This window comes from Lactuca saligna, chromosome 4 (genome assembly GCF_052625555.1).
Source record: "Lactuca saligna cultivar CGN05327 chromosome 4, ASM5262555v1, whole genome shotgun sequence".
In the NCBI taxonomy this organism is placed as follows: domain Eukaryota; kingdom Viridiplantae; phylum Streptophyta; class Magnoliopsida; order Asterales; family Asteraceae; genus Lactuca; species Lactuca saligna.
The window spans coordinates 177,192,671-177,769,386 of NC_136420.1; the positions used below are offsets into that span (position 1 = coordinate 177,192,671).

General features: G+C 38.6%; 2 protein-coding genes and 1 non-coding gene across 3 annotated transcripts in view; 2 read left to right on the forward strand and 1 right to left on the reverse strand.

Moving 5' to 3' along the window:
* Positions 1-200,935: 200,935 nt before the first annotated feature.
* LOC145044620 (small nucleolar RNA R71) lies at positions 200,936-201,042 on the reverse strand. The gene has a single exon (XR_013681568.1). It is a non-coding gene; the product is annotated as a small nucleolar RNA R71 (small nucleolar RNA).
* Positions 201,043-202,113: 1,071 nt separating this feature from the next.
* Positions 202,114-203,229, forward strand: LOC145040355 (uncharacterized). The gene has a single exon (XM_078988295.1). It carries the CDS (start codon positions 202,114-202,116, stop codon positions 203,227-203,229), a length of 1,116 nt encoding a protein of 371 aa, XP_078844421.1.
* A 372,710-nt stretch (positions 203,230-575,939) lies between these two features.
* LOC145043124 (agamous-like MADS-box protein AGL8 homolog) overlaps positions 575,940-576,716 on the forward strand; it is a 10,128-nt gene continuing 9,351 nt past the window's right edge. Inside the window, exon 1 of the mRNA XM_078991687.1 lies at positions 575,940-576,231. Within this exon, the coding sequence (XP_078847813.1) occupies positions 576,047-576,231 (185 nt within the window). The 5' untranslated portion in view covers positions 575,940-576,046. The remainder of the gene's footprint in view (positions 576,232-576,716) is intronic.

The following is a 576,716-nucleotide window of genomic DNA, read 5'->3' on the forward strand; positions in this document are numbered from 1 at the left end:
ACGATGATACTCTAGTTGTACCTCACGACGAGATACAAGTTAATGCCAAACTCAACTTTGTAGAAGAACTTGTCGAAATCATGGATCGAGAGGTTAAAAAATTTAAACAAATTCATATTTCCATAGTGAAAGTTTGATGGAATTCTTTACAAGGACCTAAAATTACCGGGAAAAGTGAAGATCAGATGAAACAAAAAATTACCCCCAACTATTTAACAAAACCCCATCCACAAGATGAATTTCAGGACAAAATTATTTCAATAAGGGAGAATGTAACATCAAAATAGGACAACAAAAGTGACATGTGATTATGTCAAACTAGTAATGTGATAAACTTACTATGTAGTTCATGGTAATTTCTAATGCAAGTATAAACTTTTGTACATACTTTATAGTATAAACAATTTATACGTCCATACAATTCCAAAAGAGTTTAACAAATCTCAATCTAACTTTGCATGAAGAAGTTATGATAAACTCTGACACTATAAATCTATATAATAGGAGGAAATTAAAATATATTGAGAATTATCTATTGAAACCTAAAATAAAGTTGTAGTACTCAGAATTACCTATGCGTGGATATAAAGAATGTCCAAAATGGAGTTCGTATGCAAAAGATATGATCTTCCAAAGATATAGCAGTCTAAGTGCACGACATGTTGGAAAAACCCTAATTTGCCATAGCACACAATGTGAGAATGTATTCTCACGACGTGAGAGTGCTCCATGACACTTCTCAATGCTAGAATGCATATGGTAAGGCTACAGAGTGATAAGTTTAGGGCACACAACATGAGCATTAATTTCTCACGATGTGAGAGGGTCTTGGGCAGCCTATAAATAGCAAGTTTGACCCTAACCATCCTTAAACCTAAATGTATTTTGTCTCTCTCTTTTTCTAAAGGAATTCGTTGTCCCAAGCCCGATGATCACGAACCACAAACCGTTTCTAGTTAGTTTCTATAAAATCACGCTACTATGGTGAGTTTCACGGCCCCACTTTTTAATGTTTTCGTGGGTAAATGCATGCTAAATATTATATAAAAGTTAATATTATGTTTATATGATAGTATATTTGTATCAATATGTAAAGTTATATTAACCAGGATATAGTTATTTTGTATCATATATACCTAGAATATATATGATATTTTGAAAGCATACAACTATAGACCCGAAGTTATACTCGAGAGTTATATATATATATATATATATATATATATATATATATATATATATATATATATATATATATATATTATGTGTGATATAGCCCCAGAGTTATATTCGGGAGTTCTATATACAAATTGTTAAGTATGTTGTTATGATTGGATTTATGTTAAGATAGAACTTGGTTTGTTACCAATATAGCCCTAAAGTTATATTTGGGAGTTATATATATACTTGCTAAGTTTGTTGCTTTTATTGGTTTAATGTTAGATAAAACCTAGTTTTACTTCAAGTTATAACTGTTGTACTACCTAAATATTACGAAATTAGGAGTAATGTTTAAAAGCATGGTCTAGTAACTTAGGGTTTTAGACACGTATATGATTTTGTTATTAGAAATGTAGGAGGTTGAAAAAGTCTATATGAGATATTATAAGCGACGAAGTCATGAATGAAACTATGCAGGTTGACAACCTTACTCGTGGTTGTTAGCTACAGCCTAATATTTAGCGAGTGATGAATTTTCGTTTTATTTGGTTTATTGATCCATCGTCGATGAAGTGTGCAATGTTTTTATATTGGTGGAATCCTTCGTGGTACGCCATGCATAAGATTTTATGGAATCAATGGTGGAAATCCTACATGGAACCATTGGTGGGATTTTTGTCAAAGGTCTTATATGTCATAGCAACGATTATGAACTCATGGTAGAAAATTATTAGAACCATTATACTTTGTGTATATACAAGTATTAATGTCAAGTATAAGTTTCCCAATCACTTATACTCTAGGTACAGGGAATTTATCGGTATTGTACTTATTCATTAAGTAAACAATTATACCTAGTATATATATACTAATATAGAACTGAAATAGGAGTTATACGTAGTAACCTTCCTTGATTTAAGTATATGGAGAATTTAGGTATATTAGTTATTTAATATGTAAACTACTATACCTAGGATATATACTTTATGTTAGAGATAAGTATGGGTAAGGATGAAACTTTAAAACTATGTTTTATACTTTTTGAACATGGAAAAAGCACTATTTTCCATAGAGTCAAAACCAGTTGAGTCACTAACATTATGTTGACGTATTTTCAAAATGCATATGTGTTTAGGAACTTGATAAGTTGAATGTTTCTCGAATAGAAGAAGTTTTGCTATTATCCTTTCTGTTCTTATGGAACATATATCCGTTAAGACGTAGGCAATAGTTCGGATACTATGTAATAAATATCAGGAAACAATAATAATACAAAGATGATGTTAGACTACTCGGTGCTTCCGCCACAGGCTGGGGGTGAAAATAAATCATCCATAGTCACCTTACGCTTATCCTGAATATCCATGACATAGGCGACGAAACCCGAACAAACCCGCTGAAAATAGCATCTAGCCCTCCCTGCAGAACACGTATTCGGACCATATTGCGGTGTCACACCCTGAGTCACCAACTTTCCTCCATTTGGGATTCGAGCCTGCACTAATTGCTACTCACAGTCGATCACTTCCCCATTAGGGCTCAACCAATCCATGCCAACAATGAACTTGTTCCCATACAAAGTAATGGGAACCTAATCGAACGGATACCGCTCGCTGAACAACTAGAGAGTTTGACCCCAATGAAATCTTGCAACTCTAACCGTCCTAACATCAGCAATCTCCATATTAAGAGGACACTCCAGCTCCCTCAAGGCTCCAATAAATCTCTTGCTAAGCTCAAGCAACACACAAGATTGGGTAGCACCCGAATCAAAAAATACCAAAGCAGCAATACTGTTCACAAGGAGCAATCCTAAAATTAAACATATAGACATAAGTAACAATTAAATATAAATAAGGAGATAAGGAGAAGATACATACCCTTCACAACATCGAGGGCCACATACGCCTCTTCTGTCATTAGCTGGAAAGCCTAGCTCTTTTCCGCATGCATATCTACCCAACCCTACTACCATTAGTAATCCTCAAAGTCGTAAGAGCGGGTACTGACACCGGTCCTGCTGCAGCCAAACTCAGACATTAGGCCTTCTTGTGGCCCCTTTTATTGCAATGAAGGAAAATCAGATCTAATCCCTAGGTGGTGGTAGCAGTACAATCCGTGCTATAATGACCAGTCTGATAATACATGAAGCAGCCAAAACCACCACCACTACCACTCCTACGCGAACCCTCGTGCTTCCTGTCGCACTTGCCACATTGGCTATGGACCTGATGGCCCCTCAATTTGGAATCTGATACCTTGGGCCTCTTAGATGAACCCCTGATGTGTTCCCCTCATCTAGCTTCCTTTTCCTCTCTATCTCCAGGTCAATCTTCCCCTACCTAGCTCAAGCTATCATATCCTCCAACGTCTTGCAGTTGGAGTGACTCACAAACTGCTAGATGTCACTTCCTTAGCATCTCAAGATATCGGGCCTTCTTGATCTCCTTGTCTGTCACATATTGTGGAACCATAAGCGCCCTCTCCCGAAACATAGCGGTGATCTCACACACCGTCTCAATGGTCTGGAGGAGGTCATAGAACTCTTGCATAACTTGTTGCACCTCAATAATCAGTGCAAACTTAGCTCGAAACCTGGTCGAAAAATCATCATAGGTCATCCTATCAACAACACCATCACTCACAACACTACCAACATTGTCCCACCAGTCTCAATCCCTGTCCTTCGAAAGGAATGAAGCTAGTTTGACCTTATCCCCCTTACAACAACGATTAAAGCGGAAAGTGTTAGCAACATCTGCTAACTGATGCCTGATCATAGGGGGGTCCTTCTCCCTATGATATTCTGGAGCTTCGCAAGCCCCAAACTCCCTGAACGTTAAAGATCGATCTCCCACTATGGCCATCATCTCCAAATGAAATGAGCTCAAATGCTCCTCCAAAACCTCCAAGATACCCTCCTTGATAGATCTGAAGATCACAAGAGGCTGATCGAGGATGCATTGAGTAATCTCTAACGAAAGAAACTCCCTAGTCTGCTCATCGTGTTGCTGGCTCCAGATCCCGAGCCTAAACCCTCCTAGGCACCAGAACTGCCGATTGGACTGACTCGTAATACCACCATACTGAAAATAGACCACAAAAACTATCAATGTATCAAAATATATCGAGGAATCACAACCCTACAAGCTTCCTGATTTTATTGTGACACTCCTTGAATCGACTACGGATCCTTAGATTCTATTAGTATGGGCCCATACTCCTAAAATCACAATGCAAGTAGCATTCGAGCATCAACTCTCAGAAACAAGCATAACCTAAACAGGCCTTCCTATCACTGATTGATCAGTACTAGCATGCAAGTCTACAAGATCATATAATAGACACATAAATACATATATCCTAGCATTCTATCATGCAAAAAATGAGCAGATCCTTAGCCCTAACTAGCAAGCGATTTACAAGTTCAATCGTATCAAATAACATGTATGGGTAATTTGGAAAACTTACTTGATCTCAGTTGATAGCATGCACCACACCCTTTATCGCTTTGTAGAAATCCTTTTTATAAAAAGTTTTTCTTTTGAAAATCCTACCAAGTCCTTAGTTTGAGTTCATACACACCCGAGAGTGTGCTGTGAGTACAAGATTCCATGCGAAGGGACAAGGTTTGAAAATTTAAACCTTAAATTAATGCTTAAGAATAATGTCTGCTCTTTATTAATGGATCCAATTGAATATGAAAAATACCGGTTAAGACTTGAAGAGAATATTCAACAAAGTATTCAAATATTAAATGAAGTAAAGTAGGAGTACAGTTAATGTAAAGACATTTAGAATAAGAAGAATGTTGTGAAAGATGTTGACTTGAGAGAAAACTGAAAGTGAAGTAATGAGAGTTTTTTATTATCTTTGGAGTAACAAAGCATGTGTTTCTTGTCATTCAAAACACTCCTTAAATAGACTAAGGAGGATCATCGTACAAACTAGAAAACATTCCTAGGACTGGATAATAATCAGTCACTGAAAAACTGATTATCTAAAAGATACATGATCTGAATCTCGTACTCCATGTCTATCTCAGACCTCACAAATCTCTATCTGGGACTCAACTAACTTCTGATATTTATTACTTGGGATTGATAGTGGTCCATTTTTCATGTTTCATTAATGTCTCCCTAAGTGAACTTAGAAATCAAGTCATTTTAGTTGGCTTCTTCATTGATGAACACGTAAGCTCTGTATAGCTAGTTTCAGAATTCCAGAAACCATTGAAGTTGACTTATGAACTTAGTCTTCACATGCTTCGGGGCTTCTGACTTGGCCATATTTGTGATGAAGTTTTAAAGAAACTTAGAGGGGACGAGATGCTTATCTAATACTCGAAAGAAGTCCCTTTTGTTTTTTTTTGCTTTTGCGTGTCGACTTATCTCAACACTGGTTCATCAATTGGCCCTTCTGCAAGAATTTCTGCTTTGGGATGCTTGTAGTGAATCTTTGCCAGGAAATTTTCAGTTTTGAATAAATGAGGAAGTTCGAAGTCACATCTACAAAACTCAACAACATAATCCTTGAGATATTTCATTGCATTACTATAGGCAGTGATGCTCATTTGATCAACTTGGCATGTTCAGAAGTGAGCAACAATAGTAAAAATGTCATTTGTATTTATGGAAAGGAAGTCGACATCTGAGATGTTGAGCTATTTTGACTGGTTCCAATAGAGGTGATATCTATACAACATGCAGTTCATATCCAATTTACTTTGAACTTTTTTTCCAAATCCAGAAACTTTTGTGATTCTTTTCCGAGACCACACTTGCTTTTGTGGTTGAGCGTTCATGAAATAAATGTCTTCAATCTTTCTCTTTCGGTTCTGATGATCATTTGAGGATCATCATCTGGGTGGAAAGGAGCATACTTGATCTAGAATTTTCCATAGGGAGAGATGGTCAGATCAATCCGGTCTGAATCTTGGGTTGGTATCTCATAATACATGAATGGGACAATGCGCTTACCATGAATTATTCCTTCACGAAAAATGGTCATAGCCCTAGCATTGGATTGAGATTGTCTTTGAGAGCTTAAATCAAAATGCACTCTTCAAGGTCTTGATCTATTTGTTCTTGAGACCACACTTTTGAGTTTTTGGTTGTTAGTTCATAGCTTTGGGGTTCCGAGACATGCTTCTTTCCTTTGTATTGTTGTTTGGATAAGTCAGATATGACTTGTTGAATATTCTAAACAATTGTGAACTCTAGAGATGGAGGAATTAGTGGCTCTTCTGAAATGTTCTAAGGCTTCCGTTGAGGAGAACCTTCATCTATAGGAACTATTATTGGAGAGGGAATTGGAGGCAACATCAACTGGGTAGCTCGGAATGCATTAATTGTGAGCTTAGTCTCCACCTTGGCCATTTCATGGCTTCTTTGTAAGATATCAGCCAAGGATGATGGGCATGAAACAGTAGACTACATCCTTTGCTCTTCCTCTAAAAAATATGCGTCGAAAATTTTCTCAGAGCTTGAATAGCAACCACAACATTTATAATGTATTTGACTTGTTCATAATCATTAGGACTACCTGTGGACAAAAATTGAGCATCATCATGGTTAGATTTCATCTTGGAGACTAAACTCCAAGGCAGGCTTCCAAGAGATAGTATGATCTCTTTTGCCTGGTCCTTCTCCCCCTCTTGCATTGAATGGACCTACAATCGAGGAATGTCTAGTCGATGCTTGGAATTCTGACAACCTATCAATCACCTTTTGGAAACTTGTGTTCATCTGTAATGTAAGGGCATCATAGGATTTAGCGGTAGGAGCCTGAGCTTTCAAGTGATCGAATAGAGAAACAAGAATGGAAAGCATTTCATCGATCTTCTTGCTTAGAACATCAACTATGTTCCAACAAGCCCAGAGGAGTTTGATGAGGACCTGCTGCGTGGTAAGATTCATTTTGTCTTTCTTCTTGATCACTTTCTCCATCCGTTGAATTTTCTTCTTATGATTGACACAAGTTTTCTTTATCAACTTATTTATGCTGTTGATCATGTCATCATGAACCTTTAGCATAGTGGTGATTGTTTCAAGGTAATGGTACATACTTGAGTTATATTTTTTCTCAACCTCCTCATTGGTGTGTTTGAGTCATAGGGATATGAGTTGATCCAGTTGTTCAGGCATCAAATGGTATGATGTTTGTCACCTCAGGCATGATACTTGAGTTATACTATTGTGAGTCGTATAACCATGCTTGATATGATTGATGATCTCTACGACGTTCTTCAGGCATCAAATGGTATGATATTTGTCACCTCAGGCATGCCTGCCTAACTGTTTCTAGCAATTTAGGTGTGGGATGGTCAGTCCCGAATAGATTTATTCAAAAATCTCACGCTCTCCCTCCAGGAGACTCGGGTTACACTAAATGATAGGATTTATATCCATACCCCGAAGGGTACAATTGAAGAGATGTCTCACAATCCTGTATTAGCAAGTTTACTTGTAGTTTGTATTGTTCTCTTGTATTATAATTCTTTTGTATACCTTGTAGAGTAATAATAATTATACTTAAATAATTATTTAGTGTTGTACTCTTGAAATCCGAAAGTAGTATTGTATAAGCTCTGAATTTGTAACACTGTATATTGAAATCCCAAACTAAACCTAGTATATTTTGGATGCATGTTGTGTACTTGGTTCATGTATTGATCTGAAAGCTATGAAATTATGGTTGTAAGTTGAAAACGTCCCTTATGCTCAACATGTTACAAAAGTGATAAATATCTAAATATTTTATAAAATGCAGAAATCCTTTGGTTATATGAATTTCATAAGTGTTAACCTATTGAAATTCTTTTGTATATGTTCACGAAATCATTTGTGTTTGGCTTGTATTCCCCGCCTAAAAATGTTAAAAATACTAAGAGCGTAGGGGTATGAACTCAATGTTGGTTGGTGAAGGTGTCAAACTGTGAAACCGAAATGAGGACCCTCGAGTTTTTGTACGTAGAATTAACATAAATCCTAATAATTATTTAAACACCTATACACATATTGTTACCGAAACCATTAAATATAGTGTTGGAAAAAACTTGCTTTTGGTTTAGGAATATTACCGGAACTCAATTGAATCGGAAAAGTGTGTTTTCCATAAAGTTCATGGCTTAGGGTGATTTGCGACTGTGAACTATTCCCGGCCGTGAAGTGTTGTCAGCAGTGAACAATTTTCTCCCCTTGAGTGGTTTACGGCCCTTCAATAGTTTACTGCCTGTTCTTGGTGCTCTTGGTGAAAATATGAAGCTTTGAAGGGTTTACGGTCGTGAACTCAAGAATGATGAGTGTTTGATTCGATTGTTTGATTCCCCAAAACAAGTTCTAAGGTGGTTTGGATGAATTTTCGGGTGAGAAATGAGAGTTTTCTTGAGTTTTCGGTTGGGAGTTTTAGAGAGAGAAAGTAGTGTTTTTGGCTAGAAATTTGAAAATAAGGGTAAGAACACATATATAAAGTCTGGTTTCACTATCGGTGGTGGGTTCCTGGTCGTGAACGGTTTACGGCCGTGATCGGGTTCACAGCCGTGAACACCGAACAACCATGAATTTTGCTAATTTTTGAAGAAAACTCAGGTTTTTGCGTGATTTTTGGTTCCGAATATTATATAAATTTTAATTAGATAAATTAAATGATTTTCCAAACCATAAGAACTTGACGGAAAAAAATAAAATTCTAAATTTATTTAACGAAATTAGGCTAACGTTAACGAAAAAAGGTTCGGGTTGCCACATCAATCCCTCGATAGAGCGAATTTCGTCTCGAAATTCTAACATAGAATACAAATCATGAGCTAGGAGAAAGATGAGGGTATTTCTGTTGCATTTGATCTTCTCGCTCGCAAGTGAATTAGGGTCCCCGCTTGGCATTCCCACAAACCTTCACTAATTGTATGCGACTTTGCTTTGTTCGTTTTACTTCCCTATCCATGATTTCAATTGGCTTTTCCATGAAATTAAGGTTCTTATTGATCTCAATCTCATCAAGAGGAATAGCAAGGGTTTCGTCGAAAAGACACTTTTTAAGGTTCGAAGTCTGGAAGACGGGATGAATGTTGCTAAGCACTTGGGGTAAACAAAGTTTGTATGCTACGGGACTGATCCTAGCAAGAATCTTGAATATCTTGGATTTAGATTTTCTTCCTTCCCAAAGTGTATCATGCCCTTCCAGGGTGAGAACTTTAACATAACATGGTATCCAACCTGGAACTCTAAGGATTTTCATCTTTTGTCAGTGTAGCTCTTTTGTTTATCCCTGGAGGCTTTCAATCATTCTCGGATTTTCACGATCTTTTCGGTGGTTTCTCGAATGACTTCCGGGCCTATCAGAATGCTATCTGGGACTTGACCCTTAGCTAGTTTCATATCACCCACCTCAACCAACAAAGAGATGATATGCATCTATGGCCATAGAGGGCTTCAAACGACGCAACCTTGATACTAGTATCATAGTTGTTGTTGTAGGAGAACTCGACCAAGGGAAAATAGGTGTCCCACGAATTTCCAAAGTCTATAACACATGCTCTCAACATGTCCTCCAAGGTATTAAAAGTCATCTCACTCTGCCCGTCGGTTTGTGGATGGTAAGTTGTGCTCATCTCCAACTTAGTTCCAAGAGCCTACTATAGTAACTGCCAAAATCTTGAGGTGAATCTACTATCCCGATCGGAGATAATGGGTACAGGCACACCATGTAGCCAGACTATCTATTGAATGTAGGTTTGTGTCAGTCTCTCCATCTTGATGGTTTTTTTGATTGGTAGGAAGTGGGCAGATTTACTCAATCTGTCGACAATTTCCCAGATGCTATCTTACCCACTCAGAGTCTTCGGTAATTTAGTGACGAAATCCATCGCAATCCTTTCCTACTTCCACTCAGGTATTTCTGGCTATTGAAGTAAACCTGAGGACTTTTGATATTCCACCTTCACCTTGGCACAAGTCAGGAACTTTCTCATGACGGTGGCAATCTTTGCTTTCAATTTTGGCCACCAATAGAGCTTTTGAGATCTAGATACATCTTATCCGAACCTGGGTGAATGGATTATCGAGTCCTGTGAGCTTCGCTCATGATAACGTCTTTGTAACCGCTGAACTTTGGGGTCCAGTTCCGGTTCATGAAATAATAGACTCCATCTCCCTTAATCTCTAAGTTGTTTTCTATTCCCCTCAAAGCTTCATCCATCATTTTCTCCGGTTTCAAAGCTTCCAGCTAAGCCTCTCTAATTTAAACGGATAGGTGGGAATGGATGGTCATTGTCAGTGCCTTCACTCTGCGACCTGAATACTATTTCTAGCTGAGGGCATCTGCTACCACATTGACCTTACTTGGATGATAGCATATTTTACACTTGTAATCATTTATTAGCTCTGCCCATCGTCTTTACCTCATGTTCAACTCCTTCTGATCGAAATTGTGCTGTAGGTTCTTATAGTCAGTGAAGACAATGCACTTGGTTCCGTATGAATAATGTCTCCATATCCTAAATGCGAAGAACACTACTCCCAAACCCAGGTCGCGAGTTGTATAATTGACTTCATGTGCTTTCAGATGTGTAACAACCCGGAATTTCAGGTATTGCTTTAAAGCTATTTTTGGGGCATTTTTAGGAGGGGACTCGGCGAGTTGGTGCCTGACTCGCCGAGTAGGACCACAGGCTTGGTTGCGGGTTCGCGACTGGACTCGACGAGTCCAGATATGGACTCGGCGAGTCGACGCCGTTCAGCAGAAACCCTAGCCGTTTGGTTTGGATCGTATATAACGCCTCTTAGGCCGTCATTGTTCGTCTTTTGGCCGGTTGAGGAGAACCCTAATCGTTTGTGGACGTCTAGAGCAGGAGGGAAAGCTATTGGAACTTTGAGGAATTTATTAAGCAAGAGGAAGAAGAGTTTTGGCCAAAGGAATATCAAGGAGGATCGGGTCCTGAGGTTTGGAGACACAGAGGGTGCGTTTTCAGGTAATACTCGGACCATTTCTGTTATTTTTATGTGTACACGAATCTAGGGTTTATGAAACCCATTTGGTGATTAGATAGATTATTATGTTGTTACCCAATCGTTTATACCCCAGTAATAGGATGCTTAGAGGTCCAGAAAGTCCCATGATTGCATGTCTCGGGGCCATGCGTGTTTCAGGAAACAGTTGATCGACTGCATGGCATGGACTCGCCGAGTCGGATGAGCAGACTTGGCGAGTAGCTTGAAGATTTACTGGGACTCGCCGAGTTGTTCTTCAGACTCGGCGAGTAGCTTGAAGATTCACTGGGACTCGCCGAGTTGTTCTTCAGACTCGGCGAGTGGAGTCGGGGTGGCCCCGCGATTCTTCCACGAGGATCTCGTCGAGTCAAGAGGGATACTCGACGAGTAGAAAGGGGAACAACAGGGAAGTTGGGGAGGACGTCTAGACTCGTCGAGTCGCCTTTGCACTCGATGAGTCCGGTCAAGTTGACCGTTGACCAGGGTTGACCTGCATGTAAATTCGTAGGGTCAGTTGTCTTGAATGATAAGAGTATTAATAAGAGTATATGGTATTATAGGGAGTCTGCAGATCGGCAGATCGAGTGCGAGTAGTTTCAAGAGTTGATAGTTTGCATTACCGCGAGGTGAGTCTTCTCACTATACTGTACCTGGAAGGGTTTGACTGTGTGACCGGAAGGTCGGATATGTTATGTGTTATATATATGCTATAACTGAAAGGAATAGTTGTTATGCATGCTATGTATGTTCTATGGGCCGGAAGGCAATGTATTATGTGACAGAAAGGTCAATTATGTCATATGTTATATGTGCTAAATGTATTGAAGTAAATGTGTTATGTGCTGTATATGTTTATGGGCCGGAAGGCAATGCGTTATAGGCCGGAAGGCAATTATCTTATGGGCCGGAAGGCGTTGTATTGTGGACCGGAAGGTCAGGGCCTGGAAAGGCGTATATGTGTAAGTGGTATACTGGGGAACTCACTAAGCATTTATGCTTACAAGTTGTTATGTATGTGTTTCAGGTACTAGCGAGGACCGTGGGAAGGCGCCGACATGACGCATACACACTGCTGCTATTTGAGATCTTGGGGATTTTACATATGTATTTGTTTTGAAACATGAAATAAATACTATTGGTTGAATGAACTCACTTTATTTAAAATGAAAAATTTGTTTGAAAATTTGCGTTGTTACAATTGGTATCAGAGCCTTGGTTTGAGGGATTCGGGTGTACCTTCGGGTGTAACTGAACTCAAACCGAGGATTTGAGGAAAAATCTTTTAAAAATAATAAAGATATAAATTTTGATAAATGGTAAAGTGGTAAACAAGAACGGAGCAGTGTGTACGATTAGCCAGCGCCCGAACGGTAAGGATCCCCAGAATACCTTATGATGTTATGTTATGCACTGAATTATGAATTGTTATGCATGCTAGAAGACTAGGTATACATGATAGGACTAGAATGGACTGTTCTGTGATGCCTTAGTCTAGGAAGATTGCTTATATGAGATATTCGGTAGCGTGCAGGTAGGTAGTGCGTATTAAAAGTAGAGTGCTCACTATTCGGGGTTCGGGGAGGAAGATTTGGGACGAATGCTGATACGGTGTGGTCTGTAGTATTGGGCCCGTACTACCGAAGACACCGGGTCGGAAGGCAACCCAAGTAAGAATCCCTAGATGTCGGAGACTGAGTAGGGTTGCGTTATCAAGAAGTGCAACGGTATTTGATGGAGTCTCTGATAATCTTATGTTATATTTCAGAGACATTATGGTTACGACACGCCACGGAGCGAGTTCAAGCGGGGTGAGTGACGAGGAGATTCGTCAGATGATCCAGGAGGAGGTAGCTGCGGCGGTTCGGGCTGAAATCCCGGAGATGTTTGGGTCCATTAAGACCACCCTGATGGAGGAGTTCGAGGAGCGGTATGCCGCACTGACTGAAGCTGCAGTCGCTGCCGCTACCGCAGCTGTGGCCGCTGCTAGGCCGCAAGGGGGCAATTCGTTGCTGTTTCGGGAATTCAGCAACACGAAACCCCCTGAGTTCGATGGGACGCAGGACCCGATTGCTGCGATGAGGTGGGTCGCCGATATTGAGGGGTGCTTCTACACTTGCTCATGCCCGGAGCACCTGAGGGTACGGTTCGCCTTGAACCAGCTCCATCTAGGAGCGAAGGATTGGTGGAAGTTCGTGACGGCGAACTTCACTCAGGCGGAGATTTCAGCGGTGACATGGGAGAGGTTTATTGAGATGTTCAGGGACGAGTACGTTCCCCCAGTGGAGAGGGAACGATTGATTCAGGAGTTCTTGACCCTTAAGCAGGGTACTGATTCCGTTGCGATGGTCACACGGAAGTTTCACGAGAGGGCGATGTTCTGCCCCGAGCTGGTGTCTACAGAGCAGTCATGGATGAGCCGGTACTTGGGCGTGTTGAGGAGGGATATCTGGGAGTTTGTATCAAACTCCACCTACCGTACTTTTACTGAGCTTCAGGCGAATGCCAGGAAGCGCGAGATCGAGTTAGAGACCCAGGCCAGGGAGGAGGCCGAGTCTCGGCAGACGGATCGGCGACCGGCTCAGTCTCAGCCGTCAGCCAAGCGGATCAAGTCTGCTGATTCGAGGATGGGAGGTTCGAAGAGCCGTACTTGCGGAAAGTGCGGCAAGGGTCATGAGGGGGCGTGTCGAGCGGGTGGTTGCTACAAGTGTGGCAAGGAAGGACACATTGCCAGGGATTGTCCTAAGGGGTTCTTGGTTTGCTTTCATTGCAACCAGACAGGCCATCGGAAGGCCGAGTGCCCGCAGCTTCGTCAGGGATCTACACCTACTACCAGGACTACCGAGACACGACCGGTGAAGGTCGAGGCCCCGAGGGCTCGCGGGAGAGCCTTTCAGCTGACTGCGGAGGAGGTCCGCGCTGCACCCGATGTAGTGGCAGGTATACTGTAATTCGCGTATTTATTTAAAGTTGAAATGTTATGCTTATGTTAATATATGTGTAGGTACTTTTCTTGTGAACTCTATGCCTGCTCTTGTGTTATTTGATTCGGGTGCGAGTAGATCCTTTGTATCTTTAGCTTTTAGTCAGCATCTCAGCATTAGTCGTGAGCCGTTAAGTCGGCCTCTGAACGTTTCTATAGCGGCCGAGAGGGTGGTTTGTGCTACGGAAGTTTTTCGGGGATGCGTACTAGAGATTTTTGGGGTCGCGTTTCCGATTGACCTAATTCCTATTGCGATGGGTGATGTCTGTGTCATCGTGGGCATGGACTGGTTGAGCCGATTCAGCGCCGTCATCGATTGTGAGCGCCAGCTGGTGACTATACGAGACCCTAGTGGGGGAGTTCTTACGGTGTACGGCGAGGGTACCCGTTCGGGATCAGCTTTTTGTTCGGCCGCTAGGGCGAGACAATGTCTACAGCAGGGATGTAAGGGTTTTGTGGCGTATGTGATGGATACGCGGGAGGCTTCCGAGAGACCGAGGTCAGTGGAGGAGGTACCAGTGGTGCGCGAGTTTCCAGATGTCTTTCCCGAGGATTTGCCTGGAGTACCTCCTACGAGGCAAGTGGAGTTTGGTATCGATCTGATTCCGGGGGCTGCGCCTATTGCGAAGGTGCCGTATCGTCTTGCACCTCCAGAGATGCAAGAATTGTCCTCGCAACTCCAGGAGTTGCTGGGGAAGGGATTTATTCGGCCGAGTAGCTCGCCGTGGGGAGCACCGATTCTGTTCGTCAAGAAGAAGGATGGTTCACACCGGATGTGTATTGATTACCGGGAGTTGAACAAGGTGACGGTCAAGAACCGCTATCCGTTACCGAGGATCGATGATCTATTCGATCAGTTGCAAGGGGCATCTTGGTTTTCCAAGATCGATTTGAGATCAGGGTACCATCAGGTAAGAGTACGGGATGAGGACGTCCAGAAGACAGCATTTAGGACGCGATATGGGCATTACGAGTTTGTGGTGATGCCTTTCGGGCTCACCAATGCTCCGGCGGTGTTCATGGATCTCATGAACAGGGTATGCAGGCCGATGTTAGATCGGTCAGTGATTGTATTTATCAATGACATCCTGGTGTATTCGCGATCTAGAGAACAGCATGAGGGGCATTTGCGGAAGGTCCTTGAGGTACTGAGGTCGGAGAAGCTATATGCAAAGTTCTCCAAATGTGACTTCTGGTTGCGTGAGGTCCAATTTCTTGGACATGTGGTTAATCAGGCAGGGATATTGGTCGACCCAGCCAAGGTTGAGGCTGTGATGAGTTGGGAGGTACCGAAGTCACCTTCTGAGATCAGGAGTTTTCTTGGGTTGGCGGGGTGTTATCGAAGGTTTATTAAGGACTTCTCCAAGATCGCTATGCCGCTCACCAGATTGACCCGGAAGGGTGTTGCATTCTCATGGGGACCCGAGCAGCAGACTTCCTTCGAGACACTACGTCAGAGACTGTGCGAAGCCCCAGTATTAGCCCTCCCGGAGGGGATGGAGGATTTTGTCGTATATTGCGACGCATCGATTTCGGGACTGGGTGCAGTGCTGATGCAGAGAGGTCATGTGATAGCTTATGCATCGAGGCAGCTAAAGCCTCATGAGGCGAGATATCCCACACATGATTTAGAGTTGGGGGCAGTGGTGTTCGCTCTCAAGATTTGGCGTCACTACCTGTGTGGGGTTCGATGTACGATATACACGGACCATAAGAGTTTAAAGTATTTGATGGATCAGCCCAACCTAAATATGCGTCAGAGAAGGTGGTTGGATGTGGTCAAGGATTATGATTGTGAAATCCTGTACCACCCGGGCAAGGCTAATGTGGTAGCCGATACATTGAGCCGCAGGGCGGAGAACACTCCATCGCGAGATGTATGTATGAGACTGACAGTGATGACTCCGATACTGGATGCTATTCGTGGGGCACAGGCCGAGGTTGTGAGATCCGAGATGCAGAAGAAAGAGCGGGTCGTGGGGTTAATGTCAGAATTCGTTAAGAATAGACGTGGACTTCTGACGTTTCAGGGTCGGATTTGGGTACCATTCGTGGGCGGTACGCATGCTACTTTGATGGAGGAGGCTCATAGATCGAAATTCTCGATCCACCCCGGTGCTATGAAGATGTATTTGGACTTGAGAAAGGAATATTGGTGGCCTTGCATGAAGAGAGACGTCGCTTGGTTCATTGAAAGGTGTTTGACCTGCCGTAGGGTTAAGGCCGAGCACCAGAGACCGCATGGTAAGTTGCAGCCCTTGGAGATTCCTGTGTGGAAGTGGGAACAGATTACGATGGATTTTATCACCAAATTGCCGAGAACTGCCAGAGGAGTCGATGCGATTTGGGTGATTGTGGATAGGTTGACGAAGAGTGTACACTTCCTTGCCATTAGCGAGAGTTCATCAGCGGAGAAGTTGGCGGAGTTATACGTGAGAAAGATAGTATCTCGGCATGGAGTGCCGATCTCGATTGTTTCAGACCGTGATGTACGCTTCACTTCCAGGTTCTGGAAGAAATTCCATGAGGAGCTGGGTACTAAACTGCATTTTAGTACCGCATACCACCCCCAGACAGACGGTCAGAGCGAGCGGACGATTCAGACATTGGAAGACATGCTTAGAGCATGTGTGTTAGACTTCGGGGGCAGCTGGGATGCGCATTTGCCTTTGGCTGAGTTTTCCTACAACAACAGCCATCATTCGAGCATTGGTATGCCACCTTTTGAGTTGTTGTATGGTAGGAGGTGTCGGACTCCCATTTGCTGGGGAGAGGTGGGGCAGAGAGTGATGGGCAGTACAGAGATCGTACTCCAGATGACAGAGCAGATTCAGCAAGTTAGGCAGAGATTATTGACCGCCCAAAGCCGACAGAAGAGTTATGCGGACAGACGCCGGTCCGAGCTGGAATTCCAGGTTGGCGACTTCGTTCTCCTGAAGGTTTCTCCTTGGAAGGGAGTGATCCGGTTCAGAAAGAGGGGCAAGTTGGGGCCCCGGTTCATAGGTCCATTTCGTGTAATTGCAAGGGTAGGTCGGGTAGCTTATCGGTTGGAGTTGCCAGCAGAGTTGGGACAGATTCACAATACCTTTCACGTATCACAGTTGAGGAAGTGTATAGCCGATGAATCGGCGGTGGTTCCGTTAGAGGATATTCAGGTGGATGCGATCCTGAATTACGCCGAGAGACCAGTAGCTATCAGGGATCGGAAGATCAAGGTTCTGCGGAACAAGGAGGTACCTCTGGTGTTGGTTCAGTGGCAACATCGGAAGGGATCGGAGATGACTTGGGAGCCGGAGCGTGAAATGCGTGAGCAACATACGGAGTTATTCGCAGAGTGAGACTTCGAGGGCGAAGTCTAGTTCTAGTGGGGGAGAGTTGTAACAGCCCGGAATTTCAGGTATTGCTTTAAAGCTATTTTTGGGGCATTTTTAGGAGGGGACTCAGCGAGTTGGTGCCTGACTCGCCGAGTAGGACCACAGGCTTGGTCGCGGGTTCGCGACTAGACTCGACGAGTCCAGATATGGACTCGGCGAGTCGACGCTGTTCAGCAGAAACCCTAGCCGTTTGGTTTGGATCGTATATAACGCCTCTTAGGCCGTCGTTGTTCGTCTTTTGGCCGGTTGAGGAGAACCCTAATCGTTTGTGGACGTCTAGAGCAGGAGGGAAAGCTATTGGAACTTTGAGGAATTTATTAAGCAAGAGGAAGAAGAGTTTTGGCCAAAGGAATATCAAGGAGGATCGGGTCCTGAGGTTTGGAGACACAGAGGGTGCGTTTTCAGGTAATACTCGGACCATTTCTGTTATTTTGATGTGTACACGAATCTAGGGTTTATGAAACCCATTTGGTGATTAGGTAGATTATTATGTTGTTACCCAATCGTTTATACCCCAGTAATAGGATGCTTAGAGGTCCAGAAAGTCCCATGATTGCATGTCTCGGGGCCATGCGTGTTTCAGGAAACAGTTGATCGACTGCATGGCATGGACTCGCCGAGTTGGATGAGCAGACTCGGCGACTAGCTTGAAGATTTACTGGGACTCGCCGAGTTGTTCTTCAGACTCGGCGAGTAGCTTGAAGATTCACTGGGACTCGCCGAGTTGTTCTTCAGACTCGGCGAGTAGCTTGAAGATTCACTGGGACTCGCCGAGTTGTTCTTCAGACTCGGCGAGTGGAGTCGGGGTGGCCCCGCGATTCTTCCACGAGGATCTCGTCGAGTCAAGAGGGATACTCGACGAGTAGAAAGGGGAACAATAGGGAAGTTGGGGAGGACGTCTAGACTCGTCGAGTCGCCTTTGCACTCGACGAGTCCGGTCAAGTTGACCGTTGACCAGGGTTGACCTGCATGTAAATTCGTAGGGTCAGTTGTCTTGAATGATAAGAGTATTAATAAGAGTATATGGTATTATAGGGAGTCTGCAGATCGGCGGATTGAGTGCGAGTAGTTTCAAGAGTTGATAGTTTGCATTACCGCGAGGTGAGTCTTCTCACTATACTGTACCTGGAAGGGTTTGACTGTGTGACCGGAGGGTCAGATATGTTATGTGTTATATATATGCTATAACTGAAAGGAATAGTTGCTATGCATGCTATGTATGTTCTATGGGCCGGAAGGCAATGTATTATGTGACAGAAAGGTCAGGTATGTCATATGTTATATGTGCTAAATGTATTGAAGTAAATGTGTTATGTGCTGTATATGTTTATGGGCTGGAAGGCAATGCGTTATGGGCCAGAAGGCAATTATCTTATGGGCCGGAAGGCGTTGTATTGTGGACCGGAAGGTCAGGGCCTGGAAAGGCGTATATGTGTAAGTGGTATACTGGGGAACTCACTAAGCATTTATGCTTACAAGTTGTTATGTATGTGTTTCAGGTACTAGCGAGGACCGTGGGAAGGCGCCGGCATGACGCATACACACTGCTGCTATTTGAGATCTTGGGGATTTTACATATGTATTTGTTTTGAAACATGAAATAAATACTATTGGTTGAATGAACTCACTTTATTTAAAATGAAAAATTTGTTTGAAAATTTGCGTTGTTACAAGATGTCTCGAGGCATAAGCAATGACTTTTCCTCTCTGCGTAAGCACATGGCCTAGGCCCTGATTGGACGCATCATAGTAGACAACAAAGGCCTCCATCCCTTTTGGCAGAGACAGGATAGGTGCGGTGCATAAAACCCGCTTCAATGTTTAAAATGCAATGTCTTACTTTTCTCCCCAACTAAAGGGTACACCTTTCTGAGATAGGGTGGTTAGAGGCTTGGCAATGCTGGAGAAGTTTTGGATAAACCTGTGATAGTAATCATCGAGGCCCAAGAATTAACGGATTTCTATGGGTGTCATCGATGCTGACCAATTCTCAAACGCCTTGATTTTGGAAGGGTCCACGTGTATGCTTTCCTCGCTAACTACGTGACCTAGAAAAGTTACCTTTCTGATGCAAAATTCGCACTTAGAGAATTTTTCATATAGTTTCTCTGCACTTAAAGTTTCTAGCACTAGCCTTAAGTGCTATCTGTGATCTTCCTCACCTTGAGAATAAACAAGTATTTCATCAATGAATACTATCAAGAACTTATCTAGGAAGGGGTGGCACACCCGATTCATTAGATCCATGAATACCACTTGTGTGTTGGTTAGACCAAAAGGGCATCATTACAAACACGTAGTGAACATATTGAGTCCGAAATGCTGTCTAAGGAATATCACCCTCATGAACTCATAAATGATGGTACCTTAATGTTAGCTCTATTTTTGAGAAGTAACTAGCTCCCTGAAGTTGGTCGAAGAGGTCTTCTATTCTGGGAAGAGGGTAGGGATTTTTGATGGTGCGCTTGTTTAGTTCGCGATAATCTATACACTTCCGAAAGGATCCATACTTGTTTTTCAAAAACAAGAATGGGGCTCCCCAGGGTGAGAAGCTTGGTCTAATGGAGCTTTGTTGAGTAGTTCATTGAGCTGGCTGGATAGCTCTTGCATTTCTGCCGGCGCTAGACGGTAAGGGGATTTGGCTATATGGGTAGCTCTGGGGATTAAGTCGATTTTAGAACTCGACTTAGCGTTTGGGAGGGATTCGGGGAAGATCTTTAGGAACGTTGCAGACTTCGGGGATGCTCTTGAGATCTTTAACTTCCTGCTTTTCATTAACGACATGGGCTAGGAATGCTTGACACTCTTTTCGCAGATATTTTTGGGCTTTAATGCATGATATGATACAGAGGTTCTTGCTAAGTTTATCACCATAAATGATGAGGGCTTCGCCATTAGGCAGATTGAGGCGAATGGCTATCTCGAAACAAAGGATATCAGCATGATGGAGACTTAACCAGTCCATGCCGATAATGAAATCAAAGCTTTTAATGGAGACCGCATAAGATCGATGGGAAAGGAATAATCATTTAGGGTAAGGGTACAACCTATGAATATGTAATCAATGCTCTCTTTCTTACCGTTAGTTATCTCAACGGTAAAGGTTTCGATTAAAGGTTGGTATTTATGCTTGAGTATATGCTTGAATTCATAACTAACAAAACTTCTTTCCGCACCACTATCCAAAAGAAAGCATGTATAAAAGTTTTCCGGGAGGAACGTACCCGAAACTACGGTGGGATCAGCGACAGCCTCCTCTTGGCCCATAGCTAGCACTTTCCCCATGTTGTCAGCTGCTGCCTTGGGGTAATTTCTCTTGAAGAGCCCGGTCTCACCACATCCAGAATAGGCTTGGCTAACTCCAGCTCCAGGAGCCTGATTGGTTGGTTGGATTTTTGTCTTGCAAAAATGAGCCTTGTGCCCCTTCTTGCCATAGTTGTTGCACATCATTTCACGACATGATCCATGATGATGGAAGTTACACTTTTTGTACCTTGGGAGGGTTTAAGCATATCTACTTCCAGGTGCTTGAGCTGTGGGGGCAGTGGTAGGAGTAGTAGTGACATGCACTACCACTACGTGTTTCTTCTTGGAGGGCTCCTGCGGAGACTTGCCCTTGCGCTTATTCAAGAACTTTTTCTTTCCACCGCTCTCCTTAGGTAGTTCGTGGGCGGCTGGCACAAGATCCTGATGATCTCCATGGTCGATCTAACTATGTGCCAACCATTTGGCACTATCAAACATCAGCGAATTTGTAGCCATGACATTCCTCTGAGTTGGGGGTGTCAACCCCATATGAATCTTTCTACTTTCATGCTCTATGGGGTGACCATTCCTGGGCATAGAAGAGAAAGATAACTGAATGTCTCAGTGTATTCGTAATGTCGGAGTCTTTCATCTTTAAGTTTCAGAGCTCCTCCTCTAGCTTCTGCATCTTGCCTCGTGGGCAGTACTCAACAAGCATAAGTTCCTTAAGATCCTCCCAACTCATGGCATTAGCCACAGGAAGAGTTAAGGATTTGACTTGGCCATTCCACCAAGTTAGTGCTCTGTTGGTGAAGGTGCACGCTGCAAACTTCACCTTGCTGGATTCGGAGCAAGGACATATCTCAAAGAATGACTCTGTCTTTTCGAACCATCGTGTTAGGGAAATGACACCTCCAGTGCCATCGAAAGGACGCGGCTTAGCATTCAAAAAATCTTTGTATGTACATTCCCTAGTGTGACCATGGCTATCACTGAGATTAGATGTAGGAGCACCACTAACCACCCCACATGTACCACTGGTGTTGATTCGAGACATTACAGCAGCCACGACGACTGTCACAGCTACTTGGAAGACAATTGGGTCATACTAAGAAGGCAGCGGTGTTGGATCTGTCAGGGGATTGTTGTTCTTTTTATTGGGTCTCTTCCTCGGAGGCATCTTATTCTAAAATAATCAAGAAGAAGAGGATGGTAAGTCCCCTAGAATTTAGAATAAAGTGATATCGAACAAGACATCTCTCAACCTAATAGATAAAGTGCTCTACTAAGCAATATACAAGGAAAAGCTACCAATACAAGTAACTATCGCTAGAAATGGAATAAGTAGCAACACTAGAAATGAATCTCTATACTGAGATCGGCTTTATATAAAATACTCCTATAGTATTTTAAGTTGTATATTTTGTTCTATCGAACTTATTTTGTATATAGCTTCGTATGTTTTAGGCCTGTTGCAACACCACAATCATTCCCAAACACATGTTGGTCGTGAATCAAATAAATATAGTTGATCAGGCTATATTTATTCCAGACATGATTACATAACTATCCAGGTTTAACTATAGTGTTCAACATCCAAATACTTTTGTTTTGTTCTACTTGCGATACTATTTCTGGTATGTATATATACTTGTATACTTCATATAAGATAATTATATTTTAAAAAGATACTTTTAGCTCAGAGCACTTTGGCCCCTTAGTGTTTATAATTGTATACCATGTACGTTTCAATATACTTAGTTCACTTTAAACAATAGCTATGATACCAATCTGTCACACCCCAAACTGAAATGGCAGAAACGTTCGGGGGTGGTGGACATCATGTACAATAGCACAACAATTGCATCATAATAATCAAAGTAAACACAACCATTACATTGAAATACAGATATTTACATCTATTTGAATCATAGTTTGTATACATCAAAAGTATGACAAAATATAAAAGACATGACTCTATACGCTCTGTCTTCTTAAAAGTTTGTTGGAGTACTTGTCAACTGATTTCCTGAGAATATAACTGATTTTTGAAAGAGTATCAGTATAAAGCCAGTGAGTTCATAAAAATGTTTTTGTAATGAGAACCGGTCATTAAAGCTACAAAAACTGTGTGTATGCTTCCCAAGAAAATCCAAATTTTCTAACATGTATGTTTGTTACAATGTTCTGTAGAATTGTAGAATGTATTAGTTTGTATGCCTGGTTAACATCAACTGTATTGTATATTGTTGTTTTGAATGTAAACCCTTTGTATGAAAACCCTAGCTATCACCAATAATACACAAAATTTTCTGTTTGAAAACCCTGGTTATCACCAGTATGTATAGTTGTTTGATTACTTAAAATAAAACTATGTATTGTATCCCCTGGAATCCTCCAGTGTAATGTATAGTAGTTTTACTAATTAAAATAAAACCAATGAAGAAAAAATCCTATAAAAATGGTTAGTTTATACTATTGAGTCGTTAACCATGCTTGATATGATTAATGACCTCTGCGATGTTCTTCAGGCGTCGGACAGTATGATTTTTTTCACCTTAGGCATGCCTGCCTAACTGTAGCTAATAGTATATGTGTGGGATTTTCAGTCACGAATAGATCTATTCACACATCTCATGCTCTCACCCACGGGGACCCTGGTTACATTAAATGATGCGATTTATTTCCATACCCCGACGGGTACAATTGAAGAGATGTCTCACAATCCTGTAGTTTGTATTGTTCTCTTGTATTAGAATCCTTTTGTATACCTTGTAGATTAATAAAAATTATATTTAAATAATTATTTAGTGTTGTACTATTGAAATCCGAATGTAGTATTGTATAAGCTCTGAATTTGTAAAACTGTATATTGAAATCCCAAACTATACCTATTATAGTTTCCATGCATGTTATGTACTTGGTTCATGTATTGATTTGAAAACTATAAAATTATGTTTGTAAGTTTAAAACATCCCTTATGCCCAACATGTTACAAAAGGGATAAATATCTAAATATTTTATAAAATGCAAAAATCCTTTGGTTGTATCAATTGCATAAGTTTTAACCTATTGAAATTCTTTTGTATAAGTTCAAAAATCATTTGTGTTTGGCTTGTATTCCACCTAAAAACGATAAAAATAGTAAGAGTGTAGGGGTATGAACTCACTGTTGGTTGCATGAAGGTGTCGGACTGTAAAACTGAAATGAGGAACCTCGAGTTGTAGTACGCGAAATTAATAGAAATACTAATAATAATTTAAACATATATACACATATTATTAGAGAAACGATTAATAATAGTATTGGAAAGCACTTTCTTTTGGTTTAGGAATGTTACCGGGACTCGATTGAATTGGAAAAAGTAGGTTTTCAGCTAAGTTCACGACTTAGGGTGGTTTACGTCCGTGAATTGTTCTCAGTCGTGAACTGTTTTTGCCCCTTGAGTGGTTTACGGCACTTGAAGGGTTTACTACCTGTTCTTGGTGCTCTTGGTGAAAATATGAAGGTTTGAAGGATTACGGCTATGAACTCAAGAATGAGGAGTGTTTTATTTGATTTTTAGATTCCCCAAAACTAGTTCGAAGGTGGTTTGGATGAATTTCTGGGTGACAAATGAGAGTGTTCTTGAGTTTTCGACTGGGATTTTTTAAGAGAGAAAGAAGTATTTTCGGACAGAAGTTTGAAAATGAGGGTAAGAACACATACATAAAGGCTGGGTTCACTGTTGGTGGTGGGTTCCCGACCGTGAATGGTTTACGGTCGTGATTGGTTCACGGCCGTGAACACCAAACAACCATGAATTTTGTTGATTTTCGAAGAAAACTTCGGTTTTCGTGCGATTTTTGGTTCCGAATCTTATATAAAATTTAATTATATAAATTAAATGATTTACCAAACCATAAGAATTTGACGAAACAAAATAAAATTATAGATTTATTTAATGAAATTAGGAAAACGTTAACGGGAAACGGTTCGGGTTGGCAAAAATGACTATACCTGATTTTGAAACGGATCTTGTTATGTGTGTTGCCACAATTGGCATGATTTGACCTGCAAGGATGAATGACACAATGGCAACATGTGCAAAATGGAAATCTTCATTTCATTTGAAAAGTTGTTTTCTTTATTGAGACAGGTGCAAAAAGTTAGATTTTCTAGGATTAAATGATAATCATTAAAAAAATTAACCATTTGAGTTATTAAGAAACCATTCGATGTGCTTCCATACAGAGTGTTGAATTGGATTGTGTGAAATCGCAATGGCACATTGAGAATCACAACAACTGGAATTTTTTGGAACCGGTAACCATAATCTAGAAGCTATGATTTCATCCAAAGAACATGAGAGGTGCAAAAAGTAGCAACAATGTATTCCACTTTGGCTGTTGAAAGTGTAGTGCAATTCTGTTTCTTAGAGGAATAGCTAACCAATCTTCCACCCAAAAATTGGCAGCGACCAATTGTTCTTTTTCTGTCTCATTTTCTATGAATCAGAGTATGCTTGTAGGAGGAAACTCTCATTTGCTATGTACTAGATTCCGAGACTCTTTGTACCTTTAAGGTATCAGAATATTTGCTTTACCGCCAAAGGATGCGACATCTTTAGATTGACCTGAAATCTAGCACATAAAAATGTAGAGAACATGACGTCCAGATGACTTTCTATTAGATAGAGTAATTATATAATCATTTCTCTTTACTTCTTTTCATCAATAGCAACACTTGAAGGGTTCGAGAAGATCATGTGTCCGAAACATATAGGTACTTTTGCAGAGGCACAAGTTTCCATTAAATATTTCTTGAGAAACTCAGAAATGTACTTTTCTTTGTGAATAAAGATTCCTCTGTCGGTGAGTTTTAGTTGGAGACCAACGAAGAAACTTAATTGAGGATAAATACTCATTTGGAATCGACTAACCATTAATTTGGCAAAATCAGCAAACATAGATGAATCCGTGGATCCGAAAATGATATCGTCAACACAGATTTGAAAAAGCATGAAACGTTTTCCATTTGATCTTCGAAATAGGGTAGGATCTAGAATTCCTTTTTGAAAACCAGAACACTTAAGAAAGTCAGTGAGAGTCTCGTACCAGTTGCGACGAACTTGTTTCAGGCCATTAACAACTTTTCTGAGATTGTAGCAATAATTTGGATAAGAGGGATTGACAAAACTAGGAGGTTGTTTAAGATACACTTCAGTATCCAGTTCACCATTATGAAAAGCAATTTTGACATCCAGTTGGTAAACATTAAAGCCTTTGTGAGTTGCATAAGCAAGAAAGATTCTTATAGCTTCAAGACAGAAAATAGAAACAAAGGTCTCATCATAACCAAGTCCTTTAATCAGGATGAATCCTTTGGCCACGAACCTTGCTTTCTTTTGTATGATAACTCCAATGTCTTCTAGCTTGTTTTGGAACACCCATGTAGTACCAACAATGGGCTGATCCTGAGGAGGAGGTACGATAGACCATACATCGTTTCGATCAAATTCTGCTAACTCTTTTTGCATGGATGTAATCCAGTCAGCATGTTCTAGTTCTTCCTTGATGGATTTTGGTTTAACCATTGGGATAAATACTGAGAAATTACATTCATTTTGGAGGTTGATGGCAGAATGAGTTTGAGTACCGGTGTTTAGATTTCCAATAACTTGGTTCGAAGAATGATCATTGATCCAGATGTGTAGTCTCGGAAAGTCTTGTGCAACAGATGATCCGACATCAACAATGGGGTTGTGTTGCTCCCCGTGAACATTTTGAATTTCAGGATGATTCTCCCCCTGAACATCCGAACCGAACAAGTTAACGTCGTCAGCAGGTAGTAAATTAAAAAAGTTGACATCATTGTCATTGTTGATTGGAGTGGGATCACATTTAGCAAATTGATTTGTTGTATCTTGGAATCCATGCACATGTAATTCGAGTAAAAGTTGACCAGTATCCCCCTCAACCTGAGAAGATTGAAATGATTCAAAATAAAATGGAGGAAAAGTGGGTCTCGAACTGGAAACAATTTGTGAAATTAGAGCTACAGTTGATGAGGATGGTCTTATTCAAGATTCCGAATCTGGAGCTGTTTCTATTGGTCTAAACAGGGTTGCAAAGTCAACTGCATGGATAAATTGGGGGTTTAGACATCTTGGAGATAGAGCATCGGACTCCATAATGTGGGTTGTGATGTTGGTTGGCCTAGAATATCAAACATAGTTTTCATCAAAGGTAACATCAAAGATTTCTTCATGAACACAAGTTCGACGATTCAAAACTCAGTAAGCTTTTGATTTTGATGTGTACTCAAGAAATATTGCTTCATCTCTTTGGGTTGTAACTTTGTAAGTTGATCATGATTGTTTTTGATAAAGCACCAACAGTCAAAAACATCTAAGAAGGAGATACTTGGCTTACATCCATTCATTGCTTCGCACAGCGTCATATTCAGGCGTCGATTGATGATGCTTTGATTCTAAGTGAAATAGGCAGTGGACACGACTTCAGCCCAAAGATATAGTGGAAGATTTGTAAAATTAAGCATCGATTGAGCATCTTCAATGAGAGGTCTTTTACGTCTTTCGACCACACTGTTTTGTTATGGAGTGTAGGGTGATGAGAAATTATGGTCAATACGTTTCTCGAAGAGTAATTTCTTGATGGTGGCATTAGTAAACTCTAAACCATTATCACTTTAGATTTATCGCACTAGTAGTTTGACAAGAACTTCAAATCCTTTGATGAAGTTGATGAGTTCCGAGGTTGTCTAAGATTTCAGCCTAAGGAAGAAGATCAAAGTGAACCTTGTAAAATCATCCACAATCACAAGAATGTACTTTTGTGATGTAGACTTTCTACAATTGAAGGTCCATAAAGATCAATACGAAGGAGTTCTAACGGCTCCGAAATAGGTTTTTCAATAATTACCGGATGACCTTTCTTGGACTGCTTCACACATTCACACGCAGCGCACAAACGATCATTTTCAAACTTGAGGAGTGGCAGACCTCTGACCATTTCACCGGAAACAAGATCATTCATATATCAGAAGGTTAAGTGAGCAAGACTTTGATGCCATAAATAACTTACGTCAGGAATGGCTTTTAAGAGTAGAAAAAGTTGAGGTTTGCCAATGATCATGTTGATGTGAATAAGATACATGTTCTTATTACGATTTAACTTGATCAAACATTCTTTCCGGTCTTCAGTGATAACATAGTTATGTTTCTTGCAAAATTCAACTTGATGATTTGTATCAATAAGTTGAGCCATGCTAATTAGGTTATGTTGTAGTTCAGCTACATATGCCACGTTTGAGATAGAGAAGTTTCCATTGGTAAGGATGTCATAACCTTGGATCTGATAAGTGGAGTTGTTGCCATATGTCACATAGCCAACATTTGTGAGAGTTTAAGATCACGCAAAAAATCTTTCTTCCCCGTCATGTGCATTGGACAAGCACTATCAATATACCATATTGTATCTTGTTCCGAAGTGTAGAGTTCCTGCAAAAATTAGTGAATTTTGGAGGTTTTAGGCTTCGAGTTAGGTTTTGGGACTTGGGCACGAGTTTTGGACTTTGGTAGTGACTTTTAACTAACAAATGTCCAGAGGGCTTGTTCCGAGATTCTTTTGGAAAGAAATAGAAAGCCATGGTCTTTTCATTGATCCAGAAATCATATTCAACAACAGGTTGTTTCGGAACAACTTTTCTCGGTCGAACTATTTTTGGAGCTAAATGAATCACAGTGTTATTTGGAGTTGCAGTTTCCTTTTTGACAATTTTAATTTTCCATTAACATTTTTATTTTGAATCATTTGAAAATTTTTGAAGAACAATGTTTGCTACTTTTGATGGTATATTTGGTTTTGAAAACTGTTGTGGTTTGAAAATTACACCATCAGATTTAGTAATATAAACTGTAGAAAGAGTCCGAGAAGAGTTAGTGTTGGTGGAATTAGAGTCAACCGACTTTTTCGAAATGGGAGAAATAACTTTGTGTTGAGCTACCAAACTAGCAGGATTAGAGGGCCTTTTAAGAATCTTAGCTGGCACAAAGGTGTTGTGGTTCCTAGTAAATGGGCTCATAGTAGGAGATACTTTCTTCTTAGAATTCTCAATGAATCTGGAATCATGTCTTGACCTAATATCATTTTTAAGGGAATTTTTGGCTTATTTCTTAGGATTGACGACATCTTTTCTATTTAGTGAAAGTTTCTTCCTAGAGTCAGATGATGACTTGGAACTTCGGCCAGCTAATAGGTTGTTAAACTTTAGTCTGATTGGCACTAAGGTCGTTTTTGAAATCACTGGACAATCAGACACACAAGAATGATACGAGTATTCTACTATAATTTCTTCTTCAACATCACTATCGATAGATGGCCAGATAAAATCTGATTTATCTGAGTTAGGTAAAGTTGTCTCTAGAATAATTTTCTCAATAACACAATTGTTAGGAGGACTATGGTTTGGAATTTGAACTAAAGTGTTTGAAATGCTAGGAGTAGATTCTGAGGCCTGACTCAGTTCCACGTGTATCAGAGGTAGAAGAGGCGTGTAATAAGAAAATTTGACATCTATTGGTTGAAACTCAAAAATCAGAGATGAGAATTGGTTTGAAGTCTCAAGAAGGGGTGACAACGGCAAGACGGGGGTTTCCAAATGTTGGCGGTTTCTAATGTCTCCCATAAAAGTTAGATTTTGTAACTCCTTGAAGGGATGAGCAATAGGTTTTAGAAACTCGCTTTAGAGACCCGATGCTTTATACCAAGGATGATGAAAGTTATGAGTCATCTGTTCATTTGCTTCAAGAATATCTATGGAATTATGCAAATCATATATTTTAGCACTAAAAGGTTTGTTATTAGAAATTAAATTTTTTTCTCAAAATAAGAGATTTCACATTTGTCCTTGAGAATGAAACATTCATCTTTTGACATTAAAATTTCATGTTCTAAATATTCTATTTTAAGCTTCTTATCCTCTAAACGTAATCTAAGACAACTTAGTTCACTCTCTATCTTCTCACTACATCAATTGTAGACTCATAGGCTTTATAAATGATGTTCATATCTTATTGGATATGAGTTTGATATGGTTTACAGAGAGATAAATCAAAATTTTAATCAGTAATCAAAGATTTTATCTATTGAACAATGCTTCTAACGGTTGGATCGTTGGTCGCCTTGTAGGAGTAGTTTGGTTCAACATCATCATAATCTTCCACTAATCCAGATGACCAGTATCCTTCATCACATATTATTGTTTGTCTTTCCATAAGATACATGTTTATACCAGTACTCACATCATCTTCATCTCCAAATGACCAATATCCTTCCACATCTCTCGACACAATGGTAAAAAATGCTTTCTCACTAGCATGCATCTCTTGGGATCGACATACATAGTACGTAGAGTACTTCATATTGGGTTTTTGTGGCACTTTAGCCAAGGCATCTTTGGCATAGTGATTTTCATGACCACAATTGTGACAAACAATCTTTAGTTTTTCTGGCTTCGGAATCTCGTAGGATTCCGATGGATGATTTAGTGTAGAGATGATGGGTTATAAGCAGGTGGATTGTTTTAAGGTTTGGGAAATGGTTGGGATTACTTTGATGAGGAGCTTTGAATCGGTTATGATATGGTTTGTAAGTGGGATTGAAAGAATGGTTTTATTTCATGGAAAGTAAAGAAAAATCTTGTTGAAAGCGAAGTTCGGAGTCCATTGCTTCAGGGTCGAGGTCTCCATCAAATTGATAATTTGAACTAGCAGGAGCAGGTAAAGTAGGTGGAGAGGGTTAAACAGTTGGGATAGGTTGGATAATATCTTTGAATGAGTTTGAAACATATGGGTTAGAGGCGTGAGGATCGAAAAAACTAACAAGAGAAAGATGACCACCTGAGAGGTCTCTCAAAGTTTGTGCAACATTTGATTCATGACCTTGAAACTCATCAAACAGTTGGTAAAGCTTCAACTTCGTTAGAGATCAATTACTCTGAAGACATGATTTAATATTTTCCTATCCTTTACTAAGACTATTGACGAACTAGAGATTGTATTCAAAATGTTGGCGATTTCTAATGTCTCCCATAAAAGTATGATTTTGTAACTCATTGAAGGGATGAGCAATAGGTTTTAGAAACTCGCTTTAGAGACCCGATGCTATATACGAAGGATGATGAAAGTTATGAGTCATCTGTTCATTTTCTTCAAGAATATCTATGGACTTATGCAAATCATATATTTAAGCATTAAAAGGTTTGTTATTAGAAATTAAAAAATTTCTCTCAGAATAAGTGATTTCATATTTTTCCTTGAGAATGAAACATTCATCTTTTGACATTCAATTTCATGTTCTAAATACTATATTTTAAGATTCTTATCCTCTAAACGTAGTCTAAGACGACTTAGCTCACTCTCTATCTTCTCACTACATCAATTGTAGACTCATAGGCTTTATAAATGATGTTCATATCTTATTGGATATGAGTTTGATTTGGTTCACAGAGAGATAAATCAAAATTATAATCAGTAATCAAAGATTTTATCTATTGAACAATGCTTCTAACGTTTGGATCGTTGGTTGCCTTGTAGCAGTAGTTTGGTTCAACATCATCATAATCTTCCACTAATCGAGATGACCAATATCCTTCATCACGTTTTATTGTTTGTCTTCCCATAAGACACATGTTTATACTAGGACTCACATCAACTTTATCTCCAGATGACCAATATCCTTCCACATCTCTCGACATAATGGTAAAGAATGCTTTCTCACTAGCATCCATCTCTTGGGATCGATATACATAGTACGTAGAGTCCTTCATATTGGGTTTTTTGTGGCACTTTAGCCAAGCCAACTTTGGCATAGTGATTTTCATGCCCACACTTGTGACAAACAATCTTTAGTTTTTCTGGCTTCGGAATCTCGTAGGATTCCGATGGATGATTTGGTGTAGAGATGTTGGGTTATAAGCAGGTGGATTGTTTTAAGGTTTGGGAAATGGTTGGGATTACTTTGATGAGGAGCTTTGAAGCGGTTATGATATGGTTTGTAAGTGGGATTGAAAGGATGATTTTATTTCATGGAAAGTAAAGAAAAATCTTGTTGAAACCGAAATTCAGAGTCCATTCCTTTAGGGTCGAGGTCTCCATCGAATTGATAATTTGAACTAGCAGGAGCAGGTAAAGTAGGTGGAGACGGTTAAACAGTTGGGACAGGTTAGATAATATCTCTGAAAGAGTTTGAAACAGAAGAGTTCGAGACGTGAGGACTGAAAAAACTAACAAGAGAATGATGACCACCTGAGAGTACTCTCAAAGTTTGTGCAACATTTGATTCATGACATTGAAACTCATCAAATATCTGGTAAAGCTTCAACTTCGTCAAAGATCAATTACTCTGAAGACATGATTTAATATTTCCCTATCCTTTACTAAGACTATTGATGAACTAGAGATTGTATTCTAAATGTTGGCAGTTTCTAATGTCTCCCATAAGAGTATGATTTTGTAACTCCTTGAAGGGATGAGCAATAGGTTTTAGAAACTCGCTTTCGAGACCCGATGCCTTATACCAAGGATGATGAAAGTTATTAGTCATTTGTTCATTTGCTTCAAGAATATCGATGGAATTATGCAAATCATATATTTTAGCATTAAAAGGTTTGTTATTAGAAATTAAAAATTTTCTCTCAAAATAAGTGATTTCCCATTTGTCTTTGAGAATTAAACATTCATCTTTTGACATTACAATTTCATGTTCTAAATACTCTATTTTAAGCTTCTTATCCTCTAAACGTAATCTAAGACGACTTAGTTCACTCTCTATCATCTCACTACATCAATTGTAGACTCATAGGCTTTATAAATGATGTTCATATCTTATTGGATATGAGTTTGATATGGTTCACAGAGAGAGAAATCAAAATTATAATCAATAATCAAAGATTTTATCTATTGAACAATGCTTCTAACGGTTGGATCGTTGGTCGCCTTGTAGCAGTAGTTTGGTTCAACATCATCATAATCTTCCACTAATCCAGATGACCAATATCCTTCATCACATTTTATTGTTTGTCTTTCCATAAGACACATGTTTATACTAGTACTCACATCATCTTCATCTCCAGATGACGAATATCCTTCCACATCTCTCGACACAATGGTTAAAAATGCTTTCTCACTAGCATCCATCTCTTAGGATCGACATACATAGTACGTAGAGTCCTTCATATTGGGTTTTTGTGGAACTTTAGCCAAGCCATCTTTGGCATAGTGATTTTCATGACCACACTTGTGACAAACAATCTTTAGTTTTTCTGGCTTCGGAATCTCGTAGGATTCCGATGGATGATTTGGTGTAGAGATGTTGGATTATAAGCAGGTGGATTGTTTTAAGGTTTGGGAAATGGTTGGGATTACTTTGATGAGGAGCTTTGAAGTGGTTATGATATGGTTTGGAAGTGGGATTGAAAGGATGATTTTATTTCATGGAAAGTAAAGAAAAATCTTGTTGAAAGAGAAGTTCAGAGTCCATTGCTTCAGGGTCGAGGTCTCCATCAAATTGATAATTTGAACTAGCAGGAGCAGGTAAAGTAGGTGGAGAGGGTTAAACAGTTGGGATAGGTTGGATAATATCTTTGAAGAAGTTTGAAACAGAAGGGTTCGAGACGTAAGCATCGAAGAAACTAACGAGAGAAAGATGACCACCTGAGAGTTCTCTCAAAGTTTGTGCAACATTTGATTCATGACCTTGAAACTCATCAAACAGCTGCTAAAGCTTCAACTTCGTCAGAGATCAATTACTCTGAAGGCATGATTTAATATTTCCTTATCCTTTACCAAGACTATTGATGAACTAGAGATTGTATTCTAGTGGAGTTCGTACAATCCCATGAGTTTGTCATGTTGTTGATGATAATTTAGTGTCTATTAGAGGCCGAGGATACCGGTTCACTAGGATTTGTGGTGAAAGTATTGAACTTATTTATGATGGAAGTAAAATGATTATCCTTCATATTTTCTGATCCCTTGAGTAGGCCTTGTAGTGTGTCCCTAATCTATTTAGCAAATCTGTACAACATAATGTGCTTAAAGTGAGAAGGAGGAAGATCGAACACCATTTCGGAAAATGCAATTTGATCTGCATGCAGTTTGTCAATATCATCAGCAATGAAAGGTATTAGACGTTGTTCTTCCTGTTCCATGAGAGTTGCAGCAACATCTCTCATATTTTTTCTAACTGGAACATGTGGACCTTCTTCTACGGTTCTCTAGATAGCTTCACCTTACTCCTTACAAAGTAAGAACCTTTCCAATCTGAATTTCCATTGATCAAAATCTTCAACAACTAGCAATGTGGCATGAGAGGGCCAACCCATGCTATTTTTTATTTTCATTAGATACATTTGTTGACAATTAGGAGCAGCCATTGATGTTAACATATGATAGCAGAAGTGGTATATAGAATAACTTTTATCTTGAGCATATAAATGATTAACATACCAAGGTAATCTCAAATATATTATTATATGTTCTTATGGATTCAAAGGACAACCACTCAAGATCTGATACCAATTGTGAGTATAAGTTTCAATTCGCAGGGACAATGTTTGAAAACTCAAGCCTTTAATTAATGCTTAAGATCAATGTTTGCTCTTAATTAATGGTTCCAGTAAAATATGATAATAACAGTTAATACTTGAAGAGAAGATTCAACAAAGTATTCAAATATTAAATGAAGTAAACTAGAAGTACAATTAATGTAAATACATTTAATGAAAAAGAATAATGTTGTGAAAGATCATGACTTGAGAGAAAAGTAAAAGTGAAGTAAAAAGAGTTTTTTGCAATCTTTGGAGTAACAACACATGTGTTTCTTGTCATTCAAAACACTCTTTAAATAGATTAAGGAGGATCACCATACAAACTGGGAAACATTCCTAGGAATGGATAATAAAAAGTCACTAACAAACTGATTATCTAGAAGACAAATAAAGGAAAGTCATATGAAACATTACTTCAATAATAAGACAAGAAACATTAACTGCTAGAACATACTGTAAATCTCGGAACTACCTTTCATCTCGGAATGTGTAACGCCCAAAAATTTCAACAAAATTTAAACTTTTCAAAAACATCCTAATTCATTAAGTTATTACAAAAAGGTTTTCAATACATTTATTTTCAGAGTATTCCCAGGTCCATATCATAAAACATAAACACGAGGAGCGGTACGATCATGCCTATGCCTTGTCGCAATCTCCTGAAGAACCTGAAAAACATTAAACCACAACTGTAAGCCCGAAAGCTTAGTGAGATACCCCCAAAATACCAACCACATATACCATACACATAACATGCTACATCATATCGATTCACAGAACAGCATGCATATCGGGTCTACTATGAGACTGGTCCGCCGTGTCAGGCCTTCAGTCCACCTGGTACACCCGCCGAGTCTAGTCATGTCCCTCAAGTCTGCAGTTCGGTTGGTCCGCCCGCATCGGGCCTTCAACCCACCTGATCCACTCTCTGAGTCTACAGTATGACTGGTCCGCCCGCATCGGGCCTTTAGTCGGTCTGTTCGACTCTCCAAGCCTCAGCACGTCTGGTCCACCCTCGTGGGGCCTACAACCTATCCGGACCGCTCGCTGGGCCTTCGAAACAACCGGTCCGCCCTGGTTATCTTGGCCTACAGCACGAAGCAGGACCCGCCTGAACCCAACTCCAGTCCAAACAACCATGTGCACATAAACCTACATTCACATAACAATTCATATTCAATCAAACCGATCTAGCAGATCACGTAACACAACATACTCTAAGCAGAATAGCGACCTAACCGGTCACTAGCATAGCATCATCCTATATACCAGGATACCGACCTTAACGAAGTCTCTAACGAATACCATCCTAACTACTAGGATGCAAACATATTAAAGCAATAACATAACAACAGATACCCGAATCTCAATCCGATAAAGGGCCGGCCTTGGTGCCTTAGACCCTAATGATATAGTGAGGTAACCGACCTCGAAATTGCTGGCTGAACGGATAACCCAAGCTGCTCCGAATACTGGTAGGATCTCCACCACTCGCCAACCACCAATACACTGAACTTAAAACAATATTCAACAATTACCAAAATGCCCCTAGAAAACAATTGGTCAACCCTTGGTCAAAGTCAAAGTCTACACCTGACTGACTCTACTCGCCGAGTCACCCCGAGACTCGCCGAGTCCAACAACTCTGAGTCCACACGCACACATCTCACCAAGTCATCCCTTGACTCACCGAGTCACAGCCCTTCCAAAAGAAACTTGGACCCTACGACCAGACTCGTCTCGAACTCGCCGAGTCCATCTTTGGGTTTTCTCCGGATTTAGGGTTTTCTCCACTCATCTCGAACTCATCCTCCGGATTTAATGTCCTTTAAATAGGGCTCATCCTCCGGATTTAGGGTATAATGTCCTTTAAATAGGGCTCATCCTCCGGATTTAGGCTGGGGAGAGGGTATAATGTCCTTTAAATAGGGCTCATCCTCCAGATTTAGGGTTTTCTCCACTCATCTCGAACTCGCCGAGTCCATCTTTGGACTCGTCGAGTAGACCACTTAACACGCGACCAAAGTCACGACCCTACTCGCCGAGTCCACCTAGGGACTCGCCGAGTTGCCCTTATATAATTTCACTTTTAGCCCTTCAACTTTACTCTTGATATTCTGGGATGTTACAATTCTCCCCCACTTAAATTAGGCTTCGTCCTCGAAGCCTACGACAACTCAACTCTAGAAATTCTCTCGCATTACAACTCCAGGCATTAACCCCACCCAGTTTCCCCAGAGCACAACCATGGAAGCCAAAAACTCACTTTCTCCTTTCTCGCAGTGTCCTGACCACTGTCACAAGCCTGCCATCGGCTTTACCCTCTGATAACCACACCTAACAACTAAGTACCAGCCACGATGCAACACTGCTCCAAATCACAACCATCACTCGACCCATATGAGCTATAAATAACTATGCACCATCGGATTCCCGATCCGAGTCCAACTCTATCCATTCCATGCTAACAAAAAGACACGTTCTTCAGAGCAACTCCCATGAGTTCTCCTTTTGCAATCACCTGCACATGCTGAACTAGCTCTAGCACCCTCGGGTTAGGAAAACCCATCACACTGATGACCCTCAAAACATTCCTCAGGATGAACCACTACTACATACACAATTCCTTGATCAGAATCAGACTGGGAGTCCAAGACTCCATCCCTGCATCCCTTCCGGGCCTCTTGGTTCTGCACTCACGGAATTCCTTCCGCAACCTCAACAAACATCCCAACTGGGTGTGTTTCCATATCACCGCCGCACACACTACACAATAACCATAATCAAAACACTTCAGTCATAACTTCGCACTACTGATTTCACTTTTGTGACTTACACTCCCCCTCGCAGCTACATTCCTTTTCTTTTTCCTTACCAAGGAGATTTACTTGGCTGCCTTGACACTACCACAAGTGCCACAGTGCTCACCTAACAGTACACCATTTTCCTTATGACATAGCCGCTATCCCATGCACCATACATACCCTGAATCCACTGGCGAAGACTCTCAAGTCCATTCACTACCTCCACTAATCATGATCAATATCTGGGTCCAGACCTTACAACGCTAACATATCGCGACATACTCAATCCATTTTCTCGCATCAATCTAACGACACATGCAGAGTCTTTAGCTTGACTGGACTGCCTTACCAAGCCTTCAGCCAACTAGACCACTCTCATAACCTTCAACAGACCTGGACTGCCCTCCAGGGCCTTCAGTCTGGATGGACCGTTCCTTGAGCCTTCGGCCTGACTGGTGCCTACTGGCCTTCAGTCTATCCGGACCGCTCAACTAGCAATCAACATTTCGAGTTACTCCTTCGGGAAACTCCTCCCACGCATACTGTTCTAGCCCTCTAGGGTTCCGAACTCTACCGCCATCCCATATACTCAGTCCCGGCCCGATCCTAGGCCTTCCACAATCAATTGCTATTGGTCTGTATCCCGCCCCGCACGCCTCCCATTTACTCATACCAGCCAATGCCCTTGGCTGACCGAGACACTGCTGAATCCCATGCAGCTAAACAACCTTTCATACTCGTCCATCCTCTAGAGAATTCTCCAATTCTCCCCCACTTAGAGCACTGGCTATCAACCACCGGTCGCCATCACCGACCTCCCGCAACAACCCTTCATGACACATACTCTTTCACGCGAACCGTTTCCCACTAACACGAACAACCTCCAGCAATCGCATATCAATACTGATGATCCCGACACGAAAAAACTCGATCCTCCGCTAACCACTCCTCAGACTGCAACTGCTACCCGATATCAAGACCAACACCCGATTCCCACGAACAACCCTCAAAACCAAAGAATACAATACCGAAATCCACGCAAGAAGACTAGCAGATAAACAATACTCCAAAATAATCACAAGATAAAAAGATATCAAGAAAGAGACATACTCGCAGCTCCATCCGACAGTACTTTGACCTTATCTGCTGAAAGCTGAAAAGCACGACACTGAGCCCTCAGGGGCTCCGCTCCACCTTGACCTCCACCTGTGATCCTCAATGTGACCGGTGCTGGAGCCTGCACCGGTCTTGCAACAAGCTATGGACAGTTGACCCTCAAGTGCCCAACCTGATGACAATGATAACAAATCCTCAAATCCCGAACCGACGTTGACTGCCGACAATCCCTCGCATAATGCCCCTCCTTTCCGCACTTGCGGCATGCACCACCAGACCGACAAACTCTGGTTTCAACCCTCCCATAGTTCCCACTAATGTGGCTATCATGATTTCCCATCCTGGAATCAACGGTCTTAGACCGTTTCATCGCCGGCTGCGACTGCACCGGAGCTTACCTCAGCTCACGCAACTGCAACTCAATCTCTAACTCACGCCACCTGGCGGCCTCCTACAACTCCAACAAAGTCTTGCACCTCTGCGCAGCCACGAACTGTCTGATATCGCTCTTGAGTATACTTAGATATCAGGACATCTAAGCCTACTCCGAAGTAAACTCGGGGCCAAAACATCGCCCTCTCAGTGAACATCCTGGTGATCTCCGTCACCGACTCTGAATCCTGCTTCAGCTCCAGGAACTCCCGAGCCAAACTATCTATCTCAACCCGTGGAACATAATGAGTGCTAAACATCTCTCTGAACTGATCCCCTTAAACCGCAGTCCTCTGCGCATCCGAATACGACCCCCGTGGTCAATCTCCACCAATCCTTTGCCCCGAGCCTCAACAGGTTTAGAGCACACCTCACCCTCTGATCAGCAGGCATGAACACGTGAAGAAACACCCCTCCACGTCCGATAACCATCTCATAGCAACGATCTGGTCCTGAACTCCATCAAAGGTGGGAGGCTTCGTATTATCGAAGTCCCGATACTGAAAACCTCAACCAGCTCCTCCCCCTGCCGCTGCTATAGCCGCTGTAGCCGCCGTGGAAGCCGTCTCAGTGAGAGCCGCATAGCGCTCATCAAAATACTCCACCATGGCGGTCTTGATTCACCCAAACAGTTCCGACAGCTCGGCCCAGAATAACGCAGCAACCTCATCACGCAGGATCTCACGAATCCTCGCATCCAAGTCGCACATGCTCATCTGACCGATAACCTCGGGTGGTACTGACCCGCCCGGAACTCCCTCTCCTGCTCCCGATCCTGACCCGGATCCACTCTCAGCATGCCTCAAAATCTCCATACTGAAAATAAACCACACAATCTCAGACACTTCCCACTATCGCGGGAACCAACTCTCAACCCAACCCTAGAGGTCATGGTTTCCCTGATAAGCGTATGGGTCCTGTGCTTTCAGTATTGCAGGCCAATACTACCTTCCACACCTACCCATATTTGTAGGAAGAACTACCACAACACCCTAGTGATAAATCTACATAGCAAGCGCTCAATCCTCACTCCTAGAGGAACACTGGAAATCTCATACAGAAGGAAATCCTAGGCTAGTAGGCATCATAAAACAGACAACATTATCATGAAATCCTGAGGATCCCTAGCCTAGTACTAGCATGCTGTTCTACCAAAGCTCAATAAAAACAATTATCATGTATGGTATTTTGGGGTTACTTACTGGCTCCGGCTGATCGTACCTCCACGTCCTCCTTTACTTATTTCGAAAACCGTTTTAATTTCTCTTTTGAAAACCCTCCTCGATTTGAGACTGGAGTCACACGATTGTTCCTCCAATTCACTCAATCCAAGGCTCTGATACCAACATGTAACGCCCAAAATTTTCAAAAAAATTAAAAATTTTCAAAAACATCCCAATTCATTAAGTTATTACAAAAAGGTTTTCAATACATTTATTTTCAGAGTATTCCCAGGTCCATATCATAAAACATAAACACGAGGAGCGGTACGATCATGCCTTTGTATTGCCACGACCTCCAGACGAACCTGAAAAACATTAAACCACAACTGTAAGCCCGAAAGCTTAGTGAAGTACCCCCAAAATACCAACCATATATACCATACACATAACATGCTACATCATATCGAATCACATAACAACCATGCATATCGGGTCTACTGTGAGATTGGTCTGCCGTGTCGGGCCTTCAGTCCACCTGGTCCACCCTTTGAGTCTAGTCATATCCCTCGAGTCTGCCGTGTGGTTGGTCCGCCCGCACCGGGCCTTCAACCCACCTGGTCCACTCTCTGAGTCTACAATATGACTAGTCCGCCCGCATCAGGACTTCAGTCGGCCTGGTCCACTCTCCGAGCCTCGGCACATCTGGTCCGCCCTCGTGGGGCCTACAGCCTATCCGGACCGCTCGCTGGGCCTTAGGAACAACCGGTCCGCCTTGGGTATCCTGGCCTACAGCACGAAGCAGGACCCGCCTCAACCCTACTCCAGTCCAAACAACCATGTGCACATAAACAAACATTCACATAACAATTCATATTCAATCAAACCGATCTAGCAGATCACGTAACACAACATAATCTAAGCAGAATACCGACCTAACCGGTTACTAGCATAGCATCATCCTATATAACAGGATACCGACCATAACCAGGTCTCTAATGAATACCATCCTAACTACCAGGATGCAAACATATTAAAGCAATAACATAACAACAGATACCCGGATCTCAATCCAATAAAGGGCCGACCTTGGGGCCTTAGACCCTGTTGATATAGTGAGGATAACTCACCTCGAAACTACCGGTTGAATGGATAACCCAAGCTGCTCCGACTACTGGTAGGATCTCCACCACTCGCCAACCACCAATACACTGAACTTAAAACAATATTCAACAATTACCAAAATACCCCTGGAAAACAACTGGTCAACCCTTGGTCAAAGTCAAAGTCTACACCTGACTGACTCTACTCGCCGAGTCACCCCGAGACTCGCCGAGTCCAACAACTCTGAGTCCACACGCACGCATCTCACCGAGTCATCCCTTGACTCACCGAATCACAGCCCTTCCAAAAGAAACTTGGACCCTATGACCAGACTCACCGAGACCAAGAACAGACTCGCCGAGTCTACGATGATCTTCAACCTACTCGCCGAGTTCCAGGCCATCTTCATCCAAGTCGCCGAGTGGTTCTTCCAACTCACCGAGTTCCAGCCTTTCTTCAAGCAACTCGCCGAGTCCACCCATGTGACTCGCAGAGTACCACCAGGTCTGAATCCATACAGAGGCTTTCCAAGCCATGCAGATGATCCAAACCATAGATCTACCCCTCCTAAGGCCATCCATCACATAAAGTGGCAATCTTTACGTGAATCCAAGAAGATCTAGGCATTTTCACTCTAGGGTTTGGGTTTGAGACAAGATAGCTCCATGAATCTCTCAAAAACAGGGTCCTTTATGCATTCAAATCCCTTCTCAATTCCAGATCTGAGGTAGCAACCTAAAATCTAACCTCTAAAATCCAATACATCAAAAGATATGATCTCTAACACCTCCAAAAATGATGAATCTAGATAATAGCAGCTCAAACAGAGAAATAATACCTCAAAAGGAAGCTCCAAGAGAAGATTAATCCGAATCCTTGCAAAGCCCTTTGATCCAAGTCTCTTCTCCTTCAAGATTTCTTCAACAATCACTTCCCCAAGCTCCAAATGCACTCAAATCCTCCACAATCACATATCTCGGGTTTCTGGACTTCAAGGGAGATCAAAGAGGCTGGGGAGAGGGTATAATGTCCTTTAAATAGGGCTCATCCTCCTAATTTAGGGTTTTCTCCACTCAGCTCGTACTCGCCGAGTCCATCTTTGGACTCACCGAGTAGACCACTTAACACGCGACCAAAGTCACGACCCTACTCGCCGAGTCCACCTAGGGACTCGCTGAGTTGCCCTTACACAATATCACTTTTAGCCCTTCAACTCTAGTCTTGATATTCTGGGATGTTACAGAATGATCTTTATCTCATACTGCATCTCTATCTCAGCCTTCACAAATCTCTATCTCAGACTCAACTGACTTTAGTTCTTTATTACTTGTGATTGCTAGAGCTTCACTTTTCATGTTTCAACATGTGCCCGAATCCATCAAACTATGGCTTTGATACCAACCTGTAACATCCCAAAATTTGGTCCCAAAAATTTCATTTTTAAAATAGATAAAATAGTATTATAAAATATCATACATACATCTCAACAATACCAATGTATCAAATTTCATAGAAATAAGAGTAAAATATCTTATATGGAATCCCATGGTGTATACGATGCAGTCAACCCGAGCTCTTCCCCATGGAACTAGAAGTACCTGAAACATAAACTGAAAACCGTAAGCACAAAGCTTAGTGAGTTCCCCAGACTTCCCCATACTATGCATACTAAATAATACTGTCACACCCCGCTAAAGCGGAAACGCAAGGTATGACAGCGATAACGGTTTCATTGCAAAAGATAAAGATACATCACCATAGCAGTATTTAAAAGTTTACAACCCATAGCTTCAAAAGAACAAAATACAAGTTTTTCAAAATAACATTGTTCAAAATATAGCTTCATAATAGCTTCAACACGATGCAGCATGCTCTATGATGATGAATCTTTACATCCACTTACTAATTATTTCCTGAAAAAGCATGTAAAACGAGCGTCAACTATGAAAATAGTTGGTGAGTATCACAAGTTTATAAAATCGAGCGTACAATAAGGCTTTTCGTAAATACAAGTACATTGCTTCAATGATAAACAAGTTGATTGCTATTAATGAATACAAGTTTATTGCTATAACGAGAAACGAGTTTGTATGTGTATGAGCAAACAATGAGTCTCAACCAAACCTATGACTGAAGCCCTATCGAGATCTATGCTTATCGTTCCATAGATGAATATGGTATCATGCACTCCAGCGATTCGGGCGAGTGAGGAGTTGTCAATTCCTAATAGCGCTATCCATAACGACCATTGGCTCAAAGAGTTAATGGTTAGAGATAAGGGAAGGGCCTTTGTACGATAAGTTCTCATGTTCCGTGTTGCATAGACATACATAAAGAAACATAGCAATACAATAGCAATCATGTTTAATACAATTCAATTTAAGTACAACATGCAAACAATAGTTTTTCTGGACATGCTTTTCCACCCCAAAACATAAAAAACGAAAATAGGGGAGTGCGTGAATACTCACGATGTTTTGTGTAGACACAAGCGGTACTTCGGGATGCACCAACGTCTTACTACCGGGATCCTACGACACCAAACACACGCACTAGTGAGTTTCCATGTCGATATCTAATGCTAATATACTAAACTCTACATATAGGGAAATGCCAATTTACGTTTTAGTATTGGATTTATATCATTTTGTTACACTTTTTCTGATGTATTGAAATTTTACAAGTCGTGCGATTAATTACAACCTTGGAAGGTTAATTTTCCAAATTTTAAGTCTCAATAACAACATAAATTCACGAAAAATAGCATTCGAGGGATAAAAATTCTCAAACTTTTTATTTAACTGTTATTACACAATACTAAGCTGGGAAAATTATAAAAATGGATTTCCAAGCTGTTTAATTATATTTTATAATTTTTGAGCATTTATTTCAATAAAAATTGAAATAAATAGAAAACAGTTTCCAAAATTACCCAAACTTTTTATTTAATTGTTATTATACATAAATAGGCTGGGAAAAATATAAAATATATTTTTCAGTGGTTATTTGTATTTTTCCTTGTTTTATTTCTTTAAATAGTCATTAATTAAAGAAATATTATTAAACAGTTAAAATAAATTACCATAAATTTTTGTAACATCATTTACAGTATAAATATCTTGGGAAAAATATCAAAAGTGGTTTTCATAATGTATAAACTGGTTTTGGGTATTTATGTATATTTAAGTGAATTTTAGTGCAATTAACTTTAGAAAATAAGGGAAAAATAGTTTACAGTGGAGAAAAATATTCAAAATTTTTATGTAACCTCCTACTATATAATATGATATCCTGGCAAATTTTCATGAATTTTAGATAATCAGAACTATTTTTCCCATTTTTAAGCCATTATAATTACCAAAAATTGGGAAAAATAGCTAGACATGACGAAAAATCTTGAAATTATTTTCTTGAGTCACCCATCACAAGTAAGGTATGCGAAAATTGTTAGATACAATTTTCACATCCTAAAAAGTGGTTTTGTAATTTATCATGTCCTAAATAAAAGAAAATTAGAAATCATATGAAACAGTAACAAAAATTGTTGAAATTTGGTGAGGGGTCATTATTCCCCATAAGTATCATCCATGAATTTATTTAGGATTTATTGACCTCTGGAAGTATTTTATATGATTTATGCCCTTGGTTTTAGCAATAATTCTAATAAATCAAATAAATAACAAAAGCTCTTGAAATTTTCCAGATTATCTCATGCATGCAAGGGCTTTCAAAAGTAAAAATGTTAAGAATGTATTCAGAAGAGAAATGAGGGTAATGATTCCAAACAATTTAAGAAAAGTTGCATGCAATAATGCATGAAGTGTAGATGTGGCTGAGGTTCATGAATTTTTGTAGCCCATTCAGTGAGGTTTTAAGCCACGAAATTTCAACCATAACTCACTAGATATGTTAAGTTTCTAAGGTATTTTTCCTAAGATTTATGGTTGGGTTTAAGACCATTGTTTAAGCAAGATAAAAATAGTGATCACAGAAAAAGAGCTGTATGCGCAACCTTTTTGTAAAATCTGCCAAAAATCGGATATTTAATATTTTACAGTAAGACCAGTTGGGTTTGAAAGTTAACTCGTGGAACTAACCAATACAAAAAGAATATCATGATTTGGTTAAAAAATGACTGAGTTATGACTGTTCAAAGTCGAACAAAATAATCTGGCAGATTGCATGTTTGCTTGTGTGCATTTTTAGGGTATTTCAATAAGAACATCATGCATGTCCTTGGTAAGGCCCGATTTCTAACACATGCATGGAATGAATGAGCATCCAAGATGTACTAGAAATGGTTTAATGCTTTCGTTCATGCATGAACACACAAGAAATGGAGAAGAACATGAAATATTATGTTTTGATGTCACATGATCACATGTGCTTCTTTTCCACTCCTTGCATGGGTTTGATCCTGGATTTTCACCATCTTTAACACATGCATTGTGTTATGGTGAGAATCTACAAACCACAAGGGGAGAATAAAGATTTCTAGCCATGGAAAGGCATAGAATCCGAAAAGTAGAGAAGACTAAGAAGAAAAAGAGGTTTAACCATGAAACTATGGAAGAAGATGTTGTTGTTTACCTTGGTTTTGATCTTGAGAGAAGTAAGAACACTTCAAGGGATTCAAAATCTGGAAATTTTGCAGAGGATTGAGAGGATTTTCGTGAGTTTAGAGAGAAGGAAGAAGAGAGTGAAGTGAGAGAGTGAAGTGGAAGAGGTGGAGTAAGGGTTTAGGCTTGATGATTGTGTTTTGGGGAAGAGAGAGGGCATGGGGAGAGGTGATGGCCGGTTTTTGCATGCCTTTTGGCCTCCTCTCTCCTAAATTTTAAACTTTATAAACTTCCCTCCCATATTTTATATAAAAACATTCATTTTTATAAAATGTTTATTAAGCAATTTGATTTATTTAAAAATCTTGTTTTCAACAAATAATTTATGATTAATACTTGTAATTTATATTTCTAGTTCATTGGTATAATCCATAATTTGATTAATATAATTTGATACTAGGAAGTTTATAGCCAAATTTTATAAAGTTTTTAAGCTTTATATTTTATAACTTTGGATTTTTGGCTCTTTAGGGTTTTTGGAACATTGTTTGGTATTCAACAACATGTTGAAGTATAATTAGAGTGTTTTAATTTATTTTTAGAGTTTTATACCCTATTTCAATTATAACAAAGTTTGAAGCTTATTCTAATTATAGTATTGGCATTTCCTATTGTAGCTAAGCAACTTACTAGAATTGTAAGTATCAAGTATATTAGTCCTAGACCTTAGTTGGATCCTAGTTTATGCAAGATTTTTGACCTAATTTATACTACTAGGTCATGGCATGTTGTGCATGAATGGTTATTATAAAGATGCATGAGTCCAAGAATGACCTGAATTGACAGTTGTCACAAATACAGTGGACCCCTACCTGACTTTCGGCTTCGATCGACATCTCAACAAAACCAATGTATGAAATGTCATAGAAATAAGAGTAAAATATCTTATGAGGAATCCTAATGGTGTGTGCGATGCGGTCAACCCAATCTCTTCCCCATCGAACTGGAAGACCTGAAACATAAACTAAAAAGTGTAAGCATTAAACTTAGTGAGTTGCCCAAACTTCCCCATACCATGCATACTAAATCATACGATGGACCCCCACCCGGCATTGGGCTTCTCCCGACATCGCATATCGCCCAGCATCGAGCCTCGCTCGATATACATATATATTTTCTCAAGCCTAGCCTGTAATTGGGCCTCACTCGTTATAGGCATACAATCAATATTACATAATCATGCTAACACACATAATTATCATAAACACTAGCGTATGTTCCAGTCCTCAAGCCTTGCCTGGCATCGAGCCCCGCCCGGTATACATAGCAACACATAACACATGCAAGGGTTGTGCATACTTCTAGCATTCTAACATAATAAAAAAGGGTCAGCATTTGTACCTCACACCCACAAAACCCAAAAGAGGAGACTAACATCAAATGTTGAATCTCACCGAAAGAAGTCCTAAGCTACTGCCCTATCGACTCCCCGAGCTACGAGTACAAAATAAGAACCAAACAATACTTGGGTTCCAATCAATATCCAATACTTTGTCACACCCCCGAACCAGACGGCGGAAACGTCCGAGGGCTATCGTGACTCATTGAATACCATCACAATGCATATACATGAAACATAACATAAAACATCACCAACATTTGGAATAGTACAACCGATAGTGTTTACATTCGTTACATTGTTCAAACGTTACATTCTCAAAATAACTGTTCAACATCACTTAAATCACAGCAAACATCATAGAGTATAAATCATCCGTCACCTTATCTGTTACCTGAGAATACAAGTATTTTGAAAAACGTCAACATATGAAATGTTGGTGAGTTCATAAGTAGAGTTTGAAATCCAATGTAATGTTTGAAACCCATCAGAAAATCCGATATTTTCTAATAATAGAATAGTGTAAAAATATGTGTTGATCCATGAGTATGCATGTTTGAATTCTATAGATGTAAGCGTAAGAGTTGTGAAAATTCGACCGGTAATTCATAATTTGTAATTGTTGAAAACCCTAGGAAAACCCGACGTTTTCCTATCACTTTGTATTACTTAGTTTGTATACCGTTGTTTCGTTTCGTTAGAGGGAAATCATTGAGCTTCGGAGGCATTGAGAATACAATGGGTGGTGAAGTGTTGTGACGTACGTTAATGAAAACGTCCAATCGACAACCTTACAAGCGATCCCTTAGGTGCCACTCGTAATTCTTCACACAACTCAATCCTCCCGGACTTGTGTAGTCCCACGACCGGAGGGAAGGAGAGAAGGTGCGAAACCCTCGGTATTTCCCCGCGTCGTTCAGGACAAATGCAATTGCGAAGGGCCCGAAGCCCAACCCGCAATCGTGAGTTACCGACTTTACTAGCAGCACTGAAGGACCCTTGGGGACCAGCAGCACGTTTGCCATTGAAAGTCCTGTTACATTATGTCGGATCGGTAAAACCCAACACTTCGTAAGAGAGAGAGAGAGATCTTCGGGCCTTAAGATCAGGTCATTGGGCTAGCTAGGCTCAACGAACAAGATTTTACACTTTTGGGGCCCAAAGATGGTGCATAGACGTCTGCGCACACTCGTATGTATAGTGAATTCTCCATCGTTATTAGTTATGAATCGAAATGTCGTAACGTCGTCGTGTTAGTGGTTTTGGATTTTTATTGGTTCGAGACCGAACCAATTCGTTTAACAACGACTTTTGGTATTGTAGTGTATTGTATTTCGTCGACAAGCGTGGTATCGTCATTTGGTCAAATTGCATGTATTAATTAGCCTTGAATATTTTCTGTTTTCAGCCCCTCCTTAATTGTAGAATTTACCCTTTTCACCTCTTTATTTAAAAACTTTCCGGTTTGGTCCTTAAATCAATTTTCTTGACATTTTTATACCAAAAATTATTGAAATAAGTATTTTCCAGCATATTTATCATAGAAAACAGTTTAAGCCCTTGAAAATACAGTTTTCTCGGTTATAGCCCCTCTTTTTCGCAACTTTTACATTTTTGACCCAATTTGCAAAAGTTTTACAACTTCGATCCCTTTTAAATTTGAAAAGCATTTTAAACCTTTGAAAAGCACATGGAAAACTTATAGTCCACTGTTTTACAGAAAAATGCGGTTTTGGTCCTCCAATTTAGAAGATTTCGCATATTGGGCCTTATTGGGCCGAAAATGTCATATTTAGCCCAATAAGCTTGGAATTTATGTTTTTAACCCTCTAAATAGTATATTTTCAGAAAATACATTGTGTAAACTGTTTTGACTCATCTCACCCATCAGATTTCGAAATATTTCACTTTAGGCCCTTTAACTTTGTATTTTCAACATTTTATGTCAAAAAAAATGAGTTTTTAGCCCAAGTTAAGTGTTGTCAAGCTATTTAGCCATTTTCTTAGTATACTTTGCAATGTAGTAGTATATTTTATGCTATAATAAGATATATGTCTTGGTTTTTAGCATTTCATACTAAATCTATCATCAAAATCATACAAAACATACACATAAGCATAGAAATCAACCACAACATACACATAATGATGGATCTACACTTTTTCTTGTATTCTCCCCCACAAAAACTCATAAAAACCGAAAATAAGGGGATATGAAACTCACCTTGGGTGTTGATTCGGTTTTTGAAGAAAGAATGGAAGAAATGAAGTGATTTTTGGCCTTTGCACTCCTTGATGAAATTTTCGAGTTTATGGGGTTTCTAGAGTGCAAGATCATGATTTTTGCATGGATTAGGAAGAGATTTTTGATAAACAAGGAATACAAGTCATAGATCCAAGCAAAACCTTACCTTAGATGATGATTTTGTGGAAGAACTTCCTTGAATGCTTCCTAAATTTCGAGATTTTGGATGGAGAAGAAGAAGAAGAAGTCTTGAGTGATTTTAGAGAGAGTTAGTGAATGTTTTGTGTGTGTGTGGGTGTTGCTCTCGGCCGAGTTCAAGAAGAAGAGAAGAAAGAGAGTTGAGTTGACATTCCTAGTTGCATGTTGGTCCATGCATGGAGATATGTGGGATATAAGTGAGGTGGCAAGGCTTAAGTCACTCTTCCTTCTTGGTTTTGGGCTTATGGGCCGAGAATTGTAAATGGAAAGGAAAAAAAAATTGGGCTTTAATGTCCTAACCCATGTAGATGTTAAGTTGAATGGTTTTTAGTCCCAAAAGAAGTATAGTATGATTTTTACACTTTGTTGGGCTAGTTTAAGTTAATCATGGTTCAAAATTTTGTATTTATTCCATTCTAGGTCCAACATGGCTCACAATGTTGAAATAAATAGATGTGGGTCCAATTAGAGCCCAATTAGGGTTCTAAGCCCATGATAGTCCAATTGGAAGCTTATTAGTCCATTTGGATCCAATAAGGAAGTTCTAGTCCAAAATAGACTTAACAAGAACTTCTAGGGTTTTCCAATTGTTTGATGTAGTGAATTGGGGTTTAGCTTCCCATTGAGTAAACATCATACTTGTTTTTGAGTTTTTTTTTGATTTCAACATTTAATTGAGTATAGTGATTACAAGACATAGAATTTCTAGTTGTGACATCATCCCCCCGTTAGAGGGAATTTCGTCCCGAAATTCTGTTTGAAAGTTAGATTTGAGAAAACTAGAATAGGTGAGGGTACTTTTGCTTCATTTGGTCTTCACGCTCCCAAGTGAATTCTAGCCCACGCTTTGCGTTCCACCGTACTTTCACGATCGGGATGCGACTCTGCTTAGTACGCTTTACCTCCCTATCCATGATTTCGATTGGTTCTTCAACGAACAGGAGTTTCTCATTGATTTCGATTTCATCAAGAGGAGTGACGAGTGTTTCATCTGAGAGACACTTCTTCAGATTAGATACGTGAAACACGGGGTGTACACCGTTTAGCTCTGCGGGTAGTTGCAGTCTGTATGCTACTGGACCAATTCGAGCGACGATTTCGAAAGGTCCAATGTATCGCGGGTTCAGCTTTCCCCGTTTTCCGAAACGTATAACCCCTTTCCAGGGCGAGACTTTTAACAGTACTCGATCACCGACCTGAAATTCTAAGGGCTTTCGTCATTTGTCAGCGTAGCTCTTTTGTCGGTCACGCGATGCTTGCAATCGAGCTCTGATTTGAACGATCTTTTCTGTGGTTTCACGGATGATCTCCGGTCCCGTTAGTGCTTTGTCCGACACATGCATTTTTGCTAGCTGGTTGTCACCTACTTCAGCCCAACATAACGGTGATCTACATTTATGTCCGTAAAGTGCTTCGAAAGGAGCCACCTTGATGCTCGAATGGTAACTATTGTTGTATGAGAACTCTATTAAGGGTAGGTGGGTATCCCAAGACTTTCCAAAGTCTATCACGCATGCACGGAGCATATCTTCGAGCGTTTGGATAGTTCGCTCGCTTTGACCATCCGTTTGTGGATGATAAGCGGTGCTCATATCGAGGTTTGTTCCCATCGCCTTATGGAGTGATTGCCAAAATCGGGATGTAAACCTACTGTCCCTATCCGAGATAATAGATTTTGGCACTCCATGGAGTCTCACGATTTCTCGTAGGTACAATCGCGTCAGTCTCTCCATCTTGTAAGATTCCTTGATTGGCAGGAAATGGGCAGATTTCGTTAGTCGATCGATTATTACCCATATGGTGTGCAGTCCATCCGACGTATTGGGTAGCTTGGTGACGAAATCCATAGAAATCCCCTCCCATTTCCACTCGGGAATTTCCGGTTGCTGCAACAATCCTGAAGGTTTATGGTATTCCACCTTTACTTTGGCGCATGTAAGGCACTTACTGACGTAGGTCGCGATTTCCGCCTTCATGTTAGGCCACCAATAGTGTTGTTTAATATCCAAATACATCTTATCAGAACCGGGGTGAATGGAGTATCTCGTCTTGTGGGCTTCCTTCATGACAACATCTCTAAACCCTCCAAATTTAGGGACCCAAATACGGTTCATGAAATAGTATACTCCATTCCCTTTCGCCTCCAAGTTCTTTTCCATTCCGCGCAATACTTCGCTTGCTCTATTTTCCGTCTTCATGGCCTCTGACTGGGCTACTGCAAGTTGAGTGGCCAGGTGTGACTGAATGGTTATCGAGAGAGTTCTTGTACAACGATTAGAGTACTCCTTTCGACTTAATGCGTCAGCTACCACGTTGGCCTTGCCTGGGTGGTACTTAATCTCGCACTCATAATCGTTTAGCAACTCAACCCATCTTCGTTCCCTCATGTTTAACTCCTTCTGGTTTAAGATGTGTTGGAGGCTCTTGTGATCGGTGAAGATGGTGCACTTTGTACCGTAAAGGTAATGCCTCCAAATTTTTAGGGCAAAGACTACAGCTCCCAGCTCTAGGTCATGGGTTGTGTAGTTTACTTCATGCGTCTTTAGCTGGCGGGATGCATAGGCTATCACTCTCCCACGTTGCATGAGAACGCAACCTAAACCCTGATTTGATGCGTCGCAGTAGACTACAAAGTCTTCTGTTCCTTCAGGCAGAGATAGTACAGGTGCGCTACAGAGAGCTTGCTTCAAGGTTCGAAATGCGATTTCTTGTTTGTCTGTCCATTTGAATGGTACGCCCTTTTGCGTAAGCGAGGTAAGTGGCTTGGCGATCTTAGAGAAGTTTTGAATGAACCTCCTATAGTAGCCTGCTAATCCCAAGAATTGACGAATTTCCGTGGGCGTTGTTGGGATTGCCCAACCTTCTATAGCTTTGACCTTAGAGGGATCCACATGGATTCCATCTTGGCTGACCACATGACCTAGGAAATTCACGTTCCGCAGTCAGAACTCACACTTGGAGAGTTTGGCGTAAAGTTTTTCCGATCGTAGAGTTTCTAAGACTTGTCGGAGATGTTGGTCATGCTCTTCCTTGCTTCGAGAATAGACGAGGATGTCATCGATAAAAACAATGACAAAGTTGTCAAGAAACGGTCGGCAGATTCGATTCATTAGGTCCATAAATGCGGCAGGGGCATTCGTTAGACCGAAGGGCATTACGACAAATTCATAATGTCCGTAACGAGTTCGGAAAGCGGTTTTTGGAATATCCTCTTCCCGGACTTTGAGTTGGTGGTGCCCGGACCGTAAATCTATTTTAGAAAAATAACTAGCCCCTTGGAGCTGGTCAAATAGGTCATCGATTCGTGGGAGTGGGTAGCGGTTCTTGATTGTGAGTTTGTTTAACTCCCTGTAATCGATACACATTCTAAAAGATCCGTCTTTCTTTTTGACAAAGAGTACCGGAGCTCCCCATGGCGAGTAACTAGGTCGAATAAATCCGTTGTCCAAAAGTTCGCTGAGTTGGCTGGATAATTCCTGCATCTCGGCAGGAGCCAACCGATAGGGTGCTTTAGCAAGAGGAGTTGCTCCTGGAATAAGGTCAATTCGAAATTCAACCTGTCTCTCTGGGGGCACTCCCGGAAGATCTTCAGGAAACACATCCGGAAATTCACATACTACGGGAATGTCTCGAACGTTAATCTCCTCCTTGGTTTTGTCCACCACATGAGCCAGGAACGCCAGATTGTTCCTTCGTAGATATTTTTGTGCCTTGACACACGAAACGAGGCGAAGGTTCATGCTAGATTTGTCTCCGTAAATTACTAGGGTTTCATGATTTGGAAGGCGAAGACGGACGGCCTTCTCATGACACATAATTTCGGCATGGTGGGGGCTTAACCAGTCCATGCCGATGATCACGTCGAAGCTCCTAATTGACACTGGCATTAGGTCTATTCGAAAAACGTGTTGATTAAGAGTTAGGGTACATCCGGTGTAGATTTCCCCAGTGGACTCGGTTTTCCCATTGGCCATTTCCACCGTATAGGCTTCATTTAGCTTTTGGGGGAGTTGTTTTAATAAGTGCTTAAACTTATTGCTTACGAAACTTCGTTCCGCTCCGGTGTCAAATAAGATGCATGCATAAGCATGGTTTAAGGGAAACGTACCGGTAACAACAGAGGGATCCTGAATAGCTTCCCCCTGACCCATGGTCATCATCCTTCCTGTTCCTCCATTTCTTAAATTGTTGTTGTTGGGACAGTCTCGGCGGACGTGTCCAGTCTTCCCGCATCCGTAGCAGGTGTAGCTAGGCCCTGCGCTGTTGCCGCTGGTATGGGCGTTGTTGTTGTAGCGAGGGTTGTTGTTGTTGATTCCCTGATTTTGGTTATGGGGAGGGTAAGCTTTGCAGTACTTTGCAATGTGACCCCTTCGGTTGCAGCTGGTGCACTGAAAATCCTTGCATTCTCCATAGTGATGGAAACCGCACTTGTTGCATTTGGGAAGATTACCGGAATAAGGTTTAGAAGTATTTGAAGTGGCTGAGGTTGGAGCATGTGGTGCGGCTGGAGCCGATGTGGTAACGGCATTTACCGCCACTGTCTGCTGTTTCTTGGAGGTGTCGGGGCCCTGGCGCCCCTTCCTCTTATTGTTCTTTCCCCTCTTGTCAACTCCTTCCTTCTTCTTCTCAGCCTCCACTGGCTTCTCTCCCTTTTTGTTATTATGGTCGTACAACCTTTTTGCCAGTCTCTTTGCACTGTCAAATGTTTCGGGGTTTGCAGCTATCAGATTCCCTTGAATCGGTGATGTGAGTCCCCAGATGAATCGCTCAATCTTCTTTCCTTCCGAGGTGATCATACCCGGGCACAGCAGAGATAGTTCGCTAAATCTCGATATGTAGGCATCGATATTCGCGTTCTGCACAGTGAGGTTCCATAGCTCTTGTTCCATCTTCTGTATTTCGCCTCGTGGGCAGTACTCTGCCATTAACATTTCTTTCATCTCCGTCCACGGCATAGAGTTGGCTACAGGGAGTGTCATGGATTCTACATGTTCGTTCCACCAGGTGAGTGCTTGATCCACAAAAGTGCAGGCTGCGAACTTCACCTTCATGTCATCGTCGGTCTCCTCGAACTCGTAGTCGGTGTCCATGTACTCATATGGTTCAATGCTGTAGGCTCCCTCTTGATTCCCTTCTGGTTCGCCTTCGAGCACCCCATGTGCCTCAGGGGCTTGGAAGAACTAAATGCCCTGATGCTCTCCCTCCATGACGACTGAGAGAAAGTATGCGAATAAGCTATCACTTTCCTATGATTCTAACGCTATGGCACAAGCTAAACCGACATCCTCTTCTTGGTGGTAGGGGTATAGTTTTAGGTTCCCTAGCTATCCCGATCTCATCGAGACGTGTATTAGTTTTACTTTGGAGAGAATGTAGTTGATCAGGCTACATTCACTCCTTGGTATTGCTAAGAACAGTCCCAATTTAACCGAGACACCAGCATTATTGTGTTTGATTCGGCGTTATGTTCTTATTCCTAATACAAGCAAGCGTATTTTATTTACTTGTTTTGTTCAGAGTTATGTTAGTCCCTGTTTTTGGTTTATAGTTGCATATCCGTGTGTGGCTAGATATGCTAGTTCACTATAAACAATGCTCTGATACCAACCTGTCACACCCCCGAACCAGACGGCGGAAACGTCCGAGGGCTATCGTGACTCATTGAATACCATCACAATGCATATACATGAAACATAACATAAAACATCACCAACATTTGGAATAGTACAACCGATAGTGTTTACATTCGTTACATTGTTCAAACGTTACATTCTTAAAATAACTGTTCAACATCACTTAAATCACAGCAAACATCATAGATTATAAATCATCCGTCACCTTATCTGTTACCTGAGAATACAAGTATTTTGAAAAACGTCAACATACGAAATGTTGGTGAGTTCATAAGTAGAGTTTGAAATCCAATGTAATGTTTGAAACCCATCAGAAAATCCGATATTTTCTAATAATAGAATAGTGTAAAAATATGTGTTGATCCATGAGTATGCATGTTTGAATTCTATAGATGTAAGCGTAAGAGTTGTGAAAATTCGACCGGTAATTCATAATTTGTAATTGTTGAAAACCCTAGGAAAACCCGACGTTTTCCTATCACTTTGTATTACTTAGTTTGTATACCGTTGTTTCGTTTCGTTAGAGGGAAATCATTGAGCTCCGGAGGCATTGAGAATACAATGGGTGGTGAAGTGTTGTGACGTACGTTAATGAAAACGTCCAATCGACAACCTTACAAGTGATCCCTTAGGTGCCACTCGTAATTCTTCACACAACTCAATCCTCCCGGACTTGTGTAGTCCCACGACCGGAGGGAAGGAGAGAAGGTGCGAAACCCTCGGTATTTCCCCGCGTCGTTCAGGACAAATGCAATTGCGAAGGGCCCGAAGCCCAACCCGCAATCGTGAGTTACCGACTTTACTAGCAGCACTGAAGGACCCTTGGGGACCAACAGCACGTTTGCCATTGAAAGTCCTGTTACATTATGTCGGATCGGTAAAACCCAACACTTCGTAAGAGAGAGAGAGATCTTCGGGCCTTAAGATCAGGTTATTGGGCTAGCTAGGCTCAACGAACAAGATTTTACACTTTTGGGGCCCAAAGATGGTGCATAGACGTCTGCGCACACTCGTATGTATAGTGAATTCTCCATCGTTATTAGTTATGAATCGAAATGTCGTAACGTCGTCGTGTTAGTGGTTTTGGATTTTTATTGGTTCGAGACCGAACCAATTCGTTTAACAACGACTTTTGGTATTGTAGTGTATTGTATTTCGTCGACAAGCGTGGTATCGTCAATTGGTCAAATTGCATGTATTAACTAGCCTTGAAGATTTTCTGTTTTCAGCCCCTCCTTAATTGTAGAATTTACCCTTTTCACCTCTTTATTTAAAAACTTTCCGGTTTGGTCCTTAAATCAATTTTCTTGACATTTTTATACCAAAAATTATTGAAATAAGTATTTTCCAGCATATTTATCATAGAAAACAGTTTAAGCCCTTGAAAATACAGTTTTCTCGGTTATACCCCCTCTTTTTCGCAACTTTTACATTTTTGACCCAATTTGGACAATTTTTACAACTTTGATCCCTTTTAAATTTGAAAAGCACATGGAACACTTATAGTCCACTGTTTTACAGAAAAATGCGGTTTTGGTCCTCCAATTTAGAAGATTTCGCATATTGGGCCGAAAATGTCATATTTAGCCCAATAAGCTTGGAATTTATGTTTTTAACCCTCTAAATAGTATATTTTCAGAAAATACATTGTGTAAACTGTTTTGACTCATCTCACCCATCAGATTTCGAAATATTTCACTTTAGGCCCTTTAACTTTGTATTTTCAACATTTTATGTCAAAAAAAATGAGTTTTTAGCCCAAGTTAAGTGTTGTCAAGCTATTTAGCCATTTTCTTAGTATACTTTGCAATGTAGTAGTATATTTTATGCTATAATAAGATATATGTCTTGGTTTTTAGCATTTCATACTAAATCTATCATCAAAATCATACAAAACATACACATAAGCATAGAAATCAACCACAACATACACATAATGATGGATCTACACTTTTTCTTGTATTCTCCCCCACAAAAACTCATAAAAACCGAAAATAAGGGGATATGAAACTCACCTTGGGTGTTGATTCGGTTTTTGAAGAAAGAATGGAAGAAATGAAGTGATTTTTGGCCTTTGCACTCCTTGATGAAATTTTCAAGTTTATGGGGTTTCTAGAGTGCAAGATCATGATTTTTGCATGGATTAGGAAGAGATTTTTGATAAATAAGGAATACAAGTCATAGATCCAAGCAAAACCTTACCTTAGATGATGATTTTGTGGAAGAACTTCCTTGAATGCTTCCTAAATTTCGAGATTTTGGATGGAGAAGAAGAAGAAGTCTTGAGTGATTTTAGAGAGAGTTTGTGAGTGTTTTGTGTGTGTGTGGGTGTTGCTCTCGGCCGAGTTCAAGAAGAAGAGAAGAGAGAGAGTTGAGTTGACATTCCTAGTTGCATGTTGGTCCATGCATGGAGATATGTGGGATATAAGTGAGGTGGCAAGGCTTAAGTCACTCTTCCTTCTTGGTTTTGGGCTTATGGGCCGAGAATTGTAAATGGAAAGGAAAAAAAAATTGGGCTTTAATGTCCTAACCCATGTAGATGTTAAGTTGAATGGTTTTTAGTCCCAAAAGAAGTATAGTATGATTTTTACACTTTGTTGGGGTAGTTTAAGTTAATCATGGTTCAAAATTTTGTATTTATTCCATTCTAGGTCCAACATGGCTCACAATGTTGAAATAAATAGATGTGGGTCCAATTAGAGCCCAATTAGGGTTCTAAGCCCATGATAGTCCAATTGGAAGCTTATTAGTCCATTTGGATCCAATAAGGAAGTTCTAGTCCAAAATAGACTTAACAAGAACTTCTAGGGTTTTCCAATTGTTTGATGTAGTGAATTGGGGTTTAGCTTCCCATTGAGTAAACATCATACTTGTTTTTGAGTTTGTTTTTTTTTTGATTTCAACATTTAATTGAGTATGGTGATTACAAGACATAGAATTTCTAGTTGTGACATACTCCATACTTGAGGTAAAATGATCATTTACCCCTGGAATAATTTGATTCATGACTAATGCTTAAATCCTCATTATAAATGGACCTATACTAATAATTCTTCAAAAGCCCACTTCAGGCATACTTATGACCAATTTTCCAAATTAGGCTAAAACCTATCTAATGGGTCTTACCCTAAAGCCCAATGATTTCATAGCCCAAAAGCCTGTTTTCAGATGGCCCACTTAGGCCCAAAACTACCAGGTCCATGAAATGGGCCAAACCGAGGCCCATATTTGTGAAGCCCACTTTGACTGGGTATGCATGGCGTACTCAGTTGTACGCAACGCGTACATGCTTGCTGGCTTATACGTTGTACATATAGACTTGTACGCCCAACGTACTCCTCTAATAAGCCAACTTTTGCCATTAATAACTTAATCCTTAGCCCAAAGGTCCAAACCACAGATCGGAGTCCTAATCATTGTATAGACGCATAAAGTTACTGACTTGGTGACCTTCCATGCCCCAAATGAATCCAAATTAAAAATATAACATTCTACTTTCATGAAAATGGCCCTAAATCATGCATGGATGGATCTCAACCTCAAAAATGGCAACTTTATGACTCGAGGACCTAAATAACACCAAGAGTGGCAACTTTAAGCTTTAGAAAAGATATGAATTCATAATAATCTCATCAATGGGACCAAAAGGGTCAATAAACCCAAACCAAAAGAGATATAAGCTAATAGGCATCAAGTTCAAAACTTTATACCTCAAATGAGTAACAAAAGAGATGAGGTTATAGGTCTATAACCCTTCAATACTGTAACATCCCAAAAATTATGGACCGAAAATTTCATTTTTAATTAAGTGATTTGCCAGACGTTAATAACAAAATATCATTCAACCATATCACTTATTAAAACATGTCCCCCGTTTGTAAATCAGAACATAAATCATAATAATATCAGAGTACAAATCCCAGAATGTCTCATAGTGCGGAAAAACAAGAGTGTGTGTGATTTGCCGCTACCGCACCAGCTCCTTCCCCTTGGCTGAAGATGTACCTGAAACAAAAACTAAAAACCATAAGCACGAAGCTTAGTGAGTTCCCCCAACGTAACGCATACCAAATAACCATATAACATACAAATATTGTCAGGCATATCTGGGTGCCTGACCTACCCCTTCGATCCTCTCGACCAGATAATGATTAGCATATTTGGGTGCTGGTCTCCCCTTCAGTCATTTCCACTGGATACTGACTAGCATATCTGGGTGCTGGTCTCCCCTTCGGTCCTTTCGACCGGATACTGACTAGCATATATGGGTGCTGGTCTCCCCTTCGGTCCTTTCGATCGGATACTCACTAGCATATCTGGGTGCTGGTCTCCCATTCGGTCCTTTTGACCGGGTACCGGGGACTATTTCACCCCTACCACTACCACATAATACGTATCACATAATCTATTTAGCATGGTTGGGCATGACTGTGCCTTCGACCCTATCGACCGGTAACCTGGGAACTATCTCCCCTACTATCGCTAGCACATAGCATCATATTGTACAAACACATAAACATAACACAGGTAGTGGTAACCATAGATGAATATCACTGAGACAGTCATCTAATCAAACAATTCCTACTAGTGGGCCGACATTGTGGCCTTAGACCCACTGCTACTAGAAGGTAACTCACCTCGAAGTAGCAGCTGAAAGTCTGCTTGCTGAGCGCCTGACTGCTGAACCAGAACCCCCCGGCTACAATTTCCATAAACACTAAGTCAGATACCAATAACTAATCTTAGGGTAAAGTGACTATTTTACCCCCCCCCCCCCCCCCCCCCCCCCCCCCCCGCGGTCAAAGTCAACATCTTGGTCAAAGTCAACTTCCTGGTTGACCGGACTCGCCAAGTTGGCTCGCCAACTCGCTGAGTCCCTTCCATCTGATCTAATTCTACACCCCATCTACTCGTCGAGCTTACCGATGACTCGACGCGTTCTTCCTTGATGCATACATACTAAGTCAAAGTTCATCTGACTCGCCGGGTTTAAGAACAACTCGTCAAATCTAAGTCAATCTTCATCGGACTTGCCGAGTTGCTCGTAAAACTCGCTGAGTCCCCGACTATCTTCATAGGACTCGCCGAGTCCATCGTTCTACTCGTCGAGTTCATTCAGTCCTTTTTCTATACAGACCTGATTGAGCCTTGCAGCGGCTCTAAAAGAGAGATCTAGGCTTCTAGGGCATGCTTATCACGTAAAGTTGCAAACTTTACGTGCATGCATAGCTTTGGAGGCTTCAAATGTCCAAACTAAGCTCTTAATGGGTTCTAAGCTCAAGAGGGACCTTAATCACCAATATAACCGAAACTTAGCACTTCATGAATCTAATGAGAGTCCAGATCTGAAGTATAACCCAACCATAAGGTTTTTCTTCAAGGATTTGGGGTTTTAGGGCTTAAAAGCAACAATTTAGGGACAAACAAGATCTAATAGATAAATAACCAAGATGGAAACTTTATTACTAGAATGGATGACCATAAATGAATGTGTTCTGGATCTAAGCCCTTATCCTTGACCTCTTCAACTTCTCCCTTCTTCCACTTGCTCCAAATTGCACCAAAAGTCCCTTCACAAAGCAACAAATCACTAAAACTCACCAATGGAGGCTAGGGGTTCCATAAGGATTGCTCTGAGGGTGATGGGCGCTGATATGGGGTTGCAAGGATGTTTAAATAGGGTGCAAACCCTATGGATTAGGGTCTCCTCCTGATTGGCCTACTCACCGAGTCTAGGGATGAACTCGCCGAGTAGATCACTTAAAGCCCGCATCCAACTCGACATCTACTCGGCGAGTTAGGGCTACAACTCGCCGAGTAGCTCTTCGAAAAGAAACATTTAATCAAAATAATTACGTACCAGGAACGGGGTGTTACAATTCTCCCTCACTTATCTTAGACTTCGTCCTCAAAGTTTGCTGACCCCAGAAACAACTCGGGGTAGTGCTCCTTCATCTCCTCCTCCGCTTTCCATGTCCATTCCAAACCCTTCCGGTGCTGCCACTGCACCTTCACCAACTGAACCACCCTGTTCCTCAAGGTCTTCGTGTTTCGATCTAAGATTGCAACTGGTCTCTCGATATAATTCAGGTTGCTATCAACATGAATATATTCCAAGGGTACAACTGCTGACTCGTCCACCAAACACTTTCTCAACCGAGAAACATGAAAAGTGTTGTGGATCTGGCTAAGCTCTGCTGGAAGATCCAATCGATAGATGGCCTGACCCACCCAAGCCAAAATCCTAAAAGGACCAATGAAGCTGGGGCCCAACTTGCCCCTCTTCTGGAACCTAATGACACCCTTCCAGGGTGATACCTTCAGGAGGACCATGTCAACCACCTGAAACTCCAAGTATGAACGCCTCCTGTCGGCGTAACTCTTCTGCCGACTCTGCACAGTCTGCAGTCTACTACGAACCTGCTAAATCAACTCTATCGTCTTGAGCACCACTTCGGTTCTCCCAATGACACGCTGACCGACCTTACCCCAACAAATCGGGGTCCTTCACTTTCTCCCGTAGAGCATCTCAAAAGGAGGGCGGTCAATACTTGCCTGGTAACTGTTGTTATATGAAAACTCGGCTAACAGAAGATACGTATCCCAACTGCTGCCGAAATCTAGCACGCATGCTCGTAACATATCCTCAAGAGTCTGGATGGTCCGCTCATTCTAGCCATCCGTCTGCGGGTGGAAGGCAGCGCTAATATGCAGACGAGTGCCCAACTCATCATGAAACTTCTTCCAAAACCTGGAAGTAAAACACACATCTCTATAGAAATCACTGACACTGGCACCCCGTGCTGCACCACTATCTCCCTGATATAGATGTCGGCTAACTTCTCGGCCGAGATGCTCTCCTTAATTGGAATAAAACGGGCGCTCTTGGTCAATCGATCCACGATGACCCATATAGAATCCACTCCTCGCGTGGTCTTGGGAAGCTTTGTGATAAAATCCATTGTAATATCCTCCCACTTCCACAATGGGATTTCCAACGGCTGCATCTTGCCATGCGGTCTCTGATGTTCGGCCTTGACCTTCCAGCAGGTCAAGCACCGCTCAACGTATAAAGCCACATCCTGCTTCATGCAGGGCCACCAATAGTCCTGACGATGATCCCTATACATCTTTGTCGCCCCGGGATGAATGGAGAATCAAGATTTGTGTGCCTCCTCCATTAAAATCTGGCGCATGCCTCCGAGGTATGGCCCATACCCTACGGTGTAATGTCAGTAATCCCCGAATATCATAGTCGAAGGAGGAAACCTGACCCACTATGCGCTCACTCTTCCGATGTTCCTCCTTCAGGGCCTCCCGTTGGGCCTCCCGAATCCACTCCAAAAGCGGAGTCATCACTGTCATCCGCATGCAAATATCCCTGATCGGCGCCGCCTTACGGCTAAGCGCATCGGCCACCACATTGGCCTTCCCTGGGTGGTAAAGGATCTCGCAATCATAATCTTTAACCACATCAAGCCACCGACGCTGCCTCATGTTTAAATTCTGCTGATCCATGAGGTACCTCAAACTATTGTGGTCCGTGTAGATGGTACACCAAACCCCGTAGAGTTAATGTCGCTAATACGTGACGGCGAAGACCACCACCCCTAACTCTAAATCATGCGTCGGGTAGTTCACCTCGTGAGGCTTTAGCTGCCTCGAAACGTAGGCTATGACATGCCCTCTTTGCATCAGCACCGCACCCAACCCTGAAATGGACGCGTCACAATATAAAACAAAATCCTCTACACCCTCTGGCTGGGCTAAGATTGGCGCCTCGTACAACCTCTGTCTCAGAGCCTCGAATGTTGCCTGCTGCTCAGCCCCCCATCGAAATACTACGACTTTCTTAGTCAACCGTGTCAGGGGTACGACTATCTTGGAGAAGTCCTGAATGTGTCTCCGATATTATCCCGCTAAACCCAGGAAACTCCGAATATCGAATGAGGACTTCGGAACCTCCCATCTCATCACGGCCTCTATCTTGGCCGGGTCGACCAGTATACCATTTTGGTTGACAAGGTGCCCAAGAAAATGCACCTCGCGCAACCAGAACTCGCACTTAGAGAACTTAGCATACAAGCTCTCCCTCCTCAGAGTCTCTAAAACCTCTCCCAGATGCCCCTCGTGCTCCTCATCCGTCTTGGAATAAACCAAGATATCATCAATGAAAACTATCAGAGATCGATCCCACATCGATCTGCATACGTAGTTCATAAGGTCCATGAACGCGGCAGGAGCATTGGTGAGCCCGAACGGCATCACCACGAACTCATAATGGCCATAACGAGTCCGAAACACAGTCTTCTGTACATCCTCCTCTCTGACCCTCATCTGATGATAACTTGAACGCAAGTCAATCTTGGAGAACCAAGATGATCCCTGCAACTGATCAAAGAGGTCATCAATCCTCGGGAGCGGGTAACAGTTCTTCACCGTTACCTTGTTCAGCTCCCGGTAATCTATACACATCCGATGCGACTTGTCCTTATTTTTCACAAACAGGATTGGGGCTCCCCAGGGTGAACTGCTCGGTCTAATGAATCCCTTGTCTAACAACTCCTGTAGCAGTGCAGACAACTCCTGCATCTCAGGAGGAGCCAACCGATACGGTGCCTTGGCTATCGCAGCCACACCAGGAACGAGGTCGATTCTGAACTCTACCTGACGCTCCGGAGGTATTCCAGGAAGCTCCTCCGGGAACACATCAGCGTAGTGTCGCACCACTGGAACTTCATCCACCGTCAGCTTACCCGCCTCCCGGGTATCCAGAACATATGCGACATATCCCGTGCAACCCTGCTGAAGGTAGCGCCTAGCTCTCACTGCTGAACATACGGTGGGTCCATGTTGTGGCCTCTCGCCATAGATCACCAACTCTCCCCCACTTAGGTTCCTGATTCGCACTAGCTGTTGTGCACAATCTAGCACCACCCCATTAGGTCTCAACCAGTCCATGCCTATAATCACCTTGTTCCCACTTAACAGAATGGGAACCAAATCCACCAAGTAGCGCTCCTTGAATAACCTCAGAATGCAATCTCTGAACATCACTGATGCCTACACCGATCGATCATCAACGATCTCTACCTCTAAAGGGCAATCCAACATGTTTGAAGACTCAGAAAACTTCTTGCTAAGCGCAAGAGAAACAAATGATCGGGTGGCACCCAAGTCAAACAACACCTGAACAAGGATACCGTTCACATGGAACGATCCTAAGGCATATCCACTGAGCACATATCAATAATATATTAGCTTGAAAATGAAATAGAAGGAAAGAATCATACCTATCACCACATCGTGCGCGGCGCATGCCTCCTCGGTAGTAAACTGAAATGCCCGACTCCTCACCACTAAAGCCTCTGCTTTGCCCTATCGGCCATCCGTGATCCACAGGGTCGCTGGAGCTGTCGCCTTTACTGGCACCGTTGCTGCTGTCAACTGGGGGCAACTGGCCCTCTTGTGGCCCCTCTGGTTGCAATGGAAACATAGCAACTCGAACATATGTATCACAGGTGCAGGGGCGGTACAATCCCTGCTAAAGTGCCTTGACTTGTCGCACTTATAGCAGCCTGACGATCCTGACTTGCATGCTCCCTCGTGCGCCTTGCCGGATTTCCTACAGCGGCCCCGCCCCTGTTGGCCTTTCGGCCCCGCATCTGGTCCCTTGGGCTTCTTCCCCGAAGCCCCCATAACATGACCCTCTTCCTCCTTCCTCTTACGGATGTGCTCCAAATCTATCTCCCTCTCCCTTGCCCTGGCAATCATAGAGTCCAGGATAGGGCAAGCTGAAAAACTGACATGTTCCCAAATATCAGTTCGTAAAGTGTCATGATAGCGAGTCGTCCTCATATCCTCATCTCGCGTGTACTGGGGCACCAAAAACGCCCTCTCTCGGAACTTGGCGGTGATCTCTACCACAGTCTCCGTCGTCTGCCGCATATCTAAAAACTCCCTGGCCAGCTGCTGAAGCTCAACAGCTGGTGCAAACTCTGCCCTGAACCTGGTCACAAAGTTTTACCAGGTCATACCCTCGACAGCTGAGGCTCCCAACGAGTCACCAACGGACTCCCACCAATCCCTAGCTCGATCCCTCAGACATCCTACTGCAAATCTCACCTTTAACCCCTTAGGGCAGAAGCTACTCAACTGTGCAGACTCAATGTCTACAATCCATCGCCTGGCAGCGACGGGGTCCTTTGCCCCGTGAAAATCCGGCGTACCACTACCCCTGAAGTCCTTGAAGGATAGTGTGCGAGATCCCGACTGGCCAGATGCCATGTCGCTCCTGAATGCCCGAAGGCGATCCTCCATCAGCTCAACTATGCATTCCTTGATCGACCCGAAGATAATGGGGGTTGACTCAAGAATGCCCCTGGTGATCTCTGACGTGATTAAATCGCGTAGTCTCTCATCCACCGGCTCGGAACCTAATCCCGAACCCGATCCCTCCCCTAAACTGCCAACTGCTGGTCTAGGGCATAATACCACCATTCTAAAACACAACATAATAAACGTCAGCAACATTGATATATCTTGAGGAATCACTACCACCACAAGTTTCCTAATCTCATCTCAGCTTTTCTTGATTCGAGTACGGATCCTCTGCATCCAGTAGTACGGGCCCATACTACCTTCCACATCTATCTGTACTTTCCTCAAGTACTGCCTTGACTCCACCAAGTCACTATTACTATTAATAATCTCTACTACTCCCATCCTAGGCTTGCCCTAGGGAGTTTTATGACTATACCCGATCCAGTCTTCAGATGTTGAAAGCATCTTAATGATGCCAATTAGCCATCACCTGAATACTATCACATGCGACGAGGCTAAGATAATCCTTCAAGTAAAAGACTTGTCCCTACAACGGTTAGACTCAGACAAGAGTTGTGCAATAGGGCCAAGTCTCGCACTCTGAGATTATTCAACCCTGTTTGCATGTGGCATGACGCGTTCATCTAATGGCTAACTCCCACAACTTAGATTCCTACAAAGCATAAAGCAAGAAACATTCAGAATTGGATACTACTCAAGCAATTCTATCCTCATAATGGGAAACTATACAAGCATACAATTCTAAGCTCATGATATCAGGCATAACCTAAACAGGCTATCCTACTGCTGTCTACACAACCCTAGCATGCAATTTTCATATACTGAAGCACATAAAGCAGGCACATAAGGCATCACTCCTAGATCCTTAGTCCTATTCTAGCATGCTGTTCTACTGAAATAGATAAACATACATAAACTTGTATGGGTATATTGGGGAATACTTACTTGAGCTCGGCCGGTCGCGCACATCACACACTTTATTCCTTCTTAAGATTCTTTACTTAACCCTTTAGAAAACATTTTTCTTTTTCAAAATCTTGGTAATCCCTTGATTTGAGTTCAGATAACCCTGAAGGTGTGTCCAAATCCCTCAAACCAGGGCTCTGATACCAACTTGTAACATTCCAAAAATTATGGACCAAAAATTTCATTTTTAATTAAGTGATTTTCAAAACGTTAATAACAACATATCATTCAACCATATCATTTAATAAAACATGTCCCACATTTATATATCAGAACATAAATCATAATAATATCAGAGTACAAATCCCAGAATGTCTTATAATGCAGAAAAACAAGAGCGTGTGTGTGATATGCTGCTACCTCGCCAGCTCCTTCCCCTTGGCTGAAGAGGTACCTGAAACAACAACTAAAAACCATAAGCATGAAGATTAGTGAGTTCACCCAACGTACCACATACCAAATAACCATACAACATACAAATATTGTCAGATATATCTGGGTACCTGACCTACCCCTTCGGTCCTCTCGATCGGATAATGACTAGCATATTTGGGTGATGGTCTCCCCTTCGGTCCTTTCACCCGAATACTGACTAGCATATCTGGGTATTGGTCTCCCCTTCGGTCCTTTCGACCGGAAACTGACTAGCATATCTGGGTGCTGGTTTCCCCTTCAGTCCTTTCGACCGGATACTAACTAGCATATCTGGGTGTTGGTCTCCCCTTCGATCCTTTTGAACGGGTACTGGGGACTATGTTACCCCTACCCCTACCACATAACACGTATCACATAATCTATTTAGCATGGTTGGGCATGACTGCCCCTTCGGCCGTATCGATCGGTAACCTGGGGACTATCTCCCCTACTATCGCTAGCACATACCATCATATCGTACAAACACATAAACATAACACAGGTAGTGGCAACCCTAGATGAATATCACCGACACAATCATCTAATCATACAATTCCTACTAGTGGGCTGACATTGTGGCCTTAGACCCACTGCTACTGGAAGGTAACTCACCTTGAAGTAGCTGCTGAAAGTCTGCTTGCTAAGTGCCTGACTGCTGAACCGGAACACCCCGGCTACAATTTCCATAAACACTAAGTCAGATACCGATAACTAATCTTAGGGTAAAATGACTATTTTACCCCCCGGTCAAAGTCCACATCATGGTCACAGTCAACTTCCTATTTGACCGGACAACTCGCCGAGTTCCTTCCATCTGATCTAGTTCTACAGCCGATCTACTCGTCGAGCTTAGCGAAGACTCGACGCGTTCTTCCTTGATGCATACATACTAATTCCAAGTTCATCTGACTCGCCGAGTTGAAGAACAACCCGTCGAGTCTAAGGAAATCTTCATCGGACTGGCCGAGTTGCTTGTCCAACTCGCCGAGTCCCTGGCTATCTTCATAGGACTCGCCGAGTCCATTGTTCTACTCGCTGAGTTCACTTAGTTGCAAACTTTACGTGCATGCGTAGCTTTGGAGCGGCACCAAACTACAGATCTAGGCTTCTAGGGAACGCTTATCATGTAAAGTTGCAAACTTTACGTGCATGCGTAGCTTTGGAGGCTTCAAATGTCCAAACTAATCTCTTAATGGGTTCTAAGCTCAAGAGGGACCTTAATCACCAATATGACCGAAACTTAGCACTTCAAGAAGCTAATGAGAGTCCAGATATGAAGTATAACCCAACCATAAGGTTTCTCTTCAAGGATTTGGGGTTTTAGGGCTTAAAAGCAACAATTTAGAGACAAACAAGATCTAATAGATAAATAACCTAGATGGAAACTTTATTACCAGAATGGATGACCACAAATGAATGTGTTCTGGATCTAAGCCCCTTTCCTTGACCTCTTCAACTTCTCCCTTCTTCCACTTGCTCCAAAGTGCACCAAAAGTCCTTTCACAAGGCGACAAATCACTCAAACTCACCAATGGAGGCTAAGGTTTCGATAAGGATTGCTCTGAGGGTGATGGGGGCTGAGATGGGGCTGCAAGGATGTTTAAATAGGGTACATACCCTAAGGATTAGGGTCTCCTGCTGATTGGCCTACTCGCCGAGTCCAGGCGTGGACTCGCTGAGTAGATCACCTAAAGCCGGCATCCAACTCGACATCTACTCGGCGAGTTAGGGCTACAACTCGTCGAGTAGCTCTTCGAAAAGAAACATCTAATCAAAATAATTACGTACCAGGAACAGGGCATTACAACTACTGCAATAAAGCTTCAAGGATAGACACCTTCCTTCAAAGCACCAAAATACACCTCAAAATGGCCTTGTAAGCTCAAAAACACACAAGATGAAATTAGGGTTCAGATGTAGGGTGAGGAGGAAATGGAGGCTAATAAAAATGAGGGTTTCAATTCCATAAGGATTCTTAAATAGTGGACAACCCTGGAAATTAGGGTTTTCATTAAACCTTGCATACGCCCCACGTATGAACATGTACGCCCCGCGTATGCAACTAGGACCCCGATCAACACCCTCGCATGAGTACGCTAAGAGTACCACTTGGTACGCCCCGCATACTTGCTTCACCAATTGTACGCTAAGTGCTCCTTCTTCTATGCCCTACATACAACTAAAGGGTCAAAATGGGAAAAATTAATAATGTAAGCTCAAAAGACAAACTGACTGAAATTCAAGCGTTGCACTTAATAGCTAACCTACATCACAAGGAGCCCCACAAAGCACAAAGAAAGAAACATTCGGGCATGAAAAATCTAACCAGTGTACTAACTAATCTAGTCATTCTATCCAATTATATGAAAACGATACTAGCATGCAACTCTAAGATCTCAAACAATCCGGCATATAAAGGCATCTCTCGTAGCATGAAATCCTAAGCAAATCCTTAGCTGTAATCTAGCATGCAATTTGTAACATTCCGACTCCCAGAAATAAATTTAATTGGTTTATATTGACAATGACAGGACATTTCAATGAGTTAGAGGCCGCTAACTTGTCGAGTAGAGATTAAGATTGGACGCATGGTTTTAGAACCAAGTCAATGAGTTGGAAGACTCAACTCGATGAGTTGGAGCTATGTGAGAAAACCCTAAATTTTTGGGCTTGCACCCTATTTAAAGGCCCTTAAGTCCTTTACCTTAACTCCCTCATCACCTTATCACCCAAGGAAAACCCTAGATCGAGCTTAGTACCCTTTTGTGTGTGTTTGAGAGCTTGAAAGGTGATATTTGAGGAGTTTTACAAGGAGGCTGGGAGACTGAAGAGCTTGGATTGAGAATAAGGTTGTAAATCCATTATCTACATTGTTCTAGCAACAAATTTGAGTTATAAAGTAAATATCTTGATCTCTTTGTGCTTTGATCTTCTATTGGGAATATTTATGGCCATTTTTGGTGCATTTTGGAGTCACTCTTGGGATTGAGCTAGTCATAAGGACATGGTTCTAGATCTGGCTCCTCTAGGGCCCCATAGTCATAAAGTCATCATCTTTATCAATCTTTGGCCTTCTCCATGCCCTAAACCTCTTCTTGAGCTTGGTTTTGAGTGTTTTAGCCTTGTGAGACATTGCGTGCACGTAAAGTTAGCAACATTACATGGTAAATTCATCCAAGGAGGTTGGATCTGAAGTTTGGAATCTTGGACTTGATAGGAATGAGCTGAATGAGTTATGACTAAAGAAATCAATGATTTTGTTAGCCAACTCGATGAGACGGGCCAGGTTTTCCCATTTACTTAGGATTCTTAGTGACTCGACAAGTTGAGAGTACAACTCGATGAGTCGTTAGCATTTTCCCTAGATATTATGGACACTACATAAACTCGACGAGTTAGTGAGACAGCTCGGCCAGTTGAGTCTAGTTTTCCTGATTTTTTAGAGCAGAAGGAACTCGAAGAGTTGCATAGATGTGTTTGACGAGTTGAGTCGACATGGACTGTTGAATTGAGTGTTGAATTTTGTTGACTTTTAGGGTTTCGTCAAGTTGTGAACTTTAGAGACCATGGAGTAGTAAAATGGACTTCCACCCTTTCTAAAGAGTTAGTAAGGGAGTTATCTTTACATGTTTGGAGTTGTTAATATAAGTTGTTAATTAGAGATAATTGTGACATTTGTAGGCTGAGTCTAGACCGACAGTTAAGTGCAAGACATACTTGCTTTACTTACTAGGTGATATTCTTATTATACTTACCCGAGTGTGATTACTATGCGACCGAAGGGTCTTATCTGTGTTATCGACCGAAGGGCCTTATGTGCTTATATTGAGATATGTGATATAATGCATTCTTTCTTTGTGATTTATGTTGTATATTATTCAATGCATTTATTGAGATAGTACCGGAGGGTACAAACTAAGTCATGACACTGGAGGGTCTTCACTGAGAAATAGGACTGCAAGGTCCAACCTGCGTCGTGAGACCGGAAGGTCCTCACTAAGACACATGACCGAAGTGTCCATATTGAGCCGTGAGAGTGGAAGGTCTTCACTGAGATGCATGACCGGAGGGTCCATGCCGATATATAGCCATTATAGGCTTATTATTTGTGTATGTGGTATCATATGGAAGTCACTAAGCTTCATGCTTATGAAGATTTGAGGATTTTGGGATACTCTAATATAGTTTTGATAATAACTTACAATCTTTGTGATGAATTGAATCTAGGAGAGCCTAGGGAGTAATTGCAGTCTGATGAGCACGCTGCTTAGAGGTGAGTATTCACTTGGGAGCGAGCATGTGGAATGGGATTGGTAGATCGGGAGGGTTTTAAGCCTCTACTTAGGAAATATAGGACACTATATGTGGAAAGTATGAGTAGATGTGGAAGGTAGTATCGGGCCCATACTACTTAAAGAAGAGGACCTATACTTGAAACAAAAGGAATTTTCAAGGTTCTAAGTGGCAAGTTGAGGAGAGATAACATGGTTCGGGTACCATGATTTCTAAAAGAGTATGTTACCATCTTTACTGGTTATTTGGCTATGGTTGTTTACACTAAGAGTGGATATGGTAGATTGTGAGGCCAAATGGCCATGTCGGTCGAGCTTCAATAGAGTGTACCATGCGACGAAAATTTAGTTCAGATCCGAAGGGGTTTTACTGGTGAGGTGCTAGTTGGAGTCGCAGGACTCAAGGAAAAGTGGAGTTGTACATTGTAGAGGATTGTGGTTTGGGCTGAGTGATCGGCCGATGGATTACAATGATTTCTACGAAGAGGATTATGCAATTCCTGCTATCCATTTTGGAAGTAAGGGTGAGTGATCTTTTGATTTCAAAGATTAGAGGAAGACCCTGAGATATATCAAATATTTGCGATAGTAGCACCAAATGGATTTATTTGGTATGAGTGCTTTGAGTTATTAGTATGCCAGGAAGGAGTCATCAGTGGGGACTGTAACAGTCGAGGACAAGGATGTGACTCAAAAGAGCATTGTAAGGCATGTTCTAGCTACAGTTCTAGGTAACTAGGGGAGTGTCTTGGAATGACGACTTTCATTATTTATGTCGCAAATTGACTGGGAGAGTGAAGTCTCACGCTTCTATGTCAACTCTTGCAATGGGTTTTTGCTGAGGATTCAGAGAATGAAGTCTGCGATAATCCATTATCTGCAGATAAAGAGTAAGTGCCATCTTAGGACTGTCAAAATATATGTTTGTGCAGCTGAATGAGACTTTGGGTGACTGGAGGCAGTAATATTAGGAAGTTTTCGATGTTTCCATCTGAGATTCAGAATACTTAAAGTTCTTGGTCTTTATATGAAAGACCATCGAGTGTCGCGAGGTACGTGCCAAGAGTTGAGTATGGTATATCTGGTGAGCCAGTCTATACTGTAGCCAATTTGATATGCCCACTGGTGATGGTTCGAACCCTAAGTGGGGGGGGGGATAGTAACATACACGTTTTGAAATTGTGTTTTGTAATGAATAAAATGGTGAAATACTATGTGAAATTAAGTGTTGATTTCTAACAGATGGTTTTTACTAGAAATAAAGTAAAACTATGTTTAGAATCACTCAGAAAATATTGGAACACTTATGAGATTCCAATTAAAAGCCAAACAGTGAAATTTAGCGAAAATATAAAATTTTAAATAAGTAAAATTTTATTATTTGATGTTGTAGATAATCTCGTTAGAAACTTGTAGGCAAAAACCTCGTCGAAATCCGAGTTATAACGAAGAAGTTATGACCAACCGAAGATCCTCGACAAAACCGGCACGACACCGAATGACGTAAAAAGTGAGTTTTTGATAAACTACTTTTTTATCCTTAGTAATCTAAATGAAAGTTTTAGTATTCGTTAAACCGATAAATTCGATAAAAAGAACGCCAAAATCTGACTTCGTATGAGGAAGTTATGATTTTTCGAAGTTTCAACTTAGCAGTAGAGAACTAAAAAATCGAATTTTAGATCGAGCAATATTTGACCTATTCATCCTAAACGAGAATCGAAGGTATCGTCATTTTTAGTACAACGGTAAAAAGTTTGATGAGAATGGATATCGGATGAAGAAGTTATGAATTTTTAACAGATTTTCCTGTCCTGGTCTGTTAAAAATAATAATATTAAAATTAAAGTCAAAATTAGCTGACGAATTCTAAATGAAAGTTGTGGAGCGTAATTTTAGCTACGCTTGCATATAAAGAACGTCAAAAACAGAGCTCGTATGCGAAAGTTATAGATTTTAGAATTTCGGGGCCCGAAAATCGAGAAAACTCGCATGAACAGTGTTCGGACACGTCACCTCGCACGAAGAAGCAGCGTCACTGGAGACGTGGCCGTTCCGAGAAGGAACGCGTGTCGCATGCTGATTCGACCGAAGTGCGAGCCAATCAACTACCGATGTGCCTCGCTGCGGTGTCCGAACCTCGCTCCTCCATGGCTTGCCTGTCTCTCGCATTCGAAGCCACGTCCGAGCCTCGTAGCAGGCCTCGTGGCCTTCGCTTCTCGCGCCACCTGCCCCTCGCTGCTGACGCCACCGAGCTACTTCGCTGCCTGCTTCCTTCCTAACCGAATTCGGCCTCGGTCCTATATAAAGGGGGTTGCGAACCTTGCCGACTAACTTTGGAAATTTGCTACTTTTAGCTCCTCTTTCCATATTTTCTTCATTTTGACTTTCCCCGAAGCCCCGGTATCAATTTTAGCACCCGAAACACGTCTCGAGACCACCGAGAAGCCCGTAAATTTTATCTTTTCGGTGTTGAATCCCTACCTTCGCAGAGCCCGATTTTCAATTAAGCTCCCAGTTTTCAACATAGAAAGACATATTTAAAGCCAAAGTGCTGCCCAAATTACTATTTTAACCCCTGGTTAACTTAAGGTGAGTTCAATATATAGGAACAATTGTATGTTATGTGTTATATGTGCTATGTGCTTTTTAGTGTTATTATTCTGAGTTATTTTCTCGTGTTATTCGCTATGTTTATAGCAACTGTAATACCTTTGACCAAGTGATCAGTGAAAGGACTTAGATTCACATTGGTACTGATACGTAGCCTATGGCCATGTAGAGCATGTCTCCGTAAGAGAATGACTACTATTCTATGGCATTGGCAAATGGTTAGATAGGACTATAAGCCTGAAAAGTATATCTTTGAATATTGTCTTTGATTGATAATGTTATTGTGTATCTATTTTTGAACTCACTAAGCGTCACCGCTTACCCTATCAATGTTTAACAATTGCAGGTGATAAGTAACTAGTATATTCACATAGTATTGAAAGATTTAGAATAATTTGTAATAGTACTTTTGTACTACAGTTTATGTTTGTATAAATTACAATATCCTGGGTAGTTATGTAATATATATAACACTTTGTAATAGAAGGTTTGTATCTAATAGTTTGTAATTCCCTTTTTATCATTGTAAAATATTGCTTTTATGAATATGCAAATAGCATGTTTTGGAGTAATGATATTGTGAAGTATGAAAATTTGTGTCTTTTAAAAATACGAAAGTTGGGGTCTTTCAACCATGGTATCAGAGCAGTAGTTTAAGCGAACTAAATTCCACAGATTGGTATTTAGACTTAAACTATAGGGAGTTCAATATATGAACTTAATCATTATAAGTATAGGGATAGAAACCACAAGAAATATATAAGTAAAAGTATTAGGTAATAGTAAACCCTAATATTCTAAAATACTATCTTACTCCATATTTCAGATCAATGGCTGAACAAGTAAGTAGCCATACCCCTGAGGTTGGTGGAGATCCTCAATCCGAGGAAGTGAATACTCCAATATATCCTCGTGAGGAGCGACTCTTAGGTAAGCTTGCTGGTGTTATTAAACAGACTCTCGAAGAACACAAAAAGAATGATGATAAAGGAAAAGAGAAAGTCACTGGAGAATCTTCAAGCGGAAAGGTGAAGCGTCCCTCGTTCAAAGATTTCAAGGGTAGTGGTGCTACAAAGTTTTCTGGTGTCCTTAATCCTATAGTTGTTCTAACTTGGATTCAAAAAACTGAGAAGGTATTTCGTGTTTCTCATGTGGATGATGAAGACAAGGGTATCTATGCTTCTGCAATGCTCATTGGAGAAGCCTTAGTCTGGTGGGAAGCAACATATGAAGCTCTTGATGGATGTGACCAGGAGAACTTATCCTGGGAGTTGTTCAAGACTCGTGTGCTAGAGAAGTATTGTCCTCTATATATGAGGAGAAGATTGGAGAAGGAATTCCTCGAGCTTAAACAAGGAGGAATGACTGTGAATGAGTATGAAACTCAGTTTAATCAAAGAGCAAGATTTGCTACGAGGTATATTCCAACTGAAGACGAGAAAATTCAGTTATTCATGGAGGGACTACGACATGAAATCCATGATTTCGTTGTCAACCGGGATGTTCTGTCATTCGATAAAGCTATTGAGTATGCTCGAAGGCATGAGCATGACTTAGAAATATGTGGTGCCACTCTTACTATTCCAAAGCACCCACGTACTGAAAGAACTACTCCTGTTTCCACTATTCCACCAGCTCAATCTATTCGAGCTGATCCTAGCAAGCAAGCACAATCTCAAAGTGCTTTTCTTGGCTGTGGTAGGTCACAATCTTTTTCTATTCAATCGCCTTCATGTCGCGTTTGTGGAAGGAATCATCCGGGTCAATGCAAAATATACAAGGAATCCATTGTCTGTTATGGGTGTGGAGAAACAGGTCATATAAAGCCAGCTTTCCCAAGGAAGGATGTGACTTGTTACGCATGTGGTATTACTGGCCACAAGAAGCATTTTTTCCCTACTCTTACCAGCTAAGTAATGGGAAGTCAAGCTTCTGTTCAACAACCAGCGAGAAGTCAAGTCCCTGTTTAACAACAGAAGAGTACTCCAGCTAAAAAGGAGGAGGTGCCAAAAGCTAAAGGTCGTGCATTCCAGATTACCATAGAGGAAACATGTGAGGACCCAAATGTCGTGACAGGTACATTTGTTGTCAACTCTAGACCTACTCACATATTATTTGATTCTGGTGCCTTAGATTCTTTCGTATCTTATGAATTTGCGTATTCTTTTCAAACTGTTTGCTATGCACTCACGCAACCATTTCACGTAGATATTGCAGGAAGTATATCATTACTTGTTGATAAAATCTATAGGGATTGTGTCATAGAAATTGAAGGCTATAATTTTGTTGCTAACCTAATCCCTATCTCCTTGCCCAATTTCGATATTATTCTCGGCATGGATTGGTTGTCAAAGAACCTTGCAGAACTCTTGTGTTACGAAAAGATGGTATGCATTCCTATTAAAGGGGAAGATCCCATTCATGTCTATGGTGAACAAAGGATCTTAAAAATAATCTCTTTCATCAAAGCTCGTAAATTCATATCGAAAGGTTGTCCTATCTATCTGGCCTATACAGTTGACATCTCAAGAAAGGAGAATAAAACTGTAAATGATATTCCCATTGTTAACGAATATCCCGATGCTTTCCCTAATGATCTTCTTGGACTTCCTCCGGACAAACAAGTAGAATTCCGAATTGACATTGTGCCCGGTGCTGCTCCGATTGCAAAGACTCGTTATCATCTTGCGCCAGCCGAGATAAAAGAAATGATGATCCAAATGCAGGAATTACTTGAAAAAGGATTTATTCGACCGAGTACATCTCCCTGGGGTGCTCTAGTATTGTTTGTCAAGAAGAAGGACGGATCGATGCGAATGTGCATTGATTATCGTGATCTGAATAAGGTAACTATCAAGAACAAGTACCCACTACCTTGCATCGACAATTTATTCGATCAACTTCAGGGTGTTACCTATTTCTCAAAGATTGATTTGAGATCTGGCTATCATTAGTTGAAAGTACAAGAGCAAGATGTACCAAAGACTGCTTTCCGTACTTGTTATGGGCATTTCGAATTCCTTGTCATGCCATTCGGTTTGACAAATGCTCCTGCCGTATTCATGGATATGATGAATCGAGTGTGTCGCCCAATGCTCGATAAGTCTCTCATCGTATCCATTAACGATATTCTAATCTATTCCAAGTCTGAAGCCGATCATGATTTTCATATTCGTGAAATCTTAGAACTTCTTTGAAAGGAGAAACTTTATGCTAAATTCTCGAAATGTGAATTTTGGCTTCGTCAAATTCAATTTCTCGGTCATATTATTTCTAGTAATAGTGTATCTATAGATCCCATCAAAATCGAAGCCATTCAAAATTGGGAAGTACCCCGTAATGCTTCCGAAATTCAAAGTTTCTTAGGTCTCGCGTGATATTACCGGAGATTCATTAAAGACTTTTCTCGTATAGTTGTACCTCTCACCAGTCTTACACGGAAAGAAGTGAAGTTCAAATGGGATGAAGCTCAAGAAAAATCTTTCTCAATTCTAAAAGATCTTTTGACTCACGCTCCCATCTTATCATTCCCAGAAGGTGATGATGATTTCTCCGTGTATAGCGACTCTTCAAGATTGGGACTCGGTTGTGTGTTAATGCAGCGTGGTAAAGTGATAGCCTACGCCTCAAGACAACTGAAAGATTGTGAAAAGAATTATCCCACCCATGATCTTGAACTCACTGCAGTATTATTTTCCCTAAAACTTTGGAGACATTACCTTTTTGGTACGAAATGCCAATTATTTACTGACCACAAAAGTCTCAAGTATATATTCAGTCAGCAAACTCTGAATATGAGACAACAACGAGCCATGGAGCTGATCAAGGACTATGACTGCGAAATCCTGTACCACCGTGGAAAGGCTAATGTGGTTGCAGATGCCCTTAGCAGGAAAGTTTATCGTAATAGTTTGTGTTATACTATTACTCACACTACGGTGAAGTTCACCATTCTTGATGAACTAGAGAAGTGGCAAATTGAAGCCTTAAAGCTAGAAAATTTGAAGAAGGAAGGAATGGTACATTATGCTGATGTTTTACTTGATGATCCACAAGGATTCAAAGTATTTAAGAATCAGCTATGGATTCCAAAGATTGGTGGATTAAGACAAAAGATTTTAGATGAAGCTCAAAAGTCTAAGCTATCAATACATCCTGGTACAAGTAAAATGTACTATGATGTAAGAGCTGATTATTGGTGGCCTGGATTAAAGTGAGACATTGGAAGATATGTACAGGAATGCTTAGTATGCTTACAAGTCAAAACAGAGCACCAAAAGCCTTATGGAACCCCAGAAAGTCTTAGTGTTCCTGTATGGAAGTGGGAAGAGCTTGTTGGATTAATGTCTAAGTCCATAACTATAATTGGTAATACTTGACCTGACCCGACATGGTCCATTTGGGTTGCATACCATCATGCACTTGGATAGACTAAATGAGAGAAATAAGACACTTATGGTTATTAATATATTATAAGTTCTAGTATATTAATAATAAGAATAATGAGATTATTTAATTAGTATTGATCAAGAATTAATCTAGTATTAATTGAGTGATCAAAAGAAGACTAATTAAATATATGGGTTGATTGTGTAAATCATCCATACTTGTATAGTGGGCTAATGCTCCATGGATTATCTAGTTGGGCCAAAACCCATATGATGCTCCATGGATGCTCCATGGTGTATTTGAACCCATGGATCCAAGGAAATGGAAAGTCATGACAATTAGGGTTTACCCTAATTGTATAACTATATAAGCATCTTATTCTTGAGGAAAAATCGGCCACTAGTGAGAGTAAGAAAGGGCTAGCCGATTTTCATGAAGTGTAGAATTCTCTCTAAGTTATTCTAAGTGTTTTGATGATTGTGAACCATTTGAGGTGTCACACTTGGGGCACTAGGCACTCAAGCTTCATGAAGACAAGCACCATCAAAGAGGTATGTATTCTATCTTGTTATATTGATAGTTTTGTATGCTAGTTTAGAATAATACCTTGGATATTTATATTTGCATGTATAATAGAGAAAACATAGATCCAAGGTATTTAGGGTTGCATGTACACTTAGGAGTGTTAGAATGCTCATAACCCAACAGTGGTATCAGAGCCTAGGCTTGTTTTCTTGTTATACCTGCAATATAAGCTGAAAAAATCGAAATTGGTGCTGTCAGCCCAGCAGACTCGCCGAGTCCATGAAGGGACTCGACGAGTCCAAGGCAAAATGCATCCAACTCGCCGAGTTATGTTCATGCACTCGACGAGTTGGACCCCAGACAACATATTTTCGAGGTTTTTGGCTAGAAATGGACTAGGAACATTACCCTAAGTTGTTTTTGAACTTATAAACTTGTTTTTTGATGTGGTAATGTTCATGCTAATCCATTTTCAAAGATAATTGTCAATAGATTCATGTTTTGTATTGGTTTAAAGGTTAGACTAATTACATGAAAAAGTTTGATTTGAATTATCTTGTTCTTATGAGTTGCTTAGATTAATAGAAAAGTTGAATGAAAAAGTTGTTTTCAATCCAAATTAATCTAAGAGTTGATTCTAAAATGTGTTTTTGTAACTTGTCCTCAAGGTATATGAAAAGTCACATTTAAGTTTCATAAAACTCATAAAAGTTGGCAAAGGTTACAAAAATGAAGAGTCTAGTTCTAATTAATTGGAGTTATGACTCCATAATTTATCCTCAAGTTATGGAGGACCAAGAGTCTCTTCATTAAATAAAAAAAAATAATAAAAAAAAATGTAACCTTAATTAATTCCATAAGTTATAAAATAAGGAAAAGTTAATTCTTTATTAGTTTAAAGTCTTCCATAATTTGTCCTCAAGTTATGGAACTTGAAGAGTTTTTGGATTAAAACTACTTTAAACACATAAGTTATGGAATTAATTAGTTTTGAATAGTTTCAAAACTTGCCCTCAAGTTTTGGAATTTGTAAAGTTTTCTCTTATGAATACTTTAATTCCAAGTTAGCCCTTAGAATTTTAAAAAGTTAAAATTCAACCCTTATACTTTATAATATTATAAGTTAATAATATATATATATATATATATATATATATATATATATATATATATATATATATGTATGTATGTATAAGAGTAAAGTCGGTCTTACCGCTAGTACGCCTCATTCACGAAGCCGGTCTATAAGGTGGGTATAAGGTTGTTGCCTATAAAATGGCAACTTAATGGGTGTCCACTCTCACCCACCGCTTACTTGACTGGTGGAGGGTCGTTAGCCGAACGGGTTTGGCAGGACTATAATTCTCCCTTCATTAAAAGTATTAATGATAAATACTAAGTAACTAAAATCTTATAAATACCCAATCTTAGTTACTTAGGAAAATGTGAATAAGGTGCTAATCCATGAAATTACACTTTGCACTTTGTTTAAGTCGGTTAGTGGAGCGTGTGTGGTTAACCGGCACACTAACTCGTATTTAACAAGGTAGGCAAAGGGTAACTTAATGTTTATCATAGTATCGATGGAACGTGTGTGGTTAACCGGCACATCGATTAAGGGATAAACACTTAAGGGTACCAAGTAATTTGCATGGTTACTTCACACCTTGTTTTGTGATCCTCGGCATCCCAGTCACAAAGCCTGAAGGGCACACTCGAGATTGAAACGTGCCATTGAACAGTTCAATGAATCTCAAAAAGATCTAGGAGTTTCAAAACCAATTAAAACCTAATAATACATTTCGTTTATCTTGGTGGAGATTGGTGAATCGGCATTCACCTACCTTCAAATTGTTTTATAGCTTGGATTACGGCATACCTCTTCTAAGTTATAAAATAGTCTGTTGGGTCCTAGCCTTAATATTTCATATTGGGTGTCATATTAAGGACTTTAATATCAACTATCTTGAATATCTCCCATAACATGTCTGGTTTAGACATTTATGATCTTCCCAAATCTCTTGAAACAAGCTTTCCTAAATGATGACGATGTCCCATGGAAACCATACTTCTTTCACCTCCTCAAATTATTCTCCTAACCCACAAAGTTCAAAGTCACTCAAACCCTATTGGCAAGTGAAGGTCTAGGTGTAGTCACATCTTGGAGATGTAGTCACATATTGACAAGCCGGGAGAGTTGGGTGTCAAAGTCTTGAGAAAGTTGTAGGTTTAACTACTTTCTAAGTAACATAGTGAGTTCTTTTGGAACACCTATGAAACAGACTATGACAAGACCCTTAATGATCTTATCTATTTGTTAAGATCAACTTCCTTAAAACTTGATGGACATTGACAATAGTGACACAGGAAATCCAGAAAAGCATTCTCTTCCCAATGGAAAGGGATCGGCCATAGTCAACTCGGTTGAACAAATGGTAAAGAGAAAAGCTAAGTCTGTGATAGTCCCGTGTACCATTATCAAAGGGTCCATATGTTTATATTGCCAAAGGAAGGGTCATTAGTTGCGAAGCTGCCAAATTTACCTAAGGATGTTAAAGTCAATAAGATTGACTCTACTTCAGGTAAAGTCCACTACTCTAACTCTGTTAAGTTTCTATTCTGAGATTCCTGATACATGATGTGATTGGGTCACATGGTGATGTTTTAAGAATCAAAGAAAAGTGAAGAAACTTAAAGAAAGAATATGTTGACTCAGATCGCGTAGATGGATTTCTATCGCATAGTTTGAAGATTTGATTCTTGAGCTACTTCTTAGGAGTTATGAGATCTTGCTTAGGAATAGATAACAAGTTTTCATATGGATTGTAAGGATAAGTTTTTCCGCATAATTTTAAAATAAAAGAAAATTTTTGATTTTATTTATTTTAAAATATCCTTACAATGGCATTTGAGGAAAAATTGTTGCTTATATGATTCCATTAATAGCAAGAGTGGAAATATGAAATTGATTCTTTCATTTGTGGTAATGTCTAAATTTGCCAAATAAGGAAAGATTCTCATCACCCAAGTTTCATTTGGACCGGAACTTGGAATCATGCAAGTGGTATAGCATGATGAATGAGAACTTTCAAGTATTGGAAAATTAAGACTAACTACTTGTTCACATGGATGTGTGAGTCAAGTAATGGACTAAGGGATCGAGTACATAGTCATGTGCACTGATTAAGTCCACCACAAAAGATATAAGGCTATTCGTCATAGTTTACTAAAGCTCAGTAAATATGATTATACTAACAAGCTTAAGTGTAACTCTGAGACATTGGAAAAGGTTCCAATGCATGGCAGAGCGAATAAGAAGAATCAAATTAGGAAGAAGGATAAAAGTTTCTCAAATCTGAAAAGATGGGAGAGTACTTTAGTATTAGTTTTGTGATCATCCTAATGATTAAGAAACCATATCAAAATTAGTTCTCTACGGAAGTCTTAGTGCATTCTTATGACTAAGAAGAAGGGATCTTGAATTGTTGAAATGGTTAAATCAAGAAGATGAGTCATACTTCATTCCAATACAAGTCTTAGAGTCATACTCCAAGATTGTAATTTGAGTGACATGTCTTTAAGAAGGTTTAAAACATGTGTCAAATGTAAGAGTAAAAGTGTCCTACTCTTGTTCATTTGAAGTTCGTAAGTTGTGATGTTTTGGATAAAACAAAGACCAACTTAGATGTTTGACAAGGGAGTCTTATAGGTCAAGAGGACAGTGGGAGTCTTAAAGGTCTTGAAATTCTCAAGAACTAATCAAGAATAAAACCTGAAGTTCCTCACTAGCACACAACTTGAGGTTTATAACCTATCGTGTTGACATATTCTGTGCCCATTCCAGTTAAAGTTGGCTTTGCATATGAGTTCTTAGAGTTCTCAAGGTGTTGCACAACAACTTGGAAGCAATGGTATGCCCTTGAGCTGCCAGGTGGCAAGAAATTAAGATTGAGTTCAATCCATATGGTTTTGGATTTGTCATTATCTTTGTCTCGTGATTATGGTTTTGACAAATTCATATGGGTAGGAACTCATACACCATATAAATCTAAGTGTCAAAAGGTTTCTCTCCGATTCATGAAAATGATGGTGAGGAAACACTTTCACTAAGTAGATTTTAGCTAGATAGCAATTGTGATATTTGCATTCTCAAAGTCGTTAGTGGAGCTTGTGTGGTTTACCGGCACACTAACCTGGACTTGTGAGAAGTGGCAAAAAGGTCTAACCATTATGATTACGGCATCCCTCTTCATAATTGTTTAGACACACAAGTGTGCTATCTAAGGGAAGGTGTATGATTTTGATAAAGTTCTATCAAAACAATCCAGTATCAGAAATCTGAACTTTGGTAAGAAAGTCAATAAAGTATTGATTTCTAGAAGTCCAGCTGATTTCTGAGTACATGTCAAAGCTAGTGGGAGCATAAGTGTTATGCTAATAATCATCATGTTAGTGGGAGCATGATAATTATGATAAGTATTGCAAGTTAGTAATGTTAATTATAGAAAACAAAAGGTTTCAGTTGGGAAAAAGTTGTTTTGCTATAATTAAGGGAGAGGAAATTATACTTCATCTCAAATCTATAAGCTTAGATCGTGATGTTTTAATCATTTAGTCAAGGATATATATGAATTTCATGTTGGAATGGCTCAACATAAGGAAATTATGTATATGGGTCCATTATTTGCGTTCTAAAATTCGATTATGATTACAGCTTCCCTTTTCATAATATGAATTAGGAGAACTTGGCATATAGAAATGGAAATGTTATAGAAAAAGACTGGTTTAGTCTTTATGTGAGACATCATGAATCGTGTCCCATATGCTTCGGATATAGGATCGATTACATGTGCTATATTCATCCATTCTAAAAGTTTCCAAATGCCTGGGGCATTAAGAAGGGAAAGGGTTTAGAACTGGATATGACTGAAAGGATTAAACAATTGTCGAGGACAATCTAAGGTTTACCAAAGATTGGTTGCTCAAGGACAGTTGGAAGTATAGTGATAATTCTTGAAGGACCATATTGACATAATCTGTAAGGAGGCAACTCTTATTCAGAAGTGATAGTCAAAATGAATATGGAGATGTTTCAAAGTCAGAAATTTCAATCTGTGTCAGATTAAGGAAACTTAATGCAAGAAGGATGTTTCCAAGGAGTTGATCTCCTTTGGAATACTCTGTAATGATTGTTGCCAAGTCTTTGTGAATTTGTGCATAATCATTACAAGAGGATCAATGCATATAAGTTTAGAATCTAACAGATTTCAGTAAATGACATGAATTTGGAATTCTTGCATTTGCAGTAAGGATTTGGGAGTGTGGGAAATTAATCATTGAAGTTATGTTCAATTGATCTAGTTCACAAAGTAAAGATCATAGACAAACATAGTATGCATACTTGGTGTATGGCATGACTAGTGTTTAGAAAACCATAGTGTACATGCTTGGAGCATGGGATAACTATTGTTTTAAATTCAAGAATAATGTTGATAGCTAAAACAGTATACAATGAATAATGTGTAATCATATGGTGATAAATAAAAGGTGTTTTATTTATATTTATAAGTTCTGAGACCATATTGGATTCAATTATTATTGTGTTGCACTGTGCATGTTTTGACTTCCCGAATAAACTAGGTTATTCTTCCGGAATGACTAAGTTATTCAAACCATCCAAATTCGGTCATATGTTGGAAGTAGATATGAATTAAGACTATCATGGGTTGGCTTGTAGAGGTATAAGGTGTTGGACAAATGGCTACAACACTCATGAGTGCTCATAAGTTCTGAGTATTGGATTCAACCCACGCTCATTGGAATCACTTCATGGATTTTATCACGAGTGATCATGAGACGATAATATCTTATATTCTTCAAACCTAGAGATATGAGTTGTTACTATGAGTTGGTTGTACATTGATTGCACGAAACTGCATTTGGTAACTCGGTGCTATAAAACGTGCCTTTGTGTATGATTCAACATGTAGTAGAACAAGCCATATGAGTCGAAGTTTATCCATTCCTTTTACCTTCGGGATAAAAGCGATATCTGTGGGCCCCTCGATGATTTGATGATGACAAATGGAAGTGCTTGGCCGGGCAAGGACTAATTTGATTTGTTCAATTAGTCAGTCATCATAAATAGGAAATCAGGAAACAACAAATGGACAGAGAGAATGATTATAATCCATGTCTCGGTCCATATGATATCTAGAATGGAGGAATATATGATCCCTTATCTAATGGACAAGTCATTGACAAAGGTCAGAGTTTATCTACAAGGTCAGAGTTCGATAGAAGCTTTTGAGAGCTACGATTGCTAGTTGGTTCCTGAAGTCATACACAATAATAGTTTTAGACTTATCCAAGTGGGAGACTGTTGGATTAATGTCTAAGTCCATAACTATAATTGGTAATACTTGACCCGACCTGGCATGGTCCATTTGGGTTGCATACCATCATGCACTTGGATAGACTAAATGAGAGAAATAAGATACTTATGGTTATTAATATATTATAAGTTCTAGTATATTAATAATAAGAATAATGAGATTATTTAATTAGTATTGATCAAGAATTAATCTAGCATTAATTGAGTGATCAAAAGAAGACTAATTAAATATATGGGTTGATTGTGTAAATCATCCATACTTGTATAGTGGGCTAATGCTCCATGGATTATCTAGTTGGGCCAAAACCCATATGATGCTCCATGGATGCTCTATGGTGTATTTGAACCCATGGATCCAAGGAAATGGAAAGTCATGACAATTAGGGTTTACCCTAATTGTATAACTATATAAGCATCTTATTCTTGAGGAAAAATTGGCCACTAGTGAGAGTAAGAAAGGGCTAGCCGATTTTCATGAAGTGTAGAATTCTCTCTAAGATATTCTAAGTGTTTAGATGATTGTGAACCATTTGAGGTGTCACACTTGGGGCACTAGGCACTCAAGCTTCATGAAGACAAGCACCATCAAAGAGGTATGTATTCTATCTTGTTATATTGATAGTTTTGTATGATAGTTTAGAATAATACCTTGGATATTCATATTTGCATGTATAATAGAGAAAACATAGATCCAAGGTATTTAGGGTTGCATGTACACTTAGGAGTGTTAGAATGCTCATAACCCAACAGAGCTGTCCATGGATTTTATTACCAAATTGCCAAAGACTGCTAGACAACATGATAGCATTTGGGTAATCGTCGACCGCCTGACTAAGAGTGCACATTTTCTCGCCATGCGTGAAACGGCTCCAATGGAGAAATATGCACAAGTATAATTGGATGAAATTGTTGCAAGACATGGTGTGCCACTAAAGATCATTTCCGATCGCGATACTCGCTTCACTTCTCACTTTTGGGTGAGTATACAACGTGAATTAGGATCTCGAGTTGCTCTCAGCACCGCTTATCATCCCCAGACAGATGGTTAGACGGAGAGAACAATCCAAACAGTAGAAGATATGCTTCATGCATGTGTTTTGATGTTCGGTGGTAACTGGGATAAATACTTACCGCTAGTCGAATTTTCGTATAATAACAGTTACCACACTTCAATCAAAATGCCACCATATGAAGCTTTATATGTTCGCAAATGTCGTACGTCGTTATGTTGGCGCGATGTAGGACAGAAGTTCCTTGGAGGCCCTAAAATGATTCAAGACACCACCGACAAGATTCAAATCGTACGAGAAAGAATGAAAGCGGCCCAGGATCGACAGAAGTCCTATACGAAAAAGAGAAGACGACCTATAGAATTCCAAGTGGGTGATTTCATGATGCTGAATGTATCCCCATGGAAAGGCCTTATGTGATTTAGGAAGAAAGGAAAGTTGAGTCCTAGATTTGTTGGTCCTTTCAAAATCATCCAGAGAATTGGAAAGCAAGCATACCGGTTAAAATTGCCTGAAGATTTGGCAGGTATTCATAATGTGTTTCATGTAAGTTATCTGCACAAATGCTTGAGCATCTGAAGAAATAGTGAATGAAAGAACAACTAAGCTACGCAATAAAGAAGTAGAATTTGTGCTTGTCAAGTGGAAACACCATCGTGGCCCAAACTATACTTGGGAGAATAAGAATGAGATAAAAGCAAAATATCCCCATTTATTTTAATCGATATAATTTCGGGGTCGAAATCCTCAAAAGCAGGAAGTATTTGTAACATACACGTTTTGAAATCGTGTTTTGTAATGAATAAAATTGTGAAATACTATGTGAAATTGAGTGTTGAGTTCTAACAGATGGTTTTTACTAGAAATAAAGTAAAACTATGTTTAGAATAACTCAGAAAATATTGGAAGACTTATGAGATTCCAATTAAAAGCCAAATAGTGAAATTTAGCGAAAATATAACATATTAAATAAGTAAAATTTTATTATTTGATGTTGTAGAGAATCTCGTTAGAAACTTGTAGGCGAAAACCTCATCGAAATCCGAGTTATAACGAAGAAGTTATGACCAACCGAAGATCCGCGACAAAGCCGGCACGGCACCGAATGACGTAAAAAGTGAGTTTTTGATAAGCTACCTTTTTAGCCTTAGTAATCTAAATGAAATTCGTAGTATTCGTTAAACCGATAAATTCGATAAAAAGACTGCCAAAATCTGACTTCATACGAGGAAGTTATGATTTTTCGAAGTTTCAACTTAGCAGTAGACAGCTAGAAACTCGAATTTTAGACCGAGCAATATTTGAGCGATTCATCCTAAATGAGAATCGAAGGTCTCATCATTTGTAGTACAACGCTAAAAAGTCTGATGAAAACGGATATCGGATGAAGAAGTTATGAATTTTTAACGGATTTTCCTGTCCCGGTCTTTTAAAAATAATAAAATTAAAATTAAAGTCAAAATTAGCTGATGAATTCTAAACGGAAGTTGTAGAGCGTAATTTTAGCTACGCTTGCATATAAAGAACGTGAAAAACAGAGCTAGTATGCGAAAGTTATCGATTTTAGAATTTCGGGCCGAAAACTGAGAAAACTCGCATGAACAGTGTTCGGACACGTCACCTCGCACGAAGAAGTAGCGTCACCGGAGATGTGGCCATTCCGAGAAGCAACGCTTGTCGCATGCTAATTCAACCGAAGTGCGAGCCAATCAACTACCGACGCACCTCACTGCGTTGTCCGAACCTCGTTCCTCCACGTCTTGCCTACCTCTTGCATACGAAGCCACGTCCGAGCCTCGTAGCAGGCCTCGTGGCCTTCGCTTCTCGTGCCACCTGCCCCTCGTTGCTGACACCACCGAGCTAGTTCGTTCCCTGCTCCCTTCCTTAGGGACTCTGGCCTCGGCACTATATAAAGGGGGCTGCGAACCTTGCCGACTAACTTTGGAAATTTGCCGCTTTTAACCCCTCTTTCAACATTTTCTTCATTTTGACTTTCCCCGAAGCCCGGTTATCAATTTTAGCACCCGAAACACGTCCCGAGACCCTCGAGAAGCCTAGAAATTTTATCTTTTTGGTTTTGAAGCCCTACCTTCGCAGAGCCCGGTTTTCAATTAAGCTCCCGGTTTTCAACATAGAAAGACATATTTAAAGCCGAAGTTCTGCCCAAATTACTATTTTAACCCCCGGTTAACTTAAGGTGAGTTCAATATATAGGAATAATTGTATGTTATGTGTTATATGTGATATGTGCTTTTCAGTGTTATTATTCTGAGTTATTTTGTCGTGTTATTCGCTATGTTTATAGCAATTGTAATACCTTTGACCATGTGATTAGTGAAAGGACTTAGATTCACATTGGTACTAGTACGTAGCCTCTGGCCATGTAGAGCATGTCTCCGTAAGAGCATGGCATTGGAAAATGGTTAGACATACCTATAAGCCTGAAATCTAACAAGATGTTAATCAAAAATTGCATGTCTTTTATGCCATTTGGGCCAAAGCGTTATTGATGTATATCAAGAATTGAAAAGTATATCTTTGAATAAAGTCTTTGATTGATATGAACGCTTGTCACATGATCTCACATACATCTTGTTGTTCCTCTTTTCTTTTGCCACAGTGAAGGATATATATGGCATAATATTATATTGTATCTATTTTTGAACTCACTAAGCGTCACCGCTTACCCTATCAATGTTTAACAATTGCAGCTGATAAGTAACTAGTATGTTCACATAGTATTGAAAGATTTACAATAGTTTGTAATAGTACTTTTGTACGCCAGTTTATGTTTGTATAAATTACAATATCCTAGGTAGTTATGTAATATATATAAGACTTTGTAATAGAAGGTTTGTATCCAATAGTTTGTAATTCCCTTTTTATCAATGTAAAATATTGCTTTTATGAATATGCAAATAGCATGTTTTGGAGTAATGATATTGTGAAGTATGAAAGTTTGGGTCTTTCAAAAATACGAAAGTTGGGGTCTTTCAGGGACTGGGTATTTTGTAGGTAGGATCAACAATCTGTTGAGTTGAGGTTCAAAAGAATGGCTTATGGGGATCTGTGATCCGAGTATAAAAGGCTTGGGTCTTGTGGTAGTCAAGGCTAGTTAAAGAGCGTGATGACGCATGTTTTATCTAACAAGTTGAGATTGAGTGTCTTTACGATAGGTAGCTGTTGGACACGGGTCTTATTGTGGTCTGTGTTTCTTTTGGTTTCGCCAATGTTCGAGTTTCAAGGAGGTTTGGTCATTGAGGTCAAGTTTGATTGTTGAGAGATGTGCTAAATCTACGTAAAGATTGTTATCCACACTTCAAGGGGGCAATAGTTGATTTGTTAGTCAACTTTAGAATCAGTTGTTGTAGTCCACGTGGATTGATCACTAGTGTTGGGGTTTTGGATTGTCATCAACGCATTTTCAGGGATTGACGATTTTTGCATACATCATTATAGATTTGGGGTACTTCAAAGGCTTCGAATTGTATAGTTGAAGGTCAATGGTTCTGATAAGCTATTGTGAGATTCAAGGACGGTGTATCGGGGTTTCTGTCACACCTCGCTAAAGCGGAAACATGAGGTTTGACAGTGCAAAGGGTTTCTTAGCAAAAGTTAAAAGATAACACCAACCATGGTATTAAAAATCATTACAAATTTATAATGGGTTTGAACAACTTTTAAAAGAAATTACAATGTAATTTGAAATACAACACATGTGAATGCTCCTAAAAGTAATGTGTCCCTAAGTGCCACTTACTCAATGATTCTTGAAAAAGCAGGTAAAACGAGTGTCAACTATAAAAATAGTTGGGGAGTAGTCATGGATAATAATAATAATAATAATAATAATAATAATAATAATAATAATTATTATTATTATTATTATTATCATTATTATTATAATAAAAATAATAATAATAATAATAATAATAATAATAATAATATTGGTTTCATGAATCGAAATCAAAGTTTTAATAAAAGTTTCCATAAATAAAAGTATATTGTTAAAATAAGTGTCACACCCCGAAAACCGAAGGCGGAAACATTTCCGGGGTTGACTCCATGTTGAGTATCAAATCCAATGCACATAGTAAGTAAAGTAAAACAAGCATTACATTACATAAAGAAAAGTTTTACAATTGTTTCAAAAGTAAGGTTTGTACAGTTGTGTTACATAGCATATATATATATGAACAAAATGAAACGGGTCTTCTGAGATCTCCATCTTTTGACAAAAAGGATCTTCGGGTATCTGTTCTAACGCTGACCTGAGAACACAAGCGGTTTGAAAATCAGTATAACGCTGGTGAGTTCATAAGTAGTTTTTGTTTGTGAAATGTTCAAGTTTCCTTTCTGTTTCTGAAATGTTACGCACACCAAGAAAATCCCATATTTTCTTAAAAACTTTGGTTATCGTTTGTCAACATGTAAAGTAAAGTTGTACACTGAAAAACATGTTTTCTCTTGCAATGATGTATAGTTACGTTATCTGGATTGGCATACTGTTCTGGTTATGTACCAATGTATTCCCAAGAAAGTCCCATACTTTCCTGATTGTTTTACCAATTGTGAAAGATGTAAAGTAAGGTTATCTGGTTTGTTATTATTTCTGGTTATGTAAATGTTTCCCCAGGAAAGTCCCACACTTTCCTGAATGTTGGTTATCAATGTAAAATATGTATCTGTAAAATATGGTTATGTTCAATGTTTCCCAGCAAAGTCCCATACTTTCCTGAATGTTGGTTACCTTATGTAAAAGATGTATTCATGTTAGACCTGGTTATGTACTAGGTTTCCCAGGAAAGTCCCATACTTTCCTGATTGTTGGTTACCGATGTGAAAGATGTATACTGAATCCTGGTTATCTATGTGAATTGTATAAATTTTTTTATTATTACCATAAGTAAATCTCTGTTATCCTAATTGCGAGTTCCATAACCATACGATAGACTAAGCCTGTGGCAATAAGTAGTCCACATACTTATGACTTTCGTCACCCTTGAACCATTTCGGTTCGGCTGTAGCTAGCAGCCAGGTGTGGGGTAGTCAGCCCCGTATAGATCTATACACTCAAGTCACGCTCTCTAAATCCCAGAGATTCTGGTTACGGGTGTAGTCCTCCACTCGCGTATCTCTGTGGAGTGTTCGCCGAGGACGTTTCTCTAATCATACAGGATTAACAAATATACTAGTCATAATATGATAGTCCTCCACTCGTGTATATATGTGGAGTGTTACCGAGGACAAAATAGTGTACAGGTATTATGTTCAAATGTTCTAATGTCACGCTTTTAATTGATAAAATGTGGAAAGCCATTTGTGAAATATATGTAAAACATAATAGTTTAAAACCCATTTCACAAATATATGTTTACGTGATCTGCATGTTCAAACGGTTATCAGTTGTATTAATCAGTATTAAAAGCATATAAAATGTGAAACAGTCATTTGAAAACATGTTTTGAGTACAAGTAATCCCTTGTACTTTGCTTGTGTTCCCCCCTGAAAACAGTGAAAACAATGAAAAAGGGTAGGGGTATGAACTCACCAGACTCGGAATTTCAAAGGTTTCTGACACTAGACGTTGGTTCGGGGCTTGATTACTCGCGATGTCCCTATGTAAAATGTAATAATATCCATATATATCTAATTAGATTTACAATCACTAATTATATTGAACATTACACTCCAACGAGGTTAAACACCTCAAAATGAGCGTTTAGAGTGACCCGGGTGACATCTTCGGATGCGTAATGGCACTAGGGACTTGGGATTTGAGTTTACTCCCCAAGAGTAAACATTTAAGGGAGTTTACAGCAACATAACACATACATACATGAGTTTACGGCCGTAAACTCATGTTGGTGTGATTTTGAGTGTTTAATGGCTTGTTTGGACATGGGGATTGTTAGAATGGATTTGTAAAATGCCTTGGAATGGATTAAATGAATTTATACCATTTAAAAGAGAGTTCATGGTTGTAAACTTGGAGTTTGCGGTCGTAAACTCACCCATGGTTAAGAATAATTCATTTGAGGTACAAAGAACAATCACATGTGATTCTAGTTAATTTTCCAAGCCTTGTTATGAATTTAGGGCACCATTTAGCATGTTTTTAGGAGTTTACGACCCAGAAATGTTCTATGGCTGTAAACTCTCATATGTAGGGTATTTGATGTGTTTAAGGTCCCCAAACTATTTTTAGATGGTTCTAGGATTTACCACAAGGCTATTGGTTAAGTTTCAAGGCATTCTAACATGTAAAAATGAGTTTATCCCCCATGATTGAGGAGTTTACGGCCTAAGCACATGTCTTGGCCGTAAACTCACTTTCGTCCCTAAAAATGCAAGTTTAGGGTGTTCCAAGTCCAGGTTTGTTAGCCTCAAAGTCGTATCTAAGTCCCAACAATGATTTGGAAGGGTTAAATGGCTCAAAAACCCTATTGTTGTGTGTTTACGGCCCAAGCATCATCCTTGGCCGTAAACACATGTTCCAGGTCCTAAATTTCAGTTTGAACTCAGATTTGAAGGCCTAAGAGGTTGAATAACAAGCTAGGAAGGTTACCTCTATGATTTGGAGCCTTAAATCTTTGATTTTGGACGTTAATTTAGAGTGAGGAGAGAGGTTAGAGAGAGAGTAGTGAGATGAAGCCAAAAGATTCAAATGAAGGCTTAGAACACATTACATAGTGTCTAAGTTTTGGACACGGTGGAATTCTACCCGATACCGGTGTTAGGCGAGGCTTTTGGTCGTACCCGATTGAGTTGTCGTAACCCGATGTGATTGATTCTAAAAATATTCCGATCACTAATATGGGGTGTTAAAATGATTCTATAATTGTATTAAGACACCCATTAAGTTATTTTAGATACGTACAAGTTAATGACTTAATTAAATAAGAAAATCGGAATCGAATTTGAAAATGACGATTGGTTGCTTGAATTGAACTACGAAAGAGTTACAAGAAGTGGTACGGAAATTTCGGGTTGTTACAATAAGTAATAAGTTTGTATAAACAAAGTTTGTTGTCATCATGAGAGATAAAGTGTGTTGCCCAAATGAGATGCAACGTTCATATTCTCATGGGAAATAAAGTTCGTTACTCAAATGAGTAAACAAGTTTTCATTGCTAAAATAATCAAGTTCGTTGCTACGAGGAGCAAACAATTTCATTGCTAAAACATGTATATAAGTTTGCAGTAATAAAATTCTGTTGTTGTCATAAGAAACAAAGTTCATTGCTATAATGAGAAACAAACTTCATTGCCATAATTAATAAATGAGTTTGTATGTGTATGAGCAAACAATGAGTTCCTAACCAAGCCTATGACTGATGCCCTATAAAGATTTATGCTTATCGTTCCACAGATTATATGGTATCATGCACTCCAACAATCGGACGAGTGAGGAGTTGTCAATTCATAATAGCGGTATCCACAATGACCATTGGCTCGAGGAGTTAATGGTTGGAGTAAAGTGTAAAGAGAAGGGACTTAAGACGATAAGGCCTCATATTTCATGTTGCATAGATATACATAGAGAAATATAGCAATCAAGTTTGATACAAATTAATTTAAATACAACGAACAATAAATAGTTTCTCAGACATGCTTTTCCACCCCAATACTTAAAAACCGAAAATAGGGGAATGAGTGAATACTCACTATGGATTGAGATAATGCAAATGGTACCTTAAACTACGATTCACTCGTACCACTATCCTTTTCCTACAATGATGTTACATTCTAATGAGTCTCTTATTGAAATCTAATACAAGTATATTTACTACTACAATAGAATTATGCCAATAATGTGTCAAAATTTAATATTGTTATCTTACAAACATTTTTCTGAAATGGTGAAATTTTATAACTCATGTGATTATGATAATTTTGTATATTATTTTTCATATTTTGGTAATATTAATTGAGGGTATTTCAATACATTTAAAGGTGTTTTAAACTCTTAAAAATCCAAAAATATTATCAAACAATTTCCAAAATTTATCAAATTTTACATTTTTGTTCCAAATACAGTAGACACCTTCCAGAAAATTTCCGTTGAATTTTTTATGTGATTAACTATTTTTCCAAATTTTTAAGCCTTCATAACAATATAAATTCGTGAAAAATGGTATACAGATGATAAAAAGTCCTAGACTGTTTACAATACTGTCACTGAACATACTCAAGCTCAGAAAAATATAAAAATGGATTTATAAACTGTTTAATCGAATTTTATGATTTTTGTGCATTTATTCTAATAAAAACTAAAATAAATATAAAACAATTTCAAAATAGCCCAAGCTTTTTTCACACTGTTATTATACTTATAGAAGCTGTGAAAAATATAAAAGATATTTGTCAATTAGTCTTGCTATTTTTCTTTGTTTTATCCTCTTAAATAATCATTAATTGGAGAATAATTATTAAATAGTTAAAGTATATTACCAAATTTTTTGTAAACTTTATTTTACAATGTATATAATCTGGAAAAAATCCCAAATGTGGTTTTTATCTATTGGAATCCAATTTTGTGGATTTAAGTGTATTTAATCTTAGAAAATAGAAGAAAAATAGCATACTGAATAGAAAAACCATCCAAATTTTTATTTAGAGTTCTAATGTGTTATAAAGTATTCTAGTAAATTTTCATGAATTTTGGATGATTAGAACTAGTTTTCCTATTTTTAGTTGATTATAAATACAAAAATCAGGGAAAAATCTGAATGCATTATGAAGATTTCTGAAAATATTTTCTGAGTCTTACACATTGGGTAGGAGCTACGAAAATTACTAGATACCCTTTTAACATTTCTAAAGTGGTGTTATGATTTATTATAGCTAAACCAAAAGAAAATTCAAACCCACAATAAATAGTAACAAAAATCGATGAAACATAACGAGAGGACATTATTTACCATAGGGGTCATCCACGCATTTACCTAGGATTTATAGACCTCATAAAATATTTATATGATTTATTGTCCTATTTTAATGCAATAATTATAATAATTCGAGAAAAATGAATTATTTTATGAAATTTTGTAGAACATCTCATTTTGTTGCTGGAATATAGGGAAAAATCATATTTGATCAGAAAAGTTGTTTAAATATTTATTTTGGAATAAATCCTTTATAACCCTTTTTGAAAGCTTTTTAACAACAAACTTTGATGATCTAGCATCTAAGCTTGAAGATCATCACATGCATGTTTATTTGAAGATCATTCATGAGCTTGAAATGTTCAAAATTTGATTTTGAAAGAAAAATTTGGATGCATGTGGTGTTTTTCCACCATAACATGTAGAAAAGTGCATTTCCTTGATTTTGACTTAGGTTTAGGTCATGAGACTTCACCATATACAACATGCATGTTGTTTTTGGATGAATTCCTACCACCACCATCATCAACACCGTGAGTAGGTGAAAGTGTTCATGATTTTACAATAGAATGGAGTAGTAGAAGAAGAAAGTGTAAGAAAAATAGCAAAACTCAAAGGAAAGGTGAAGTAGAAATCAATTTTACCTTCAAGATCACCACAAGATGATGAAGATTTCGTGTTTGAGGAGTGTTATTGGGGTTGTTTTCAGTAAAATTTCGTGGGTGTAGAGAGATGAAGAGAGAAATAGAATGGTGGCGATGAATAGTGTGAGACAGAAGATGGAGTGGTAGAGTGAATAAGTGAGTGAATTGATTGAGTTTTCGGGAAGAGTGGTTTTCGGAGGGATGATGCTGACCTTTGAGTGGGGAGAGGAGATTTTATTTTGTTTTGTTTATTTATTTTATATTGATTCTGTCACACCCCCGAACCGGACGGCGGAAATGTCCGAGGGCTATCGTGACTCATTGAATACCATCACAATGCATATACATGAAACATAACATTATACATCACCAACATTTGGAATGATACAACTGGTAGCGTTTACATTCATTACATTGTTCAAAACATTACATTCTCAAAAAAAATAATTGTTTGATACTACTTAAACCACAGCAAAACGTCATAGAGTACAAATCATCCTTCACCTTATCTGTTACCTGAGAATACAAGTATTTTGAAAAATGTCAACATATGAAATGTTGGTGAGTTCATAAGTAGTGTTTGAAATCCAATGTATTGTTTGAAAACCATCAGAAAATCCGATATTTTCTAAAAATAGAATAGTGTAAAAATATGCGAAGATCCATGAGTATGCTTGTTTGAATTCTATAGATGTAAGCGTAAGAGTTGTGAAATTCGACCGGTAATTCATAATTGTACTTGTTGAAAACCCTAGGAAAACCCGACGTTTTCCTATCACTTTGCTTTACTTAGTTTGTATACTGTTGTTTCGTTGCGTTAGAGGTAATCGTTGAGCTCCGGAGGCATTGCGAGTACAGTGGGTGGTGAAGTGTTGTGACGTGCGTTAATGAAAACGTCCCATCGACAACCTTACAAGCGATCCCTTAGGCGTCACTCATAATTATTCACACAACTCAATCCTCCCGGACTTGTGTAGTCCCACGACCGGAGGGAAGGAGAGAAGGTGCGAAACCCTTGGTATTTCCCCGCGTCGTTCAAGACTATTGCAATTGCGAAGGGCCTGAAGCCCAATCCCGCAATCGTGAGTTCCCGACTTTACTAGCAGCACTGAAGGACCCTTGGGGACCAGCAGCATGTTTGCCATTGAAAGTCCTTTTACGTTATGTCGGATCGGTAAAACCCAACACTTCGTAAGAGAGAGAGGTCTTCGGGCCTTAAGATCAGGTCATTGGGCTAGCTAGGCTCAACAAACAAGATTTTACACTTTTGGGGCCCAAAGGTGGTGCGTAGACGTCTGTGCACACTCGCATGTATAGTGACTTCCCAATCGTTATTAGTTATGAATCGTAATGTCGTAATGTCATAGGGTCGTCGTGTTAGTAGTTTCGGATTTTTATTGGTTCGAGACCGAACCAATTCGTTTGACAACGACTTTTGGTGTTGTAATGTATTGTATTTCGTCGATAGTCGTGGTACCATCATTTGACCAAATTGCATGTATTGAACTAGTCTTGAGAATTTTTCTGTTTTCAGCCCCTCATTATTTGTAAAAAATTTACTTTTTCAATCCTTTATTTAAAACTTTCCGGTTTGGTCCTTAAATCGATTTTCTTGACATTTTAATACCAAAAATTATTGAAATTAATATTTTTCAGCATATTTTTCATTGAAGACAGTTTAAGTCCTTGAAATTTCAGTTTTCTCGGTTATAACCCATCTTTTCGCAAGTTTGACAATTTTGGCCCAAATTGAAATTTTTTTGCAACTTTAGTCCCCTTTAAATTTAAAAAGCATTCTAAACCTTTGAAAAGGACTTGGATCACTTATAGTCCACTGTTTTACAGAAAAAATGCAGTTTTGGCCCTCCAAAACAGAAAATTTCGCATATTGGGCCTCATTGGGCCGAAAATGTCATCTTTAGCCCATTACGCTTGGAATTTATGTTTTTAACCCTCCAAATAGTATATTTTCAGAAAATACATTATGTAAACTGTTTTGACTCATCTCACCCATCAGATTTCGAAATAATTCATTTTAGGCCCTTCAACTTTGTATTTTCAACATTTTATGTCAAAAAAAATGAGTTTTTAGCCCAAATTAAGTGTTGTCAAGCCATTTGGCTATTTTTCTTAGTATACTTTGCATGTAGTAGTATATTTTATGCTATAATAAAATACATATCTCGGTTTTTAGAATTTCATAACTAGATCTAGCATCAAAATCATACAAAACATACATATAAGCATAGAAATCAACCACAACATACACATAATGATGGATCTACACCTTTGCTTGTATTCTCCCCCACAAAAATTTATGAAAACTGAAAATAAGGGGGTATGAAACTCACCTTGGGTGTTGATTCAGTTTTTGAAGAAAGAATGGAAGAAATGAAGTGATTTTTGGCCTTTACACTCCTTGATGAAGTTTTCGAGTTTATGGAGTTTTCTAGAGTGCAAGATCACGATTTTTGCATGGATTAGGAAGGGATTTTGATAAAACAAGGAATACAAGTCATAGATCCAAGCAAAACCTTAACTTAGATGATGATTTTTGTGGAAGAACTTCCTTGAATGCTCCCTAAATCTCGAGATTTTGGATGGAGAAGAAGAAAGAAGCCTTGAGTGATCTAGAGAGTGTTTGTGAGAGATGTGTGTGGGTGTGGGTGTTGCTCGGCCGAGAGTGAGAGAGAGAGGAAGAAGAAATGATGTTTGAGGTGAGGTTTGCATGGAGACATGATTCTCTTGCATGGAAGTCCAAAAGATAAAAGTGATGTGGCATGAGAAAGTCAAACCCTTCTCTTAGGCTTGCTTTGGGCCGAGAACATGGAAGGAGGAAGGAAAAATTTGGCTTTTTGCTCCTAAGCCCAACATTAGAGTTAGTCTTAGGTATTTATTGGCCTTATAAAATAAAATTGTGATTTTTATGTTTTAATAAGCTAGATTGGGTTAATCATGGATCAAAGCTTTCAATTTATTTCATTCTAGGCCCAATATGGCCCATAATATTGAAATAAATGAATGTGGGTCCAATTAGAGCCCAATTAGGGTTCTAAACCCATGATAGTCCAATTGGAAGCTTATTGGTCCATTTGGATCCAATAAGGAAGTTCTAGTCCAAAATGGACTTAACAAGAACTTCTAGGGTTTTCCAATTGTCTGATGTAGTGAATTGGGGTTTAGTTTTCCATTGAGTAAGCATCATACATGCTTTTGAGTTTTTGATTTCAACATTTACTTGAGTATAGTGATTACAAGACATAAAATTTCTAGTTGTGATATCATTCCCCCGTTAGAGGGAATTTCATCCCGAAATTCTGTTTGAAAGCTAGATTTGAGAAAGCTAGAATAGGTGAGGGTACTTTTGCTTCATTTGGTCTTCGCGTTCCCAAGTGAATTCTGGCCCACGCTTTGCGTTCCACCGTACTTTCACGATCGGGATGCGACTCTGCTTAGTACGCTTCACCTCCCTGTCCATGATTTCGATTGGTTCTTCAACGAACAGGAGATTCTCATTGATTTTGATTTCGTCAAGGGGAATGACGAGTGTTTCATCTGAGAGACACTTCCTCATATTAGAGACGTGAAACACGGGGTGTACACCGTTTAGCTCTGCGGGTAGTTGCAGTCTGTATGCTACTGGACCAATCCGACCGACGATTTCGAAAGGTCCAATGTATTGCGGGTTCAGCTTTCCCCGTTTTCCGAAACGTATAACCCCTTTCCAGGGCGAGACTTTTAACAGTACTCGGTCACCGACCTGAAATTCTAAGGGCTTTCGCCGTTTGTCAGCGTAGCTCTTTTGTCGGTCACGCGATGCTTGCAATCGAGCTCTGATTTGAACGGTCTTTTCTGTGGTTTCACGGATGATCTCCGGTCCCGTTAGTGTTTTGTCCGACGCATGCGTTCTTGCCAGCTGGGTGTCACCCACTTCAGCCCAACATAATGGTGATCTACATTTACGCCCGTACAGTGCTTCGAAAGGAGCCACCTTGATGCTCGAATGGTAACTATTGTTGTATGAGAACTCGATTAAGGGTAGGTGGGTATCCCAAGACTTTCCAAAGTCTATCACGCATGCGCGGAGCATATCTTCGAGCGTTTGGATGGTTCACTCGCTTTGACCATCCGTTTGTGGATGATAAGCGGTGCTCATATCGAGGTTTGTTCCCATCGCCTTATGGAGTGATTGCCAAAATCGGGACGTGAACCTACTGTCCCTATCCGAGATGAGAGATGTTGGTATTCCGTGGAGTCTCACGATCTCTCGAATGTATAAACGCGTCAATCTCTCCATCTTGTACGATTCTTTAATTGGCAGGAAATGGGCAGATTTCGTTAGTCGGTCGATTATTACCCATATGGTGTCTAATCCATCCGACGTTTTGGGTAGCTTGGTCACGAAATCCATAGAAATCCCCTCCCATTTCCACTCATGGATTGTCGGTTGCTGTAACAATCCTGAGGGTTTTTGGTATTCCACTTTTACCTTGGCGCACATAAGGCACTTACTGACGTAGGTCGCGATTTCCGCCTTCATGTTAGGCCACCAATAGTGTTGTTTAATATCCAAATACATCTTATCAGAACCGGGATGAATGGAGTATTGCGTCTTATGGGCTTCCTTCATGACAACATCTCTAAACCCTCCAAATTTAGGGACCCAAATACGGTTCATGAAATAGTATACTCCATTCTCCTTTGCCTCCAGGTTCTTTTCCATTCCGCGCAATACATCGCTAGCTCTATTTTCCGTCTTCATGGCCTCTGACTGGGCTACTGCAATTTGAGTGGCCAGGTGTGATTGAATGGTTATCGAGAGAGTTTTCGTACAACGATTAAAGTACTCCTTCCGACTTAATGCATCAGCTACCACGTTGGCCTTGCCTGGGTGGTACTTAATCTCACACTCATAATCGTTTAGCAACTCAACCCATCTTCATTGCCTCATGTTTAACTCCTTTTGGTTTAAGATGTGTTGGAGACTCTTGTGATCCGTGAAGATGGTGCACTTTGTACCGTAAAGGTAATGCCTCCAAATTTTTAGGGCAAATACTACAGCTCCCAACTCTAGGTCATGGGTCGTGTAGTTTACTTCATGCGTCTTTAGCTGGCGGGATGCATAGGCTATCACTCTCCCACGTTGCATGAGAACGCAACCTAAACCCTGATTTGACGCGTCGCAGTAGACTACAAAGTCTTCCGTTCCTTCAGGCATAGATAGTACAGGTGCGCTACAGAGAGCTTGTTTCAAGGTTCGAAACGCGATCTCTTGTTTGTCTGTCCATTTGAATGGTACGCCCTTTTGCATAAGCGAGGTAAGTGGCTTGGCGATCTTAGAGAAGTTTTGAATGAACCTCCTATAGTAGCCTGCTAATCCCAAGAATTGACGAATTTCCGTGGGCATTGTCGGGATTGCCCATCCTTCTACAGCTTTGACCTTAGAGGGATCCACATGGATTCCATCTTGGCTGACTACATGACCTAGGAAGTTCACGCTCCGCAGCCAGAACTCACACTTGGAGAGTTTGGCGTAAAGTTTTTCTGATCATAGAGTTTCTAAGACTTGTCGGAGATGTTGGCCATGCTCTTCCTTGCTTCTAGAATAGACGAGGATGTCATCGATAAAAACAATGACAAAGTTGTCGAGGAACGGTCGGCAGATTCGATTCATTAGATCCATAAATGCGGCAGGGGCATTCGTTAGACCGAAGGGCATTACGACAAATGTCCGTAGCGAGTTCGGAAAGCGGTTTTTGGGATATCCTCTTCCCGGACTTTGAGTTGGTGGTATCCGGACCATAAATCTATTTTAGAAAAACAACTAGCCCATTGGAGCTGGTCAAATAGGTCATCGATTCGTGGGAGTGGGTAGCGGTTCTTGATTGTGAGTTTGTTTAACTCTCTGTAATCGATACACATTCTAAAAGATCCGTCTTTCTTTTTGACAAAGAGTACCGGAGCTCCCCATGGCGAGTAACTAGGTCGAATAAATCCCTTATCCAAAAGTTCACTGAGTTGGCTGGATAATTCCTGCATCTCGGCAGGAGCCAACCGGTAGGGTGATTTAGCAAGAGGGGTTGCTCCTGGAATAAGGTCGATTTGAAATTCAACCTGTCTCTCTGGGGGTACTCCCAGGAGATCTTCAGGAAACACGTCCGGAAATTCACATACTACGGGAATGTCTCGAACGTTAATCTCCTCCTTGGTTTTGTCCACCACGTGAGCCAGGAATGCCAGATTGTTCCTTCGTAGATATTTTTGTGCCTTGACACACGAAACGAGGCGAAGGTTCATGCTAGACTTGTCTCCGTAAATTACTAGGGTTTCGTGATTTGGAAGGCGAAGATGGACGGCCTTCTCATGACACATAATTTCGGCATGGTGGGGGCTTAACCAGTCCATGCCGATGATCACATCGAAGCTCCAAATTGACACTGGCATTAGGTCTATTCGAAAAACGTGTTGATTAAGAGTTAGGGTACATCCGGTGTAGATTTCCCCAGTGGATTCGGTTTTCCCATTGGCCATTTCCACCGTATAGGCTTCATTTAGCTTTTGGGGAAGTTGTTTTAATAAGTGCTTAAACTTATTGCTTACGAAACTTCGCTCCGCTCCGGTGTCAAATAAGATGCATGCATATGTGGTTTAAGAGAAACGTACCGGTAACAACAGAGGGGTCTTGAATAGCCTCACTCTGACCCATGGTCAACATCCTTCCTGTTCCTCCATTTCTTAAATTGTTGTTGTTGGGACAGTCTCGGCGGATGTGTCCAGTCTTCCCGCATCCGAAGCAGGTGTAGCTAGGCCCTGCGCTATTGCCGCTGGCATGGGCGTTGTTGTTGTTGCGAGGTTGTTGCTGTTGATTCCCTGATTTTGGTTATGGGGAGGGTAAGCCTTGCAGTACTTTGCGGTGTGACCCCTTCGGTTGCAACTGGTGCACTGAAAATCCTTGCATTCTCCATAGTGATGGAAACCGCACTTGTTGCATTTGGGAAGATTACCGGAATAAGGTTTGGAAGCATTTGAAGTGGCTGAGGTTGGAGCATGTGGTGCGGCTAGAACGATGTGGTAACAGCATTAACCGCCACTGTCTGCTTCTTCTTGGAGGTGTCGGGGCCCTGGCGCCCCTTCCTCTTATTGTTCTTTCCCCTCTTGCCATCTCCTTCCTTCGTCTTCTCAGCCTCCACTAGCTTCTCTCCCTTTTTGTTGTTATGGTCGTACAATCTTTTTGCCAATCTCTTTGCACTGTCAAATGTTTCGGGGTTTGCAGCTATCACATTCCCTTGAATTGGTGATGTGAGTCCCCAGATGAATCGCTCAATCTTCTTTCCTTCCGAGGCGATCATACCCGGGCATAGCAGAGATAGTTCGCTAAATCTCGATATGTAGGCATCGATATTCGCGTTCTGCACAGTGAGGTTCCATAGCTCTTGTTCCATCTTCTGTATTTCGCCTCGTGGGCAGTACTCTGCCATTAACATTTCTTTTATCTCTGTCCACGGCATAGAGTTGGCTACAGGGAGTGTCATGGATTCTACATGTCCGTTCCACCAGGTGAGTGCTTGATCCACAAAAGTGCATGCTGCAAACTTCACCTTCATGTGCTCAGGGCAGTCGCATATCTCGAATACCGACTCCACCTTTTCGATCCATCGCTTAAGAGTGATCACCCCTCCAGTGCCATTAAAAGTTCATGGTTTGGCGTTTGTGAAGTCCTTGTAGGTACATGTCTTGGTGGGTCCTTGATTCATTCCATTGTTTGAACTTCCGGCTCCTTGCCCATTGACTCCTCCATTGTTCCCTTGTTGAATTTGCGCAATCGCTGCAGTGACTGCTGCAGATACAGCTGCCTGGAAAGCGGCTGAGTCAACTTCAGGTGGGGTTGGTCCTGGGTTTCCGCGAGCAGGTCGGGGAGGCATCTTTCTGTCACAATACGGAAAGATGTTGAGGGTATGTTGTTTCGGTGAGGTCGTGATCCTACTGGCTAGGTGCATGGTACGAACTTAAACACTACTACCATTGACCAATCAATAATAATATCTCAACACATAGCAATTTGCAATATCATAATAAAACACGTAAAAATTTATTAATATTATCCGCATTTGATACATGAAAATTTGCTCGTAGGAGCATACATGAGTGATACTAGTTCGACAGCATAACGACTCTATGAGTAGTGTAGTCACTTAAACATAGAGTCGGAGTACATAGCATATTTCCTAACGATCTACTAAGATAAGTCTATCCCTAACCGCGATGAGCTGTGTCCGGAGGTGGTGCTAAGGATGTGGATGCTCCCTGAAGACGAGCCACCAAGCGTTCCGCGTCCCGAAGTCGAGACTCCCACCGAACCTGCCTCATGTGAAACTCTCGAAGGACGTCACGCGTCTCCTGCTCCGCACGCTCGACCCTAGTCCTCAACTGGCGCACCTGATCCGTAGTGTCCTGGGCAAGGTCTCCCGTATTCCGTAACCGTTTCACCATGACTAGAAGGGCTCGATCAGCCGGTCCTCCGTCTCTCAGGTCAAAGAACTCTCGTGACATGCCGTACGGGGGTCGCTGTCCCTGCTGTCTGCTCCATCTCCAAAGATCAATACCCCAGGGAGGTGTAGGACCAGTGGGGCCTACTCGATAGGCAGGCACCCTAATCGGGTAAGGGGGGTCGATGACTTCAGACTCCGCATCCGAATCACCCCTGTCACTATCATCAGCATCCTCCTCGAGGCTTCCTTCATCTTCCTCTGATTCGGCAGGCTCGCCCTCAACTTCGGCCTCCGGTTCCCCGTCAGATTCCTCTTCGGGGTCTTCCTCAGGCTCTTCCTCGGGCTCTTCCTCGGGCTCCTCCTCTAACCATCCGTTGTTCCCCTGGTTAGGGAAGTAGGGGTCTCCAGGGTGATGAAAACCAGCCATGCGGTCTGCGAGAGTGTGTAATTATGCTAACGTTATTCCTAGGATGCTACAATTATCGCATAGATCAAGTAGGCGTTCTCTTTTCGGTGGTAGAGGTATAGTTTTAGGTTCCCTAGAAATCCCGATCTCATCAGAACGTGCGTTAGTTATACTTTGGAGAGAGTGTAGTTGATCAGGCTACATCCACTCCTTGGTACCACTAAGAACAGTCCTGAATTAACCGAGACACTAGTATTATTTTTGTTTGGTTCGGCGTTAGGCTCCTATTCCTAGTGCAAACAAGGTTGTTTTATTTACTTGTTTTGTTCAGAGTTATGTTAGTCCCTCTTTTTGGTTTATAGTTGCATATCCATGTGTGGCTAGATATGCTAGTTCACTATAAACAAAGCTTTGATACCAACCTGTCACACCCCCGAACCGGACGGTGGAAACGTCCGAGGGCTATCGTGACTCATTGAATACCATCACAATGCATATACATGAAACATAACATTATACATCACCAACATTTGGAATGATACAACTGGTAGTGTTTACATTCATTACATTGTTCAAAACATTACATTCTCAAAACAAATAACTGTTTGATACTACTTAAACCCCAGCAAAACGTCATAGAGTACAAATCATCCTTCACCTTATCTGTTACCTGAGAATACAAGTATTTTGAAAAACGTCAACATATGAAATGTTGGTGAGTTCATAAGTAGTGTTTGAAATCCAATGTATTGTTTGAAAACCATCAGAAAATCCGATATTTTCTAAAAATAGAATAGTGTAAAAATATGCGAAGATCCATGAGTATGCTTGTTTGAATTCTATAGATGTAAGCGTAAGAGTTGTGAAATTCGACCGGTAATTCATAATTGTACTTTTTGAAAACCCTAGGAAAACCCGATGTTTTCCTATCACTTTTCTTTACTTAGTTTGTATATTGTTGTTTCGTTGCGTTAGAGGTAATCGTTGAGCTCCGGAGGCATTGCGAGTACAGTGGGTGGTGAAGTGTTGTGACGTGCGTTAATGAAAACGTCCCATCGACAACCTTACAAGCGATCCCTTAGGCGTCACTCGTAATTATTCACACAACTCAATCCTCCCGGACTTGTGTAGTCCCACGACCGGAGGGAAGGAGAGAAGGTGCGAAACCCTCGATATTTCCCCGCGTCGTTCAAGACTATTGCAATTGCGAAGGGCCTGAAGCCCAATCCCGCAATCGTGAGTTCCCGACTTTACTAGCAGCACTGAAGGACCCTTGGGGACCAGCAACATGTTTGCCATTGAAAGTCCTTTTACGTTATGTCGGATCGGTAAAACCCAACACTTCGTAAGAGAGAGAGGTCTTCGGGCCTTAAGATCAGGTCATTGGGCTAGCTAGGCTCAACAAACAAGATTTTACACTTTTGGGGCCCAAAGGTGGTGCGTAGACGTCTGTGCACACTCGCATGTATAGTGACTTCCCAATCGTTATTAGTTATGAATCGTAATGTCGTAATGTCATAGGGTCGTCGTGTTAGTAGTTTCGGATTTTTATTGGTTCGAGACCGAACCAATTCGTTTGACAACGACTTTTGGTGTTGTAATGTATTGTATTTCGTCGATAGTCGTGGTACCATCATTTGACCAAATTGCATGTATTGAACTAGTCTTGAGAATTTTTCTGTTTTCAGCCCCTCATTATTTGTAAAAAATTTACTTTTTCAATCCTTTATTTAAAACTTTCCGGTTTGGTCCTTAAATCGATTTTCTTGACATTTTAATACCAAAAATTATTGAAATTAATATTTTTCAGCATATTTTTCATTGAAGACAATTTAAGTCCTTGAAATTTCAGTTTTCTCGGTTATAACCCATCTTTTCGCAAGTTTGACAATTTTGGCCCAAATTGAAATTTTTTTGCAACTTTAGTCCCCTTTAAATTTAAAAAGCATTCTAAACCTTTGAAAAGGACTTGGATCACTTATAGTCCACTGTTTTACAGAAAAAATGCAGTTTTGGCCCTCCAAAACAGAAAATTTCGCATATTGGGCCTCATTGGGCCGAAAATGTCATCTTTAGCCCATTAAGCTTGGAATTTATGTTTTAAACCCTCCAAATAGTATATTTTCAGAAAATACATTATGTAAACTGTTTTGACTCATCTCACCCATCAGATTTCGAAATAATTCATTTTAGGCCCTTCAACTTTGTATTTTCAACATTTTATGTCAAAAAAAAATGAGTTTTTAGCCCAAATTAAGTGTTGTCAAGCCATTTGGCTATTTTTCTTTGTATACTTTGCATGTAGTAGTACATTTTATACTATAATAAAATACATATCTCGGTTTTTAGCATTTCATAACTAGATCTAGCATCAAAATCATACAAAACATACATTTAAGCATAGAAATCAACCACAACATACATATAATGATGGATCTACACCTTTGCTTGTATTCTTCCCCACAAAAACTTATGAAAACTGAAAATAAGGGGGTATGAAACTCACCTTGGGTGTTGATTCGGTTTTTGAAGAAAGAATTGAAGAAATGAAGTGATTTTTGGCCTTTGCACTCCTTGATGAAGTTTTCGAGTTTATGGAGTTTTCTGGAGTGCAAGATCACGATTTTTGCATGGATTAGGAAGGGATTTTGATAAAACAAGGAATACAAGTCATAGATCCAAGCAAAACCTTACCTTAGATGATGATTTTTGTGGAAGAACTTGTTGGGTTATGAGCATTCTAACACTCCTAAGTGTACATGCAACCCTAAATACCTTGGATCTATGTTTTCTCTATTATACATGAAAATATGAATATCCAAGGTATTATCCTAAACTAGCATACAAAACTATCAATATAACAAGATAGAATACATACCTCTTTGATGGTGCTTGTCTTCATGAAGCTTGAGTGCCTAGTGCCCCAAGTGTGACACCTCAAATGGTTCACAATCATCAAAACACTTAGAATAGCTTGAGAGAATTCTACACTTCATGAAATCGGCTAGCCCTTTCTTATTCTCACTAGTGGCCGATTTTCCTCAAGAATAAGATGCTTATATAGTTATACAATTAGGGTAAACCCTAATTGTCATGACTTTCCATTTCCTTGGATCCATGGGTTCAAATACACCATGGAGCATCCATGGAGCATCATATGGGTTTTAGCCTAACTAGATAATCCATGGAGAATTAGCCCACTATACAAGTATGGATAATTTACACAATCAACCCATATATTTAATTAGTCTTCTTTTGATCACTCAATTAATGCTAGATTAATTCTTGATCAATACTAATTAAATAATATCATTATTCGTATTATTAATATACTAGAACTTATAATATATTAATAACCATAAGTGTCTTATTTATCTCATTTAGTCTATCCAAGTGCATGATGGTATGCAACCCAAATGGACCATGCCGGGTCGGGTCAAGTCTTACCAATTATAGTTATGGACTTAGACATTAATCCAACAGTCTCCCACTTGGATAAGTCTAAAACTATTATTGCGTATGACTTCAGGAACCAACTGGCAATCGTAGCTCTCAAAAGCTTTTGTCGAACTCTGACCTTGTAGATGAACTCTGATCTTGTCAATGATTTGTCCATTAGATAAGGGATCATATATTTGTATTCTCGCTCAAAAGATCTTATACTCCAATGTTGAGCTCTATATTCTTCCGATCAATCACATTCAATCTCCTTTGAAGCTCATCAACCATAGAGTCATCTTGTCCTAAATCACCTTCTCTAAAATCAATTCCTTTAGCTTTAGAAGAAGGTGTAACAGTTTGTTCCTAGGCAAGATGCAAAGCCAAATGCACAGAGGCCTCATCAAGATCTGCCCTTGGAGTAGAAAATCCTGGTGTAGCAGAGGAGCCACTGGCTTCAAAAATTGTGCTAGGACTTCCACATAAAGGTTCTGTGGATACAATAGCAGGGGTAGTTGTTGGTGTAATGGGAAAGCCATGAGTCAAGTTAGAATCCAGAGGCCAGAACCTAGGATCATGTCTTCTTCTTTTAGATGGAGGCTATAAGGTCTGGTCTGTTGTGAGATCACCCTGAAGTGGTTCAGATGTAGGCGAGGCACCATCAAGGGGAAGAATCCCTGACACTGGTACCACTGGATTTGTAGAACCAACCACTTGTGTCACACCTAAAAACCAAGAACGACAGAAACGTTCTGGGGTAGAGGACGTCATGTACAGTATCACAACAATGAAAAGTAGTAAACAAGCAACAACATCATCCATTGCATTAATAATATAATTTTAATACAAGTGTGTTCTGTCAAATTATAATAGACACTAAAGTATAAACCAAAATGAAAGATGAGTCTTGAACGAGCACCATCTTCTCTAAACCTTGCATCGGTACATGTCTATGGTTGACCTGAGGATACAAGTTATTTTGAAAGCGAGTATCAGCTTTAAAGCTGGTGGGATCATAAGCATTTTAGTGTCTTAATTTGTATGTAGGTACTTGTATGTATTTGAAATGTAAGTATTTGTACGCATGAACTTTAAGTATTTGTATGAAAATGGACTGTAAGTATTTGTATGTAAATGAACTGTAAGTATTTGTATGTAAATGAACGTCCTAGAAAACCCTATGCTTCCTACGAACTGTATCGTTCTACCAACGCATCTAGTATCCATGTGTGTGTCTCTTGTAAGAGTGTGTATTTTCCCAAATCTGACTATCATTAACCAAAAATATAGTTTCTACATTACCGTGCATCGTGTGAATGTTCACGAAGTGAATGTAATGGGAAAATGAAATAGTACTATGGTGTAGTATCAAATGACTACAACTGTACTAACTACCTTAAGTCTATTGAAATCCTGAAAGTACTATAGTATTTGTAATAAGTGACTACCGATGTACTAACTACCATAAAACAAAAAGGTATTCAATATAACATGTGATCGACCTGTATCCTGCTACCGACTCTAGTAAAACGACGATGTAAGATGCCGTGAGAAATGACATTTGGCACCCGTAGACTTGCAAGTCCCACTGTAGCGAGCAGCAAGGTGTAGGATAGTCAATCCAGTATAGATCTATACGCAAACTCATACGCTCCCCAATTAAGGAGATTTGGGATACAAGAACGGTCGTGGCAGGAAGTGCCATGACCCGCTCAATGGTTCACATAATTGCATAAATGTATATGTAATGAATGTGCTAACCAAAAGTGTAATCTTTCTCTGTCTATCCTGTATGTACTGAAATGTTCTGTGTGTGCTAGTTGTAATGTATGTTCTCTCTATCTAGCATGTATAGTAATCTACTGTGTGTACTAGATGTAATGTATGTTCTCTCTATCTAGCATGTATAGTAATGTACTGTGTGTACTAGCTGTAATGTATATTCTCTCTATCTAGCATGTATAGTAATGTACTGTGTGTACTAGTTGTAATGTGTGTTCTCTCTATCTAGCATGTATAGACTCATGAATGAACTGACTCGTTGTATGATATCGCATTCTAGTAATATTTCTAGTATCTTCCTAAACTACCCATATGGTAGCTTACTAGTAATGTAACTGGTACGTATGAACATGGAAGTATACCCTTGCTACCCAAGGGTACTGAATGAACTGGAAGAATCTTTATGACTATATATGTACACATAATATATAACTAATATTTAAAGGACCTTTGGATGGATACCCGATATCCCACCCGACCACATCTCAAGTGCGAAAAGGAAATAGGGTGAATAGCCTTCCTAAATTCTTTAAACATTTCTTATATAACCATACATATATAGGCATGCAATTGACAATATAAAAGCATAAAATAAGTTCTTTAAAAACCTTTTGAACAGGATTACTATCTAAGAAAATATCGACTTGATGTCAATCTATAAAACGGGTTGGAGGTATTTATCTAACGAAATAGTTTTAAATACAAAGAAACATTTGTTTGAAACACAATTTGTAAATGAGTTTGAACTGAAACATACAGTGTATAATGAACAATTAAATCAAGAGTTTTAAACATATAAAACGTATATGAAAATCCTTTGAATAACAACTATTTGGTAAAATAGCTAATGTGTAGTAAATCATTTGAATGCTGATTATTAATCACATGTGATTTGATATAATAACTAGCATGATTCTACTTGTATCCCCCCTATAAAACATTTAAAAACATTTAAAACATTGATTAAGGGGTATGAACTCACCTGTTGCAAGTGGATCGGAAGGAAGTGTCGGGTAAGTATTTGGTGTCAAGTGAAGACTTAGACACGCACAAAGATCCTAATTACATATGAGGACATTTGTATATAAACAATTAGTCTTTAAACAACTAATAAACAAGTCAAGACACTCTAGGACATGACAAACACTTTGTATAAGTGTTATAAGTGCTAATTAAGGAGTGCATCTAAGTGTTGTAGGGAAAGGCTAGTATATTTGGGGTTCAAGGAACACTCTTAAGATGAGTTTACTCCATAAGGATCAACACCCCTTGAGTTTACGATCGTAAAATCTTGAGTTTACTGTCGTAAACTCCTAACCTTTTGACCATTTGTTGATTTGAAGTCTTCTAAGCTATTCTAAGCATTCCTACTTCATGATTTAGCCTTAAGAAGTGTTGTGTTGCATCAAAACACTCCTAAATGGATTTTACGGTCTAAGGACCATTTTCATGAGTTTACTACCACAAACTCATGACTTTAATACCTTAAACTCCTAAGTTTATGGTATTTGGGGTTTTCAAGTCCTTAGCTCAATCATGGCTCTAGTCTAGGTTAGATTTAGGCTTAAGGAACAACTATGGGACATTTACACACCTTTTTGGGTGTTTACGGTTTTGGGACATCCCTAAACTGTAAACACATGAAAATGGAAGGTTTTGGTGCTTTTTGTGTGATAACTCTTCAAGGATGAACCTAGACAAGTCCCTAAGGCATTGTGAAGCATCTAGGCACCTTAACACACCATTTTGGCCCTATATTTGGTGTTCTTGGGACTTTTATTTGGTATAAACATGTATAGCAAGCTTAAAATGACTCTAGGATAGAAGTACTTACATAGAGGAAGCTTGAAATGAACTTTAATTCCAAGAACACTAGTGTGTGTTCTTGGTGTTTTGGAAAAACTAATCAAAACACAAAAATGGATGGATTAAAGGTTGTACAATCACTAGATTAAGTGATATACTAACTTGAAAGGGCTAGAAACACTTACTAGATTGGAGATTTCAAATAAAAACTTGGATGATACTTGAGAGGATATTTTGGAGTTTACTCTTTTGGTGTTTGGGGAGTAAACACAAAATGACTAGTTTTTGGCGAGTAAAATCATGCTTAAGGCATGAGTTTACGTTTTTAGATGATTTTTTGTCCCAAACCTAAAAGTTTGGTCGTGAACTTCTAAGACACAAGGTGTTTGCGGTTTTTAAATTTCAAAACCCGAGACGACACTTTCTTTCACCCGTTTGCTTAAAAATAATATTAAAATAATCCAACGAACTTTAAATTTCTTAAAAATAAGAAATAATGACATTAACTTATGACAAGAGGTGGTTGACGTTTAGGGTTTGACCGAATGAAAATTTCGAGTTGTCACATCATCCCCCTGTTAAAGGGAATTTCGTCCCGAAATTAGAATTTAGGTAAGGAAGTAGTCACGAATGATCAAGTCATGAGGTGGGAAACTTCCTAATCGATTGGTTCTTGCACTCCTAAGTGAAATCGGGTCCTCGGTTGGTATCCCAGCGAACCTTCACTATAGGGAGGTGACGCTGCTTCGTCCGCTTGACCACTCGGTCGAGGGTCACTACGGTTCTAATACGAAGGCGAGGATCTTGTAAATCTCGATCTCGTCGAGTGGGCTTACGAGAGTCCTAACGGAAAGGTACGGTTTCAAGATCGAGACGCGAAGAGTAAAATGTACGTTATTGAGTTCGTGGAGTTGGTTTAGTCTGTGAGATACAGGACCGATTCTGGAAAGAGTCTCGGAGGTCCTGAATATCTTGGATTTAGCTTTCCACGCGATACGAAGCGTATTAAGCCATTCCCAGAGTGAGTTATCCTAAAGAACTTGGCCTCTCACTTGGAATTTCCAAGGTTCCTTTTTCTTGCTTAACTTCCTAGTAAAAGGCAGCCCTCTGCCGAGTCAAAGTCGTAAGGGTTCCTGTAATATGTGAGGAGTTCTGGATGAACAGTGGTAGTAGGTCTGTAAGACCTAGAATTTGATGAATTTCTGTTGGCGTCTTCGGTGTCAACAGATTCTCAACGGTTTTTTTTATGAATTGCAAGACTACTAAAAAATTTCCACATCACTAATAGTGGGTCTTAGAAATTTGACTCTTCAATTCCAAACTCGTGTTCAGAGAACTTTGCGAAAAGTATCTCTGAGGGTAATGTTTCCGTGAGTTTCTTCTTACTACTAGGGTAGATAAGTAAGTCGTTACATGGAAAATAGCGAACTGATCCAAGTAAGATAGACGGACTCTATTCATTAACTCATGAATGTTTCGGGCGTATTGGTCCTATCCGATGGGTATCACTACGGACTTGAAGTGTCCACATCGAGTTCAGAAGGTAGTCTTTCGGACATCCTTCCCTAACACTCAAATTGGTGATATTCGGATCTCAGGTCCATTTCTAAAATGTAACTCGTTCCTTGCGTTTGCTCAACCGATTCATCTATGCATGGTAGAGACAACGATTTCTAATGGAAAAATCTAGACGGAGCCCTCGATAGCCAAGGCACATATGATGCAATCCGTCTACCTCTAGAAGAATAAGATCGGAGCTCTCCAGGGTGAGAAGCCTAGTCTTCCAATTCTATTTCTGCGTAGTTCGCTAAGTTATCCGGACTGTTCTTGTATCTCTATAGGTGTTTAGACTGAAGGGCAATCTGTTTACAGAAGTCGTACTGGGTTCTAAGTTTGTTCACATGAGGATGCAATTTACTCGTAGTCTTGGGCAGTCTCTGTCCTAAAGTTCATATTAGAATTCATACTTGGTTCAAAGATCACAATTTCGTGTATACGAGTCGTATATAATTAAGATTGAAAAAGTAGTCGAATAATTGATTCTTCTTTAAGCTCATATCTCATTGAGGAAAAAGAAGTTAAAGTGGAATCATCAATTCTAAACCTGTAGAACCTTGATTATATATCACCCCTATGTATACATTCTTCAGCGACAGGTCAACCGTATGGATCTTTGGATTTGAACTTGACGTACTGTACGAGTGCTACTTCGGGGATTTCTTCAGAAGGAAAAGAACTATGAGGTACTCCATGCATAAGTACTTCGGTGTTCTTATATGATGGCTTTGCTGGAAAGGCGATTTCGAAGAAAGAGATGTACGTATGAAACTGGTTTCGTGCGGATCACAGTGAATCTAGTTGTATGATAATGTCAGAATCATAAGGAAAAATTAAAGACATTATATTTGAACATAAGGCGTTACAGAAAAACACAACCGTGCAACCATCAACGGAGTTACAATACTTTAGAATTTACTATAAGACCATTGATGCGAATAAGGTATACAACAAAAGACAAGTATACGCAGCACGAGCATCCCTATACCAACAAGATCTCGCAAATGGTAAGACTCTAGTTGCACTAGTTTTAAACATACAAAATACTGACGATTGGAAGGGAACCTATACTATAGTAGGGTCCTTAACTCCCTCTTTCCATTCTGAGATCAAACTCCTCCGGATTTGTTGTTGTTCTCCTCTGATCGGCATTCCCTCTTGAGGTGTCCCATTACACGACATAGATGGCATATCCGAGAAGTTCCGACATTTGTGGTTGATGTAATGTGTTGGATCGGAGTATTGCAGTAACGGATGGTATGTCCCTTTTTATTGCAGTTTAAGCATTGCATCTCCCAACAGAGTCCTTGGTGGTGGTAATTACATTTGATGCATTTTGGGAGTTTTCCAGCATAAGGTCTTACTAGGTTAACTGGGATACCAGAAAGAATGGCAGTGGACGGTGTAGACGTCGTGGCTATGAAGGCTGTCACTGGTTGCTATCTTTTGCTCGTCCCTTGGTGTGATTTTCCCTTGACTCCATACCTGAACTTTCGTTTGCTATTCTTGGGCTTACGATTTAGAGTGTTGCGGTAGTTCGTTGCTCCTGGGTGTACTTGGTTGTCTCTTGGATTGGAATCGTTGATACTCATTCCGCTAACATTTGCATTGTTAGCTTTAAGGTGGGTCAGAATAGCTGCCATGGCAGTTAAGAATGCGACTAGAAAGGTAGCTGCATCAATATAAAGGGTAGGGGTTTCGTTGTTCGGGTGACTATTTCCGGATGGAGGCATGATTCTGCAATATGAAAGATAAGGATTTTGTGAGCGATTCAGATTGACCCTAGATGTACTTCGATTGTTCAAGTAAAGAGTAAGACTATGTTCTCGAAGGTTTGACCTACATCCCTATGATGCAGTCCTAGTACGGATTGGAAGTATGTTTGCGAAGTTTTGACCTACATCCCTATGATGCAGTCCTAGTACTGAGTGGAAGTGGATTCATGAAGGGTTGACCTACATCCCTATGATGCAGTCCGAGTAATGAGTGGGAGTAAGTTCGAACACTGGTCTCAAGACGTTTGTCATTCAAGCCGAGGTATCGTGGGTTAGCGAATAATATGATCCAACCACTGAAAGAGACTTGGAAATGTCTCCGGAGCTAACTTGCTATAGTCCAATGACTCGACTAAGGCATGTTTCAGATAAACTCTAATGAAATTATGATAAGAGTACTTTAATAAAGAAGGACACAGGAGTTAGCCGACTGTTGATATCTTTGATATTAATGACATAATATTCAGGAAGATGACCTTGTAAAAGGCCTTATATCATATCTAGAGAAGATAGTTCTTGACAGTATAAAGACCTAACCAAAAGTACTTACAGTACAAGATAGTTTCATAGAAAATGCCACATCGAACATAGATAGAAAAACGATTCCCTTTTTAACAAGGAAAATAAAGTAAGGCATCTACTATTGGCGACGGTCATCCCTCTGGTGAACTCTCAATTCAGCCAGTTGACGTTCCACATCAAGTAGGTGTCTTTCGTACACCCTCTGGCGTACTCGGAGCTATATGACTTCGGCTCGTGATTCAGCCAGTGCTTACAGCAGGGTTTCATGGTTTCTCTCAGATCTCTCACGAGCTTCTTCTAAAAGAATGGTGTGGAGGGTATGGATTCTCGCATCAGCGACAACTTCTGTGATATGATGTAGGGTTGTCCTGCCTTGGTTCTCATTTCGGGCCACCCTGTGGACCAAGATTCGCAAGATTCTGTCTGTTGAGCCTGCATTGCTCAGGTCAAAAAAATCTTCGGTCACCATAAAATGGCATGGTCTGACCTTGTCCTTGGCTCCATGTTTCCAAACATTCCACCCATGGAGGCGTCGGGCCATGAAAAGCCGGACGAGGGTTAGGAATTGGAACAGGAGCTTCCTGTGGTAGGTTCTCAACCTCTGGTTCAAAGTTAGCACCGTTTGAAAGGTTTTCATCATGGTAAACATTCAAAGGAATCGGATGATCATTCTTTCGTTCTTCTCCAAACCATCCAACAATGACTTCCTTTGGGAGGTACTGGTTGCCGTGGGGATGGAGTCCAGCCATGTTATCTATGCGAGAATTGGGGTAACAAAATAATTATTAGACGAAACTATCTAGATAATTATTTAGAAAATCTTCATTAGTTACATCGCTATTTGTGAAGTGCATACCAGTTATATGTAATCGAAACAGGATAGGCCTTCGAATAAGTGACAATAACTCCAAATTCACACAGAATCGGGGTAAAGTAAAATTTTCACAGATTCTAAGTCTATAACATCCTAATTACATATAGCTTTAGTGTATCCACTTAGCAACTATCAACTTAGTAATGAAGATTCCATTTTAGTTCTCAAGTATAAAGTACTTATAGTAACACCAAATACTCCTATAGTATTTTAAGTTCAATGTTATGTTCTATTGTTCTCATTGTGGTAGAGTTGGTAAGATTTTTGATTTGTTGTAACCACACAACTACACTTAGGCACATGCTAGTCAACCCTCGGATAATATAGGTGATCAGGCTATATCTTCCTAGTTTTGACTATATGTCTCTAAGTCCACCTGTGTTGCCCAAAAATCGTAATTCTTTTGTACTCTCCTAGTGACACTGATTTTAGTATGAATGCAGACACATATACTTAATTAAATATTTTATTATTTAAAGTATACACTCTTGGTCAGAGTATTTTAATCCAATTGTATTTATAGTATGTATATCTTTTATGGGTTGATATACTTAATTCACTGTAAACAATGCTCTGATACCAATCTGTCAAACCCCAAAACCAAGAACGGCGGAAACATTCTGGGGTGGACGACGTCATGTACAGTATCACAACAATGAAAAGTAGTAAACAAGCAACAACATCATCCATTGCATTAATAATATAATTTTAATACAAGTGTGTTCTATCAAATTATAATAGACACTAAAGTATAAATCAAAATGAAAGATAAGTCTTGAACGAGCACCATCTTCTCTAAACCTTGCATCGGTACCTGTCTATGGTTGACCTAAGGATGCAAGTTATTTTGAAAGCGAGTATCAGCTTTAAAGCTGGTGAGATGATAAGCATTTTAGTGTCTTAATTTGTATGTAGGTATGTATTTGAAATGTAAGTATTTGTACGCATGAACTGTAAGTATTTGTATGAAAATGGACTGTAAGTATTTGTATGTAAATGAACTGTAAGTATTTGTATGTAAATGAACGTCCTAGAAAATCCAATGTTTCCAACTAACTGTATCATTCTACAAAGGCATCTAGTATCCATGTGTGTGTCTCTTGTAAGAGTGTGTATTTTCCCAAATCTGACTATCATTAACCAAAAATATAGTTTCTACATTACCGTGCATCGTGTGAATGTTCACGAAGTCAATGTAATGGGAAAATGAAATAGTACTATGGTGTAGTATCAAATGACTACAACCGTACTAACTACCTTAAGTCTATTGAAATCCTGAAAGTACTATAGTATTTGTAATAAGTGACTACCGATGTACTAACTACCATAAAACAAAAAGGTATTCAATATAACATGTGATCGACCTGTATCCTGCTACCGACTCTAGTAAAACGACGATGTAAGACGCCGTGAGAAATGACATTTGGCACCCGTAGACTTGCAAGTCCCACTGTAGCGAGCGGCAAGGTGTAGGATAGTCAATCCAGTATAGATCTATATGCAAACTCATACGCTCCCCAATTAAGGAGATTTGGGATACAAGAACGGTCGTGGCAGGAAGTGCCATGACCCGCTCAATGGTTCACATAACTACATAAATGTATATGTAATGAATGTGCTAACCAAAAGTGTAATCTTTCTCTGTCTATCCTGTATGTACTGAAATGTTCTGCGTGTGCTAGTTGTAATGTATGTTCTCTCTATCTAGCATGTATAGTAATCTACTGTGTGTACTAGCTGTAATGTATGTTCTCTCTATCTAGCATGTATAGTAATGTACTGTGTGTACTAGCTGTAATGTATGTTCTCTCTATCTAGCATGCATAGTAATGTACTGTGTGTACTAGTTGTAATGTGTGTTCTCTCTATCTAGCATGTATAGACTCATGAATGAACTGACTCGTTGTATGATATCGCGTTCTAGTAATATTTCTAGTATCTTCCTAAACTATCCATATGGTAGCTTACTAGTAATGTAACTGGTACGTATGAACATGGAAGTATACCCTTGCTACCCAAGGGTACTGAATGAACTGGAAGAATCTTTATGACTATATGTGTACACATAATATATAACTAATATTTAAAGGGCCTTCGGACGGATACCCGATATCCCACCCGACCTCATCTCAAGCGCGAAAAGGAAATAGGGTGAATAGCCTTCCTAAGTTCTTTAAACATTTCTTATACAACCATACATATATAGGCATGCAATTGACAATATAAAAGTATAAAATAAGTTCTGTTAAAACCTTTTGAACAGGATTACTATCTAAGAAGATGTCAATCTATAAAACGGGTTGGAGGTATTTATCTAATGAAATAGTTTTAAATACAAAGAAACATTTGTTTGAAACACAATTGTAAATGAGTTTGAATTGAAACATACAGTGTATAATGAACAATTAAATCAAGAGTTTTAAACATATAAAAGGTATATGAAAATCCTTTGAATAACAATTGTTTGGTAAAACAGCTAATGTGTAGTAAATCATTTGAATGTTGCTTATTAATCACATGTGATTTGATATAATAACTAGCATGATTCTACTTGTATCCCCCCTATAAAACATTTAAAAACATTTAAAACGTTGATTAAGGGGTGTGAACTCACCTGTTGCAAGTGGATCGGAAGGAAGTGTCGGATAAGTGTTTGGTGTCAAGTGAATACTTAGACACGCACAAAGATCCTAATTACATATGAAGACATATGTATATAAACAATTAGTCTTTAAACAACTAATAAACAAGTCAAGACACTCTAGGACATGACAAACACTTTGTATAAGTGTTATAAGTGCTAATTAAGGAGTGCATCTAAGTGTTGTAGGGAAAGGCTAGTGTGTTTGGTGTTCATGGAACACTCTTAAGATGAGTTTACTCCATAAGGATCAACACCCCTTGAGTTTACAGTCGCAAAATCTTGAGTTTACGGTCGTAAACTCCTAACCTTTTGACCATTTGTTCATTTGAAGTCTTCTAAGCTATTCCAAGCATTCCTACTTCATGATTTAGCCTTAAGAAGTGTTGTGTTGCATCAAAACACTCCTAAGTGGAGTTAACGGTCTAAGGACCATTTTTCATGAGTTTACTACCTTAAAATCATGAGTTTACTACCTTAAACTCCTAAGTTTATGGTATTTGGGGTTTTCAAGTCCTTAGCTCAATCATGGCACTAGTCTAGGTTAGATTTAGGCTTAAGGAACAACTATGGGACATTTACACACCTTTTTGGGTGTTTACGGTTTTGGGACATCCCTAAACCATAAACACATGAAAATGTAAGGTTTTGGTGCTTTTTGTGTGATAACTCTTCAAAGATGAACCTAGACAAGTCCCTAAGGCATTGTGAAGCATCTAGGCACCTTAACACTGTTGGATAAGGTGTCTAAGTCCATAACTTATTTGGTATATACTTGACCCGACCCGACATGGTCCATTTGGGTTGCACCTCATCCAAACTATTTATGGATAATTTTATGAGAGTTATACACATGTGTTTATTAATATATTATAAGTTATAATATATTAATATGAGATTATGTTATTTAATTAGTTTTAGTCTTAAATTAATTATGAATTAATTTAGAGATTAAAAGGAAGACTAATTAGATTATGGGCTATTGGTTTTATATAGTGTGGGCTAAGGCTCTTTTGCTAATGGGCTAGGCTTATATGGAAGTCCATGGATGATCCATGGAGCTTTTAACCCATGGATCCTTGGAAAGGAAGGGTCATGGGTTATTAGGGTTTCACCCTAACCATTCACACTATATAAGCATGCTTATGGAGCATGAAATGGTGCCTACGGGTAACTAGTGAACTAGTGTGTGTGAGCTTGTGTGTGGCCGAAATATACAAGTGTATATACTCTCTCAAAGTTTTCCAAGAGTTTATGGTGTTTTGTGATTCCATTTGAGGCATTCACACTATTGGTGCTTGGCCCTCAAACTCCTTAGAACCAAACTCATCAAAAAGGTATGTAATCTCTTCTAACTCTTCTATGTTGAAATGTTCCCCATTCCGTGTTAGATAGGTTATAAACCTTGGAAAATTATTATTTTGCATGTATTTAGACAAACATAGATCCAAGGTTTATTAGGGTTGCATGCACACTTAGGAAGTGTTAGATTGCTCAAAACCCAACAGTGGTATCAGAGCCTAGGCTTGCTTGTTTGAATACTTGATGCAAAATGCTGAAAAATTTCTAAAAACTGCATTCTGCACAGCGGACTCGCTGAGTCCATTCATGGTACTCGCCGAGTCCATGTGTAGATTCAACCAACTCGCCGAGTCAGTTCATGCACTCGACGAGTTGGCAGGCCTGAGTGCGGATCTTCGAGTTTTGGTGTTGGAATTGGTCTAGAATCATTACCTTAAACTGTTTTGGACTCATAAAACCTGTTTTTGATGTGGTAATGATGATGGTGGACCAATTTCAAAGTTATAATCAAAATTTCAATTTTATATGTGTTCATATGATTCTTGAAATTGTTGATGTGGATGTTCATGTTCATATGAGTTTTGTTAGATCATAGGAATTATTTGCAAATTGTTTGTTAGTTAATTCTTGATCTTAATGTGTTTTAATGGAATTCATAATTTGTCCTCAAGTTATGGAATTCCAAAAGTTTTTTCTTTTAAATGTTTTTTAAGAAGTTGTAGGTTACATTTTCTTGAAGAGTTTTTCCCATAAATGTTTTATGGACTTCATAACTTGCCCTCAAGTTATGGATTTCCAAGAGACTCTTCATTAAAAGTATTAAACACTTAATTAAAACTCATAAGTTATGAATATCCAAAAGTTTTGAAGAGTTACAAAACTTGCCCTCAAGTTTTGGAATTTGGAAAAGTTTCACACACTTTAATAAACTTTAATTCCAACACTTAGAATTTTAAAAGTTAAAATTCAACACTTATACTATTTATAAAATTAACGGTTAATTATTATATATATGTATAAGAAAAAGTAGTTTTACCGTTAGTAAGCCTCATTCACGAAGCCGGTCTATAAGGTGGGTATAAGGTTGTTGCCTATAAAATGGCGACTTAATGGGTGTATACTCTCACCCACCGCTTGCTTGATCGGTGGAGGGTCGTTAGCCGAATTGGTAGGACAATGACTTTAAATTCTCATTAAAAGTATAATGAGTATTATAAAGTAACTAAATATTTTTTTATTTAATTCCCAATCTTAGTTACTTTAGGAAAAAATGTGAATATGGTGCTAGCCCATGGAATTCACACTTTATACCTTACCAAGTCGTTGGTGGAGCGTGTGTGGGTAACCGGCACACTAACTTGGACTAGTAAGGAACACGAAGGGTGACTTAATGTTTGTCATAGATCAATGGAGCGTGTGTGGGTAACCGGCACATTGATTAGGTGATAATATTCAGGGTACCAAGTGAATTGGTATGGTTATTCACACCGTGTTTTGTGATCCTCGGCATCCCAGTCACAAAATTTGAGAGGGCACACTCGAGATTGAAACATGTCATTGAAAAGTTCAATGAATCTCAAAAGATCTAGGAATTTCAAATCCAATTATAACCTAATAAATTATTTCGTTTTTCATGGTGGAAATTGGTGAATCGTCATTCGCCTACCTTCAAATATTTTATAACTTGGATTACGGCATCCCTCTTCCAAATTATAAAATATTGTGGTTGGTCCTAGCCTTAATATTTCATATTGGGTGTTATATTAAGGACTTTGAATCAACTAACTTGATTTTCTCCCATTATAGATGTCTGGTTCAGACAACTATGATCTTCCCAAATCTCTTGAAGATGGTGTCACTCAACATCATGCTTCACTTCCTCCACCTCCTCCAATTATTCTCCGTCACCCACAAGTTTAAAGTCACTCAATCCCTATTGGCAAGCATAGTCTATGTGTACTCACATCTTAGAGATAAATTCACATATTGACAAGCCGGGAGAGTTGGGTGTCAAAGTCTCGTGAAAGTTGGATGTTCAATCACTTTCTTAGTAACATAGTGAGTCTCTTTAGGACTACTATGAGACAGAGTATGACATGACCCTTAATGATGTTATCTATTTGCTTGCTGTTGTGGAATCAGCAATGATTTGGAACACCAGTAAAGCAAATTTGATTAAAAGAACAACTTCCCAAGTCTTAAATGTGTTGGATTAATGTCTAAGTCCAGAACTATAATTGGTAAGACTTGACCCGACCCGGCATGGTCCATTTGGGTTGCATACCATCATGCACTTGGATAGACTAAATGAGAGAAATAAGACACTTATGGTTATTAATATATTATAAGTTCTAGTATATTAATAATAAGAATAATGAGATTATTTAATTAGTATTGATCAAGAATTAATCTAGGATTAATTGAGTGATCAAAAGAAGACTAATTAAATATGTGGGTTGATTGTGTAAATCATCCATACTTGTATAGTGGGCTAATGCTCCATGGATTATCTAGTTGGGCCAAAACCCATATGATGCTCGATGGATGCTCCATGGTGTATTTGAACCCATGGATCCAAGGAAATGGAAAGTCATGACAATTAGGGTTTACCCTAATTGTATAACTATATAAGCATATTATTCTTGAGGACAATCAGCCACTAGAGAGACTAGTATTATTCTTGAAGAGGGCAATCCGATTTCATAAAGTGTAGAATTCTCTCTAAGTTATTCTAAGTGTATTGATGATTGTGAACCATTTGAGGTGTCACACTTGGGGCACTAGGCACTCAAGCTTCATGAAGACAAGAACCATCAAAGAGGTATATATTCTATCTTCTTATATTGATAGTTTTGTATGCTAATTTAGGATAATACCTTGGATATTCATATTTGCATGTATAATAGAGAAAACATAGATCCAAGGTATTTAGGGTTTCATGTACACTTAGGAGTGTTAGAATGCTCATAACCCAACAGTGGTATCAAAGCCTTGGCTTGTTTTCTTGTTATACTTGCAAATGGAGCTGAAAAATCGAGTTTTGATGCTGTCAGCCCAGCAGACTCGCCGAGTCCATGAAGGGACTCGACAAGTCCAAGGCAAAATGCATCCAACTCGCCGAGTTTTGTTCATGCACTCGACGAGTTGGACCCCATACAACATATTTTCGAGGTTTTTGGCTAGAAATGGACTAGGAACATTACCCTAAGTTGTTTTTGAACTTATAAACTTGGTTTTTGATGTGGTAATGTTCATGCTAATCCAATTTCAAAGATACTTGTCAATAGATTCATGTTTTGTATTAGTTTAAAGGTTAGACTAATTACATGAAAAAGTTTGATTCGAATTATCTTGTTCTTATGAGTTTCTTAGATTAATAGAAAAGTTGAATGAAATATTTGTTTTCAATCCATTTTAATCTAAGAGTTGAGTATAAAATGTGTTTGTGTAACTTGTCCTCAAGTTACATGAAGAGTCACATTAAAGACTCATAAAACTCATAAAATTGGCAAAGGTTACAAAAAAAAAATGAAGAGTCTAGTTCTAATTAATTGGAGTTATGACTCCATAATTTGTCCTCAAGTTATGGAGGACCAAGAGTCTCTTCATTAAATAATAAATAAAAAAAATAATGTAACCTTAATTAATTCCATAAGTTATAAAATAAAGAAAAGTTAATTCTTTATTAGTTTAAAGTCTTCCATAATTTGTCCTCAAGTTATGGAACTTGAAGAGTTTTTAGATTAAAACTACTTTAAATACATAAGTTATGGAATTAATTAGTTTTGAATAGTTTCAAAACTTGCCCTCAAATTTTGGAATTTGTAAAGTTTTCTCTTATGAATACTTTAATTCCATGTTAGCCCTTAGAATTTTAAAAGTTAAAATTCAACACTTATACTTTATAATATTATAAGTTAATAATATATATATATATATATATATATATATATATATATATAGATATAGATATATATATATATATATATATATATATATATATATATATATATGTATAAGAGTAAAGTCAGTCTTACCGCTAGTATGCCTCATTCACGAAGCCGGTCTATAAGGTGGGTATAAGGTTGTTGCCTATAAAATGGCAACTTAATGGGTGTCCACTCTCACCCACCTCTTGCTTGACTGGTGGAGGGTCGTTAGCCGAACGGGTTTGACAGGACTATAATTCTCCCTTCATTAAAAGTATTAATGATAAATACTAAGTAACTAAACTCTTAATAATACCCAATCTTAGTTACTTAGGAAAATGTGAATAAGGTGCTAATCCATGAAATTACACTTTGCACTTTGTTTAAGTCGGTTAGTGGAGCGTGTGTGGTTAACCGGCACACTAACTTGGACTTAACAAGGTAGGTAAAGGGTGACTTAATATTTATCATAGTATCGATGGAGCATGTGTGGTTAACCGGCACATCGATTGAGGGGTAATTTATTAAGGGTACCAAGTAATTTGCATGGTTACTTCACACCTTGTTTTGTGATCCTCGGCATCCCAGTCACAAAACCTGAAGGGCACACTCGAGATTGAAACATGCCATTGAACAGTTCAATGAATCTCAAAAGATCTAGGAGTTTCAAAACCAATTAAAACCTAATAATACATTTCGTTTATCTTGGTGGAAATTGGTGAATCGTCATTCACCTACCTTCAAATTGTTTTATAGCTTGGATTACGGCATACCTCTTCTAAGTTATAAAATAGTTTGTTGGGTCCTAGCCTTAATATTTCATATTGGGTATCATATTAAGGACTTAAGATCAACTATCTTGAATATCTCCCAAAACATGTCTGTTTTAGACATTTATGATCTTCCCAAATCTCTTGAAACAAGCATTCCTAATGAAGATGATGTCCCATGGATATCATACTTCTTTCACCTCCTCCAATTATTCTCCCTAACCTATAAGTTCCTGAAAAGTTTAAGGTCACTCAAGCCCTATTGGCAAGGCAAGGTCTAGGTGTGATCACATCTTGGAGATGTAGTCACATATTGACAAGCCGGGAGAGTTGGGTGTCAAAGTCTTGAGAAAGTTGGTGGTTCAACTACTTTCTAAGTCACATAGTGAGTTCTTTTTGGAACACCTATGAAACAGACTATGACAAGACCCTTAATGATCTTATCTACCTGCTAAGATCAACTTCCTAAAACTTGATGGACATTGACAATAGTGACACAGGAAATCCAGAAAAGCATTCTCCTCCTAATGGAAAGGGATCGGCCATAGTCAACTCGGTTGACCAAAAGGTAAAGAGAAAAGCTAAGTCTGTGATAGTCCCGTGTACCATTATCAAAGGGTCCATATGTTTATATTGCCAAAGAAAGGGTCATTAGTTGCGAAGCTGCCAAATTTACCTAAGGATGTTAAAGTCAATAAGTTTGACTCTACTTAAGGTAAAGTCCACTATCTAACTCTGTTAAGTTTCTATTCTGAGATTCTTGATACATGATGTGACTGGGTCACATGGTAATGTTTTAAGAATCAAAGAAAAGTAAAGGAACTCAAGAAAGAATATGTTGAATCTGATCGCGTAGATGGATTTCTAACGCGTAGTTTGAAAATCGGATTCTTGAGCTACTTCTTAGGAGTTATGAGATATTGCTTAGGAATAGATAAAAACAAAGTTTTCATGCTTTTTTGCATTGTAAGGATGGTTTTTCCGCATAGTTTTAAAAATAAAAGATAATTTTTGATTTTATTTATTTTAAAATATCCTTACAATGGCATTTGAGGAAAAATTGTTGCTTATATGATTCCATTAATAGCAAGAGTGGAAATATGAAATTGATTCCTTCATTTGTGGTAATGTCTAAATTTACCAAATAAGGAAAGATTCTCATCACCAAGTCTCAATTGGACCGAAACTTGGAATCATGCAAGTTGTATAGCATGATGAATGAGAACTTTCAAGTATTGGAAAAATTAAGACTAATTACTTTTTCACATGGATGTGTGAGTCAAGTAATGGACTAAGGGATCGAGTACATAGTCATGTGCACTGATTAAGTCCACCACAAAAGATATAAGGCTATTCGTCATAGTTCACTAAAGCTCAGTAAATATGATTATACTTACAAGCTTAAGTGTAACTCTGAGACATTGGAAAAGGTTCCAATGTAAGGCAGAGCGAATAAGAAGAATCAAATTAGGCAGAAGGATAAAAGTTTCTCAAATCTGAAAAGATGGGAGAGTACTTTAGTATCAGCTTTGTGATCATCTTAATGATTAAGAAACCATATCAAAATTAGTTCTCTAAGGAAAATCTTAGTGCATTCTTATGACTAAGAAGAAAGGGATCTTGAAATTGTTGAAATGGTTAAATCAAGAAGATGAGTCATACTTCGTTCCAATACAAGTCTTAGAGTCATACTCCAAGATTGTAATTTGAGTGACATGTCTTTAAGAAGGTTTAAAACACGTGTCAAATGTAAGAGTAAAAGTGTCCTACTCTTGTTCATTTGAAGTTGGTAAGTTGTGATGTTTTGGATAAAACAAAGACCAACTTAGGCCAACTGTGTGAAGTGTTTGTCTTGGTTAGAATCCACACTATCTCTTGGATGTTTGACAAGGAAGTCTTATAGGTCAAGAGGACAGTGGGAGTCCTAAAGGTTTGAAAGTCTCAAGAACTAATCAAGAATAGAACCTAAGGTTCTTCACTAGCACACGACTCGAGGTTTATAACCTATCGTGTTGACATATTCTGTGCCCATCCCAGTTAAAGTTGGCTTTGCATATGAGTTCTTAGAGTTCTCAATGTGTTACACAACAACTTGGAAGCAATGGCAGGCCCTTGAGCTGCCAGGTGGCAAGAAGTTAAGATTGAGTTCAGTCCATATGAGTTTGGATTTGTCATTACCCTTGTCTTGTGACTATGGTTTTGACAATTCACATGGGTAAGAACACATACACCATTAAATCTAAGTGTCATAAGGTTTCTCTCCGATTCATGAAAATGACGGTGAGGAAACACTTTCACTATGTAGATTTCAGATAGATGGCAATTGTGATATTTGCATTCTCAAAGTCGTTAGTGGAGCGTGTGTGGTTTACCGGCACACTAACCTGGACTTGTGAGAAGTGGCAAAAAGGTCTAACCATTATGATTACGGCATCCCTCTTCATAATTGTTTAGACACACAAGTGTGCTATCTAAGGGAAGGTGTATGATTTTGATAAAGTTCTATCAAAACAATCTAGTATCAGAAATCTGAACTTTGGTAAGAAAGTCAATAAAGTATTGATTTCTAGAAGTCCAGCTGATTTCTGAGTGCATGTCAAAGCTAGTGGGAGCATAAGTGTTATGCTAATAATCATCATGTTAGTGGGAGCATGATAATTATGATAAGTATTGCAAGTTAGCAATGTTAATTATAGAAAACAAAAGGTTTCAATTGGGAAAAAGTTGTTTTGCTATAATTAAGGGAGAGGAAATTATACTTCATCTCAAATCTATAAGCTTAGATCGTGAGGTTTACTTCATCTCAAATCTATAAGCTTAGATCGTGAGGTTTTAATCATTTAGTCAAGGAAATATATATGAATTTCATGTTGGAATGGCTCAACATAAGGAAATTCTGTATATGGGTCCATTATTTGCGTTCTAAAAATCGATTATGATTACGGCATCCCTTTTCATAATATGAATTATGAGAACTTGGCAAATAGAAATGGAAACGTTATAGCAAAAGACTGGTTTAGTCTTTATGTGAGACATCATGAATCGTGTCCCATATGCTTCGGATATAGGATCGATTACATGTGCTATAGTTATCCATTCTAAAAGTTTCCAAATGCCTGGGGCATTAAGAAGGGAAAAGGTTTAGAACTGGATATGACTAAAAGGATTAAACAATTGTCGAGGACAATCTAAGGTTTACCAAAGATTGGTTGCTCAAGGACAGTTGGAAGTGTAGTGATAATTCTGGAAGGACCATATTGACATAATCTGTAAGGAGGCAACTCTTGTTCAGAAGTGATAGTCAAAATGAATCTGGAAATGTTTCAAAGTCAGAAATTTGAATCTGTGTAAGATTAAGGAAACTTAAAGCAAGAAGGATGTTTCCAAGGAATTGATCTCCTTTGGAATACTCTATAATGATTGTTGCCAAGTCTTTGTGAATTTGTGCATAATCGTTACAAGAGGATCAATGCATATAAGTTTAGAATCTAACAGATTTCAGTAAATGGCATGAATTTGGAATTCTTGCATTTGCAGTAAGGATTTGGGAGTGTGAAAAGAGAATCATTGAAGTTATGTTCAATTGATCTAGTTCACAAAGTAAAGATCCTAGACAAACATAGTATGCATACTTGGTGTATGGCATGACTAGTGCTTACAAAACATAGTGTACATGCTTGGAGCATGGGACAACTATTGTTTTAAATTCAAGAATAATGTTGATAGCTGAAACAGTATACAATGAATAATGTGTAATCATATGGTGATAAATAAAAAGTGTTTTATTTATATTCATAAGTTCTGAGACCATATTGGATTCAATTATTATTGTGTTTCACTTTGCATGTTTTGACTTCCCGAATAAACTAGGTTATTCTTCCGGAATGACTAAGTTATTCAAACCATCCACAGTCGGTCATATGTTGGAAGTAGATATGAATTAAGACTGTCATGGGTTGGCTTGTAGAGGTCTAAGGTGTTGGACAAATGGCTACAACACTCATGAGTGCTCATAAGTTCTGAGTATTGGATTCAACCCGCGCTCATTGGAATCACTTCATGGATTTTATCACGAGTGATCATGAGACGATAATATCTTATATTCTTCAAACCTAGAGATATGAGTTGTTACTATGAGTTGGTTGTACATTGATTGCACGAAACTGCATTTTGTAACTCGGTGCTATAAAACGTGCCTTTGTGTATGATTCAACAAGTAGTAGAACAAGCCATATGAGTCGAAGTTTATCCATTCCTTTTACCTTCGGGTTAAAAGCGATATTTGTGGGCCCCTCGATGATTTGATGATGAAAAATGGAAGTGCTCGGCCGGGCGAGGACTGATTTGATTTGTTCAATTAGTCAGTCGTCATAAATCGGAAATCGGGAAACAACAAATGGACAGAGAGAATGATTATAATCCATGTCTCAGTCCATACGATATCTACAATGGAGGAATATATGATCCCTTATCTAATGGACAAGTCATTGACAAGATCAGAGTTCATCTACAAGGTCGGAGTTCGACAGAAGCTTTTGAGAGCTACGATTGCCAGTTGGTTCCTGAAGTCATACGCAATAATAGTTTTAGACTTATCCAAGTGGGATACTGTTGGATTAATATCTAAGTCCATAACTATAATTGGTAAGACTTGACCCGACACGACATGGTCCATTTGGGTTGCATACCATCATGCACTTGGATAGACTAAATGAGAGAAATAAGACACTTATGGTTATTAATATATTATAAGTTCTAGTAAATATTAATAATAAGAATAATGAGATTATTTAATTAGTATTGATCAAGAATTAATCTAGGATTAATTGAGTGATAAACAGAAGACTAATTAAATATGTGGGTTGATTGTGTAAATCATCCATACTTGTATAGTGGGCTAATGCTCCATGGATTATCTAGTTGGGCCAAAACCCATATGATGCTCCATGGATGCTCCATGGTGTATTTGAACCCATGGATCCAAGGAAATGGAAAGTCATGACAATTAGGGTTTACCCTAATTTTATAACTATATAAGCATCTTATTCTTGAGGAAAATCGGCCACTAGAGAGACTAGTATTATTCTTGAAGAGGGCTAGCCGATTTTCATGAAGTGTAGAATTCTCTCTAAGTTATTCTAAGTGTTTTGATGATTGTGAACCATTTGAGGTGTCACACTTGGGGCACTAAGCACTCAAGCTTCATGAAGACAAGAACCATCAAAGAGGTATGTATTCTATCTTCTTATATTGATAGTTTTGTATGCTAGTTTAGGATAATACCTTGGATATTCATATTTGCATGCATAATAGAGAAAACATAGATCCAAGGTATTTAGGGTTTCATGTACACTTAGGAGTGTTAGAATGCTCATAACCCAACAAAATGGACATTGACAATGGTAGCATTGGATATCTAGAAAAAGATTTCTCTTCCCAATGGAAAGGCATCGGCCATAGTCAACTCGGTTGACCAAATGGTAAAGAGAAAGGCTAAGTCTGAGATAGTCTCATGGGCCATTACCAAAGGGTCTATATGTTTTATTGCCAAAGGGAGGGATACTGATTGCGAAGCTGCCATATTTACCTGAAAGATCATAAGATTGATCAAGTCAAAAAAAGGTTTGACTCTACTTCAGTTAAAGTCCACCGACTAACTCTATTAAGTTCCTATTTGGAGATTCTTATTACATAATGTGAATGGATCACATGCTGATGTTTTAAGAATCAACGAAAAGATAGGAAGGTTAAAGTAAGTATACGTTGATTCTGATTGCGAAGGTGGGTTTCGATCGCATGGTTCGGTAATCAGAATTTTGAGCTGTTGCTTAAGAGTTATAATAGATTGCTTATGAATAGATAACAACAAGGTTTTCATGTGGATTGTAAGGATAAGTTTTTCCGCAAAGTTTTAAAATAAAAAAAAGGTTTTAATTTTATTTATTTTAAAAATATCCTTACAATGGCATCTGTGGAAAATTGTTGCTTATATGTTTCCAGTAGTAGCAATATTGGAAAGTGGATTTGATTCATTCATTTGTGGTAGTGTCTGAATTTACCAAATGAAGAAAGTTTTTCATCACCCGAGTTTCAATTGGACAGAAACTTGGAATCATACATGTTGTATTGTATGATGAATGAGAATTTTCATCTTTGAAAATTAAGACTAATTCTTTGATCACATGTATATGTGAGTCAATTGAAGGACTAAGGAATTAGGTACACTGGGTGTGTGCTGGTCAAGGTCCACCACAAAGATTGATTTGTCATGATTTACTAAAGATTAGTAAATATGATTATACTTATAAGGTTAAGTATAATTCTGTAACATTGGAAAGGTTACAATGTATGACAAAACAAATGAGAAGAGTCAAATCAGGCAGAAAGATAAAAGTTTCTCAAATCTGAAAGGATGGGAGAGTACTTTAGTATCATATTTCATGATCATCTTAATGATTATGAAACCATATCACAAATTCATATTCTAAGGACGTCTTAGTGCATTGTTATGGCTAAGAAGAGAGGTCATGAATTGTTGGATTGGTTAAGATCAAGAAGATGAGTCATACTTCGTTCCATAACAATTCTTAGAGTCATACTCCAAGATTGTAATCTTGAGTGACATAAAGTAAGATTTATTAACACTAGTCAAATGTAAGAGTAAAATGTTTTCTACTCTTGTACATTTGAGATTGGTAAGTTGTGATGTCTTGGATGAGACAAAGACCAACTAAGACCAATTGTGTGAAGTGTTGTTCTTGATAAGAATCCGCACTATCCCTTGAATATTTGTTTTCTCAAGGAATGGTTCTTGACTGGGGAAACTTATATGTCAAGGGGACAGTGGGAGCCTTAAAGATCCTGAAAGCGTTTCACGATTTAATCAAGAGTAAAACCTGTAACTTATCACTAGCACACGACTTAAGGTTTGCAACCTATCGTGTTGACATAATTCTTATTTATGTACCTACTTCAAATAAGTTGAATTTGCATGTGAGTTATCAGAGTTCAACTTGGAAGCATTGGTGGGCCTTGTGCTACCAAGGTGACAAGAAACTAAGATTGAACAAGTTTAATCCATGTAAGGCTGAATTTGTCACTAACCTTGTCTTGTGATTATCGTTTTGAAAAATTAACATGGATAGGAACTCATACACCATAAAATCTAAGTGTCATAAGGTTTCTCTCCGATTCATGAAAATGATGGTGAGGAAACGCTTTCACTAAGTAGATTTTACGTAGATATCAATTGTGTTATTTGCATTTTCAAAAGTCGTTAGTGGAGCGCGTGTGGTTAACCGGCACACTAACATGGACTTATGAGAAATGTCAAATGGCTAAGCAATTGAGACTATGATTACGACATCCCTTTTCATAGTTCTGGAAATTGTTTAGACACACAAGTGAGATATCTACCGAAAGGTGTATGAATCTAAATTTCAGAAGTCCAGCAGATTTCTGGACATATGTTAGAGCTAGTGGGAGCATAAGCGTTATGCTAATAATCATCGTGTTAGTGGGAGGATGCTAAGTATGATTACTATTATTGCAAGCTAGCAATGTTAATTATAGAAAAACAAAGTTTCAATTCGTGAAGTTGCAGGGGTTGAAAAGTTGTTTTGCTATAATTAAGGGAGAGGAAATTATACTTCATTTCAATTCTAAAGCTTAGATTGAGATTTTAATCATCTTTAGTCAAGAATATATATGAATTTTGTGTTGGAATGGTTCAACTTGAAGAAATTCTATATATATTGCGTTTTCAAAATTCGATTATGATTACGGCATCCCTCTTCATAGTTAAATTTTGAAAACATGGCAAATAAAAAAAAAATATTGTAGCAAAAGACTGGTCTAGTATCATGTCTTTATGTGAGACATCATGAATCGTGTCCCATATGCTTCGGATATAGGATCGATTTCATGTTCTATAATATTCATCTTTTCTAAATTTTACAAATGCTTAAGGCATTGAGAAGGGAAAAGTCTAGAACTGGATATGACTAAAGTGATTAAGCAATTGTCGAGGACAATCTGAGGTTCGCCAAAGATTGGTTGCTCAGGGAAAGTTGGAAGTATAATGTAAGTTGTCGGAAAGGACCGTATTGAAATGTTCTGAAAAGAAGTAACTCTTGTTCGGAAGTGATAGTCAAAATGGGACTATGGAAATGTCTCCATAGGTGGAAGTTATTCAATCTATGTAAGATTAGAAAACCTTAATGCAAGAAGGATGTTCAAAGCAATGTACTTTGAATATAAGACTTCCGTTCCATAGAAGTTGACCTTCTTTGGAATACTCTGTAATGATTGGTGACAAGGTTTTGGTGACTTTGTGAATAATCATTACAAGAGGAACATTGCATAAAAGTTTAAAATCTAACAGATTTTTTGGTAAATGATAGGAATCGGGGATTCTCACATTTACAATAAGGATTTCGGATTGTGAAATGAGTATCATTGAAATCATGTTCAATTGATCTACATCACAATGTAAGGATCATAGACAAACATAGTGTGCATACTTGGAGTATGGCATAACTATTGTTTAGAAAACAAAGTGTACATGCTAGGTGGATGGGACGACTGTTGTTTTTATTCAAGTCTTAAGTTGATTGTTTGAAACATTATACAATGAATAATGTGTAATCAATATGGTGATAAATAAAAGGTGGTTCTATTTATATTCAAAAGGGTTCTGGGACCATATTGGATTTGATTATTATTGTGTTTCACGTTGCATGTTTTGACTTCCAAAATAGCTAGGTTTTTCTTTTGAATGACTAAGTTATTTAAACACTCCACAGTCGTTCATGTGTTGGAAGTAGGTATGAATCAAGACTGTCATGAATCGGGTTTGTAGATGGCTAAATGGGTTTAGTCATAGCAATGGTTGCTACAACATTCATGAGTGCTCATAAGTTATGAGTATTGGAATAAACCCACGCTCACTTGTATCACTTCATGGAATTTATCTCGAGTGATCGTGAGACGGTAATATCATATAAATCTTCAAACCTAGAAATATGAGTTGTTACCTATGAGTTGGTTGTGCATTGATTGCACGTAAACGCATCAGTAACTTGATGTTATAAAACGTGCCTTTGTGTACAATTCAACAAGTAGTAGAACAAGTATATGAGTCGAAGTTTATCTGTTCCTTCTAGAAATAGAAGCGATATCTGGGCCCCTCGATGATTTTGTTGTGACCTATGTACCGGCCGGTCAGAACTAAATTGATGTGTTCAATTAAGTTCTTTGTCAAACAAGTCGGAAATCGGGAAACAAACTGCTGGACAATAAGTACGACGTTGTTCCATTTATTTGTCCGGCTGATATCATGAGAACAGAGGATTATATGATCACTTATCTAAAATGGCGCTTCATAGTTCAACAGAGTCTTCATAGTTCAACGGAGTTTTCGAGAGCTATGATTGCTGGTTGGTTCCTGAAGTAACATATGCAAATATAGTTATTAAACTTATCCAAGTGGGAGTCTGTTGGATAAGGTGTCTAAGTCCATAACTTATTTGGTATATACTTGACCCGACCCGGCATGGTCCATTTGGGTTGCATTTCATCCAAACTATTTATGGATAATTTTATGAGAGTTATACACATGTGTTTATTAATATATTATAAGTTATAATATATTAATATGAGATTATGTTATTTAATTAGTTTTAGTCCTAAATTAATTATGAATTAATTTAGAGATTAAAAGGAAGACTAATTAGATTATGGGCTATTGGTTTTATATAGTGTGGGCTAATGCTCTTTTGTTAATGGGCTAGGCTTATATGGAAGTCCATGGATGATCCATGGAGCTTTTAACCCATGGATCCTTGGAAAGGAAAGGTCATGGGTTATTAGGGTTTCACCCTAACCATGCACACTATATAAGCATGCTTATGGAGCATGAAATGGTGCCTAAGGGTAACTAGTGAACTAGTGTGTGTGAGCTTGTGTGTGGCCGAAATATACAAGTGTATATACTCTCTCAAAGTTTTCCAAGAGTTTGTGGTGTTTTGTGATTCCATTTGAGGCATTCACACTATTGGTGTTTGGCCCTCAAACTCCTTAGAACCAAACTCATCAAAAAGGTATGTAATCTCTTCTAACTCTTCTATGTTGAAATGTTCCCCATTCCATGTTAGATAGGTTATAAACCTTGGAAAATTATTATTTTGCATGTATTTAGACAAACATAGATCCAAGGTTTATTAGGGTTGCATGCACACTTAGGAAGTGTTAGATTGCTCAAAACCCAACAAACACACCATTTTGGCCTTATATTTGGTGTTTACGGTTTTGGGACCTTCCAAAACTGTGAACACCTTTATCTTGGTGTTCTTGGGACTTTTCTTTGGTATACACATGTATAGCAAGCTCAAAATGACTCTAGGATAGAAGTACTTACATAGAGGAAGCTTGAAATGAACTTTAATTCCAAGAACACTAGTGTGTGTTCTTGGTGTTCTTGGTGTTTTGGAAAAACTAATCAAAACACAAAAATTGATGGATTAAAGGATGTACAATCACTAGATTAAGTGATATACTAACTTGAAAGGGCTACTTGAGAGGATATTTTGGAGTTTACTCTTTTGGTGTTTGGGGAGTAAACACAAAATGACTAGTTTTTTGGGGAGTAAACTCATGCTTAAGGCATGAGTTTACGTTTTTGGATGATTTTTCGACCCAAACCTAAAATTTTGGTCGTGAACTTCTAAGAGACAAGGTGTTTGCGGTTTTTAAATTTCAAAACCCGAGATGACACTTTCTTTCACCCGTTCACTTAAAAATAATATTAAAATAATCCAACGAACTTTAAATTTCTTAAAAATAAGAAATAATGACATTAACTTATGACAAGAGGTGGTTGCGTTTAGGGTTTGACCGAATGAAAATTTTGAGTTGTCACAACTTGCTCTGTAGAAATGGGTGTTGAATCAAGAACGTCTTCAGAATATCTTATCTCCGTTGCTGGGAGAGCAACATCAATGATATTATCAAGCAAAGTGTTGAGGTTGACATTCGACAAGAAGTCATCATTGCTTCAAAAATTGGTAGGAATTTCATCTTGATCAAAAACTGTAAGGTCAAGGTCTTCATGCTAATCAGTCTCAGTCGCATTCATGGAAGACCCTTCATTGTAATCGCTTTCGATTCGAAGTGATTGCAGGTCATGCTCCTCAGCTACAACCACATTAGGGGCAGCTGTCTCCTCCCCTTCCTAATCTGATACAATGATCACATTTCCTTCCGAGATCACCCTTTCTGATGAAGTGTGTTCTGAAGATATCTTATCAAAAGATCCGTGGGACTCAGACGCTTCATTCGGCTCAGCAAAACGTCCGAATTTAATTAATGGAAAAAGTCCTTGAAAAGTAACCTTTCCTATGCGATTTTGTTTAATTAGCCCAATAGTGTGAGGGCCCAAGGACTTCATATCAAGTGTATCTCCCTCCTTTACCATGTTAGGAAATTGTTTGTTGATGAAAATTTGAATGAATCTAGGATACATCAAAAAGGTATCCCGAGTGATGGCATTGATGTAGACCCCAAATTCATCCAGGATAACCCTTGAAAAGTTAAAACCAATTCCTGCAGCAAGAGAATCTATAGCTCCAGCGTTTCTCAGTGATATTTCATCTGCACCAGACCTACTGTTGGAGATGCAGCTCACGAACACATGGGCTAGAAATCTCCAGTAGGGTGGCAAAAGCTTTTCCATTGTAGGAGGAGAATCACCCTCATATCCCGTCTTTCTCAAAATCTTTTGAGCATCTTCAATACCAATTTCGGTGGGACAACTTGGTAGGTCATTGATCAACAATGTTTCTCTGATGAACTGCTCATTGATCACAACTTTGCCTCCTTGAACGATTGCATCTACAGTCACAGCTCCATCATCATCTCTTATCATTTTGGCAGTCTGCTAGAACTCTCTTATGATTTTCTGATAAACAACGGTGTTCATGGTGATGGCGGAGGCCAAACAACATTCTCATAGTCCATGAATCATTGACTTGAAATCCACATGAGCCACCAAAGGATCAGGCAGTACCATTTCCAGATTGTGCATGTCTGCGAACTTTAAGACTGCCATTTGATCTGCACTAAAACATACTAAGTAAGACAAGAAAGAAATTTGAGCAAATAATATTTTGATTTAACTTCGAGCCCAAAAGTGACTTATTAATTTTTAAAATTAAATTTTAAGTCATACGGGAGTTTACGGTCAACTGGGGTTTACGACCGTAAACTCGTGACCGTAAGCCTATGGCTGCAAACGGAGTTCACGGCCGTAAGCTTGGGCCGTAAACTCCGACGATTCTTTTTTCATCGATTTTAGGCTCAAAACTCGTCAAATCCCATAAATAAACACATATCCATGGTCGGAAACATGATACCTTTGAAGTGATCGGAGCAATTTTACAAAAAAAAACAAGAAAAAATTTCGAGGGGAGAGAGAGAGAGAGAGAGAGAGAGAGAGAGTTTACGGCCGGAATCAGAATAGTGAATGGGTTTCCGACTGTAAACTCTATTTATACCTTTGATCATTTTACCTGCTGACCACACAATGTAAGGCACAATCGAATATTTTTCAAAAATTTTCAAAAACAAAACCTTTTGAAGATTAAAATTAAAAATAAAATAAAATAAAATAAAATTAATTTGCAAAATTTAAAAATTAACACTTAAATTTTAACAATTAAATAAATAAATAAAAATAAAAAAATAAAAAAATGAAAAATAAAAATAAAATTCAATAAGACAAATAAAATAAAATAAACAACACAAAAATTTTAATTACGTAAAGTAATTTTTGTGACACTAGGATCAAAGTTGTTGCACAGCCCTATTACACTTGTCGATACCCTTATTTTCTTGTCTTCATCTTATCGATCACCAGTATTGTGGTCCACTTAAGCACGAAACATTTGTGATAGAATTTTGGACAAGTTACGAATGACACGACATGTTTATGTAACATCCCAAAATTCAAGTCCGAAAATTTCATTTTTGAATTAATAATTTAATAAACATTTTACCAAAATACAGTCAAATAACAACACGTTTCAAAATCATTATGTTCTATCCCAAACTATGACATTAAAAGTAATGAAAATTAGAGTACAATCCTAGAAACTCAATGCAGAAACCATGTGTGTGTGTGTGATGCGCTGCTACATTACCACCTCTTTCCCCTTCGACGAAGAGGTACCTGAAACCAAAACCAAAACTGTAAGCACAAAGCTTAGTGAGTTCACCCATCATAACACATACCATACAAAATCATCGGTATCTTTCAACCGGTAACTGGGGACTATTTCACCCCCTACTACTAGCATACAACAATAGATATAAGCATGCTGTCAGGCATATCCGGGTACTGACTTAACCTTTGGTCCTAAGGACCACTGTTAGGGAAACTAATCCCTACTATATACATAACATATCATACAGATAAATCTCATGACCAAAGCACATAACCAGACAAAGATAATTATCACAAAGACAATCATCTTCTAAATACTCCTCTTTGGTGGGCCGGCATTATGGCCTTAGACCCACCCCTACTGGAAGGTAAATCACCTCAATATCATGCAGTATTTGAATTATCCTCGGCACACAAGTCGACTCCCTTTGGCTCCTCGATCCCTACACAACAACCTTCAAGTCAACCCATAGCACGTGCAACCCTAAACAGGGTTAGTCCAAGTCCATTCAAAGTCAACTTCAAGTTGACCCGACTCGCTGAGTTGGGTCATCAACTCTTCGAGTCCCTAACCCTTTACCCGTCCTTATCCATGACTTGCCTCGTCGAGTTTGGCATCGACTCGATGAGTCCCTCTCTCGTATGAACCTCATCCGACTCACCGAGTTTGTATGAAGACTCGTCGAGTCCACCTTCATCTTATGAATAAGTCATGTCCTCGACTCGCCGAGTTGTATGAACAACTCGTCGAGTTCATCTCCAATCTTTAGGAGATTGCCTTGGACTCACCGATTCTGTTCTAGCACTCGTCAAGTCCCATGAACTCCAGGTCTAATTTTACATCCAATGCATTGGGTTACTCTTTCTGTCTGACTACAGCCCTTCTATCACTCAACTGAGTTCTTTAACCCTCAACAGATTTGAGACTCAAAGTTTTGGACTCGTCGAGTCCAGGAACGGACTCGCCGATTCGGTCGCGTTCACACTCTAAATCCTCGATTTCTGATGTACAACCTTTGATCAAAACATAGATCCAAGCTTCTACTATCTATCTAGCACGTAAAGTTACAAACTTTACGTGCTTGCATGGGACTTTGAGCTCAAAAAGACATAAAACAATCTCTTAAGATGCATGGGACCTTTCATGGGTGCAAAAGCAACCCCCAACTGCCTTATGACTCCCTTAATGACTTGATTTAGAAGCCCCAACCCCCAACCACATTTGCAATCATGGTTGGTCATCAAAAAATGGCTTATAAAAGCCCTAAATCTCCCAAAAGAGGGATCTAACAAATGAAAGAGCAAGGTTACAACTTTTTACCATCAATGAACTGTAGAAGGTGCACAAACTCGGCTTCCCTTGGTCTCTACTTGGTTCCTAAACCTTTTCTCCTTCCTTCTTAATACCACAAGCACCAAAACCCACCAACAAGGCTTAGATTGCTTCAATAACGGCTAGGGTTTCAATGAGAGGTGTTCTGGGAGCATAAGGGACGTTGTGGTCAACATAACATTGTTTAAATAGGGTGCAAACCCTTGGATTAGGGTTTTTATCCAAACAGGATCTACTTGTCGAGTCTGGGACACGACTCGTCGAGTTTACTTCTTAAACCCCGCGTTCCATCCTGCTTCTACTCGACGATTTGGTCCTTCAACTCGCCGAGTCCAAGGCCAAAAATGCAAAATACTTAGATAAAAATAAAAAGAAATACGTACCAAGAACCAGGTGCTACAGTTTAGCCCTTATTCTTAAATAAATTTCCTTGGTACCATTTAGCTAACTACAACCAGGGATATTGTTGTCCACCTAAATTGAGCAGCGAGATCTAAAGACAATCTGTATGTGCTCAATTTTTTTAATTGTACTAGAATGTGTTTCCCGCTTCCTGATATGCTCCAGCAATCAAGGACTTCCTGAATACTGCTTACACTGGGTGAGCAAGAAAATAACCTTCTACAGACCTAGTTTATCGGAATTCCCCAGTCACCCCATCAAAACTGGAATTAAGGATAGAATTCGCACATCGAGGAAAAGTTAATCCACAGTTCTAGATATGGGTTCTTTTAATGTTACCGGTAGATTCTCATGAATATCTCACTACTCAACCTATCCGAGCGTCGTATTGTCAGGCTAAACGGATCTAACTAGTTCAATGTTTGTCTAGTCCTTGAATTCCTTAAGTTCAACTCTTCCTAGTCAAGTCCATTTAAATGTTTTCGTGTCTACCAGTGCTTCGAGCACAGAGCGTAGACAATTCAATTTTGGTACGTTATGTCAATTCAGATTGCCTGTTATCACTTGATAATATCATTTCCCGTCACAACACCTACAAACAAGACTGTTAGCAACATTTTTAATTTTCTGGATTTTTATTGTTTTTGAATTTTTGAATTTTTTATTGTTTTTTTATTTTTATTTTATTTTTTATTCCTTTTGGATTTTTGATTATTTCTCCTCCTAAATTTGTGCATGGGTGAGAATGAAAAATAAAAATGAAATAAGATGCGCAAATTTAAACTAACCTATCTACAAAAACTAAAAAATAAAAATAAATAAAAATAAAGAAAAACTTTAAAAAAAAAACAGAAAAACTTAAACCTCAAAACGAATCATTTTCAAAAATCCCACAATTACATCGAATCAAGCTTTGTTAAAAGGCTTAGTGAATAGATCCGCCGAATTATTAGCAGTGGGAACCTGTTCCACCCTGATGAGTGAACGCTCATAACAATCTATGATGAAATGAATTTTAATATCAATGTGCTTGGTTTTAGAATGTTGGATAGGATTTTTGGCAATTTGAATCGCGGCCTCATTATCACAGTAAATAGGGGTTTCTAAGTAATTCAAACCATAGTCCAATAGTTGATGTTGGATCCAGATAACTTAAGAGCAACAAGCAGATGCAGCAACGTATTCTGCCTCCGCTGGTGAGGTTGAGATAGTGTGTTGTTTCTTGCACTACCACGACACTAGCCTATCACCAAGATATTGACACCCTCCTGAAGTAGATTTCTTGTCAAGCTCACAGCCTCCATAATTACTGTCAGCAAAAGCATATAAATCAAATTCAGAATTCTTCAGATACCAAAGACCCAAAATTGGGCTGCCTTTGATATACCGAAAAATTCTTTTGACAACAATAAGATGTGAAAGTTTAGGATTAGCCTGATAACGTGCGCATTGCCAAACTGCAAACATGATGTCTGGATGGCTTACAGTAAGATACATCAATGATCCGATCATCGATCTATATAGTGTCTCATCTACGGAATCGCCATCAGTATCTGGAGTTAGAAGAGGTCTTTCAGCCATTGGCGTCGATGCAGGTTTAGCGTCTTGAAACCCAAACATCTCAAGAATATCCTCCACATACTTGGCTTGATGTAGTAGGATTCTGGTTGAATTTTGTTTGACCTGAAGCCCCAGAAACATGGTCATTTCCCCCAACAAACTCATCTTGAACCGCTTTTTCATAACGCCTTTGAATTCCTTGCAAAGCTGCAGACTGGTCGACCCGAAAATAATGTCGTCAATGTAGATTTGAACCAGAATTCGATCATTACCGACATGTTTGATAAAAAAAAGTTTGGTCGATAGTGCCACGATAGTATCCATGCTCGAGCAAGTGCTTTGTAAGAGTCGCATACCACGCTCAAGGAGCTTGATGTAACCCATACAATGCCTTGTCCAACTTGTAGACATGATTAGGAAATTTCGAGTCAACAAACCCAGGGGGCTTATCAACGTAGATTTCTTCCTTCAACTTGCCATACAAGCAGGCTGTCTTAACGTCCATTTGGTAAATATTGAAGTTCATGTAAGAGGCATATGCAAGGAAGATACGAATAGCCTCCAAGCGAGCTACCGAAGCATAAACCTCAGTGTAATCAAGAACCTCGACTTGTCGAGACATGCGAACCACCAATCTAGCTTTATTTTGCACTATAGCCCCTAAATCATCCTGCTTGTTTCGATAGACCCAACGTGTGTCAAGAGACTTTTTGCCCTTTGGCAACTCAACCAACTTACAAACCCTGATTTTTTCAAATTGATGTAACTCTTCATGCATAGCATCTACCCAGCTAGGCTCATTCAGAGCCATTTCAACATTCTTGGGCTCTATTTGAGAGATAAAGCATGAGTAAAGACAGGTATTGACATCTCCACTCTGACTTCTAGTTTTAACGCCTTCGCCCAGCTGACCAATGATGTTCTCGATCGGGTGATTGCGTTGAATTTTTGAGGGTATCTCCTGGCCGATTTCATTAAGCGAGACAGGAAGATTGTGAATATTGACACCTCCTTCACTGGTTGATTGTGCCGCACCAGATGACTCTCCTACAAACTCATTAGAAATGTTTTCTAGAAAGACTAGTTTCATAAAGGTTAAAGTGACAGCGGAAGCATCTTTAGACATGAAATCTCTTTCTACGGGAGTAAGTGGTGTAGTTTCACCATCAGGAGTATCATTTTGAACTGAAGATTTTAGACTGTTAGGTTGTTGTACAAATGACTCCCCCTTAGGTGAAGCAGAGGACACCCCCTCAGGCGGTGAAGAGGATACCGTTGGGGGTCTGTAGACAACTTCTTCGTCTTCATCAAGAAACATTTTCAAACTAGAGACAGATCCAGATAAGCTATCCGAAGACACATTTATGGACTTGAAAAGCGATATGTAATCAAACAACCAATCTGGACCCACTCGATCATCCATCTCATTCTCCTCCAACCAATGTACGTCATAAGATTCCACAACCTGCTTTGTCTTCTTATTGTAGACCCTATATGCGGTGCATGCAGCATACCCTATGAAGTAACAATCATCGGCTTTGGTATTAAACTTCGAGTTGGTCTCTAGGTGAAGAAGGGTGCAAGGGCAGACAAATACACGGAAATGACAGACTGAGGGCTTGTGACCATATAGAATCTCATACGGGGTGTTCATATGAGCTTTGTTGATCAACACATGATTCTGAACGTAGCAAGCAATTTTAATCGCCTCGGCCCAAAAATAAAACTGGTAGCTTGGAGTCACACACTATCGTCCTTACAGCGTCTTTGAAAGTTCTATTTCTCCTCTCAGCACCACCATTTTGTTGAGGGGTGTGAGCGGAGATGTATTGACACATAATACCCTTTTCTGTGAAAAAGTGATCTAGAATAGAATTCTTGAACTCTGTTCCATTGTCGGTACAAAGCGCCTTCACCCAGTTGTTAGTTTGGTTCTCAATCAACACAATGAATTTCTTAATTAGATCAGCAACTCCAGCTTTGTTGAATAGAAAGAAAACCCATGTAAAACGAGCGAAATCATCAATCACAACCAGACAGTATGAGTTTCTGTTAATACTGAGAACGTTGACTTGTCCAAACAGATCCATATGTAGCAGTTGAAGCACCTGACTGATTGAGTTAACCTGTTTTGGCAGGTGTGGTTTTCTGTGATGCTTACCCTGGGCACATGACACACATTTTTCAAAAGTTATAAAGTTTTTGACAGGTAAACCACATACCATCTCATTATTCGCAACACGATTCAAGTTTTTGGCGTTAGCATGACTGAGTCTTTGGTGCCACAACATTGCATTTTGTTCTTAGATCTTTGAAAAGAGGCATGTAACTTGTTCTGGAAGATTGCTATTCATATCAATGATGTAAGCATTCCCATCCCTTTTAGATTTGACAATAATCCACTCTTCTGGGATGACAAAACCTGGCTTGAGAATCATACATTCCTTGTCAGTGAAATGTGTAGAATAGCCTTTGTCGCATATCTGAGACACACTCAACAAACTATGCTTTAATTCGGGAGTAAAGTTGACATTCTCGAAACTTAACACCCCATTTGTGATGGTTCATCTCTGAGTGATGTTGCCACACTCTCCACCTGCAAAGGAAACATATCCCCCATTAAAAGATTGAATGTTGTTCAGTTGGGAGATATCTCCTGTCATATGCTGGAAGCAGCCATTGTCGACGAACCAAGGTCTGGCGACATTCCCCCGCAACTGTCCCTGCAAAATATGCGGGTTCATTTAGATTTCGGAACGCAGGTCATTACTTTCCTGGGTTGTCCCGTTGCCTTTTTAGATTTATCATTATTTACTACTTTTAGAGGATACAGATGATAGATTGGAATTTATTTTGGGTAGCCATTGATAATTAGGTTTTCTAACAGTCAACGATGGTTTTGAAACATGATTTTTATTAGTTTCCTTTGAGCATCTGGGTTTTCTACCATAATTGGTTGAAGACGCAGAGATACTCCTTGGCGAAACCAATCTTGGTTGAGCCATGTTTGGTTTTGGGAAACTGTTTGGGACTTTGTTCTGTAAAGCCTTTTTATTAATTTTAAAAAATCCCCATTTTCTACTATGATCATCCTTCCAATCATCATTCCGAGAACGATTTCTAAAGGATTTTCTAGTTAAATACCTTCCTCAAAATTCGTTCTCTCCTCTTGGTGATATATAATGTACAAACATTGTATTAGGACAATTCCTAGCTATATGACCACCAATACCACAATTGAAACAAATCTGTTTGTTATTATTAAAACCTGTACTGCATTTTTCAGATTTTTTTTCCATACCAACACCCCTTGCTTTTCTCACATGAACATGAACAAGAATTAGGTTGTGAGACAAGTGAGGGTGTATCAGATGGAGAAACTTGTGAAACTGGTGGTTTTTCACTAGTATCATCACAAGCATTGGAATTGTCAACCACATCATCAAACACTTTAAAAACATTCAAATCAGTATTAGAAGGTGTAGAAACATCACAAAAAATATTGTCACTTGCAACATCAGAAAAATTAAAGTCTTTATTTAAAACTAAAACTTCAGGTTCAGACTCGGTTTTATTTTAAGAAACCAATCCTTCAACATTGTGCTTTGACTGATTTAAGGATTGATCTGCAGGAGAAGTAGAAATGTTAGTACTTTCAACATTAATAAATCCTCCTGAAACAAAACTAGATGGCTTGCTATAAACCATGGATGGTTCATTGGCAATCTCCTCCTTGGACAAAGGTTGAAACTGATATGAATGATTGAAAGGAGGAGGCACTTTATCATACCCTATACCCTTTGACTGTTTATGTTTAAATTGCATGCAATGGTCTATCATGTTGGCAACTACCTCACTTGATACATCAAATTTTCTAAAATCAAAATCAGCAGTTTCAAATTTGCCCTTTAATGTTTCAAGTTCAGTAACTAACTCAACGTTCTGTCTCTTTATGTAGTCATAATTTTCACATTTATTACTATAGTCCTCATGAAGTCTTCTAAAGTCCTTTATTTTAGTTTCTAACTAGGCCTTAAGAGGTTTTTGTCCTTTTATAAGTTGATAACCCTCATATCTAAGGTCCTCTACTTCTGTACGTAGTGTTTCAATCTCCTCATGAAGAATTTTAACATAATCAATACAAGCTTGAGATCAGGAAGGCAGACTTACCTCATTTTTCTTTGGTTCAGGAGCAGAAGAGACCATCAGTGCAAACTGAAGCTCCATCATTTGATCTTCAGCTGCAACACTCTTTGCATAAGCTTCACCACCAACCTGAGCCAAATGAGCATTTTCAGGTCTTGATATATTCATGGCCTACATATGATCCTCCTAGTCAAATGATTGTGCATCCATAGCCTTCTCACTGTTGACCTGAGCGTTGCTCCGATTGTTGCCTACTGCAACCATTATCTGGTTATTATTTAATCTTCTATCCGGCTTCGGGCACTCACGAGCAAAATGATCTGGCTCGTGGCAGTTGAAACAACGCAACTTTCCCTTGCTGAACCCTACCTTTTTATCAACACTCATCCCCCCAGTTATTCTTACCGGTCTTCTTCACAAACTGTTTTGCCCTAAAAACTGCCATGGCAATTTGCCATGTTATATCCATTTCTTCTACGTCTTCAGGATGAATCTGATCACGATCAGCAAATGACAATTGTGGTGGAAGATCTCCAGCTACAAGAACATTGTAGCTGTTAACAAGTCCTGTAGCGAAAGCAATATTTTCATCACACTCCTTGTTGTTTGAGGAAGAAGCCACATTAGAAGGAGAAGTAGCTTGAGTAGCAACGAATGATTGGTTCTGAGGGAAAGTCATGGCTAATGCAGCAGGAAGTGAAGTAACTGATGGAGTGGAAAAGGACTGAATCTGAGCTTGCTGAGCAGCAAAAGGCTGACCTGTAGAGGAAAAGGTGAGAGATGAAAGAGCATTGTTAGATGAGATCCCAAGGTTTCTAGTTGAGTATGAATTCACATGATTTATCTCCCGTTGTTTGTCATCAATATCACATGCCTTGATGACCACCATCATTTCAGCAAGAGTGAGCCGACTTAGATCCTTGGTTTTCTTAATAACATCCACATTCATGTCCCATGACTTTGAGAGAGCATTCAGTAGCTTTTTATTTATTTCAGACTTTGTGAAAAAGATCCCGACTACAATTATCTCAGTGGTAAGAGTTGTGAATCGCTGCAGCTGTGCCTCCAGGGTTTCTCCAAGAATGTAGTTGAACATGTTAAACCTTTGTCGTAGCATATCCTATCGGCTCTCCTTCATGTCTTCATTCCCTTCATATTCCTCAAATTAGGGCTTCCCACAAAGCCTTTGCTGAAGTATACTCCTTAAAGACTTGAGCAATATCTGGAGATAGGGCCATGGTCAAAGTAGCCAAAGCCCGTTCCTGCTCCTCAACCTTCTCAAAATCTTCATCAGTGTAATTTTCAACCGCTTGCCCTGCAACATTAGTGGTTATTCTGACATGATTTTTAATGATGCTTCTCCAAATTTTGAAGTCCTTCATTTTAATATACTTCTCTATCATGTACTTCCATTTAGGAAAACCTTCAGCAGACAGTAGTCTTGGAATGCGAGTGGTTGTGCCCATTACAAAGTCCAGGTCATGGTGATGTGTTTGACTTTGTGAATCCATTTAATATTAATTTAAATAAAAATTAAGTTATTAATTTAAATAAAAATTAAGTTATTATCATTATTTTTTTTAATTTGAGTTTCCGATCAAAACAAGTGTTCACGGTCAAAGGGGTGTTTATTGTCGTAAACTCTGTTTACGGTCGTAAAGGGTTCGCAGTTTCTGTATAGGGTATGTAAGTCTAAACTTGCGGTTGTTGAAGATGCTTTATTCATGGTCTAAGAACGAAGTTTACGGCCCAAGAAATTTCTTGAGCTTGCGGGCGTAAACTGAGTTTGTTGTCGTAAACTCTAGGCAGTAACCTCTCAGAACTTCAAGGAATCACGATTTTTGGATTAAACCTGAAACCCTTTTGCAGTAGACACCAACTTCAGTCGTAAACAATAAAGAATACGGTCAAAAACTCGATTGAAGGACGTTTTGTCACTGGTTTTGCTCTTATACCAATTGTAAGGTCCTGAAACGGATCTTACTAGTGATCAAACAATCAAAACACTCAATAAAAACAAGAATGAAGTAGAAACAGAAATCAGAACAAGCTTGCACACGCTTCTATTAATGAAAACGTCTGGTACAACTCGTAAAATACCAGCCGCGAACTCTGTGGTATCAACAACCATTAAATGACCTAGTTAGCATCCATATATAGTGGACTTGGGCCGACCTTGGATTTACGACCGTAAACAAGCTTACGGCCGTAAACTCACAGCCTAGCCGTAAACTACTATCAACACTACCAAATTTGCATATTGACACAAAAGAACCTATTACAACGAAAGCCTAGACCAAACCATTAATTAGACCCTTCAGGTTCTAATCAACTTTAAATTTTTTGAAAATTAATACCTTTTAATTTTAGAATCTTAGATATTAAAACCTTTATTTAATAATTATCCAAAATTAAACAATTAATTTAAATTATTAAATCTTGAAGGATTATCCATTAAATTAAACAATTAATTTAACCTAATCTCTTTATCCCCTAAAATTCGAAAATTTGAGATGGGATAATTCAAAGATCCTTTATTATCTATTTAAACTATTAAAGGGATAATTACAAAACATGACATTATCCTAATCCCTAAAATCTTGGAATCTATCTTGGGGAATAAGGCATTTTTGAAAACCCTAGGGTTAGACAACCCTGGTTTCGAAATTTTAATGCCAAAGGAAAGGGTTCAAGAAACCCTAACAAAATTTGAAAACTAGGGTTTTGGAACCTTAATTTTGAAAATTCAAACCCTAGGGTTTATTATCAATAAAACCTAATTTGTCAAGTTCATATTTTTGTATCAAATCCAACTGCAAACAAAAACCAAGGGCCTTGATAGCACTGTTAGGTTTTATACAAACAATCATATATATGCATGCAACCCTAGATTGGATCTATGTTTTCACTATTAGACATACAACAAATGAACTCGAAAGGAATCCTAGCATGAATTTACTATTTTAAAAATTAACAATTCAAAGAATAGAATATATACCTTATGTTGCTATATAGTAATAACAATTAAATCTTGAAGTTCCTTTGCTCTTGATAGCAAGTACCACAATAGTAGTACCTCTAATGGATCACAAAACACACTTGAGTGAGAGGATGAATATGAGAAAGAGGAAGGAGGCTAACTAGCTCCAAAATTCGGCTCTACTAGGGTTTCTCCATGGTAGACGAAATCTATAGCCTAAGGGGTCTACTTATACTTGAGGCTAGCTAGAGTTTCAGGGTGGAAACCCTAATCCCTTAGCTTAGGGCCTAAACAAGTCCAAGAACCTCTTATCCTTTAGCCTTGGATGAAAACTCCTAGATCATTCTATAATTATAGATATTTATATATGAATATAAAATAAAATAAATTTAAAAAAGAGACCTTTGGAGCTGGAACGTTCAACTACATCCAGTTTACTTTTTAGTTTTTGATCGTGTAGTTGGCGACATAGATGAATCTTTTGTAATGTTTGTTTTATTTCTTTCTTTTAGGATTTATGTGTATCCTTTAATCATGCTTCATTAGTCATATTAGTATAAATGTTAAGAAATATAATTATAGATATTTATCCTAATCATATATAAAAGTTTTACCCTCTTTGTTCTTTTTCTTTTGATCTTCTTTGTTGTTTCTTTTCTGGTTCTTTAGTCACATTTTTTCTTTTTTTGCTTTCGTTTTTTGTAGAAGTTTTAGAAATAAAATCAAGTTATATGATTTCATAAAAAAATAATTGTAATCACATGCTATTAATGATATGTGAATATCTTAAAAAAATTATAATTATTCATTTGCTAATCATATGTGAATATCAATGTATTTTTTTTTTATCTTTATGAATCATAAATTATTAAAATATAATTTATTCAAATATATAAAAGTTTGAATTTGTCATTCTTTTTCTTTGATCTTGTTATATATATATATATATATATATATATATATATATATATATATATATATATATATATATATATATATAAATGAATAAGACGAAAATGGTAAAAAGTTTAAGTTTTAATCATATAATATTAATTGTAAATGTTTATATATTTTAAAACATTAAACATTACATTTTAATTATTTAAGAGAACAAAATTAATATATATATATATATATATATATATATATATATATATATATATATATATATATATATATTAATTTTGTTCTCTTAAATAATTAAAATGTAATGTTTTAAAATATATAAACATTCAGATGTGATTAAACCCTAGTGTACATATACAATTAATATTATATGATTAAAACTTAAACTTTTTACCATTTTCGTCTTATTCATTTATTTCTTTCTCTTTGTTGCTCCTTCTGAAACTCAAATATTAATAAGTTATATAATAATTATAAATTATAACCATACATGTTTGGTCTGATTTATAAAAAAGTCTACATTTAATCTCATATAACTACTATCTTTTATAGGAGAAACAAGGGAAGAGCTACCTATGGGCCAGGGTAGGTCCAAGCCTACCCTCAAAAATCTCAAAAAAAAATTTTTTTACTTTTATATATATATATATATATATATATATATATATATATATATATATATATATATATATTCCAACTAATTTATAAGGAACTTTCTCAAAAAAATTTATAAGGGCATCTCTGAAAAAAAAAAAAAATTTGCTTCGTCCCTAAGAGAATCACATATGAAAATTATTCATATGTTATTATCATTTACAAAATAATAAGCAATCCCAAGTGATTTTCAAACATGATAACGTATATAGATCTCACATGATCATCATATCTATATAATTAAATAAGAAGATTATTTATTACTCTGAATAACCAATGATTTATTAAAATTATATATATATATATATAATAAAAAATAAATATTATTTAATATTCAATTAATCCTATGAGAAAAACGAATGATTTATCAAAACTACATCATATAATATTTTAATCACAAGTGATTATTAAATATATTTATAATCGCATATGTATATCATTCATTATTCAGTTAATTGTTTGTGAATAACCAACGATTTATCATTCAGTTATATTACATTATGTAACTATATTTCCAAAACTTTTGTAATTTTTTTTTTCGCAATGAAAAATAAAGTTATAACAAAAAAAAAAAAAAAAAAACAAATGGAAGAAAAAGTTTAACCAGTTTTTCTATGACGCATTGTAGAGCTAGAAAGAGAGGGGTGCTTGATGATACATTTTCATGGTAGAATCACATTCACGATGATATTATCACAATGTTGTGGCACATATTGGTTGACCTAAATTCCCAATTACTTGTTGTGTCAGGATGAGAGGCGTGGTTGTGATGTATAAATCATATAGGAAGTTATGGTTTAAGAAATAGAGGAAATGTCATATTGAACGAGAAAGAGAGGCGTAAGGGAGGAGTAGATGTTACTAATGGGTGTTTCAGCTACCTGACTGACAGCTGGAGCGTCAAGAGACTAAAAGAGAGACACGTAGAGAAAATGAGAGGATGTGGTCGATGAATGGAAGGGTACATAAGTCTTTTTATTTCATTATAGTTTTTAAATTAAAATGGTGTTAAAATAGATATAGAAAATATTTAAAAAATAAATTAAAAAAGTATAAAAGTGTTTTTAGGTCTTTTAGGATCAGAATCACAAGATTTTCTGATTTTAAACCTTTCATAAAAACCAAAACTTTTTTGACGATTTCATCTGTCTTTTGAATACCATAGGGATCAACTTGTAGTTTTTTTTTTTCATTCTAACCCACTAAACATTTACCAGAAATTATATATATATCACGTAATTACCAAAACAACATATCATCACGGGATAATTTGATGGTAAATAAAATTAAATGTCACCCTTTTATATTTTAATCTTACAAAAAAAATTATTCTGGCAGTACCTATTATTTTTTTAGTCCTCACCTGATTATATATATATATATATATATATATATATATATATATATATATATATATATATATATATATATTCATGTTCCTTTTTAGACCAATCTAATTTTGTGACACCGTGAAACCAAATCTAAAAATAATTTTAAAATGCAAAATAAATGAAAAAGTCCAAGAATTTTTTTAAATATTATTTTCGGAACTTGAACTAACTAATAATTTTAAATTTATAATAAATGGAAAAATACAAAAATTCTTTTTTTAAATATTATTTTCGGAACTTGAATTAACTAAAAAAATTAAAAAATTAAAAAAAAATAAAAAATAAAAATAAAAATAAAAAAATGCATCTCACGGTCTCACAAAATTAGACCGTCTCACATGAACCTAACCCTATATATATAAATAAAATAAAAAAATAAAAAATAAAAAATAAAAAAATGCGTCTCACGCAGAGGCAGACGCAGGATTTCATAGTAGGGGTTGCACGGGAAGATTAGGGGTTGCACGATAGTAGAAAAAATAAAAAATTTTAAAATTTTCAAAATTATTTCCACTGCGGCCGGAAAATTTAGGGGTTGCCGGTGCCACTCCGGAACCCCCCTAAATCCGTCCCTGGTCTCACAGTCTCACAAAATTAGGCCGTTTCACATGAACCCAACCCTATATATATATATATATATGTGAAAGATAACGGCATAAGATGTCGTAAATTCATGATAGTAATACAAATTGAACATGTAATTTCACTTAAACATAAATAATCACATAATTGTTAGTTATATACTTTCATTCAATAAAAATACAAAATTTATACCTCTTTAAAACGTTATTACACAAGTACCTTATAATGCTTGATCATTCTTCTACATGGTTTTTAGCAATTTTATTTTTTTCGTCTAGCTTATTAGCTAGAGTTTGCCATGGGTTTTAGTAATTTTTACTTTTTTTCGTCTAGCTTATTAGCTAGTTTTTCCGTCACCAACCATATATAGACTTTCTGCAAACAAATATAATCTCCATGATAGGTAACAATAAAGTTTGCAATTTATGAATGGGGTCATTGTTGTCTATTTCAATGCGTTTTGAATTTTTACATATCATTGATAGGTGTAGAACGTTTTATACACGGTGTTACTAAGGCTCAAAATAAAGAACATGATGGGGGACGCCGGAAAAATAGATAGGAGGTAATAGAAGTAGGTGGCAATACTTATCCCAACAATATAATCCAAACTCAACCCAGTAAATAAAAGAGAGAAAATGATTTATATGTTAACTATGTTTCAAAATCGTTAAAAAATATTATTTAAGTTTGGTGTGTCCAAAAAACACCATCAAAGTAAAGTATTTGTATAAAAAACACCAACGAAGTATATTTTTTGTTCAAATTTAACAGTGTGTAACTGGTAATTACCGGTAAAAAATAAGTAAAGGAAAAAAAAAACAATTGGAAATGATTTTAAGGGGTACCTATGTTTCAAAATCGTTCAAAAAACACCATTCAAGTTTGGTATGTTCAAAAAACACCATCCAAGTAAACTTTCTGTACACAAAACTTTTTGTACACAAAACTTTTTGTACACAAAATACCAAACAAACTATAAGCCAAATCATCATTTAACGTGTAAGAGCTAGTTACTAGTGTGTAATATTTGAATAAAACATATAGTTTGTTTGGTGATTTTTGTACAAAAAATTTACTTGGATGGTGTTTTTTGAACATACCAAACTTGAATGGTGTTTTTTGAACGATTTTGAAACATAGTTACCCTTTGAATCATTTCCTCTTGTTTCTTTTCCTTTACTTATTTTTTTACCGGTAATTGCCGGTTACACAAGGTCAAATTTGAACAAAGAATGTACTTTTTTGGTATTTTTTATACAAATGCTTTACTTGGATGGTGTTTTTTGGATACACCAAACTTGAATGATATTTTTTTGAACAATTTTGAAACATAGTTACCCATATAAGTCATTTTCCCTAAATAAAAAGTTAGGTTGAGATTTAAAATCCTTTAAACTAAATGGGTCTAACTTGTGTAACCAGTTAGGTTGAGATTTAAAATCCTTTAAACTAAATGGATCTAAGTTGTGTAACCAGTTTAATTAAATAGGTTGATTTAGGATTGAAATTCATAACTGGTTTACAACCCAACCTATTTAATATTTTTAAAATTTATATTTATTTAGGATTGAAATTTATAATTGGTTTACAACTTGCCGTTTAATATTTTTTAATTTATATTCATTTAGTATTATTAGTTAGCTGATCATTATATTCTGATTATATTTATTTATCAGAAGCGATGTGTCAGTGACCGTTATTGAAATTCCAGTAAACGTTACCGTCGAGTTGCATAAAATTTTAAAATTAAACATTTTTAATATTTTAAGGTTATAAACACTTGATATTTGTGTTATGGGGGATAAACTTATTGTAGTATTATTTTCAGACTTAAACAATTATTATATCTTTAAATAATATGTAATTTTATTTGCTTTATAAAGGGTTTTTGTGAAAACTTAAATAGGTCAACCTAGATTTAAAATATTTAGTAAATAAGTAAAATTAGAAAAACAATAAACATATCAACCTATTTTAACCCATTTACTAAAAATATTGAGTTGAGTTGCAAATGTTTAACCCATTTACTTAAATATGTTGGTTGGGTTGAATACAAAATTTCAACCCATTTAACTAAAGAAATTAAATCGTTAATTACACAGCCCATTTCATTGCCACCTCGGTAAACAGAAGATGGTGGTGTAGGTTCAAAAATTAGATTTATAAATTATTAGAAAGCGTAAATTATAGTTTTGGCCACTATGGTTTATTTATATTTACATTTTCAATCTAGTTTTCAAAATTTAACAACATGTATCATTGTGCTTTAAAAAATTACAATATATGTCTCTAGTCGTGCTTAAAAAACTATTTTTTATTTCTTATATCTTTGTGATTTCTATTGTGCCGTGCGCGTACACACACAAACACACACATACACACATATATATATATATATATATATATATATATATATATATATATATATATATATATATATATATATATATATATATATATATATATATATATATATATATCCATAAAACTCATAATATTTTATCATAATTTACGAAAAAAGTCTGAAACAAAATTTCGTTTACGGAAAAGTTTGAATTACTGGTAAAATGATTATTTGACCTTTTTCCAGTTTAACGGTTTCATTACTTACCTGGTTCCATTAATGTCTCATTATTGTATCATAATTTGCGAATAAGCCTTGGACTAAAATTAAGTGATGATTTGATCATTTTCTCCATATAATATACATTTTATCGGTTTCATTTCTAACCTGGACGCCTAGTCATAAAATGAGCTGATAACATGGATATAATGAGTTATATAGTGCTACTCGATTCCTCCGTTCATCAACACCGTTTTGTTGAGGCGTGCGAACAGAACTATATCGACGCACTATTCCTGTTTATGCGCAAAAGTGATCAAGAACCGTTTTCTTGAATTCTGTTCCATTATAAGTTCGAAGCGCCTTCACCCGGTGATTTGTTTGGTTCTCAATCATCATGATGAACTTCTTAATCAGATCAGATACCCCAACTTTGTTGGATAAGAAGAAAACCCACGTGAAACATGAGAAGTCATCGATCACAACAAGACAGTATGAATTTATGTTGATGCTTTGGACATTGACCAGATCAAATATATCCATGTGCGATAATTGGAACAACTGATTGATTGAATTAACCTGTTTTGGCAAGTGTGATTTTCTATGATGCTTTCCCTGGGCACATGACACACACTTTTCAAATGTTATGAAGTCTCTGACAGATAGGCCACACACCATTTCATTTTTAGCAATAAGATTCAGATTCTTAGCGTTCACATGACCGAGTCGTCGATGCCACAACATAGCATTTTGTTCTGATACTTTTGAAAAGAGGCAGATGACTTGTTCAGGAATGTTGCTATTCATGTCAATGATATATGCATTTCCATCTCGCTTTGATTTAACAAGAATCCACTTATCCGGGATGACAATGCTTGGCTTCAGGATCAGACACTCTTTATCAGTAAAATATGTTGAATAACCCTTGTCGCAAATATGAGAAACGCTCATAAAGCTGTGCTTTAACTCGGGAGCATAGTTGATGTTGTCGAAACTCAGCACTCCGTTTGTCACAGTTCCTTTATGAGTTATTTTTCCAGCTTCTCCACCCGCAAAGGGAATAAATCCCCCATTAAAAGTTTGAATGTCGTTCACTTGGGAGATATCTCTTGTCATATGCCTGGAGCAGCTGCTGTCGACATACCAAGGTCTGACAACATTCATCCGTAACTCTCCTGCAAAATAAGTGGGATCATTTAGATTTGGGGACCCATGTCATTACTTTCCTGGGTTGACCCTTTATGATCATAGATTTATCTTTTGAACTTTTTGATTTTGAATCATCATTTAAAACACTTTCAGAGGATGACGATGATTGGTTGGAAGTTAATTTGGGCACCCACTGGTAATTAGGTTTCTTAAAAATCACGGGTGACTTTGAAACATTTTTCTTTCCCGTTTTCTTTAGGCATTTATATTTTCTACCAGAAGTGGTTGAAGATCCAGATCCACTCTTTGACGAAACCTACCTCGGCTCAGCCTTGTTCGATTTTGGTAAACCATTTGTGACATTGTTATTGAAAACCTGTTTGTTCTTTTGAAAAATTGACATTTTCTTGTTTTTATTAGCCTTCCAATCATCATCTCGAGGACAAGATCTCGAGGACTTTCTAGTTAGAGACCTTCCTCGAGATTCTTTCTCTCCTTTTTGAGATGAAAAATGCATAAATGCCCTATTAGGAAACTTCCTAGTGATGTGACTGACAGTACCACAATTAAAAGAAACTTGGTTATTATTACTGTAACTGGTACTGCCTTTGTCTGATTTACTTTCTTTACTGACACCCTTAGTTTTCCCACAAGAACATGTGCAAGAATCAGATTGTGTGATAGGTGAGGGTGAACCAGGGCGTGTGATTGGTGAAGTGGATGTGCTTGAAACAGGAACATCAGTATTATCAAACAAGTCATCAAATATATCAAAAAAGTTTGAGTTATCATTTTTTGATGCAGAACCATCACAAGATATATCATTTATTTTAACATCTGAAATAAAAGTCTTATCATTTGAAATAGAAACAGCATGTCTAGAAACATTTTTATTTTATGAAACACATCCTTCAGCTTCTTGCTTTGATTGACTTAAAGATTGATCTTTATGGGAAGTAGAAACATTAGTATTTTCAACATTAATACTACCTCCTGACACAAATCCATATTTAAGAAATGCCTCTCTATCCATCTCTTCTTCAGTCAATGGTTGAAATTGATAATTATGATTAGAAGGAGGAGGCACTTTATCATATCCTAAAGCCTTTTGCTGGTTTTCTTTGAATTGCAAATTATGTTCTATCATGGACGCAACTTTGACACATCAAATTTTCTAAAAGTTAAATTTGCATTTTCAAATTTGTTTTTCAGTGTGTCAAGCCCAGCAGTTAACTCAGCATGTTGGTCAATCGCAAATCTATAATTGGCACGCTTATTGCTATACTCCTCCTAAAGTTTTCTAAAATCTTTTGATTTTGCTTCTAATTGAGATTTTAGATGTTTCTGTCCTTTCCTAAGTTGATACCCTTCATATTACAGGTCCTCGTTCTCTCTACGCAATAATTATATATGCTCAAGAAAAATGACCTGGCTTGTGGCAATTGTAACATCGAACACTCATGAGAAAAATGACCATTGTTCTATCATTGCTTACCCTTCTGTCTGGCTTCGGACACTCACGAGAAAAATGACCTGGCTTGTAGCAATTGTAACATCGAAGCTTGCCCTTGTTAAATCCAACCTTCTTGTCAGCATTCATCCCCCAGTTGTTCTTTCCCGTCTTCTTTGCTAATTGCTTTGCCCTAAACACTGCCATTGCTATCTGCCAAGAAATATCCATTTCTTCCACATCTTCTGGATGAATTTGATCCAGATCAGCAAATGAGAGTTGAGGTGGAAGCTCTCCAGCTACAAAATCATTGTAGCAATTGACAAGTCCAGTGGCAAGAGCTAAGTTTTCATTGCTTTCTTTGGGATTGGAAGCAGGAACCATAACTGGTGCTTTAGAGGAGGAAGTAGCCTGTAGAACAACAAAAGACTGATTGTTTAGATGAGACATATATGATGAAGCAACAAATGGTGCAGCTGATGGAGCAACAAAGGTTTGATTATGAGGTTGTTGAACGGAAAAAGCTTGACTTGGAGAGGAGGTAAAGGATGAAAAGGAATTATTTGAGGAAATCCTAAGATTTGCAGTTGAGTAGGAATTCACATGATTGATCTCTCGCAGCTTATCATCAAGATCACAGGCTTTGATGATTTCCATAGTTTCAGCAAGACTGAGATGATTGAGATCTTTCGTCTTCTTGATGACAGCCACATTCATATTGCATTCCTTTGGAAGTGAATTCATCAACTTTTTTTGTCTCAGACTTAGTCACATAAACCCCAACTGAACTCATTTCAGTGGTGAGTGTGATAAAATGCTGCAACTAGGCTTCTAGAGTTTCGCCAAGAACATAATTAAACATATTGAATTTTTGTCTTAACATGTATTGGCGACTCTATTTCATGTCTTCATTTCCCTCGTAGACTTCAATTAAAGCTTCCCACAGTGCTTTTGCTGAATTGTATTCTCTGGAACCTTGATCATATCAGAAGATAAAGGCATAGTTAAAGTAGCCAACACCCTTTCCTGTTCTTCAACCATTTCGAAGTATCCATCAGTGTAATCATCATACGCTTTGTCAACTATTTTTCCAATCGCAAGAGTAGTATTGATTCTGACTGGTACATTGAGAATGCTTCGCCAAACCTTAAAGTCTTTCATCTTGATGTATTTCTCGATCCGGTATTTCATTCTAGGAACCCTTCTGCAGATAACAAGCATGGAATGCGAGTGGTTGTTCCCAGGATTGAATCCAATTCATGATGAATTGCAGGGCTTTAAGAATCCATTTTTGTTTTTGTTTTTGTTTTTTTTAATTGGAAATGACTTCAAAATTAAACTAAAATACCAAACAAATTAGTTGGCGGCCACACGTTTACGGCCGTAAATACAGTTTACGGTTAGGTTTTCAGTTGGAGTTTACGGTTAAGGTTTCCAATCTTTGAGGATTGTCTGTTTACAGTTTCTGAAGATTGCCTGTTTACGGTCACTACAGATTATCATTTTACGGCCGTGAATGGGAGTTTAAGGCCGCGAATAGAGTTTTCGGTTATTGAAGATTGCTAGTTTACGGACGTGAATAAGAGTTTACGGCCGTGAACTCTTGACCGTAAATTCCCAGATTTCGATGAAAACACAAATGTTTTACAGATCTGATCCCCTTCTGCTACGAAAACCCGAAATCAAGCCTCAAATAGTGACGTAACTGAACTCCTTTGTAACATCCAAAATTTCAAACAAATTTAAACTTTTAAAAACATATCAAGTTCATCAAACTATTACAACTTTGTTTTGAAAACATTGTTTATTAGAGTCTTGTCCCCAAAAATAACATAAGAGGAGGAGCTGTACGATTACGCCTTGGCCTTGCCGTGATCCCTAGATGTACCTGAAACAATAAACTGAAACTGTAAGCCCGAAAGCTTAGTGAGTTACCCCCAGAATACCGATACACATACAGTTCACATAGCAATATCAACGTTAGCATATCATACCAATCAACACAGAACAACATGCACTGGGCCCACAGCTTTACAAGCTGGACTACCCCTAAGCCCTTAGTACGAGTCTGAAATGCCTACCGGGCCCTCAGCTCGTATCTGGAATGCCATTGAGCCCTCAGTACGAGTCTGGAATGCCTATCGGGCCCTCAACTCGTATCTGGAATGCTCTCGAGTCCTCAGTATGAGTCTGGAATGCCTGCCGGGCCCTCAGCTCATATCTGGAATACTCTCGGGTTTGTTGGTTACCGCACGGAGCAGTACAACCTCAACCCACCCCACATAACATGTCGACATGTAACAAATAATCATACACATACAGGTAATCGATTAGTATCACAGGAAGTCCTACAGGTCTACCCGTCTAGCATATCTACTGGCATACATTACTAACTCAACTCAGCATATCAATGAATACTAGGACATCAAATTCAATGGGCCGGCATTAGTGCCTTAGACCCCTTAGTATAGTGAGGATAACTCACCTTGTAGATGTTGGTTCGGTAAGAAATCACAGCTCTCTGATCAATTGTCGAACACTCCACCACCTATTACCACAATACGATTATGCTCATAAGTCTCTGTCCTCATAGAGTACTCCATAACCCAACTAGCTAACCCTGATCAAGGTCAAAGTCCTTAGTCAAGGTCAACAGTCCATGTTGACCTGAACTCATCGAGTACCCCCGGCTGCTCACCGAGTTCCTCGAAACTTTTACCTATTCACCGAGTCACCGGCGTGACTCGCCGAGTTCCTAAGATTCTCGATTGAGGCCCTAGAGCCACTCACCGTGTTTCTCTTCTAGTAATACGTTGATACCCATGTATTCCAAACTTGGAGGAAGCTCATCCGACTCATCGAGTTGCTCATGCAACTCGTCGAGTCTAAGGCAAACTTCATCGAACTCGCCGAGTTGTTCTATCAAATTGTTGAGTTCACGACTATATTCATCTGACTCGCCGAGTCGTTCTTGCGACTCGTCGATTTCCCTTAGTCCTTAAGCCATACAGATCCATTTTAAGCCATGCAACGACTCCAAACCTTAGATCCAAGCTTCCAGGTAATGCCTTTCACATAAAGTTGCAAACTTTATGTGTATGCATGGCTAAAAAGGTCCTTAATGTCCAAAACTAAGCTCTCAATGGGTTTCATGCACAAGGATGGCCTCATTCATGTCCAAGACAAGAACTTTAAGGATCTAGAGCTCGGGAATGGTCCATATCTGAAGTTACAACTTCAGATCTAGCTTATGTTTTGCAATATCACCTTACTTACACCTCAAAAACACTAAATTTCCACTATATGAGATCTAGAAGGGAGAACAGATAAAGGTGTCGACTTGGTACCTTCTATGAGTGCTAGCTGAGGTAGATTTCTAATTCCACTCCTCCCTTGCTTCTAGTCCTTTGCTTCTCCAAGTTCTTCCTTCCACAAGCTCTCCTTTCAAGCTTTCAAGGCACTAATGGCACAATACTCGGTTAGGGTTTTCCTTTGAGTTCTATCTGACTGTAAGGAGGCCAAATGGGGCTTAAGCCTCCTTAAATAGAGTGTAGAACCCGGGACTTAGGGTTTCTGTTATCAGCTCCTACTCGCCGAGTCTCACTTGTGGACTCACCGAGTCAGTCACTTAAGCTGCAATTAAATCTCGTTGCTACTCGACAAGTAGGGCAACCAACTCGTCGAGTAGTGACAAATCAAGAAACTACAATTGGACACTACCTGAGAATCGGGACGTGACAACTCTCCCCCACTTGGACTAGACTTCATCCTCGAAGTCCGTTGGGATGAACAATGTTGGGTTGTGTTTGTGCATCTCCGCCTCTAGCTCCCATGTCCAATCGTATCCTTTACGATGTTCCCACTGTACCTTTACCAAAGGTATCCTCTTGTTCGACAGAATCTTCGTCTTTCTTTCCAAAATGGTCACCGACCTTTCCACATAGTTCAGGCGCTCATCGATCTGAACATCATCCAATGATACCACAACCTCCTGGTCCGTCATGCACTTTCGCAATTGCGATACGTGAAAAGTATTGTGGACCCGACAGAGCTCTTCCGAGCGCTCTAGTCTATAAGCCACCTTGCCAACCCTTGCAATGATCCTGAAGGGCCCAATGTATCGAAGACCGAGTTTTCCCATTTTCCTGAAACGGATCACACCCTTCCAGGGCGAGACCTTCAGAAGTACCATGTCGCCTATTTGAAATTCCAATTCGGATCGGCGCCTATCGTTGTAACTTTTCAGCCGACTCTGACCTGTCTGCAACCTTTGTCTGATCTGTTGAATTTTCTTGGTCGTCTGCAAAGCCACCTCCGTCCGACCCATTACCCTGTGGCCCACCTCACCCCAACAAATCGGGGTGCGACATCTCTGCCCATACAACAGCTCGAATGGCGGGGCGCCAAGGCTAGAATGATAGCTGTTGTTGTAGGCGAACTCTGCAAGCGGTAGATGGGAATCCCAGCTCCCACCAAAGTCGATGGCACACACCCTCAACATGTCCTCGAGGGTCTGAATAGTCCACTCGCTCTGGCTGTCCGTCTGAGGGTGGAATGTTGTGCTGAAGTACAACCGCGTGCCCAGCTCCTCGTGAAACTTCTACCAGAAACGGGAGGTAAACCTGACATCCCGATTTGAGATAATGGAAATGGGAATCCCATGGCGAGACACGATCTCACGAACGTACACCTCGGCCAACTTTTCGGCCGAGGAACTCTCCCGTATGGCCAGGAAATGGGCACTCTTGGTCAATCGGTCCACGATGACCTAAATAGCGTCGAACCCCTTCGTCGTCTTTGGTAGCTTGGTAATAAAGTCCATCGTGACCTGCTCCCACTTCCACATGGGAAACTCCAGGGGCTGCAGCTTGCCATGCGACCTCTGGTGTTCGGCCTTGACCATCCTGCATGTCAAACATCTCTCAACGCATCAAGCGATCTCACGTTTCATACCCAACCACCAATATCTCAAGCTCAAATCACGGTAGATCTTGGTGGCTCCCGGGTGGATGGAGAAGTGAGACTTATGAGCCTCTTCCATAACCTTCTGCCTGATCCCGCTAGTCATCGGAACCCAAACCCGACTATATCTGGTTAGTAATCCCCGACTATCCTGCATGGACCTGGTGTTTTCACCCTTGATCCTTTCTCTCTTCAAATTTTCCGGTTGCATGCCCTCCATCTGGGCATCCCTGATTAAGCTCACAAGCGGAGAGTCCACAACTATTTTCATACATATTGCAGGAGTAGAAGGCCCTGCTGACTTGTGGCTCAAAGCATCCGCAACCAAATTCACTTTACCAAGGCGGTAAAGGATCTCGCAATCGTAGTCCTTGACTACATCGAGCCACCTGCGCTGCCTCAAATTTAGGTTTGGCTGATCCATGATGTGTCTCAAGCTCTTGTGATCCGTGTAAATGGTACAACGGAACCCGTAAAGGTAATGTCTCCATATCTTGAGGGCGAACACCACTGCCCCAAACTCCAAATCGTGTGTAGGGTATCGAGTTTCATGCGGTTTCACCTGCGGCGATGCATAGGCTACCACTCGTCCTCTTTGCATGAGAACCGCCCCTAACCCTGTGATGGAGGCATCACAAAACACCACAAAATCCTCAACCCCCTCCGGGAGTGTCAGGAATGGCGCTTCACACTAACGTTGACGGAGGGTCTCGAACACTCCTTGTTGATCGGGACCCCACCGAAAATCCACCCCTTTTCTTGTGAGACGAGTGAGGGGTACTGCAATCTTAGAGAAATCTCGTATAAATCTCCAATAGTAATCTGCCAAACCCAAAAAGCTCCTAATATCTTAAGGGGATTTTGGAACCTCCCACTACATAACCACCTCGATCTTGGCCAGATCGACCAAGATCCCTTCTTGGTTAACGAGATGTCCAAGGAACTGGACTTCTCGTAACCAAAATTCACACTTCGAGAACTTGGTGTACAACCGTTCCCACCTCAGGACCCCCAACAAAACTCGCAGATGTTCCTCATGTTGCTCTCGAATCTTGGAATACACCAAGATACCGTCTATAAGCACTATGACCCAACGGTCGAGCATCGGTCTGCAGACCCGATTCATCTGGTCCATAAATACCACTGGCACGTTGGTGAGCCCAAACGGAATTACCACAAACTCGTAATGTCCATAATGAGTTTGGAATGCAGTCTTCTCCACGTCCTCCTCCCTGACCCTGACCTGATGGTACCCGGACCTCAAGTCGATCTTGGAACACCAAGATGCACCCTACAACTGATCAAAGAGGTCGTCTATCCTCGGGAGTGGATATCGGTTCTTTACCGTTAGCTTGTTTAACTCCCGATAATCAATGCACATCCAGTGTGATCCGTTCTTTTTCCGGACAAAAAGAATCGGCGCTCCCCATGGAGAACTGCTAGGTCGAAAGAATTGTTTGCCCAACAGTTCCTGTAGTTGCGATGACAATTCCTGCATCTCAGGCGGCGCCAATCGGTACGACGACTTAGCGATAGTGGCCGCACTTGGCACCAGGTCGATTCTGAACTCAGCCTGCCTCTCCGGAGGTATCCCTGGAAACTCATCCGGAAACACATCTACGAACTCCCTTACCACTGGTACATCGGAGACCGAATTCTGGTCCCACACTCGTGTATCTACCACATATGCTAGATAACTCGTACCCCCGTGCTAAATGTACTGCTGAGCCCTGGCAGCTGAGCAAAAACCTGAGCCTACTCTGGTGCCCTCGCCATATATAATCAGTTCTCCCCCACTTGGGGTTCGAACCACCACTAGCTGACCCTTGCAATCAATCATGGCACCGAACCTACTGAACCAATCCATGCCCACAATCACACATACTTCCCCCATGGGAATCGGAATCAAGTCTATCGGAAAAGACACCCAAAGATCTCCAAATCACATCCTCTATAAAATGAAGAAGCAGAAACCCCGTGTTCGTTAGCAATGGACAATCACAACGGACACTCTAACTCGCCCATAAGCGTACTAAACTCCCCACTAAAAGACTGAGGTACGAAGGACCGACTCGCCCCCGAGTCAAATAAGACCAAAGCAGGCAACGAATTCACCAAAAACGTACCTAATTACAGGTACAATAGATAAGCATATAATAGATAAAGAAAACAAGGTGAGGATAGAAACATACCGGCAACCACATCTGATGCTGCTCTGGCCTCCTCCATCGTAAGCTGGAAAGCACGACCCTGAGCCTTCGGAGGCTCTGACCTGTCTGATCTCCCGTTAGTGATCCTCAGAGTAGCCGGTGCTGCAGCCTGCTCCGGCTTGGCAGCAAGCAGTGGACAGTTGGCCCTCATGTGGCCAACCTGGTTGCAGTGGTAACATAACTTCATACCAGGAACTGCGGCAGCTTGGCGACAGTCTTTTGCGTAGTGTCCCTCCTTTCCACATTTGTGGCACCCACTACCAGCCCGACATACCCCTGAATGAACCTTGCCACACTTCCCACAAGTGCGGCCCTGTTGACCCCCGGTCCTAGCATCTGCGGTCTTAGGGTGCTTCGGCGCCGACTGCGACAGTACCAGGGCCAGCCGCTACTCCCTCAACTGCAGCTTAATCTCCAACTCCCGCCGCCTGGCAGCCTCCTGTAACTCCAAATGAGTATCACATCGCTGGGTGGACACGAACTGTCAGATATCAGTCTTTAGCATACTCAGATAATGGGTCATCTGAGACTGCTCGGAGGCAAATTCTGGGCAGAACATTGCCCTCTCAGTGAACATACGGGTGATCTCCATCACCGACTCTCCATCCTGTCTAAGACTCAGAAACTCCTATGCCAGACGTTCCCGCTCAACCCTCAGAATGTAATAAGCGCGAAACATATCCCTGAACTGCTCCCAAGTAACAGTAGCTCTCTGATCATCAGTATAAGCCCAATCGCAAGTCTCCACCAATCCTTGGCTCTGGACCTAAGCAGGTTAAGAGAACACCTGACCTTTTGGTCAGTAGGATAGGAGTAGGTGAAGAAACACCCCTCCACATCTGAAATTCATCTCATAGCCTTGATGGGATCCTGTGTCCCATCAAAAGTAGGGGGCTTCATGTTGTCGAAGTCCTGGTACTAAAAACCCCTACCTACTCCTCCCCCTGCCATAATTACAGCTGATGCAGCTGCTGCGGCGTCTGTCTCTACGAGGGCTGCATAACGCTCATCGAAATACTCCACCATGGCGGTCTGAATTGAACCGAACATCTCCAGCAATTTAGCCTGGAACAATGCAGCAACCTCATCATGCAAGATTGCTTGAATCCTATTTTCCATTTCCTCCGGCCTCATCTGGCCGATCGTCTCGGGTGCTGTCAGCTCCCCCGGTCCGCCCTCTCCTGATCCTGATCCTGATCCTGACCCAGATCTAGTCACAAAGTGCCTAGTCATCACCATTATGAAACACAACACAAGGCATTAGATAACGTTTACAACAACTAGGGACCAACCCCCAACAACACCCTGGGAGTTGTGACTTCCTTGTTCCGCGTATGGGTCCTGTGCTTTCAGTAGTACAGGACCATACTACCTTCCACACCTACCCATATTTCTTCCAAGTATTACCACAACACCCTAACAATACATATAATTACATCGAGCACTCATGTCCGATTCCTAGGGATTGTGAGACGACTCGAAATCAGCAAACTTATCCCAACACCTACCCACTCATGAAAGTTCCACCAGCCCTACAACACTAGTGCATGCTAGCCATACATAATACTGGACCCGATAGACTTTTGAATATTCAATCCTACCCTAAGATCCCAATCAAACAAGAACAGAACATAAGGCTAAATCAAACATTCTCAGGCTATAAGGTCTTAAGTATGTACAACTGTGGTGCATACACTAAATCACTGCAATAATGATTTCAATTTCATGTAAAGGAAACCCTAGGCTAGTAGGCACCACGCAATCAGGCAATCTTTTCGTGAAATTCCTGAAGATCCCTAGCCTAGCACTAGCATGATGTTCTAATATCTCACATAATCAAATAACTGTATGGTATTTTGGGGTTTGCTTACTGGCTCTGGCTGATCGTACATCCCGCATCCTCCTGATTTAAAAAACGATTTATTAAACCATTTTTGAAAACGTTCCTTGATTTGAGACTGGATTCACACGAATGTTCCTCCAATTCACTCAAACCGAGGCTCTGATACCAACTTGTAACATCCAAAATTTCAAATAAATTTAAACATTTAAAAACATATCAAGTTCATCAAACTATTACAACTTTGTTTTCAAAACATTGTTTATCAGAGTCTTGTCCCCAAAAATAACATAAGAGGAGGAGCTGTATGATCATGCATTGTCCTTGCCGCGATCCCCAGATGTACCTGCAAGAATAAACTGAAACTGTAAGCCTGAAAGCTTAGTGAGTTACCCCCAGAATACCGATACACATACAGTTCACATAGCAATATCAACGTTAGCATATCATACCAATCAACACAGAGCAACATGCACTGGGCCCACAGCTTTACAAGCTGGACTACCCCTGGGCCCTTAGTACGAGTCTGGAATGCCTACCGGGCCCTCAGCTCATATCTGGAATGCCATCAAGCCCTCACTACGAGTCTGGAATGCCTACCGGGCCCTCAGCTCGTATCTGGAATGCTCTCGAGTCCTCAGTATGAGTTTGGAATGCCTGTCGGGCCCTCAGCTCATATCTTGAGTACTCTCGGGTTTGTTGGTTACTGCACGGAGTAGTACAACCTCAACCCACCCCACATAACATGTCGACATGTAACAGATAATCATACACATACAAGTAATCGATCAGTATCACAGGCAGTCCTACAGGTCTACCCGTCTAGCATATCCACTGGCATACATTACTAACTCAACTCAGCATATCAATGAATACTAGGACATCAAATTCAATGGGCCGGCCCTTGGTGCCTTAGACCCCTTAGTATAGTGAGGATAACTCACCTTGTAGATGTCGGTTCGGTAAAAATCACAGCTCTCTGATCACTTGTCGAAGACTCCACCACCTGTTACCACAATATGATTATGCTCATAAATCTCTCTCCTCATAGAGTACTCCATAACCCAACTAGTTAACCATGACAAGGTCAAAGTCCTTAGTCAAGGTCAACAGTCCATGTTGACCTTAACTCGTTGAGTACCCCGTTGCTCGCTGAGTTCCTCGAAACTTTTACCTACTCGTCGAGTCACCGGTGTGACTCGCCAAGTTCCTAAGATTCTCGATTGAGGCCCTAGATCCACTCGCCGTGTTTCTCTTCTAGTAATACGTTGATACCCACATATTCCAAACTTGGAGGAAACTCATCCGACTCGCCGAGTTGCTCATGCAACTCGTCGAGTCTAAGGCAAACTTCATCGGAATCGCCGAGTTGTTCTATCAACTCATCGAGTTCACGACTATATTCATCCGACTCGTCGAGTCGTTCTTGCGACTCGCCGAGTTCCCTTGGTCCTTAAGCCATACAGATCCGTTTTAAGCCATGCAATGACTCCAAACCTTAGATCCAAGCTTCCAGGGCATGCCTTTCACGTAAAGTTGCAAACTTTACGTGTATGCATGGCTAAAAAGGTCCTTAATGTCCAAAACTAAGCTCTCAATGGGTTTCATGCACAAGGATGGCCTCATTCATGTCCAAGACAGGAATTTTATGGATCTAGAGCTTGGGAATGGTCCAGATCCGAAGTTACAACTTCAGATCTAGCTTATGTTTTGCAATATCACCTTACTTACACCTCAAAAACCCTAAATTTCCACTATATGAGATCTAGAAGGGAGAACGGATAAAGGTGTCGACTTGGTACCTTCTATGAGTGCTAGCTGAGGTAGATTTCGAGTTCCACTCCTCCTTTGCTTCTAGTCCTTTGCTTCTCCAAGTTCTTCCTTCCACAAGTTCTCCTTTCAAGCTTTCAAGGCACTAATGGCACAATACTCGGTTAGGGTTTTCCTTTGATTTCTATCTGACTGTAAGGACACCAAATGGGGCTTAAGCCTCCTTAAATAGAGTGTAGAACCAAGGACTTAGGGTTTCTGTTGCCAGATCCTATTCGCCGAGTCCCACTCATGGACTCGCCGAGTTAGTCACTTAAGTTGCAATTAAATATCGCTGCTACTCGACGAGTAGGGCAACCAACTCGTCGAGTAGAGCCAAATCACGAAACTACAATTGGACAATACCTGAGAATCGAGGCGTTACATCCTTTCACCGTGAACATGATTTTAGGATGTTTTGACACCGGATTTGCTGTGATACCACTTGTAAGGCCCTAGAAACAGGGATCTTAACCAATGATCAAGCAATCTAACAATCAAACAATATAAGAATGGAGTAGAAGAAGATTGAACCAAGCCTTGCACCTGTTTATATCAAAGAAATTTCGGGTACAACTTGGACACAAACAAATGGCAGTAAACTTTGTGGACAGACAACAACTAAAGACTCAGACACACCCTATATATAAGGGAAAGACTGGTCGTAGACAGGTTTACGGTCGTAAACCTATTTACGGCCATAAACACACCTCTGGCCGTAAAATCATCCAAAACACTCTATTACATGACACAAGACCCATTAAGACCTATACATAAATAGCCTAGCCAAAACCATAAACTAGACCCTTCATGCCTTGTCTCTTCCATCTAACAATCCAACATCATTTGTATCATTTCTTGTACTTATCCTATCGTGATTGACTTGTATGTAACTCCTACCTCCGATGCACGCTCAATCACACGAGGCTTAGGCTGATGGTTTCCATTAACATTTACATTAACGTTTCTTAATCCGCTTTGAGTTCTCACCATGTTGATGTATATGCCAAATCAAATGTTAGGTGTACAGTGAAGAGAATTTAGATAGGAAATTTTATTTATGATAGACGTATAAATCTCCTTATCACTCCGAAAAGTTACATGCCAATTCTCATATCATAATTAAACGTTTAGATTCCTAAGCACATAAAATTTCCAGATCCATTTGGCAACAGATCATAGATCCAATAAAATAATCACATCAGAAAGCATCACAAATCATGTATTAAATTAAAGCAATTTAGGCATCTTCCCTAAATATTCTAGTGCTCGTGTCTATTCAGGTGTACTACCTAAAATATAGTAGACATGCTCCTCAAGATCAACGCTTAACATTCTAAGTTTAAGTCTAGAAATAAATCCTTGCTCCTAATTCTCTTAAAGTAATGCTATGATACCAACTGTGACATCCCCATTTTAAAGGCCAGAAAAGACCAATTTGTTTAAGCTTATTTAAAAATCTGGGTATCCTTTTTTAAAACTAGTATTGTGGAATTTGTTACCATAAAACATGATAATGACATTATCAAATCATTTCCGAAGTAATGTATTTTATTTATATAAAACATTTGGATGTCATCGTCAATACCTAAACATAGGCATAAACATCCCTTAGACTCATTTACACTAATGATTTACATCTCCGTTAATCTCTTAGTGTAATGTAGCTTCTTATCGACACATGCAATACACATTAACCGAGTGGGTCTGGTTGGGAAACCTGGTAAGTACATAGGGTTTTTAACCCACAATAATATAATCATTATTTTTAGTCATCAAACAATTTACCCAACTTCCCATCCCCATTATCTTCTTTATTCTTAAGGAGCGCAATGATATGCAGACAGACGAAAACAGATGGCGGATAACAAAGTTATGAATTTTTAATGGACCTTAACCGTTTAAGCCTGTTAAAAGAAAGCCCTAAACCGCCACCCTTGAGCCTTGTGAGTACGATTTATCTGTGATTGAAAGTCGGCATATAGCTTTTCTGATATCCAATAGCCAAACCGAACGTGACCATTCTAGACACCTGCCAGTAAGTAGATCAATCAGCATAACGACTTTCAATCACCGATAAATCGTTTTATAGGTTCATAATAACGACAATGAACTTAAACGTAAGTTATACTTAAAGTAGGGTAAATATAACTTACTTACAAGGGTGTTTATGACGGGTTTTAGTATACTACAACATCCTATGGTGCACATACAACCCTAAATACCTTGGATCTATGTTTTCACTAATTATACATGCAAATGGTTTCCAATGCATTAAACCTATAACTAGCGTGTAATTTGTCATAAACAATACAAGATATTGGTTAGAGTAATATACCTTTTATGTGGCTTCAAGTCTTGATGTATTTGGTGTTGCTTGAAAGAATTTGGCCTTTAAGAATTTAGTGCCCAAAGTTTAGCACCTCAAATGGAATCACAACTCACCTAGAACAAAGGTGACTCATGAGAGATAATTCACCATGCACCCTAAAACCTCCATATTTCTCTAGGAAAAAGAGCACACATTTTGGTCATGAACTAACATATTTATATGTTGGAATCCAATGGTCATGCGTATAACCCATATCTATATCCATAGGATTTATGATCCATGGTTCATGTGGCCCAACTCTTTATGAGTCCATACATAAACTTGGTCCAACATGAATCAGACGCCCAACACATATAAATATAACTAATTATCATAATTAGTCTCCATAGATTTAATTAGTCTCTTTTGATCACTAAATTAATTCCAAATTAATTCTTGATCAATACTAATTAAAACATATGATCTTATATTAATATATTAAACTTATAATATATTAATAAATCATATATAACATTCTCTCAAGTGTCAATCCTAACAAATTGTCATGGTGTTATGCAACCCAAATGAACCTTGCTCTCTCGGTTCGAGTACATACCAATAATAGTTATGGGCTTAGACATTTAATCCAATAGTTTCCCACTTGGATAAGTCTAAAACTATTATTGCAAATATGACTCCAAGATCCTGACTAGAAATCGGAGCTCTTAAAAGCTGCTGTTGAACTCTAACCTAGTCAATGACATGTCCATTAGATAAGGGATCAAATAGACCTCCATTCTAGATATCATACGGACTGAGACATGGATTATAATCCTTCTCTCTGTCCATTTGTTGTTTCCCGATTTCCGATTTGTGACAACTGACTAATTGAACAAATCAAATCAGTCCAGGCCCGGCCGAGCACTTACGTTTGTCAACTAAATCATCGAGGGGCCCACATATATCGATTTTATCCCTCCAAGGGTAAAAGGAATGGATAAAATTCGATGATATGTTTTATAACAACCAAGTTACTGGTTGTGTTTTCATATGTCAATGTCCAACTGACGCGCAACTACAACTCACACGTCTCCGTATGAAGAATATAAAATATTATCGTCTCATGATCACTCGGGATAAAATCCATGAAGTGGGTCAAAAGAGTTTGGTTTAATCCAATACTCGAATCTCATTCCAAGAGCACTCATGAACACTGCAGCTATGTCCAGGCCACCTACACAAACTATAGACCCATTCATGATAGTTTTGCCTCAATACCTACTTCTTAAGTATATGTAACACCCGGTTCCAGGTATGCATCTAAGTTAAGTTAATTTTATATATTTTTACCCTTGGACTCGACGAGTTAAAGGCCCAACTCATCGAGTAAGAACGAATCCGGATCGGGGACTAAATAGCCTACTCGACGAGTCGGAAAACTGACTCGGCGAGTAGGAGCTGTTTGATGGAAACCCTAATTTCAAGGATTTGCCTACCTATTTAAAGAACATAACGCCCCTGTGGCCTCCCTTATCACTCACTCAATGTCCAGAAAGCCCTAAACCACCACCCTTGACCCTTGTGAGTATTTGAGTGCCATTTCTTAAGTTATATTGTGTGAGTGAAGAGGGAGGATTCAAGTGGAGATTTCAGATCCAGAATTAGCACCATCTTCTCCTCATTTTCTAGTAATAAAGATTCACACTTGACTTATGATTTCCTATATCTTCTTATAGTTATTTTGGTCTTTGAAGCTTGATTCTTGGGATTTGGATGTCCCAACTTGATACTCCTCAGATCTGGACGTTGAAGGGTCCTCATGGCATAAAGGTGCCATCTTTATCACCATGAGAGCCCCCATGCATGCTATTAACCCACATTTGGACCCCTTTAATCTTAAATGTTTCATGCAAGCCCGTAAAGTTTATGACTTTACGTGATTGATCGGCCTTTGGAGCCCAGATCTACCTTTTGGTTAAGTTTTGCACATCAGAAGTTGACTTATGTGCTTGGTCATTCGTAGACACGACGAGTCAGTTTTGGGCCTCGGCGAATCATGGGTTGATTCGCCAAATCAGTTTGGGGTTCAAAGGAACACACTTGGCGAGTCCAAGGCAATCTCCCAACCCATGAAGACAGACTCGACGAGTTGTTCATACCACTCGGCGAGTCACAGACTAGACATGTTCAGATGATGAAGATAGAATCGACGAGTTGTTCATACAACTCGGCGAGTCGGTTAAAGGTTGTCCCGATATCATGAATAAAGGAGAACTCATCGAGTTCTTACAAAACTCAGCGAGTGGAAGTGGGTTGAGGAAAAATGATGAACTAGGGGACTCGACAAGTTGGCGGGCTAGCTCGGCGAGTCAGGTTAACTGGAAGTTGACTTTGACTAGTATGTTGACTCTAGCCAGGGGTAAAATGGTCATTTTACCCTGACAATAGTTATCAGTGTTTTGACTAAGTGTCATTGTGGAAATTATATCCGGGGAGTCGCCGGAGCAGCAATCAGACATTTCCCGCTCAGTATTTTAGCAGTCAGCTACGTGAGGTGAGTTTCCTTCCAGTAGGAACGGGTCTATGGTCATAATGTCGGCTCGTTTAGATGATAATAGTGTCGGACTTGGGTCTGATGCCTGGGTAGTCTTGAGAAGTAATTTGTATGCTTGATGTCTTTGTGATTCATGCATGTATATGTGATTTTGTTATATGTTACGATCATTTTTACGCTATATTCAGTTTAGTTTGGACTTCGGTCCGATGCAATGGGCAAGGCCCTAGTTATTCCAGACTTCGGTCCGATGCAGGGGGCGAGGTCCTAGTTAGTCCGATGCAGCAGGCAAGGCCTTAGTTATTCCGGACTTCGGTCTGATGCAGTGGACGAGGCCCTAGTTAGTCCGGACTTCGCTTCGATGCAGTGGGCAAGGCCCGAGTTACTCTGGACTTTGTTCTGATGCAGTGGGCGAGGCCCTAGTTAGTCTGGAATTTGGTCCGATGCAGTGGGCAAGGCCCAATATTTGCTTTATATATTATTGTATGGTATGTGGTAGTTTGGGGGAGCTCACCAAGCTTCGGGCTTACAGTTTTCAGTTTTGGTTTCAGGTACTTCTAGTAGCAAAGGGAAGGGCTCAGGATGATCGCACGACACACACTAGAGTCTTCAGCCTACGAGTTTTACTTTGATATTTTGATATGACATTTGAAGTGAGATTTGATATGTGATAGATATTCTGAGATTTTGAAACACATAGTTTATGATTTTATACTCTACTATGAAATGATAGTATTAATGATGTTTTAAAAGCGAAATTTTGGGTTATATTTTTGGGATGTTTCAAGTTGGTATCAGAGCCTTGCTTTGAGGGATTCGGGCACACTCCCGGGTGTGTCTGAACTGAGACTAAGGGATTTGTATGGAAATTTTCAAAAAGGAAAATCATTTTTTTTAAAAAAAGGGGTTTTAAGAAAAAGCCAAAAAGAATTTTTGAAAGAAAAGAAATTTGAAAAGAGAAAAGGGTGTGGTGCATGCAATCAGCCGAGCTCAATTAAGTACTCCTAAATTACCCATACAAGTTAATGCTATGTTATGAATATTAGCTTTATTAGAACTGCATGCTAGATTAGGACTAAGGATCTAGGAGGGATGCCTTATGTGCCTGTTATATGTGTTTCATATCTATGAGAATTGCATGTTAGTACAAAATTATCAGTATGGTAGCCAGATCATGATATGCTTGATTATGTGTACTCGATGCGCGAATGTTGTTTGCTTTGTGCTTTTAGGAGTTCTAGTTGTCTTCCACTAGCTAGTAAACGAATATGTTAAGTTACATATTGCGAAGATTAAATAATTTCAGAAGGTTAGGTCTAGCTCTATTATGCAACTCTTGTTTAAGTCCAACCGTTGTAGGGTAGGATCTCTCATTAGAAGAATTATCTAGTCGGAGTAATATGTAATAATATTCGCCAGGTAGTTAAGGGAAGAAAGCAGGGACTTCTTATGCAGCTGGTGGCGGAGAGTGAGTTGTTGATTACCCTAGGGCAATCGTAGGATGAGAGTAAGAAAGAGCAGTAGCAGTAGAAGGGACTTGGTGGAGTCAAGGCAGTCCTTGAGGAGAGTACGGGTAAATGTGGAAGGTAGTATGTGTTGGGTTTTGAGCAATCTAACACTTCCTAAGTGTGCATGCAACCCTAATAAACCTTGGATCTATGTTTGTCTAAATACATGCAAAATAATAATTTTCCAAGGTTTATAACCTATCTAACATGGCATGGGGAATATTTCAACATAAAAGAGTTAGAAGAGATTACATACCTTTTGGTGAGTTTGGTTCTAAGGAGTTTGAGGGCCAAGCACCAATAGTGTGAATGCCTCAAATGGAATCACAAACACCACAAACTCTTGGAAAACCTTGAGAGAGTATACACCCTTGTATAAAATCGGCCACACACATGCACACACACACTAGTTCACTAGTTTTCTCTTAGGCTCCATTTCATGCTCCATAAGCATGCTTATATAGTGTGCATGGTTAGGGTGAAACCCTAATAACCCATGTCTTTTCCTTTCCAAGGATCCATGGGTTAAAAGCTCCATGGATCATCCATGGACTTCCACATAAGCCTAGCCCATTAACAAACGAGTATTAGCCCACACTATATAAAACAAATAGCCCATAATCTAATTAGTCTTCCTTTTAATCTCTAAATTAATTCATAATTAATTTAAGACTAAACTAATTAAATAACGTAACTTCATATTAATATATTATAACTCATAATATATTAATAAACATATGTGTATAACTCTCATAAAATTATCCATAATAGTTTGGATGAGATGCAACCCAAATGGACCATGCCGGTCGGGTCAAGTATATACCAAATAAGTTATGGACTTAGACACCTTATCCAACAGACTCCCACTTGGATAAGTCTAATAACTATATTTGCCTATAACTTCAGGAACCAACCAGCAATCGTAGCTCTTGAAAACTCCCTCGAACTATGAAGACTTTGTTGAACTATGAAGCGCCATTTTAGATAAGTGATCACATAATCCTCTGTTCTCATGATATCAGCCGGACAAACACATGGAACTATGTCTTGCTTATTGTCTAGCAGTTGTTTCTCAATTTTCCGATTTGTTTGACGAAGAACTTCATTGAACACATCGGTTTAGTTTTGACCAGGCCTGGTACATGGGTCAACACAAAATCATCGAGGGGCCCAGATATCGCTTCTATTTCTAGAAGGAACAGATAAACTTCGACTGATATGCTTGTTCTACTACATATTGAATTGTACACAAAGGCACGTTTTATAACATCAAGTTACTGATGTGTTTACGTGCAATCAATGCACAACCAACTCATAGGTAGCAACTCATATCTCTAGGTTTAAAGATTTATATGATCTTATCGTCTCACGATCACTCGAGATAAATTCCATGAAGTGATACAAGTGAGCGTGGGTTTATACCAATACTCATCACTTATGAGTACTCATGAATGTTGTGACAACCATTGCCATGTCTAAACACCTTTAAGGCATCTACAAACCCAATTCATGACAATCTTGATTCATACCTACTTCCGACGTATGATCGATTGTGGAGGTTTGAATAAATTAATTATTCTGGAAGTCAAAACATGCAAAACTGAAACAATAGTAAATAATTGACAATGATAGTAACACTTTACTCATAAATAAATCACAAATTTTATTCATCATCAAACGTCGATTACATTTTACAAGTTTCAGGAAAACTATCTAATCTGTAAAACTAATATCGTCCCTCAGCCCGATGCGTCTCGCATGCTGAAAATGCTTAACCCTCGTCAGTCCCTTCGTAAGGGGATCTGCAGGATTCTCATCCGACGATATCCTCCTTGTCACAAGGAGTCCTTCTTCAATCTTGTGTCTTATGAAGTGATATTTTCTGTCAATGTGTCGGGATCTGCCATGATCTCTTGGTTCCTTGGCTAATATAACCGCACCATTGTTGTCACAGAAAATCTCTATAAGTTCCTTAATAGCTAGTACAACTCCAAGGTCTCCGATGAAGTTCTTTAGCAATATCGCCTCCTTTGCTGCTTCACTCGCTGCTATATACTCTGATTCACAAGTCGAATCAGCCACCGTCTCCTGCTTGGAACTCTTCCAAGAAATTGCCCCTCCATTTAAGGTAAAGATCCAGCCCGACTGAGAGCGGAAATTATCCCTATCAGTCTGAAAACCAGCATCACTATACCCTAATACTTTCAAGTCATCACTACCACCTAGGGTAAGGATCCAATCCTTAGTCCTCCGCAGGTACTTGAGAATGTTCTTTACCGCGGTCCAATGAGCCTTGCCAGGGTTCCCCTGATACCTGCTGACCATGCTCAAAGCAAATGCCACATCAGGACGGGTACAAGTCCTAGCATACATGATCGAGCCAACTGCGGAAGCATACGGTAATTGGCTCATCTCAGCTATTTCTGCCTCTGTACTCGGACTCTGAGTCTTACTCAGTTTGGTATTTCTTTGGATCGGTAAATCTCCTTTCTTCGAATTCTCCATGTTGAACCTTTTCCACACCTTATCCAAGTACATACTCTGACTAAGTCCAATTAGTCTTCTACTCCTTTCTCTTAATATCCTTATCCCTAGGATATAGGTAGCCTCCCCTAGGTCGTTCATAGCAAAGCACTTCCCAAGCCAGGACTTAACCTCCTGCAAGGTTAGGATGTCATTTCCTATGAGTAGTATGTCATCCACATACAGTACCAAGAAGCTAACTATACTCCCACTAGCTCTGACATACACGCAAGACTCATCTTCGCTTCTCGAGAAGCCAAACTCTTTTACCTTGTCATCAAAACAAAGATTCCAGCTACGAGATGCTTGTTTTAATCCATAAATGGATTTCTCAAGCTTGCATACTCTATTAGGGTACTCTGCACTGACAAAACCCTCTGGCTGATTCATGTAGACATCCTCAGCCAACTTTCCGTTAAGGAAAGCGGTTTTGACATCTATTTGCCATATTTCATAATCATGAAATGCTGCAATGGCTAGCATAACCCTAATAGACTTAATCTTTGCTACCGGCGAAAAGGTTTCATCATAATCAATACCTTGAGTTTGAGTAAAACCCTTCGCAACCAATCGAGCCTTATACGTATGCACTTTTCCTTCCATGTCTGTCTTCTTCTTGAAGATCCATTTGCACCCGACTGTTTTACGGCCTGGTACATTGTCAACCAAGTTCCAAACTTGATTGTCATACATGGACTGTATCTCGCTGTCCATAGCCTCCTTCCATTTAGCAGACTCCAGGCCTGCCATGGCTTCCTTAACACTGCTGGGTTCATCCAAATTTACCAGTGTACTATCACTAATAAACGTATCACCTTCCGTAGTAATATGGAAGCCATAATAAAACGAAGGTGTGTTCCTAACCCGTGTGGAACGCCTCGGAGGTACAGACTCGTCAACTGGATCAACATGAGTTTCCTCCTCAGGTTGATTGCTAGTGTCTCAGGTTCCTTCACCAATTGATTCTTGAATTTCTTCAAGATCAATCTGCCTCCCACTGTCTCGTTGGCTTATAAATTCTTTCTCGCGAAAGATCCCTCTTCGTGCTACAAAGACCACATTCTCACTGGGTCTGTAGAATAGGTAGCCGAAGGATTTCTGTGGGTAGCCGATGAAAATACACCTTTCACTTCGGGGTTCAAGCTTATCATGAGTTTCATGCCTCACGAAAGCTTCGCAACCCCAAATTTTTATGTGATACAAATTGGGAACCTTCCCAGTCCACATCTCATGAGGTGTTTTGGTAACCTTCTTTGTAGGGACTAGATTAAGGATATGGGCGGCAGTCTCTAAGGCATACCCCCAAAAAGATATTGGTAACGAAACTCGACTCATCATAGAGCGAACCATGTCCAACAAGGTTTGATTACGCCTCTCAGCTACACCATTCAGCTGTGGTGTCCTGGGAGGGGTCAATTGTGAGACAATCCCACACTCCTTAAGATTGTCAAGGAACTCGGTACTAAGATACTCACCACCTCGATCGGATCGAAGCATCTTAATGTTCCTGCCCAATTGATTTTCTACTTCCTGTTTGAATTCCTTAAACCTTTCAAAGGTTTCTGACTTATGTTTGATTAAGTAGACATACCCATATCTACTAAAATCATCAATAAAAGTCACATAATACCGATTAGCATCCCTTGTGGCGGTTTTGAATGGTCCACATACATCAGTATGTATTAGGACCAACAAACCTTCACCCCTCTCACAAGTTCCAGTGAAGGGTGATTTTGTCATCTTTCCAAGTAGACAAGATTCACAATTATCATCCGATTTAAGGTCAAATGATTCCAAGACTCCACTCTTTTGGAGTTGGCCTATGCGTTTCTTGTTTACATGTCCAAGACGACAATGCCACAATGATGTCTTATCTAGGCTAGTAGAAGAATCAATATACAACACATTATTTCCTAAGTTGTCTTCAATCGACACAATTTCATACACACCATCACAAGGTAATGCTTTAATATAAAACACATTATTAAAGAAAGCATTAATACCAACACATTCATTATCAAACGAAAAGGTAAAACCTTGTTTGTACAAAGCATGAAAGAAATAATATTCGTCGCCATTTCAGACGAGTACACACATTTATTCAAATCTAATTTTACCCATTATTAAGCAACAAAGTATAAACTCCAATCTTGGAAACAGGTGAAGCCTTCCTATTCCCCATGATTAAGTTTATCTTCCTGTGCTCCACATCCTCACTTCTTCTTAGGCCCTGCAAATCAGAACATATGTGAATACCACATCCTGTATCAGGCACCCAAGAGTTAGAATATGTTGAGTAATTAGACAATATAGTGTAAATACCTGCATGGGTGGGTTTCACTTTCCCATCCTTTATATCCTGCAAGTACTTAGGGTAGTTTCGCTTCCAGTGTGCCTTTTCATGGCAATAAAAGCATTCAGCATCCTTGGGAATGGCAGAAGGCGTGGCAGAACCGCTCTTGGTCTTTGATGAGGAGCCTTCAAGAGACTTTCCCTTGGTACCCTTCGAAGGGTGCTTCCTCTTCTTCCCTTTTCCTTGCCCAATAGCTAAAACAGGGGTATATGTTGGAGTAGGAGTAGTAGAGGTAACAACTGCTTTACCCTTAAGACCAGATTCCACGGTCTTCAAGAGTCCTTGAAGATTGCTGAGGGTAACTTCCTCCTTGTTCATATGATATGTCATTCGAAAGTGATCATAACAAGAAGGCAAGGAGTGCAAAATGATGTCAATTGCCAACTCCTCAGGGATGTTAACATTCAGCTTCAGCATACGGTCCACATACCTTTGCATCTTTTGCATGTGGCCCATGATGGATTCACCGTCCTTCATGCGGGTAGTTATTATGGAGGAGATTATTTCATACCGCTCCTGATGAGCACCCTGATGGTACCTTTCCATCAGGTCTTGGTGCATTTCAAAAGGGTAGAACTCTTCATACGACTTTTGGAGCTCGGCTGTCATCGTGGCCATCATGATACATGCCACCTTAGTAGCATCTCTCTCATGAGTCCTGAATTCAGCGATCTCCTCAGGAGTAGCACTGGACTCATCAAGTTCTTTTAACTCCTTATCGAGGACATATTCTTTGTCCTCATAACGAGTGACCATCCTGATGTTCCTAATCCAATCCATGAAGTTCGAACCATCAAAGATGACCCTCCCACAAAGATTCATGAGTGAGAAAGAACCAGTTGGGTTAGAGACTGAAGCATTAGTGTTGGAAGACATCTGAAAAGAGAGTAAGTTTAGATTAGATATATAGGATCCTTAATAAGACACCCAAATGTAATATTAAGGCTACGATCCAATCACAATATATTACACTTAGAAGAGGGATGCCGTAATCTATGTAATAATATATTTGAAAGGTAGGTGAATGACGATTCACCAATTTCCACCATGAAAACGAAATGATTTATTAGGTTTAATTGGATTTGAAATTCCTAGATTCTTTTGAGATTCATTGAACTTTTCAATGGCATGTTTCAATCTCGATTGTGCCCTTCAAGTTTTGTGACTGGGATGCCGAGGATCACAAAACAAGGTGTGAATAACCATGCTAATTCACTTGGTACCCTTAATATTATCACCTAATCAATGTGCCGGTTAACCACACACGCTACATTGATCTATGACAAACATTAAGTCACCCTTCGTGATCCTTACTAGTCCTAGTTAGTGTGCCGGTTAACCACACATGCTCCACCAACGACTTGGTAAGGTACAAAGTGTGAATTCCATGGACTAGCACCATGTTCACATTTTTCCTAAAATAACTAAGATTGGGAATTAAAAGAGTTTAGTTATTTTATAATATTCATTATACTTTTAATGAGGATTTAAAGTCATTGTTCTACCCGTTCGGCTAACGACCCTCCACCGATCAAGCAAGCGGTGGGTGAGAGTATACACCCATTAATTCGCCATTTTATAGGCAACAACCTTATACCCACCTTATAGACCGGCTTCGTGAATGAGGCCTACTAACGGTAAAACGACTTATTCTTATACATATATATAATAATTAACCATTAATGTTATAAATAGTATAAGGGTTTAATTTTAACTATTAAAACTCTAAGGGTTGGAATTAAAGTTTATTAAAGTGTGTGAAACTTTACAAATTCCAAAACTTGAGGGCCAGTTTTGTAACTTTGCAAAACTCTTCATTTCATAACTTATGAATTAAAGGTTCATAAAAATGAAGACTCTTCATTTTCATGTAACTTATGTGTTTTAAGTGTGTGTTAAATAAGAGTGACCTTTGGAAATCCATAACTCGAGGACAAATTATGGACTCCATTAAAACACATAAATGATAAAGAATTAATCCTAAACAATTCAGCAAATAATTCCTATCATTTTCTAAATTCATAAGAACATGAACATGATCATCAAAAATTCAAGAATTATATGAACATATAAAATGATGGAATTTTGATATATGCTATTGTAAATGGATTAGAACAACCACTACACCAACTAAAATAAGTTTTATAACACCAAAACAATTTAGGGTAATGTTTCTATTCCATATCCAGCAGCAAAAGTCGAGAATTTGCACTCTTTCGATCCTACTCTTCGAGTGCATGAAGTTACTCGACGAGTAGGTTGAAGTTTGCCTTGGACTCGTCGAGTCCCCCCAATGGACTCGGCGAGTCCACCATGCAGACAGCAACGATTTCAACTTTTATCACTATTTTGCATCAAGTATCAAACAAGCAAGCCTAGGCTCTGATACCACTGTTGGGTTTTGAGCAATCTAACACTTCCTAAGTGTGCATGCAACCCTAATAAACCTTGGATCTATGTTTGTCTAAATACATGCAAAATAATAATTTTCCAAGGTTTATAACCTATTTAACATGGCATGGGGAATATTTCAACATAAAAGAGTTAGAAGAGATTACATACCTTTTGGTGAGTTTGGTTCAAATGGAATCACAAACACCACAAACTCTTGGAAAACTTTGAGAGAGTATACACCCTTGTATAAAATCGGCCACCCACATGCACACACACACTAGTTTACTAGTTTTCTCTTAGGCTCCATTTCATGCTCCATAAGCATGCTTATATAGTGTGTATGGTTAGGGTGAAACCCTAATAACCCATGTCTTTTCCTTTCCAAGGATCCATGGGTTAAAAGCTCCATGGATCATCCATGGACTTCCACATAAGCCTAGCCCATTAACAAATGAGTATTAGCCCACACTATATAAAACAAATAGCCCATAATCTAATTAGTCTTCCTTTTAATCTCTAAATTAATTCAGAATTAATTTAAGACTAAAACTAATTAAATAACGTAACTTCATATTAATATATTATAACTCATAATATATTAATAAACATATGTGTATAACTCTCATAAAATTATCCATAATAGTTTGGATGAGATGCAACCCAAATGGACCATGCCGGTCGGGTCAAGTATATACCAAATAAGTTATGGACTTAGACACCTTATCCAACATTATGGGCCCGTACTACTGAAATTTGAGGATTCGTACTCAAGTCGAGGAAGGACGAGGCAAGACCGGGGAACTTGTAGTAGACGTGATCCCTCGAGTTATGTTAGTAATCTGACATTTGTTATGATGTTTTTCAGAATGGGGGTTCTACGCCGTAGACCAGTAGTTGGCAGTTCAGGAGAGGGATGATGTTCAGGCTCAAGGGCCGAGCAAACTTGGGAGTTCCTCTCCTCCGAGATCACATACACTATTCTTGAGTAGACTCCAGTGATCTTCAGTTTGATCAAGGAGGGTATTATGGATGGGAGGTTGAGAGTGTTCCGTGCTGAGGTGGCGGCCATGATAGGGTCGTGCACGCTCACCTTAGGGAGTTCAAGGCCTGTGGAGATCCCGATTACCATGGGGTCCGAGACCCCATTGCTAGTACCAGGTGGTTGGTGGATGTTGCCAATACTTTCCGCACCAGTAGATGTCCCGAGGGGGACAATGTCAGATTGACATCCTGTCTTCTAAAGGACAGGGCACGAGACTGGTGGGAGGAGGTCGCTAGAGCCATTGGCGATGACACATTTTTGGATGCCATGACCTGGGGTGATTTCACGAACAAGTTCAGGGTCGAGTTCGCACCTGTCATTAAGGTGCAACAGCTTGCTAGGGAGTTTCAGGACCTTCAGCAGACGACAAAGACTATGGTGGAGATTACCGCCAAGTTTAGGGAGATGGCTCTTCTTGTTCCGCAGTATGCCATTGACGAGGAGATGAAAAAGGCCCGATATCATGAGATGTTGTGGAGTGATATCCGCCAGTTTTTCAACTAGTCCAGCTGTAAAACGTTGGAGGATATGTTAGCACAGGCTCCGGAGAGGGAGATCGATCTGGAGATGGAGAGAAAGAGGAAGTCGTAGTTGATGTCTAGCGCAGCGAGTTCGGGAAAAAGCCCAAGGTATTTGATCACAAGTTTAGAGGTCAGCAGAGCGACAGTCGGTGTGGCAAGTGTGGCAGCTTGCACGATAAGGTGTGCAAAACGGGGAGCTCTGGCTGCTACAAGTGTGGTCGGACCGGGCACATGAGTAAGGATTGTACCGCTACTACCACTGCGACCCCCACCCTAGCATCTGATCTGATTTTCTTTCATTGCAATCAGAGGGGACACAGAAGGTCCTAGTGTCCGAGTTTAGCATCAACAGGACAGGTAGTGGCACCCGCTCCTGCTACCCTGAGTATTACAGTCGGCCGAAAGGGTCGGGTTGAGACACTGGTGGCGAAGAGCAGAGCATTCCAGTTGCCAGCTGAGGAGGATCGAACGACTCCTAATGTGGTTACGGGTATGAATCTTCTCCATCATCTTTTATTATTATCGTTTATTGCTTATGGTTATGTGTTTGTTTATAGGATTGTTCCTAGTGAACGGCATCTCAGCTCTAATATTGTTTGATTCGGGGCTACCCAATTTTTTGTGTCACTCGCGCTTAGAAAGCGATTTAGTAGAGCTCCCGGGGAGCTGGATTGCCCACTCGATGTGGACATAGCTGATAACAGGACTGTCAGAGTCGCGAGGGTTCATAAGGGGTGTATGTTGTAGTTATTTGATGAGCAGTTCTCAGTAGACTTGGTTCCTATTCCCCTGCGAGGGAATAAGGTTATAGTAGGTATAGATTAGCTGAGCCCCAATGGGGCAATGATTGATTGCGAGCTATAGTTAGTGAGGGTTCGCACTCCTAGCAGGGGAGAGTTAGTGATTCAGGGCGAGAGACCACAACACGGACCGATTCATTATTCAGCAGCGAGAGCGAGGCGCTACTTTCAGCAGGGTTGCACGGAGTACGTCGCGTGTGTTATGGAGACCCGGGATAAGGGAAAGGCGACGGTTGATGATGTACCGATGGTACGAGAGTACCCGGATGAAGGATTTTCATAGGATACCTCCTGAGAGACAGGTTGAGTTCCAGATTGACCCGATCCCTGGTGCGGCTCTGATAGTCAGGGCATCGTATCGGTTGGCTCCTTAAGAGATGCTGGAGTTGTGTACGTAGTTACAGGAGCTGCTAGAAAAATATTTTATCAGACCGAGAAGTTCGCCATGAGGAGCCCCGATCCTATTTTTGAAAAAGAAGGATGGGTCGCGTCGCATGTGTACAGACTACTAGGAGCTGAATAAGGTAACAGTGAAGAACCGTTACCCACTCTCGAGGATAGATGATTTGTTCGACTAGATTCAGGGAGCATCTTGGTTTTCTAAGATTTATTTACGGTCCGGATATCACTAGATGCGAGTCCGAGATGAGGATGTACAAAAGACCGCTTTTAAGACCTACTATGGTCATTATGAGTTTGTGGTGATGTTGTTCGGGCTCACCAATACTCCAGCCGCATTCATGGATCTCATGAATCGCATGTGTAGACCGATGCTAGACCGATGGTTATAGTGTTCATTGATGACATCTTGATTTATTCCAAGACTGAGGAGCAACACGAGGAGCACCTGAGGGAGGTGCTAGAGAACCTGAAGAGGGAGAGACTCTTTGCAAAGGTCTCCAAGTGCGAGTTTTGGTTGCGTGAGGTGCAGTTTCTAGGGCATCTCACCAACCAGAAGGGTATAATAGTTGATGCGACCAAGATTGAGGACGTGATGTAGTAAGAAGTCTCGAGGTCTCCATCAGAGATTCGGAGCTTCTTAGGTTTGACAGGGTATTACGAAAGATTTATTCAGGACTTCTCCAAGATAGCAGTACCATTGACCCGACTGACCAAGAAGTCGGTGGTATTTCACTGGGGTCCTGAGCAGCAGGCAACCTTTGAGACGCTCAGGCAGCAGCCGTTCAAGGCACCAATTCTCACTCTGCCAGAAGGGGTAGATCATTTTGTAGTATAATGTGATGCTTCGATCACAGGACTGTGATAGCTTATGCTTCGAGGCAATTAAAGCCTCACAAGGCTAACTATCCGACTCATGACTTGGAGCTGGGGGCGGTGCTTTTCGCCCTCAAGATTTGATGACACTACCTCTATGGGGTCCGATGTACTATCTACACGGATCACAAGAGTTTGAGGTATCTCATGGATCAGGCGAATATGAATATGTGACAACCTGAAATTTCTTCCGTTATTTTTAATCCATCTCCGTTAATAAAAATTTAATTTTATTAAATTTTCCGTCAACTTCTTGTGTTAGAAAATCAGCTAAGGTGATAGTTATAATTCTATACGAGTCGGAATACCAGAAATCGTGCGAAAAACTTTTATTTTCTCGAAAATCTACATGTTCACGGCGAAGAAGAGTTTACGGCCGTAAACTCGCATACTACCGTAAACCCGTTTACGGTTGGTTCCAGGTGGACCCCACCACGAACCATACCCTTGGCCTATAAATACAGGACCGCCACCTAACTCTCTTGACTGTAAACACCAAAAAGCCCTTCTTTCACTCGAAAAACATCGGAAATCATCAGTTGGGGTCGTTTGGGAGCATCTGGAACACTTTCTCTTCATAAACATACACCCTTGTTCTTGAGTTTACAGCCATAAACCCTTCAATCATCAAAATCCGCAAACTCAGTTCACGGCTGTAACCCCTGTTTAGGTCCGTAAACCCAGTTCAGGGCCGTAAACCCAGTTCAGGGTCGTAAACCCCATATACAGCCTTAAACAACTCTTAAGTGGTGAAAAGCCTATTTCCTCGATATAACCAAGTCCTGGTGACATTCCTTAACCAAAAACAAGTGTGTACCTAACACTTTATCTAACACAATCGCTAATTCAGATACGTATATGTATTTGATGATATTAGGATTCCGTTAATGTGTGTCAACTCGAGGATCTTTTCATTCAATCCTTTGCAACCAAAAAACTCTGAGTTCATACCGCTACTCTTTTATAGTTTTTTTAAATGTTTTCAGGGGGGAAATACAAGCCAAACATAAAGGTTTTTCACAAGTCATTAATTGATGCAATTTCAGTGATTTTATATCAAACATCTAGATACTTTATCCGTTTTGTAATATGCGGAGCATAAGGGATGTTTTCTAAACACAATTGCATAGTTTTCAGAACAATACATGAACATAACATACCAGTCAATCTATAATAGGTATAGTTTGGGGAATTCATTACCAGTTTTAGAGATTCAAACTACGGACAATGACAAACACATAAACTATGACGGATTTATCTTATTCATTACTACATACAGAACACAAGAGTATTTTACTAAATAATTATTTTGCATATAATTATTTATAATATACTCCATATACAAATGATTTCCAGCACAAGAACAACAGAACAACACGTAAACTAGTTAATACAGGATTGCGAAACCTCTCTTGATTGTACCCTTCGGGGTACTGGTAAATCCTCACGTTTATTATAACCAAAGTCTCCTGGAGGGAGAGTGTGAAATTTGTGAATAGATCTATTCGGCACCAACAATCCCACACCTGAACTATTAGCTACAGTTAGGCAGGCATGCCTGGGGTGACAAATTTTGTAACATACGACGCCTGAAGAAACATTAAGGAGGTCATCAGGCATATTAGTATGGTTATACGAACTCACAATAGTATAAACTAACCTTTGTTTACGAGATTTTCATTCTTCAATAGTTTTATTTTAATTAATAAGACTACTTACTTACTACACTGGAGGGTATTCTAGGGATACAACCTCAGTTTTATTTTATGTTATAAAACTACCTTACTTACTGGTGGTAACTAGGGTTTTCAAACGGAGCATAACTTAAATACTGGCGGTAGCCAGGGTTTTCAAACGAAACATACCTTACATACCGGCAGTAGCCAGGGTTTTTCAAACGGATCATACTTTACTTACTGATGGTAACCAAGGTTTCGATACAAACGATGTTTTACTTACAATGAAAACAAACATTTGTACAGATTTAGTGACTAGTTTCCAATACAAAAACATGCTTATGAACTCACCAGCTTTATGCTGGTATGTTTTTCAAACCGCTTGTATTCTCAGGACAACGATAGACATGTACCTTTGCCAGCTTTTGGAGGAGACGGAGCATGTTAGAGTCGCGCCTTTTACTTTTGTTATTTACTCATGTATACAAACTATGTTTTCAAACATATGTAAATCTTCATATTACAATGTATTGGTTGTGTTTACTTGATTACTATGATGCGATTGTTGTGATACTACACATGACGTCACCCACCCCCGGACGTTTCCGCCGTCTGTCTTGACGGTTCGGGGGTGTGAAAGATTGGTATCAGAGCCATTGTTTATAGTGAACTAAGTATAAAGAACCTTACATGGCTTACAACTATAAACACTAAGGGGCTGAAGTGCTCTTAACTAAAAGTATACTTTAAAATATAAGTATTTTATAGGAAGTATACAAGTATACCTACATACCAAAAACGATATCATAAGTAGAACAAAACAAAAGTATTTCGATGGTGGACACTGCGGTTAAATATGGGAGTTATGTAATCATGTCTAGGGTCAATATAGCTTGATCAACTATATTTATTCGAGACCTGACCAACATGTGCTTGGGAGTGGCTGTGGTGTTGCAGCAGGCCTAAAACTCACCAAGTATTACTACCACAAGATATCGATAGAACAAAACAGACAACTTAAAATACCATAGGAGCATTTTAGCCAGAGCCAATTACACTGTAGAGATTTGTTCCAAGTGTTGCTACTTATTCTTTCTTAGTGATAGTTTACTTGTATTAATAACTTTTCCTTAATTATCGCTTAGTAGCACACTTTACTTGTCGGATAGAGATATACCTTGCTTTATATCTCTTGATTCAAAAGTATAAGGGACTTACCATCTTCTTCTTCCTGATATAGAAAAATATGCCTCCAAAGAAAAGACCCAACAGAAAGAACAACAATCCTCCGACAGCTCCCGCTCCACCACCTCCTCAGTTCGATCCTGCTATGTTTCAGGCAGCTGTTATTGTCGCTGTGGCTGCCGCGATGTCATAGATAAATTCTGGGGATTCTAGCGGATCGGGAAGTGGTGCTCAACCCCTTAACCTCGATGGAAACCAAGGACACCAGAAGGAGTGTTCCTACAAGGACTTTATGAACCCAAAGCCCGTACCCTTTGATGGAAATGGAGGCGTCATTTCCCTAACTTGATGGATCGATAAGATCGAATCGTTCTTTGAGATCTGTACATGCTCGTAAGCGAGCAAGGTGAAGTTCGTTGCTTGAACCTTCAAAGACAGAGCATTGACCTGGTGGAATCGTAGGGTAAAATGCCTAACCTTGCCAATAGCAAAGGCTATGGGTTGGGAGAGCTTGAAGGAGCTCATGCTTGCTGAGTACTGCCCACGGGGTGAGATGCAGAAACTGGAGCACGAGCTATGGAACTTAAAGATGAAGGCTTCCTACATTTCTACCTACACTACAAGGTTTGAAGATCTAGCACTTCTCTGCTCGGGAATGGTCACCCCAGAAAGCAAGAAAATGGAGAGATACATTTGGGGATTGACGACCCCTAACACAAGGAAACGTTTTGGCCTCCAGGCCAACAACTTTTGATAGCGCCAAGTGCCTGGCGCAGACTCTACTAGATCATGGCATTGATCTTGATAAAGTGACAGCCACTCCTGAACCAGCTAAGGGGAGTGGTGAGAAAAGAAAGTTTTGGAAGCAGCGAAAGGGCCAGTCTTCGTAGAAGCCCTCCAAGAAACAACATACAGTGGAAGTTCACGCTGCTACTACTCCTGTCGTTGTTCCTACAAGTCAAGCACCTGCCAGTGGATATGCAAGTACCCTTCCTCGGTGTAACAAGTGCAATTATCATCATCACATTCCCGGCCCATGCTATGAAATGCTCTGCAACAACTATGGCAACAACGGTCACACGGATCGAGGCTGCAGAACACCAATCCAACCAACCAATCAGGAATCTGGAGTAGGTGTTGGTCACGCCTGTTATGGTTGTGGGGAGGTTGGGCATTATAGGAGAAATTTACCCAAGGGAACAACAACTGGTAGCACAGGGAGAGTACTGACTATGGGGCAAGAGGAAGTAGTTGCAGATCCCGTAGTTGTTACAGGTACATTCCTCCTCGACATCTCTTATGCATGCATTCTTTTCGATTATGGTGTAGAGAGAAGTTTTGTTAGTCATGCATTCAAGCATCTCCTCAAACAGAAACCCTAACCTTTAACCGAAAAATTTAACATCGAGATGGCTAACGGTGAGAAAGAGAGCACTAACAACATATTCGTGGGCTGTGCCCTTACCCTAAATGACCATTCCTTTCCCATCGACCTTATGCTAGTTTCCTAAAAGAGCTTCAATGTCATCATCTACATGGATTGGTTGAGCCCCAATCGTGCTGATATCCTTTGTTATGAAAAAGCTATCCGTCTCAATCTTCCTTCTGGTGAAACCCTCCTGATTTATGGCGATAAATTCAACTCGAACCTCTGTATTATCTCGTGTATCAAAGCCCAAAAACTTCTACGAAAGGAGTGTCATGCATTCCTAGCCCATGTAATTAACGAGAATCAGGAAGTTGAAGACCTCGAGAGCATCCTCAAAGTCTGCAAATTTCCTGATGTCTTTCCCGAAGAACTCCCGGGAATCCCTCCCGAGCGCCAAGTCAAATTTCGCATCGACTTAATTCCCGGAGCTACCCCAGTAGCTAAATCCCCTTACTGCCTAGAGCCAACGAAAATGCAAGAGTTATCCATCCAACTCAATGAGCTACTTAGCAAAGGATTCATCAGATCGATTTCCTTACCCTGGGGAGCACCATTTTATTTGTGAAAAAGAAGGATGGATCTTTTCGGATGTGCATTGACTACCGCGAACTGAACAAGCTCACCGTCAAAAATTATTACCCTCTTCCACGAATCTACGACCTTTTTAACCATCTTCAAGGAGCCATCTACTTCTCCAAAATATACCTAAGATCAGGGTACCATTAGCTAATAATCCACGAGAGTGATGTTCCTAAAACAACATTTCAGACTCGATATGGTCACTACGAATACATAGTAACTCCCTTCGGTCTAACCAAGGCACTGACACTATTCATGGACCTGATGAATCGGTTGTGTTGTCTTTTTGATGAAAAATTTGTTGTCATGTTCATCCACGATATAATTGTCTATTCGATAAGCGAGGAAGATCACAGACAACACTTGAGATTATTGATTGAAACTCTAAGGACAGAGAAGCTATGCACAAAATTCTCCAAGTGCGAATTATGTATTCGAAAATTAAATTTCCTAGGTCATGTGGTAAGAGAAGAAGGCATACATGTGGGCCCCTCAAAAATCAAAGCGACAGAGAATTGGTCAGCACCGAAGACGCCCACATAAATTCATGATTTTTTTGTATCACTAGCTATAATCGCAGGTTTATCCAGAATTTCTCCAGAATGGCCAAACCCTTAACCACTCTGATTCAGAAAGGTGTACCCTTTTATTGGAGTGAAAAGCAAGACACTGCATTCCAAACATTGAAGCAGGCCCTATCCGGCGCACCTATCTTGTCTTTGCCCGAAGGTATGGAGGACTTCGTTGTCTATTGTGATGCATCCAATCAGGGCTTAGCCTGTGTACTCATGAAGCGAGGAAAATTTATTGCTTATGCCTTATGGCAGCTGAATACACACGAGGTCAATTATACAACTCACGACCTGGAATTGGGAGCAGTGGTCCTCACATTGAAAATATGGAGACATTACCTCTGTGGAACCAAGTGCACTATATTCACTGACCATAAAATCCTGCTGCACATCTTCAACCAAAACGAGTTGAACATGAGACAACGACGATGGGTAGAGCTACTCAGGGATTAGGAGTGTGAAATACGCTACCATCTAGGCAAGGCCAATGTGGTGGCTGATGCCCTTAGCCAGAATGACCGCTCAGGTCGTAGAGTGAAGACACTAACAATGACTATCCATTCCCACTTATCTGCACAAATCAGAGAGGCTCAGTTGGAAGCCTTAAAACATTAAAACCTGCCAGGAGAATCCTTGAATGCAATGGAAAAGAACTTAGAGATCAAGGGAGATGGAGTCTATTATTTCATGAACCAGATCTAGACCCCAAAGTTCGGTGGTTACAGAAAGGTCATCATGAACGAAGCTTACAAGACTAGATACTCCATTCACCCAGGTTCGGACATGATGTACCTTGATCTCAAGAAACTATAGTGGTGACCAAACATGAAAGTAGATATCGCTACCTTCGTAGGCAAGTGTCTGACTTGCGACAAGGTGAAGGTCGAATATCAGATGCGCTCAGGTTTGCTTCAGCAGCTGGAGATACCTGATGGAAGTGGGAGAGGATTACCATGGATTTCATAACCAAATTACCCAAATTTCCGAGTAGGTACAATACCATCTAGGTAGTAGTCGACTGATTGACAAAATCCACCCACTTTCTGCCAATGAAGGAAACTTTCAATATAGAGAGACTCACGCGAATCTACATCCAAGATATAGTCCCACTGCATGGCGTGCCGGTATCCATTATCTCTAATCGAGATAGCTGGTTTACCTTGAGGTTTTGGCAGTCACTATAGAAAACTCTTGGAGCTAAGCTGGATATGAGCACAGCTTACCATCCTCAGACAGATGGGTAGAGTGAGAGAGCCATCTAGACCTTGGAAAACATGTTGAGAGCATGTGTAATCAGTTTCGGTAAGTCGTGGGACACCCATTTGCCCCTGGTTGAATTCTACTACAACAACAGTTATCATACCAGCATCAAGGTTGCTCATTTTGAAGCCCTCTGTGGTCGTAAGTGCAGATCCCCTCTGTGCTGGGCTGAGGTAGGTGACACACAATTAGCCAAAGGACAAGTCCCCGACAACACTCTCACAGGCCCAGAGATCATCTGTGAAACCACTAAAAAGATCATAGAAATCCGGGAACGACTAAAATCTTCACAAGATAGACAAAAGATCTATGCCGATAAACGGCGAAAACCCTTGGAGTTCCAAGTTGGAGACCATGTTCTATTGAAGGTCTTGCCCTGGAAAGGCACGATATGCTTTGGAAAGCGTGGAAAGCTAAATCCAAGATACATAGGACCCTTCGAGATCCTTGCTAGGATCGGTACCGTAGCCTACAAACTTCGTTTACCTCCAGAACATAGCATGATCCATCCCATCTTCCACATCTCGAATCTTAAAAGGTGTTTATCCAACGAAACCCTAATGATCCCTCTCGGTGAGATTGAAATCAATGAGAACCTAAACTTCATGGAAGAACCGGTCGAAATCATTGATAGAGAGTTCAAACAAACAAAAAAAAGTCGCATCTTGATAGTGAAAGTTCGCTGGAATGCCAAGCAGGGGCCCGATTTCACTTGGGAGCGTGAAGATCAGATGAAACAGAAGTATCCGAATCTCTTCCCGAATCCATGATTTGTACTCTATGTTCGAATTTCAAGACGAAATTCCTTCTAACGGTGGGATGATGTGACAACCCAAAATTTCTTCCGTTATTTTTAATCGTGCGAAAAACCTTTATTTTCTCGAAAATTGACATGTTCACAGCCATGACGATTTTACGGCCGTAAACTCATGTACGGTCGTAAACCCGTTTACGGTTGGTGCCAGGTGGACCCCACCACCGAACATACCCCTAGCCTATAAATACAGGACCCCCACCCTCCTTTGAACCTTCTTGGCTGGAAACACCCACTTTCTCTCCTTAACTCTGTTGATCGTAAACAACAAAAAGCCCTTCTTTCACCCGAAAAAATATGGAAATCGTCATTTGGGGCCGTTTTGGATCATATTGAACACTTTTTCATCGAAAACAACACCCTTGTTCTTGATTTTACGGCCGTAAACCCTTCAATCTTCAAAAGACACAAACTCAGTTCCCGACCATAAACCCTGTTCACGACCATAAACCTAGTTTTCGGCCGTAAACTCTATTCACGGCTGCAAACCCAGTTCATGGCCGTAAACCCCATATACGTCCTTAAATAGCTCTTAAGTGGTGAAACATCTGTTTCCTCGATTCAACCAAGTCCTGGTAACATTCCTTAACCGAAAACAAGTGTGTACCTAAAACTTTATCTAACGATATCGCTAATTCAGATACATATATGTATTTAATGATAATAGGATTCCATTAACTGCCATGTGTGTCAACTCGAGGATCTTTTGATTCAATTCTTTGCAGCCAACAAACTGTGAGTTCATACCCCTACGCTTTTATAGTTTTTTTTAAATGTTTTCAGGGGGAAATACAAGTCAAACATAAAGGTTTTTCACAAGTCATTAACTGATGCAATTTCAATGATTTTCTATCAAACATTTAGATACTTTATCCGTTTTGTAATATGCGGAGCATAAGGAACGTTTTCTAAACACAATTGCATAGTTTTCAGAATAGTACATGAACATAACATACCAGTCAAACTATAATAGGTATAGTTTGGGGAATTCGTTACCGGTTCTAAAGATTCAAACTACGTACAAAGACAAACACATAAACTATGACAAATTAATCTTATTCATTACTACATACAGAAAACAAGAGTATTTTACTAAATAATTATTTTGCGTATAATTATTTATACTCTACTCCATATACAAATGATTTCCAACACAAGAACAACAAAACAACAGAACAACACATAAACTAGTTAATACAGGATTATGAGACCTCTCTTCATTGTACCCTTCGGGGTACTGGTAAATCCTCACGTTTTATTATAACCAGAGTCTCCTGGAGGGAGAACGTGAAATTTGCGAATAGATCTATTCGGGACCGACAATCCAACACCTGAACTGTTAGCTACAGTTTGGAAAACATGCCTGGGGTGACAAATTCTGTAACATACGACGCCTGAAGAAACGTCAAGGAGGTCATCAGTCATATTAGTATGGTTATATGAACTCATAATAGTATAAACTAACCTTTGTTTACGGGATTTTCATTCTTCAATAGTTTTACTTTAATTTATAAGACTACCTACTTACTACACTGGAGGGTATTCTAGGGATACAACCTTAGTTTTATTTTAAGTTTTAAAGCTACCTTACTTACTGGCGGTAGCTAGGGTTTTCAAACGGAGCATACCTTAAATACTAGCAGTAGCCAAGGTTTTCAAATGAAACATACCTTACATACTGGCAGTAACCATCGTTTTTCAAACAGATCATACTTTACTTACCGATGGTAACCAGGCTTTCAATAAAAACGATGTTTTACTTACAATAAAAAGAAATCATTTGCACAAATTCAGTGACTAGTTTCCAATACGAAAACACGCATATGAACTAACCAGCTTTATGCTACTACATTTTTAAAACCTCTTGTATTCTCAGGACAATGATGGACAAGTATCTTTGCCAGCTTTTGGAGGAGATGGAGCACGTTAGAGTTACATCTTTTACTTTTGTTATTTACTGATGTATACAAACTATGTTTTCAAATAGATGTAAATATTCATATTACAATGTATTGTTTGTGTTTAATTAATTACTATGATGCAATTGTTGTGATACTACGCATGACGTCACCCACCCTCGGACGTTTCCGCCGTCTGTCCTGACGGTTCGGGGTGTGACAGAATATGAGGCAACGTCGGTGGCTAGATGTGGTTATGGATTACGTCTGCGAGATCCTTTACCATCCGGGCAAGGCTAATGTAGTTGCTGATTCCCTTAGCCGCAAAGCAGCAACGACTCCGATCCGAGACATATGTTTGAGGATGACAGTGACGACTCTATTGCTAGAGCAGATCTGAGAGGCGCATGTGGAAGGTAAGAAGGAAGAGAGCAGAAAGAGTGAGAGAATCGTAGGCGAGGTGGCCTCATTTGATTAAAATAGCCATGGGTTGTTAAACCTGCATAGGAGGGTCTAGGTGCCCTACTGGGGAGGGGTACGACATGTACTGATGGATGAAGCTCACGAGTCCAGATTCTCCATCCATCCCGGGGCGACAAAGATGTATCGGGATCTTTGCCCAAATTGTTGGTGGCCCTATATGAAGTGCGATATAGTGTGGTATGTGGAGTGATGCCTGACCAGCAAGAAGGTCAAGGCAGAGCACCAAAGGCCCCATGGCAAGATGCACCCGCTAGACATTCTCGTGTGGAAATGGGAAGACATCACCATGGATTTCATCACAAAGCATGCTAGAACCTCACGTGGAGTAGATTCGATATGGGTCATAGTGGATTGATTAACCAAGAGTGCTCACTTCATTCCGATTCTAGAAAGTATCTCGGTAGAGAGGCTAGCCGAGATCTATGTTCGAGAGATCGTGGCACATCATGGGGTGCTGGTCTTGGTAGTATCGAGCGATATGTACATTTTAGTTCTAGGCTTTGGAAGTGGTTTCACGATGAGATGGGTATTCATCTCCATTTCATCATCGCTTTCCACCCTCACTATGATGGATAGAGCATGAGGATGATTTAGACTCTCGAGGACATGCTTCGAGCATGTGTGCTAGATTTTAGTGGGAGTTGGGATACATATCTTCCGTTAGCATAATTTTCGTACAATAACAACTATCACTCCAGTATAGACCGGCCTCCCTTTGCGATGCTCTATGGGAGGAAGTGTAGGACCCTAATTTGTTGGGGAGAGGTTGGTTAGAGAGTCATGGGGAGTACGGAGGTTGTACTCAAGACCATAGAGCTGATTCAGCAAGTACGGAGCAGGCTCCAGACTGCTCAGAGTCGGCAGAAGAGTTACGCCGACAAGCGGTGTTCGGACTTAGAGTTTCAGGTGGGCGATATGGTCCTCCTGAAAGTATCATCCTAGAAGGGTGTTATTAGATTCTGAAAGTGGGTCAAGCTAAGCCCCAAGTTTATTGGTTCATTTAGGATTCTAGTCCTTGTGGGTTGAGTTGCACATCGGCTAGATCTTCTAGCAGAGCTCAACCAAATCCACAACACATTCCATGTTTCTCAATTATGGATGTGCCAAGTGGACGAGTTTGCGGTGGTACCCCTTGAGGACATTCAGGTTGATGATAGCCTAAACTATATCGAGAGGCCGGTGGTGATTTTGGAATGTAAGACGAAGGAGCTGAGGAAAAAAAAGGAAGGGTTAGTTAAAGTGCATTTGCAGCACCGCAAGGGTTCAAAGTTGATGTGGGAGCCCGAGGAAGATATGAAGAGGCACCACCCGAAGTTATTTTTGCACACCGCAGACTTCAAGGATGAAGTCTAAGACCAGTGGAGGATAATTGTAACACACGGTTCCAGGTATGCATCTATGTTAAGTTAATTCTATATAAATTTTACCCTCGGACTCGATGAGTTAAAGGCCCAACTCGACGAGTAAGAACAAATCCGGGTCGGGGACTAAGAAGCATTCTCGATGAGTTGAAGGCCTAACTCGTCGAGTAGGCACTGTTTGATGGAAACCCTAATTGCAAGGGTTTGCCTCCCTATTTAAAGAACATAATGCCCCCCGTGGCCTCCCTTATCACTCCCTCAATGCCCAAAAAGCCATAAACTGCCACCCTTGAGCCTTGTGAGTATTTGAGTGCCATTTTGTAAGTTATCTTGTGTGATTGAAGTCGGGTGAAGAAGAGATAGACGGAGGATTCAAGAAGAGATTTCAGATTCACACTTGACTTTTGATTTCCTATCGATTCTTATTGTTATTTTTGGCTTCGAGGATTGCTTCTTGGGATTTGGATGTCGTTGAAGGGTCCGCATGGCATATAGGTGCCATCTTTAAGGCCATGAGAACCTCCATGCATGCTATTAACCCCCGTTTGGACCCCTTTAAGCTTAAATGTTTCATGCAAGCACGTAAAGTTTATGAATTTACGTGATATATCATCCTTAGGAGCCCAAATCTACCTTTTGATTAAGTTTTGCACGTCAGAAATCGACTTATAGGCTCGGTCATTCGTAGACTCGATGAGTCAGTTTTGGGACTCGACGAGTAATGGGTTGATTCCTTAAATCAATTCGGGGTTCAAAGGATCCCAATTAAGTTTAGAAGAGATTAGATGAGTCTAGAGGAGTGACTCAACGTATTAGGACATAGCCATGGCTTGGAAACCATGGGACTCGACAATTGGAAGAACACACTCACCGAGTCCAAGGCAATCTCCCATCCCATGAAGATAGACTCGTCGAGATGTTCATACAACTTGGCGAATCACAGAATGGACATGTTCATATGATGAATATAGACTCGACGAGTTGTTCATAAAACTCGGAGACTCGGTTAAAGGTTGTCCTGATATCATGAATAAAGGAGAAATCGTCTATTTCTTACTAAACTCAATGAGTAGAATCAGATTGAGGGCAAATGAAGGACTAGGGGACTCTACAAGTTGGCAGGCTAACTCGGCGAGTCAGGTCAACTGGAAGTTGACTTTGACCAGGATGTTGACTCCAGCCAAGGGTAAAATGGTCATTTTACCCTAACAATAGTTATCAGTGTTTTGACTAAGTGTCATTGTGTAAATTAAAGTCGGGGAGTCACTGGAGCAGCAATTAGACATTTCCCACTCAGTATTTCAGCAGTCAGCTACGTGAGGTGAGTTTCCCTCCAATAGGAGAGGGTTTACGACCACAATGTGGGCCCGTTTAGATGATAGTAGTCCCAGAAATGGGTCTCATGCCTGGGTAGTCGCGACAAGTAGTTTGTATGGTTGATGTCGTTGTGTTTCATGCATGTATATGTGATTATGTTATATGCTACAATCATGTTTATGTTGGACTTTAGTCCGATGCAACGGGTATGGCCCTAGTTAATCCCGACTTTGGTCCGATACAGGGGGCAAGACCCTAGTTAGTCTGAACATCGGTCTGATGCAGCGGGCAAGGCCCTAGTAATTCCGGACTTCGGTCTGATACAATGGGTGAGGACCTTGTTAGTTCGGACTTTGGTCCGATGCAGCGGGCAAGGCCCTAGTTATTCCGAACATCAGTCCGATGCAGTGGGCGTGGCCTTAGTTCGGACTTCGTTCCAATAAAGTGGGTAAGGCCTACTATTTGTTTTATATATTATTGTATGGTATGTGGTTGCTTAGGGGAGCTTACTAAGCTTCGTCCTTACAGTTTTAAGTTTTGGTTTCAGGTACTTCGAATAGCAATGGAAAGGGCTCGGGACGATCACACGGCTCTCACCACAGTCTTCAGCCTGGGAGCTTTACTCTGATATGTAGATATGAAATATGACGTGAGATTTGATATGTGATAGATATTGTGAGATTTTGAAACACATAGTGTATGATTTTATACTCTGGTAATTAAAACAAAATTTTTGGGTTGTATTCTTGGGATTGATATTTGCATATTTAGCTATATTTTTATGTTGGATTTTTTATCATTTATTGGCTAATTAATTGCATATTATGGAAAAAAGATACTTAATATTGTTGAAATTATATTTTTAGTCCAAAAAAAGAATCTCAGAAGCAAAAGGAAGCAGGAGATATGAATGAAAGCTCGGGAACAAAAGAAAGAAGAAAAAAGGCTTAAATCTGAAGCTACTCGGCTAGTAGGGTCATTTACTCGACGAGTAGATGCGAAGGTTCGCGAAGCAATACGTGGAATCCTTGTCGTACACGGGTTTTATGTGACGAACTCGCCGAGTAGGTAACTGGACTCGGCGAGTAGCCCCTGTTTTGAGAAAACGATAAATAGACTTCACAAACCCGAATTGAAGACCTCTCTGGAATTTTTGGTGGAACACTTGGCAATCAAGGAAACCCTTGGAGCTCTAGAAGACGTTGAAGAACCCTAATCCTTCATTCTTAATAGATTAAGGCACTTTAGGTTTAATTTTCCACTTTACCTTTGAATAGAATTATTTTAGGTTTATTTGAATTCGTTTTTAAGCTTTCATACACTGAAATCATGAACTGATTTCGTTAGTTTCTGTTTGGGGGAAAAAATTTTGCTCCTATGGTTTAATTTACTTTTTTTGATTAATTGTTAGTTGGTGATATTGTTAAATTAAGTTTGTTAAAGACCCTAATGCATTAACCATAACTATTTTCTGTTAATTGCTAAGTGATTAAGCTGCATGAATATCTCTTAATTGCTTATCTCATATAATTTATGTGAACAAAATACTATATGCCTAGGAATAATGAGCAAGAAACCATGATTAATTAGAGAATGGGTAAATTAATGTGTGAGCTTGTGTGATACACCATCAATAAGAGGTTAATTGAATCACCAAATTTAATTAGCTAACTACAAGTCTTATTTAACCCGAATAATTAACCTAGGAAATCTATTAGTTTAATCAAATGGCCATTGCTTGACTTGGTATATTTTCTAAGGATTAGTAATAGTGAATGCGAATCTAATCACTAGAGTCGGTAACCAATAATAATTAATCTATCATATTACCATAAAAATTAACCATAGGAGTAAATGAGTTGAACCTAAACAGAAACCCTTTTTGATCATTGAATTTAGTTTGTTTTTACGTGTTTTCAGCTTTTATTTGAGTAGTTAAGTTTTAGTTAAGTTTTTAGTCTTGCAAAACTAGAGAAACCCATATTTTCTATTTCTTGTTTTTAGTTAATTCTAGTGTTTAGTTTTAACTTTCCGTTCCTTGAGTTCAATACCCTACGTATTTAGCTACACCAAAATTGATAGGTCCACTGCCTTTTTGTGTCAATTTTATAATTAAAAGTAGGATTAAAACTAGTTTAGCTTACACACAACAAGTTTTTGGCGTCGTTTCCGGGGAACGGTTCAAAAAAAAAAATAACACTAATTTCTAGTTTTATCGATCCTTTGTGTGAGATTTATCTTGCACAAAGTTATTTTTAGGTAATTTAGTTATCAGGATTAGTTTTAATAGTTCTCTGTTTTAGAAATTTAATTAGAATTTTTTTTCTATCTCTGCCTTTAACTCGTCGAGTGCAGTCGAAGCGACTCGGCGAGTGCATCGCTGTTTCACAGTTTTTAGTTTTATTTTATTTTTATTCTTTTTTTGTGTTTTTCTTGTTTTGTTTGCAGGAATTTCATGACCAGAGGATCCAACACACCCTTGGTTCCCCCTTTTGAAGATCCAGAATCCGCTTTGAGGAAAGACAAAGGCAAGGACGTTGAAAACTCAGATACCCCTAAGAAGTCACCTTTGACTAGCATGAAGACGGTTTTGGGGAAGAAAAAGAGCAAGAAGCCAGGAGAGACCAGTAGTCGAAAGAGCGAAGAAAGCAAGTTAGAGGATATTGAAGACAATCCAAAAGAAGCCGAATTCGAATATGACTACAAAACTGAATACGAAGAGGAAAGCGATCAAGAAGGTGACTTTGACAACACCATGGCAAACATCGATGAAGTTCCCATGGGCGAATGGAAGAAGAGGATACGAGGTGATACCGGCTAGGGACGTATGCAACCCGCAATTCCCGCGACTGCCACTTTTGTTCTTAAGGGTCACAAACTTGCCCAACTCAAAGAGATCCCCTTCTACGGAAAAGACCACGAAGATGCTTATAAACACTTGGATGAAGTCAATGATGTAGCTAATTATTTTAATGTTCCATATGTGCCTCGCGAAACCCAACTGCTTCGTATGCTCCCAGTTACATTCAAAGGTGCTACAAAGGATTGGCTCAATGCACTTCCCCCCGGATCCATCACTACATGGGCTATGATGAAGGAAGAATTTATTGACCAGTTTTGCCCACCTTCAATGATAGCCAAGTTGAAGAAAGCTATTGCCAATTTTGAACAACAAGCTAGAGAGTCCCTTTATGAGGCATGGGAAAGATACAAGAGTCTACTAAGGAATCCCCCACATCATGATCTTAATATCCAATAAGAAGTCTCAATTTTTTATGATGGGGTCAATGTGACTACAAGGCAGCTTCTCGACTCGCAAGGACCGCTCACCAAGTAGCCACACCCGGTGATCAAGGAATTAATCGAGGAGTTCTCTAAAAATTCTAGAGAATACCATAACCCATGAAATGAAGTAAGCAGGGGGTGGTGAACACTGTTAACGATAGCATGGTGGAAATGTTGGCTAAACTAGATAGTTTAGATAGGAGGATGACTAAGATGGATAAAACAATCCATGCTATCCGGGTGGGATGTGAGAATTGTAGAGGACTGCACCTCAGTAAAGATTGTGATTTGGATGAGAATGGATACAAGAAGGCTATAGTATTCTACTCAAGTGGTGACATATTTGATGATAATTAGAAAAAACCAAAGAAGGACTGGCTCCCGTATGACGAATACAAGAAGGCAAAGGAGGAGAAATACAAGCAAAAAGAAAGAGGTTTCTATCAAAACGAGGAACTGATTATGTAAAAGAGGGCTAATTTGGAAGAGGTACTTACAGGATTCGTAGCCGCATCCGAGAAATGACATAATGATACCAATGCTAAACTTATGATGAAAGATCAACAATCTTTGCTTAGGAATCAACAAGCATCTATTCTCAACATCGAAAAGAAGCTGGGGCAACTTGCACAACAAGTGAATGAGAGAAGACTGGGTGGACTTCCGAGCAATACCGAAAGTAACCCAAAAGGTACACATATAAACATTGTCACAACTAGGAGAGGGAAGATTATAACCCCTTTGGCCCCTATTCAGAATGAAGATCCAAAGCTGGTACAAAAGAAGGAGGCAGAAGGGCAGAATCAAAATCAGACCCAGTTGAACCCAGACTCTACTCGCCAAGTCCAGGATATGGACTCTACGAGTCTGACACCTGATCAGAAACTTAAACCTCTTGTTAAGCCATATCAGCCTCCACTTCCATATCTAGCCCGAGCTAGACAAGAAAAGAATGAAGAAGACTACCAAAAGTTTCTATAACACATAAAGGCTCTTCAAATTAATATACCATTCATAGAAACAGTTGCTCAAATGACAAAATACACCAAATTTATCAAGGAGCTTCTAACTAATAGAAGGAAGATGGAAGAAGTGAAGAAAGTGGTTCTGAATGAGAATTGTTCTGCTGCCATGTTGAACAAACTACCAAAGAAGAAGGGTGATCCAGGTAGCTTAACCTTTCTTTGTCAATTCGGAAATTTAGCTACCATCTATGCACTGGCTGATTCAAGGGCAAGTGTAAATCTCATGCCTTACACGTTTTTCAAAAACTTTGATCTTCCTGAGCCAAGGCCCATTCGTATGGAAATACACCTAGCAAACAAGTTGGTTACATTGCCTACGGGAATTTGTGAAGACCTTTTGGTGAAAGTGAAAAAGTTCGTGTTCCCTGCAGACTTTATAGTTTTATACATGGAAGCAGATCCCCAAGTCCCGATCATATTAGGAAGACCTTTTCTTAATACATCATGTGTTATCGTAGACCTGCGAGATTCTAAACTTACCCTTCGGGTAAGAGACCAATCAGTCACTTTCAGAGTTGATCAAGCCATGAAGCATGCAAGGAGTAGTGATGACACGGCATTTTCGATTGACATGTTGGAAGAATTGTTGGAAGATTGGAATGAAGATAAACCAAGCAAGTCCACTGTCTCATTTGAAGAAGAGCTTGATGCTGAAATGGACCTGCTAGACTTAGAAAGACTGCTTGAGGAAGCTGATTATAACGATTTGATCAGAAGTGCAGAAATTCCGACTCGCCGAGTAGCCTCGACCGACTCGGCGAGTCCATTCGAAGAACCCCGAACAATCGCGAATATTACAACGGACTTGACGAGTGCCCTTACTGGACTCGACGTGTTCAGCATGCTGAACACAAAAGCTAAGCTTAAGGCACTACCAGATCACTTGGAGTACGCATTTCTTGAAGATGGCCAGGAAAACCCTGTAATTATAACTGCTCATTTGGCCAAACATGAGAAGGAGAGCCTTGTGGGTGTATTAAAGAAGAGGCAATGTGCTATAGCATGGAAGATAACCAACATAAAAAGAATTAGTCTGGCCTATTGTTCCCACAAAATCAACTTAGAAGTTGGATTAAAAGATGTAGTACAATGCCAAAGAAGACTCAACCCGAACATGCAATAAGTTATTAAAAAGGAGGTGGTGAAATTACTAGATGTCAGAATTATTTATTCATTCGCTGATAGCCCATGGGTGAGTCTGGTCCAAGTGGTTACGAAGATAGGAGGTATGACGGTAGTGGCTAATGAAAACAATGAATTAATTCCAACAAGGACGGTAACCGGGTGGCGAGTTTGCATCCACTATAGGAAGCTAAATGAGGCCACATGCAAGGATCACTATCAATTGCCTTTTATCGATCAAATGCTTGAGATGCTTTCCATTCATCTTTATTATTGTTTTCTCAATGGGTTTTCGGGGTACTTTAAAATTCCAATCGACCCACAAGACCAAGAGAAGACCACTTTTACATGCCCGAGTGGAACATTTGCATATAGATGCATGCATTTTGGGTTATGCAATGCACTTGCTACTTTCCAAAGGTGCATGCTGGCTATCTTTCATGATATGATCGAAAAGTTTATGGAAGTTTTTACGGATGACTTCTCGGTTTTTAGGTTCTTTTTTGAAGATTGCTTGTCCAACTTGGATCTAATGTAAGCAAGATGTGAGAAGACCAACCTTGTCCTTAATTAGGAGAAGTGTCATTTTATGGTGAAGGAAGGAATTGTTATAGGACACAATGTCTCGTGGATGGGGGTAGAGGTGGATAGAGAAAAGGTGGACACTTAAGCCAAATTTCCACCTCCAACAAATGTCAAGGGGGTAAGAAGGTTTTTAGGCCATGCAGGGTTTTATAGGCGTTTTATTAAAGACTTTTGGAAGATCACAAGACCCTTGATTCAACTTCTTTTGAAGGACACCCCATTCAAGTTTTCTAAAGAATGTCTTGAAGCATTTAATTTGTTGAAGGAAAAGTTGACTACTTCACCTATTATGGTAGCTCCAAATTGGAGTCTTCCTTTTGAGTTAATGTGTGATGCTAGTGACATTGCGGTGGGAGATTTTTTGGGACAAAGGATTGACAAGCATTTTCAGCCAATCTATTGTGAAAGTAATACCCTGAACCCAACACAAGAGAACTACACTACTACAGAAAAGGAGCTACTAGCAGTGATTTTTTCATTTGATAAATTTCCCTCATATTTGGTTTTGTCAAAAAGTATAGGCTTTACAAACCATTTTGCCCTAAAGTATCTTTTTGCTAAACAAGATTCTAAGCCATGGTTGGTTCGTTGGGTATTGCTACTACAGGAATTTGATATTGAAATACGATATACGAAGGGGATGAAAAACATAGCTGCCGATCATCTATCGAGATTGGAAAACCCGCACTGGGAAGAGTTAGAAGAAAACAAGATTGGAGATGAATTTGCCGAAGAGGATTTATTGGTTATAGTAGGAGAGATTCCATTGTTTGCAGATATAGCTACCTATTTAGCTAATGAATACATCCCAAAAGACTTGACCAGCCAACAAAACAAGAATTTCTTTGTAGAAATCAAGTATTACTTTTGGGATGAGCCATACCTCTTTCGTAGCTGTGCTGATGGTATGATAAGAAGATGTGTATCCGGGAAAGAAAGTCGGGAAATCTTGGAGCATTGTCATAGCGGGCCCACCTGAGGACATCATGGAGTGCAATATACGACCAATAAATTTTTTGATTTGGGTTTTTATTGGTTTACTATCTTTAAAGATGCTACAAAATTTGTCAAAGAATGCGATTCATGCCAAAGGTTGGGAAACATTTCATCACGCAACGAGATGCCCCAACAAAGTATTCAAGTTTGTGAAATATTTGATGTTTGGGGAATTGATTTCATGGGACCTTTCCCAATGTCAAAGGGAAATAAATACATTTTGGTAGCAGTCGATTATGTATCCAAATGGGCGGAGGCACAAACATTACCCACGAATGATGCTCGAGTACTGGTACGTTTTCTTAAGAAATTATTTTCAAGATTTGGAGTTCCAAGGGATTCAATTAGTGATCAAGGCACCCACTTTGCCAATGATCAAATAGCTAAGGTGTTGCAAAAATATGGTATCCAGCATAGATTTTCAACATCCTATCATCCTCAAACGACTGGGCACACTGAAGTTACAAATAGGGTGCTGAAGAGAATATTAGAAAGATCGGTTGGAAGTAATAGAAAAGAGTGGTCGGATAAGCTTGATGATGCACTATGGACGTTTAGAATAGCTTTCAAAACACCTATTGGTACTACACCATATCAGTTGGTTTATGGGAAGAGTTTTCACTTGCCAGTTGAGATTGAGCATAAGGCATTTTTAGCTTTAAAAATGTGCAATTTTGATTTGGCTAAACTTAGAAAAAACCGATTGATGCAAATGAATACCCTTGAAGAACGAAGGAGTTAGGCCTACACTAGTTCCTTAATTTACAAAGAAAGGACCAAGAATTGGCATGACAAAAGACTCAAGGGTAATAAGGACTTTCACAAAGGAGAAAAGGTGTTACTGTTTAATTCAAGGCTCAAACTATATCCGGGCAAGCTTAAGACATGACGGGATGATCAATTTATAGTAAAGAATTTTTTTCCACATGGAGCTATTGAGCTAATATGAAGAGATGGAACTGCTTTCAAGGTCAATGGTCATAGGGTGAAGAGATATGAAGAAGGAATTCCGAGAAATGAAGAACTTGAAGAAGGGATGATGCTGGAAGGGATCACAGCAACGTAAGCGGGAAGGAGTCCAACTAATGACTCCTTGAAAAGAAGCACTTCCGGGAGGCAACCTGCGTTTAGAGTTTGCTTTCTTTTTCTCTTTTCGTTTTTTATTTTCATTTTGCTAAGGATTTGTTTTATCAATCTTCTCCTGTGTTAAAATGATTGCTTGAGGGAAAGCAATGCTCAAGTGTGGGTGGAATACATTTTATTTTGCAAAATCAATTTTTTCACAGAATGAAAAAGTCGACAATCCCTAAGTATACTCTGCGAGTCCATTTCAGAAATCCCGAAAAAACGCTGAATCAGGAATTTACTCGCCGAGTAGGTATATTTTACCCGAAAAAAAGAGATTTATTTTACATTCTATAAAAGAGGGGTTTTTACCCTAAATTGCAAACACTTTCAGCCACCACCCCCATACTTGATGTGCACTCTCTCTAGCCTTCATCATGAATCTTCTATTTTTCTGCGAATTCAACCAACAAGGTAACAACTTTAGCTCTTAATCCTTTACAATCTTCGATCTTTGGTGAAATATCACCCTTAGTTTCTGGAAAATCCCGATTTTGGGAAGACTTAGACTTTAGAGTTTTGATTTTTGACAAATTAGGATGTTTTAGACGTAAATTTTTACCATCATATGCCCCTGGAACATACCGAAGCAAACCCCTGAAATAATTCATGGATTTGGCTGGTTAATTTCATCAGAACAAATCTAGACTCCAACAGTTCATCCTACTTGCCGAGTCAGTTTGTGGATTTGAAGAGTCCATGCTGTTGATGTCCAATATTCTATCATTTTTAATACTTTTGGTATTTTGCTTGTGGTTTTCTTGTTTCTTTGCTGTGCAGGAACCATGTTTAGGAGAGATCAAAGTTCACGAGGAGGCGGTTATCGGGACATCCCGTGGTTGACTTTTCCAAGCATCACCAACAAGTCTTCACTTACACATGCAAAAAGCAAGCTAGAGGCTTTGAAGCGAAAAGAAAAATATGTCCCTAATGATTTGGACTGGTCATGGATGGGGCAAGCTAGGTTGGAAGAAGCACTGAACTATTATTTGGTCAAGTCTTGTGAAGTTAATGGGGGTACAAATAATCTGTGACAGGTGGAGTCGGTTGTTCAAGCTTCAAGAACCCGTGTCTCAAGAGCTTTGCTGGGAGTTCTTCGCCACCACCTCTTTCTAGGGTGGTAATGACTACTATAGCCCAAATATTATTTCATTCTGTCTTGGAGGAGAGTTTTGCCAGTGCAACATTGTAGAGTTGGCTTGGAGGCTTGGTATTTATGATCATAATGAGATCATGTCCGAGACTTTTGAGTCATTCTTGGAGTAGTGCCATAAAGACTTTCCCGAGGATGTGGTTGGCTCTACTTAGTGGACCACCATTGCCAACCGGGTTTACATTCCTTCATACACACAAGAGGGGAGCATCCATTCCTCGATTTCTCACTTAATACATAGTCTGAGTGCGAGCACTATAAACATGCGAAAGGATGACGATAAAGTCCCTACTCTCGACATCTTTTACATGTGGAGTATTATCACTCCTAATGTTTTTTGCAATTTTCCATATTGCATGGAAAAATACTTGGAAGAGGGGACGTTCAAAGAGTGGATGACTTCAAAAATCAATGGTGGCATCTTTTTTACAAGGCTTGCGAGAACTTATAGTATTTTGGACCGACAAGAGGCACTGGCATTGACTATGATTCCTAGTCCTCCCTTCACCACAACATTATTTAGGAGGGCTAGGATCATTAAGGATTATGGAGGGGGCATGTTTGTATTCCAAATAATGATCAACCGTTAGTTCCTGAGCAACCGGGAAGGAGGGTGTGGGTGCCACAAGACCCACCGGTTATTCTGATGGAGGAGCAGCTACCTATGGATTCGTATAATGTTGAGCTGTGAAGATACCAAGACGAGCTTGGGTGGGGCGTGAGCTATACCAATGATTCCTTTGTTTATTTATTTGAACAAATCCATTTTGCACCAAGGCCCGAGCCCAGATTCCTGTAAGTGTCAAGTTGGGATGAAAGGGTGCGAGCGAGAAGAAACAAAGCGGGTGGAAGTGGAACCGGAGAAGATGAAGATGAGGAGGAAGATTGACGCTTTATTTTATTGTGTTGTTGATGTTTAAGACTATTTACTTTTCTTTGTTTGAGGTTTTGGACTTGTAGGATGTTCAAGTAGGATTTGTTTTCTTTTATCACTTGTGGGTGTTTTCTTTTCAGATTGAAGGATTGGATGCATGCAAGAGTCTCAATTGTTAAGGTTTGAGTGAGGATCAGGTCTAGATGAGAATGTGCATAAGTTTAGGGTCAAGTTCGTTCTCAAGGAGGGTATTAGAGTGTTATTTGTTGAAGAAAAATGAAGAAAACACACTGAGTTATCATACCTATCCACATCAGAAACAGAACCTAAAAGCAGAATATTTATATTTTTCACTCAGGGATGGACTTGCCGAGTGCACATTACATACTCGACGAGTCCGAGTTCAATTCCACGATTTCTCTGCTTGATACGTTGCTACTCGTCGATTTCCCGTATAGACTCGATGAATCTATCACCTTTTCATTCTCAAGACTTATACTCTGCTCATATTCACTACAGGTCTCGTTGATATTCTTTAGAGTTTGATTTTTGAAGATTTCCGAGTATCTTTCCTGCATTTTGGAGCTTTCCCACACAATATATGACACCCAAGGCATGGATTAGTTGTTCCCATGTATAAAGTCATTTGAAGAGGAGTTACAATAGATGAAATACCGACCTCGCCACTACTACCCTGAGGGAGTTTGTTCCAATTCTCTCTTTATTTTCTTGTTTTATTTATCATGCATAATATGCAATGGTGACATTGCATAAATTAAATGTGGGGTAGGGGGTTGGTTACATTAGTTAAAATTTTAGTTAAATTTTGAAACTTTTGAAAATTTTGCATTAAAATTGCTAGGGCTAAATTTGAAAATTTTGGTAAAGCAATTACGAATCATGCTAGTGTTATGTTTGATGATTGCATGAAGATCCAAATGTTTAGTTGAGCCAATATACATTATAATGCATTTGTGGCCTCCATTATTCTAGTGAAATCATGGGACAAAAAGACAACTTCGCTTAGTTTGAGGGATGCAATAAGTTTACCATCGTGTACCAGAAATGTATCCAGGAAAATTGTTATCTTAATCAATAAAGGTTGAAGTTGAGCGCCCCTGCTTAAGCATGTAGGTATTGAGTGAAAAGAAAAAGTGAGTTACATGTATAAAATAGAGAACTACAAGTAAAGTTGTAACAATTTTGGAGCAGTTAAAGTGAAGATCCAAAGATCAAAATTCCAAAATTTCAAAAGTTGAAGATACCCAAAAATCAAAGAAAATCAAAAAGGTGGCAAATTTGAAGAATTCCTAGAAATCAAGGTTCAAATTATCAAGAAAATGAAGAATTCCAAAAAGCTCCATAGTGGTATCGAAGAATTCTAATTTTTAGATTATGTATGCTTGGGTTGCTAAAAAATACACCTTGAGACTAGGAGGTTTTCTGTGGATGGATTCGGAGGGATGCATAAAATGAGCATTGTTTGGAAAAACTTGGCAAGTGTTTATGAGGATTGTAAGTATTTAGAATCAAGGGGGGTCCTTAGGAAAATTTTTTAGACACAAATGCATACGTTTCGGTCTTGACGTAATGGTTAGGTTGGAGTGGGATTGTTTATGTAATATTAGTGTGCTTAATTTCAGTTTTGCTTGGGGGAAAACAAAAGTCAAGTATGGGGTATTTTGATATTTGCATATTTAGCTATATTTTTATGATGGATTTTTATCATTTATTGGCTAATAAATTGCTTATAATGGATAAAAGATACTTAATATTGTTCAAATTATATTTTTAGTCCAAAATAAAGAAGCTCAAAAGAAAAAGGAAGAAAGAGACATGAACGAAAGCTCGGGAATGAAAGAAAGAACAAAAAAGGCTTAATTATGAAGCTAATCGGCGAGTAGAGTCGTCTAATCAACGAGTAGATGCGAAGGTTCGCAAAGAAATACGTGGAATCCTTGTCGTACATGGGTTTTAAGTGACGAACTCGCCGATTAGGTCACTGGACTCGACGAGTAGCCCCTGTTTTGAGAAAACTATAAATAGACTTCACAAACCCGAATTGAAGACCTCTCTGGAATTTTTGGTGGAAGACTTGGCGATCAAGGAAACCCTTGGAGCTCTGGAAGACGTTGAAGAACCCTAATCCTTCATTCTTAATAGATTAAGGCACTTTAGGATTAATTTTCTACTTTACATTTGAATAGAATTATATTAGTTTTATTTGAATTCATTTTTGAGCTTTCATACACTGATATCATGAACTAATTTCGTTAGTTTATGTTTAGGGGAAACAATTTTGCTCCTATGGTTTAATTTAGTTTTTTGATTAATTGTTAGTTGGTGATATTGTTAAATTAAGCTTGTTAAAGACCCTTAGCTATTTTATGCTAATTGCTAGGTGATTAACCTGCATGAACATATCTTAATTGCTTATCTCATATAATTTATGTGAACACAATACTATATGCTTAGGAATAATGAACATGAAACTGGGATTAATTAGAGAATGGGTAAATTAATGTGTGAACTTGTGTGATACACCATCAACAAGAGGTTAATTGAATCACCAAATTTAACTAGAATAATTAACCTAGGAAATCTATTAGTTTAATCAAATGGCCATTTCTTGAATTGGTATGTTTTCTAAGGATTAGTAATAGTGAATGCGAATCTAATCACCAGAGTTGGTAACTAATAATAATTAATCTATCATATTACCATAAAAATTAACCATAGGAGTAAATGAGTTGAACCTAAACAGAAACCCTTTTTGATCATTGAATTTAGTTTGTTTTTACGTGTTTTTAGCTTTTAGTTGAGTAGTTAAGTTTTAGTTAAGTTTCTATTCTTGCAAAACTAAACAAACCCCTATTTTCTATTACTTGTTTTTAGTTAATTCTAGTATTTAGTTTTAGTTTTCCATTCCCTGAGTTCAATACCCTACGTATTTCCCTATCCCTGAGTTGATTATTCGAAATAGGTCCACTGCCTTTGTGTGTCAATTTTATAATTAAAACTAGGATTAAAACTAGTTGAGTTTACACACAACAGGGATGTTTCAGTATGATTGATTGTGGGTGGTTTTAGTTATTCGAGAAGTCAAAACATGCAATGTGAAACACAAGAATAATACTATTCCTATATGGCCCCAAGCACCTTTGAGAGTAAACAAAACAATTTTTATTTAAAAACCATATTGATTAATCATTATTCATTGTATCATGTTTCGAATAATCAACTTTACACTAAAATCAAAACCACTAGTCATGCCTTGCTCCAAGCATGTACAATATGCTTGTCCAAACAATAGTTATGCCATACTCCAAGTATTCACACAATGTTTGTCTATAATCCTTACTTTGTGGACTAGATCAATTGAACATAATTCCAATGATTCTCATTTCACAATCCCAAATTCTTATCATAAATGTCAGAATTCCAAATTCCTGCCATTTACCGAAATCTGTTAGATTCTAAACTTATATGCATTGAGCCTCTTGTAATGACTATGCAAAAAATTACAAAGTCTAAGCAACAGACATTTACAAAGTATTATAATGGATAGCAATTCCATGGAAACAAATTCTCAAATTCAAAGTACATTCCTTTGAACATCCTTCTTGCATTAAGTTTTCTAATCTTACACAGATTTAATGGATAACTTCAACGTGTGGAAACATTTCCATACTCCCATTCCGACTATCACTTCTGAATAAGAGTTGCCTCCTTTCAGAATATGTCAATATAGTCCATCTCCAAAAATTTACACCATACTTCCGACTGTCCAAGAGCAACCAATCTTTAGTAAACCTCAGATTGTCCTCGACAATTACTTAATCGTTTTAGTCATATCCAATTCTAGACCTTTTCCTTTCTTAATGCCATGGGCATTTGGGAAATTTAGAAAGGATAAATATTATAGCTCATCTAATCGATCTTATATCCGAAGCATATGGGACACGATGATGTCTCACATAAAGACATGATCCTAGACCAGTCTTTATGTCTTTTGCTACAATATTTTTTATTTTCCATGTTATTCATAATTCGTCTATGAAGAGGGATATCGTAATCATAATCAAATTTTGAGAACGCAATATATATATATATATATATATATATATATATATATAGAGAGAGAGAGAGAGAGAGAGATAATTTCCTTATGTTGAGCCATTCCAACATAAAATTCATATATATATATATATATATATATATATATATATATATATATATATATATATATATATATATATATATATATATATATCCCTGACTAAAGATGATTAAAATCTCAATCTGAACTTTTAGAATTCAAATGAAGTATGATTTCCTCTTTCTTAATTATAGCAAAACAACTTTTCCCAATTGAAACTTTTTGTTTTCTATAATTAAAACTTAGCATAATAATCATGCTCTCACTAAAATGATAATTATTAGAATAACACTTACGCTCCCACTAGCTTTGACATGTATCCAGAAATCAGCTAGACTTTTAGAAATCAATACTTTATTGACTTTATCAAAATCATAAACCTTTCCTTTGATAGCTTATATGTGTGTCTAAACATTTTTTAGTACTATAAAAAGGGATTCCGTAATCATAGTATCAATTGTTTAGACCTTTTCCATTTCTCACAAGTCCATGTTGGTGTGGCGGTTACCCACACACGCTCCACTAATGACATTGAGAATGCAATTGTCACAATTACTATCTATTTAAAATCTATTTACTGAAAGTGTTTTCCTCACCATCATCTTCATGAATCAGAGAGAAACCTGATGACACTAAGAATTTATGGTGTATGTGTTCTTATCCATGTGAGTTTTTCATAACCATAGTCATAAGACAAGGTGAGTGACAAATCCAAACTCATATGGACTGAACTTGCTCAACCTTAACTTCTTGCCACATGGCAGCAGAAGGGCCTACCATTTCTTACAAGTAGTTATCCGAAAAACTAAGAACTCATATAACTCACATGCATAGTCGAGTTTAACTGGAATGGGCACAAAAACAAGAATATGTCAACACGATAGGCTATAAACCTCAATTCGTGTGCTAGTGATAAACAACAAGTTTTATTCTTGATTAGTTCTTGAAACTTTTCAAGATCTTTAATACTCGCACTGGCCACTTAACATGTAATATTATCTTGTCAGGAACCAATACATGACAAAGCAAATATTCAAGAGTTAGTGCGGATTCTTATCAAGACAAACACTTCACACAATTGGCCTTAGTTGGTCTTGTTTTATCCAAAACATCACAACTTGCCAATTTCAAATGTACAAGAGTAAGAAAACATTTTACTCTACATTTGACAAGTGTTATCAACTTTCTTAAGATTATGTCACTCAAGTTAAAATATTGGAGTATTACTCTAAGACTTGTTTTTGGAACGAAGTATGATTTATCTTTTGATTAAACAATTTCAACACTTCACGATTCCTCTTCTTAGTAAAAAAAATGCACTAAGATGTCATTAGAGGATCAATTGTGATATTGCTTCATAATCACTAAGATAATTATAAAACACGATACTAAAGTACTCTCCCATCTTTTCAGATTGGAGAAACTTTTATCTTTCCGCCTTGGTTGATTCTTCTCATCCGTTCTACCATACATTATAACTTTTCCAATGTTTCAGAATTACACTTAAACTTGTAATTGTAACCATATTTGCTATCTTTTAGTAAATCATGACAAATAGCCTTATCGATCTTTGTGGTGGACCTGACCAGCGCACAACCAAGAGTTCCCGATCTCCTAGTCCTTCACTTGACTCACATAAACATGTGAACAAGGAATTAGTCTTAATTTCCCAAAGATGAAAGTTCTCATTCATCATACCATACTGGTTGCATGATTCCAAGTTTCTATCCAACTGAAACTTGACTGATGAGAATCTTTCCTTATTTGGTAAATTATGACACTACCACAAATGAAAGAATCGACTCCATTTTCCAATATTGGTATCAATGGAATCATATAAACAACAATTTTTCACAAATGTCATTGTAAGGAAATTTAAAATAAATAAAATCAAAACATTTTTTTTATTTTAAACTTGCGGTAAAAACTTATCCTTACAATGCAAACGCGTATGAAAAACATGTTGTTATCTATTCCTAAGCAATATATCATAACTTTTAAGTAGCAGCTCAAAATTCTGATCTTCAGATCATGCGATTGAAATCCATCTCTTTATGATCAAAATTAGCTTACTCTTTCGTTAAGCTTCCTTTCTTCAATTCTACAAAACATCAAAAATTCGACCTTGTCACATCATGTAATAAGAATCTCCTCTAGGAACTTAATAGAGTTAGATAGTGGAATTTACCCAAAGTAGAGTCAAACTTTTTGTCTTTACCGTCCTTATCATCTTTCAAGTAAATAGGGCAGCTTCGCAACCAATGCCCCTTCTTTTGACAATAGAAACATATGGACTCTTTGGTAATGGTACATAGGACTATGTCAGACATACCCTTTTTCTTTACCATTTGGTTAAGCGGGTTGACTGTGACAACTCGAAATTTCCATTTGTACGAACATTATCTATTCAATAGAAGCTAGTCCAGTTTCAGTGATTATCAGACTTGTCCGAACAAGTTTGTGTACATTAGGGTTTACGTTTCTGGATATATCAGGAGAGTGGATGCTCCTGTATTTGTGAAACTTGAACATTGCAAGTTTCATAGTGTTATAGTCCGACTTACGGAATAAAAATATTTTCTGTCAAAATATTTCAGGACTATAAATAGATTTTTGAATTTAATTAATTCATTATTCACAATTCCAACTAGAGAAAAGCCATTTCTCTCCGACGGATCTTCGGGTTTTCATCCCGGATTTTGAGTCTACTTTCCTAAATGTGTTTTAATACTTGTTATATGCTTTATAACGTTGTTTACATGTCTAAAATACAAGATCCTGGAGCTTACGGCCGAAGAACGTTCTTGGGGTGTAAACTCCAAAACGGAGCCTAAAGGCTTCCTAGTCCCGATTCCTTGTTAGACAACTTGTTTAGGGGTTAATGTATAAACATTTGAGACTAGAAATCAACAAAGAAACCCTAGTTATAGGAGTTTACAGCCAAGGAACTCTCTTGGGCCGTAAACCCCTTTTTAAGGGTTATAAATGCCCTAAATCACCCCCTAAAGCTTAAGAACTTTACTCTCTAATGCTTGTGCTTAATTTGGACACCAAAACACTTCAAAATCATAGGGTTTTAGGAGTTTACGGCCAAAGAAGGATCTTGGGCCGTAAACCCCTTTTTCAAGTGTTAAAGATGCCCTAAACACCCTTAAATCCTTAAGACAATTAACCTTGACTACTTGGGACTTGAATGGGGAACAAAAGACATCAAAATCATCTCTTAAAGGGAGTTTACGGCCAAGGAACATATCTTGGGCCGTAAACTCCAAGTAATGACACAAAAATGTGCCTAATGTCCCCTTTAGCCTTAGATAAAAACATAGAAGCTATCCTACATGTGCAAGGGCCTCAAATGAATTAAAGCCAACACCCCATAGGAGTTTATGGCCGTAAACTCTAGGGGATATGATCCTTTGGCCGTAAACTCCCCAAAGGAGCATTCCAAGGCCTTAAACTACTTCAAGGATTATTCCAACAAGGCTAGACCTATTCTAGGATCAAGATAACATTTCAAAACACCCAAAACAACCAAGTGAGGAGTTCACGGCCGTAAACTCCAAAGGGTGGGGTTTGTTGGGTGGTGAACTCATATACAAGGTCATTGGTTCATTAAACCCCCTTTGCCTTGTCCTGTATCAACTTAGATGCACCCATTAGGACCTATAACACTTATATAAAGTGTATACATGTTCCTAAGTGTCTTAACTTACTTTGTTAAGTTATTATTTGGCTAATTAGTTATATATATGCTCATTATATGATAACTAGGCTCGAACGTGTGAACAAGTCTCCGTTTGCCACCTAGCACGGTACCCGATACATCAATCCAATCTACTCACCACAAGTGAGTTCATACCCCTTTAATCAACCTTTGAAATGCTTTTAAATGTTTTAAATACTTTATGGGGGGGGGGGGTACAAGTTAAATACTTATAGTTATTGCATCAATCACATGTGATTGCATTAATCACATGTGATTAATAACTAGAAAACCAATGATTTTATCACTGTTCAAACTGTTTATCAAACTGCTTTACTTCAAAATGTTTTACAAACTCTTTTACTTATCAAATGATTTTATTTCAACTTTGTTTTACTTCTTATAAATTGCATGCCCATATATGTATAGATATATAAGTAATGTTTAAAGGGCTTAGGAAGGCCATCCGCCTTATTTCCTTTTCGCGCACTGAGATGTGGTCTGGTGGGATTTCGGGTGACCATCCGAGGGTCGTTTCCATATTAGTTATATATAATATATACATGTATAGACATAAAAAGTACTTCCATATTCATATTTACCAGTACATCAATAGCTAGTTACCATCAGGGTAATACAATACATATACAACTATACTAGAAACGATACATATACAACTATACTAGAAATGATACATATACAACTATACTAGAAACGATACATATACAGCTAGACTAGAAACAATACATGTACAACTATACTAGAAACAACACATATACAGCGATGCTAGAAACAATACATATACAACTATACTAGAAACAATACATATACAACGATGCTAGAAACAATACATATACAACTATACTAGAACGAGAAACATTACATAAACATGAATACTTTAATTATTGTGATTTAAATCGGAGCATGACTTAAATGTCATGGCTTGAGTTGTAGCCAGAATTCTCTTGGAGGGAGAGCGTGAGTTTGCATATAGATCTATACTGGATTGACAATCCTACACCTTGCTGCTAGCTACAGCCAGACCTGCAGGTCTGCGGGTGCCAAACGTCATTCCGTTATTACGACCATTCATTATGTCATTGTTACTCGTCGATAGTATGGTGCAATTTATCACATAATGCCTTAATATAAATGCGGTTTAAGGTAGTTAGTACAACAATAGTTCTTATAATACAAGACTACAGTACTACAATGATTTACCCATTACATAATTTATTGATAACCTCACTTAAACGATAATGTAAAAACTATATTTTTGGATAATGATAGTTACACTTGGGGAATTACACACTTTTACATCAAGCGAGCATGCAAAACAGTTAAGCCTTGGTAGAAGGCTACTTTAATAGAAAATATAGGTTTTTCTGAGAGATTCAAACTTTTACAAACAATTGCAAACCTTTACATATATTTTACAAACTTATACTTGATACATGTTCAAACTTTTTTGGATGACAAATACCGACACTAAAATACTTATGAACTCACCAGCTTAATGTTGATAAACTCTTTCAAAATAACTTGTATTCTTAGGTCATCAGTAGACGGGTACCGAGGCCAACTTTTGAGAAGATGGAGCGCATTCAAGACTCATCTTATTATTTTGATATACATTATTTTTGGTGTCTATACTGTACAGAACACACTTGTATTAAAATTATATATTTAATGCAAATGGATGATGTTGTTTGCTTATTTACATTTACTGTGTTGTGATACTTACATGACGTCCTCCGCCCCAGAACGTTTCCGACGTTCTTGGTTTTGGGGTGTGACAGATTGGTATCAGAGCATTGTTTATAGTGAATCAAGTATATCAACCCATAAAAGATATACTAAACTATAAACCCATTTGGGATTAAAGCACTCTGACCAAGAATCTATACTTAAAATACTAAAATATTTAATTAAGTATACTAGTCTACATTCGTACTAAAACCAGTGTCACAACGACAAGAACAAAAGTATTACGATTGTTAAATATCACATGTAAGCTCGAGGATATATGGTCAGTCTTGGGAATGGCATAGCCTGATCAACTATGCTGATCCGAGGAGTGATTAGCATATGCCCTAGAATGGTTGTGATGTGTTAACAAGTCTAAAAACTTACCAACAATACTACAACAGGATCAGAAGAACCTAAACTTAAAATACTATAGGTGTATTTTGTACTACCAACTACATGTATACTATATCTTTATACCACTCTTCTCGCGTAGATTTAAATGGCTGGATTCCATCACGATGACCCATACTTGCCAAATGAAGGTAATGCAGGATGGCTCGAAGCAGAGTCTGACGATGAACACCAAATCCCGTTGGATGATCATCAAGCTGAAGGCTTCTCGGATGGATCAGACACTGAGCCCGAAGTCAACAACCTACCTCCAGTAGGTCAAGCCCCGAACAACAACCCTCGACCAGCTTTTCTAGGTCCCACTCCCTTGTGGGTAGATAACTTGAATCGCTGGAGTGACGAACAGGGTCAACCCTTACCATACTTTGGGGACCGAACCTTTTACAACGTCAGCGATGGTGGCTCTGTTGACCGAGCTCTACCTGTCATTATCCGCAGAATAGCTCGTAATGTCGAGCAAGGTCGAGCAACCATCGACCGGGTCATGGAGATTAATGCCAACTCTGGTGTCAGCACAGTCCGCATTCACCGTCTCGAAGAAGACATGGAACGGACCCGGAGAACCAATGAAACCCTACAACAACATCTGGTTGCCTCTCAAGCAGAAGTCATGGAACTTCGAGCTCGTCAAAGGGCTCATGAGCGACACCTTCAAGAGGTGGTACTTCAAATGAGAGACCTCAGGGTTCTCCCGAGGAATACTCATCGCCGTTAGATGATGTCTAGTACATCATTATCTTTTAGGTTAAGGATTAGCCTTTAACATCCGTGCTCTAAGTAGCACTTATCTGTAAAATATTCCTAACTTTCAGTACTCTAATTAGGAATCTAAGAACTGTCAAACTTTCCGTATGGTATGATGTAAGACCTACTGTTAGGTCAATTTTCATTGAACTCATTACATCAGTAATACCAGTATTATTGACAACTACCTACTTTGTGGGAAGAATCATTACATTTGGGTTTTCCTACACATCTTACTTGTTATGTTATGAAACACTCACTCAATTGTTGTGCTATGGTTACTTAGTCCATGTATCATTCTCACCCTACTTACAAATTGATTCTTACCACCATTCTCATCTTTATAAACTTATAGCTGAAAGATGCCTCCTCGCAAATCTCCCTGGAATAACCCTACACCTACACCACCTCCACCACCTCCGGTCATCGATACAGTAGGCCTAAATGTTGCCGTATCTGCAGTAGTGGCAACTGTCATGGCACAGTATCACTCTACTGATGCCAGCAGAGGTGGAACGCCAGTTAACTCCATTCCGGTTGAAACTCCTGTGTGCTCGAGAGAGTGCTCTTACAAGGATTTCACCAACTGCAAGCCGAAGTCCTTTCATGGGACCGGCAAAGTCATTGCTTTCTCGCAATGGTTCGAGAAGACTGAATCAGTCTTCGAAATTTGTTCTTGCCCTGCTGCGAGCAAAGTCAAATATGCCGCATGCACCTTCGAAGGGAAGGCACTGACGTGGTGGAACGGCCACGTTAAATCTCAAACTCTCGTCGTGGCCAACGACATAAGCTGGGATACGTTGAAAGACCTCATGATTGAGGAATATTGCCCGAGGGGCGAGATCCATAAACTAGAGCAGGAGCTTTGGAGCCTGACCATGAAGGGCACCAACATCGTTGCTTACACTCATAGATTTAGCGAACTGGTGGCCCTCTGCCCTAATATGGTTCCCACTGAAGGGAAAAAGATCGAACGGTACATATGGGGACTAGTGCCTCCATATCAGGGGAATGTCCTATCATCCAACCCCGCTACTTTCGATAGTGCCAAGCGACTGACACAACAACTCATTGACCATGGTGTCAAAACCCCTGCAACCACAACAACCCTAGCCATCTCAGAATCCTCCAAACCCGCTGACACCAAGCGGAAATTCTGGGATGATAAGAAGAGGTAGCGAGCTGACAAGAAGCAGCAAATTGTGGCAGTACATGCCGCGGTAACCCCTGTTGCTACTACTGCTCCGATGAAGCAGTATGCTGGAAGGTTGCCGAAGTGCAACAAATGAAACTTCCACCACAACGGCCCCTGCCGTGAAATGCAGTGCTCTAACTGCAACAGGAAAGGACACACCGTCCGTTTCTGTAAATTCCCAGCACAACCGATCACACAAGTCCCCGGCTCTGGCGCGAGCCCAACTTGCTATGGATGTGGCGAAACAGGCCACTATAAGAGGGACTGCCCCAAAGCGAGAAATGTTGGAGGAGCAGGGAGGGTACTGGCTATAGGCCATGGGGAAGCAGTTGCTGACCCGACAGTGGTGACTGGTACGTTCCTCCTCGATAACTCCTATACATGCATTCTGTTCGATAGTGGAGCGGAGCGAAGCTTCGTGAACCACAAATTTGCTCGCATGCTTAAACCACAACCACACGCACTTAAAGAACAATTCACAGTAGAAATGGCGAATGGAAAAACAAAAAACACCAGTAGCATATACTTAGGATGTATCCTAACCCTAGATAACCATTCATTCCCAATCGACCTCATGCCGGTCTCAATAAAAAGTTCCGACGTCATCATCGGCATGGATTGGTTGATCCTTCATCGCACCGACATCATGTGCTTTGAGAAAGCAGTCCGTTTAAACTTCCATCTAACGAAACTCTTATAGTCTACGGCGACAAACCTGGTGCGAGTCTTCGCATTATATCAAGTATTCAAGCATAGAAATATATGCGCAAAGAATACCGCGCATTCCTTGCTCACGTTGTCGACACGAACCTCGAAACGAAAGAACTAAAGAACATTCCAGTAGTGAGCGACTTCCCCGACATTTTCCCAGAAGAACTACCTGGATTACCTCTGTAACGACATGTCGAGTTCAGAATCGACTTAGTCCCAGGAGCTACCCCAGTAGCCAAGTCGCCCTACCGTTTAGCACCAGCAGAGATGCAGGAATTATTTGGTCAACTTAACGAACTACTCAGCAAGGGATTCATCAGACCAAGCTTCTCACCTTGGGGAGCACCGGTCTTGTTCGTTAGGAAGAAAGACGGATCATTCTGTATGTGTATCAACTACAGAGAACTCAACAAACTGACGGTCAAAAATTGTTACCCTCCGCCTCGCATAGACGATCTATTTGACCAACTGCAAGGGGCGAACTATTTTTCCAAAATTGATCTAAGATCCGGATATCACCAGTTACGAGTGCTCGAGGAGGATGTGCCAAAGACAGCCTTCCGAACTCGTTACAGACACTACGAGTTCGTGGTGATGCCATTCGGATTGACCAATGCGCCAGCAGTCTTCATGGACCTGATGAACAGAGTATGCCGACCTTACTTGGATCAGTTTGTCATCGTTTTCATTGACGACATCCTGATCTACTCTCGAAGTAAGGAAGTGCATGGCGATCACCTACGACTAGTTTTAGGAACTTTACGAATGGAGAAACTTTATGCGAAGTTCTCGAAATGTGAATTTTGGATCCAAAGAGTCGAATTCTTAGGACACGTGGTAAGCGAAGAGGGAATCCACGTGGACCCATCCAAAATTAAAGCCATTGAGAACTGGTCAACACCCAAGATACCGACAGAAATTCGTCAATTTCTAGGTCTCGCTGGCTACTACCGCAGATTCATTCAGAACTTCTCCCAAATAGCGAAACCTCTTACAACCCTGACCCAGAAAAGGCGTGGCCTTTGACTGGGAAGAGAAACAAGAGAGAGCGTTCCAAACGCTCAAGCGAGCCTTGTGCATCGCACCAATACTATCTCTCCCCGAAGGGATAGAAGACTTCGTAGTCTATTACGATGCATCGAACCAAGGGCTCGGGTGTGTTCTGATGCAGCGAGGTAAGGTCATCGCCTACGCTTCCAGACAGTTGAAGACACACGAAGTTAACTACACGACCCATGATCTTGAACTGGGAGCAGTGGTGTTTGCTCTGAAGATCTGGAGACATTACTTGTATGGAATGAAGAGCACTATCTTTACCGACCACAAGAGTTTACAACACATATTCGATCAGAAGGAGCTCAACATGAGACAACAACGGTGGGTCGAGCTACTCAGTGATTACGAATGCGACATTCGTTATCATCTGGGTAAAGCCAACGTAGTAGCAGACGCCCTGAGTCGGAAAGAATATTCTGGTCGCAAAGTCAAATCATTGTCAATAACCATCCATTCACACTTGTCTATCCAAATTCATACGGCACAAATTAAAGCCATGAAACCTGAAAATGTGACGTGTGAATCGCTCAGCGGAATGGACAAGAATTTAGAAGCCAAGGGTGACGGAGCCTTATACTTCATGGACCGGATCTGGACACCGAAACACGGTGGTTTTCGAGACTTAGTCATGACCGAGGCGCACAACACTCAGTATTTCATCCACCCAGGTTCAGATAAGATGTATCTGGATCTTAAAAAGCTATACTAGTGGCCTAATATGAAAGCAGAGATTCCTACCTTTATAAGTAAATGCCTTACTTGCGCAAAGGTAAAGGTCGAGTACTAGAAGCCCTCTGGTTTACTGCAACAACCAGAGATTCCAGAATGGAAGTGGGAGCGGATCACTATGGATTTCATAACCAAGTTGCCCAAGACAACGGGTGGACATGATACCATATGGGACATCGTTGATAAATTGACCAAGTCTGCACACTTCCTGCCTATCAAAGAAACCGACAAGATGGAGAAACTGACGAGAACATACATTAGGGAAATCGTACGACTACATGGTGTGCCTATATCCATTATCTCCGATAGAGATAGTTGGTTCACCTCACGATTCTGGCAATCACTGTAACATTCCATAGGAACAAGGCTGGACATGAGCACAACCTACCATCCACAGACTAACGGACAAAGTGAGAGGACGATCCAGACTTTAGAAGATATGTTGCGTGCTTGTGTAATTGACTTTGGAAAAGCGTTGGATACCCATTTACCCCTCGTCGAATTTTCCTACAACAACAGTTATCACACGAGCATAAAGGCAGCACCATTTGAAACCCTCTACGGCTGAAAGTGCAGATCCCCTCTGTGCTCGGCTGAGGTGGGTGATACCCAATTAGCCAGGGGGCAAGCTTCTGACAGCACTCTCACCGGTCCGGAAATCATTCGGGAGACGACAGAGAAGATCGTTCAGATTCGTGAACGATTGAAAGCCTCTAGAGATCGACAAAAGAGCTATGCTGATAAACACAGAAAACCTTTGGAATTTCAGGTGGGAGACCGAGTCCTTCTCAAAGTCTCACCCTGGAAGGGCTTGATACGCTTCGGTAAGCGTGGGAAGTTTAATCCTAGGTACATAGGGCCTTTCAAGATTCTCGCAAGAGTCGGCCCCGTAGCTTACAAACTTGATCTACCCGACACACTTCGTAACATACATTCTACATTCCAGGTATCTAACTTGAAAAAGTGTCTGTCCGACGAGACTCTCGTAATCCCACTCGACGAGATCGAGATCAACGAGAGCCTCAACTTTATGGAAGCACCTATAGAGATAATGGACCGTGAGGTCAAGCAGAAGAAACAAAGCCGTATCCCTATCGTGAAGGTTCGCTGGAACGCCAAGCGAGGACCAGAATTCACTTGGGAACGCGAGGATCAGATGAAACTGAAATATCCTCATCTTTTTGCTTAGTTATTTGTAACTTCTTATTTGCTTAAATTCTAATTTCGGGACGAAATTCCTTCTAACGGGGGGATGATGTGACAACTCGAAATTTCCATTTGTACGAACATTATCTATTCAATAGAAGCTAGTCCAGTTTCAGTGATTTTTAGACTTATCCGAACAAGGTTGTGTACATTAGGGTTTATGTTTCTGGATATATATCAGGAGAGTGGATGCTCCTGTATTTGTGAAACTTGAACATTGCAAGTTTCATAGTGTTATAGTCCGACTTCCGGAATAAAAATATTTTCTATCAAAATATTTCAGGACTATAAATAGATTTTTGAATTTAATTAATTCATTATTCACAATTCCAACTAGAGAAAAGCTATTTCTCTCTAACGGATCTTCGGGTTTTCATCCCGGATTTTGAGTCTACTTTCCTAAATGTGTTTTAATACTTGTTATATGCTTTATAACGTTGTTTACATGTCTAAAATACAAGACCCGGGAGCTTACAGCCCAAGAACGTTCTTGGGGTGTAAACTCCAAAACGGAGCCTAAAGGCTTCCTAGTCCAGATTCCTTATTAGACAACTTGTTTAGGGGTTAATGTATAAACATTTTATACTAGAAATCAACAAATAAACCCTAGTAATAGGAGTTTACGGCCAAGGAACTCTCTTGGGCCGTAAACCCCTTTTTAAGGGTTATAAATGCCCTAAATCACCCCTAAAGCTTAAGGACTTTACCCTCTAATTCTTGTGCTTAATTTGGACACCAAAACACTTCAAAATCATAGGGTTTTAGGATTTTACGGCCAAGGAAGGATCTTGGGCCGTAAACCCCTTTTTCAAGTGTTAAAGATGCCCTAAACACTCTTAAAGCCTTAAGACAATTAACCTTGACTACTTGGGACTTGAATGGGGAACAAAAGACATCAAAATCATCCCTTAAAGGGAGTTTACGGCCAAGGAACATATATTGGGTCGTAACCTCCAAGTAATGACACAAAAGTGTGCCTAATGTCCCCTTTAGCCATAGATAAAAACATAGAAGCTATCCTACATGTGCAAGGGCCTCAAATGAATTAAAACCAACACCCCATAGGAGTTTACGGCCGTAAACTCTAGGGGATATGGTCCTTTGGCCGTAAACTCCCCAAAGGAGCATTCCAAGGCCCTAAACTACTTCAAGGATTATTCCAACAAGGCTAGACTTATTCTAGGATCAAGATAACACTTCAAAACACCCAAAACAACCAAGTGAGGAGTTCAAGGCCGTAAACTCCAAAGGGTGGGGTTTTTTGGGTGGTGAACTCATATACAAGGTCATTGGTGCATTAAACCCCCTTTGCCTTGTCCTGTATCAACTTAGATGCAACCATTAGGACCTATAACACTTATATAAAGTGTATACATGTTCCTAAGTGTCTTAACTTACTTTGTTAAGTTATTATTTGGCTAATTAGTTATATATATGCTCATTATATGATAACTAGGCTCGAACGTGTGAACAAGTCTCCGTTTGCCACCTAGCACGGTATCCGATACATCAATCCAATCTACTCACCGCAAGTGAGTTCATACCCCTTTCATCAACCTTTGAAATGCTTTTAAATGTTTTAAATACTTTATGGGGGGGGGGGGGTACAAGTTAAATACTTATAGTTATTGCATCAATCACATGTGATTGCATTAATCACATGTGATTAATAACTAGAAAACCAGTGATTTTATCACTGTTCAAACTGTTTATCAAACTGCATTACTTCTAAATGTTTTACAAACTCTTTTACTTATCAAATGCTTTTATTTCAACTTTGTTTGACTTCTTATAAATTGATGCCCATATATGTATAGATATATAAGTAATGTTTAAAGGGCTTAGGATGGCCCTCCGCCCTATTTCCTTTTCGCGCACTGAGATGTGGTCTGGTGGGATTTCGGGTGACCATCCGAGGGTCTTTTCCATATTAGTTATATATCATATATACATGGATAGACATAAAAAGTACTTCCATATTCATATTTACCAGTACATCAATAGCTAGTTACCATCGGGGTAATACAATACATATACAACTATACTAGAAACGATACATATACAACTATACTAGAAACGATACATATACAACTATACTAGAAACGATACATATACAACTAGACTAGAAACAATACATCTACAACTATACTAGAAACGATACATATACAACGATGCTAGAAACAATACATATACAACTATACTAGAAACAATACATATACAACGATGCTAGAAACAATACATATACAACTATACTAGAACGAGAAACATTACATATACATGAATGCTTTAATTATTGTGATTTAAATCGGAGCATGACTTAAATGTCATGGCTCGAGTTGTAGCCAGAATTCTCTTGGAGGGAGAGCGTGAGTTTGCATGTAGATCTATACTGGATTGACAATCCTACACCTTGCTGCTAGCTACAGCCAGACCTGCATGTCTGCGGGTTCCAAACGTCATTCTGTTATTACGACCATTCATTATGTCGTTGTTACTAGTCGATAGTATGGTGCAATTTTTCACATAATGCCTTAATATAAATGCGGTTTAAGGTAATTAGTACAACAGTAGTTCTTATTATACAAGGCTACAGTACTACAATGATTTACCCATTACATATTTTAGTGATAACCTCACTTAAATGATAATGTACAAACTATATTTTGTTAAATGATAGTTACACTTGGGAAATTACACACTTTTACATCAAACGAGCATACAAAACAGTTAAGCCTTGGTAGAAGGCTACTTTAATAGAAAATATAGGTTTTTCTGAGAGATTCAAACTTTTACAAACAATTGCAAACCTTTACATACATTTTACAAACTTATACTTGATACATGTTCAAACATTTTTGGATGACCTTGTACTATTCAAGTATTTAACCTTGTTAGTTACGGAGAATTATTGGAGGAGGTAGAGGAAGTGAAGTATGTTTTCCATGATCCAATCGAAATCATCATCTTCATTAGGAAAGCTTGTTCCAAGGGATTTGGGAAGATCATAGTTGTTTGAACTAGACATCTACATTGGGAGAAATTCAAGTTAGTTGATTTAAATCCTTAATATAACACCCAATATGAGATATTAATGCTAGGACCCAACACAATATTATATAACTTCGAAGAGGGATCTCGTAATCCAAGCTATAAAATATTTGAAGGTAGGCGAATGACGATTCAACAATTCCACTATGAAAAATGAGATATGTATTAGGTTTTAATTGGTTTGAAGGCATGTTTAAATCGCGGTTGTCCCCTCTCATGTTTGTGACTGGGATGTCGAGGATCACAAACAAGGTGTAAATAACCATGCAAATTAACTTGGTACACTTAATTTTTTATCACCTAATCGATGTCCTGGTTACCTACACGTGCTCCACTGATCTATGATAAACATTAAGTCACCCTTTTCCACTCTTACTAGTCCATGTTAGTGTGTCGGTTACCCACGCACGCTCCACCAACAACTTGGTAAGGTATAAAGTGTAATCTCATGGGTTAGCACCAAATTCACATTTTCCTAAGTAACTACGATTAGGAATTTATAAGTATTTACTTTCTTAATATTTATCATTATAATTTTAATGAAGGGAGAATTAATTTCCTACCAAACCCATTCGGCTAACGACCCTCCACCAGTCAAGGAAGCAGTGGGTGAGAGTGGACACCCATTAAACTGCCATTTTATAGGTAGTAACCTTCTATAGACTAGCTTCGTAAATGAGGCCTACTAATGGTGAGACTGACTTAATCTTATATATATATATATACACACACACACACATATATATATATATATATATATATATATATATATATATATAAACTATTAATATTATAATAGTATAAGCGTTGAATTTTAAAGTATTAAAATTCTAAGGGTTTAACTTGGAATTAAAGTATTCATGGGGGAGACTTTAAAAATTCCAAAACATGAGGTGAAGTTTTTAACAATTCAAAAACTTTTGGTTTCCATAACTTATGAGTTTAAAATAGTTTAACGAAAAAACTCTTCAATTTCCATAACTTGAGGACAACTTATGGAAGACTTTAAAACATGAAAAAAAATGAGACTCTTCTTTTTCACAACTTATGGAAATCTTATGAGTTTTAAAAATCATATATGTGACATTTCATATAACTTGAGTACAAGTTACAAAAACACATATTATGAACAACTTTTAGATCAATTTGGATTGAAAACAAATTATCACATACTTTTTCTATTAATAAACTAACTCATAAGAACAAGATAATTCAAATAATCAATCTTCAAGAAATTAGAATGAACATATAAACTAATACAAATCTTGAAATTATGTTAATTATCATTAAAATTGGATTAGCATGATCATTACCACATAAAAAAACAAGTTTATAAGTTCAAAAATAGCTTAGGGTAATGATTCTAGTCCAATTCCAACCAAAAACATCGAAAATAGGTTGTCAGGGGCTCCAACTCGCCGACCGCAGGAAAAAACTCGATGCATTGGATGAGCTTGTACATGGACTCATCGATCCCCTATTCAGACAACAAAAAACTTCGATTTTATCCATTTCAGCAAGTATAACTTGAAAACAACCCATGGCTCTGATACGACTGATGGGTTTTAGTATACTACAACATCCTATGGTGCACATACAACCCTAAATAGCTTGGATCTTTGTTTTCACTAATTATACATGCCAATGGTTTCCAAGGCATTAAACCTATAACTAGCATGTAATTTGTCATAAACAATACAAGATACTAGTTAGAATAACATACCTTTTATGTCGCTTGAAGTCTTGATATATTTGGTGTTGCTTGAAAGAATTTAGCCTTGAAGAACTTAGTGCCCCAAGTGTTGCACCTCAAATGGAATCACACATTTTTGTCATGAACTTGTTGGGTTTTGAGCATTCTAACACTTCCTAAGTGTACATGCAACCCTAATAACCTTGGATCTATGTTTGTCTAATTATCATGCAAAGTTGAATTCCAAGGCAATGTTCCTATCTAGCATACATGGGGAACAATTCTTAACTTGAATGATAGATAGAATAACTTACCTTATTGTTGCTTATGTTCCTTGAAACCTTGTGAGCCTAGCACCCCAAGTGTGATGCCTCAAATGCTTCACACAACACCAAATGCTCTTGGAAAGACTTTTGAGAGAATGCACACTACTTGAAATCGGCCTAGCCCTCTTGTTTCACGTGTGTAGCCGATTTTGGTGGAGAATGAGATCCTTATATAGTGTTGACACATCTAGGGTTACACCATGTAAACCCTAATGTGTCATGACTCTTCATTTCCATGACCCATGGGTTTGTAACTCCCATGGAGCATCCTATGGGTGGAACCCATCTTGATAATCCATGGAGCCTCTTAGCGCACTATACAAGATATGGATGATTTACATAATCAACCCATATATTTAATTAGTTATCTTTTGATCACTTAATTAATTCTAAATTAATTCTTGATCAAACTAATCAAATAGTATTATTACTATATTAGAACTTATAATATATTAATAATCTCCAAGTGTTATTTCTCTCATTTAGTCTATCCAATTGCATGGTGCCATGCAACCCAAATGGACCATGCCGGGTCGGGTCAAGTACATACCAGAAATAGTTATGGACTTAGACACCTTATCCAACAGTCTCCCACTTGGATAAGTCTAATAACTATTACTGCAAGTATGACTTCAGGAACCGATCGACAATCATAGCTCTTTTCAAGGTTTCTCGGAACTGAGAAGATAATGGTACACCATTTAAGATAAGTGATCATATAATCCTCTGTTCAAGATATCAGTCGGGCAAATACATGGAACAATGTCTTACTTATTGTCCAACAGTTTGTTTCCCAATTTCCGATTCGTTTGACAAAGAACTTAATTGAACACATCAACTTAGTTCTGACCGGGCCCGGTGCATAGGTCAAACCGAAATCATTGAGGGGCCCATATATCAGCTTCTAATCCAAGAAGGAACAGATAAACTTTGACTCATATGTTTGTTCTACCACTAATTGAATTACACACAAAAGCACTATTTATAAGATCGAGTTACCAATGCGTTTTTGTACAATCAATGCATAACCAACTTGTAAGTAACAAATCATATCTCTAGGTTTGAAGACTTATATGATATGAACGTCTCACGATCACTCGAGATAGAATTCCATGAAGTGATTCCAGTGACCGTGGGTTGAGTCCAATGCTCAGAACTTATGAGCACTCATGATTGTTGTAGCCTTGTATAACACCTTAGACCCCTGCAACGAATCATGACAGTCTTGATTCATACCTACTTCCGACATATGACCGACTGTGGAGGTTTGAATAATATGTTATACCAAACAAAATTATTCTGGAAGTCAAAACATGCAAAAGAAATATAGTAAACGATTGACAAGAGATAGCAACACTTTACTCATAAATAAAAAACCTTTTATTCATCATCTAATGTCAATTACACTTTACAAATTTCGAGGTTATCTAACTACTAAATCTAATATCATCCTTCAGCACTATGCTCCGAGCATGCTGGAGATGCTTAACCCGAGTCAGTCCCTTCGTGAGGGGATCTTCTGGGTTCTCATCCGATGATACCCTCTTTTCCACGAGGAGTCCTTCTTCTATTCGATGTCTAATAAAATGGTATTTTCTATCGATGTGCCTGGATCTCCCATGATCCCTTGGTTCCTTGGCTAAGGCAACAACGCTTTCATTATCACAGAAAATTTCCATTGGCTCTTTAATAGCTGGTACAACTCCAAGGTCTCCGATGAAGTTCTTTAGCCATATAGCCTCCTTTTCCGCCTCGCTTGCTGCAATATACTCTGATTCCCAAGTTGAATCAGCCACTGTCTCTTGCTTGGAACTCTTCCAAGAAATTTCTCCTCCGTTTAGGGTAAAGACCCAGCCTGACTGAGAGCGAAAATTATCCCTATCAGTCTGGAAGCTAGCATCACTATACCCTACAACTCTCAATTCATCACTCCCACCAAGGGTAAGGACCCAGTCCTTAGTCCTTCGTTGGTACTTGAGGATATTCTTTACTGCAGTCCAGTGTGCCTTGCCAGGGTTCCCCTGAAACCTGCTAACCATACTCAGGGCAAAGGCTACATCAGGTCGATTACACATCATAGCATACATGATCGATCCTATAGCCGAAGCATAAGGTATTTGACTCATTTCTGCTATCTCAGCCTCAGTGCTAGGGCTTTGTGTCTTACTCGATTTGGCGTTACTCTGGATGGGAACTCTCCTTTCTTGGAGTCCTGCATGCTGAATCTCTTCAGCACCTTATCCAAGTAGGTACTCTAACTAATTCTAATTAGACTTTTACTCCGTTCTCTTAAGATCCTTATCCCTAGAATATAGGTAGCTTCACCAAGGTCCTTCATAGCGAAACACTTCCCAAGCCAAGACTTTACTTCCTGCAGGGTTGGGATGTCGTTTCCTATGAGTAGTATGTCATCCACATACAATACCAAAAAGCTAACTATACTCCCACTAGCCTTGACATACACACAAGATTCATCTTCACTACTAGAAAAGCCAAATTCCTTGACCTTTTCATCAAAGCAAAGATTCCATCTGCGAGGTGCTTGCTTTAATCCATAAATGGATTTCTCAAGCTTACACACTCTATTACGGTACTCGTTGCTGACAAAACCTTCTAGCTAACTCATGTAAACATCTTCAGCCAACTTTCCATTAAGGAAAGCGGTTTTGACATCCATTTGCCAAATTTCATAGTCATGAAATGCAGCTATGGCTAACATAACCCTAATAGACTTAATCTTGGCTACTGGAGAAAAGGTCTCATCATAATCCACTCCAGGAATTTGAGAGAAGCCCTTTGCGACCAGTCGAGCCTTATAAGTGTGTACTTTACCATCCATGTCGGTCTTCTTCTTGAAGATTCATTTGCACCCTATAGTCTTACGACCTGGTGCATTCTCAACCAAGTTCCAAACTTTATTGTCATACATGGATTGTATCTCACTATCCATAGCCTCTTTCCATTTAGCAGACTCGGGGCCTGCCATGGCTTCCTCGTAGCTGTTAGGGTCATCCATACCTACTAGTGTCCCATCACTAATAAGTGTCTCACCTTCTACAGTAATATGGAAATCATAGTAATGCTCAGGTGCACTCCTAACTCTCGCGGAACGCCTTAGAGGTATAGATTCGTCAATTGGCTCAACAGGAGTTTCTTCCTCAAGTTGAGGGCTTGTGTTTGAAGTTCCTTCACCACTTGACTCTTGAATTTCTTCAAGATCAATTTGCCTCCCACTGTCTCCTTGGCATATAAACTCTCTTTCTCAAAAGGCTCCTTTTCTTGCTACAAAGGCCACATTATCACTAGGTCTGTAGGAGAGGTAACCAAAGGATTGTTGTGGGTAGCCGATGAAAATACACCTCTCGCTTCGAGGTTCGAGCTTATCATGAGTCTCCCATCTCACGAAAGCCTTGCAACCCCAAATCTTGATGTGGTATAGTTTGGGTACTTTACCAGTCCACATCTCATGAGGAGTTTTGGAAACTTCCTTTGTAGGGACTAGATTAAGGATATGGGCGGCAGTCTCTAAGGCATACCCCAAGAATGAGATTGGTAGCAAAGCTCGACTCATCATGGAACGAACCATGTCTAACAAGGTTCGATTACGCCTCTCAGCCACACCATTCAACTGCGGTGTCTAGGGAGGTGTCAATTGTAAGACAATCCCACATTCCCTTAGATAGTCAAGGAACTCTGAATTAAGATACTCACCACCTCGATCGTATCGAAGCATCTTAATGTTCCTGCCCAATTGATTCTCGACTTCCTGTTTAAATTCCTTAAACTTTTCGAAAGTCTTTTATTTATTCTTGATTAAGTAGACATATCCATATCTACTGTAATCATAAGTAAAAGTCAAATAATAATGATTAGCATCCCTTGTGGCATGTTTGAATGGTCCACACACATCCGTGTGTACAAGGTCCAACAACCTTTACCCATCTCACACGAGCCTGTGAAGGGTGACTTTGTCATTTTTCCGAGTAAGCATGATTCGCAACTATCATTTCATTTTAGGTCAAATGACTCTAATACTCCATCCTTTTGGAGTTGGCCTATGCGTTTCTTGCTTATATGTCCAAGACGACAATGCCATAATGATGCTTTATCCAAGTTATTATTATTAAGAGAATCAATACACAAAACATTATTTCCTAAGTTATCTATAAGAGATACAGCTTCATACACACCATCACAAGGTAATGCTTTAAAATAAAGAACATTATTAAAGAAAGCATTAATCGAACCAACTTCATTATGAAATGAAAAGGTGAAACCTTGTTTATACAATGCATGAAAGGAAATAATATTTCTTGCCATTTCTGGCGAGTAACAACATTTATTCAAATCTAAATTTAACCCACTTCTTAGCGATAAAGTATAAACTCCAATCTTGGTGACAGGTGTAAGTTTCCTATTCCCCATGATTAAGTTTATTCTTCCTTGCTCCACATTCTCACTTCTTCTTAGTCCCTGAAAGTCACAACAAATGTGAATACCACAACCGGTATCAAGGACCCAAGATTTAGAATGTGGTGAGTTATTAGAAATGATAGTGTAAATACCTGCGTGGTTGGGTTTAACTTTCCCATCCTTTACATCTTGCTGGTATTTTGGGCAGTTCCGCTTCTAATGTGATTTTTCATGGCAATAGAAGAATTCACCATCTTTTGGGTCAGAAGAAGGAGTGACAAAACCTTTCTTGGTTCCACTTGAAGAAGAGCCATCAAGGGTCCTAACCTTGGTACCCTTCGAAGAACTATTTCTCTTCTTCCCTCAACTTTTCTGGATTGCCAAAACCGGAGTGGAGTTTGGAGTAGGAGTGTTAACAACCGACTTCCCCTTAAGACCTGATTCTGTGGTCTTGAGAAGTCCCTAAAGTTTGCTGAGTGTGACCTCTTCCTTATTCATGTGATATGTCATGCGGAATTGATCATAGCACGATGGTAAGGAGCACAAAATTTTATCTATTGCAAGCTCCTCAGGGAAGTTCACATTAAGCTTCAGCAATCGATCCATATACCTTTGCATTTTCTACATGTGGCTCGTGACGGAATCCCCGTCCTTCATCATGGTTGTTATCATGGAGCAGATGATTTCATACCTCTCATGTCGTGCACTTTGATGGTATCTTTCCATCAAATCTTGGTGCATTTCATAAGGGTAGAAATCCTCATAGGACTTTTGGAGTTCCGTTGTCATCGTGGCCATCATGATGCATGCTACTTTCGTAGCATCCCTTTCATATGCCTGAAAGTCAGCGATCTCCTGAGGAGTTGCAGTGGTGTCATCAATCTCCTTAAGCTCCTTGTCAAGGACATATTATTTGTCCTCGTAGCGGGTAATCATCCTTATGTTTCTGATCCACTCATTGAATTTGGATCCATCAAAAGTGACTTTCCCACACAAGTTCATAAGGGTAAAGGAGCCATTAGGATTAGAGCCAGAAGTAGCATTGTTAGAAGACATCTGAAGGAAGAGGACAAGATTAGTTTAGATATTAAGAGAGTCCTTAATAAAACACCCAAATGTAATATTAAGGCTAGGATCCAATCACAATATATTATAACTTAGAAGAGGTATGCCATAATCCAAGCTATAACATATTTGAAAGGTAGGAGAATGACGATTCACCAATTTCCACCACGAAAACCGAAATATTAGATATTAGGTTTTTTGATTGGTTCTTAGAAATTCCTAGATTCTTTGAGATTCAATGAACTTTTTAAAGGCATGTTTCAATCTCGAGTATGCCCTCCAAGTTTTGTGACTGGGATACCGAGGATCACAAAACGAGGTGTGAAGTAACCTTGCAAATCACTTGGTACCCTTAAAGTTTATCACTCAATTGATGTGCCGGTAAACCACACACGCTCCACCGATACTATAATAAACATTAAGTCACCCTTTACCTACCTTGTTAAGTCCAAGTGAGTGTGTCGGTTAACCACACAGGCTCCACCAATGACTTAAACAAAGTTTAAAGTGTAATTTCATGGATTAGCACCTTATTCACATTTTTCCTAAAGTAACTAAGATTGGGAATTTAATAAACATTTAGTTACTTTATAATATTCATCATACTTTTATGAGAATTTATAAGTCCTTGTCCTACCCGTTCGGCTAACGACCCTCCACCAGTGAAGCGAGCGGTGGGTGATAATGGACACCCATTAAGTTGCCATTTTACAGGCAACAACCTTATACCCACCTTATAGACCGGCTTCGTGAATGAGGCGTACTAGCGGTAAGACGACTTTGTTCTTATACACACACACACACACACACACACACATATATATATATATATATATATATATATATATATATATATAATTATTAAATTATAATAATATAAGTATAAGGGTTGAATTTTAACTTTTAAAATTCTAAGGGTTGGAACTAAAGTTTTAATATGACTTTACTTGTTCCAAAACTTGAGGGCTAGTTTTGTAAACTTTCAAAAAATTTCATTTCTTGTAGCTTATGAGTTTAATAGAGTAATAAAATGAAGACGCTTCATTTTTCTAACTCTTTTGTTCTTTTAATGGTTTTAATTCAAGTGTGACTCTTGGTTTTCCATAACTTGAGGACAAGTTATGGAGTCAATTAAAACACATTATGATCAAGAATTAATCTACCACATAGGTTACAAATAATTCTTATGATCATCTAAAACATCATAAGAACAAGAACATGAATATGAACACTTTCATAAATCAAAATTACACTTAAAACTTTGTGATTTTGATAACTAGTTGTTGTAAATGAATTAGCAAAGACATTACACCATCTAAAACAAGTTTTCAAGTACCAAAACAGTTTAGGGTAATGTTTCTAATCCATTTCCAGCAAGTAAAGTCGAAAATTTGCACTCTGTCGACCCTACTCGCCGAGTGCATTAACCTACTCGACGAGTAGGTTGAAGATACAAGTGAAATCGACGAGTCCCCCTATGGACTCGACGAGTCCAGCAGTCAGACATCAAGTTTTTCGACTTTCTTCAACTTTTTAGCACAAATAACAAACAAACAATCCTAGGCTCTGATACCACTGTTGGGTTTTGAGCATCCTAACACTTCCTAAGTGTACATGCAACCCTAATAACCTTGGATCTATGTTTGTCTAATTATCATGCAAAGTTGAATTCCAAGGCTATATTCCTATCTATCATACATGGGGAACAATTTTTAACTTGAATGATAGATAGAATAACTTACCTTGTTGTTGCTTATGTTCCTTGAAACCTTGTGAGCCTAGCACCCCAAGTGTGATGCCTCAAATGCTTCACACAACACCAAATGCTCTTGGAAAGAGTTTTGAGAGAATGCACACTACTTGAAATCGGCCTAGCCCTCTTGTTTCACACGTGTAGCCAATTTTGGTGGAGAATGAGATCCTTATATAGTGTTGACACATCTAGGGTTACACCATGTAAACCCTAATGTGTCATGACTCTTCATTTCCATGACCCATGGGTTTGTAACTCCCATGGATCATCCATGGAGCATCCTATGGGTGGAACACAACTTGATAATCCATGGAGCCTCTTAGCCCACTATACAAGATATGGATGATTTACATAATCAACCCATATATTTAATTAGTTATCTTTTGATCACTTAATTAATTCTAAATTAATTCTTGATCAAACTAATCAAATAATATTATTAATATATTAGAACTTACAATATATTAATAATCTCCAAGTATTATTTCTCTCATTTAGTCTATCCAATTGCATGGTGCCATGCAACCCAAATGGACCATGTCGGGTCGGGTAAAGTACATACCAGAAATAGTTATGGACTTAGACACCTTATCCAGCAAAACTAACATATTTTAATGTTGGATTTTAATGGTTATGGGTATAACCCAAATCCGTATCCATGGGTTTTATGGTCCATGGTTCATGTAGCCAAATTCGTTATGTGTCCATACATAATGTCACACACCGAAAACTGAAGGCGGAAACATTTCCAGGGCGGACTCCAGGTTGAGTATCAAATCCAATGCACATAGTAAGAAAAGTAAACAACCATTACATTACATATAAAAGTTTACATTTGTTCAAAAGTAAAGTTGTACATTTGTGATACTTAGTATATATGAACAAAATTAGAGACGAGTCTTCTTTACGCTCCGTCTTCTCCAAAAGGATCGCTAGGTACCTGTCTAATGTTGACCTGAGAATACAAGCAGTTTGAAAATTAGCATAAAGCTGGTGACTTCATAAGATGTTTGTTTTTGAAAATGTACGAGTTTCCTTTGGTTTTCCGAAAAGTTTGTTATCCAAGAAAATCCCATATTTTCTTATATGAAAAGTTTGGTTAACTGTTTTATTACACAAATCTGGTTATGAACAATTGTTATCGCAGGAAAATCCTATATTTTCCTAAAAGTAGGTTTAGTTATTGAATTACGATCTAATGTTTGATTAACTTTTGTACTTGTTATATTAACTAGGTATTCTGATATCCTAATTGTGTTACACTCGAATGTACCTAGATGTGTGCCTTAGTATTCGTATCTCTATTCTTAATCATGTTCATTTTTATATTTGTATTCGTATTTATATTTGTAGTGCTATTCGTATTCGTATTCATATTCGTATTCCCACTCCTAATCCTAATCTTATTCGTATTCGTATTCGCAATCGTATCCGTATGCCTATTCCCACTCCTAATACTATTTGTATTCGTGTTCGTATTCATATTCGTATTCGCAGTCGTATTCGTATCCCTAATCCTACTCCTAATACTATTCGTATTCATATTCGTATTCGCAGTCGTATTCGTATCCCTAATCCTACTCCTAATACTATTCATATTCATATTTGTATTCGTATTCACAGTCGTATTCGTATCCCTAATCCTACTCCTAATACTATTCATATTCGTATTCGCATTCGTATTCATATCCGTATCCGTATTCGTATTCGTATTCGTATTCGTATTCGTTCTAAATGATGATTAGTATGAATTATTAGTAGATGATGACACATAATTTAGATTGTAACATTTTATCAAGAAATCTATGATTAGTCTGAAAGCTAACTTCGTAACTCGAACTATTTGATAAATACAGTTTTTGATATTAGAACATATATAATGAAATCAATTGAACTGAAAATAATAAGTGGGAGTACAAGATTTCCTTGTACTTTTGCTTGTATTCCCCCCTGAAAACAGTGAAAAACATTTGAAAGAGGTTAGGGGTATGAACTCCCTGGTTGAGGAACGCGTCGGTTTGGATGTTAAATGTCCGTTCTGGGTTTGCAAATGCACAAGATTCCTATAGATTATCAAATGATACACATTTGTATCTAATTTGGACTTAAATTGTTTGTTTGTTAGGGACATATGCTTCTAATCGCGAAAACACTTCATTACAAGCGTTTGGGGGGACCCGGGTGGCATTTAAGGACACATAAGGCTTGGATATTGAGTTTACTCTTCAAGAGTAAACTCATACAAGAGTTTTCGGCCCTATATACCTCATCCATATGAGTTCACGGTCGTGAACTCATGGATGGTGATTTTGGGTGCTAAATGGCTTCATAACTCATGGATAATTTAGCTAGCATTGCATCTAAGGCATTGGGATGAATTTAAACTCACTTAGGGACCATTTATTTTACTTTACGGTTGTAAACTTGGAGTTTATGGCTGTAAAATCCCCCCTCCCTTCAAATCCTTTAAGTTTTGTTCTTTAAACAATCACATGTGATTCCAATGATTTTTCTTAAGCCTTGAATGGATTTTTAAGGGACTTTGGACATGGTTTTAGGAGTTTACGGTCCATGAACCCCCTCATGGCCGTGAACTCCTTGAAAGGGTGTTTTAATACGTTTTAAGGTCTAATTCCTGTTTGTGGTCATTTCTAGAATTTATCCCAAGGCTTATGGTGTGTGTAAATGGCATTTTAACACATTTAGAGGAGTTTACTCCCCAATAATAGGAGTTTACGGCCCAAGCTTGTTCTTGGGCAGTAAACTCAAGTTTACTCCTCTAAATTGATGTTCAAGGTGTTCCAAGGCCAATTCCAATATTCTACAAGTCATATCTAAGCCTCAATGGTGATTTGGAAGGGTTTTAAGGCATGAAAACCCCTTTTCTATGTGTTCACGGCCCAAGGGTGTTCCAGGGCCGTAAGCACATGGTTTTGGTCTTAATCCATAATTTAAACTCAAATTTGAAGGTCTAAGATGCTATAGTAGCAGTTAGGGTGGTTACCTTGAAGATTTGGGGCTTGAATTTGGTGTTTTTGGACCTTAATCTTGAATTAGAGGAGAAAGGTTAGAGAGAGAGAGAGATTAGTGAGAGAGAGGAAAGGCTTCAAATGAAGTCTTTTGAGCTTTAAATAGGTCGTAAGTTTGGGACACGATGGAATTCTACCGGATACTGACGTTAAACGGGGCTTTTGGTCGCACCCGATTAAACTATCGTAATCCGGCGGAATAGAATTTGGAATTTTTCAATTTAATTATTTTGGGCCATGTTCATGAGTTTATAGGGGGTTTGAACACTCATGAGATTATAATAAACATATAAGTTTAAATAATTTAGCCCAAAAACGGAAATCGGAACGAATCGCTATAGACGGGTTCTTCGGACGAAATGGGTTTCGGTAATGGACAACTTTGGGTTGTCACATTATCCCCCCATTAGAGGGAATTTCATCCAAAAATTCAAAGATTAAGATACAGATCATGAAATGAAAAGAGATGTGGATGAATCTACTGCTTCGGTTCTTCACGCTCCTAAATGGAATCGGGCCTCCGCTTGACACTCGAGCGAACCCTCACTATTGGGATGCGGTTTTGTTTCGTACAATTGATCTCTCCATCCATGATCTTAACTTGTTCTTCCATGGAGGTTCAAACTTTCGTTGACTTCGGTCTCATCAAAGGAATTACTAAGGTTTCATCGGGTAGATACTCCTTAAGGACAGAGACGTGGGATACCGAATGGATGCTACTATGTCTTGAGAGTAGTTGGAGTTTGTAGGTTACAGAATCAATCCTAATGAGGATTCCGAAAAGTTCTATGTTCCTTGGGATACGCGTTTCAGAATGTAACACGCCATCTTTCTCACTATTGGGTACCTTGATGATGGACGTTTCGATTACTAATTGAGGACTATGTTTATGAAGAGTTTCTAATGAATAGTTAACAGTTTATCTTTCAGGACTAGAATTGAAAAAGGATTGCAAGTAGAAAGGTTGTCGGAAAGGAATATACCTGAGGCAACTGTGGGATCGGCGGCTGCCTCACCTTGTCCTATAGATAAGACTCTTCTAGTTTTGCCATTTGTTGCTGCATTGGGGCATTTTCTCTTATAGTGACCAACTTTACCGCAACCATAACAGGCCTGACTGATGCCCGCTCCGGGAGCTAGATTTGTTGGTGTTATGCAACTCCTCGCAAGGTGACCCTCTTGGCCACAATTTTTGCAAAATTTCACACGGCATGGACCGGGGATGTAGTGGTGGTAACTGCACTCGTTACACAACGGGAGAACACTGGCATATCCGGTGATAGTGCTTGGGCTGGGAAACCTACAACAGAAACAGTAGCATGGGTAGTGGCAGCGTGGACTACCACCATCTGTTGTTTCTTCGAGAACTCTTGTGAAGGCTAACATTTCTCCCCTGCCTCCCAATACTTTCTTTTCTCACCACTTCTTTCTGTAGGCTCAAGAGTGGTGGCTGCTTCCTCTACATCCTCACTATGGTTGATCAAGATTTGCGCTAGGTATTTGGCGCTATCGTATGTATCCGGCTTCGTAGCTAAAACGTTCCCTTTGGTTGGCTGGGTCAACCCCCAGATGAATCTCTCTACCTTTTTGATTTCCGAGGTAACCATTCCCGGACAAAGAAGTGCCAAGTAATCAAACCTTGAGGTGTAAGCGGCGATATCGGAACCTTTCATCTTGAGGTTTTAGAGTTCGTGCTCCAGCTTCTGAGTTTCACCCCGAGGGCAATACTTTGCGTGCAGAAGTTCCTTCATAACTTCCCAACCCATATCATTGGCTACAGGTAGAGTTAGGGATTTGACTCGGCTATTCCACTAAGTCAGAGCTTTATTGATGAGAGTGTATGCGGCAAACTTCACCTTGTCGGATTCTGAACAAGCACAGATCTCGAAGATAGATTCGATCTTCTCTAACCACCGGGTTAGAGCAATGAAACCTCCTATCCCATCGAAGAATGTGGGTTTCGCGTTCATAAAATCTTTATAGGAACACTCCTTTCGGTGTCCCTGGCTACTTTCCTGGTTTTGAGGCTGGGGACCACCTCCTGAACTACCGGGGTTTGCTTGCGATATGGCCGCTTCCACTGCAGCAGTAAAAACCGAATGAAGTGTTACCAGATCGATTTGAAGAGAAGGTGGTGGTGGAGGATTGTTTTTGGTGTTTAAACTGGGTCTCTTCCTTGGAGGCATCTTGAGCTAATAAGATCAGGAAAGAGAGGATGGTAAATCCTCTGAATTGAATCAAGAGGTATGATACAAGGGATATCTCTTTAAGACAGACATAGAAATCTATTAAGCGATAAAGCGGGAAGGAGTTATCAAAACAGATAAATTATCGCTAAAGGAATGTTTGAGAAGCAACGCCGAGATGAGGATTTCTATAACGAATTTTGTTGGATTAATGTCTAAGTCCATAACTATATTTGGTATGTACTTGACCCGACCCGACATGGTCCATTTGGGTTGCACTTCACCGACACAATTTATATGGATAATCTTTTGAGAATAGTATGTTTATGATTACATATTAATATATTATAAGTTCTAATATATTATTATGGAATCATATTATTTAATTAGTATTGATCAAGAATTAATTTATAATTAATTAAGTGATTAAAAGGAACCAATTAAATATGGACTCTTATATATATATGGAATGGGCCAAATTCATTTAGGTTGGGCTAAGCTTTCATGGATAGTCCATGGAGTGTTTAACCCATGGATCCTAGGAAATGAAAGGTCATGGGTATTAGGGTTTAACCCTAATCCTCCACACTATATAAAGATGTCCTTGGTTGGTGAAATTGGCACTAGTGTGGTACACTAAAAAGAGCTAGCCGATTTCACTAGAGAGAACCAAGTATCCATATTCTCTAAAGTCTTCCAAGGTGTTTTGGTGATTTTTGGTTCCACTTAAGGCTTCCACACTATTGGGGCTAAGCTCTTAAAGCTTGAAGACATCAAGCTACATCAAAAGGTATGTCATCTAACTAGTACTTTGTAGTATGAGATCTTCATAATATGCTAGTTAGGATTAAAGCCTTGGAAAGTTCTTATTTGCATGTATAATAGAGAAAACATAGATCCAAGGTTTATAGGGTTGCATGTACACCATAAGAGTGTTAGAATGCGCATAACCCAACAGTGGTATCAGAGCCCAGGTTAGTTTTCTTGTTATACTTGCAAATGGAGCTAAAAAATCGAGTTTTGATGCTGTCTGCCCAGCAGACTCGCCGAGTCCATGAAGGGACTCGACGAGTCCAAGGCAAAAAGAATCCAACTCGCCGAGTTGGTTAGTGCACTCGACGAGTTGGACCCCCAGACATCATAAATTCGATTTTTTAGCTGGAATTGGACTAGGAACATTACCCTAAGAGGTTTTTGAACTTATAAACTTGTTTTTGGTGTGGTAATGTTCATGCTAATCCAATTTCAAAGATAATTGTCAATAGATTCACGTTTTGTATTAGTTTAAGGGTTAGAATAATTACATGAAAAAGTTTGATTTGAATTATCTTGTTCTTATGAGTTGCCTAGATTAATAGAAAAGTTGAGTGAAATACTTGTTTTCAATCCAAATTAATCTAAGAGTTGATTCTAAAATGTGTTTTTGTAACTTGTCCTCAAGTTATATGAAAAGTCACATTCAAGTTTCATAAAACTCATAAAAGTTGGCAAAGGTTACAAAATGAAGAGTCTAGTTCTAATTAATTGGAGTTCTGACTCCATAATTTGTCCTCAAGTTATGGAGGACCAAAAGTCTCTTCATTAAATAATAATAAAAAAGTGTAACCTTAATTAATTCCATAAGTTATAAAATAAAGAAAAGTTAATTCATTTATTAGTTTAAAGTCTTCCATAACTTGTCCTCAAGTTATGGAACTTGAAGAGTTTTTGGATTAAAACTACTTTGAACACATAAGTTATGGAATTAAGTAGTTTTGAATAGTTTCAAAACTTTCCCTCAAGTTTTGGAATTTGTAATGTTTTCTCTTATGAATACTTTAATTCCAAATTAGCCCTTAGAATTTTAAGAATTAAAATTCAACCCTTATACTTTATAATACTATAAGTTAATAATATATATATGTATAAGAGTAAAGTCAGTCTTACCGCTAGTACGCCTCATTCACGAAGTCGGTCTATAAGGTGGGTATAAGGTTGTTGCCTATAAAATGGCAACTTAATGGGTGTCCACTCTCACCCACCGCTTGCTTGACTGGTGGAGGGTCGTTAGCCGAACGGGTTTGACAGGACTATAATTCTCCCTTCATTAAAAGTATTAATGATAAATACTAAGTAACTAAACTCTTAATAATACCCAATCTTAGTTACTTAGGAAAATGTGAATAAAGTACTAATCCATGAAATTACACTTTGCACTTTGGTTAAGTCGGTTAGTGGAGTGTGTGTGGTTAATCGGCACACTAACTCGTATTTAACAAGGTAGGCAAAGGATAACTTAATGTTTATCATAGTATCGATGGAGCGTGTGTGGTTTACCAGCACAACGATTGAGGGGTAAACACTTAAGGGTACCAAGTAATTTGCATGGTTACTTCACACCTTGTTTTGTGATCCTCGGCATCCCAGTCACAAAACCTGAAGGGCACACTCGAGATTGAAACATGCCATTGAACAGTTCAATGAATCTCAAAGATATAGGAGTTTCAAATCCAATTAAAACCTAATAATACATTTCATTTATCTTGGTGGAAATTTGTGAATCGTCATTCACCTACCTTCAAATATTTTATAGCTTGGATTACGGCATACCTCTTCTAAGTTATAAAATAGTTTGTTGGGTCCTAGCCTTAATATTTCATATTGGGTGTTATATTAAGGACTATAAATCAACTATCTTGAATATCTCCCATAACATGTCTGGTTTAGACATTTATGATCTTCCTAAATCTCTTGAAACAAGCTTTCCTAAATGAAGATGATGTCCCTTTGAAATCATACTTCTTTCACCTCCTCTGATTATTCACCCTTACCCACAAGTTCTTAAAAAGTTTAAGGTTAGTCAAGCCCTATTGGCAAGGCAAGGTCTAGGTGTGATCACATCTTGGAGATGTAGTCACATATTGACAAGTTGGGAGAGTTGGGTGTCAAAGTTTTGAGAAAGTTGTAGGTTTAACTACTTTCTAAGTCACATAGTGAGTTCTTTTGGAACACCTATGAAACAGACTATGACAAGACCCTTAATGATCTTATCTATTTGCTAAGATCAACTTCCTAAACCTTTATGGACATTGACAATGATGACATTGGATATCTAGTAAAGCTCTCTCTTCCCAGTGGAAAGGGATCGGCCATAGTCAACTCGGTTGACCAAATGGTAAAGAGAAAAGCTAAGTATGTGATATTCTCGTGTACCATTATCAAAATGGTCCATATGTTTATATTGCAAAGGAAGGGGCATTGGTTGCGAAGTAGCCAAATTTACCTAAGGATGTTAAAGTCAATAAGTTTGACTCTACTTCAGGTAAAGTCCACTATCTAACTCTGTTAAGTTTCTATTTTGAGATTCTGTATACATGATGTGACTGGGTCACATGGTGATGTTTTAAGAATTAAAGAAAAGTGAAGAAACTTAAAGAAAGAATATGCTGAATCTGATCGAGTAGATGGATTTCTATCACGTAGTTTGAAGATCGTATTTTTGAGCTACTTCTTAGGAGTTATGAGATATTGCTTAGGAATAGATAACAACAAGATTTCATATGGATTGTAAGGATAAGTTTTTCCACAAAGTTTTAAAATAAAAGGAAATTTTTGATTTTATTTATTTTAAAATATCCTTACAATGGCATTTGAGGAAAAATTGTTGCTTATATGATTCCATTAAAAGCAAGAGTGGAAATATGAAATTGATTCTTTCATTTGTGGTAATGTCTAGATTTACCAAATAAGGAAAGATTCTCATCACCCAAGTTTCAATTGGACCAGAACTTGGAATCATGCAAGTTGTATAGTATGATGAATGAGAACCTTCAAGTATTGGAAAATTAAGACTAATTACCTGCTCACATGGATGTGTGAGTCAAGTAAAGGACTAAGGGATCGAGTGCACATCATTGTGCACTGATTAAGTCCACCACAAAAGATTGATAAAACTATTTGTCATAGTTTACTATAGCTCAGTAAATATGATTATACTTACAAGCTTAAGTGTAATTCTGAGACATTGGAAAAAGGTTCTAATGGATGACAGAGAGAATAAGAAGAATCAAATTAGGCAGAAGGATAGAATTTTCTCAAATCTGAAAAGACGGGAGAGTACTTTAGTATCAGTTTTGTTATCATCTTAATGATTAAGAAACAATAGCACAATTAGTTCTCTAAGGAAAATCTTAGTGCATTCTTATGACTAAGAAGAGAAACTTGAATTGTTGAAGTGGTTAAATCAAGAAGATGAGTCATACTTCGTTCCAAAACAATTGTTAGAGTTATACTCCAAGATTGTAACTTGAGTGACATGTCTCAAAGAAGGTTTAAAACAGTTGTCAAATGTAAGAGTAAAAGTTTTCTACTCTTGTACATTTGAAATTGGTAAGTTGTGATGTTTTGGATAAAACAAAGACCAACTAAGGTCAATTATGTGAAGTGTTTGTCTTGATTAGAATCCACACTATGTCTTGGATGTTTGTCAACGGAGTCTTATATGTCAAGAGGACAGTGGGAGTCTTCACTAGCACACGACTTGAGGTTTATAACCTATCGTGTTGACATATTATGTGCCCATTCCAGTTAAAGTTGGCTTTGCATATGAGTTCTTAGAATTCTCAATTTGTTGCACAACAACTTGGAAGCAATGGCAGGCCCTTGAACTGCCAGGTGGCAAGAAATTAAGATTGAGTTCAGTCCATATGAGTTTGGATTTGTCATTATCCTTGTCTTGTGACTATGGTTTTGACAATTCACATGGATAAGAACACATACACCATTAAATCTAAGTGTCATAAGGTTTCTATCCGATTCATGAAAATGATGGTGAGGAAACACTTTCACTAAGTAGATTTTAGCTAGATAGCAATTGTGATATTTGCATTCTCAAAGTCGTTAGTGGAGCATGTGTGGTTAACCGGCACACTAACTTGGACTTGTGAGAAGTGGAAAAAAGGTCTAACCATTATGATTACGGCATCCCTCTTCATAATTGTTTAGATACGCAAGTGTGCTATCTAAGGGAATGTGTATGATTTTGATAAAGTTTTATCAAAACAATCTAGTATCAGAAATCTGAACTTTGGTAAGAAAGTCAGCTGATCTCTGAATACATGTCAAAGCTAGTGGGAGCATAAGTGTTATGCTAATAATCATCATGTTAGTCGGAGCATGATAATTATGATAAGTATTGCAAGCTAGCAATGTTAATTATAGAAAACAAAAGGTTTCAATTGGGAAAAGTTGTTTTGCTATAATTAAGGGAGAGGAAACTATACTTCATGTCAAATCTATAAGCTTAGATCATGAGGCTTTAATCATTTAGTCAAGGATATATATATGAATTTCATGTTGGAATGGCTCAAAACCCAAGGTAATTCTGTATATGGGTCCATTATTTGCGTTCTAAAATTCGATTATGATTACAGCATCCCTTTTCATAATCTGGATTATGAGAACTTGACAAATTGAAATGGAAATGTTATAGAAAAAGACTGGTTTAGTCTTTATGTGAGACATCAGGAATCGTGTCCCATATGCTTCGGATATAGGATCGATTACACGTGCTATATTCATCCTTTCTAAAATTGTCCAAATGCCTAGGGCATTAAGAAGGGAAAAGGTTTAGAACAGGATATGACTAAAGGGACACTCTAAGGTTTACCAAAGATTGGTTGCTCAAGGATAGTTGGAAGTATAGTGATAATTCTGGAAGGACCATATTGAGATAATCTGGAAGGAGGCAACTCTTGTTCAGAAGTGATAGTCAAAATGGAATCTGGAAATGTTTCAAAGTTAGATTTTTCAATCTGTTTAAGATTAGGAAACTTAATGGAAGAAGGTTGTTTCCAAGGAGCTGATCTCCTTTGGAATACTCTGTAATGATTGTTGTCAAGTCTTTCTGACTTTGTGCATAATCATTACAAGAGGAACAATGAATATAAGTTTAGAATCTAACAGATTTCAGTAAATGGCATGAATTTGGAATTCTTGCATTTGCAGTAAGGATTTGGGAGTGTCAAAAGAGAATCATTGAAGTTATGTTCAATTGATCTAGTTCACAAAGTAAAGATCATAGAGAAACATAGTATGCATACTTGGTGTATGGCATGACTAGTGTTTAGAAAACATAGTGTACATGCTTGGAGCATGGGACAACTATTGTTTTAAATTCAAGAATAAAGTTGATAGCTGAAACAGTATACAATGAATAATGTGTAATCATATGGTGATAAATAAAAGGTGTTTTATTTATGTTCATAGTTTTTGATACCATATTGGATTCAATTGTTATTGTGTTTTACTTTGCATGTTTTGACTTCCCGAATAAACTAGGTTATTCTTCCGGAATGACTAAGTTATTCAAACCATCCACAATCAGTCATATGTTGGAAGTAGATATGAATTAAGACTGTCATGGGTTGGCTTGTAGAGGTCTAAGGTGTTGGACAAAGGGCTACAACACTCATGAGTGCTCATAAGTTCTAAGTATTGGATTCAACTCGCGCTCATTGGAATCACTTCATGGATTTTATCACGAGTGATCATGAGACGATAATATCTTATATTCTTCAAACCTAGTGATATGAGTTGTTACTATGAGTTGGTTGTACATTGATTGCACAAAAACGCATTTGGTAACTCGGTGCTATAAAATGTGCCTTTGTGTATGATTCAACAAGTAGTAGAACAAGCCATATGAGTCAAAGTTTATCCATTCCTTTTACCTTCAGGATAAAAGCGATATATGTGGGCCCCTCGATGATTTGATGATGACAAGTGGAAGTGCTCGGCCGGGCCAGGACTAATTTGATTTGTTCAATTAGTCAGTCGTCATAAATCGGAAATCGGGAAACAACAAATGGACAAAGAGAATGATTATAATCCATGTCTCAGTCCATATGATATCTAGAATGGAGGAATATATGATCCCTTATCTAATGGACAAGTTCGTTGACAAGATCAGAGTTCAACAGCGACTTTAAGAGCTACAATTGCCAGTTAGGTTTGAAGTCAAACACAATAATAGTTTTAGACTTATCCAAGTGGGAGACTATTGGATTAATGTCTAAGTCCATAACTATATTTGGTATGTACTTGACCCAACCCAGCATGGTCCATTTGGGTTGCACTTCACCGACACAATTTATATGGATAATCTTTTGAGAATAGTATGTTTATGATTACATATTAATATATTATAAGTTCTAATATATTATTATGGAATCATATTATTTAATTAGTATTGATCAAGATTTAATTTATAATTAATTAAGTGATCAAAAGGAACTAATTAAATATGGACTCTTATATATATGGAATGGGCCAAGTTCATTTAGGTTGGGCTAAGCTTTCATGGATATTCCATGGAGTGTTTAACCCATGGATCCTAGGAAATGAAAGGTCATGGGTATTAGGGTTTAACCCTAATCCTCCACACTATATAAAGATGTCCTTGGTTGGTGAAATTAACACTAGTGTGGTACACTAAAAAGGGCTAGCCGATTTCACTAGAGAGAACCAAGTATCCATATTCTCTAAAGTCTTCCAAGGTGTTTTGGTGATTTGTGATTCTACTTGAGGCTTCAACACTATTCGGGCTAAGCTCTTAAAGCTTGAAGACATCAAGCTACATCAAAAGGTATGTCATCTAACTAGTACTTTGTAGTATGAGATCTTCATAATATACTAGTTAGGATTAAAGCCTTGGAAAGTTCTTATTTGCATCTATAATAAAGAAAACATAGATCCAAGGTTTATAGGGTTGCATGTACACCATAGTAGTGTTAGAATGCTCATAACCCAACAGATTTGACTCAAGAAATACTCCTATAGTATTTTTTGTCTCGCTGCAACGACGGCTCATTGTTTGGGTATTGGGTAAGTTTTAGGCATGTCGCACACCACAGTCACTCCCAAGCACATGTTGGTCGTGTCTCAAGTGAATATAGTTGGCCAGACTATATTGATCCTAGACACGACTACATAACTACCCAGGTTTAACCGCAGCGCACAACACCCATTTACTTATGTTTTCTTCTACTAGTAGTTACGGATTTCGATGATTAGGTATACTTGTATACTTTTAGAAAATACTTATACTTTGATGGATACTTTTAGTTCAGAGCACTTAGGCTCTTTAGTTTTTATAGTTTTATTGTAACATCCAGGAATAGCAAGAGTATAGTTGAAGGTCTAAAAGTGTAAATCTTGAAGGGCGACTCGGCGAGTCCATGGATGGACTCGGCGAGTAGAGTCGCGACTTTGGTCATGTATCAAGCGACCTACTCAGCGAGTCCAAAGATGGACTCGGCGAGTAGGTGTTGTGCGAAGAAAACCCTAAATCCGGGGAATGAGTCCTATATAAAGATCATTATGTTTCCTTCACAGCCTCCTTGATCCCCCTTGAGTCCCAGAAACCCTAATTTCGTGGAGGAACCCCACTGTTGTTCAAATTTGAGCTTGGAGAGGTGTTTGTTGAAGAAATATTGAAGGAGAAGAGGCTTGGATCAAAGGGCTTTGCTTGGATTCGAGTTTCATTGCTGTTAGGGCATTCTTTGGAGGTAATATTTCGTTCTTGGGCTTTGTTCTCTTAGATTCTCATTTTTGGGGTTGTGTGGGAAGCTTAGTTGTGTGGCATCTTGAGTTTGAAGGATGGATCTGAGGTTGCTACCTCAGATCTGGACTGGAGAAGATCTTAAGAGCATTAAAGCCCCTGTTCTTGTGTTGTTAATGGAGCTATCATATCCCAAACCTTAGTTCTAAGGTGAATAAGGCCTAGATCTCTTTGGATTCACGTAAAGTTTGCCACTTTACGTGATGGATAGATTGTAAGAGGCTGGATCTATGTTTCAGATCAATTGCATGGCCTGGAGTGATTCTGAATTGATTCAGACCGGTGATACTCGGCGAGTCACATGGGTGGACTCGACGAGTTGGTTGAAGATGGCATGGAACTCGGCTAGTTGAAAGAACAACTCGGCTAGTAGGTTGAAGATAGCCTCAGACTCGTCGAGTCTGTTCTTGGACTCAGCGAGTCTTGTCGAAGAGTCCCAATATTTTCTGGTTGAGTCGAGAATCGGTGAGTCAAGGGATGACTCGGTGAGTTGGGTGCCAGTGGACTCAGAGTTGTTGGACTCGGTGAGTCTTGGGGTGACTCGGCGAGTTGGGTCGCTGATTGACGGAAGTTATGAGCATAGGGACTCGGCGAGTCATCGGGTTGACTCGGCGAGTAGGGTCAAGTTGGTGGTTGACTTTGACTTTGTCCGAGGTTGACCAGTTGTCTTCCAAGGGTATTTTGGTAATTAAGGGTATTTATTGAATTGAATGTTTTGGTGTTCAGTGGAGGAGTTCGTGTCAGAGTTGGAGCAGCGGGATCTTATCCTTTCAGCCGACAGTTTCGAGGTGAGTTATCCTCGCTGTATCAACAGGGTCTAAGGCACCAAGGCCGGCCCTTATCGGGTTGAGATCCGGGTAGTTGTTGTTATTTTGTTGTTGTGATATGATTTCATCCTGAGAGTTAGGAAGGTATATGTTAGAGACCTGATTGAGATCGGTATCCTGAGAGATAGGGAGATGATATGCTAATGACCTGATAGGTCGGTATCCTGCTTAGAGTATGTTATGCTATGTGATCTTCTAGATCGGCTTGTTTGAATGTGAACTGTTATATGATTACATGTTTATGTGTACATGGTTGTTTGGACTGGAGATGGGTTGAGGCGGTCCTGCTTTGTGCTGTAGGCCAAGATACTCAGGGCGGACCGGTTATTCCGAAGGCCCAGTGAGCGGTCCAGATATGCTGTAGGCCCCACGCGGGCGGACCAGACGTGCCGAGGCTCGGAGAGTGGACCAGGCCGACTGAAGGCCCGATGCGGGCGGAGCAGTCATACTGTAGACTCAGAGAGTGGACCAGGTGAGTTGAAGGCCCAGTGCGGGCGGACCAACCACATTGTAGACTCGAGGTACTCGATTGGACTCGGAGGGTGGACCAGGTGGACTGAAGGCCCGTCATGGCGGACCAGTCCCACAATAGACCCGTTATGTATGACTGTTCTATGATTCGTTATGAGATAGTACGATATGTGTATGGTATATGAGGTTGGTATTTTGGGGGTCTCTCACAAAGCTTTCGGGCTTACAATTACGGTTTAATGTTTTTCAGGTTCTTCAGGGAGCAGTGGCAAGGCAAAGGCGTGATCGTACCGTTCCTCGCGTTTATGTTTATAAAATGAACCTGGGAATACTCTGATGAATAATGTATTGAAAACCTTTTGTAATAGTGTTATTAAAGTGGATTATTTTTGAAAAATTTAAATTGGCTGGATTTTTCTGTTGTTACATTTATACCATGTAAGGTTTAGTATACTCCATTCACTATAAACAAGGGCTCTGATACCAATCTGTCACAACCTGAAAACCGAAGGCGGAAACATTTTCGGGGCGGACTCCACGTTGAGTATCAAATCCAATGCACATAGTAAGCAAAGTAAACAACCATTACATTACATATCAAAGTTTACATTTGTTCAAAAGTAAAGTTGTACATTTGTGATACATAGTATATATGAACAAAAGTGAAGACGAGTCTTCTGTACGCTCCGTCTTCTCCAAAAGGATCGCTAGGTACCTGCCTAATGTTGACCTGAGAATACAAGCAGTTTGAAAATCAGCATAACGCTGGTGCGTTCATAAGATTTTTGTTTTTGAAAATGTACGAGTTTCATTTAGTTTTCCGAAAAGTTTGTTATCCAAGAAAATCCCATATTTTCTTATATGAAAAGTTTGGTTAACTGTTTTGTTACACAAATCTGGTTATGAACAATTGTTATCGCAGGAATATCCTATATTTTCCTAAAAGTAAGTTTAGTTGTTGAATTTCGATGTAATGTTTGATTACCTTTCATAATTGTTATATTAACTAGGTACTCTTATATCCTAATTGTGTTACACTCGAATGTACCTAGATGCGTGCCTTCGTATTCGTATCTCTATTCTTAATCATGTTCATTTTTATATTTGTATTCGTATTTATATTTGTAGTGCTATTCGTATTCGTATTCGTATTTGTATTCCCACTCCTAATCCTAATCCTATTCGTATTCGTATTCGTATTCGCAGTCGTATTCGTATCCCTATTCCTACTGCTAATGGTATTCGTATGCGTGTTCGTATTCGTATTTCTATTCGCAGTCGTATTCGTATCCCTAATCCTACTCCTAATACTATCCGTATTCGTATTTGTATTCGCATGCGTATTTGCAGTCGTATTAGTATCCCTAATCCTACTCCAAATACTATTCGTATTCGTATTCGTATTCGTATTCGCAGTCGTATTCGTATCCCTAATCCTACTCCTAATACTATTCGTATTCATCTTCGCATTCGTATTCGTATTCATATTCATTCTAAATGATGATTAGTATGAATTATTCGTAGATTATGAAACATAATTTAGATTTTAACATTTTATCAAGAAATCTATGATTAGTCTGAAAGCTAACTTCGTAATTTGAACTATCTGATAAACACAGCTTTTGATATTAGAACATACAAAATGAAATCAATTGAACTGAAAATAGTAATTGGGAGTACAAGATTTCCTTGTACTTTTGCTTGTATTCCCCCCTGAAAACAGTGAAAAACATTTGAAAAAGGGTAAGGGTATGAACTCACCGGTTGAGGAACGAGTCGGTTTGGATCCTAAATGTCCGTTCTGGGTTTGCAAATGCACAAGATTCCTATGGATTATCAAATGATACACATTTTTATCTAATTAGGACTTAAATTATTTATTTGTCAGGGACATATGCTTCTAATCGCGAATACACTTAGGGAGGAATTCTACCCTAATCCTACTCCTAATACTATTCGTATTCGTATTTGTATTCGCATGCGTATTTGCAGTCGTATTCGTATCCCTAATCCTACTCCTAATACTATTTGTATTCGTATTCGTATTCGTATTCACAGTCGTATTTGTATCCCTAATCCTACTCCTAATACTATTCGTATTTGTATTCACATTCATATTCGTATTCGTATTCGTTCTAAATGATGATTAGTATGAATTATTCGTAGATTATGAAACATAATTTAGATTGTAACATTTTATCAAGAAATCTATGATTAGTCTGAAAGCTAACTTCGTAATTCGAACTATTTGATAAACACAGTTTTTGATATTAGAACATACAGAATAATATCAATTGAACTGAAAATAGTAATTGGGAGTACAAGATTTCCTTGTACTTTTGCTTGTATTCCCCCCTGAAAACAGTGAAAAACATTTGAAAAAGGGTTGGGGTATGAACTCACCGGTTGAGGAACGCGTCGGTTTGGAAACTAAATGTCTGTTCTGGGTTTGCAAACGCGCAAGATTCCTATGGATTATCAAATGATACACATTTGTATCTAATTAGGACTTAAATTATTTATTTGTTAGGAACATATACTTATAATCGCGAAAACACTTCATTACAAGCATTTGGGGGGACCCGGGTGGCATTTGAGGACACATAAGGCTTGGATATTGAGTTTACTCTTCAAGAGTAAACTCATACAAGAGTTTTCGGCCCTATATACCTCATCCATATGAGTTCACGGCCGTGAACTCATGGATGGTGATTTTGGGAGCTAAATGGCTTCATAACTCATGGATAATTTAGCTAGGATTGCATCTAAGGCATTGGGATGAATTTAAACTCACTTAGGGACCATTATTGGATTTTACGATTGTAAACTTGGACTTTATGGCCGTAAAATCCCTCCTCACCTCAAATCCTTTAAGTTTTGGTCTATAAACAATCACATGTGATTCCAACGATTTTTCTTAAGCCTTGAATGGATTTTTAGGGGACTTTGGACTTGGTTTTTGGAGTTTACGGCCCATGAATCCCCTCATGGCCATGAACTCCTTGAAAGGGTGTTTTAATATGTTTTAAGGTCTAATTCTTGTTTGTGGTCATTTCTAGAATTTATCCCAAGGCTTATGGTGTATGTAAATGACATTTTATCACATTTAGAGGAGGTTACTCCCCAAGAATAGGAGTTTACGGCCCAAGCTTTTTCTTGGGCAGTAAACTCAAGTTTACTCCTCTAAATTGGCGATCAAGGTGTTCCAAGGCCAATTCCAATATTCTACAAGTCATATCTAAGCCTCAATGGTGATTTGGAAGGGTTTTAAGGCATGAAAACCCCTTTTATATGTGTTCACGGCCCAAGGGTGTTCCAGGGCCGTGAAGACATGGTTTTGGTCTTAATCCATGATTTGAACTCAAATTTGAAGGTCTAAGATGCTATAATAGGAGTTAGGGTGGTTACCTTGAAGATTTAGGGATTGAATTTGGTGTTTTTGGATGTTAATCTTGAGTTAGAGGAAACAAGTTAGAGAGATAGTAGTGAGAGAGAGGAAAGGCTTCAAATGAAGTCTTTTTAGCTTTAAATAGGTTGTAAGTTCGGGACACGGTGGAATTCTACCCGATACTGACGTTAGACCTCTACTCCAACATTTTAGTGAGGAATTAGACTCTGCATGAGAAAAACTTCTTAGCCGAAAGCTCTTTATCTTGGAGCCTTCTAGCTCTCTACGACTCACCTCTAACACCTAAGAGGTGCCAGGGAAAAACCTTGAGGGATTTGGCGTGTTTGGGAGAGAATTGGAGTAAATTGGTGTGGAAAAATGAGGAGAAGCGAGCTCTTATTTATAGGCTACAAGTTACGCATACGTGGGGCATACAGAATAGGTACGTTGGGCATATTGTAGTTTTTTAGGCATTGGTGAATAGGTGTCACCATCTGGTGGCAAGCTGTGGGGAGGAAGCAACGGTCCAGATCTTGTCACGTGTCAGCTTTGGAGCTTAACCCAAAACCTACTTATCTTCTAAATTTCGCAACTTTTGCATACGAGCTACGTTTTTTATGTTCTATATATCTACACGTAGGTAGTGACATGATCTACAACTTTCGTTTAGACTTATTCGCCTAATTTTGACTTTATTTTTAAAGTTATATTTTAATAGGCTTAGATGGTTAAAGTTTGTTAAAAAATTATAACTTTGTCATCCGACATCCGTTTTTGTCTATCTTTATATCAGTGAACTCCTATTCATGAGATCTTCTATTCTCGTTTAAATTGTGTCAGCTAAAAATCGATCAATCTAAAATTCGATTTTTGGCTGCATGCTGCTATGCCAAATCTTAGAAAAATCATAATTTCCTCTGACAATGTTAGATATGGACGTTCTTTATATTCATGCTATCTGTTTAACGTATACAATGACTTTCATTTAGATCACTAAGGATTAAATGTATTTTGTCAAAAATTCACTTTTTATGGTACGTGAAGCTGTGGCAGTTTTGTCGCAAAACTTCGACGGGTCATAACTGATGGGTTTCAACCATAAGAATTTTCCTATGTGCGCATGCAAAACCCTAATGCTTGGATCTAGGCTTTCTAATCAAACATGCTTTGAATCCAAGACTTCTAATGACTATTTAGGTGTAATAACAGTATTGAAACATATCTAGGATCATACCTTTGAATTCCTTGTTGATCTTGTTGTCTTGGAGCTTCTAGAGTCACAATTGTCACTCCTCTAATGGCTTACAAACACCAACTAGCAAAGAGGATGATTTGAGAGAGAGAGGAGGGGATGGAATTCAACTAGAGTATCCTTACTTTAGATGGGGTTATCGAATTCCCTCAGCCATAGGGTCTATTTATACTTGTAAACTCCTTAAGGGTTACACCTTAAACCCTAATTGGATAACTTAGACTTTAAGTGATACTAATCCTTACTTTGGATAACCCTTGGACGAATTTGAGGCTATCCCAAGCCCTAGAATTTGTCCATCCTTTATCCAATAAGGATTTACAGTCTAAAGTGTAACTATCAAACAATTGACAATTTATACCCTCTTATTTAATTAATCTCTTTAAGTCACCAAATTAATACTAATTAATCTATGACTTATATTAATCAAATAATTATATATTATTCTTTATATTATTCTCATAATATACTAATAATATTTATTCTCTATTAATAAATCATCATATCAAGTTGCTATGGTGAAGGCAACCCAAAAGGACCATGCACAATCAGATCAAATACTTGCCTAATATAGTTGCAGCCTTAGACACTATTCCAACAGTCTCCCACTTGGATAAGTCTAGTAACTATATGCGCAGGTACATTCCGATTTACAATCGTAACTCTCAAAGATGCTGTTAAACTCTGATCTAATCAATCTTTGTCCTTTAGATATGGGATCGTACAGTCCTCTGTTAGATATCATGCTGACAATACTATGGAATAGTTAGTCTAGCATTTGGTTTCTCGATCTCCGGTTTATTTGACATAGAACTTAATCGAACACATCAATTCAGTTCTGACCGGGCCCGGCACATAAGTCAAATCAAATCATCGAACGGCCGAGATATCAGTTTTTCCTTCTTAGGATAAAAGTTACAGATAAACTTCGACTTATATGCATTTACTTATTCATTAACCAACTATACACAACAATGCGTTTTATAACATCGAGTTACCAATGCGTTTTCGCATTATCAATGTACAATCAATTAACCAATAACAAACCATATATCTAGGTTTTAAGACTATATGATATTATCATCTTGCTATCACCCATTTACTATCACATTCCATAAGGTGATTCCAGCAAGCACGGGTATGTTGCAATGCTCAAAACTAGTTCATAAGCACTCATGAACGTTGCAGCAATCTTTTGCTATGTCTAACACCATTTAGACACTCTAAACACCTATTCATGACAATCTTCATTCATATCTACTTCCGACATATGAACGATTGTGGACTATTTGAACAATTCGATTATTCTTAATAAACTCAATTATTCTGGAAGTCAAAACATGCAAAGTGAAACAATAGTTAAACAATTAACATAAGATAGTAACATTACTTATAAATAAAACTTATTTATTTAATCATCAAATGTCAATTACATTTATCTATTACACGTTCCTAATAGTATCTAATCTATGCTAATATCATCCTTCAGCCCAATACTCCTAGCATGCTGCAAATGCTTAACCCTACTCAGTCCCTTCGTAAGCGGGTCTGTTGGGTTATCTTCTGATGATATTCTCTTCACTACGAGTTTTCCTTCTTCTACACGATGTCTAATAAAGTGATATTTTCTGTCGATATGTCGTGATCTACCATGATATCTCGGATCCTTGGTCAAGGCAACCGCTCCCTCATTATCACAGAAAATCTCCATGGGCTCCTTTATGGCAAGTACAACTCCAAGATCACCAATGAAGTTCTTTAGCCATATTGCCCCCTTCGACGCTTCGCTCGCTGCAATGTACTCTAATTCGCACGTTGAATCAGCTACGGTTTCCTGATTCGAACTCTTCCAAGTCACTGCTCCTCCATTCAGGGTAAAGACCCAACCCGACTGCGAACGGTAGTTGTCCCTGTCGGTTTGAAAACTGGCATCACTATACCCTCGCACCTTCAAGTCATCACTCCCTCCAAGGACTAAGAACCATTCCTTCATCCTCCGAAGGTACTTAAGTATATTCTTCACCACAACCCAATGGGCTCTGCCTGGATTCCCTTGATATCTACTAACCATGCTCAAAGCAAAGGCTACATTAGGGCGAGTACAAGTCATAGCGTACATGATTGAGCCAACTGCGGAAGCGTATGGTACTCGGCTCATTTCAGCTATCTAGGCTTTGGTACTCGGACTTTGAGTCTTACTCAACTTGGCATTGCTTTGTATCGGTAATTCTCCCTTCTTCGAGTTTTCCATACTAAAACGTTTTAGTACCTTCTCTAAGTAAGTGTTCTGACTAAGTCCTATTAGTCTCTTACTTCTTTCTCTTACTATCCTTATTCCTAAAATATAGGAAGCCTCTCCGAGGTCCTTCATAGCGAAGCACTTCCTGAGCTAGGACTTAACCTCCTGCAGAGTCAAGACGTCGTTTCCTATGAGTAATATGTCATCGAAATATAGAACGAGGAAGCTCACTACACTCCCACTGGCTTTGACATATACAAACGACTCATCTTCGCTTTGTACAAATCCAAACTCTTTGACTTTCTCATCGAAGCAAAGATTCCACCTGCGAGACGCTTGCTTTAGTCCATAAATGGACTTCTCAAGCTTACACACTCTATTCGGATGCTTCGGATCCTTAAACCCTTCTGGCTGAGCCATGCAAACATCCTCAACCAACTTTCCGTTAAGGAAAGCGGTCTTGACATACATTTTCCAAATCTCATAATCATGAAATGCGGAAATAGCTAGCATCACTCTAATAGATTTTATCTTCGCAACTGGTGAGAAGGTCTCTTCATAGTCAACTCCGGGAGTTTGAGTAAAGCCCTTCGCAACTAATCGCGCTTTATACGTGTGTACCTTTCCATCCACGTCGGTCTTCTTCTTGAAGATCCATTTGCACCCAATGGTCTTACGTCCAGGCACATTATCAACCAAATTCCAAACTTGGTTATCATACATGGATTGGATCTCGCTAGCCATTGCCTCTTTCCATTTCGCAGACTCCAAGCCTGCCATGGCTTCCTTATAGCTATTAGGTTCATCAAGGTTTATTAGTGTACTATCATTAATATACGTGTCCCCTTCGGTAGTAATATGAAAACCATACAGCTGGAGTTGAAACCTAACTCTCTCGGAACGTCTAAGAGGTAATGATATGTCAATTGGTTCAACCAGATTTTCCTCCTCGGGCTGAGCGCCAGCGGTTGAGGCTCCTTCATCTATCGACTCTTGAATTTCTTCAAGATCGATTTGCCTCCCACTGTCTCCTTGGCCTATGAGTTCCCGCTCTCTGAAAACTCCTCTCCTCACAACAAAGACAACATTTTCCTTCGTTCTATAGAAGAGATATCCAAAGGATTTCTGCGGGTAGCCGATGAAAATACATCGCTCACTACGAGGTTCGAGATTGTCGTGAGTATCTCGTCTTACGAAAGCCTCGCAACCCCAAACCTTGATATGTACTAACGAAGGAGCTTTCCCCGTCCACATCTCGTGAGGTGTTTTGGTAACCTTCTTAGTAGCGACTCGGTTAAGGATATGGGTGGCAGTCTCTAAGGCATACCCCCAAAAAGAGATAGATAGTGAAGCACAACTCATCATAGAGCGAACCATGTCCAACAAGGTTCGATTACGCCTTTCTGCCACACCATTCAATTTTGGTGTCCTAGGTGGCATTAATTGTGAAACTATTCCACACTCCTTAAGATAATCGTGGAATTCAAGACTTAGGTACTCTCCTCCTCGATCGGATCGAAGCATCTTGATCTTCCTGCCCAATTGATTCTCCACTTCATTCTTGAACTCTTTGAACTTTTCAAAAGTTTCTGACTTTTGCTTGATTAAGTAGATATACCCATATCTACAATAGTCATCGGTAAAAGTCACGTAGAAGTGGTTACCATCCTTCGTGGTAGATCTAAATGGTCCACACACATCGGCATGTATGAGGTCCAATAGACCCTCACCCCTTTAGCACGTACCATCGAAGGGTGACTTAGTCATCTTTCCAAGTAAACAAGACTCGCATGTGTCATCTTCCCTAACATCGAATGACTCCAACACTCAATCCTTTTGGAGTTGGGCTATGCGTTTCTTGTTGACATGTCCAAGACGACAATGCCATAAGGATGCTTTATCCATACTATTGGAAGAATCCAAGTACAAAACATCATTTCCTAAGTTATCAACAATCATAACAGTTTCATAAATTCCATTACATGGTATAGCTTCAAAGTAAAAGACACCATGTAGATAAGCTAAAATAGAACCATTCTCATTATTAAAAGAAAATCTACAACCTTGTCTAAACAAACCATGAAAAGAAATGATGTTTCTAGCCATTTCTGGCGAATAGCAACAATTTTTCAAATCTAAAGATAAATTATTCCTAAGCACTAAAGAATACACTCCAATCTTGGTCACAGGCGACGATCTTATGTTCTCCATGATTAGATTTATTCTTCCATGCACCACGTCTCTACTTTTTCTTAGTCCCTGCACATTAGAACAAATGTGATAACCACAACCGGTATCAAGAACCCAAGAAGTATTATGGGAATCATTAGATTTAATTGTATATATACCTGCGAAAGATGGCTTGATCTTTCCTTCCTTGATGGCTTGCAGGTACTCCGGGCAGCTTCTCTTCCAATGTCCTATCTTGTGGCAGTGGTGGCACTCTGCCTCCTTCGGATTAGAGCAGGGCTTAGCGGGATCAACTTTGGTCCCACTAGAAGAGGCACCATCTCGGGCTTTCACCTTGCGATGGTTCTTTGACGAAGCCTTCCTCTTCTTTCCTTTTTCTTTTCCAATTGCCAAGACAGGAGCAGCGGGCGGATTGGGAGTTGGTGCAATAGACTTTTCCTTGAAGTTTCTCTCAGCGACCCTCAAAAGACCTTGGAGTTTGCTTAGGGTGACCTCTTCTTTGTTCATGTGATAGGTCATCCTAAATTGATTGTAGCTCGGAGGAAAAGAGTGAAGCACTATGTCGATCGCCAAGTCTTCCCCAAAGTCAACATTTAACTTGCGAAGGCGGTCGACATACCTTTGCATTTTTTTGCAAGTGCACGGTAAGATACTATCCATGACCCATCTTAGCGGAAATCATATTCGTGAAAATCTTATAACGCTCATGTCTCGCGTTTTGATGGTATCGCTCCAATAAATCTTGATGCATTTTGTACGGATACATGTCCTCGTCCGAATTTTGGAATTCGGAGTTCATAGTCGCGATCATGATGCAATGCACTTTCGTTGCATCACGCTCGTGAGTTTCGAAAGCGGTGATTTCGGCGGGAGTAGCGATTTCGGGGTTGATTTTCTCGAGCTTCTCATCGAGGACATACTCCTTATCCTCATAGCGAGCAGTCGGGCGAATGTATCTTATCCATTCGCTAAAGTTCGTTCCGTCAAAGGTGACCTTTTGATAAAGGCTCATCAAAGTGAAAGAACTCGCAGCAGCATTGTTAGCGTTCGACATCTACAAATAGAAAGGACAAAGATAGATTAGAATATGAATCCCTAATTATCACCCAATAAGAAGAATTAGGGCTAGGATCCAACAACAATATTTACACATTAGAAAAGGGATGCAAACAATTTGAAGGTAAGTGAATGACGATTCAGTAATTCTCCACCATGAAAAACATAACTTTAAGTCCTAAATGTATTGAGAATTCCTAGGTTCGGATGAGATTCATTGAAACTTTTCAATGGCATGTTTAAATCTCGATATGCCCCTCTTGTTTGTGATTGGGATACCGAGGATCACAAAGCGGGTGTGAATTACCATGCAAATTAACGTGGTGCCTTCATTGTAATGATCACCTATTCGATGTGCCGGTAAACCACACATGCTCCATCGAACTATGATAAACAATGAATCACCCTTTGCCACCTTCGCTTAGAACCAATTTGTGTGCCGGTAAACCACACACGCTCCACTAACTTCTTAGCAAGGTGCAAAGTGTACTTTCATGGGATTGCATCAATTCACTTTTCCTAAAGTAACTAAGATTGGGAATTTTAATAAAACATGTAGTTACTTTGTATTTCTTATTATACTTTTAATGAGAGGATGAGGTTGCCCTATCCTACCCGTTCGGCTAACGACCCTCCACCAATCAAACAAGCGGTGGGTGTGAGTGTACACCCATTAAGCGCCATTTTATAGGCCGCAACCTTATACCCACCTTATAGACTGGCTTCGTGAATGAGGCCTACTAACGGTAAGACTAGCATTTAAGTTATACATATATATATATATATATATATATATATATATATATATATATATATATATATATATATATTAATCTTGTAATATTATATTAGTATAGGATTGTATTTTAAACTTGTAAAATTCTAGGCTTTGAAATTTAAATTGTCAAAATTAAACTTTTAATCACTAAACATAAATTTCAAAACTTGAGGACAAGTTTTAAACATTTAAAACATAAAGGATCAAATAACAAATAATCTAATCACATAATTATCCATATTTGATTAATAATTATCATATAAGGAAATCAAATATTTTATTAATTGATAATTATCTTCAATTAGATCAAAAATATAGTCATATATATATCACAAAATCGGATTAGGGTTGATCTAATATGATTAAGGTAAGTTTCCATAAGATAAACATGAAAAAATCCCGTTTTTGGCTAATCCTGACGCTCGGACTTGCCGAGTACACAAAGGGACTCGCCGAGTCAGGCCTACTCGTCGATTCCACTTTCGAACTCGCCGAGTCCATGACTCAAAAACATGAAAATCGAATTTGTCAGTTTAGTTTCATACAATCAAGCAACATTTCAATGAAAACCAAGCTAGGCTCTGATACCACTGATGTGTTTTAGCCATAAGAACTTTCCTATGTGCGCATGCAAAACCCTAATGCTTGGGTCTAGGCTTTCTAGTCAAACATGATTTGAATCCAAGACTTCTAATCACTATTTAGGTGTAATAACAATATTGAAATAGATCTAGAATCATACCTTTGAATTCCTTGTTGATCTTGTTGTCGTGGAGCTTCTAAAGTCACATTGTCACTCCTCTAATAGCTTACAAACACCAACTAGCAAAGAGGATGATTTGAGAGAGAGAGAGGAGGGGATGGAATTCGACCAAAGTATCCTTACTTTAGATGGGGTTATCGAATTCCCTCAGCCATAGGGTGTATTTATACTTGTAGACTCCTTAAGGGTTACAACTTAAACCCTAATTGGATAACTTAGACTTTAAGTGATCCTAATCCTTACTTTGGATAACCCTTGGACGAATTATAGGCTATCCCAAGCCCTAGAATTCGTCCATCCTCTATCCAATAAGGATTTACAGTCTAAAGTGTAACTATCAAACAATTGACACTTTATACTCGCTTATTTAATTAATCTCTTTAAGTCACCAAATTAATACTAATTAATATATGACTTATATTAATCAAATAACTATATATTATTCTTTATATTATTCTCATAATATACTAATAATATTTACTCTCTATTAATAAATCATCCTATCAAGTTGCTATGGTGAAGGCAACCCAAAAGGACCATGCACAATCGGGGCAAATACTTGCCTAATATAGTTGCAGCCTTAGACACTATTCCAACAATAAGTTCTTCGTTATAAATCAGATTTTAATGTTGTATATGTGCGGAATCCTTGTGATATATACTATAACTTTGGTTAAGATTTTTTCAAAAATTATTTTTAATGCTTATTGTCTCTAAAATTACTAGCTTGAATCTGCAGGCGTTACAAATAGTATGGAGGAAAATGTTGAAGAGATTCTTAAACCTTCTACAAAATGAGAAAATTGGAAAAAAATATATAACTCTTATCCAATTCCAATTATCTATTTTGAATGTTGGTGAAATGAGTAGGAAACATTCAAATACCAAATGGAAATGAATGGTTGCAATAGGAACTTCCCATTATGAAGGAATTCAATTGGTGTGTTTTCTATTCCACAAAACCATGATTTAAAAGAGGCAAATTGCAACCAATGCAATGACAAGGATCATAGGAATCGGAGATTTCGCTAGGTATTTTGGGATGGTAATGTCCAATGCTTGACTCTACATCAAGTAGTTAAATAATCGAAGTCTAATATGTCAAATTCTTGGAAACTTGAAGCATGATGTGATAATCACATTTATATGGCATTATAGAATCTATAGGAAATAAGAAAGTTAAGCATAAAAAGCTAAACCTAATCATTGAAATGTAGAAACATCGCATGTCTCAATGATTGAATATTTTGATATTGTGTTTATTAATGGGGTTATGATAAATCTAGTCGCTTTCTAGTGCTCTTAGGAGATGTCTAGAAACCAAAAATTTAAGTTTACCCATTGTTTAAATAAAATTTCAATTTTTCATTTGATAATGAGAAAGTGACAATTCTAGTTTATAAATATGATGGTCTTATGTTAAAACACCTTATTGAAATTAGAATTCATGAGATTATAGTTTATGTAAATACTAATAGTAGTGATGACTTGAATGTTGATTCATCTAATAGTTTAGATATCATTACACTTGTGGCATGATCACCTTGTCCTGATAAGTGACAATCACATCACCAAGATCCAATTACATTGGACTTAGAATCATTCGACCTTGAGTTGGATGATGAATATGAGTCTTGTATGTTACCAAGAAAACTTGGTGACCATTCACATAGACATCTAATGGTGATAAAGGATTGTTGGATCTTGTACACACTAATGTGTCCTGACCCATCCGATCCACCGCAAACGACGATATATACTAATATGTCATATTTTTTTATAGATTCAATAGATCTCTTTATGTTAATATGATTAAGCATAATCTTCACACATTGAAAAGTTTAAATGAGTATCATAACAAAATAGATAATCATGATTGGGCATGAAGATAATGGTTCTTTAATCGAAAGAAAATGATAATGCCTTAGTAGCAAGTGATGGGTTTTGAGCAATCTAACACTCCTATGGTGTACATGAAACCCTAGAAACCTTGGATCTATGTTTTCTCTAAAATACATGCAAATTTGATTTCCAAGGTTTACAACCTAACTAGCATGTTATGGGGCACTTGTATACAAAACTTTAAGTAGAATAGCATACCTTTCTTTTGTAGTTGATTTCTTGGAGTTTTAAAGCCTAGAACCTATAGTGTGGATGCCTCAAGTGGTGTCACAAATCACCCAAAACAACTTGGAAATACTTGATAGAATATGATGCTCACTAAAATCGGTCCACTCTTGTTTCTCACACACACTTGTGCCAATTCTAGAACCAATGACCTCTTTATATAGTATGGAGGATTAGGGTTACACCCTAATACGTATGACCCTTCATTTACCTAGGATCCATGGGTTAAAAGCTCCATGGACTATCCATGGACTTCCATATACTCTTAGCCCATCCAAAATAAATCTTAGCCCAATTCATATATATGTAAGAGTCCATATTTAATTAGCCTCTTTTGATCACTAAATTTATTCCAAAATCAATTTTTGATCAACACTAATTAAATAATATGATTTCATATTAATATATTATAACTTATAATATATTAATATATCATAGACATCTTATTCTCAAAAAGTAGATCCATACAAATTGTTAGGTGAAGTGCAACCCAAATGGACCATGCCGGGTCGGGTCAAGTTCTTACCAAATATAGTTACGGACTTAGACACCCTATCTAATAGTCTCCCACTTTGATAAGTTTGATAACTATAGTTTCAAGAATAACTTCAGGAACCAATCGTAGCTCTATAAAACACTGTTGAACTATGAAGCGCCATTTTAGATAAGTGATCATATAATCCTCTATTTTGAAGATATTAGTCGTACAAATACATGGAATAATTTCGTACTTATATTCCAACAGTTGTTTCTCAATCTCCATAGAATTAAATTGAACACATTAATTAGGTTTTGACCGTGTTCGACACATAAGTGAAAACCAAATCATCGAGGGGCCCATATATTTCTTCTATTGCTAGAAGGAATAAATAAATTTTAACTCATATGGTCGTACTAAAAACTAGTTTAATTATGCACAAAAGCATGTTTTAAGACATCAAGTTACTGATGCGTTTTCGTACAATCAATGGATAACCAACTCGTATTCAACAACTCACATCTTTACGTTTGAATATATATATATATATATATATATATATATATATATATATATATATATATATGTGTGTGTGTGTGTGTGTGTGACAACTGTCAATTCAGGTCATTCTCGAACTCATACATCTTTATAAAAAAAACCATTCATGCACAACATGCCATGGCCTAGTAGTAAAGATTAGGTCATAATCTTGCATAAACTAGGATCCAACTAAGATCTAGGACTAATATACTTGACACTTACGATTCTAGTAAGTTGCTTAACTACAATAGGAAATGTCAATGCTATAATTAGAATGAAACTTCAAACTTTGTTACAATTTAAAAAGGGTGTAAAACCCTAAAAATAAATTAAAATATTCTAATTATATTTCAATATGATGGTGAATATCAAACAATATTCCAAAAACCCTAAAGAGCCAAAAATCCAAATTTATAAATCTTAAAGCTTAAAAACCTTATAAAATTTGGCTATAAACATCCTAATATAAAATTATTATTAATCAAATTATGGATTATATCAATGAAATAGAAATTTAAATTATTATACATTCATCACAATTTATTAGATAAAAACAAAATCTTTAAATAAATAGAGAATTACATAAAGAATCGTTTTTATAAAAATTATGGTTTTATAAAAATTGAAGAGGGAAATTATTTAATTTAAATTAGGAGAGAGAGGGCACTTTAATACCCTCAAAAATCTGGCACCCCCACTCCCCCATGCTTTCATCTTCCCAAAAATTAAATCAGTAAACTCAAACCCTCACTCTTCCACTTCTCTCTTCACTTTCTCTCACACTCCACCCATCTAACACTCAAGCTCTCTTCCTCTCTCTCTAACTCACGAAAATCCTCCATTCTCTGCCATAATTACGTAATTGAGAAGGCCTTGAAGTGTTCTTGCTTCTCTCAAGATCAAAACCAAGGTAAACAACACAATCTTCCCTCATAGTTTCATGATTTTGCTTCCTCTTCTTCATGGTTCTTCTCTACTCTTCGGATTCTATGCCCTTATATGGCTATAAATCCTTACTTTTTCCCTTGTGGTTCGTAGATTCTCACCATAACACGATGCATGACTTTGAGATGGTGAAAATTCGGGATCAAACCCATGCAAGGAGTGAAAAAGATGCACATGTGTTCATGTGACTTCAAAACCGAGTATTACATCTTCTTCTCCATTTCTTTTGTGTTCTTGCATGACCAAAAGCATTTAAACCATTTCTAGTACATCTTGGATGCTCATTCACTCCATGCATGTGCTAGAAATCGGACCTTAACAGAAGCATGCATGTTGTTCTTGTCGAAATGCCCTAAGAATGCACTCAAAGCAAATAGGGAAGACATGCAATCTGCCAGACTACTTTGTTCAGATTTGAACGAACATAACTTGGTCATTACTTAACCAAATCCTGATATTATTTTTGTATTGAATAGTTCCACGAGTTAACTTTCAAACCCAACTGGTCTCACTGTAAAATATTAAATATCGGATTTTTGGCAATTTTTACAAAATGGTTGCACGAACAGCTCTTCTTCTGTGAACACCATTTTTGCCTTGCGTGATCAGTGGCCTTAAACCCAACCATAAATTTGGGGAAAAATAATTTAGAAACTTAACATATCCATTGAATGATGGCTGAAATTTCGTGGCTTAAAACCCAACAAAATGTGCTACTCAAATTCATGAACTTCAGCCACATTTACATCGCATGCACTATAATGTGCAACATTTCTTAACTTGTTTGGGTTTAATACCCCTATTTTCCCTTCTGAATAAATTTTGAACATTTTTCCTTTTGATAACCCTCACATGCATATGATAATCTGGAAAACTTCAAGAGCTTTTATCATTTCTTTGATTTATTAAAATTATTGCAAGAAAACAAGGGCATAAATCACATAAAATACTTCCATAGGTCTATAAATCCGGAATAAATTCATGGATGACCCCTATGGTGAACAACGACCCCTCATTAAATTTCTTCTACTTTTGTTGCTGTTTGGTATGATTTCCGATTTTCTTTTTGTCTGGGTATAATAAATCACAAAACCACTTTAGAGAGTGTGAAAATTGTATCTAACAATTTTTGCAGCCCTTACCTGTGGTGGGTGACTCAGAAAAATAACTTCAAAATTTTTCATCATACCTTACTATTTTTCCCAATTTTTGGTAATTATAATGGCCTAAAAATAGGAAAAATAGTTCTGATTATCCAAAATTCATGAAAATTTACCAGAACATCATGTTATATAGTAGCAGGTTACATACAAATTTTGATCATTTTTCTCTACTGTAAACTATTTTTATTCTATTTTCTAAAGTTAAATACACTTAAATACACCTAAATACACATAAATACCCAAAACCGGATTATACAATATGAAAACCACTTTTGGTATTTTTCCCAGATTAATTACACTCTAAATGATGTTACAAATTTTTTGGTAATTTATTTTAACTGTTTAATATTTATTCTTCAATTAGTGATTATTTAAATGAATAAAACAAGGAAAAAATAGAAATAACCACTGAAAAATATCTTTTATATTTTTCCCAGCCTAGTTATGTATAATAACACTTAAATAAAAAGTTTGGGTAATTTTGGAAACTGTTTTCTATTTATTTCAGTTTTTATTGGAATAAATGCTCAAAAATCATAAAATATAATTAAACAGCTTGGAAATCCAATTTTATATTTTTCCCAGCTTAGTATTGTGTAATAATAGTTAAATAAAAAGTTTGAGAATTTTTATCCTTTGAATGCCATTTTTCGTGAATTTATGTTGTTATAAAGTCTTAAAAATTTGAAAAAGTGTAACCAATTAATATAAAATCCAATACTAAAACATAAATTGGCATTTCACTATATGTAGAGTTTAGTATATTAGCATTAGATTTCGACATGCAAACTCACTATTATGTGTTTGATGTCGTAGGATCCCGGTAGGAAGACGTTGGTGCATCCCGAGGCACTACTTGTACCTACACGAAACATTGTGAGTATTCATGCACTCCCCTATTTTCAGTTTTTATGTTTTGGGGTGGAAAAGCATGTTCAGAAAAACTATTATTTGCATGTTGTAGTTAAATTGAATTGTATCAAACATGATTGCTATTGTATTGCTATGTCTCTCTATGTATGTCTATGCATCACGTAACATGAGAACTTATCGTACTAAGGTCCTTCCCTTATCTCTAACCATTAACTCTTTGAGCCAATGGTCATTATGGATAACGCTATTAGGATTTGATAACTCCTCACTCGCCCTATTGCTGGAGTGCATGGTACCATATTCATCTATGGACCGATAAGCATATATCTCGATAGGGCTTCAGTCATAGGTTTGGTTGAGACTCATTGTTTGCTCATACACATACAAACTCGTTTCTCGTTATAGCAATAAACTTGTATTCATTAATAGCAATCAACTTTGTTTCTCATTAAAGCAATGTACTTGTATTTACGAAAAGCCTTATTTCAAGCCCGATTTATAAACTTGTGAACTCACCAACTATTTTCATAGTTGATGCTCGTTTTACATGCTTTTTCACGAAATAATTAGTAAGTGGATATAAAGATTCATCATCATAGAGCATGCAGCATCGTGTTGAAGTTATTTATGTTGGGTTTTGAGCAATCTAACACTTCCTAAGTGTGCATGCAACCCTAATAAACCTTGGATCTATGTTTTCTTCTAAAATACATGCAAAAAATAATTTCCAAGATTTCTTCCTAACTAGCATAGCATAAGAATTATGAATCATAAAATTGCTAGTAGAAGTACATACCTTTTGATAGTGGTTTGATTCCTATGGAGTTTAAGAGCCAAGCACCAATAGTGTTAATGCCTCAAATGGAAATCACAAATCACCACAAACACTTGGAAAACTTTGAGAGAGTAGTATAATTTCTTATGAAATCGGCCACCACTAAGTTTCACACACCTAGTGTCTACCCTTAGAGCCATATTTCTTGCATCATATGCTTCTTTATATAGTGTGCATGGTTAGGGTGAAACCCTAATAACCCATGTCTTTTCCTTTCCAAGGATCCATGGGTTAAAATCTCCATGGATCATCCATGGACTTCCATATTAGCTTAACCCATTAACAAATGAGTATTAGCCCACACTATATAAAATATAATAGCCCATAACTTAATTAGTCTTCTTTTTAATCTCTAAATTAATTCATAATTAATTTAAGACTAAAACTAATTAAATAACATGACTTCATATTAATATATTATAACTTATAATATATTTATAAATCGTAAGTATACAATTGTCATAAAATTATCCATAATTCGTTTGGATGAAATGCAACCCAAATGGACCATGCCGGGTCGGGTCAAGTATGTACCAAATAAGTTATGGACTTAGACACCATATCCAACAGACTCCCACTTGGATAAGTCTAATAACTATATTTGCGTATGTTACTTCAGGAACCAACCAACAATCGTAGCTCTCGAAAACTCTGTTGAACTCTGAAGCACCATTTTAGATAAGTGATCATATAATCCTCTGTTCTCATGATATCAGCCAGACAAATACATGGAACAACGTCGTACTTATTGTCCAGCAGTTTGTTTCCCAATTTTCGATTTGTTTGACAATGAACTTAACCGAACACATCAATTTAGTTCTGACCGGCCAGTACATAGGTCACAACAAAATCATCGAGGGGCACAGATATCGCTTCTATTTCTAGAAGGAACATATAAACTTCTACTCATATGCTTGTTCTACTACTTGTTGAATTGTACACAAAGGCACGTTTTATAACATCAAGTTACTTATGCGTTTACCTGCAATCAATGCACAACCAACTCGTAGGTAACAACTCATATCTCTAGGATTGAAGATTTATATTATATTACCGTCTCACGATCACTTGAGATAAATTCCATGAAGTGATACAAGTGAGCGTGGGTTTATTCCAATACTCATAACTTATGAGCACTCATAAATGTTGTAGCAACCATTGCTATGACTAAACCCATTTAGCCATCTACAAACTCGATTCATGACAGTCTTGATTCATACCTACTTCCAACATATGAACGACTGTGGAGTGTTTAAATAACTTAGTCATTCGGACAGAATAACCTATCTATTTTGGAAGTCAAAACATGCAAAGTGAAGCACAATAATAATCGAATCCAATATGGTCTCAGAACCCTTTTAAATATAAATAGAACCACCTTTTATTTATCACCATATTGATTACACATTATTTATTGTATAATGTTTCAAACAATCAACTTAAGACTTGAATAAAAACAACAGTCGTCCCATGCTCCTGGCATGTACACTTTGTTTTTCTAAACAATAGTTATGCCATACTCCATGTATGCACACTATGTTTGTCTATTATCCTTACATTGTGATGTAGATCAATTGAACATGATTCCAATGATACTCATTTCACAAACCCAAATCCTTATTGTAAATGTGAGAATCCCCGAATCCTATCATTTACCAAAAATTTGTTAGATTTTAAACTTTTATGCAATGTTCCTCTTGTAATGATTATTCACAAATTCACCAAAACCTTGTCACCAGTCATTACAGAGTATTCCAAAGAAGGTCAACTTCTATGGAACGGAAGTCTCATATTCAAAGTACTTTGCTTTGAACATCCTTCTTGCATTAAGGTTTTCTAATCTTACATAGATTGAATAACTTCCACCTATGGAGACATTTCCATAGTCCCATTTTGACTATCATTTCCGAACAAGAGTTACTTCTTTTCAAAACATGTCAATACGGTCCTTTTCGACAACTTACATCATACTTCCAACTTTCCCTGAGCAACCAATCATTGGCGAACCTCAGATTGTCCTCGAAAATTGCTTAATCACTTTAGTCATATCCAGTTCTAGACTTTTCCCTTCTCAATGCCTTAAGCATTTGGAAAATTTAGAAAAGATGAATATTATAGCACATGCAATCGATCCTATATCCGAAGCATATGGGACACGATTCATGATGTTTGACATAAAGACATGATACTAGACAAGTCTTTTCCTACAATATTTTTTATTTGCCATGTTTTCAAAATTTAACTATGAAGAGGGATGCCATAATCATAATCGAATTTTTAAAACGCAATATATATAGAATTTCTTCAAGTTGAACCATTCCAACATAAAATTCATATATATATATATATATATATATATATATATATATATATATATATATATATATATATATATATATATATATTCTTGACTAAAGATGATTAAAATCTCAATCTAAGTTTTAGAATTGAAATGAAGTATAATTTCCTCTCCCTTAATTATAGCAAAACAAATTTTCAACCCATGCAACTTCACGAATTGAAACTTTGTTTACATAATTAACATTGCTAACTTGCAACACTAAACGTAATAAAATGCTCCCACTAACATGATGATTATCAGCATAACACTTATGCTCCCACTAGCTCTGACATATTTCCAGAAATCTGCTGGACTTCTGAAATTTAGATTCACCCTTTCTTAGATAGCTCACATGTGTGTCTAAACAATTTTCAGAACAATGAAAACGGATGCTGTAATCATAGTCTCAATTTCTTAGACCATTGCCATTTCTCACAAGTCCATGTTAAGGTGTCGGTTAACCACACACGCTCCACTAACGACTTTTGAAAATGCAAATAACACAATTGCTATCTACTTAAAATCTACTTAGTGAAAGCGTTTCCTCACCACCATTTTCATGAATCGGAGAGAAACCTTATGACACTTAGATTTTATAGTGTATGAGTTCCTATCCATGTGAATTTGTCAAAACCATAATCACAAGATAAGGTTAGTGACAAAATCAGCCTTACATGGATTAAACTTGTTAAATCTTAGTTTCTTGTCACCTTGGTAGCACAAGGCCCACCAATGCTTCCAAGTTGAACTCTGATAACTCACATGCAAATTCAACTTATTTGAAGTAGGTACAGAAATAAGAATTATGTCAACATGATAGGTTGCAAACCATAAGTCGTGTGCTAGTGATAAATTACATGTTTTACTCTTGATTAAATCTTGAAACTCTTTCAGGATCTTTAAGGCTCCCACTGTCCCCTTGACATATAAGTTTCCCCAATCAAGAACCATTCCTTGACAAAACAAATATTCAAGGGATAGTGCGGATTCTTATCAAGACTAACACTTCACACAATTGGTCTTAGTTGGTCTTTGTCTCATCCAAGACATCACAACTTACCAATCTCAAATGTACAAGGGTAGAAACATTTTACACTACATTTGATAAGTGTTTTAAACCTTACTTTATGTCACTCAATGTTACAATCTTGGAGTATGATTCTAAGAATTGGTTTGGAACGAAGTATGACTCATCTTCTTGATCTTAACCAATCCAACAATTCATGACCTCTCTTCTTAGCCATAACAATGCACTAAGACGTCCTTAGAGTATGAATTTGTGATATGGTTTCATAATCATTAAGATGATCATGAATATGATACTAAAGTACTCTCCCATCCTTTCAGATTTGAGAAACTTTTATCTTTCTGCCTAATTTGATTCTTCTCATTTGTTTTGTCATACATTGTAACCTTTCCAATGTTACAGAATTATACTTAACCTTATAGGTATAATCATATTTACTAATCTTTAGTAAATCACGACAAATCAATCTATGTGGTGGACCTTGACCAGCGCACACCCAGTGTACCTAATTCCTTAGTCCTTCATTTGACTCACATATACATGTGATCAAAGAATTAGTCTTAATTTTTCAAAGATGAAAATTCTCGTTCATCATACAATACGACTTGTATGATTCGAAGTTTTTGTCCAATTGAAACTTGGGTAGTGAAAAACTTTCTTCATTTGGTAAATTCAGACACTACCACAAATGAAAGAATCAAATTCACATTCCAATATTGCTATTACTAGAAACATATAAGCAACAATTTTCCACAGACGACATTGTAAGGATATTTTTAAACTAAATAAAATTAAAACCCTTTTTTTCTTTTATTTTAAGACTTTGCGGAAAAACTTATCCTTACAATCCACATGAAAACCTTGTTGTTAGCTATTCCTAAGCAATATATTATAACTCTTAAGCAACAGCTCAAAATTCTGATTACCGAACCATGCGATCGAAACCCACCTTTGAAATCAGAATCAACATATACTTACTTTAAGCTTAGTATCTTTTCTTTGATTCTTAAAACATCGGCAAGTGACCCATTCACATTATGTAATAAGAATCTCCAAATAGGAACTTAATAGAGTTAGACAGTGGACTTTACCCAAAGTAGAGTCAAACCTCTTGACTTGATCAAGCTTATGACCTTTCAGGTGAATAGGGTAGCTTCGCAACCAATGCCCCTTCCTTTGGAAACAAAACACATGGACCCTTTGGTAATGGCACATGAGACTATCTCAGACTTAGCCATTCTCTTAGACCATTTGGTCAACCGAGTTGACTATAGCCGATCCCTTTCCATTGGGAAGAGAAATCTTTTTCCAGATATCCAATGCTACCATTGTCAATGTCCATTTAAGACTTGGAAAGTTGTTCTTTTAATCAAATTTGCTTTACTGGTGTTCCAAATCATTTCTAATTCCACAACACCAAGCAAATAGATAACATCATTAAGGATCATGCCATAGTCTGTCTCATAGTAGTCCCAAAGAGACTCACTATGTTACTAAGAAAGTGATTGAACATCCAACTTTCACGAGACATTGACACCCAACTCTCCCGGATTGTTAATATGTGAGCACACATAGACTATGCTTGCCAATAGGGATTGAGTGACTTTAAACTTTTCAAGAACTTGTGGGTGAGGGAGAATAATTGGAGGAGGTGGAGGAAGTGAAGCATGATGTTGAGGGACACCATCTTCAAGAGATTTGGGAAGATCATCGTTGTCTGAACCAGACATCTATAATGGGAGAAAATCAAGTTAGTTGATTCAAAATCCTTAATATAACACCCAATATGAAATATTAAGTCTATGACCCAACACAATATTTTATAACTTGGAAGAGGGATGCCGTAATCCAAGCTATAGAATATTTGAAGGTAGGCGAATGACGATTCACCAATTTCCACCATGAAAAACGATATAATTTATTAGGTTTTAATTGGATTTGAAATTCCTATATCTTTTGAGATTCATTGAACTTTTCAATGGCATGTTTCAATCTCGAGTGTGCCCTCTCAAATTTTGTGACTGGGATGCCGAGGATCACAAAACATGGTGTAAATAATCATACCAATTCACTTGGTACCCTTAATATTATCACCTAATCAATGTGTCGGTTAACCACACATGCTCCATTGATCTATGACAAACATTAAGTCACCCTTCGTGATCCTTATCAGTCTAAGTTAGTGTGCCGGTTAACCACACACGCTCCACCAACGACTTGGTGAGGTACAAAGTGTGAATTCCATGGGCTAGCACCAAATTCACATTTTTCCTAAAGTAACTAAAATTGGGAATTAAATAAAACATTTAGTTACTTTATATTATTCATCATACTTAATGATAATTTATAAGTCCTTGTCTTACCCGTTCGGCTAACGATCCTCCACCAGTTAAGCAAGCGGTGGGTGAAAGTGGACACCCATTAAGTTGCCATTTTATAGGAAACAACCTTATACCCACCTTATAGACCGTCTTCGTGAATGAGGCCTACTAACGGTAAAACAACTTGTTCTTCTACATATATATAATAATTAACCATTAATCTTATAATAGTATAAGGGTAGAATTTTAACTTTTAAAACTCCTAGGGTATGGAATTAAAGTTTGTGTGAGACTTTACAAATTCCAAAACTTGAGGCCAAGTTTTGAACAATTCATAAACTTTTGGATATTCATAACTTATGAGTTTTAATTAAGTGTTTAATACTTTTAATGAAGAGTCTCTTGGAAATCCATAACTTGAGGACAAGTTATGAAGTCCATAAAAGCATTTATTAGAAAAACTCTTCTAAAGTGTAACTTATGACTTCTTAAAAAAACATTTAAAAGAAAAAACTTTTGGAATTCCATAACTTGAGGACAAATTATGAATTCCATTAAAACACATTAAGATCAAGAATTAACTAATAAACAATTTGCAAATAATTCCTATGATCTAACAAAACTCACATGAACATGAACATCCACATCAACAATTTCAAGAATCATATGAACACATATAAACTTGAAATTTTGATTATAAATTTGAAATTGTTCCACCATCATCATTACCACATCCAAAACAGGTTTTATGAGACCAAAACAATTTAAGGTAATGATTCTAGACCAATTCCAACACCAAAACTCGAAGATATGTTGTCTGGGGGTCCAACTCATCGAGTGCATGAACCAACTCGCCGAGTTGGATGAATTTTGTCTTGGACTTGTCGAGTCCCTTCATGGACTCGGCGAGTCTGCTGTGCAGACAACATATAAACTTCGATTTTCAGCAATCTGCATCAAGTATTCAAGAAAACAAGCCTAGGCTCTGATACCACTGTTGGGTTTTGAGCAATCTAACACTTCCTAAGTGTGCATGCAACCCTAATAAACCTTGGATCTATGTTTTCTTCTGAAATACATGCAAATAATAATTTCTAAGATTTCTTCCTAACTAGCATAGCATAAGAATTATGAATCATAAAATTGCTAGTAGAAGTACATACCTTTTGATAGTGGTTTGATTCCTATGGAGTTTGAGAGCCAAACACCAATAGTGTGAATGCCTCAAATGGAAATCACAAATCACCACAAACACTTGGAAAACTTTGAGAGAGTAGTATACTTTCTTATGAAATCGGCCACCACTAAGTCTCACACACCTAGTGTCTACCCTTAGAGCCATATTTCTTGCATCATATGCATCTTTATATAGTGTGCATGGTTAGGGTGAAACCCTAATAACCCATGTCTTTTCCTTTCCAAGGATCCATGGGTTAAAAGCTCCATGGATCATCCATGGACTTCCATATTAGCTTAACCCATTAACAAATGAGTATTAGCCCACACTATATAAAATATAATAGCCCGTAATTTAATCATTCTTCTTTTTAATCTCTAAATTAATTTATAATTAATTTAAGACTAAAACTAATTAAATAACATGACTTCATATTAATATATTATAACTTATAATATATTAATAAATCGTAAGTATACAATTCTTATAAAATTATCCATAAATCATTTGGATGAAATGCAACCCAAATGGACCATGCCGGGTCGGGTCAAGTATGTACCAAATAAGTTATGGACTTAGACACCTTATCCAACAATTCATGAAGTTATCTTTGAACAGTGTTATTTTGGAAAAACTTGTATTTTGTTTCTTTTGAAGGTAGGGGTTGTAAACTTTTAAATACTACTATGGTGATGTATCTTTATCTTTTGTAATGAAACCGTTATCCCTGTCATATCTTGCGTTTTCGCTTTAGCGGGGTGTGACAAAAGTGGTATCAGAGCTAAATTTATAGAGAACATCAGTTTTTCTTTAAGAAAACACAACCTATAACTAAAACTTACAAAGAAATTCTTTTTACATCAAACATATTACTAGTATAATTAGGTTGGGAGTTGTATCATTGGACCTCGAGTAAACATAGCCTGATCACCTATGTTTAATTAAGGAAAGATTTATACAAAGCCGGAGCTAATTATAATGGGAATATGTTCAACAAAAATATTTGAGAAAAAATTATTTCAAAAATTCAAAATGGTTAATTTTGGTGTGTGTAAGCATTGCATATTATAGGCATACATTGTCATTTATTTCATATCTCATTGAAATTATGTCGCAGTCCACTATGTCAACATCATCATCTTCCCGTGCTGCCGCCTCAGCCGATGAGTCCGGCTACGTCACTATTATCCCTCGATGTAATCCCCCCGCCTCGGTAGAAGAAGACCCATAAGAGGACACGGAAGATACAGGGAACTTAGTGGAGATCAACAATGACAACACCCCGAGTCAACGAAACGAGGCATCGCCTTCATCGGTGTTGCCACAGCCACCGCTTTATAGGCTTCGCATTCGGAGGACAGCGAGGAAGAGTGTTTCCATTCTAGGAAGGATAGCCACCAGCACCGCAGGACTTGGCACGGCAGGACCTAGCAGGGTAGGACCCAATGTTGCAGGACCGAGAGCACCCCCACCACAGCGAGTAATAGGGATACCTATCAGGCAGCCAGGTATGACCCCAGAGGAGTCCTGGATGATGCATTCGATGGCAGCGGATCTACGCCATAGTCTCGCTATCATAACTGGGCACCAGGAGGTATTGAACAAAGTGATGATAGGGATGGAAATCCTGTTTCAGCATTCGATGGAGGCTACTGACACTTCTAGTGCTGCTAGACGAGAGGCAGGTCATGCGATGACAACATATTATGTGCTTGGTGGGCTATTACTGATTGTAGTGTTGATGTTTCTTGTTGGCATAGCGATTGGATTTTGGTTCTGATTTCAGTATTTTATTTTATTTTGTCATGAAATGAAAACCCATGTTGGGTGCCTTTTGGGAAAAACATTTAAAACTTTATTTTGGGATTGATGTATTGGTTTGGTTTTAAGATTATTTCAAATGGTAATGAAGAATTTTATTTTATGTTTGAAAACTTTTACTATGAGGTCAAACCCTAGAATTTATTTGGTAAATGGTTGAATAAAAAGATTTTTCTTTTCTTTTCTTTCTAAAATCTATATGCCTAGTATTAATGCAAACCAAGGATTTGACAACACTTACGGTTTTCAAAATAGTAGTGAACTAAATATTATACATTATTTTATGTATTTATACGTATTTCTTCTCCTGTATCATAGAACCATGGCAGGAAGGCCTAGTCGCGGGCGCCCATAGAATGAAACACCCGATGTTGCTCAAGTTGTAGCACAACAGCTCTTGGAAGCAATCCCAAACATTGTTACTCAAGTAACTACAGGACTTAATGTTAACCAAGGAAGTAGTGGAGGAAACCGGGGAAACAACGAAAGAGAATGCAACTACAAGTCCTTTATGGCTTGTAAACCTAAGGAGTTCCACGGAAAGGAAGGTGCAGTCGGGTTGCTGAAATGGATTGACAGCATGGAGTCGGTCCTGCACATTAGCAAATGCCTCGAGTGCAACAAAGTTGAGTATGCAACTTGCCTACTCCAAGATAGGGCATTAACCTGGTGGAATACTCTAGTGCAAACCCGAGGCCGTGCAGCAGCATATCAGCTAACTTGGGAAGACCTAAAGAATGCTGATAGAGGAGTATTGTCCCAAGGATGAACTTCAGAAGCTTAGATCTGAATTCTGGAACCATGCTATGGTTGGAACACAGAAAGAGAAATACACAATCCGATTTCATGAACTAGCAAAACTAGTACCTCACATGGTTACTCCTGAGGAGAAACGGATAGATCGTTACATCTGGGGTCTGGCACCAGAGATTCGGGGAATGGTTACGTCAGCAAACCCAACTACTATTCAGAGTGCAGTAAGTCTAGCAAATCGACTAACCAATGATGTGATAAGGATGGGAGCATCGACAAAGGAAAACTCTAGTAGCAAGAGGAAGCCAGCAGATCAGGGAGAGAAGAAGTATGGAGGCAAGTCAGTGAGGAAGCAGAAAGCCTCAAGAAAGTTTATGGTAAGAGCCCAGGAGCAAGAACCAGTGAAAACTCAAGAACAGGAAGTTTAGGAGAGAAAGCAGTACTCAGGACCGCTTCCGAAGTGCAATAAGTGTAACTTCCATCACAAGGGAGCTTGCCCAGTGTGCCAAAACTGTAAACAAACAGGCCATTACTCGAAGTATTGTAAGCTGAATAAGGAGGGAAATAGGGCATGTTACGAGTGCGGGAGTACTGATCATCTCCGTAGAGCATGTCCCAAACTGAACAAAGGGCCTGGTAGTAATGGACAAGGCCAAGCCAGGCAAAACTTCCAAGGAAATCAAGTTGGATGGCCAAGAGGTGTAGCCTTTGTGAATGGTGCAGAAGAAGCTCATCAGAACCCCGAAGTGATAACAGGTACGTTTCTCCTGAACAACCATTTTGCATCAGTAATATTCGATGCGGGAGCAGATAGGAGTTTTGTTTCTTTAGCATTTAGACCGTTAATTGGCTTGAAATCGAGAAAGATTAGGAATGCTTATGCTATTGAACTTGCTGATGGATATGAAATTAGGGCTAATGATATAATTCCTGGTTGTACTCTGAATTTAGCTGATAAACTCTTTAGCATTGACCTAATTCCTATAGAGCTAGGTAGTTTTGATGTGATAGTTGGAATGGATTGGTTATCCAAAAATAGAGCGGACATTGGTTGTTACGAGAAAGTCTTCACCGTGGGGAGCCCCAGTGTTATTCGTCAAAAAGAAAGATGGGTCGTTCCGAATGTGCATTGATTACAGAGAACTGAACAAATTGACAATCAATAATCGATATCCCCTCCATCGAATAGATGACTTGTTCGATCAGTTGCAGGGTGCTTCCTACTTCTCAAAAATCGACCTTCGGTCAGGGTATCATCAACTAAGAATTCACGAAGGGGACATTCACAAAACAACATTTAGAACCCGTTATGGACATTATGAGTTCTTAGTCATGCCTTTTGGACTAACGAACGCACCCGCTGTTTTCATGGATTTGATGAATAGGGTCTGTAGACCATACCTAGACAAATTTGTAATTGTATTTATCGATGACATACTTGTTTACTCACAAACCAAAGAAGATCACAATAGACATCTAAATCTAGTGTTGGAGTTGTTGAAGGAGCAGAAGTTGTATGCCAAGTTCACTAAGTGTGAATTTTGGATTCGGGAAGTACATTTTCTTGGTCATGTGATCGGCGAAAGAGGAATTCATGTAGATCCAGCTAAGATTGAGGCAATCAAGAAATGGGAAGCCCCCAAAACCCCAACAGAAATACGACAGTTCTTAGGATTAGATGGGTACTACAGACGTTTCATTGAGAATTTCTATAGGATTGCTCAACCATTAACATCTTTGACCCAAAAGGATAGAAAATTTCTTTGGGAAGAGAAACACGAAGAGGCATTTCAAATCCTGAAAAACAAGTTGTGCAATGCACCAATTCTGGCTTTACCAGAAGGATCAGAGAACTTTGTGGTGTATTGTGATGTGTCTTATCAAGGATTAGGATGTGTGTTAATGCAAAAAGATAAGGTCATTGCGTATGCTTCCAGACAACTCAAACCACATGAGAAGAATTATACCACCCATGATCTAGAACTAGGAGCAATAGTTTTCGCTCTTAAGATATGGAGGCATTATTTGTACGGAACCAAGTGCACCATCTATACCGATCACAAAAGCCTTCAGCATATCCTAGATCAGAAAATGTTAAACATGCGGCAGAGGAGATGGGTAGAGTTGTTTAGTGATTATGATTGTGAGATACGATATCACCTAGGAAAGGCTAACGTAGTAGCCGACGCTCTTAGTAAGAAAGAAAGAGTGAAACCTTCCCGTGTGAGAGCTTTGGGAATGGTAATTTAGACAAGCTTGAAATCTCAAATCATTGATGCCCAGGAGAAAGCGTTATTCAAGGAAAATCTTCCAGGCGAGACCTTACATGGTTTGGAAGAGAGATTTGAAACCAAACCTAATGGAGTTCGTTATTTTAAGGACATGGTCTGGATTCCAAGGGTTAACAATCTGAGAGACATGGTACTAGAGGAGTCTCATCGATCTAAATACTCAATCCACCCTGGAGCGGATAAGATGTACAAGGATCTTAAAGAGTACTATTGGTGGCCTGGAATAAAAAGGGATATTGCATTATATGTTGGGAAGTGTTTAACTTGCTCAATAGTCAAAGCTAAACATCAAAAACCATCCGGCTTGTTGCAACGGCCTGAAATTCCCCAATGGAAATGGGAGCAAATATCAAGATGGAAAAATTGGGTCATGACTCAATTTGGGTCATAGTGGATCGACTGACAAAATCTGCTCAATTTCTCCCCATTCGGGAAGATTTCAAGATGGAAAAATTGGCCCAAATCTACATCGACAAAATTGTTTCTCTGCATGGTGTACCCTTATCTATCATTTCTGATAGAGATAGTCGTTTTACATCACGATATTGGCGGATGTTGCAGAAGGCACTAGGAAGCAAGATAGATTTGAGCACAGCTTACCACCCTCAGACAGATGGGCAAACAGAGAGAATAATACAAACATTGGAAGACATGCTACGAGCATGTGTCATTGAGTTCAAAGGAAATTGGGATACTCATTTGCCTCTAATTGAGTTTTCCTACAATAACAGGTACCACACGAGTATCCATTGAGCTCCATATGAAGCATTATATGGATGCAAGTGTCGTTCGCCCTTATGCTGGACAGAAATTGGAGATAGACAGTTGACTAGACTCGAACATATCCAGGAAACATCTGAAAAGATTGCGATTATCAAGGATAGGCTTACAGCTGCCAAAGATCGTCAGAAAAGTTATGCGGATAATCGTCGAAAACCATTAGAATTCCAAGTATGAGACAAGGTACTTTTAAAAGTGTCGCCTTGGAAAGGGCTTATACGTTTTGGTAATAAAGGAAAACTAAGCCCGAGATATGTTGGACCCTTCGAAATCATTGAAAGGATTGGTCTGTTAGCTTATAAACTCCAGTTTCCCCAATAGTTAAGCGCCATTCACGACACATTCCACGTCTCCAATCTCAAGAAATGCCTAGCTGGTGAAGCATTGATAGTACCCCTGAACGAAATTAAGATGAATGATAAGCTAAACTTTGTTGAAGAACCGATAGAAATCCTTAACAGGGAGGTAAAACAACTTAAGCGGTGTAAGATTCCGATTGTGAAAGTTCGATGGAACTCAAAACACGGGCTGGAGTACACCTGGGAGCGTGAGGACCTCATGAAGGAAAAGTATCCACAACTTTTCCCATGCGATGACAATCGATGACATAGAATGAATTTCGGGACGAAATTCTTTTTAAGTGGGGGATACTGTGACAACTGTCAATTCAGGTCATTCTCGGACTCATGCATCTTTATAAAAAAAACATTCATGCACAACATGCCATGGCCTAGTAGTAAAGATTAGATCAAAATCTTGCATAAACTAGGATCCAACTAAGATCTACGACTAATATACTTGACACTTACGATTCTAGTAAGTTGCTTAACTACAATAGGAAATGCTAATGCTATAATTAGAATGAAACTTCAAACTTTGTTACAATTGAAAAAGGGTGTAAAACCCTAAAAATAAATTAAAATATTCTAATTATATTTAAGTATGATGGTGAATATCAAACAATATTCCAAAAACCCTAAAGAGCCAAAAATCCAAATTTATAAATCTTAAAGCATAAAAACCTTATAAAATTTGGCTACAAACTTCCTAATATAAAATTATTATTAATCAAATTATGGATTATATCAATGAAATAGAAATTTAAATTATTATACATTCATCATAATTTATTAGATAAAAACAAGATCTTTAAATAAATAGAGAATTACATAAAGAATCGTTTTTATAAAAATTATGGTTTTATAAAAATTGAAGAGGGAAATTATTTAATTTGAATTTGGAGAGAGAGGGCACTTTAATACCCTCAGAAATCCGGCACCCCCTCTCCCCCATGCTTTCATCTTCCCAAAAATTAAATCATTAAACTCAAACCCTCACTCTTCCACTTATCTCTTCACTTTCTCTCACACTCCACCCATCTAACACTCAAGCTCTCTTCCTCTCTCTCTAACTCACGAAAATCCTCCATTCTCTACCATAATTTCGAAATTGAGAAGGCCTTGAAGTTTTCTTGCTTCTCTCAAGATCAAAACCAAGGTAACTAACACAATCCTCCCTCATAGTTTCGTGATTTTACTTCCTCTTCTTCATGGTTCTTCTCTACTCTTTGGATTCTATGCCCTTCTATGGCTAGAAATCCTTACTTTTTCCCTTGTGGTTTGTAGATTCTCACCATAACACCATGCATGACTTTGAGATGGTGAAAATCCAGGATCAAACCCATGCAAGGAGTGAAAAAGATGCAGATGTGTTCATGTGACTTCAAAACTTAGTATTACATCTTCTTCTCCATTTCTTTTGTGTTCTTGCATGACCAAAAGAATTTAAACCATTTCTAGTACATCTTGGATGCTCATTCACTCCATGCATGTGCTAGAAATCGGACCTTAACAGAAGCATGCATGTTGTTCTTGTCAAAATGCCCTAAGAATGCACTCAAAGCAAACAGGGAAGACATGCAATCTGCCAGACTACTTTGTTCAGCTTTGAACGGCCATAACTCGGTAATCACTTAACCAAATCCTGATATTATTTTTGTATTGAATAGTTCCACAAGTTAACTTTTAAACCCAACTGGTCTCACTATAAAATATTAAATATCGGATTTTTGGCAATTTTTACAAAATGGTTGCGCGAACATCTCTTTTTCTGTGATCACCATTTTTGCCTTGCGTGATCAGTGGTCTTAAACCCAACCATAAATCTGGGGAAAAATAATTTAGAAACTTAACATATCCAGTGAATGATGGCTGAAATTTCGTAGCATAAAACCCAACAGAATGTGCTACTCAAATTCATGAACTTCAGCTACATTTACATCTCATGCACTATAATGTGCAACATTTCTTAACTTGTTTGGGTTCAATACCCCTATTTTCCCTTCTGAATAAATTTTGAACATTTTTCCTTTTGAAAACTCTCACATGCATGTGATAATCTGGAAAATTTCAAGAGCTTTTATCATTTCTTTGATTTATTAAAATTATTGCAAGAAAACAAGGGCATAAATCACATAAAATACTTCCAGAGGTCTATAAATCCGGAATAATTCATGGATGACCCCTATGGTGAACAACGACCCCTCATTAAATTTCTTCTATTTTTGTTGCTGTTTGGTATGATTTCCGATTTTCTTTTTGTTTGGGTATAATAAATCACAAAACCACTTTAGAGAGTGTGAAAATTGTATCTAACAATTTTTGCAGCCCTTACCTGTGGTGGGTGACTCAGAAAAATAACTTCAAAATTTTTCATCATGCTTTACTATTTTTCCCAATTTTTGGTAATTATAATGGCCTAAAAATAGGAAAAATAGTTCTGATTATCCAAAATTCATGAAAATTTACCAAAACATCATGTTTTATAGTAGGAGGTTACATACAAATTTTGATCATTTTTCTCTACTGTAAACTATTTTTATTTTATTTTTTAAAGTTAAATACACTTAAATACACCTAAATACACATAAATACCCAAAACCGGATTATACAATATGAAAACCACTTTTGGTATTTTTCCCAGATTAATTACACTGTAAATGATGTTACAAATTTTTTGGTAATTTATTTTAACTGTTTAATATTTATTCTTCAATTAATGATTATTTAAATGAATAAAACAAGGAAAAAATAGAAATACCCACTAAAAAATATCTTTTATATTTTTCCCAGCCTAGTTATGTATAATAACACTTAAATAAAAAGTTTGGGTAATTTTGGGAACTGTTTTCTATTTATTTCAATTTTTATTGGAATAAATGCTCAAAAATTATAAAATATAATTAAACAGCTTGGAAATCCATTTTATATTATTCCCAGCTTAGTATTGTGTAATAACAGTTAAATTAAAAGTTTGAGAATTTTGATCCTTTGAATGCCATTTTTTGTGAATTTATGTTGTTATAAAGACTTAAAAATTTGAAAAAATGTAACCAATTAATATAAAATCCAATACTAAAACATAAATTGGCATTTCACTATATGTATAGTTTACTGTATTAGCATTAGATTTCGACATGTAAACTCACTAGTGTGTGTTTGATGTCGTAGGATCCCGGTAGTAAGACGTTAGTACATCCCGAGGCACTACTTGTACCTTCACGAAACATTGTGTGTGTTCACGCACTCCCCTATTTTCATTTTTTATGTTTTGGGGTGGAAAAGCATGTCTAGAAAAACTATTATTTGCATGTTGTATTTAAATTGAATTGTATCAAACATGATTGCTATTGTATTGCTATGTCTCTCTATTTATGTCTATGCATCACGGAACATGCGCACTTACCGTACTAAGGCCCTTCCCTTATCTCTAACCATTAACTCTTTGAGCCAATGGTCATTAAGGATAGCGCTATTAGGAATTGATAACTCCTCACTCGCCCTATTGCTGGAGTGCATGATACCATATTCATCTACGGAACGATAAGCATAGATCTCGATAGGGCTACAGTCATAGGTTTGGTTGAGACTCATTGTTTGCTCATACACATACAAACTCGTTTCTCGTTATAGCAATAAACTTGTATTCAGTAATAGCAATCAACTTTGTTTCTCATTAAAGCAATGTACTTGTATTTACGAAAAGCCTTATTTCAAGCCCGATTTATAAACTTGTGAACTCACCAACTATTTTCATAGTTGACGCTCGTTTTACATGCTTTTTCAGGAAATAATTAGTAAGTGGATATAAAGATTCATCATCATAGAGCATGCTGCATCGTGTTGAAGTTATTTATGAAGTTATCTTTGAACAATGTTATTTTTGAAAAACTTGTATTTTGTTTCTTTTGAAGCTATGGGTTGTAAACTTTTAAATACTACTATGATGATGTATCTTTATCTTTTGCAATGAAACTGTTATCGCTGTCATATCTTGCGTTTCCGCTTTAGCGGGGTGTGACAATATATATATATATATATATATATATATATATATATATATATATATATATATATATATATATATATGTATATATGATATTACCGACTCACGATCACCCGTGGTAAATTCCATGAAGTGATACAAGTAAGCATGGGTTTAATCCAATACGCAGACCTTATGAGCACTCATGAATGTTGAAACAACCATTGCAATGTCTAATGCACCTTAGACGAATCTTACAAGCCAAATTTAGGATAGTCTTAATTCAATACCTACTTCTAACGTATGACCGACTGTGGAGAGTTTTGAATAAAATAATTATTCTGGAAGTCAAAACATGCAAAATTGAAACGATAGTAAACGATTAACATAAGATAGTAACACCTTTCTTATAAATAAACGACATCTTTTAGTTAATCATAAAACGTCAATTACATTTTACTAGTTTCAGAAATAGTTATCTAATTATTAAAACTAATTGATGGGTTTTGAGCATTCTAACACTTCCTAAGTGTACATGCAACCCTAATAACCTTGGATCTATGTTTGTCTAATTGTCATGCAAAGTTGAATTCCAAGGTTATATTCCTATCTAGCATACATGGGGAACAATTTTAACATAAAGTCTAGATAGAATAACTTACCTTGTTGTTGCTTGTGTTCCTTGAAACCTTGTGAGCCTAGCACCCCAAGTGTGATGCCTCAAATGCTTCACACAACACCAAATTCTCTTGGAAGAACTTATGAGAGTATACACACTTCTTCAAAATCGGCCAAGCCCTCTTGTTCTTAGTGTAGCCGATTTTCGGTGGAGAATATGTTACTTATATAGTGTTGACACATCTAGGGTTAAACCCTAATGTGTCATGACTCTTCATTTCCATGACCCATGGGTTTGTAACTCCCATGGAGCATCCATGGAGCATCCTATGGGTGGAACCCAACTTGATGGTCCATGGAGCCTCTTAGCCCACTATACAAGATATGGATGATTTACATAATCAACCCATATATTTAATTAGTTATCTTTTGATCACTTAATTAATTCTAAATTAATTCTTGATCAAACTAATCAAATAATATTATTAATATATTAGAACTTATAATATATTAATAATCTCCAAGTATTATTTCTCTCATTTAGTCTATCCAATTGCATGGTGCCATGCAACCCAAATGGACCATGCCGGGTCGGGTAAAGTACATACCAGAAATAGTTATGGACTTAGACACCTTATCCAACAGTCTCCCACTTGGATAAGTCTAATAACTATTACTGCAAGTATGACTTCAGGAACCGATCGGCAATCGTAGCTCTTTTCAAGGTTTCTCGAAACTGAGAAGATGATGGTACGCCATTTAAGATAAGTGATCATATAATCCTCTGTTCTAGATATCAGTCGGACAAATACATGGAACAATGTCTTGCTTATTGTCCAACATTTGTTTCCCGATTTCCGATTTGTTTGACAAAGAACTTAATTGAACACATCAACTTAGTTCTGACTGGGCCCGGTACATAGGTCAAAACAAAATCATCGAGGGGCCCAGATATCAGCTTCTAATCCAAGAAGGAACAGATAAACTTCGACTCATATGTTTGTTCTACTACTCATTGAATTACACATAAGAGCGCGATTTTATAACATCGAGTTACCAATGCGTTTTTCGTACAATCAATGCATAACCAACTTGTAAGTAACAAATCATATCTCTAGGTTTAAAGACTTATATGATATTACCGTCTCACGATCACTCGAGATAGAATTCCATGAAGTGATTCCAGTGAGCGTGGGTTGAGTCCAATGCTCAGAACTTATGAGCACTCATGATCGTTGTAGCCTTGTCCCAGACCTCTACAACCAAACATGATAGTCTTGATTCATACCTACTTCCGACATATGACCGACTGTGGAGGTTTGAATAATATGTTATACCAAACAAAAATTATTCTGGAAGTCAAAACATGCAAAAGAAATATAGTAAACGATCGACAAGAGATAGTAACACTTTACTCATAAATAAAACACTTTTATTCATCATCAAATGTCAATTACACTTTACAAATTTCGAGGTTATCTAACTACTAAAACTAATATCATCCTTCAGCCCTATGCTCCGAGCATGCTGGAGATGCTTAATCTGAGTCAGTCCCTTCGTGAGGGGATCTGCCGGATTCTCATCTGATGATACCCTCTTTGCCACGAGGAGTCCTTCTTCTATCCGATGTCTGATGAAATGGTATTTTATGTCGATGTGTCTGGATCTACCGTGATCCCTTGGTTCTTTGGCTAAGGCAACAACACTTTCACTATCACAGAAAATTTCCATCGGCTCTTTAATAACTGGTACAATCCAAGGTCTCCAATGAAGTTCCTCAGCCATAACGCCTCTTTTGCCGCTTCGCTAGCTGCAATATACTCTGATTCACAAGTAGAATCTGCCACTGTCTCTTGCTTGGAACTCTTCCAAGAGATTGCTCCTCCATTTAGGGTAAAGACCCAGCCCGACTGAGAGCGTAAGTTATCCCTATCAGTCTGGAAGCTAGCATCACTATACCCTACAACTCTCAAGTCATCACTCCCACCGAGGGTAAGGACCCAGTCCTTAGTCCTTCGTAGGTACTTGAGAATAGTCTTTACCGCAGTCCAGTGTGCCTTGCCAGGGTTCCCCTAAAACCTGCTAACCATGCTCAAGGCAAAGGCTACAACAGGTCGAGTACACGTCATAGCATACATGATCGAACCTACAGCCGAAGCATAAGGTACTCGACTCATTTCTGCTATCTCAGCCTCAGTGCTAGGGCTTTGTGTCTTACTCAACTTGGCGCTACTCTGGATGGGCAACTCTCCTTTCTTGGAGTCATGCATTCTGAATCTCTTCAGAACCTTCTCCAAGTAGGTACTTTGACTAAGTCCAATTAGTCTTTTACTCCGATCTCTCAAGATCCTTATCCCCAAAATATAGGCAGCTTCACCAAGGTCCTTCATAGCGAAACACTTTCCAAGCCAGGACTTTACTTCCTGCAGGGTTGGAATGTCGTTTCCTATGAGTAGTATGTCATCCACATACAATACCAAAAAGCTAACTATACTCCCACTAGCCTTGACATATACACAAGATTCATCTTCACTCCTAGAAAAGCCAAATTCCTTGACCTTTTCATCAAAGCAAAGATTCCATCTGCAAGGTGCTTGCTTTAATCCATAAATGGATTTCTCAAGCTTACACACTCTATTAGGGTACTCGTTGCTGACAAAACCCTCTGGCTGACTCATGTAAACATCTTCAGCCAACTTCCCATTAAGGAAAGCGGTTTTGACATCCATTTCCCAAATTTCATAGTCATGAAATGCGGCTATGGCTAACAGAACCCGAATAGACTTAATCTTGGCTACCGGAGAAAAGGTCTCATCATAATCCACTCCAGGAATTTGAGAGAAGCCCTTTGCAACCAGTCTAGCCTTATAAGTGTGTACTTTACCATCCATGTCGGTCTTCTTTTTGAAGACCCATTTGCACCCTACAGTCTTTCGACCTGGTACATTCTCAACCAAGTTCCAAACCTGATTGTCATACATCGATTGTATCTCGCTATCCATAGCCTCTTTCCATTTAGCAGACTCGGGGCCTGCCATGGCTTCCTCGTAGCTGTTAGGGTCATCTTGACTTACTAGTGTCTCATCACTAATAAGTGTCTCACCTTCTACAGTAATATGGAATCCATAGTAATGCTCAGGTGCACTCCTAACTCTCGTGGAACGCCTCAGAGGTACAGATTCGTCAATTGGCTCAACAGGAGTTTCCTCCTCAAGTTGAGGGCTAGAGTTTGAAGTTCCTTCACCACTTGACTCTTGAATTTCTTCAAGATCAACTTGCCTCCCACTGTCTCCTTGGCTTATAAACTCTCTTTCTCGAAAGACTCCTCTTCTTGCTACAAAGACCACATTGTCACTAGGTCTGTAGAAGAGGTAACCAAAGGATTGCTGTGGGTAGCCGATGAAAATACACCTCTCGCTTCGGGGTTCGAGCTTATCGTGAGTCTCGCATCTCACAAAATCCTCGCATCCCCAAATCTTGATGTGGTCTAGTTTAGGTACTTTACCAGTCCACATCTCGTGAGGAGTTTTGGAAACTTTCTTTGTAGGGACTAGATTAAGGATATGGGCGGCAGTCTCTAAGGCATACCCCCATAATGAGATTGGTAGCGAAGCTCGACTCATCATGGAACGAACCATGTCCAACAAGGTTCGATTACCCCTCTCAGCCACACCATTCAACTGCGGTGTCCTAGGAGGTGTCAATTGTGAGACAATCCCACATTCCTTTAGATAGTCGAGGAACTCTGAACTAAGATACTCACCACCTCGATCGGATCGAAGCATCTTAATGTTCCTGCCCAATTGATTCTCGACTTCCTGTTTAAATTCCTTAAACTTCTCGAAAGTCTCTGACTTATGCTTGATTAAGTAGACATATCCATATCTACTGTAATCATCAGTAAAAGTCAAATAATAACGATTAGCATCTCTTGTGGCATGTTTGAATGGTCCACACACATCCGTGTGTATAAGGTCCAACAAACCTTCACTCCTTTCACACAAGCCTGTGAAGGGTGACTTTGTCATTTTTCCAAATAAGCATGATTCGCAACTATCATTTGACTTTAGGTCAAACGACTCCAAGACTCCATCTTTTTGGAGTTGGCCTATGCGTTTCTTGCTTATATGTCCAAGACGACAATGCCATAACGATGCTTTATCCAAGTTATTATTATTAGTAGAATCAATACACAAAACATTATTTCCTAAGTTATCTACAATAGATACAGCTTCATACACACCATCACAAGGTAATGCTTTAAAATAAAGTACATTATTAAAGAAAGCATTAATCGAACAAACTTCATTATCAAACGAAAAGGTGAAACCTTGTTTGTACAATGCATGAAAGGAAATAATATTTCTTGCCATTTCTGGCGAATAACAACATTTATTCAAATCTAAATTTAACCCACTACTTAGCGATAAAGTATAAACTCCAATCTTGGTGACAGGTGTAACTTTCCTATTCCCCATGATTAAGTTTATTCTTCCTTGCTCCACATTCTCACTTCTTCCTAGTCCCTGCAAGTCACAACAAATATGAATACCGCAACCGGTATCAAGGACCCAAGATTTCGAATGGGGTGAGTTATTAGAAATGATAGTGTAAATACCTGCATGGTTGGGTTTGACTTTCCCATCCTTCACATCTTGCTGGTACTTTGGGCAGTTTCGCTTCCAATGAGCTTTTTCATGGCAATAGAAGCATTCAGCCTCTTTTGGGTCAGAAGAAGGAGTAATGAAACCTTTCTTGGTTCCACTTGAAGAAGAGCCATCAAGGGTCCGAGCCTTGGTACCCTTCGATGATCTCTTTCTCTTCCTCCCTCGACTTTGCCCGATTGCCAAGACCGGAGTTGAGTCTGGAGTAGGAGTGATAGCAACCGACTTCCCCTTAAGACCTGTTTCTGCGGTCTTGAGAAGTCCCTGAAGTTTGCTGAGGGTGACCTCTTCCTTGTTCATGTGATATGTCATGCGGAATTAATCATAGCACGATGGTAAGGAGTGCAAAATAATATCTATTGCAAGCTCCTCAGGGAAGTTCACATTGAGCTTCAGCAAACGATCCACATATCTTTGCATTTTCTGCATGTGGCTCGTGACGGACTCTCCGTCCTTCATCATGGTTATTATCATGGAGCAGATGAATTCGTACCTCTCTTGTCGTGCACTTTGATGGTATCTTTCCATCAAATCTTGGTGCATTTCATAAGGGTAGAAATCTTCATAAGACTTTTGGAGTTCAGCTGTCATGGTGGCCAACATAATGCAAGCCACCTTAGTTGCATCTCTTTCATGAGCATGAAAGTCAGCGATCTCCTGGGGAGTTGCAGTGGACTCGTCAATTTCCTTAAGCTCCTTGTCAAGGACATATTCTTTGTCCTCGTAGCGGGTAATCATCCTGATGTTTCTGATCTATTTATTGAAGTTGGATCCATCAAAGGTGACTTTTCCGCACAAACTCATAAGAGTAAAGGAGCCATTAGGATTCGAGCCAGAAGCATTGTTTGAAGACATCTGAAAGAGAAGAACAAGTTTAGTTTAGATTTAAGAGAGTCCTTAATAAAACACCCAAATGTAATATTAAGGCTAGGATCCAATCACAATATAATATAACTTAGAAGAGGTATGCCGTAATCTAAGGTATACCATATTTGAAAGGTAGGTGAATGACGATTCACCAATTTCCACCATGAAAACCGAAATATTAGATATTTAGTTTTTATTGGTTTTAGAAATTCCTAGATTCTTTGAGATCCAATGAACTTTTCAAAGGCATGTTTCAATCTCGGGAGTGCCCTCCAGGTTTTGTGACTGGGATGCCGAGGATCACAAAACGAGGTGTGAAGTAACCATGCAAATCACTTGGTACCCTTAAAGTCCAAGTTAGTGTGCCGGTTAACCACACACGCTCCACCAACGACTTAGACAAAGTGTAAAGTGTAATTTCATGGATTAGCACCTTATTCACATTTTTCCTAAAGCAACTAAGATTGGGAATTTAATAAACATTTAGTTACTTTATTATATTCATCATACTTTGAATGAGAATTTATAAGTCCTTGTCTTACCCGTTCGGCTAACGACCCTCCACCAGTCAAGCAAGCGGTGGGTGAGAATATACACCCATTAAGTCACCATTTTATAGGCAACAACCTTATACCCACCTTATAGACCGACTTCGTGAATGAGGCGTACTAGCGGTAAGACGACTTTATTCTTATACATATATATATATATATATATATATATATATATATATATATATATATATATATATATATATATACTTATTAAATTATCATAATATAAGTATAAGGGTTGAATTTTAACTTTTAAAATTCTAGGGGTTGGAACTTAAAGTTTTAACTTAACTTTACTTGTTCCAAAACTTGAGGGCAAGTTTTGTAACTTTCAAAACTTTTCATTTCTTGTAACTTATGAGTTTAATAGAGTAATAAAATGAAGACTCTTCATATTTCTAACTCTTGTGTTTTCTTAATGGTTTTAACTCAAGTGTGACTCTTGGTTTTCCATAACTTAAGGATAAATTATGGACTCCATTAAAACACATTATGATCAAGAATTAAACTACCAAATAGGTTACAAATAATTCCTATGATCATCTAAAACATCATAAGAACAAGAACATGAATATGAACACAATCAAAAATTACATAAAACTTTGTAATTTTGATAACTAGTTGTTGTAAATGAATTAGCAAAGACATTACACCACCAAAAACAAGTTTTCAATTACCAAAACAGTTTAGGGTAATGTTTCTAATTCATTTCCAGCAACTGAATCGAAAATCTGCACTCAGTCGACCCTACTCGCCGAGTGCATAAACTGACTCGCCGAGTTGGTTGAAGATACTCATGGACTCGACGAGTCCCCCCTATAGACTCGACGAGTCCATTCGCAGACAGCAAAATTTCCGATTCTGTTTTCAACTTTTAAGCACAAATAAGAACAAACAAGCCTAGGCTCTGATACCACTGATGGGTTTTGAGCATTCTAACACTTCCTAAGTGTACATGCAACCCTAATAACCTTGGATCTATGTTTGTCTAATTGTCATGCAAAGTTGAATTCCAAGGTTATATTCCTATCTAGCATACATTGGGAACAATTTTAACATAAAGTCTAGATAGAATAACTTACCTTGTTGTTGCTTGTGTTCCTTGAAACCTTGTTAGCCTAGCACCCCAAGTGTGATGCCTCAAATGCTTCACTAATATCATCTCTCAATCCGATGCTCCTCGCATGCTGCAAATGTCTAGCCCTAGTCAGTTCCTTGGTGATCGGATCTGCAGGGTACTCTTTTGACGATACCCTCTTTGCAACGAGGAGTCCTTCTTCAATCTTGTGTCTTATGAAGTGATATTTTTTGTCAATGTTTCTAGATCTACCATGATCTTTTTGTTCCTTGGTTAAGGCAACCGCAGCATCGCATCTTTTGACGCTTCACTTGCTTCTATGTACTATGATTTACAAGTAAAATCAACTATTGTCTCCTGCTTGGAATTTTTCCAAGTAATTGCTCCTCCATTTAGGGTAAAGACCTAGCCTAACCGAGAGTGGAAATTATCCCTACCAGACTGAAAAGTAGCATCACTATACCCTGCTACTCTCAAGTCATCACTCCCACCGAGGGTAAGAACCCATTCCTTAGTCCTTCGTAGGTACTTGAGAATATTCTTTACTGCAGTTCAATGAGCACTTCTAGGGTTTCCCTGATATCTACTGACCATGCTCAAGGCAAAGGCCACATCAGGACGAGTATAAGTCATAACATACATGATCGATCCAACAACGGAAGCATATGGAAATCGACTCATCTCAGCTATCTCAGCCTCTATATTCAGACTCTGAGTCTTACTCAGTCTGAAATTGTGCTGGATCAGTAAGTCTCCTTTCTTGGAATTATCCATGTTGAACCTCTTCAACACCTTATCCAATCTGTCTAAGTCCAATTAGTCTTTTCCTCCTATTTCTCAGTATTCTTATCCCTAGAATATAAGAAGTTTCTCCAAGCTTCTTCATAGAGAAACACTTCCCAAGCCAAGACTTAACCTCCTGCAAAGTTGGGATGTCATTTCCTATGAGTAGTATGTCATCCACATACAGTACGAAAAAACTAACTATACTCTTACTAGCCCTAACATGTACACATGACTCATCCTCGCTCCTTGAAAATACAAACTCTTTGACTTTCTCATCGAAGCAAAGATTCCATCTGTGAGATGCTTTGTTTCAATCCATAAATGGATTTCTCAAGCTTAGACACTCTATTAGGGTACTTTTCATCGACAAATCCCTCTGGCTTATTCATGTAAACATCCTCAGCCAACTTTCCATTAAGGAAAGTAGTTTTGAAATCCATCAGCCATATTTCATAATAATAAAATGCAGCTATAGCTAGTAGAACCCTAATAGACTTAATCTTCGCTACTGGTGAGAAGGTCTCATCATAATCAACTCCTGAAGTTTGAGTAAAGCCCTTTGCCAGCAGTCATGCTTTGTAAGTGTGCACCTTCCCATCCATGTCGGTCAACTTCTTGAAGATCCATTTGCACCCAACTATCTTACAAACTGGTACATTGTCAACCAAGTTCCAAACTTGATTTTCGTAAATGGATTGAATCTCGCTGTCCACAGCCTCCTTCCATTTAGCAAACTCGGGGCCTGCCATGACTTCCTTGTAATTATTAGTTTCATCCAAATCTATCAGTAGTGATGTGATAACCATAATAAAAATCAGGTGTATCCATAACTCTAGTGGAATGTCTTGGAGGTATGACTCATCTATCAGCTCAACAGGAGTTTCCTCCTCAGGTTGGTTGCTAATGTTTGAGGTTCCTTCACTTCTTGACTCTTGAAGCTCTTCAAGGTCAATTTTCCTCCCGCTGTCTCCTTGGCTTATAAATTCTCTTTCACGAAAGAATCATCTCCTTGCCACAAGGACCACATTCTCATTGGATCTATAGAAGAGGTAACCAAAGGATTTATGTGGGTAACCGATGAAAATACACTTCTCACTTCGAGGTTCGATCTTTTCGTGAGACTTTTGCCTCATGAAAGCCTCGCAACCCCAAATCTTGATATGGTCTAGATTGGGAACTTTCTCATTCCACATCTCGTGAGGTGTTTTGGCAACCTATAGTGTAAGGACTAGACTAAGGATATGGGCGGCAGTCACTAAGGCATACCCCCAAAATGAAATTGGTAACGAAGCTCGACTCATCATATAACAAACCATGTCCAATAAGGTTTGATTGCACTCCTCAGCCACACGATTCATCTATGTTGTCCTAAGAGGTGTCAATTGTGAGACAATCCTTCATTCCTTAAGATAGTCAAGGAAGTCAATGCTAAGATACTTTCCTCCCTGATCGGATCGGAGCATCTTTATGTTGCTGCCTAGTTGGTTCTCAACTTTCTGCTTAAACTCTTTGAACTTTTCAAAGGTTTCTAACTTATTCTTGATTAAGTAGATGCATCCATATCTACTATAATCATTAGTAAAAGTCACATATTAGCAATTAGCATCCCTAGTGGCGGTTTTGAAGGGTCCACACATCTGTGTGTATGAGGTCCAACAAACCTTCAACCCTCTCACAAGTACCAGTGAAGAGTGACTTTGTCCTTTTTCCATGTAAACAAGACTCGTAACTATCATCTGACTCTAGGTCAAATGATTCCAGAACTCAAGCCTTTTGGAGTTGGCCTATGCGCTTCTTTTTAACATGTTCAAGACAACAATACCACAAGTATGCTTTATCTAAGGTGATCAAAGAATCAATATGAAATACATGATTTCCTAAGTTGACTACAATTGACACAGTTTCGTACACACCATCACAAGGTAATGCTTTAAAATAAAACACATCATTATAAAAAGCATCAATAACACCAATTGTATTATAATATGAAAATGTGAATCCTTGCTTGTCCAAACTATGAAGGGAAATAATATTTCTCGCTATTTCTGACGAGTAACAACATTTATTCAACTCTAAAGTTAACCCATTGTTAAGTAATAAAGAATAAACTCCAATCTTGGTCACAGGTGATGCTTACCTATTGCCTATGATTAAGTTTATCTTCCCATGCTCCACTTCTTCACTACTTCTTAGGTCCAGAAAATCAGTACAAATGTGAATACCACAACCTGTATCAAGCACCCAAGAGTTAGTATGTAATGAGTTTTTATACAATATAGGATAAATACCTTCATGCATGGGTTTAACTTTCCTATCATTTACATCATATAAGTACTTAGGGAAGCTTCGTTTCCAATGCCCCTTTTTGTGGCAGTAGAAGCATTGTGCTTCTTTTGGGTTTGAAGAAGGAGGAATGGGACCTTTCTTGGTTCTACTTGAAGAGGAGCCATCAAGAGACTTTCCCTTGGTACCCTTCGAAGGGGCCTTCCTCTTCTTCCCCTTTCCCTGCCCGATTTCAAAAACAGGAGTTGTTGTGGGAGTAGGAGTAGAAGTAACAACTGATTTACCTTTAAGACCACTTTCAGTGGTCCTTAAAAGTCCTTGAAGTTTGCTAAGTGTGACTTCCTCCTTGGTCATATGACAAGTCATACGAAATTGAACATAACATGGAGGTATGGAATGGACAATAATATCAATCGTCATGTATACAGGGAAGTCCACATTTAGCTTTAGCAACTGGTCCACGAACCTTTGCGTTTTCTGCAAATGACCGGTGATGGGTTCACCATCCTTCATTCTGGCTGTTATCATGGAGGAGATGATTTCATACCTCACTTGATGTGTGCTCTGATGGTACCTTTCCATCAGATCTGGTGCATTTCATAAGGGTAGAAATCTTCATAGGATTTCTGGAGTTCGGGAGTCATAATAGCCAACATAATGCACGAAACTTTAGTAGCATCCCTCTCATGTGTAGCAAACTCCGAAATCTCCTCAGGAGTAGCAGTGGACTCATTGATAACCTTAAGCTCCTTGTCAAGGATATATTTCTTGTCCTCATAGCGAGTAATCATTCTCATGTTCCTAATCCATTCATTGAAATTAGAACCATTAAAAGTGACTTTCCCACACAGGTTCATGAGGGAAAAGGAGCGTGTAGGGTTTAAGCCAGTAGTAGTGTTGGAAGACATCTGAAAGAAAAGAAAGACAAGTTTTAATTAGATAAAGAGTCTTTAAGAAGTCACCCAAATGAAATATTAAGGCTAGAATCCCACAAACTATTTCATAACTTGGAAGAAGGAAGTTGTAATCCAAGCTATAAATTATTTGAAGATAGGTCAATGACGATTTATCAATTTCTACCATTATACACAAAATAAATTATTAAGTTTTAATTGGATTTGAAACTCCTATATCTTTTCAGATACATTGAACTTTCAATGGCATGTTTAAATCTCGATTGTGCCCTCTCAAGTTTGTGACTGTGATGCCGAGGATCACAAAAAAGGTGTGAATAACCATGAAAATTCACTTGGTACCCTTAATGTTATCACCCAATCGATGTGCCAGTTAACCACGCACACTCCACCGATCTATGATAAAAGTTAAGTCACCCTTTGCCACTGTTACTAGTCCTTGTTAGTCTACCGGTTAATCACACACGCTCCGCAAATGACTTGGTAAAGTACAAAGTTTAATTTCATGGGTTAGCACCTATTTCAAATTTTCCTAAAGTAACAATGATTGGGAATTTATAAAGGTTTAGTTACTTTATTATTTCATCATACTTTTAATGAGGATTAAGGTCCTATCCTACCCATACGGTTAACGACCCTCCACCAGTCAATGAAGCAGTGGGTGAGTGTAGACACCCATTAAGCCGTCATTTTATAGGCAATAACCTTATACCCCCTTATAGACGACTTCGTGAATGAGGCATACTAACGGTAAGACTGACTTATTCTTATACATACATACATATATATACATACATACATATATATATATATATATATATATATATATATATATATATATTATGTATATATATATATACATAATTAAACTTTTATTATTGTAGAAGTATAAGGGTTGAATTTTAAGCTTTTAAAATTCTAAGGTTCAATTTGGAATTAAAATAATAATGTGTGAGACTTTACAAATTCCAAACTTGAGGGCAAGTTTTGAAACTATTCAATACTTTTCAACTTCATAACTTATGAGTTAATGGTTTATTAAAATGACAGACTTTTCATTGTATGTAACCTATGTGTTTTTAAATGGACTTTTAAAGAGTGACTTTAGGTAATCCATAAGTTGAGGACAAATTATGGATTCCATTAAAAAACATAATTGAGCAACAACTAATCATTAAACAATTCAACAAATAATTCATTTGATCTAACAATAACTCATCAGAACATGAGCATTCATATCAAAATTTCAAGAATCATATTAACACATATAAAACATGGAATTTTGATATTAGCCATTGTAAATGGATTAGCATCACCATTACCTCATCTAAAACAAGTTTTAAAATACCAAAACAATTTCGGGTAACGTTTCTAGTCCATTTCCAGCAGTAAAACTAAAAAGCTGCATTTAGACATGTCACACCCCCGAACCGTCAGAAAAACGATGGCGGAAACGTCTGGGGACGGCGATGTCATACGTAGTATCGCAACAATAATATTATAGCAATCAAAGTAAACACAACCATTACATTACAATATGAATATTCACATCTATTTTGAGAACATAGTTTGTACATAACATTATATAACAAAAGATAAATACGAGACTTCAAAAATGCTTTGTCTTCTCCAAAAGTTGGTTAGGTACCTGTCTACCGTTGCACTGAGAATACAAGTGGTTTTCAAAACATATCAGCATAAAGCTGGCAACTTCATAAGAAAGTTTTTGTGTATTGAAAACTAGCCAGTCAATTTGTATAAATGATTTCTTTCAATTATAAGTAAATATCGTTCCTATCGAAAACCGTTGTTATCAAATTCTGAAATATGTATGCATCTTTCCAATAAAATCTAATATTTTCTAATACGTTAGTTAATTCATGTATGAAAAGTATCATTCTGTTTGAAAACCCTGGTTATCACCAGTATTTAAGATATGTTCGAAAACCCTGGCTATCACTAGTAAGTATAGTAGTTTTATTATTTAACATAAAACCAAAAGTTGTGTCCCTGGAATACCCTCCAGTAAGTAAAAAGGTAGTTTTATTACTTAAAATAAAACACTAGAAGAAAGAAATCCGGTAAACAAAGGTTAGTTTATACTTATTGTGAGTCGTATAACCATATTAATATGACTGGTGATCTCCTTGACGTTCTTCAGGCGTTGTACGATTACAAAATTTGTCACCCCAGGCATGCCCGCCTAACTGTAGCTAACAGTTCAGGTGTGGGATTGTCGATCCCGAATATATCTATCCACAAATTTCATACTCTCCCTCCAGGAGACTCTGGTTATACTACCGGAGAGGATTTATTGGTACCCCAAGGGGCATAATGAAGATAACTCTCACAAGCTCATATTAACTAGTTTACGTGTTGTTCGGTCGTTCTCGAGTTCGAAATCATTTGTAACGGTGCAGAGTATGAATAATTATACAAAAAATAATTATAGTATGAATCTGTAAGACTGGTAATGAAAATCCTAAACTATACCTATTATAGTTTGAATGGTTTGTTACGTTCGTGTAAGGTTTTGACACTATGCAGTTATGATTTGAAAACATCCCTTATGCTCCGCATAATACAAAAGAGATAATTGTATCTAAACGTTCGATAGAAAATCATTGGACTTGCATCAGTTTTTAAGATATGAAAACCTTTATGTTTAGCTTGTATCCCCCCCACCTCTAAAAACATGAAAAACTCAGAAAAGTGTAGGGGTATGACTCACAAATGGTTGGATGCAGAGGATTGAACTGGACGATCCTTGAGTTGTTGTATGTAGCACTTAACGGAATCCTAGTATCAAATGAATACATATGTGTATTTAAATTAGTGATTTCGTTAGACAAGTATTAGATAAACACTTGGTTTTGGTTAAGGAATGTCATCGGGAATTCGTTGGGTTGAGGAAAACAGACTTTTTCCCACAAATGAGCTGTTTATGGCCGTAAAGGGAGTTTACGATCGTGAACTGGGTTTGTCGTCATGGGTTTACGGCCCATGGGTTTGCGGTTTAAGGGTTTACGACCCAAGGATTTACGACCGTAAACACTGGACGAGATGTGTGATTTTCGGTGTTTCAAGGTCCTTTCTAGCCTCTTGGAATTATTCTAAGCCTTATGCAAAGCTCAAAGTAGGTTTTAAAGGCCAATATTTAACCTAAAATGGAGTTTACAGCCATTGAAGGGTGTACGGCCGTAAACCCATTCCAAGTTGATGATTTGGGTCGATTTTAGGTCAAAAATCAGTGGTTTCTAGTGGATATCAAGCATAGATGGAAGTTACATACATTAAGAGGCTTGGAATGAGGTTTTTAGCCACCAAACAGTAGTGTGTGTTCTTGGTGAGAGAGAATATCTAGCAAAGATGAAATTATATGGAATAAAAAAATGGATTCGTCACTCATAAGCGATTAAAACACCAGAAAGGTGATGAATCACTTACATTCTTGATGGTTCTTGATCAAACTTGAAATTTTAGAGAGAGAGTAGAGAGAGAAAGCTTCTTAGAGTGTGAAAACGGTGAAATGAAGGCCACTCAACCCTTATATAGGGTGAGTTTACAGCCAGGGGTGGGGGTCCACCTGGCACTGACCGCAAACAAAGTTTACGACCGTAAACTCACTCTAGGCCGTGAACTCATGGCTTTTCGAGGGAATCTACAGTTTTTTTTCGCGCACGTTTTCATTTTCTGACACGTTTGAAATTTTGACGATAACCCTAGTTGATTTACGTAACCCAAGAAGTTGACGGAAAATTAAAATTAATTAAATTTCGTTAACAGAAGTGGGTTACAGTAACGGAATAAATTTCAAGTTGTCACATCATCCCCTCGTTAGAGGGAATTTCATTCCGAAATTCGAAATTAGGATGCAAATCATGGATTTGGAAAGAGATGTGGATACTTCTATTTCATTGAATCCTCGTGCTCCCAAGTGAATTCAGGTCCCCGCTTGGGATTCCAGCGAACCTTCATTATCGGGATGCGGCTTTACTTTGTTCGTTTGACCACACGGTCCATGATTTCGATTGGTTCTTCAACGAAGTTCAGATTTTCGTTGATTTCAATTTCTTCAAGAGGAATTGTAAGGGTTTCGTCAGATAGGCATTTATTGATTTTCAAAATGTGAAAGACGGGATGAATGTTGCTAAGTTCATGTGGTAAACAAAGTTTGTAGGCTACAGGACCAATCCTAGCAAGGATTTTGAATGGTCCTATGTACCTCGGATTTAGCTTTCCACGTCTTCCAAAGCGTATCATGCCTTCCCAGGGCGAGACCTTCAACAGAACACGGTCTCCGACCTGGAACTCCAAGGGCTTTCGTCGTTTATCGGCGTAGCTCTTTTGTCGATCTCATGAAGCTTTTAGACGTTCCCGGATTTGTATGATCTTTTCGGTGGTTTCGCAGATGATTTGTGGAGCAGTGAGAGTGCTATCTGGGACTTGCCCCTTGGCTAGTTGTGTGTCGCCCACCTCAACCCACCACAGAGGGGATCTACACTTGCAGCCATATAAGGCTTCAAAAGGCGCAACATTGATACTGGTATGGTAGCCATTATTGTAGGAGAATTCAACCAAGGGAAAATGGGTGTCCCACGATCTACCGAAGTCGATGACACATGCTCTCAACATTTCTTCTAATGTCTGGATGGTTCTCTCACTCTGCCCATCTGTCTGAGGATGATAAGTTGTACTCATATCCAGCTTAGCTCCAAGAGCCTTCTGCTGCGACTGCCAAAATCTAGAAGTGAATCTGCTATCTCGATCAGAGATAATGGATACAGGTACACCGTGTAGTCAAATTATCTCTTGGATGTAGATTCGTGTGAGTCTTTCCGTCTTGAAAGTTTCTTTGATTGGCAGGAAGTGGGCATATTTTGTCAACCGATCGACTATTACCCATATGGTGTCGTACACACTTGGAGATTTGGGTAATTTGGTAATGAAATCCATGGTAATCCTCTTCCACTTCCATTCAGGTATCTCCGACTTTTGAAGCAAACCTGAGGGCTTCTAATATTCGACCTTCACCTTGGCACAAATCAGACACTTGCCTAAAAAGGTGTAACAACCCGAAATTTCCGTATCATCTCTTGTAACTCTTTCGTAGTACAATTCACACAACCAATCGTCATTTCCAAATTCGATTTCCGAGCTTCCATTTAATTAAGTCATTAACTGGTACGTATTTAAAATGACTTAATGGGTGTCTTAATACATTTAGAAATCATTTTAACACCCCACTTTAGTGATCGGAATATTTCTAGAATTTACCGTATCGGGTTACGACAACCTAATCGGGTACGACCAAAAGCCTCGTCTAACGTCGGTATCAGGTAGAATTCCACCGTGTTCAAAACATAGACACTATATAAAGTGTTTTAAGACTCCATTTGAAGCCTTTGGCCATTTCCTCATAAAACTCTCCCAACCTCTCTCCTCATCCATAATCAAAGGTCCAAAACAAAGATTTAAGGCTTCCAATCAAAGAGGTAACACCCCTAACTTGTTATCTAACCTCTTAAGCCTTCAAATTGATGTTTAAATTAAGTTTTGGGACCAAGGACATGAGTTTACGGCCAAGGATCAAGCTTGGATCGTAAACTCCTCAAAATGGGGTTTTTGAGCCAAATTACCCTTCCAAATCATAGTTGGGACTTAGATATGACCTTAAGGCTTGCTAATTGGGACTTGAAACACATTAAACATGAATTTTGTGGGACAAACAAGAGTATATGGCCAAGGCTCCTTCTTGGTCGGTAAACTCCTGTAAAATGGGGATTAAGTGTCTTAAATCATGTCCAAATTCCTTGAAACTCAACCAATGGCCTTGTTGTAAAATCTAGATACATCTAAAAATAGTTTAAGGGTTTCTAACACATCAAAAATGCCACTTATAGGAGTTTACGGCCTAGGAACATACCCCTTGGCCGTAAACTCATAAAACCTTGTTAAATGATGCCTTAAACCACCCCAAAGGCTTGGATAAATTCCTAGAATCACATGTGATTGTTCTTAGCATCAAAAACTAATTTTTCTTACTCATATTGGAGTTTACGGCTAGAGAGTATGTATCTGGGCCGTAAAATCATATAAAGGTGTTATTTGAAGCCTAAAATTGATACCAAACCTTACAAAATTAGTTAGAATCACATGTGATTGCTCCTTATGCCTTAAAACAATTTCTCTTGACCATGGGTAGTTTACGGCCATAAACTCCAAGGTGGTGGCCGTAAACTCCCTTCTTTGTGGTCTAATTACATTTAATTCATTCCAAGGCATTTTAGAAATCCATTCCAACAATCCCCATGTCCATTTAAGCCATTAAACACTCAAAATCACACCAACATGTGTTTACGGCCGTAAACTCATGTGTGGGTGTGTTATGTGGCTGTAAACTCCTTAAAATGTTTACTCTTGGGGAGTAAACTCAAGTCCCAAGTCCCTAGTGCCAATACACGTCCGAAGATGTCACTCGGGTCACTCCAAACGCTCGTTTTGAGGTGTTTAACCTCGTTGGAGTGTAATGTTCCATATGATTAGTGAATGTATCCCTAATTGAATATGTATGGACATTATTTCATTTTACATAGGGACAGCGCGAGTAATCAAACCCCGAACCAACGTCTAGTATGCAAAACCAATGCATTTTCGAGTCCGGTGAGTTCATACCCCTACCCTTTTTCACTGTTTTCACTGTTTTCAGGGGGGAACACAAGCAAAGTACAAGGGAATTCTTGTACTCAAAACATGTTTTCAAATGTGTGTTTCATATTCCATATGCTTTTATTACTGATTACTACAACTGATAACCATTTGAACATGCAGATCACGTAACATATATTTGTGAAATAGGTCTTTAAACTGTTATATTTTACATATATTTCACAAATGGTTTTTCCACATTTTATCAGTTAAAAGCATGACATTAGAAATTTGAATATAATACATGTACACTGTTTTGTCATCGGTAACACTCCACATATATACGCGAGTGGAGGACTATCATATTATTAGTAGTAAATTTGTTAATCCTGTATGATTGGAGACACGTCCTCGGTGAACACTCCACAGAGATACGCGAGTGGAGGACTACACCCGTAACTAGAATCTCTGGTATTTAGAGAGCATGACTTGAGTGTGTAGATCTATACAGGGCTGACTACCCCACAACTGGCTGCTAGCTACAGCCGTACCGAAATGGTTCAAGGGTGACGAAAGTCATAAGTATGTTGACTACTTATTGCCACATGTGGACTACTTATTGCCACAGGTTTTAGTCTATCGTATGGTTATGGAACTCGCAATTGGGATAACAGAGATTTACTTATAGTAATAATAAACCACTTTATACATCTTTTACATCTTTCACGTACGGTAACCAACATTCAGGAAAGTATGGGACTTTCCTGCGGAAAACATGGAACCTAACCACGTTTACATCTTTTACATCTTTTACATCGTTCACATTAGAAACCAACATGCAGGAAAGCATGGGGCTTTCCTGGGTAACACCTACATAACTAGAAAGGGTAACAAATCGGGTAACATTACATCTTTTACATTTGGTAATATACAATAAGGAAAGTATGGGACTTTGCTGGGAATACATGTTAAGTAAACAGAACAGTTTAATAAGTCGGATAACCAAACTATACATTTTTACATGAGTAGACATGTTTTCATTGTACAAACTTACTATACTTTACATTTGTGAAAGAACAACCAACTTTAAGAAAATATGGGATTTTCTTGGTGTACATAACATTTCAGAAACAGAAAGGAAACTTGAATATTTTCACAAACAAAAACCGCTTATGAACTCACCAGCGTTATGCTGATTTTCAAACCGCTTGTGTTCTCAGGTCAGCGTTAGAACAGGTACCCGAAGATCCCTTTTTGGTCAGAAGACGGAGTACATGAAGACCCGTTCATTTTGTTTATTTATACTATGTATCACAACTGTACAAACTTTACTTTTGAAACAACTGTAAAACTTTTCTTATGTAATGTAATGGTTGTTTTACTTTACTTACTATGTGCATTGGATTTGATACTCAATGCGGAGTCAAGCCCGGAAATGTTTCCGCCTTCGGTTTTCGGGGTGTGACATAAGGTAGCGATTTCTGCTTTCATGTTTGGCAACCAATATAACTTCTTGAGATCAAGGTACATCTTATCCGATCCTTGATGAACAGAGTATCTTGTCTTGTGAGCTTCGTTCATGAAGACCTCTCTATATCCACCGAACTTTGGGGTCCAGATACGTTTCATGAAATAGTAGACTCTATCTCACTTGATCTCTAACTTCTTTTCCATTCCTCTCAAGGCTTCGTCCGCCACGTTCTCTGCTTTCAAGGCCTCCAGCTGGGCATCTCTAATTTGTGCGGATAAGTGGGAATGGATGATCATGGTAAGTGCATTCACACTGCAACCTGAGTGTTCCTTCCGGCTGAGGGCATTCGCTGCCACATTGGCCTTGCCGGGATGATAGCATATTTCGCACTCATAATCGCTGAGTAGCTCTACCCATCATCTTTGTCTCATGTTCAACTCCCTCTGATCAAGGATATGTTGCAGGATTTTATGGTCAGTGAATATTGTGCACGTTGTTCCATAGAGATAATGTCTCTATGTTTTCAATGCGAAGACCACTACTCCCATCTCCAGGTCATGAGTTGTGTAATTTCCTTCATGTGCTTTCAGCTATCTCGAGGAATAAGCAATAACCTTTCTTCGTTGCATAAGCACATAGCCTAGGCCCTGGTTGGATGCATCGTAGTAGACAACGAAGTCATCCGTCCGTTTAGGAAGAGACATGATAGGTGCGCTGTATAGGGCTCGCTTCAAGGTTTGGAAAGCAATGTCTTGCTTTCCACTTCTACTAAAGGGTATACCTTTCTGAGTCACAGTGGTTAAGGGTTTGGAAATTCTGGAGGAATTCTGGATAACCCTATGATAATAGCCGACGAGACCCAAGAATTGATGGATTTCTGTGGGTGTCTTCGGTGCTGACCAGTTCTCTATCGCTTTGATTTTGGATGGATCCATGTGTATTCCTTCCTCGCTTACCACGTGACCCAAGAAAATTACTTTTCAAATGCAGAATTCACACTTAGAGAATTTTGCGTATAGCCTTTCCGTTCTTAGAGTTTCCAACACGATAACAAACTTGTCCAGGAATGGATGGCACACCCGATTCATCAGGTCCATGAATACTGTCGGTGCGTTGGTTAGACCGAATGGCATTACTACGAATTCAGAGTGACCATATCGAGTCTGGAATGTTGTTTTAGGAACATCACTCTCATGGACTCGTAGCTGATGGTACCCTGATCTGAGGTCTATTTTGGAGAAATGGTTGGCTCCTTGAAGTTGGTCGAAAAGGTCATCGATTCGAGAATGAGGGTAAGGGTTTTTGATGGTGAGCTTGTTCAGTTCGCGGTATGCGATGCATATCTGAAAAGATCCATCCTTCTTTTTCACAAATAAACTGGGATCCCCAGGGTGAGGAACTCGGTCTGATGAATCCTTTGCTAAGAAGCTCGTTGAGCTGGCTGGATAACTCTTGCATTTCTGTTGGTGCTAGGCGATATGGGGATTTGTCTATGGTGGTAGACCGGGGATTAAGTTTATATGAAACTCGACTTGGCGCTCATGAGGGATTCCTGGAAGCTCTTCGGGAAAGACATCAGGAAAGTTGCAGACTTCGGGGATGCTCTCGGGGTCTTTAAGCTCCTGTTTCTCATTTACAACATGGGCTAGGAATGCATGACACTCCTTTTGCAGAAGTTTTTGGGCTTTGATGCACAAAATAATGCGAAGATTTGAGCTGAGTTTATCACCATAGATAATGAGGGTTTCCCCAGAGGGAAGATTGAGATGGATGGCCTTTTCAAAACAAAGGATATCGGCATGATTGGGGCTCAACCAATCCATTCCATTGATGACATCGAAGCTTTTTATTGAAATTGGCATCAAGTCGATGGGAAAGGAATGATTGTTTAGGGTAATGGTACAGTCGCAGCATATATCGTTAGTGCTCTCTTTCTCACCGTTAGCCATGTCTAAGGTATATGTTTCGGTTAAAGATTGAGGTTTACATTTGAGGAGATTTTTCAAAGCATGACTAACAAAACTTCTCTCTGCACCGGAATTGAAAAGAATGCATGCTTAAGAGTTATCGAGGAAGAACGTACCCGTGACAATGGTAGGATCAACGAGTGTCTCCTCTTGGCCCATTGCTAGGACTCTCCCGGTGTTGCCAGCTATTGCTGCCTTGGGGAAATTTATTTTGTAGTGCCCGACCTCGCCACAACCATAACAGGCCTGACCGACACCTACTCCAGATGCCTGATTGGTTGGTTGGGCTGATGTTCTGTAGTTTAGAGCAGTGTGACCCTTCTCGCCACAATTGTTGCAGAGTATTTCATGACATGGGCCAGGAATACGGTGATGGTAATTGCACTTGCTGCACCAAGGAAGGGTACCAGTATATCCGCTGGTAGCCGCTTGAGTTGCATTAGTAGCAGTAAGAGTAGTGGTAGCGTGGACTACCACTATATGTTGTTTTTGGATGGGTCCTGCGAAGACTGGCTCTTTCGCTGCTTCCAGAACTTCCTTTTCTTGCCACTTCCTTTCGCTGGTTCAGAAGCGGCTGTTACTTTATCCAAATCAACCCCGTGATCTATGAGGGTCTGCGCCAGGCACTTGGCGCTATCAAAAGTATTTGGCCTGGCAGCCAAAATATTCCCTTGAGTTGGGGGCGTGAATCCCCAAATGTAGCTCTCTATCTTCTTGCTTTTCGGGGTGACCATTCCTGGGAAAAGAGGTGCTAGGTCTTCAAACCTAGAAGTGTATGCAGCAATTTTGGAACCCTTCATTTTTAGGTTCTAGAGTACGTGTTCCAACTTCTGCATTTCGCCCCGAGGTCAGTACTCAGCAAGCATGAGCTCCTTCAGACTCTCCCAACCCATAGCATTTGCTACTAGCAGGGTTAGGGATTTGACCCGACTATTCCACCAGGTCAATGCTCTGTTGGTGAAAGTGAAAGTGGCGAATTTCACCTTATTAGCTTCAGAACAAGAACAAATCCCGAAGATAGACTCGATCTTCTCGAAGCATCGAGTCAGGGAAATAACACCCCCAGTACCGTCGAAAGAAATGGATTTTGCATTCATGAAGTCCTTATAAGAGCACTCCTTCTGATGCCCTTGACTTCCTTTAGTGCTTTGGGAATGATTACCACTCCCGGAACCACCAGAACCACCAGAATTTATCTGTGACAAAGCAGTAGTCACAGCGGCAGTAACAGCTGCCTGGAACATTGCGGGATCGAACTAAGGAGGTGGTGGTGGCATTGGATATGTCAAAGAATTGTTGTTCTTTTTATTGGGTCTTTTCTTTGGAGCCATCTTATTCTATATTAGGAAGAAGAAGATGATAAGACCCTTTTTGACTTTAGAACCAAGAGATATGAAACAAGATATATCTCTTTATGATAGATAAAGTGTTCTACTAAGCAATAACATGAATGAGTTAGTAATGCAAGTAAACTATCGCTAGGAAAGAATGAGTAGCAACACTTGGAATGAATTACTATAATGTATTTGGCTTTGACTAAAATACTCCTATAGTATTTTATGACAAATTTTTTGTTCTATCGATATCTTGTAGTAGGAATACTTGGTAAGTTTTTAGGCCTGTTGCAACACCGCAGTTACTCCCAAGCACATGTTGGACATGTATTGAATAAATATAGTTGATTAGGCTATATTGACCCTAGAAATGATTACATAACTACCCAAGTTTAACCACAGTGTCCAACATCCAATTACTTTTGTTTTGTTCTACTCGTGGTTACTATTTCAGGTATACAGGTATACTTGTATACTTGGAATAAAAATACTTATATTTTAACGTATACTTTTAGTTCAGAGTACTTCAGCACCTTAGCGTTTATAGTTGTGTACCATGTAAGGTTTGGTATACTTACTTCACTATAAAAATAACTCTAATACCAATCTGTCACACCCCCGAACTGTCATAAAAACAACGGCGGAAACATCCGGTGGTGGCGACGTCATACGTAGTATCACAACAATCGTATCATAACTATCAAAGTAAACACAATCATTACATTACAATATGAATATTTACATTTTTTTAGAACATATTTTGTACATAACATTATATAACAAAAGATAAAGACGAGACTTCAAAAATGCTCCGTCTTCTCCCAAAGTTGGTTAGGTACCTGTCTATCGTTGCCCTGAGAATACAAGCGGTTTTGAAAAACATGTCACTATAAAGATGGTGAGTTCATAAACATGTTTTTGTGTATTGAAAACTAGTCACTGAATTTTTATAGATTATTTCTTTCAATTATAAGTAAATATCGTTCGTATCGAAAACCGTTGTTATCAAGTTTTGAAATATGTATGCATGTTTCCAATAAAATCCAATATTTTCTAATATATTAGTTAATTCCTGTATGAAAAGTATCGTTCCATTTGAAAACCCTTCTTATGACCAGTATGTAAGATCTATTCAAAAAACCTGGCTATCACCAGTAAGTATAGTAGTTTTATTATTTAAAATAAAATCGAAAGTTGTGTCCCTAGAATACCCTCCAGTAAGTAAAAAGGTAGTTTTATTACTTAAAATAAAACTATAGAAGAAAGAAATTATGTAAACAAAGGTGATTTTATACTTATTATGAGTCATATAACCATACTAATATGACTGGTTATCTCCTTGACATTCTTCAGGCGTCGTACGATTACAAAATTTGTCACCCCAGGCGTACCCGCCTAACTGTAGCTAACAGTTCAAGTGTGGGATTGTCAGTCCCGAATATATCTATCCATAAATTTCATGTTCTCCCTCCAAGAGACTCTGGTTATACTACCAGAAAGGATTTATTGGTACCCCGAGGGGCATAACGAAGATAAGTCTCACAAGCTCATATTAACTAGTTTACGTGTTGTTCGGTCGTTCTCGAGTTCGAAATCATTTGTAACTGTGCAGAGTATGAATAATTATACAAAAAATAACTATTTAGAAAAATACTCCAATTTTGTATTCGTAGTAAAGGATAAACTAAATTTGTCATAGTTTATATGTTTGACTTTGCATGAAGTTTGAATCTGTAATTATGCAAAAAAATAATTATATAAGAAAAGATAAAGACGAGACTTCAAAAATGCTCCGTCTTCTCCAAAAGCTGGTTAGGTACCTATCTATTGTTGCCCTGAGAATGCAAGCGGCTTTGAAAACATGTCACTATAAAGCGGGTGAGTTCATAAGCATGTTTTTGTGTATTGAAAACTAGTCACTGAATTTTTATAGATGATTTCATTCAAATATAAGTAAATATCGTTCGTATAGAAAACCGTTGTTATCAAGTTCTGAGATATGTATGCATGTTTCCAATAAAATCCAATAATTTCTAATATATTAGTTAATTCATGTATGAAAAGTATCATTCCGTTTGAAAACACTGGTTATCCCCAGTATGTAAGATCTGTTCGAAAACCCTGGCTATCACCAGTAAGTATAGTAGTTTTAGTCTTTAAAATAAAACCAAAAGTTGTGTCCCTGGAATACCCTCCAGTAAGTAAAAATGTAGTTTTATTACTTAAAATAAAACTATAGAAGAAAGAAATCTCGTAAAAAAAGGTTAGTTTATACTTATTGTGAGTCGTATAACCATACTAATATGACTGGTGATCTCTTTGACGTTCTTTAGGTGTCGTACGATTACAAAATTTGTCACCCCAGGCGTGCCCGCCTAACTTTAGCTAACAATTCTGGTGTGGGATTGTCGGTCCCGAATATATCTGTCCACAAATTTCATGCTCTCCCTCCAGGAGACTCTGGTTATACTACCGAAGATGATTTATTAGTACCCTGAGGGGCATAACGAAGATAATTCTCACAAGCTCATATTAACTAGTATACGTGTTGTTCGGTCGTTCTCGAGTTCGAAATCATTTGTAACGGTGCAGAGTATGAAGAATTATACAAAAAATAATTATTTAGCAAAATACCCCAATTTTGTATTCGTAGTAAAGGATAAACTAAATTTTCATAGTTTATATCTTTGACTTTGCATGAAGTTTGAATCTGTAAGACTGGTAATGAAAATCCCAAACTACACGTATTATAGTTTGAATGGTTTGTTACATTCGTGTAAGGTTTTGAAACTATGCAATTATGATTTGTAAACATTCCTTATGGTCCACATAATACAAAAGAGATAATTGTATCTAAACGTTGGATAGAAAACCGTTTTAGTTGTATCAGTTTTTAAGTCATGAAAACCTTTATGTTTAGCTTGTATCCCCCCCCCCCCCCTCTGAAAACATGAAAAACTCGGAAAAGTGTAGGGGCATGAAGTCACAGTTGGTTGGATGCAGAGCATTGAACTGGATGATCCTAGAGTTGTTATATGTAGCATTTAATGGAATCCTAGTATGAAATAAATACATATGTGTATTTAAATTAGCGATTTCGTTAGACAAGTTTTTTATAAACACTTGGCTTCGGTTAAGGAATGTCATCGGGATTTTGTTGGGTTGAGGAAAACAAACTTTTTCCCATGAATGAACTGTTTATGGCCGTAAAGGGAGTTTACGGTCGCGAACTGGGTTTGCGGTCCATGGGTTTACTGTTGGATAAGGTGTCTAAGGCCATAACATATTTGGTATATACTTGACCCAACCCGGCATGGTCCATTTGGGTTGCACTTCACCCGAACTATTTATGGATAATTTTATGAGAGTTATACACATATGATTATTAATATATTATAAGTTATAATATCTTAACACAAAGCCATGTTATTCAATTAGTCTTAGTCTTAAATTAATTATGAATTAATTTAGAGATTAAAAGGAAGACTAATTAGATTTTGGGCTATTAGTTTTATATGATGTGGGCTAACACTCATTTGTTAATGGGCTAGGCTTCTATGGAAGTCCATGGATGATCCATGGAGCTTTTAACCCATGGATCCTTGGAAAAGGAAAGGTTACGGGTTATTAGGGTTTCACCCTAATCATGTACACTATATAAGCATGCTTTTGTTGCATGAAATAGCCACTAGTGTGTGTGTTTGTGTGAGGCCGAAATTATAGTGTGTATACACTCTCTCAAAGTTTTCAAAGAGTTTGTGGTGATTTGTGATTCCATTTGAGGCATTCACACTATTGGCGCTTGGCCCTCAAACTCCTTAGGAATCAAACTCATCAAAAGGTATGTAATCTCATCTAATTCTTTTATGTTTAAAAGTACCCCATGCCATGTTAGATAGGTTATGAACCTTGGAAAATTATTATTTTGCATGTATTTAGACAAACATAGATCTAAGGTTTATTAGGCTTGCATGCACACATACGAAGTGTTAGATTGCTCCAAACCCAACAGTGGTATAAGAGCCTAGGCTTGCTTGTTTGATACTTGATGCAAAATAGTGAAAAATGTCGAAATTTTTGCTGTCTGCATGATGGACTCGCCGAGTCCATGGGGGGACTCGCCGAGTCCAAGGCAAAATTCATCCGACTCGGCGAGTAGGTTCATGCACTCGGCGAGTAGAAGGTTTAGAATGCAGATTTTCGACTTTTGCTGCTGGAAATGGATTAGAAACTTTACCCTAAACTATTTTGATGTTTTAAAACTTATTTTAGTTGGTGTAATGATTGTTCTAATCCATTTACAATAGCATATATAAAAATTTCAAGCTTTGTATGTGTTCATATAATTCTTGAAACTTTGATAATCATGTTCATGTTCTTATGAATTTAGAAGATGATAGGAATTATTTGTTGAATTTTTTAGGCTTAATTCTTGATCATTTATGTGTTTTGATGGAGTCCATAATTTGTCCTCAATTTATGGATATCCAAAGGTCACTTTTCTTTAACACACATTAAAAATACATAAGTTACATAAAATGAAGAGTCTTCATTTTATGAACCTTTAATTCATAAGTTATGAAATGAAAAGTTTTGAAGAGTTACAAAACTTGACCTCAAGTTTTGGGATTTGGAAAAGTTTCACACACTTTAATAAACTTTAATTCCAACACATAGAGTTTTAAAAGTTAAAATTCAAGACTTATACTATTTCTGTCACACCCCGAAAACCGAAGGCGGAATCATTTCCGGGGTTGACTCCACGTTGAGTATCAAATCCAATGCACATAGTAAGTAAAGTAAAACAACCATTACATTACATAATAAAAGTTTTACAGTTGTTCAAAAGTAAAGTTTGTACAGTTGTGATACATAGTATACATAGACAAAATGAAACGGATCTTCATGTACTCCGTCTTTGAGCAAAACGATCTTCGGGTACCTGTTCTAACATCGACCTGAGAACACAAGCGGTTTGAAAATCAGCATAAAGCTGGTGAGTTCATAAGCGGTTTTGTTTTATGAAAATGTATCGGTTTCCTTTCTGTATCTGAAATGTTATGTTCACCAAGAAAATCCTGTATTTTCTTAACGTTGGTTATTGTTTCACAAATGTAAAGTATAGTAAGTTTGTACACTGAAAATATGTTTATTCATGTGAAAATGTATAGTTGGTTATCTGACTGGTTGAACTGTTCTGTTTACTTATCATGTGTTACCAGGAAAGTCCCATACTTTCCTTATTGTATGTTACAAATTGTAAAAGATGTAATGTTATCCAGTTTGTTACTCTTTCTAGTTATGTAATTGTTACCCAAGAAATCCCCATGCTTTCCTGCATGTATGTATCTAATGTAAACGATGTTAAAGATGTAAAAGATGTAATCGTGATTAGGTTCTATGTTTTCCCCAAGAAAGTCCCGTACCTTCCTGAATGTTGGTTACAGTAAGTAAAAGATGTAAAAGATGTCAAAGATGTAAACGATGTATAAAGTAATCCATTATTACTGTAAGTAAATCTCTGTTATCCTAATTGCGAGTTCCATAACCATACAATAGACTGAAACCTGTGGCAATAAGTAGTCCACATGTGGCAATAAGTTGTCCACATACTTATGACTTTCGTCACCCTTGAACCATTTCGGTTCGGCTGTAGCTAGTAGCCAGGTGTGGGGTAGTCAGCCCCGTATAGATCTATACACTCAAGTCACGCTCTCTAAATACCAGAGATTCTGTTTATGGGTGTAGTCCTCCACTCGCGTAATCTGGGTGGAGTGTTCTCCGAGGACGTGTCTCCAATCATACAGGAATAACAAATTTACTAGTAATAATATGATAGTCCTCCACTCGTATATGTGTGGGGAGTGTTACCGAGGACAAAACAGTGTACAGGTATTATGTTCAAGTGTTTTAACGTCGTGCTTTTAACTGATAAAATGTGGAAAACCATTTGTGAAATACATGTAAAACATACTAGTTTAAAGACTTATTTCACAAATATATGTTACGTGATCTGTATGTTCGATCTGTTATCAGTTGTAATATCAGTTATAAAAGCATAAGAATATGAAACACACATTTGAAAACATTTTTTGAGTACAAGAATTCCCTTGTACTTTGCTTGTGTTCCCCCCCTGAAAACAGTGGAAAACAGTGAAAAAGGGTAGGGGTATGAACTCACCGAACTCGGAAACGTGTCGGTTTTGAATGCTAGACGTTGGTTCGGGGTTTGATTACTCGCGATGATCCTATGTAAAATGATATAGTGTCCATATATATACAGTTAGAGATACATTCACTAATCATATGGAATATTACACTCCAATGAGGTTAAACACCTCAAAACGAGCGTTCGGAGTGACCCGGGTGACATCTTCGGACTTGTAATGGCACTAGGGACTTGGGACTTGAGTTTAGTCCCCAAGAGTAAACATTTTAAAGAGTTTACAACCATAAAACACACACATACATGAGTTTACGGCCGTAAACTCATGTGGGTGTGGTTTTGATGGTTTAAGGGCTCAAATTGACATAGGGGTTGCTAGAATGGATTATCTAAATTACCTTGGAACACTTGGAATGAATTTAAATCATCAAAATGATTTTTTTTATGGGAGTTTATGGCCTAATATAGGCTCCTGTCCGTAAACTCCTTAATCTTCATGAAAATGGTGTTAAATGTTGTTAAAACAAATCACATGTGATTAATAGGATTATTCCAAGGCCTAGCATGAGTTTTATGGGACATTTGAGGGGTGTTATGGAGTTTACGGCCCATGAGACCCTCCTCATGGCCGTAAACTCTTATATAGGGTCATACAAAGTGTTTCAAGGTCTAAAACTTGCATAGAAGGACTTCTAAAATTCATCTAAAGGCTTTAGGGGTGTTTAGTTTGCATTCTAACACCAAAAATCTTGGAGTTTACGGCCCAAGAACAAGCCTTGGCCGTAAACTCTTATAAATCCCACAAATGATGTGTTTTAGGCCCTTAAAGTATTTTTGGTTGGTCCCTTGATTTATTCCAAGGCTTTTGGTGGTGTTGGATGGCTTTCTAACACCTTAGAATTGGATTTATGTCAAATTTTGGGGAGTTTACGGCCCAAGCACATACCTTGGCCGTAAACTCACATAAGTCTCCCAAAATTCATGTTTCAAGTGTCCAAATGCTTAAACCAAAGTCCTATAATTCATATCTAAGCCATAGAAGTGATTTGGAAGGGTTTTAGGGCATGAAAAACCCTTTTTACATGAGTTTACGGCCTAAGCTTATGCCTTGGCTGTAAACTCCTTCAAATGGCTCAAAATCAAAGTTTCAAATGTTCTAAGTCCATATCTTGAAGTCCCATAGCCATATCTAAAGTCCAATTGAGTTTAGGAAGGAGTTTAAGGGCTTAAAACCCCATTTAATGGAGTTTACGGCCCAAGCTTGCTCCTTGGCCGTAAACTCAAGTTCTTGGTCCCAAAACTCAATTAATTCATCAATTTGAAGGCTAAAGGTGTTGAATAACATGTTAGGGAGGTTACTTTAAAGATTTGAAGCCTTAAACTTGAGATTTGGATCTTAATTCTAGCTCGAGGAGAGAGGTTGTAAGAGTTTAGTGAGAGATTGGCCAAAGGCTTCAAATGAAGTCTTAAACACGTTTATATAGTGTTTAAGTTTTGGACACGGTGGAATTCTACCCGATACCGGTGTTAGACGAGGCTTTTGGTTGTTCCCGATTGAGTTACCGTAACCCGATACGGTAATTTCTAGAAATATTCCGATCACTAAAGTTGGGTGCTAAAATGATTTCTAAATGTATTAAGACATCCATTAAGTCATTTTAAATGTGTACTAAATAATGACTTAATTAAACGGAAGATCGGAAATCGAAATGGAAACGACGATTGGTTGCGCGAATTGTAGTACGAAAAAGTTACAATAAAATGATACGGAAATTTCGGGTTGTTACATTATCCCCCCATTAAAGGGAATTTCGTCTCGAAATTCAAGTTTAGAACATAAGACGAGATACAAATCATGGATAAGAAAAGAGTTGTGGATACTTCTGTTTCATTGAATCTTCCCGGTCCCAAGTGAATTTCAGTCCCCGCTTGGCATTCCAGCGAACCTTCACTAACGAGATGCGACTTTGTTTTGTACGTTTGACTTCTCGATCCATGATTTCGATCGGTTCCTCTACAAAGTTGAGGTTTTCATTGATCTCGATCTCGTCTAAGGGAATTGTTAGGGTTTCATCGGATAGGCACTTTTTGAGATTTGAAACATGGAAGACAGGATGCATGTTACTGAGTTCGTGAGGTAAATGAAGTTTATAGGCAACTGGACTGATCCTAGAGAGGATCTCAAAGGGTCCAGTGTACCTCGGATTAAGTTTCCCATGCTTACCAAAGCGTACAATGCCTTTCCAGGGCGAGACTTTTAACAGGACACGGTCTCCAACCTGGAATTCGAGTGGTTTCCGACGATTATCAGCGTAACTCTTTTGACGATCACGTGAGGCTTTCAGTCGGTTACGGATTTGAATGATCTTTTCAGTGGTTTCGCGGATGATTTCAGGACCAGTGAGAGCACTGTCGGTGACTCGACTCCTGGCTAATTGTGTATCCCCCACCTCGGCCCAGCACAGAGGGGATCTACACTTACGACCGTATAGGGCTTCGAACGGAGCAGCCCTAATGCTGGTGTGGTAACTGTTGTTGTACGAGAACTCGATCAAGGATAGATGTGTGTCCCACGACTTTCCAAAGTCAATAACATATGCCCGAAGCATGTCCTCCAGGGTTTGGATTGTTCTCTCACTCTGTCCATCGGTCTGAGGATGATACGCCGTGCTCATATCTAGTTTGGTTCCAAGGGCTTTCTGAAGGGATTGCCAGAATCTGGAGGTAAACCTACTATCTCGATCAGAGATAATGGATACAGGTACACCGTGTAGACGTACTACCTCCTGGATGTAGATTCGCGCGAGTCTCTCCATCTTGTATGATTCTTTGATCGGGATGAAGTGAGCGGATTTTGTCAAACGATCGACAATTACCCAAATGGTATCGTACCGACTAGAACACTTGGGTAGTTTGGTGATGAAGTCCATGGTAATCATCTCCCATTTCCACTCGGGAATCTCGTGTTGTTGGAGTAGACCTGAAGGCTTCTGATGTTCGACTTTGACTTTGGCGCAAGTCAGACACTTGCCCACAAATGTAGCTATCTCAGCTTTCATGTTCAGCCACCAGTATTGTTGTTTGAGATCTAGGTACATCTTATCCGAACCCGGGTGAACAGAGTATTTGGTTCTGTGTGCTTCCTTCATGACTATTTCCCTGAATCCACCGGATTTGGGAATCCAGATTCGATTCATGAAATAGTGAACTCCGTCACCTCTGATCTCAAGTTTCTTTTCCATCCCTCTCAAGGTTTCATCTGACACGTTCTCGGGTTTGAGGGCTGTATCCTGAGCTTCTCGGATTTGCATGGGTAAGTTGGAATGGATGGTCATTGTCTGGTTCATCACTTTGTGGCCTGCACTATCTTTTCGGCTAAGGGAATCTGCTACCACATTGGCCTTGCCGGGGTGGTAACGGATTTCACACTCATAATCACTGAGTAATTCTACCCATCGCCGTTGCCTCATGTTTAAGTCTTTTTGATTAAAGATGTGTTGCAAACTCTTGTGATCAGTGAAGATCGTGCATTTGGTTCCATAGAGATAATGTCTCCAAATCTTCAATGCGAAGATTACTGCTCCTAGTTCCAAGTCATGTGTGGTATAGTTGACCTCGTGTGCTTTCAGCTGTCTAGAGGCATAGGCAATCACCTTTCCTCTTTGCATAAGCACATAGCCTAAACCTTGATTAGACGCATCACAGAAGACAACGAAATCTTCTGTCACTTCGGGTAAAGACAGAACAAGCGGGCTGCATAAGGCTTTCTTTAATGTTTGGAATGCGGTTTCTTGTTTATCACTCCAACAAAAGGGTACACCTTTCTGTGTTAGAGTGGTTAAAGGTTTGGCGATTTTGGAAAAGTTCTGAATGAATCGCCGATAGTAGCCGGTGAGACCCAAGAATTGACGAATTTCTGTGGGTGTTTTCGGTGCCGACCAACTCTCTATCGCTTTAATCTTGGAAGGATCTACATGAATACCCTCCTCGCTTACCACGTGACCGAGGAAAGTTACCTTCCGTATCCAGAATTCACATTTGGAAAATTTCGCGTATAGCTTTTTGGATCTTAGGGTTTCCAACACTAGCCTCAAGTGTTGCTTGTGGTCTTCCTCGCTTCGGGAGTAAACGAGAATGTTGTCAATGAACACGATGACGAATTTGTCTAAGAAGGGACGGCACACCCGGTTCATCAGGTCCATGAACACAGCCGGTGCATTGGTTAGACCGAAGGGCATCACTACGAATTCGTAGTGTCCATACCGAGTCCTAAAAGCTGTCTTGGGAACATCATTCTCCTGGACTCGTAACTGGTGGTACCCTGACCGAAGGTCTATATTAGAAAAGTAGCTGGCTCCCTGGAGTTGATCGAAGAGGTCGTCTATTCTTGGAAGAGGATATCGGTTCTTGACGATTAACTTGTTCAGTTCACAATAGTCGATACACATCCGAAAGGATCCATCTTTCTTTTTGACAAACAGAATCGGAGCTCCCCAGGGTGAGGAACTCGGTCTAATGAATCCTTTACTGAGCAACTCATTGAGTTGACTGAATAACTCCTGCATTTCTACCGGAGCTAAGCGATACAGAGATTTTGCTACGGGAGTAGCTCCAGGAATCAGGTCAATACGGAACTCGACCTGTCGTTCGGGAGGAATTCCTGGAAGTTCTTCGGGAAACACATCGGGAAAATCACAGACTTCGGGGATGCTCGTGAGGTCTTTAACTTCTTGTTTCTCGTTGATCACATGAGCTAAGAATGCAACATACTCCTTTCGAAGGAGCTTTCGAGCTTTGATGCAAGAAATGATATGAAGGTTGGAACTGGGTTTGTCGCCATAGATTACGAGAGTTTGATCCGAAGGAAGATTGAGACGGATAGCTTTTTCGTAACAGAGAATGTCAGCATGATTAGGACTCAACCAATCCATGCCAATGATAACATCAAAGCTCTTAATGCAAACGGGCATGAGATCTATAGGAAATGAGTGATCATTTAGGGTAAGCGTACAACCTATGAATACATCGTTAGCGCTTTCTTTCTCACCGTTAGCCATCTCGACGGTAAATGTTTCAGTTAGTGGTTGAGGATTTGGTTTTAGATTATGTTTGAATGCATGACTAACAAAACTCCTTTCAGCACCCGAATCGAAAAGAATACTAGCATATGACTTGTCGAGAAGGAACGTACCCGAAACAACAGTGGGATCAACAACTGCTTCCTCCCGTCCCATGGTTAGAACCCTTCCAGTGTTATCGGCAGTTGACTTCTTGGGACAATTCCTTTTAAAGTGCCCAACTTCTCTACAATTGTAGCAGGCTTGACTAACACCTGCTCTCGATGATTGGTTGGCTGATTGGGTAGGAGTTCTGCAGTATCGAACTGTGTGCCCTTTCTTACCACAGTTGGTGCAAGACAATTCTCGACAGGCACCAGGATGATGATGGTATTTACACTTGTCACACAGAGGGAGGTTACCAACATATTTACTGGTAGGAGTTGAGGTTGTGGATCCCATGGCAGAAACAGCAGCAATAGGAGTAGTAGTAGCAACATGGACTGCTACCGTCTGTTGTTTCTTGGATGATCCTTGAGAATATTGACCCTTCTTCTTCTTCCAGAATTTCCTCTTTTCACCACTCCTTTGAGTCGGCTCAGAAGTGGTAGTGATTTCCTTAACATCGTCGCTATGATCAATCAGAATTTGAGCTAAAGTCTTGGCACTATCATAAGTATCCGGACGAGCAGCTAAAACGTGACTCTTTATTGGTTGAGATAACCCCCAAATGAACCTTTCGATCTTTTTGTTTTCAGGAGTGACTAATCCCGGACAGAGAAGTGCGAGATCATCAAATCGGGAAGTATATGCAGCAATGTCGGAACCTTTCATCTTCAGGTTCCAGAGCTCATGCTCTAATTTTTGCATTTCACCACGGGGGCAGTACTTGGCAATGAGAAGTTCTTTCATGGCCTCGCAGCCCATGGCATTGGCTACGGGTAAGGTCAGAGATTTGACTCGGCCATTCCACCAAGTCAAGGCTTTATCAACGAAGGTACAGGCTGCGAACTTGACTTTATCGGACTCCGCACAAGCACAGATTTCAAAGATGGATTCTATTTTCTCGAACCATTGAGATAAGGAAATGACACCTCCAGCGCCATTAAAAGATGTTGGTTTCGCATTCATGAAATCCTTGTAGGAACCCCCTCTTTGGTGTCCCTAGCTACCCTCAGGGTTTTGAGATTGAGTACCACCACCTGAACCACTAGGGTTCATTTGTGACATAGCTGCTACCATCACAGCGGTCATCATCGTCTGGAGCGATGTTAGATCGAACTGGGGAGGAGGTGGCGGCGAAGAAGGATTGTCGTTGTTCTTTGAGCTAGGTCTCTTTCAGGGAGGCATCTTGATCTAATAAGATCAAGGAAAAGAGGATGGTAAGTCCTCTACATTGAATCAATAGATATGACAGTTATATGATTCGAGTAAGCGATAAAGCAGGAAAGAGTTATCGAACATATAATTTATCGCTAAGAGTAATGACAGAAAATCACTCGAATGAGGATTACTACAGAGGATCGGGATCGAGAAATACTCCCATAGTATTTCATGAATTGTTTACGACAATGATTCGATGTTGGGATATTAGGGTAAGTTTTAGGCATACCACATACCACAGTCACTCCCAAGCACATGTTGGTCGTGTCTCGAATGAATATAGTTGGCCAGGCTATATTCACCCTAGACACGACTACATAACTACCCAGGTTTAACCGTAGTACACAACACCCATTTACTTATGTTTTGTTCTACTTGTGGTTACGGATGACGACGGTTCGGTATACTTATATACTTTTGAAAATACTTGTAGTCTGAAGATACTTTTAATTCAGAGCACTTAGGCCCTTTAGTGTTTATAGTTTTATACCATGTAAGGTTTGGTATACTTCATTCACTATAAATAAGGGCTCTGATACCAATCTGTCACACCCCGAAAACCGAAGGCGGAATCATTTCCGGGGTTGACTCCACGTTGAGTATCAAATCCAATGCACATAGTAAGTAAAGTAAAACAACCATTACATTACATAATAAAAGTTTTACAGTTGTTCAAAAGTAAAGTTTGTACAGTTGTGATACATAGTATATATAGACAAAATGAAACGGATCTTCATGTACTCCGTCTTCGAGCAAAAGGATCTTCGGGTACCTGTTCTAACTTCGACTTGAGAACACAAGCGGTTTGAAAATCAGCATAAAGCTGGTGAGTTCATAAGAGGTTTTGTTTTATGAAAATGTATCGGTTTCCTTTCTGTATCTGAAATGTTATGTTCACCAAGAAAATCCCGTATTTTCTTAACGTTGGTTATTGTTTCACAAATGTAAAGTATAGTAAGTTTGTACATTGAAAATATGTTTATTCATGTGAAAATGTATAGTTGGTTATCTGACTGGTTAAACTGTTCTGTTTACTTATCATGTGTTACCAGGAAAGTCTCATACGTTCCTTATTGTATGTTACAAATTGTAAAAGATGTAATGTTATCCAATTTGTTACTCTTTCTAGTTATGTAATTGTTACCCAGGAAAGCCCCATGCTTTCCTGCATGTATGTATCTAATGTAAACAATGTTAAAGATGTAAAAGATGTAATCGTGATTAGGTTCTATGTTTTCCCCAAGAAAGTCCCGTACCTTCCTGAATGTTGGTTACAGTAAGTAAAAGATGTAAAAGATGTCAAAGATGTAAACGATGTATAAAGTAATCCATTATTACTGTAAGTAAATCTCTGTTATCCTAATTGCGAGTTCCATAACCATACAATAGACTAAAACTTGTGGCAATAAGTAGTCCACATGTGGCAATAAGTTGTCCACATACTTATGACTTTCGTCACCCTTGAACCATTTCGGTTCGCCTGTAGCTAGTAGCCAGGTGTGGGGTAGTCAGCCCCGTATAGATCTATACACTCAAGTCACGCTCTCTAAATACCAGAGATTCTGTTTATGGGTGTAGTCCTCCACTCGCGTAATCTGGGTGGAGTGTTCTCCGAGGACGTGTCTCCAATCATACAGGAATAACAAATTTACAAGTAATAATATGATAGCCCTCCACTCGTATATGTGTGGGGAGTGTTACCGAGGACAAAACAGTGTACAAGTATCATGTTCAAATGTTTTAACGTCGTGCTTTTAACTGATAAAATGTGGAAAACCATTTGTGAAATACATGTAAAACATACTAGTTTAAAGACTTATTTCACAAATATATGTTACGTGATCTGTATGTTCGATCTGTTATCATTTGTAATATCAGTTATAAAAGCATAAGAATATGAAACACACATTTGAAAACATGTTTTGAGTACAAGAATTCCCTTGTACTTTGCTTGTGTTCCCCCCTGAAAACAGTGGAAAACAGTGAAAAAGGGTAGGGGTATGAACTCACCGGACTTGGAAACGTGTCGGTTTTGAATGCTAGACGTTGGTTCGGGGTTTGATTACTCGCGATGATCCTATGTAAAATGATATAATATCCATATATATACAGTTAGAGATACATTCACTAATCATATGGAATATTACACTCCAATGAGGTTAAACACCTCAAAACGAGCGTTCGGAGTGACCCGGGTGACATCTTCGGATTTGTAATGGCACTAGGGACTTGGGACTTGAGTTTAGTCCCCAAGAGTAAACATTTTAAAGAGTTTACAACCATAAAACACACACATACATGAGTTTACGGCCGTAAACTCATGTGGGTGTGGTTTTGATGGTTTAAGGGCTCAAATTGACATAGGGGTTGCTAGAATGGATTATCTAAATTGCCTTGGAACACTTGGAATGAATTTAAATCATCAAAATGATTTTTTTTATGGGAGTTTACGGCCTAATATAGGCTCCTGGCCGTAAACTCCTTAATCTTCATGAAAATGGTGTTAAATGTTGTTAAAACAAATCATATGTGATTAATAGGATTATTCCAAGGCCTAGCATGAGTTTTATGGGACATTTGAGGGGTGTTATGGAGTTTACGGCCCATGAGACCCTCCTCATGGCCGTAAACTCTTATATAGGGTCATACAAAGTGTTTCAAGGTCTAAAACTTGCATAGAAGGACTTCTAAAATTCATCTAAAGGCTTTAGGGGTGTTTAGTTTGTATTCTAACACCAAAAATATTGGAGTTTACGGCCCAAGAACAAGCCTTGGCCATAAAATCTTATAAATCCCACAAATGATGTGTTTTAGGCCCTTAAAGTATTTTTGGTTGGTCCCTTGATTTATTCCAAGGCTTTTCGTGGTGTTGGATGGCTTTCTAACACCTTAGAATTGGATTTATGTCAAATTTTGGGGAGTTTACGGCCCAAGCACATACCTTGGCTGTAAACTCACATATGTCTCCCAAAATTCATGTTTCAAGTGTCCAAATGCTTAAACCAAAGTCCTATAATTCATATCTAAGCCATAGAAGTGATTTGGAAGGGTTTTAGGGCATGAAAAACCCTTTTTACATGAGTTTACGGCCTAAGCTTATGCCTTGGCCGTAAACTCCTTCAAATGGCTCAAAATCAAAGTTTCAAATGTTCTAAGTCCATATCTTGAAGTCCCATAGCCATATCTAAAGTCCAATTGAGTTTAGGAAGGAGTTTAAGGGCTTAAAACCCCATTTAATGGAGTTTACGGCCCAAGCTTGCTCCTTGGCCATAAACTCAAGTTCTTGGTCCCAAAACTCAATTAATTCATCAATTTGAAGGCTAAAGGTGTTGAATAACATGTTAGGGAGGTTACCTTAAAGATTTGAAGCCTTAAACTTGAGATTTGGATCTTAATTCTAGCTTGAGGAGAGAGGTTGTAAGAGTTTAGTGAGAGATTGGCCAAAGGCTTCAAATGAAGTCTTAAACACGTTTATATAGTATTTAAGTTTTGGACACGGTGGAATTCTACCCGATACCGGTGTTAGACGAGGCTTTTGGTCGTTCCCGATTGAGTTACCGTAACCCGATACGGTAATTTCTAGAAATATTCCGATCACTAAAGTTGGGTGCTAAAATGATTTCTAAGTGTATTAAGACATCCATTAAGTCATTTTAAATGTGTACTAAATAATGACTTAATTAAACGGAAGATCGGAAATCGAAATGGAAACGACGATTGGTTGCGCGAATTGTACTACGAAAAAGTTACATTAAAATGATACGGAAATTTCGGGTTGTTACACTATTTATAACATTAATGGTTAATTATATATACATATATATATATATATATATATATGTATATAGAACAAGTCGTTTTACCGTTAGTAGGCCTCATTCACGAAGCCGGTCTATAAGGTGGGTATAAGGTTGTTGCCTATAAAATGGCGACTTAATGGGTGTATACTCTCAACCACCGCTTGCTTGACTGGTGGAGGGTCGTTAGCCGAACGGGTAAGATAAGGACTTATAAATTCTCATTAAGTATGATGAAAATTATAAAGTAAGTAAATCATTTATTTAATTCCCAATCTTAGTTACTTTAGGAAAAATGTGAAGATGGTGCTAGTCCATGGAATTCACACTTTGTACCTTACCAAGTCGTTGGTGGAGCGTGTGTGGTTAACCGGCACACTAACTTGGACTAGTAAGGATCACGAAGGGTGACTTAATGTTTGTCATAGATCAATGGAGTGTGTGTGGTTAACCGGCACATTAATTAGGTGATAATATTAAGGGTACCAAGTGAACTAGCATGGTTATTCACACCTTGTTTTGTGATCCTCGGCATCCCAGTCACAAAACTTGAAGGGCACAATCGAGATTAAAACATGCCATTGAAAAGTTCAATGAATCTCAAAAGAATCTAGGAATTTCAAATCCAATTAAAACCTAATAAATCATTTCGTTTTCGTGGTGGAAATTGGTGAATCGTCATTCACCTACCTTTCAAATATATTATTACTTAGATTACGGCATCCCTCTTCTAAGTATAATATATTATGATTGGATCCTAGCCTTAATATTACATTTGGGTGTCTTATTAGGGACTCTATATATCTAATCTAAACTTGCTTTCTTCTTTCAGATGTCTTCCAACACTAATGCCTCGGGCTCGAACCCAACTGGTTCTTTCTCTCTCATGAATCTTTATGGGAGAGTCATCTTTGATGGTTCCAACTTCATGGACTGGATAAGGAACATCAGGATGGTAACTCGTTATCAGGACAAGGAATATGTCCTCGATAAGGAGTTAAAAGAGCTTGATGAGTCTACTGCTACTCCTGAGGAGATCGCTGGATTGAGGACACATGAGAGAGATGCTACTAAGGTGGCATACATCATGATGGCCACGATGACAGCCGAGCTCCAAAAGTCCTATGAGTACTTCTACCCTTTTGAGATGCACCACGACCTGATGGAAAGGTACCATCAGAGTGCTCGTCAGGAGCGGTATGAAATAATCTCCTCCATAATAACAACCCACAGAAGGACGGTGAATCCATCACGGCCCAGATACAAAAGATGCAAAGGTATGTGGACCGTTTGCTAAAGCTGAATGTGAACTTCCCTGAGGAGTTGGCAATTAACATCATTTTGCACTCCTTACCTTCTTGTTATGACCATTTTCGAATGACATATCATATGAACAAGGAGGAAGTTACCCTTAGCAAATTTCAAGGACTCTTGAAGACCACTGAAACCGGTCTTAAGGGCAAGGCGGTTGTTACCTCTACTACTCCTACTCCAACATCTACCCCTATTTTGGCTATCGGGCAAGGCAAAGGGAAAAAGAGGAAGCGCCCATCGAAGGGTACCAAGGGAAAGTCTCTTGAAGGCTCCTCATCAAGGACCAAGAATGGTTCTGTCACTCCTTCTGCCATTCCCAAGGATGCTAATTGCTACTGTTGCCAGGACAAGGGGTACTTGAAGTGAAACTGCCCTAAATACTTGCTGGATCTGAAGGATGGGAAAGTGAAACCCACCCACGCAGGTATTTACACAATATTGTCTAATAACTCACCATATTCTAACTCTTGGGTGCTTGATACAGGATGTGCAATTCACATATGTTCTAATTTGCAGGGCCTAAGAAGAAGTGAGGATGTGGAGTACGGGAAGATCAAATTGATCATGGGGAATAGGAAGGCTTCACCTGTTTCCAAGATTGGATTTTATACTTTGTTGCTAAATAATGGGTTAAAATTAGATTTGAATAAACGTGTGTACTCGTCTGAAATGGCGAGGAATATTATTTCCTTTCATGCTTTATACAAACAAGGTTTTACCTTTTCGTTTGAAAATGAATGTGGTGGTATTAATGCTTTCTTTAATAACATGTTCTATTTTAAAGCATTACCTTGTGATGGTGTGTATGAAACTGTGTCGATTGTAGACAACTTAGGAAATAATGTGTTGTATATTGATTCTTCTACTAGCCTAGATAAAGCATCATTGTGACATTGTCGTCTTGGACATGTAAACAAGAAACACATAGGCCAACTCCAAAAGAGTGGAGTCTTGGAGTCATTCGACCTTAAATCGGATGATAATGGTGAGTCTTGTCTACTTGGAAAGATGACAAAATCACCCTTCACTGGAACTTGTGAAATGGGTGAGGGTTTGTTGGACCTAATACATACTGATGTATGTAGACCATTCAAAACCGCCACAAGGGATGCTAATCGGTATTATGTGACTTTTATTGATGATTTTAGTAGATATAGGTATGTCTACTTAATCAAACATAAGTCAGAAACCTTTGAAAGGTTTAAGGAATTCAAACAGGAAGTAAAAAATCAATTGGGCAAGAACATTAAGATGCTTCGATCCGATCGAGGTGGTGAGTATCTTAGTACCGAGTTCCTTGACTATCTTAAGGAGTGTGGGATTGTCTCACAATTGACTCCTCCCATGACACCACAACTAAATGGTGTAGCTGAGAGGCGTAATCGAACCTTATTAGGCATGATTCGCTCTATGATGTGTCGAGCTTCGCTACCAATCTCTTTTTGGGCTATGCCTTAGAGACTGCCGCTGATATCCTTAATCTAGTCCCTATAAAGAAGGTTACCAAAACACCTCATGAGATGTGGACTGGGAAGGTTCCCAATTTGGACCACATCAAAGTTTGGGGTTGCGAAGCTTTCGTGAGGCGTGAAACTCATGATAAGCTTGAACCCCGAAGTGAAAGGTGTATTTTCATCGGCTACCCACAGAAATCCTTCGGTTACCTCTTCTACAGACCCAGTGAGAATGTGGTATTTGTAGCAAGAAAAGGGGTCTTTCGTGAGAGAGAATTTATAAGCCAAGGAGACAGTGGGAGGCAAATTGATCTTGAAGAAATCCAAGAATCAATTGGTGAAGGAACCTCAGACACTAGCAATCAACCTGAGGAGGAAACTCCTGTTGACCCAGCTGATCAGTCTGTACCTCTGAGGCGTTCCACACGTGTTAGGAACACACCTGCGTTTTATTATGGCTTTCATATTACTACGGAAGGTGATACATTTATCAGCGATAGTACACTGGTAAATTTGGATGAACCTAGCAGTGTTAAGGAAGCCATGGCAGGCCCGGAGTCTGCTAAGTGGAAGGAGGCTATGGACAGCGAGATACAGTCCATGTATGACAATTAATTTTGGAACTTGGTTGACAATGTACCAGGCCGTAAAACAATCGAGTGCAAATTGATCTTCAAGAAGAAGACCGACATGGAAGGAAAAGTGCATACTTATAAGGCTCGACTGGTTGCGAAGGGTTTTACTCAGACTCAGGGTATTGATTATGATGAAACCTTCTCACCGGTAGCAAAGATTAAGTCTATTAGGGCTATGCTAGCCATTGCTGCATTTCATGATTATGAAATATGGCAAATGGATGTCAAAACCACTTTTCTTAATGGAAAATTGGTTGAGGATGTGTACATGAATCAACCAGAGGGTTTTGTTAGTGTAGAGTACCCTAATAGAGTAAACAATCTTAAGAAATCCATTTATGGATTAAAACAAGCATCTCGTAGCTGGAATCTTTGTTTCGATGAGAAGGTCAAAGAGTTTGGCTTCTCGAGAAGTGAAGATGAGTCTTACGTGTATGTCAGAGCTAGTGGGAGTATAGTTAGCTTCTTGGTACTGTATGTAGATGACATACTACTTATAGGAAATGACATCCCAACCTTGCAGGAGGTTAAGTCCTTGCTTGGGAAGTGCTTTGCTATGAAGGACCTAGGGGAAGCTGCCTATATCCTAGGGATAAGGATATTAAGAGAAAGGAGTAAAAGACTAATTGGACTTAGTCAGAGTACCTACTTGGATAAGGTGTCAAAAAGGTTCAACATGCAGAATTCCAAGAAAGGAGATTTACTGATCCAAAGCAATACCAAGCTGAGTAAGACTCAAAGTCCGAGTACAGAGGCAGAGATAGCTGAGATGAGCGAATTACCGTATGCTTCCACTATTGGCTCGATCATGTATGCTATGATTTGTACCCGCCCTGATGTGGCCTTTGGTTTGAGTATGGTCAGCAGGTATCAGGGGAAGCTTGGCAAGGCTCATTGGACTGCGGTAAAGAACATTCTCAAGCACCTGCGGAGGACTAAGGATTGGATCCTTACCCTTGGTGGGAGTGATGACTTGAGAGTATTAGGGTATAATGATGCTAGTTTTCAGACTGATAGGGATAACTTTCGCTCTCAGTCGGGCAGGGTCTTTACATTAAACGGAGGGGAAATCTCTTGGAAGAGTTCCAAGTAGGAGATAGTGGCTGATTCGACTTGTGAATCAGAGTATATAGCAGCGAGTGAAGCAGCGAAGGAGGCGAGATGGCTGAAGAACTTGATCGGAGACCTTGGAGTTGTGCCAGCTATTAAGGAGCCTATGGAAATTTTCTGTGACAACAATAGTGCGGTTGCATTAGCTAAAGAACCGAGAGATCATGGAAGATCCCGTCACATTGACAAAAAATATCACTTCATAAGACACAAGATAGAAGAAGGACTCCTCGTGGCAAAGAGGATATCGTCAGATGAGAACCCTGTGGATCCCCTTACAAAGGGACTGACAAGGGCTAAGCATTTTCAGAATGCGAGGCTCATCGGGTTGAGGGACGATATTAGTTTTACAGATTAGATAGATTCTCTGAAACTTGTAAAATTTAATCGACATTTGATGATGAATAAAATTGTGCTTTATTTATGAGTAACGAGTTGCTATCATTGTCAATTATTTACAATTGTTTCAGCTTTGCATGTTTTGACTTCCAGAATAATTAATTTATTCAAACCTCCACAATCGGTCAAACGTCGGAAGTTGGTATGAATCAAGATTGTCATGAATTGGGTTTGTAGACAGCTAAAAGTGTTTAGACATGGCAATGGTTGCTACAACGTTCATGAGTACTCATAAGTTATGAGTATTGGAATAAACCCACGCTCACTTGTATCACTTTATGGAATTTATCTCGAGTGATCGTGAGATGGTAATATAATATAAGTCTTCAAACCTAGAGATATGAGTTGTTACCTATGAGTTGGTAGTGCATTGATTGCACGTAAACGCATCAGTAACTTGATGTTATAAAACGTGCCTTTATGTACAATTCAACAAGTAGTAGAACAAGCATATGAGTCGAAGTTTATCTGTTCCTTCTAGAAATAGAAGCGATATCTGGGACCCTCGATGATTTTGTGTTGACCCATGTACCGGGCCCGGTCAGAACTAAATTGATGTGTTCAGTTGAGTTCTTTGTCAAACAAATCGAAAATCGAGAAACAACTGACAGACAATAAGCAATACATAGTTCCATGTGTTTGTCCGACTGATATCATGAGAACAGAGGATTGTATGATCACTTATCTGAAAATAGCGCTTCATAGTTCAACAGAGTTTTCTAGAGATACGATTGCTGGTTGGTTCTTGAATTAATATAGGCAAATACAATTATTAGACTAATCCAAGTGGGAGTTTGTTGGATAAGGTGTCTAAGTCCATAACTTATTTGGTATATACTTGACCCGACCCGGCATGGTCCATTTGGGTTGCACTTCACCCGAACTATTTATGGATAATTTTATGAGAGTTATACACATATGATTATTAATATACTATAAGTTATAATATATTAATAGGAAGTCATGTTATTTAATTAGTCTTAGTCTTAAATTAATTATGAATTAATTTAGAGATTAAAAGGAAGACTAATTAGATTGTGGGCTATTGGTTTTATATGGTGTGGGCTAACACTCATTTGTTAATGGGCCAGGCTTGTATGGAAGTCCATGGATGATCCATGGAGCTTTTAACCCATGGATCCTTGGAAAAGGAAAGGTAATGGGTTATTAGGGTTTCACCCTAATCATGTACACTATATAAGCATGCTTTTGTTGCATGAAATAGCCACTAGTGTGTGTGTTTGTGTGAGGCCGGAATTATAGTGTGTATACACTCTCTCAAAGTTTTCCAAGAGTTTGTGGTGATTTGTGATTCCATTTGAGGGATTCACACTATTGGTGCTTGGCCCTCAAACTCCTTAGGAATCAAACTCATCAAAAGGTATGTAATCTCATCTAATTCTTTTATGTTTAAAAGTACCCCATGCCATGTTAGATAGGTTATGAACCTTGGAAAATTATTATTTTGCATGTATTTAGACAAACAGAGATCCAAGGTTTATTAGGGTTGCATGCACACTTAGGAAGTGTTAGATTGCTCAAAACCCAACATTTACGACCCATGGTTTGTGGTTTAAGGGTTTACGGCCATAAACACAGGACAAGATGTGTGATTTTCGGTGTTTCAAGGTCCTTTCTAGCCTCTTGGAATTATTCTAAACCTTGTGCAAAGCTCAAAGTAGGGTTGAAAGGCCAATATTCAACCAAAAATGGAGTTTACGTCCATTGAAGGGTGTACGGTCGTAAACCCATTTCGAGTTTATGATTTGGGTTGATTTTAGGTCAAAAATCAGTGGTTTCTAGTGGATATCAAGCATACATGAAAGTTACATACTATAAGAGGCTTGGAATGAGGTTTTTAGCCACTAAACACTAGTGTGTGTTCTTGGTGTTCTTGGTGAGAGATAATATCTAGCAAAGATGAAATTATATGGAATAAAAACATGGATTCATCACTTAGAAGGGATTAAAACACTAGAAAGGTGATGAATCACTTACATTCTTGATGGTTCTTGATCAAACTCAGAATTGTAGAGAGAGAAAGCTTGTTACAGTGTGAAAAGGGTGAAATGAAGGCCACTCAACCCTTATATAGGGTGAGTTTACGGCCAGGGGTGGGCGTCCACTTGGCACTGACTGCAAACAGAGTTTATGGCCGTACATGAGTTTACGGCCGTAAACTCGCTCTGGGCCGTGAACTCGTGGCTTTTCGAGGGAATCAAGAGTTTTTTTTTCACGCGATTTTTCATTTTTCGACACGTATAAAATTTTGACGATAACCCTAGTTGATTTATATAACCCAAGAAGATGACGGAAAAGTTTTCACGTTGTCACAAGACAAGCCAACTTGTCGAGTGCATGAACTGACTCGTTGAGTTAGTTGAAGATAGGCATGGACTCATCGAGTCCCCCCATGGACTCGGTGAGTCTACTCAGCATAATGCATAAAAAATGAGGTTTTTCAACTATTTGCATCAAGTATCAAGAAAACAAACCAGGCTCTGATACCACTGATGGGTTTGGTGCATTCTAACACTCCTATGGTGTACATGCAACCCTAGAAACCTTGGATCTATCTTTTCTCTAAAATACATGCAAATTTGATTTCCAAGGTTTATAACCTAACTAGCATGTTATGGGGTACTTGTAATACAAAACTTTAAGTAGAATACCATACCTTTCTTTTGTAGTTGATTGCTTGGAGTTTTAGAGCCTATCACCAATAGTGTGGATGCCTCAAGTGGTGTCACAAATAACCCAAAACAACTTGGAAATACTTGATAGCGTATGATGCTCACTAAAATCGGCCCACTCTTGTTTTTCACACACACTAGTGTCAATTCTAGAACCAAGGACCTCTTTATGTAGTATGGAGGATTAGGGTTACACCCTAATACGCATGACCCTTCATTTACATAGGATCCATGGGTACAAAGCTCCATGGACTATCCATGGACTTCCATATACTCTTAGCCCATCCTAAATAAATCTTAGTCCAATCCATATATATATATATATATATATATATATATATATATATATATATATATATATATATATATATATATATATATATATATATATATATATATATATATATATATATATATATATATATATATATATATATATATATGGAAAACTATAATAAACTCTCTACATATTAGCCTCATAATCGATTTAGCCCTTATATTTTTTTTCTTCAATTAAGTCCCAGATACCGGTAATCATGTTCAATTTAACCCTTTGTCCCGGCTAACAGGTCATCCAACTTTCAAAAATTACATTTTCGGCCTACATTTCAAAATTTATTACAAATTCGATCCAAAATTTTCATTTTTGGCCCAGATTTTTTTTTTTTTTTTTTTTTTTTTTTTTTTACAGATTTGGTCCAAAATTTAGACTTTTTGTCCAAATTTTAGAATTTTATTATGAATTTATCCTAACTTTAGTCTTTTTTAAACCTTTTTTTTTCTCAAAAGTTTGTTTCTATACGTTTTTTCTTTAAAACTCATATTTGTACAAAAAAACATATTTTCACATAAAAAACTTATTTTTTCTTTATAAATTTTTTTTAAAACTTTTTTTAATATTAAATTTCTAATTATAAAAATAGGTTTGGATTATTTGTGTGATTTCTCCTAAAATATCAATTAAGAAATTAAAAGTAACTCTAAATTATAGTATTAAATTTTAGTTTGTTATAAACCAGTTACACTAGTTACCCTAAATTAAAAGTGACCATAAATTATACTATTAATATAGATATTTTAATATGTGTTCTATTTAGTGTGTAATCTTTTTTCTATGAGATTTTAATATAGTTGTTTATATGTATTTTTCAATCTATTGCATTTTCGTAAATTAAATCATACCTTCGATCACATATATATGACAAAAGGTATGTAAAGTTGTTCTAATCTCATATATGATAATCCATATTGATTTCAGTAGGAATTGTAACTATCAACGTTTGTAATACTTTTTTACATTTGTTAAATGCCATTTTCCGCCAAAAACCTCCTTATCGACAAATGACAATTACTCCATTCTAGATAGTTAATTTTTGTTATTACAACAAACAAAATTGACACATGAATCCGATTTTACAAAGAAGTTTAAATAAAGAAATCCAAAGTGATGATGAACTATATGTATGAACATGTATTCAACGAGAAACAAAAAAAATATGAACTTTTCAATATGTAGCATCTTCTGTTATTTAAACTTTTCCTATAAATGTGATTAAAGAACAAATAATTAATATTAAAATGAGTGTAACTAGTTTTTGATAAACTATAATTTAATAGTATATTTTAGGATTACTGTTAAATTCTTAATTGATTTTTTAAGAGAAATCACACAAATAATCCAAGCCTATTTTTATAATTAGATATTTCATATACAAAGAAGTTTTTTAAAAAAGTTTTTATATAGAAAAAATAAGATTTTTATGTGAAAATATGTTTTTTTTTTTGTATAAATATGAGTTTTAAAGAAAAAAAATATTAGAAACAAACTTTTTGAGAAAAAAAAAGTTGTAAAGAAAACTAAGGTTAGGATGAATTCATAATAAAAATCCTAAAATTTGTGCCAAACGTGTAAATTTTGGACCAAATTTGTAATAAATTTTGAAATCTGGGCCGAAAATGTAATTTTTGAAAGTTGGATGACCTGTTGACCGGATCAAAGGGTTAAATTTGATACAATTACCGGTATTTGAGACTTAATTGAAGAAAAAAATATATATAAGGGCTAAATTGATTATAAGGCCAATATGTAGGGACTTTATTGCAGTTTTCCATATATATATATATATATATATATATATATATATATATATATATATATATATATATATATATATATATATATATATATATATATATATATATATATATATATATATATATATATATATATATGTAAGACTCTATATTTAATTAGACTATTTTGATCAATAAATTAATTTCAAAATCAATTCTTGATGAACACTAATTAAATAATATGATTTCATATTAATATATTATAACTTATAACATATTAATAGATCATAGACATCTTATTCTCAAAAGTATATCCATACAAATTGTTAGGTGAAGTGCAACCCAAATGGACCATGTCGGGTTGGGTCTAGTTCTTACCAAATATAGTTACGGACTTAGACAACCTATGCAATATCAAGTTCTATGATAATCTTAGAGATTGTGGTTGGGTTTTCATAATTGACTTCTATAAGGGCATCATTGTGACAACCCGAAATTTACATTCTGTACAACATATCAAGTCAATAGAAGTCAGAACAATTACTGTTAATTTTCAGACTATTTGGGATAAGTTTGAGCATTTTATGATTAACACTTTAGGAGATACCAGGAGAGTGGATGCTTTAAGGTTTATTGTGCAACAATAAACTTTCATACTACAAGAAATTGGAAATTTATGACCCAAACATGGAGTTTGCGGCCCTAAACCCTAAGGGGTATATATATGGTCCTTAGCCATATTTATTCATTTGGTCCATTTCCAACTAGAGAAAAACCTGATTCTCTCTTAAGGATGTAACACCCCGTAAATTTATTCCATCGCATTTAACCGGATTCCGTTAGTTAAGCTGTGTCGTCCCAAATTTTTCCATTAACTTTGATTTAATTTAATTTATTTTATTTTGACTTATATTAAAATAAATAAGTTTCGGGATATATTTTAAATTCATTAAAATATTTTCTATTTTCATTTAGAAAATATTTAGTTTCATTTAAATCAAAATGCGGCAACTTTGTCGGGTGCGACCAAAAGCATGATATAGCGTCGGTATCGGGTAGAATTCCTCCGTGTCCTAAACTTTGAGCATATATAAAGTTGAGAGAGCCTCATTTGAATCTTTTCCACTCTCTCTCTACTCTCTCTCTAACTTTCTCTCTCTATAACTCGAAATCAAGCCAAAACATCCAAATCAAGCTCCAAATCTCTAAGGTAACTACCCTAGCCTTTAGTTTAGCATTTTTGGCATTCAAATTCATGAAATATATGAGGATTTGGAACCATGAACATGTGTTCACGGCCCTAGGACCTCCTTAGGCCGTAAACACATAAAATGTGGGGTTTTTGGCCTTAAAACCCTTTCAAACTCCATTTGGAGGCTAGTTATGCCTAAAGGACTTGCATGCATGGAATTATAATACCTTAAACCCATGATTTAGGGCATGAACATGAGCTTACAGCCCAAGCACATGCTTGGACCGTAAACACCTATTCTTAGGGAGTAAACTTAATTTTTGGTGTTAGTCTGTGCCCAAACACCCCAACAAGCTTCCATGAGTGGATAGAACCCTAAAATCCTTCAAGAAATGCATCAAAACTTGTTTCAAGGGGGCAAGATTGAGTTTACAGCCCAAGAACATTCTTGGACCGTGAACTGACCTCCTTAGACCTTAAACTCACTTTTGTGTATTAAGATGCTACTTACACACACCATGAGCCTTAGAAATGTGTCTAGAAACAACCTCAATCAAGTAAAGGACCTTAAATCATGCCAACACTACCCCCTTAGATGTTTACGGCCATAAACCTCCCAAAAACATCTTCTTTGGCCGTAAACTCCATTATATGGTCCATATGTGAGTTTAATCCATTCCGATACCCTAGTTTTGATCGTAGCTAATCTTCCCAAGTAAAGTAAGGCCATTTAGCATAATGGAACACCCCACCCATGAGTTTACGGCCGTAAACTCATGGGGGATGGTCATTAGGGCCGTAAACCCTCTTGTAAGCTTACTCTTGGGGAGTAAACTCCATATCCAAGCTTCATATGTCCTTAAATGCCACCCGGGTCCTTTCAAACACTTGTAATGGAGTGTTTCTGCAACTAGAAGTGTGTGTCCCTAACTAATAGATAATTCAAGTCCTAATTAGATACAAATGTGTAACTTTTCATTATACATAGGAACCTCGTGCGTTTGCAAGCCCCGAACCAACGTTTAACATCTTAAATCATCACATTTCTCGACTGGTGAGTTCATACCCCTACGCTTTTTCCGTGTTTTTCAATGTTTTCAGGGTGGGGGGGGGGGGAATACAAGCAAACTATAGCTGTTTTCAAAACATAAGATTGATGTGTTTCAAATAATATCTGGCAAATTTACAAATACCTTTACCCCTAATGTATTATGTTGAGCATAAGGGATGATTTATCAACTACAACTAAATGAATTTTTGTTAAGGAAATAACCAAACTAATCAAATTATTATGGGAATAATTTGGGGTTCTTTAGTTCTCGTTTTATCATGTACTGATATGTGTATAAAGTTATTAGATAAACTATGTTTGATTCAGTTTATCTCCGTACCATTTGAATGTATTGTCAGATAGTTTCATTGTATGTATCTGTATTTATTATATTATGTTTCATAATCTTCTATATGTTTGATATCGTATGAGAACCTGTGAATAGTTTAATACTAGCTTGTGAGTTCGTTACTACCCTTTATGGATGATCAGTAACTCCTCCCTGGAAGTGTAACCAGAGTCTCCTGGAGGGAGAGCTAGGAATTTGTGAATAGATCTATTTGGGACTGATAATCCCACACCTTAACTGCTAGCTACAGTTATGCGAGCACGCCTGGGGTGACAAAATTTGGATATCATTCGACGTCTGACAAGCATCAAGGAGGTCTCTTTGTTGTATCAGCATGGTTACCCGACTCATAATATGTATTAATATAAGTTTATTCATGATATCGCTTTGGGTTTGATTTGACTTTGTTTCGATTCCATATATACTCTCTATCTATAGTTTCCTTGTCCGGTACGGGATGATAGTCCCATGGTTTCCAGTCTATCGATTATATAGATATTCTGCGGGATGGTAGTCCCATGGTCTTTAACTTATATCTAGTACGGGATAGTAATCCTATGATTTCAACCTATATCTTGTACGGGATGGTAGTCCCATGGTTTTGAAACTATATCTAATACGCGATGATAATCCCATGGTTTTAAGCCTATATCTAGTACGGGACGGTAGTCCCATGGTTTCCAAATCTATATTTCCATGAATATTAAACTTTACTGTATCTAATACGGGACGGTATTCCCATGGTTTTCAATCCATGTTCCAATGAATATCAAACTATATCGTATCTAGTACGGGACGGTAGTCCCATGGTTTTAAAATTATATTTTCATGTATATCAAACTACCTTGTACTTAGTACGGGATGTGAGTTCCATGGTTTTCAAACTATTCTCTATCTATACATCGTACATCTCAAACTAATTCATATCTAGTTTGGGATAGAAATCCCATGATCCTCAATATATATATATATATATATATATATATATATATATATATATATATATATATATCTATATATATATATATATATATATATATATATATATATAGTTTTATGTATTAAACTATACTCTGTAATATTCAACCGGTCTTACAATTGGGAAAATATGGGATTTTCCTGGGGTAAAATACAACACATAAACAAATTGATAACAAGTGATAACTAAACCAACTTTACATAAGAAAATATGGGATTTTCTTGGATAACAACCTCTTTGGTAAACCAACTTTACATAAGAAAATATGGGATTTTCTTGGATAACAACCTCTTTGGTAAACTAAAGGAAACTGGTACATTTTCAGAAAACAAACATCTTATGAACTCACCAGCTTTATGCTGATTTTCAAACCGCTTGTATTCTCAGGTCAGCGATAAACAGGTACCCAACAATCCTTTTGGAGAAGACGGAGCGTACTGAGGACCTCGTCTTTACTTTTGTTAATATGATGCGTATGTATAACTTTACTTTTGAAACAAATGTAAATTCTATATGTAATGTAATGGTTGTTTACTTTACTTACTATGTGCATTGGATTTGATACTTAACATGGAGTCCCCCCCCCCCCGGAAATGTTTCCGCCTTCGGTTTTCGGGGTGTGACAGATTGGTATCAGAGCCCTTGTTTATAGTGAATGAAGTATACCACACCTTACATGGTATAAAACTATAAACACTAAAGGGCCTAAGTGCTCTGAATTAAAAGTATCTTCAAACTACAAGTATTTTCAAAAGTATACAAGTATACCGAACCATTGTGATCTGTAACTACATGTAGAACAAAACATAAGTAAATGGGTGTTGTGCGCTGCGGTTAAACCTGGGCAGTTATGTAGTCTTGTCTAGGATCAATATAGCCTGGCTAACTATATTCATTCGAGACACGGCCAACATGTGCTTGGGATTGACTGCGGTGTGCGGCATGCCTAAAACTTACCCAATACCCAAACAATGAGTCGTCGTTACAACAAGACAAGAAATACTACGGGAGTATTTCTTGAGTCAATCCTTTGAAGAAAATCTCCGTATACGCTTTTTTACTTGATCATTCCTCTAGCGATAAAATGTTTTGCCTTGATAACTCTTTCCCGCTTTATCGCTTGATATAATGTTATGTCTGTCTTGATGAGATATCCCCTGTTCCATATCTGTTCATTCAATTCAGAGGACTTATGATCCTCTCTTTCCTAATCTTTTTAGATCACGATGCATCCAATAAAGAGACCCAACTCGAAGAACAACGGCAATCCTCCGCCACCACCTCCTCCTCAATTTGATCTCGCATCACTTCAGACAGTCCTGACTGCCGCAATGGTGGCAGCCATGTCGCAAATGAACCCTAGTGGCTCAGGAGGTGGTCCTCAGCCCCAAAACCCGGAAGACAGCCAGGAACACCGAAGAGGGGGTTTCTATAAAGACTTCATGAACGCGAAACCCACATCCTTCGATGGCACTGGAGGTATCATTTCCCTAACTCGATGGTTCGAGAAAATCGAATCAATCTTCGAAATATGTGCCTGTTTGGAGTTTGACAAAGTAAAGTTCGCCGCCTGCACCTTCCTTGACAAAGCTCTGACTTGGTGGAACAACTGAGTCAAATCCTTAACTCTACCTGTAGCAAATGCCATGGGTTCGGATGCTATGAAGGAGCTTCTGCTTGCAGAGTATTGCCCTCGGGGAGAAATTCAGAAGCTAGAACACGAACTCTAGAACCTTAAGATGAAGGGTTCCGACATAGCCGCTTATACTTCAGGATTCGATGACTTGGCATTACTCTGTCCGGGAATGGTTACCCCGGAAAGTAAAAAGGTCGAGAGATTCATTTGGGGATTGACCCAGCCAACAAAAGGGAATGTCTTGTCTGCGAAGCCAGATACCTACGACAGGGCTACGTGTCTTGCGCAAATCCTAATCGCTCACGAAGACAACTCTGATGAGGAGGACACCACTCCTGAGCAAGTCACAAGTGGAGGTGGAAGCAAAAAGAAATTATGGAACAAGCGGAAGGCCCAAGGTACGCAACGGTCTTCTAAGAAAAAGCAAACGGTAGCAGTCCATGCTGCTACTGCCTCTGTTGTTGTCTCCGCTGTCAATTCCACGACTCAAACTCCTACCAGTGGATACACTGGTACGCTTCCTTGGTGTGGTAAGTGCAACTACCATCACCGCATTCCTGGTCCATGTCGTGAAAGGATCTGTGACAACTGTGGCAAGAAGGGCCATCTTGCTCGAACCTGCAGAAAACCAACTAAATCAACAAACCAATCATCCGGAACGGGAATCAGTCCAGCCTGCTACAATTGTGGCGAAGTAGGGCATTTCAAAAGAAATTGCCCCAAAGCAGCAACAACTGACAACATTGGAAGAGTCATGGCAATAGGACGAGAGGAGTCAACCGCTGATCCCACCGTCGCCGCAGGTATACTTCTCTTTGACAACTCTTATACCTGCAACTCTCTTCAATTCTAGTATGTAAAGGGAAATTTGTTATCTATCCATTCGAGCATTTTCTAAACTTAATCCTTCATTTGTAATCGAAATCATGTACCATTGAGAAGGCTAACCAGTGAAATAGAGAACACTAACTTCGTACCTATAGATTGTATTCTCAGTCTAGAGGATTATTCTGTTCCATTCGATTTAATGGGAAACTTTTCCACGAAATGCTTTGATCCTATGTCTGACATGAAACGACCTAGTCTCATTCATGTTGTTATTCTTGGTTTCAAAAGGGTCGCCTGTCTAGATCTTTTCCCCGACCTGACTCTCGTGATCTTCGGCATCAAACATTCGCACCATCTCGTGCTTCAAACCTCAAAAAGTTTTCCCGATAAGATTTGTCGTACATCCCTCGTTCCTGTGATTATCGGGAAACGGGAAGTTTGCAGCTCTGTTCCCTAAATGTCTTTCCGAAGGACTCCCGAGAATTCCTTCCGAATGTTTAGTCTAACCGCGCATCGGCCTAATCTCTGGATCTACCTTGTGACCGAATCTCAGTAAGAATGACGTGTTCAAAACGGTGACCAAGAACTGATATGATCACTACGGATTAGTAGTGGTATACTTTCGGTCGAATCTTTTTCCCTCGATCATGCAGCCAAGCAAAATAGTCGTAACCGTGTACTTTTCCAACATCTAAGGTGATACGGAATTAGTCGGCACCGAAAATATCCATAAAAACCTATCGATTCTTAGGTCCCATCGACTAATATCGCCGACTTACCAATAAAATTCTTCTAAAGCCATTAAACCCTTAACTACTCGGCTCCATGAAGATGTGTTTTCCTATTGGAGCGTGTGTCTTGTTGATGGCTTTATCCCAGAAAGGCATGATACGCTTTGAGCAGTGTAGAATACATCCCTCGTGATACTTTAGACCCTACGCGATTCTCGTTAAGGCCGATTTCGTAACCTTCATGCTCTGGCTACCTTCAGAACTTAGTAACATCTATTTGGTACTTCACGTCTCTGTCGTTAAGAAGTACCACCCGAAGAAACTCTGGTAATCCCCTTGATGAGATAAGAATCAAGGAAGATTCGAGCATCACTTTAGAATTGATCGAACTTATAGATCAAGAAGTCAAACGTATGATCAAGCCGTATTCTGATAAGCGAATGGTTCCCCGAATGCCATCAGAGGATCTGAATTCACTTAGTAGTGTGATGATCCAAGAGGACGTAAGTATCTGTATTCTCCTTTCAATCCGTGAGTCGCATCTAAATTTTTGAATTTCGGGACGAAATTCTCTCTAACGGGGGGATAATGTAACACCCCGTAAATTTATTCCATCGCTTTTAACCGGATTCCGTTAGTTAAGCCGTGTCATCCTAAAATTTTCCTTTAACTTTGATTTAATTTAATTTAATTTATTTTGACTTATATTAAATTAAATAAGTTTCGGAATATATATTAAATTCATTAAAATATTTTCTATTTTCATTTAGAAAATATTTAGTTTCATTTAAATCGTAAATGCGACAACTTTGTCGGGTGCAACCAAAAGCATCATATAGCGTCGGTATCGGGTAGAATTCCTCCGTGTCCTAAACTTTGAGTATATATAAAGTTGAGAGAGCGTCATTTGAATCTTTTCCACTCTCTCTCTAACTTTCTCTCTCTAGAACTCGAAATCAAGCCAAAACATCCAAATCAAGCTCCAAATCTCTAAGGTAACTACCCTAGCCTTTAGTTTAGCATTTTTGGCATTCAAATTCATGAAATATATGAGGATTTGGAACCATGAACATGTGTTCACGGCCCTAGGACCTCCTTAGGCCGTAAACACATAAAATGTGGGGTTTTTGGCCTTAAAACCCTTTCAAACTCCATTTGGAGCCTAGATATGCCTAAAGGACTTGCATGCATGGAATTATCATACCTTAAACTCATGATTTAGGGAATGAACATGAGCTTACGGCCCAAGCACATGCTTGGACCGTAAACACATATTCTTAGGGAGTAAACTTAATTTTTGTTGTTAGTTTGTCTGTAAACACCCCAACAAGCTTCCATGAGTGTATAGAACCCTAAAATCCTTCAAGAAATGCATCAAAACTTGTTTCAAGGGGGAAAGCTTGAGTTTACGGCCCAAGAACATTCTTGGAACGTGAACTCACCTCCTTAGGCCTTAAACTCACTTTTGTGTGTTAAGATGCTTCTTAAACACACCATGAGCTTTAGAAATGAGTCTAGAAAAACCTCAATCAAGTAAAGGACCTTAAATCAGGCCAACACTACCCCCCTTGGATGTTTACAGCTATAAACCTCCCAAGAACATCTTCTTAGGCCGTAAACTGCATTATATGGTCCATATGTGAGTTTAATCCATTCTGATACCCTAGTTTTGATCCTAGCTAATCTTCCCAAGTATGGTAAGGCTATTTAGCATCATGGAACACCCCACCCATGAGTTTACGGCCGTAAACTCATAGGGGATGGTCATTAGGGCCGTAAACCCTCTTGTAAGCCTACTCTTGGGGAGTAAACTCCATATCCAAGCTTCACATGTCCTTAAATGCCACCCGGGTCCTTCTAAACACTTGTAATAGAGTGTTTTCGCAACTAGAAGTGTTTGTCCCTAACTAATAGATAATTCAAGTCATAATTAGATACAAATGTGTATCTTTTCATTATACATAGGAACCTCGTGCGTTTGCAAGCCCCGAACCAACGTTTAACATCTTAAATCGTCACGTTTCTCGACCGGTGAGTTCATACCCCTACGTTTTTTACGTGTTATTCAATGTTTTAAGGAGGAATACAAGCAAACTATAACTATTTTCAAAACATAACATTGATGTGTTTCAAATAATATCTAGCAAATTTATAAATACCGTTACCCCTTATGTATTATGTTGAGCATAAGGGATGATTTATCAACTACAACTAAATGAATTTTTGTTAAGGAAATAACCAAGCTAATCAAATTATTATGGGAATAATTTGGGGTTCTTTAGTTCTCGTTTTATCATGTACTGATATGTATATAAAGTTATTAGATAAACTATGTCTGATTCAGTTTATCTCCGTACCATTTGAATGTATTGCCAGATAGTTTCATTTTATGTATATGTATTCATTGTATTATGTTTCATAATCTTTTATATGTTTGATATCGTATGAGAACCCTGTGAATAGTTTAGTACTAGCTTGTGAGTTCATCACTACCCTTTATGGATGATCAGTAAATCCTCCCCGAAAGTGTAACCAGAGTCTCCTGGAGGGAGAGCGATGAATCTGTGAATAGATCTATTCGGGACTGATAATCCCACACCTTAACTGCTAGCTACAGTTAGACGGGCACGCCTGGGGTGACAAATTTTCAATATCATTCGACGTATGACAACCGTCAAGGAGGTCTCTTTGTTGTATCAACATGGTTACCCGACTCACAATACGTATTAATATAAGTTTATTAACGGTATCGCTTTGGGTTTGATTTGACTTTGTTTCGATTTCATATATACTTTCTATCTATAGTTTCCATGTCCGGTACGGGATGATAGTCCCATGGTTTCCAGTCTATCGATTATATATATATTCTGCAGGATGGTAGTCCCATGGTCTTTAGCTTATATCTAGTATCGGATCGTAATCCTATGATTTCAACCTATATCTTGTACAGGATGGTAGTCCCATGGTTTTGAAACTATATCTAATACGAGATGATAATCCCATGGTTTTGAGCCTATATCTAGTACGGGGCGGTAGTCCCATGGTTTCCAAATCTATATTTCCATGAATATTAAACTTTACTGTATCTAATACGGGACGGTAGTCCCATGGTTTTCAATCCATGTTTCCATGAATATCAAACTATATCGTATCTAGTACGGGACGGTAGTCCCATGGTTTTCAAATTATATTTTCATGTATATCAAACTGTCTTGTACTTAGTACGGGATGTGAGTCCCATGGTTTTCAAATTATTCTCTATCTATAGATCGTACATCTCAAGCTAATTCATATCTAGTTTGGGATAGAAATCCCATGATCCTCAATATATATATATATATATATATAGTTTTATGTATTAAACTATACTCTGTAATATTCAACCGGTCTTACAATTAGGAAAATATGGGATTTTCTTGGATAACAACCTCTTTGGTAAACTAAAGGAAACTGGTACATTTTCAGAAAACAAACATCTTATGAACTCACCAGCTTTATGCTGATTTTCAAACCGCTTGTATTCTCAGGTCAGCGATAGACAGGTACCCAACAATCCTTTTGGAGAAGACAGAGCGTACTGAAGACCTCGTCTTTACTTTTGTTAATATGATGCATATGTATAACTTTACTTTTGAAACAAATGTAAATTCTATATGTAATGTAATGGTTGTTTACTTGACTTACTATGTGGATTGCATTTGATACTTAACGTGGAGTCCACCCCGGAAATGTTTCCGCCTTCGGTTTTCGGGGTGTGACAAAGGATCTTCGGCCTTTCATCCCATATCGTGAGTGATTCTATCTAAGAGTATAATATGTCTTGTTAGATGTCTAATAACCAAGAAATCATAAGAAAACAACCAGATCAAAGAGTTTTCGGCCCAAGAACACCTTGGACCGTAAACCCTTCTTTAAGGGCCAATAGTGTACCCTAGTCCCTTCCTTTCATTGTGAAACTGACCTAGACTCGTACCCTAATGTGTGTAGGACTTGAAATGAAAGACCCCAACTTTCGTATTTATGAAAGATCCAAACTTTCATACTATTTCAAAAGATTACTTAAGTTACTTCCTCAGAACATGCTACATGCATATTTATAAAACAATATTTTATATTGATAAAGTGATTACAAAGGATTGGATACAAACCGACTAAGTTTTATTACATTTCATGTTTACCCAGGAATCTACTATTCAAATACATACATGAACATTAAAAATACAGAGAAATACTATTAACTATTCTAAATCTTTCAGCAGTATAAAGCTATATTGGAATACTCATCACCTCCAATTGTTAAATATTGAGAGGAATAAGCGATAACGCTTAGTGAATTCAATAGATAGATACAATATAATCTTATGCCTTACATATACCAATATGAAAAAAGCAGAAGGGAACAAGAAGACATATGTGAAATCATGTGACAAGCGTTCATATCAATCAAAGACTTTATTCAAAGATATACTTTTCAATGAGACATAACGATTTCAATACTTGATATGCATCAATAAATCTTTGGCCCAATTAGCACAGAAGAATTACAATTTCTGATTAACATTTAGGTGGATTTCAGGCTTACAACCCTATCTAACCATTTGCCAATACCACAGAATAGAGTTCATTCTCTTACGGAGTCATGCTCTACATGGTCAGAGGCTACATACCATTCCTATCAAACCTTATGCCAATGCCATAGAATAGAAGTCATGCTCTTACGGAGACATGCTCTACATGGCCAGAGGTTACGTACCAGTACCAATGTGAATCTAAGTCCTTTCACTGATCACATGGTCAAAGGTATTATAATTGCTATAAACATAGCGAATAAAATAATACGGGAGAATAACTCAGAATAATAACACTGAGAAGCACATAGCACATATAACACATAACATACAATTGTTCCTATATATTGAACTCACCTTAAGTTAACCGGGGGTTAAAATATTAATTTGGACAACATTTCGGCTTTAAATATGTCTTTCTATGTTGAAAACCGGGAGCTTTTATTGAAAACCGGGCTCTACGAAGGTAGGGCTAAAAAACCGAAAAGAAAAAATTTTCAGGCTTCTCGGGAGTCTCGGGGCGTGTTTCGGGCTTTAAAAATGATATCGGGGCTTCGGGAAAAGTCATAATAGTCAAAAATATAAGTTTAGGGGTGAAAAATGTCGATTTTCCAAAAGTACTCGGGAAGGCTCGCAGCCCCCCTTTATATAGGGTGCGAGATTCGGATTCTGTGGCTGAGAAGCGACGAAGTGGCTGATGGAGCAAAGGCCACGAAGCGAGAGGAGGGGAGAAGACGTGTACCTACGAGCTTCGGACATCTGGCAGGAGGGGCGAAGGCCATTCGGCCGATGCGAGGCTCGGACGTGGCACCGGGTGCGAGGCGGGTAGGCGAAACGTGTCTCGCGTCGGACAGGCCACCGATGCGAGACGTGTGCCCTTCATGCTGGACCTTGGCCTCGGCGAATCCTCTTGAGACACCTGCTGACTTCGGATTTGGCCACGTCTTCGGTGACACTGCTGCTTCGTGCGAAGGTGACGTGGTCGGTACTGTTCATGCGAGTTTTCTCGATTTTCGGGCCCCAAACTTCAAAAATCCATAACTTTCTCATACGAGCTCCGTTTTTGACTTTCTTTATATGCATGCATAGCTAAAATTACGCTCTACAACTTTCGTTTAGACTTCGCCGGCTAATTTTGAATTTATTTTTAATATTATTATTTTTAACAGATCGGGACAGAAAAATCCGTTAAAAATTCATAACTTCTTCATCCGACCTCCGTTTTCGTCAGACTTTTTACCGTTGTACTACAAATGACGAGACCTTTGATTCTCGTTTAGGATGTATCGGTAAAATATTGCTTGATCTAAAATTCGAGTTTTTAGTTGTCTACTGCTAAGTTGAAACTTCGAAAAATCATAACTTCCTCATATGACGTCAGATTTTGGCGTTCTTTTTATCGAATTTCTCGGTTTAACGAATACTACGAATTTCATTTAGATTTCTAAGGCTAAAAAGTAGTTTATCAAAAACTCACTTTTTATGTCATTCGGCACTGTGTCGGTTTTGTTGCGGATCTTCGGTTGGTCATAACTTCTTCGTTATAACTCGAATTTCGACGAGGTTTTCGTCTACAAGTTTCTAACGAGATGATTTACAACATCAAATAATAAAATTTTACTTATTTCAAATTTTATATTTTCATTAAGTTTCACTATTTGGCTATTAATTGGAATCTCATAAGACTTCCAATATTTTATGAGTGATTCTAAACATAGTTTTACTTCCTTTCTAGTAAAAACTAGCTGTTAGAACTTAACACTCAATTTTATTCACTTTTAATAATAACAATACACAATTTTAGAACATGTATGTTACATGAAAGCACAAAAATACCATGTCCATGAGAGATTACGGCCGCAAACCTTTAGGGATTTGGTCTTAGGGTCATGAACTCCTCGAAGGAGTTAAAGGGTGCCCAAATCTCTTCCAAGGACTAAACCATCAAGTAGAAATACATCTATGGAACATGTAAGGCTTCAAAACATCAAATTATGAAGGGCTTAAGAGATTACGGACGTAAACTCAAGGGTTTACGATCGTAAACTCATTATGTTATGGTCTTGGGGAGTAAACTCAAGAAAGGGGTTCTTTGGAACCCTAGACCTAATATCTTTGTCCTACAACAACTTAGATGCAATCCTTAGTACTTATAACACTTATATAAGGTGCTTAGCAAGTTCTAGGATGTCTTAACATTGGCAATTAGTTATTTAAAGACTAATTGTATACATATATGTGTGATTATATGTTAATTAGGATCTTAAGTGTCTACAAGTCTTCACTTGACACTTAGCAATCCTACATCGTTCAGTTCATTCAAACCGACATCTACAGGTGAGTTCATACCCCTTAATCAATGTTTTAAATGATTTTAAATCCTTTAATAGGGGGGATACAAGTAGAAAACAGCATGCTATAGAATCAATCACATGTGATTTATAACTGTGTTTTCATCCAACAGATTTCACATGCTTCAAAATGTGATGTATGAAATGGTTTTCTATCTTAAAAATACTTTGTTATCAAATGTATTACTTTTGAAATGATTATTAAAATGACATCAAGTCATTGTTATTTATTGTTCAAAACTCTTAAATATCTCACAAAACCATTTTCGTATTCTTGATCAAAACTATATCTATACATTTATGCTCTTATATATACATACATATATATATATATATATATATATATATATATATATATATATATATATTGATATGATAGCTTTCATCCTTCATTCAGTTCCCACAATCTTGGGTAGCAAGGGTGTATAAACCTTCTTGGACATCAATTACCTTCCAGTAACTTTTATAGGGATAGTTAGAGTATAAAAAACATTATTCCTATTACAAGAAATTAAACCAGAGTCAGTTCATTCATGAGTCTATACTAAATGCTACAAGAAGAGATACACTTACATGGACACACTTACATGGATACTTGTAACTAGATACTATATGGTGAGATACTATTACATATCATAGACATATGTGTAGTTTAGTTCTGTCTATCCTAGTACAAAAGGATATCATACGGGACTAACCATTCCGGCACCTACCTGTTAGCAACAGAGGTATTGAACATCTATGGATGCCTACATTTAATACTTATACTAGGGGTACCTTTACGGGACTAACCATTCCTTAACCTGCTGTTAGCTACAGAGGAAAATGAACAATCTACAGATGTTCAAGGTTGATACCTTTCGGCAATCGCGATGTCGTGTTTATCCTAATGCAAAAGGATAATACATTTATGGCTGTATTTTCCCTATTATTTTTATTTTGTGATACATTCACATAAATGATGAGGTAGACTATATATTGTTAATAGTAGTCATAAAGGGGAAAACCATCTTTGTTACAACAAAACATTCAGTTCTTGCTATAAGACTACTTTCAAAACATTCAAGTCTTGGTAGAAGACTACTTTCAAAACATTCGGGTCTTGGTAGAAGACTACTCTTATACTAGTAGGAAATATGGGATTTTCTAGGGTTTTCATACTTATATCAATTGTTTCATTCAAAGATTTACATGGTATTCATAATAGCTTTCCAAAACAAGAGAATGACACTTAAATACTTATGAATTCACTAGCTTTATGCTGATACTCGCTTTCAAAATAACTTGTATTCTCAGGTCACCAGTAGACAGGTACGATGACCAGGTTTTGAGAAAACGGAGCACATACAAGACTCGTCTTTTATTTTGATTTCATATTTTGGTATCTAATTACTATTAAAGAACACACATGTATTAAATCTTTACTTTTAATGCAATGGATGATGTTGTTGCTTGTTTACTACTTTGCATTCTTGTGATACTGTACATGACATCCTCCACCCCTGAACATTTCCACCATTCTTGGTTTAGGGGTGTGAAAATCATAATTTATTTTTGTTACTAAAAGGAGAATGGAATGTTATATAGTTTAATCTATGATGAATTTTGCTTCACTCTTATTCAGAAATTTTTTCGGGAATATATTGAATTAATAGAGCATACTTTAAACCATGTGTCTAACTAAGCAGGTTTTGATGACAGCTCATGAAATGTGCAATTAGAAAGTTCCCTCACATTTATATCTAGTGTTTTATGGTCTTACGTTGAACAAGAAACCAATGACCAACTTGAATAGAGATTCATGAAGTGTCACATTGTCGAATATTCACTTAAGACTTATGATATTTGTACTTATAGCTCAAAGGCAATGTTCCTTGAGAAAAAGAACATATAGACATCAAGAAGTAAGTGGGAGTCATATTAAACTTGAAGAAAGTCGAGATATAGCTAAAAATGAACCTATAGTTAACACAAGCTCTCAACTTGAGGTTGATAAACCAATTACATCAAATGACATTGCCTTACCACTTCGTAAAATACTGTAGATTATAACATATCCCAACTTTTATGAATATCATCTAACTATGGAAGGAGATACGTTGAATAATGATAAAACATTGATCAATTTGGATAAGTCTAATAGCTATTGGGAAGCAATGGTAGGCAATATGGTTACCATTAGAAGATTTTAAGGATAGTAAAATTATGTCCATGAAGAATAACTAATATTGAAATTCATTAATCCAAAGTCTAGTATTTTGATAATAGGCTGCAATTAGATCTACAACATGAAGACTAATGTAGATAGTAATGTATACACATTCAGAGTTAGTGTAGTGGAAAAGAGCTTTGCTCAAACTAAAGAAATTGATTATGAGACATTCTTAGAAGTAGATGAAAAAGGTCTATTTGGTTATTTGTTACCGTTGTTGCCTCCTTTGATTAAAAATATTCTAAAGTTGATGTTTAAATGACTTTCCTCAAAAGGAAACGTTCAAAGAGTATATAACATATTTTGAAAGGATTGAAACATACAAAGTATCCAAATAAGGTGTGTACGCTAAATAAATCTTTTCGTAAATGTACATAAGTATCGCATAGCATGAATCTATTCTTCCATGAGATAGTAAAAGAGTGTTGTCTTTCTAGAAGTTCATATTATTCTTAAGTACACGTCAAATCTAGTGAGATTGTCGTTATCTTCTTTATATTTCATGTGGATGACAATATCTCTCATATGAAATATTGTCCTAAGTTGCAATGTGCAAAAGCTCGGGAATTAATTCGCTATAATGGACAACGAGAAATGACATGGGTACTTGGTATTTTGATATGAAAGTATAGATTGATATTTTTAATAGGATTCTAGCTGAAGCACAATGTGTTTCAACAAAGGGATTTTTCATACCAAGGAGTTGAGTGAATCTTAAATGGTCCTTTGTACTGATCATGAAATTAATAGTATGAGTAGAATCTCATATGCTTCAAATATAGGATTGATTGTGAATGTTATGACTTATGCTTATTTTGATGTATCATATGTTTTGAGCTTCATGGGATTGGATTTGAAATTGGCTGAACCGAATCGCTATACAAATGTCAATAAAATTATAAATGTATTGAAAGATACCAACGAATGGCTCTATGTAGATAGTAGAGTACTTTACTATGAAGAGTTATAGTAACATGAATTTTAGAGATGACTTTGAATCATAGTTTAAATGGCTATTTTATTTTAGTTATAGAATAAAAGGATTCATGTTGGAGATGGTGGTAGATTCGACAATATGGATAAGATCACACTAGTGCAAGTGAAGTATCCAAAGAGTGTACCAGGACTAGAAAAGCTTTGTATTTGACCACGGATTTGTTTTGACCAACAAAATTACCATTAGAAACATTCTATGAAAAAGTGATCGTATCGAATAAGGATTCTTGGGATCGCAACAGGTGAATCCATAAAAGGAGGAAATTCCACTGCACCCAAGAAATGTTAACTATTGAGATCTAGTTATGAAGTAAATATCTTCTCGGTGATTTTTTCACAATAGTGATGAACAAAGGAAAACATGATATGCACGCTAAGAGAAATAGTGGGAAATTTTTGAAAACTTTAATTGTTTAGTCGATTACCCCAAAAAATTTATGCAACAGATAAATTTGTAATTGTTATGGTGATTAAAGAGTAGGTAATTATTCATATTCAAAGAGTATGAAGCCATGGAACAATTAGTTTATTATTGTAATTCATTTTACGTGGTACTTCATGAATATCAATTTATTTTAAATGCCGCAGATGGTCATACTTCTGGGAGTAGGTATTGATCTAAGACTGTCATGAATTGATTGTATATTGTCCATAAGGATTGGACATTGCAAAAGGATTGTTGCAATATTCATGAGTAATTAGAAAAGATATGGATTTTAAGTATTTGTTAAACCCGCTCTTAGATATTACTTCATGGATTCAATCACGAGGATTTCAAACACGATAATACGTACGATTCTTCAAATAGAGATATATAAGTAATATTTTGCAAATCAATTGCATATTGGTTTGCTCTAATGCATCTCGTGACTGTGTGTTATAAAGTCTAATTTCATGCATAATTTAGTGAGTAAAATTGATGATTATATAGTTGACATTTATTCATTCGTTTTTCCATAATAGGATAAGACATATCTTTAGGCCCCTCAATGATTTTGTTCCATCATCTGAAGTGCTTGTTTGAGACCAAACTATATTGATGTGCTAAATTAGTAGTCTAAATTCAGTTGTCATAAATCAGGAAATTGAGAAACAGAATCTCAGACAATGAGATTAATATTAAATTCATGTCTCGCATCCGTATGATATCTTTTTGAATGAAAGGATAAGTTATCGCTTATCTTGGAACCAACGTCTAATCAATGTTTGACAGTGTCTTTGGAAAACACTCTTTACTCGTTATTGAGAGTTGTACTTGAAATTGTAGTTAGTGACTTATCCAAGTGGGATATTGTTGGATTAAGTGTCTAAGGTCCTAACTAAACTGGTAAAATATTGATGAATAAAAGTAATGTCCTTTTTGAGTTGCCCTCATAACCAGGTAATGGCTTGGATTGATCAAAGGAGAGACATATACATGTACCAGTCTTATGGAAAAAAAATATTATATGAATAATGAATTAATTAGATATAGGTGATATTTCATTAATTATTAAGCATAATTAATTTGGAATAACTTCAGGATTTAATTAAAGGTGAATGGGGTAAATTGTAATTATTCAATAGTTAAGCAAAAGAGGAAATTCTACATTAGTCCATAGCATGGATGGTTTTGGAGCCTTTCTTATGGTTTCTAGAAGCCTCCAGATGGTATATAAGGAAAGGATTTCAATTGAGATTAAATCTATTATTTAATCCTTCAAATCTTGCTTTGTCCCTAAGTATGGGCGCCTAAATTTTTGTGGCTCTTTCATACCTAAAATGAGAGAACAAAATTATCCTCCTTTCTCCCCTCTCTCCATTAATCCTATGGTTTCTTGTGCTTTGTGTGTGAACCATTAGAGGCTCGCACACTATTGGAGCTAGGTTTTCGAATAAGACAAGAAAATTTTGATTAGCTTGATTAGAATCAACAAAGGTATGTAACTCTAATTATGAATTTGATTTCTACTACGATTTATTAGTTTTGTTGTTCAATAGTTTGTTGCTACAATAGTGTTATAAAATAGATTTACTATGTTGCATGTACCCTTAGAAATGTAAGGATATTTCTGCATTATTACATGTAAAACACATCAACTACGTCATCATCCGTAAAAGCCAAACAACAACCCAACATTTAGGGATTCGATGACCAATACCCTACAACAATAAAGAACCAAGAAAAAGGTACCCTCTACATAAGAGGTGTGTGAGCCACCCCATACTCACCAACCTACATCTATCAAATAAGTTAGTAGAGAGCATTTTACCCCTTGTAGTGGGTATGTGGCACTCTCCTTGACCACTAACTCATATTAATTATTAAAAACATAAAATCCATTAGGAAGACTCCTAGAACACTAGTTGGATAGATACTAATCATAAATTTAGACCACCACATAGACAATCATACTCTCCATATCTTACACCACTAACTACGTGATACTCATAAGTACATCAATTCCTTTAATATCAAGGACTCCAAACTAGAGCATAGAGATTTGCATCTCCCATCCCATTAAATTTTTGTGATTTTCTTTTGAAATGATGTAACTATATTAAGATACAAACATATATCTAGGAGGCACATATATTCATGGGAGGCATATACATTCACACATTATTTGGACTCACATACATTCACTCATTCATGGGAAGAAAATACATCCATTGATGCCTAAGAGGCACATACATTCACTCATACCTAAAAGGCACATACATTCACTCGTTCCTAGAAGATACATACATTCACACATGCCTAGGAAACATATACACTCACTCATGCCTTGGAGGCACATACATTCACTCATGCCTGGGAGGCACATTCATTCAATCATGCCCATGCGGCACACTCAGTACATATAAGAAGACTCTTATATCAATAAATGTGTGATTGTAATGTAGTGAGTGATAAACTTACATAGATAGAAACTATTCAAGCCAGCCTGTGTCGTTCTTTGGTCTGTGTGGTTGCTTTCCCTTTTGGCATCGTGCCTGTGGTACTGTTAATCATCATAGACCTGACACTCTATCACTTACAAGTTTCATGACTCTAATTTGTATGAACACTCAAAAATAACAAAACAAAGATTTATTGATAAAAGAGTTCCCAAAAAGGGAAAACTCTTACAATATTTTACATTTTATCCCTTCTAAGGGAGGAATTACTCACTAGACATTGAACTGAAAATTTAATAGATAGAGTGTTTTTTGTTGCACTCGTTATTGCGATGTCTTAAAACCAAAACATAACTCTCAATTTATAGATACATTGAGAGGGTCTGATATTTGCCTATTATGTCAGGCATGACGTTTTTTATCCACTAAAGATTACACTATTATGGACAACTGGAAAGCTTCTAATAATGGAGAAAAGGAATTATTATTTTGAGTGGCGGGGCCATTTGACACGTGAAGCATCTTTCTTTAACATGATGAGGATTTGTCATCTTCAGAGGGGGGTCCCTCCTTTGTCTCTGAATCTTTGCTTTCGCAAAAGTGACAAAGATGTTCTTCGAAAAGTTGTTCTGCATGTCGGCAGAAGTGCTGGCGTGTAGCATTGGATACTTCCATGCTATTGTTCATGAATTTTTCTCCAAACTTGGAGGCTTGACGAAGATCTTCTTGGCTGGTGTTGTTGTAACTCCAACTTGTAATTATACAATGTGAATCGGTATAATTAATCTTCTTTTTTGAACCAGAGATAATTTCAATGATTTTTTCTGATATTCTTCTTAAACTATTGACGCGATTGGGATGAAGAATTTCTGTGAAAGGTAAATCTTTATCTTCCATTGGTTGAGATTGTTCAATCTCTCTATTGGCTTTAGAAAGACCAATTTCCAGAAAATGGTATGGAGAAAGAGTTGATTCTTGAATCCATTCTGGGAGTGAAGAGATGCGTCTGATGTAGATCGGATTATCTTTTGCTTTAAGTACTTTCTTTCGAAAGTTCTTAATGGATTCTACCATGCTGCTTGGGAAGAATTTGAGTTCTTGAAGGTTACAACTTGGGTAGATATTGTCGATTAGTCCAGCTTGAAAGGCTTGGTAGACTAATTTTGCATCTGCTCCTTCGAGAAAGTTGAACAGACTTTTTGTTTTCTTGTCCGTAGTGAAAAACTTTTCATGAACAAGGTCTTCTGGGCATGCAGCTCTTGCTTTCTTCCAGATTGTTCTGAAATCTTCAAAAGAGATTTCAGGATAGTTAACCATTTGTTGAACGTCGATTGGAACGTCAAACCTTTGGTCTCTGTGGGCTTCTTTGACTTTTTGAATTTTTGGTCGAAGAAGTGGTTGGTTAGTCTTGCTTGTATCGTCTTGATAAGTGGCAAGGCTTAATCTTGCAGATGTTTCATTTCTGAATTTTTTGCAAGTAACTTTATCAACTTTACAGAAGGTTTCTGTAATTCCCCAGTCAGTATGAACACCGGCATGGGGTCCTTTATAGATTACATAAAATCTTTCAGCTTCTTTGTTAAGAGCTTTTTTGTAATCTGGTGTAAACTCCTGCACAGATTTGTTAGTGGGTGACAAAGTTGTCATTTTACTGATTCCTTCAGTACAAGGATTGGGATCAACCAATAAGCTAGTTTTTCCATTAGGAAGAGGAGTAGCTGTCTCCTTTATTATGCTTTTTAGCAAAGCATCAGCTTTCAACGGATTTGTTGATTCTTTACCAGGTGCCGTTTGCATTGGAATAGCCTTTGTTTTTGAGCTTTCGCTTTCCAGTACATTGGTGACCGTTGATACTTGTTCATACAAGTTGATTTTCTGCTCAATTGCAGATAGCTCTATGAGGAGCATTTGTTTCTTCATCCTCAAAATGTTGAGGTCTTCCATTTTTGTAAACTCAATTTTTGTTTACTTTTCTCTCTAATCCCCCCCTCTCTTTTTTGTAGGTGAAGTTTTTGTGAGGAAATATGTCATGAGGATCATATCCTTTTATAGGGCTCGAGAGGAGCGAGTGAGATCATGGATGATGTAAGGCATACCTGAAGTCACGAGTGAGGCAGTCTGCCAGTACGTTTTTGTTTCCTGCGAGATGTTCAACAGTGAATGTATATCGTGAGAAGCACTCTTGCCATCGTATTAGCCGGCCTAATTTGTTATCTCCTGCAATCTTCGTTCGGAGGAAATAAGTAAAATTTTTATTATCTGTACGAACCAGGAAATTTACTGGTGTTAAATATACAGAGAATTTTGTAATAACTCTTTTTACAGCGAGTAATTCTTTTTCATTGCTATGGTAGTTTTTCTCAGCTGCTTTGAAACTGCCAGAGGTGTACCTGCAAATTTGTTCTTCGTTTTTGGGGTTTTTAGCTTTTAAAACACCTCCCCAAAATTCATCAGAAGCATCAGTTTCAATAATTAAACTGTCTTCGATGTTTGGAAGATAAAGTTTTGGAAAATTGATTAAAACTTTCTTTATCTTTTTGATGTAGTCTGTATCCGCACTTGACCAATTCCAAATGACATCTTTTTTTAATTTTGCCTGTAAAGGTTTTCTCATGGCTGCAAGTTTTTCAATATATGTTTCAGCATAAGTCAAAACACCAAGAAATCTTTGTAGTTGCTTTTTGTCTTCTAAAACATTTGGAAAGTCATGTAAATGTTCAAGAATATGCTTTTGAGGACAATGAGTACCCTCATTTATTTCTAAACCCAAAAAATTGATTTTTGTTTTGAAAAGATGAGCTTTCTTTTTTGAAAGTATTATTCCATATTTTAAAATAGTTCTGAGAACCTGTGTGACATGAACATAGTGTTCTTGTTCATTTTTGCTGAAGATCATGATGTCATCAACGTTTACAGTGCAGAAACCTTCAAGGCCTCGAAGAGCGTTCTGCATGTGTCTTTGAAAAATACTAGGAGCTTGTTTAAGCCCAAAGGGTAGTACTTTCCATTGAAAAAGTCCATCAGGACATGTGAAGGCAGTGAGAAGCTGCGATTCTTCATCAAGTAGAACTTGTCAGAAACCTGACTTGCAGTCGAAACTTGAATAAATGTTTTTTCCTCGTAGAAGAGTCAAGAGTTCGTGCATATTGGGAAGACTATGCGAGTCTCCAATAGTTGCATCATTGATTGCTTTGTAGTTGACAACCATGCGCTTCTTTCCTCTTCTTTTCTCTGCTTCTTTATTGACAAGAAAGGCAGGAGACATATGAGGGGATTTTGATTCTATAATTAGTCTCATATCAAGTAATTCCTTGATTTGTTTGAAAAATTCTTCTCTATCTTGTAAAGAGTAAACCATAGGTTTTTCTCTAATAACCATCTTGGGATTAATAAGCTTAATTGAAGCTTTCATCCATCCTTTGGTTTTATTTGGATCAATAGGATTTTCAGAACAAACTTTTTCAAGAAGATCCTCAATCTGCTTGAACATGGTAGTTTGAATAGAAATAATCTTTTCTTTATTAATCCCTTCATGGGTTATATTAGTACCTGGAATTTGTTTTTCTTTAGAACCTTTTTCTTGGGTTTCAAGAAAACCTGGTTTTCCTTTGCTATAGGCCTCTGTAACCTTTTTTATAATTACCATATCATTATTAAGATGAAAGGCAATTCTATCTATCCATTGTATGAATGGTCCATAAACTTGACAGAAGTTGTTACCAATTATGATATCAATTCCTGAATTTTGTTGGTAAATAGTGGGAACGTTGAAATGTTCTCCTGAGAGTTCGAGATTAATGTTTCTACAAACTTTATTAATTTTTATGGTTTCACCATTTGCAATAGTGGCACTAATTTCTTTGGGAGCGTTTTCCCAAAGTTCATCCGGAATGATGAATTTGCTTGCAAGACATAAAGATGCACCTGTGTCTACAAAACAATGTACTCTAAATTTTTTATATCCTTTAAAGTTAAGGAAGGCAGAAACATAAATACAGTTTGGATTAGTAAGATTCACGATAAGGGAATCATCAATCTTCTGGAGGTTTGCGCAAAAATGGTTAATCTCCTCCTCCCTGAAAAGTGGGGTCTGTATGGGACTAGTCTGAGTCATCCGTTGTTGATTCGTATTCATCAGTGTCTGATGAAGATTCTGTCTCAACATGATATATAAAAACATGTTGTGTACCATCATACTCTTCTTCAAGAGCTTCATAGCCCCCATTGTTAGCGGTTTTTAAAACCTTGACTTTGTTAGGGTATTTTTTTTCTATTTGGACATTCATTGGCGTAGTGTCCTTCTTCATTGCAGATCCAACACCTACATTTTTTCTTTCCTTACGGACAGGAAGTAGTCTTCTTAGATGTTTCTTTTGAAGGTTTTTTGAAGTATTTTCCTGGTGAAAATTTTCTTATTTTCTTTTTCCAAAAAGATTTGAATTTCTTTTTGTTTTTATACTTTTTCTTATTATAATTTTTCTTTCCATTATCAAAGGTTTTGAAATCAGAGAGAATGCTACAACAATCTTTGCTTATTGTTTTAAGTTTTTGTTGTTTATATCTGTCTTGACAGATTCTATCAATTTCTTCTTTTGCAATTTTTGTTGCATAAGAAAGACTGGTTTGCTGGATTTCTCCAGTAACTTCTTTTTTCCATCTGTCTGTACAGGTTTCTCCAATAATTGGAATCTTCATGAGGTAAGCAGAGATCCATTGCGCATATTCACTTCTTTGTGGAATATCATATAGATATGATTCATACATACATGTGTATTTGTTGAGAAGACTAATATCATGTAATTGGAGTTTTGTCATTGAAACTCTTGCTATGTCAACTTTCTTATTAATGGTGAAGTCTTTATTAGAAATATAATCAAGACCTAAGAAAGTAGTGTATATGACATTTATGATATTATCAAAAAGATCTGAACCATGCATTTCTTCATTCCAATTATTGTTTCTTAGGAATTTTTGCACAATTCCATCAGTTTTGTGTTCTAAAAGTAGTAGAACATTTTTTGCTTTTTCAAATTCATCTGGGTTTGTCTGTAAGATTAGTGAAATCTCAGTAACCCATTTTTCTACAACTCTTTCTCTGAGTTTTAGATCTTGGATATAATCAATATTGAGTATATTGATCGTATTGGATCCTTAACCACTATTTGGAATACCATTGTGGACAGGCATTTTGAACTCATATTTCTTTTTATTGCCTCTTCTTGTAGCTGTATAAGAAGATTCTGCTTCATCATCTTCCATATCTGAATATTCGAACTTAACAGTCTTTGTATTTGTTTTAAAGTTATCTTCTTCTTCTGATTCAGTGTCAGGTTCATTTATTTTAGTCATTCTAAAATATTGATCAAAAAGTTTCGGTTCTTTTTGATACAATTCTTCACATTCTTCAGCTTCTAATGATAAAAGTCGAATAAGTTTTTGGTCAGCTTTATCATAATCTTCAAATTGAAGGTTAAAGAAATATTTCTCGAGTTTCTCAGAGATTGTTTCTTTCATTTTTACTCTTTCCTGAAAATGTCAATTTTCTGGGAATTTTTTGAGCTTCCTAAGTCAGGGTTTCCAACAGTAGGATTAGGAGGTGAGTATTTCTTAAGACCTGAATATTTTCCTGGCTTGGATTTTTGTTCTATGATGGAGATATTTTTGATGTGCTCAAGAATGTCTTTATTACAAGGGCAAGAGTCAATCTTTTCAGATAACTCCTTAATAATGTCTGCAATAATTTTTGCAGATGCTACTTCCAACTGGGCAATGGTTACGTATTTATTGACTATTAAGTCCAAGTTTATAATCAGACCATCTATTTTTTCATTAAGGAGGTTGATTGATCTATTGAGCTCGGGTATAGAGGTGGTTGATCTATTGAGCTCGGGTATCGAGGTCATCCTATTAGTTGTTTTAACTGATCATGTATATTAGTGATCTTAAGGTTGATTTCCTTAAGAGTGCCCTCAATATTTGCCTTTTTGGCGACTTCTTCAACAAATTGGTTGTTTTTTAAAGAGTTTTTTAAAAGAATAGAATGTTTGTCAATAGACTGGGTTAACTTGATAGTTAATTTATTTTGTCTTTCAATAACTTCCAAGAATTTTTCCAAATCTTTTTTATCAAGTTTGTTTTTAACCATAAAGGCTAAATCGTTTTTAAATTGGTTAAAAGGTATTTTATTTTTTGAAATATCTTCAGAAATATCTTCTGAAATACCAAGATAATGGCTTATTTTTGAAGTTTTTAAGAGGCATCTTCCAATGATCTGGTTGAGATTATTGCAATGATTTACAGTTGTTTGAATATCGGCTTTTCCTGAAGTAGAGAAAACGTATTCTTTCTTTTCAGTATTATCATCAAGAGTTTTAATTTTGACTGTTTTATCTTTTTTATAGAAATGAAGAAAATCAATTTTATTATTAATTTATAATGTCAGTGATTTGTTTGATATTCTGGCGTAGACTATCAATTTTTAAAGACATGTTTCTTATTAAATTATTATCTTTTCTTTCCGAGCTTTCTCCTATGTGGAGTGAATCCATAGAAATTCTTGGTCTAAGAGTTTCTCCTAGAGCTTTTTTATTTCTAGCTATATTTAAAACCCAAGAGTTTTCTTGAGGATTTATGTCGCAGAATTGTTTATCTTTGACATGGCCTATTTCTGAAAAGACATCATCAAGTTCGATGTACTCGTCTTTCTTATAGTCTATGCTATGGTGACTGTTGGTCAGGGCATATCCTATAAGATATGTTATGGTGAATGGTTTATCACCTGGACTCATAAGGTCACTTCTTTCAAAGTGATGTATAAAAGATAAGGTTTTATCTATATTTGCAGATTTTAAATCCAGAGCAAACTTTGGATAGACTGAAAACATAAACTTTTGGTAAGCAAGGTTTCCCTTTGCAGCACCTAAGATGCAGTCCTGTCTGTCAGTAATTCTGTTGTCAATTAAGGCCATTTTTATGGGAGAATTTATTCCTGCTTGGAATTGGGATTTTAGCAAAATTTTTACAGCTCCGATATGGACCATTCTAATTTTTGATCTAATCTCAACTGGAATACTTTTGAAGTTATTGTTTATTTGTTCCTTAGTTAAAAGGGGTAGAAAGACAGCTCCTATTGTATCTTTTATGTCTACTGACATTTCTTTAGTACTAACAAAGTAGAAGATTTCATTTTTCCTTTTAAGAGGATTTAAAATACTAAGTTTAGAAGGAACATTTTTGAAAATGTTTTCTTTCTTTATTTTTAAATCTATTTTCTTAACTCGAGAGAGAAGGTCTTGTTTTATTAAAAGATTTGCATGAAAGCCATCTTCATCTTCAACGTAAGTTAAGATTTGTTTTTCTTCTGAATTATTTTCTTCAGTGTTGTTGAAAATTTCTTTATTCATTTTAAGAAAATTTTAATAAGTTAAAATAAATTTTCTGAGTTCTGAAACTAATTTTTTATTTCTATCAAGATGTTCTTGATGTACTTTTTGCTCATGTAGGAGATACTTACGTATACTAACCAAGTTTGGTATATATTCGTGAGTATGTTTATTTTGTGCTTGTAGAATTCTGAAATTTATATGCACTAAATCTTTTTTATTATTGAAATGTATTTCTTTATGTTGAGAAATTTCCATTTCTTTATTATGAATATCTTCAAAAATTACACTGTAAAGTGTTTTATTATAATGTAATGCCTAAGAAAGTAGTGTATATGACATTACCATACTTAGATAGATACGTAAGTTACATGTTCCTAAAATTAAATGATTTTGGGATGCTTGATTTAGCTCTATTGTGAAGCTCATATTTGACTTCAACCGTAGTTGATATTTTAACCCTTCAATCGAAAGGATATTTAATTTTAACGACATGTAATAATACTCATCAGATAGTTAGTTAAAATTAGTTGAATTTTCCTCCTCTATGAATAATAGTGTAAGCTGGAAGGAATCCATGTACGAACCCTATTCAAGATATTTAGGACCCTTTTGAAATTTAAAAATTATTTGCTTAGTTACCTATTAACTCAATTCACCTTAGGGACTCATTAATGTACATAACACTTTTTAAGTATCAAACTTTAATGATGTTTGTCTAATAACACTCTTGTTTTCACTCTAAACAAAATCCAATTCAACATTAAACTTCACATTGAAGAAGAACCCTAGGAAGTCAGTTCATTCAACGTTAGACTAAACTATGCTAGTATTCCATAATTGCCAAGTCTATGCTTTAAAAACAATATATAAATAGGGATATATAACATTAGAATTTTTTTAATTTTCCCTATTTCATGTTCCTTGTTTGGTTGTGGGCTTAGGATAGAATCATTTATTCGACTGTATATCGAATCTCGGATTATATACAACTTACATACACAAGGAGATTATAGAAGGACCACGCAAGGATCAGATGAAATAACAAAGCACCCCCAACTATTCAATGGTTGCCTGTGACAAGAAATCCAAGTTGAATTTCAGGATGAAAGTCTTTCAACAATGAGAGAATATGACAATCGCCAAAATTATCACCAATCGTAGAAGGCAAACATAACAAACATCAAATATAATAGGTTAAATTTCTAATATTTGTCAGCATATACGAAAAATCAGTCGAATCCTCCGAAAACTAAAAAATGTAGGTGCACAAAAAGTTGTATTATTTTACATAAATAATAAGATATTTCAAAAGAACACGTCCTCACGATATCAAAAATATAAGAAACACAAAAATCTGACTTCATATGATGAAGTTAATTTTTCTGAAGTTTTAAAATCATCCATATATATAAATATGAGCGAGTTAAAGGAAAATTGGTTGAGTATTAACCAAAACAACGTAACAGAGAATCAAAGTACTCCTTGATACAAAATCAGCGAAACAAAGAATGTCAGAAACGGAGTCGGTTTGAGTGAGTTATGATTTTTGTGAAATCATTTAGGGTAACACACCTTATAAAAATATGAGCTAAAAATAAATTTTGAATTAGCTAATGGAATCTAAACGGAAGTTATAGTACTCATTGATACGAACGTGTGCACATAAAGAGAGTCGAAAATGGAGCTCGTATGCAAAAGTTATAAATTCCTAAAAATTCAAAATTTTACTCAGTGACATGACATAGCAAGCTCGGAGCATGACACGTAGCCAACTGATGGACGAGATTTGCAAATATTGTGGCGATGTGGATTGTCACACCCCCAGACGCTGCAGAAACGCTGAGGTGTGCGACCTAACTTAGTTATCACAGTTTTTAAACATACGTTGAACAGTAAAAATATAATCTTCTATTATTATCGAAATAAAAATTACATTGACTATGACTATTGTTGAATCTCTACACCTATTTAACAGATCAGCGTTTACAATGGTATAGTAAAATATTATAATGTCTTCTATGCAAATTCTTCCAACCTGTTAATGAACCTGAGAATACATGCATTAAGATACGTCAACAAAATTGATGATGAGTTCTACAGGTTTTTACACAAAGTATTTTTATAACCAAAAAGTGTTTTAAAAAATTTAGGTGGTTGACGAGCTTTTATAAATACTTAGTTTGTATCAAAAGTATAAAACAAATGAGTTATAAAAGTGTATTGGGTCTCCTTTTGAAACATCATGCACTCAAATCCAAATTTTTAAAATTTGGCAAAATACATATAAATAAGTCATACTTTATATCAAAAATGCAATTTTTAAAAGATTTCGAATATCAAATTATATACAAATAAGGTATGTTAGAACTCATAAGAAATTATGTTAATTAAGTGTTGTCTACTTAATTTGGGAAACGATACTTAACCAGTGGAGAACACTCCTACCACATAAATATTATATTCTCGTATAAAAAAATGGTATACAAATCATAACATATTAAGTATAAGTTATGAATCCTTAAACAATCGTGCGATACTATTAGTGATGGGTTTTGAGCAATCTAACACTTCCTAAGTGTACATGCAACCCTAATAACCTTGAATCTATGTTTTCTCTATATACATGAAAATTTCTTTTTCAAGGTTATTTCCTAACTAGCATGGCATGGGGAATATATGAAACATAGAACTAGTAGAAATACAAACCTTGTTGTTGCTTGGATTCCTTCAAGACTTTGTGAGCCTAGCACCCCAAATGTTGTGCCTCAAATGCTTCACACAACACCACAAAACTTGGAATAACTTGAGAGAATACTTCTTGCACTCAAAAATCGGTTATGCCCTCTCTAGTAACACTAGGTGCCGATTTTGCTAGCCAAAGAGTCCCTTTTATAGTGGTGTCACAATTAGGGTTTCATTATGAAGACCCATAATTGTCATGACTCTTCATTTCTCATGACCCATGGGTTTGTAACTCCCATGGACTATCCATGGAGCTCCAAGTGGTTACATCCATAACCCATAAACCATGGATCATTAATCCACCATAAAAGAATTGATGATTGTCATAGTCAACCCTATATATTTAATTAGTCTCACTTTGATCACCGAATTGATACTAGATTAGTACTTGATCAATACTAATCAAATAATACTTATTATTAATATATTAGAACTTATAATATATTAATAATCATAAGTGCCTTATTCTCTCATTTAGTCTATCCAAGTATTGCAATGCAATGCAACCCAAATGGACCATGCCGGGTCGGGTCAAGTTCATAACAAATAAAGTTATAGACTTAGACACTATATCCAATAGTCTCCCACTTGGATAAGTCTAATAACTATATTTGCAAATATGACTTCAAAATCCAACTAGAAATCGTAGCTCTTTCAAACTCTCTCGGAACTGAGATGATGATGATACGCCATTTAAGATAAGTGATCATATAATCCTATGCTCTCATGATATCAGCCGGACAAACACATGGAACATGGTCTTGCTTATTGTTCAGCATTTGTTTCTCGATCTCCGATTTGTTTTGACATATAACTAAATTGAACACATCAATTAGGTTCTGACCGGGCCCGGTACATAGGTCAAAAGCAAATCATCAAGGGGCCCAGATATCGCTCCTATTTGTAGAAGGAATAGATAAACTTCGATTGATATGCTTGTACTAACTACTTGTTGAATTATTCACAAAGGCACGTTTTATAACATCGATTTACCAATGCATTTTCGTACAATCAAAGAACAACCAACTCATAGTCAACAACTCATATCTCTAGGTTTGAATATTTATATGATATTATCATCTCACGATCACTCAAGATAAATTCCATGAAGTGATGCAAGTGAGCGTGGGTTGAATCCAATAGTCAGCACTTATGAGTACTCATGAATGTTTTAGCAACCATTACATTATCTAAAGCACTTTAGACAAATTATACAAGCCAAATTCATGACAGTCTTAAATCAATACTTACTTCCAAAGTTTGACTGGCTGTGGATGGTTTGAATAATAACATGATTATTCTGGAAGTAAAAACATGCAAAATTGAAACATAGTAAACAAGCAACACAAGATAGTAACACCTTACTCATAAATAACAACTTTTATTTATCATCAAATGTCAATTACATTTTACAAGTTTTAGGAATCTAATTATTGAAACTAATATCATCCTTCAGCCCAATGCACCCCGCATGCTGTAAATGCTAAACCCTCCTCAATTCCTTCGTGAGGGGGTCTTCCGTGTTCTCATCTGATGATACCCTCTTTGCAACGAGGAGTCCTTCTTCTATTCTATGTCTGATGAAATGGTATTTTGTGTCAATGTGCCTAGATCTCCCATGATCTCTTGGTTCTTTAGCCAAAGCAACCGCACTTTCACTGTCACAAAAAATTTCCATTGGCTCCTTTATAGATGGTACAACTCCAAGATCTCCGATGAAGTTCTTTAGCCATATCGCCTCTTTTGCTGCCTCGCTTGCTGCTATGTACTGTGATTCACAAGTCGAATCAGCTACTGTCTCCTGCTTGGAACTTTTCCAAGTAATTGCTCCTCCATTTAGGAAAAAGACCCAGCTTGACTGAGAGCGGAAATTGTCCCTATCAGTTTGAAAGCTAGCATCACTATATCCTTCCACTCTCAAGTCATCACTGCCTCCGAGGGTAAGGACTCAGTCCTTAGTCCTCCGTAAATACTTGAGAATGTTCTTTACCGCTGTCCAGTGTGCCTTGCTAGAGTTCCCTTTATATCTACTGACCATGCTCAAATCAAAGGCCACATCAGAGCGGGTACAAGTCATATCATACATGATCGAGCCCACAGCGGAAGCATATGGTATCTAACTCATTTAAGCTATCTCAGACTCTGTGCTTGGACTCTGAGTCTTACTTAGCTTGGTATTACTCTGGATTGGTAATTCTCTTTTCTTGGAGTCCTACATACTGAACCTCTTCAGTACCTTATCCACATAAGTACTTTGACTAAGTCCAATTAGTCTTTTACTCCTATCTCTCAATATCCTTATCTATAGGATATAGGCAGCTTCCCCAAGGTCCTTTATAGTAAAACACTTCCCAAGCCAGGCCTTAACCTCCTTCAAAGTTGGGATGTCGTTTCCTATGAGAAGTATGTCATCCACATACAACACCAAGAAGCTAACTATGATCCCACTAGCCCTAACATACACACAAGACTCATCCTCACTCCTACAAAATCCAAACTCTTTGACTTTCTCATCAAAGCAAAGATTCCACCTGCGAGATGCTTGTTTCATTCCATAAATGGATTTTTCAAGCTTACACACTCTATTAGGGTATTTTGGATCGACAAAACCCTCTGGTTGAGCCATGTAAACATCCTCAGCCAACATCCCATTAAGGAAAGCAGTCTTGACATCCATTTGCCATATTTCATATTCATGAAACACAACTATGGCTAACAACACTCTAATAGACTAATCTTAGCTACTGGTGAGAAGGTCTCATCATAGTCAACTCCCGGAGTTTGAGTAAATCCCTTCGTAACCAACCGTGCTTTATAAGTGTGTACTTTCCCATCCTTGTCGGTCTTCTTCTTGAAGATCCATTTGCACCCAACTGTCTTACGACCTGCTACATTGTCAACCAAGTCCCAAACTTGATTATCATACATTGACTGAATCTCGTTGTCCATAGCCTCGTTCCATTTCGCAGACTCAGGGCCTGCCATGGCTTCCTTATAATTATTAGGTTCATCCAAATCTATCAGCGTACTATCACTGATAAATGTATCACCTTCAGTGGTGATGTGATAACCATAATAAAAATCAGGTGTCACTACAAGAAAATAGTCCTTTAATGACGTGCAAACAATGACACGCAGTGATTTACGATACACATTTATTAGTGCCCTAAAAATTATGTCAGCTTTTCCTAAAAGTCAAGAATAGAGGACGTGCCCTATAATTCGCATCAAAAAAAGAAAAAAAAACACGGAGGGCACCTTTTATAAATAGTGTGACGTCTAGGCCTGTCGTTTTATAATATTTTAATGAAAGGCGCATCTCCATCCATATAGCATCTCGGTATACCTAAGGAGGGAAATGAAATCCCAAAAATTAAAAACCCCACTCATTCTCTTCTCCCTCTCCACTAGTTATGCCATCGAGTTTTTGATTCGTTCACACTCTAGAACAAGCACATACATCACTCTCTTATCATTCTCCTTTAATTTCTTACTCTTATAATTAAGGATTTAGGGATTTTTCAAATTACTGTTCCAATTTTTTTGTTCAGGTTTGTATTTTAGTCAAATGGTGCCCCTGCAGGAAAGTCTAATGTGTCTGGCCATCAGCCTGTGGCGACGATAGCCCGTCTCGCAATCCCAGTTGACGGAGGAATACCTGGACCACCGGTAGTAGGTCAATACAAATTCAACACTTGCACCCAGAAATACAAATTGGAAGCCCTCGATTGTAGCGTCGATCGATAATTACGACAACCCTAAAACACATCTATGAAATCGCAAAGGTGAAGCAATCAGATCTATAGTCGAATTTCTTCCACATCGATCCTCACACTAACTGGTTCGGCAATTGTTAGCTATTCAATTCTATTCATCTTAATTCCCCCTTTCATATATGTTTTTCATTGGATTTCTGTCAACTCACAGACGCAATGGCATCAAGATCGTACAACAAAGTCGCTGATATCTACGATCAACTTACACTTCAGATAACATACATATGAATTTGTGTAATGATCGTTGTGCGCTAATCGTTGCTTACTACTACGATTGACTGTGTGTTGGGTTAAGATTTGAAACCCTAATTTTATATCTGCTGGCGTGATTTCAATCTTACTGTTACTTTATTTTTCCTTTTTCATGTAGATTGCTTCGCAAGGCGTTGCATTTCAAGACGAATGGTTGTATGTTGTTCTTCTTCCAGGGCACATTTACCTTAATGATCTGTAAGTTAAGACAATTTGTTTCTATTTTTTTCTTTTTCATGTGTTCTATCTATACATATCTGAATTTTGAACCTGATCTTAAAATTGATTCTGATATAAAAGGTGGAATATCCACAAAATGTGTTCTATCTATACATCTTCTAGGGCATATTTACCTTAAAGACCTGGACTCTCCATTTTTGCTTCACTTTTATCACCACAAATAGTCCCAGATGTGCTAATCAGTAAATAATTAGAGTAGCAATTAAAATTACCAAACTATCCCAATAATTGGTTTTATGTTTCAGGTGCTTTTGGCTAAACTATGTGAAGGAACAACATGAGTGAATGCAAACAATGGCATTATTAGTGGTGTTCTTGTAACTGTGGGAGATCTTGCTAGATTGGTAGGAGATTCTTACATTCTTTTTTTTTTGTTCTCTTAAGTGTAAAATGTTTGATTTGCTGAGTCTTACTTGTATATGTGTAGGGTGGTTTTGCTATGAGAGAATATATCCCTGAACTTATACCAAAAATTATTGAAGCTTTATTGGATGAAGCTGTTGATACTAAACGTGAGGTTGCTATTGCAACTCTTGGTCAACTTGTACAGAGCACATGGTATGTATTCAACATTATCAATATTACAAGTGACACTATATTTAGAAGGGCAAACACTTTTTACAAAAATTGGTTGGTTTTTGTTTATAGTTATGTGATAGCTCCATGTAATGAGTACCCACAGTTGCCGAGCTTACTTTTAAAATTGTTGAATGGTGAGCCGGGATGGTCTACAAGGTGGGAACTTCTTAGGGTATGTTTTTGACCCTTTTCTAGTTTCTATGATGTTATGTACAGATATTTATGCTAAAAAAAATCTCTGATCAGGTTCTTGGATTAATGTGTGCTTTGCATCCTCATGTTCATAAGCGCAATCAACAAAGCTTAAAAGGACCTCTTAATGATGGGACTCGTACAACCAATGATGTGGGCCCACATATTCAGTCTAATGATGAGTTGCCAATGGATCTTTGACCATCATTTGCAACATCAGAAGATTATTTCTCCACTGTAAGTTTTTTACCAAAAAATAAAAATAAAAAGAAGTCGTACCTGCTACTATTACATCTGATGCTTTTGATTCTACTGATAAATGAAATTTGTAATGTATGATTATGGAATACTACTTGGAATAGGTTCTCATGCAACTACAACTTGCCCATGTTTTCTTCACCTTCTCACTTGGAACAAAAACTCACTACTATGGTAGAACACTGCTTCATGGAGGTGCAAAGTATAGGGCAACAGGTCATGGTTTTGTTGTCTTTCACTCGAAATTTGCTGAAAACTATCGGCTTTATTCGCATAGTCATTTCGTGAAAGGAATCGGGCTTACGATCTTGCTTCTTGTTTCTTGTTTACCAAATATTTGGTGAGTCATATAGAGGAGCTGTTGCTTACCTGTTGATCACCATTTTGCAATTTTGTTGGTGGTAAAGGTAAGAAATAATATATATCTCTATTAGTTTTCGATTGGATGTTAATGTTGATGGATATTTTCGTTATTTGAGCATGAATATTTGTTTGTGTTGCTGTCGGTTTCTCCGTATATGTAGTTGGCTTCCTGAATATCTAAATTTTTTTTTTATTGATTGTAGGTGCTAACTGATATAGTAAGTGCTACCAGCTACCAATTCAAAGGCTATATCAGATAACTTCACTGGAAATGTTTGTCTTTAAACTATCTCATTTCTTCCGGTTTTTAATAAACTTTACTAAATTAAAACTTTATACAGGTAATTGAAGTTGTTAGTGGGGACTCCATTGTTGTTGCTGATGATTCACTACCATTTGGTAGTCCAGCTACTGAAAGAAGACTGAATCTCTCAAGTATCAGATGTCCCAAATTGGGAAACCAATGAAGAGAGGAGAAACCTGCTCCTTATGCCTGTGAACCAAGGGAATTTCTGTGAACAAGATTAATGGGTCGCAGGTAACATTATTACATTTTAATTTATTTTAAACAATTTCAAAATTAGGGTTAAATGTCAAGAATTGTCAACCAACTCATTTACAATTTCAATTCATTAAAATTTTTGAAATGAATAAACATTTCCTATTCAACATCATTAAAAGTTTTGTATGTAGCTTTTATATGCATTACAAATTTATAAAAATTCCTTGTAAACCTCAAGTTAAAAGAAGATTTATCTTATCTTTTTTTTTTTTTTTTTCAGTTTGGCATTTTCCTATTGAATGTTGTGTTTGCATTTATGGTCCTATACCAGGATACGAGGTATATAACTATATCACTATATATTTATGTTTATATGTATTTTAGATTTTGATTTTTAGCAACCCTAATTCCTTAACTAGTGTTGACACAACATATGTTCTTGCATATTTTGTGATTATGCTCAATACGGATGCCCATCACAACATTGTCAAAGATAAGGTCAGGATTTCAATCTTTTATTTATTCCGAGTTTATATACTCATTTATTTTTCTGATTTTGATGCTTTGGTTTGTTTATATGTAAGATGAGTAAAGCTGATATTTGTAACATCCCGGAATTTCAAGAGTTGAGTTGAAGGGCTGAAAGTGTAAGTTTCAGAGGGTGACTCGGCGAGTCCATGGATAGACTCGGCGAGTCAGGTCGCGACTATGGTCGGTATCAAGTGGCCTACTCGGCGAGTCCAAAGATGGACTCGGCGAGTAGGTGCTGTATGGAGAAAACCCTAATTTTCGGGGTTGAGCCCTATATAAAGAGCATTATGCCCCTCCACAGCCTCCCTTATTCCCCCCTTGAGTCCCAGAAACCCTAAATTCGTGGAGAGTCCCTTTGTGGAGCAAATTAGAGCTTGGAGAGGTGTTGGTTGAAGAAATCTTGAAGGAGAAGTGGCTTGGATCAAAGGGCTTTGCTTGGATTCGAGTTTCATTCCTATTGAGGCATCCTTTGGAGGTAATACTTTCGTTCTTGGGCTGTGTTTTCCAAGTTTCTCATTTTGGGGTTGTGTGGGGAGCTTGGTTGTGTGGCATCTTGATGTTTGGGAGATGGATCTGAGGTTGCTACCTCAGATCTGGAGTGGAGAAGATCTTAAGAGCATTAAAGCCCTTGTTCTTGTGTTGTTAATGGAGCTATCATGTCCCAAACCTTGGTTCTAAGGTGAATAAGGCCTGGATCTCTTTAGATTCACTTAAAGTTTGCCACTTTACGTGATGGATGGATTGTAGGAGGTTGGATATATGTTTTGGATCAATTGCATGGCCTGAGATGCTTCTGTATGGATTCAGACCGATAGTACTCGACGAGTCACATGGGTGGACTCGACGATTTGCTTGAAGATGGCCTGGAACTCGACGAGTTGGAAGAACAACTCGGCGAGTAGGTTGAAGATAGCCTTGGACTCGGCGAGTCTTGTCGAGGAAGTCCCAATATTTCTGGTTGAGTCGATGAATCGGTGAGTCAAGGGATTACTCGGTGAGTTGGGTGCAAGTGGACTCAGAGTTGTGGGACTCGACGAGTCTTGGGGTGACTCGGCGAGTTGGGTCGCTAATTGAGGGAAGTTCTGAGCATAAGGACTCGGCGAGTCATCGGGTTGACTCGGCGAGTAGGGTCAGTCACGGGTTGACTTTGACCTGGTCTTTGACCAAGGGTTAACCAGCAGTTTCCAGGGGTATTTTGGTAATTGTTGATTATGGTTTTGAGTTCAGGGCATTGGTGGTAGTCCAGTGGTGGAGATCGTATCAAGGATCGGAACAGCTTGGGTTATCTGTTCAGTCGGCAGTTTCGAGGTAGTTATCCTCACTATATCTATAGGGTTTAAGGCACCAAGTTCGACCCTTTTTATCGGATGGAAATCCGAGTAATTGTCTGTTGTATGATATTGCGAGATATGGGCCGGAAGGCGTTACGTTATGGGCCGGAAGGCATTACATGTTGTGGGCCGGAAGGCAATACGATGTGGACCGGAAGGTCATGGCCTGGGAAGGCGTATGTGCATAATTAGTATGTTGGCTGAGTCGTAGGGTGATGTTATGCTAGTGATCGACTAGGTTGGTATCTTGGTTAGAGTAATGATATGTTATGTGATCTGTTGACCGATTTGCTAACTGTGAACTGTTATATGATTACATGTTATGTGCATGGTTGTCTTATGTTCTGTCATGATATGTATGCTTTTTATGTTGCGGGCTGGAAGATGATATGATATGGGCTAGAAGGCTATGCGTTATGGGCCGGAAGGCATTACGCTATGGGCCGGAAGGCGATATGTTTTGGACCGGAAAGTTGTGGCCTGGAAGGGCGTATATGTCGTTGGTATTTTGGGGGTATCTCACTAAGCTTTCGGGCTTATAGTTGTGGTTTTTTTATGTTTTCAGGTTCTTAGGAGTCTGTGGCAAGGCAAAGGCGTGATCGTACCGTTCCTCGCGTTAGTGTTTTATGAAATCGACCTGGGAAAAATACTCTGTTAAATAATGTATTGAAAACCTTTTTGTAACAACGTTATTAAAATGGATTGTTTTGAAAAAATTAAATTGGTTGTACTTTTCGGTCGTTACAAGTTGGTATCAGAGCCTTGGTTTGAGTGAATTGGAGGAACACTTGTGTGACTCCAGACTCAAATCGAGGAGGGCTTTCAAAAGAGAATTTGAAATGTTTTTCAAAATAAGTAAAGGAGGACACGGAGGTACGATCAGCCGGAGCCAGTAAGTAACCCCAAATTACCATTCATGACATTGTTTATTTGAGCTCTAAATAGAACAGCATGCTAAAGTTAGGCTAGGGATATTTAGGATTTCTTGAACGTGTTGCCTGATTTATGATGCCTGCTAGCCTAGAGTCTTCTTGTGAGAGATTTCTAGTGTTCCTCTAGTCGTGAGGATAGAGCGTTGTTATGTATGTTGCACTAGGGTGTTGTGGAAGTACTTCATACAAATATTGGTAGGTGTGGAAGGTAGTATGGGCCCGTACTACTGAAAGCACGGACCCATACGCGTATCAGGGAAACCATGACCTCTAGGGTTGGGTTGGGAGTTGGTTCCCGGGATAGTGGGAAGTGTCTGAGATTCCTGGTGGTTTATTTTCAGTATGGAGACTTCAGCACACGCTGGGAGTGGATTCGGGTCAGGATCAGGAGAAGGAGAGGGAGTTCCGGGTGGGTCCGTACAACCCGAGGTTGTCAGTCAGATGAGTACGCACGATTTGGATGCGAGGATTCATGAGATCCTACATGATGAAGTTGCTGCATTGTTTCGGGCTGAGCTGCCGGAGATGTTTGGGTCGATCAAGACCGCCATGGTGGAGTATTTTGATGAGCGCTATGCGGCTCTCGCGGGGACGGCTGCCGTGGCGGCTACAGTGGCTGTAGCAGTGGTAGGGGGAGGAGCTGACAGGGATTTTCAGTATTGGGACTTCGATAATATGGAGCCTCCCACCTTCGATGGTGTTCAGAACCCGATTGTTGCTATGAGATGGTTATCGGACGTGGAGGGGTGTTTCTTCATGTGTTCATGCCGTGCTGATCAGAGGGTGAGGTGTGCTCTGAACCTGTTGAGGCTCGGGGCAAAGGGTTGGTGGAGGTTCACCACAGGGTCATATTCGGATGCGCAGAGGGCTGCGATTTCATGGGGTCAGTTTAGAGAGATGTTCAGTACTCGATATGTTCCGTAGTTAGAGAGGGAGAGGTTGGCTCGGTAGTTCCTCGAGCTGAAGCCAGATTTGGAGTCAGTGACGGAAATCACCAGGATGTTCACCAAGAGGGCGATGTTTTGCCCTGAGTATGCTAAAGAGAGACATCAGACAGTTTGTGTCTGCGCAGAGGTGCGAGACTTTGTTGGAGTTGCAGGACGCTGCCAGGCGGCGTGAGTTAGAGATTGAGTTGCAGATGCGTGAGTTGAGGCAAGCTCCGGTTCAGTCGTAGCCGGCGACGAAACGGTATAAGACTGTTGATTCCAGGATGGGAGATCAGGGTAGCCATGTCTGTGGAAAGTGTGGAAGGGGTCACACCAGGGTTTGTCGGTCCGGTGGAGCATGCCGCAAGTGCGGAAAGGAGGGACACTATGCGAGGGATTGTCGGCAGTCAGTGCTGGTTCGAGATTTGAGGATATGCTATCATTGTCATCAGGTTGGACATTTGAAGGTCAACTATCCACGGCTTGCTGCAGGACCGGTGCAGGCTCCAGCACCGGCTACGTTAAGGATCACAGGTGGAGGTCAGGGTGGAGCGGAGCCCCCAAGGGATTAGGGTCGTGTTTTTCAGCTTGCTGCTGTGGGTATATTCTTCCTGCTGTTTTCGATTATTTATGATTATTGTGGAGTATTGTTATCTACTAGTTTCGTTGGTTGGTTATGGATTTGCGTTTCAGGTGTTCGTGTGGTATCCGTTGTTCCTTGAGGGTTTGGCGAGTTGTGTTCGAGATTTCGTTTTGGTATCCTTTGTTCCCTGAAGGATCGATATGGTTATGAATTATTGCTTCGAGCTATCGTTGTTTATCTTGTGAGGATTGGTGGCGGATGCGGCGTTGGTTTGATGATCGGGTAGATTCTGCAGTCTGAGGAATGGATATTTGAAGATTGGGTTCCTTTCGAGCGGGTTGTTCAGTGTGGAAACATGATTTTTATGGAAGTTCTTAGCGCTGGTGAGAAACATTTTGCGTGGAAGTGTTGATTTTCTGCAAGGTTGCTTTGGGAGATCGGTGGTGGCGACCGGTGATTAATTGTCAGTGTCTTAAGTGGGGGGAGAATTGGAAAATTCTTCGGATGATCGTTGGGCCCGATAGGTTGTTTAGCTGTTTGGGAATTCATCGGTATTTCTATTAGCCGAGAGTAGGCTCGTATGGGTGAGTAACAGGCGTGCGGGGCGGAATACAGACCTAGAGCAATTGATTGTGGAAGGCATGGGAGCAGGCCGGGATCGAGTATGTATGATGGAGATAGAGTTCGGAACCCCTAGAGGGCTAGAACGGTATGCACGGAAGGTTTCCCGAAGGGATAGTTCGGAATGATGAATGCTAGTTGAGCGGTCCGGATAGACTGAAGGCCGGTAGGCGTACCAGTCAGGCTAAAGGCTCGGAGAACGGTCCAGTCAGATTGGCTGAAGGTTCTAAGAGTGGTCCAGATTGGCTGAAGGCCTGGGGCGGTGGTCCAGTCATGCTGAAGACTCTGCGAGTATGGTTGAATCGGTTCGAGGTTATGGGTTACGTATGTTGCAGTGTGATTACATTGGGAGGTCTAGCTCCGGGTAGCGATCTTGAGTAGTGAAGGTAGTGCATGGGCTTGAGAGTCCCTGCGATGAGAGTCAGAGTAGTGGTGATGCATGGATGTCGGGTACGGTTTAAAGAGGTAATGTAGCGGGGGATGAGCACCATAGTGCCTGTCATGGTGACTGGGCGGACGAGTGGTTTCCTTGGTAAGGAAAGAAGGAGGAATGAAATTCCAAAAGGGAGTGCGAATTCACGGAAGTGAAAGCGGTAGTGTAAAGTTATGATTGGAGTGGTCCATTGATGGTCTTTGAGTAGCGTGTTGCGGCGGTAGAATAAAAGCTCATTCGACTTGTTATGTTTGCTCAGGGCGCGGTGGGAATACCGCAGGCGTAGAGCCAGGGAGAGGGGTTCGGAAGGGATGCAGAGAGAGAGTCTTGGACTCTCAGTGAGATACTGATCAGGGTTTTGGGTATGTTTTAGCGGTTCATCCTGGAAGGATGTTTGAGGATATCATCAGTGTATCGGGTTTTCCAAACCTGAGGGTGCTAAAGCTAGATCAGCATGTGTGTGTGATTGTGAGAGGAGAACTCGGGGGAGTCGCTCCGGATTGGAAGAATGGGTCCTTCTGTCATCATATAATGGATAGAGTAGGATTCGGATCGGGGATCCGATGGTTCGTGGTTTTCTAGCCATATGAGTCAAGTGAAAGATGAGAATTGGAGAAGTAAGGCATCATGGGTAATTCTCGGTTGTTGAGTGCGGTTATCGGAGGGTACAGCTGGTGCCGGGTGGAGTAGGTAGTTGGGGTACCATATGGAAGGAGAAGGTGAGCTTCTGGTTTCTATGGTTGTGCCTTGAGGGACTTGGTTCGGTCAAGGTCAGGTGGCGCGTCGTGGGAAGTAATTTGAAGATGAGATGTCGTAGGCTTCGAGGACGAAGCCTAATTTAAGTGGGGGAGAATTGTAACATCCCGGAAATTCAAGAGTTGAGTTGAAGGGCTGAATGTGTAAGTTTCGGAGGGTGACTCGGCGAGTCCATGGATAGACTCGGCGAGTCAGGTCGCGACTATGGTCGCGTATCAAGTGGCCTACTCGGCGAGTCCAAAGATGGACTCGGTGAGTAGGTGCTGTATGGAGAAAACCCTAATTTTCGGGGTTGAGCCCTATATAAAGAGCATTATGCCCCTCCACAGCCTCCCTTTTTCCCCCCTTGAGTCCCAGAAACCCTAAATTCGTGGAGAGTCCCTTTGTGGAGCAAATTAGAGCTTGGAGAGGTGTTGGTTGAAGAAATCTTGAAGGAGAAGTGGCTTGGATCAAAGGGCTTGGCTTGGATTCGAGTTTCATTGCTGTTGAGGCATCCTTTGGAGGTAATACTTTCGTTCTTAGGCTGTGTTTTCCTAGTTTCTCATTTTGGGGTTGTGTAGGGAGCTTGAATGTGTGGCATCTTGATGTTTGGGGGATGGATCTGAGGTTGCTACCTCAGATCTGGAGTGGAGAAGATCTTAAGAGAATTAAAGCCCCTGTTCTTGTGTTGTTAATGGAGCTATCATGTCCCAAACCTTGGTTCTAAGGTGAATAAGGCCTAGATCTCTTTGGATTCACGTAAAGTTTGCCACTTTACGTGATGGATGGATTGTAGGAGGTTGGATCTATGTTTTGGATCAATTGCATGGCCTGAGATGCTTCTGTATGGATTCAGACCGGTAGTACTCGACGAGTCACATGGGTGGACTCGACGAGTTGCTTGAAGATGGTCTGGAACTCGACGAGTTGGAAGAACAACTCGGTGAGTAGGTTGAAGATAGCCTTGGACTCGACGAGTCCATTTGGACTCGGCGAGTCTTGTCGAGGAAGTCCCAATATTTCTGGTTGAGTCGATGAATCGGTGAGTCAAGGGATGACTCGGTGAGTTGGGTGCGAGTGGACTCAGAGTTGTGGGACTTGACGAGTCTTGGGGTGACTCGGCGAGTTGGGTCGCTAATTGGGGGAAGTTCTGAGCATAAGGACTCGGCGAGTCATCGGGTTGACTCGGCGAGTAGGGTCAGTCAGGGGTTGACTTTGACCTGGTCTTTGACCAAGGGTTGACCAGTAGTTTCCAGGGGTATTTTGGTTATTGTTGATTATGGTTTTGAGTTCAAGGCATTGGTGGTAGTCCAGTGGTGGAGATCGTATTAAGGATCGGAACAGCTTGGGTTATCTGTTCAGTCGGCAGTTTCAAGGTGAGTTATCCTCACTTTATCTATAGGGTTTAAGGCACCAAGTCCGACCCTTTTTATCGGATGGAAATCCGAGTAATTGTCTGTTGTATGATATTGCGAGATATGGGCCGGAAGGCGTTACGTTATGGGCCGGAAGGCATTACATGTTGTGGGCCGGAAGGCAATACGATGTGGACCGGAAGGTCATGGCCTGGGAAGGCGTATGTGCATAATTAGTATGTTGGCTGAGTCGTAGGGTGATGTTATGCTAGTGATCGGCTAGGTTGGTATCTTGGTTAGAGTAATGATATGTTATGTGATCTGTTGACCGATTTGCTAACTGTGAACTGTTATATGATTACATGTTATGTGCATGGTTGTTTTATGTTCTGTCATGATATGTATGCTTTTTATGTTGCGGGTCGGAAGACGATATGATATGGGCCGGAAGGCTATGCGTTATGGGCCGGAAGGCATTACGCTATGGGCCGGAAGGCGATATGTTTTGGACCAGAAGGTTGTGGCCTGGAAGGGCGTATATGTGGTTGGTATTTTGGGGGTATCTCACTAAGCCTTCGGGCTTACAGTTGTGGTTTTTTTATGTTTTCAGGTTCTCAGGAGTCTGTGGCAAGGCAAAGGCGTGATCGTACCGTTCCTCGCGTTGGTGTTTTATGAAATGGACCTGGGAAAAATACTCTGTTAAATAATGTATTGAAAACCTTTTTGTAACAACGTTATTAAAATGGATTGTTTTGAAAAATTTAAATTGGTTGTATTTTTCGGTCGTTACAATATTATTCGGTACAACCGTTGGATTGATGATGGCATGAAAGTGGTATTTAGTATTTTCATTCTTATTATATTATACCCCTCACATTTTCCCTAATTACCCCTTCCTCTAAATTTTTTTTTGTTTTTGTGTATTTTGTGTATTATCAGTAAGATGCAATAAAGACTTGCAGTTGAATTTGGCTAAGTCATTATTGAGTGAGATGGGCCGATGTACAACTGCTTATCCATATAATCAGCTGCTTGGAGCATTAGTCTTAAAGAATGATGAAAGGCAAGATGCAACTTTAATTAGTTGAAATTTGATGTACATAGTAGATTAGATACAAATTTATATATTGTAAGAAATAGAATTATATAACATTAAATTTTATGCAATGGATTGTATTTTTTGTATATGGTATTTTGTTTCTATTATCAGACATGAAATGCAAATTTAATTTGAAAATCAGTAAATCTATAAATAATTAAAAAAAAATTAAAATTACAATACGCAAAAATGTGCGTCGTCTTCATTTATGACATGACCTTTCTTGACAGTGGCTTCCTTGATACGCATTGCATGTCATAAACATGTGCGTCGTAAGGTTACAACACGCAAATGCGTGTCGTCTTTCTTTATGACATGGCCTTCCTTGATACGCATTGTGTGTCATAACCGCGCGTCATAAATGTGCGTCGTAAATACGCGTCGTCTCTCTTTATGACAGGGCCTTCCTTGACGAGCATTTGCGCGTCGTCTAAGCGTTTTACGACGCGCAATGAGCATCGTAAAAGGCTGTTTTTTTAGTAGTGTGTGTTCCTCACCCTAGTGGAATGTCTTGGAGGTACAGACTCATATATCGGCTCAACAAGAGTTTCCTCCTTAGGTTGGCTGACAGCATTAGAGGTTCCTTCACCACTTGACTCTTGAAGCTCTTCAAGGTCAATTTGCCTGCCATTGTCCCCTTGGCTTATGAATTCTCTCTCATGAAAAACTCCTCTTCTTGCTACAAAGACCACATTATCATTGGATCTGTAGACGAGGTAACCAAAGGATCTCTGTGGGTAGCTGATGAAAATACACCTCTCGCTTCGGGGTTCAAGCTTGTCACGAGTCTCACGCTTCACAAAAGCTTCACAACCCCAAATCTTGATGTGGTCCAAATTGGGCACTTTCCGAGTCCACATCTCGTGAGGTGTTTTGGCATCCTTTTTAGTAGGGACTAGATTAACGATATGGGCGGCAGTTTCTAAGGCATACCCCCACAAAGAGATTGGTAACGAAGCTCGAGTCATCATGGAACGAACCATGTCCAACAAGGTTCGATTGCGCCTCTTAGCCACACTCCTTAAGATAGTCAAGGAACTCAATGCTAAGATACTCTACTCCCCGATCGGATCGGAGCATCTTGATGTTCCTGCCCAATTGATTCTCAACTTCTTGATTAAACTCTTTGAATTTTTCAAAGGTTTCTGACTTATGCTTGATTAAGTAAATATATCCATATCTACTATAATCATCAATAAAAGTCACATAATAACGATTTGCATCCCTTGTAGCAACTTTGAAGAGAACACACATACATTTGTACATACAAGGTCCAACAAACCTTCACTCCTATCATAAGTACCTTTGAAGGGTGACTTTGTCATTTTTTCAAGTAAACAAGACTCGCAACTATCATCTTACTTGAGGTCAAATGATTCCATGACTCCAACCTTTTGGAGTTGGACTATGCGCTTCTTGTTAACATGTCCAAGACGACAATGCCACAAGGATGCTTTATCCAAGCTATCAGAAGAATCAATATACAACACATTATTTCCTAAATTGTCTACAACATTCACGGCTGCATATACACCATCACAAGGTATTGCTTTAAAGTAAAATACATCATTGTAATAAACATTAATAGCATCATTTTTATTGTCAAATGAAAATGTAAAACCTTGTTTGTACAAGCCATGAAAAGAAATAATATTTCTCGCCATTTCGGGCGAGTAACAACACTTATTCAAATATAAGATTAACTCATTATTAAGCACTTAAGAATAAACTCCTATCTTGGTTACAGGTGATGCTTTCCTGTTGCCCATGACTAAGTTTATCTCCCCGTGCTCCACTTGCTCACTTCTTCTAAGTGCCTGCAAATCAGTACAAATGTGAATACCACACCCTGTATCAAGCACCCAAGAATTGGCATTAGATGAGTTGTTAGTCAATATTGTGTAAATACCTGCATGGGTGGGTTTAACCTTGCCGTCCTTTACATCTTGCGGATATTTGGCGCAGCTTCGCTTGAAGTGTCCCTTATCCTGGCAATAGAAGCACTGTGCTTCCTTTGGGTTTGAAGAAGGAGTAATGGGACCTTTCTTTTTCCCACTTGAAGAGGAACCATCAAGAGTCTTACCCTTGGTACCCTTTGAAGGGCTTTTCCTCTTCTTACTCTTCCCTTGCCCAATTGCAAGAACAGGGGCTGTTAAAGGAGTAAAAGTAGCAACCGCTTTACCCTGAAGGCCATTTTCAGCGGTCCTTAAGAGTCCTTCAAGTTTGCTATGTGTGACTTCCTCCTTGTTCATATGATAAGTCATACGAAACTGATCATAACTTGAAGGTAAGGAATGGAGAATGATGTCAATCACCAATTCCTCAGGGAAGTCAACATTGACCTTTAGCAACCGGTCAACGAACCTCTGAATCTTCTACCAGTGACTGGTGATGGGTTCACCATCCTTCATCCTTGCAGTTATCATGGATGAAATGATTTCATACCTCTCTTGACACGCGCTCTGATGGTACCTTTCCATCAGATCCAAGTGCATCTCAAAGGGGTAGAAATCTTCATAAGATTTTTGGAGTTCAGAGTCATTGTGGCCATCATGATGCAGGACACCTTGGTCGCATCCTTCTCATGTGCAATGAACTCTGCAAACTCTTCAGGAGTAGCAGTGGCTTCATTAACAACCTTAAGCTCCCTATCAAGCACATATTCTTTGTCCTCATAGCAGGTAATCATCTTGATGTTTCTGATCCACTCAATAAAGTTGGATCCATCAAAGATGACCTTACCACACAAGTTCATTAGGGAAAAAGAGCCTGTAGGGTTTGAGCCAGCAGCGTTATTGGAAGACATCTAGAATAAAAGGAAGATAAGTTTCATTAAATTAAGAATCCTTAATAAGTCACCCAAATGAAATATTAAGGCTAGGATCCAACAAACTATTTATAGGTGGAAGAGGGATGTCATAATCCACACTATAAAATATTTGAAGGTAGGTAAATGACGATGTTGGGTCAAAATATGGTTTATACTTTGCTTTTCGGGCAATTATATTTTCTGTAATATTTCTGGTGTTTACGGTCATGTTTACGGCCGTAAACACCTTACGGTCGTAAACCCATTTACGGCCCATGTTCTCCGGCACATGTTCCCCTTGTATATATATATATATATATATATATATATATATATATATATATATATATATATATATATATATATATATATGTGTGTGTGTGTGTGTGTGTGTGTGTGTGTGTTAGGGTGAGGAGTAGAGATTGATGAACAGAAGAGAGTTTACGGCCAGAGAGCATTTTGTGTGTGAATCTTTTGTATCTGGAACTTTAATTCTAATCATTTTATACAGAGATTCATATTATTCTTCTTCTCCTTCTCTTCTATTTGATCTAACATAATCTGTTTGATTGGGATTCCGCACCATCAAACGGATCTGATTGATACACAGCCAGATTAGGGACTTACAATTGGTATCGGAGCTTGGTTGTATCAGTCAATTTTGTTAGATTTGGAGCATTATTTGATCTTATTTTCAAAATATTCTTGTGTTTTTGGATAGATCTCTGAAAAATAAGGGGGGTTTGTTCTTCGTTTTTTTCATAAAAAACGAGATTTTGATCTAGTTTTGGAGCTTCAAAGTCGAAAAATTGGTGTTTTTGGTCGGAGTTTGTGGCCGGCGGGATAGGGTTTTGGAGTTCACGGTCGGAAACTATTCACGCCAAAGGATTGTGGCCGGTGTTTGCGGTTCGAGGAGTTCACGTCCTGGGTTTGCGGCCTCGGAGTTTATAGCCTCGCAAGAGGCAGCCTCGCTCAACAGCCTCGTCCTCGCATAGCTCCTCGGCCTCGCAACCGGTTTCGATTCGCATACACTAGAAAAAAAGGGGGGGGGGGTGTGAAACGGATTTGATGGTGCTAGGGTTCGAACCCGGGAGCTCTACTTCACAATTCAGTGCATATAACCAACTCAGCCAACCAATCTCTTGTTATTTAACTTTGAATCTTTGAACTTAATCCATCCCTATTGATTCCAACTTTCATTTTTTAACACTTTTAACCCCAAAATTAAATTTCCTTTTAATTTTTAAATTCCTTTTTCATCCAAAATAAAATAATAATAATAAATTAATTAAAAATAAATTAATTAAAAATAAATTAATTAAAAATAAATTAAATTAAAATTAATAAATAAAATTATATTTTAATTTTTGAATTTTATTTTTTAACTTTTGACCTTAAATTTTGACTTTGACTTTCAAGTTTGACCTTTGACTTTAAACTTTGACTTTTTTATTTTAACTTTTAAATTTTCAAATTTAACTTTTCGGTTTGGCTTTCAAGTTTGACTTTTTCAAGTTTGACTTTTGAGTTTGACTTTTTAAATTTGACTTTTAGGTTTTATTTTAGCTTCTAGTTGTGCTTTTTTAATTGATTTTGAGGTCTACGAGAGAGTTGAAAACATGAAAGAAAGTCGTCAGGATATGTTAAGACAAAATTTCAACATTTTTTATTATATCCCTAAGGAAACCCTCGAAACTCAGTTGTAGCGATTTATTACACTTACTACTGAGATGAATATAGTTGGGATCTTTCTTCTCTAAATTTGAGATAAATAAAAAGTTATTAAATTCACTTTCAAGATCGTGGGATATGAATGTAGTTATCATTAAGAAGACAAAAGATCTCAATCATCTTAGTCTTGCTAATGTAATTGAAGAACTTGATGCTTTGAAGTGTAGAGAAACAATGAGTTCAGAAAACATTCTGGTCATTGAAGTTACATGTACTCCAGCTTGTGAAGCTATGATTCAATTTCTTCGGGAAGAAATTGATTTATTTAAAAGAGAAGTTGAGAACCTAAGAGATGAAGGATATCAACTCAGGAAAGGACAGAAAACCCTGAAGGATGAATTAGAAGCAAAAACCAAGGACTTTAGAAAACTTCAGGAAGAGTATAGCAACAAGTGTGAAAATTATGACTATATTAAGAGACAACTTGCTGTTGTAACTGAAGAATTGGACACTTTAAAAATTAAGAGTGGAAAAAAAAATGTTAGTTTCAAAAATTATATTGCGTCAAGTCAGACAGTTGAGTCCTTGTATGAAACCCAATTAAAATTAAAAGAAAAACAAAATAAGGGTCTAAGGGTATGATAGTGTTCCTCCACCTTTCAATCATAACTACACATCCATCCCTGTGACACAAGACGAAATTGACAGGGAGGCACATCTTCGATATGGAAAACCAGCTGGATTTGTGTCAGGAGGAGTTATTAATGTTGAAAATACTAATGTTTCTGCTTCATGTGCAGGTAAAGTAACAGAAGAAGAGAACAAGGAGAAAATCCTTGAATAAACCAACGTCGCTTTGAACTCTGAATCTATTGCTTCGAACACAACTGCTTCTGATCAACCTACCGTTGAAAAATACAAGCCAAGAATTCCAACGCAACAGAGTTCTTGTTGCAAGTGTGCATGTGGGAACAACAAGAGAAAAGGCAAGGATACGCCACCAGGGGCAGAAAGAAAAAACTTCACAGTGACGAAAAAGACATGTTTTCACTATGAAACACCTGGACACATTGCCAAAAATTGTCGAAATCACGCATACGTTCTCTACTACGCACAAGGATGGCAGAACGCACCAAGAGGGAGGTAATCCAAAAGAAACACCTCAAGGTCACGATCAAACATTGATGACTGGAATGCCAAGAAGGCCAAGAATGCAACTCCCAAGGCCAAGAATCAAACTCCAAAGGACAAGAATCAGAATCCCAAGGGCAAGAAGGAAATGTCAGCCAACAAGCCCAATCCAAGAGATGATCTAATAAAACAAACACCGGTTAGGTCAAAGTAATCTCAACGGCTGACATCAAGATCGAAAACAAGCAATGAGCCTCCCATCAGATCGAAAAAGAAATGGGTTAAACCCAACTACAAATGGGTTCCGAAAGCTCAATCTCCCAAATCTTCTAACGATTCTAATATTTCTATATCTTCTGTTTGTGATAAACAGGACATGTCATGGGAGAAAGTACCTTCCGTTGATGAAAAAGGTCGACCCAGTTTCAAAATGGATAGGGTTTCAAAGACCAATTGATCCTGCTTTGCATTAGTGCAACTATGAAGGCATATCATCAGACTTCGGTTTGTTGGTAGTGGCTGCTCTTGGCATATGATAGCGGACATCTCTCAAATATACAACACTCATAACTTTGTTCGAGAGTTTGTGTCCTTTACGGGAAAGGAAAGAAAGGAAGAAAAGAAGGGATCACATGAGGTTGTGCTTAATGACATGAAGAATATTTGGATTTGTTCTGAGATTATGCGTGCTGTTTTCAGACCCTCTGAATGCAGATTCAATCGGTGAATTATGGTTTGCATTTTCTTCTTTATACTCCTGAGTTTTTCTTAAGCTGATTCACTTTAAAGACTAATTTTTGTTTTAGGATAGTTTAAATTTGCGCATTTATTTTCGTTTCTCTCCTATGCACAAATTTAGGGGGAGAAATTAAAACAAAAAAATCCAAAATATGGTTTTAATGGAATGGGTTTGAGGGAGATGTTTTGGGAAGTGATATTATCAAGTTATAAGAGGCAACCTGAGTCTGCGTAACGTACCCAAATTTGAAAGGTCTATGCACTGGTTTGATGCGTCGGTAGAAATGAAAGATTCTAAATGGACTTGACTAGGTAGAGTTGAATTTAGGAAATTTATAGACCTGTCAAACTTTGACCTAGTTAGATCCGTTCAGCCTGACAATACGATGCTCGGATAGGTTGTGCACGGAGATATATTGTAACACCCAGTTCTGAAAGTGTTTAATTATGAGTCCCTGAGATTTAAGAGGAAGGGTAATTTTGGTCCTTTTTCAGGAAATGGGTTTTATCCGAGAAGGTTTCGGACTGGTGTAAGTTGATAGAAGCATAGGGCTTCTCGTCTCCCTCGTGTGGATGTAAAGTCTTTTGGGACCGGGTTTAGAGTAGAGGAGTTGTGGCGTCTTGGAAATGACATTGTTTATAGCTCTTTATGGAATAAGTGGAAAAGGTCCCATGCATGCATAGCATGCACGCTTGAAGTTGGTTGGGTACGCCCAGCGTAAGCTGGACGTACACCCAGCGTAGTAGAGGAAACAAATGCGGGGGGGGGGGGGGGGCAAGGTGAGTATGCCCAGCGTACTCTCAAAAACCCCAAACGCTAAAATTAGGTTCAGCCACTATATAAGGAACATGTTGGTTCATACCCTAGCCTCCTTAAGCTCATCCTTAAACTCAGAAACCCTAGAAACCGGTATTCCCTCCATTGTTGAGTGTGTTTGGCCTTTGGAAGCTCATTTTGGCAAAAGAAAAGCTAGAAGAAGAAACGAGAAGTTGTCAAATAAGGGAAGGAACGATTGGAGCTTGTAGATCTGAAGAGATATCATCCTTTGAAGCTTATTTGAGGTACGCTTCTTGCTTGCCATTAATTTTGCATAGATCTAAGTGTTGTGAAGTTTTTAGCATCTTTCTTGTCCTAAAGTTCTCATCTTGATTCATGCTTTGTGTTGGCCGAGATTATCTGTCCTTTCAGACCTTTTGAGAGGTCTTGAGTGAGAAAAATGAGGTCCCAAGGGCTGTAGTTGTTTAGATTAAGCGCTTATGGACGTCCCAAGTGATAAAGTTTGAGACTTTATGAACTCTAATCATATTTGGCCTAGGGATCTGAAGTTTGGGCTTAATAGCTTAAGCCATTAAGAAGTTATAATGACTTAATGAGTACCGCAGTTACGCCCCGCGTAACACATGACTACGCCTCGCGTAGCGGGTCAAGGCCCCGATCCTCAGCTGCATTTCAGTGTGTACGCCCCGCGTACCAAGGAGGGTACGCCCAATGTACTCCCCCTGATTGGACCTTAATATTGGGCCTTAGAGTTTGGGTCGTTTGTGGGTAGTTGGTTTATGGGCCAAGTCTGGAAATTATGGATAGAGTGTTTTGGGCCCAATTATTATTATGGACATTGGATCTAGGCTCATTTGGTGAGGTGGGCCCAATTTGCTAAATTGGGCCAATATTGGACTTTGTATAAGATTTGGACTTTGGCCTTGGCCCAATAAGTGGATGTATGCTTGGCCTAATGTTTATTTTGTTATGATGGCTAGTTTGGGATTTGCGGTAAGTTGGTGATTCGAGAATCTGCTCTTCACTTCAGAGCTTCGGCAGTGCGAGGTGAGTTATCCTCACAATATCGATAGGGTCTAAGGCACCAAGGCCGACCCTTTATCGGATTGAGATCTGGGTATTTGTTGTTATGTCATTGCTTTGCTATGTCTTCATCCTGGTAGTTAGGATGGTATATGTTAGAGACCTGGTTAAGGTCGGTTTCATGATACGTAGGGTTATGCTATGCTAGTGACCGTTTAGGTTAGTATCCTGGTTAGGATGATGATATGTTATGTGAACTGTTTGATCGGCTTGTTGACTGTGGACTCTTATATGATTGTATGTTTATGTGCACATGGTTGTTTGGACTGGAGTTGGGTTGAGGCGGGTCTTGCTTTGTGTTGTAGGCCAAGATACCCAGGGCGGACCGATTGTCCCGAACGCCCAGCGAGCGGTCCGGATAGGCTGTAGGCCCCAAGAGGGCGGAACAGACGTACCGAGGCTCGATGAGTGGACCAGGCCGACTGAAGGCCCGGTGCGGGCGGACCAATCATACTGTAGACTCGGAGGGTGGACCAGGTGGACTGTTGGCCGGTGCAGCGGACCAGTCTCACAGTAAAGCCGAAGTGCATGGCTGTTCTATGTTCTGTTATGTTATGTATGCTATGTATGATATGGGCTGGAAGGCATTATGTTGTTGGCTGGAAGGCATTATGATTTGGACCGGAAGGTCGTAGCCTGGAAGGGCGTATATGTGGTTGGTATTTTGGGGGTATCTCACTAAGCTTTTGGGCTTACAGTTGTGGTTTAATGTTTTTCAGGTTCTTCAAGACACCGTGGCAAGGCAAAGGCGTGATCGTAACGCTCCTCGTGTTTATGTTTATGACATGGTTCTGGGAATACTCTGATAATAAATGTATTGAAAACCTTTTTGTAATAACATTATTAAAATGGTTGTTTTTGAAAAGTTTAAATTTTCTTGAAATATTTGGTTGTTACATATATATGAGAATCTACTCGTCACATTAATTGAACTCGTATATGGAACTGTGGTTTAACTCTTCCTGCATGTGCGGATTTTGTCCTTAATTCCAGTATTGATGGAGCGACTGGTAACTTCCGATAAATTAGGTCTGTAGAAAATCATTTTCTTTCTTTCTGTCTGTTAGTCATATGTTACCTCGTCTGCATGATTGGAAGAGATCCGACCTGGAGTGTAACATATGCAACTATATCTCTCTGCATATTATGTGTATATATATATATATATATATATATATATATATATATATACATATGAAATTCCTCTTATCTGTTAGCCATATGATGTCTCCTTTGCGTGACTAACCATCCGACCTGGTACACAACATATGCACTACAAATGATAATCCTCTAAATCTATCTTCTCTGCTAATGATGGTCTACTCATCCGATGTAACGAGTACTATCGAAGTCCTTGATTACCGGGGCATATCTGGAAGCGGGAAACATGTTCTAGTACAATTAAAATTGAACACTCAAAGATTCTCTATAGATCTCGCAGCTCAATTTAGGTGGACAGCAATATCCCTGGTCGTCGTCAGATGAATGGTCCTTAAGATATATTATCTAAGGAATTAGGATCAGATATAAATTTGAGGATCTTAAGTTCACCTTGTCTTGTAACAAATAGTATGTCCTAAATCTATCATAATTTTTCGTATTTAAGTGGACCACAATACTGACGATCGAGCAGACAAAGATGTGAATATGAAAGGTACCGACAAGTGGATAAAGGTTGTCTAAAAACTTTGATCCCAAATCACTCTTAAAGTTAGATATCATTTTTATTTTTGTTAAATTTGTCATAGTTTCTTCTAATTTAAATATTAGGGGACAATTAAAAATTAAAAAAAATCAGAAAAATTCAAAAATCAAAGAAAAACAGAAAAATTAAAAATCCAAAAATATTTTTGTTTCATTTTTCATTTGTGTGCTAAGTTTTCTTTTAGTTTTGTTTTGTTTTGAAAAGTTATTTCAGGTATAGATAAGACTCATGGAGTCTGTGTTGAAGACATCTGAGCCAAAGCCTCGTCCGTGAGCATCGAAGAATTCACATTCGAAGGAGCAAGAAATGAAGATTATTCTTTCAACATTCAATTCTTCAATCCCAGAAGCAAGGTGAAGCAGAAATTGAAGATTATGTGACGGATTGCATTGAAGCCTCCTCAATCAGTCTGCTGCTATCGTTGTACCTGCTAAAGTAATCCAGAAAATTATTTCTCTCTGATGTTCTCTCTGAAGATTCTCAAACTGAAAGCACCAATTTTCAAGAATCAGTACATCAAGCATCCTCACCCAATGTGGGTTCAATTCCAAATCTTGAAGAATAGCTCAAGTGCTCAAGATGAAGCCATTCATTGAAGATTCATCAAGTTCATCTTGAAGTCATGAAGAATTTGAAGATAAATGCTGAAGCAAATCTCCCAATGAAGATCAACAAGAAGAGCCAGCTACTTTTTAGAGGAAGCTTGTTAGGTCAATTAAGAAAAGAAAGCTATAAACCAAGAGGGAGATTGTGTTGGATTAATGTCTAAGTCCATAACTATAATTGGTAAAACTTGACCCGGCCCGGCATGGTCCATTTGGGTTGCATGGCATCATGCACTTGGATAGACTAAAATGAGAGAAATAACACTTAAGGTTTATTAATATATTATAAGTTATAATATATTAATAAGGTTATTTAATTAGTATTGATCACTAATTAATTTGGAATTAATTAAGTGATCAAAAGGAGACTAATTAAATATATGGGTTGCATGTGTAAATCATTCATTCTTATATATGTGGGCTTGTGATCCAAGATTCCTTATGTTGGACTAAGTCTATGTGGTGACCCATGGATACTCCATGGAGGTTAAAATCCATGGAGCATAAGGAATGGGTAAAGTCATGAGTTACATGGTGTAACCCTAATAGCCACCATATAAAAGAAACCCATGGCTCAAGAAATCGAGACTATGTGTGTGTGAGGGCTAAACGATTTCATGGAGTGTTCAAGTTTCTCTCTAAGTTATTCCAAGTGTACTTGATGTTGTGTGAACCATTTGAGGTGTCACACTTGGGGAACTAGGCACTCAAGCTTCATGAAGACAAACACCAACAAAAGGTATGTTATTCTAACTTGTGTTATTCAAAGTTTTGTACGCTAGAATAGTACAATACCTTGGAAAGTTGATATTTGCATGTATAATAGAGAAAACATAGATCCATGGTATTTAGGGTTGCATGTACACTTAGGAGTGTTAGATTGCTCAAAACCCAACAGTGGGATCAGAGCCAAGGCTTGTTTTCTTGTTGTACTTGCTTAAACTGCTTAAAAATCGACTTTTGGTGCTGTCAGCCCAGTAGACTCGCCGAGTCCATGAAGGGACTCGCCGAGTCCAAGGCAAAATGCATCCAACTCGGTAAGTGTGTTCATGCACTTGACGAGTTGGACCTCCAGACAACATATTTTCGAGTTTTGGTGCTGGAATTGGTCTAGAATCATTACCTTTGACTGTTTTGGGCTTATAAAACTTGTTTTGAATGTGGTAATGATTATGTTAAACCAATTTCAATTCCATAATAAAAATTTCAAGTTTATATGTGTTCATGTTATTCTTAAAAATTGTTGATTATGAATGATCATGCTTATAGGTTTATGTTAGATCATAAGAATTGTGTGCAAATAGTTTGTTGATATAATTCATGATCTTGTTGAAAATTGTATGGAGTTCATAACTTGTCCTCAAGTTATGAATTTTTCAAGAATTTTATGTTTCCATGATTTATGAGTTAGTTTAGATTGATAATGAAAAAATTATGTTTTAGTTGTTTTCAATCCATATTAGTCTAAAAGAAGTTCATAAAATATGTTTTTGTAACCTGTCTTCAAGTTATGTGAAAAGTCATATTTATGAATCTTAAAAACTCATAAAAGTTTTGTAGGTTACATAAAATGTAAGAGTTTTTTCCATTAAATACTTTAATGACTCCATAACTTGTCCTCAAGTTATGGATGTTGAAGAGACACTTTTGTAAAAGTGTTTTTAAAGAATAAGGGGTTACATTAAAATGAAGAGTCTTCATTTTAATGAACCATTAAACTCATAAGTTATGATTTAAAGAGTCTTGAAATAGTTTCAAAACTTGCCCTCAAGTTTTGGAATTTGAAAAGTTACTCCTCATGTATACTTTAATTCCAAATTAAACATTGAAATTTTAAAAAGTTTAAAATTCAACCCTTATACTATTATAATAATTTTAATTATATAGATATGTATAAGATGAAGTCAATCTTACCGTTAGTAGGCCTCATTCATGAAGCCGGTCTATAAGGGGGGTATAAGGTTACAACCTATAAAATGACAGTTTAATGGGTGTCCACTCTCACCCACCGCTTCCTTGACTGGTGGAGGGTCGTTAGCCGAACGGGTAGAAATGGACTATAATTCTCCCTTCATTAAAAGTATAATGAAAAATACTAAGTAACTAAACACTTATAAATTCTCAATCTTAGTTACTTAAGAAAATGTGAAAAGGTGCTAGCCCATAAAATTACACTTTGTACCTTACCAAGTCGTTAGTGGAGCGTGTGTGGTTAACCGGCACACTAGCATGGACTAGTAAGAGTGGCAAAGGGTAACTTGACTTTATTATAGATCGGTGGAGCGTGTGTGGTTAACCAGCACATCGATTTGGTAATATTGTTAAGGGTACCAAGTCAATTTGTATGGTTATTCACACCTTGTTTGTGATCCTCGGCATCCCAGTCACAAACTTGAGAGGGCACAATCGAGATTCAAACATGCCATTGAAAAGTTCAATGTATCTCAAAAGATCTAGGAGTTTCAAAACCAATAAAACCTAATAATAAAATATTTCGTTTTCATGGTGGAAATTGGTAAATCGTCATTTGCCTACCTTTAACTATTTTATAACTTGGATTACGGCATCCCTCTTCCAGTTATAAATAGGTTATTGGGTCCTAGCCTTAATACTTCAATCGGGTGTTGTATTAAGGACTTTAAATCAACTAACTTGAATTTCTCCCATTATAGATGTCTAGTTTAGACAGCTATGGTCTTCCCAAATCTTTAGGTACAAGCTTCCTAATGAAGATGATATCCCAAATGGCAATGAAGGTGAAGGATCAATCCCTTTGTTGGGCATTTGTGGGACCAGAAATCATACTTCACTTAATCCACCTCCTCCAATAAATCTCCCTATCCCACAAGTTTTAAGATTTGATAAGTTCTAAGTCACTCAATCCCTATTGGCAAGCAAAGTTTATATGTGCTTAGATCTTGGGGATTAAGCCACATATTGACAAGTCGGGAGAGTCGGGTGTCGCAGTCTCGATGTAGCTGGCTGCTGACTTATTTCTTCAGTCACTCCCTGATGACAGGTCGCGACAAGACCCTTAATGATCTTACGTATTTGCTCGATGATGCGAAATCAGCAATGATTTGGAGCATTAGTAAAGCAAATTGGATTGGAAGATCTACTTCCCAAACCTATTTGGACATTGAAAATGGTGACATTAGAGGTCCAGGAAAAACTTCCTCTTCCCAATGGAAAGGGACCGACCATAGTCAACTCGGTTTACCAAATGGTAAAGAGAAAGGTTAAGTCTGTGATAGTTCCATGTACGTTTCCAAAGAGTCCATATGATTCTGTTGCCAAAGGAAAATTTTGGTTGCGAAGCTGCTAAATTTACCTGAAACATCTTAAAGATGGTAAAGTCAATAGGTTTGACTCTACTTCAGGTAAATTCCATTTTCTAACTCTATTAAGTTTCTATTCTGAGATTCTTATTGCATAATGTGACAAGGTCACATGTTGATGTTTTAAGAATCAAGGAAAAAGTGAAGAAACTTAAAGGAAGTAGATGTTGATTCTGATCGCGAAGATGGATTTTGATCGCATGGTTCGGTGATCAGAATTTTGAGCTGTTACTTAAGAGTTATGATATATTGCTTAGGAATAGATAACAACAAGTTTTCCATATGGATTGTAAGGATTAATTTTTCCGCAAAGTTTTAAAATAAAAGAAAAATGGTTTTGATTTTATTTATTTTAAGTATCCTTACAATGGCATTTGTGAAAAATTATTGATTATATGTTTCCATTGATAAGCAATATAGGAAATGGATTTGATTCTTTCATTTGTGGTAGTGTCATAGTTTACCAAATAAGAAAAGATTCTCATCACCCAAGTTTCAGTTGGATAGAAACTTGGAATCATGCAAGTTGTATTGTGTGATGAATGAGAATTTTCATCTTTGGTAAATTAAGACTGATTCCTTGTTCACATTCGCATGTGAGTCAAGTGAAGGACTAAAAGGATTGGGTACACTTGGTTGTGTGCTAGTCAGGTCCACCACAAAGGTTGATAAGATTTACTAAAGTTTAGTAAATATGATTATGCTTAAAATTTTAAGTGTAATTCTGAAACATTGGAAAAGTTTCAATGTATGGCAGAATGAAAAAGAAGAATCAAATAAGGCAGAAAGATAAAAGTTTCTCCAATCTGAAGAGATGGGAGAGTCCTTGTGTATTTTATGTTATGATTATCTTAGTGATTATGAAACCATGTCACAATTGATCCTCTGAGGACACCTTAGTTCATTTTGACTAAGGAGAGGAATCGTGAATTGTTGAAATGGTTAGATCAAAAGATAAATTATACTTCGTTCCAAAATTAAATTTAGATTCATACTCCAAGATTAAGCCTTGTGTAACATAATCTTAAGAAAGGTTTATAACACTTGTTAATGTAGAGTAAAATGTGTTCTTACTCTTGTACATTTGAAATTGGTAAGTTGTGATGTTTCGGATAAAACAAAGACCAACTAAGACCAATTGTGAGAAGTGTTTAACTTGATAAGAATCTGCACTAACTCTTGAATATTCATTTTTGTCAAGGAATGGTTCTTGACAAAGAGAATCTTATATGTCAAGAGGTCAGTGGGAGCCTTAAAAGGATCTTAAGATAGATTCAAGAACTAATCAAGAGTTTTGTTAATTACTAGACCACGACTTGAGGTTTGCAACCTATCGTGTTGACATATTCTGTGCCCATTCCAATTAAAGTTGGTTTCGCATTGGAGTTCTAAGAGTTCTCAATTGGTTGCATAACAACTTGGAAGCAATAGCAGGCCCTTGAGCTACCAGGTGGCAAGAAATTAGATTGAGTTCAGTCCATATGAGTTTGGATTTGTCATTATCCTTGTCTGGTGACTATGGTTTTGACAATTCACATGGATAAGAACACATACACCATCAAAATCTAAGTGTCATAAGGTTTCTCTCTGATTCATGAAAATGATAGTGAGGAAACTCTTTCACTAAGTAGATTTAAGTGGATAACAAGTGTGAAGTTTGCATTCTCATGTCGTTAGTGGAGCGTGTGTGGTTAACTGGCACACTAACTAATGAGAATGGCAAAGGTTTTGACTCACATGTGAGCTATCTAAGGAAAGGGTTAGACTCCAGGTGTATGATTTGATAAAGTCTTATGAAGACAATCTAGTATCAGAAATCTGACTGATTTCTAGGTACATGTCAAAGCTAGTGGGAGCATAAAGTGTTATGCTAGATAGATAATAGTCATTATGCTAGTGGGAGCATGATGATTATGTTGCGAGTTAGCAATGTTAATTATAGAAAACAAAAGTTTCAACTCACTTTGAAAAAGTTGTTTTACTATAATTAAGGAGAGAGAAATTTATACTTCATTTTAATTCTACAAGCTTAGATTGAGATTTTAATCAAATTTAGTCAAGAATATATATGAATGTTATATTGAAATGGTTCAACATAAGGAATTTCTATATATGTTGCTTTCTCAAAATTCGATTATGATTACGGCATCCCTCTTCGTAGTTCGAATTATGAGAACATGGCAAATAAAAATATTATAGCATGAATCGTATCCCATATGCTTCGGATATAGGATCGATTGCATGTGTTATAATATTCATCCATTCTAAATTTTCCTAATGCTTAGGGCGTTAAGAAAGGAAAAGGGATTAGAACTAGATATGACTAAGATGATTTAACAATTTGGGGTTTTCCAAAGTTTAGTTACTCATGGACAATTGGAAGTATAGAGTAAGGATCTTATTGACATATTTTGGAAAGAGGCAACTCTTATTCAAAAGTGATGGTCAAGATGGGAATATGGAATTGTTTCCATAGGTGGAAGTTATTCTTTGAATCTATGCAAAGAAGGATGTTCAAAGGAATGTACTTTGAATTTGAGACTTCATCTCCATGGAATTGCTTTCCATTTGAATACTTTGTAATGTTTGTTGCCAAGTCTTTTTGACTTGTGTGAATATCATTACAAGAGGATCATTGCATAGATTACGGTAAATGACAAGAACTTGGTATTCTTACATTTACAATAAGGATTGGGATTGTGAAATGAGAATGATAGAAGTTGTGTTCAATTGATATACATTTCACAAAGAGATGACCACATATAAACATGGTGTGCATATTTGGAGTATGGCATAGCTATTGTTTAGAGAAACATAGTATGCATGCTTGGAGCATGACATCACTACTGTTTCAATTCAAGTATTAAGTTGATTAATCGAAACATGAATAATGAGTGATCAATATGGTGCTTAGATAAAAGGTGTTTTATTTACGCTCAAAGTGTTAAGGCCATATAGGACTAGTATTATTTTGTGTTTCACTTTGCATGCTTTGACTTCCAGAATAACTAGGTCATTCTCCCGAATGAACAGGTTATTCAAACCATCCACAGTCGGTCATATGTTGGAAGTAGATATGAATCAAGACTGTCGTGAATTTGGCTTGTATGATTTGTCTAAAGTGCTTTAGACAATGCAATAGTTGCTACAACATTCATGAGTACTCATAAGGGCTGAGTATTTGATTCAACCCACGCTCATTTGGATTCACTTCATGGATTTTATCACGAGTGAATCATGAGACGATAATATCTTATATTCTTCAAGCCTAGAGATATGAGTTGTTGACTATGAGTTGGTTATACATTGATTGCACGTAAACGCATTGGTAACTCGATGTTATAAAACGTGCCTTTGTGTATGATTCAAAAAATAGTTAGTACAAGCATATGAGTCGAAGTGTATCCATTCCTTTTACCTTCAGGATAAAAGCGATATCTGTGGGGCCCCTCGATGATTTGATGATGACAAATGGAAGTGCTCGGCTGGGCCAGGACTGATTTGATTTGTTCAATTATTCAGTCTTCATACATCAGAAATCAGGCAACAACAAATGGACAGAGAGAATGATTATAATCCATGTCTCAGTCCATATGATATTTAGAATGGAGGAATATATGATCCCTTATCTAATTGACAAGTCATTGACAAAGGTTAGAGTTCATCTACAAAGTCAGAGTTCAGCAGAAGCTTTTGAGAGCTACGATTGTTAGTCGGGTTTTGAAGTTATACTTGCAATAATGGTTTTAGACTTATCCAAGTGGGAGACTGTTGGATTAATGTCTAAGTCCATAACTATAATTGGTAAAACTTGACCCGACCTGGCATGGTCCATTTGGGTTGCATGGCATCATGCACTTGGATAGACTAAAATGAGAGAAATAACACTTAAGGTTTATTAATATATTATAAGTTCTAATATATTAATAAGGTTATTTAATTAGTATTGATCAAGAATTAATTTGGAATTAATTAAGTGATCAAAAGGAGACTAATTAAATATATGGGTTGATTGTGTAAATCATTCATTCTTATATATGTGGGCTTGTGATCCAAGATTCCTTATGTTGGACTAAGTCCATGGGGTGACCCATGGATACTCCATGGAGGTTAAAATCCATGGAGCATAAGGAATGGGTAAAGTCATGAGTTACATGGTGTAACCTTAATAGCCACCATATAAAAGAAACCCATAGCTCAAGAAATCGAGACTATGTGTGTGTGAGGGCTAAACGATTTCATGGAGTGTTCAAGTTTCTCTCTAAGTTATTCCACGTGTACTTGATGTTGTGTGAACCATTTGAGGTGTCACACTTGGGGCACTAGGCACTCAAGCTTCATGAAGACAAACACCAACAAAAGGTATGTTATTCTAACTTTTGTTATTCAAAGTTTTGTACACTAGAATAGTACAATACCTTGGAAAGTTGATATTTGCATCTATAATAGAGAAAACATAGATCCAAGGTATTTAGGGTTGCATGTACACTTAGGAGTGTTAGATTCCTCATAACCCAACAGATTGTTGGGTCAAAATATGGTTTATACTTTGCTTTTCTGGGCAATTGTATTTTTCTATAATATTTTTGGAGTTTACGGTCATGTTTATGGTTGAGTTTACGGCAGTAAACCCATTTACGGCCCATGTTCCCCTTGTATATATATATATATATATATACATATATATATATATATATATGTGTGTGTGTGTGTGTATGTGTGTGTGTTAGGGTGAGCAGTAGAGATTGATGAACAGAAGAGAGTTTACGGCCAGAGAGCATATTGTGCGTGAATTTTTTGTATCCGGAACTTTAATTGTAATCATTTTATATAGAGATTCATATTATTGTTATTCTCCTTCTCTTCTATTTGATCTGACATCATCCTTTTGATTGGGATTCCGCACCATCAAACGGATATGATTAATACACAGGCAGATTAGGGACTTACAGACGATTTACCAATTTCCACCATAAGAACGAAATATTTTATTATTCGGTTTTATTGGTTTTGAAATGCCTAGATCTTTCGAGATACATTGAACTTCTCATTGGTATGTTTAAATTTCGAATGTGCCCTCTGCAGTTTGTGACTAGGATGTCGACGATCACAAACAAGGTCTGAAAAACCATATAAATTGACTTGGTACCCTTAACAATATTGCCTAATCGATGCGCCGGTTAACCACACATGCTCCACTGATCTATAATAAAGTCAAGTTACCCTTTGCCACTCTTACTAGTCCATGTTAGTGTGCTGGTTAACCACACACGCTCCACTAACGACTTGGTAAGGTACAAAGTGTAATTTTATGGGTTAGCACCAATTTCACATTTTCCTAAAGTAACTAAGATTGGGAATTTATAATATATAGTTACTTTATAATTCATTATACTTTTACTGAGAAGTTAAAGTCGTATCCTACCCATTCGGCTAACGACCCTCCACCGATCCAGGAAGTGGTGGGTGAGAGTGGACACCCATTAAGTTACCATTTTACGGGCAACAACCTTATACCCCCTTATAGACCGGCTTCGTGAATGAGGCCTACTAACGGTAAGAATGACATATTCTTATACATATGTATATAATAAAATTATAATAATAGTATAAGTGTTGATTTTTAAACCTTTTAAAAATCTAAGGTTTAATTTGGAATTAAAGTGTAAGACTTTTCAAATTCCAAAACTTTAGGGCAAGAATTGAAACTATTCCAAGTCTCTTCAATTTGCAACTTATGAGTTTTAATGGTTCATAAAAATGAAGACTCTTCATTTTATGAAACCTCTTTAGTTCTTTAATCACAATTTAAAAAAGTGACTTTTGGTTATCCATAACTTGAGGACAAGTTATGGACACCATCATTGCCATTAAGATCATGAATTAAACACACATGGAGGTTACACATAATTCCTATGATCTTCTAAAAACTCATAAGAACACAAATTCATGTCAAGCAATTTCAAGAAATCATATAAACGTATACAATACTTGAAAATTGATAAAATCCATGTAAAATGGGTTAACATAATCATTATCATTTTGAAAAACAGATTTGACAAGTCTAAAACAGATTGGGATAATGATTTTAATCCATTTCCAGCAACAAAACCCGAAAAGCTGCCAGCTCTCTCCTACTCGTCGAGTGCAACATCCTACTCAACGAGTAGGATGAATTTGTTTATGGACTCGACGAGTCCTCCCCATGAACTCGGCGAGTCCAGTCGCCAGTGAGTAGATTTTTCGATTTTCAAGCAGTTTTGCATCAAGTATACAGAAAACAATCCTAGTCTCTGATACCACTGATGGGTTTTGAGCATTCTAACACTTCCTAAGTGTACATTCGACCCTAATAACCTTGAATCTATGTTTTCTCTATATACATGGAAATTTCTTTTTCAAGGTTATTTCCTAACTAGCATGGCATTGGGAATATATGAAACATAGAACTAGTAGAAATACATACCTTGTTGTTGCTTGGATTCCTTCAAGACTTTGTGAGCCTAGCACCCCAAATGTTGTGCCTCAAATGCTTCACACAACACCACAAAACTTGGAATAACTTGAGAGAATACTTCTTGCACTCAAAAATCAGTTATGCCCTCTCTAGTAACACTAGGTGATGATTTTGCTAGCCAAAGGGTCCCTTTTATAGTGGTGTCACAAATACGGTTTCATTATGAAGACCCATAATTGTCATGACTCTTCATTTCTCATGAACCATGGGTTTGTTAGTCCCATGGACTATCCATGGAGCTCCAAGTGGTTACATCCATAATCTATAAACCATGGATAATTAATCCACCATAAAAGAATTGATGATTGTCATAATCAACACTATATATTTAAATAGTCTCACTTTGATCACCAAATTAATACTAGATTAATACTTGATCAATACTAATCAAATAATACTTATTATTAATATATTAGAACTTATAATATATTAATAATCATAAGTGACTTATTCTCTCATTTAGTCTATCCAAGTATTGCAATGCCATGCAACCCAAATGGACCATGTCGGGTCGGGTCAAGTTCATACCAAATAAAGTTATGGACTTAGACACTGTATCCAACAATTAGTTAGGTGTTATATGACTTTATTTATGGTATTGACACTTATCATTTTGAATCCCAAACTATCTCACTACATACAGTCTCTTTCAATTAGAATAAGTGAATAAAAACACTGCATAAACCAAATGCTAATTACTTATGGTAATAAAATAAATTCGGGATCTATAATGAGCTTATAACCAAACTACGACACTACACTTTTTTCATTGGCTCCATAGTAAGGCATGCTAAAGTCATTAACCTCGTTATAGCACGTGGTAATGTTCATTAAAACTAAGTGTCAGTGCCTAAATTCATCTCGTCATACGTTAGTTGTAGCTAACAACTCCGGATAGGCGGTCGAACTTTCTAAGATCAACAGTATGACACCTATACCGGTCATTACTTATTCCTTGGTATTAATGGTTATAAAAATAGAGGATTTTCACCAATACACATTGTCTTAGTATAAACAACAACATAGACCAAATGGCACAGGAAACGAACCAAACTCATATGTCATTAGTAACAACGTGACACCTAGAGGGAGAGCCTCGAGTGTTGGATCCTAACAATGTGTCTAGGAATCCTATTCTTATACTTCCCATTATAAGATTGTTTAATAGTTATGATTTTGTTATTGATGAATAATATTTTGTAACAACCCGTTATTTCAAGTCTATGTAAGTCAAACTTGTTCAAATAAAAGTGTAAACTATAATAGTATGCAAGTAGATAAACATCATAACAATAATACAATATGACATCTAAATACTAAGAGTACATAATTTGTTAATTGTATTTATTTATAAGTTATGAATACTTATATTAAAAACTATACATTTATAACTCAATATACAAGTTAATCTAAGTTAAGGGATTTTAGTTTAAAATCACAAAATGATACACATAATTGTTCACGGTCCAAAACCATCTAGAACATGAGGTTCATAATCCAAAGTATGAAAAAAAAGGTGTTCACAGTTGGGAACAAATCGTGAACCCTCTTAAGGAATCAAATAGTGATCCCTTTTAAGGAAATAGATCAAACCATAAACACCAATTTGGAATAAAGCACAAACCATGAACACCATTTAGGAAGGAAAGAAAATTGTAAACACTTCATATTTGGGAGTATATGACTGTAAAAACTCTTCAAATATCTTCATAATCTTATCCAAAGTTATCTTTCCATTGTGATTATAACCATAAACCTCACATTCACCACCTCATGAGTTTACTTCATATTTAAGATACAAATGAATTCATTTGACACAAGCAATAAACTCATTTCACTCATATTCTCTCAAAACACATATCAAAGTTCTTCGTATCTGTAAGAACTTACCAAGTTAATCATAAAGCTTCCAAACTTTCATATGAACATTTGAATCAATTCCCAGGAATTTCTTCACTACTAGTAAGTAATCTATACGAACTAATACTATCTATCTTGTTAAATAATTAGTTATGTAATTTATACATGTAAATATGTGTATAAATATTATTAGGATACGTTTAAAATCGTGTGTATTGAAGCAAAGGATCATCACAACCACATCGTATCTAACCAGGAACTCACACACGAGGTGAGTTGATACCCCTATGTTTTCATTATTTTCACTATTTTAGCAGGGCATACAAGGGTAACACAGGAAATTTGTCTGAATGTATAAATGTTTTCAACATTTACTAATTATTATTGTTAATAAAATTATATATATATATATATATATATATATATATATATATATATATATATATATATTATAATTAGGATTACACAGGCTTAGAATTGATAATTTGACTCCATTTCCTGTTCCTTGTTCGGTTGTGGGCTTGGGGTAGAATTATTTATTCTATTATCTGTTTAATTAAAATTATATAAATATTATATTTATATAAGTATAAATTCATTTTAAACTTGTTAAACAAAAATATAATTTTGACAAACTATTTTAATACCATTAAGGTATAAATATCGAATTACACGGTATAACCATATCACAGATTTTCGATTTGAACTTCCCAAATTATTTACAATACAAAAGTTTTCATTTCAGCAAAACACAAACATATAAACTATAATAGGTGTAGTTTATGGAACTTATATGTTACTTTTCAAAGTTCAGATTACAATAAGGAAAACAAACATACAAACTATAATAGATATATTTTTTAGATCATAGATACTACTTTACACATTCATAATAATTTATGGATAACAAACCTATAAATTATATTTAATATATTTTATGAGATATGCTTACAGTTTATCCATTACAAAGTAACTTTTCATTATTCTACATGTAACCGTCAATATAGCATTTATGAGACACACTTTAAGTACGTATCAAACTACCAACCAAGTCCTGAAATTATAACCAGAGTCTACTGGAGGGAGAGTGTGACACTTGTGTATAGATCTAAACAAGACTGACAATCCCGCACCAGAGTTGGTTGCAACAGCTAGGCCGACAAGCATGTGGTGGTAAATGTTGTACCGACTGCGACGCATGAAGAACGTCGTGTTTAGACCATCTTAGGTCATCAAGCATGGTTATAATAACTCACAATTTGGTATTGAACTATAGGCTTAGTGTATGAATAAATAAACAACTTCACATAGTTTTATAAAATAATAATCTATAATAAAATGATTTACAAGTAACTCTTGTAAATCCAAAAAGTTACAATTATAGTATACTCATACGAGTACAAAAACAGAATACTATTCCAGTGCAGAGAAAACATACTTTTCATGGTTTTATGTGAAGTAAAACTACATTCAACTAATTCATAGTACAATAACAATTACATGTTTTGAGTACAACGTATTACAACATAAAAATATAGGGTTTTCTGGGAAAACACACGTACATTTTTAAGGAACAAACAACATATAATGATTACAAACATGCTTATGAACTCACCAATTTAATTGTTGACACCACTTCAAAACTATTAGTATTCTCAGGAAATCAATAGACATCTTCATTCGTGGATTTTTTAGAAGACGGAGCTTCATGGACTCATGTCTTTTAACTTTTTGGTGTCTTGTATACAATGACTTGAACACATATGTAAAAACGTATACTTTTTCAATACATGGTTGTTGTACTTTGATTACTATTTTGCAATTGTTGTGATACTATACATGATGTCATCCGTCCCCGAACATTTCCATCGTTTCGGTTTAGGGGTGTAACATATTTGATTGATGTCTTTTAGTATTTGAGACACAGAAGACTTAATGGAGTTTCAAATTTCTATTGTTTGTTATAATAAAATTTAGGCAGTATAATCACTGCTTTTATTATATTTTCTAGGTGTCAACCAAAGTGAAACCAACAATTCCCATGATATTTATAATTCACGTGATCCATACAGTGCAATATCTTGCAAATAAAGACTCTTAATTCTTTAAGTCGATCATCTTATTTATTGCAATAGAAACCCATAACTTAGTAAAAACTGTTGGATTTAGTGTCTAACCCCATAACTATAATTTGGATATACTTGACCCGAATGTAGCATGGTCCTTTTTGGGTTGCCTTCACCAGTGTAACTTGATAGGATGGACTTTTGAGAATAAGGATATTTATGGTTTATTAATATATTACAAGTATAATATATTAATATGAAATAATATTATTTAATTAGTATTGATCAAGAATTAGTTTGGAATTGATTTTGTGATTAAAAAAGACTAATTAAATATAAGGGGATTGATTATATAAATCAATCATTCATGTAGTGTGGTCTAATGATCAATGATCATGTAGTTGGGCTAAACTAATCCATAGATAGTCCATTGAGGTTAAACCCATGGGGAATGATAATGTGGAAAGTGTGACAACCCGATATTTCAACTATATGTAAACGACCTAAAAAGTCAAGTATTGTAACCACGTTAGTTGTAATAAAACTAACTTCGAATAAAAAATATCCAAAAATCACTAATTAAATTACCTATTATGTTAGATGTCATTAAACCGTGATCGTACGTAAAAAGAACGCCCAAATCCGACTTCGTATAAGAAAGTTAGGAAATTTTCAAGTTCGGCTTAACGACAGACGGCTAAAATCTCGAATCAGAGATCGAGCGAATTTTGGCCGGAATGACCTAGATGAGAATCGAAGGTCTCAACAATGGTATTTTAGCGGTAAAAAGTCTGGCAAAAACCGATGTCAGATAAAGAAGTTATGAATTTCTAAAGAAATTTTCTTACCGCGACCTTTTAAAAATAAATAATAAAAATAATTTCGGAATTTGCCGACGGGATCTAAACGAAAGTTGTAGAGTATGGTCTCACATTCGCGTGGATATAAAGAACGTCAAAAACAGAGTTCATATGAAGGAGATATTAATTTTTGAAGTTTGCTAAATAATTAATATATAAATTTAATTCAAAAATCGGTATTATTCGAAGGGTGAGTCACCGGATCCATACGAGTTACGCGCCGCGTACAGGAGTACGCCCCGCGTACTCAAGGCCTAGGCTCCGGTTCGTCCACGTCACCCCTATGCGAGACTACCCCGTCCCATCCCATCCGAAGCCGAGGCAGTCGAGGACTCGGTCACGCATGACGCACGACTACGCCCCGCGTAACCTCGTACGCCCCGCGTACCGAGGCCTCTCAGCCACTATAAAAGGGTTGCGAGGGTTCCGGGGAAACTTGCTCATTTTCTCTTGTTTTTCTTGCGTTTTGCCTCGTTTTCCATGCAATACTTATCCCGAAGCCCCGGTTCCCATACGCAAGACCCGAAGGAAGTTTTACGCTCCCGAGATTCCCGAGAATCCCGAGAGAATCCGCTTTTTCAAGCCAAAGTTCTGCTCGGTTTCCGACACACCTTCTTCAATCTATCAAGTGATTTCATACCCCTATAATTCACACTTTTAAATGTTTTATGAGTACTTTTACATGCTTTTAAGGGGGGCAATACAAGTAAAACACTCGATTATTATCGTGTGTTATATAAACTTTCACTATACGCGTTTTATCAAAGGAATCATATGTGATTTAAAACTATTGTAGGGAAACTTTCATATGCAAATTATACTACGACAACATTTTATTTTTTGAAATGAGAAATGATTTATGTATTTATATAAATCAGATACTTTGCTTATACTACATTTCTGTGTGTCGGTTTGGCACTACAAAAACTACACCTTTCATAACAAGTGAACATTTTCACTAAGGGTTTATTATACAAACGAAACACACTTTTAGGAAACTATAATAGGTATAGTTTTATGAAAATACTACGAACTTTTACATACATGGAAATACTATTTCAAGGAGCTACTTTCATATACAATAACGAACTAACGTTTTCACACGTAAATCTGTTTTATAGTAAGTTTTGTGAGACATTAACTTCACGTACGTTTGAGTACACATTTCAAGTCCTGTATTATATACCAGAATCCCTTGGAGGGGGAGCATGGTGTTTGTGTATAGATCTATACGGGCTTAACAACCCGCGCCCTGACTGTTAGCTACAGTCCACCATTTGGGGTGACAAACGTTAGAACATTCCAACGCCTGATGAACGTTGTGTATAGGCATTTCTAGGCAATAGCATGGTTATAAAACTCACATAGAGTATTAAAAACACAATGATTTACGGGGTTTTTCAGACCTATTGGAAATTTTATATGTACATACTTTTACTAGAAACAAACATTGGTCTTGAAAGAAGGCTACATTTATACTAGTAGAAAATATAGGATTTTCTAGGAACAAACAAACAAGAACAAAAACATTTCATTTTATACAAACTTTGTCATTGAATACTTATGAAACTCACCAGCTTAACTGCTGATCTACTCTTTCAAAACTACTTGTATGTTCCAAGGATTCAGTAATTACTGGTAACAAACAGGTTTTGGAGAAGGGAAGCTGCGGTGCTAGTTTAATTTCATATTTTGACATCATATTGTAATTGGTTTTGAACATGTACTCTTTTAAACAATGTAAACTTTCAATTATATATATGATGGTTGTATTGCTTTCTTTACTATGTATTCATTTGTTACGTTACCACATGAAGTCATCCGCCCCCGAACGTTTCCGCCGTTCTGGTTTGGGTGTGTGACAGATTGGTATCAGAGCAATGTTTATAGTGAACTAAGTATATCGAACCTCATAGGATATACAAACTATAAATGCTTATGGACTCAAAGTCTCTGACAAAAGTTTCGTACCTAAAATCCTTATTTCATATAAATAGATTATTTTAGGCTATGAAAATCCAAAATACATGCATAAAACGACATATTTTCATGATGAGAACTATACAAAAGTATTAAGACAAGTTGGACACTACGAGTAGTTCTCGAGATATGTAATCAAATTTGGGACGAATATAGCCTGATCAACTATGTTTATCCGAAATTAGACTAACGTATATCGAGGAATGATCGTAGGGAGCAACAAGTCAAAACTTAACAAAATAGACACTATTATCTAACGTACAATTTAAATACTATAGGAGTATTTGGTGCATACAATAGATTATTTAGTATTACATGTCTCAAGTTTTATTCGGATCTTATAACCCTATTCTCGTGTAGTCAAATGGCTGGATTCCACCCGCATGGGGACCCCTACTACCCAAACCAAGGCAACGGAGGGTGGATAGAGGAGGATGCAGAAGAGGATGAAGAACCTATTGAGTTGGATGGAGGGGATGACTCTGGTATAGACTCACAACCAGAGATAATCAACCCTCCAGCCATTAGGAGGAACTTCCAAGGACCGACTCCCATTTGGGGAAGTCACCTCGCCAACAACAAGGGATACGCTCTCCCTACGGTATGTGTCGAGACTTCTACGACATCAGGGACGGAGGTTCAGCCGACCGAGCGCTTCCGGTGATGGTAGGTAAACTGGCCAACTAGTCCTACCAATCGGGGGTTCAAGAAAACCGAATCCGAGAAGTCAACGTGGAAGTACAAGTCCACATGGCCGATATCCGCCGCCTGGATATGTTGCAGAATGACATACACCTCCACACCGAAGCATTCCAAGCACAAACGAATGCATCCCTCGCAGAGTTGAGGGAACAACAAGCCGCCTTCGATAAGCGTCTTATGGAGTTGAAGCAATTGGATGCGGAGTCGAGCTCCAAGCGCAGCACACGTCGCAAGTAGTGCTTGCGAAAACCTCAAATTTTGTTATAAGATAGGACTTCGGCTAAAAGTTTTTACTTCCTTTAAATTCTTGTAATCGGAGACCCTTTTAAGGGTCAAATTTTCGTGATTGTTGTATCATCTATCATAGTAATATAATTCGCACGCTATTACTACTACGTTGAGTATCGCGTTCAATCTCTAAAATATTATGGCAAGACCATACGCTTGTTCATATATTCGTATTTACGAATAACCTTCGCTCTTCTATCTGTGAGACTCGTACTGTCATCTGTTGTTGAACTATAGCAATTTAGTTCATGAGACATATTCATTATTCATTTATTCTTATCCATATCGTCACCTTTTAAACATATAGTTAAAGATGCCGCCACGCAGGAATCCCAGGCCTAACCCTAACAACGAAACACCGACACCACCACCTCCACCTCCTCAATTTAATGCTGTCATATTCCAGGCAGCAGTCACTGCAACTGTGGCAGTTGCCATGTCACAGATCAATACCCCTGTTACTACCGGTTCTGGAATTGGCATACATCCCTCCAACCATGGCGATAGTCATGGGAAACCCTGGGAGTGAACCTATAAAGACTTTACGAATGCTAAGCCCCGGATGTTTAATGGAACGGGTGGTGTGATGGTTTTAAGGCAGTGGATTGAAAGAACGGAATCAGTATTTGAAATCTGCACCTGCCCCGTGCACAGCAAAGTCAAGTTTGCAACTTACACATTTACTGATAGGGATTTAACTTGGTGGAATGGCCAAGTTAAGGTACTTACCCTGATAGTGGCAAACTCGATAAGTTGGGAGAGCTTGAAGATCATGTTGATGAGAGAGTACTGTCCACGAGGAGAGATTCAAAAACTCGAGCACGAACTCTGGACTCTAGGGATGATTGGTAACGACATAGCAACTTATACCAACAGATTTTGCGAGCTGGCAATCCTTTGCCCAGATATGATTGCTCCCGAGAGCAAGAAAATAGAGCGATACATTTGGGGATTGTCGCCCGAAATTCAGTCAAGCGTGTTAGGTTCAAAACCTGGCACTTTTGAAAGTGCCATGGAGCTGGCACAATCACTTATTGATCACGAAAATCATCAAAACCTAACAACTTCTGCACCAGAACCACACAAGGGAAACAACAATAATAACAACAACCAAAAGAGACGGTTGAATAAGGGGAAGGGTGGGTCTTCTTAAGAATCCTCGAAGAAACAACAACTGGTTGTCGTAAATGCTGCGACGGTACCTACTACCATTACTACAAATCTTTACCCAACAAAGGCTTATGTGGGCAACCTCCCAAAGTCCACCAAGTGCAATAACCACCACCATGGACAGTGTTGGGAAATGTAGTGCTCCAACTGCAACAGAAAGGGGAACACTTTCCGTTTCTGCAAGGCCCCCACAAGGCAGCAAAAGAAACTGCCCAAAGGCAGCAAATACCGACTGAGTGGGACGAGTATTAGCTATTGGTCACGAGGAAGCCGTAGCTGATCCTACAGTAGTTGCTGGTACGTTTCTTCTCGATAATTCATAGGCATGCATCTTATTCGATAGCGGAGCAGAGAGAAGCTTTGTGAGCCAAAACTTTATTCACTTACTTAAACGTAAACCTAGCATGTTAGAAGAATCATTCACTGTGGAAATGGAAAATGGGAAAACGGAAAACACTAATTGCATATGCATGGGTTGTACATTAACTTTAGACGGTCACTCTTTCCCAATCAACCTTATGCCAGTCCAAATAAAAAGATTCGATGTTATAGTTGGTATGGATTGGTTAAGTCCTCTTCACGCCGACATCATGTGCTTTGAAAAATCCGTTCGTCTAAATCTCTCTAACCATGAAACATTAGTGATCTACGGCAACAAATCAAGTACAAACCTTCGTATCATTTCGTGCATCCAAGCTCAAAAGTGTTTGCGGAAGGATTATCAGGCATTTCTTGCACACATCGTCGATACGAGTCGGGAGGTAAAGGATATAAACAGCATCCCAGAGGTACGGGATTTCCATGATATCTTCCTAGAAGAACGACCGGGATTACCACTACAATGCCAAGTCGACTTCAAAATCGACTTAATTCCAGTGGCTACCCCTGTAGCAAAATCGCCTTATCGTCTGTCACCAGTAGAGATCCAAGAACTTTCCAGTCAGCTTAACGAACTTCACCAAAAAGGGTTCATTAGACCAAGTTTATCACCTTGGGGTGCACCGGTCTTCTTCGTAAAGAAGAAAGACGGATCGTTCTGGATGTGCATCGACTACCGAGAGCTGAACAAACTCACTGTCGAGAATCGTTACCCTCTACCCTGCATTGACGACCTATTTGATCAACTTCAAGGAGCGAGCTACTTCTCAAAGATAGATCTACGATCCGGATATCACCAATTACGAGTGCTAGAAGAAGACGTTCCCAAGACAGCCTTCCGAACCCGTTATGGACACTACGAATTTGTAGTGATGCCGTTCAGATTAACCAATGCATCAGCAGTATTCATGGACCTAATGAATAGAGTGTGTCGTCTTTACTTGGATCAATTCATCATCATATTCATCGATGATATACCTATCTACTCTTGAAGTAAGGAAGAACATAGTCAACACCTACGAAGGATCTTAGAAACACTACGATCAGAGAAACTCTATGCGAAGTTCTCTAAATGTGAATTTTGGATTCGAAGAGTCGATTTTTTGGGCCACATTGTTAGTGAAAAAGGGATACACGTGGACCCCTCCAAAATTAAGGCCGTTAAGAACTGGTCGGCACTAAAGACACCTACAGAGATTTGTCAATTTCTAGGCCTAGCTGGCTACTACCGCTGATTCATAAAGAACTTCTCTAGCATCGCGAAACCTCTTACTACATTAACCCAGAAAGGCGTGGTCTTTGACTGGGAAGCAAAAAAAGAGAAGGCGTTCCAAACTCTGAAACAAGCCTTATGCACCACACCAATACTATCCCTCCCCGAAGGGATAGATGATTTTGTAGTGTATTGCGATGCATCGAATCAAGGGCTTGGTTGTGTTCTTATGTAACGAGGGAAGGTTATTGCTTATGCCTCCCATCAGCTTAAGACACACGAAGTAAACTATACGACACACGATCTCGAGTTAGGAGCAGTGGTATTTGCTTTAAAGATCTGGAGACACTACCTATATGGAACAAAGAGTACTATTTACACCGACCACAAGAGCCTTCAACACATTTTTGATCAGAAGGAGCTCAACATGTGACAACGATGATTGGTCGAGTTACTCAATGATTACGAATGCGAGATTCGTTATCATCCTGGGAAGGCCAATGTAGTAGCTGACGCCCTCAGTCGAAAAGAATACACTGGTCGGAGAGTCAAATCTCTGAATATGACCATCCATTCCCACTTATCCACACAAATTAAAGAGGCTCAACTAGAAGCTTTGCAACCCGAGCATGTGACGGGTGAATCTCTGAGAGGAATGGAAAAGAATCTAGAAATAAAGGGTAGAGGAGCCTATTATCTCATGGACCGTATCTGGACACCAAGACATGGTGGTTTTAGGGATGTGGTCATGACTGAAGCGCACAACACGAGGTATTCCGTTCACCCAGGTTCAGAAAAAATGTATTTGGATCTTAAGAAACTATACTGGTGGCCTAACATGAAAGCAGAGATTGCTACCTTTGTAAGTAAATGTATTACTTGCGCTAAGGTTAAGGTCGAGTACCAGAAACCTTCAGGATTACTACAACAAGCAGAGATACCGGAATGGAAATGGGAACGGATCACTATGGATTTCATAACCAAGTTGCCCAAGACAACGGGTGGACTTGATACCATATGGGTCATCGTCGATAGATTAACCAAATCCGTGCATTTTCTACCAATCAAGGAGACTGACAAGATGGAAAGACTTACAAGAACTTACATAAGGGAAATAGTACGATTGCATGGGGTTCTGATGTCCATTATCTCCGATAGAGATAGTAGATTTACATCAAGGTTCTGGCAGTCACTACAAAGTTCCCTAGGGACTAGATTAGACATGAGTACAGCCTACCATCCACAAACAGACAGGCAAAGTGAGAGAACGATACAAACTTTGGAAGATATGCTGATAGCCTGTGTGATTGAATTTGGAAACGCATGGGATATCCATTTACCTCTTGTCGAATTTTCATACAACAATAGTTATCATACGAGCATAAAGGCTGCTCTATTTGAAGCCCTCTATGGCCGCAAGTGCAGATCCCCTCTATGCTGGACCGAAATTGGCGACACACAACTAGCTAAAGGACGAGATGAAGAAAACACTCTCACCGATCCGGAAATCATACGAGAAACGACAGAGAAGATCGTTCAGATTCGTGAACGGTTGAAAGCATCTAGAGACCGACAGAAAAGCTACGTTGACCAACGGAGAAAACCTTTGGAATTCCAAGTAGGAGACAGTGTTCTATTGAAAGTCTTGCCATGGAAAGGCTTAATACACTTTGGAAAGCGTGGAAAGCTAAATCCAAGGTACATAGGGCCTTTCGAGATTCTTGCCACAATCGGCCCTATAGCTTACAAACTTAATCTACCACGTGAACTTAGTAACATACACCAAACCTTCCACGTATCGAATTTAAAAAAGTGTCTGTCCGATGAGACTCTTGTTATCCCACTCGACGAGATCGAGATCAACAGGAGCCTCAACTTCGTGGAAGAACCGGTACAGTCATGGACCGAGACGTCAAACAAACGAAACAAAGTCGCATACCCATCGTAAAAGTCCGCTGGAATGCCAAGTGAGGACTTGAATTCACACGGGAACGCGAAGATCAGATGAAACAAAAGTACCCGCATCTTTTTCTCTGATTCACTTGTATCTTTCTTGCTTTAAATTTCGGGACGAAATTCCCTCTAACGGGGGGATGATGTGACAACCCGATATTTCAACTACATGTAAACGACCTAAAAAGTCAAGTATTGTAACCCCGTTAGTTGTAATAAAATTAACTTCGAAAATAAAATATCCAAAAATCTATAATTAAATTACCTATTATGTTAGATGTCATTAAACCGTGATCATACGTAAAAAGAACGCCCAAATCCGACTTCGTATAAGAAAGTTAGGAATTTTTCAAGTTCGGCTTAACGACAGACGGCTAAAAACTCGAATCAGAGATCGAGCGACTTTTGGCCAGAATGACCTAAACGAGAATCGAAGGTCTCAACAATGGTATTTCAGCGGTAAAAAGTCTAGCAAAAACCGACGTCAGATAAAAAAGTTATGAATTTCTAAAGAAATTTTCTTACCGCGACCTTTTAAAAATAAATAATAAAAATAATTTCGGAATTTGCCGACGGGATTTAAACGAAAGTTATAGAGTATGGTCCACCTTCGCGTGCATATAAAGAACGTCGAAAACAGAGTTCGTATGAAGGAGATATGAATTTTTGAAGTTTGCTAAATAATTAATATATAAATTTAATTCAAAAATCAGTATTATCCGAAGGGTGAGTCACCGGATCCATCCGAGTTACGCGCCGCGTACAGGCGTACGCCCCGCGTACTCAAGGCCTAGGCTCCGGTTCGTCCACGTCGCCCCTATGCGAGACTACCTCGTCCCGTCCCATCCGAAGCTGAGGCAGTCGAGGACTCGGTCACGCATGACGCACGAGTACGCCCTGCGTACCGAGGCCTCTCAACCCCTATAAAAGGTTTGCGAGGGTTCCGAGGAAACTTGCTCATTTTCTCTCGTTTTTCTTGCGTTTTGCCTCGTTTTCCGTGCAATAATTATCCCGGAGCCTCGGTTCCCATACGCAAGCCCCGAAGGAAGTTTCACAATCCCGAGATTCCCGAGAATCCCGAGAGAATCCGGTTTTTCAAGCCAAAGTTCTGCTTGGTTTTCGACACACCTTCTCCAATCTATCAAGTGAGTTCATACCCTTATAATTCACACTTTTAAATGTTTTATGAGTACTTTTACATGCTTTTAAGGGGGGGGATACAAGTAAAACACTCGATTATTATCGTGTGTTATATAAACTTTCACTATACGCGTTTTATCAAAGGAATCATATGTCATTTAAAACTATTATAGGGAAACTTTCATATGCAAATTATACCAAGACAACATTTTATCTTGTGAAATGAGATCCGATTTATTTATTTATATAAATCAGATACTTTGCTTATACAACATTTCTGTGTGTCGGTTTGGCACTACAAAAACTACACCTTTCATAACAAGTGAACATTTTCACTAAGGGTTTATTATACAAACAAAACACACTTTTAGGAAACTATAATACGTATAGTTTTACGAGAATACTACAAACTTTTACATACATGGAAATACTATTTCAAGGAGCTACTTTCATATACAATAACGAACTAACGTTTTCACATGTAAATCTATTTTAAACTAAGTTTTGTGAGACATTAACTTCGCGTACGTTCGAGTACACATTTCAAGTCCTGTATTATATACAAAAATCCCTTAGAGGGGGAGCATGGTGTTTTTGTATAGATCTATACGGGCTTGACAACCCACACCCTGACTATTAGCTACAGTCCACCATTTGGGGTGACAAACGTCAGAACATTCCAACGCCTGAAGAACGTTGTGTATAGGCATTACTAGTCAATAGCATGCTTATAAAACTCACATAGAGTATTAAAAACACAATGATTTATGGGGTTTTTCAGACGTATTGGAAATTTTATATGTACATACTTTTACTAGAAACAAACATTGGTCTTGAAAGAAGGCTACATTTATACTAGTAGAAAATATAGGATTTTCTAGGAACAAACAAACAAGAACAAAAACATTTCATTTTATACAAACTTTGTCATTGAATACTTATGAAGCTCACCAGCTTAACCGTTGATCTACTCTTTCAAAACTACTTGTATGTTCCAGGGATTTAGTAATTATAGGTAACAAACAGGTTTTGGAGAAGGGAAGTTGCGGTGCCAGTTTAATTTCATATTTTGACATCATATTGTAATTGGTTTTGAACATGTAGTCTTTTAAACAATGTAAACTTTCAATTGTATATATGATGGTTGTATTGGTTTCTTTACTATGTATTCATTTGTTACGTTACCACATGAAGTCGTCCACCCCCGAACATTTCCGCCGTTCCGGTTTGGGGGTGTGATAGAAAGTCATGGGTTATTAGGGTTTACAAGGTGTAACCCTAGCATGTGCAACACTATAAATAGAGCCCCCTAGAGTAAAAATTGGTTGCCCCATTATTCTAAGAGAGTGACAAACGATTTTGAGCTTGCTAACCTATTCTCTCAACGCTACTCTTGCATATGGTTTTTGTGAACCAATAGAGGCATCACACTTGAGGTTCTAAAGATTTCAAAGGTCAAGAAATCTACCCTACTCAACAGGTAAGCATCCAAACCAAAGTTTTATGTTATATAGCTTCTACTGTATGCTAGATAGGGAGAATGCTTTGGAAAAAAAATGCATGTATAATTAGACAAAACATAGACTCAAAGCATTTAGGGTTACATGTTACCCATAGTACTCAAAACCTAACAGTGGTATCAAAGCCTAGTTTTTCAAAGCTGAAAAAGATCAAAAATTTTCCTCTGACGGGTGAACTGGCTGAGTCCATGAACAGACTTAACAAGTCTACTCAGTAAACAGGGCAACACGGTGAGTCAGTTCATGCACTCGATGAGTTGAAGGCTCTGTTTGCTGAATTTCAAGTTTCTTGGCCTGGTTTCTATTATGAACACTACCACAAACTATATTGGATCATTAGAAATGTTTTTCATGATATGGTAGTGCTTGCACTCACATAACTACAAGATAATTATCAAATTTTATAAAATAATTGTTGTTTTATATGATAAACAAAGTTTCTTTTCAAATTGTTGACTTGAAATTATGTTGATTATGAGTTTATTTAGATCACAAATAATGTGATAATTTTAGTTGTTAGAAAAATGATCTAAATGAATTTTAATAACCTCAATAACTTGTCCTCAAGTTATAGAAAATGAAAAGTCTCATACATTTACATGGCATTAAACTCATATGTTATGAAAATTAAAGGATAATTGTCAAATAGAAAGATGATAGGTTAATTAATTGTATTATTTGATATGAATTACCTTGCTACATGAGTTAGATTAAATCATTAGAATATTATATGATAATTTGTTTCCATGTTAGATTTGATCAAAATCTTCTTTAATGAATTCCATAATTTATCCTCAAGTTATGAAACATGAAAAGTGTTTTCAAAAATGGTTTTAATGAACTCCACAACTTGTCCTCAAGTTATGGATTATCAAAGAGTCTTTTCATAAAATACACATTAAATTCATAAGTTGTGGATATGAAGGGTATTGACAAGTTTTAGAACTTTCCCTCAAGTTTAGGAATTTGCAATGTAACAACCCGAAATTCCGTATCATTACTTGTAACTCTTTTCATATTTCAATTCGACCAACCAATCGTCGTTTTCAAATCCGATTCCGATTTCGTTATTTAATTAAGTCATTAATTTGTACGTATATAATATGACTTAATGGGTATCTTAATGCATTTAGAGATCATTCTAACATCCCATTCTAGTAATCGGAACATTTTTAGAATTTACCATATCGGGTTACGGTAACTCAATCGGGTGCGACCAAAAGCACCGTATAACACCGGTATCGGGTAGAATTCCACCGTGTCCAAAAATTAGACACTATATAAAGTGTTCTAAGCCTTCATTTGAAGCTTTTGGCTTCATCACACTACTCTCTCTCTAATCTCTCTCCTCATCCAAAGATTCAAGGTCCAAAACATTGAATTAAGGCTCCAAATCTTTGAGGTAACATCCCTAACTTGTTGTGTAACCTCTTAGGCCTTCAAATATGTGTTTAATATATCATTTTGGACCTGGAACATGTGTTTACAGCCAAGGACTAAGCCGGGGCCGTAAACACATAATATTGTGGTTTTTGAGCAATTTAACCCTTCCAAACAAACATTGGCACTTAGATACGACCTTGAGGCTTACAAACCTAGACTTGGAACACCTTAAACTTGAATTTTTAGGGAAAAATGAGAGTCTACGGCCAAGGTATGTGATTGGGATGTAAACTCCTAAAACATGGGGAGAAAACTCTTTTAAACGTGTTAGAATGCCTTGTAACTTCACCAATAGCCTTGGAATAAATCCTAGAACCATCTAAAAATAGTTTGGAGACCTTAAACACATCAAACACTCTCCATTTGAGAGTTTACGGCCAAAGAACATGCTCCAGATCCGTAAACTCCAAATTACATGTCATTTGATGCCCTAAAGTCATACCAAGGCTTGGAAATTTAACTAGAATCTCATGTGATTGTCCTAAGCACCTCAAATTAATTATGGTATGAGCTTGGGGGAGTTTACGGTCGTAAACTCCATGTTTACAGCCGTGAACTCCCATAAATGGTGTATAATTCCATACAAATTAATCCAAGGCATTTGATAAATCCATTCTAGCATTCCCCATGTCCATTCAAGTCATTAAACACTCTAAAGCAACCAAACATGAGTTCACGGCCGTGAATTCATGTATGTTAGGGTATATGGCCGAAAACTCCATTAGGGAGTTTACTCTTGAGGAGTAAACTCATTTCCCAAGTCCCTCGCATCATTACACATCCGAAGATGTCACCCGGGTCACTCCAAACACTCATTTTGAGTTGTTTTAGTTTCATTGGAGTGTATTATCCTATCTAATTAGTGGTTTAGAGTCTAATTAGATACCTTTGGATACCATTTCATATTACATAGGAACCTCGCATGTTAACAAGCCCCGAACAACGTTTAGTGTTCGAAACAGTTGTGCCTTCTCGTCTGGTGAGTTCATACCCCTTCCCTTTTTCACTGTTTTCACTGTTTTCAGGGGGAACACAAGAAAAGTACAATGGATTACTTGTACTGAAAACATGTTTTCATGTATGTGTTTCACATTTTATATGCTTTTGACACTAATTGCTACAACTGATAACTGTTTGAACATGCAGATCACGTAAACATATATTAGTGAAATGGATTTTAAACTGTTATGTTTTATATATATTTCACAAATGGTTTTCCACATTTTATTAGTTAAAAGCATGACATTAGAACATTTGAACATAAAACCTGTACTGTTTTGTCCTCGGTAACACTCCACAGAAATATGCAAGTGGAAGACTATCATATTATTACTAGAAAATTTGTTAGTCCTGTATGATTGGAGACACGTCCTCGACGAACACTCCACAGAGATACGCGAGTGGAGGACTGCACCCGTAACCAGAATCTCTGGGATTTAGAGAGCGTGACTTGAGTGTATAGATCTATACAGGGTTGACTACCCCACACCTGGCTGCTAGCTATAGCCGAACCGAAATGGTTCAAGGGTGACGAAAGTCATAAGGTGATGTGGACCAATTATTGCCATATCTAGTCTATTGTATGGTTTTGGAACTCGCAATTAGGATAACATAGATTTAATCAATAGTAATAATGAATAAGTAATACAACTTTTACATTGAGAACCAACATTCAGGAAAGTATGGGACTTTCCTGGGGAAAACATTGAACATAACCACGATTTACAGAATACACCTTTTACATTGATAACCAACATTTAGGAAATGTATGGGACTTTCCTTGGGAACATTTACATAACCAGAACAATATATCAAAACAGATAACCTAACTATACATTTTCACAAGAGTAAACGTGTTCTTAAGTGTACAACTTTACCTTACATGATTGAGAAACATCAACCAAACTTTTTAAGAAAATATGGGATTTTCTTGGTGTGTGTAACATTTCAGAAACAGAAAGCAAACTTGAACATTTCACCAAACACAAAAACCGCTTATGAACTCACCAGCATTACGCCGATTTTCAAACCACTTGTGTTCTCAGGTCAGCGTTACAACAGGTACCCGAAGATCCTTTTTGTTCGAAGACGGAGTACTCAGAAGACCCGTTTCTTTTTGTTCATACAAATATACTATGTATCACAACTGTAAAACTTTACTTTTGAAATGTAATGGTTGTTTTACTTTACTTATTATGTGCATTGGATTTGATATTCAACGTGGAGTCAACCCCGGAAATGTTTCTGCCTTCGGTTTTTGGGGTGTGACAGATTGGTATCAGAGCCCTTGTTTATAGTGAATAAAGTATACCAAACCTTACAAGGTATAAAACTATAAACACTAAAGGGCCTAAGTGCTCTGAATTAAAAGTATCTTCAAACTACAAGTATTTTCAAAAGTATACAAGTATACCAAACCGTCGAGATCCGTAACTACAAGTAGAACAAAACTTAAGTAAATGGGTATTGTGTACTACGGTAAAGCCTGGGCAATTATGTAGTCGTGTCTAGGATCAATATGGTCTGGCCAACTATATTCACTCGAGACACGGCCAACATGTGCTTGGGAGTGACTGTGGTGTGCGACATGCCTAAAACTTACCCTAATACCACAAACATCGAATCATTGTTGTAGCGAACCATGCAATACTATGGGAGTATTTCTCGAGCCAATCCTTTATAGAAATCCATATTCAAGCAATGATATCTAATTATTCCTTAGCAATAAATTATCTGGTTTGATAACTCTTTCCTGCTTTATCGAATTTTTCGGGATACATAACTATCATATCTATCGATTAGATTTGGAGGACTTACCATCCTCTCTCTTTCTTGATCTTATTAGATCAAGATGCCTCCCAGAAAGAGACCCAACTCAAAGAACAACGATAATCCTCCTCCGCCACCACCTCCTCCTCAGTTTGATCTTGCATCGCTTCAAACAGTTCTGAGTGCTGCAATGGTAGCAGCTATGTCACAAACGAACCCTGGTAGCTCAGGAGGTGGTCCTCAGCCCCAAAACCAAGAAAATGATCAAGGACACCGAAAGGAGGGTTCTTATAAGGATTTTATGAATGAGAAACCAAAATCCTTCAATGGCACTGGAGGTTTCATTTCCTTATCTCGATGGTTCAAGAAAATCGAATCCATCTTCGAAATCTGTGCCTGTGCGGAATTTGATAAGGTCAAGTTCGCAGCCTGTACCTTCGTTGATAAAGCCCTGACTTGGTGGAATGGATGAGTCAAATCTCTGACCCTACCCGTAGCCAATGCCATGGGCTGGGAAGCCATGAAAGAACTTCTGATAGTCGAGTACTATCCCCGTGGTGAAATGCAGAAACTAGAGCACGAGCTCTGGAACCTGAAGATGAAAGGTTCCGACATTGTTGCATACACTTCCCGATTCAATGATCTCACACTTCTCTGCCCGGGATTAGTCACTCCTGAAAGTAAAAAGATCAAAAGGTTCATTTGGGGGTTAACCCATCGACAAAGGGTCATGTCTTGGCTGCTCGTCCAGATACCTATGATAGTGCCAAGACTTTAGCCCAAACCCTGATTGATCATAGTGATCATGTTGAGGAAACCACTACCACTCCTCAGCCGACTCAAAGGAGTGGTGAGAAGAGAAAGTTCTGGAAGAAGAAGAAGGATCAATCTTCCCAAGGATCTTCCAAGAAACAGCAGACTGTAGCAGTCCATGCTGCTACTACCCCACTTGCTACTGCTTCTGTTATGGGATCCACAGCTCCAACTCCTACCAGCAGGTATGCCGGAAATCTTCCTTTGTGTGACAAGTGCAAATATCACCACGACCCTGGCCCCTGCCGAGAACTATCTTGTACCAATTGTGGTAAGAAGGGGCACACTGTCCGATTCTGCAAAGCTCTGGCCCAATCGGGCAATCAATCATCTGGAGCAGGTGTTAGTGAAGCCTGATATAACTGTGGAGAGGTTGGGCACTTTAAAAGGAACTGCCCCAAGAAGTCAACAGTTGATAACACTGGGAGAGTCCTAGTCATGGGACGGGAGGAAGCAGTCGCTGATCCTACTGTTGTCTCGGGTACGTTACTTCTCGACAACTTTTATGCTAGTGTTCTTTTCGATTCGGGTGCAGAAAGGAGTTTTGTTAGTCATGCATTCAAACATAACCTAAAACATAATCCCCAACCACTAAATGAAACATTTACCGTCGAGATGGCTAACGGTGAGAAAGAAAGCGCTAGCGAGGTATTCATAGGTTGTACCCTTACCCTGAATGACCACTCATTTCCTATAGATCTTATGCCAGTTTCCATTAAGAGCTTTGATGTTATCATTGGCATGGATTGGTTGAGTCCCAACCATGTTGATATCCTTTGTTACGAAAAAGCCATCCATCTTAACCTTCCTTCGGGTCAGACTCTCGTAATCTATGGCAATAAACTCAGTTCCAATCTTCGTATCATTTCCTGCATCAAAGCTTAAAAGCTCCTGCAAAAGGAGTGCATTACATTCTTAGCCCATGTAATCAACGAGAAACAGGAAGTTAAAGACCTCGCGAGCATCCCCGAAGTCTGTACCTTTCCTGATGTATTTCCTGAAGAGCTTCCAGGAATTCCTCACGAGCATCAGGTCGAGTTCCACATTGACCTAATTCCTGGAGCTACCCCCGTAGCGAAGTCGCTGTATCTCTTAGCTCTAGCAGGAATGCAGTAGTTATCCATCCAACTCAATGAGTTGCTCAGTAAAGGATTCATTAGACTGAGTTCCTCACCCTGGGGAGCTCCGGTATTGTTTGTCAAGAAGAAAGATGGATCCTTCCAGATGTGTATCGACTACCGTGACCTGAACAAGTTAACCGTTAAGAATCGATATCCCCTTCCGTGAATAGATGACCTCTTCGATCAACTCCAGGGAGCCAGCTACTTCTCAAAGATAGATCTTTGGTCAGGGTACCATCAGTTATGAGTTCAGGAGAGTGATGTTTCCAAAACAAGTTTCAGGACTCGGTATGGAAACTACGAGTTCGTAGTGATGCCCTTCGGTCTAACCAATGCACCAGCTGTGTTCATGGACCTGATGAACCGGGTGTGCCGTCCCTTCTTAGACAAGTTCGTCATCGTATTCATTGAAGACATCCTCGTCTACTCAAGGAGCGAAGAAGACCACAAACAACACTTGAGGTTAGTGTTGGAGACCCTTAGATCCGAGAAGTTATACGCGAAATTCTCCAAGTGTGAATTCTGGATACGGAAGGTAACTTTCCTCGGTCACGTGGTAAACGAGGAGGGTATTCACGTGGATCCTTCCAAGATTAAAGAGATAGAGAATTGGTCGGCACCGAAGACACCCACAGAAATCTGTCAATTCTTGGGTCTCGCCGGCTATTATCGGAGATTCATCCAGAATTTTTCCAAAATCGCCAAACCCCTAGCCACTATAACATAGAAAGGTGTACCCTTTTGGTGGAGTGATAAACAAGAAACTGCATTCCAGACGTTGAAGAAAGCCTTGTGCAGCGCACCTGTTCTGTCCCTACCCGAATGGACAGAGGACTTCGTTGCCTTCTGCAATGCGTCTAATCAAGGTTTAGGCTGTGTGCTTATGCAAAGGGGAAAGGTAATTGCTTATGCCTCTAGACAGTTGAAAGCACACGAGGCCAACTATACCACACATGACTTGGAACTAGGAGCCGTAGTCTTTGCATTGAAGATTTGGAGACATTACCTCTACGGAACCAAGTGTACGATCTTCACTGGTCACAAGAGCCTGTAGCACATCTTTGATCAGAAAGACTTGAACATGAGGCAACAGCGATGGGTAGAATTACTCAGTGATTATGAGTGTGAAATCCGTTACCATCCCGGCAAGGCCAAGGTGGTAGCAGATGCCCTTAGCCGAAAGGAGGGTGTAGGCCACAAAGTGAAGAACCAGACGATTACTATCCATTCCAACTTACCCATGCAAATCCGAGAAGCCAAGTTAGAAGCCCTCAAACTTGAGAACGTATCGATCGAACCTTTAAGGAGAATGGATAAGAAACTTGAGATCAGAGGTGACAGAGTTCACTGTTTCCTGGATCGGATCTGGATTCCTAAGTCCGGAGGATTCAGGGAGATTGTCATGGAGGAAGCACACAAAACCAAATACTTTGTTCACCCGGGTTCTGACAAGATGTACCTGGATCTCAAGAAACAATACTGGTGGCCAAACATGAAAGCTGAGATAGCTACATTCATGAGCAAGTGTCTGACTTGTGCCAAGGTTAAAGTTGAGCACCAGAAACCCTCGGGTCTGCTCCAACAGCCCGAGATACCCGAATGAAAATGGGAGATGATTACCATGGATTTCATCACCAAAATACCCAAGTGTCCTAGTGGGTACGATACCATTTGGGTAATTGTTGATCGTTTTACAAAGTCCGCCCACTTCATTCCGATCAAAGAATCATACAAGATGGAAAGACTCGCGTGAATCTACATCTAAGAGGTAGTCCGACTGCACGGTGTACCTGCATCCATTATCTCTGATAGAGAAAGCAGGTTTACCTCCAGATTCTGGCAATCCCTCCAGAAAGCCCTTGGAACCATACTAGATATGAGCACGATGTATCATCCTCAGTCCGATGGACAGAGTAAGAGAACAATCCAAACCCTGGAAGACATGCTTAGGGAATGTGTCATTGACTTTGGCAAGTCGTGGGACACACACCTATCTTTTATCGAATTCTCGTACAACAACAGTTACCATGCCAGCATCAGGGCTGCCCCGTTTGAAGCCCTATATAGTCGTAAGTGCAGATCCCTCTGTGTTGGGCTGTGGTGGGGGATACACAGTTAGCCAAGAGTCGAGTCCCCGACAGTGCTCTCACTGGTCCTAAAATCATCCGCGAAACCACCGAAAAGATTATCCAAATCCGAGACCGATTGAAAGCTTCACGAGATCGCCAAAGGAGTTACGCTGATAACCGTTGGAAACCTCTAGAATTCCAGGTTGGAGACCGTGTCCTGTTGAAGATCTCGCCCTGGAAAGGCATGGTATGCTTTGGAAAGCATGGTAAACTTAATCCAAGGTACATTGGACCCTTCGAGATCCTCGCCAGGATCGGTCCGGTAGCCTATAAAATTTGTTTACCCCATGAACTCAGTAACATTCATCCTATATTCCATGTCTCAAATCTCAAGAAGTGCCTATCCGATGAAACCCTAGTGATTCCCATAGACGAGATCAAGATCAATGAAAACCTCAACTTTGTGGAGGAACTGATCAAAATCATGGATTAAGAAGTCAAACGTACAAAGCAAAGTCGCATCCCGTTAGTGAAGGTTCGCTGGAATGCCAAGCGGGGACCGGAATTCACTTGGGAGCGGGAAGACTCAATGAAACAGAAGTATCCACAACACTTTCCAGATCGATGATGTGTATCTTGTCTTGTATTTTAACTTTGAATTTCGGGACGAAATTCCCTCTAACAGGGGGATAATGTAACAACCCGAAATTTTGTATCATTACTTGTAACTCTTTTCATAATTCAATTCGATCAACCAATCGTCCTTTTCAAATCCGATTCCGATTTCATTATTTAATTAAGTCATTAATTCGTAGGTATCTAATATGAATTAATGGGTGTCTTAATGCATTTAGAAATCATTCTAACTTCCCATTCTAGTAATCGGAACATTTTTAGAATTTACCATATCGGGTTACGGTAACTCAATCGGGTGCGACCAAAAGCACCTAATAACGCAGGTATCGGGTAGAATTCCACCGTGTCCAAAACATAGACACTATATAAAGTGTTCTAAGCCTTCATTTGAAGCTTTTGGCTTCATCTCACTACTCTCTCTCTAACCTCTCTCCTCATCCAAAGATTCAAGGTCCAAAACATTGAATTAAGGCTTCAAATCTTTGAGGTAACATCCGTAACTTGTTGTGTAACCTCTTAGGCCTTCAAATTCGTGTTTAATCTATCATTTCGGACCTGGAACATGTGTTTATGGCCAAGGAGTAATCTTGGGCCGTAAACACATAATATTGGGGTTTTTGAGCAATTTAACCCTTCAAAACCAACATTAGGACTTAGATACGACTTTGAGGCTTACAAACCTGGACTTGGAACACCTTCAACTTGAATTTTGAGGGAAAAATGAGAGTTTACAGCCAAGGTATGTGCTTCGGCCGTAAACTCCTAAAACATGGGGAGAAAACTCTTTTAAACATGTTAGAATGCCTTGTAACTTTACCAATAGCCTTGGAATAAATCCTAGAACCATCTAAAAATAGTTTGGAGACCTTAAACACATTAAACACTCTCCATTTGAGAATTTACAGCCAATGAACATGCTCCAGATCCGTAAACTCCAAATTACATGTCATTTGATGCCTTAAAGTCATACCAAGGTTTGGAAAATTAACTATAATCTCATGTGATTGTCCTACGCACCTCAAATTAATTATGGTACGAGCTTGGAGGAGTTTATGGTTGTAAACTCCATGATTACAGCCATGAACTCCCATAAATGGTGTATAAGTCCATACAAATTAATCCAAGGCATTTGATAAATCCATTCTAGCATTCCCCATGTCCATTCAAGTCATTAAACACTCAAAACCACCCAAACATGAGTTCACGGCCGTGAACTCATGTATGTTAGGGTATATGGCCGAAAACTCCATTAGGGAGTTTACTCTTGAGGAGTAAACTCATTTCCCAAGTCCCTCGCATCATTACACGTCTGAAGATGTCACCCGGGTCACTCCAAACACTCATTTTGAGTTGTTTTAGTTCATTGGAGTGTATTATCCTATCTAATTAGTGGTTTACAGTCTAATTAGATACCTTTGGATACCATTTCACATTACATAGGAACCTAGGGTGTTAACAAGCACCGAACCAACGTTTAGTGTTCGAAACAGTTGCGCCTTCTCGTCTAGTGATTTCATACCGCTACCCTTTTTCACTGTTTTCACTGTTTTCAGGGGGAACACAAGCAAAGTACAAGGGATTACTTGTACTCAAAACATGTTTTCATGTGTGTGTTTCACATTTTATATGCTTTTAACACTGATTGCTACAACTGATAACCATTTGAACATGCAGATCACGTAAACATATATTTGTGAAATGGATTTTAAACTGTTATGTTTTATGTATATTTCACAAATGGTTTTCCACATTTTATCAGTGAAAAGCATGACATTAGAACATTTGAACATAAAACCTGTACTATTTTGTCCTCAGTAACAGTCCACAGAAATACGCGAGTGGAGGACTGTCATATTATTACTAGTAAATTTGTTAGTCCTGTATGATTGGAGACACGTCCTCGGCGAACACTCCATAGAGATATGCGAGTGGCGGACTGCACCCATAACCAGAATCTCTGGGATTTAGAGAGCATGACTTGAGTGTATAGATCTATATGGGGCTGACTACGCCACACCTGGCTGCTAGCTACGGCCGAACCGAAATGGTTCAAGGGTGACGAATGTCATAAGGTGATGTGGACTACTTATTTCCATATCTAGTGTATTGTGTGGTTATGGAACTCGCAATTACGATAACATAGATTTAATCAATAGTAATAATGAATAAGTAATACATATTTTACATTGAGAACCAACATTCAGGAAAGTATGGGACTTTCCTGGGGAAAACATTGAACATAACCACGATTTACAGAATACATCTTTTACATTGATAACCAACATTTAGGAAAGTATGGGACTTTCCTCGGGAACATTTACATAACCAGAACAATATATCAAAACAGATAACCTAACTGTACATTTTCACAAGAGTAAACGTGTTCTTAAGTGTACAACTTTACCTTACATGATTGAGAAACATCAACCAAACTTTTTAAGAAAATATGGGATTTTCTTGGTGTGTGTAACATTTCAGAAACAGAAAGCAAACTTGAACATTTCACCAAACACAAAAACCGCTTATGAACTCACCAGCGTTACGCCGATTTTCAAACCACTTGTGTTCTCAGGTCAGCGTTACAACAGGTACCCGAAGATCCTTTTTGTTCGAATACGGAGTACTTAGAAGACCTGTTTCTTTTTGTTCATAGAAATATACTATGTATCACAACTGTACAACTTTACTTTTGAAATGTAATGGTTGTTTTACTTTACTTACTATGTGCATTGGATTTGATATTCAACGTGGAGTCAACCCCGGAAATGTTTATGCCTTTGGTTTCCGGGGTGTGACATATATATATATATATATATGTGTGTGTGTGTGTGTGTGTGTATGTGTGTGTGTGTGCATGTATAAGAACAAGTCATTCTTACCGTTAGTAGGCTTCATTCACAAAGTTAGTCTATAAGGGGGTGTATAAGATTACTACCTATAAAATGGCAGTTTAATGGGTGTCCACTCTCACCTAACACTTCCTTGAGTGGTAGAGGGACATTAGCTGAAGTCGTTAGTGGTAATCCAATCTTAGTTACATTAGGAAAAATGTGAAAATGGTGGTAATCCATGAAATTACACTTTGTACCTTTGTCAAGTCGTTAGTTGAGCGTGTATGGTTAACCGACACACTAATTCGGAACCGAAATGTGTGGCAAAGGGTTACCCTATGCTAATCATAGATCAATGGAGCGTGTGTGGTTAATCGGCACATTGATTAGGTGATCTGTAATATTGTGTGTACCAAGCTAATTTACATGGTTATTCACACCTTGTTTGTGATCATCGACACCCCAGTCACAAACTTGAAGGGCACACTCGAGATTTAAATATGCCATTGAAGTTTTTAATGAATCTCAAAGATCTAGGAATTTTAAACCACTTCAAACTTTTTTGTTTTTCATGGTGGAATCTGGTAAATCCTCATTTACCCAACTCCAAATAATTTATAATTGGATTACGGTATCCCTCTTCGCAATTGTAAAATATTGTGTTGGGTCCTATCCTTAATATTTCATTTTGGATGTTATATTAAAAACTTAAATAAACTAACTTGAATTTCTCCCTTTATAGATTTCTAGGTCAGAAAATTATCGTCTTTCGAAATCTGTTGGAGAAGGATTTCCTCATGAAGATGATATTCCACAACATCATACTTCACTTCCTGCACCTCCTCCAACTATTATCCCTGACCCACAAGCTCGAAGACTTGAAAATTTCAAGGTCATTCACGCCCTACTTGAAATGAAACATCAAGATGGAAAGTCTATATGTGCTCATGTCTTGGAATGTTAAGTGTCGTGTTCCCGAGGAAGATGGCTATTGAGTTGGTTCCTAAGTCACTTCTCGGGTCATATAGTCAGTTTGTTAAAGACTACTATATTACAGACCGCGACATGTCCCTTATCGATCTTACATATTTGATAATTGTTGTTGAATCAGCAATGATTTGGTGCATTGGTAATACAAATATGATTGGAAGATCAACTTCCCAAGTTTCCAAGAACATAGGCAATCACATTGATAATCCAAAAATGATTTCTTCTCCTAAAGAAAAAGAATTGGTCATGGTCAAAACTTTGATCACAAGAGAATGTTCGGTTCTGGGATTGTCTCATGTGCCAATGCAAAAGAAACCATTTGTCTCTACTACCATTTGAAGGGACACTTGAAGTGAAGCTGCCAAGACTACCTGAAAGATCTAAGAAAAGGTAGAATAAAAAACGTTTGACTCTACTTCAGGTAAGCGAACTATATAACTCTATTAATTTCCTATTGGTAGATTATTAATACATGATATGATAAAATTACATTTTTTTAGGATCAAAAGAAGCTTAAAGGAAACACATGCAGAGTCTGATCGCGAAGAGATGAATTTCAATCGCATGGTTTGATGATCAGATTATCGGAGCTGTCGCTTAAGAGTTGTGATAGATTGCTTAGAAATTTGTAATAAAATAGTTTTTTATTTATAATTGCATTGTAAGGAAACATTTCCCACACATCTTTATAAATAAAGAACTTTTTTTTGAATTTTATCTTATTTTATATTTCCTTGTGTCACACACCTCAAACCATCAGAAAAGAATGGCGGAAACGTCCGGGGGCGGGTGACATCATGCGTAGTATCACAACAATCATAACATAGCAATCCAAGTAATCACAGCCATTACATTACAATATGATTATTTACATCTGTTTCAAAACATAGTTTGTATACATCAGTACTATAACAAAAGAAAAACACGTGACTCTAAAAATGCTCCGTCTTCTCCAAAAGCTGGCAAGGTACATGTTTATCGTTGCCCTGAGAATATAAGCGGTTTTGAAAATGTATCAGCATAAAGCTGGTGAGTTCATAAGCATGTTTTTGAATTGAAAACTAGTCACTAAATTTGTACAAATGGTTTCTTTTCATTATAAGTAAAATGTCGTTTGTATTGAAAACCACTGTTATCAAGTTCTGAAATATGTATGCATGTTTTCCAAGAAAATCCAATATTTTCTAACATGTTTGTTGATTCCTGAATGAGAAGTATGTTTCGTTCGAAAACTCTGGCTACCACCAGTATGTAGCGTATGTTCTGTTCGAAAACCCTGGCTACCACCAATATGTATAGTATGTTCTGTTCAAAAACCCTGGCTACCACCAGTATGTATAGTATGATCTGTTCGAAAACCCTGGCTACCACCGATATGTATAGTATGACATGTTCGAAAACCCTGGCTACCACGAATATGTATAGTATGATATGCTCGAAAACCCTTACTACCACCAATATGTATAGTATGTTTTCTTCGAAAAACCTTGCTACCACTGGTATGTATAGTAGTTTATTACTTAAAATAAAAACTATAGAAGAAAGAAATCTCTTAAAAACGGTTAGTTTATACTTATTGTGAGTCGTATAACCATACTAATATGACTGATGACCTCCTTCACGTTTCTTCAGGCGTCGTACGATTACGAAATTCGTCACCCCATGCATGCCCGCCTAACTGTAGCTAACAGTTCAGGTGTGGGATTGTCGGTCCCGAATAGATTTATTCATAAATTCCACGCTCTCCCTCTAGGAGGCTCTGGTTATACTAAAGGTGAGGATTTACTGGTACCCTGAGGAGCATAACAAAGATAGGTCTTGCAATCCTGTATTAACTAGTTTACGTGTCGTTATGTTGTTCTCGTGTTAGAAATCGTGGTATACGGCATAGAGTATAAATAATTATACACAAAATAATTTTTAGTAAGATACTCTTGTTATCTGAATGTAGTAATGGATAAACTAAATCTGTCATAGGTTATATGTTTGACTTTGTACGTAGTTTGAATCTGTAAGTCTGGTAATGAAACCCCAAACTATACCTACTATAATTTGAATGTTTTGTTACATTCATGTACTGTTCTAAAAGCTATGCAATTGAGTTTAGAAAAGCATCCCTTATGCTCCGCATATTTCAAAAGGGATAAAATATCTAAAATGTTTAACTTGTGAAAAATATTTATGTTTGGCATGTATTCCCCCCTAAAAACGTTTAAAAAACCATAAAAACATAGGAGTATGAAGTCATTGTGTTAACGTACGATCCGAATGTACGATAGGTATAAGTGTTGAGTGTCAACTGATGTTTCACATGCAAGTGGATCCTATTAACATATAGTAACACATATATGCATTAGGTTAGGGTATTCCATGACTAAACTCGACGGGAAACCACCCTAAGGACCTGGAAATGTTTGAACTAAGCGTCGGAGCCATAAATGATCAAACGAGGGAGGTGTATGGCCATAAAATCAAGGGTTTTGTGTGTGTGCGGCTAGAGTGTGCGGCCAGGGTGTGTGTGCGGCTGTACACAGGAGTGTGTGGCCGTATAGAGTGTGTGTGTCTGGCCGTATACAGGGGTGTGCGGCCGTTAACTCTTCATTTATACTCTAAAAGTCGATTTTCAGGTGTTTTAAGGCTAAAACCAAGTCCAACTATTAGATAAGGGCCAAACTCTCACTTTGGATGATTTTAAAGGTGTGTATGACCACCTTATGAAGGTGTGCAGCCGTACACCTTCAAATGATGAAGAACATGAACATCATGAAGATTTTAGGCTTAGATCAAGGTGTCTTACTAGTACAACAAGTTAAATGATGGAGTACTTCACGTTTTTAATGCCTTGGAGTGTTCTTGGATGAAGATTCTAAAGAGAGAAACTAGAGAGACAAAGTGGAGTGCAGCCAAAAAGGGAAAAGAATGAATGAAGGGGTCACCCTCTATATATAGGGGCGAGTGTGCGGCTGGGAGGGGGTGGGTGTGCGGCCGCACACCCGTGTGTACGGCCGTACACACCTTCCAAGAGGGTGTATGGCCCTGTTTTGTCCCTATATGACTTATTGACTCATTCCTAATCTCATTCCCAATTGTGCTCGGGCTTAGAACACTTAAACGAACCCTTAAATGGCGTTAAAAAGTAATGGAATCGATTTTAATATTGATAAAATTGACCAATCGTACAGAATAAAAGTTTCGGGTTGTCACATCATCTCCCTGTTAGATGGAATTTCGTCCCGAAATTCAGGAATAAAGGTACAAATCATGGATTTGGAAAAAGATGGGGGTACTTCTGTTTCATTGAATCCTCGTGCTCCAGAGTGAATTCAGGTCCCTGCTTGGCATTCCAACGAACCTTCACTATCGGGATGCAACTTTGTTTTGTTTGCTTGACCTCCCGGTCCATGATCTCGATTGGCTCTTTCACGAAGTTCAGGTTTTCATTGATTTCAATCTCATCAAGAGGGACCACAAGGGTTCGTCGGATAGGCATTTCTTAAGATTCGAAACATGGAAGACAGGATGAATGTTACTAAGCCCTTGAGGTAAACAAAGTTTGTATGCCACGGGACCGATCCTAGCAAGGATCTCAAAAGGTCCTATGTATCTTGGATTTAGCTTTCCGCACTTTCCAAAGCGTATTATGCCTATCCAGGGTGAGACCTTCAGCAAGACACGATCACCAACCTGAAACTCCAATGGTTTTCATCGTTTATCGACGTAGCTCTTTTTTCTGTCTCGTAAGGCTTTCAGTCGTTCTCAGATTTGTATGTGTTGGATTAATTTCTAAGTCCATAATTATAGCTGGTAAGACTTGACCCGACTCGACATGGTCCATTTGGGTTGCATGGCATCATGCATTTGAATAGACTATAATGAGAGAAATAACACTTAAGGTTGCTTAATATATTATAAGTTCTAATATATTAATAAGATTATTTAATTAGTATTGATCAAGAGTTAATCTAGGATTAATTAAGTGATCAAAAGAAGACTAATTAAATATATGGGTTGATTATGTAAATCATCCATACTTATATAGTGGGCTAATGCTCCATGGATTGTCAAGTTGGGCTAAAACCCATAAGATGCTCCATGGATGCTCCATGGTGTATTTGTACCCATGGATCATGTAAATGAAAGGCCATGTCAATTAGGGTTTACATGGTGTAACCTTAACTATATATGCATCTTATTCTTGACCAAAATCGGCACTAGTATGATTCTAGAGAAGGGTGTCACACCCCGAAAACTGAAGGCAGAAAACATTTCCGGGGTTGACTACCACGTTGAGTATCAAATCCAATGCACATAGTAAGTAAAGTAAAACAACCATTACATTACATAATAAAAGTTTTACAGTTGTTTCAAAAGTAAAGTTTGTACAGTTGTGATACATAGTATATATAGACAAAATGAAACGGGTCTTCATGTACTCCGTCTTCTTGATCAAAAGAAATCTTCGGGTACTTGTTCTAACGCTGACCTGAGAACACAAGCGATTTGAAAATCAGCATAAAGCTGGTGAGTTCATAAGCGGTTTTTGTTTGTGAAAATGTTTCGAGTTTCCTTTCTGGTTCTGAAATGTTATATCCACCAAGAAAATCCCATATTTTCTTAATATTTGGTTATTGTTTCCCAATTGTAAAGTATAGTAAGTTTGTACACTGAAAACATGTTTATTCATATGAAAAGGTGTAGTTGGTTATCTAACTGGTTAAACTGTTCTGTTTACTTATCATGTGTTACTAGGAAAGTCCCATACTTTCCTTATTGTATGTTACAAATTGTAAAAGATGTAATGTTATCCAGTTTGTTACTCTTTCTAGTTATGTATCTGTTACCCAGGAAAGCCCCATCCTTTCCTGCATATAGGTTTCTAATGTAAACGATGTTAAAGATGTAAAAGATGTAATCGTGATTAAGTTCCATGTTTTCCCCAGGAAAGTCTCGTACTTTCCTGAATGTTAGTTACAGTAAGTGAAAAATGTAAAAGATGTAAACGATGTATAAAGTAATTCATTATTACTATAAGTAAATCTCTGTTATCCTAATTGCGAGTTCCATAACCATACAATAGACTGAAACCTGTGGCAATAAGTAGTGCACATGTGGCAATAAGTCGTCCACATACTTATGACTTTCGTCACCCTTGAACCATTTCGGTTCGGCTGTAGCTAGCAGCCAGGTGTGGGGTAGTCAGCCCCGAATAGATCTATACACTCAAGTCACGCTCTCTAAATACCAGAGATTCTGGTTATGGGTGTAGTCCTCCACTCGCGTAATCTGGGTGGAGTGTTCTCTGAGGACGTGTCTCCAATCATACAGGAATAACAAATTTACTAGTAATAATATGATAGTCCTCCACTCGTGTATGTGTGTGGAGTGTTACCGAGGACAAAACAGTGTACAGGTATTATGTTCAAATGTTTTAATGTCATGCTTTTAACTGATAAAATGTGGAAAGCCATTTGTGAAATATATGTAAAACATATTAGTTTAAAGACCTATTTCACAAATATATGTTACGTGATCTGTATGTTCAATCTGTTATCAGTTGTAGTAATCAGTTATAAAATCATAAGAATATGAAACACACATTTGAAAACACGTTTTGAGTACAAGAATTCCCTTGTACTTTGCTTGTGTTCCCCCCTGAAAACAGTGAAAAACAGTGAAAAAGGGTAAGGGTATGAACTCACCGGACTCGGAAACTTGTCGGTTTTGAATGCTAGATGTTGGTTCGGGGTTTGATTACTTGCGATGTTCCTATGTAAAATGAAATAGTGTCCATATATTTACAATTACGGATACATTCACTAATTATATGGAACATTACACTCCAATGAGGTTAAACACCTCAAAACGAGCGTTTGGAGTGACCCGGGTGACATCTTCGGACATGTAATGGCACTAGGGACTTGGGACTTGAGTTTACTCCCCAAGAGTAAAAATTTTAAAGAGTTTACAACTATGGAACACACACATACATGAGTTTACGGCCGTAAACTCATGTGGGTGTGGTTTTGATGGTTTAAGGGCTCAAATGGACATAGGGATTGCTAGAATGGATTATTTAAAATGCCTTGGAACACTTGGAATGAATTTATACCATTTAAAACATGAGTTTACGGCCACACTCATAGAGTTTACGGCCATAAACTCACCCTTGGCTAAGAATGGTTAATTTGAACTATTTAGGGCAATCACATGTGATTCAAACTAATTTTCCAAGCATTGTTATGAATTTAGATTACCATTTTACAAAATTATAGGAGTTTACGGCCTAGGAGGAGTTCTTTGGCCGTAAACTCACTTATGTAGGGTATATGTTGTGTTTAAGGTCTCCAAACCATTTTTAGATGAATCTAGGATTTACCACAAAGCCATTGGTTTAGTTTGAAAGCATTTTGACATGTTTAACGGCACTAAATCACCATTTAAGAGGAGTTTACGGCCCAAGAGTATGTCTTGGCCGTAAACTCATTTTTACTACTCAAAAATCATGTTTGAAGTGTTCCAAGTCTAGATTAGCAAGCCCAAAGGTCATATCTAAGTCCCGACTATGATTTGGAAGGGTTAATTGGCTCAAAAACCCTTTGAATATGAGTTTACGGCCCAAGAATGATCCTTGGCCGTAAACTCCTTCAAACCTCATAAAATTCATGTTTTAATTGTTTAGAGTCCATATCTTGAAGTCCCTTGGCCATATCTAAAGTCCAAAAGAGTTTAGGAAGGAGTTTAAGGGCTTAAAACCCTTCAACTTGGTGTTTACGGCCTAGGCATGCTCCGGGGCTGTAAACTCACATATTTTGTCATATTTTATGATTAAATGTCGAATTTGGAAGCCAAACATGCTATAGATTAAGGCTAGGAAGGTACCTTAGAGATTTGAAGCCTTAATTTTGAGTTTTGATCCCTTAAACTTGGATTAGGAGAGAGGTTGGTAGTGTTTAATGGTAAATTGACCAAAGGCTTCAAATGGAGTCTTAAACACGTTTATATAGTGTTTAAGTTTCGGACACGGTGGAATTCTACCCGATACCGACGCTAGACGAGGTTTTTGGTCGTACCCGATTGAGTTACCGTAACCCGATACGGTAATTTCTAGAAATATTCCGATCACAAAAGTTGGGTGTTAAAATGATTTCTAAATTTACTAAGACACCCATTAAGTCATTTTAAATGTGTACCAGATAATGACTTAATTAAACGGAAGATCGGAAATCGAAATTGGAAACGACGATTGGTTGCGCGAATTGTACTACGAAAGAGTTACAATAAAATGATATGGAAATTTCGGGTTGTTACAAAGGGCTAGCCGATTTTCATGAAGTGTGGAATTCTCTCAAGTCATTCAAAGTCCATATGATGTTGTGTCAACCATTTGAGATGTCACACTTGGGGCACTAGGCACTCAAGCTTCATGAAGACTTTCTACATCAAAGAGGTATGTAATTCTAACTTGATATATTCATATGAATCAATGTTATTTTTCTAGTTAGGATGAATATCTTGGAAAGTTCATATTTGCATTTATATTAGAGAAAACATAGATCCAAGGTATTTAGAGTTGCATGTACACTTAGGAGTGTTAGAATGCTCAAAACCCAACAGGGATATCAGATCCTAGGCTTGTTTTCTTGTTATACATGCAAAATTGCTTAAAAAATCAAAGTTGTTGATGTATGGGCATCAGACTCTGTGAGTCCATCAGGAGACTCAGCGAGTCCATGCCTAAAAAGTCATGAAAACGATCCAACTCGCCGAGTTGGTTCATGCACTCGACGAGTTGGACCCCCAGACAGCATAAATTCGACTTTTTTTGTTGGAATTGGACTAGGAACATTACCCTAAGATGTTCTTGAACTTATAAACTTGTTTTTGATGTGGTAATGTTCATGCTAATCCAATTTCAAATATAATTGTCAATAGATTCATGTTTTGTATTAGTTTAAGGTTTAGACTAATTACATGAAAAAGTTTGATTTGAATTATCTTGTTCTTATGAGTTGCTTAGATTAATAGAAAGGTTGATTGATTGAGTAGCTTTGATCCATTTTAATCTAAGAGATGAGTGTAAAATGTGTTTGTGTAACTTGTCCTCAAGTTATATGAAGAGTCACATTAAAGTCTCTTAAAACTCATAAATATTGGCAAAGGTTACAAAATGAAGAGTCTTGTTCTCACTGAATGTTTTGATGACTCCATACATGTCCTCAAGTTATGGAGGTTCAAGAGTCAATTCATTAAATCATTAAAATGTGTAACCTTAATTAGTTCCATAATTACAAATAAAGAAAAAGTTATATTCATTTAATAGTTTAAAGTCTTCCATAACTTGTCCTCAAGTTATGGAACTTGAAGAGTTTTTGGATTAAAACTACTTTAAACACATAAGTTACGGAATTAATTAGTTTTGAATAGTTTCAAAACTTGCCCTCAAGTTTTGGAATTTGAAAAGTTTTCTCTTATGAATACTTTAATTCCAAGTTAGCCCTTTAGAATTTTAAGAGTTAAAATTCAACCCTTATACTTTATAATATTATAACTTAATAATATTTATATATATGTATAAGAGTAAACTCAGTCTTACCGTTAGTAGGCCTCATTCACATGCCGGTCTATAAGGGGGTATAAGGTTACTGCCTATAAAATGGCAGTTTAATGGGTGTCCACTCTCACCCACTGCTTCGTTGACTAGTTGAGGGTCGTTAGCCGAATGTGTAGGACAAGGACTATAATTCTCCTTTCATTGAAAGTATTAATGACTAAACCATTTCTAAATATGCAATCTTAGTTACTTAGGAAAAAGTGAATAAGGTGCTAACCCATGAAATTACACATTGCACTTTTCTTAAGTCGTTAGTGGAGCATGTGTGGTTAACTGGCACACTAACTTGGACTTAACAAGGTAGGAAAAGGGTAACTTAATATTTATCATAGTATCGGTGGAGCGTGTGTGGTTAACCGGCACATTGATTAAGGGGTAACTATTAAGGGTACCCAGTATATTTGCATCGTTACTTCACACCTTGTTTTGTGATCCTCGGCATCCTACTCTCAAAACATGAAGGTCACACTCGAGATTGAAACATGCCATTGAAAAGTTCAATGAATCTGAAAGATCTAGGAGTTTCAAAACCAATTAAAACCTAATAATACATTTCGTTTATCTTGGTGAAAATTAGTGAATCATCATTCACCTACCTTCAAATATTTTATAGCTTGGATTACGGCATCCCTCTTCTAAGTTATAAAAAAGTTTGCTGGGTTCTAGCCTTAATACTTCATATTGGGTGTCATATTAAGGACTTTAAATCAACTATCTTGAATATCTCCCTAAAAGATATATGGTCTAGACATCTATGATCTTCCCAAATCTCTTGAAACAAGCTTTCCTAAATAAAGATGATATCCCATGGATATCATGCTTTTTTCACCTCCTCTAATTATTCTCCCTAACACACAAGTTCCTAAAAAGTTTAAGGTCACTCAAGCCCTATTGGCAAGGAAAGGTCTAGGTGTGATCACATGTTGGAGATGTAGTCACACATTGACAAGCTGGGAGAGTTGGGTGTCATAGTCTTGAGAAAGTTGGTGGCTCAACTACTTTCTAAGTCACATAGTGAGATCTTATGGGAATCCTATGAAACATACTAAGACAAGACCCTTAATGATCTTATCTATTTGCTAAGATCAACTTCCTAAAACTTCGGGACATTGACAATAATGACATTGGACATCTAGTAAAGCTCTCTCTTTCCAATGGAAAAGGATCAACCATAGTCAACTTACTTGAACAAATGGTAAAGAGAAAGGCTACGTCTGTGATAGTCATATGTTCCTTAACCAAAGCATCCATATGTTAAATTTCCAAGGGAATGGGCATTGGTTGCGAAGCTACTAATTTACCTAAGGGTGTTAAAGTCAATAAGTTTGACTCTACTTCAGGTAAAGTCCACTATCTAACTCTGCTAAGTTTCTATTCTGAGATCCTTGATAAATGATGTGACTAGGTCATATGGTGATGTTTTAAGAATCAAAGAAAAAGTGAAGGAACTTAAAGAAAGAATATGTTGAATCTGATCATGTAGATAGATTTCTATCGCATAGTTTGAAGATCGGATTCTTGAGCTACTTCTTAGGAGTTATGAGATATTGCTTAGGAATAGATAACAACAAGTTTTCATATGGGTTGTAAGGATAAGTTTTTCCGCAAAGTTTTAAAATAAAAGGAAATTTTTTATTTTATTTATTTTATGTATCCTTACAATGGCATTTGTGGAAAATTGTTGCTTATAAGATTCCACTGAGAGCAATATTGAAAAGTGAATTTGATTCTCTAATTTGTGGTAATGTCTAAATTTACCAAATAACGAAAGATTCTCGTCACCTAAATTTCAGTTGGATAGAAACTTGGAATCATGAAAGTTGTATAACATGATGAAGAGAACTTTCGAGCATTGGAAAATTTAAGACTAACTACTTGTTCACATGGATGTGTGAGTCAAGTGAAGGACTAAAGGATCGAGTACACATTCTTGTGCACTGGCTAAGTCCACCACAAAAGATAGATAAGACTATTCATCATAGTTTACTATAGCTTAGTAAACATGGTTATACTTACAACCTTAAGTGTAATTCTGAGACATTGGAAAAGGTTCGAATGTGTGACAAAGCTTATAAGAAGAATGAGATTAGCCAGAAGGATAAAAGTTTCTCAAATCTGAAAAGATGGGAGAGTACTTTAGTATCATGTTATATGATAATCTTAATGATTAAGAGATCTTATCACAATTCAGCCTCTAAGTGGATTCTAATAGTTAAGAAGAGGAGTTATGAATTCTTGAAGTGGTTAAATCAAGAAGATGATTCATAATTCGTTCCAAAAATAATTCTTAGAGTCATACTCCAATATTGTAACTTGAGTGACATATCTTAAAGAGGGTTTGTTAACACTAGTCAAATGTAAGAGTAAAAGGTTATCTACTCTTGTACATTTGAAATTGGAAAGTTGTCATGTTTTGGATAAAACAGAGACCAACATAGGCCAATTGTGTAAACTGTTAGTCTTGATAAAGAATCCGCACTATCTCATGAATATTTGACAAGGGAGTCTTATATGTCAAGAAGAAAGTGGGAGCCTTAAAGCTCTTGAAAGTTTCAACACTTAATCAAGGATAAAACCTAAAGTTCTTCACTAGCACACGAATTAAGGTTTATAACCTATCATGTTGAAATTTTTGTGCCTATTCAATTTGTCTTTGCATAGGAGTTCTGAGAGTTCTCATTTGTTTGCACATCTACTTGGAAGCAATGGCAGGCACCTGAGCTGCCAAATGGCAAGAATTTAAGATTGCACAAGTTTAATCCATATGAGTTTGGATTTGTCACTAACCTTGTCTTGTGATTATGGTTTTGACAAATTCACATGGATAAGAACACATACACCATTAAATCTAAGTGTCATAAGGATTCTCTCCGATTCATGAAAATGATGGTGAGGAAACACTTTCACTAAGTAGATTTTAGCTAGATAGCAATTGTGATATTTTCATTCTCAAATTCGTTAGTGGAGCGTGTGTGGTTAAACGGCACACTAACATGGACTTGTGAGAAGTGTCAAAGGTCTAAACAGCCGAGTCTATGGTTACGACATCCCTTTTAATAGTTCTTACAATTGTTTAGAGACACCTGTGAGCTATCTAAGATAAGGTGTACGATATTGATAAAGTTTTATCAAAGCAATCTGGTATCAGAAATCTGAACTTTGGTAAGAAGGTCAATAAAGTATTGATTTCTAGAAGTCCAGCTAATTTCTGAGTACATGTCAAAGCTAGTGGGAGCATAAGTGTTATGCTAATAATCATCATGTTAGTGGGAGCAATAATTATGGTAAGTATTGCAAGTTAGCAATGTTAATTATAGAAAACAAAGGGTTTCAATTGGGAAAAAGTTATTTTGCTATAATTAAGGGAGAGGAAATTATTCTTCATCTCAAATCTAAAATCTTAGATTGAGGTTTTAATCGTATTAGTCAAGAATATATATATATATATATATATATATATATATATATATATATATATATATATATATATATATATATATATATATATATATATATATATATATATATATATGAGGGTTATGTTGGAATGGCTCAACATAAGAAAATTCTATATATGGGTCCAGTATTTGCATTCTAAAATTCGATTATGATTACAACATCCCTTTTCATAATCTAAATTATGAGAACTAGGCAAATAGAAATGGAAATGGTATAGCAAAAGACTGGTTAGTCTTTATGTGAGACATCATGAATCGTGTCCCATATGCTTCGGATATAGGATCAATTACATGTGCTATATTCATCCTTTCTAAAATTTTCCAAATGCCTGGGGCATTAAGAAGGGAAAAGGTCTACAATTGGATATGACTAAAAGGTTAAACAATTGTTGACGACAATCTAAGGTTTACCAAAGATTGGTTGCTCAAGGACAGATGGAAATATAGTGATAATTCTGGAAGGACCGTATTGACATAATCTGTATGGAGGCAACTCTTGTTCAGAAGTGATATTTAAAATGGAATCTGGAAATGTTTCAAAGTTAGAAATTACTCAATCTGTGTAAGATTAGGAAACTTAATGCAAGAAGGATGTTTCCAAGGAGCTGATTTCCTTTGGAATTCTCTGTAATGATTGTTGTCAAGTCTTTCTGATTTTGTGCATAATCATTACAAGAGGATCACTACATATAAGTTTAGAATCTAACAGATTTCAGTAAATGGCAAGAATTTGTAATTCGTCAATTTGTAGTAAGGATTTTGGACTGCGAAAAGAGGATTTATGTTCAATTGATCTATTTCACAAAGTAAAGATCATAGACAAACATAGTATGCATATTTGGTGTATGGCATCACTAGTGTTTAGAAAACATAGTGTACATGCTTAGAGCATGGGACAACTACTGTTTTAAATTCAAGAATAAAGTTGATAGTTGAAACAGTATACAATAAATAATGTGTAATCATATGGTGATAAATAGAAGGTGTTTTATTTATGTTCATAGGTTTTGATACCATATTGGATTCAATTATAATTGGGTTTCACTTTGCATGTTTTTAACTTCCAGAATAACTAGGTCATTATTCTGGATGACTAAGTTATTCAAACCATCCACAGTCGGTCATATGTTGGTAGTAGATATGAATTAAGACTATTATGGATTGGCTTGTAGAGGTCTAAGATGTTGGACAAAGGGCTACAACACTCATGAGTGCTCATAAGTTCTGAGTATTGGATTCAACCCGTGCTCATTGGAATCACTTCATGGATTTTATCACCAGTGATCATGAGACGATAATATCTTATATTCTTCAAACCTAGAGATATAAGTTGTTACTATAAGTTGGTTATACATTGATTGCACGAAAAGCATTGCTAACTCGATGTTATAAAACGTGCCTTTGTGTATAATTCAACAAGTAGTAGAACAAGCCATATGAGTTGAAGTTTATCCATTCCTTTTACCTTCGGGATTAAATCGATATATGTGGGCCCCTCGATGATTTGGTGATGACAAATGTAAGTGCTCGGCTGGGCCAGGACTGATTTGATTTGTTCAATTAGTCAGTCGTCATAAATTGGAAATCGGGAAACAACAAATGGACAGAGAGAATGATTATAATCCATGCCGCAGTCCATATGATATCTAGAATGGAGGAATATATGATCCCTTATCTTATAGACAAGTCATTGACAAAGGTCAGAGTTCATCTACAAGGTCAGGGTTTGACATAAGCTTTTGAGAGCTACGATTGCCAGTCGGTTCTTGAAGTCATACGCAATAATAGTTATAGACTTATCCAAGTGGGAGACTATTGGATTAATGTCTGTCCATAACTATAATTGGTAAGACTTGACCCGACCCGGCATGGTCCATTTGGGTTGCATGGCATCATGCATTTGGATAGACTATAATGAGAGAAATAACACTTAAGTTTGGTTAATATATTATAAGTTCTAATTCTAATATATTAATAAGATTATTTAATTATTATTGATCAAGAATTAATCTAGGATTAATTAAGTGATCAAAAGAAGACTAATTAAATATATGGGTTGATTGTGTAAATCATCCATACTTATATAGTGGGCTAATGCTCCATGGATTGTCAAGTTGGGCTGAAACCCATAAGATGCTCCATGGTGTATTTGTACCCATGGATCATGGAAATGAAAGGCCATGTCAATTAGGGTTTACATTGTGTAACCCTAACTATATATGCATATTATTCTTGACCAAAATCGGCACTAGTATGATTCTAGAGAAGGGCTAGCTGATTTTCATAAAGTGTGGAATTCTCTCAAGTCTTTCCAAGTGCATATGATGTTGTGTGAACCATTTTAGGTTTCACACTTGGGCCACTAGGCACTCAAGCTTCATGAAGACTTTCTACATCAAAGAGGTACGTAATTCTAACTTGATATATTCATATGAATCAATGTTATTATGTTAGTTAGGATGAATACCTTGGAAAGTTCATATTTGTATTTATAATAGAGAAAACATAGATCCAAGGTATTTAGGGTTGCATGCACACTCAGGAGTGTTAAAATGCTGAAAACCCAACAGTATGATCTTATCTGTGGTTTTGCAAATGATCTCTGGGCCTGTGAGAGTGCTGTCGGGGAATTGTCCCTTGGTTTGCTGCGTGTCGCCCACCTCAGCCCAACATAGAGGGGATCTACACTTATGGCCATAGAGGGATTCAAAATGTGCAACCTTGATACTGGTATGATAACTTTTGTTGTAGGAGAATTCAACCAAGGGAAAATTGGTGTCCCATGACTTACTGAAGTCGATGACACATGCTTTCAACATATCTTCTAAGGTCTAGATGGTTCTCTCACTTTTTCCATTTGTTTGAGGATGTTAATATGTACTCATATCCAGCTTAGTCCCAAGAGCTTTCTATAGGGACTGCCAAAATCTCAAGGTGAACCTGCTATCTCGATCGGAGATAATGGATATAGGCACTCCGTGCAGTCGAACTACTTAATGAATGTAGATTCATATGAGCCGCTCCATTTTGAATGTTTCTTTGATTTGTAGGAAATGGGCAAATTTAGTAATTCGATCGACTATTACCCAGATGGTGTCGTACCCACTTGAAGATTTGGGTAATTTAGTAATGAAATCCATGGTAATCCTCTCCCACTTCCATTCAGGTATCTCGTACTATTGAAGCAATCTTGAGGGCTTCTGATATTCGACATTCACCCTGGCGCAAGTCAGACACTTACCCATGAAGGTAGCGATCTCTGCTTTCATGTTTGGCCACCAATATAGTTTCTTGAGATCAAGGTACATCTTGTCCGATCCTGGGTGAATGGAGTATCTAGTCATGTGAGCTTTGTTCATGACAACCTCTCTGTATCCACCGAACTTTGGGGTCCAAATCCAGTTCATGAAATAGTAGACTCCGTCTCCCTTGATCTCTAAGTTTTTCTCCATTCCTCTCAAGGCTTCATCCGCCACGTTCTATGGTTTTAGAGATTCCAGCTGAGCCTCTCTAATTTGTGCGGATAAGTGGGAATGGATAGTCATAGTAAGTGCTTTCACATTGCGACCTGAGTACTCTTTTTGGCTGAGCGCATCTGCTACCACATTGGCATTGCCAGGATGGTAGCGTATTTCACACTCATAATCACAAAGTAGTTCTACCCATCGTCTTTGTCTCATGTTCAACTCTCTCGGATCAAAGATATGTTGTAAACTCTTGTGATCATCAAAGACGATGTGCTTGGTTCTGTAGAGGTAATGTATTCATATTTTCAATGCGAAGACAACGACTAACAACTCCAGGTCGTGGGTTGTATAATTGACTTCATGTGCCTTTAGCTATCTTGAAGCATAAGCAATAACTTTTCCTCGCAGCATAAGCGTACAACCGAAGCCCTGATTGGCTGCATCACAGTAGATAACGAAGTCCTCTATACCTTCGGGCAGAGAAAGGATAGGAGCTTTGCATTGGGCCTGCTTCAACGTTTGGAATGCAGTGTCTTGTTTTTCATTCCAACAAAGGGTACTCCTTTCTGTGTCAGAGTGGTTAAAGGTTTGGCAATTCTAGAGAAGTTTTGAATGAACCTGCGATAATAGCTAGCAAGACCCAAGAATTGGCTGACTTCCATGGACATCTTTGGTGCTGACCAGTTCTCTATCGCTTTGATTTTGGACGGGTCCACGTGTATGCCTTCCTCGCTTACCACGTGACCCAAGAAAGTTAATTTTCGAATCCAGAATTTGCACTTATAGAATTTAGCGTATAGCCTCTCTGTCCTTAGAGTTTCCAGCACCAATCTCAAATGTTGTTTGTGATCTTCCTCGCTTCTGGAATAGACAAGTATATCGTCGATGAACACGGTTACAAACTTGTCCAGAAAAGGATGGAACACCCGATTCATCAGGTCCATGAATACTGTCGGCGCATTTGTTAGACCGAAGGGCATTACTACGAACTCGTAGTGACCATATCTAGTATGGAATGTTATTTTAGGAACATCACCCTCGTTGACTCGTAGCTGATGGTACCCTGATCTTAGGTCTATTTTTGAGAAATAGCTGGCTCCTTGAAGTTGATCAAAGAGGTCATCGATTCGAGGAAGAGGGTAAAGATTTTTGATGGTGAGTTTGTTCAGTTCGTGGTAGTCAATGCACATCCGAAAATATCCATCCTTCTTTTTCACAAATAATATCAGGGCTCCCCAGGGTGAGGAACTTGGTCTGATGAATCCTTTGCTGAGCAACTTATTGAGCTAGCTGGATAACTCTTGCATTTCTACTGGCACTAGCCGACATGGGGATTTTGCTACAGGGGTAGCTCCGAAGATTAAGTCTATGCAAAACTCGACTTAGCGCTCCGGAGGGATTCCCGGAAGCTCTTCGGGAAAGACATCAGGAAAGTTGCAGACTTCGAGGATGCTCTCGAGGCCTTTAACAACATGCTTCTCGTTAACAACATGGGCTAGGAATGCATGACACCCCTTTCGCAGAAGTTTTTGAGCTTTGATGCATGAGATGATACGGAGATTTGAGTTGAGTTTATCCCCATAGATCATAAGGATTTCTCCGGAGGGATGATTAAGGCAGATGGCTTTTTCGTAACAAAGGATATCAGCACGATTGGGGCTCAACCAATCCATGCCAATGATAACATCGAAGCTTTTTATGGAAACTGCCATAAGGTCTAAGGGAAAGGAATGTTCGTTTAGGGTAAGGGTACAACCTACGAATATGTTGTTAGTGCTCTGTTTCTCACCGTTTGCCGTTTCGACGATAAACATTTCAGTTATGGGTTTCGGTTCACGTTAGAGGATATGTCTGAATGCATGGCTAATAAAACTTATCTACACACCAGAATCAAAAAGAATGCATGCATTAGAGTTGTCGAGGAGGAACGACCCGTAACAATGGTACGGTCAGAAACTGCATCCTCTTGCCTCATCGCTACAAATCTTCCAGTGTTGCCAGTTGTTGTTACCTTGGGGAAATTTCTTTTATCATGCCCGACCTCCCCATAACCATAACTGGCTCATCCAACACTAGATCGGGAGGTCTGACTGGTTGGTTGAACCGATGTTCTGCAGCCTCGTGCCATGTCGCCTTTTTGCAATAGTTGTTGTAGAACATTTCACGACATGGGCCGCGAATGCGATAATGGTATGGGCCGGGAATGCGATAATGGTAACTGCACTTGCTGCACCAAGGGAGAGTACCAATATATCTGTTGGTCGGTGCTTGAGTTATAGGAGCAGTGGCAGGAGTAGTGGCAGCATGGACTATCACCATATGTTGTTTCTTGGAAGGTTCCTGCGAAGACTGGCCCTTTCGTTGCTTTCAAAACTTTCTTTACTCGCGATTCCCTTTCGCTGGTTCGGGAGCGGCTGTTACTTTATCCAGATGAACCCTGTGATCTATGAGAGTCTGTGCCAGGAACTTGGCACTGTCAAAAGTAATTGGCCTGGAAGCCAAGACATTCCATTGAGTTGGGGGCTTCAATCCACAAATGTATCTCTCTATCTTCTTGCTTTCCGGGGTGACCATTATTGCTAGATCTTCAAACCTAGAAGTGTAGGACGCAATGTTGGAACCCTTCATTTTCAAGTTCCATAGCTCGTGCTCCAGTTTCTGCATTTCACCCCTTAGGCATTACTCAGTAAGCATGAGCTCTTTCAAGCTCTCCTAACCCATAGCATTTGCTACTTGTAGGGTTAGGGATTTGACCCGACTATTCCACCAGGTCAACACTTTGTTGGTGAAAGTGCAAGCGGCAAATTTCACCTTACTGGCTTTGGAACAGGAAGAGATTTTGAAGATAGACTCGATCTTCTCGAACAATCGAGTCAAGACAACAACACCTCCACTGTCATCGAAAGATGTAGGCTTTACGTTCATGAAGTCTTTATAGGAGCACTCCTTTTGATGTCCTTGACTACCTTCATGATTTTACGAATGATTACCACTCCCGAAACCACCAGAACCACCAAGATTTATCTGTGACAAAGCGGTACTCACAATAGCAGTAACGGATGCCTGGAACATAACAGCGTTGAACTGAGGAGGTGGTGGTGGCGTCGGATCCGTCAAGGAATTGTTGTTCTTTTTGTTGGGTCTTTTCCTTGGAGGCATGTTGTTCTATATCAGGAAGAAGCAGATGATAAGTCCCTTTGACTTTAGAATCAAGATATATGAAACAAGGTATATCTCTTTCTGATAGGTAATGTGTTCTACTAAGTGATAAACAAGGAAGAATTACTAATGCTAGCAAACTATCGCTAAGAAAGAATAAGTAGCAACACTTGGAATGAATCTCTGCAATGTATTAGGCTCTAGCTAAAATACTCCTACAGTATTTTTTGTTGAATGCTTTATTCTATTGATATATTGTAGTAGGAATACTTGGTAAGTTTTAGGGCTGCTGCAACACTACAGTCACTCCCAAGCACATGTTGGTCACGTCTCGAATGAATATAGTTGTTCAGACTATATTGACCCTAGACATAATTACATAACTGCCCAGGTTTAACCATAGTATACAAAATCCAAATACTTTTGTTTGGTTCTTTTTACGATACAGTTTCTGTTATGTAGGTATACTTGTATACTTTTTGTAAAAATACTTATATTTTGAAAGTATACTTTTAGTTTAGTGCGCTTCGGCCACTTAGTGTTTATAGTTGTATACAATGTAAGGTTCGGTATACTTAGTTCACTATAAACAATAGCTCTGATACCAATCTGTCACACCCCCGAACCGTCAGAAAACAATGGCGGACACGTCCGGGGGCGGGTGGCGTCATGCGTAGTATCACAACAATCGTATCATAGCAATCAAAGTAAACAAAACTATTACATTACATTATGATTATCTAAATTTGTTTGATGCCATAGTTTGTATACATCAGTAGTATAACAAAAGAAAAAGACGTGACTCTAAAAATGCTCTGTCTTCTCCAAAAGTTGGCAAGGTACCTGTCTATTGTTGCCCTGAGAATACAAGCAGTTTTAAAGATGTATCGGCATAAATCTGGTGAGTTCATAAGCATGTTTTTTAATTGAAAACTATTCACTGAATTTGTACAAATGGTTTCTTTTCAATATAAGTAAAATGTCGTTTGTATCGGAAAACACTGTTATCAAGTTCTGAAATATGTATGCATGCTTTCCAAGAAAATCAAGTATTGTCTATCATGTTTGTTGATTACTGAATGAAAAGTATGTTTTGTTCAAAAACCCTGTTTACCACTAGTATGTAGTGTATGTTTTGTTCGAAAACCATGGCTACCACCAGTATGTATAGTATGTTCTATTCGAAAACCCTAGCTATCACCAGTATGTATAGTATGATCTGTTCGAAAACTCTGGCTACCACCAGTATGTATAGTATGATCTATCTGAAAACCCTAGTTACCACCAGTATGTATAGTAACATCTGGTCAAAAACCCTGACTACCACCAGTATGTATAGTATGTTATGTTCGAAAACCATGGCTACCACCAGTATGTATAGGAATTTTAATACTTAAAATAAAACTATAGAAGAAAGAAATCCCATAAAAAAAGGTTAGTTTATACTTATTGTGAGTCGTATAACCATAGTAATATGACTGATGACCTCCTTGATGTTTCTACAAGCGTCATACGATTACAACATTTATCACCCCAGGCGTGACTTCCTAAATGTAGCTAACAGTTTAGGTGAGGGATTGTCGGTCCCGAATAGATCTATTCATAAATTTCACGGTCTCCCTCCAGGAGACTTTCGTTATACTAAAGGTGAGGATTTACTGCTACCTCGAGGGGCATAACGAAGATAGGTCTCACTATCCTGTATTAACTAGTTTACGTGTTGTTATGTTGTTCTCATTTTCGAAATCGTGGTATACGGCATAGAATATAAATAATTATACACAAAATAAGTATGTAGTAAGATACTCTTGTTATCTAAATGTAGTAATGGATAAACTAAATCTATCATAGTTTATATGTTTGAATTTGTACATAATTTAAATCTATAAGTCTAGTAATGAAATCCCCAAACTATACCTATTATAATTTGAATGGATTGTTTCGTACATGTACTGTTCTGAAAGTTATGCAATTGAGTTTAGAAAAGCATCCCTTATGCTCTGCATATTACAAATGGGATAAAGTATCAAAATGTTTAACTTGTGAAAAACATTTATGTTTGGCTTGTATTCCCCCTAAAAACATTTAAAAATCATAAAAGCCTAGGGGTATCAACTCATTGTGTTAACGTAGGATCCGAACGTACGATCAATATAAGTGCTGAGTGTCAACTGATGTTTCGCATGCAAGTGGATCCTATTAACATATGGTAACACATATATGCATTAGGTTAAGGTATTCCATGACTAAACATGACAGGAAACCACCCAAAGGACCTGGAAATGCTAGAACTAAGTGTCGGAGCTATAAATGATCAAACGAGGGAGGTGTATGGCCACAAAATCAAGGGTTTTGTGTGTGAGTGGCCACAGTGTGTGGCCAGGGTGTGTGTGCGGTTGTACACAGGAGTGTGCAATCGTACAAAGTTTGTATGCGGCCGTACACAGAGGTGTGCGGCCGTACACTCTTCATTTATGCTCCAAAAGTCGATTTTCAGGTGTTTTAAAGCTCAAACGAAGTCCAACTAGAAGATATGGGCCAAACTCTCACTTTGGAGGGTCTTAAAGGTGTGTACAACCACCTTATGAAGGTGTGCGGGCCTTCACCTTCAAACGATGAAGAACAAGAAGAGTTTAGGCTTAGATTAAGGTGTCTTACCAATATAACAAGTTAACTGATGGAGTACATCATATTTTTGAGGCTTTTGGAGTGTTCTTGGATGAAGATTCTAGAGAGAGAAACTAGAAATAGAAAGTAGAGTGCTGCCAAAGAGGGAAAAGAATGAATGAAGGGGTCACCCTTTATCAATAGGGGTGAGTGTGCATTTGGGAGTGGGTGTGCGGCCGCACACCCGTGTGGGCGGCCGTACACACCTCCCAAGAGGGTGTATGGACCAGTTTTTTTCCTATAAAACTTGTTGACTCATTCCTAATCTCATTCCTAGCTGTACTCGGGCTTAGAACACTTAAACGAACCCTTAAAAGGTGTTAAAAGGTAATGGAATTGTCACACCCCAAAACCGGAACGGCGGAAACATTCGGGGGTGTTGGACATCATGTACATTATCACAACATAGAATAGTAGTAAACAAGAAAACAACATAATCCATTTCATTAATAATATAATTTAATACAAGTGTGTTCTGTATAGTTTATAAGACACCAAAATTTTAAATTAAATTGAAAGATGAGTCTTGAACGCGCTCCATCTTCTCAAAGGTTGGCATCGGTAGCTATCTACTAATGACCTGAGAATACAAGTTATTTTGAAAGAGTTTATCAGCTTTAAAGTTGGTGAGTTCATAACTATTTTAGTGTCATTGTTTGTATCAAAATGTTTGTAACAGTGTTTAAAGTATGAGTTTGTAAAATGTTTGTAGTAAAAGTATGTGAATGTTTGTAAATGTTTGTAACTCCAAGAAAATCCTATATTTTCTACTAAAACTAGCCTTCTAATAATGTAGTATTGTAGTGTTGTATTATAGTAACTATTGTTGTACCAACTACCTTAAACCGGATTTTTGTCAAGGTATAATGTGATTTGATTGTACTATACTATCGACTATAAACACGACAATGAAAGACGTCGGAAGTAATGACATTTGGCACCCAAAGACCTGCAGGTCCTAGTGTAGCTAGTAGAAAGGTGTAGGATACTCAATCCAGTATAGATCTATATGCAAACTCACACTCTCCCTCCAGGAGACTTTGGATACAAATCGAATCATGGCAATGATGACATGCCCCGAAACAGTGGTTCACATTTATTTTATAGTATACTTGTATATGTATTGTATGTACTAGTGTAGTGTATGTATTGTTTCTCGTTATAGTATTCTCTGATTTTCTCATCATAGTACAGTTGTATAGTTTCTCATAATAGTAAGTTCTCTTAGTTTCTCATCGTAGTATAGTTGTATAGTTTCTCATAATAGGAAGTTCTCTTAGTTTCTCATCATTGTATAGTTGTATAGTTTCTCATAATAGTAAGTCTTGACTCATGAATGAACTGACTCTTTGTATGCTTCATTGAACTAGAAGTAATGAGTAGTATATCCCTAAATTATACCTATTATAGTTTACTATCACAATTGTTTGTATGACTGAATGTATTGAAATGAGATAAAAGCCTTTATATCTATACATATATACATAATATATAACTAAGGATCCACTGACACTCGGACAAACAACAAGGTACTCTAAGTCCACAACCAAACAAGGAATATGAAATAAATCGATTTGTCAGTCCTATGTCCTTCAATCCTTACTTATATAACCATATATGTATCAGACATGGTTTTGCCAATGTATAAGTTTGAAAACTGTAAAGGAAAAGGTTTGAGATATGTAAAAGTGAGTTTGGTAAAGAGTTTGAAGTAGTTTGCTTGATAAGATAGTTAAAGGCATAGTAAATCCATTTGTTTGATAGTTATTAATCACATGTTATTGATATAATAACTATGATGTTCAACTTGTATCCCCCCCATAAAAGCATTTACAATCATTTAAATGGTTGATTAAGGGGTATGAACTCACCTGTAGTGAGTAGATTGGATGAAAGTGTTGTATAAGGTGCTAGGTGTCAAGTGAAGATTTGAACACACACATTGATCCTATTTAACATATAAAGACACATATAGGTATCTAATTAGTGATTACAACATTAATTAGGCAAGTAAAGGCATCCTAAAACATGGAAAACACTTTGGTTCAAGTGTTATGAGTACTAAAAGGGTGCATCAAAGGGTTGTAGGGCTTTGATTTGGAGTTTATGGTCCTAGAGTAAACTCTTCATGAATTTACAGCCAAGGGTTTGCGGCCCTTATGGGTTTATGGCCGCAAAACCATGGTGACTTCTACTATTTTGATGTTTAAGGTCCTTAGTTCAAGTTGGAAGTGTTCTAGACCAAGTTCTAAGCCTTAGGAAGGATTTTAGGGCAACATTACACCTATCATCAGGGTTTACGGCAAAGGGAGATTTCAATGGCCGTAAACTGCCTTTGTTGTTCGATTCTTGGTGTTTTCAGGTCCTTAATTCATTATTCTAACTAATAAACATGAAAAGGATGTAGGGACTTACAATTTGAAGGCTAAAAAGGGAAGATTTCGGCCCAAACACTTTTATGTTCTTGGTGTTCTTGAGGATCTAGATCAAAAGATGGAATTTCTGGATGGATTCAAAGATGAATCAAGAAGAAATGATGTAACAACACATAGATGGAAGGGTTTGATTACATTTGTGATGATTAGAAGAAAATCTTGAAGGTCCGTGGGAGAGAAATCTGATTTCTCTAGCTAGGAAGGTGAAGAATGATTGAAAAATGACTAAATGTCATATATATATATATATATATATATATATATATACACACACACACTTACACACACTAGGGATTTATGGCCACCTTGAGTTTACGACTGTAAACTCCAAGGTTTTGGCCGTAAACTCCTCTTTTGAGGGCTTAAGGCTTGCTTGACAGGTTACAAGTTCAACTGACACTCTCACTCACTTATTCATTTGATGTATTAAAGCTCAGAATGCTCAAACAGACTCCAAAAGTGCTAAAAGTTAGCAGAAGCAAGTTTGACTTTGATTGAAGTGCAAGGTTTGTACAAGGTGAAAATTTCAGGTTGTCACATCATCCCCCCATTAGAGAGAATTTTGTCTCGAAATTAGAGTTTAAGCAATAACTACTTACCAATAACTAAGTGAAAAGATGAGGATATTTCAGTTTTATTTGATCCTCGGGCTCCTAAGTGAATTCTGGAACTCGCTTGGCGTTCCAGCGAACCTTCACTATTGGGATATGGCTTTGCTCTGTTTGCTTGACCTCTCACTCCATGATTTCTATAGGCTCCTCCATGAAGTTGAGGCTCTCGTTGATCTCTATCTCGTTGATTGGGATAATAAGAGTCTCGTCAGATAGACACTTTTTCAAGTTCGAGACGTGGAAAGTAGAATGTATGTTACTAAGTTCGTGGGGTAGCTTGAGTTTGTAAGCTACAGGGCCGATGCTAACAAGAATATCAAAAGGTCCTATGTATCTTGGATTGAGCTTCCCACGCTTTCCGAAGCGTATCAATCCCTTCCAGGGTGAGACTTTCAAAAGAACGTGGTGTCCCACCTGGAATTCCAAAGGTTTCCTTTGTTTGCTTGCGTAGCTTTTCTATCGGTCTCTAGAGGATTTCAATCATTCACGAATCTGAACAATCTTCGCCGTCGTTTCCCGAATGATCTCTAAACCTGTAACAGTGCTGTCAGGAACTTGTTCTTTAGCTAACTGGGTGTCACCCACCTCAGCCCAGGACAGAGGGGATCTGCACTTCCGGCCATAGAGGGCTTCAAATGGAGCAGCCTTGATGCTCGTATGATAATTATTCTTGTAGGAAATCTCTACAAGGGTTAAATGAGTATACCATGCCTTCCCAAAATCGATCATACAGGCTTGCAACATATCTTCCAGGGTTTAGATAGTTTTCTCACTTTGTTCGTCGGTCTAAGGATGGTAGGTTGTACTCATGTCTAGCCTGGTTCCAAGGGAACTTTGTAGCGACTGCTAGAACCTCGAAGTGAATCTACTATCTCTATTGGAGATAATCGATATAGGAACACCATACAGTCGTATGATCTCCCATAACACCTTGAGGGCAAGTTGTGAACAATTCATAAAATTTTGGATATTCATAACTTATGAGTTTTAATGTAACGACGTAAATCTTAAAACCAATTTTTCATTTTTATAAACATCGATTAATATTTCAAATTCAAACGTAAACAATAGTGTCACAACCGAATACATCCCAAAGATCATAAAAATAGTTTTCCCCCGATAATGTGTACGATCACGCCGGCACCTTCCCACGGTCCTCGCTAGTACTTGAAACACATAACAGAACAACTATAAGCATAAATGCTTAGTGAATTCCCCAAAATACAACTTACGCACATACGCCTTTCCAAGCCCCGACCTTCCGGTCCATGTGTCTCAGGGGACTTCCGTCCCGACTAGGTAAACCGTCCAGTCTTACCCACGTCAACCTTACGGTCCACATCACAACGCCTTCCGACCCATATCAAGCATATCATACATTGCACATATAACAAATAACTTATCACACATAATACATACATATCATCACATATCCGACCTTCCGGTCACACAGTCAAACCCTTCCGGGTACAGTATAGTGAGAAAACACACCTTGTGGAATGTCTAAGATCTCGCGTCCTCGCTGTCACCGAATCCAAATGACAGCTCTACCTCGCCTAAACATAAAAATATCATTTAATACACAAAGACTTCCACCACTAAAACTTTACCCCTTATCATCATTCCTCAGAGGGTAAAAGACCATTTTACCCTTCCTTGACCTAAAGTCCTCATGTTGACCAAAACCCTAAAAGTCAACAAAAGTCAACCCTGAGAGTACGCGGGGCGTACTGCTACATGTACGCAGGGCGTATATCGCCAACCCCCCTGGATCGGGGTCTCCACCCAGTATGATGCGCGTACTGGAAGTTACGCGCAGCGTAACCACCAGAATCAGCCACTCTCCATTTCTGGTCTTAATCGGTTAAGACAATACTACAACTTCTAGATCCGACTCTTTTAGTGTGTCTAAAACCATAAAGTCGAGACCTTTAAGCCTTCGCATGGCTGTAAAGGTTCCAACATCGCATAACAACATTCTTTTCCAACTCAAGGACCTAGATCTCATGCATGGTGCAATACCCATGTCCAAGATGCCATTTTTATGAGTCTACAACTCCAATAGATCAGAAATATGAAGTATCTAAGCTTATGGAGGCCATTTGCACAAAAAGTCTCCACCTTTGGGACTTAAACCCTAGAAAATGACATCTTAAGCATATAACATGAACCAAGTGACAAGATCTCAACTTTTTACCTGAAAATAAAGCTTTAACCCTTGCAAAGCTCAGATCTACACTTGAGCACCACTTCTAGCCTCTCCAACAAGCTCTTCTTCTCCTTTGCAACCTTGGAATGGCACCACCAAGCTTAGAATACACACACAGTGGCCAAAGAATGAAGGTACACTCTTTTTAGGGTTTCACTCTGAGTGATGGTGGCTAAGAAGTCCAGCCACACATTTCTTTTATAGCCTCTCCAAGGGACATTAGGGTTTGGATCTGAATAAGTTACGTCGGGCTTAACCTTGGGTACGCCCCGCGTACCTGAGGGTAAACGCATCCAAATGAGGCACGCGAGTACGCGCAACGTACACCTTGTACGCCCAACGTACTCATTTACCATGAAAACACTGAATCATCAACTTAACCAAGATGCAAGGCCAAAAGAAGAATACCTGGATTTCGGGCTGTTACAATTCTCCCCCACTAGAATCAGACATTGCCCCCGAAGTCTCATACTGCAAATAACTCTAGATACTGATCCCGCATCTAAGACTCGGCCTCCCATGTCAGCTCTGACCCCTTCCGATGTTGCCACTGCACTTGCACCAGGGGTACTTCCTTGTTCCTCAGAACCTTAACTTCCCGATCCCTGACCTCTACTGGTCCTTCCACATAGTTCAGGCCTACATCCACCTAAATATTATCTAATCGCACCATTGTCGACTCGTCGGCAATACATTTCCTCAACTGCGAGACATGAAAGGTATCATGGATCAGCCCCAACTCAACAGGTAGATCCAACTGGTAGGCTACCCGGCCTACCCTAGCAATTACCCTGAAGGATCCAATATACTGCGGTCCTAAATTGTCCCTCTTCCTGAATCGTATCACCCCTTTCCAAGGAGAGACCTTTAGGAGCACAAGGTCACCAACCTGAAACTCGAGCTCGGACCGCTGCCTGTCTGCATAACTCTTCTGGCAACTCTGCGCGGTCAACAATCTCTGCCTGACCGGCTGAATCTGCTCGGTTGTCTGGAGTACAATCTTCGTGCTACCCATCACCCGCTGCCCCACCTCTCCCCAGAAGTTGGGGATGCGACACCTCCGACCATACAACAGCTCAAAGGGTGGCATACCAATGCTTGAATGATGGCTGTTGTTATACGAAAACTCTGCTAAAGGTAGATAGGCGTCCCAGCTCCCTCCAAAATCCAAAACACATGCTCGGAGCATATCCTCAAGTGTCTAAATCGTTCGCTCGCTCTGTCCGTCCGTCTGCGGGTGGTATGTGGTACTGAAATGCAATCTCGTACCCAACTCATCATGAAACTTCTTCCAAAAACTGGAAGTAAAACGCACATCACGATCTGAAACAATCGACATCGGAACCCCATGCCGCGATACCACCTCCCTCACGTATAACTCTGCTAACTTCTCCGTAAAAGAGCTCTCGCTGATGGCTAGAAAATGAGTGCTCTTCGTCAATCTATCCACGATCACCCAAATTGCATCGACTCCCCTCGCAGTCTGCGGCAATTTGATGACAAAATCCATGGAAATCTGTTCCCACTTCCATTCGGGAATCTCTAGCGGCTGCAATTTACCATGCGGACACTGGTGCTCGGCCTTAACCTGTCGACAAGTCAGGCATCTCTCAACAAACCATGCAACATCCCTTTTCATATAGGGCCACCAATACTCCTTCCTCAGGTCCAAAAACATTTTCGTAGTCCTGGGATGGATCGAGAATTTCGATCGATGCGCTTCCTCCATCAAAATAGTACGCGTACCGCCCACAAACAGTACCCAAATCTGACCCTGAAAAGTCATAAGCCCTCGACCATCCGTAACGAATCCTGATACCTGACCTACAACCTGCTCCCTCTTCTGGTTTTCTGGTTTCACAGCCTCAGCCTAAGCTCCTCGAATAGTATCCAAAATCGGGGTCATCACCGTCAACCTCATACAAATATCTCAGATCGGGGCGCTTTCTGCCCTACAGCTCAACGTGTCGGCTACCACATTAGCCTTGCCCGGGTGGTACAGGATCTCATAATCGTAATCCTTCACCACATCCAACCATCTCCTCTGTCGCATATTCAGATTTGGCTGATCCATCAAATACTTCAGACTCTTGTGGTCCGTGTAGATGGTACACCGAACCCCATAAAGATAATGTCGCCAGATCTTGAGGGCAAACACCACAGCCCCCAATTCCAGGTCGTGGGTGGGATATCTCGAATCATGAGGCTTCAACTTCCTCGAAGCATACGCTATCACATGCCCCCTCTGCATAAGCACCACCCCCAAACCCGATATAGATGCATCACAGTACACCACAAAATCCTCCATCCCTTCCAGGAGAGCAAGCACCGGAGCCTCGCACAATTTCTGACGAAGGGTCTCGAATGAGGACTGCTGCTCTAGTCCCCATGAAAATGCAACACCCTTTCGGGTCATCCTAGTAAGTGGCACAGCGATCCTGGAGAAATCCTTGATAAACCTTCGATAATATCCAGCCAATCCCAGAAAACTCCTGATCTTAGTGGGCGATATCGGCACCTCCCACCTCAACACCGCCTCAATCTTGGCCGGGTCAACCAATATCCCTTTCTGGTTAACAAGATGCCCGAGGAACTGGACCTCTCGTAACCAGAAGTCACACTTGGAGAATTTGGCATACAGCCTCTCCGATCTCAATACCTCAAGAATTTCCCTCAAATGCTCCTCATGCTGCTCCCTATACCTCGAATATACCAAAATATCATCAATGAATAAGATCATCGACCGATCCAACATCGCCCTACACACCCGGTTCATAAGATCCATGAACGCGGCCGGGGCATTGGTAAGCCCAAAATGCATCACCACAAACTCATAATGTCCATAACGAGTTCTGAATGCAGTCTTCTAAATATCTTCATCCTGAACCCTCATCTGATGATAACTCGACCTCAAGTCTATCTTGGAGAACCAAGATGCCCCCTGCAACTGATCAAACAAATCGTCAATCCTAGGTAATGGATACTGTTTCTTAACCGTCTACTTGTTCAACTCCCAGTAATCGATACACATCCGGTGTGAACCATCCTTTTTCTTGACGAACAAAATCGGCGCTCCCCAAGGTGAGCTACTCGGTCGAATAAACCCCTTCCCCAACAACTCCTGAAGCGGTGAGGATAACTCCTGCATTTCCGGTGGAGCTAGATGATAAGGCACCTTGGCGATAGGCACCGCTCCCGGAACCAAATCGATACGGAACTCCACTTGCCTTTCCGGAGGCACACCTAGTAACTCTTCGGGAAACACCTCCGAAAACTCGCATACTACAGGAATGTCATCAACCGAATTGGGCCTCCACACGGCCACTTGAGTATCCATCATGTAGGCTATGAATCCATTGCAACCATGCTGCAAACTCTGCCTTGCCCTGGCAGCCAAACAAAACACCGACCCACACCGGGTCCCCTCGCCATACACATTAAGCACTCCCCTACTAGGGTCTCGAATCGTCACCAGCTGTCTCTCGCAATCAATGACTGCCCCATACTTACTCAACCAGTCCATGCCCACGATGATGCAGACATCCCCCATCGCTATAGGAACCAAATCTATAGGGAATTTGACCCCAAAAATCTCAAGCACACATCCTCGAATCACGTCAGTGGAGTATACTGCTTTCTCATCCGCTATAGAAACTCGCAGGGGTTGACTCATCACCTCTCTATCAATACCGATGTCCTGGCTAAAAGCTAACGATACAAAAGACCGACTCGCACCCGAGTCAAATAATACCAAAGCAAGTACAAAATTCACAAGAAAAGTACCTACGCATATCATAATATAAGAACAATACCTTATCATAAAAGTAAATATGCGAAAGAATACATACCAGCTACGACATCAGGCGTCGCGCGGACCTCCTCCGCAGTCAAATGGAAAGGTCTTCCACGAGCCTTCGGAGCCTCGACCTTCACTGGCTGAGTCTCGGTAACCCTAGCAGCAGGCGTAGAACCCTGGCGAAGCTAGGGGCACTCGGCCTTCCGGTGGTCGGTCTGGTTGCAATGAAAGCAAACCATGAATCCCTTGGGGAAATCCCTAGAAATGTGCCCCTCCTTGCCACACTTGTAGCAAGCACCCGATCGACATGCTCCTCGTGAACCTTGCCGCACTTTCCGCATGTGCGGCCCTTCTGACCTCCCGATCTCGAATCGGCCGCCGATCAACTCGTTGAGACTCGGCCTCCTCCCTGGCCTGGGTCTCCAACTCGATGTCACGCTTGCTGGCATTCGCCTGAAGCTCAGAAAAAGTCAGGTATGACGAGTTCGATACGAACTCCCAGATATCCCTCCTCAGCACACCCAAATACCGGCTCATCCGAGCCTGCTCCGTGGACACCTGCTCAGGGCAAAACATCGCCCTCTCATGAAACTTCTGCGTGATCACCATGATAGAATCATTACCCTGCTTACCAACCGTTCCCTCTCCACCGGGGGAACGTACTCGTCTCTGAACATAGTAGTAAACCTCTCCCAGGTCACAGCTGAAACCTCTGCCAAAGTGAAGTTCGTCATCACGAACTCCCACCAATCCTTTGCTCCCAGGCGGAGCTGGTTCAAAGCGAACCGTACCCTCAAATGCTCCGGACATGAACAAGTGTAGAAGCATCCCTCGATATCAGCAATCCATCTCATCGCAGCGATCGGATCCTGCGTCCCGTCAAACTCGGGTGGCTTCATGTTGCTGAACTCCCGGAACAGGAACGAGTCACCTCCCTATGGTCTGGCAGCGACCACAACTGCGGTAGCTGCAGCGGCTGCGGCCTCAGTCACCGCGGCGTACCGCTCATCAAAAGTCTCCATCAGTGTGGTCTTAATAGACCCAAACATCTCCGGAATCCCAGCCCGGATCGCTGCAGCCACCTCCTCATGAATCATCTGACGAAGCTCCTCATCACTCACACTGCTCGTACCAGGTCTGTGGCGTGGTCCAACCATGATACCTCTAAAATACAACATAGAAATATCAGAGATTCTATTGAGCATAATCGCACTCGATAACGCAACCCTAATCAGTCTCCGATACCCAGGGATTCTTACTTGGGTTTCCCACTGACCCGGTGTCTTCAGTAGTACGGGCCCAATACTACCAACTACACCGCATCAGTATTCACCCCAAGTCCTCCTCCCCAAAACCCGGATCATGAGTACTCTATTCTTGCCATGCACTAGCTACCCACTCGCTCTCAAAACACCTCATAGCAGCAAATTTCCCTAGACTAAGGCATCACAAATCAGGCCACTCTAGTCCTAATACAAAAACCTAGTCTACTAGCATGCGTAACATATCATATCATATCTCATAACACATATTGTAAGAGTATTCTGGGGATTTTACCGTTCGGGCGCTGGTTAACCGTACACACTTCATCTTCTTTGGTTGTTTCAAAATCTCTTATCAAATTTTATTGATTTTATTAATTAAAAATTTCTCAAATCCCCGGTTTGAGTTCAATTACGCCCGAAGGTGTATCCGAATCCCTTAAACCAAGGCTCTGATACCAACTTGTAACGACGTAAATTTTAAAACCAATTTTTCATTTTTGTAAACATCAAAACATCGATTAATATTTCAAATTCAAACATAAACAATATAGTCACAACCGAATACATCCCAAAGATCATAAAAATAGTTTTCCCCCAATAATGTGTACGATCACGCCGGCGCCTTCCCACGGTCCTCGCTAGTACCTGAAACACATAACACAACAACTGTAAGCATAAATGCTTAGTAAATTCCCCAAAATACAACTTACGCACATACGCCTTTCCAGACCCCGACCTTCCGGTCCATGTGTGTCAGGGGACTTCCGTCCTGACCAGGTAAACCTTCCGGTCTTACCTACGTCAACTTTACGGTGCACATCACAACGCCTTCCTGCCCATAACATATTCGCCTTCTGGCCCATAACATAATGCCTTCCGGCCCATATCAAGCATATCATACATGGAACATATAGCAAACAACTTATCACACATAATGCATACATCTCAAAACATATCCGACCTTCCGGTCACATAGTCAAACCCTTCCGGGTACAGTATAGTGAGAAAACTCACCTTGTGGAAAGTCTAAGATCTCGCGTCCTCGCTATCACCGAACCCGAATGACGGCTCTACCTCGCCTAACCATAAAAATATCATTTAATACACAAAGACTTCCACCACTAAAACTTTATCCCTTATCATCATTCCTCAGAGGGTAAAAGACTATTTTACCCTTCCTTGACCTAAGGTCCTCATGTTGAACAAAACCCTAAAAGTCAACAAAAGTCAACCCTAAGAGTACGCGGGGCATACTGCTAGATGTACGCGGGGTGTACATCGCCACCCCCCCTGGATCGGGGTCTCCACCCAGTACACTGCGCGTACTGGAAGTTACGCCCAGCATAACCACCAGAATCAGCCACTCTCCATTTCTGGTCTTAATCGGTTAAGCCAATACTACAACTTCTAGATCCGACTCTTTTAGTGTGTCTAAACCCATAAAGTCGAGACCTTTAAGCCTTGGCATGGCTGTAAAGGTTCCAACATCACATAACAACATTCTTTTCCAACTCAAGGACCTAGATCTCATGCATGGTGCAATACCCACGTCCAAGATGCCATTTTTATGAGTCTACAACTCCAATAGATTAGAAATATGAAGTATCTAAGCTTATGGAGGCCATTTGCACAAAAAGTCTCCACCTTTGGGACTTAAACCCTAGAAAATGACATCTTAAGCATATAACATGAACCAAGTGACAAGATCCGAACTTTTTACCTGAAAATAAAGCTTTAACCCTTGCAAAGCTCAGATCTACACTTGAGCACCACTTCTAGCCTCTCCAACAAGCTCGTCTTCTCCTTTGCAACCTTGGAATGGCACCACCAAGCTTACAATACACACACAATGGCCAAAGAACAAAGGTACACTATTTTTAGGGTTTCACTCTGAGGGATGGTGGCTGAGAAGTCCAGCCACACATTCCTTTTATAGCCTCTCCAAGGGAAATTAGGGTTTGGATCTGAATAAGTTACGCCAGGCTTAACCTTGGGTACGCCCCGCGTACCTGAGGGTAAACGCGTCCAAATGAGGCGCGCGAGTACGCGCATCGTACACCTTGTACGCCCAACGTACTCGCCTACCATGAAAACCCTAAATGATCAACTTAACCAAGATGCAAGGACAAAAGAAGAATACCTGGTTTTCGGGCTGTTACAATTAATTAAGTGTTTAATACTTTTAATGAAGAGCCTCTTGGAAATCCATAACTTGAGGACAAGTTATGAAGTTCATAAAAGCATTTATTAGAAAAACTCTTCAAAAGTGTAACTTATGACTTCTTAAAAAAAACATTTAAAAGAAAAAACTATTGGAATTCCATAACTTGAGGACAAATTATGAATTCCATTAAAACGCATTAATATCAAGAATTAACTAACAAACAATTTGCAAATAATTCCTATGATCTAACAAAACTCATATGAACATGAACATCCACATCAACAATTTCAAGAATTATATGAACACATATAAACTTGAAATTTTGATTATAACTTTGAAATTGGTCCACCATCATCATCACCTCATCAAAAACAGGTTTTATGAGTCCAAAACAGTTTAAGGTAATGATTCTAGACCAATTCCAACACCAAAACTCGAACATATGTTGTCGGGGGGTCCAACTCGTCTAGTGCATGAACCAACTCGCCGAGTTGGATGAATTTTGTCTTGGACTCGTCGAGTCCCTTCATGGACTCGGCGAGTCTGCTGTGCAGACGACACATAAACTTCTATTTTCAGCAATTTGCATCTAGTATTCAAGAAAACAAGCCTAGGCTTTGATACCACTCTTGGGTTTTCAGCAATCTTACACTTCGTAAGTGTGCATGCAACCCTAATAAACCTTGGATCTATGTTTTCTTCTAAAATACATGCAAATAATAACATCCAAGGTTTCTTCCTAACTATCATAGCATAAGGATTATGAATCATAAAACTACTAGTAGAAATACATACCTTTTGATGATGGTTGATTGTTTGGCGTTTGAGAGCCAAGCACCAATAGTGTGAATGCCTCAAATGGAATCACAAATCACCACAAACGTTTGGAAAACTTTGAGAGAGTTGTGTACTTTCTTGTGGAATCGGCCACCACTAAGTCTCACACACCTAGAGTCTACACTTAGATCCGTATTTCTTGCATCATATGCTTCTTTATATAGTGTGCATGGTTAGGGTGAAACCCTAATAGCCCATGTCTTTTCCTTTCCAAGGATCCATGGGTTAAAAGCTCCATGGATCATCCATGGACTTCCATATTAGCTTAGCTCATTAACAAATGAGTATTAGCCCACACTATATAAAATATAATAGCCCATAATTTAATCAGTCTTCTTTTTAATCTATAAATTAATTCATAATTAATTTAAGACTAAAACTAATTAAATAAGATGACTTCATATTAATATATTATAACTTATAATATATTAATAAATCATAAGTATACAATTCTCATAAAATTATCCATAAATCGTTTGGATGAAATGCAACCCAAATGGACCATGCCAGGTCGGGTCAAGTATATACCAAATAAGTTATGGACTTAGACACCTTATCCAACAGACTCCCACTTGGATAAGTCTAATAACTATATTTGCATATGTTACTTCAGGAACCAACCAGCAATCGTAGCTCTTGAAAACTCTGTTGAACTATGAAGCGCCATTTTAGATAAGTGATCATATAATCCTCTGTTCTCATGATATTAGTCGGACAAATCCATGGAACAACTATTGTCCAGCAGTTTGTTTCCCGATTTTCGATTTGTTTTACAAAGAACTTAATCGAACACATCAATTTAGTTCTGACCGGCCGGTACATAGGTCACAACAAAATCATCGAGGGGCCAAGCCCCTGGTTAGATGCATCACAATATACTACGAAGCCTTATATCCCTTCGGGGAGGGACAGTATTGGTGCGGTTCGTAAGGCTCACTTCATCGTTTTAAAGGCTTTTTCTTGCCTCTCTTCCCAGTCAAATGTCACGCCTTGATAAGTTAATGTTGTAAGAGGTTTTGCAATTTGATAGAAGTTCTATATAAATCTGCGATAGTAGCCAGCGAGGCCTAGAAATTGGTGAATTTCTGTAGGCGTCTTTGGTGCTGACTAGTTCTCAATGGCTTTAATTTTGGAAGGGTCCACATGGATTCCTTCTTTGCTAATCATGTGTCATAAGAATTCGACTCTTCGAATCCACAATTCACATTTAGAGAAGTTCGCATAGAGCTTCACTGATTGTGAGGTTCCTAGTGTTGGGTTTTGAGCAATCTAACACTTCCTAAGTGTGCATGAAACCCTAATAAACCTTGGATCTATGTGTCTAAATACATGCAAAATAATAATTTTCCAAGGTTCATAACCTATCTAACATGGCATGGGGAACTTTTAAACATAAAAGAGTTAGAAGAGATTACATACCTTTTTGATGAGTTGGATTCTTAAGGAGTTTGAGGGCCAAGCACCAATAATGTGAATGCCTTAAATGGAATCACAAATCACCACAAATTCTTGGAAAACTTTGAGAGAGTGTATACACACTACCATTTTCGGCCACACACAAGCACACACACTAGTGGCTATTTCATGCAACATAAGCATGCTTATATAGTGTACATGATTAGGGTGAAACCCTAATAACCCATGACCTTTCCTTTTCCAAGGATCCATGGGTTAAAGCTCCATGGATCATCCATGGACTTCCATATAAGCCTAGCCCATTAACAAATTGGTGTTAGCCCACACCATATAAAACCAATAGTCTACAATCTAATTAGTCTTCCTTTTAATCTCTAAATTAATTCATAATTAATTTAAGACTAAGACTAATTAAATAACATGACTTCATATTAATATATCATAACTTTTAATATATTAATAATAATATGTGTATAACTCTCATAAAATTATCCATAAATAGTTTGGATGAAATGCAACCCAAATGGACCATGCCCGGTCGGGTCAAGTATAAACCAAATAAGTTATGGACTTAGACACCTTATCCAACAGACTCCCACTTGGATAAGTCTAATAACTGTATTTGCGTATTACTTCAGGAACCAACCGGCAATCATAGCTCTCGAAAACTCTGTTGAACTATGAAGCGCCATTTTAAGATAAGTGATCATGCAATCCTCTGTTCTCATGATATCAGCCGGACAAACACATGGAACTATGTCTTGCTTATTGTCTGGCACTTGCTTCTCGATTTCCGATTTGTTTGACAAAGAACTCAACTGAACACATCAATTTAGTTCTGACCGGGCCCGGTACATGGGTCAACATAAAATCATCGAGGGGCCCAGATATCGCTTCTATTTCTAGAAAGAACAGATAAACTTCGACTCATATACTTGTTCTACTACTTGTTGAATTGTACACAAAGGCACGTTTTATAACATCAAGTTACTGATGCGTTTACGTGCAATCAATGCACAACCAACTCATAGGTAACAACTCATATCTCTAGGTTTGAAGATTTATATGATATTACCGTCTCACGATCACTCGAGATAAATTCCATGAAGTGATACAAGTGAGCGTGGGTTTATTCCAATACTCATAACTTATGAGTACTCATGAACGTTGTAGCAACCATTGCCATGTCTAAACACCTTTAGCCATCTACAAACCCAATTCATGACAATCTTGATTTATACCTACTTCCGACGTATGACCGATTGTGGAGGTTTGAATAAATTAATTATTCTGGAAGTCAAAACATGCAAAGCTGAAACAATTGTAAATAATTGACAATGATAGCAACTCCTTACTCATAAATAAATCACAATTTTATTCATCATCAAATGTCAATTACATTTTACAAGTTTCAGAGAATCTATCTAATTTGTAAAACTAATATCGTCCCTCAGCCCGATGCGCCTCACATGCTGAAAATGCTTAGCCGTCGTCAGTCCCTTTGTAAGGGGATCCTCAGGGTTCTCATATGATGATATCCTCTTTGCCACGTGGAATCCTTCTTCTATCTAGTGTCTTATGAAGTGATATTTTCTGTCAATGTGTCGGGATCTCCCATGATCTCTCGGTTCTTTAGCATCACTATCAGTCTAAAAACCAGCCCGACTGAGAGCGGAAATTATCCCTATCAGTCTGAAAACTAGCATCACTATACCCTAATACTCTCAAGTCATAACTCCCACCAAGGGTAAGGATCCAATCCTTAGTCCTCCGCAGGTACTTCAGAATGTTCTTTACCGCAGTCCAATGAGCTTTATCAGGGTTCCCCTGATACCTGCTGACCAAGCTCAAAGCAAAAGCCACATCAGGGCGGGTACAAGTCATAGCATACATGATCGAGCCAACAACGGAAGCATACGGTAATTGGCTCATCTCAGCTATCTCTGCCTCTGTACTCGGACTCTGAGTCTTACTCAACTTGGTGTTGCTTTGGATCGGTAAATCTCCTTTCTTGGAATTCTACATGTTGAACCTTTTCAACACCATATCCAAGTAGGTACTCTGACTAAGTCTAATTATTCTTTTACTCCTTTCTCTTAATATCCTTATCCCTAGGATATAGGCAGCTTCCCCTAGGTCCTTCATAGCAAAGCACTTCCCAAGCCAGGACTTAACCTCCTGCAAGGCTGGGATGTCATTTCTTATAAGTAGTATGTCATCTACATACAGTACCAAGAAGCTAACTATACTCTCACTAGCTCTGACACACACGCAAGACTCATCTTCACTTCTCGCGAAGCCAAACTCTTTGACCTTCTCATCGAAACAAAGATTCCAGCTACGAGATGCCTGTTTTAATCCATAAATGGATTTCTTAAGCTTGCATACTCTATTAGGGTACTCTGCACTGATAAAACCTTCTGGCTGATTCATGTACATATCCTCAGCCAACCTTCCATTAAGAAAAGCGGTTTTGACATCTATTTGCCATATTGCATAATCATGAAATGTAGCAATGGCTAGCATAGCCCTAATAGACTTAATCTTTGCTACCGGCGAGAAGGTTTCATCATAATCAATACCCTGAGTCTGAGTAAAACCTTTCGCAACCAGTCGAGCCTTATAAGTATGCACTTTTCCTTCCATGTCGGTCTTCTTCTTGAAGATCCATTTTCACCCGACTGTTTTACGGCTTGGTACACGATCAACCAAGTTCCAAACTTGATTGTCATACATGGACTGTATCTCGTCGTCCATAGCCTCCTTCCATTGAGCAATCTAACACTTCCTAAGTGTGCATGCAACCCTAATAAACCTTGGATCTACGTTTGTCTAAATACATGCAAAATAATAATTTTCCAAGGTTCATAACCTATCTAACATGGCATAGGGAACTTTTAAACATAAAAGAGTTAGAAGAGATTACATACCTTTTTGATGAGTTTGATTCTTAAGGAGTTTGAGGGCCAAGCACCAATAATGTGAATGCCTCAAATGGAATCACAAATCACCACAAACTCTTGGAAAACTTTGAGAGAGTGTATACACACTACAATTTTCGGCCACACACAAGCACACACACTAGTGGCTATTTCATGCAACATAAGCATGCTTATATGGTGTACATGATTAGGGTGAAACCCTAATAACCCATGACCTTTTCTTTTCCAAGGATCCATGGGTTAAAAGCTCCATGGATCATCCATGGACTTCCATACAAGCCTAGCCCATTAAAAAATGGGTGTTAGCCCACACCATATAAAACCAAAAGCCTACAATCTAATTAGTCTTCCTTTTAATCTCTAAATTAATTCATAATTAATTTAAGACTAAGACTAATTAAATAACATGACTTCATATTAATATAATATAACTTATAATATATTAATAATAATATGTGTATAACTCTCATAAAATTATCCATAAATCGTTTGGATGAAATGCAACCCAAATGGACCATGCCGGGTCGGGTCAAGTATATACCAAATAAGTTATGGACTTAGACACCTTATCCAACACCTAGGACTTGTCGCAGATGATTGCTATGTTCCTCCTCACTTCGAGAGTAGATCAGTATATCGTCAACGAAGATGATGACGAACTGATCCAAGTAAGGACGGTATAACCTTTTCATTAATTCCACGAATACTGCAGGCGCATTGGTCAATCCGAATGGAATCACCCTGAACTCGTAGTGTCTGTAACGAGTTTGGAAGGATGTCTTTAGGACATCCTCCTCAAGCACTCGTAACGGGTGATATTCGGATCTTATATCAATATTGGAAAAGTAACTAGCCCCTTGTAGTTGGTCGAACAAATCATCTATGCGAGGCAGAGGGTAACGATTTTTGACCAAAAATTTGTTGAGTTTTCTGTAGTCGATACACATATGGAACAATCCATCTTTCTTCTTAACGAACAAGACCGGTGCTCCCCATGGTGAGAAGCTTGGTTTAATAGAGCCCTTGCTGAGTAGCTCGTTAAGTTGGCCGGACAGTTCTTGCATCTCAGTTGGTGCTAATCGGTAGCACGATTGGGCTACTGGGGCAGCTCCTGGGACTAAGTCGATTCTGAATTTGACTTGTCGTTGCTGAGGTAATCCGTGTAGTTCTTCTGGAAAGATGTCGGGAAAGTCGCGCACTACCGGGATGCATTTAGTCCTTTCGTTTGTAGGCTCGTATCGATAACGCGAAAAAGGAATGTGTGATATTCCTTACGTACGTACTTCTGTGCTTTAACACTTGAGATAATACGAAGGTTCATTCCTGTAACACCAGTCAAAATAGGTCAATAGTCAATCACATGTGATTATGCCAATCATGTAATTTTGTAAACTAGTAATGTGAGAAACGTACTATGTAGTTCATGATAAATTCTAATACAAATACAAACTTTCTTTCTATTACAACTCAAAGTATATGTCCATACGATTCCAAAGATGTAGAGAACGTCTGAATCTGACTTCGCATAAGGAAGTTGTGATAAACCGAACACTATATATCTCTATAATAATAGGAATTTAAAATAGACTTAGAATTAGCCATTGGATTCTAAAAGAGAGTTGTAGTACTCGTAAATACCTACGCGTGGATATAAAGAACGTCAAAAACAAGGTTCCTATGCAAAAGTTATGACCTTCCGAAGATTTGGCTATCAGAAACCCTAAGATGAACTCACAACGTGAAAAAGGGTTTATTCACGACGTGAGGTGTCATTTTGACACATTTTCGGATCTAGAAGGTGCGTGAAGAGGCTACGAAGGGGATGAGTTCAATCCCCACGACATGGACATCAAATTCACGATGTGAAACTGGAATTGTGACACCTTCCAAAGCTAGAAACACAAATGGCAAGGCTACGAGGATAAGATCCTCAGTCACGACGTGGGGGTCCAAAATCCCTACTATAAATACCAGGTCCCACTTTAGCCATTCTTACTGTTGGGTTTTGAGCAATCTAACACTTCCTAAGTGTGCATGCAACCCTAATAAACCTTGGATCTATGTTTTCTTCTAAAATATATGCAAATAATAACTTTCCAAGGTTTCTTCCTAACTAGCATAGCATAAGGATTATGAATCATAAAACTACTAGTAGAAATACATACCTTTTGATGATGGTTGATTGTTTGGAGTTTGAGAGCCAAGCACCAATAGTGTGAATGCCTCAAATGGAATCACAAATCACCACAAACGTTTGGAAAACTTTGAGAGGGTTGTATACTTTCTTATGGAATCGGCCACCACTAAGTCTCACACACCTAGAGTCTACACTTAGAGCCATATTTCTTGCATCATATGCTTCTTTATATAGTGTGCATGGTTAGGGTGAAACCCTAATAACCCATGTCTTTTCCTTTCCAAGGATCCATGGGTTAAAAGCTCCATGGATCATCCATGGACTTCCATATTAGCTTAGCCCATTAACAAATGAGTATTAGCCCACACTATATATTGTCTAAAAGCAAAGTCTAGTAACTTACGGTTTTAAACACGAAAATGCTTTTGTTGTTAGAGCTATAGGAAGTCGTCGAAGTCTACATGAGTAATTGTATTCATCAACTATGATTGGGGACCTTAGTGGAAATCCTGTGAACTGTAACCGTTAATCTCGTGTGAGCGAGGAAGTCATGTATAATTAGTATACGGGTTGACAACCCTACTTGTGATTGTTAGCTACAGTCAACCATAAACAAGTGACAAACTATCCTTTTACTTGTTATTGTTCCGGCATCGATGAAGCATACGGTGTTGTTTCTCATGGAAATCATGAGTGTATTGTTTCTCATGGAAAGCATGAGTGTGTTTTATAAGAGGTATTGTGTCGTAGTAGCGGTTACAGGCTCATGGTAGTAATTTGTTAGAAACATTATACTTTGTCGTATACAAGTAGTAATGTTATGTATAAGTTTCCCCCTACTTATACTCTAGGTTCAAAGAACATTTAGGTATAACACTTATTTGATAAGTAGAATATTATACCTGATATATATACTAAGTGTTATTTTTATATAGAGTCAAAACCTGTGGACTCACCAACTTTATGTTGACATATTTTAAAATGTATGTGTTTTCAGGATTTTGAAACGCTGGTATGTATTTGAATAGGAGAAGTGTTACTATTATCTTTTTCTTCATTAAGAAGTATGCCATAGTCGGATATCATGTAATAGGTTCTAGAATAACAGTTATGTAACTTTCAATTATCAATAAAGATATGTATTTTCTTTAGTAGTGTTCCATATATGTTATATAACTGTAATACAAAGAATGACGTTGCACCACCCGGTGTTTCCGCCGATGGCCGGGGTGTGACAGATTTGGTATCGTAGCTATTAATTATAGTGAACTAGTACTTTCTTAGGAAAGCATGTCTATAGTTTAGGGCTTACTTTATTAGGTTTAGGTATATCCCTTAGCCTACGATAAAAAGTATTATTAATTATTCTACTAAAGTAACAAACAATAATTAAAGTGTGAATACATTAAATAAGAATATAGAGTAATATATAAAGACTCAGACCCGCAAAAAGAATACACTTTGTAACGCCCGTAGATCCGGGCTAATCAATTTAGAGGCAATAGGGGTCAAAAACGACTTTTCGACAAAAGATTATTTATAATAAATAATATTAAACAAGTTGTATAATATGTCTCAACGTTTCCGTACATATAAAGAACACCGAAATCCGAGTTATAACGAAGAAGTTATGACCTGTTGAAGTTTCCCAACGGAACCGGCACGATACCGGGAAGCGTAAATAGTGAATTTACGATAGAGCGAGATTTAGCCTTAGCGATCTAAACTAATGTCGTATAATATGTTAAACTAAGAACATCGATAAAAAGAATGCCCAAATCTGACTTTGTATGAAGAAGTTATGATTTTTCAAAGTTTCAGATTAGCAGTGTACAACCCGAAATTCGAATATTAGATCAAGTGCTTTTCAGCCAACACGACCTAAACGAGAATCGAAGATCTTGTTAAGAGTAACGTAACGAGAAAACTATGGGCAAAAACGGACGTCGGATGAAGAAGTTATGAGAATTTAAAGGACCAATCATCCCCCGTCCTGTTAATAATATAAAATTTAAAATCGATTCAAAATTAGTCGACGGAGTCTAAACGAAAGTTGTAGAGTACGTTCCCACCTTCGCGTGGATATAAAGAACATCGAAAACGGAGATCTTATTGTGAAAGTTGTGATTTTTAGAAGTCGAGAAGGAAAATTGTGAAACTGAGAGGATGTGGCAACATCTGGACCCTCCATCGCCAATCAGACTAGGGAGTTTCTCTCTTTAGAGATTACTCGCACCATAGTTGAGTAGACTCCTATGATCTTCAGTTCGATCAAGGAGGGTATCTTAGAGATGATGGACGACAAGTTGAGCACCTTTCGTGCTGAGGTGGCGGCCATGATGCGGTCGCGCACACTTACTTTTAGGAAGTTTCGGGCATGCGGGGCTCCGTATTATCACAGGGCTCGGGACCCTATAGCGAGCACCAGATGGTTGGTAGACATGGCCAACGCCTTCCGCACTAGCAGATATCCCGAGGGGGACAATGTCAGATTGGCGTCCTGTCTTCTGAAGGATAGGGCACGGGATTGGTGGGAGGAGATTCGTCATGCCATCCGGGATGACGCAACCTTGGATACCATGACCTGGGAAGACTTTACTACCAGATTCAGAGACGAGTTTGCACCGGTTATTGAGGTGCAGTAGTTAGCACGCAAGTTTCAGGATCTTAACCAGACTATAGAGTCAGTGGCAGAGATTACCGCGAAGTTAAGGGAAAGAGCTCTTCTTGTTCCTCAGTACGGGGCTGATGAGGAAATGAAGAAGGCATGTTATCATGAGATGGTACGGATTGATATCCAGGAGTTTGTGAGTCGGTCCAGCTGTAAAACGTTGGATGACATGATTGCTAGGGCGAGAGAGAGAGAGAGAGAGAGAGAGAGAGAGAGAGAGATTGACCTGGTGATGGAGAGAAAGAGGAAGCCGGAGGTGGCTCCAGGTACAGGGAATGCGGGCAAAAAGCCCAAAGGTTTAGATCACAGAGCTAGGAGTCAGCAGAGCCACGCTCGGTGTGGCAAGTGTGGGAGAATGCACGATGGGGCGTGCAAGGCAGGCAGTGACGGCTGCTACAAGTGCGGTCGGACTTAGCATATGAGCAGAGATTGTACAGCCACTACTGCCGTCGTTGCAGCATCATATCTGATTTGCTTTCATTGCAATTAGAGGGGACATAAAAAGTCCCAGTGTCCGAGTCTAGCTGCCGCAGGAAAGGTTTCAGCACCTGCTCCTGCTACTTTGAGAATTCCAGATGGCCGTCAGGGCCGAGCTGAGATGTCGGTGGCAAAGAGTAGGGCTTTTCAGCTGAGAGCAGAGGAGGCACGAGCAATTCCTGACGTGGTGACGGGTATGTATTTTTCCCTTATCTCTGCATTTTTGTTTGAGTGTTTCTTATGGTTATATGTTTTGTATACGGTCCTTCTCAGTGAACGGCATTTCAGCTACAGTATTGTTTGATTCGGGGGCTACCCGATCATTCGCCTCTCTTGCGCTTAGAAAGAGGTTCAGCAGAGCTCCTGAAGAACCATATTGTCCACTTGAGGTTGAGATAGCAGCTGATAGGACCGTTAGGGTCGCAAGGGTACACAGAGGATGTTCTCTTCAGTTATTCGAGGAGCGGTTTTTAGTGGACTTGGTCCCTATTCCCCTGCGTGGTGATAGATTGTGAGCTGCAGTTAGTGAGAGTTTGCACTCCCAGTAGGGGAGAGTTGGTGATTCAGGGCAAGAGGCCACAACGCGGATCCATTTTGTGTTCAGCGGCGAGAGCGAAGCGTTATTTTCAGCAGGGTTGTGTCGGGTATGTTGCCTATGTTCTAGATGCCCGTGAGAAGGGTAAGACGACAGTTGATGATGTTCCGGTGGTACAGGACTACCCGGATGTATTTCCTAAGGATTTGCCGAGAATACCTCCTGAGAGGCAGGTTGAGTTCGGGATTGACATAATCCCTAGTGCAGCTCTGATAGGCAAGGCACCATATCGGTTGGCTCCCCCGGAGATGCAGTAGTTATCTACGCAGCTACAGAAGCTACTAGACAAGGGTTTTATGAGGCCGAGCAGTTCGCCCTGGGGTGCAACGATTTTGTTTGTAAAGAAAAAGGACGGGTCGCACCGTATGTGTATAGATTACCGGGAGCAGAATAAGCTAACGGTGAAGAACTGTTACCCACTTCCGACGATAGATGATTTGTTTGATTAGCTGCAAGGAGCGTCTTGGTTTTCCAAGGTAGATTTACACTCTGGGGATCATCAGATGCGAGTCAGAGGCAAGGATGTGCAGAAGACTGCTTTCAGGACCCGATATGGTCATTATGAGTTCGTGGTGATGCTGTTTGGGCTCACCAACGCTCCAGCAGCGTTCATGGATCTCATGAACCGTGTGTGCAGGCCGATGCTGGATCGGTCTATAATAGTATTCATAGATGATATCTTGGTGTATTCCAAGACTCAAGAGTAGCACGAGGAGCATCTGAGAGAGGTGCTAGAGATTTTGAGGAGGGAGAGACTTTTCGCAAAGTTCTCCAAGTGCAAGTTCTGGTTGCGTGAGATGCAACTCCTTGGTCATCTTGTCAACCAGAAGGGTACTTTGGTAGATCCGGCTAAGATAGAGGTTGTGATGCAGTGGGAGGTCCTGAGATCGCCATCCGAGATTTGGAGCTTCCTAGGTTTGGCAGGATATTACAAGAGATTCATCCAGGATTTCTCCAAGATAGCAGTACCGATCACCCAACTGACCAACAAGTCAGTAGCATTTCATTGGGGGCCTGAGCAGCAGGTGGCGTTTGAGACTCTCGGGCAGAGATTGTGCGAGACACCAATTCTTACCTTGCCAAAAGGAGTAGAGGATTTCGTAGTATACCGTGATGCCTCGATCACTGGTATGGGAGTAGTGTTGATACAGTAAAGTCGTGTGATAGCCTACGCCTCAAGGCAGTTGAAGCCTCACGAGGCTAACTATCCTACACATGATTTGGAGCTGGGGGAAGTGGTGTTTTCCCTCAAGATTTGGAGACATTACCTTTATGGGGTCCGTTGTACTATTTACATGGATCACAAGAGTTTGAGGTACCTCATGGATCAGCCGAATCTGAATATGAGGCAGAGGTGATGGTTAGATGTGTTGAAGGATTATGATTGTGAGATCCTTTATCACCTATGGAAGGCCAACATGGTGGCCGACACTCTGAGCCGCAAGGCAGTGGCGGCCCCGATCAGAGGCATTTATTTGAGGATGATGGTAATTACTCCATTATTGGAGCAAATCAAAGAGGCGCAAGCCGAGGACCTTAAGGAGGAGACGCAGAAGTGTGAGAGGATTGTGGGTCGAGTAGCTTCTTTTGACTACGATAGCCGAGGATTGTTGACCCTTCATGGGAGGGTATGGGTACCGTACTAGGGTAGAGTACGGCAGGTGTTGATGGATGAGGCCCATAAGTCTCGATTTTCCATCCATCCAGGGGCAACGAAGATGTATAGGGATCTTCGACCCGACTATTGTTGGCCCTGCATGATGCAGGATGTCACCTGGTATGTGGAAAGATGTCTGACCTGAAGGAAGGTTAAGGTGGAGCACCAGAGGCCTCATGGCAAGATGCAGCCGTTGGACATACCAGTATGGAAATGGGATGATATCACTATGGATTTCATCACTAAGCTTCTCAGGACCACACATGGAGTGGATTCGATTTGGGTTATAGTGCATCGATTAACGAAGAGTGCCCACTTTATACCGATCCAGGAGAGCATATCGGCTGAGAAGCTAGCCGATATATATGTGAGAGAGGTGGTGGCACGGTATGGAGTGCCTGTTTTAGTGGTGTCAGACCGAGATGTCCGTTTTACTTCCAGATTCTGGAAATGGTTTTACGATGAGATGGGTACTCATCTCCTTTTTAGCACCGCTTTACATCCTCAGACGGACAGACAGAGCAAGAGAATGATACAGACTCTCGAGGACATGTTGCGAGCATGTGTCCTGGACTTCGGTGGCAGTTGGGATACGTATCTTCCGCTAGCGGAATTTTCGTATAACAACAGTTACCATGCGAGAATTGATCGACCTCCTTTCGAGATTCTCTACGGGAGGAAGTGCAGGACCCCGATTTGTTGGGGTGAAGTCGGTCAGAGGGTCATTGGGAGCACTGAAGTGGTGCTCAAGACGACAAAGTTGATCCAACAGGTTCGTAGCAGACTGCAGACTTCGTAGAGTCGGCAGAAGAGTTACACCGATAGGAGGCGTTCAGACCTGGAGTTCCAGGTGGGCAATATGGTCCTCCAGAATGTATCAGCCTGGAAGGGTGTTATCAGGTTTCGAAAGAGGGGCAAGTTGGGCCCCATGTTTTTGGCCTGGGTGGGACGGGTTGCTTATAGGTTGGATCTTCCGGCAGAACTCAGTCAGATCCACAACAGTTTCCATGTTTCTCAGTTGAGAAAGTGCTTCGTAGACGAGTCAGCAGTTGTACCCTTGGAGGACATTTAGGTTAATAGCAACCAGAATTATATTAAGAAGCCCATAGCAATAAGGAACAAGGTGGTTTAGTTGGTGAAGGTGCAGTGGCACCACCGGAAGGGTTCTGAGTGGACATGGGAGGCGGAGGAGGATATGAGGGAGCACTACCCAGAGTTGTTTCTGGAGTCAACAGACTTCAAGGATGAAGTCTAACATAAGTGGGGGAGAATTGTAACGCCCTGTTCCTGGTACGTATTTATTTTGATGAAATGCGCTTTTAGGAAGAGTTACTCGACGAGTTGTAGCCCTAACTCGCCGAGTAGATGTTGAGTTGGTTGCGTGCTTTAAGTGATCTACTCGGTGAGTCCACGCATGGACTCAGTGAGTAGGCCAAGCAGGAGGAGACCCTAATTCTTAGGGTTTGCAACCTATTTAAACGTCCTTATAGCCCCCATCTTAGCCTCCATCACCCTCAGAGCATTCCTTATCAACCCTAGCTGTTTTCTTAGTGAGAGTGTGTGTTTATTGCTTGTGAAGGCATCTTTGAAGTAAGAAGGACAAGGAGAAAGTTGGAGAGCTCAAGGAAGAGTAAGTAGATCCTGAATACACACTTTTGGTCATCTTTTTTGGTATTAAAATCTATACCTTTCCTATTGATCATATAGATCTATGTTGTCCCTAGTTTGGGGTTTCTAAGCCCATAAACCCCAAATCCCTTGTGATTAGGCCTTGTGGCCGGGTTATACCTCAGATCTGGACACTCATGGCATGCTAGAGGTATAAAGTTTTGGTTGTGTTTGTGATTAAAGTCCCCATTGAGCCTAGATCTTCATTAAGAACTTATGTTGGTCATATGAAGCATTTAAAGCCATGCATACACGTAAAGTTAGCAACTTTACGTGAAAAGCATTCCCTAGAAGTCTAGATCCATGATTTGTAGCAACTGCACGGCCCAGATCGGACTTGTATGGATAAAGGGCTGAATGAACTCGGCGAGTCCACAGGACGACTCAGCGAGTTATATTCAGTTAGCCGTCGACTCGACGAGTTGGAAGAACAACTCGGCGAGTTCGATGAAGTTTGCCTTAGAACTCCACGAGTTGTATGAGAAACTCGGCGAGTCGGATGAGTTTTCCCGAGTAAAGTTGTGTTTGATTATGATGGCTTCATTCCTTCGTAGTAACATGTAAAGTTAGCAAATTTACGTGTTCAGATGGTTCCAGTGTAGTTGTATGGAATCTACTCGACAGAACTCGACAGAACTCGGCAGAACTCGGCGGGTGGGATGTGTTCAGATCTGCGAGTTAGGAGCCATAGAGCGGATTCGAATGTAGTTGTATGGAATCTACTCGACAGAACTCGGCGAGTAGTTTCTCAAACTCGACGAGTAGTTCCTCAGACTCAGCGAGTAGTTCCTTAGACTCGGTGAGTCCGATCAACTAGAGGTTGGCTTTAACCAGGAGGCTGACTTTGACCAGGGGTAAAATAGTTATTTTACCCTCAGTACAGTTAACAGTAATTGATTGAATGTATTTATGGAAATTGTAGCCGGGGAGATACCGGAGCAGCAGCAGACGAGTTCCAGAGCAGTTCATTTAGCAGCCAGTGTTCGAGGTGAGTTTCCTTCTAGTAGGAACGGGTCTAAGGCCACAATGTCGGCCCATTTAGCTTGTAGTAGTTTCCGGACTTTTGTTAGATGCAGTTTTTAGTATGTTTGAGGCCTTCGTGGCTCAAACAAGATTTATGTGTTATGTGTTCTGGGCTACCGCCCGATGCAGTATGCAGTTTATGTGTTCATGCTAGTTAATATGTTTATGCTATGCTATGTTATGCTCAGTTAGTTTCTGACTTCGGTCCGATGCAGTTAGTTCCGGACTTCGGTCCGATGCAGGGGTCCCAGTCAGTTCCAGACTTTGGTCCGATGCAGTTTCCGGACTTCGGTTTGATGCAGTGGGCAAGGCCCAGTATGTGTGTATATGTTATTGTATGGTATGTGGTAGCTTGGGGGAGCTTACGAAGCTTTGTGCTTATAGTTTCAGTTTTGGTTTCAGGTACTTCCGCAAGTAAAGGGAAGAGCTCGGGTTGATGGCATCGCACACACCACAGCTTCAGTTTGTCCTTGGAGTTATTTTAGCTTTTCATAGATGTGATTGATACAGTCTTGATAAAGTTTCCTCGTGATATTTTTCTATTGTTTTGAGATACTAACGTACAAGTTTTACTTTATGATATTAATATGACGATTTTTAGTAATTATTAAACAAAAATTTTTGGGTCGTATTTTGGGACGTTACAAGGGTCCCACAAATACACATTAACCATAGGGTCTGATTGAGTTATGGCCTAGAGTGCCTAATGAGCTACGTGTGGTATTTTGGAGAACTCACTAAGCTTTTTGCTTACGTCTTATGTGTTATGTGTTTCAGGTACTTCTTAGGATCATTGGAAGGCACCGGCTTGATTGTACACATACCGGAGATTGTTTTATGATTTGAAGGATCCTGGAGTTTTATATACAATTTTCTTTTGAACATGAGTTTTGATGAATTGACATTGTGGCATTTTTTGGTTTATTTATTGGAATTAATGTGTTTTGAAATTTAAAAAAATTTGGTCGAAAATTTACGTTGTTAGATTCAACTTTTCATGTTTTACTTCTTGAATAATTGGATTATTCAAATTATCCACAGTCGATCATACTTTCAAAGTAATTAATGAATTAAGACTGTCATGAATTGGTTTGTAGATTGTCTAATTGTTTGGACATAGCAATTGTTTGCTGCAACGTTCATGAGTACTTCTGAAATGGGAATTTGAGTATTTGATTAAACTCACGCTCATAGAATTACTTCTTGGAATTTATCACGAGTAATTATTGTTGGGTTATGAGCATTCTAATACTCCTAAGTGTACATGCAACCCTAAATACCTTGGATCTATGTTTTCTCTATTATACATGCAAATAAGAACTTTCCAAGGTATTATCCGAATCTAGCATACAAAACAATGAATGTAACAAGATAGAATACATACCTCTTTGATGTAGGAAGTCTTCATGAAGCTTAAGTGCCTAGTGCCCCAAGTGTGATACCTCAAATGGCTCACACAACACCAAATACACTTGGAATAACTTGAGAGAATTCTACACTTCATGAAAAACGGATAGCCCTCTTTAGAATGATCCTAGTGGCCGCTTTTGTCAAGAATAAGATCTTTATATAGTGTTACAATTAGGGTAAACCCTAATTGTCATGACTTTCCATCTCCTTGGATCCATGGGTTCAAATACACCAGGGAGCATCCATGGACCATCCTATGGGTTTTAGCCCAACTTGATTATCCATGGAGCATTAGCCCACTATACAAGTATGGATGATTTACACATTCAACCCATATATTTAATTAGTCTTCTTTTGATCACTTAATTAATCTTAGATTAACTCTTCATCAACACTAATTAAATAATCTTATTATTCTTATTATTAATATACTAGAACTTATAATATATTAATAACCATAAGTGTCTTATTTCTCTCATTATAGTCATCCAAGTGCATGATGCCATGCAACCCAAATGGACCATGCCGGGTCGGGTCAAGTCTTACCAATTATAGTTATGGATTTAGACATTAATCCAACAGTCTCCCACTTGGATAAGTCTAAAACTATTATTACGTATGACTTCAAGAACCGACCGGTAATCGTAGCTCTCAAAAGCTTCTGTCGAACTTTAACCTTGTAGATGAACTTAGACCTTTGTCAATGACTTGTCCATTAGATAAGGGATCATATATTCCTCCATTCTAGATATCATATGGACTGAGACATGGATTATAATCATTCTCTCTGTCCATTTGTTTTTTCCCGATTTCCGATTTATGACGACTGACTAATTGAACAAATCAAATCAGTCTTGGCCCAGCCGAGCACTTCCATTTGTCATCATCAAATCATCGAGGGGCCCACAGATATCGCTTTTATCCTGAAGGTAAAAGAAATGGATAAACTTTGACTCATATGGCTTGTTCTACTACTTGTTGAATCATACACAAACACACGTTTTATAGCACCGAGTTACCAAATGCGTTTTCGTGCAATCAATGTACTATCAACTCATAGTAACAACTCATATCTCTAGGTTTGAAGAATATAAGATATTATCATCTTATGATCATTCGTGATAAAATCCATGAAGTGATTCCAATGAGCGTGGGTTGAATCCAATACTTAGAACTTATGAGCACTCATGAGTGTTGTAGCCCTTTGTCCAACACCTTAGACCTCTACAAGCCAACCCATGACAGTCTTAATTCATATCTACTTCCAACATATGACCGACTGTGGATGGTTTGAATAACTTAGTTATTCCGGAAGAATAACCTAGTTTATTCAGGAAGTCAAAACATGCAAAGTGAAACACAATAATAATTGAATCCAATATGGTATCAAAACCTATGAACATAAATAAAACACCTTTTATTTATCACCATATGATTACACGTTATTCATTGTATACTGTTTCAGATATCAACTTTATTCTTGAATTTAAAACAATAGTTGTCCCATGATCCAAGCATGTACACTATGTTTTCTAAACACCAGTCATGCCATACACCAAGTATGCATACTATGTTTGTCTATGATCTTTACTTTGTGAACTAGATCCATTGAACATAAATCTTTACTGCAAATACAAGAATTCCAAATTCATGTCATTTACTGAAATCTGTTAGATTTTAAACTTATATGCATTGATCCTCTTGTAACGATTATGCACAAACTCACAACAACTTGGCAACAATCATTACAGAGTATTCCAAAGGAGATCAACTCCTTGGAAACATCCTTCTTGCATTAAGTTTCCTTAATCTTACACAGATTGAAATTTCTAACTTTGAAACATTTCCAGATTCATTTTGACTATCACTTCTGAACAAGAGTTGCCTCCTTACAGATTATGTCAATATGGTCCTTCCAGAATTATCACTATACTTCCAGCTATCCTTGAGCAACCAATCTTTGGTAAGCCTTAGATTGTCCTCGACAATTGTTTAATCCTTTTAGTCATATCCAGTTCTAAACCTTTTCCCTTCTTAATGCCCAAAGCATTTGGAAAATTTTTTAGAAATGATGAATATAGCACATGTAATCGATCCTATATCCAAAGCATATGGGACACGATTCATGATGTCTCACATAAAGACTAAACCAGTCTTTTGCTATAACATTTCCATTTCTATTTGCCAAGTTCTCATAATTCAGATTATGAAAAGGGATGCCATAATCATAATCGAATTTTAGAACGCAAATAATGGACCCATATATAGAATTTCCTTATGTTGAGCCATTCCAACATGAAATTCATATATATTTCCTTGACTAAATGATTAAAGCCTCACGATCTAAGCTTATAGATTTTAGATGAAGTATAATTTCCTGTCCCTTAATTACAGCAAAACAACTTTTTCCCAATTGAAACCTTTTGTTTTCTATAATTAACATTGCTAACTTGCAACCTTTATCATAATTATCATGCTCCCACTAACATGATGATTATTAGCATAACACTTATGCTCCCACTAGCTCTAACATGTTCTCAGAAATCAGCTGACTTTCTTACCAAAGTTCAGATTTCTGATACCAAATTGTTTTGATAAAACATTATCAAAATCATACACCTTCTCTTAGATATCATACTTGTGTGTCTACACAATTATGAAGAGGGATGCCGTAATCATAATGGTTAGACCTTTTTGCCACTTCTCACAAGTCCAGGTTAGTGTGCCGGTAAACCACACATGCTCCACTAACGACTTTGAGAATGCAAATATAACAATTGCTATCTAGCTAAAATCTACTTAGTGAAAGTGTTTCCTCACCATCATTTTCATGAATCGGAGAGAAACCTTATGACACTCAGATTTAATGGTGTATGTGTTCTTATCCATGTGAATTATCAAAACCATAGTCACAAGACAAGGATAATGACAAATCCAAACTCATATGGACTAAACTCAATCTTAATTTCTTGCCACCTGGCAGCTCAAGGGTCTGCCATTGCTTCCAAGTTGTTGTGCAACCAATTGAGAACTCTAAGAACTCATATGCAAAGCCAACTTTAATTGGAATGGGTACAGAATATGTCAACACGATAGGTTATAAACCTTAAGTCGTGTGCTAGTGAAGAAATTCAGGTTTTATTCTTGATTAGTTCTTGAGACTTTTAAGACTCCCAATGTCCTCTTGACCTATAAGACTCCCTTGTCAAACACCCAAGAGATAGTGTGGATTCTAACCAAGACAAACTGTAACAACCCGAAATTTCTGTATCATTTCTTGTAACTCTTTCGTAGTACAATTCACGCAACCAATCGTCGTTTCTAAATTCAATTTTCGATCTTCCATTTAATTAAGTAATTAACTTGTACGTATTTAAAATGACTTAATGGGGGTATTAATACATTTAGAAATCATTTTAACACCCAACTTTAGTGATCGGAATAATTCTAAAAATTACCGTATCGGGTTACGACAACTCAATCGGGTACGACCAAAAGCCTCGTCTAACGCCGGTATCGGGTAGAATTCCACCGTGTTCAGGTTTTAGAACCTATATAAACATGTTTAAGCCTCCATTTGAAGCCTTTGGCCAATTTCTCATTTACCTCTTCCAACCTCTCTCCTCATCCAAATTCAAAGGTCCATAATTATGATTTAAGGCTTCCAATCAAAGAGGTAACACCCCTAACTTGTTATTCAACCACTTTAGCCTTCAAATTTATGTTTAAATTATGTTTTGGGACCAAGAACATGAGTTTACGGCCAAGGAACAAGCTTAGGCCGTAAACTCATATAAAATGGGTTTTTAAGCCCTAAAACCCCTCCTAAGCAATGTTGGACATTAGATATGGCTTAATCACTTAATGGAAAGGACTTATAACATTTAAAACATTGATTTTGAGCCATTTGAAGGAGTTTACGGCCAAGGCATATTCTTGGGCCGTAAACTCATGTACATGGGGTTTTTGAGCCAAATAACCCTTCCAAATCATAGTTGGGAGTTAGATATGAGCTTAAGGCTTGCTAAGCTAGACTTGAAACACTTTAAACAAGATTTTTGGGGGACAAAAGTGAGTTTATGGCCAAGTCATATTCTTGGGCCGTAAACTCCACTTAAAAGGGGATTTAGTGCCTTAAATCATGTCCAAAAGCCTTGAAACTCAACTAATGGCCTTGTGGTAAAATCTAGATGCATCTAAAAATAGTTTAAGGGTTTGAAACATATCAAAAATGTCATTTATAGGAGTTTACGGCCTAGGAACATAACCTTGGCCGTAAACTCATAAAACCATGTTAATGATGCATCAAATACACTCAAATGACTTGTATAAATTTCTAGAATCACATGTTATTGTTTTTTAATCATCAAAAACTAACTTTTCATGGGTATAATAGAGTTTACAGCCTTAGAACATACCTCTAGGCCGTAAACTCCAAAAGTGTGTTAAATGATGTTCTAAATTCATAACAAGGCTTGGAAATTTAACTAGAGTCACATGTGATTATCATTTGTAGCTCAAATCAATTTATCTTGGCCATAGGTGAGTTTACGGCCATAAACTCTTATGGTGTGGCCATAAACTCCCATTTAAGTGTTAAAATTTCATACAATCCATTCCAACGCATTTTAGAAATCCATTACAACAATCCCCATGTCCATTTAAGCATTTAAACACACAAAATCACACCCACATGAGTTTACGGCCGTAAACTCATGCATGTGTGTGTTCTATGGCTGTAAACTCCTTAAAATGTTTACTCTTGGGGAGTAAACTCAAGTCCCAAGTCCCTAGTGCCATTACACGTCCGAAGATGTCACCCGGGTCACTCCAAACGCTCGTTTTAAGGTGTTTAACCTCATTGGAGTGTAATGTTCCATATGATTAGTGAATGTATCCCTAATTGTATATATATGGACATTATTTCATTTTACATAGGGACATCGTGAGTAATCAAACCCCAAACCAACGTCTAGTATTCAAAACCGACACGTTTCCGAGTCCGGTGAGTTCATACGCCTACCCTTCTTCACTGTTTTCACTGTTTTTCAGGGGGGGAACACAAGCAAAGTACAAGGGAATTATTGTACTCAAAACATGTTTTCAAATGTGTGTTTCATATTTCATATGCTTTTATTATTGATTACCATAACTGATAACTAATTGAACATGCAGATCACGTAACATATATTTGTGAAATAGGTCTTTAAACTGCTATGTTTTACATATATTTCACAAATGGATTTCCATATATTATCAGTTGAAAGCATAACATTAAACATTTGAATAATACCTATACACTGTTTTGTCCTCGGTAACACTCCACATATATATGTGAGTGGAGGACTATCATATTATTACTAGTAAATTTATTAATCCTGTATGATTGGAGACACGTCCTCAGCGAACACTCCACCGAGATACGCGAGTGGGGGACTACATCCATAACCAGAATCTCTGGTATTTAGAGAGCGTGACTTGAGTGTATAGATCTATACGGGGTTGACTACCCCACACCTGGCTGCTAGCTACAGCCGAACCGAAATGGTTCAAGGGTGACGAAAGTCATAAGTATGTGGACTACTTATTGCCACATGTGGACTACTTATTGCCACAGGTTTCAGTCTATTGTATGGTTATGGAACTCACAATTAGGATAATAGAGATTTACTTATAGTAATAATGAACCACTTTATACATCTTTTACAGCTTTTACATCTTTTACATCCTTTAAATTTTTCACATACTGTAACTAACATTCAGGAAAGTACGGGACTTTCCTGGGGAGAACATGAAACCTAATTACGTTTACATCTTTACATCTTTAACATCGTTCACATTAGAAACCAACATGCAGGAAAGCATGGGGCTTTCCTGGGTAATACTTACATATCAAAAAGAGTAACAAACTGGATAACATTACATATTTGACAATTGGTAACATACAATAAGGAAAGTATGGGACTTTCCTGGTAACATATGATAAGTAAACAGAACAGTTTAACAAGTCAGAAAACCAACTATACATTTCATATGAGTTGACATGTTTTCAGTGTACAAACTTAGTATACTTTACATTTGTGAAACAATAACCAACTTTTAAGAATATACGGGATTTTCTTGGTGTACATAACATTTCAGAAACATAAAGGAAGCTCGAAACATTTTCACAAACAAAAACCGCTTATGAACTCACCAGCTTTATGTTGATTTTCAAATCGCTTGTGTTCTCAGGTCAGCGTTAGAACAGGTACCCGAAGATTCCTTTTTGATTAGATGACGGAGTACATGATGACCCGTTTCATTTTGACTATATATACTATGTATCACAACTGTACAAACTTCACTTTTGAAACAACTGTAAAACTTTTATTATGTAATGTAATTGTTGTTTTACTTTACTTACTATGTGCATTGGATTTGATACTCAACGTGGAGTCAACCCCGGAAATGTTTCCACCTTCGGTTTTCGGGGTGTGACAGATTGGTATCAGCGCCCTTGTTTATAGTGAATGAAGTATACCAAACCTTACACGGTATAAAACTATAAACACTAAAGGGGCCTAAGTGCTTTGAATTAAAAGTATCTTCAAACTACAAGTATTTTCAAAAAGTATACAAGTATACAGAACCGTCTTCATCCGTAACCACAAGCAGAACAGAACATAAGTAATTGGGTGTTGTGTAATACAGTTAAACATGGGCAGTTATGTAGTTGTGTCTAGGGTCAATATAGCATGGCCAACTATATTCATTCGAGACACGGCCAACATGTGCTTGGGAGTGACTGTGGTATACGTCATGCCTAAAACTTACCCTAATATCCCAAACATCGAATCATTGTCGTAAACAATTCATGAAATACTATGGGAGTATTTCTCGATCCCAATCCTCAGTAGAAATCCTTATTCGAGTGACTTTCTGTGATTATTCTTAGCGATAAATTATCTGTTTCGATAACTCTTTCTTGTTTTATCGCTTGTTCGGATCATATAACTGCCACATCTATCGATTCCATGTAGAGGACTTACCATCCTCTCTTTCTTGATCTTATTAGATCAAGATGCCTCCCCGAAAGAGACCTAGCTCAAAGAACAACAAGAATCCTTCTTCGCCGCCACCTCCTCCCCAGTTTGACCTAGCATCGCTCTAGACGATGATGACAGCTGCAATGGTAGCAGCTATGTCACAAATGAACCCTAGTGGTTCAGGAGGTGGTCCTCAATCTCAAAACCCCAAGGTTAGCCAGGGACACCAAAGAGGGGGTTCCTATAAGGATTTCATGAACGCGAAACCAACATCTTTCAATGGCGCTGGAGGTGTCATATCCTTATCCCGATGGTTCGAGAAAATCGAGTCCATCTTCGAAATCTGTGCTTGTGCGGAGTCCAATAAAGTTAAATTCGCAGCCTGTACCTTCGTTGATAAAGCCTTGACTTGGTGGAATGGCCGAGTCAAATCTCTGACCTTACCAGTAGCCAATGCCATGGGCTGGGAAGCAATGAAAGAACTTCTTATTGCCGAATACTGCCCCCATGGTGAAATGCAGAAATTAGAGCACGAGCTCTGGAACCTAAAGTTGAAAGGTTCCGACATTGCTGCATATACTTCCCGATTCGATGATCTTGCACTTCTCTGCCCGGGATTAGTCACTCCTGAAAACAAGAAGATCAAAAGGTTCATTTGGGGGTTATCCCAACCAACAAAGAGTCATGTTTTGGCTGCTCGTCCGTATACCTATGATAGTGCTAAGACTTTAACTCAAATTCTGATTGATCACAACGACGACGTTAAGGAAATCGCTACCACTTCTGAGCCGACTCAAAGGAGTGGCGAAAAGAGAAAATTCTGGAAGAATAAGAAGGGTCAATCTTCTCAAGGATCTTCCAAGAAACAGTAGACGGTAGCAGTCCATGCTGCTACTACTACCCCTGTTGCTGCTGCTTCTGTTATGGGATCCACAGCTCCAACTCCTACCAGTAAATATGCTGGTAATCTTCCTCTCTGTGACAAGTGTAAATACCATCATCATCCTCGTCCCTGCCGAGAACTATCCTGTACCAACTGTGGTAAGAAAGGGCACAGAGTTCGATTCTGCAAAACTCCTACCCAATCAGCCAACCAATCATCTAGAGCAGGTGTTAGTCAAGCCTGCTACAACTGTGGAGAAGTTGGGCACTTTAAAAGGAACTGTCCCAAGAAGTCAACTGCTGATAACACTGGAAGGATTCTAACCATGGGACGGGAGGAAGCAGTCGCTGATCCCACTGTTGTTTCGGGTACGTTCCTTCTCGACAACTCATATGCTAGTATTCTTTTCGATTCGAGTGTTGAAAGGAGTTTTGTTAGTCATGCATTCAAACATAATCTAAAACCAAATCCTCAACCACTAACTGAAACGTTTACCATCGAGATGGCTAACGGTGAGAAAGAAAGCGCTAACGATGTATTCATAGGTTGTACGCTTACCTTAAATGATCACTCATTTCCTATAGATCTCATGCCCGTTTCCATTAAGAGCTTTGATGTTATCATTGGCAAGGATTGGTTGAGTCCCAATCATGATGATATTCTTTGTTACGAAAAAGCCATTCGTCTCAATCTTCCTTCGGATCTAACTCTCGTAATCTATGGCGATAAACCCAGTTCCAATCTTCATATCATTTCTTGCATCAAAGCTCGAAAGCTCCTACGGAAGGAGTGCATTGCATTCTTAGCCCATGTGATCAACGAGAAACAAGAAGTTAGAGACCTTGCGAGCATCCCTGAAGTTTGTAATTTTCCTGATGTGTTTCCCGAAGAACTTCCAGGAATTCCTCCCGAACATCATGTCGAGTTCCGTATTGACCTAATTCCTGGAGCTACCCCCGTAGCAAAGTCTCCGTATCGCTTAGCTCCAGCAGAAATGCAGGAGTTATCCAGTCAACTCAATGAGTTGCTCAGTAAAGAATTCATTAAACCGAGTTCCTCACCCTGGGGAGCTCCGGTTCTATTTGTCAAGAAGAAAGATGGATCCTTTCGGATGTGTATCGACTATCGTGAACTGAACAAGTTAACCGTTAAGAACCGATATCCTCTTCCACGAATAGACGACCTCTTAGATCAACTCCAGGGAGCCAGCTACTTTTCAAAGATAGACCATCGGTCAGGGTACCATCAGTTACAAGTCCAGGAAAATGATGTTTCCAAAACAGCTTTTAGGACTCGGTATGGACACTACGAGTTCGTAGTGATGCCCTTTGGTCTAACCAATGCACCGGCTGTGTTAATGCACCTGATGAACCGAGTGTGCCATCCTTTCTTAGACAAATTCATCATCGTGTTCATTACGACATCCTCGTCTACTCCCGAAGCGAAAAAGACCACAAGCAACACTTGAGGCTAGTGTTGGAGACCCTTAGATCCGAAAAGCTATACGCGAAATTTTCCAAATGTGAATTTTGGATACGGAAGGTAACTTTCCTCGGTCACGTGGTAAGCGAGGAGGGTATTCATGTAGATCCTTCCAAGGTTAAAGCGATTGAGAATTGGTCGGCACCGAAAACACCCACAGAAATTCGTTAATTCTTGGGTCTGTAACAACGCAAATTTTCAAATAAATTTTTCATTTTAAATAAAGCGAGTTCATTCAACAAATAATGTTTATTTCATGTTTCAAAACAAATACATAGGTAAAATCCCCAAGATCTCAAATAGCAGCAGTGTGTATGCATCATGTCGGCGCCTTCCCACGGTCCTCGCTAGTACCTGAAACACATACATAACAACTTGTAAGCATAAATGCTTAGTGAGTTCCCCAGTATACCACTTACACATATACGCCTTTCCAGACCCGGACCTTCCGGTCCACAGTAGAATGCCTTCCGGCCCATATGATAATCGCCTTCCGGCCCATAAGATAATTGCCTTCCGGCCCATAAGATAATTGCCTTCCGGCCCATAACATGATTGCCTTCCGGCCCATAAGCATATATAACACATAATACATTTACTCTAACACATATATCACATATATCATATATCATACCTGACCTTCCTATCACATAATACATTGCCTTCCGGCCCATAGAAACATACATAGCATGCATAGCAACTATTCCTTTCAATTATAGCATATATAAAACACATAACATATCTGACCTTCCGGTCACACAGTCAAACCCTTCCGGCTACAGTATAGTGAGAAGACTCACCTCGTAGTATGTAAACTATAAACTCTTGAAACCACTCGCACTCGGTCCGCCGATCTGCAGTCTCCCTATAATACCATGTACCCTTTATTAATAATCTTATCAAACAAGACAACTAACCCTACGAAATTACATGCAGGTCAACTCTGGTCAACGGTCAACTTGACCGGACTCGTCGAGTACAAAGGCGACTCGACGAGTCTAGACGTCCTCGCCAACTTTCCATGTTGTTCCCCTTTCTACTCGTCGAGTATCCCTCTTGACTCAACGAGGTCCTCGTGGAAGAATCGCGGGGCCACCCCGACTCCACTCGCCGAGTCCGAAGACAACTCGGCGAGTTCCAATGAATCCTCAACTACTCGCCGAGTCTAAAGAACAACTCGGCGAGTCCCAGTAAATCTTCAAGCTACTCGCCGAGTCTGATCATTGGACTCGGCGAGTCCATGCCATGCAGTCGATCATCTGCCTCCTGAAATACGCATGGTCCCGAGACATGCACCCATGGGACTTTCTGGACCTCTAAGCATCCTATTACTGGGGTATAAACGATTGGGTAACAACATAATAATCTATCTAATCCTCAAATGGGTCTCATAAACCCTAGATTCGTGTACAACACCAAAACAACAGAAATGATCCGAGTATTACCTGGAAAACGTGTTCTCTGTGTCCCCAACCTTCAGAGCTCAATCCTCTTGATCCTCCTTTGACTACAACCTTGCCTCTTCTTGCCTAACAACTCCTTCAAGTTTCCACTAGCCTTCACTCCTGCTCCAGATGCCCACAGACGTTTAGGTTATCCTCAATCGGCCAAAAGACGAGAGATGACGGCCCTAAAGACGTTATATACGATCCATAATCAAACGGCTAGGGTTTCTGCTGAACAGCTTCGACTCGCCGAGTCCCTAATGGACTCGTCGAGTCCAGTCGCGAATCTGCGACCAAGTCTGTGGTCCTACTCGGCGAGTCAGGCACCAACTCGCCGAGTCCCCTCCTAAAAATGCCCCAAAAATAGTTTTAAAGCAATACCTGAAATTCCGGGCTGTTACAACTCTCCCCCACTAGAACTAGACTTTGCCCTCGAAGTCTTACTCTGCGAATAACTCCGGATGTTGCTCCCGCATTTCACGCTCCGGCTCCCAAGTCATCTCCGATCCCTTCCGGTGTTGCCACTGAACCAACACCAGAGGTACCTCCTTGTTCCGCAGAACCTTGATCTTCCGATCCCTGATAGCTACTGGTCTCTCGGCGTAATTCAGGCTCGCATCCACCTGAATATCCTCTAACGGAACCACCGCCGATTCATCGGCTATACACTTCCTCAACTGTGATACGTGAAAGGTATTGTGAATTTGTCCCAACTCTGCTGGCAACTCCAACCGATAAGCTACCCGACCTACCCTTGCAATTACACGAAATGGACCTATGAACCGGGGCCCCAACTTGCCCCTCTTTCTGAACCAGATCACTCCCTTCCAAGGAGAAACCTTCAGAAGAACGAACTCGCCAACCTGAAATTCCAGCTCGGACTGGCGTCTATCCGCATAACTCTTCTGTCGGCTTTGGGCGGTCAACAATCTCTGCCTAACCTGCTGAATCTGCTCTGTCGTCTGGAGTACGATCTCTGTGCTGCCCATCACTCTCTGACCCACCTCTCCCCAGCAAATGGGGGTCCGACACCTCCTACCATACAACAACTCAAAAGGTGGCATACCAATGCTCGAATGATGGCTGTTGTTGTAGGAAAACTCTGCCAAGGGTAAATACGCATCCCAGCTACCCCCGAAGTCTAACACACACGTTCGAAGCATGTCCTCCAATGTCTGAATCGTCCGCTCGCTCTGCCCGTCGGTCTGGGGATGGTATGCGGTACTAAAATGCAGTTTAGTATCCAGCTCCTCATGAAATTTCTTCCAGAACCTAGAAGTGAAACGTACATCACGGTCTGAAATAATCGAGATCGGCACTCCATGCCGAGATACTACCTCTCTCACGTATAATTCCGCCAACTTCTCCGCCGATGAACTCTCGCTAATGGCAAGGAAGTGTGCACTCTTCGTCAATCTATCCACAATCACCCAAATTGCATCGACTCCCCTAGCAGTTCTTGGCAATTTGGTGATGAAATCCATAGTAATCTGCTCCCACTTCCACTCAGGAATCTCCAAGGGCTGCAACTTACCATGCGGTTTCTGATGCTCAGCTTTAACCCTACGGCAATTCAAACACCTCTCAACGAACCATGCGACGTCTCTCTTCATACAAGGCCACCAATAATCCCTCCTCAAGTCCAAGTACATCTTCGTAGCACTGGGATGGATCGAGAATTTCAATCTATGAGCCTCCTCCATCAAAATAGTACGCGTACCGCCCACGAATGGTACCCAAATCCGACCCTGAAACGTCAAAAGTCCTCGACCATCCTTAACGAACTCTGAAATTAACCCAACGACTCTCTCTTTCTTCTGTATCTCTGATCTCACAACCTCGGCCTGCGCCCCACAAATAGCATCCAATATCGGGGTCATCACTGTCAGTCTCAAACATACGTCTCGCAATGGAGTGCTCTCCGCTCTACGACTCAATGCATCGGCTACCACATTAGCCTTGCCTGGGTGGTATAGGATCTCACAATCATAATCCTTAACCACGTCCAACCATCTCCTCTGACGCATATTTAGGTTGGGTTGATCCATCAAATACTTCAAACTCTTATGGTCCGTGTATATAGTACAACGAACCCCGTACAGGTAGTGACGCCATATCTTGAGAGCGAACACTAATGCCCCCAACTCTAAGTCATGTGTGGGATATCTCGCCTCATGAGGCTTCAGCTGCCTCGACGCATAACCTATCACATGACCTCTCTGCATCAACACCGCACCCAGTCCCGAAATTGACGCGTCGCAATATACGACAAAATCCTCCATCCCTTCCGGGAGAGCTAATACCGGGGCTTCGCACAGTCTCTGACGAAGTGTCTCGAAGGAAGTCTGCTGCTCGGGTCCCCATCAGAATGTAACACCCTTCCGGGTCAGTCTGGTGAGCGGTACCGCGATCTTGGAGAAGTCCCTAATAAATCTCCGATAGTACCCCGCCAACCCAAGGAAACTCCTGATCTCGGAAGGTGACTTCGGTGCCTCCCAACTCATCACTACTTCCACCTTAGCCGGATCGACCAATATCCCTGCCTGATTAACAACATGTCCAAGAAATTGGACCTCCCGCAACCAGAAGTCACATTTGGAGAATTTTGCATATAGCTTCTCCGACCTCAGTACTTCAAGGACCTCCCTCAAATGTCCCTCATGCTGCTCTCTATTTCGCGAATATACTAGGATGTCGTCGATAAATACAATCACAGACCGATCCAGCATCGGCCTGCATACCCTGTTCATGAGGTCCATGAACACTGTCGAGGCATTGGTGAGCCCGAAAGGCATCACCACGAACTCGTAATGCCCATACCATGTCCTGAATGCTGTCTTCTGGACGTCCTCATCTCGCACTCTTACCTGATGGTACCCTGATCTCAGATCGATCTTGGAAAACCAAGATGCCCCTTGCAACTGATCGAATAGATCGTCGATCCTCGGTAACGGATAGCGGTTCTTGACCGTCACCTTGTTCAGCTCCCGGTAATCAATACACATCCGGTGTGAACCATCCTTTTTCTTGACGAATAGAATCGGTGCTCCCCACGGCGAGCTACTCGGCCGAATAAATCCCTTCCCCAGCAACTCCTGGAGTTGCGAGGACAACTCTTGCATCTCTGGAGGTGCAAGACGATAAGGCACCTTCGCAATAGGCGCAGCCCCCAGAACCAGATCGATACCAAACTCTACTTGCCTCGCAGGAGGTACTCCCGGCAAATCCTCGGGAAAAACATCTGGAAACTCGCGTACTACTGGAACCTCCTCCACTGTCCTCGGTCTCTCGGAAGCCTCTCGCGTATCCATCACATACGCCACAAAACCTTTACATCCCTGCTGTAGACATTGCCTCGCCCTAGCGGCCGAACAAAAAGCTGATCCCGAACGGGTACCCTCGCCGTATACCGTAAGAACTCCCCCACTGGGGTCTCGTATAGTCACCAGCTGACGCTCGCAGTCGATGACGGCGCTAAATCGACTCAACCAGTCCATGCCCACGATGACACAGACATCCCCCATCGCAATAGGAATTAGGTCAATCGGAAACGCAACCCCGAAAATCTCTAGCACGCATCCCCGAAGAACCTCCGTGGCACAAACCACCCTCTCGGCCGCAATAGAAACGCTCAGAGGCCGACTTAACGGCTCACGACTACTGCCTATATGCTGACTAAAAGCTAACGATACAAAGGATCTACTCGCACCCGAATCAAATAACACTAGAGCAGGCATAGAGTTCACAAGAAAAGTACCTACACATACATCAACATAAGCATAACATTTCGACTTTAGAGTAAATACGTGAATGATAGCATACCTGCTACAACATCGGGCGCAGCGCGGACCTCCTCCGCAGTCAGCTGAAAAGCTCTCCCACGAGCCTTCGGAGCCTCGACCTTCGCCGGTCGTGTCTCGGTAGTCCTGGTAGTAGGTGTAGATCCCTGACGAAGCTGCGGGCACTCGGCCTTCCGATGGCCTGTCTGGTTGCAATGAAAGCAAACCATAAACCCCTTAGGACAATCCCTGGCAATGTGTCCTTCCTTGCCACACTTGTAGCAACCACCCGCTCGACACGCCCCCTCATGACTCTTGCCGCACTTTCCGCAAGTGCGGCCATTCGAACCTCCCGTCCTCGAATCAGCGGACTTGAACCGCTTGGCTGCCGGCTGAGCCTGAGCCGATCGTCGGTCCACCTGCCGAGACTCGGCCTCCTCTCTGGCCTGGGTCTCCAACTCGATCTCGCGCTTCCTGACATTCACCTGAAGCTCAGTGAAAGTACGATAGGTGGAGTTTGACACAAACTCCCGGATATCCCTTCTCAATACGCCCAAGTACCGGCTCATCCGTGACTGCTCTGAAGACACCAGCTCGGGGCAAAACATCGCCCTCTCATGAAACTTCCGTGTAACCACCGCAACGGAATCAGTACCCTGCTTAAGGGTCAAGAACTCCTGGATCAATCGTTCCCTCTCCACTGGGGGAACGTACTCGTCCCTGAACATCTCAGTAAACCTCTCCCATGACACCGCTGAAATCTCCGCCTGAGTGAAGTTCGCCGTCACGAACTTCCGCCAATCCTTCGCCCCCAGACGGAGCTGGTTCAAGGCGAACCGTACCCTCAAGTGCTCCGGGCATGAGCAAGTATAGAAGCACCCCTCAATGTCGGCGATCCACCTCATTGCCGCAATCGGATCCTACGTCCCATCGAACTCAGGGGGTTTCGTGTTGCTGAATTCCCGGAATAGCAACGAATCACCCCCTTGTGGCCTAGCAGCGGCCACAGCTGCGGTAGCGGCAACGACTGCAGCTTCAGTCAATGCGGCGTACCGCTCCTCAAACTCCTCCATCAGGGTGGTCTTAATGGACCCAAACATCTCCGGGATCTCAGCCCGAACCGCCGCAGCTACCTCCTCCTGAATCATCTGACGAATCTCCTCGTCACTCATACTGCTCGAACTCGCTCCGTGGCGTGTCGTAACCATGATGTCTCTGAAAATACAACATAAAATTATCAGAGACTCCATCAAGTACATTTGTACTTGATAACGCAACCCTACTCAGTCTCTGATATCCAGGGATTCTTACTTGGGTCTTCCACCGACCCGGTGTCTTCGGTAGTACGGGCCCAATACTACAGACCACACCGTGTCAGTATTCGTCCCAAATCTTCCTCCCCAAACCCCGAATAGTGAGTACTCAACTTCTCGTATGCACTATCTACCTACACACTACTGAATATCTCATACAAGCAACTTCCCTAGACTAAGGCATCACAAAACAGGCCATTCTAGTCCTATCATGTATACCTAGTCTTCTAGCATGCATAACAATTCATAATTCAATGCATAACATAACATTGTAAGGTATTCTGGGGATCTTTACTGTTCGGGCGCTGGCTGATCGTACACACTGCGTCTTTCTTGTTTACCACTTTTCCATTTATAAAAGTTTATGTATTTATTATTTTTAAAAGATTTTTCCTCAAATCCTCGGTTTAAGTTCAGTTACACCCGAAGGTACACCCGAATCCCTCAAACCAAGGCTCTGATACCAATTGTAACAACGCAAATTTTCAAATAAATTTTTCATTTTAAATAAAGCGAGTTCATTCAACAAATAATGTTTATTTCATGTTTCAAAACAAATACATAGGTAAAATCCCCAAGATCTCAAATAGCAGTAGTGTGTATGCATCATGCCGGCGCCTTCCCACGGTCCTCGCTAGTACCTGAAACACATACATAACAACTTGTAAGCATAAATGCTTAGTGAGTTCCCCAGTATACCACTTACACATATACGCCTTTCCAGGCTCAGACCTTCCGGTCCACAGTACAATGCCTTCCGGCCCATATGATAATCGCCTTCCGGCCCATAAGATAATTACCTTCCGGCCCATAAGATAATTGCCTTCCGGCCCATAACATGATTGCCTTCCGGCCCATAAGCATATATAACACATAATACATTTACTCTAACACATATATCACATATATCATATATCATACCTGACCTTCCTGTCACATAATACATTGCCTTCCGGCCCATAGAAACATACATAGCATGCATAGCAACTATTCCTTTCAATTATAGCATATATAAAACACATAACATATCTGACCTTCCGGTCACACAGTCAAACCCTTCCGGGTACAGTATAGTGAGAAGACTCACCTCATAGTATGTAAACTATACACTCTTGAAACCACTCGCACTCGGTCCGCCGATCTGCAGTCTCCCTATAATACCATGTACCCTTTATTAATAATCTTATCAAACAAGACAACTGACCCTACGAAATTACATGCAGGTCAACTCTGGTCAACGGTCAACTTGACCGGACTCGTCGAGTACAAAGGCGACTCGACGAGTCTAGACGTCCTCCCCAACCTTCCATGTTGTTCCCCTTTCTACTCGTCGATTATCCCTCTTGACTCGACGAGGTCCTTGTGGAAGAATCGCGGGGCCACCCCGACTCCACTCGCCGAGTCCGAAGACAACTCGGCGAGTTCCAATGAATCCTCAACTACTCGCCGAGTCTGAAGAACAACTCGGCGAGTCCCAGTAAATCTTCAAGCTACTCGCCGAGTCTGATCATTGGACTCGGCGAGTCCATGCCATGCAGTCGATCATCTGCCTCCTGAAATACGCATGGTCCCGAGACATGCACCCATGGGACTTTCTGGACCTCTAAGCATCCTATTACTGGGGTATAAACGATTGGGTAACAACATAATAATCTATCTAATCCTCAAATGGGTCTCATAAACCCTAGATTTGTGTGCAACACCAAAACAACAGAAATGATCCGAGTATTACCTGGAAAACGTGTTCTCTGTGTCCCCAACCTTCAGAGCTCAATCCTCTTGATCCTCCTTTGACTACAACCTTGCCTCTTCTTGCCTAACAACTCCTTCAAGTTTCCACTAGCCTTCACTCCTGCTCCAGATGCCCACAGACGTTTATGTTATCCTCAATCGGCCAAAAGACGAGAGATGACGGCCCTAAAGACGTTATATACGATCCAGAATCAAACGGCTAGGGTTTCTGCTGAACAGCATCGACTCGCCGAGTCCCTAATGGACTCGTCGAGTCCAGTCACGAATCTGCGACCAAGTCCGTGGTCCTACTCGGCGAGTCAGGCACCAACTCGCCGAGTCCCCTCCTAAAAATGCCCCAAAAATAGTTTTAAAGCAATACCTGAAATTCCGGGCTGTTACAGGGTCTCGCCGGCTACTATCGATGATTCATTCAGAACTTTTCCAAAATCGCCAAACCTTTAACCACTCTAACACAGAAAGGTGTACCCTTTTGTTGGAGTGATAAACAAGAAACTGCATTCCAAACGTTGAAGAGAGCCTTATGCAGCGCGCCTGTTCTGTCTCTGCCCGAAGGGACAGAGGATTTCGTTGTCTACTGCGATGCGTCTAATCAAGGTTTAGGCTGTGTGCTTATGCATAGAGGAGAGGTGATTTCCTATGCCTCAAGACAGCTGAAAGCACACGAGGTCAACTATACTACACATGACTTGGAACTTTGGAGCAGTAGTCTTTGCATTTAAGATTTGGAGACATTATCTCTACGGAACCAAGTGCACAATCTTCACTGATCACAAGAGCCTGCAGCACATCTTTAATCAGAAAGACTTAAACATGAGGCAACGGCGATGGGTAGAATTACTCAGTGATTATGAGTGTGAAATCCGTTACCACCCCGGCATGGCCAATGTGGTAGCAGATGCCCTTAGCCGAAAGGATAGTGCAGGCCATAAAGTGAAGAACCAGACGATGACCATCCATTCCAACTTACCCATACAAATTCGAGAATCCCATTTAACAGCCCTCAATCCCGACAACATGTCAAATGAAGCCTTGAGAGGAATGGAAAAGAAACTTGAGATCAGAGGTGACGGAGTTCACTGTTTCATGGATCGAATCTGGATTCCCAAGTCCGGAGGATTCAGGGAAATAGTCATGGAAGAAGCCATAGGTGAGTTTACGGCCGTAAACTCTTATGGTGTGGCCGTAAACTCCCATTTAAGTGTTAAAATTTCATACAATCCATTCCAAGGCATTTTAGAAATCCATTACAACAATCCCCATGTCCATTTAAGCAATTGAACACTCAAAATCACACCCACATGAGTTTACGGCCGTAAAATCATGCATGTGTGTGTTCTATGGCTGTAAACTCCATAAAATGTTTACTCCTGGGGAGTAAACTCAAGTCCCAAGTCCCTAGTGCCATTGCACGTCCGAAGATGTCACCCGGGTCACTCTAAACGCTCGTTTCGAGGTGTTTAACCTTATTGGAGTGTAATGTTCCATATGATTAGTGAATGTATCCCTAATTGTATATATATGGACATTATTTCATTTTACATAGGGACATCACGAGTAATCAAACCCCGAACCAATGTCTAGTATTCAAAACCGACAGGTTTCCGAGTCCAATGAGTTCATACCCCTACCCTTCTTCACTGTTTTCACTGTTTTCAGGGGGGAACACAAGCAAAGTACAAGGGAATTCTTGTATTCAAAACATGTTTTCAAATGTGTGTTTCATATTTCATATGCTTTTATTATTAATTACCATAACTGATAACCAATTGAACATGCAGATCACGTAACATATATTTGTGAAATAGGTCTTTAAACTGCTATGTTTTACATATATTTCACAAATGGATTTCCATATATTATCAGTTGAAAGCATAACATTAAACATTTGAATAATACGTGTACACTGTTTTGTCCTCGGTAACACTCCACATATATATATATATATATATATATATATATATATATATATATATATATATATATATATATATGTATATATATATATATATATATATATATATATATATATATATATATATATATATGCGAGTGGAGGACTATCATATTATTACTAGTAAATTTGTTAATCCTGTATGATTGGAGACATGTCCTCGGCGAACACTCCACCGAGATACGCGAGTGGAGGACTACACCCATAACCAGAATCTCTGGTATTTAGAGAGCGTGACTTGAGTGTATAGATCTATACGGGGCTGACTACCCCACACCTGGCTGCTAGCTACAACCGAACCGAAATGGTTCAAGGGTGACGAAAGTCATAAGTATGTGGACTACTTATTGCCACATGTGGACTACTTATGGCCACAGGTCTCAGTCTATTGTATGGTTATGGAACTCGCAATTAGGATAACAGAGATTTACTTATAGTAATAATGAACCACTTTATACATCTTTTACATCTTTTACATCTTTTACATCCTTTACATTTTTCACATACTGTACCTAACATTCAGGAAAGTACGGGACTTTCCTGGGGAGAATATGAAACCTAATTACGTTTACATCTTTACATCTTTAACATCGTTCACATTAGAAACCAACATGCAGGAAAGCATGAGGCTTTCTTGGGTAATACTTACATATCAAAAAGAGTAACAAACTGGATAACATTACATCTTTTACAATTGGTAACATACAATAAGGAAAGTATGGGACTTTCCTGGTAACACATGATAAGTAAACAGAATAGTTTAACAAGTCAGAAAACCAACTATACATTTCATATGAGTTGACATGTTTTCAGTGTACAAACTTAGTATACTTTACATTTGTGAAACAATAACCAACTTTTAAGAAAATACGGGATTTTCTTGGTGTACATAACATTTCAGAAACAGAAAGGAAGCTTGAAACATTTTCACAAACAAAAACCGCTTATGAACTCACCAGCTTTATGCTGATTTTCAAATCGCTTGTGTTCTCAGGTCAGCGTTAGAACACGTACCCGAAGATTCCTTTTTGATCAGAAGACGGAGTACATGAAGACCCGTTTCATTTTGTCTATATATACTATGTGTCACAACTGTACAAACTTTACTTTTGAAACAACTGTAAAACTTTTATTATGTAATGTAATGGTTGTTTTCTTTACTTACTATGTGCATTGGATTTGATACTCAACGTGGAGTCAACCCCGGAAATGTTTCCGACTTCGGTTTTCGGGGTGTGACACAAACACTTCACACAATTAGCCTAAGTTGGTCTTTGTTTTATCCAAAACATCACAACTTACCAATTTCAAATGTACAAGAGTAGAAAACTTTTACTCTTACATTTGACAAGTGTTTTAAACCTTCTTTGAGACATGTCACTCAAGTTACAATCTTGGAGTATGACTCTAAGACTTGTATTGGAACGAAGTATGACTCATCTTCATTATTTAACCACTTCAACAATTCAAGTTCCTCTTCTTAGTCATAAGAATGCACTAAGATTTTCCTTACAGAACTAATTTTGATATGGTTTCTTCATCATTAAGATGATCACAAAGCTGATTCTAAAGTACTCTCTGATCTTTTCAGATTTGAGAAACTTTTATCCTTCTGCCTAATTTGATTCTTCTTATTCGCTCTGCCATACGTTGGAACCTCTTTCCAATGTCTCAGAGTTACACTTAAGCTTGTAAGTATAATCATATTTACTGAGCTTTAGTAAACTATGATGAATAGTCTTATCAATCTTTTTGTGGTGGACTTGACCAATGCACAAGAATGTGTACTTGATCCCTTAGTCCTTCACTTGACTCACACATCCATGTGAAAAAATAAGTAGTCTTAATTTTTTCAATACTTGAAAGTTCTCATTCATCATGCTATACAACTTGCATGATTCCAAGTCCCGGTCCAATTAAAACTTGGGTGATGAGAATCTTTCCTTATTTGGTAAATTTAGACATTACCACAAATGAAAGAATCAATTTCATATTTCCACTCTTGCTATTAATGGAATCATATAAACACCAATTTTTCCTCAAATGTCATTGTAAGGATATTTTAAAATAAATAAAATCATCATTTTTCCTTTTATTTTAAAAACTTAGAGGAAAAACTTATCCTTACAATCCATATGAAAAACTTGTTGTTATCTATTCCTAAGCAACATCTCATAACTCCTAAGTAGTAGCTCAAGAATCCAATCTTCAAACTACGCGATAGAAATCCACTACGTGATCAGATTCAGCATATTCTTTCTTTAAGTTTCTTCACTTTTCTTTGATTCTTAAAACATCACCATGTGACCCAGTCACATCATGTATCAAGAATCTCATAATAGAAACTTAGCAGAGAAAGATAGTGGACTTTACCTGAAGTAGAGTCAAACTTATTGACTTTAACATCCTCAGGTAAATTTGGCAGCTTCGCAACTAATGATCCTTCCTTTGGCAATATAAACTTATGGACCCTTTGATAATGGTACACGGGACTATCACAGACTTAGTTTTTCTCTTTACCATTTGGTCAATCGAGTTGACTATGGCCGATCCCTTTCCACTGGGAAGAGAGAGCTTTACTAGATATCCAATGTTATCATTGTCAATGTCCATAAAGTTTTAAGGAAGTTGATCTTAACAAATAGATAGGATCATTAAGGGTCTTGTCATAGTCTGTTTCATAGGTGTTCCAAAATAACTCACTATGTGACTTAGAAAGTAGTTGAACCACCAACTTTCTCAAGAATTTGACACCCTTCTCTCCCGGCTTGTCAATATGTGACCACATCTACAAGATGTGATCACACCTAGACCTTGCCTTACCAATAGGGATTGAGTGACTTTGAACTTGTGGGTTATGGAGAATTATTTGAGGAGGTGAAAGAAGTATGATTTCCAAGGGACATCATTTTCATTTAGGAAAGCTTGTTTCAAGATATTTGGGAAGATCATAAATGTCTAAACCAGACATGTTTTTGGGAGATATTCAAGATAGTTGATCTAAAGTCCTTAATATGACACCCAATCTGAAATATTAAGGCTAGGACCCAACAAACTATTTTATAACTTGGAAGAGGGATGCCGTAATTCAACCTATAAAATATTTGAAGGTAGGTGAATGACGATTCACCAATTTCCACCAAGATAAACGAAATGTATTATTAGGTTTTAATTGGATTTGAAACTCCTAGATATTTGAGATTCATTGAACTGTTCAATGGCATGTTTCAATCTCGAGTGTGCCCTTAAGGTTTTGTGACTGGGATGCCGAGGATCACAAAACAAGGTGTGAAGTAACCATGCAAATTACTTGGTACCCTTAAGTGTTTACCCCTCAATCGATGTGTCGGTTACCCACACACGCTCCATCGATAATATTATAAACATTAAGTTACCCTTTGCCTACCTTGTTAAATACGAGTTAGTGTGCCGGTTAACAACACACGCTCCACTAACCGACTTAAACAAAGTGAAAAGTGTAATTTTATGGATTAGCACCTTATTCACATTTTCCTAAGTAACTAAGATTGGGTATTATTAAGAATTTAGTTACTTAGTATTTATCATTAATACTTTTAATGAAGGGAGAATTATAGTCCTGTCAAACCCGTTCGGCTAACGACCCTCCACCAGTCAAGCAAGCAGTGGGTGAGAGTGGACACCCATTAAGTTGCCATTTTATAGGCAACAACCTTATACCCACCTTATAGACCGGCTTCATGAATGAGGCATACTAGCGGTAAGACTAACTTTACTCTTATACATATATATGTTATTTACTTATAATATTATAAAGTATAAGGGTTGAATTTTAACTCTTAAAATTCTAAGGGCTAACTTGGAATTAAAGTATTCATAAGAGAAAACTTTACAAATTCCAAAACTTGAGGGCAAGTTTTGAAACTATTCAAAACTAATTAATTCCATAACTTATGTGTTTAAAGTAGTTTTAATCCAAAAACTCTTCAAGTTCCATAACTTGAGGACAAGTTATGGAAAACTTTAAACTAATAAAAGAATTAACTTTTCTTTATTTTATAACTTATGGAATTAATTAAGGTTACACTTTTTTTATTATTATTTAATGAAGAGACTCTTGGTCCTCCATAACTTGAGGACAAGTTATGGAGTCATAAAACCATTTAATTAGAACTAGACTCTTCATTTTTGTAACCTTTGCCAACTTTTATGAGTTTTATGAAACTTAAATGTGACTTTTCATATAACTTGAGGACAAGTTACAAAAACACATTTTAGAATCAACGCTTAGATTAATTTGGATTGAAAACAACTATTTCACTCAACTTTTCTATTAATCTAAGCAACTCAGAAGAACAAGATAATTCAAATCAAACTTTTTCATGTAATTAGACTAAACCGTAAACTAATACAAAACATGAATCTATTGACAATTATCTTTGAAATTGGATCAGCATGAACATTACCACGTCAAACACAAGTTTATATGTCAAAAACATCTTAGGGTAATGTTCCTAGTCCAATTCAAGCCAAAAAAGTCGAATTTATGTTGTCTGGGGGTCCAACTCGGCGAGTTGGATGCTTTTTGTCTTGGACTCGGCGAGTCCATTCATGGACTCGGCGATTCTGCTAGGCAGACAGCATCAAAACTCGATTTTTCAGCTCCATTTGCAAGTATAACAAGAAAAACAAGGCTAGGCTCTGATACCACTGTTGGGTTATGAGCATTCTAACACTTCTAAGTGTACATGCAACCCTAAATACCTTGGATCTATGTTTTCTCTATTATACATGCAAATAAGAACTTTCCAAGGTATTATCCTAATCTAGCATACAAAACAATGAATGTAACAAGATAGAATACATACCTCTTTGATGTAGGAAGTCTTCATGAAGCTTGAGTGCCTAGTGCCCCAAGTGTGACACCCCAAATGGTTCACACAACACCAAATACACTTGGAATAACTTGAGAGAATTCTACACTTCATGAAAAACTGCTAGCCCTCTCTATAATGATCCTAGTGATCGATTTTGTCAAGAGTAAGATCTTTATATAGTGTTAAAATTAGGGTAAACCCTAATTGTCATGACTTTCCATTTCCTTGGATCCATGGGTTCAAATATACCATGGAGCATCCATGGACCATCCTATGGGTTTTAGCCCAACTTGATTATCCATGGAGCATTAGCCCACTATACAAGTATGGATGATTGACACAATCAACCCATATATATAATTAGTCTTCTTTTGATCACTTAATTAATCCTAGATTAATTCTTTATCAATACTAATTAAATAATCTTATTATTATTATTAATATACTAGAACTTATAATATATTAATAACCATAAGTGTCTTATTTCTCTCATTATAGTCTATCCAAGTGCATGATGCCATTCAACCCAAATGGACCATGCCGGGTCGGGTCAAGTCTTACTAATTATAGTTATGGACTTAGACATTAATCCAACAATTATGAGATGATAATATCGTATAGTCTTTAAACTGAGATATATAAGTTGTTGTTCGCGAGTTGGTTGTACATTGATAATGTGTAAACACATCAGCAACTTGATTTCATAAAACGTATTGTTGTGTATAATTTGATGAGTAAATAGTACAAGCATATAAGTCAAATTTTGTTTGTTCCTTTTATCCCAAGGGGTAAAAGCGATATCTTGGACCCGTCGATGATTTTGTGTTGACTTATGTGTCGCGCCGGGTCAGGACTGAATTGTTGTGTTCAATTAAGCTCTTTGTCATACAAATCAGAAATCAAGAAACAAACTGTTGGACAATGAGAATGATTGTATTCCATGTATTTGTCCACGTGATATCTTGTAAAAAGGAAAATTATATGATCCCTTATCTTAAGGACACACAACTGACTAGGTCAGAGTTCGACAACGACTTTTGAAAGCTACGATTGTTGGTCGAATTTTGAAGTCATACATGCAATTATAGTTATTAGACTTATCCCTGTATGAGACAGTTGGATTAGATGTCTAAGCCCATAACTATAATTGGTGTGTACTTTTCTTTGATAGTACCACGGTTCTTTTGGGTTGCCTTCACCCTAGCAACTTGACAGGATGACTTTCGGAGAGAGAGGTTGAACTTATTATTTGGAATAATAAATTGATTTATTAATGTTTTATGAAAATAATATATAAATTAGAAATCATGTTATTTAATTATTATTTAATCAAAAATTAATTTGGAATTAATTTTTGGATTAAAGGAACAGGGGTTGTTTTGCAAATCATTGATAGTTGTGAAATTGGGCTGCTGGACTTCCTTAGAATGGGGTGGATGAAAATCGATAGGGAGGCCATATAGATTTCGTCCAAGGCTCCCTAATAAGGTTCCATGGGTTGCTTAAGCCTTAAGCATGAAATTAGGGTTTCCTCCAACAAACCCTTGGAAACCACAACTATATAAAGACCCCATTACTTAGGGATTTCGGCCAATGCTTGCATCCAGAGAATCCTAGCCAAAATTCTTAGTGTTGGGTTTTGAGTATTCTAACACTTCCTAAGTGTATATGCAACCCTAATAAACCTTGGATCTATTTTTGTCTAAGGTACATGAAAATTATTATTTGCCAAGGTTTATAACCTATCTAGCATGGCATGGGGTACTTTTAAACATAAAAGAACTAGATTAATTACATACCTTTTGTTGATTGTTGATTCCTTGGAGTTTGAGAGCCAATCACCAATAATTTGAATGCCTCAAATGGAAATCACAAATTACCACAAACTTGGAAAATATATGAGAGAGTATACCATCACTTAGAAATCGGCCGCCACTATTACACACACACTAGGGTCGTTTTTCATGCAACATAAGCTTCTTTATATAGTGTGCAAGGTTAGGGTGAAACCCTAATAACCCATGTCTTTTCCTCTTCCAAGGATCCATCGGTTAAAGCTCCATGGATCATCCATGGACTTATATATAAGCTTAGCCCAACAAATGAGTATTAGCCCACACCATATAAATATAATAGACCATGATTTAATTAGTCTTCCTTTTAATCACTAAATTAATTCATAATTAATTCAAGATTAAAACTAATTAGATATCATGACTTTATATTAATAAATTATAACTTATAATATATTAATTAATCGTAATTATACAATTCTCATAAAATTATCCATAAATAGTTTGGGTGAATTGCAACCCAACTGGACCACGCTGGGTCGGGTCAAGTATATTGTGACAACCTGAAATTTCCAATTGTACGAACATTATCTATTCAATAGAAGCTAGTCCAGTTTCAGTGATCTTCAGACTTGTCCGAACAAGTTTGTGTACATTAGGGTTTACATTTCTTGATATATCAGGAGAGTGGATGCTCCTGAAATTGTGAAACTTGAACATTGTAAGTTTCATAATGTAATAGTCCGACTTCCGGAATAAAAATATTTTATGTCAAAATATTTCAGGACTATAAATAGATTTCTGAATTTAATTAATTCATTATTCACAATTCCAACTAGAGAAAAGCTAATTCTCTCTGACGGATCTTCGGGTTTTCATCCCGGATTGTGAGTCTACTTTCCTAAATGTGTTTCAATACTTGTTATATGCTTTATAACATCAATTACATGTCTAAACTGCAAGATCCGAGAGTTTACCGCCCAAGAACGTTCTTGGGGAGTAAACTCCAAAACGAAGCCTAAAGGCTACCTAGTCCCAGTTTCTTGTTAAGCAACTAGTTAAGGACTTAGTATATGATCATTAGAGGCTAGAAATCATTCAAGAAACACAAGTAATAGGAGTTTACGGCCAAGGAACTCTCTTCGACCGTAAACCCCTTTTTAAGGGTCATAAATGCCCTAAATCACCCCCTAAAGCTTAAGGACTTTACCCTCTAATACTTGTGCTTAATTTGGACACTAAAACACTTCAAAATCATAAGGTTAAAGGAGTTTACGGCCAAGGAAGGATCTTGGGCCGTAAACCCCTTTTTCAAGTGTTAAAGATGCCCTAAACACCCTAAAAGCCTTAAGACAATTTACCTTGACTACTTGGGACTTGAATGGGGAACAAATGACATCAAAATCACTCCATAAAGGGAGTTTACGGCCAAGGAACATATCTTGGGCCGTAAACTCCAAGTGAAGGCACAAATGTGTGCCTCTTGTCCCCTTTAGCCTTAGATAAAAACATGGAAGCTATCATACATGTGCAAGTACCTCAAATGAATTAAAACCAACACCCCATAGGAGTTTACGGCCGTAAACTCAAGGGGATATGGTCCTTTGGCTATAAACTCCCCAAAGGAGCATTCCAAGGCCTTACACTACTTCAAGGATTATTCCAACAAGGCTAGACTTATTCTAGGATCAAGATAACATTTCAAAACACCCAAAACCACCCTGTGAGGAGTTCAGGGCCGTAAACTCATGGGTTCACGGCCGTAAACTCCAAAGGGTGGGATTTTTTGGGTGGTGAACTCATATACAAGGTCATTGGTACATTAAACCCCCTTTGCCTTGTCCCATATCAACTTAGATGCAACCATTAGGAGCTATAACACTTATATAAAGTGTATACATGTTCCTAAGTGTCTTAACTTACTTTGTTAAGTTATTATTTGGCTAATTAGTTATATATATGCTCATTATATGATAACTAGGCTCGAACGTGTGAACAAGTCTCCGTTTGCCACCCAGCACGGTACCCGATACATCAATCCAATCTACTCACCACAAGTGAGTTCATACCCCTTTAATCAACCTTTGAAATACTTTTAAATGTTTTAAATACTTTATGGGGGGGTACAAGTTAAATACTATTAGTTATTGCATCAATCACATGTGATTGCATTAATCACATGTGATTAATAACTAGAAAACCAATGATTTTATCACTGTTCAACTGTTTATCAAACTGTTTCACTTCAAAATGTTTTACAAACTCTTTTTACTTATCAAATGCTTTTATTAAACTTTGTTTTACTTTTTATAAATTGCATGCCCATATATGTATATATATATATATATATATAAGTAATGTTTAAAGGGCTTAGGAAGGCCATCCGCCCTATTTCCTTTTCGCGCACTGAGATGTGGTCTGGTGGGAGTTCGGGTGACCATCCGAGGGTCGTTTCCATATTAGTTATATATCATATATACATGTATAGACATAAAAGTACTTCCATATTCAGATTTACTAGTACATCAATAGCTAGTTACCATCGGGGTAATACAATACATATACAACTATACTAGAAACAATACATATACAACGATGCTAGAAACAATACATATACAACTATACTAGAAACGATACATATACAACTATACTAGAAACAATACATATACAACGATGCTAGAAACAATACATATATAACTATACTAGAAACAATACATATACAACGATGCTAGAAACAATACATATACAACTATACTAGAACGAGAAACATTACATATACATGAATACTTTAATTACTATGATTTAAATCGGAGCATGACTTAACTGTCATGGCTCGAGTTGTACCTAGAATTCTCTTGGAGGGAGAGCGTGAGTTTGCGTATAGATCTATACTGGATTGACAATCCTACACCTTGCTGCTAGCTACAGCCGGACATGCAGGTCTGCGGGTGCGAAACGTCATTCCGTTATTACGACCATTCATTATGTCGTTGTTACTAGTACAATAGTAGTTCTTATAATACAAGACTACAGTACTACAATGATTTACCCATTACATATTTTAGTGATAAACTCACTTAAACGATAATGTACAAACTATATTTTTGGATAATGATAGTTACACTTGGGAAATTACACACTTTTACATCAAACGAGCATGCAAAACAGTTAAGCCTTGGTAGAAGGCTACATTAATAGAAAATATAGGTTTTTCTGAGAGATTCAAACTTTTACAAACAATTGCAAACCTTTACATACATTTTACAAACTTATACTTGATACATGTTCAAACATTTTTGGATGACAAATACCGACACTAAAATACTTATGAACTCACCAGCTTAATGCAGATAAACTCTTTCAAAATAATTTGTATTCTCAGGTCATCAGTAGACAGGTACCGAGGCCAGATTTTGAGAAGATGGAGCGCATTCAAGACTCATCTTATTATTTTGATATACATTATTTTTGGTGTCTATACTGTACAGAACACGGTTGTATTAAAATTATATATTTAATGCAATGGATGATGTTGTTTACTTATTTACATTTACTGTGTTGTGATACTCTACATGACGTCCTTCGCCCCAGAACGTTTCCGCCGTTCTTGGTTTTAGGGTGTAACATATTGGTATCAGAGCATTGTTTATAGTGAATCAAGTATATCAACCCATAAAAGATATACTAAACTATAAACCCAGTTGGGATTAAAACACTCTGACCAAGAGTCTATACTTAAAATACTAAAATGTTTAATTAAGTATACTAGTCTACATTCATACTAAAACCAGTGTCACAACGACAAGAACAAAAGTATTACGATTGTTAAATATCACAAGTAAGCTCGGGGATATATGGTCAGTCCTGGGAATGGCATAGCCTGATCAACTATGCTGGTCCGAGGAGTGATTAGCATATGCCCTAGAATGGTTGTGATGTGTTAACAAGTCTAAAAACTTACCAACAATACTACAAGAAGATCAATAGAAACTAAACTTAAAATACTATAGGTGTATTTTGTACTACTGACTACATATATACTGTATCTTTATACCTCTCTTCTCGTGTAGATTTAAATGGCTGGATTCCATCACGGCGACCCGTAGTTTTCCAAATGAAGGCAACGCAGGATGGCTCGAAGCAGAGTCTGATGATGAACACCAAATCCCGTTGGATGATCATCAAGCTGAAGGCTTCTCGGATGGATCAGACTCTGAGCCCGAAGTCAACAACCTACCTCCAGTAGGTCAAGCCCCGAACAACATCCCTCGACTAGCTTTTCTAGGTCCCACTCCCTTTTGGGTAGATAACTTGAATCACTGGAGTGACGAACAGGGTCAACCCTTACCATACTTTGGGGACCGAACTTTTTACAATGTCAGCGATGGTGGCTCTGCTGACCGAGCTCTACCTGTCATTATCCGCAGAATAGCTCGTAATGTCGAACAAGGTCGAGTAGCCATCGACCGGGTCGTGGAGATTGATGCCAACTCTGGTGTTAACACAGTCCGCATTCGCCGTCTCGAAGAAGACATGGAACGGACCCGGAGAATCAATGAAACTCTACACCAACGTCTGGTTGCCTCTCAAGCAGAAGTCATGGAACTTCGAGCTCGTCAAAGGGCTCATGAGCGACACCTTCAAGAGGTGGTACGTCAAATGAGAGACCTCAGGGTTCTCCCGAGGAATACTCATCGCCGTTAGATGATGTCTAGTACATCATTATCTTTTGGCTTAAGGATTAGCCTTTAACATCCGTGCTCTAAGTAGCACTTATCTGTAAAATATTCCTAACTTTCAGTACTCCAATTAGGAATCTAAGAACTGTCAAACTTTCCGTATGGTATGATGTAAGACCTACTGTTAGGTCAATTTTCATTGAACTCGTTACATCAGTAATACCAGTATTATTGACAACTACCTACTCTGTGGGAAGAATCTTTACATTTGGGTTTTTCCTACACATCTTACTTGTTATGTTCTCAAACACTCATTCAATGGTTGGGCTATGGTTAGTTAGTCCATGTGTCATCCTCACATTACTTACAAATTGATTCTTACCACTTTTCTGATCTTTATAAACTTATAGCTGAAAGATGCCTCCTCGCAAATCTACCCGGAATAACCCTACACCTACACCACCTCCACCACCTCCAGTCATCGATACAGCAGCCCTAAATGCTGTCGTAGCTACAGCAGTGGCGACTGCCATGGCATAGTATCACTCTACTGATGCCAGTAGAGGTGGAACCCTGGGTAACTCCATTCCGATTGAAACTCCTGTGCACTCGAGAGAGTGCTCTTACAAGGATTTCACCAACTGCAAGCCGAAGTCCTTTCATGGGACCGGCGGAGTCATTACCCTCTCGCAATGGTTTGAGAAGACTGAATTAGTCTTCAAAATTTGTTCTTGCCTTGCTGCGAGCAAAGTCAAATATGCCGCATGCACCTTCAAAGGGAAGGCACTGACGTGGTGGAACGGCCACGTTAAATCTCTAACTCTCGTTGTGGCCAATGACATAGGTTGGGATACGATGAAAGACCTCATGACTGAGGAATACTGCCCGAGGGGCGAGATCCAGAGACTAGAGCAGGAGCTTTGGAGCCTGACCATGAAGGGCACCAACATTGTTGCTTACACCGCCAGATTTAGCGAACTGGTGGCCCTCTACCCTAATATGGTTCCCACTGAAGGGAAGAAGATTGATAGGTACATATGGGGGCTAGTGCCTCCGTATCAGGGGAATCTCCTGTCATTAAACCCCGCTACCTTCGACAGTGCCAAGCGACTGGCACAGCGACTTATTGACCATGGTGTCAAAACCCCTGCAACCACAACAACCCTAGCCATCCCATAACCCTCCAAACCCGTTGACACCAAGCAGAAGTTCTGGGATGACAAGAAGAGGCAGCGAGCTGCCAAGAAGCAACAAATTGTGGTAGTACATGCCGCAGTAACCCCTACTGCTGCTACTGCTCCGACGAAGCAGTATGCTGGAAGTTTGCCGAAGTGCAACAAATGCAACTTCCACCACAACGGCCCTTGCCGTGAAATGCAGTGCTCTAACCGCAACAGGAAAGGACACACCGTCCGTTTCTGCAAATTCCCGGCACAACTGATCACACAAGTCCCCGGCTCCGGCGCGAGCCCAACTTGCTATGGATGTAGCGAAACAGGCCACTATAAGAGGGACTGCCCCAAAGCGAGAAATGCTGGAGGAGCAGGGAGGGTACTGGCTATAGGCCACGGGGAAGCAATTGTTGACCCGATAGTGGTGACTGGTACTTTCCTCCTCGATAACTCCTATGCATGCATTTTGTTCGATAGTGGAGCGGAGCGAAGCTTCGTGAACCACAAATTTGCTCGCATGCTTAAACTACAACCACACACACTTAAAGAACAATTCACAGTAGAAATGGCTAATGGCAAAACAGAAAACACCAGTAGCATATACTTAGGATGTATCCTAACCCTAGATAACCATTCATTCCCAATCGACCTCATGCCGGTCTCAATAAAAAGCTTCGACGTAATCATCGGCATGGATTGGTTAACTCTTCATCGCGCCGACATCATGTGCTTCGAGAAAGTAGTCCTACTAAACCTTCCGTCTAACGAAACTCTTATAGTATACGGCGACAAACCTGGTGCGAGTCTTCGCATTATATCAAGTATTCAAGCACAGAAATATCTGCGCAAAGAATACCACGCATTCCTTGCTCACGTCGTCGACACGAACCTCGAAACGAAAGAACTAAAGAACATTCCAGTAGTGAGCGACTTTCCTGACATCTTCCCAGAAGAACTACCTGGATTACCTCCGCAACGACAGGTCGAGTTCAGAATCGACTTAGTCCCAGGAGCTACCCCAGTAGCCAAGTCGCCCTACCGTTTAGCACCAGCAGAGATGCAGGAATTATCTGGTCAACTTAAAGAACTGCTCAGCAAGGGCTTCATCAGACCAAGCTTCTCACCTTGGGGAGCACCGGTCTTGTTCGTTAAGAAGAAAGACGGATCATTACGTATGTGTATCGACTACAGAGAACTCAACAAACTAACGGTCAAAAATCGTTACCCTCTACCTCGCATAGACGATCTATTTGACCAACTGCAAGGGGCGAACTATTTTTCCAAAATTGATCTAATATCCGGATATCACCAGTTACGAGTGCTCGAGGAGGATGTGCCGAAGACAGCCTTCCGAACTCGTTACGGACATTACGAGTTCGTGGTGATGCCATTCAGATTGACCAATGCGCCAGCAGTCTTCATAGACCTGATGAACAGAGTATACTGACCTTACTTGGATCAGTTCGTCATCGTTTTCATTGACGACATCCTGATCTACTCTCGAAGTAAGGAAGAGCATGGCGATCACCTACGACTAGTTTTAGGAACTTTACGAACGGAGAAACTTTATGCGAAGTTCTCGAAATGTGAATTTTGGATCCGAAGAGTCGAATTCTTAGGACACATGGTAAGCGAAGAGGGAATCCACGTGGACCCATCAAAAATTAAAGGCATTGAGAACTGGTCAGCACCCAAGACACCGATAGAAATTCATCAATTTCTAGGTCTTGTTGGCTACTACCGCAGATTCATTCAGAACTTCTCCCGAATAGTGAAACCTCTTACAACCCTGACCCAGAAAGGCGTGGCCTTTGACTGGGAAGAGAAACAAGAGAGAGCATTCCAAACGCTCAAGCGAGCCTTGTGCACCGCGCCAATACTATCTCTCCCCGAAAGGATAGAAGACTTCAAAGTCTATTGCGATGCATCGAACCAAGGGCTCGGGTGTGTTCTGATGCAGCGAGGTAAGGTCATCACCTACGCCTCCAAACAGTTGAAGACACACGAAGTTAACTACACGACCCACGATCTTGAACTGGGAGCAGTGGTGTTTGCTTTGAAGATCTGGAGACATTACTTGTATGGAACGAAGAGCACTATCTTTACCGACCACAAGAGTTTACAACATATATTCGATCAGAAGGAGCTCAACATGAGAAAACGACGGTGGGTCGAGCTACTCAGTGATTACGAATGCGATATTCGTTATCATCCGGGTAAAGCCAACGTAGTAGCAGATGCCCTGAGTCGGAAAGAATATTCTGGTCACAAAGTCAAGTCATTGTCAATAACCATCCATTCACACTTGTCTAACCAAATTCAGGCGGCCCAACTTGAAGCCATGAAACCTGAAAATGTTTCGAGTGAATCCCTCAGATGAATGGACAAGAATTTAGAAGCCAAGGGTGACGGAGCCTTATACTTCATGGACCGGATCTGGACACCGAAACACGGTGGTTTCCGATACTTAGTCATGACCGAGGCGCAAAACTCTCGATATTTCGTCCACCCAGGTTCAGATAAGATGTATCTGGATCTTAAAAAGCTATACTGGTGGCCAAATATGAAAGCAGAAATTGTACCTTCGTAAGTAAATGCCTTACTTGCGCAAAGGTTAAGGTCGAGTACCAGAAGCCCTCCGGTTTACTGCAACAACCAGAGATTCCAAAATGGAAGTGGGAGCGGATCACTATGGACTTCATAACCAAGTTACCCAAGACAACGGGTGGACTTGATACCATATGGGTCATCGTTGATAGATTGACCAAGTCTGCACACTTCCTGCCTATCAAAGAAACCGACAAGATGGAGAAACTGACGAGAACATACATTAGAGAAATTGTACGACTACATGGTGTGCCTATATCCATTATCTCCGATCGAGATAGTAGGTTCACCTCAAGATTCTGGCAATCACTACAACATTCCCTGGGAACAAGGCTAGGCATGAGCACAGCCTACCATCCACAGACCGACGGACAGAGTGAGAGGACCATCCAAACACTGGAAGATATGTTGCGAGCCTGTGTGATTGATTTCGGGAAAGCATGGGATACTCATTTACCCCTTGTCGAGTTTTCCTATAATAACAGTTATCACACGAGCATCAAGGCTGCTCCATTTGAAGCTCTCTACGACCGAAAGTGCAGATCCCCTCTGTGCTGGGCTGAGGTGGGTGATACCCAATTAGCTAGGGGGCAAGCTTCTGATAGCACTCTTACCGGTCCGGAAATCATTCGGGAAACAACAGAGAAGATCGTTCAGATCCATGAATGATTGAAGGCCTCTAGAGACCGACAAAAGAGCTACGCTGACAAACGCAGAAAACCTTTGGAATTTCAGGTGGGAGACCGAGTCCTTCTCAAAGTCTCACCCTGGAAGGGCTTGATACGCTTCGGTAAGCGTGGGAAGCTTAATCCTAGGTACATAGGGCCTTTCAAGATTCTCGCAAGAGTCGGCCCCGTAGCTTACAAACTCGATCTACCCGACACACTTCGTAACGTACATTCTACATTCCACGTATCTAACTTGAAAAAGTGTCTGTCCGACGAGACTCTCGTAATCCCACTCGACGAGATCGAGATCAATGAGAGCCTCAACTTCGTGGAAGAACCTGTAGAGATCATGGACCGTGAGGTCAAGCATATGAAACAAAGACGTATCCCTGTCATGAAGGTTCGCTGGAATGCCAAGCGAGGACCAGAATTCACTTGGGAATGCGAGGATCAGATGAAACTGAAATATCCTCATCTTTTTGCTTATTTATTTGTAACTTCTTATTTGCTTAAATTCTAATTTCAGGATGAAATTCCTTCTAACGGGGGGATGATGTGACAACCCGAAATTTCCATTTGTACGAACATTATCTATTCAATAGAAGCTCGTCCAGTTTCAGTGATCTTCAGACTTGTCCGAACAAGTTTGTGTACATTAGGGTTTACATTTCTGGATATATCAGGAGAGTGGATAATCCTGAAATTGTGAAACTTGAACATTGTAAGTTTCATAATGTTATAGTCCGACTTCCGGAATCAAAATATTTTCTGTCAAAATATTTCAGGACTATAAATAGATTTCTGAATTTAATTAATTCATTATTCACAATTCCAACTAGAGAAAAGCCAATTCTCTCTGACGGATCTTCGGGTTTTCATCCCGGATTGTGAGTCTACTTTCCTAAATGTGTTTCAATACTTGTTATATGCTTTATAACATCAATTACATGTCTAAACTGCAAGATCCGAGAGTTTACCGCCCAAGAACCTTCTTGGGGAGTAAACTCCAAAACGAAGCCTAAAGGCTACCTAGTCCCATTTTCTTGTTAAGCAACTAGTTAAGGACTTAGTGTATGATTATTAGAGGCTAGAAATCATTCAAGAAACACAAGTAATAGGAGTTTACGGCTAAGGAACTCTCTTGGGCCGTAAACCCCTTTTTAAGGGTCATAAATGCCCTAAATCACCCACTAAAGCTTAAGGACTTTACCCTCTAATACTTATGCTTAATTTGGACACTAAAACACTTCAAAATCATAAGGTTTTAGGAGTTAACGGCTAAGGAAGGATCTTGGGCCGTAAACCCCTTTTTCAAGAGTTAAAGATGCCCTAAACACCCTAAAAGCCTTAAGAGAATTTACCTTGACTACTTGGGACTTGAATGGGGAACAAATGACATCAAAATCACTCCTTAAAGGGAGTTTACGGCCAAGGAATATATCTTGGGCCGTAAATTCCAAGTGAAGGCACAAATGTGTGCCTCTTGTCCCCTTTAGCCTTAGATAAAAACATGGAAGCTATCCTACATGTGCAAGTACCTCAAATGAATTAAAACCAACACCCCATAGGAGTTTACGGCTGTAAACTCTATGGGATATGGTCCTTTAGCCGTAAACTCCCCAAAGGAGCATTCCAAGGCCATAAACTACTTCAAGGATTATTCCAACAAGGCTAGACTTATTCTAGGATCAAGATAACACTTCAAAACACCCAAAACCACCATGTGAGGAGTTCACGGCCGTAAACTCCAAAGGCTGGGGTTTGTTGGGTGGTGAACTCATATACAAGGTCGTTGGTACATTAAACCCCCTTTGCCTTGTCCCGTATCAACTTAGATGCAACCATTAGGACCAATAACACTTATGTAAAGTGTATACATGTTCCTAAGTGTCTTAACTTACTTTGTTAAGTTATTATTTGGCTAATTAGTTATATATATGCTCATTATATGATAACTAGGCTCGAACGTGTGAACAAGTCTCCGTTTGCCACCTAGCACGGTACCCGATACATCAATCCAATCTACTCACCACAAGTGAGTTCATACCCCTTTCATCAACCTTTGAAATACTTTTAAATGTTTTAAAAACTTTATGGGGGATACAAGTTAAATACTATTAGTTATTGCATCAATCACATGTGATTGCATTAATCACATGTGATTAATAACTAGAAAACCAATGATTTTATCACTGTTCAACTGTTTATCAAACTGTTTCACTTCAAAATGTTTTACAAACTATTTTTACTTATCAAATGCTTTTATTAAACTTTGTTTTACTTCTTATAAATTGCATGCCTATATATATATATATATATATATATATATATATATATATATAAGTAATGTTTAAAGGGCTTAGGAAGGCCATCCGCCCTATTTCTTTTTCGCGCACTGAGATGTGGTCTGGTGGGATTTCGGGTGACCATCCGAGGGTCGTTTCCATATTAGTTATATATCATATATACATGTATAGACATAAAAGTACTTCCATATTCATATTTACCAGTACATCAATAGCTAGTTACCATCGGGGTAATACAATACATATACAACTATAGTAGAAACAATACATATACAACGATGCTAGAAACAATACATATACAACTATACTAGAAACGATACATATACAACTATACTAGAAACAATACATATACAACGATGCTAGAAACAATACATATACAACTATACTAGAAACAATACATATACAACGATGCTAGAAACAATACATATACAACTATACTAGAACAAGAAACATTACATATACATGAATACTTTTAGTACTGTGATTTAAATCGGAGCATGACTTAACTATCATGGCTCGAGTTGTAGCCAGAATTCTCTTGGAGGGAAAGCGTGAGTTTGCGTATAGATCTATACTGGATTGACAATCCTACACCTTGCTGCTAGCTACAGCCGGACCTGCAGGTCTGCAGGTGCCAAACGTCATTCCGTTATTACGACCATTCATTATGTCGTTGTTACTAGTCGATAGTATGGTGCAATTTATCACATAATGCCTTAATATAAATCCGTTTTAAGGTAGTTAGTACAACAGTAGTTCTTATAATACAAGACTACAGTACTACAATGATTTACCCATTACATATTTTAGTGATAACCTCACTTAAACGATAATGTACAAACTATATTTTTGGATAATGATAGTTACACTTGGGAAATGACACACTTTTACATCAAACGAGCATGAAAAAAAGTTAAGCCTTGGTAGAAGGCTACTTTAATAGAAAATATAGGTTTTTCTGAGAGATTCAAACTTTTACAAACAATTGCAAACCTTTACATACATTTTACAAACTTATACTTGATACATGTTCAAACATTTTTGGATGACAAATACCGACACTAAAATACTTATGAACTCACCAGCTTAATGCAGATAAACTCTTTCAAAATAATTTGTATTCTCAGGTCATGAGTAGACAGGTACAGAGGCCAGCTTTTGAGAAGATGGAGCGCATTCAAGACTCATCTTATTATTTTGATATACATTACTTTTGGTGTCTATACTGTACAGAACACGCTTGTATTAAAATTATATATTTAATGCAATGGATGATGTTGTTTACTTATTTACATTTACTGTGTTGTGATACTCTACATGACGTCCTCCGCCCCAGAACGTTTCCGCCGTTCTTGGTTTTGGGGTGTGACATATATACCAAATAAGTTAAGGACTTAGACACCTTATCCAACACTTAGTGCATTCCTCCTCTCTCTCCTCTCATCCTCTTGCTAGTGGTGTTTATGAGCCATTAAAGGTGCAACATTTGAGGCACTAACCTTTCAAGAGTCAATGATCTAGAAAAAGTTCTTGTTATTACAACATAACAAGTAAGGTAATCACCAAAACCCTTTTGTTATATGATTTTCGAAATTGTATGGTAGATCTAGGGTTTATTGTTTTGGTATTCTATTGCATGTTGAACTAGTGAAAAACTTATATCCAAAACAATTAGGGTTGCATGATCACATAGGATGTAGTTATGCTCAAAACTCATCAAAAATCAAGTGAACAAACCTTTATGCCATAAGTTCATTCATTTTCATCAATCACTAATGATATGGCGCATCTATAATCAATATCATTTCTAACAGCAAGTTAATATGGAACTAAAGTTGGTGATCTAATATTAATTGTAGGAAGTCATTTAGAAAGACCACGTGATACTCTAGAAACACTTTAATATGCTTTATCGTCTTATTTTTTTGTGGCATTAAGTACATAACGTAGCCAAGTACTTTCATGCCTTGTGTAATGAAATCCCATCCATGCGCAATCTTAACTTATCTATGTGAAATCACAATTAGTTCACCCACATGCTCAGTTTTAACTTATCTATGGGAAATCACAATTAGTTTACCCATGGGTGATTTAACTCGTATTGTTTACCTTCCATAACAAAATTCTACTTGATTCTTACCTAATCTATCCATGTCCAAGATGATATCAAAACCAATAAATTGCATTTTGTAGTAATATATTTCTACACACACATCTCTAAAGTCTTTGTTAATAGCCACAAGACTTCAATAAATAGTCTCAACTACTACGGTCTAGCGAGCCTCCCTAATAGTCATATGAAACACTCATCCCTTTACATTCGAGTTATCACTATTCTTTAATATGCAAGCTTTGTTGCTTTTCTTCTTCCAACAAGCACAGGCTATGTGTCAAAATTCTTAGTCACAACTTGGTTTGTGGCTTCGTTCATATGTATGTAACATCCAAAATATACAGGCCAAAAATTTCATTTTTAATAAGTTATTATAAAACCAACAATATAAGAAAACATCCATAATGTCATGTCATGTCAAAATCAAAGTATAAATAATCAAAACTTGTTATCATAAACAATATCAGAGTGTAATCCCAAAGATCTCATGTGCGGAAAACCATAGTGTGATTCGTTGTGATCGAGCCGGCTCCTTTCCTTTGAAAGCGAAGTACCTGAAACCAAAACTGAAAACCGTAAGCACGAAGTTTAGTGAGTTCCCCCATCATACCACATACCACATACTGCCAGGCATATCAGCGTGCCCGGCCTACCCTGTCAGGCATATGTGGGTGCCCGACCTACCCTGTCTGGGTGCTTGACCTACCCTGCCAGGCATATCTGGGTGCCCAACCTACGCTCCGGTATATTTCAACCGGTTACGGGGTTTTTTTACCCCTACCAGTACCACATAAAACATAGAATAAACACATAAATCACATAGATCATAATTTGTCTATCATAGTTGGGTACTAATCTACCCCTTCGTACCTATCGACCGATAATCGAGGACTATTTCTCCCCTACTACCATTATCGCATAACATCATATCATACTAGCACATATCAGGTAGCAGAAAACTAGATGAATTTCACAAAGACAATCATCTATCATACAACTCCAACCGGTGTGTCGGTATTGTGGCTGTAGACCCACCGCTACTGGAAGGTAACTCACCTCGAATGCAGAAGCTTCCTGAAGAAATCCTTGTTGCAGCCCTGTCCACTTCACAAGCTATCAATACCAATCAATATACCTAATTAGTAATTGGTTCCCATACCAAAATCCTTATTCTACCGATGGCCCAGTATGATCCGGAACTAAGGCAATAACCCAAACAAAAGCCCAACATTATAATGTCCATAATCCAATCAATGGCCTAATTTTCTAAACTAGGCCTAATCATTCTTTCCAGACCAATACAGTTCATTTTCTGATGACCTAATAATAACCCAAACACTTAAACCCAAAATGCTAAAAAAATCACTCGCGGGCCGGTCCATGGCCCAATTTTACAAATTGGGCCTAAGACCATGGTGGCCTCCAGATATAAAATATCAACCCAAAATCTCATGGTCCAACAGCGCCCAAAAAAACAAGCCCAAAAGATGGCCAAAACCAAAGCCCAAAAACCAAAATCCCATTATGTTGAGTACACGGGGCGTATGCAGCTAGTACGTTAAACGTAATGGCTTAAGGGCATGTTTGTTACGCGTACAAGCTTGTACGCCCAGCGTACTCCTCGTGTTTACCAACTCTCAATCCTAGCTCTTAATCCATTAAGCCAAGACGACTAAAAGCTAAAAATGGCTTAATATAAGTGACTTGACCCATAAATTCAAATGTTTTAAACCTTTGCATGGCTTAATGAATCTCAAACACCTAGGATGAATTCCAAAAGGTCAAAATCACTCTCAAAATGTCTTAGAACTTCTTAATACCTTAAGACCTCAGTCCAAACTTCCAAATCTGATTTCAAGGGGCTTCTTAAGTCATAATGTTTCCAACTTTATGAATTAGCATAACTCAGTGGGGCCTAAATCTAAAACCTAAGTCCAAAACTTCATCAAATGACTACCAAATTATGCAATGAAGGTTTACACCTCTTAAGATCTAAACTTTATGACTCCATAACCTCAGTAAGGACCAAATAAGAGGCTCAAAGGTTCTAGAGTAACTTCTACTCACAAGAACCACCTCAAAGGGACCAAAACCATAACAATGTACCACTTAGCTAGATCTTCATGAAAAAGTTATCAAGGTTGAGACTTTATACCTATAGAAGATAGATCTAGGTGTAAAAAGCTTGGATACAAAAGCTCCAAGTCAAACAATGACTCTTCAAGAAGTTCCTTCTTCCTCTTCTAGCACCAAAACACACCAAAAACCACATTGAAGCTCTATAATCACTCAAATAGGGGCTAAGGGTCGATTTCTAGGGTTTAAAGGGATGGAGGCTGAAGGTATTAGGGTTAGGTTATAAGATAAGGAGCTTAAATAGGGCCCAAGACCCTAAAATAGGGTTCAGGTCTGATTGGCATACACCAAAGGTTCATATGGTACACCCAGCGTACTCCAAAGAACATTCGCAACCATCCTGGTTAGTACCCCCAGCATACTCTAAAAGTATGCCCAATGTAATTGTTAGATTAGTGTCTAAGCCCATAACCATATTTGGTAAGTAATTGACCCGGTTGTGCATGATCCTTTTGGGTTGCCTTCACCAAAGCAAATTGACTAGAGAAATAATAGAGAAAGAGGTTATTATGATTTATTAATATGTTATAAGAATAATATATTAAAGGAGAAATTATATTTGTTTAATTAACATTAGTCAATAATTAATTAAGAGTTAATGATGTGATCAAAAGTAATTAATTAAACTAGAGGGGCTGAATTGTAATTATGTGATAGTTGCAAATTAGGGCAATGGATGCCCTATGTATAGGGTGGACGAATTCAAGGTGATAAGGCTTTAGAATTCGTCCAAGATAAGGATTCTAGGCTTATCTTATGGGCTGCTTGGTAGGCAAGTAACCAGATAATGATAAGTGCTGAAACCCTAATCTCTACCACATATAAAGACCCCTTACGCCTAGGAAAATCAATTGCTTGTTCCCTAGAAGACCTAGAGCCGATTTTTGCTTTTCCCCTATCTCTCTCTCTTGCCTCTCCATTTGCTTTTGGTGTTTGTGAGCCATTAGAGGTACTACACTTGCGGTACTTGCTTTCAAAGATAAGGTGATTGAAGATTTGAGTTGTTATTACAATATAACAACAAGAGGTATGTAATTCCTTCTACCATCAAGATTTCGAAACACCTAGGAGCATGCTAGGGTTCTTTTTGTGTTCATAATGTTGTGTATCTAATAGTGAAAATAGATCCAAATCTAGGGTTGCATGCACATATAGGATTGTTTGTATAAAACCTATCAGTGGTATTAGAGCTTATGGTTAATTGTTTTCAATTAGAATTATACAATTGTATGAATTTGACATTCTAGGGTTTATGGCCAGTAAACCCTAGAAGGCAAGGATTTCGAAATTAGGGTTCTTGAACCCTATTTTTCGAAAATTTTGATAAGGGTTTTCAAACCCTTTTCCTTTGAGCCCAAGATTTTGAATTCAAGGGTTTGCCAACCCTTGAATTTCGAAATTGGCCTCCTCCCCAAGATAAGATCCTAAATTTTAGGGGTTTGGATAATCTCATATCTTGTAATTATCCTTTAATGGTTAAATATGGTAATTAAATATTTTGAATCATCCCATCCCACGATTTTCGAAATCTAGAGGGACTTAAGGGATTAGGATAGATTAATTGTTTAATTTAGATAATCCTTTATGATTTAATAATTAAAATTAATTGTTTAATTAAGATAATTATTAAATAAAGAGTTTTAATATTCAAATTTTTAATTTAAAAGTCTTACATTTCAAAAAATTTAAAATTTAAATTGAAACCCTAGTATTTTAAAATGTTTAAAATACACCATATACTATTATATTATTACAAGATTAATATATATATATATATATATATATATATATATATATATATATATATATATATATATAACTAAAATACTAGTCTTATCGTTAGTAGGTCTGATTCACGAAGCCAATCTATATGGGGGTATAAGGTTGTGGCCTATAAAACGGTCATTTAATGGGTGTCCACTCTCATCCACCGCTTCCTTGATTGGTAGAGGGTCGTTAGCCGAACGGGCAGGATACGACAGTCCTCTCCTCATTAATAAGTATAATGAATCTATATAAAGTAACTAAACGGTTTACAAAATTCCCATTCTTAGTTACTTTATGCAAAGTGAATTGATGCAATCCCATGAAATTACACTTTGCACCCTTGCTAAGAAGTTAGTGGAGCATGTGTGGTTAACCGGCACACTAATTGGTTCTAAGAAAACGTGGCAAAGGGTTATTCGTTGTTTGTCATAGTTAGATGGAGCGTGTGTGGCTAACCGACACATCGAATAGGTTACTGTAACAATGAGGGCACCATGTACATTTGCATGGTTATTCACACCCGCTTTGTGATCCTCGGCATCCCAGTCACAAACTAGAGGGGCATATCGATATTTAAACATGCCATTGAAAAGTTCAATGAATCTCAAAAGAATCTGGGAATTCATAATACATTTAAAACTTAAGCCTTTTATGTTTTTCATGGTGAAGAATTTGTGAATCGTCATTCACTTACCTCCAAATTATTTGCATGTTGGATTACGGCATCCCTTTTCTAATATGTAAATAATGTTGTTGGATCCTAGCCCTAATTTCTCATTTTGGATGTTTAGTTACGGATTCAATTCTAATCAATTTTTTTTCATTTCTATTTGCAGATGTTTAACGCAAACGCAAACAACACTGCTCCTAGTTCATTCTCACTAATGAGCCTATGTCAAAAAGTGACGTTTGATGGATCGAATTTCCACGTATGAATAAGATACATCCGCATGATTCCCCATTACGAGGACAATGAATATGTCCTCGACGAGAAACTTGAAAAGATCAATCCAAAAATCGCTACTCCCGAAGAAATGGCCATCTTTGAGGCCCACTAGCGTGATGCAATGAAAGTTCATTGCATTATGTTGGCCACTATAAATCTTGATCTCCAAAATTATTATGAGGACATGCATCCATACGAAATGCACCAAGATTTTCTAGAGAGGTACCACCAAAGCGCAAGGCAAGAGCGTTATGAGATCATCACCAACATGATCACCGCTAAGATGGGGAGTGGAGACTCCCTAACCTCGCATTTGCAAAAGATGCAGAGGTATGTTGATCGTCTTCGCAAGTTAAATGTTAACTTTGGGGAAGATTTGGCTAACGACATCATTCTCCACTCCTTGCCCTCGTTCTACAACCAATTTAGGATGACCTACCATATGAACAAAGAAGAGGTTACCTTAAGAAAACTCCAGGGGCTCTTATAGACTGCTAAGAGCAACCTCAAGGACAAGACTATTGCATCTACTCCCACTCCACCCGCTGCTAGTGTTTTAACCATTAGGAAAGGGAAGGTCAAGAAGAGGAAGGCTCCTTCAAAGAGCCACCACAAGGGAAAGCCCTAAGATGGTACCTCTTCCAGTGGAACCAAAGTTGGTTCTGCTAAGCCTAACTCAAACCCAAAGGAGGCAGTGTGCCACCACTACCACAAAATAGGGCACTGGAAGTGAAGCCGCCCATAATATCTACAAGCCATCAAGAATGGGAAGATCAAGTCGTCTTTCACAGGTATTTACACAATTAAATCTAATGATTCATCACATGCTATTTCTTGGGTTCTTGATACAGGATGTGGTTTTCACATATGTTCTGATTTGTAGGGACTAAGAAGAGTTAGGGATGTGGAACTTGGAAGAATAAATCTAGTCATGGGGAACAGAAGATCGTCGTCTGTCACTAAGATTGGAGTGTATTCCTTAGCGCTTAGTAATGGATTAGGTTTAGATTTAAGTAATGGTTGCTATTCTCCAGATATGGCAAGAAACATCATTTCATTTCTTGGTTTGTTTAGACAAGGATTTAGATATTCGTTTGATAATGTGAAAGGTTCGATTTATGCTTATCTAAATGGTGTTTTATATTTTGAAGCATTGCCTTGTAATGGAATTTATGAAACTGTTATGGTTGTAGATAACCAAGGAAATGATGTATTGTGTGTGGATTCTTCCAATAGTATGGATAAAGCATGCTTGTGGCATTGTCGTCTTGGACATGTTAACAAGAAACGCATAGCCCAACTCCAAAAGGTTGGAGTATTGGAGTCATTTGACCTTAGGGATGATGATGTGTGCGAGTTTTGTTTACTTGGAAAGATGACCAAGTCACCCTTCAATGGCACTTGTGAAAGGGGTAAGGCTCTATTGGATCTCATACACACCGATGTGTGTGGGCCCTTTAGATCCACCACAAGGGATGTGAACCGCTTCTATGTGACTTTCACCGATGATTATAGTAGATATGGGTATATTTATTTAATCAAGCACAAGTCAAAAACCTTTGAAAAGTTCAAGGAGTTTAAACAAGAAATGGAGAATCAATTGGGCAGGAAAATCAAGATGCTTCAATCCGATCGAGGAGGAGAGTACCTAAGTCTTGAATTCCACAACTATCTCAAGGAATGCAGAATAGTTTCGCAATTGACGGCGCCTAGGACACCGCAGTTAAATGGTGTGGCTGAGAGGTGTAATCGAACCCTGTTGGACATGGTTCGCTCCATGATGAGTCGTGCTTCACTACTTATCTCATTTTGGGGGTATGCCTTAGAGACTGTCGCCCATATCCTTAACTTAGTCCCTACAAAGAAGGTTGCCAAAACACCTCACGAGCTGTGGAAAAGGAAAGCTCACTCGTTGGCACATATCAAGTTTTGGGTTTCCAAGGCTTTCCTAAGACGAGAGACTCACAACAAGCTCGAACCTCATAGTGAGCGATGTATTTTCATTGGCTCCCGCAGAAATCCATTGGATATCTCTTCTATAGACCGAGTGACAAAGTTGTCTTTGTTGTGAGGAGATGGGTTTTCCAAGAGCGAGAACTTATAAGCCAAGGGGACAGTAGGAGGCAAATCGATCTTGAAGAGATTCAATAGTCGAGCAATGAAGGAACCACTAACGTTGGTGCTCAACCTGAGGAGGAAACTCTGGTTGAACCGATTGACGAATCCTTCCCTTTTTAGACATTCCGAAAGAGTTAGAGTTCAACCCCAGTTATATAGTTTTCGTATTACTATAGAAGGGGATACATATATTAGTGATAGTACACAAATAAATTTAGATGAACCTAACAGCTATAAGGAAGCCATGGTAGGCTCGGAGTCTGCAAAATGGAAAGAGGCGATGGACAGTGAGATTCAGTCCATGTACAACAACCAAGTTTGGAATTTGGTTGACCATGTTCCCGAACTTAAGATGGTTAGGTGCAAATGGATCTTCAAGAAGAAAACCGACATGGATGGGAATGTGCACACGTATAAGGCGCGATTGGTTGCGAAGGGCTTTACTCAAACTCCCGGAGTTAACTATGATGAGATCTTCTCACCAATTGCCAAATAAAGTAGATTAGGGTGATGCTAGCCATTGCTGCTTTTCATGATTATGAAATATGGCAAATGAATGTCAAAACCGCTTTCCATAATGGGATGTTGGCTGATGATGTTTACATGGCTCAGCCAGAGAGTTTTGTCATTGCGAAGCATCCCAATAGAGTGTGCAAGCTTGAAGAGTCCATTTATGGACTTAAGCAAGCATCTCGCAGATGGAATCTTTGCTTCGATAAGAAAGTCAAAGAGTTTGTGTTTGTACGAAGCGAAGATGAATCATGTGTATATGTCAAAGCCAGTGGGAGTATAGTTAGCTTCCTCATATTATATGTCGATGACATACTACTCATAGGAAACGACATCCCGAAACTACAGGAAGTTAAGTCCTGGCTCGGGAAGTGCTTTGCTATGAAGGACCTCAGAGAGGCTTCCAATATATTCGGAATAAGGATAGCGAGAGACCGAAGTAAGAGACTAATAGGATTTAGTCAGAATACTTACTTGAACAAGGTGCTAAAACATTTTAGTATGGAACACTCAAAGAATGGAAAATTGCCAATCCAAAGTAATGCCAAGTTGAGTAAGACTCAATGTTTGAGTACCGAAGTCGAGATAGCAGAGATGAGCTGAGTACCCTATGCTTCCGCAGTTGGCTCAATCATGTATGTTATGACTTGTACTCGCCCTGATGTGGCCTTTGCTTTGAGCATGGTCAGTAGATATCAAAGGAATCCTAGAAAATCACACGGGACTGTAGTCAACAATATTCATAAGTACCTTCGGAGGACAAAAGAATGGTTTCTAGTCCTCGGATGGAGTGATGACTTAAAGGTGCGAGGGTATAGTGACGCCAGTTTCCAGACCGACAGGGACAACTACCATTCACATTCGGGTTGGGTCTTTACCCATAATGGAGGATCAGTGACTTGGAAAAGTTCCAAGCAAGAAACCGTAGTTGATTCAACGTGTGAATCAGAGTACATTGAAGCGAGAGAAGCATCAAAGGAGGCGATATGGTTAAAGAACTTCATTGGAAACCTTGGAGTTGTACCTACCATAACAGAGCCTATGGAAATTTTCTGTGATAATGAAGGAGCGGTTTCCTTGACCAAGGAAACGATGGATCATGGTAGATCTCGACATATCGACAGAAAATATCACTTTATTAGACATCGGGTAGAAGAAGGACTCCTCGTAGTAAAGAGGCTATCGTCAGAGGATAACCCAGCAGATCCGCTTACGAAGGGACATAGTAGGGTTAAGCAATTGCAACAGGCTAAGAGCATTGGGCTGAAGGACGATATTAGTTTGGATTAGATAATTTAGAAATTTGTAATAGATAAATGTAATTGAAATTTCATGATTAAATAAAGGACTATTATTTATAAGTAAACGCACATCTTATGTTAGTTGTTTAACTATTATTTAACATTGCATGTTTTGACTTCCTGAATAATTAAGTTAATTAAGAATAATCGAATTATTCAAACGGTCCACAGTTGTTCATATGTTGGAAGTAGGTATGAATGAAGATTGTCATGAATTGGTGTGTAGATTGTCTTAAAGGTATTAGACATAACAAAGGTTTGCTACAACGTTCATGAGTGCTTATGAATAAGTTTTGAGTATTGGAATAAACTCGCGCTTGCTGGAATCACTTCATGGAGTTTATCACGAGTGATCGCAAGACAATAATATCATATGGTCTTAAAACCAAGATATATGGTTTATTGTTTGCTAATTGATTATGCATTGATAATGTGAAAACACATAAGTAACTTGATGTCATAAAACGCATTGTTGTGTATAATTTGATTAGTGAATAGTAAATGCATATAAGTAGAAGTTTATCTGATTCTTTTATCCTAAGAGGGTAAAATAGATATCAGGACCCCTCGATGATTTGATTTGACTTATGTGTCGGGCTCGGTCAGGACTGAATTGATGTGTTCAATTAAGTTCTATGTCAAATGAATCTTAGATCGAAAAACAAACTGCTGGAAAATAAGTATGACTATGTTCCATGAGATTGTCCGCACGATATCTAAAACAGAGGACTGTATGATCCCTTATCTAAAGGACAGGTTGTTGATAAGATCAGAGTTCGACAGTGTCTTTGAGAGCTACGATTGCTAATCGAGTTATACTTGCATTTATGGTTACTAGAATTATCCAAGTGGGAGACTGTTGGATTAGTGTCTAAGCCCATAACCATATTTGCTAAGTAATTGATCCGGTTGTGCATGGTCCTTTTGGGATGCCTTCACCAAAGCAACTTGACTAGAGAAATAATAGAGAAAGAGGTTATTATGATTTATTAATATATTATAAGAATAATATATTAAAGGAGAAATTTTATTTGTTTAATTAATATTGGTCAATAATTAATTAAGAATTAATTTTGTGATCAAAAGTAATTAATTAAACTAGAGGGGCTGAATTGTAATTATGTGATAGTTGCAAGTTAGGGCAATGGATGCCCTATGGATAGGGTCGACGAATTCAAGGTGATAAGGCTTTAGAATTCGTCCAAGATAAGGCTTCTAGGCTTATCTTATGGGTTGCTTGGTGGGCAAGTAAACAGATAAGGATAAGTGCTAAACCCTAATATCTACCCTATATAAAGACCCCTTAGGCCTAGGAAAATCAGCCACTTGATCCCTAGAAGACCTAGAGATGATTTTTGCCTCTCCTCTCTCTCTCTCTCTCTCTCTCTCTCTTTCCTCTCCATTTGCTTTTGGTGTTTGTGAGCCATTAGAGGTACTACACTTGTGGTACTTGCTTTCAAAGACAAGGAGATTGAAGATTTGAGTTGTTATTACAATACAACAACAAGAAGTATGTAATTCTTTCTACAATCAAGATTTCGAAATACCTAGGAGCATGCTAGGGTTCTTCTTGTGTTCATAATATTGTGTATCTAATAGTGAAAACATAGATCCAAATCTAGGGTTGCATGCACACATAGGATTGTTTGTATAAAACCCATCAGTAATGCCTTCTTCACTAGTACACCCAACGTACTCTTCGTGTACGCCTAGCATACTCGGCTAAGCCTAAAACTACTAAACTTCTGAAGGCCGTAACTTCTTCGTTATAAATCCATTTTCGACGATCCTTATATCCATGAAAAGGTAACAAGAAGCCCTACACTTCTATCAACTCATATCTTCCTTAAGACCTTCCGAACAAAAGTCCATTTTCCACAAAAGCCCAAACTGACAAGTTACCAAAATATCCCCTAGGCTCCAAAACACAAACCAAACATCCGGATCGCTTCTAATACATCACTTGCATCCAAAATGGCCTAGATCTTACCCTTTAAAAGGCCATAACCCTTATGACGACCGGCCTTTAGGTTACAGCCTCAGACTAGGAGTAAATTCAGAATAGGGCGTTACCACTCTCCCCCACTTGAATTAGATTTTATCTTCGAAATCATTCATTAACATCACTCTTCTCAAGACAACTATCTGAGGAATAGAACCGAAACTTCCATCCCGAAGAAACTCAATTCTGAGCACTATGCTCATAACAACAACCGGCAACCTATCCTGTACCATCAAGTACTTATTCCTGACATTTGGAGGAGTACAACAATTATTCTGTGCAGTCACTGGCCTTCCCAATGCAACTGGAACCCAAACCAACCCTCTTATCCCGAAATTAACACCCGAAACTTCAATCCTACAACTCATTTTACTTCCTAAGTCTTGAAATCTATAATGGTCTGACTTCCCGACAACTCGTCTGTGTTCAACAACTGCTTATCAAGACCTCACTGATGGCACCCCGGTCATAACCCTTCCAACTTTGAGCACTCAATGGACCCTTAGAATAACTCTTCAAACCAGGTGAAGACCAAATCCTCCCTCTCTCAAATAAAACCAACCCCGCTTTCTTTCCAATCCCTAATCACATTGCTATCTCAAACGGAGCAAAATCGCTAACCATATACCATGACATCAAACTTATACTCGACAGAGGGCCCAGATAATCCCGATGCAAGTGACTTGTCAATTCCCACTCAACCAGCTATTTTGTCCGTACTTGCAACCTAAAACACAAATACTAATACTGTCCAAACACTGAAACTGCCAGAAACACTGAACTGCCAGAAACATCATGTTGCCACATGGCTACTTTCCAAAAGATACTAAGACTTCCTAGGTCTTAATTCACTCACCAATCATCTAAAATACCGGGTTCCGGCCTGGCTGCGGAGCCAAGGGACTCCCACTTAGTCGCTTCACACGACTTCTGAACAAAATCCTTCTCTAGACTAGTTGCCACTAGTTATCATGCCACTGTGGCTCTAACAACCTTTTGATCTAACCAATCAGGTCCATACATTGAATCTTGAATCCAAGGCTAAAGTTATTGCTACCTGACCAATGGTAGCCTTATCTCACACATCCTTAATCAGTCCATTTCTTCCCTGATCTCATAAATATAGTGGCGTTCCTACAGTCTTATCACTAGCTCAACTAGATCTAATCCCTTTGGGTAATTCCAAAATCCTATCCGTGGATTTCCATATCTTTATTACTACACTCGAACTGGTGGGTGCTACTGTTCCTTCTGCGTTCCAACAACATGATCATGCCATCTACCAACCTAGTGAATGATACGGCTACCCGCGGTCTTACAACACTTCCCATGCTAACTGACCACTACTGAATGCTACGGCTACCCTCGTAGTCTTACAACACTTTCCATACTATCTGACTACTATTAAATACTATGGCTACCCCGTAGTCTTACAATACATTCCAAATCAGGTTGAACATGCACTCGACCTAACACACCACTAAACTTGAGTCCTAACCAGAACTCTAACCTGGTTCCCGAAACCTGCTATTACATGAACCCACTGTATCAGTACCGCACCCATGCCCATGATCAAAGTGTCATAGTAACCCAAAAAATCATATAGATCCTCTAGCAAGGTAAGAATCAGTGCCTCGGACAACCACTGTCTGAGAGTCTCAAAGGTTGCCTGCTGCTCAGGCCCCCGAGCGAAAAGCCACCGATGTCTTGGTCAGTCGGGTCAAAGGAACTGCAATCTTGAAGAATTCCTGTATAAATCTCCGACAATAACTCGCTAGGAAACTCCGAATCTCAGTTGGAGACCTCAGACCCTCCCACTGCCTCACGACCCTTATCTTGGTTAAATCCACCAAAATAACCTTCTGGATGACAAGGTGCCTAAGAGATTGCACCTCGTGCAACCAGAACTCACATTTGGAGAACTTACAATAGTCTCTCCACCACTTAGATTCGAATAAGTCTTCATGGTACATGAGAATTGAAGGATTCCCAATCCTTCTTACTTCCGAATAGTATACTGCCGACAATCTGAGCTTACCAATGCTAACGATCAATTACCAGTTAAACCTTAAGATCGCCCATCCTCGGAAATCTTGATGAGTACTCTGGAAATCTGGTCTAGTATGACACCTCAATCCATCCCCGATGCTTTCAACTGAAGGCCTTCATCTTACACTAGCTGACAAATCCTCGTTCCTACTTCTAATCTTGCAGCACCACTGAACTCTAACCAAACACCATGTATGAAATAATACAATTCTCTTAAACATCCAAAGTTCATCCATAGACAATTTTCGACCATATCTGAACCATGATAGAACCATTGAATGCTAACTTCACTGGAGAACTATCTATCTACCCCTGGCCGAATATCCTCCAAATAATACCCGCATAGATCCTGACAAAGATCTGGAATGATAACGGTACACGCGGAACCCACTCCACAAAATGCATCCTTCTGTGGGTCCATCAAGGACTTTTCGGCATGCAGGATGGCATATATGATCATTGGTAACCCAAACACCGGCAGAAAACTGACCCGAGATCTAACTTATCCAAACTCACTCACAATCCCAAAGCCATACGTATCCCAAACATTCATCTATCAGCAGTAGAAGATGACATACCCGCAACATCTGGAGGAATACTAATCACCCTCAACTAACATGACCAACCCTGCCACACCTGTAGCAGCCTAAACCCTTGGAGCGACAAACTCCCTTGTGCATTGTCCCATACATGTTGCATAGACTCCAGCCCTGCTAGCCTGCCACCCAATGATCAGAAGTCATGGGTCTCTTCCCTGGACCCTCTACTATACACACCTGACACGAACCTCTCTTCTTAAAGTGCTCCAAATCGACCTCGCATTTGCAACTTCTTGGAATTCATAACCTTAAAGGTCTGACACCCTTCCATGCTAACTAACTCACTTGCCAATGGCTAAGTTGGAACAACTAGAACATCCTCTGTCCCCAAACCGGATCATAAACTTCTCCCTGAAGTTTTTCACATTCTCCAAGACTCTCACCGATTCGATTATGGATCATATCTTTTAGTAGTACGGGCCCAATACTACCTTCCACACCTATCCATACTTTCCTCAACAATCCTCCCGAATCCTCAAAGTCACTTCCTCAAACTAGGACACCCAAGTCTCAATCATCCTCACTACTAACCCAATGAAACATATCCTAGGCTTTCCTAGGTTCCCGAACCCACCCAGTCCTCAGCCACTGAAAGAATCCTAGCAATGTTAACTAGCTACCTCATGAATATAGCCACATGAAATATAGATCAGATAATCCTTCGAGTAAAAGACCCATCCCTAGAACGGTTGGACTCAAACAAGAGCTACACAATAGGATCAAATCTATCACTCTGAGATTATTTAGTCTGTGCCACATGTGACTTAGCATATTCACTTAATAGTTAGCTCACATTACTAAAAGTCCCATAAAGCACAAAGCAAGCAACATTCAGACAATGGAAAATCTAACCATCATATTCCAATCAAACCATTCTATCCTCTAGTCAAGAATCTGCACATGCAATTCAAAGGCTCATACAATCAAGCATAACCTAAACAAGTTATTCTATCACTAACTGATCAGTACTAGCATGCAAGTCTACAACCACATATAATAGGAATATAAGGCATCCTCGTAGATCATTAGTCCTAATCTAGCATGCAGTTCTCATAATCATATCATAACATAACATAACATATCATAACATGAATGGGTATCGTGGGGAAAACTTACTTGAGCTCGGTTGATTGCAGGCATCACACACCTTGTACTTTTCAAAGTTCTTTTCTCTTTTCAAACTTCTTTTTATAAAAGGCTTTTACTTATGAAAATTTTCATACCAAGTCCTTAGTTTGAGTTCAGACACACCCGGGAGTGTGACTGAATCCCTCAAACCAAGGCTCTGATACCAACTTGTAACATCCTAAAAATACAGGCCAAATTTTTCATTTTTAATAAGTTATTATAAAACTAACAGTATAAGAAAACATCCATAATATCATGTCATGTCAAAATCAAAGTAGAAATAATCAAAACATGTTATCATAAACAATATCAGAGTGTAATCCCAAAGATCTCATGTACGGAAAACCATAGTGTGATGCGATGCAATCGAGCCGACTCCTTTCCTTTGAAAACGAAGTACCTGAAACCAAAATTGAAAACCGTAAGCACGAAGCTTAGTGAGTTCCCCCATCATACCAAATACTGTCAGGCATATCTGGGTGCCCGGCCTACCCTATCAGACATATTTGGGTGCCCGACCTACCCTGTCAAGCATATATGGGTGCTCAACCTACCCTGCCAGGCATATCTGGGTGCCCGACCTACCCTCCGGTATATTTCAACCGGTTACGGGGACTATTTCACTCCTACTGCTACCACATAAAACATAGCATAAACACAGAAATCACATAGATCATACTCTATCTAGCATATTTGGGTACTAATCTACCCCTTCGGTCCTATCGACCAATAACCGGGAATATTTCACCCCCTACTACCATTATCGCATGACATCATATCATACTAGCACATATCATGTAGCAACAAACTAGATGAATATCACAAAGACAATCATCTAACATACAACTCCTATTGGTGGGCCGACATTATGGCGGTAGACCCACCGCTACTGGAAGGTAACTCACCTCGAATGCAAAAGCTTCCCGAAGAAATCCGAGCTATCAATACCAATCAACATACCCAATTAGTAATTGATTCCCATACCAAAATCCTTTATCCATGCATGGGGTAAAATGAACATTCTACCGATGGCCCAGTATGATCCGGAACTAAGGTAATAACCCAAACAAAATCCCAACACTATAATGTCCATAATCCAGTCAATGGCCCAATTTTCAAAATTATGCCCAATCATTCTTTCCAGTCCAATACACTTCATTTGTTGATGGCCCAATTATAACCCAAACACTTAAACCCTAAATGCTAAAAAAATCACTCGTGGCCCAGTCCATGGCCCAATTTTCCAAATTGGGCCCACAACCATATTGGACCTCCACAAATAAAATATCAACCCAAAATTTGATGGTCCAACAGCGCCAAAAACAAAAAGCCCAGAAGATGGCCCAAACCAAAGACCAAAAACCAAAATCCCATTCTGCTGAGTACATGGGGCATAATCAGCTTGTACGTTAAGCGTAATGCCTTAAGGGTGTGTAATATGTGCGTACAGGCTTGTACGGCCAGCGTACTCCTCCTATTAACCAACTCTCAATCCAACTCTTAATCCATTAAGCCAAGACGTCTAAAAGCTCAAAATGGCTAAATATAAGTGACTTGACCCATAAATTCAAATCCTTTAAGCCTTTGCATGGCTTAATGAATCCCAAACACCAAGGATGAATTCCAAAAGGTCAAAATCACTCTCAAAATGTTTTAGAACTTCTTAATACCTTAAGACCTCAGTCCAAACTTCTAAATCTGATTTCAAGGGGCTTCTTAAGTCATAATGTTTCCAACTTTATGAATTAGCATAACTCAATGGGGCCTAAATCTAAAACCTAGGTCTAAAACTTCATCAAATGACTACCAAATTATGAAATGAAGGTTTACACCTCTCAAGATCTAAACTTTATGACTCCATAACCTTAGTAAGGACTAAATAAGAGGCTCAAAGGTTCTAGAGTAACTTCTACTCACAAGAACCACCTCAAAGGGACCAAAGCCATAACAACGTACCACTTAGCTCGATCTTCATGAAAAAGTTGTCAAGGTTGAGACTTTATACCTCCAGAAGATAGATCTAGGTGCACAAAGCTTGGATCCAAAAGCTCCAAGTCAAACAATGACTCTTCAAGAAGTTGCTTCTTCCTCTTCTTCCACCAAACCACACCAAAAACCACATTCAAGCTCTACAATCACTCAAATGGGGGCTAAGGGTCGATTTATAGGGTTTGGAGGGATGGAGGCTAAAGTTATCAGGGTTAGGTTATGAGATAAGGAGCTTAAATAGGGTCCAAGACCCTAAAATAGGGTTCAGGTCTAATTGACGTACGCGCAGCGTTCATATGATACGCCCAGCGTACTCCGAAGAACATTCGCGACCATCCTGGTTAGTATCCCCAGCGTACTCCAAAAGTAAGCCCAACGTAATGCCTTCTTCACTAGTCCGCCCAGCGTACTTGGCTAAGCCTGAAACTACTAAACTTCCGAAGGTCATAACTTCTTCGTTATAAATCCATTTTCGACGATCCTTATATCTATGAAAAGGTAACGAGAATCCCTACACTTCTATCAACTCATATAATCCTTAAGACCTTCCAAAAAAAGACCATTTTCCACAAAAGCCCAAATTGACACTTCACCAAAATATCCCCTAGGCTCCAAAACACAAACCGATCATCCGGATCGGTTTTAATAAATCACTCGCATCCAAAATGGTCTAGATCTTACCCTTTCAAAGGCCATAATCCTTATGAAAACCGGCCTTTGGGTCACAGCCTCAGACTAGGAGTCAATTCAAAACGGGGTATTACAATGTACGAGGTTGACATCCTAAGAATATCTTACAGAAGCGTCATTTTCTTCTATGAGGAGTTCTCTCGTCCCTCAATTTGGTGGCAATCCTCATTACTTTCATCATTTACCTCAGATGTTCAACCACTGACTTCCTATTATTTTCGTATTATCATTTGGAGTCTAGTAACACGCAAAACTCATTCCCTATTTCTAGATTTATATGGAAGTGATTTGACATCTACAATGCACATTTTTTTCTAATTTGTTGCCTAATATGTTTGGTTGACTGCAACTCTCAATTCCTTTGTTTAGAAATATATAAGTTTATTGTATTATTATTGTTCATTATTTTTATAATTGTTTTTAAAACAAATTATTAAAAGAAAATTTTTACTAGTTTTTATTTTCTACATTCTAAATTATATAATAAATTTACAAAACAAACAAACATCTATAAATTTTTTGCGTATTAATATCTTGGTGGTCAAGGATTTTTAAACAAAAGGCACAAAACGAAAGAGGTTTCATTGTGTGGGGTTTTCACCTCTGTCTACCTTCGAGGTTGTATGATGCGGTCCCTTTTCCACCAGAAACCAACAGCAAGGGCTTATGACTTTTTGAGGGTGGATTTGGGTGCCCTATACCGGCGGAGCTTGCTGTATTCTGATGAAGGAGGCACATAGATAGAGATTCTCGACCCATCCAGGAGCCACTAATATGTACTTGGACCTGAAGAGAGATTATTGGTGGCCTTGCATGAAGAGGGACATGGCATGGGTAGTCTAGAGGTGCTTGACCTGTCATTAGGTTAAGGTCGAGCACCAGTGTCCTCATGGTCCATTGCAGCCTCTAGAGATTCCCAAGTTGAAATGGAAACAAATTTCCATGGACTTTATCACCAAGTTGCTGAGGACTGCACATGGAGTTGATGCGATTTGGGTGATTGTAGATAGACTAAATAAGAGCGCTCACTTCCTCACCATCAATGAGTTCTTCTAAAAAGAGATTGGTCGAGATTTCTGTGAGGGAAGTGGTAGCTCGGCATGGAGTGCCGACCTCGATAGTTTTAAGTTGAGACGTGGTTTTGACTTCCAGATTCTGGAAGAAATTTCATGAGGAGTTGGGTACCCGGTTATACTTCAGTACCGCGTGCCATCCGTAAACAGATGGGCAGAGTGAGCAGACGATTCAGATGCTTAAGGACAAACTTTGTGCATGTGTTATGGATTTTAGAGGAAGTTGGGACACTTATTTTCCCTTGGTTGAGTTTTTATACAAAAACATCTATCATTCGATTATTGGTATGCCTCCCTTTAAGCTTCTATATAGGAGAAAGTGTCAGACTCCCATTTGTTGGGGAGAGGTGGGGCAGCAAGTGATGGGTGGCATTGAGATAGTGTTGAAGATGATGGAGCAGATTCCGCAGGTCACAAAGAGGTTACTGATGGCCCAGAGTCGCCAGAAGAGTTATGCAGATAGGCGACAATCCGAGCTGGAGTTCCAGGTCGAATATTTTGTACTCCTGAAGGTATCTCGTTGGAAATGGATGATCCGATTCAGGAGACAAGGCAAGTTGGGGACCTGATACATCGGCCCTTTCAGGGTGACCGCTAGAGGGGGTAGGGTAGTGTACCATTTGGAGCTACCTACGGAGTTGAGTCAGAGTCATAACACCTTCCATGTGTCTCAGCTAAGGAAGTGTGTAGCAGACGAGATGGCAGTAGTACCATTAGAAGACATTCAGGTGGATGCGAGCCTGAATTACATTGAGAGACCAATTGCGATCATGGATTGAAAGGTGAAGGCACTAAGGAACAAATAGGTACCCCTGGTTCAGGTCCAATGGCAACATCGGAGAGGATCTGAGTTGACATGGGAGTCGAAGTCCGAGATGCGGGAGCAGTATCCAGAGTTATTTTCAGATCATGACTTCGAGGGTGAAGTCTGATTCTAGTAAGGGTGTCACACCCCGCTAAAGCGGAAACGCAAGGTATGACAGCGATAACGGTTTCATTGCAAAAGATAAAGATACATCACCATAGCAGTATTTAAAAGTTTACAACCCATAGCTTCAAAAGAAACAAAATACAAGTTTTTCAAAATAGCATTGTTCAAAATATAGCTTCATAATAGCTTCAACACGATGCAACATGCTCTATGATGATGAATCTTTACATCCACTTACTAATTATTTCCTGAAAAAGCATGTAAAACGAGCGTCAACTATGAAAATAGTTGGTGAGTATCACAAGTTTATAAAATCGAGCGTACAATAAGGCTTTTCGTAAATACAAGTACATTGCTTCAATGATAAACAAGTTGATTGCTATTAATGAATACAAGTTTATTGCTATAACGAGAAACGAGTTTGTATGTGTATGAGCAAACAATGAGTCTCAACCAAACCTATGACTGAAGCCCTATCGAGATCTATGCTTATCGTTCCATAGATGAATATGGTATCATGCACTCCAGCGATTCGGGCGAGTGAGGAGTTGTCAATTCCTAATAGCGCTATCCATAACGACCATTGGCTCAAAGAGTTAATGGTTAGAGATAAGGGAAGGGCCTTTGTACGATAAGTTCTCATGTTCCGTGTTGCATAGACATACATAAAGAAACATAGCAATACAATAGCAATCATGTTTGATACAATTCAATTTAAGTACAACATGCAAACAATAGTTTTTCTGGACATGCTTTTCCACCCCAAAACATAAAAAACGAAAATAGGGGAGTGCGTGAATACTCACAATATGCTAAATATAGCAACCAAGTTTATACGAGTTAAATAAATACAACGGATATAAATAGTTTAGGACATGCTTTTCCACCCCAAAACTTTTAAAAACCGAAAATAGGGGAGTGCGTGAATACTCACGATGTTTTGTGTAGACACAAGCGGTACTTCGGGATGCACCAACGTCTTACTACCGGGATCCTACGACACCAAACACACGCACTAGTGAGTTTCCATGTCGATATCTAATGCTAATATACTAAACTCTACATATAGGGAAATGCCAATTTATGTTTTAGTATTGGATTTATATCATTTTGTTACACTTTTTCTGATGTATTGAAATTTTACAAGTCGTGCGATTAATTACAACCTTGGAAGGTTAATTTTCCAAATTTTAAGTCTCAATAACAACATAAATTCACGAAAAATAGTATTCGAGGGATAAAAATTCTCAAACTTTTTATTTAACTGTTAATACACAACACTAAGCTGGGAAAATTATAAAAATGGATTTCCAAGCTGTTTAATTATATTTTATAATTTTTGAGCATTTATTTCAATAAAAATTGAAATAAATAGTAAACAGTTTCCAAAATTACCCAAACTTTTTATTTAATTGTTATTATACATAAATAGGCTGGGAAAAATATAAAATATATTTTTCAGTGGTTATTTGTATTTTTCCTTGTTTTATTTCTTTAAATAGTCATTAATTAAAGAAATATTATTAAACAGTTAAAATAAATTACCATAAATTTTTGTAACATCATTTACAGTATAAATATCTTGGGAAAAATATCAAAAGTGGTTTTCATAATGTATAAACTGGTTTTGGGTATTTATGTATATTTAAGTGAATTTTAGTGCAATTAACTTTAGAAAATAAGGGAAAAATAGTTTACAGTGGAGAAAAATATTCAAAATTTTTATGTAACCTCCTACTATATAATATGATATCCTGGCAAATTTTCATGAATTTTGGATAATCAGAACTATTTTTCCCATTTTTAAGCCATTATAATTACCAAAAATTGGGAAAAATAGCTAGACATGATGAAAAATCTTGAAATTATTTTCTTGAGTCACCCATCACAAGTAAGGTATGCGAAAATTGTTAGATAAAATTTTCACATCCTAAAAAGTGGTTTTGTAATTTATCATGTCCTAAATAAAAGAAAATTAGAAATCATATGAAACAGTAACAAAAATTGCTGAAATTTGGTGAGGGGTCATTATTCCCCATAAGTATCATCCATGAATTTATTTAGGATTTATTGACCTCTGGAAGTATTTTATATGATTTATGCCCTTGGTTTTAGCAATAATTCTAATAAATCAAATAAATAACAAAAGCTCTTGAAATTTTCCAGATTATCTCATGCATGCAAGGGCTTTCAAAAGTAAAAATGTTAAGAATGTATTCAGAAGAGAAATGAGGGTAATGATTCCAAACAATTTAAGAAAAGTTGCATGCAATAATGCATGAAGTGTAGATGTGGCTGAGGTTCATGAATTTTTGTAGCCCATTCAGTGAGGTTTTAAGCCACGAAATTTCAACCATAACTCACTAGATATGTTAAGTTTCTAAGGTATTTTTCCTAAGATTTATGGTTGGGTTTAAGGCCATTGTTTAAGCAAGATAAAAATAGTGATCACAGAAAAAGAGCTGTATGCGCAACCTTTTTGTAAAATCTGCCAAAAATCGGATATTTAATATTTTACAGTAAGACCAGTTGGGTTTGAAAGTTAACTCGTGGAACTAACCAATACAAAAAGAATATCATGATTTGGTTAAAAAATGACTGAGTTATGACTGTTCAAAGTCGAACAAAATAATCTGGCAGATTGCATGTTTGCTTGTGTGCATTTTTAGGGTATTTCAATAAGAACATCATGCATGTCCTTGGTAAGGCCCGATTTCTAACACATGCATGGAATGAATGAGCATCCAAGATGTACTAGAAATGGTTTAATGCTTTCGTTCATGCATGAACACACAAGAAATGGAGAAGAACATGAAATATTATGTTTTGATGTCACATGATCATATGTGCTTCTTTTCCACTCCTTGCATGGGTTTGATCCCGGATTTTCACCATCTTTAACACATGCATTGTGTTATGGTGAGAATCTACAAACCACAAGGGGAGAATAAAGATTTCTAGCCATGGAAAGGCATAGAATCCGAAAAGTAGAGAAGACTAAGAAGAAAAAGAGGTTTAACCATGAAACTATGGAAGAAGATGTTGTTGTTTACCTTGGTTTTGATCTTGAGAGAAGTAAGAACACTTCAAGGGATTCAAAATCTGGAAATTTTGCAGAGGATTGAGAGGATTTTCGTGAGTTTAGAGAGAAGGAAGAAGAGAGTGAAGTGAGAGAGTGAAGTGGAAGAGGTGGAGTAAGGGTTTAGGCTTGATGATTGTGTTTTGGGGAAGAGAGAGGGCATGGGGAGAGGTGATGGCCGGTTTTTGCATGCCTTTTGGCCTCCTCTCTCCTAAATTTTAAACTTTATAAACTTCCCTCCCATATTTTATATAAAAACATTCATTTTTATAAAATGTTTATTAAGCAATTTGATTTATTTAAAAATCTTGTTTTCAACAAATAATTTATGATTAATACTTGTAATTTATATTTCTAGTTCATTGGTATAATCCATAATTTGATTAATATAATTTGATACTAGGAAGTTTATAGCCAAATTTTATAAAGTTTTTAAGCTTTATATTTTATAACTTTGGATTTTTGGCTCTTTAGGGTTTTTGGAACATTGTTTGGTATTCAACAACATGTTGAAGTATAATTAGAGTGTTTTAATTTATTTTTAGAGTTTTATACCCTATTTCAATTATAACAAAGTTTGAAGCTTATTCTAATTATAGTATTGGCATTTCCTATTGTAGCTAAGCAACTTACTAGAATTGTAAGTATCAAGTATATTAGTCCTAGACCTTAGTTGGATCCTAGTTTATGCAAGATTTTTGACCTAATTTATACTACTAGGTCATGGCATGTTGTGCATGAATGGTTATTATAAAGATGCATGAGTCCAAGAATGACCTGAATTGACAGTTGTCACAAAGGGAGAATTGTAACATCCGGAATTCCAGGTATATTATTTTTTATTTATTTATTTATTTATCTTTTGCGCTACTCAACGAGTCGGTGCCCTAACTCATTGAGTAGAATCGCGATGTGCTACGTGGGGTTGATGACCTACTCGACGAGTCCGAGAGCTGAGTCACCGAGTAGGCACTGGGTTGAGAAACACTAAACCCTGGATTTGGGGCCTATTTAAAGGCACTTATAGCCTCATTTACGACTACACTTCCCTGAGAGCAAACCCTAAACGGCCATTGAGCTTAAAGAGAGAGAGGAGAGAGAGAGAGAGAGAGAGAGAGAGAGAGAGAGAGAGAGAGAAAGAGAGAGTTGGCTAATTTTGTGTATTTGGTGCATCTTATGAAGAGAAGGGAAAAATTCCAAGCCAAGGGACAAGATGGTGCTGCTAGATTCGAGGTTGTTTCAATTTAGAGCTTCTAGGAAAGGTATAAAGCTCGCACCTTTCTCATTATTTGGAATAGATCTCATGATTTTGGGAATCTAGAGTTTTTCCATCCTAATATGAGGACCTTGAGTGTTTTATGTGAAAGGGAATTATTTTGTGGTTTGAGCTAGGAAATCATTTGTATAATTCATGTTAGGTTTTTGGTCAAGTTTAGTGTGTTTTGTTGGTGTTTACGGCCAGCAGTATGTGTACGGTCGTAAACCTGTTTACGGCCAACTGTTCCCTATATATAGGGTGTGTCAGTATTTTGTCAGGTTGGTTAGCGAACCAGAGAGTCCATAGAGTGTACGGTTTCGAAGGTGTATCAGACGTTTATTTGATTAATAAAACGTGTGCATGCTTGGATTGTTTCTGTTCTTTTACTCCACTCTTACTTGATTGATTGGTGTTTGCTTGATAATTGTTGGATCCACTGTTTTGGGACTTACAATTGGTATCACAGCCAACTAGTGTCAACACAAACCTAATCGTGCATTTGGTTAATCGATTTCCTAAACACTCAAGGCGTGATTATAAGTTTCCATTGCAAAAGGGAGTTCAATTTGCTGAAAATATTGCATTTTGGAAGCCTTTGGTATCATCGTTGACCGTGAATTGCTTAAACTGCAAATTAAGTGTTCGCCCGTAAACCGAGTCTATAGCCATAAACCCAGTGTACGGCCGTAAACCCAGTGTCCGGTCGTAAACCTTGTGTCCGGCTCTTAACCACGTGTGCAGCCGTAATCTCTGTGTCTGACCGTAATCTGTGTACGGCTACAAACTCCCAACCGTAATCAGTCATTAAATTTCAAATTTTAATTTAATTAATCAAAAAAATAATAAAAAATGGATTTGCAAAACTCGCATCATGAGTTTGACTCTATCATGGGGACTACCACTCATATACCCCGTCTACTGTCTGCTGAGGGGTTTCCTGAATGGAAATATCATATGGAGAAATACATCAAAATGAAAGACTTTAAAATTTGGAGATGTATTTTAAAAGGCCCCATCAGGATCACCACCACACTTCCAGACAAAACAATCGTGGATAAAGCTATTGAATAATACACGTATGAAGAGTTTGACAAAATTGAACAGCAGGAAAGAGGACTAGCTACCCTTACTATGGCCCTCTTTCCTGAAATTGCCTAGGGTTTTCAAGAGTACAAGTCTGCAAAAGCTGTGTGGGAGGCCTTGATAGAGGTGTATGAGGGAAATGAGGATATGAAACAAAGCCGTCAAGACTCCTTGATGCAAAAGTTCAACATGTTTAATCACATCTTGGGAGAAACTTTGGAAGCTCAGCTTCGACGTTTCATCACGCTTACCACTAAAATGAGCTCAGTTGGTGCGTTCGTGTCAAGGTCCGAGGTGAATAGGAAGCTATTCAACTCTCTGCCAAAAAAACTTGGGATATGAATGTAGCAGTCATCAAGAAAACTAAGGATCTCAATATAATTAGCTTGGTTGAAATTATGGCCATTATTAAAGCCTATGATCTTGATGATAAACAGAGAGAGATCAATCACATCAACTCTTACTCTACTGCAAATCTTGGGATTCAATTAAACAATGCTTTTTCGTCCTTTTCCAATCCTCAAGTTCCACCCTTTACAGTTCCTCAATCATCTTATACTCACTCTCAGTCATCCCTCGCTACTCAACCCTTATTTGCTGCTCCACAACCATACCTCCAAACTGCTTCCCCAAAGACGAATGTTCCATATCCTGTTCAAGTTTCAGTCCCCAAAGAAAATAAAGAGAACTTAGCCCTAGCAACTAGGTTGGTTAATTGTTATAATTCTTTTGTGGCAGGTGAACTACCACCTCAGTTGTCTTTTGCTGATTTGGATCAGATTCATCCTGAAGACGTGGAGGAAATGGATATCACTTGGCAAATTGCTATGGCGGTATTCCGTGCTAAAGAATTCTCCAAGAATACGGGAAAGAAATACTGGGGTATGAATGCGGAGAAGAAAGTAGGAAAGAACAACTATAATGAACCGGGTCATTTTTCCAAAGACTGCCCAAAGCCAGATCGAAGACAAAATCATGAAAGAACAATAGTTTCAGCCGACAACAACAAGGGAGCTTCCACCAGCTATCAAACTGCAAATCTTGTTGTCGTGGCCTAGTCATTTGATTAGGATGATCAAATACAAGCCCTAAACATCTCAAAACCCGAGAATGCATTTTGCTCAAATCAATGATTGTGTCCAAGGAGAAGCTGAGATAGATCCTGAAGAGGAGATGATGAACCTTCACTTTGCATTCATGTTCAAAATACTCCAGAATCTGAAAAACATGAGGTCAGTGAAGTTTCTTGTTCTCCTGAGTGCATTAAAACTATAAATCTTTTACGTGCACAGACTGAACTAATGCAAAGAGCAATTGAGGAACTTAAATATGAGGGATATCAGTTAAGAAAAGGCCAAAAACCTTTAAAAGACCAATTAGAGGCCAAAACAAATTACTATAAGAAATTACAGTTTGATCATAACGACAAGTGTGTTCATTATAGATATCTTAAAATGGACTTTGATGCAATGATTGCTGAACTCGAGACATTGAAAACACGTTTTGTAAATGTCGATTTTCATTTTAAAAACTAGGATGTCTCGAGTGAAAGGGTTGCATCTATAATTGAACACTAAATGAGATGGAAGGACTAGAAACAGGTAGGATTAGGTTATGAGAGTGTCCTTCCCCCTTTCAATCACAATTATACTGCTTCTCCATTGACTCAAGCTGAGATTGATTGTGAACCTTTTATGGTTTATAGTACTTCCACTACTGAGCATGCAACAGACTGTAGTGCTAGGAATTTAGATACTAACGTTTCTACTTGTGATGCAGATTCATCAGTAAGCCAGGAAAAGCAGGGAAACAGAAGAACTGAATCTGATAATAATTGTGTATCGAAATTTGGAGTTCCTTTTTCAAAAGATGATGAAACTGTTTTAGATATCAAGACTGATACTTTGATTGATGATAATGTGGTGTCAAATTTTAAAACTTCTGATGATTGTTGTGTTATTTCTATGAACTCTAGTGAATCTAAATCTCTCTATAGCACCTCTACTTCATCCACAACTGCTTCACAACCTGAATTATGCACATGTTCTTGTGGAAATAATCAGAAAATCAATAAGAGTGTGAAAAATGCTACATTCAGTACCAAATCTTCTGAAAATAATCAAAATTGTTTTAATTGTGGTACTGCCGGTCATATAACTCGAAATTGTTCCAATCGAATGTTTGTGCATTTTTCAACAAAGAGGAGAGAAAATGAGTCTCGAGGAAGGTCTTTAACTAGAAAGTCCTCAAGATCTCGTTCTCGAAGATGATTGGAACATTGTCAATTCTCGAAAAAGGTCAAACCCTAAACCGAATAAATAGGTTGCTTATAAAGTAGTTACAGGTGCTTTGCCAAAATTGACCATGGGTAAGCCGAGGTCAGTTTCGTCAAAGAGTGAGTCTGGATCTTCGACTACCTCTAGCCGAAAATCTAAACGCTCAAAGAAGAAGAAAAATATTTCTAATTCACATGTAAACATTTTAAGACCTAACTATAAATGGGTGCCCAAATCTATAATTATCCAATTATCATCTCCTCTATAAATGTATCTGATGTAAAGTTACAAAAGGATAAATTTATGAATATTAAGGATAGACCCAAGACTGTAATGACCTAGGTTCCCAAATATAAATAAATCTTGCTCATTGTGTAGGAACAGTTGCGGAGGAATGTCGCCAGACCCTGGTATGTCGACAGCGGTTGTTCCAGGCACATAACATGAGACATCTCCCAACTGCACAACATTCAAAATTTTAATGGGTGTTATGTTTCCTTTGTAGGAGGAGAAGGAGGGACAATCACTCAAAAAGGAACTATATCTAATGGAGTGCTGAGTTTCGAAAATGTCAATTATGCACGAGAATTAAAGCACAGGTTGTTAAGTGTGTCGTAGATCTGTGACTAGGGATATTTAACACATTTCATAGATAAAGAATGTCTTATTCTAAAGCCAGGCATTGTCATTCCTGATGAATGGATGCTTGTCACATCAAAATGAGATGGAAATGCATACATTATTGACATGAACAATAATCTTCCTGAACAGGTCACTTGCCTCTTCTTAAAGGTTGCAGAGCAAAATGCTATGTTGTGGCATCGTAGACTCAGACATGCCAATGCAAAGAACTTGAATCGTCTTGCAAAGAATGAAATAGTGCGTGGACTTCCTATCAAAGATTTCATCACATTCGAAAAATGTGTGGCTTGTGCTCAAGGAAAACATCACAGAAAGCCGCATCTACCCAAATAGGTTAACTCAATCAGCCAGGTCTTCCAATTGTTACACATGGACTTATTTGGTCTGGTCAATGTTCTCAGCCTCAATAGAGATTCTTATTGACTGCTTGTGATCGAAGACTTCTCACGATTCACGTGGGTTTTCTTTCTATCCAACAAAACTGGGGTTGCTGATTTGATTAAGCAGTTTATTGTAATGATAGAGAACTAAACCAACCAACGGGTGAAGGCGCTCAGGACTGACAACGGGACAGATTTCAAAAATGCATTCCTTGATCATTTTTGTGCATACAAAGGGATTGTGCGTCATTTTAGTGTCGCTCACACACCGCAACAAAATGGTGTTGCTGAATGGAGAAATCGAATGTTAAAAGACGCTGCAAGGACCATGTTATGTGACTACAAACTTCCATTTTTCTTTTGGGCTGAGGCGATTAATACAGAATGTTATGTTCAAAATCAGGTACTAATCAACAAAGCTCAGATGAAGATGTCGTACGAAATTCTTTACGGTCACAAACCATCCGTTAGTCATTTTTGGGTATTTGGTTGTCCTTGCACCCTTCTTCATCTGGATTCCAACCAAAAATTCAATGCCAAAGCTAATGACTGTTATTTCATGGGATATGTTGCTCATACTACGTATATGTTCTACAACAAGAAGACAAAGAAAATTATGGAATCCTTTGACGTGCACTGGTTAGAAGAGAAGGAGACAGATGCTAGAGTATGTCCGGACTGGCTGTTTGATTATACATCTCTTTTTAAATCACTCAATGTGTCTTCAGATAATCTATTCAGTTCATGCTCTGGCTCAAACACTATGATTGAAGATGAGGACAAAAAAGTTATTTACAGACCACCGATGGTGTCCTCTAAGACTCCTTCAGTGGATTCACCTGTTCCTATTAATTCGCCTGACTCATAGAGTAAAGAAAACAATCCAGATTCTAATTCCACTCCCCTTACTCCTGATGAAAGAGAGGTTATGTTTAGAGTTGCTTCCACTAATACTCAAACGTTTATGAAACTTCTCTTTCCCGATCCTATTGCTAACGAGTTTGTAGCGAGTTCCTCTCATGATCCTAGACCTTCTGAACTGGATCAATCAGCAGATGATGGATTTGTCAATATTCACAATCTTCCTGTATCGATCAATGACATCATCTAGGAGCCACCTTCAAGAATTCAACAAGATCATCCAATTGAAATCGTCATTGGCTAGCTGGGTGACGGTGTTAGAACACGAAGTCGGAGTGGAGATTGTAACGCCCGGGTTCCGGGGCTAAGCATTTTTGACAATGTAATAGTCTAAGTCAACTATTGTAACTCATTTTGAAGTAATAAAGATGAAATATTTGAGTATTATATGAATTATGTGAATTTTTATGCTTATTCTGTATTTATAAATGTTTAATAAATAAAGAAAAAAAATAAGCATCAAAATTGAAGTGTGAGATAACCCCAATATCTCTACATAAAGTTGTAGTGGTCGAAACAAGGATCCTGGGGATATAAAGAACGCCGAAATCCGAGTTATAACGAAGAAGTTATGACCCGTTAAAGTTTCGAGGCGGAATCGGCATAATACCGGGAAGCGTAAATAGTGAATTTACGATAGAGTGAGTTTTAGCCTTAGCGATCTAAATGAAAGTCGTAGCGTATGTTAAACTCAGAGTGTCAATAAAAAGAACGCCTAAATCTGACTTCGTACGAGGAAGTTATGATTTTTCGAAGTTTCAAATTACCAGTGTACAACCAGACATTTGAATAATAGATCGAGCGGTTTTTAGCCGACTTGACCTAAAAGAGAATCGAAGATCTCGTTAAGAGTAGCGTAATGAGAAAAAGATGGGCGAAAACGAACGTCGGAAGAAGAAGTTATGAGAATTTAACGTACCAATCCTGTCCTGGCCTGTTAATAATGTAACTTTTAAAATAAAGTCAAAATTAGCCAACAAAGTCTAAACGAAAGTTATAGACTACGTACCCGCCTTCGTGTGGATATAAAGAACGTCGAAAACAGAGCTTGTACGCGAAAGTTATGAATTTTTAAAGTTGAAGCATGCAATTGAGAGACCTGATGAAGAATCGATGACGTGGCTCAATCCTAGCCGTTGCTTGCTCCCCACGGTCTCGCATCCGATGAACGCCACGTCGCCTCACCGTCGCCCTATACCCCGCATCCAAGAACGGTACACCCAACGTACCCTTGGACCTGATCCGAAGTTACGCCGCACGTAACTTCCTGAACGCCCTGCACAAATCCTAGGCTTCTCCCTTATAAATACCCTGTGAGGGTTTCCAGATTTTTCACACCAAAATCACTTATCTCTTTAGTTTATTTCTCTCTCTAAGGGTTTTAACCCTCCCCTAAGCCTAGGTGATCCCCAAGCACCCGAAGGAAGCCCCGAGGCTCCCGGAGTCCCGAGAAAAAAGGTCTTTCGGTTTTGAAAACGCTACTCCGAGCAAAGCCCGGTTTTCTTTAAAATCCGCTGTAAGTGAGCTACGCTTACGCAATTTTTAATATAGCTTTCAAATAATTATAATAATGTTATTAGGTCCTTAAAATAATTATTTGTGCTATTATTATAAGTTATATTGAGTGTTATTTAACACTTATATAATAATAATAATAGTTAGACTATTAATTAGTCGTGGTTGATGTTAGACTAAACCCTAGTGGTATTGATACTAGGTTTTATCGAAGGAAAATTGTCTTGAGAGTATCGAAGCGATGTCCGAGTGCTAAGTCACCATCTTTCAGGTGAGTGCATAGTTACTTTCATCTTACACATAGATATGAAGTATTTAATATAAACTACATGCTATGTATGCATATTGTCTGAATACTTGCTGTCTATTCTGATGAAATATTTTTATACATTCTTTAAATGATTTAAACGGTATATGTATTTTACATCTATAAAAATGTTGGGGTAAAACATGGGTAGATGTAATAAGACGATGTGTGATAAAATGATGAGAGGCCTCGATGTTGTTGTTGTTGATCCAGTCATCTAGCGGGGTATAGATGAAGACCACAGACTCTTCTAGACAGTCCAGTGGAAAGCTGGCAGGCTCGCAACCTGTAGGTGTTATGAACGATGTGTTGACCGGTGTACTCCATCCCCCAAATGGTTTCCTTAGGACATTTATTGCTGAGGAAACCCCTTGGCAGTAGTGTCCATCGCGATGTTGATCCTTAGTCAAGGTTCCTTATGATAGGTGTTTTAGGGACGTAATGTGAGGATAATGGGAACACGTAATCGGGTTATTGTTATTGTTGAAAATAATAACCTTATTTATTGTGGGTTGAAAACCTTACGTGCTCACCAGACTCCCAAGTCTGACCCACTCAGTTTTATGTATTACAGGTAGTGGCGCTCGAGCATAGTTGTGATGTGTTAGGATGAGGGATTACAGATATAGGCCTGTAGATATGAAATAATGTAGTAAGGCTTATATTGTATTGTTTATACTTATGTACTGCATCGAACATGACATCCCGAGTCTTTTAATGAAATAAATTTCTAAGGAAATGCTTTTGATAAATCTTTATCATATTATTGTTTTTGGAAAAATTCCGCAACTCTTTTATTAAAAGGATACTATGATTTTGAAATAAAGTATAAACAAGACCGGTCTTTTCTGGCCGTGAAAATGGGGATTTCACAGTTGGTATCAGAGCATTAGTTTAAGCGAACTAGGAACTTGTAGGATTTCTAGACTTAAACTTAGAATGCTAAGCGATGATTGTGAGATGTGAGCACTAGCTTATTTTAGGAATTATGCCTAAAATGCTTTTATGTGCTAAATGTTTTGTGCCTAATATGATGTTATTTGTTCGGATCTATGGTCTGTTGCCGACCGGATCTGGAAACCTTATGTGTTTAGGATTCTAAACGTACAAGTACGACATTAGAAGTAGCATATAAACATTTCGGAGTGATAAGGATGATTTGAATGTCTATCCTAAATAAAGATCTGAATTCACCTTCTTCGGTGTATAGATCAAAATGACAAGAACCCGCAGTGGAGCTGGGAATGCGAATGGGAATAGGAATCAACCCCTAGTGATTCAGCAAATACCTATTGTAGTAGAAGTTGCACCTGAGCCAGTCACCATGGCTGGAGTTCAAGCCATGATTCAGGGTATGCTAAACAAAAGATGTAGACTACGTTCTCTTTTCGCGTGGATATAAAGAACGTCGAAAATGGAACTCGTACGCGAAAGTTACGAAGTTTTAAAGTTGAAGCATGAAATTGCGAGACCTGATGAAGAATCGATGACGTGGCTCGATCCTAGCAATTGCTTGCTCCCCACGGTCTCGCATCCGATGAACGCCACACCGCCTTGCCTTCGCCCTACGCTTTGCGTCCAAGGCTGGTATGCCCAGCGTACCTTCAGACCTGATCCTCTTGCGAGTACGAGTCAACTGGATCCGAGCTAATGACCTTATATGAAGTTACGCCCCGCATAAATCCGAGGCTTCGCCCCTATAAATACCCTGTGAGGGTCTCCGGATTTTTCACACCAAAATCACTTCTCTCTCTAGTTTCTTTCTCTCTCTAAGTGTTTTAACCCTCCCCTAAGCCTAGGTGATCCCCTAGCACCCGAAGGAAGGCCAGAGGCTCCCGGAGTCCCAAGAAAAAAGGTCTTTCGGATTCGGAAACGCTGCTCCGAGCAAAGCCCGGTTTTCTTTAAAATCCACTGTAAGTGAGCTACGCTTACGCAATTTTTAATATAGCTTTCAAATAATTATAGTAATGTTATTAGGTCCTTAAAGTAATTATTTGGGATATAATTATGAGTTATATTGAGTGTTATTTAACGCTTATATAATAACAATAATAATAATAATAATAATAATAATAATAATAATAATAATAATAATAATAATAATAATAATAGTTAGACTATTAATTAGTCGTGGTTGATGTTAGACTAAACCCTAGTGATATTGATACTAGGTTTTATCGAAGGAAATTTGTCTTCAGAGTATCGAAGCGCTGTCCAAGTGCTAAGTCACCATCTTTCAGGTGAGTGCATAGTTACTTTCATCTTACACATAGATATGAAGTATTTAATATAAACTACGTGCTATGTATGCATATTGTCTGAATATTTGCTGTCTATTCTGATGAAATATTTTTATACATGTTTTAAATGATTTAAACGGTATATGTATTTTATATCCACAAAAATGTTGGGGTAAAACATGGGTAGATGTAATAAGACGATCTGTGATAAAATGATGAGAGGCCTCGATGTTGTTGTTGTTGATCCAGTCATCTAGCGGGGTATAGATGAAGACCACAGACTCTCCTAGACAGTCCAGTGGAAAGCTGGCAGGCTCGCATCCTGTAGGTGTTATGAACGATGTGTTGACCGGTGTACTCCGTCCCCAAAATGGTTTCCTTAGGACATTTATTGCTGAGGAAACCCCTTGGCAGTAGTGTCCATCCCGATGTTGATCCTTAGTCAAGGTTCCTAATGATAGGTGTTTTAGGGACGTAATGTAAGGATATCGGGAACACGTAATCGGGTTATTGTTGTTGTTGAAAATAATAAACTTATTTCTTGTGGGTTGAAAACCCTATGTGCTCACCAGCCTCCCAAGTCTGACCCACTCAGTTTTATGTATTACAGGTAGTGGCGCTCCAGCATAGTTGTGATGTGTTAGGATGAGGGATTACAGATATAGGCCTGTAGATATGAAATAATGTAGTAAGGATTATATTGTATTGTTTATACTTATGTACTTTGTCGAACATGACATCCCGAGTCATTTAATGAAATAAATTTCTAAGGAAATGCTTTTGATCAATCTTTATCATATTATTGTTTTGGGAAAAATTCCGCAACTCTTTTATTAAAAGGATACTCTGATTTTGAAATAAAGTAGAAACAAAACCGGTCTTTTCTGGCCGTGAAAATGGGGATTTCACAGTTGGTGTCAGAGCATTAGTTTAAGCGAACTAGGAACTTGTAGGATTTCTAGACTTAAACTTAGAATGCTAAGCGATGATTGTGAGATATGAGCACTAGCTTATTTTAGGAATTATGCCTAAAATGCTTTTATGTGCTAAATGTTTTGTGCCTAATATGATGTTATTTGTTCGGATCTATGGTCTGTTGCCGACCGGATCTGGAAACCTTATGTGTTTAGGATTCTAAACGTACAAGTACGACATTAGAAGTAGCATATAAACATTTCGGAGTGATAAGGATGATTTGAATGTCTATCCTAAATAAAGATCTGAATTCACCTTCTTCGATGTATAGATCAAAATGACAAGAACCCGCAGTGGAGCAGGGAATGCGAATGGGAATAGGAATCAACCCCTAGTGATTCAGCAAATACCTATTGTAGTAGAAGTTGCACCTGAGCCAGTCACCATGGCTGGAGTTCAAGCCATGATTCAGGGTATGCTAAACGAAAGCTGTAGAGAACGTTCTCGTTTCGCGTGGATATAAAGAACGTCGAAAACGGAACTCGTACGCGAAAGTTACGAATTTTTAAAGTTGAAGCATGAAATTGCGAGACCTGATGAAGAATCGATGACATGGCTCGATCCTAGCAATTGCTTGCTCCCCACTGTCTCGCATCCGATGAACGCCACACCGCCTTGCCTTCGCCCTACGCCTTGCGTCCAAGGCTGGTACGCCCAGCGTACCTTCAGACCTGATCCTATTGCGAGTACGAGTCAACTGGATCCGAGCTAATGACCTTATTTGAAGTTACGCCCCGCATAAATCCGAGGCTTCGCCCCTATAAATACCCTGTGAGGGTCTCCGGATTTTTCACACCAAAATCACTTCTCTCTCTAGTTTCTTTCTCTCTCTAAGTGTTTTAACCCTCCCTTAAGCCTAGGTGATCCCCTAGCACCCGAAGGAAGCCCAGAGGCTCCCGGAGTCCCAAGAAAAAGGGTCTTTCGGATTCGAAAACGCTGCTCCGAGCAAAGCCCGGTTTTCTTTAAAATCCACTGTAAGTGAGCTACACTTACGCAATTTTTAATATAGCTTTCAAATAATTATAGTAATGTTATTAGGTCCTTAAAGTAATTATTTGGGCTATAATTATGAGTTATATTGAGTGTTATTTAACGCTTATATAATAATAATAAGAATAATATTAATAATAATAATAATAATAATAATAATAATAATAATAATAATAATAATAGAAATAATAATAATAATAATAACAATAATAATAATAATAATAATAATAATAATAATAATAATAATAATAATAATAGTTAGACTATTAATTAGTCGTGGTTGATGTTAGGCTAAACCCTAGTGGTATTGATACTAGGTTTTATCGAAGGAAAATTGTTTTGAGAGTATCGAAGCGCTGTCCGAGTGCTAAGTCACCATCTTTCAGGTGAGTGCATAGTTACTTTCATGTTACACATAGATATGAAGTATTTAATATAAACTACGTGCCATGTATGCATATTGTCCGAATACTTGCTATCTATTCTGATGAAATATTTTTATACATGTTTTAAATGGTTTAAACGGTATATGTATTTTATATCTACAAAAATGTTGGTGTAAAACATGGGTATATGTAATAAGACGATGTGTGATAAAATGATGAGAGGCCTCGATGTTGTTGTTGTTGATCCAGTCATCTAGCGGGGTATAGATGAAGACCACAGACTCTTCTAGACAGTCCAGTGGAAAGCTGGCAGGCTCGCAACCTGTAGGTGTTATGAACGATGTGTTGACCAGTGTACTCCGTCCCCCAAATGGTTTCCTTAGGACATTTATTGCTGAGGAAATCCCTTGGCAGTAGTTTCCATCCCGATGTTGATCCTTAGTCAGCGTTCCTTATGGTAGGTGTTTTAGGGACGTAATGTGAGGATAACGGGAACACGTAATCGGGTTATTGTTGTTGTTGAAAATAATAAACTTATTTGTTGTGGGTTGAAAACCCTATGTGCTCACCAGGCTCCCAAGTCTGACCCACTCAGTTTTATGTATTACAGGTAGTGGCGCTCGATCATAGTTGTGATGTGTTAGGATGAGGGATTACAGATATAGGCCTGTAGATATGAAATAATGTAGTATGGCTTATATTGTATTGTTTATACTTATGTACTGTATCGAACATGACATCCCGAGTCTTTTAATGAAATAAATTTCTAAGGAAATGCTTTTGATAAATCTTTATCATATTACTGTTTTGGGACAAATTCCACAACTCTTTTATTAAAAGGATACTCTGATTTTGAAATAAATTATAAACAAAACCGGTCTTTTCTGGCCGTGAAAATGGGGATTTCACAGTTGGTATCAGATCATTAGTTTAAGCGAACTAGGAACTTGTAGGATTTCTAGACTTAAACTTAGAATGCTAAGCGATTATTGTGAGATGTGAGCACTAGCTTATTTTAGGAATTATGCCTAAAATGCTTTTATGTGCTAAATGTTTTGTGCCTAATATGATGTTATTTGTTTGGATCTATGGTCTGTTACCGACCGGATCTGGAAACCTTATGTGTTTAGGATTCTAAACGTACAAGTACGACATTAGAACTAGCATATAAACATTTCGGAGTGATAAGGGTGATTTGAATGTCTATCCTAAATAAAGATCTGAATTCACCTTCTTCGGTGTATAGATCAAAATGACAAGACCCGCAGTGGAGCTGGGAATGCGAATGGGAATAGGAATCAACCCCTAGTGATTCAGCAAATACCTATTGTAGTAGAAGTTGCACCTGAGCCGGTCACCATGGCTGGAGTTCAAGCCATGATTCAGGGTATGCTAAACGAAAGCTGTAGAGTACGTTCTCGTTTTCGCGTGGATATAAAGAACGTCCAAAACGGAACTCCTACGCGAAAGTTACGAATTTTTAAAGCTGAAGCATGAAATTGCGAGACTTGATAAAGAATCGATGACGTGGCTCGATCCTAGCAATTCCTTGCTCCCCACGGTCTCGCATCCGATGAACGCTACACCGCCTTGCCTTCGCCCTACGCCATGCGTCCAAGGCTGGTACGCCCAGCGTACCTTCAGACCTGATCCTCTTGCGAGTACGAGTCAACTGGATCTGAGCTAATGACCTTATTTGAAGTTACGCCCCGCATAAATATGAGGCTTCACCCCTATAAATACCCTGTGAGGGTCTCCGGATTTTTTACACCAAAATCACTTCTCTCTCTAGTTTCTTTCTCTCTCTAAGTGTTTTAACCCTCCCCTAAGCCTAGGTGATCCCCTAGCACCCGAAGGAAGCCCAGAGGCTCCCGGAGTCCCAAGAAAAAGGGTCTTTCGGTTTCGAAAACGCTGCTCCGAGCAAAGCCCGGTTTTCTTTAAAATCCACTGTAAGTGAGCTACACTTACGCAATTTTTAATATAGCTTTCAAATAATTATAGTAATGTTATTAGGTCCATAAAGTAATTATTTGGGCTATAATTATGAGTTATATTGAGTGTTATTTAACGCTTATATAATAATAATAATAATAATAATAATAATAATAATAATAATAATAATAATAATAATAATAATAATAATAATAATAGTTAGACTATTAATTAGTCGTGGTTGATGTTAGACTAAACCCTAGTGGTATTGATACTAGGTTTTATCGAAAGGAAAATTGTTTTGAGAGTATCGAAGCGCTGCCGAGTGCTAAGTCACCATCTTTCAGGTGAGTGCATAGTTAATTTCATCTTACACATAGATATGAAGTATTTAATATAAACTACGTGCTATGTATGCATATTGTCTGAATACTTGTTGTCTATTCTAATGAAATATTTTTATACATGTTTTAAATGATTTAAACGGTATATGTATTTTATATCTACAAAAATGTTGGGGTAAAACATGGGTAGATGTAATAAGACGATGTGTGATAAAATGATGAGAGGCCTCGATGTTGTTGTTGTTGATCCAGTCATCTAGCAGGGTATAGATGAAGACCACAGACTCTTCCAGACAGTCCAGTGGAAAGCTGGCAGGCTCGCAACCTGTAGGTGTTATGAACGATGTGTTGACTGGTGTACTCCGTCCCTCAAATGGTTTCCTTAGGACATTTATTGCTGAGGAAACCCCTTGGCAGTAGTGTCCATCCCGATGTTGATCCTTAGTCAAGGTTCCTTATGATAGGTGTTTTAGGGACGTAATGTGAGGCTAACGGGAACACGTAATCGGGTTATTGTTGTTGTTGAAAATAATAAACTTATTTATTGTGGGTTGAAAACCCTATGTGCTCACCAGGCTCCCAAGTCTGACCCACTCAGTTTTATGTATTACAGGTAGTGGCGCTCGAGCATAGTTGTGATGTGTTAGGATGAGGGATTACAGATATAGGCCTGTAGATATGAAATAATGTAGTAAGGCTTATATTGTATTGTTTATACTTATGTACTGTATCGAACATGACATCCCGAGTCTTTTAATGAAATAAATTTCTAAGGAAATGCTTTTGATAAATCTTTATCATATTATTGTTTTGGGACAAATTCTGCAACTCTTTTATTAAAAGGATACTGTGATTTTGAAATAAAGTATAAACAAAACAGGTCTTTTCTGGCCGTGAAAATGGGGATTTCACAGTTGGTATTAGAGCATTAGTTTAAGCGAACTAGGAATTTCTAGGATTTCTAGACTTAAACTTAGAATGCTATGCGATGATTGTGAGATGTGAGCACTAGCTTATTTTAGGAATTATGCCTAAAATGCTTTTATGTGCTAAATGCTTTGTGCCTAATATGATGTTATTTGTTCGGATCTATGGTCTGTTACCGACCGGATCTGGAAACCTTATGTGTTTATGATTCTAAACGTACAAGTACGACATTAGAACTAGCATATAAACATTTCGGAGTGATAAGGATGATTTGAATGTCTATCCTAAATAAAGATCTAAATTCACCTTCTTCGGTGTATAGATCAAAATGACAAGAACCCGCAGTGGAGCTGGGAATGCGAATGGGAATAGGAATTAACCCCTAGTGATTCAACAAATACCTATTGTAGTAGAAGTTGCACCTGAGCCAGTCACCATGGCTGGATTTCAAGCCATGATTCAGGGTTTGCTAAACGGAAGCTGTAGAGTACGTTCTCGTTTTCGCGTGGATATAAAGAACGTCGAAAACGGAGCCCGTACGCGAAAGTTACGAATTTTTAAAGTTGAAGCATGGAATTGCGAGACCTGATGAAGAATCGATGACGTGGGTCGATCCTAGCAATTGCTTGCTCCCCATGGTCTCGCATCCGATGAACGCCACACCGCCTTGCCTTCGCCCTACGCCTTGCGTCCAAGGTTGGTACGCCCAGCGTACCTTCAGACCTGATCCTCTTGCAAGTACGAGTCAACTGGATCCGAGCTAATGACCTTATTTGAAGTTACGCCCCGCATAAATCCGAGGCTTCGCCCCTATAAATACCCTGTGAGGGTCTCCGGATTTTTCACACCAAAATCACTTATCTCTCTAGTTTCTTTCTCTCTCCAAGTGTTTTAACCCTCCCCTAAGCCTAGGTGATCCCCTAGCACCCGAAGGAAGCCCAGAGGCTCCCGGAGTCCCAAGAAAAAGGGTCTTTCGGTTTCGGAAACGCTGCTCCGAGCAAAGCCCGGTTTTCTTTAAAATCCACTATAAGTGACCTACGCTTACGCAATTTTTAATATAGCTTTCAATTAATTATAGTAATGTTATTAGGTCCTTAAAGTAATTATTTAGGCTATAATTATGAGTTATATTGAGTGTTACTTAACGCTTATATAATAATAATAATAATAATAATAATAATAATAATAATAATAATAGTTAGACTAAACCCTAGTGGTATTGATACTAGGTTTTATCGAAGGAAAATTGTTTTGAGAGTATCGAAGCGCTGTCCGAGTGCTAAGTCACCACCTTTCAGGTGAGTGCATAGTTACTTTCATCTTACACATAGATATGAAGTATTTAATATAAACTACGTGCTATATATGCATATTGTCTAAATACTTGCTGTCTATTCTGATGAAAGATTTTTATACATGTTTTAAATGATTTAAACAGTATATGTATTTTATATCTACAAAAATGTTGGGGTAAAACATGGGTAGATGTAATAAGATGATGTGTGATAAAATGATGAGAGACCTCGATGTTGTTGTTGTTGATCCAGTCATCTAGCGGGGTATAGATGAAGACCACAGACTCTTCTAGATAGTCTAGTGGAAAGCTGGCAGGCTCGCAACCTGTAGGTGTTATGAACGATGTGTTGACCGGTGTACTCCGTCCCCCAAATGGTTTTTTTAGGACATTTATTGCTGAGGAAACCCCTTGGCAGTAGTGTCCATCCCGATGTTGATCCTTATTCAAGGTTCCTTATGCTAGGTGTTTTAGGGACGTAATGTCAGGATAATGGGAACACATAATCGGGTTATCGTTGTTGTTGAAAGTAATAAACTTATTTATTGTGGGTTGAAAACCCTATGTGCTCACCGGGCTCCCAAGTCTGACCCACTCAGTTTTATGTATTACAGGTAGTGGCGCTCGATCATAGTTGTGATGTGTTAGGATGAGGGATTACAGATATAGGCCTGTAGATATGAAATAATGTAGTAAGGCTTATATTGTATTGTTTATAACTATGTACTGTATCGAACATGACATCCCGAGTCTTTTAATGAAATAAATTTCTAAGGAAATGATTTTGATAAATCTTTATCATATTATTGCTTTGGGACAAATTCCGCAACTCTTTTATTAAAAGGATACTCTGATTTTGAAATAAAGTATAAACAAAACCGGTCTTTTCTGGCCGTGAAAATGGGGATTTCACAGTTGGTATCAGAGCATTAGTTTAAGTGAACTAGGAACTTGTAGGATTTCTAGACTTAAACTTAGAAGGCTAAGCGATGATTGTGAGATGTGAGCACTAGCTTATTTTAGGAATTATTTCTAAAATGCTTTTATGTGCTAAATGCTTTGTGCCTAATATGATGTTATTCGTTCGGATCGATGGTCTGTTACCGACAGGATTTGGAAACCTTATGTGTTTAGGATTCTAAACGTACAAGTACGACATTAGAACTAGCATATAACCATTTCAGAGTGATAAGGATGATTTGAATGTCTATCCTAAATAAAGATCTGAATTCACCTTCTTCGGTGTATAGATCAAAATGACAAGACCCGCAGTGGAGCTGGGAATGCGAATGGGAATAGGAATCAACCCCTAGTGATTCAGCAAATACCTATTGTAGTAGAAGTTGCACCTGAGCCACTCACCATGGCTGGAGTTCAAGCCATGATTCAGGGTATGCTAAACGAAAGCTGTAGAGTGCGTTCTCGTTTTCGCGTGGATATAAAGAACGTCGAAAACGGAGCTCGTACGTGAAAGTTACGAATTTTTAAAGTTGAAGCATGAAATTGCGAGACCTGATGAAGAATCGATGATGTGGCTCGATCCTAGCCATTGCTTGCTCCCCACGGTCTCGCATTCGATGAACGCCACACCGCCTTGCCTTCGCCCTACACCTTGCATCCAAGGCTGGTACCCCAGCGTACCTTCAGACCTGATCCTCTTGCGAGTACGAGTCAACTGGATCCGAGCTAATGACCTTATTTGAAGTTACGCCCCACATAAATCCGAGGCTTCGCCCCTATAAATACCCTGTGAGGGTCTCCGGATTTTTCACACCAAAATCACTTCTTTCTCTAGTTTCTTTCTCTCTCTAAGTGTTTTAACCCTCCCCTAAGCCTAGGTGATCCCCTAGCACCCGAAGGAAGCCCAGAGGCTCCCGAAGTCCCAAGAAAAAGAGTCTTTCGGTTTCGGAAACGCTGCTCCGAGCAAAGCCCGGTTTTCTTTAAAATCCACTGTAAGTGAGCTACGCTTACGCAATTTTTAATATAGCTTTCAAATAATTATAGTAATGTTATTAGGTCCTTAAAGTAATTATTTGGGCTATAATTATGAGTTATATTGAGTGTTATTTAACGCTTATATAATAATAATAATAATAATAATAATAATAATAATAATAATAATAATAATAATAATAATAATAATAATAGTTAGACTATTAATTAGTCGTGGTTGATGTTAGACTAAACCCTAGTGGTATTGATACTAGGTTTTATCGAAAGGAAAATTGTTTTGAGAGTATCGAAGCGCTGTCCGAGTGCTAAGTCACCACCTTTCGGGTGAGTGCATAGTTAGTTTCATCTTACACATAGATATGAAGTATTTAATATAAACTACGTGCTATGTATGCATATTGTCTGAATACTTGCTGTCTATTCTGATGAAAGATTTTTATACATGTTTTAAATGATTTAAACGGTATATGTATTTTATATCTACAAAAATGTTGGGGTAAAACATGGGTAGATGTAATAAAACGGTGTGTGATAAAATGATGAGAGGCCTCAATGTTGTTGTTGTTCATCCAGTCATCTAGCGGGGTATAGATGAAGACCACAGACTCTTCTAGACAGTCTAGTGGAAAGCTGGCAGGCTCGCAACCTGTAGGTGTTATGAACGATGTGTTGACCGGTGTACTCCATCCTCCAAATGGTTTTCTTAGGACATTTATTGCTGAGGAAACCCCTTGGCAGTAGTGTCCATCCCGATGTTGATCCTTAGTCAAGGTTCCTTATGATAGGTGTTTTAGGGACGTAATGTGAGGATAACGGGAACGCGTAATCGGGTTATTGTTGTTGTTGAAAATAATAAACTTATTTATTGTGGGTTGAAAACCCTATGTGCTCACCAGGCTCCCAAGTCTGACCCACTCAATTTTATGTATTACAGGTAGTGGCGCTCGAGCATAGTTGTGATGTGTTAGGATGAGGGATTACAGATATAGGCCTGTAGATATGAAATAATGTAGTAAGGCTTATATTGTATTGTTTATGCTTATGTATTGTATCGAACATGACATCCCGAGTCTTTTAATGAAATAAATTTCTAAGGAAATGCTTTTGATAAATCTTTATCATATTATTGTTTTGGGACAAATTCCGCAACTCTTTTATTAAAAGGATACTCTGATTTTGAAATAAAGTATAAACAAAACCGGTCTTTTCTGGCCGTGAAAATGGGGATTTCACAGTTGGTATCAGAGCATTAGTTTAAGCGAACTAGGAATTTGTAGGATTTTTAGACTTAAACTTAGAATGCTAAGCGATGATTGTGAGATGTGAGCACTAGCTTATTTTAGGAATTATGCCTAAAATGCTTTTTTGTGCTAAATGCTTTGCGCCTAATATGATGTTATTTGTTCGGATCTATGGTCTGTTGCCGACCGGATCTGGAAACCTTATGTGTTTAGGATTCTAAACGTAAAAGTACGACATTAGAACTAGCATATAAACATTTCGGAGTGATAAGGATGATTTGAATGTCTATCCTAAATAAAGATCTGAATTCACCTTCTTCGGTGTATAGATCAAAATGACAAGAACCCGCAGTGGAGCTGGGAATGCGAATGGGAATAGGAATCAACACCTAGTGATTCAACATATACCTATTGTAGTAGAAGTTGCACCTGAGCCAGTCACCATGGCTAGAGTTCAAGCCATGATTCAGGGTGTGCTAAACGAAAGTTGTAGAGTACGTTCTCCTTTTCGCGTGGATATAAAGAACGTCGAATATGGAGCTCGTACGTGAAAGTTACGAATTTTTAAAGTTGAAGCATGAAATTGTGAGACCTGATGAAGAATCGATGACGTGGCTCGATCCTAGCCATTGCTTGCTCCCCACGGTCTCGCATCCGATGAACGCCACACCGCCTTGCCTTCGCCCTACGCCTTGCGTCCAAGGCTGGTACGCCCAGCGTACCTTCAGACCTGATCCTCTTGCGAGTACGAGTCAACTGGATCCGAGCTAATGACCTTATTTGAAGTTACGCCCCGCATAAATCCGAGGCTTCGCCCCTATAAATACCCTGTGAGGGTCTCCGGATTTTTCACACCAAAATCACTTCTCTCTCTAGTTTCTTTCTCTCTCTAAGTGTTTTAACCCTCCCTTAAGCCTAGGTTGTCCCCTAGCACCCGAAGGAAGCCCAGAGGCTCCCAGAGTCCCAAGAAAAAGGGTCTTTCGGTTTCGGAAACGCTGCTCCGAGCAAAGCCCGGTTTTCTTTAAAATCCACTGTAAGTGAGCTACGCTTACGCAATTTTTAATATAGCTTTCAAATAATTATAGTAATGTTATTAGGTCCTTAAAGTAATTATTTTGGCTTTAATTATGAGTTATATTGAGTGTTATTTAATGCTTATATAATAATAATAATAATAATAATAATAATAATAATAATAATAATAATAACAATAATAATAATAATAATAATAATAATAATAGTAATAATAATAATAATAATAGTTAGACCATTAATTAGTCGTGGTTGATGTTAGACTAAACCCTAGTGGTATTGATACTAGGTTTTATCGAAGGAAAATTGTTTTGAGAGTATCGAAGCGCTGTCCGAGTGCTAAGTCACCACCTTTCAGGTGAGTGCATAGTTACTTTCATCTTACACATAGATATGAAGTATTTAATATAAACTACGTGCTATGTATGCATATTGTCTGAATACTTGTTGTCTATTCTGATGAAAGATTTTTATACATGTTTTAAATGATTTAAACTGTATATGTATTTTATATCTACAAAAATGTTGGGGTAAAACATGGGTAGAGTTAATAAGATGATGTGTGATAAAATGATGAGAGGCCTCAATGTTGTTGTTGTTGATCAACTCATCTAGCGGAGTATAGATGACGACCACGAACTCTTCTAGACAGTCCGGTTGAACGCTGGCAGATTCACAACCTGTAGGTGTTGTGAACGATGTGTTGACCGGTGTACTCCATCCCCCACATGGTTGTCTTAGGACATTTATTTCTGAGGAAACCCCTTGGCAGTAGTGTCCATCCTGATGTTGATCCTTAGTCTAGGTCCCTTATGATAGGTGTTTTAGGGACGTAATATGAGGATAACGGGAACGGGTAATCGGGTTATTATTGTTGTTGAAAATAATAAACTTATTTATTGTGGGTTGGAAACCCTATGTGCTCACCAGGCTCCCAAGCCTGACCCACTCAATGTTATGTATTACAGGTAATGGCGCTCGAGCATAGTTGTGATGTGTTGGGATGAGGGATTACGGATATAGGCATGTAGATATGATATAATGTAGTAAGGCTTATATTGTATTGTTTATACTTATGTACTGTATCGAACATGACATCTCGAGTCTTTAAATGAAATACATTTCTAAGCAAATGTTTTTGATAAATCTTTATCATATTAATTTTTTGGGACAAATTCCGCAACTCTTTTATTAAAAGGTTACTCTGATTTTGAAATAAAGAATAAACAAACCGGTCTTTTCTGGCCGTGAAAATGCGGATGTCATAGAGATGTAAATACGTGTCTACTTTTGCTTCATATCTCAAATAGAGTCGAAGAACATTCAAATGGCTTTGAATGAGCCCAGCTGGGTGGATGTTATGCATGAAGAATTAAATCAATTTGAGATGCTTGGGGTTTGGAAGTTGGTTGAAATACATAAGGGCAAGAAGTCCCTTGACACGTGTTGGGTATATCGTAATAAGCAAGATGGTTCAGGGGTTATTGTATGGAATAAGGCCCGATTACTTGTTCATGGATTTCATTAGATTGAGGGTCTTGACTACACCGAAGTTTTTTCTCCGGTAGCTCGCCTGGAAGCTATTCGCATCTTCCTTGCATATGCTTCCTACAAGAACTTCACTGTTTACCAAATTGATGTTAAGACTGCCTTCTTATATGGTGTAGTGAAAGAAGAGATCTACATTGATCAACCTCCCGGGTTTATCAATTCAAAATTTCTGAATCACATCTACAAGTTGGACAAAGCTTTATATAGGTTACACCAAGCTCCTAGGGCGTGGTATGCTACTCTTACAAAGCATTTGCTCGAGTATGGCTATTCGCATGGGACAATTGATCAAGCCTAGTTCATTAAGGATGTTGGTTCTGATCAAATTCTTGTTCAAATCTATGTCGATGACATCATTTTCGGGTCGAGGAGTTCAAAATTATGCAAAGAGTTCGAAAACGTTATGAAGAAGAGGTTTGAGATGAGTTCCTTAGGGGAGATGACCATATTTTTGGGGATTCAGGTCAAACAAGAATCAACTAGGATCCTACTACTTCAAGCAAAGTATGTTGAAGATATGCTAGAGAAGTTCAGGTTTCGAGACACGAAACCTGCCTTGACACCAATGGCAGAGAGACCTCTGTTGACTCCAGATATTGAAGGTGAATCCATAGATCAGACCGACTACAAATCTATGATCGGATCACTGATGTATTTATCCGCAAGCAGGCCAGATATCATGTTTGCGGTTTGTCAATGCGCATGATATCCGGCTAATCCAAAACTTTCTCATCTTATTGCTGTCAAAAGAATCTTTTAGTACCTCAAAGGCACCCCAAAATTGGGTCTTTGGTATCCGAAACATTCTGAATTTGATTTATATACTTTTGCTGGCAGTAATTATGGAGGCTGTGAGCTTGACAGGAAATCAACTTCTGGAGGATGTCAATTTCTCGGTGATAGACTGGTATCATGGCAGTGCAAGAAACAGCACACCATCTCAACCTCAACAGTAGAGGCGGAATACGTAGCTGCTTCAGCCTGTTGTTCTCAAGTTATCTAGATACAACATTGGCTTCTGGATTACGGTTTGAATTTTCTAGAAACCCCTAACTTTTGTGACAATGAGGCTGCTATTCAAATTGCTAAAAATCTTGTCTAACACTCAAAAACCAAGCACATTGACATCAAAGTGCATTTTATCCGAGATTGTTATGAGCGCTCGCAAATCTGGTTGGAACAAGTTCCCACTGCTAATAATGTGGCGGATTTGTTCACAAAGCTCGATTCGATGTGCTTGTTGGATTTTTGAAGATGATACATTTTGAGGACTAATTTTTGTGTTTAGGTCATTTTAAATTTGCACATTTAGTTTTTGTTCTCTCCCACGCACAAATTTAGGGGGAGAAATAATTAAAAACAATCAAAAATCAGAAAATTATCAAAAACCAAAAATATTTTCTTGTGTTTTATTTTTATTTTTTTTAAATTGAAAAGCCAAAAATATTATGTGTCTTCCTTGCTCTTTGATGTTGAGTTGGGAAGTGATATAATTTCTATGATAACTGGTAGTTTAAATCTATGTAAGGTATCAAGGTTGAATTGTTTAGGCTATGTGTTCGATGCGCTGGTAGACACGAGAGTTTTAATTTGGACTTGACTAGGCATATATGAAATTATGATAAAATGACTTGACAAATCTTGACCTAGAAATATCCATTTAGCCTGACAATATGACACTTGGATAGGTTAAGCAGGGAGATATACACGGAAATCTACGGATTAAAATTAAATAATCTGTATCTAGAATCGTGGCTTAACTATTACTCGATGTATGGACTTTGTCCTTAAATTCTAAGTTTGATGGGACAGTCGGGGAAATTCCGATAAAATAGGACTGCAGAAGATTATTTTCTTTCTTTCTTTCTGTTAGACATATGTTGCGTCCTCTGCATGATCGGAATATCCGACCTGGACTGCAACATATGCAACTCTACTTCTATGCATATCTCTCTATGCTATTTTTTTCTATTTATTAGCCATATGTTGTCTCCTGTGCGTGACTAATAATCCGACCTGGTACATAGCATATGCACCATTCTTCTTCTAAATTCCTCTGACTCTAGTTAGACATATGTTTTCATCCTCTGCGTGATCAGAAGATCCGACCTGGATGTACAATATATGCACTCTAAATTTGTCTTCTCCCATAATAATAGTCTGCTCACCTAAAGTAAGGAGTGCCTTGGAAGTTTGTGATTGTTGAGGTATATAAGGAAGCGGGAAACATATTCTAATACAACTAAAATCAATCAATAAATAGGTTGTCTGTAGATCTCGCTGCTTAACTTAGGTGGACAACAATATCCCTGATCATCGTCAGATGAATGGTCATTAGTAATTTAGTTAGAACTGCAAAGTCACAATGTCCTATCACTTGCAGTATGTCCTAATTTTTGTCACAAAATTTTCGTGTTTAAGTGGACCACAATATCAGTGATCGACCAGATCTATTCATGAAATAGAAGGTACTGATAAACGGATTCAGGCTGTCTAAGAACTTTGATCCCAAAATTCAACATACTATCAGTTTTGGTAAAGGAAATCAGTGTTAATTTATTGTTTATTTTATTTCTTATTTTTATTTTTATTTAAAAATAATAATAATAATAAAATTAAAAAATAATTAAAATTAAAATTGATTTAATTTTTAATTTAGTTTAAAATTTTTAGACTTTATTTTATTTTTATTTTTATTTTTTAATCCTCAAAATGTATTATTTTTAAACATTTTTTGTGGTATTGGACTTAATATTGAAGAAGGCAGCCCATGAGCAATGGTCCAAGTATAAGTATAAATACCCAAATTTACGGCGGTAAACACTTTCTGCTTGTGTTTTTCTTTTTACGGTCGTACACATTATTGTTTGATCTTGATTTCACTGTTCATCGTAAAAAAATTTGTGATAATTCTTGAAATTGATTGTTCGAAACTATATGTATGTGCATTTCGACTCTCACAGAAGTAATCCTTCAACAAAACGACGTTTGAATGAAACAGAAATCAAAAATTGGTGTTTTCGGTGTTTACGGCCCATGAAGGGTTTATGGCCCATGAAGGGTTTACGACGGTAAACGTGTTTACGGCTGTAAACGTGTTTACGGCCGTGAACCCCTTTTTCAGCCAAAAATCAATTTTTTTATTTAAAATTTAAATTAAAGTCAAAATCATTTTGTTGCACAAATATATGTATCATTGATTTTTACTTGATTCCATTCATGCAGACTGAAATGGCCGAACTAAAATTTGGGAAAAGTCACAATCTGGCAATCTTGTTTGCTGATCCTCCTACTGTCCACAGTGAATTTAAGTCCATGATTCATGGCTTAAAGGAGTGATGCTTGGCTACAGCCTTGATCCTAAATCCTGAAATATATCATGGTCTAATTAAAGAATTCTGGAAATCTGCAGCAGTCAAGAGAGTAGAAAATGCTTTTGTATTCCTTGAAGCTATCGTAAAAGGATGCAAGATTATCGTCACATAACAGATAATCAAAGATGCTATGAAGATTGACGATCAATCCAGTTTTCCTACTGAAATAGAAATAGAGCAAACTCAAGAGCTTCTGAGCAGAATGGGTTATGAAGGCGTATTTCCTCCTACCTTGAAGAAGCTTTTATCGCCTTGGAGGATTTTAGCTCATGTTTTTGTGAGTTGCATCTCAGGGAGAAGATCAGGGGCTGACGAGATTTCACTACGAAATACAGGAGTTATTGCTACCCTTTTCACCAGAATCGATTTTAATTTCTCAAAGTTCATTATGGATGAGCTGGTTGTGAATCTCAAGGAAAAGACGAGAGATAAATTTCTGATGTATCCGAGGTTTCTTCAAATCATCATCAACGAGCAATTCCTGGAGATTCCTAAAGATGGTGAGACATTAGACATCTAGTCTCTTGGGCCAAATTCTATTGGATTACTCAAACAAAACCGCAAGGGAAAATATACCTTTGAAGGAAAGTACCCTTTGGTAAAATTTGGTATGTTCGCAGAATCTAGTGAAGCCTCTGCTTCTCATGAATCATCTGACCATATGAATGTAGATGAGGATGTGATCACGGTGTCAGATCATGATGAAAATAGGGTACCTCTGTTTGCAACTGTAGCCGAGGAACATGAGTTGACCTCTATTCATGTTCAGAGTGATTGTAGAAAAAGTACAGATGCTGAAAATGATGATGAAGATCTGGATATGAGTTTTGTCGACAGTCTGTACTCGTCTCATGATGATATGGAAACATTCTTTAAGATATTTGGTGATAAAATTTCAAGAAACAACGCCTCCAATACCAAATCAGAATGTCGGTTCTTCAAATCCTATGGATAAAACTTCAGGGCTTCCTCCCCGAATTTTATGATTCCTACAATTGTGGCATCTGCGAGTGATCCACTTGAGACTCGTATCTCTATGCCTTTGTTTAAAAGAAGAAGATTATATCCAAGGCCAGGGGTATTGATTCAGGATTTGGTCCAACCTATTCAACCTGTACTGACCACCTCAACCACGACTCCAACAACTACTGCTGAACCTGTTCTTGACCAACCTAGAACAACTTTTGAAGCTGGAATTTCTTCAGCTCCTGAGCATGTATCCCCTACAAGGAATGAGCATGATATTGCCTCAGAAAGGTTTGCTAGGTTCTTGGCTGAAAATGAAGTAGATCTTCCTTTCTCGCGGTAAAGGTATATCTATAGAGGAAGGCAACTTAAAGGGTGATGATTCATCAAACCCACAGCTCAGGAAGGAGATTACTGTGCTCAAACAGAAATTGATCGAAAAGGATCTGATTATTGAGGATCTTGATGTTCGTCTCTCCGAACTTGAAGCTAAAAACTCCTTGAAGACCGACCAAATTTTTGCACTTCAACAAGAAAATACTCAAAAGTCTAAAAAAATTTCTGATCTCCAAGTCAACCTTGGTGCTCTTTCAGCTGGCTATTTTGATCTGAAGAATAAACTTATCGCTGAATTTGGAGATAAGTTTCAATCAGCAGCTGAAGGCCCAAGTATTACTCAAGCCCAAGTCACCACTCCATCTTTTGAACAAATCGATAACCGGCTAGTTAGAACCACAACAGTTGTTGATCGCTTTGAGACGGAACCAGTTCAAGCTCCACCCTGAATCACTATTAAGCGAGGAGGGAGAACAATTACTTCTCAGAAAAGGAGAGGATTGCTATTTATGAGAAATACTTATTAGAACATTTGTGGCGATCATCCTCAACTAACTGTAACCGACCTTGAAAAGAAGAAATTTCAGCATAAGTATGGAGATAGGTCAGGATTTCATATGTGGAGCTATCGTGATAAACTCAAGTGTTGGCTAGTCAAGAGAAAGAGTAAAACAGTGGAGTACTACAAACATCATAATGACTTTTCTTCGCTCAACCAAGGTGGATCTTACAGAGTCGTCTGCTGCTCCATTCTACAATCCCTCAAACAATCCTCAGGCAACGACTTTTAAACTCTTCTTGGAAAATCAGGTAAGGAGAGGATTCGATAACATGAAGACTGCTGAATCATTCTTGAAGACCTCCAAACATGTCTTTGACCCTATCACCAAAAAGGCTATTAAGAATTTGATGTGGCCTCCTATGAAGCAGTTGACAAAGATTCCTATAGTTAGAAATTTTAGTGATGGATCTTTGCACAACATGCTATACTGGGTTTATGATGAATCAACAGCCACAACGATCATCAAGTTTAAAGATGGTGGATTCCGTCTTATCGATAAGAGGGATATTTTGTAATTTGGTGAGAGTCATATTCACACTCTGGCAGTCCATCAAATTATTTGTGAGCAAGAAGTTCTGGAGCCGGCTGCTAAAGAATTTACAAGCATGATCTCTGAGATTATTAGCAAGAAGATGTGGCTTGGTGCAATGGGAAGATCATATGTGTTGGTTATTGAAAAGGATTGAGCTTATGCTAGCCTCAAACCAAAGGGGAGATTTAAAGGGAAGTATTTTGTGGTTTGAGCTAGGCAATCATTTGTATAAGTCATGATAGCTTTTTGGTCAAGTTTAGTGTGTTTTGTTGGTGTTTATAGCCAGCAGTATGTGTACGGCCGTAAACAGGTTTACGATCGTAAACAGGTTTACGGTCGTAAACCTGTTTACGGGCAACTGTTCCCTATATATAGGGTGTGTCAGTATTGTGTCAGGTCGGTTGGTGAATCAGAGAGTCCATAGAGTGTACGGTTCCCAAGGTATATTAGACGTTTATTTGATTAATAAAAAGTGTGCATGCTTGGATTGTTTCTGTTCTTCTACTCCATTCTTACTTGATTGATTGGTGTTTGCTTGATAACTGTTGGATTCACTGTTTTGGGACTTACATTATGTTCATTGAGAGGTTTAGACTTCAGATCTGGACCATGTAAGGTCTCTAGAGTCCAAAAGTCCCTGCTTTATCCAACCATAATAGTGATCTTGAGTGAAAAACCCTTTTTGAGTTATGTTTTGGCATTTTAAGCTCCAAATGCCATGCATGAATGTAAAGCCTGTGAGTTTACATGATAGATGAGCCTTAGGAGTGTAGATCTATAGTTTGGGAAGGTTCTCTTCCTTGAAATCGACTAAATGAGATAAGAGTCTAAATCGACTTGCCAAGTCAAGAAGCCGACTCGACGAGTCGGATAGGGTTGTCCCAATGGTTTTGATTGTACAGCAACTCGACGAGTTGAGCCAGGCTTTTGAGTGATTCTGAGGATGGCGAGCACACTCGTCGAGTCCCATATGTCCACTCGACGAGTAGTGTCAACTTGGACTGTTGACTCGAGTTCGACTTCTGTTGACTTAGGTTTTGGTCAACCATGTCTTTGGGAAACCATTGAGGGGTAAAATGGTCTTTTCCCCACTTTAAGAGAGAGAGAGAGAGAGAGAGAGAGAACTTAGTAAATGGGTAATTTAAAGAGTTAATTAGATATAATTATCTTATGTGATTATGCGGAGTCTCGATTTAGTGATTTGTGTGTGAGAAGTATTCATTCACTTATCTTACTTACGAGGTGAGTCTTCTCACTATACATACCATGAGTGGTACCTTGGTGTGATTGAGGTGTTTATTGTGCTTATCTATGTGTTTGATATTTTGCATTATGTCTTTATGATTTATGATAAGTATTGTTATTATGAGCTTATTGAGTTGGAGCCTGAGGGTCCCACTGAAACACATTGACCAGAGGGTTTTATTGAGTTATGGCCTAGAGTGGCTAATGAGCTGTGTGTGGTATTTTGGGGAACTCACTAAGCTTTGTGCTTACCGTGTTATGTGTTATGTGTTTCAGGTACTTCTCAGGATCACGGGAAGGCGCCGGCTTGATTGTACACACACCAGAGATTGTTTTATGATTTAGAGGATCCTGGAGTTTTATATACAGTTTTCTTTTGAACATGAATTTTGATGAATTGGCATTATGGCATTTTATGGTTTATTTATTGGAATCAATTTGTTTTCAAATTTTAAAAAAAAAATGGTCGAAAATTTACATTGTTACACTCAACTTTGCATGTTTTACTTCTTGAATAATTGGATTACTCAAATTAACCACAGTCGATCATACTTTGGAAGTAGATAATGAATTAAGATTGTCATGAATTGGCTTGTAGATTGTCTAAATGTTTAGACATAACAATTGTTTGCTGCAACATTCATGAGTACTCCTGAAATGGAAATTTGAGTATTGGATTAAACCCACGCTCATAGAATTACTTCATGGAATTTATCACGAGTAATTATGAGATGATAATATCGTATAGTATTTAAACTGATATATATATATATATATATATATATATATATGTTGTTTGCGAGTTGGTTGTGCATTGATAATGTGTAAATACATCAGTAACTTGATGTTATAAAACGTATTGTTGTGTATAATTTGATGAGTAAATAGTACAAGCATATAAGTCAAGTTTATATGTTCCTTTTATCCCAAGGGGTAAAAGCAATATATTGGGCCCGTCGATAATTTTGTGTTGACTTATGTGTCGGGCCGAGTTAGGACTGAATTGATGTGTTTAATTGATTTCTTTGTCATACAAATCAGAAATCGAGAAACAAGCTGTTGGACAATGAGAATGATTTTATTCCATGTCTTTGTCCACATGATATCTTGCAGAACGGAGGATTATACGATCCCTTATATTAAGGACACATAACTCACTAGGTCAGAGTTCGACAACGGCTTTTGAAAACTACGATTGTTGGTCAAATTTTGAAGTCATACTTGCAATTATAGTTATTAGACTTATCCAAGTGTGAGCCTGTTGGATTAGGTGTCTAAGTCCATAACTATAACTGGTGTGTACTTTGATTTGATAGTAGCATGGTCCTTTTGGGTTGCCTTTACCCTAGCAACTTGACAGGATAACTTTTGGAGAGAGAGGTTGAATTTACTATTTGGAATAATAAATTGATTTATTAATGTATTATGAAAATAATATATTTATTATAAATCGTGTTATGTAATTAGTATTTAATCAAAAATTAATTTGGAATTAATTTTTGGATTAAAGGAACATGGGTTGTTTTGCAAATCATTGATAGTTGTGAAACTGGGTTGTTGAACTCCTTAGAATTGGGTGGACAAAAATCCATAGGGAAGCCTTATAGATTTCATCCAAGGCTCCCTAATAAGGGTCCATGGGTTGCTTAAGCCTTAAGTATGAAATTAAGATTTCCTCCAGCAAACCCTAGCAACCCACAGCTATATAATGACCCCATTGCTTAGGGATTTCGGCTAATGCTTGCATCCAGAGAACCCTAGCCAAAATTCTTAGTGCATTCCTCCTCTCTCCTCTCATCCTCTTGTTAGTGGTGTTTATGAGTCATTAAAGGTGCAACATTTGAGGCACTAAGGTTTCAAGAGTCAAGGATCTAGAAAAAGTTCTTGTTATTACTACATAACAAGTAAGGTAATCATCAAAACCCCTTTGTTATATGATTTTCGAAATTGTATAGTAGATCTAGGGTTTATTGTTTTGGTATACAATTGCATGTTCAACCAGTGAAAAAATTATATCCAAAACAATTAGGGTTGCATGATCACATAGGATGTAGTTATGCTCAAAACTCATCAGAAATCAAGTGAACAAACCTTTGTGCCATAAGTTCATTCATTTTCATCAATGACTAACGATATGGCACATCTACAATCAATGTCATTTCTAACAACAAGTTAATATGGAACTAAAGTTAGCGATCTAATATTAATTGTAGGAAGTCATTTAGAAAGACCACATGATACTCTGGAAACACTTTAATATCATTCATCGTCTTATTTTTTTCGTGGCATTAAGCACATAATGTAGCCAAGTACTTTCATGCCTTGTGTAACAAAATCCCATCCATGCGCAATCTTAACTTATCTATGTGAAATCACAATTAGTTCACCCACATGCTCAGTTTTAACTTATCTATGGGAAATCACAATTAGTTTACCCATGGGTGATTTAACTCCTACTATTTCCCTTCCATAACAAAATTCTACTTGATTCTTACCTAATTTATCCATGTCCAAGATGATATCAAAACCAATAAATTGCATTTTGTAGTAATATTTTTCTACACGCACATCTCTAAAGTCTTTGTTAATAGCCATAAGACTTCAATAAGTAGTCTCAACTACTACGGTCTAGCGAGCCTCCCCAACAGTCATATGAAACACTCACCCATTTACATTCGAGTGATCACTTTTCTTTAATATGCAAGCGTTGTTGTTTTTCTTCTTCGAACGAGCACGGGCTGCGTGTCAAAATTCTTAGTCACAATTTGGTTGGGGCTTCATTCATATGTACGAGGTTGACATCCTAAGAATGTCTTACAAAAGCATCATTTTCTTCTATGAGGAGTTCTCTCGTCCCTCACTTGGGTGGCAATCCTCATTACTTTCTCATTTACCTCACATGTTAAACCACTGACTTCCTATTATTTTCGTATTATCATTTGGAATCTAGTAACACACAAAACTCATTTCCTATTTTTAGAATTATGGAAGTGATTTGACATCTAGAATGCAAACTTTTTCTAATTTGTTGACTAATGTGTTTGGTTGATTGCAACTCTCAATTCCTTTGTTTAGAAATATACAAGTTTATTGTATTATTATTGTTCATTATTTTTATAATTTTTTTAAAAACAAATTTTTAAAAGAAAATTTTTGCTATTTTTTATTTTCTACATTCTAAATTATATAATAAATTTACAACACAAACAAACTTATAGAAATTTTTTGCGTATTAATATCTTGGTCGGCAAGGATTTTTAAACCAAAAGGCACGAAATGAAAGAGGTTTCGTTGTGTGGGGTTTGCACCTCTCTCTACCTTCGAGGTTGTACGATGTGGTCCCTCTGCCACCAGACACAAACAGCGGTAATATCCCATTTAACCAATCACAGATCGACAACGTTTTTCTGAAACCACTGTGGTTTTCAAATACTACCTGGTTTTCTGTCTCCACTTTCCCAGATATTATATTTTAATTATACTTTTTCCTTTCGAAAAAGGAATATCTACTAAATTTCTAAAAATAGACTACCTTTTTATCTTGTTTATATTATCTTTGAATTTTCATAATTTGAAATTTCTGTCCATAAATAATAATATTCTCTATCAAAATACGTAAGATATAAATTATCGTTTCTTTTCTTGTTGCGTAAATCTACAAATTTTCTAATTTTGTGTATAAACGACACATATTGAGCGTAAATAATTATATCTTAAAACATTTATGAAAAAACATTTCAAAATAATTATGAGATAAATTATTAGTAACAAAAAAAAAAAAAAAAAAAATCAAATACGCAATATATTGCTTAGGAAACACATATATTCTACAAATTCGGCTATTACCATTTCTAGAAATCTTGTTAATGATTGTTGAAAATTTTGAATTGTCATAATCATCATCATTTTATTCCATTTACTTAGACACGTTACGTTTCCTAACTACTTTTTAAAATACTTGTTGTATTAAGATACTTTTTTAGCGTTAAACTCCAACATAAACAAATTACTTGTTTTAGTGTTCACAAAAACTGTTTTATTTTAGTAATAAAAGAAAAAGACTATCCAAATATATTCTACTGAAACTTTATGTTCCTTTATGGTATTTGATCAACAAAACAAATAACTTTTTATAGCAATAATATTTTCTAAAATAACAATGAATTTATTTTCTATTTATGACGTTAACTATTTTTAAATTTATAATATCTCATTTATTTTGATGACGTTTGTTCTTTTATATTTATTATTTTGGGTGGAATAACAACCAATGGGACAACAGTGTTAAAATGGGTATTAAAAGGAACCGGCATTTCTGGCTTAATACAGTTATAACTGTAGAGAAAATAAAGTGTTTGTGTGTGAGAGAGAAAGACTTAGAGAGAGAGAGAGAGAGGGTAATCGATCGCCGGAGAAATGGGAAGAGGAAGGGTGACGTTGAAGAGGATAGAGAACAAGATCAATCGGCAGGTGACTTTCTCAAAACGGAGGTCGGGATTGTTGAAGAAAGCTCATGAGATCTCCGTTCTCTGTGATGCCGATGTCGCACTCATCGTCTTCTCTACTAAAGGAAAGCTCTGCGAGTACTCTACTGATTCCGGGTGCGTACTTTTTCCTCTTTCATCTCCGCCTCTTACTTTCTCTGATATTCATCGTTACATTAATGGTTCTGCGTTCGATGTTGATTTTTTCCTCCGTTGAAATTGAAGTCTCCGGTTGACCTTATATTACTTTTTTCTTTCTGCAACACTACATGATGAAACCAATGGAATTCATGCACGGTTTTCTTCCACGAATCTAACTTCAATCACGATCTTCTGAGAATCGTAGTTTCTGTTGAATCTCAGTGCATGATACGTTTATGTTCGTCTTCTTCTCTATTGGTATATGCGTGACGAGTTGTTGAAAGTTAGGTATTTTAGGGTTTTTGATTTATCAGGTGGTTTGGAATCAGAAATAGAGCATGTTGTGCATATGAGGAAAATAAAACCTGATGATTTTAGAGGGGGAAGTTAATGTCAGTAGGTCTGGTCATATCAGGCAAGTGGCAACTCCTCACTGTTGTTTCTTTCATTTTTGCTTAGAT

Excerpts from the sequence above, each read along its gene's own strand:
- LOC145040355 (XM_078988295.1), top strand. The coding sequence starts at position 202,114 with ATGACAAAATACACCAAATTTATCAAGGAGCTTCTAACTAATAGAAGG.